Here is a 576716-nt window from a genome sequence, read left to right as displayed (position 1 = left end):
ATCATGAAACCAATGAAAATATCCTGATGTGACAATATGGGTGGAAGATGAATTCTTTCAGCATCTGCCTTTTGTCAGCAGGTGAATGGGCAGGCTCTTCAGAGCAGTAGCCTGGTCTGTTATTGTGCTCTCCATCTCAACAAAAACCATTGCCCTTAACAGCCAGGCAGGCTCTGAGCAAAGCTAAGAGGACTCCATCTACCGTTTTCAAAGTCAATAGAAAAATCTATGTCAACTTCAGAGTCAAGAGGCACTAGTCCACAAGCCACAAAATACAGTGAAATGTAAGTCAGCCAGGAGCTCTTAGCAGACCATTTCACTTAATTTGCCCTCATTTAAAAATCAGGAAAATATTATAAACCAAAATGGTCAAGATGCTATAAAATAAAAAAACTTTCGGTAAATTCTGAATCAAAAGGTAAAATAAAAAGGCTCTACTCTATAAAAATGTTACCACAATAACTTCTGAATATATGTCGTCTAGAACAGAGATGCCACTGTAAGACTGAAGGTTGTTCCAAGAAGGTAACAGCTTACCAGAAGACAAAGCAGCTAAAAGAGGGATATTAAATCTCAGTGAATGAGAAAATATATTTTAAATAAATTCTCTCCCCATTTTATCAAGGGCTTCCATAGATGATGTAGTTTTTATATAAACCCCCAAACACAGAAGAAAAGAAATAAAGAAGAACAAAACCAACATCAGTCAGATTTCAGCAAAGGGGGGAAGTAGGTCCAAATCAAGTTGCTGCCCAGTATCACTTCTGGCCTCTTCAGATCTTGGACAAAGTCTGTCATCCTGCATCATCTGCTTTTCTCTGACTCGTTATCCAAGGCAAACAGCATACCCTTCACCTAGTCCTCATTCCTGCTATACCGATTATAGTCTTTGGACCGCGGTCTCCAAAAACAGACCACCAGAGCGTAAGCACAGCAGCACTCTCATCTCCCCCACAGCTTCCAGACATCACTGCAGAAATCTGTGTATTAGCACAAATACTCTCAGCTGCGCGACGTCACTGCTTCAGCAGTCAAGAACCATACTCAGTTTCTCTCTGCCTCACACTTGCTATTAAATGTACTGGTTTTGTGGTTGGCTAGAAAAAAAAACAAAACAACACAGCTGTGTAACTGAAGACTACCAGGTACTAAATTCATGTAGATTAAATAATATGCGGATTCCAGAAGACCATTTAAGAAGCTACAAGCAGTGCTCTCCAAACTGATAACTACACATTAAGAGAGCTCACGAGACATTTGTATGTATTGAGTGCAAACAAAGTACAGAATGGACAACAACATGTAGCCATCTGAAGCATGAGTATCTCCTTTGCTCTTCAACTGACACTTAGCTGTATGGGTCACTGAAAGATAGAGAAACTGTAGTTAAAACAGCTCCGTACAACCCAGAAAAAAGTTAATACAACCCATATCTCAGCTGTCAGCTGGTGCACTGCATTACTATTTATTGTTTTTAAACACAGCTCATTCCCAGAAATTTCTAAGTTGCAGATACTCATACAAGTGATTTCAAAATATTTTTTTTCAAGCACTTTTTAGGGAAAGAGAGTCTTTGGGAAAGAGGAGCTTTCAGAATAGAGCAGTTGGGAGAAGTTGGTGGTTTATCCTCTGAGGAGAAGAGATGGAACAATGACAGACAATCATCTCGTGTGCTTGGAAAAAAGGTATAATAACATAAGGTTGTTTGTTTACACTACTAAATTTAACTCTAGGAAATTAGGTGTAATTTCTAACCCCAACAAATTCTTTAGTCCACAACTCCAATTTGCTAGCATGACATCAGATAGCATTTATTTTCTTGAGATTCAGAGAAAGATGAATTTTGGGTGCGTATAATACGTTCTCATAGTTTCACTTGTGATCTCCTTCACTATAATTAATTAGATTTGTGTATCAGTGATATGCTCTTGCCTACTGCGAAAATAACTCCTTATTTCATACGCAGACTAAGCAGAATGTGCAGAGCTAAACATTCTGGACCACTTTGTAGGTTTTGACTGTAATAAATATCCTATTGCTCTGCTCCAGATTAGATTGCTCGTCAGCAAATACATTTAGAAACTGACATGAAGGGGTCATAAGTTGCATCAGTTTGCTCAGCATATATTTTCCTTAACCCAAAAAATTCATTCTGCAAACACTTCCACATTAAGTTGTTCCCTTATCACCTCTCTGCTCTCCAGTAAGTATGGAATTGTGTAGAGAAATTTCCCCCACAACAGAAGGCCAACTAAAGCACCGAACCAGTACCAGCACATACAGCCAGCTAGGTCCTCAGTCTTCACAGCCCCTCACTGAATGAATGCAGTCATTGTTTTTGCTCCTGGTTGCATCATAGTTTGTTTAGATCATCCCGTATCTACCAAGTGCCAAAGGATCACAGGTACAAACATACATGGGGTTAATGAAATAATCAGGAGCGGAGAGCAATGCATAAAATAATGAAACCTGAATGCACACCCATAATTATTTCAGAAGAGAATTAAAGATAGTTGTTTGAAAAACTAAGCAGGAAAATGTGATCAGTGAGAAGTAGATATCTATGTGTCATTATTTAAAATGTTTATCAGAGTTAGCTTTGGCTATCCAATGGATACTGCGTGTTTTGCATCTCTCTCCACATTCTGAAAACATCAGATAAGTTTCTACTATTTAAGTGGATTTTTGTACCTTTATTTTCAAGACACAGCTTAGTGTACGAAATGTACATTTGCTACACTATACTTCCTATAAGAAACCTTGAGCTCTGCACTAGTGGCTTGCTTTCCTTACAATTTAAACATCACTTGACTCTATCGCCTAGTATTTCACAGGGGACAGCATTAAACCAGCATGCTTTATCTCAAAGAATTTCATGCTACACTGGTATATTTCTGGTGAAAGGTGTGAGATATCCATTTAATAAATATTTTAGGAACCCAGGAAGAGTACCACTGCTGTTTTAGAGTCCGGTATTTTCTTAACACACCGTTAGGAAACCGCAACATCCATTTCTTTCAGCCAACCTTCTTGAGGCGTAGAACAACCCCAATGGCACTGAAATTTCAATTTCAGCAGAGATGGGAAGTGTACCTGAGAGACTAAAAAGTGCTGAGGGCAGCAGAGCAAATTTATCATCAAAAGCACTTTTAGCATGTGATGCCAGGCAAACTTTTTTAGCCACATGGCTGCTGGAGCGATGCAGCTTGCTTTTTTAACAGAATGCAGACAAGAATCAGCATGTCAGCATTTTTCTGTTTCTTTTTTGCTCCCCAGCCTGCAGGGGAGCCTTTAAATCGATCTGCAAGTGAGGTTCTCTCGGTGATGGAACTCAAGTAATAAACTGTATCATTTACAGTAATACAGTAGAGCTTAAGCAAAGAAATAGAAGACATCCTTAGTCTGACCTAAAATCATTTTGTCTCATGTTGACCAAATCCTCCAAATTGATACAAGAGAATAGTAGTGACATTAGCAAAGGCCACAGAAGTAACTCAAGGCTAGAAACAGGTGGCACCAGGTCCTTCAAGGAAATGCCTACATTCAAAGCTTGCTCATTTACAGACCATGAAAATAAATGCACCTGAACAAGTTTTCTACCAAAATTAGCTTGCCTGAACTGAAGCCATTGGGGATTACTTCTGTAACAAATAATTTGTCATGGTCTCTAAATAGTATTATATAGTAAAGTTCATCAAATTCAGTGAAGTTATGCACTAGGCTATACTTACACATACCTTGTTGTTCATCTGTCATGCGTGAAAAAACCTTTCGTGAATTTAATCTACTGCATACGGTTCAAAAAAATCACCTTAATACTCTAATTAGTAATGTGAGAACTGCCAGCGTTTGTGTTAAGATTAATTGCTTACACCAAATACTGATTTCCCCGTGAAAACTAGCAATAGTAAGAATAGTAAGAATGAGTAAGAAATAGCAAGAATTGCTTTACTGGCAGCAAAAATATCCCTGTAACCCGTGCAGATGTCTCTACTCTGAACAGTTCATGATCTGTGATATTGCTGCCCCAAGATTCAACACAATTTTCATACGGAATGTAATCGTGCTCTTTCTTCTGAAAAAAAAAATATATATATATATATACACATATACACATAAAAGAAAAAAAAGAAATAAACTTATAAATCCACCCCTCAGTACACAGATGAAACAGCACCTCTGTTGCTTGTATCAAGAGAGAGTTTTCCCATGTGAGGGAATGTACTCACAACATCAATTTCTCTACACAGAAAACATGTACTTTGGTGATAAATCCAGTGTTTGAATTCAGCCCATATATCGTCTCATGGATGTGTCACAGGTCACCACAACAGAAGTTGTATGGCTACTTTGATCCTAGAGAAAACATGTCAGAGCTGAAAAGAAACCCTTGATAAGTGTGAGCCTAAAGAGACCCACTGATTTAAATTTGAAACAGGAACTGCTAGTCATGCAAAATTGACACTGTGTTAAAAGTGGATCTATATTTCATCTGAAGAAAGAACATCCGTGTTTGGAATCAGGGCCACCACTCGTGAATATGGGCACGGACAGTCCTTTCCCCTTATTCTCCTCCCTACAAACTAGTCTCTTTTCTATACTGCTCTTACTGCAGTGTAATACCAGAATCAGACTTAACAAAATGGAGCTGTACACAAAGAACAACAATGCTGTTTGGGTTTGACTCCAAAGATAATAGGCAGCCAACCCCGAAGTAAAGCTTTGTGACTGAAATCTAGAGTCATCTCTACCGAATGCGTTGCCACTTACAAACCTGTGGGCCTTCAGGTAGCACAGAGAATGGCTTTACACAACAAATGCACAACAGAGAACTTCAAAGTTTCCTAAAGCACTGCTAAGCACTATAAAATAGAGACCCATGCAAAAACCTCAGACTGGATCATGATTGTGTACTTATTAAAATAATCTAGAAGGGAGAAATTTGTACAGAGTCCACTCTGACCCATTAAGAAATCAAACCCATGCAAAAACCCATGTATGTGGAGTACATAACAAACACATACTCCTTTATTTCGGAAGAACATCACGTAACCATATAATTTCTGATTCTTCTTTGGGATTGTCACTGGACAAACACTTTATAAAAAATAATCTATTGCCTCAAAGGTATTTCCAGACTGGAAAAAGCCAGTGCAAAGCAGGATTTTCATCACAAAATGGCCAGTACAGTAGATACTGCTGTTTCTCTAGGAATATGCAAACAGAAACCTCACTGCACTCACTGTCCCTTAGGGCTACCGAGGCCACATTCCTACATACCAAATCACAGACTGCAGATGCACCTCCTGTATCAGAACTTCTGATTGTAAGGGGAAAAAAAATTCCTTTTTCCCTTCCCACAAACAATCCAAGTACGTTAGAAAGTATAGCTTCGTAGTAAAGCTTATTTATCAATAAAATTAAGAGGATAATTAGAGAAGTGTAATATTTTATTAATGAAAGAAACTACTAAAATGCAGCAAATAGTCATGGACGCAATATACGGTGGCAAGCCTTTTCTCCTTTCATAAATCTCCCTCCCCCTGGAGCAAGACTGTAATCCAGACTGCTAAAATACTCAAGCAACATGACAGCATTTCCTATGTGGATCTACAGGAACAAGCATCAATCTAATTCACAGCATGTCCTACGTGGTCACATAGATAATAGCACTTCTAAGCCACACAGATCTCTAGAGAGTTGCATGTTATGTTAATTCTAATCCTAATTCTAAGAAAACCCAAACTCTCATTGGCATTTGCCAGAGTCCTGTTCAGGCAAGCACAGCATACTGTTACAAGATAAATTTAAGAAGTGAAAAGACAGTATAGACTTGGACAGAGGTACGTGCAAAGACTGTGGACTAAATTCAATACTACTGTTCTACCAGCTGCAATTTTTATTTTATCTTTGTTTTTCAACAGCTGCAGCCATTTTGGCAATGAAAGAATGCACTGATCAATAAAAGAAGAGCAAGTAGTGAAAGGAAGGATGCAGTCACTGAAAAAATTATTATGTTTTGTTTCCATACAGTACTGGACTAAACTATTTGATCTTAAAACTTCAACCATATTAGTCCACCAGCTTTCATACACTCCCTGAACTTTTCACTCCACATTCAATGGCAGAAAATATTTAAATAAAAATAAAGAAAGAAGAGGCCAGAGCCACAGACTGAGCCTGCCTCTTACCAGTGGTCTTCGCCTGGCTAAAAAGCATGTACTGTTAAGAAAATTCATTATGCCCTAATTATTCATTCTCACTGACATATTACCTGCCTTCCTAATCCTAATGAGGACTAATGAGGCAGAATATTTAGCTTTCATGTTTACTTTTCTGTTTATGGAAGCTGTCCCCTTTCTGCTAGATGCTGACATTTGTTTTGACAATAATGACTGTAATTCTGTTCAGGTCAGAACAATGTAACATAGAAATTTTCATCTCATACATATAGCCTTTTGTCAGTGCCTGAGTTAATACTCTCTCCCCATTATCTCAGCATACTGTATTTCACAGCTATCTTACACCAGCTGGACAAAGACAGTCATCCTAATTTATGTACAGGAAGGGAAAGCTACGAATAAATTGCTCCTTCTAGAGAGGATGTCATGATAACTAGCAAAGTGAACATTCCTTTACATTCAGCAACTTGTTATGCATTGGTTAAAACCCAGGTGTCACCTCATGCCATTGGTTTCTGAAGAGAATTCTGCTTGAAAACTGAGGTCACAACACGGACCCAAGTTTTTGATAGCTGTGTCACAATTATCTCCTCTCTTAAAACAAGTCATTCAAAATTGAAGCTACTACTCATCCTCAGCTTTTCAATCTTGTCTTCTCACAAACTCTCTGGCATAAGAGACTTTCTGTAAATAGAAAAAAAAAAAAAAAAAAAAAAAACAAAACACCAAATTGCCAGTCTTACCTGCTTACAATTACCTTCCCTAAGAGGATGACACAGAAATTAAACCACATTAGGTGTACATAATAACAATGGTGTGGAGAGCGTGCAGAGCAAGTGATTTTGTACTTGACTTTACTTTCTGTGATGTTCATTTTAGGGACTGAATGTTACCCACAAGCAGGATTGTTCTCAGATCGTCACCTAAAGAGTCAGAGAATCAGCAGTTAATTAATTCCCCCATATGACAAGACATCAGTCTCGTTCTGGTACAGACAGACTCCGTATAAGCCTGACTTATCCCTGAACACAGATGAGATGCATGAATTTGCATCATCTGCAATGTCTGTCTGGAGAACATCTTCCAGAATAGTAGCAGAAGCACCATGTAAATTCACTGTAGAAAATGGAACAAGGGAAGACAGCAGAGAATACCTGATAATGTATAGAATCTGCAGTAAGCAATTTTTTCTTAAGGGTGTCACTTGGATTTCTGTCTTCAGGAATGCCCTGTGGAAAGATCTTTAGATGGCTCAATCTCAACATCAGCAGAATCTGCTTTATTCTACAGTACCAGAGGTTTAAAAAAAAAGAAAAAAAAAAAAAGAAAGAAATTTGGAGAAGAGGAGCCCCAAGTTCTCATGATCTTTCCAGCTCCAGTTTCAGGCAAGTTGTAACACAAGTGATCTCTGACCTCATGTTCCTAAGGCCAAATCCTCCCTATAAACACTAAATTCATACTTTTCAAGGGTCTTTTCCAGAACCCTTTTTTCTTACATTGGAGGAAAAATTTTATGGGGAAAATGTCACTGTTTTCTAGAGATCACAGTATTTCACCTATCCAGAAAATTTTTAAAAGAGGTTGAAAGCAACCAAGAAGTCTCAGCAAGGAGGCTGAAACTCCCATTGTGAGCAGATAATCAGTGTCCATGGGAGCAGAGTGAAAGGGTCCCTTGTTGATTCCCATTTTAACTGAAGGGCCACTATGCTCCTAGCAATTTCTTGAAGGGGGAAGGCGATAAAGAAGCAACGCAGCAGTGCTATGTGTGTGTACACATAAGACTCTGATCGAAGCAGCTCAGCATGAACATCACAGCTCCTAAAGGTGGTTAATTTTGTGCCCCTTCAGCTACACCTCACGTGCTGTAAGGCCTGTGGGTTGGAGCTAGGACCTCGCTGCTCCATGCAACTGCTCAGCTTATAAGCTGTAACATCCACATTAAAAAATCCTATAGAGCTATATCTTCCTATCTGCCAACTAGGAAGAACATGTAGTAGAGATTTACCTCAGTAGTTTATATGGAAAATATAGGGCCTTGTGAAAAAGACACACAAATTCCAGAAACAGTAGGGGAGAATGATCTCTTAGTTATCATCTTCCTCCTTTGAAAATCAACAAATATTAAAAATAAATGTGTAAATTCTGCCTGTACACCAGAAGATTTTTCACTTGAGAACTGCTGATATATTTGAACCACTTCATCAATCTCAATTATCAAATCTCACTCACAGCTGCTAACAAACATCTAATGAAATTAATAGTGGCAAATGATAGAGTTAGTATGAAAATACATTCTTAGTTGTACTGAAAGTGGATGGAAATTATATTTGAGGGAATTAGACTGTAGCTCTACAAACAATTTAAATCTCATCATATAGCAATTGTTACAAGCACTGAACCTTTTTCTGATGGGGTTCCTTTTCTAACCTGTGCATTGTTAAGACCATCCAGTCTGCTCCTGTGCTAGGTGCACCCAGTCAGCCAGAGCTCCAACAGCTGTTAACTACATTTATGAAAAATGTACTGAACAAAAGAGTGTCAGAATGCCCAGAACCACTCAAAAGCCAGAAATTGACCTGGTTAGTGAGACAGTGCATGTCCACCAGGCTGATAACAGAACTCTCTAGAAAACACGTTGCAAGCAATTGCAGATTTAGTAGAAGCTAGAAATTTTCCTGTCCCATGGGGCACAATTGTGGCAGCCTCATCAAGAAATCTCATTGGCTGAAGAAAGCTGCAAAGGATCTAAACCCAGGTCACTTTGTTAAATCCTAAAGTCACTGGTAAGACCCACTGCCATTTTATTCCAATTCCTTTTGGGTATCATTTTACAGTCATATAGTGCACGCAGGGATGAAGCACTTTGAAGAGTTCAGAAACAAGCATGACCCCAAGGAAAAACAATTATCTTAATTGTGGCCTAAATGCTAACAAACACCAGTAGTTCAGTTTTTGCTCTTATTTATGCATTCGTGTAGAAAACCATCTTTTGTGAGGCCGCAGAGATGTTCCCCTAGGTGCTCTTTCAGCATTTTTTTTTCTCCTTGAAAAGGCTCATTGAAAAAGTCTGACACAAAATTACCACAATTCTGATTATGGAATGATGATGTGTGGGAGAAAAACACTCTGTTTTTAAATAGAGCTCAGGTTGCTTGTTTTGTGCCTGGAGGGAAATAAAAATGAAAGGAAGTAAACAAATAAGAGTTAGAAGAACTATTTTTCATTAGTTCCCGTTAGCCAAGCTGATGAGCTGAGTCCACCCAGACTTTCCCCATCAGCCTTTTCCCATCCATGTATCCTGTGGGATTACTGGATCTAGCAGGAGACGCTTTGAACTTATGCATGCACCTCTTTCATCTGTACTTTTAAAGAATAAAAAACACACATAATATTAAACAAAACAAAAGGCTTTTGCAGCAAGTCTACTTTTCCTTTATCCCCTTGTGGAGCAGCAACTCTAAGTAAAAAATAAATAATTATACACGTGAAACACCTTTTAACTGTTGCTTGGGATGAATTGAATCTGCTTTGAGAGAAGACAAGGAGCATCAGGATGTGAAGAAATCAGAAACAACAGAAGAAATAAAACTTCATACAGAGTATTACTCATATAAGAAAGAAAAAACATGCAAGATAAAATCAAAAGGAAGCATCTAACACAACAAACATGGGAAATGCTAGCTAAGCTTAGGGGATGGCACTCTATTCCTGCATGCTCTAGAGCAAATGGCCACAGAGACTGCTCATTATTGCTTGTACTTACATGATACAGGGAATTAGAAGTGGACTCCTTACACAAACTTCTGTGTGAAGGAGGGTATTATTTTGTCCCTCAGTATTCAGTTCATACTGAAGTTACTCAAGAGATAGGCAAATGCAACACAAAAGAGAATGCAGAAACATGGCATAACTTGAATAAGTTAGTCTGGTAACTGCAGATTACTTAGGCTATGATACAGATTATAAAGCTTCACTCCTCTCAGTTACAAACACAGGAAAGCAAACTCCTATGCCTCTGGAGTACATGAAGACTGAGGAGAAAAATGAGTGGGAATATAGATACCGTTTAACTATCAGACATCTGAGTCTAATTCTGATTTACTAAGTGATGCAATCGACAGCTTGCTGAATTCTTAAATCAAACTCAAGATCAGAATTATCAAATTCTCATATTCATAAATGCAAAGAAAATTTACTATGAAGCCTTCTGTATATGTTGGTGTTTGGGGAAAACAATAACCTAAGCATGAATTAAAGCTGCAAGAACAGCTTTGCTCTCTGTCAACAAGGTGAGCTTTATGTTGTTTTCAAGTGGAATTGGACTGGATTGCAAAATTCATTCAGAAATGTCTTTTTTGCCCTCTTCTGATTAACTTTTTTTTTTTTTTTTTTTTTTTTTTTTTTTTTTTTTTTTAGTTTCTTGATTTTCACTCTGGCATCATAATGACATAGAGTGGATATGCTGAAAAACTATTTGAAAGCAAGGAAAGGCTTAAGTAGCACTAAAATTGATAAGCCAACAGGAATGCTTTCACTGGTGTCAAGTACCATTTTTGGAGTGATAATTCTTTTTTATAATTATTAATGGACTTCTTGAAGCTGCAGCATTTCTCCTTGCTAAGTTAATGATTGCCAAGCAAGCTGAAAAACAGAGCTGGAAGAATCTTTATTCTAATTCTGAATTTACTTCCAGAGTCCCGAATGACTTGGGGCAAGAAATTTTCCATCTTTTTAGACCTCAGTTTCCCCAGCCTGGAAATGAAATTAATAGTACCTATTCTCTTTGTTAAGCACCTCTGTATCACTTAGCTTTTAAGATGACATTTCATTAAGTATTATTACCACTACTCTCAGTTTCCAATAAGAGTTTCAAAAATGAGGCTGAGATGACATTTCAGTAGCAAACTAATTTTATAACAAATTTTACTAAAACATTTAATCTAAGTAGCACATGTCATAGATGAAAGAAATTGATGGCAAATATAAAGACTGGAAATTATATTTGGACAAATTAGTATCCATTTCTGTATTTACTTTCAGCAAGCTTTTCAGTAACTATTTTACTAGTTGAAACATGTATGAAATACTAATTTTGAATTCATACTTTCAGTTATTCACTCTAAGCATTGAATTGTATAATTAACTGAAATATATCCCATTCTAACAAATGGATATAAAGCATCCAATCAGACGTAAGAAAGTTGGGATTATGAGTTGCAGGTAATTCCATATGAAAGAGTGGTCAGTACGAGCACATTGATTTTGGAAACACAGAAGTCCATGAATTATTTATAGTTTTCTTGTAACTTCAGTAAATTGAATGACAAACCCTCATACAAAAAGCAAGAAAAACAGAAGTTAATGAGAATATTACACACTGAAAATTTATAGCTAAACTACTGTATGACATTCGTTGTTTACTGGACTAGAAGACCACAACTTAATATTCTATGAAAAATCAGTTGATTTACTAGACTGGTGCTAATTACTCATATATCTTAATTGATGTGAATTAGATTATATTATTTTGAATAAACCATCCTCAAGAAAACAGTCCCAGTCACTTGAGAAGGAAATCTATTTAGTTTATTCTGCTTGCCTTAACACTATTATTACTTCATTTGAATACCTGCAATTATGTCCCACCTATGAGGGAAAAATAAGGAAATTATATTATGCTTTCTTGTCCTTTAACTAGTTTGGATTGGACATAAAAGCAATGAGATAGCTCATTAATTGCTGAAACATGGGGCAGTGGGGATAGTGGGAAGGAAGAAACTGCTGTTGGGAGGAGAAAATATTGTTACGCCGTGTAAATAAAACCATCTACACTTTGAGTCTCTCTGTGTTGCTTGGTTATTGGAAAATAATTTGTGGATTATGACCAGAAATGTGTGATATGCAGACATTCCTGGAATGCAGGTAGTATAGAGGTGTCTGAGATTGCACAGAAAATACTAAAAGGGAACCCCTGTAGTGATGGAGCTCTTGCTCTTAACTCATGGTGTAAAAGTGTGTCGTGACTTGTCTTGGTTTCTATCAGAGGCTGGGATCAGGATATGAAAGGAGACATCAATTAACATCAGCAACACGTAGAGAAAATCTGTGGCAAAAACAGCATCCAGTATAACCTACAGTAGAACAGCACACAAAACCATCTCACTCCAACTTCCACATACCGTTTCACTCCTCTGCCTTTAATTTGGTCTCCATAGGTCACTTGCCCTTTGGACGCTCCTTGCTCCCATCTTCTAGTTCCTCACAGCATAGTTCTAAGACTGTCACTCTGCCTAGAAGCATGAGTGCCATTTCATTAAGAGATAGCACTGCATTAAACCACACAAGAATCCCAAAGTCACATTACTCATTTGTATTTTAATGACTTGCATGCCTATACTGCACTCCTACGGTAGAGCCTTAGGGTAGCTCCAAGCAAGCTGAAAAAACCCACCAAGCTCGTGTGTTGGACCGTACCCAGGCTCATTAACCTTGCCTCTGAGCAGGGTTAATTAGATCAGACTAAGCCTCTAGCTAACACAGTGACTATTCTGCATTGTGCCGTTCACACGTGCCCTTGTGTTTCGGCTGCATCAGCAAGCATGGGGATGCAATTTCATAATGTTCCAAAAGTGATTAATTTTGCCTCATAGGATCATTCTTTCTTCCTCCTGACAGGATAACTAGACAGCATTTCTGGGTCTAGTCTTCTGATCCTGTGCCTGACTTCAGCCTTGCTTGAATTAGATTCCTTCTTCCCCATTCTCCCTGTAGATAAAGTAGAAAATATTACTCCAACATACGTATGTACCTGCACATCTCCATTGTGCTGACTGAGTCAGGCCAGAGGGACAGCCTCCAGCTCAGCACTAACTTGTGTGAGATCGCTGGTGAGGAAGCTATGCAATTACCAAGGTTTCCGTGCTGATCAATACATTGTAAGTCAGAGCTCCATAAGGTAGCTTTTACAGTACACAAACTGGAAATGACTGCATCCCCTCTCTCAGTCATATCATGCATTTGAACGAATGCACTTGTAAATTTGAACTGGTTGTATGCCTGATACTTAGCTTTACCAGTAATGAGGTTGCTTGCATATTTATGTCTCTCTAACACAGTTCTGTGTTGCACCACACAGCTACATACAGCCTTGAATCATCAGTTACTTAAATCAAGAGATCATATTTGTGCACTCTCCTTGGGACAATATCAGATATCAAGTAACAATAAATTGCAGTTGTACTAACTTGTATTTTAACCTATTTTTTATAATGCAATTATTAATCTTATCTTCATGCTCACTATCACTCTCTGAGTTGGTAAAAACCACAAAAATTTCCAATAATTGCTTCTTTCCCCCAAAATCTGTCTTATTATTCTGTTCCAAATTGAAGAACAACATTCAATTCCTGGTTTAGTAAAATCCCCTTATAAACTTGGTCAATTGTTTTATTACTAGAGGGTTACGTTGTCAAGGAACAATTAACTACACTATAGTGACAGGCTTATACATGGACTTTCTTGTTGCTATTGTTCCTCTTGGACTTTGATATGCATGTTTAGTCCCATTTAAAGCAATAAGGAAGATTTTAGCAGGGAAATGTTCGAGAAGTCTCTTAATTTAAGACTTTTTGTCTTTTTAAATCATTTTTTCCTCAGTGGATTTCAGGTCCCATAGTTCGCTTTACACATGCTGTGTTTTTCACTGAACAGCCTGCTCTGGCAGGTTGCTCACAATGGGATGACAGCATCTCAGCTTTATCTCCTGAGAGGAGAGGAGGAGAAGACTGCATAGCAATTGTCAGATAGACGAGTACATGAAATATTACAAGCATTCACATGGCAGCTATGGGGGATACAGGAACACTGGGAATGAGAAAAGCACCTCTTCAGATTAGCTATTTTGTTTTGTTCGAGCCAAGAGAATTATTTAACACCAGAGAGTTAATTACAGGTAGCAGTATTGATAGGTGACTCCAACTTCAGAGAGCAGAATAAATCCACTCACTGCATGTGTGTATGTACATTCATAGACTTACTGACTGTTATCTGAGAAAATTACTGTAACATTTGCAGTTTATTTTCTCCACTGTAAGTGAAAGACATCTTAAAAAAAAAAAAAAGTTCTTTTCCTTCCACAACAATCTCTGGCTTGGAAAAAAATTTAATTGTTGCACTTTGATAGATGACACCCAGATCTTTTCAATCTTTATGCTGTGAGTAAATTTTCCTGCAGCAAATTTCCTTATAATTACAGTCCTGATTCAAGTGAGCATTTCCTGTGTCCTGATAGTTTTGCAAATCAGTGACTGGCTGCTTCTCTTATGCTGAACAGGAATTCACTTCATAATGAAGTTTTACTATGCAAAGTGGCTAAACAATAATGTAATTAACATTTATCTGAAGATATCTCTTGTTCTTTTAAATAACATATGTACATATATATCCCCTCCTTGCATGCTGGTTATTTCTTAGAATCCTAGAATGGCCTGGGTTGAAAAGGACCACAATGACCATCTGGTTCCAATCCCCTGCTGTGTGCAGGGTCACCAACCACCAGACCAGGCTGCCCAGAGCCACATCCAGCCTGGCCTTGAATGCCTCCAGGGATGGGGCATCCACAACCTCCTTGGGCAACCTGTTCCAGTGCCTCACCACTCTCTGGGTGGAAAACTTCCTCCTAATGCCTAACCTAAACTTCCCATCTCAGTTTAAAACCATTCCACCTTCCTATCACTATCCACCCTCATAAACAGTCATTCTTCCTCCTCTTTATTTGCTCCTTCCAAATATTGGAAGGCCACAATGAGGCCTCCTTAGAGCGTTATTTGAACAAAAACATTACAAATTCCCCACACAAAAGGAACCTTGGTAGCTTTTGCACTGCACAGGGAAGAGGTGACATTTGAACGGGCTTATAAATAAACTGATAACAAACCAAAAGGTGTGATGCTCAGAACCCAGCACTTGAGTCTAGATACTCTTACATACCAAGGATTTGGGTGTTGTTTTTTTTTTTGTTTTTTTTTGTTTTTTTTTTAATATCTCCACCTGTTTTCAGTAGGGAACAACATTTTATATCCTACAATATTTCGGATCAGCGAGTTTTAATAACAGTAGGAAACCACTGATTTATGTTCAAATCCTCTCTGCAGAGTTCCTGCCTGGTCCATCCCTTTTTGTGCCCCTGCAGATGATTCCTCCCAGTGAAGCACCATGGTTTGCATTCAGTTTTTCGCAATTCTGCTTCATTCAGGTGATTCCACCAGTTGCTCAAAATTACCATATGCTCTTTCAGAACACTCAAGGCCTTTCCCTAGAGCTTATTACTATTTCCAGATTTATTAAGTGCACTCTTTATTTCATTATCCAAGTTACTAATGCAAACACAAAGTAGTACTAGACTTGGGATGCAAAAAAGCAATAAAAAAACGGTTGCTCTCCTACCTGTATACGCTGATGCTATAAGCTAGCATCTGTCACAGAGTTAGAAGACATAACAGAAACACAATAATGTAAAGCTAATTTCATCTCTTTAAAAGCAAAAAGCTGCAACAGCATTTGCAAAACACAAATGAGTCAGTCTTCCAGATACAATACTGCTGCTTTAAATGATTATAAATCTTGCCTAAATTATAAGGCACACAATTCAACCTCTGCATTACTATTAGCTACGCACAAAGGAGCCTTTCATACATAAAAACATAGGATTTTCAGTGCTGGATCCTTCCCTCAGCATCACTTGGAAGATGCTCCCTGACCACTAACCAAAACCATCTGACATTTTTTCTTACTGACAGATATTAGAGGCTAACTTGCCAACAAAATTAACTAGAATATGTATGAAAATAGAAAGGCTATAGAAAAGCTGAATGACAAAGAAGCTGCAGAATCAAATTATTTTATCACCAAAAGCAGATATTTTGAGGAGATGAAGATGGAGAACAAACCACACCAATCAGGTAATTTCCAAATCACCAAAGGTAATTTTTCAAGAGGAAAACATAGAAAATAAAAAAGGCAGTAAGGAAAGTTAAGACTTAAAATTCTTCAGATTTTCTAGGCAATTGAGGACAAAGCCCTCCTTTCTCCCTACAGTAATCCTGCTTTTTGTGTATTATGTATATATGTCAATTCAATATTCACGGCTTAACTGAACCACTCTCAGTCTACAGGTACATGTAAGAGTGTTAAACTATTAGAGCAGAGACTCATCAAACAAAACGGGGATTAATATCCTTCCTTGAGATTTGACACTTCTTAAATCCTTTATTACTGACAAATGGGAGCATTTATGATTCATATGGAAAGCTATGATAAACGCCACTGCTATCATTCATTTTCTGATAGCATTAAGAAGAACACTGCATTGTTTGCATGAGGTTCAAGGTTAATGCTACATAACAGATTCTGCCTCTGTTTTTGTTTTTTTTTTTTTTTCCTCCTGTGTGAAGAGATAGGATACTGCTTCCTGAAAGGTAATTGCTTCATATATGCTGTTCCTATTTTATTGGAAAGTTTTGGAAATGCACTCCCAGAGCGTTAAGCCTGACTCTCAGATCATGAGTCCAGCACAATGCTAAAGCTAAGCCAAACCCCTAGAAATATCAGCTAACTGCATGGGTATCACTCCTGACAAATATATATATTATATATACATATATATAACTGATAACAAACCAAAAAGTACACACACACACACACACACACACACACACACACACACACACACACACACACACACTTTAATATATATACTGCCAGTACCAGCATCCAATTTAGAGATGGATCCATTCCGAGCAGGCCTGTTCTAGCAGCCATTGCACATTTTTGCTGCGATCCACTGGAGCTTGGAAACAGCCCAAGTTATATTAAGCTGGGAAAACATCACTAAATCCCAACAGCACTTCATATTCCAGAAACATATTATTGCCTTTATAAGAGCTGTATCATAATGGGACCACCACTTAAAAAACCCTGGTTTATTCTGGGGGCCTAGAGATTTGTGTGCAAACCAAATACATCTGTCAATTGTCAGTGTTAGACCCAAGCGACACATTTGCAGATGACCTACTTGTTACTTGTGCCAGAAAAGCAATGGGACTGCACTGTCATCCCAGCATTTTTCAACATGCAGAATGATGACTGTCACTTGGTGCCTGGTGTCCCATCATCTCAGAGCATTTCCAGTCACCTCTTTTTCTGCTTCTTCATGCATAGAAACACCACATCTGCAATGTAAGCCAAGATGTATCATAGCTACTTCGTGAAGTGACAGAAACATCCACCCTTTTAGTGCCGCTCCACTTAAGATTTTGTTAAAAACTCTTGCTTTGTTATTTGTTAGAGTACACCAACAAAACTGCCCCATTTTCACTTAGTTTCCATCTGATATGTTAATTTGGAGGTGTTTCTCCAATCCTCCTAAATCCTTTCCGCAAATCCTACTTCTTGTAACAGGAGCTGCTAATCCTACACTCAAGAGTTGGTCTGAAGCACTTACAAATGATTCCTGATCCAAGGGGCAACTTTCTGATTTTTCCTTCTTGACACCTTCATCAGCTGTACTCCTCTCCCCCAGAAAATCCCACGTGCTTGATCCAAGTTCACATTCACTCCCCTGTTTATTGCTGTACTCACAGTCAGTCATCCCCTGAAATAGTAATGAATTCTATTAGAAGGAAGTTTTTCACCCAGAGGCTGGTGAGGCACTGGAACAGGTTGCCCAAGGAGGCTGTGGATGCCCCATCCCTGGAGGCATTCAAGGCCAGGCTGGATGTGGCTCTGGGCAGCCTGGTCTGGTGGTTGGTGACCCTGCACACAGCAGGGGGTTGGAACTAGATGATCACTGTGATCCTTTTCAAACCAGGTCATTCTGTGATTCTGTGAATACAAGAAATTAAAACAGGAAACAGTCAAACCAGATTTGTAAATGCCAGCTCACAGAAAAAAAAAAGAACCACGGAAAATAGAAAAAGCAGAAGAACATACGTACAGAAAGAAGAAAATACCGCACTGGATGAGCAGGGCAAGAGGAGATTACAACAGCAAACAGGTGAGAGAAGGCAGGCAGATGTGAGACAAACTGCACAGTTTAGCAGTCTAAGAACAAAGAGAAAGAGCCAAGCAGAAGTGAAGGCATATGACACGAGACAGAAAATGCAAAACCAAATTAGACAGCAGTAATTGTTGGAGTCTGAAATACTGCCACTAGTGCCAGCCAGGAAGACCTAACAGAAAAAAAAAGGAGAGATTCAGATGAAAAGAAAAAAGAATTAACTGAAAACAGTGATCATTTTTATAAATAGAACACAACATTCATGAGATAACAATCACTTAGGAGCCTGCCTTGCTACTTCTAGGTAGTTGCTTGCCAAAAAGGAATACAGTATGAAGAGGTGGGATATTTCTGGAGAACAGGCCAGGAATGGCAGGCTGCTACCAGTCAAGGAGCCAACCTCCTAATACAGACCTTACAGAGCTAAGTGGAACACCACATCAGCAAATGATTTTTGGTATTCAGTGGAAAAATTGAAAAGCTTCTCTTTGTCACCAGAGCAATAAGCTATACGAGGTCTTAAAAAATTTAAAAACTCACTTAAAAAATCCCCAAGCTCTATTTCAAGGCAAAATCTCAGATAATGCTGTTCAGAACAGAAAGCGTCAGATATTACCTCAAATACTGCATGCAGTTCTGAGCAGCACAATGCAGAAAGGATGTTAGGATCTTTGAAAGTGTCCAGAGGAGGTGACAGGGCTGGAAAGCACATCCTAAGGTAGGGGCTCAGGACACGATTAACGTGCATTAGCTTTTGGTTAACCCTGCAGTGGTCAGACAGTTGCACTTGCTGATCTTTGCTGGCCCCTTTCCACTAAACTATTGTAATCTTCTTAAAATCTTGGTTCAAAACCATGCCAAGGTAAAGGTTTAGAACAACTCCTCCTTTTCCAGAACAAAATTCTTCCTGTAGGAGAACATATAATGCAGCTTTGTTTTTTATCAGTAGGTTTAATAATTTGGCTGCAACACATTTTGCCATAGCAAAACTCTGAACAGTGGCAAGGAAATCTATCTCAGCCTTAAAGGAACACTTAGCCTTTTCCTGACAAGGTCATCCAAAATAACAAAAACTACTGCCTGAGGATTGATGAAATGACCACTTAATTAGGTAGGGAAATACACTGACAGTATTTGAGCTCACTGGGGAAAGGAAAAAAACTGTACCTGAAGAACTTGAGGAAATGTGAAATCTCTCTTATTTCTTAGATCCTGCATGCATTACATCCATGGCAGTAAAAAATATAAAGGAAAGCTTGAATTATCAATGATTTTTAGAATAGCTTTTGAGATTAAGATGTTTCAGTTGATAATGAAGTTCCTAATTTAGGCTACCTTCTATTTGCACTGATTAAATAAAAAATAACTTCCAAACAAACACAATTTCATATTCAGGTTAGCTTTCACAGCATTCCATTAATACTATTTAGGTTCATGGAACATAACATTCTGTGGGGATCTGTATAGCATTATTTCATGAATCCATATTCAATATCCTATTGAATATTATGATGTCATAAAAAAGCATTACATGTTTTCAGCTTTCTGCTTTGAACAGGTCTGCTTGGAGATTCACTAAAGAATTTAAAATTGAAGTATATCTTTTGACATAACAGAAATCCCACTCGATAATCTGTGTTTTAAATTAACATAAAACAGAAAGAAACAAAAAACTCCAAAAACTTCCATGAAAAGAAAATCCATCCTTTCCAGATTTTTTGGAGAGAGACTGAAAAAAATTGCAGTTATTGCCCAACTGTTCAAAATTTGCATCATCTCCTGAAAAAAAATCTAAATACTCAGTGCCATTCTCAATTCCATTTGGTGCAATGGAAGCACAGAAGAAAAGAGATCTCATTAAATGCACCCCTTGGTTATGGCAGATGGGAGAGTGCTCAATATCATTTCATTCCTGATCTCGCTTGTTGCTGCAGAACAGATGCAATATATAATTTACCATAGATGATGGCATTTGAGATAGTTCAAAAATCACTGATAAGATGAAATTATATCAAGCTAGATACAGCCATCTGCTATGATTTCAAGGATTCACCTGACAGTCACTTCTTTTGTGATTTGAGCCTCATGAAACATAGGACTTTGTACATATACTCTTTAAAGAGCGACATCTAAAACTTCGTTTCTCAGGGATACACAGCTATGTTTTGTTCTGTTCTTGAAAGAGAGATGTAGCCATGTGCACAAGGCATTATGAGAGGCTGGAAGTCTATTTTTCATGGAAAAGTAGGTCTACCATGTATTTAAAACTTATACTAGAAGATTGACCAGAAGGGGTAGGGATTAAAACAAAAGAAGACCTTCAAACACCAGTCACTGAGATGGAAAAAAGTGAAAACAAAAGAACAATCGGGAATTGTCTTCTGTCCAACAATTGTGATCTTACAGATACACAAGGCAGAATTTTTCTTTACCTACACTTTTTGGGCAATATCTACTAAGTCTGCAAATTCCTGATTGTCTTTTTTTCCTCGTTGTATTATTAAACTTCAAAACAAATGTGCAAAACAGTAAAACAAACATGAAAAAGTTATGAATAGGAAACAAAGTTGCTATTGCCATCAGCTTACAATATGTACAAAGTCAGGTACAGACACCTAGAGTGACTTGCCCACCACGGCAGAGAAAAATCAATGACCAAAGAGAGAGAATTGAGCCCACCTCCCCAGTTCCAGAAGGCCTCATGCTTTTGCAAGGAGTATCACAGTCCTACAATTAGCAGGCTTTTGAATGGGGACATCTGGCATACCTCTTCCTGGCTGTGCTTTTATTGCCAATAGAAAACAGTACATCGGCTACCGTACAGTGCCACATGCAATTATTCAGAGCTTCTTAATATGAATTACATCTACTAGTCTTTTGTATAATTCTGTAAGTGAAATATATTTTCCTTCATGGCCACTACGAAATCCTTAGTCAATTTAACAATCTAGAGATAGTCCTAAACATGAAAGGGCCTCTGTCCAGAACATCAAACGGGCAGCAACAACCACATGACACAAAACTCTCATACTTGAACACAGAGATTTGATGAGAAGAAAATAAATGCTAAGTAGAGAAAGCAGAGATCTACCAGCTGAGACAGATGAGATTCAGAGGTTCAAAGACAACCCCTTTTTCCCTCTACATCCTGTTTTGTAGACAGCAGCTTTCAGTGCAGAGGATTCACTCAATTGCCATGATTGCAGCAAAACCTACTAAGTCCTTCCTGAATTTAACCAGCAGTATTTCCAAGAACACAGAAATTTGTAATACAGGTAAAAAGTATATGTTATCAGTAGTGAATGACTGTGTCCAGCTTTCTGCATTACATCTCTATCAAGTAGCTGAAAAACTGAGCAGTGCTTATAAAGCCACCTTACAAATAACTTTGTTGCTGTCAAAAGTTTTAATAAAAGTTACAGGATGCTGACTATGTGCTAGTTACTATCACATGGGAAAGGTCTTTGGCTCTTAGGACTGGCAGACAGAGTAACCAGATCCAATGGCTGGAAAATAGTTAACCACAAAAAATGTGGTAAAGAAATTAACAATTGGAATTATCCACCAAGCAGTGCAGAGGATTCCCTATGAAATGAAGGCCTTAACTTGCAAGTACCTCTCTAAAACTCATGATTTTCCCACTAGACTTGGTGTGGCATTGGGTGAAAAAAAGCACAACTGTTAACCACAGTGCTTGCTGTGCACAGTTCAACAAAAACACTTCCATCTTATCTGCAAAAAGTGTTCACTGGTTACATGATTATGAACTGAAATTAATAAATTGATAAGGTGATTTACCCAAAGGGTATTTAGACTGTCATCTGAAATGAAGGCTGAAACACATCATCTTATCCCTCTGTCAGATTTAGGGGATGTAACATAAATGACATCAAGAGCTGCCAGCAACAGCACTCCAGTCTATTGGTTTATTCAGGAAAAAATAAACAGTGTTTTTGAAACTGAGTTTTAATTTCATCATAGCTAATGAATATTTACACTGTCCATTTTTAATTTTTCATCAGCTCAGCACATATGAATACTGATATATTCACAGACCAAGTACCCAAAATCATAATTACATAAAAACTTCATAGCATGTATCTCCTGTCTGAAATGTTCAGTTGTTGGTGCATGAAACAAGCCCAGTAGTTGAGCCTGGTAAACCATCACATTCCAGATATTCACCAGTTTGTTTCCTTCTTTTCATTTGTAATTTGTAGGGGAAAAAAAATGAATAAATATTTTTTTGATTTTTGATTAAGCAGCCAATTAAGGAAAACTAAAAGGTGCCCACCACTGAATGTACTGACCAGAACATCTTTTGGCATGATTCACAGAATAAGAATATGATATGTATGTATATGTGCATACATACATACAAATATATATATATACACATAATGTGATACTCTGTGAATTCAATCATGATTCAAGAATTGCCTTAACTGTTAATGAATTTCAGAAGAACAGAATAAAACTAGGAATTCTATTTCTTGCTCATCTATTGTGCAACTGGAAATAAAGTTGACTGAAATAGCTACATAAACTCTAGCAATGATCTAGAAATTCCAGTCCTGCTGCTATGATTCCTGACACCAGCACCACTATGTAGCTGAGCTCTAAAATTCACTTCCTGCAAGATACTCTGAAGGCACTCTAATACGTACACAGCTAGTCTTCTCAAATGCCATCCCAATCTTGAGGGAGGAAAAAATAAACTCCAGTCACTCTCAGATCACATAGCTCTTTCCATCAGAGCTTGATGTGTTCCCTACAGACCTTCATGTTCTTACGTAGACCTACCTTCATGCTTTTGGATGGGATTAGTTCCATCAACCTCAGTGCTTTTTTTTTTTTAATTTAATAATTATTATTATTTAATTTGGTAGAGTTTGAATTGCTTCTTGCTGTGGAAAAGAAGCAAACATTCAAATACTAGCCTCATCACTAGTATTTTTTGCCTATGAAATTAATCCGGTAAGAGAGGCAGTAAGATTTCATTGAAATATCAAGAACCTTGAAGTGTTGTTAAATTTTGCATATAAATAATTTCAATGGCAATCTTCATATAGATTCATCAGTCTTCTCTGCTGACAGGTAGTACTAAATAGATGCTATAGTGTCAAATGCCTCAGAAACACAACTGAGAATATACAAAACACTTCTATTACAGCTGTAGTCTCTTACTATCTCTTAATTATGTAATACTCTGAAGCAAAAGTGCACCACCAGCTTGTTTTTGAACCACTGCGACATGGTCTGTCTGTATAGAGCCCCAGTTCAACCGAATAGCTCTTCCGTTTGATGAATTTCTGCATACACATAAGATCCCAATTTCACAGTACTTAGAGAAATAAAGTATGAGTATTCAGAGTGTTCTCAAATATACAACAAAAATGTCTTCCCACCATACACAATGTCACTGTACTTTCTTCCATACTCTTACTCAGAGTATCTAGTACTAGCACTGCTCTATCACTTTAGGAAGAAGTTGTTTAAAAACTTATAAATGAGCACTTGAAGAATTCATGTATTCATCTGCCTGTTTAATTATATCTCTAAGCTAGAAAGGCTGCCTTTAGACATACATTTTGCAGTACTGTTATATAAATGTTTCAATAGCTGCCGCAGTTCAAAGATGCATGCAATCATTTTAATCTGTACCTTCAGAGACATGCAGTCAGGAACATCACCTTCACACATTTTAGAATATCCCAGACAGTAAATAAGATCTTCCACATATGGTCTTGTGTATGTAACCTGAATTTCAGTCTTCCCTGAGCATGAGAAGCATTTTAAGATGTCAGATCCTAATTAAAAAGTAAAATGCACCTTCCTCTGCATTCAGCCACTGGCAGATGTCGCAGAATTAAGTGGACCAAGATAGTACTTCAGTTTTAAACAATTATAACATCTTTATTTATTGCTTTTCCTAAACATCTGCCATCCGGTCTTGGGTAAACGAAAGCATTTACAGGCAGGTCATAGCATTAACAAACTCAACACCAAGGCTTGGGTCAAAAAAGCCTTACTTAAGCATCCCTATACTTGATAATGCATTTAGTTCAGGCCCCCTCTCTTTTAATTTTAAAATCTTGAAGATAGTTTTCAAGCAGACCAGAATGCTAAAATTCGCCTGCAGAGGATCATTTTAAAAATAAAGTACTGAATTTATTAGCCTCCTAAATACATAGAGGCAAGTTTTCACTACCATCAGCACCAGGCAACCTTAAAGGAAGTTGCTGACGTACACCATTTAAGCTCTAGGGGAAAGACCTTCTGGAAGAAGCTGCCTATTATGTAGCACACCTACAAACCATTTCTCAAAGCCTCTGTTTTGATGGATTGCGAGCATAATGGGGTTGGACTCGATGATCTCTGGAGGTCCCTTCCAACCCCTACAATTCTGTGATTCTGTGATAATAGTAAATACATCCACATATACTTTATCCACTGTAGCTTCCTTTTATTGCTCGGATTACAAATTAAAGTACATGAAAACTAGCTAGCATCTTCTGAAACAAACTTTTGAGACTCATCAGTGAGAAAATTAGCTCAACTGCAGTACGATTTGACACCCTTCATTGGATTCCTATAAGAAACCTATGTCATGTAACATGGTATAGCATGCATTGGACATTACCTTCTCATCTTCTCAGGCTCCTTTTACAGCTGGAGCCCATCACGCTCCAACGCTGCAACAGATTTCACACTGACTTGGAGGCCTGGGTTTCAGCTTGTTTCCTAAAAATTTCATGCACTGTTTCTCCCCGCTGGTAGTTGCTACTCCTCACAAAACACATTTTTTAAATTATTTCCATCCCTTAAAGAAGTTCCACATTCTACAGACATCTATACAATCCCAATCCCACTCCCCTCAGGACTACTTCACTCAAAGCAACACACAAACATGCAGCAGCCTAAGATCTCAGGGCCCAGGAAGGGCCAGAACAGCTTGCATTTACCTTCTTGACTTATCTCATTGTGAGGGATAGAGCAGAGCATTTGGGACTCACTAGAATTGCCTCATGTGAAATAAACTTCCTCAGAAGAGTGATCTGTTCCCTGCCAGGTCCCAGCCTGGCAGCAGACAAGGCAGCAGGTCCGCAGGCCTGGAAGGACCAGTCTAAGTGGGGCTCAGCTGCAATACCTTAGCATAACAAGCAGCAGAGCAGCAAAGCCATAGGGCAGCACTGTGCCCTGGCTAACCTTGTGGAAAACATGCAAGTGGAGAAAAAACATTGTAACCACTAAAATCAGCACTGTGAATGACTCTGACCACATGCTGGAAACCAGCCTAACAGAGGATGCAACACTTGCACTTGATCACCTCTCACAGAACTAATGGCTGGCTTCCAGCCCACTCGTTTGTACCATGGCTGCCTCTCAATTTGCTTGCTTTTCTACAGACATCTCCACAAAAACACACCAGAATTAGAACGAGACATCAGTAACCTTTCTTCCTACTGCTTTTGCTTTTGTTACCTACCAGTTGATCTGCTTTCATTTCCAGTCTTCCTACACGAATCTTTCTAACATCAGGCTCTTCTAAGAGCTGTGGCTTCTGCAGCAATGCTGAGTGCCAAGCCAATACTTGGGTTTCCTCACCATCTTGAGGAATGCAGTGTCATACTTCAGTTCAGCACAAGGTGGTGGGGAAATAGTTCCTATGCAAATAATAACACATTTCTTTACTGAAAAGAGCACAGGCAGTCTAAATAAATTTCCTTACATCATGAATTCAAATCACTTGACATCTGAGAAGTTATCATACAAGATAGCCAACTTCATGTTGCATGGATAAGACTTTTTCTTCTTGTTCTCGACATCTGGCGTTCCAGCAATTTCTCTTGTATTATATATATTGTATTATATATATTATATAATATCTCTATGTATTTGAAGAATAAATCCCAAACGAAAGACCTAACTCAGAATTTCACCATAGGCTGGCTCACCCTGATTCAGACTTCTATCACTAACAGAAATTTGCTAACTACTATTGAATGCTTATAGTCATTGAAGAGCCAACTATTACCCTGACTTGTTCCCAAGTACAAAAGATACATTTAGTGCAGAACTATGTCTCCTGCTCAGTGAGGGGGAATAATGGGATCAATAACATCACACCAGGAAGAAGAAACTTGGGAATTTATTTGGCAAGGCCTCCAGCTATTGCATTTCATGGACTATGACTAAGAACTCCAACTTGGATTGCTGTATTTGCAATACATCACACTAGTGTCACTGCGTATTCTAATTCCTTCACATCTACAGCTTAGAGTCTGTGGCCCTGGAGCCTACTAAGGTAACAGCCAAGAAAATTGTCCCCCCTTCACAGTTCTCTATGCTCAAATAAATAACTTGCAGAGATATTTTCCCAACTACAGCATTTCTCAATGTGACAAAGGATCAGAACTTAAGTGTAATTTTGTGTTGCTGGGCGTTCTTTGATTTCTAAGGAACAAGGGCAATTAGTCCTGTAGAAACTGCTACTCCTCAGATGACAGAGAACATTTTGATTCTGTGGAGGATACTACTGTAAGCTACAAAACAGGATTTCAACAAAGCACAGAGTGTCTGTTTAACAATCAGCAGAGAAGTCAAATCAGATACCTCTCCTATCCGTTTATCAAAGCAAGTGCATTTTCATTTCACATCAGATGGAACATGAATATTGAGGTAAAAAAATAATTCTGTATCCAATTCATTTTAATGAAGCGTAACAAAATAGCACAGCAGATGCATTGTGTTCCGACAATTATTTTTTGTGGTTGTTTTTCATCACTGAATTTCCTCAGCTGAAAACACAGAGAGCCCTGGAAATCACTGGTTTGCAGCAATAACTCTCAGCCACAACTGCAAGGTTTCCTTTTGGATCGTTCAATACATGCTGCAGGAAAGCGAGTGCAGGCTGTAATGACGAGTACTGGATGATGCAGTGCTGACAAGCCCCACTGAGCACGGAGGAAAAGGTCTGTGTTAAAGCCAGATTGTTTCTTGCCCTAAAAGCCAATGAGACCAACGGGCGTTCAGCTTGGACTCACAGTAAACAAGTCCTCAAAGTGACAGATAGAAAGTCAGTATTGCTTTCACAGAACTACACCCCTCAGAGGTACACAGCCATCATATGTGTAGGGTTCAGCACAAAAGCTATACATAATGCCTCCACCACTCACTGCATGCATAGGTCTGACAGCCCAGGCTGCATAGCGCTGGTGCCTCAGAGCCTGTATCACCACTTCAGAGCTTACTTTCTATTTACAAGCATTTGGTCAAACATTTCCACTTTAAAATGCATTTAATGGGCTAATTTTGTAGGGAAATAATCAAAAACCTACTCCAAAGTCTGTCATTCCCAGTGACATTAAAATGCCTTCAGTGAAAGAGTTTTAACTTAACAAAACAACACTGGCACTATCTCCAAGGAGTTCCACATTGGGAAGTTTAGGCTGCATAAATTCTCTCAGCCTTTGCTGATATCAATTCACACAGGATTGATGTACAATAATACATTTTCAATGATGGTGAGATTCCTGATGCCTCTAGAGCCTTATAGCCAGCGGCCACATAAAAGGGGAGGAAAGAGCTGAAAGCAGATTTTTTTTAATAGAAAAAAACAATAATAAACAAAGTTTGTCATATGTAAACACAAGGAAGACTGTTATCTGTAGGCAAAGCGGTAGAAATGTCACAGAGAAAGTAAATACCTCAGGATTTTTCTTTATTTTAAGAATTACTGTGTACAACAGTATCAGAACTCTTTCCTATTAACTTTAGCACTATCCCCTAGAAATTTCAAGACCTTCTCTGGAAAGAGTTCTGAAGCAAGTTATTGACTACTGAAACAAGAAGCCTCCTTACTGGATGGAAGCATTAACTGCATTCCTGGTTAGAGATCTCCCCTCCATTAACCAGTAGATAAACTGCAAGGCAACTAAGTACAGTCTCTATTTGTTCAGTCTTTCTCTAGGACAACAGTGTTTCTCTCTTCAAATGTCAGAGACCTTTTTCACAGAATGTCTAAACATTTATGATTTCAGAATTACAAACCCAGATATATACGGAAACATCCTGCACAAAAAGAACTGCTGCAAGCAGAGTAGGACTGTGATCTAGCAGCTTGTAATTCTAATTTTTCTTACACCTTCCCCTAACAGATGAACTATTCCTTTAAAGGTCCTTCCCAAAGAGAAGTCATCACATAAAGAACAAAAAATACATGCAGCCCATAAACAAATCATAAACAAATTGACTTAAAAAGCAGCAACTGAACCATTTAATCTTGTAAACAAGCAAGTCATAAAGATAATTTTTTTAATTGACTTTTTGAGCTATTCAGAATAATCTTGAAGAAAATTCCTAACCCATTTTAATTTGTACTGCTCAGAGTGAACCAATTTTTTTTTTATTTTTTTTTTTATTTTTTTTTTTTGGATGATTTCTGTTTACCCATGGTCTCTCATCCTTTCCTCACTTCCTATTTTACCACTCATAACAGAGAAAGACAAAGGAAACTTATCCCCAGTTTCATTACAGCTAACTGTGATACTAGCTTGGTTTAGAAAGTACTGAAGTACCTTCAGTCTCAGCAATGATTTATATACCATAATTTCTTCCTACCTATTTCAGAGATTGCAATTATTTTTGCCTTTGCATTCTGTCTGTAGGTATAATCTCCCCCTTGGTTTCCTGTTCTTTGCACGCTTACCTCTGATTACCTTTTCTTCTCCTTACTCTGTCTCTTCCTTCTGCCTGGAAGTTGTTCAGGAGCACCAGAATTGTGATTGTGCAAAACAGATGGCTGAGACTTAACACATTGTTATAAAAAAGTAGGCTTATTTTTCACTAAATATTAGTCAACTCCTGCACTCCACAGCAAGTCCTTGGTGAAAATATCCACGACAGAGCAAAAATTATTTATCACCAGACATAAATACAAAGGACAAAGCATGGAAAAAAGGCAGGCCCTACAAGGTGGCTGAAGAACCTGGACTTGTATAGATTGTACAAACTGTACACACATAACCTAGTGTCTCTTTTCTATTAGTTAGCTTTTTTTTTTTTTTCTTTCTTTCTTTTCAATTTTCCCTGTAAGGTCTTCCAGAAGAAAAACTGCAATTCTAGAAAGAATCAATATTCTGTTCCGTTTTAAAAAGAAAAATGTATTCCTGTTTCTCGGGGGCTTTTCTGTTGGTTTTCTGACCCAGATGTTAATCTCTTCTCAGCAAGAAGTCTTCTGCAGTAGAATAGAAATAGGTGAATGTGCTGATACTCATTTCTCATTAGGAGTGCTTTTAAATGCTAACACACAGATAGAGCTCTGCCTAAGAAGGGTAAATCGACACAATACAGTTTTTCCTATTGACATTTCTGTCTATAGTTTGTATACCTCTGAAAGTAACTCATGTGGCATTATTTTATGGTAGAACTGGAGACAGTAAAAGCAGGATAAAGCAATCACTGTCAAGTACCAAAACAAACATCAAGGAAATTCCAAAACATAGAATATATAAAAAAAATTGGAAGATAGCAAGTACAAGCATGTGTCTGTCTTTCTCACTGCCTCACCAACTGTGGGGTTATGTTGTCTGTACAAAGGGAAAACAAAACACCTCCAGAGTGTATCACTGCACATTATTACTACTAGTCAGAGAGTACGCAGTTCTACAAAATGTTAAGCATTCGTATGCTATTCTACAAAAACCCCGACTGGGTGGAAACATTCCACAAATTTTGAGAGCAAAAGAGGACAGGACACGCAGACAGACCAGTGCCAAAGGAGTACCCAGTTACTCGAGGCAATTTGGAAGATTTTTTCTAGCAGAATAAATATTCCGTAAAGTTGCACAAATAATCTCTTACATGATGATTAAGCAGTAAAGATAAATGCATAAGCACAACAAAAAAATGAGCAAGAAACAACAACAACGTGACAAGAGTGTGACTCAAGGAAGGAAAAGATGAAGCAATAGAAGCTGAGATAAAGGGTGTGCCTTAGGGCACTTATGATCAGTCTTCAATTTCTCTGCAGTTCTTTCAACATTTGCACAGCTCAGAAGGCATGTTCCTACAGGACTAATTGTGTATAAAGTAGCCTGTTATTTCTGTCCATCTGTATTATATCCAAAAACAAAAGCCCCAGTTTAAACAGAAGTCAGTTAATAGGAATTAAGTATGAGAGTTGCCTTAGGAGCACATTTCACCTGCTTTTCTGACATAATGCACATGTGGACCTGTCTAGCTAATAGCAGAGATGAACATAGGTGAAAGCAGTTCCTTACTGATAATTGGAGTACAAGGGCCACTAATTATAGAGAACTTGGTGACACATACAAAGTCATAGGAACACAGTGTGGATCTAGTGACTGCCTCCATTCAACTGTGGAATATTTAATCCACTACCCAACCACAGATGTGGAATAGGACCAAGTCTCTATATTAAGACAGGATGGGTACCGCATAGAAGATGATTCTAAAGCAACCTAAGTAAAACTAGAAAGCTCATTTTTCCCCTTTGATTTTCACTCCCACTTGGCAGAAAAAATGCTGCTTTACTTTCGAAATCAAATCACATTTCCTATGTTGATGAGAAGTTGGTATTCCTATTGCTGCTAGTAATAAATGTATTAAGTTTTTGTGTCTTATAACAATCCTATTTTTTCCTCACATTTGCGATTTTTGCTAGCTGTGGCATGCCTATGTCAACTCCAGTTAAAGTATTCAGCTTTAGCGAAGAAGAAAGAAGATCTGGAAGTAGAGAATGGTATAGTAAAGCAGAACAACCGTAAAGTAAACTGGATCTTTGGCAATAACACCAATTACTGGTGTTGCATCCTTGACAGGAGCAAAAGTCTGAGCATTCCGGTTTCTCTTGTCCGTTGGACAAACTTGCAAGGAATCAGTATGGGAAACGATGGAGGATCGGCTTTAAGAGCCTGGTCCATCTGTTCGCATAGGCTGTTCTAGGATGTTGGCAGCCTCACCAGAGAAGTTTTGGGATAAACGTTACCATGTGAATTAAATACATTGTTACTTTATTTGACAACATCAAAAAAGGCACAAAAAGCTCTGAAGAATAAGCCTTTGTATGCCTGAATACAAGATGGCTTGCATTCCCTCCCTAAACTTTGGAGTGGTGGTGTGTACATCAGTGATTTGATATTAATCAGTGGGACCTTGCTTAGACAAGGCTCTCTGTTACTTACTAACTGCACTGGAAGAAATAGTGCCAAATTGCACCTTTTAATTATTTAATTTAGTACAATCTGTACAAACATCCTCTGCTACTGATTCACGAATGGTTTTTTTGCACTACTGAACTTTCCTACACTTTCATCAGTAAAGGGTGAAGAATTTGGATCTTCCTCACAGAAAATACTTTGTGGGATGGAAATAGGATAAATTAGTTTTTTGTCTGCTCTAAAATTCAGAATGTCTTCTTACAAATTCCATTCCTGATGGTGTATGCAATTAATAAGCACTGCAGACATCACTGAGGCAAACTTACTCTGAGTGTTGTCAATTGTATGTATCAGTGCATCACAAACTATAAACTGGCAAAAATAACTACAACGCAGTACAAAAAACACACAATCTAGGAACCTACTCCAGGCTTTTACTGGACTGTGAAGAACATATAAGTTTAAGGTCAAATGTATCCACCATCCTGGGAGAAGCTTATAACTCGAGCTGTATGCTATAATGCTTTCAGAAAGAATGCTTTTAGAGATACAGATTTGTTGTGATCAAGGCACATCAGTATATCAGCTTGTGCTGATTTAAGAGAGTGACATCCCTCAGTACGTGTATGCATGCAAATGAAATACTGGTTAATGGTGAAACAGCCTTCTTCTTCTATAGGTGGACTATTTTTCTTAACACGAAGAGCCTAGCTTTATTGTTATGCACTTGTTTTGTATTTTGTCCAGTACACACTAAATATAATTATGCAGCCTTTGGCTTATTTTTAATTATAAAATAATTTAAAAATATATCAAATGTGTTAAGCATCTTTCAGCTGGTTGTTAGTGAAATTGTTCGCCATACAGCGCTTCCAAATAGGAAACTCAACTGGAGAAAATTACTTCTCCTCTGGAGAATTTTTAAGTCCCGTTCCTCCCATCCAGGCAGATCTAGGCTCCAGAATTCATTCTGTGTTAATCTCCTGTTTTTGTAATGTATTTTTTCTTTCACTTGCAAGTGACTGGTACCACCTTTATTTCAAAGTAACGGAAGAAAAGATGTCAAGGTCATGCTTTTCCAGTTTGCTGAAGCAATCTAATACCATGACTATCTAGGCCAGCTGCCAGCAGAACTGGACTTTAAATATCTTATAAGAGCATCACTGCATATCTGGTTTAATTTTGTCCCACAATTTAAAAGTCTAATGCAGGAAAGTACATGAAAGAATTTCTCATTCAATCAACTTCACCTTGTTCACATACAGAAGAGCATCACATTGCTTTAAAAAGATACAGGAAATAAAGCGAACAACAAAGGGCTTTTATGCCTTTTGAAAAAAGGAAAATGGAGCAGTAATGGATCGTGAATGGCTTGGTCGATACATTACAGAGCTGAAATAATAAGCAAGAAACAAAGCCTTCTGGGAAGGAGCCTCCCCGCTTAAGAACGTGCCCTGACCTGCAAATGGTAAGCAAGCATCTATATACTGTTTGAGTTTGAAGATGAAACCGGATGATACAGGGCAAGAAGCAAAAAAAAAAAAACAACAAACAAACAAGAAAAATCTGTTTAGACTTACTGCCTTAAACAATATCAGCAATAGCAATATGCCTGTTGATAAATTGACCTTGATATACCTGCTGGATACTAAAGTAATTTCAGTTCATAACAGAGCTCAGTTGAAGAGTTTTTCAAAACTACGGCAAAAATAAGTGGATGGAGAACAAGAATACCCGCATGTAGTCCATTACCATCTTTCAGCTTGATTGCTCTCGCAGCTTATATTAATCACATTGCCTACAGCCATTGTGAAATGAACAATTAGGTTACGAAAATAAACAGTCAAGTGATGGCTTACCTCAATTAGTCTCTAGTTTTCCCTGACTCTAACACTTAAGGTCATAAATTAATCGCCTGTTGCTATTCTTTCAAGAGCTGACCTTAGCTAAAGAATTTTATGGCACTTAAATACGTATCAAAGACAGTAAGGATTTGTGTCCACATATAACTTAGAGGGAAAAAACAAACAAACAAAACATGTATATGCGTAAATTCAATTCCCACTGGAAAAATACCCATACTATAGTCAATAGCAGATCCGCCTGCTCTCTGTCAGCAAACAAACCCAAATGTTTGTCCCATAAGCAATGGAGTTCTGAAATGACAGCAACAGCAATTTCATTGCACATTTTGAATAAAAGCACATAAAACAAAAAAGCAGTGTGTGGTATGGCCATGCTAAACATTTAGCAGAATAAGAAAGGCTTTTATATGCTTCTTAAAAAGGCATTGCAGTACACATCAACCGGAAAGTTATTTTATATAGGAAGCATGGAAGTATGTAAATGCAGGCAAAATACATAGATACAAAAAAAAGATGATATTGAAATGACTGTGACAAATATCAGTGGTGAGGATATGAGAGGGAAAAGGTAAATTCAAACTGAAAAAGAGGTTGTTTTGTTTTGAGATTTGAATTTGAGAAGCAGAGGGAATGAAGTGAGGCTGGGGAATTAGGACTGCAACAAACAGAAATCACAAATGATGAATGAAACATCTGTCCAGAAATCCTTACTCCAGAACAAACTGGAGATATTTTGACAATACTGTATGCAGAAGATCTCAGCATGTAGTCAGCTGAGAGTGCTGCTTTCTCTCTGAAAATCACCACAAATGAGAGATTAACACAGGGATTGCCCAATCCTATGGACATCTGGAAAAGCACTTAACATTAAACAACTCTCTCAAGAAACAGACTCTTGGTTTTTGATTAAGCTCAGTAAGGGTACCTACCATAAACAGCAGATGATAGGAAAGCCGTAACTATAGATTTCCAGATCCCAATCTGCGTAAGTATGGAGGCCATTGCTGAACAGTGTTCTGCAAAAAGGCATGAGCAATGTTCTGGAAATATAAATGCCACAGGTAGGTGATATATAGTGTAAATTTGCTGGGTCAGCAGTAACTGAGACTTTAAAGATCTCAGTTAAACTAACATATGTTCCTAGAGGGAGAATCAAGTTAATTCACAGGGTTACTATTGACATAAAAATGAGAAATTCCTAGGTGTAATCAGAGAACCCTTCTAGCAGCAGAATTGTGCTACTGATCATCTCTCTTCTTAAATGTGTATTTTGAATAGAACTTATTCAAAGCAACATTTAGGTTACTGCAGAAGGAAGAACTAAACCGGTAATGCTCAAGCCTAGTAAAATATAAAAAAGTTCTGGTCAGTTCAGCAGCAGGAATTCAGTTACAATGGCAGCATAATACACTCTTGTACTGGAAGCTCCAGTTAAAGTGCTTTCAACAATTACAAATGAACACTGGTTCATTTGCATAATAAGTTGACATCATCCAAAATGAGCTGTAACAACTCCTCATAAAGCTTCTCACTTGCCGCTCAGAAGTATTACTTTTCAGGAGCAAAATACCTACATTTTAACTGCATCTCAAGGTCCAGGAAAGGACATTTCCACTTGTTAGGAGAATTTGCTAATGCCCTGCTTTCTGTAAAACTGCTTCTTTGCCATAAATTTTGATAATACCAAACTCTTCACCATTCCTACCCCCAACATGCAAAGCCTCTGCCATTAAAAGATTATATGAAAATAGTGCTTCTCCACCTCTTTGTTCATACAAGCTAAACATGCCACAGAGATATATACTGAGATAAGAGAATGCAATACTGGAAAGTCAAAGCTCTTTGGCATTAATTAATGCCAGGAGAGGCATTCCCCCAGCTATACTTGTCTGCATTTTATGGTAAGTCTTGAATTCTATTATAGCACTAATATCTCCATCTAGAATAATACCATCCATGTGCATCGGAATTTCCCTGATGATACACATCATTGGAGACTGTCCCTTGAATACAATTTGAACCTAGGAGCCGTCCTCTTCATTTCTAAGATTTATATTTAATCTGAAATTTCTGCAACTTGACTCCAAGCCACTGAGGATCTCATTAAACATATCTTTTGCAACAAACACTTGCCTTCCCAAAGTAGTCCCCCAGCATGATGATTTGAGTGTACTATGGGGAAATTCTCATCAATAAAGGATAGAAACTCTTATCTGTTCACCAAAGAAAGTGTTACCAAAGGGCTACTTTGAAACTCTTCAATCTTAGACTTAATTAAATAATTACACTGCAAATCAAATCTAACTTCACTACCTTACCATGACAATTTCTCTACAACTTTGTGTCCATAGAAGAAGTTTCAGTAAGCTAATTTCTGGTGCAGTGGTTAAACAATGTTTAACTGCACAGTAACTTGCCTAGTCAGATGGAACCTTAATTTTCAAGCTCCACATGTATATACCAGAAATCTTACCCCTGCTATCTACCTAATTTTCTGTGAATCCCAAGTTAACTCTTCCCCTCTTTACTCTTATGCTCCTGCAGGCAATTTTTTTCTACCCAGTCTAGAGCAAAACTGAAATAAATTAATCCACACAATCCACAGGACTTGTTATATTGTGAATGCTTTGTTTATCAAACCTTTAATCACTCTGAAGTCTCGTAGGTGTTCCAGTCATACCAGAACTAGGAATGTAGCATATTCCTTTTTAATTGAAATCAATCTGTTAAAAGAGGTTGCACTCAGAGCTTGAAAAGCCAATCTAGAAACATAGGTGGCATCAGCAGTGCAATACCATCTCCTAAGCTATTCAGTATATTTATCAGGAGCCAAGTTATTCAGTTTCAGAAACACAAATTTCACACTGTGCTGAGAAAAGGGGTATTAAAATTTAAACTCTTTTAGAGGAATGCAAAGATTATAGAAAACTCAGATACAGAGGCTTATGAAGGATCAAAATTTTACACCGGGATCAGTGTTGCTTCTCCTACAGCTTGTTTGTTCCCCCCCCACTGGAAATGTTGCTAAAATACAGAGTAGCTGAATGTGTAATCAAAGTTGCAATCTAATCTTGATGCATCATAACCTGAACACGAATCTAATTACACAGGCATCCATAGTACTGAAGAAAACAAGTGAGATTTCGGCAAAATTCACCTTAGAAATAAATTCAGAGCCTACCATCTACACTACCTCCACAGAATTCTCTCAAGGACAATGGACATCCCCAGTATGAGTTACCAGAACTCACCCTTAGAAGATAGTTTTGCTAGAGGAGGGTGCATTGCTTCGCCTGTTGCTTCATACAAGAGCAATGTTAATGCACAGCTACAATACAGAATGGACTTTACTTCAGTTATTATGGTCAGGGGCACAAACAATCCAAAAGCTCTCAGGGCTCTCCTGGAATTCATATCTCCTGAGTAACTCATTACAGGTTATAAGCAGATGGCAGATGCCCACCACCAGGCAGTACCACAGCGTTGCTCCTGCATGTGTTGATGAAGGATATTTCTTTGCCCAAAAGCTTTTCATTCATAACTTCCCCTGCTTTAAGGCTGGAAAAGAGGTGAAATCAATGACACGTATTTTCATAAAATGGTTCTGCTCAGGTGTTATCTTTAACAAAAATACTAATTTTTGGAATTATATGAGATTATTTTCTTCTCAAATTACATAATTAACTTTTACGGTTTGTGGGGATGAGGACAAGCTAACAGACAAACATTAAAAAAATATTTGTACAGTGGTTTTGTCTGGATTTTTTTCTGTTTTGATGGCTGCTTATGTTGTATTACAAATGAAAGCACAGCACAGCATAAGGATCTATCAGTTTGGGCATCATTTGCAACTCAAGGCTCTGGTTTTTTTTCTTACCGTATGACAAAAAAAAAAATAAAAATAAAAACACTTTTAAATGCTGTGGCCGCTCAAAGAGTTTAACTTTTTTCTTTCAGATCCTCTGTTTCCATGGGGCTGAGTGAATAAAATAAACAAGATCTTAGGGGAAATATTCCAGTTCTTTGTGTGGTGTTAAGCAAGCGGGCATTCACCTGAAGTGTTTGCCACCTTAGGGAACCAGATACAGAAGTCCTAAAGGGTTTTCCCTGCAGAGTCAGAAACCTTGTGATAAAGGATTTCCAGCTGTTAGTTAATCTGGGCGCTATCCACAAAACATCCTCACAATTACGGCTACAAAAAGCCAGCTAGTCTGACAGTTTATCCCAGAAATAGTTACAATAATGAACAACCAAAAACGTTTCAGCCAGGTTGATTAATGCATGTTTACTGCAAATACACACTGCCATTTCAAGAAACTGCTAATTACAAACATAAAGCCAGGTCTGCACAAAGGGGGGCAGTGCAGTGTGATGGCTTATGTTCAAGACAACTTTTACTTACGTATCATCACTCTTATGCTGTTGTTGGACTGCTGCAGGCAAAAAACCACAAAAATACAGGTTATCTTACTGTGACCTTTTCCCCTCTTTTCCATACACCACAATAAAAAGCATTGCTGGTTCACAGTAGTACCTTTGGGTCACTGCAATGTCACTTCAGAGTACAAAGGTGCAGATGCACTGAAACAAGTCATGAAAACACCGTCATGAAAAGATTAGTAGACAGTCACAAAAGCACAGTTGGCCCCACCTGCATAAACTTTCCAGAAGAGGCTAATTTTCCCTGGTGTTTTTTATTCAGTTACCAAAACAAAAAAACCCTAAGTATTCAGATGGAATTATACTCAAATACAAATTGGTCATGTGTGAGATATATATATATATATTTTTTTTTTAATCAAAAGCATGCCTTCAGTTAATGGGGAAATTTACAGCCATGAGAGATATGCATTTTCCATGCAGAACAAAACAAAAGGAACTTCATCCTCTTAAATGCACAGCTCCCTTGGTTCCTCTCTGCTGCTGTCCCCTTCCCACTTCAGGTGCACCAGCTCTGCCCAGAAGGAAACTCCATCAGAGATTTCAGCCATCAAATTTGGATACATTCAGCTGAATTTATGTGGGATGTCATTTTTCAGTTCTGTCATCAGGCCAAATGTAAGCATAGCCATGACAGTAGATTAGCTTCCTGCCAAACTTTCATTCTCTTGCAAAACCCAAGGGATTCTCAATTAAGTGGCTGTAAGAACCAGTACAGCAGAACAACGATTTCACCCTGTCTTACTTAAGCAATAAAGATAAATCATTTTTATTTAAATTAGTCCAGAAATTTAGGCTAAGGATTATCCCTAACACAGTTGTTGTCAAACTGCATGCTGAATGTCAAAATGCATCTAAAGCCATCTGATATTACAGGGAATTACTTGAGAGCTGCATGTACCAGGAAAAGAATTTAGTCATAAATATTTTGTGAATCAGGAAGATTCAGAAAGATTTCTTACTGAACAAAAGAAAGAATCAGAGTAGGAAAATCAGTCAGTCACAACCAGCAATATATATTATAGAGAATATTAAGAATTCATATTGTGTTCAAACTAATCTTTCAGTTTTAGGCAACAGCATTAGCAAATACAGTAACTATAACAGCAAGATCAAACACCCCAAGCCAGACTAGTTCAGCATATAATCTCTCAGCCATAGCTAATATTTACAGGCTGCTTTAGATTTAGCTTATGTTTTTCTTATAGTTTTGAAAAATTCCACCACAAAACTTGATCTATATTAGCAGTCTATACTAATGACTCCCTTTTCTATCAGAAAAAGTGTTTTTCATTGTGAAGAAGTATAATGTTCTGTCTTAAATGAGATCTTTCCTAGAAAAAATGATTCTGTTTCAATAAAGTAAACTTAGACTCATAATAACCAGGAACAGAGGGCTATATTTATTTATTTACAACTGTCTGTTGCTGGATAAGAGACCAATAAAAATATAAATAAACAGAAATGAACCCTCCTTTTATCTCATTCTCAGAGATTCTGCGCCATAAAAACCTCCAATTTATAGTATTTAATTACTTCCCCCCCCACAAATTTTAAACTTCTAAATGATTAATCCCTTCCCCCTTCTCCACAGTGTATCACCACAGTCACATCAAGAAGAGTTAAAAGACAGATCTGTAGGGAGCCAGGCCCTTCTGCCTATGGCATCCCTTCCCTACTTTTGAGTTATTCTGATTCCAGCACATTGCATTGCATGCAGCTGAATCTGCATGGGTCCAAGTTACGGCATGTGACAGCATATATGATTTAATAAGGCACTCGTGAGCTAATGAAACTATTCTAGATCTGCATATACTAAAATATATGTACGATGAATAACTAAGTCCACAGATTCTCAAGCCGGTAAACCTTTAACACCTAGAAGATTCTGCTGTGTAATTCCATTAACTTTGTAATACTCACTGTCAGACATCTGTCTGTCACCCAATTTCAGTCCATCTCTTAGTGGAAAGCATTTCCCCAGCATACGTTGAGCTCTTGGTTAGAAAACGGTTTTAAGGAAATAACTCATTCTGATTATGCCAAGCCAACTCTGGGTATCCTTTCTCAGAATGCAGTGTTGATTACTATCAATTGGATGCTGTTTTGAAGAAAATTATGTAAAGCAATACGAACTCTAAAAATGGCCTTAATGTTCTCAATTTGCAGAATAACTGGTACTAATGGGTCAGTAAAAATAGGCTCCTGCCATCTACATGGACCAAACGCTAGATTGCTTCAATAATTCATTCATTAGAGTTATTCTTAAAGACTTGCTTTTAGCACTCTTCACCAGTCCCTGTGTTTGTCCCCACACAAGTGGCCTAGCTCACTACTCTGAAGACAAGTGATGAAACGAGAAATCTGAAAATAGGGAGACCCTTCAAGGTGCAGGACAGCCTCAGGGTGGCCTGCAGCTGGGCTCATCCTACCCACAGAGCTAAGTAAGCAGCAAAGAAAGATGGCTATTATCTGAATAGTGTATAGTGCTCTTAGCTGACACTTTTGCTGGTGAGTTTTCTAGAGAAGCACAACTTCGTCCATAGAGCTCAAACAACCTTTGATTGACAATAACACGCAGCCTTCTACAAGAATAGAAAACAAGGCAAATTTACTCTCCCATTGTTCACTGCTTGTGCAAGGAAGTTATTTCAGTGTGAAGAGTTGGAAGCAAATCTTTTGAAATGCAAGTTAAAATTAAGTGTTAATCCAAGTTGCGGAAACACTCGATGACTGAATTGTTCAGGATATCTAAATAAAAACACTAAGAGATGATAATTTAGAAGTATAGGATGTAAGGCCTTTCAAAAACTCATATACAAACATCCCTTGTGCTTAGGAAAAGGAGTGATGGCCTCAACAGTTAGACCCATAGCAAAGTATTTTTATTTAAAGAATCACAGAATTGTAGGGGTTGGAAGGAACCTCCAGAGATCATCGAGTCCAACCCCCCTGCCAAAGCAGGTTCCCTACAGCAGGTCGCACAGGTAGGCATCCAGGCAGGTCTTGAACATCTCCAGAGAAGGAGACTCCACCACCTCCCTGGGCAGCCTGTTCCAGTGCTCCGTCACCTCACTGTAAAGAAGTTCTTGCGCACGTTTGTGCGGAACTTCCTATGCTGCAGTTTCTGGCTGTTTCCCCTTGTCCTGTCTCCACTCACCACTGAAAAGAGTCTGGCCTCGCCATTCTGCCCCCCACACCTTAGATATTTATAGACCTGGATCAGGTCCCCTCTCAGTCTTCTTTTCTCAAGGCTGAACAGACCCAGTTCACTCAGCCTTTCTTCATAGGAGAGATGCTCCAGGCCCTTCACCATCTACTTCAGCCACATTCAACTTCAAGATCAATTTAATCATAAAAAGAACTTCTCAATCTACCACGTTGATAGAATTTTAGCTACGTATATTGAAGTGCAATCTTTCATAATGTCAAGACTATATTGAGCTGCTGGAGACTTACAAGGCATCAAAACAGTCTCAGAAGAACAACCGTTTTGCACAAGTCATTTGTTCAGCATCTTATTAATACATTGAGAGCTCTTCTCAGCAATATAAAATCCTGCTCTTTTGAGACCATTTGATACTGTAAGAAAAACGCTAGGAGAAAATTCCAAGAGTTACAATAAATAAAGCACTTATCGCATACCCGTAAGTGCAGAGGTCTTTCTGTTTTGTTATGCTCCAGTAATGGACGTAATGGTTTTATTTGCATAAAACCCAGATCCCATTATACTGTAGCTGCTGCTTTCTTACACTCTTAAAATAATACTAGCTTCCTGAACTATCATGTCTGGGGCTGTTTAAAAAAACCTACACAAACATTTGTTAGGCTTTTATGAGGTGATTAATTTGCATATTTAGACTGGAAACCAAAAAGTATTCAGAGTAAAAGACATTTCTGCCTGCAGATGTGAATTCATTGGACTGTCTGACTAAGGAAAGATATGCGTTCTTGCTGCTGTTAATACAAACCAACAGGCTTTCCCTAAATGACAGAAAAATTAAAATGAGTCACCTTCAAAAGGTAATACGCAGGAAAGTAACTGCAAGAAATCTTTCTTTTTCCTGAGGATAATTTTCATATGGTCTTATTATTATAAGCAAAAAATAATTTTCTTTTTAATCTTCTTTATTCATCTACTCACAGCACACTTCAGCCAAACACTGCTGGGAAATCTAGCTGAGCAATACTAGGTGCTGGGGCTGGTGCATGTTATATCCTCATAAGGCCTACATTTCAAGACTGGAAGAAATATATCATTTACTGTCATATCCCTTATACACATTAAGTTAGTGTAGCATAAAGCATTAGAGACTATAGATCATATGGCAATTAAAGATTCTTTGAGAAGTTCCTCATCTTGTATCAAAAGACATCAAGTACATAAAGCACCCCATGAAAGCATCATCCTTTAAAGCCCATATGTATTTGTGGCAACTTTTGCTAATCACACTCACACAGACTTTTCTGGAATGGTTTTAAAGTTGAAAGTACAAATCAGAAATACTACTGTATCTGACAATACTGTTAAATTTGAAGTCCTGTAGCACCTCACCTTATAGAGCTGAAGAAGGAAATATCTAATGAGACAGTCTAATGACAGCTCTTGCTCTGCTACCATTCAAAAAGCGCAGGGCAGGTCTTTGGCCAAAGATGACTTAACTCCATCATGATGCACTGCTGCAGAAAGGAAGAAACCTCACTGAAACCACTGAAATCTGGAGCAAGTTCAAAACATAAACTTCACTATAGCACTCTAGTAATAATAAAGCAGAAGATGAAAAGCTATTTTAAATCAGTATACTGATGAACGTACAGGCTACTATTACTGGGTATCCTCTTCTCACAGCACATAACATAGCATTACCTTCCCCAGTTCTTCAGCTATTTGCTAAAAAAGGCTGTCCTACAGCATACTAATTCTCTGGTTTTCCATAAAAATTCATAGGTAGCAGTAGATACAACCATGCTTTTTATATCATGCTGTTGAACTTCATGGACTGAAGTTATTTATTACTGCTTGCAAAAGTGAAGTTTTTTCAGGCTTTGGGTTTCAAACTGGACTCTAATTCAAATTATTTTTTAGCTAAGACTTCTGCCTGAAACATCTTTACTGTTTAGGATGTTGTTAAAAACTAGAGAAAATAGAGATTATGAGCCTCAGAGGAATGAAAGTGTTCACAGGAGCAAGCTGGACTGAGTAAACATGAAATTTAGTGTTCGCTGTCATAGACAGAGCTAAGGCTTTATCTGCCCTGTGAAAGTACTGAAGCAAACCTACAATAAAACTGAACAGTAGCAGAGATACAAGGACACCGCAGCTCTCATTGACTAGAGGTAACAAAATAAAGGGCAGTATCTCAAAGTCAATGCCTCTTACTGATAGGTCCTAAAATCTCAGGGCTCCTTTAGAGTCTGTGTGAAGTTATTTCAGGAAGCCTGAGGCTGCTTCCTGAGTAAGATATTCTAATTGCAGAAAGGCTAAAGCCTGCTGTCACAGTGGACACTGACATCTTGGCAAGAATTTTTGCCCAAGCAGAAGAACAGAGACAGCTTGTCCTGTGGCGAGGGCAGACAGGACGACAGGAGCTTTCCCTCTGCTCATGAGTTGCAGCCAGAGCCACTGTCACAGCTGAAGCAACAGAACTATATGTCAGAGGAATCTCAGAAACTGTATCAGTCTGTTGACTTCCCTGCGTCCTATTACACAGGAACAAGGTGCTGTTCTGTGGGCTGGAGTGCAGGTAGTGGCACTGTAGAAGCATACACCACTTTCTTAGGCATTTGCAGCAGCATTTTTTTGGTAGAAATTTAGTGAGATTACTGTCATACACAGCTGCAGCAACATTCTCCACATCAAGCTAAAAACGAACACAAAACCCACCCTATGCGTCTGTGCACACTTCTTGCTCCTGAGCTCCAGTCCTTCTGAGCCTTCCTCCTCTCCAGCTGGATCAACCAGTGCTAAACATCCAACTTCCAATTCTCTTTCCATACACTGAAATCCTAGAGGTGAAGAATCCTGTTAATCTTAGCACTGCTCCTTGTTACACATCGTATAAGTGGCAGATTTGTTCTGTCCAGACAGTGAGCACAGGGCCCTTGCTGCCTGATGCCCTGGTCCTGGTTTGAGGCAGAGCGGATGGCCACTGATTTCACAGAGTACAGAGGCTGCTCACCTGCTTCAGCCACATTTGAAGAGTAGGGATGGGCCTTACCTTTACAGTGAGTCTTACACTTCTAATGCTTCAGAACATCATACATGAGCACCAGAAACTTACTGTTTGCTTGTGAGCTCTTCAGCTTCATGTTTTTCCTTACTAGGATTTCAAAATTAAATCATGGTACCAAGTCCCTGCTCAGTAGCATAGATAGTAATCACATGGGGAAAAAAAATAAATAAATACAAAAACTTCCTGCCTTGTTTTGAGCAAGAGGCAGAAGTTTTACATAAACTTACTCCTACACAAACCCCACTGAAAAAAATGTCATGTGTTAACCTTGGTTTTCATGTCCGTTGAGTTTACATTATGTTTGCAGCAGACTTTGATTTGCTTAGTTTGGTAATGTTATTACTTCTCATTCAAGCAGTGATCCTAATACACGTCTAATCCCCAAGTCCAGTTCTTCGGCCCAGCAACATCATTGTTGTCTGAAATTGGGTTCAAGCCACTGTATAGTCAGTTTTAAGCTTGGAAACACTAACAGGAAGACTTTGGGCAATGAATATGTGCCTAGCTCCTACAGTGAAGTCAAAATAAGAGCTTAGGTAAGTTTTTCCCAATTTTATTTCAGTAATCAGACTCTTTGGCTTTTCCCAAGCCACTGAACACAAATCTGGCCCCAGTGAAAGATGGAACTCCTTGGAGATGACAACACAGGTCTTCTCTAGCTGTTTCAGCAGTGGAGGCTATGTCTATACTGAATGCAGCCCGTTGATACATACAGAAATTTCCATAAATAACTTATCAGGAAATTGGCCAATGACTACTTACAGGAACTAAAAATTTACTGGTATGTTAGAACCACTTGAAGGAACTACTTCCATTTGAAAATTGGCTCTAATGAGAGAGAAATAAGCGCAACACAGCAGTCTTTCAAATCTCAGTAAGTATAAGCGCACATGCATATATAATCAAAGTTATCACAGTTTTTTAGACAAAGATGACAAAATTCTAGCCCTTCAGTCACCCTTTCTTTTAACTAACGTTGTTAGTTATTGCTTATACACATCAAGGAAGATGAAGATATAAATCCTAACTTCTTTTAGTAGCCACCATGTAGCAAAGGTCATGTAAACCATTATACGCTCTTTAGAGTCAAAACCTTGACAGCCTCCCTGAGAGTTTTCCATTACCAATCCTGTTCAACTGGCATTTTTCAAGTATTGCCCTTGTAAGTATGTTTCTTTATCAATAGCAACATAGACGTTAAGGCTGGTGCTGATAGCTTGTACCAGACCATTTCAAAGAGATTAAAAGTGCATTAAATTATTCCCTTTTTTGTACAGCCTAGTCAAAGTATACTGCAATTACTACAACTGTTTACTTTTCAAAAGAGGAGTGAGTAAGAGGAAATCAGATTGGCTCTATTTCTTCCTTTGCTTTTTTTCAGTATTTCTATGATTTATTAGCATACCATTCTTTTGCTATTCTTTCCCCATGGTGAGAAAATAGGTGTCCATAAACACTCTATCAAACTCCCAGACTTGAGTTATGTCTAGCAAAGAGCAATTACAGATCGAAATACTGCCCCTTGCATTAAGTGAAATTTAGTCTACCTACCCTTTTACTTATCAATAGTCACACAATTGAATCAGTTGAGCATTCTCTCTAACCCTATGTGCAAAAACACTGTCAGCCTACCATCAGCATGGATATAGACATGTAGCTAGAAAGACTGTAATCATACAGAACAAAAACTACATTTGACAGAAAGATACTCCTAGATCTGTTGGAAAAATCAGTGCTGTTACAAAAAGCCAACCCAACCTATTCCTGACAATACCACCACAGGTTTTATTTTATACTTATCCTAATCAGAGGAACAAGCCTTAAAATTTCCCAGGTCACCTCCTTCTTAAATCAAGGGAAAAACAGCAAGTACAGCAACATAGAACCAGCCTGCCAGGCTTCTCTAACTGCGCTTGTCAGAGAGTGGTTATTTTTGCATAGCATTCAGGAAATGTGGGCTGCATCATGTTTCCAGCCAGCAAAGATGACCTCCCAGCCTTTCTTCTTCTTACCGCTGCTTCACACAGGACCTTCCTTCCCCTCCTGCAGCTGATTGTACCACCTGTCGCACTAAAGCTGGTACTCAGTCTCCACAAATATGAAGGACACACTCAATAGAAATTGTGACATCAGACAAACAGCTACGTACATACATTGCATCAAGAGCATAACGTGCAGGTACCCAAATGCAAACATAGACATTTGTCAACCATAATGCTCCTTACACCTTAAATTTCAAGTATTTTTTCTTCCTTGTTTACTGCTTATCAATAAGCACATCCAGTTACATACAATATTTTTTTTCTCCCATCTAAGAGATGCTCTGTTCCTGCTGTTGCTGCCTAGCCCTCTCCATTCCTAATGCTGCGATCATTTCCATGGCAACTAATTTGGATGTCACAAATAGAAAGCATGCAGGTTCAGGAGGTGAAAATGAGCCACACCGAGACAAACCGTGAGTCTGATAAAAATCACATAGCCGTGCACCAGCAAATGCTGGAAAAAAACCAACCAATTTTGTCAGTTTAAATCAAATACTTGTTACATCATCAATTAAGTTCGCCATAATATGGGGTAGTATTTTGTCAGCTGAACCATGCTGTAGGCAGTGCAGCTACAATGTGAAACATATTGCATATGGAGCTCTCTTCCCACTGCAGGTTTAAATGAACAGAGAAAAACTCCCCATAAAAATCAACAATGTTGAAGGAAACACACAGAAATATCCAGAAGTCTTGAAGATATTCAAAACTTGGTACAGAACAGGCATCTTTTTATTTACTCTACTTTTCAGATATGTGATCTATGCTGATATCTCCCTGCCTTAAGGAGATAATGCATTATTTCACTCTGGGTCTATATTGCACTGTGGCTACTGAACTGTGCACTACTCTAATATATATATATATATATATTTATATTTATATATATATATATATATATACACTTTTTTTTTTTTTTTTTTTTGGAGTGAAGGCCAGGAAGCATCACCAGGAATTCAAGCTGCATGTGATCACATCTCCAAAGTGATCCCATGCTCTTGGAAAACACATCAAGTTGAGCAGTTCAGTGCTCCATTTCATAAGAATGAATTCACAGAAACAAATCAAACCTTAACCTTGCAGCCAGAAGGGAACTGCACTTTGCTGTTAACAAAAGTACTGCTGGTGTAGCGAACAGGAATATATGCTTGATGGAAGCTCAAGGATTCTTCAGATTTAAAGATTTTACTACAAATCACAAATAACAGCCAGAACTGCAATGGTTCATAAGAGAAATCTTCTGCATCTTTCTTCTGCAGCAGACAGCTCAGAAATGCCTTCCCAGTGGCTTAACATGGCTAAGTCACTCCTACAGCATTAAGCTGGCATATTTAATTATCCACAGAACATGCTTTTGGCATACAGCCTAATTAGGCACTTGTGGACCACTTACCATGAGATCATTTTGAATCACAGAATCAGTTGGGAAAAAGCCTGGGTAGATAAGAGATTATGATTGACCAGAATCAGTGTGAGAGAACTAAACCCTGAATTAGTCATATGAACCTAATTCCTAAGATTTGTGGCTTCCTAAATTTATTATTAGATCAACATTCATTTACCGCAACCCACAAGAGTCAATCTAAGCAGGATACAAGAACTGAAGGGGAAGCCAGAAAACATTAAGTTCTGCTGCAGTTTGTCTTCTCGTTCCTGCTTGCCCACTGACAGCTGAGGAAGCAGAGCTAAATGCACAGGCTTTCTGTATTAAATCTGCACATTTGTTTGGTGTGACAGTATGCCAAGAGGAAAAACACTAACCCAACAATGAAAAAGAGAAGAAGCGGCCAGGAAGGCCAAATGCCTCCAGGTGCACATCTGCTCTGGAGCACACAGGCCCACTTAGGGCTGGGCTGAGTGAACAGCATACTGCTAAAAAAACAAAAACAAACAAACAACAGAAACAAGAAATCCCCTGAAGAAACTAAAAACAGAACAAGATGCACAACTCAAAGTCCAAGCCAACCAAAACAAAAATCCAACTTGTTTCATTCGACTCAGCTAAGTCATCTCTAATATGGAAACTTCAGAAATCAGTATAGTCTGAATCCAAATCCAGTATTAATTTCTTGAGGCCAAGGTGAACACTGTCATAAAGGCACAGAGGGTTGCACTGTGCTCTGAGAGAAGCATTTCCCAGCTCTCACCACCAAAATGTGTTTTGCTCTGCTGTAACTTCCCTCACAAACCTGACATACGAGAAAGCTGCCACTTGGCACAAGAGCAGCAATGACATCAAGACACAGCATTTGACAGAACACATCACCAAAGTGAATCCATTTAACTCCAAATCTAACAGCTCGTTTAAAAGCATGAAGACAAATCTAATAAAAGTCTGAAAGGAAGTTAATTGAGAATCAGGGAGAGGAGGATTTGTCATCTCAAATTTGAAAAACGTCTAGAGGAATATATTAACTTCTCATTTTGTATCAGACTTAGGAGCCTAATTTTCATTGTGGCACGGTGGAAGAATATGCTGACACAAACAAAAGCAGTGTAAACTCACAGAAACATCATGACTACTTAAAGCATAACATGTAAACTAGAGAGCAAGGGAACATGCTCTATGGGAAGTGCAGGCACCACACACATTTAAATACAGCAGCAATTAACGCCTAGGAATGGAAAAGAAAAACAAGTCTGGCAGCAAACTGATTCACTCAGTACTGAGAAGGAAGACAGCAAGTCTTTAATCTCCAAGTAGCTATGACTAAAACTCGTTATCTGACTTCATTCGTAAAGGAATGGAAAAATTTTCATCTTGTTCCTCCTAGTGAAAGCACCAGATCAGAGAGCAGCAAAACAACATCTTTAAACAGTTCACTTCCAAAGCCTGAGCTGAAATAAATTGGCGGAGTATTTCAGCTAATGGAAGAACTGGTTTTAAAATATTATTTTATTTCAGAAACATTTTAAATATAATTAAATGTTAAATTAATAGCACATTAAAGAATTTCAACTTGAGCTATTGAAGTAATGAAGCATCTGGAAGAAAATAACTGCTAAAATCTGCTGCAATGAATGAAAACTTAAACCAAGAAGAGGCCAGAGGCCATCCTGCAAGTTTGGCCTTCAGTTTCACTAAAAAGCTATTTTTTTAATTACTGGTTTTCAAATAAGGGTGTTTTGGGTTTTGTTTTTAAATTCTGATTGTCTGTAAATTAAAAAAAAAATAAATAAATCTGGGGAAAGTTAGAATCCAAAGTAATAACTTTTTTTCTTCCAAGTACAAGGCCTAGTAAAGGCTAATTTGTTTGCATCTGCTGCAAAGGACTATAGTATTGATGACATTTTGAAACAGGGACATCACCACAGCGTTATAGTTTTATAGCTGAGAAACCTCCCTTACCCACTATTCTGTCATCTCTCTAATTGTCATCCTGGACAATGTCATCTAAGTAAATAAAGGCATAAATGATTACGAATTCACGGTTGCTTCTTATGTATGAAATTGATATACAATTAAACTCTGATAAATAATTTTAATATTAACTCCTCAGTATGTTTCAGGAGACCATAAAACCATTGTTTGCTTAACGGATTTCTCCAACACCTTTGAACTTTTGCCACTAACACGCACCACCTCAGGGAAGTCTCAAAGGCTTGTTTTGACTGCCTGGCTGATCATGCTGTCTTTCAGTTTTCAATTCAAGACAGTCTTAGTGATTTTGATGAGCTGTCCCCAAGTAACAGATATAACCCATCTTACATTCTCTTCACATCACATATTTGAAAAAGAAAAAAAGAAAAGAAAGACGACTGAAAAGACAGTAACCAAAGAGAGGAGCTTCCCTGTAGTCTTCCATTTCAGCATGTTTCTGAATGTTGGAAGGCATGTGTATTCTGTCCGCTATACACACACACATCTTGCAGAAGCCTGGTAAGACCATCCCCTTTCATCTACACTGGTTGCTCACAAAGTAATGCCTCCTATTTATTTCCATAGAAACTACAACAGGCACAAAGGGTACAATAACATTACTCGCTAGAACAAATTCTCAGCTACAAAACACTGTTTTCAACATAGTCACCATCATTGACAATGCGTTTTTACCAGCAATAAACACAAGCCTGCATGCCACGCTCTCCAAAACCTGCACCTGCAGAGGTGACCCACCGTCATCCATCACTGCTGAAATGCACCACCCACTGCCTCACTGTGATCAAATCTACTTTTCCATAAATGTTCAGCAAACATTGATGACTGCCAATCGGTCACTTTTTCTGCATGGACAAACTCAATTCCACACCTTTGCTTCATATGCACTTCCATGTCAGACATGATTCTGTTAGACTGCCCCTCTGCTGCCATCTGTCATACAGTAACAAAACATAAGGGAATATTGTCAGGAAGATTTAACTTCTACTGCAATACCACTAACATCTACCTCTGATGTTGTGGGTCTACGTAAGATAATAAAAAGTATTACTTTCAGAGCAGCCCTTGTAGATCACACTGACAACTCTCCAGCTCAAAGTATTTTCTTCTGAGTTGAATTCCATTTCAGGGCACTTCCTCTCAGCAAGCCGCCTTGCTTTTGAGGTCACATAAATTATGTTCAATTTCTATTTAAAGACAGATATGGTGTCTTTTCCCATTTAATTAATAAATTTGTGTACAGGCAATTGTATGTATTTTTTTCCTTTAGCTCACAGATTATTTTCCCTGTAGAGAGCTGGAGCACTGCAGATGTGAAGACAGCACATTAAGCACAGGCCTCCTTAGTATTGCTCTTAATTCTGTGTATTTGTTCTAATGAGTATGACGTTTTGCAAGGCGTAGGAAGCAACTTGATTGGTACATAGCCTAATTGCACATCTATATTCTGCTGTCTGGGAAATCTTGGTTTTGCATCTAACCCTTTGTTCATCTCCTTTGAGTCATTATATCCCATACTCTGAACCAAACGCACAAAAGCCCTAGTTGTAACCATACTCTGCTTTTTCTTCTGGTTGTGTCTGTGACCTCAACAGCAGTGAAAATAACCTCTAGTATTAACATAAATTATTTGTACTCTGTGTGCTTAAAATAGCCTCTTGACCAGTCAATAAATCATACCTGACAGAAGAAAAATTAAACTTAGAAGAAACCTGTGGAAATATCACACCTTCCTCTTTAAAGGCAGACAGCGTGCCAGGTTCAGTTTGAGGCTTCCAAGTAGGGCAATTAATACGTAAAACCAGAGTGGCTGAGCCAAGTGAAAGGTCAGATGTCCTTGAAAGACTATGATGAAAGAGGATGAGAAAAAAAAAAAAAAAGGGGGGGGGGAGAGGGGGGAAGCCAGGTCAAATCCAGCAAAATATCACTGGAAAACAGCATGCAGAGCAGTGTGTAGAAGCCGAAGCCCGACAGCAGGCACAGCGCAGTCTAAGCAGCGCAAGGCAGGGGGCCATCCTGGCTGTTGCGTTCTAAGACTTACTTTGGGAAATTTCAGCATAGCAGAAATAGATTTGCTTTGATCTAATTAAAAAACAGCTTAAGAACAACTCCAGTGGCCTTGAGCAATCATAGTTCCACAAGCTAGGGGAGTGTAATACCATCTCACACTGGATCCTTTAATGAGACTGTTATAGCCTCTCTTCTAAATGAACAGGTGGAACAGACCATTTCAGCTTTTGAAATAGGCCAAGTTCTTCAGCTGATGCCTTAACTGTATTGCAGAGTAAATATTACCACATCAGGAGTCAGTGGACAGTCTTATGAGAGGTCTACACTGTCCATCTAGAAAGAAAGATTCATCACTGATCGTTGTTGGTAATTTCTCTGAAAAGGCTGTTGCAAAGGCACAGTTTTTAGCTACTTGGTAGCTTGATGAAGACAGTGCTTTGGCTGAGCTCCCAGCTACTTGCTGTCCTGCAAAGTCTTAAGATGTACTACCATTTGATCGGCACTGGACAAAGGGTGGCTTCTCCCAAAAGGTAAGTTATAAGCTGGCACACCAAGATGGAACAAGATGGAAAAAAAAGAAAAGCTCTAAACTACTCAAAAGGCATAAAAATTGTAGAACAAGCCAAAACAGAGCAAAGGGGCACAAACTGATTTCCCAGAAGACCTAAAGCAAGGCCTGGAGACTTGTCAGAAAGTTAAGGCATGATCTGTAAATGACAATTAAATTTATTCAAAAGTGAAACAGTTGTGTGTAAGCAATTACAAACAACACCTGTTTTGAAACCAGGTATGAGTTTTTCTTATTGAGAATGAACCAAAAAAATCAACCAAGCATCCAAACAAAAAGCTCACAAGATAGTTTCTATTTCAAATCAGATGATGAGCCAATAAACAGATATGCATGTGGCATTTATAGCTCCATGTTTATTTACACATTATAACGCAGCACTTAAAATAGCAGTTACCACAAAATACATAAAAGTAGAAAAATTTTCCAGGTTCAAGGACATGAATCTCGCAACCAAGACATAATTTTTTTCCCTAGAAATATGAAAAACTTGCATAAAAATATTTCACACTCTTCCATACATCTTTTTCTATATTTATTTTACTTTCACTTCTATATCTATTAGCATACTGTCTGTTCTACTATGTTATCTTCTATACTCAGGTACATGCTCCCAAATTCAATTTACCTGAAGAGCTGTAGTTCATCTTTCTTTATATTAAAGGCAAAATATTTATTTTTTTAATCTAAAGACATCACTAACTCTTCTCAAAACATACACATTAAGCAGAGGTTTCTTATCACAGAATAGTAAGGAAAGATTGTTCTATTAAGAGCATGATAGCCCTTCTATGCTATAAGTCCAAGCAGTATTTTAGTTAAGTATTTCCTCATGGAAGATCCCTGACCAGCTCTGTAGAAGATAACTTAGCTTCTGCTGAAGTTTTCATTCTAGGCACAACAGTGGGAAGCTCCATATCTTCATTTGATTTCACAGACTCCTTAGTGCTACAGTCCTGATTTTTCATGGCTTCTTCTGTTTTGTTTTGGTGTGGAGAATTATTTCATCCCTCTTTTTCATTGCATCAGAGGCAACTTCTCCATGAGCTTGATGACATACAAGTCAATTAAGAAATCTAGGCTGGTATTACACTCAAAGTACAGTAGTTTGGGTTAACGTGATGTTTCTCTCCTAACAATAGATACTCCCACTCATCTCCAGATGCCCTTAATGCACTGCATGAAAGTTTACTTGGGAAAGGAGGAAAGGCCTTTAGCCGAACACATGCACATGAAAAGTCTTTCTGTCTTGTTGTGTTTGATATTCAGGAGCAGTAGGCAGATTTCTGCACCCTCCTAGAGAAAGATGCAAACTGCAATTAGATCTTGCACATGCATTGTGGATCCCTCAGCTTATCAGACAGATGTCTGTTCTTGTTTGGCATCTGATGCCATTTTGTTGTTATCTGCCAGAAGGTTTTTGAATGGTGAAGGAGCAACCAGTTCAAGGTTTATCACTGCCTGAACACTGGCTGTTAGTCATAAAGTCAGCAAACACATTTATCCCACAAGTCCAACCACTTAAATGGATTGATGAAGGGTTATACACAACAGAAGTAATTTCAGGCACTGTTCTGAACCCTACCTGTGCTACCCTTGCAATATTCCCATGTCAAATTCCTTACTAGAAAGTGTTACAACACTTGGGAACTAGGGAGACTTCTTCCTACATACTCTGGTCACAACTTAGCCAAACAAGATGCTAAGTGTAATCCTGGCAATAAACATTGCTAAGCACAAGCAGTTACACAGGGGCATGCTCTGTGTATGAGTATTATCTATCTCCTGCACATCTGCTCCTACATTAATTCATCATCAACGATCCCTTTGTCTCAAAGTATGCATGGTTTGGAGATGACCTCTCCCAAAACACACTACCAACAGTAGTCAAGAGCCACATGCAATTTTCTTTGACAGAATAGGCTGAGTCACAAGTCGCAAAGCCCTCCCAAACTGTAACAATGCCTGCTCTACCTTGCTTAATTCCCTAGATGCCTAAAATTTGCTGTGTAATTCCTTCTTCAGCTTTCATGTTCCCCATATGCAGTCTCTAAAGCAAGTAACAAGCAATTTCAGACCTTGCTGAAAAGACAGAGCAGTGACATGGATGGCCTCTGTGGGCTGCAGCTGGTAAGTGTTCCAAGACTGCTGGGGGAGAGACAACAGCCCTGCAATGAACTTGGAAATGATCCGCATGGGGCTGCTGTTCCCCATGCACCGCCAGGTTGTGTGCCCCTCCTGAGGTCCTACAGTAGAGAATTCTACCCAACATTCCATAGAATAATAGAGATACAAGGATATGGATATACACCAAGGACTCCTGAAAAAGGACCATATGACTAGATACTAGAAATAGAGATTATACATCCCACTATGTGAGTATGGATCAAGGACAATTTGGGGAGGAAGGATACACAATGTCAAATAGCACTGCTAATCTGAAGGTTCTTCTTTCTGACTTCTCTGTCTATTTTTATATACCTATTTCTATTAGCTAGTGAGCTCACAGCACAGTTCATATAAAACTTGTGTGGCTTGCAAGCAAGGACACAGTGCCTGCTGCTTCACGTAAACTGAAGGTCAATCTGCACTGAGGTGAAGCAGTGTGACACTGTTAATACACGGCATTTTTTAATTTTACCCTTAAGAGCACAACCAAAAAAAAACCCCACAAGCATCAAAATCAGTTAAAGTATATGAAAATTTCTAAAAATCCTTCATAATCTGCTTACTCTTTTTTTTCCCTTCAGCAAGAAAAAAAAAAAAAATCAATAAATTACTGTCTCAGAATTAAAGAGACAAAGTACACTAAATCAGAGCAGGTGAGGAAAAAGAAGCAGAATAGTACAATTAACTGAGAGCTTGCTGTCAACAGTAAATATGAAGTTTCATTCTGAATTTAGCACAAGCAGCTGAACAGGACATTGTAGGAACTGTTGACAGCCCCAGAGCATCCTACCAATGAACCATACCATACTGATGCTATTCCCTTATTACACTCACTGATTCAGGACAATTTGGCCCAGTGACAACATGAAAGTATGTGGTCCACACCTGGGTAGTAGCCTCTTATGCTTGTTTCTCCAAATGAAAGTAAACATGTACTAAAATCTCTTTGAACCAAACTAGTAGGAGGGAACTTGAAGACAAGCAGGGAGTGATCTGCAGAACTGCACTGCTGCTCAGGAACAAAGCACAGAGGCAGTGCCTCAGGCTGAACAAGCATGTAGTCTGAACACACCTGAGAAGTTCATACAAAGCCCACTATAGTTCCAGAGCTCTGTCTGCCAGCATCTTGTGTGTTCCGCAGCCTGCTTTCCCTGAAATGTCACAGCACATTGGGATATTCTGGCCAGCCCTTTGTTGTTATCTCTTGAACAACACAACAGAGATAGAAGCTTCACAACCCCTGATACTCTCTCTTTCTTCACTATGCTTTTGTTAATAACACTAATCTTACAGGACAAGGTATCCGTTCTCAAGCTGTTGTTTCTAACTTTGATGTAGCATGGCATGACTTCAGCAGCTCTGGCACAGGTCACCATGCATTGCAAAACTGCTAGAGCAACCATGGGGTGGCCTGACTGAGGGAAACAAGGGCTGGAAATGATTTCACAGCAGGTACACAGCTACTCTGCCACTAATATAACACATACCCCCATTCAAGTCATTTGGGGATCCAACTGACTGCTGAAGCACTGGAAGCTCGCTGTGATGGATAACAGCCATATAAATCACCTCACAATTTCAACACCAGTCCTACCCAGTCATTTACAGTTACTCTGTTTCCCATTATTTACCTTAAATGAGCAGCTGAGCACTGAGCCACTGAGTGTGGCTTCCAAGGTGAAAATACAAAGGAGAAACACAAAGGGAAGCAGCAGCCACGTTGAGCCCCTCACCCTCCGGAGTCACAATGGTCAATACCTTGCTTATTATGGGCTGTGTATTGTCAACAGAAGTAACAAATCCACAATCAGACTTGAAAGACTGGGAAACAACCTTGCTGAAGGATCAATGGCCTGTACTCCTGGCTCCGAAAGGGAAATACTTGCATATAATTCAATGATGAAATAGCAAAAAGACATCTGACATAGTAAAGTAAGAAGGAAAACAAAGTATTTGAAGAGAAGTGACAATCTGTTGCTGTATTTCACTTTCAGTTCACTCAATTTTTTACCTATCTGTTCACAAATGTTTGATATAAATGATATAATACACACTGCACTATGACATCTTTTTCTACTAGCTCTTCCATCAGCAACATCTGTATGATTCTTGTCAAGCTCTGATTCACAGTGACACCAAAACATACCCTTGGGAAAATCATACTCCTTATGCTAACCAATCACGTCAAAGTATTGAATAATCTATCTAGAGCAGTTGGTCAGAAGCACTCTTTTGGACATTAAGGTAATACTAAGTGTTGAATCAGTTATGTCTTATGGCCTCCCTCTGGCACAGAGGCCATCCTCGGAACAAGATGTGAGTACAGTTAAAGAAGCAGAAGTGACAGAGTCATACGGTTCTATAAGTAACATATTTCCCTAAAATCTGAATTGGAATTCAACCATTCTATACTCATGTCACCTTTGCTACCTCAACTCAGCCTAGAGTAACAACATATCCATTTCTAACAGTGTCTGTCAGCTCTCATTATTCAGACTCAGAAGAACCTGCTGGCTTCCTGCAGCCCTACCTCAAATCAAGAATATGATGCCCTTCTAAAGGACAGGATCAAGTCATAGTAACTGCAGTTTGAAGGCTTTCTTGCCCCTTAGCATTTCGCTGTAAAAATGAGTCTATGAGAATTAAGAAGCTTAACTGAAAACATTTCTGAGGTCCTCTAATACGTGGAAGCAAAAATAAAAAAAAGTCTGTTTCTAGATTATGAATATGATGCCTGTGACAGATTCAAGTTTCAGATGCAGTAATGCCTATGATTTAGAGCCTATTGCAGCAGTACATCTGCACAAAAGCCAGCAAGACTTGGAAAGACAGTCTTCATTCTGCAGGCTCTGAAGCCCAAGCTGAAAGAAAACTGTCCCTAGGACACAATGACAGTCAGTGGTGAAAATCAGATTAAAATTGAGCGCTCTCAGTCAGTGCCCAGCTTAGTCAACCACTTTGTCAGAAAAACACATGAGGCTGCTTCACCAAATCTGTGCAGCGGGACCGGCTGATTCAACATAGAAGCCTTTGCTTTGGGGATAATTGCAGAATTGCTTTGTTTTGTCTTCCTATGTAAATCTACCATATGGGCCTCTGTTACGGTAATGAGAGAAAAAGTTGAGTTTGATAATTCTTAGTTTTAGAAAGAGATTAAAGTCTGGCAGCTGGCAAGTATGAAGCAAAGAAATTCAATCTAGCATGCCCAGCTGCACTGTGGAAGTAGGATGAGCCAAAACAGACACTCTGCAGGCAGGGAAAGCTTGCACAGGAATTGCCAGAAGTGCTCAGGTACAGAATGACACATAAGATTAAGGAAAAAGAACAGAAAAATTAAAGAGGCCTTTTCAAAAGGTGGAAAAAGGCTGAGATACAAAGATAGCAGTAATGGCTCACATAAAGAAAATGAGGAGACATAAAAGAAGATCATCTTTGTAACTACGGATAGTCATTAGAAGTTTGCTAGCATGAGAGAACACCCCGCAGTTCTGCTCTGCAACCAATCTTCATAACAGTATACCCTGTGCAGTGCTCGGTGTAACTTTGACTGGAGATATTTAAGAGATCCAGAAAGGATGCAAGACTTCTGCAAGTAAAGATCCAACCAATCAGCGGGTAGTAAAGGCGGAAGGCCAATTTTGAGGACGATATTAAAAGTGGAAGACATACAAGATTTAGGATCGCCATGATAATAGTATAATACCTTTTTTAATACATGTACATGAAGGATATGTATATACACATGTATACATTAACATATTAAATGCATACGCACACATATATAGACGTACTAAGTGTTCTTGCTTCAGTTTATTCTATAATCATACAGACCCAACTCCCATGTAGTCAATTCTAAATTATGGTACACTGGATAAAGTAAAATTAGATTTTTACCCTTGGAATAATTAGCTAAATCCTGCATTCACTTAAGCTGGGCCACAGTATGCAAATGTAGAACACCACCACAGTGCCCCACAGACAACAACGTACTATCAGAAAACAGTAGTTCTTAGTCCATTGCCAACCAAACCGGTTATTAAGTTATAATTGAAACAGAGCAAGAGCTTCTAACCACAGGTAGAACACAGTGTGGAACAATCATCAATATTACTATAAATCAAGATAGCCAGCTAAGTGGGTAGACTACTTTTTTTCCAAATGCTGTAAAGCTATGGAAGAACCTATACGAAGATTTTTTTCTTACATATTTCTTAGTTGTTAACTGGGAATTTGTATTCTACTCTGTTTTCACAACAACTAAGACAACACTCAGTGCCATATAGCTTGGGCAGCAGACACTCTTACGGCTTCAGAGTTCCAGACAGTGAAAAGTACAAAGCCGGGGGTCAACCTCCCAGGAAATCAGGCCTATAAAACCTATTGCTACTTTAAAAAACAGAAAATTATTTAAAATTAATTTACATAAAAATGAAATGATTGCTGGAACTGGAAATGTGGAAAGTACCTCCGAGAAGGCTGCTCTGAGAACGTTCATGCTCACACTCAAACTTTCAGATGAATCCTGCCATCCAGAAACAGCAGGATAAATAAAGTGTGCGTGTACCAAATGCGTACATGAACTCACTAACACTTAATTATATACAGTTATATACATGGTATATCCCATATTCATAAAGAGAGATGTCAGAAATGTAGTACGAGAAATACAGAAGTCATTCCCCTCCCACCTTCACTTTTTCAAAGTAAGTCTCTTTAAAAAATATATATGTAACATTCACTGATGCATTTGCAGCAGTTACTGTTGACAGAATTTGACCCTCACTTCTTTCTTTTAAGTCATTCCTGAGACTGTTTCTAATGGTGTGCTTCACTGAATTTCACTTCAAGGTGTAATAACAGCTTTCCATCTACGATCCAAACTGTAAACTTTTTGCCCAAACGGAAAACAGAATTTTAGGCAATGAAAAGTTAAGGCAACAGTACAATCTAGCCTCAAACAACCATATAAATAAATAATTATTTTAAAAAGCCAGGACAAGCGAGAAAAGAAGTCCTCGGCTGTGCTCTATATGCGGGATCCAGAACCTCTGATATTTTACCCAGCTCATGAAGTTAGGCAAAAAATGATTCTCACCTCATGTGGGTTGTCCAGAAAGAAAAAAATAGCTCCTTCCTGATTTCAATAAAATCCAGGTCCCTTAAAGGAACTGGACATTTGGTTGAAACCAAGAAATTTCTTGTCCTCTGGAACTCCTTCAGGACCAGTAAGGTTGAGTACTGCTCCTCGCCCTAGAATTAGCCTTGTCCTGAAATGTGTGTTTTTCTTTAGGGAATCTGATACCTATTAAGGCACACACATAAAAGCTTAATGAGTAATACATCTCTAAAATCAACTAACGAATGTATCTAATTTTAGTCACTAGGCTGACAAAGTGAGCTGAAAAGTTTCTTTGATGAAATTATCAGTAATTGTTCTATCTACTGCTCTTTGTGGATGTGCTTCACTTTGTTGCAGAATAATCCATTATATTTACGGGAAGAAAGGACTGGTTCATTAAACAGCTAAGGAGGTGACAGTAATGAGTTGGATCTTCTTGCCTGTTAAACTGATCCACAGAAAATACCGTTGTCAAATGAAAATAGCAATTATAAAAGGAGAGCAATGAATGAGAGGAAATGCTAAGAACTCTAACGGCCTTCCTGAACAAAGCAACATTCTGCTTCTCTTAAACACTGGCCTAAGAATGACCCCCTCAGGCTTAGTTGCCATTGGATTCTAATTTATCTGCTTGCAAGTAAAACCCCAAAAGAACAAAAGAATATTCTATTCTTGGGATGCACTTGTTGGAATTTAAACTGTTTCTCTATGAATATCTATTCACTTAAAAATCATAAAGAAGAAGAAAGCCACCATCTGAAAACTCTGTAAAATGTAGGTGAAGGTATTTCTCAAGACAAGTGAATTTGCTCAATCCAGTCTTTGAAGACAAAGCTTTCTCACTTCAGGAACTGTACCGGTTTGCGGGAAACATTCAGGTGCAAGCAGAAAAGAAGCAAAATCAATCTTGATGACACTCCTGAAATGCAAGCCTCTGGCTATAATCCAGTGCTCCAGCACTCCACCACTGACATGCCACTCTGCACTGTTCTGCAACTATTCAGACACAGCTGTTGTATAGATGAAGACATGGTCACAAAGAACCTGCTACCTTGTTGTAATGCTATAACTGGATGATAATAGCAAGGTAGCAAAGTCTTTGGCTGCGGCAAATGAGAACAAGACCAAAAGCAACAGATAAAGAAATCAATGAAAAAAACTGCTTACCTTTGGAAGGCCTCAAGTAGGCACAGATCTCCAGCAAAAAACCCTCATCTGCCCTGCCAACCCTTAAATGAGGTCTGTAAGGGGTGGATCCTGGCTCCAGTCCTTCTACTCACTCAGCTGCATTGCATGCACCTGAGTTCCCATGGGTTGGCCCTGCCTTCCCACCAGGTGTTCCATCACTGCTCCAGGCTGTGATTTAGCATTTCCACTACACTTATCTCATAATCACGAGAAACACATGAAATGATATTAGTCAGAGGGCTCAAAGAGTTTTCCCTAGGTATTTGATTTTGGAAGCACTGGTAGCGATTTCTCTGCAGAACCCCCTCTTCTGTTTGCTCTCTGTCAGCAGCAGCTGGGGAATTCTCTCCTGCATGCTGTGCTGCAATGTGTGTGAACAAACCACCTATTTCCCCAAAAATAAGTGTTCCAAAGTAAACTGCACTGGTAAACTGCTGGGTTCATGACCATGAAGTAGCACGTGACATGTAACTTTTGTAAACTGGTGTACAATACAGTCCCAGCAATTAGATTTTAGGCATAGGCCGTATCTTCTACCCTCAGAACTTTGCTCAGTTGCTCAGTTCAGACCCAAAACAGTCCATACAAAATTGCAGCTGTCGTAACCTCTCAAAACTTCCAGTGTTACATTTGCTTCTAAAAAGTTGAAAAACTTAAACTTTTTTTTTTTTTTTTTTTGGGGGGGGGGGGGGGGCAATGTAAAGCTTACAAGGATCTGGTGACTTCATTCTCTTTCAGGAGAGTTGCCAAGCACCTGTATTTTATTTGCTCCCAAACACAGTGCAAGCAGCAGAACAGGAGTTCGTCTTCAGAGTGAAATTGGTTGGCACAATGCAGAGGCTGCTCCTTTAATGCCAAATGACATTAAAACCCAGTGAATTAGGTGCTCAGAGCACCTTCTCTGTGCAGGTGGGTTGGCAGGTGGCAAAGTAGCCTTCCAGCAGTTCCTACACCATCATTTCTCCCCAGTAGTTACAGCTACTTATACATTTCATCTTCCAGTCCTTCCAATCATATTCAAGTGCAACATGTAAATGAAAACGTTTGTTTAAGCGCCTTTCTTAAGAAAGATGAAATTAAAAATTTTCACTCAAAAAGACACAAAGCCTCTAATCCTCTCCACTAACCCAGAGTTAGAATAAAGCTTAGTTAAACAAATGCAGTAATTTTCTTAATCAGTCAGCACTTCAGAAAGACAGATGCTTCTGTTTATGTCAGTCTGTTATCAAGTCCTTTGGTGTCTGAATAATCCTTACACCTATCATGAAACTCCATTAACATACATTTCTTCTACATTGTTCTGCCTTCCGTGACAGATAGTGCAAGTATGTTTTGTTTGGTTGGTTTGCTTGTCCATTTTGGCCTTGAAAATCACAGTATTCTGTGCATTTCCTGTATCTTTTTATTCATCTGTAGTGGTCGAAAATTAGGAATAATTACACTACATTTGAAAATCAGAAGCTGTGTAAGAACTAATTCTACAGTCTTGAAGCTCTCACAAGAAAACCATTTCTGTAACTGGATTTTATTCAAGAAATGCTGTCTGTTACACAGAGCTTTGTAGAGAAAACATGCAAACTGAATATTAACTCAATTGCTGGCTCTCTGAAGGTTTTGAGCTTGAATATGCTCTTTGACTGTTGAAGGTACTTGCCAGCAATATATATATATATTTCAACCCTCCCACTTTGTTCATCTTTTGTTGTTATTTTCATTATTTAACTGAGCATGGAGTCCCAGCGAAAATTACCAAGGAGTCAGGGGAAACTAAACACAATTAAGCTCAGTTTAATAAAACTAGAATAGGTCACATGAAAACAGAAAACCAACTTAAAGTCATGTTGCTGAGCTCATCGGTATTGACTAATAACATACTTAAAGAGCGAAACAAGCCAGATCTTGTTCAGTACAGTGCAGATGACATAGGTATAAATCTCTTATTTATATGCCTGTGTCTGGTTAAACTAGTGAATTACTCCCAACCAGCAATCTGATTGACTGACAGCTTGGGGGTTTAGTTCCCATATTCCTTATTTGCATTTCGGTCAGTGTTGTTTGGGTACTAGATAGACCAAAGTGTCATTGCACCAGCTTCATGCAGGCTTAATGGCTTTCCCAGCTATGCTTTAATGCATTTTACAAAAAGTATTGTTGTGACTGTCAAAAACTTTACAAGACTTTGGAATTTTCCACAGCAATAGCAGTTATTCATTTTTAGACTGTGCACAGTGTACAAGTAAATGCCATTCTTTCAGTTTTATGGAGAGTTTTTCCATGCTGTTCTAGTATAAGCACAAATAAGCTGAAGAGCTTCATTAACAAGAATTTGAAAATTTTAATTTTGAGAACAGAGGATCCGTTCTCTGAGAACAGACATTTTTTTTTCTGTTGTTTATAGAAAAGATTGTACAATGCAGTTATCAGTTTTCTTGGCCAATCTCTCCAAAACAATTAAACCTTGAGAACAGCTTTCCAAATAAAATGTCAAGTAATTTCTTCTACTAGTAAGTTATCAAAACACAGAACATGGGCTTCAGCTTATCAAACAAGCCACTAAAAATATTAATCTTACAGCAAAGGGCTTTCAACTCTTGCTGCACCAACAGGCTTATGTCACAATTAACAGATAAAACAAGAACTACTTAATATAGCTATTGATATCAGGTATAAGGAAATGGATTTTCCATGGCCAAAACTTGCACAAATTCTGTTTTCCCTCCAGTTCTCAAGTAACTCCAGATGCACTAATCACTGTCCTACTTCACATCTGTACATAGATGTATTCCACAAGATAACAAATTACTCTGGAAATAATTCAGCTTATGGTCTACTGAATATTTTAAATAAATTAGTTGTACTCTGCTGTAGAATCCAATGCAAACTTGATTGTCTCAAGAACAGTATATAACACCACAACATAAATATTTCAATATTTCTATAATCACAGTACAGATCACATTCTAAAAACATTGCTATTTAAGAGATGATATTAACACATGAGGTACCAATTGTTATGTGGCTTACTAACCTTCATACTATGTTTCTTAAGTTTACTGTGGTATTTCATAGAAATGGCTTTAAATATTTAATCTGGTTTCAGAATTCAGAAGTCATTAACAGTCATAAGACTTGACAAACAAGAGCTACAGTTCACAACTACGCAAACATGTTTTAAAAGGACTACCTTCAACACTAATAAAAATAAGAAAACAAATTACCAACTCCTGAACATTTTGTAATTATCTGTGGAAAAACAAAGCATTCATTAAGCTTTCAGGCAGTTGCCTGAGAAAGTGACAAATGAAAAATATGTAACTATCAGACAGCTTATCCCTCTACTTGATGTTTGCCAGCTTGACTTACAGGCAGAGCTCTTCTGAGGAGGTGTTTATGAGTTAAAAACAATTAAAAGAAAGTCAGAACTCACTCCCAAAATTTTAAGTAACTAAGTACTTTCTAAAGGAGATTGTCCTCCAGGTAAGCAGTGATTGCCACTTCCTTAGCAAGTAACAGACTCTGTATAGTCCAGCTCTCCCACTGGAGCAGGTGCCCACCTGCAGGCTGGACATGCATGTGAACCAGTTCACGTGACTACTTCCAGGGACAAACTAGGTATGAACAATGAGAAATTCCACTAAAATTCTACCCCATAAGTAGTAGGCACACAAGCTATAGACAGCTGGGAGGAAGAATATGTTGTTGTTTTGAGAGAGAGTTAATTAAAGTGGGCAATTTTTCCTGCAGTCTAGCATGTGAATTTGTTCTATTTTTTGCTCTCCAGCATCCAACAGTGCACTGCCAACTGTCTTACAAGTATTCTCTCTCATTTCTCATCCTCTGCTCCTCATTTATTGAGTTTCCACTAGTTTCCTAACTATAATATATCCTGCAGCACATTAGAGAATCTCCCTTCCTGTTCTCTTCATTTCACACTTGTCACCAGTAGCTTTCTGTTGTTTCTCTTATTAGTTTCATGACTTGTTAGTTACAGCCAAGACAATAAAAAAAAGGCTTCTGTTTTAGTAAAGAGTTCTACCATCGAAATTGAGGTCATTGGTGATATTTTAAATTTCACAGCTTACACAGAAGAAAATGCATCTCCTAGCACAACTGTAGACTTAATATATCCTTTCCAGAGTACTCAAGTCCAAGTCATTTCAGGGCCAAATAGATGAAGTTGCTTTTCCAATAAGACGCAAAGGTACACACTTGATTTTGAAGGTTTGTCCATGTTGTTCAGAGATGACAATTATCATAAGCTTGAAACTTAAATGCCTAAGTTCCTCAAAAACCAAATCGAGCTTGCAGGGGACAAGAATCAGTATTATAATCAGAAACTCATCTCTTTCTCTTAACAAAATAAGAAAATTTATACTCCTACTAAACAACATTTGACATCTAAAGTTAGAAGGCATGGATATCTGCTGAAGCTCCAAGTAAAGGGGTGACTGTTGAGGGATAGATGGAGAGAGATAATAAGGTGCAATTTTATTTGAATCTTATTTATTCTGTTTTCATCCTGCCTCGAGCAGTAAATGCTTTTGATTAGCTCCACAGCAAAGGTTATCTTCTATTTTCTTAAAATGAAGACCCAGTAAGATTTTGAAGTTAATACTAACTCATGCTTCCATTCCTTGCTCTTTGCTCATGCATCAGATCCAAGTCATCAAGTGAGCTGGGAACACAAAAGAAATAGAAGGAAAACCCACCTCCTGCTTACAGGGCTCATCCAGAGAGGTTGTGGAAACTACATCTTTGGAGACTTTGAGGTCCAACTACAGAAAGCTACATTTGCCTTCATCTAGTGTTGACAATAGCCCAGCTTTCAGTGGGAGGTTAGACTACAAGTTTCCATAGGTATTTGGAGGAAGATTGTGTTTCTAGGACTCTTTCAAGTTAAGGGAGAGGGACAGCTGAGGAAGAGTGGAATGACATTACCCTCAAAACCTCCACAGCATATACGGGAGTCTTAGACTGAATGCATTAATGCTTAATACATGGATGAGTACAAAGATCACCATAGCTCTGAAGAGATATCAGCCTAAAATTCTCCAGATAATTTTAACATGCTTTGGTTTTAATTGATACTTTTTCAGAAAACTTTTTAGAAAAATACAAGCACAAATAAGTTTTTATAGCTCAAGTTAGCTGAATGTTAAAATAACCTTGCTTATTTTTTAGATCTTTAAAAGGACTATAGTGTCTGCAGGAGGGAAAACCTTGTTACTGATGTCTACAATCCCTACAAAGGAAAAAAAGAAATATCACTGAGCATCATGAATAGCAAAGTTTTCCTGTGATCTTCCTTGAAAAGGGTTTAAATGAAAGAACCCTTGGCTAATAGAAAAGCCTGTTCTGATGCACACAGTGGCTCAGGCAAAGCTCAGAGCCTTAAACACCACCTGAGGTAACAAACAGAAGTCTTAAAAACATTCTTAGTCTCTCACAACAGATTTTTGTGGAGGACAGAAAAAAAAAGCACCAGGTTGAAGCACAGCTGCCTTGGTTTTAGCAGAAGCATGGTTCTGCACTGCATTGCACTAAGACACCCTCTTTTCCTGCAAAGGCAGAACGCCGCACTCCCCTAAAAGCAATCTGCTATACCTCTACATTACTTAGAGGTTTTCTTTTTAATGCTATTTAAAGAATCAAATCCCTCTGCAGAGCCTGATGCAGTAGCTTATTACTACCAGCATCAGATTCAATCTCTTCTTTTATCAGATTCGCAGGGTATAAGAGAGGAGGCTGAATTTCAGTTTCAATGCCTTGAAAAGGCTACACTCAATTTTATTTCAGTAAGAGTTCTCTAGAGAAACTGGCCATCTTGTGAGGACAAAGGAAAGAAAAGCAAACAGATGCACATAACTTAGTGGTACAATAAATTTCAAGGAGCTTCATATCCATTTCAGTCTCCCCTGAAAACGCTGATACTCAGCACTTGGCTTCTGAAAACTGAAAGTGAGTTCCAGCCAGCCATATTTTCTGCCAAAGATAGCACTGGGACCTGATATGCCATCAGAGGTCAGATTCTTTGTCACTCCCCATCTTCCTTTGACGATACTACCATCAGAACATGTGGTTAGCCATCTGGAGCTAGGTGACTTGTTCCAGGAACTTGGTAACAGTCTTTAAGTCCCTGAATACGGTTACAATGTCCACAGATGAGAAGAATCTTCCAGATGTCCAACTCCTACCCAACCCTTTTCTCCATGCAAGTAGAGGATACAAGCCTAGTACTAACAGTTGCCTCAGTAATGATTCTAGTATCCTCTGGTAGTTATGGAGAGAAGTCCAGCTGTTAGCACGGGTCAGCAACCTGAGCGCATGAGTAGACTCTGAAACCTTTCCCACAGAGTTCTAGCTACCTTTCTTTAAGGTTGCTACCGTTCTGGCACCAGCAGTGTAACCTTGGATCAGGCTGCTGCCAAAATTGATAAGTTCTCAGAAAGAGCTGCGTCAGAAACACTTGTGAGAGGTCACATCTGGGGTGACTATGTGCGTGTGTGTCTTCTGCTTGGCTCATGAGATGCATTTAAGTTCAGCTCCTTGCCTCACTGTTTCAATGTGAACCTCACTGCTGTTACCTCTGTCCCTCCCAACTCCAGGCACTATTCCCCTCAAGATCCTTTGCAGACCTGTTGCCAATTTTTTTACCTCACTGCATTTGCTGGATCTGGCTGCCTCAGAACAGAAAAATAAGTAACGGGACTGGAAGAGCTTTACCTTCCTGTCTCCCAAACAAGTGTAGAAAGGAACAAAAGTTTCCTGATACACCAATACCAGGGTCTTTTACAAACAGAAACCCTGGAAGAAAAACTACTTCCACAGCAAAAGTAATGAGGAATACAGAGTGAGGAATTAAATCATCTCTAAAGTACATGGAAGATTGATGGCTTCACTGTTTGGCATCAGACGAAGACCATCAGGAAAACACTGAGTGCAAGAGAATGTTTTCATCATACCTTCCATTGTCAGAAAGGCATTCAGCAAAGTTGGGAGCAAATGAAAGATCAGTAAACCTTTTTACATCTGAGTTGAAGCACAGAGGTTCATTAATACTCTCCTCATACAGCATTTGTCTAAAAAAAAAAAAAGTCTCTATGACATTATCCCTAAAAGGTATGAAATCACTTGCATTAAACTACATGATTTAGGGAAGGTTGAATTTTTCATGGTTTTTCATTATCTTTGACATTTTCAGCCATGCACTTTTCATATGGTACATCTCTAAGACTTCAAGAAATTCTCATGACACGCATTCCACCTTTGCACATAGTGCAGATGTGTCTGAACTATGCTTACTGTAACAGGAAAGGAAATCACAAGTCTTGACTCTAGGTGCAACACTCCTGTTTTATCGTAAGACTCCTAAGCACACATCAGAAATTTTAAAACTTATTTCAGTCTTGAGCAGCTTCTGCAGCGTACTCAGGCACACAAGTTTTGCAGAACCCGTGTGATCTGACTGCGGAGTGAGCTTTTGATTAATCAGGCCTAAGGTTTTAATAACGGAACAGCAGATGGGGTAACAAGAAATTAAAGCTCTTTGCAGTCTCGGAGTAATGCAGTCATAGATATAAAAAAATTGAAAACGTCTTGTATGCATTTCTGAAAAATATCAACTGCGTACCAAGGTGTACTAAGTACTGCTGTCACCAGAAGAGGGCGGTATTTCTACAGACTGATAAGTACAGCCCTACCTTTCCCTTTGGAAACAGCCTCTGCTGTTGTAGAAGCAATTTTTGGAAACTGTCTCCTTCTGTAGTGGTAGAGTTTTGTTCAGAGGCTGTACACCCACTCTGACCAGCTGTCAAACTTCAGGCATTTGGCATTTCTCCCACTTGAGGAAAGCGTCTGTAACAATATGGTAATAAGAGTCCTGTCACAGCCTTACTTCTTGAGTGATCACCTCTTGTTTCCTTGAACATTTCTGAGTCAGTCCCATCCTTTCAATTAGTAACAGGTCAACATTTTGAATTACAAGTTCTTTATTATTATTACTATTATTATTTTTAAAGTAGATGTCTCCATATATTTCAGAGATTTAAAAGAAAATATTAAAAAGATCAATCCAAATCTATTCTCATTATTCTGCATAGTATTCTGCTTAAAATGTCACCAGATTTCCATAGTATGACAGTAATTGAGTAATTTTCAATGAGAACAGAATCTGTCCAGGACTTGCACTGAAGTTCCAAAGTTTTCAAAACACTTCTTGCTTCCTTGCTAAATGGAAGCTTGTATTTCAATTGGTGGTTGCAGAAGAACCTCCAGACTTTAACGGTTGCACCACATACTCTGGTGCTGTAATTTGTTCTTAGAATTTGTTCTCTTCTCCCTTTCTTCATTATTCATGATGTCCTAATCTTGATGTCTGTGCCGTTAATATATATTTTAATGTATAAATACCAATTCCCTATATATGTATTTATGAAATATTTAAGTTTCAATAAAAAATACTATACAAAACCAAACCAACCTATTCTATCAGCTATTATTTGTATCCACAGAAGTGCCGAAGATCGCATATATCAACTCATTACTTTCAACATTCTGTACTCAGGGAAATGAACAGAAACCTTTGCTGTTGTAAACATACTGCTGTACAAGACTGACTTACATGAAAGTTGAAATGCTTGAACATCAGACAGATACATTTATTTCAAAAGCAGCTCAAAAACACATCATTTATTTCCTAGGGGAACTGAGTGGTAAGAAATTTTATTGGAACAGAGGCAGTAATTTAGCATTTGTAAAAAGCTAAGCAGGCCAACGTAACTTCTTGAAAGAGTCATGAGATGGCAGATAAGAAGGATGAGACATTCAGTTCTGTACACTTCATATGAATCAGCTGCTCCCACAGAGAAGAAAAGTGGAGAGAAAGCCCAAGTGCTCTTTCCAGCATCCACAGAAACCCATACCAGTGTGTCACTGCTCAATCTCAAAACCCTATTAGAGCAACAAAAAAAAAACTGAATCAGAGAAAAAGAACAAAGCAGAGGAACCTTCAAAGGAGACCATGATCATTTTTCTCAAAAAACAATCAATACAACCCACAAACATTCAGGAATCAGAGGTTGATTGCTTCATACATTTACGTGATTTTACATACTGAGACTGAATTGCATGAAGCTGATGACTGATGATGGTTTGTCAATGCTCTAGACTTCCTGCAAAGAGCAATGGGAAGCAAGAGAGTGGTCATCATAGCAGGACATTACTTTCACAGTGTGAAATATTGCAGACTATCTGTATTAGGAAGACAGTCTGTTTCTAAGAACTCTCTCTTACAAGATGGGAAGGGATTGAATCTTTATTGTCATGATGGCTTGAAATATTCTTCCAACTATTAGAAGTTACTGTGTATGACTGATCAGGGCACACACACACACACACACACAAAATCATGCCATCTCTTAAGACACTTAAGTTCTACTGCAATCTGAATGTTCTCCTGTAGGTAGATGTTTAGACACATTTAGTATCCATAACATCCCACCAACATCCTGGTTTGTCTCTCTTCCCATTTTATCGCATGACCAGCACAACGAAACCACAGGGAGCACTTCAAACAGCATGACATCAGTGTCCCAAGAAGTTGCAGCTGCCCTGCTAAGTTAGATCCAGGTCTACGGTAGTCTGAAAGCTTTAGATAAGAGTGCACACAAGCAAAGGCTAAAAATGAGATGTTGGGAAGGAACAAAGATGATAGAAAGAGGCACAAAAAGAACCAGGGAAGACAGAGAACAGATAAAGCTTTGTCTGCTCTTGTTTCACCAGGTATAAATAGGTAGTTAATATCTGTAATACCAGTAGGTGGCCCTGAAGAGTATGCACTGTTCACACTTCACTGATGGTGAATATATTGTGTTATTTGCCGTGCAATACAGGTGGTTTTTAAAATACAGATTTTCACCTTACTTTTTCACTCACTGGAAAAAAAAGAAAAAAAAGAAAAAAAAGAAAAAAAAAGAAAAAAAAAAGTGTGGTTCTAATCAATGGGCATCTGTGAAAGTTCAGACTGTGAGCTCCTTCAGGTGGGACTTGGGTTTGTGAAGGAGCAGCTTGTGGTTTGTCACTGAAAAAGGATCTGCCAACATAGACTAATAGAACACCATCCAGTTTTCTCCATTCATTCATTTTAATCAGAACACTGAGGTTTAACAGCTGAAAGAGGTAAAAAGGTGCAGTATTGAGAGGAATTGATCCAAAACACTGTTCAAGTAGTAATGTTTGTTTCATTTTGAGGAATTCTGTTCGGTTCTAATGAGTTTTGGACATGGAAATATGGGAAGCGACTGTCAGAATGAATTTATTTCACACTGTCTGAACTCTTCTCCCCAGAGTACCACTGGATTAAAAGGGAATCAAGTAATAAGAAATGGAAAGGTTCTAATCTCACTTCTATATTGCATCAACACAGTGTACCTATTCTCTTTTACTTATGATTAAACCAAGATAAGAATTCCGAAAATTCTGGTTAAACAAAATTAACCATAGTGTATATTCATTCATATACAAAAAAAATGAGGTTGGTGGTACAAGCAAACCAAAGCTTACCTAGGGATAAAATAGGAAGATATTCTGTTAACTTTCCTCATACCTGTTTAACTGATCATTCAACCTGTGTCTTCTCGCCATATAGCTTAATATCATTTTATTCATGGCCTTTGCAGAGACTGGTAACAACCTCAGCACTATTACTTACAAGGAAGAGGTAGGTGAGAAATAGAGAGAACAGAATGAAAGCACCAGCCAATTTACACGGACAATCCAGCTCCCATTAATAGCTCATTACTCCCATTATGCAGAGCTGGACAAGTAAGAGCCACTGTGACCAAACCTGATGACTGTCCCTCGCTTGGTATGAGTTGGCTAGAAGCATCCCTTTAAAGTTTTCTTACTTAGCAGAACAATCACTTTGGAAGTAAATGACAAAAACCTTTTAGATTATGTAGAGAATCTGTTGTTGGTCCAGGAATGAAATTCATAACTCCTTAGGCCCAGCTATGAATCCAAACTTCTTTTGCTTAGCATTTGGTAACACGTGAGCAGAACTGCACAGTTCTATTTCCTGAAGTTCTCACATGGAAACAAGGATATGGCTTGAAGTAAAATTTTGAACACCTTAGTTGATAATGGAAGGTTCCCAGCAATACCGTTCCTTTATATTGAGATGCATAAGTTCACACAAAATACACAGAATACATTTGCTACCGTGCTTTTCCCAAAGGCAAAATATGTCCTTCTGACTTCTCCAGAGAATGAAATCTATTTTTCAAAATTACTTAAAACACACCTCACGTGCAACATTTTGGACTGTGCATTTACTGGCAGGCTTACATGCCCAGACGCTGCCCTGGCAGGAAACCAGTCAGATGTAGCTGGGCCATGGGCCCAGAGAAAATAGCTACAGCATTCCAGTCTGCTGTGCTTCATGTATTGTGATCCATGCTCTATTTGCTCAGCAAAGAGATGGGAAAGATAAAGGAAATTCTATATCTTTTCCCATATATAACCACTACAGCAAGTGGTCTAAATGCTACATGAAGGTAAACATCGTCAAAAGATAAGTGACCTTCAAGACTAGCAGCATTTAAACACGGAGCATCACCAAAACAACTATAGCTTTCCAGTCTGGTTCCCACTTTTTCCTCTGGTTTGACTAGAATCGGCAACATGACATTCAGCTGTGTAGGTATGAAAAAACATGTCTACAGCCCTCGAGTCCAGAAGGTGTCATTTTGTAAGCAGAAAGGCATTCTGTGCATATTCTGTTACAGATAATGTAGAGTCCTCTATACTTTGAATGGTAGAGCCTAATAACTTATTCGACCTTTCCGAATATACAAATAGGATGGCAGTAAATATTATTTTAATCAGATCTGAATGTATAGGAGAGGGCAACAAACAGTTAAATAGATTATGCAATGATGTGCTTATCTAACATCTAAGCAGAAATCAGTTTAGGAAGCCAAGAATTAACTCACAATTGCTACAAAAATGCAACATCCTTTAAAATAATACATTTTTATTAAATGCACTTGTAGTTCTACTTACTAAAAAATAACAACTGCAGACTGTGACTTTTATGTATGACAGCACATGCCTTAGTGCTGTGCGTGTGTGTCAAGGAGAGCTTCACAATCTCACAGCACTTCGCTGCAGGTAGGTTGTGTTTGGCACAAACACAATTTCAAGATTTCTCCCCATCTCTGGGAAGGGAGGAGAGCAATTGCTCACATTGTCCTTTAAGCAGTTTGAGACAGAGCATAGAACAACTATTTTTTCTGCTACTTTTACCATCACAAGCCGTGATCTCCTAATCCTGAGAGAGCTTCCACGCAAAGTATGTTGGGAATCAGAGAATATGATCACTGGGTTTGTTCTAGGATAAATTTTGTGCATGAAGATCAACACTGAAAACAGGAAACAAAGAAAAAATAGCAATGCGTGTCCTGAAGCAAGAGAAACATCTTATCTGGACAACACTCCTTAAGATCTTACGGTCTTCCAGACACTTATAGCCAAACATTAGCTCCAGAAAACAGATCCAGAGGGAACCGAGAAAATTATGAAGACCACTGAGCAGTCACTTAACCAAGCACAACAGAGTAGAGAGCACGACCTGAGGCCTCACAAAGGTCTCTTGGCTGTGGTGGTGAGGGTTGAAATCCCTGTTGGGAAACTGCTGGAAAGGTCACTGGCTTATGGCAGGCAAAGGAAAAGTAAACTGACTGTGCTGCTTAAGACTCCCACTCCCCAGTTACGATCAGAGCACTTAGAAGTTTTGTACTTCAAGAGCAAAGCCTACCTATTACATTTTGTCTATAGTTCCCTAATGTGCAATATTCCTGCAGGATCACTACAGTTAGCGTAAGACACACTTCAGAGGAAAATTTTGATTCATGACAGAAACTGACTTTACGTCAGCTGTTGTGTCTGACCACACACTGTTTCTGTTTCTGCTTTTTTCCAAGCTAAACTTTAATTCCCCTTTGACTCTTGCTTCATTTTTATACTTTTTTAAGAGATCCCATAGAACAAAACATGATCAATCTTCCACCCGCCCCCTCATCACATACAAATTATATTAATGTTCAAAGAGGCAAGAATTAGAAATTAAAACACATTTTTATATAAACTGCCAATTTGATAGCAGAAAACAGAAAACTAATAGAAAAGGACATTAACTAAAAATGTCAGTAGGAAAGGCAGCTTAGATTTTCCTCTGCTTTTTGTTTTAAACTTCTATACAGAAACCTCTAATTAAAAGGAAAGTACATATCAATACAAGAAGAGGATGCTACTGATACTTACAGTAGATAATGTACACACAGAATCTGAAATAAAATGAAAGGGCCTAAAAGGATAAGGAGTAGGTCTATTTTACTTGGAAAAAAAGCCACTGGTGGGTAAATGTTATCGAACCAGAATGAAATAATGAGATCATGGGATCTAAGCGAGAAAGATGGGATTAAGACCAATCATTTACAATGACACTGTGTGGGGACCCTTTCATTCTTTCTCTAAAACTCAAAAAAAAAACCCACAACGAACAAGAAAGGAGGAACTTGAGTATGTGAATCTATGGAAATGTGAAATAAACCACAGCTGAGACCTGGTCTGATAAGTTAAATATCTTCCAGAGTGAAGCCTACAGAGCAGATGGGTTCCAGCAGACAGAAAAGGGTGCAGAAGTACAATGGTGGAAGGAGGAGGAGCTCAAGGCAGAGGAAAGAAATATGCGTGCTGACTGCAGTAGCATTGCTGATCTCTGCTGAATTGAAAGATTTATGGTTGGAACTGTATAGGAAATTGCAGGAGAGCTCCAGGGCAAGACAAAAATCGAGGCTTGGAAATGCTTCGAAGAGAAAAGTGAAAGAGAAAATTTAGATCAACCATAGAACAGGGGTTGCAGAATGCACATCCTAAATAGGATAAGAATTGCAGGATGATATTGAAACAAAACCTTCTCGTAGCAATATTCTAAACGTGTGTCCATAGCCACTTCTTGCCTGACATTAAGAAATGAACAGAAATCAAAACTGCAAGTAGTTGATCAAAACATGATGAAAGCTAACAGGATCTGAAGACATGAGATGATGTTGTAAATTTATTTCATTCTCCTACAGCAAATACGTTTGGAGTATATGCAATAGAGAGGAGAGATCTGCCTGAATCAAATTCTTTTACAAAATGCTCACAAAGCACTTACATTTTAATGTAACCATCACTCAAGTGAAATAGAAAAGAGGTTGCTGTGGGTTCCTCAAGAAAACATAGAAGATGCTGGGAGTTTCTACAGTCCGAAGGAAAAAAAATTCATCCACTGAGTGCTCTGTCAGTCTTTACTGGGGATGAGAGCTCAGATTGGAAATGCCAGTGGTAAAGACTTGAGTGTGGCCACACAACAGTATTGTAGCATTTCTTTCTGCAAACTGACCATATATAACTCTGAATTAATTCACTTAGCAATTAGAAATGTTAGGACTCAGACTAGGCAGTGCAGCCCTATTAGTGGATCTCAATTATTTTTTTGCCAGTTCCAGTGAGTTCTTTTCCATCCACTGACAAATCACTGCAGAATCCCACAGCTTCACTTCTGAAGTCAGGCTAAGATTATTTTATTTCTGAGTAGTTTGTCAAGTCTTCACAGCTTGTTCCTTTATCCTCTTCAACACCTTCAGCCAAAACAGGACAGCCTGGTGATAAAAACCTATCAGACATGGAAAGCATTAGAGAAAAAACCTTCTACATTTCATTTGATCTATCTCACACATGAAATTTCCAATTCCTACATGATAACAAGATTTAGAATATCTAATTTTCAGTTACTGACAAATACATCAAATAGATCACTAGGATAAGTCTCACTGCAATGTAATGCATGCTGATTTTTAGCTTTGGACATTGCTATTAAGCAACAACCATGTAAACTAAATTTTTTTTTAAATAGTGCATTTTTATTTTTCTCTCCAAGAAACAGAAAACCTTTCCATATATGATAGTTTGGCACACTATCCCCTTCACATGTTGCAAAAAACTTCTTTGACTGAAGATTTTGCCATCTCTCTTTCTGCAAATCTATTTAGAAACCATGTTGGGCATGGCATTCATACTGGTTTTATTCTTACCCCATGTTTTAAAAGAAAAAGCAAGCACTCTGTCCAGGGCAGTTCACCTATTGAGGGCCATTGGAACTGTAAGCCTTAAACGGATTGCAAGTATGACCTGCCAAGGTGTGATGAACACAGGTGCCAAATTCCCCAGTTTGTTAGGCTCCCTATTGCTGTCACCCTGCCAGGCAACGTGCCAAAGGCTGAGACGGGAGAGAGAGCCAGAAACCCAGCAGGAATCTGTCAGAGCCCAACTCAGCTTTGCTGAAACGAAAACACTCAGCGCTAAATGTTCCAATCTCGGTGAACCAGCAAGTTCCAGTGAAGCTGAGCAGTGATTTCCTATTTTGAAGGAATGTGCTGTGACAAATGTGGTCCTTCACTACATTCCTCTGAAAAAATTAGTTTTCAGAGAAGTTTCCTGGATAGCCTTATTCAGGCCGGCCGCTGTTGCTGGAATTGTCACCATCTTCCCCTGGTTTCTTACAGGCGTGGATTCTTGCATTACATAAACAGATTAATCTCCCATCTGCAAGCCAGACACCCATTTGCTCCCCTGAATTTTCCATAGAAGACATACTTATTTTGGTGCTTGGCTGTTCTACAAATCTGGGTGTTACACTCGCATCAGCAGTGAACCAGACTCGTAGCTCCTCTGTCTGCCTTCTCTGGTACTTCCTTCCAAGTTCTCACCCTATTGCAGAATCATCCTTTATATGTGCCACACTAAGAGAACAGATGTTCTCAGATATAGCTTTAAAGAGAAAAATCATTTCCAACTAAAAGAAATATCTGGAACTTGAAATCAGTAAAAGAAAAAAACAAACAAACAAACAAACAAAAAAACCAAAACACAACTGAATAAGCTGGAAATTGAGCAATTACTTTATTCCTTTCCTGACCAGCAATTCTGTGCTTTATTTGACTTCTGTGTTGCTAAGATCAGATGTTGTTAACATCTTCAGCTGCAGCAGCTCCTTGGGCAGGAGCGAAAGAAGGCTGGGACTAAGTACCTGAAACATGTGCTGAGAGCCAGAGGCAGCTGTGGAGCAGCCCTGCTCTTTGGCTTACCTGGCCAGTTTTGTTTCTGAGAACTGCTCAACAGGAGCATGAACTGAATGGTGGAGGACTGGCTGAGCCGTGCAGAAATAATGTCTTCAAATATGCCTTTAATTCCGTGTTTACTTAACCTCCAAAGTCTGTCTTGACTTTCTGGGCTACCCAATTTTATTTTGTTTTAATCAGCCATCCTCAATCACCAGAGTTGCCTCCAGGGAAGATAAAGCATTACAGAATACTAGTATTATCAAATCAGCAGCATCCATTTTGCTCACATTAATTCTACTAGACTCAAAGCATTTCTTAAGGCTACATTTTATTCAATGCTTCCATCACGGCCAAAGGCTCATTCACATATGTTGCTAAGGTATTCTGAAAATCAGCATGACAGGGCCAAATACTGTTCTGATTCCAACCCTGGTGTAACTCAGACTACAGAACCTCCAGGACCTGGTCCTGTGAGACGGCTGGTGGTTCATACAATGCATGCCTTATGCACTTGTATAACACCAACTATCACACAGCACTGGGAAAAACCAAATTCAACGTGTGACCATCACAGCTCCATAGTGAAATACTGCTCAGCGAAGATGAGCAAAATATTGATCTCAAGGAAGATTATAAAGAATAATCACTATCATAAAGAAAGCTGACTTCCTCAACACCAGGGAGGGCAGGAAGTAACTTTTCAGATACACAATCCCACCAGTGGTTCACATCAGATTGTCTAAGCAGCCTTCCCTAAATAAATCAATACAAAGTAATACCTTCCTGAGCAAGCCAGAGCACCTGGGGGTAAGAGGGGATTGATTCCTTGGCTAGCCTATCATGAATACTACACAATTAATTAAAAAAAACCTTTGAAAAGGGCAGCAGGCTTGAGCTGGCTTCAACTCTCATGCTCGCTCCCTAGGATTGGAAATGCTCAGTATTTTGACAGTAAGCATATAGGGACTAGCAATGGCAACCACATTCATTTTGTACATCATGCACTGTATTGCGATTTTCATACATTGCTGTATCACTCATGAGTCCAAATCCCATGGTACATCAAATATGTCAAATAAGTATGTAATAGCAAGCACATTTACTAAACCCTCTACATGAGGAGAAGCTAAAAAGAAGCTGATCAGACAGTACTGCACTCTGAAGGGCTTCTGTTGTTTCTACTTCTACAAAAGAAAGCTACAAGAAAAAAAGAACAACAACAGGACTGAGCAACAAACAGAGCCTGGGTTTTAAGTGGAGTTCTTATGCTTTGCCTTCATACGAGAGACAGATGCTGACTGACCTGCCTTCCTGGCAATACTGGAAGAAAGCAGCCGCAGACATTTAAGTTAACATGTCCTAAAAACACTTTTGACTACTCACAAGAAGAGAAACCTTTGCTAAGGTACTGAAAAACAACAACAAAAAAAAGTGGGCACAGCAGGGTTTGTTTTTAACAGAGAAAATATTTATCCACTTATGGTTTGGTTTTGTTTTTCTGAACAGCCATGCTAGAGTCCCCTCCTAAAATCTACCTTGTAGTGGGTTAGAGCCCTGGATGCTTCCCATTACCAGAGGCTCAAGTCAGCAAAGAGGTGGTCTGTCCATCGTTGATGGAGCAGAAGGCTTGTTACAGAGACTTTGTTCCAACTTACAGAACAGAAAAATAAGGCTATCACCCAGAAGAAACAGTGTCTAAACCTAGTGCCTTAATCAGTAAGTTAGGCTACAGATTCTGATGTGACTGTAGTCAAAACTCAGTGCAGCAAATCAGCATGTTGTTGCTTTTCCTACACTTTCAGGTTAAATTTGAATTATAATAAACTGAAAGCGGTACATAGATTTATACACACTGACTGCAAACCGCAAGATAAACATCTGATCTTGATAGAAAAGATCAGAGAGAAAGAGGTCCACGTTACAGAAAGGATTTTAGAGAAAAAAATGTAGGAGAAATTTGTAAACGAAGAAAACTTTTAGTTGATCTCCTTCAAAGAGCACAGGGCACAATGTTTGAAGAAACGGTGTGAAGCTGAGAGAACGACCAGCTGTATTTTACAAAGAATCAATGTTCTCGTAATAAATGGTTCTCTACTTCTGACCTTTCTCTCTAAGCAAGTTAAATCTCACAAATCTGATCAAATTTAGTTTTGGAACTTGAAATATCAAATATAAGAAAGACACTTTCATTTTTACAGCATACTTTCTCTAGAGCAACCAAAACTACCATATTATATTTAAGTATTTTATTAAGGAGTTTAGATTAAAATATAGTTGCCTTCCTAGAATGCCCATGCATTATGAAAGCCAGATTCAAACACGCTAAATTGGAAGTAGTATCACAAGCAGAAGTCCCCTCTGCTCTAGTGCCTGCCCATGCTGTTCTATCTTCAGACAGTGCTGTGAGGAAGCAGTAGGGGAGGCCCATAGCCACGATTTTTTTTTTATGTTAATTGGTCTATAGAGCTTCCAGAAGCATAGCTAGCTGGATTAGTTTTGATGTTTTCATACCACACTTCACGTTCCTTTTTCTGCAGGGATGCAGAGAGCCAATATAAGCATCTATATCCACCTATTTTACAATTGTACCATAGACACCTGCAGAAAATCATTCATCATACGTTTATGTTTTCATGAACATACCTCAAACATTAGTTTAAAAAGAAAAGAAAGAAGAACTCTACACTAAGGGAGAAAAACTAAGGGAGAAAAAATTTCTATATTCCCATATTTAGGAGAAACTCACTTGAATTTGAACCACCTTACTGTCAGTACCAACAGACTGATAGGAAGTACAGTGATGGTGTCCATGACCTTGCTTGTCTGCTTTGATTTCGTTCTATAGTGGTTTCCTGCCGATGGGCAGCTCAGCTCCAGCACATTATAGCACTCCCTCTCTTCAATAAAGCCTGGGGAGAAAGTGCTGAAGAGGGCTCCCAAATTAAAGACAGGGAAATAGCCCAATTACTACTCCAGCGCAGGGTGCTGTGTGCAGCAGCTCCCCCATATCTCCTGCTTCACCACAGGTACCTCTGATTTACAGAATCAAAACCCTATAACCCAGAGTTAGGTTATAAAGCAGGTATGTTTTTATTCAGAATTTGGCGCCAAGCTGGGTGCAAGGGGGATAGCTCCTCTGAACTTGCACACCGTAGGACAAAAGCTTGGTACAGATATAGGCCAAACTAAAACATAATCAGTGTTTTTCCCAGAATTCATACTTATATTCATTACATTTCCAAGAATCCATCAGCATACGGTCCCTCCCTCTTGCATGTGCGCCATGGGCAGTGGGGTTCTTCTTCTGGTGGTCATGGGTGAAGGATCATTGTCTTCAATCGAAGTAATCCGATCCGACCTGTTCCTTGTGTGATGTTCTCTTTAAGTTTACAATAGAGTTTCAAGATGTTCTTTTCTTATCTGGCCTCACATCCTGCTTACCTGCATTTCTAACCCTTATCTTGTCCTCTCTTTACTCACATTCCTATGCAATTGTTAACCTTTACTTACTGCATATCCTGTTTGCTACATTCTTTTGTCTTGTGTTCCTTTACAGCTGGCCCACATTTACCCTTCATCCCCTAAATCACCTCCAGCCTGGTGCTGCTCCTGTGTGGGCTGTCTACGGTCTTCTTCCTTCTTTGGGCCTCAACTACTGTTGCACCACGGGCTGCTCCTCCTGAATCTGGAGATAATCTCCATGTAGTATCCATGGGCTGCAGGAGGACAGACTGCTCTGCCATGGGCCTCCTGTGGGCTGCAGGGAAATTTTGCTCTGCTTCCAGAGCACACCCTGCCCTCCTTCTGCCTTGCCATTGGTGGCTGCAGGGATGTCACAGTTCCTCACTCCACTCTCCCAGGTCCTATTGCACAGCAGTTTTTCCCTTCCTTAAACGTGCTCTCCCCAGAAGCACACCCAGCTCTGTTCACAGCCCTGCTTTGGAAGTGGCAGGTATCTTCTGGAGCAGCTGTGGAGCTCTGGTCACAGAGACCACCTTACAGCCCTTCACTACCAAAACCTTGCTATGTAACACAAATGCAAATGCACAAAGAGGATCTTTATATTATTTCTTGCTTGCAGAAGATAAACTCCATCATCAGGGCAAGGTTTCAAGAGAACTGGCATGCATTTCCTCCTCACTGATACTGATATGATCAGATCCAAGCGCACTGCAGTGTTTTATCAGGTGCCTAAATATCTAAAAGGCAACTTGTTGTTGGGTAGATTTAATTTCATATCCATTAAAGTGCCTGTCTCGCTCCAATTTATAGGAGGGAGATGAGGTTCTTTTAATATCCGTATAACCGGCATGAGATTAAGAAACAACGGTTCAAATGTTGGTCCAACCAGTTTAATACAAATCCTAATCAGGGAGACAGGGAAGCGAAGGAGGGAGATAGAATAGATATGAAAGAAGCAAGAATTGCGTAAAGCGGGGATAGTCACCACCAGGATCCAGCAGTGTCCCGTTGCACGGCATTTGAAGGTCCAAGGCAGAAGCAGCGGGGGTGTAAGATATTACTCTAAGATATTATTCTGTCAACGTCTGTGTCTCAAAATTTGCTGGGGACACAGATGGACTTGTTCAAGTCCAGACAAGTCCCAAGCAAGGACGGTGAAAACCTTTGTCTTAAGGAGATAGATGGACAAGTCCAGGCAAGCCCTAGGCAAAGGTTGTGAAATCCTTTGTCTGGGGGAACGCAGATGGACAAGGCCAGGGGCAACGAGAGCGAGATGAACTGCAGCTAAATAGCTGTGAAGTGCTCCTTTGTGTGGACTTATCTCCGGATGATGGCCATCTCAGGGGGTACTCAATGACTCTTGCTCAAGGCCCATCCTTGTCAGGTAGGCAGGAAAACAAGGAGGATAAAAGAGGAACTGAAAACCATGAGGATAGGTTTCTGACAACAGATTCCTCATGAAGAATGGATGGGTTTTCTGACAACTGACTTCTCATGAAGAAGAACAGAGGATTTCTGGCAGCAGATTCCTCCTGAAGAAGAAGAGGGATTCCTGACGATCAGATTCCTCGTGAGGTGACTCCTACATGCTGTCGAACTCTCCTGGGGGCAAAAAACACTCCTGAGCCTGCTGCCTGACCGCTGTTGCTGCTTCAAGAATTGGCTCCTCGACTTCCTCGTCTACCTGCCTGCTGCCCAAGGCCGGCCACGCTGCTGCTCCCCGTCTTCTGCTGCGTTCTGCCCGTGACCTTCAAACACCGTGCAACGGGACCGCTGCTGGATCCTGCTGGTGACTCTCCCCGCTTTACGCAACTCCTGCTTCTTTTCCATCTTTTCTTTCACCCTCCTTCCCTTCCCCATCTCCCTGATTAGGTCTTAGTAATAAATTGGATGGAACAACATATGAACCGTTGTTTCTTAATCTCACACCGGGTATACAGATATTAAAGAACCTCATCTCCCTCCTATAAATTGGAGCGAGACGTGGGGAGGAAGGGGGAGCAGCAGCAGCATGGCCAGCCTTGGGCAGCAAGCAGGTAGCAGGAGGCAGTCGCAGAGCCAATCCAGGAGGAAGCAGCAGGACTCAGGTAGCAGACCCAGGAGAGTTCTCCAGCATGCAGGAATTCCATAGTGTGAGGAATCTGATGTCAAACACCTCTTCTTCTACTTCAGCATGCAGGCATCATTTCATTAGGAATTTGCTGCCAGAAAACCTTGCCAAAGTTCTCCAGAGAAAGGATTTCACAACCTTTGCCCAGGACTTGCCTGGACTTGTACAAATTTATCTGTGTCCCCAGCAAGCTTTGAGACACTGATGTTAACAGAATAAGATCTTACAGTGCCGCATAACCACAGAGTTTTCACATGGTTTGGCAACAATCTTTGCCAAGGGTTCTGAGCATCTCTAAGATCAAAGGGCTCTCAGCACTCATATTATCATGGTCCCCTTTCAAGAGCACAGTCATCACTGCCCACTGCTGTCCACTTACACATGCAGGAGTGGTGGTGGTAAAGTAGGAGGTTGTACAGGTTTTCTGAACAAGCAGCACTGTACAGATCCTGTTTTGCTGATATACTAATATATATTCAACACACTGGCATTAACATTCACCAAAAATGAATTTCTAAGAAAAAATATTTTAAAAAAACAGATTTTTTTTTTTTTTAGGAAGATGAAAACATACGCAGAGATAAATATGTGTAACAATTCCAAAGCTTCCAAAGCTCTGTGACAGCATGGAGTTGAGTGGGTTGATGATGAAACATTGTAATTATAAACCCCTTAATCTGGAACAGGGCTACCTGATTTCTGCAATGGCATAATTCTGCTGTTTTTAACATTATACTATGTAGCTATGGTATCTGATTAGATAATTTACATTGAATGATTTGACAGGGATTTTAAAATATCTTTGTTGCTTTATGTGCTTATTAGAAAGGAACATTTCTATTTTACTGTAATTATGTGATCAGGCAAGGATTCTGATCTCTGTCAGAATATAAATCCAACAGACTAGAATTTAATTACAAAATACTTGGTATATATTGGAGGCTCAGATGAGAATGTCTTTTCAGAGGTCTTCCAAGTACAATTTTTTTCTCAAATTGGTGGGAGTCAGTCCTTAGCGACTAAGTTTTACTGAAACAGTTCTGATTACTGCAAATTTTTCTTGTTAGAACTCTAGTCTGCACACTTCCATTTACTTCGGCCTGCCTTTAACAACACTCGGTACAACCTTGTGTCCATGTTTTCCCACTGCTGTTTGTCCTTCAGGAGCCATCGCACCTTCAGCTTTCTTTTCATTACAGCCTCCTCCCACAGCACTCTGCAGTTCTGCTACTTGTTTTGTTTAACTTTGTGCCTTCCTGTAACTGACTTTGCATGCACACAATTTCTGTCACTGTTTCTAGACCCACAAATCACAACTCCATTCAAACATTTCCTCAAACTCATATTTAGCCCTCTTGCTAAAGATATCTTCCCTAAAGTACAGACAATTAAAAGAGTTCATGTCATTTTCTTGAGCACAGTTCTAGCACATGCACATTTATATACTGAGTGAGCAATTTGGAGAGGTATTAGGAAGATCCATCTTCTGATTTCTCTACCAGTTGTAGCCCAGCATCTTAGACTACAAAAAATATAATAATTGATAATCTGATACAAGATAAAATGAATTGTATCCAAAGGTACGTTTACATAGAAAGTTTAACTGTGCCAGGAAAGAATCCATATTGTTAAGGCATATTGAAACTTTTCTACAGCATTATGCATCTTAAAGTCTCGAGCAGTTCTGGCACATAGCAAATGACACTCCTCTGAACAACTGTCTGGTTCTGGAGACAGCAGATGACAAGGACTGTCCTAAGAAACCAAGTGGCAGCTTGAAAGCTGCTCACTCAATCCTGGTGCTGGCCGGTGAAAGAGTTTCCTAACATACACACGGGTTTTTCCACACCAGCTGACCATCCTGAAAACTGTCTGGAGCACGTTTATCCGGACAGGTGTAAGCAGTCAATGCACCAGTATGAACCATCAATCCTGCCATATTAAATGACTTTAGCATACAGTGATGGACAGGAAAGAGAGAAATACTAAATTAAATGAGAATCAAGTAGCTAAATGGGTTTTTAATTACTGAATCCTCAAGCTACTTCATTTTAAATCAATCAATAAGGGTTGGTGTTGAACACTGTATTAACTTCTGTAGGAGCTTACCTTCCACGTTAATTTCTTTTATACAATTTGACCATTAGAAGCTTAGTTTGAAATGTTTACATATGGAATAAGGAGATAGCTACAACAGCAAACATGACTGATGCATGTGAAATTTTCTATCTCAGCTGTGCACAGGAGCTTGGTATTCATGAGCTGCAAGCAGTACATCTTCATTGCTGCTGGCATAATGATAGCAGCGTGCTATTTTACACTGAGAACACAGCATTTTGGCAATCCAGAACTTAAAGAGCTTGCATGCATTCAGGTCAGAATTGTAAATCCTGTCTCCCAGGAGTTTCATGTTGAGCGCTGACATTTCAGCAATTCCTATTCCTCCCCCAATACAAAACCACAATTTAAAGAGGGCTTAAGTCATAAGATCAGCAAACAAACCTTGCTAAATGCTACTCTGTCGTTCACTTGCATCAGAAGACTCAAAGAAATGTGTACATCTGATGAACGCAGAGCATTAAGGGCAAACTAAAATAAGTGTATACAGCAAACGTTTTGCTGTAAACCAGTAATGTGCACTTCAGAGAAAAATATACTCCATGTCAATTTCACACAGCAATTCCTTAAATCTGCAGCACTTGAGCTAGAGTTGTCAAACAGCACTCAAGGTGTCATCTCATTCCAAATCCAACACAAATGCTTTGGAAAAAACACAATCTAATTTCAAATACTAAGGTTTTCAAAATGTTGGTCCAATGACCCATATCCTACGACTCAGCACTGTGCTAGGACTGAGCTGCACTGTGAAGATGCTCTGAGCTTGTTAGTGTTCTCACCACGATTCTTTTACTATATCTCTTATTCAGTTTGGGCTGTAACACTTCACCAGGGAACTGGGAACTTATGTATTTATTTTCTCATTTTTAGTCTTCGAGGGTACAAATTCTGGTTACAGGGCAGAAGCACAATTTGCTTATTTAATTACTAAAGGACTCTCAGTTTGCATATCAGTATTTGAAAGCAAACCTTATGAAAAGAAAAAGGGATGTCTCAGTCTCATCCTCTGCCCATATTCTAGTTAAGGTGTGGTCACAACTTCTACACAGATTCTTAAATGATTTTTTTTTCTCTAACATTGAATTGCTCTTCAGCAAGGAAAGAAGAGTTGTGACTGCTCTTTGTTTCATTTAGTTTCACCTTACCCCAACAGGAGAATACTGCCTTTCTGCTGGAGAGGAAAGGGAAAAAAAAAAAAAAAAAAAAAAAAGAACTGTTTCTTCCCCATTTCACTTCAATCTTGAGCTGACATCCAAATAACTACTACTGGTAGATTCAAAGGTTTTTTTCTCCCATGTAGCTGCACGCAAAAATACTTACGTATCAGCTTAAGAAGTAAGGAGTGGGAGATTCCTTCAGATAAGAATATAGGAAGGAAGGGAAACCTCTGCTTAACTCATTCTTTATAAATATATATATATTTTTTTTTTAATAAGAAAAACTACTTAGGCAAATGAAAGCAAAAAAAAAAAAAAAACCTAACAAAGAATGGTAAACATACCTGGATAAACCACTCCATTTAGTTTCTTAATTTCTTTGTGCTATTGTTGTAGAGTCTGCTCTTTACAAAATAAATTACCAGCACTGTGCAGTATGCAGTGGATGAGAAAATGGTTGCAGCAAGACGTGCAATGTCACATGTAGGAGTATTTTGGCCTTCCAGTGGTGAAATGAATACAAGTGCACACTCAGAATGGAGAAAAATTTCACCAGCTTACCTGAATTATGTCTCCTCCCAATTGCAGTATTAAGCTATCTATAGAGGAAAGCCCATAATTAGTCCCTTAGAGACAGATGGTACCTTCTCAAAGTTCAGAATATCATTCTCAAATTTCTTCTATCAAAAACACACATATTCCAGATGTTGTCAAAGATATCCACTGGGAAATTACAAGCTTAATACTAATTAAAGAAAACAAAGATATCTGAGAAAAAACTGTACAAAACTTTTTTTTCTTTTTTTTTTTTTTTCCCAGTCAGAAAGAGGCTTGCAACATGGAAATGAATCTCCGAGTAAATAAATTCAAGTCAATAACCAGCTTTTGAATCTATTACTACCACCTGATATACGCTAAGTAGAGCAATAAAATTCATAGAATCAGAATGGCGGGGGTTGAAAAGGATCACAATAATCATGTACTTCCAACCCCCTGCTGCGTGCAGGGCCACCAACCACCAGACCTGCTGCTGTGCTGCCCAGAGCCACATCCAGCCTGGCCTTGAATGCCTCCAGGGATGGGGCATCCACAGCCTCACTGGGCAACCTGTTCCAGTGCCTCACCACCCTCTGGGTGAAAAACTTCCTCCTCATATCTAACCTACCCCTCCCCTGTTTCAGTTTAAAACCATTCCCCCTTGTCCTATCACTATCCACCCTCATAAACAGCCATTCCCCCTCCTGTTTATATGCTGCATTGAAGTACTGGAAGGATTCCCATCCACTGCTGCAACTCCTCAGACTGAGAAATCCAGATAATAAGAGATACACTGAACAAAACATTTAAATAAAGAAATACGAAAAAAATCGAGATCGCTAACAGAATGAGGGCCTTGAAAAGCTGAATCCCTCAGGAATAAAATCAACCAAATATTGATGGGCATACTAGTGAACAAAGCTCTGATTTTTCAGATATCCAACAACATGACTGTTGTCATAGTCTTCACCATTCTCACGTGGATCTATTTATCTGTAACAGAATATCTGAGACGTTAGAAAAGTCTGCAAATTTTAATTACCTGTAAGGATTTCTACAATGCACATCAATTTTGTTTTTAACATACTCAATTCCAGATCATTTCACTCTTCTTCCAGAAATGACCACTGCAGTTGTGTTTTACACACTCTATTATCTTCAGTTACTGCCAATTTTTCTGAACAGATAAAGCAACTCATCACGTTGAAACTAGACAAGGGTTTCAGTCCAGATCCAGTTGTGGCACACAAAGTGTTTCTATTCATCAGATTATGCTGCTCATTTTTTTTTTTATTCTAGGCTTATTAGGTTCAATGAAAGCTCTCAACCTCAATAACAAGGTTTTTCTCCAAGTAAAATGAAGCTGCATAATTACCTACATTTTTTCTTTTGGGATATATTTGAAAGCTATACCATTCATTCTAGTTTGAGAGATGACAGAAATAAAGGCCTTATGGCTTCAGAAACAAAGTTTAATAAATTTGATTAAAAAAAGAGAGACTAAAGAAGTTCTGAACTCCATACACATGTAACTAGAACTACATGAAATCAGGTCATCTCTTCTTAAACAGATACTGCCCTATCTCGTGATTGTTTTGTAATACTTTGCTATTCCTTGTTACAGATCAGAATACTCTGTTGGCATGTCTGCTAAGCATCAATAAACAGCAAATCATTAGTATGTTCAGCTGCAAGATTCATTTTGAATTATGAAACAGAAAAAGCTAAATATTACAAGTTTAACCTGTTCTCATTCTCTTTCATTTTGATTAGTTTCAATATGAATACAGATTGCTAGCCCTTTGGAATCTCATTGAGAACTGAGCTGAGTAAGGCATAATATACAAGCTCTCTGTCCTTGCTGTCTTCCTTTATATAATAGTTCTGATTATAGAGCTATCTGTCTGATAGACTGTATTCCCCACAAAGCCATGGGAGAAAATGCCAATGATTATAATACTGAATGCTAAAAAATTTGTTCCTTTGTTTATGGTCTCCAAACACAACAAGAAGATAATATTTCCTCTGCACTGTGCAAAGTACCTTTTGACGACAGTACTGAATGGAAGACACATTACAAGAAAAAAATGTAAGCATCATTAGGAAGATAAAGCAGTAGCAGTACAATATACGATTTTAATAACTTCCGAAGTAAGCTTGAAGGCAATGTTACGGTAATTTAGGTAGGTAGGGGTATTAGGAGGCTTATTAGCACATTTTACTTTCAGAGATTCTAGGCAGTAACTGATGTTACTGCATCAGAGTACCTGAGAGTCCATACTGGAAAAAAAGCCAAAACCCATGAGAGCACAAAGTTCAATTTTGCCAATCATGTTCTCCCTCAGCAGAATCACAAACTCTAATTCATTTTTTCCACATTACTGCTGGTGATTCCACATTGTATCTTCCTTACAACTTGCTTTAGAACATCCAGAACTCACGTTCTCAACCCCTTAGCCTACTGATGACCAAAGCCAACAAAGACAACTCCCTTTCTCCTTAGCCTTGCCGTACTGCAAGTCCTCAGGCTAGCCTGTACAAATACATGCAAAGTCACCAAAGACTCTTGGGCAAAGAATTGCTCAAGGACTGGGAGCACAACAGCTATGCTCCACTGTCCTACTTAATGATATCCACGGGAATTGAACTTGATCTTCAAGTGAACACCAGAACTACCTTTTAACAAGAGAAACGTCAACAGAAAAATAAGTTAAAAAAACTAATTAAAAATCCTTGGGAAAAAAAAAAAAAAAAGTTTTAAAAAAGTTTAAAATACAGATGTCAAAAAAGAAATAATACAGCTAGGTTACTTATCTTGAGTACACATAAATACACAGGGAACTACTTTTGTATGTATGCAGCTGACCTAACCATCTCATTCAGAGCTTTGTGCACATTTTGTATGCAAAAAGCATTTTGAAGTCAAAACCTAATAAATAAAGGACACTAGCTTTGCTATCTACCTTTCCCCCTCCAATGGCGGCATCGTGTAAGGACAAGCACATTTGTGTGGCTGTGCCAATCGCTTTCTTTGAGGGTATTGACAAAATATAAGTTTTCCCTCAGTATTCTTAATTTCTCTAAACATCACAGATCTGACAGATATGAAATGATAGAAAAAGACAACTGGCACAAGCTCTCTATATAATTTATTAATTTTTTAATAATATTTTGACATACAGAAGTTCTAGGCAAAAAGCACCTTCCTTTCAAATTTTGAAAGATGAAAACGCAGCGCTAGAATTTATTCTCTGCATTCAAGACAGATGCTGTAGCAAAACCTTTTACTTGTTCCTACTTAAATTTCAACAGATCGAATGCATTTACAAGCATGTCAGTTCTGAAGCTAAGATTCAGAGATTGACTTTGATTTGGATTGTGAAGTCTTTCATTCTGAAGCTGCCAGAAACTACTTCTGCATACCAATCAGAAGAGTGGTTGCACATCATTTTGCAGTGACTTCTATGTCAGGCAGTTTACACTTTAAGAGACTTATGAAATCACATATTTTTCCTACATTTACTGAGTAAGAGGATACTTTAAGACACAGAGTTGACAAGACCTTCATAAGCTTGTCCTCCCACATGTTCTACATGACTTTATAGCCTTTATGGGTCATATAAAATATTTTCATGCCGAAAAAAAACACCAAAGAAATGCTTCTGCTCGTAAAGTTAACTATAAAGCATCCACTTGTAACTTCAACTTTATTCTTCATGCCATCTTCTGAAATTTAGTTAGAACCAATACATTCTGTTCAACTGTGTTTCTAATTAGAGTATAGATAAACCATAGAAGTTACTTTGTGACAAATGCAACGAAAATGACTATTCAAAAAGGAAAAGGAAAATACATCCTAATCACAGTAGGTAGCTTATTAGATCACTATCTAGCCAGCAATTCTCTCTCAAAAAATAGTTGATAGCAATATATTGATTAATTTTATTTCTAGAGACTTAAAAGAAACAGAATAATTGAACTGATGCCATGAGATTGTTCTTACAGATTACAAAATCATCATTATTTCTTTTTAAGCAAAACCAGTAAACCTTATTTTTTCAAATATAACCCACAGATACTTGAAACAGAATAATACATAGTAATAACTCTACAGGAATATTACCAAAGACATTCTGATTTATTGCCTCCCTCTACAGATTTCTTCTGAAACAGTCTATGTAAAAATACTTCTACACTGCAGAAGCCAAAGACTAAGCTAACATGCAATGTCTTCTTCAGAAGCTAGGAAAAGAGGATTTGGAAAGCTTTTGCTGGTTAATAAAGAGCATCAACTTCATGGCATTTTTATCCCTATCAAGAAACCTGTAGAAGTTAATAGTAAAGTTATTAAATATTCAAAGTCTTTATCATATACAGCCATCATTTTGCACGTGGGCTGGAGGAATCCCAAGCATCTATACAGACAGGAAGGAGTGGTCCTTAAGAGCAGAAGAGAAGGACCTGGGGGTCTCGACGGATGAAAAGCTTAACATGAGCCAGCAGTGTGCCCATCCGGCTCAGAAAGCAAGTGGTATCCTGGGCTCCATCAGAAGAGGGGTGGCCAGCAGGGACAGGGAGGTGATCGTTCCCCCCTACTCTGCTCTTGTGAGGCCCCATCTGGAGTACTGCGTCCAGGTCTGGAGCCCCCAGTACAGGAGACAGGTAGCTGTAGGAGAGAGTCCAGAGGAGGCCACAAAGAGGATCAGGGGACTGGAGCACCTTCCCTATGAGGACAGGCTGAGGGAGCTGGGTTTGTTCAGCCTGGAGAAAAGAAGGCTGTGGGGTGACCTCATTGCAGCCTTTCAGTACCTAAAAGGAGCCTACAAACAGGAGGGGAATCAACTCCTTGAAAGGGTAGATAACAGCAGAACAAGGGGAAATGGCTGTAAGTTGAAGGAGGGAAGAGTTAGGTTGGTTGTCAGAGGGAAATTCTTTACTATGGGAGTGGTGAGGTGCTGGAACAGGCTGCCCAAAGAGGCTGTGGATGCCCTGTCCTTGGAGATGTTCAAAGCCAGGTTGGATGGGGCCCTGGTCTGCTGGTCTGGTATTAAATGTGGAGGTTGGTGGCCCTGCCTGTGGCAGGGAGGTTGGACATTCATGATCCTTGAGGTCCCTTCCAACCCTGGCCATTCTGTGATTCTGTGATCATATAGACTCTTTCCACTAACAGTATCTTCTTTAAGCTGAAACACCTAGATATTTTCTCTCTAATTATGAAATTGAAATGTTTCAATGAAAGCAAACGAGAAGTGAACAACATGTGGCCTTTCCATTCCCACCGCACTGGGAGATCTAGAGCAGACTTAGCTTAGATCTCTGCATCATCCTGTTCTGAACTGGCTTAGGAGAAACAAACAAACAAACAAACAAACAAACAAAAAAAAAACAAACTCAAGAATGAATTTAAACCAGTAACTATTTAAAAGTACAGGAGCCAACAGTGCCAGAATTGACAACATCCTATAAAGCTTAACACATAACTTTGATTCATAAGAGTCTATGAAATAACAGTAGAGTTTGATTTAAGAGCTCTGAACAGAAGGCAGCAAAATATCTCCTAAAATACTGTTGTTTGTGGGTGCTGTTAATATTCCAATAAACTTTTTATTAATTTTCTTTCAATTATGCTGGTGAATTTTAACCAAAGTACAAATTAAGGAGTCTCATCTTGTTGTCTACAGTGTCACTTGGTCACCAGTCCATCTTCTATAATTGCTTTAGGAATTGCTTTCCTTCATGATTTCTTTTCAGTTATGATTCTTACGCACTATTAAATTTTCCACTACCAACTATATTTAACATTTACATCAGACTGAAGGAAGTTCTACTTTCACGTGTTCTTATATCAAGCAGCAGTTCAGAAGAAGAGGAATAATCTAACACAGTTCGTTTAGACTGTGCCACGTTTTGTGCATCCAAAAGAATTTCTTTGCTTGTAAGGACAAATGATCTGGAGTAAGAATTACTCCAACACAAGAGAAACGTGATACACAGATAACACTCCAATCTAATGATCGTTCCTTGACTAGTCACCTTTCCTCTACCCTAACCTCCAGAAATAACAACATAATTAGTAGACACCTCTTTAAAAAAAAGAAAAAAAAAAGAAAAAAACCCAGAACGTCTCCAGTCCAGCAAGACTCATGAGGAAGTCCAGTACAAACTCAAAAGCACAGTTCTCACTAGTTCAATACACTACATAGGAGCTCCTTTACAGCCATACACTGATATTATTTCTTTAGAATTTGATTCTAAAAAACAGGCACTAGAGTTTCCATAACAAGCATTGATATCTGTTCAGTGATTTTTTTTTTAGACTATAGTAACATCCCTTTATTCTCCATGCAAGTATTTCTACTACATATTTTATGTACCAGTTGCAATATTTCACATTTTAAACATAAAACCCAGGTGAAATCCTTCTTAGAGAGCTGTTTCTATTTTATTAGCTGATTTTGAGTACAAGAAACTGTCAAGAAACTTGTGGTAAAGAAATTATTGGAGACTCATCTCATTTTTCCACAATTACTATTAATTGAACTGCAGTAGAAAGCTCAGAAGAACAGGAAGCTGCAAGTCTTAAATGCACTAGCAGCTCTCAAACCATGTAGCACTTGGAAGTACTTCCCCAAAACATTAGTCCAGAAAACACATAGATCTGCTAGAGTCACCCATTAAGCCTTTCTAATATAACCAAACATTGAGAGACTTTCCTATGTTTAACTGCACAGGAAGAGTAGGAAGAGTATAAACATTTGTTAACACAAGCCAACATACAGAATTCTTGAGTTCCCAGATCCTTCACAGGGTATAAAATGCTTCAACCAAAACATTCTGACAACACTATTACATGCGTAGTAATGTATGTAGTGAATAATTATATGGCTAATCCCACCTGCATATAATTTTTAGATAAAATGCCCTGCACAAACCAGGAGAATTACTCTTCAAGATAAGAGATAACAATTTAAGACATGGCAAGATAAAACAATAGCATTATCACCTGTTTTGTGAAAAGAGAAAGGGACCATTTAATTCCTTTTGGAAAAAAAAATGCCAACAGTCACGTAAAGAAAACATTAGTAGGTGGAAAAAGCCATCCAAGTATCATAAAGATTAAGCTGGAACAAAATAATGACTGAGGCGCAGAAAAAAGGATTTCACAGCTCTGTTGTGGGAGGCAGTTTAGTACTGCAGAAATACTAGGGGTAAGAGAAGCAGCAAAGCAGGTGAGACCAAATGAGAGAAATGACAGTTTTTATCTGCCAGAAAAAGGAACAAGAATACTGAGCTCTCTGCAGAGAGAGAGAGAGAAAAAAAAAAAAAAAAAAAAAAAAAGCAAACAGAATTCTAAACTCAATATTCCTTTATTTTCCTAGAAGTATTATGACTCATTCCAAATTAGTACACATCATATAACAAGTCATTCAGGATGGCAAGCCCATGCCGGAGTCTGAGACTGTTCTGGCAACTTTACGTGGTAATATCATGAAATATTAGCCTAGGTATAACTACAAAAGATTTTTAACAAAAATACTATGATGAAATTTCAATAGTTTCCTACAGCAAGTGCAAAAGTAAAAATTAAGGTATACTTTTAAAGGAGTACTAGAACATCAAAGACCTGAATACTTCATTAAACTAATCCTCCAAACAATAATGTTTTTGTATATCCCTGACTTTCAGTATGGTTTTGTAAAATTATGAGATACAGCTGTGCTTCAGAGCTCAACATGACACACTTGCTCTGAAAGACCAGCATAAAAGATAGGAGACTCAAAGTTGGCACCAAAATACATAGCATCAATCTGCATGCTCTAGGTCCACCGATTTTTCAGTAAGTTTTTTATTGGTTGTCATGGAGTTGACCAGATCAATCTATGTCCGTGACAGGGGCGACAGGCCTCTGCCCTCCCCCCCCACCCCAGTCCCACAAAAATGGGAAGGAAGGAAGGGAGGAAAAGAGCAGCAGCAACAATCTATGGAGGAAAACTTATTTTACTATAATATTGGAATACAAGATAACACAATATATACAATTTGATTGAAATTGAGATTAATAAATCAGACAAGATGAGAGAGAGAGAGTTCCTGGGACCGATTCAAACCTGAAAAGCTTGGAACAGCTAGGAAAGCACCTCCAGCACCCCACTGCCAGGCAGCAAGAGAGCGCCCCCCCCCCCCCCCCCACCCGGAAGGGCCAGATCCCGTGACTTCGGTAATGTACAGGGATAGGTACCTGGAACTGGGGCAGTGACACTTTAATACCCCGTACACTACATGATGTTTTGATGTAAAATACTGAAACCCAAAAACAAAAAACAAAAAAAACATAGAACCATGACATTCCACCCCTTATTCTACATCGTTACATCATGCTTAATATATATATACATATATACAAACAAACAAAAAAATGATTAAAATGCATTACACACACATGGCTATATACATAGAATTAGTAACTGCACTTCCCCGGCATCAAGTTTCCTTGTGGTACACATTGGACATCCCCATTCTTCTGCATTACCCACCAAGTGGATCCTGGTCTCTGGGCAAAAACTGTACCACGGAGAGGTTTGCCCTTTCCAGAAGCTGGAAGAACCCAAACTGCCTTTCCTAATATGTTCTTTACATGTACAACAGGGACTTTATCTCCCTCTACAGTATGTAGGGAACTGGATTGGTTAGGACCATCACGATTGATAGATCCTCTGGTACTGACTAACCAGGTGGCTTCTGCCAAATGCTTCTCCCAGTGCTTAAATGTTCCGCCACCCAGTGCTTTAAGCATCGTTTTTAACAATCCATTGTATCATTCAATTTTACCAGAGGCTAGTGCATGATAGGGAATATGGTAAATCCACTCAATGCCATGATCTTTGGCCCAAGTATTTACAAGAGAATTTTTGAAATGAGTCCCATTATCTGACTCAATTCTTTCCGGGGTGCCGTGTTGCCACAGGACTTGTTTCTCGAGACCCAGTATGGTGTTTCGGGAGGTAGCATGGGGTACTGCATATGTTTCGAGCCACCCAGTGGTTGCCTCCACCATAGTAAGCACATAATGCTTACCATTGCGAGATCGTGGCAAGGTGATATAATCAACCTGCCATGCCTCCCCATATCTGTACTTTTGCCATCACCCTTCTTCCCAGAGAGGTTTCATCCTCTTGGCTTGTTTGATGATGGCACATGTTTCACAGTTGTGAATAACCTGTGCAATGGCATCCATAGTTAAGTCTACCCCTCAGTCTCTAGCCCATTTGTATGTTGCATCTCTCCCTTGATGACCTGAGGTCTCATGGGCCCATCGAGCTAGAAATAATTCACCCTTGTTCTGCCAGTCCAGGTCTATTTGAGCCACCTCAATTTTGGCAGCTCGGTCTACCTGATGGTTGTTTTGCTGTTCTTCAGTAGCCCGACTCTTGGGCACATGAGCATCTACATGACGCACCTTTACAACCATATTCTTTATTCGGGCAGCAATGTCTTTCCACAGTTCAGCAGCCCAAATAGGTTTACCCCTTCTTTGCCAGTTATTTTGCTCCCACTGCTGTAACCACCCCCATAAGGCATTCGCTACCATCCATGAGTCAGTGTAAAGATAAAGCATTGGCCACCTCTCCCATTCAGCAACATCTAAGGCCAGTTGGACAGCCTTTACCTCTGCAAATTGGCTTGATTCTCCTTTTCCTTCAGTGGCCTCTGCAACTTGTCGTGTGGGGCTCCACACAGCAGATTTCCATCTGCGATGCTTTCCCACAATAAGACACGATCCATCTGTGAATAGGGCATATTTCTTTTCATTCTCTGGTAGTTCATTGTATGGTGGGGCCTCTTTAGCATGAGCTACTTCTTCTCCCGGTGGTGTTCCAAACTTTTTACCTTCAGGCCAGTCCATGATGACCTCTAGGATTCCTGGACAGCTGAGGTTCCCCATCCATGCTCGTTGTGTAATCAGTGCAATCCACTTGCTCCAAGTGGCATCAGTAGCATGATGGGTGGAGGGAACCTTTCCTTTAAACATCCAGTTCAGCACTGGCAGTCGAGGTGCCAGAAGGAGCTGTGTGTCAGTACCAACTACTTCAGAAGCAGCCCGAACCCCCTCATAAGCGGCTAAGATCTCCTTCTCAGTTGGAGTGTAGCCCTCTTCCGACCCCCTGTAGGCTCGACTCCAGAATCCCAGGGGTCGGCCTCGGGTCTCTCCTGAGGCTCTTTGCCACAAACTCCAAGTGGGACCGTTCTCTCCAGCAGCAGTATAGAGGATGTTCTTTATACCCTGTCCTGTCCGTACTGGCCCTAGGGCCACGGCACGGGCTATCTCCTGTTTAATCTGTTCAAAAGCCTGCTGCTGCTCAGGGCCCCATGTAAACTCATTTCTCATTCGCGTCACATAGTAAAGGGGGCTTACAATGAGGCTGTAGTTTGGAACATGCATTCTCCAAAAGCCCACTGCACCCAGAAAAGATTGTGTCTCTCTTTTGCTAGTGGGTGGAGACATAGCAATGATTTTGTCGATCACATCTGTCGGGATGTGACGACGGCCATCTTGCCACTTTATGCCTAGGAACTGAATCTCCTGGGCAGGTCCTTTCACTTTGCTTCGCTTAATAGCAAAACCAGCACTCAGAAGAATTTGGATTATTCGCTCTCCTTTTGTGAAGACTTCTTCTGCTGTATCGCCCCACACAATGATGTCATCAATGTACTGCAGGTGCTCAGGAGCACTGCCCTGTTCCAATACAGTTTGGATCAACCCATGGCAAATGGTCGGGCTGTGTTTCCATCCCTGGGGCAAACGGTTCCAGGTATACTGAACGCCCCTCCATGTGAAAGCAAACTGTGGCTTACATTCTTTGGCCAAAGGAATGGAAAAGAAGGCATTAGCAATGTCAATGGTGGCATACCATTTGGCCGCTTTTGACTCCAGTTCATACTGGAGTTCTAACATGTCCGGCACAGCAGCACTCAGTGGGGGTGTGACTTCATTCAGGCCACGGTAGTCCACCGTCAGCCTCCATTCTCCACTGGCTTTACGCACTGGCCATATGGGGCTGTTAAAAGGCGAGTGAGTTTTGCTGATCACTCCCTGGCTCTCTAGTTGACGAATTAACTTATGAATGGGGAGCAAGGATTCCCTGTTGGTGCGGTACTGCCGCCTGTGCACCGTTTTTGTAGCAATCGGTACCTGTTGCTCTTTTACTCGCAGCAGCCCCACAACAGATGGATCTTCTGACAGGCCAGGCAAAACAGACAGCTGCTTAATGTTGTCTGTGTCCACAGCAGCTATTCCAAAGGCCCATCGATACCCCTTAGGATCCTTGAAATGCCCCCTTCTAAGATAATCAATACCTAGTATACATGGAGCTCCTGGGCCCGTCACAATAGGATGTTTTTGCCAGTCCTTACCAGTGAGGCTTATCTCAGCCTCCAACACAGTCAATTCTTGAGAGCCCCCGGTCACTCCAGAAATATGGATTGATTCTGTCCCTTCATGACTCAAGGGCATCAGGGTGCACTGTGCACCAGTGTCCAGCAGGGCCTTATATTTCAGTGGTTCTGATGTGCCAGGCCATCAAATCCACACAGTCCAATATACTCTATTATCCCTTTCCCCCCCGACTGAGGGCAGGGCCCCTCTATTAATTACCTGTGGTAACTGGAGCAGCTGCACTGGTGGTTGATCTGCCTTGTAATTCTTTCACCCGGGCTCGTAGTACAGAAGTAGGTTGACCGTGCCACTTCCTCATGTCTTCTCCATGGTCACGTAGGTAATACCATAAGGCAATTCGCGATGTATTATCCCTTACTTGAGCTGGAGAGCGTTTGCCTCTAACAGCTGAGATTTTTGATGGTGCACGTGAGAAGGAAGGTTCATCGTCTTTAGTTAGGTGGGCTCGCAAAAATTTCATCATCTCCTTCACCTCCTTCGCTAGACTCATTTGATTATCCTGATCTTCATCAAGCATCTCTGATACTGCTACAGGTTTGTCACGGTTAATCAGTTGAGACACTTGCTCCGTCATTTTTGATATAGCAGCAACAGCAGCATGAACTGGGGACAGCAACTGTTCGTAGTTTTGGAGCGTAACAATTAATTCATAAACTAAGGGCGTTCTCTGTTGTTCTTGGTATCTGTCACATGCTGACATTAGTGTAGAGGCATATTTGTCTGGTGCTGTTGTCACGATTTTCTGCCATATCTCAGGAGTTGTCCTCACTTTTTCAGGGTCGCGGTTTTGTTGTGGGTGGTTAGGAACGAAGTTAGGGTCATACAGCATTTCCACCACGCCTATTTCCCTCAAATACTGGATCCCCTTTTCAACTGTATCCCATTTTTTCATCGCAATCTTCAAGCCATTTTTGAAGGGATACTTTTCCTTCACGGCTATTAACACTCGTTCCCAGAGGGAAGCAGCTTCATCCGAACACCAACTAATTCCTCTATCAATAGCTGGATCTCTGGCAATGGCGCCTAGCTGGCGAGCTTCATTACCATCCAGAGACAAGCTATGGGCCCCGCTGTCTCAACAGCGAACCAACCAGGAAACAAGAGTTTCATTCGGGCGCCGTGTAAACTCCTTTCTTGAACCTTGGATTTCGGTCATCTTTAGAGGCCGGCGAGTAGTAATAGAGACTTCCTCTTCATCACTCTCTTCTGCATGTCTCTTAGTTTTCCCTTTTGCCTTTCGCGATGGTGGTGGTTCTGAGGAGGGCCCCTCGCCTGGATCTTCCTCCACCTCCTCCTCCTCTTCTTCTCCTTTTCATTCAAGACGCGAAGACACTCGTTTCCATTTCTTGCCCTCCACAGGAGCAACTGGTATTGTTACTGGTGTCTCCTGTGATTGATTAGATTTGACTTGGGGATTTTCCCCTTTGGCTTGAACCTCAGTTCGGAAACTCTCTCTCTCCAGAATGGTATTATATAGGGTACGGTAAGCACAAGCCAAACCCCAAATAAGTTGTACCTCCTTAGATGTATGTAAGCCGCATAGTCCCTGACTCAAATACTGGCTTAGTTTCTCAGGATCCCACAGGTGTTCAAGAGTAAAATCCCATGACACTGCAGGTCCCCGTGCTTCTAAGACCTTTCCTAAACCTCTCCATATTCCCTGCCAGTCATCATTCTCTGGTTTTGGAAGGGATTCCTTCCTCTTATTATTCACAATTATGAATACAATCAGAGACACGCACACCAATATGAGTATTAATTCAAGATTCGTAAACCGTTTGACAAACCGAGAAGAAAACCTGGAGACTGGTCTGAACATTGTATTGTTTGTAAAATTAGCTATTCCATTTGGGATGTAGCTGTTTGTGAAATTAGCCATTCCTTCTGGGATGTAAATGTCAAAATTCAGATCATACCACATTGCAAGTAGGTAAAACATAAGGGCACTGATGGAGAGACCTAGGTAGTTATATATGAATGCAATTCCACAACACACAAGTGTGAGATGGATTATTGGCCAGTAGGTTGTGAGTAACACCATTGCTTTAAATCCTTTACCCAGCACCCCCACGATAACGAGTGGGTTCATCACTGGTGTTTGCTAAAAAGGGGTTAATTAATTGAAGCTAACAAGAGGAGGGAAAAAAAAAGAAAAAAAAGGCACGACCCAGACTAAGTAGTGCTCAAAGTTTACAAATATCCCAGAACACTGGCAGTACGCCTAATCTTTCAAGGTCAGGTTTTCCAGCACAGAAACCTGAACTACTGATAATGCTCCCTAACGAAGCTCTCTAAGAGCAGAGAGAAAAAGAGATTCGTTCTAAAAGCTAAAAAACAGCGAGCCCCACGTTGGGCGCCAAAAATCTGTCACGGAGTTGACCAGATCAATCTATGTCCGTGACAGGGGCGACAGGCCTCTGCCCTCCCCCCCCACCCCAGTCCCACAAAAATGGGAAGGAAGGAAGGGAGGAAAAGAGCAGCGGCAACAATCTATGGAGGAAAACTTATTTTACTATAATATTGGAATACAAGATAACACAATATATACAATTTAATTGAAATTGAGATTAATAAATCAGACAAGATGAGAGAGAGAGAGTTCCCGGGACCGATTCAAACCTGAAAAGCTTGGAACAGCTAGGAAAGCACCTCCAGCACCCACTGCAAGGCAGCAAGAGAGCGGCCCCCCCACCCGGAAGGGCCAGATCCCGTGACTTCGGTAATGTACAGGGATAGGTACTTGGAATTGGGGCAGTGACACTTTAATGCCCCGTACACTACATGATGTTTTGATGTAAAATACTGAAACCCAAAAACAAAAAACAAAAAAAACATAGAACCATGACATTGGTACACTATTAGGCCTGTATATTGTTCTGCTCCCAAAGAAGCAAAATTGCTTCTGATAAGTTCTTGACAATAATAGGCAAAATATTCCCAGGTAGGTCAACAGTCATACACAGAGAAAAAGGCTGAACTCGCCAGCTTAAGGGAATCGCAGCACTCATTCTCAGAAACCACCCAAAAGTCCAAGAGATAGTTTCACCTCCGTGGCTGTTTATGTTCCTACAATCTTCATGATATTCCTAAGTTTCCTCTCTGTTGTTATCACAGCTCCCTTATGATTTAACAATGTTGCAGATGTCAGCTCTGTAGATGACTGATGCAGTCAAAAAACAATTAAAACTGTTTCTCTGTTCTAGGTATGTTGAACACTTTGAACACCTATTTTTTGGTCTCACAAGAACTGATGTCTTACCTTGTGTCAAAGAAAGTACAGAAGATTAACTTAATTTTGCATTCTTTTTCCAGCTGAAACTTTCACAGTGCCCTCACCAGGCTATTTTCTGAACAAAGTACCCATGAAGGAGGAATCATTTTCTTGTCCAAACAGTCCAAATTGAAACTAGGTCTTGGTCTGCACAATTTCAACCATTTATTTTCGTTACATGTGCTCTTCAGCAAGTAATCCACTCAAGCAACAGTTCTTTTTTTTTATTTAGAAAAACAAACATTGTAGGAAAGACAAATTATGAAGGTGTCTAAACCATGAAAAAACATACTCAATTTCTTTTCAGACATGCTGGCTTTACAGTCCATATCAAGTTAGTTATGTATTACTACAACTCATAGAAAATATGAGTCACTTCAACTCCGATCTCAGAAACATCTTTGGCAGCTAGGAAGCCTTCGTTCCCCACATCCCTTGTAGCTTCTTCTGCAAGTCAACATAAGCAGTCACAGAAAGTGACTTACATTGTACTACAGTGCTGATATTCATCCTTTATCAGCTCTAGCTTTGTTCACTTATCAAGGTGTTTTCCCATCACTGCACATGTAGTTATACTCTTTGTTTAGACTGCTAAGACTTTAGGTGCCAGATCCTATTTATTTACACAAAACTTGCCAGAGAAAGACTCCTTCTCCTGGTGACGGCCTCCACAGTAGACTGCGTATATTTTATGCAGTCTACAAACTGTTCTTGACTTCTTCTCCTGAATACACTGTTGAATTAAATGATTAAATATTTACGGTTTTTTCCCTGAAATTTGCATGTAGTAAAGAATAAGAGGCTATCGAGCTACAAAAAAAGGCAACATGCAGGAATAAGCACAGACCCGTGCCAGCAATGAACTAAATCTTCAAATAACAGTAAACTTCTGAGTCACATTCTCCTTCCAAGATGTATTACTAAATATAGAAAATGTCAACTAATGAAAATTGCCAGGAATGGAAGGCTGGATGGTTTCTTTCTGTATTACTATGTCCTTCTTGACTATCTCTTACCAATCTGGATCCCTAGAAAATAAGATTGAAAGCTAAAAGAAAGAACTGCAGTTACATCCATATTTTATTATCTGCTATAGGCCTGGTACTGCTAAGCAAAAGAGCAAAAAAGTTAACAACCATCACTATCAGATTTTTCTGCAGCTGCCTTCTACAGATGCATAAACAATTTAAGAAGGAACTGTTGGCTTTCTGAACTCCTCACTGGCTTTGGAACACAACTAGAGACAAAAATTTGCAAGCATCCTCCCACAGTCACCATTATGAAGGGAAAAATAGAAACCTTCATCAAAATTTTAACAACACTGGGCTATGTAAAGGGGGTAATTTTGAATCTTTGCCCTTTGATATAGGTCTATGTTTCAAATGTCATCAGTCTGACTAATGAAATAGAAGAGAAAGCCTATGCTGGATCTCAGTAAGTCCAAGGCACGTTTTAGTCACTCATCAAGAGAAATGTCTAGATTTATCTTGTATATTAAACCTATTCCATAAGTCAGTTAAATCATTAATACTGGTGTCTAGTAAATAGACTGAATGAATGTTAGGGCTCTCCAAAACTTTTTCTAACCTGTCATACAAAAATAGAGCAAAACGTCCTTAAGAACAGGACAAAGTTTCTTAGCTTGCTATCTACGCTAATACACAGCTGTCTATTGCCAATGGTCAAAGAATAAACTGATCGGAAATACTGCATAAAAACCTGAATAAAATATGAATAAAATTAAACAGAATTTAAATGATTCCATTAAATAAGAATTCTGCAAGTGAGCACAGAAAAGTGACTCGTATGATAATGATCCAGATAGAAATCTGCCAAAATAGCTCGGCTGAATGGAGAATAATCATGTGAATGTTATCCTAAAGAACATTTTTGCAAATATTGTGCTTAATGCTACATCTTTATAAACAGCTGCATGGCGAAAGAAATGAACTACTATTTGTAAGAGGGCTATCGTGTATTGAGTGATGAAATGCAATAACCTGCAAGTTAAGTGATCTCTTAGTGATCTCAGGAATTATCACATTTTATAATATTCATTACTACACTGAGCTCACAGAAATATTTTCAGCTCTACACATAAAAGCCGAACAGACTTACCATGGAAATAATGATGAATTAGTGATGAATTATTAGTGATGAATTAGAGCTACCCTGAAGTATGGGATGATATTCCACAGCCCTCCCCCACCCCCATCAGACAGCAAAACAAACCACTAAAATGATCAGAGAGCTGGAGCACCTCTCCTATGAGTAAAGGTTGAAGGAACTGGGCTTGTTTAGCTTGGACAACAGCAGGTTCCAGGGACACCTCACTGTGGCCTTCCAATACTTATATGCTGCATATAAACAGGAGAGGAATGGATGTTTATGAGAGTGGATAGTGATAGGACAAGGGGGAATGGTTTTAAACTGAAACAGGGGAGGGGTAGGTTAGATATGAGGAGGAAGTTTTTCACCCAGAGGGTGGTGAGGCACTGGAACAGGTTGCCCAGTGAGGCTGTGGATGCCCCATCCCTGGATGCATTCAAGGCCAGGCTGGATATGGCTCTGGGCAGCCTGCTCTAGTGGTTGGCGACCCTGCACGCAGCAGGGGGTTGGAAGTACATTATCACTGTGGCCCTTTCAACCCATGACCCAAGGCCATTCTGTGGTTCTATTATTCTGTGATACAATTCTATGATCGCATTCAGGCCTTTTAATTGCAGATTCTTGTGTAATGTGAAGTGGAAATAAACAGTGAATCATTTTCTTTCCAGTATCCAGACAGCTATCACAGTCATAATGTGTCTTTGGATGTGAACAAGGTTGAGTGAATCAGCCCCCACAAATACTCCACCTCGTGGGGACTGGATTTGATTAAGTCCCCAGCAAACAGAAATGCAATTTCCAAATTCTGTATTAATTGTGTATATACTAGGTAAGACAGTCAAACAATTTATTTACAGGCTATAATAATTTCTTAATTGCAGCACTACTGAAGTTGAAGGCATTGTTAATTCATATTGTTGTGGATCCAACTACATTGCAGCACAACACTAAATCACCATAATTTTATCTGTTTCTTAGTTGTAGTGAATATCAAGTCCCAGAGCTATGGTGGCATCTGATACTTCTTGTAAGCATCCAGCCTTCCCTTAAAAACTAATTGATTAGACTTCTTTGAGCATATAAATCACACTGCCAAAATCACTAGCTATTAATCTACGCATAGTACCAAAGTTTACTCAAGACTGGAATGTTGTTCTGGGTTACAACACCAATAGGTATGAGGGGGAAGGCTAAAGTTAAAGAACCTCTTATTGGTCCATTTCATTCCCTTGTGGGTAGAAACAGTGCTTAGGTAATTGCTAAATTTTTCTTTTATGAAAAGCACTACAGAAAAGCATTATAATATGCAAGATGTGACAACAAAAATATAACTGTGAAAGTCAAGCATAACTTGTGCTAGACTAGGTTTATTTAGAAGTATTTTCAAAATTACTGTCCTGTTACTCCCCGTCAAAGCAGTTAGTTCAGCTGACAACCATGGCATACCACATTAATATTATATAAACGCACTTGAATTCCCATTATTCCATTACGCTTTGTTCTTTTCCTTCAACAAATCCAACAGTTTCACACTAGAGTAGACAAAAAATAAAGGAATTTATACTCCCTTTAACTGCAATGGACACATGATGTTACGATTTAGAGCCTGAACAAAGCTTCCATTATCATTACAGAAAAGCTCAGTGCTACATTTGCAGGAAAACATTCAATGGCTTGTCATCGTAGAAGCATTCATAGCACATCAGAGTTGATAAAATGAATGCTATTTGGAATTGCTACTGCCCTGCATGGTCCTTATTGACTTATTATTTGTTGTAATAAGAGTGAATGAAGAAAAAAATCTTGCTCTGGCTCATTAAAACTGTTGTATCAAAAAACAGAGAATGACAAATCAGTAAGTCTTCCAACACCAATAAGGATGGTACAAACAGCGCATTCATAAAACATCTAAATATGCCTTGTCTGAAATGGAGGCAACCTTCCCAAACATCCAACAGTGTCTAACCCTGAAAGTACCTGTACACCCTACAGATCTCAAACCACCATATCTTTAGAAGCTCCCACTTATGCACAGATGCCCAGAAATGCTGACAGGACTGAGCAGCACGATAACTAAACTCTGTTAAGATCCATAAACAATAAGTTCGTATGTTTAAGAATCAAGGACTCTTTTGGATTACTGTTATCTTAGCCTATCTACAGATGCCAAAATTCAGCTACCATGTACTACACAAAGAACTTGCTCCTCTATCTGAGGAAATTTTATCTGCATCTATTCTTCCAGCACGCATGCCTACACTAATCCACAGTGTACTAAAAAGATATCATTTAGCAATATATACTATTAAGGCAGAATTTCACTAAAGAGGTTAGAAGTAATTTAAAAGCAAGGCGTCACAGAGCTACGAGCATGTCATTTACAACAAATGGGAAGATTGATCTCATTAATCACTACTACAGGAGTTACGTGTAATATTTAGTATGGTCTTCACCGAGGATCCAGTCAAAGACAGTATTAAAAAGGCAGCACCAAGCCAAAATACTCTATTTTGCTGGTTTAGAGGCTGATTCATCTGAAGTTTCTGAAGACTTTCAGATTGCAATCTAATACACAAGGCTGCAGATTCCCAAAGAGGAAATTCTTAGCAAATGAAAACTCAGTGTAATGCTTTGTAGAAGGCAGATGTTCAAGCCTACTTTTCAACAGGCATGCTTTTTTATGCCCAGCTTGAACAGCTATGATACTCTAATTTTGAGACTGAATACACAGAACTCCTCTGATTCCACAGAAGTGTAGTCTTACAGTATCCTCTTCCATAAATCACAGCCTTCACCCCCAGCCTGAGTAGTCACTCTGAATATGTGATTGGCAATCAGAGCATTTCCTACCCTAAAAATACACATATACACAGTTACCAAGATGCTTCTCCTTAAATAAGTTCCTTTAATTTCAGACATATATTAAACATGCAACATTTGTGATAAAAGACAGCACTACAGAAGTCAGAACTATTTATTTCCCTGGTCACAAGATACAACTCAAAACGCTGCCCGAGACTACAAATCAATCACAAAACTGCCCAAAGATGTGTAGGACATTTGTCATTTGTGCTAAACTCTGTATGTCTTGCTCTACGTACAGAGATAACTCCCTTAGAGCTAATGCTAGATTTTACTAATTAGCGGTAGATTATAGTAATTTAATAAATAAGCAGCAATTCCTAAAGCTGCTGCTTCACCACATGATACCGGGCTTATGACTGTGCAGCACTCTCCACCGGAAATGGTGATTTACACACTACCTATTTTTGTCTCCCAATAGGTCCTTTAATTAGAACTCAGTATATCAATAGTAATTACATGATAATAACGTTCACCCCCTATATGCTATTATTTCCAAAGCGGTGCATATATTTAACATTAAGCAATTGATTTCCAGTAAAACTTTATGGGAGAAAAATTTCATCTCCTTTTTAAAGACAGGAGAAGGTGTAGCAGGGATGGTGAATGACACTCCCGACACTGATAATAGAAATAAGATTAGAGCTCAGTCAGCCACGAATGTAAGGACATACCTGTTTTCATTTTCTGCCAGTACAACATAAAACCCTCCAGGTAGAATTTAACATGTGACTACATATCAAAAGTGGCATGATTTGGAAGAGAAATGAAGTAGAAAATGAGTAGATTGTCTCACAATTTTTCACTTTAATAGCATGATGCAAATTTTGGGCTATGGTTCAGACTTGTATACAGCAGAAATAAGCTACCAAAATTCCCCAAAGAGTCATCACAATATTCACTCTCAAAATGACAACTTTCATGGAAACTGCCAAACCACATTTACTTTCAGCTATGCTACTTCATCATTTTAGTATTAGGCACCTAAATTCTAAGAATACAATGGCAGTAAACCACCTGAAAAAAATACCAAGACACTTTTGCTGATTTGAACACTACACTGGCCCTATGACTGTTCATTAGCTGCAGGTCAGCGTGCCGCCCTACCAGCTTGTCTAGAAGAGAGAAGCCTGGTTCCCAGGGAGGCTGAGGAGCAGCTGCTTCAGCAGTGCCCTTCCAGGAGCACAGCAATGCCTAATGCTGCTTCAGACTCAGCTTTGCTTCATCAGATGCTCTTCTAGCAGCGCCAGGGTAAGCAAAGTTCAGATCTGTAAGAGTCAAATATTTGACAGATGCTTCGATATTTCCTTACTTGGCTTGATGGCCACTTTAATCTCATATTTTGCCTCTATTTACAAGAGGCAAGCAGCTGGTGTTTGCTGTATTTTTTGTGCTTGTACCATGTAGAAATAAGCAACCTGCTGCAGTTTCCTGGTTCAGAGTTGCCATTTTCCCACCAGCTTCATTTGCATACAAAGGTTTACATTCTATGTATTTTTCCTGATCTCAGTTTGCTATAAACCAGCACATACCTGGCTTATGCCACCACCGTTACCCAGCTGTAAACAAGATGGCCTTGTATTCCTTTTCTTAATATGCCTTTAAGAGAAGACAGACTTAAAGTTCCACTGTTTACAGGAACAAAGTAGCTGAGAACAAATTCAAACACATTTGAAGGGATAATGCTGAACAACTGAAACAGACAGGTTTGGCTCACGGGTGGCATGCAGAATCTAACCCATAAATCTTCAAGTCTATGAGAAATAACTATTAACTAAGGAATGTTGCATTCCTCAGAGGCATCCCCCTTAGGCAGATACCAAAACCTTATTCTGTATACAGGCAAAAGGAATTTTAAAAAACATGTATGCCATACATCAAAGACTCATTGATATGCAGAATATAATAGTTCATGATAAGAAAGCCAGCACAGTGCATCACAGAAAATAAGAGGCTGATTAAAGGGCTCAAAGATGGCTCTCAGATGTTAGCTACTTACTAAAAGAAGAAAGCACCTTGTGAGAGGAACAGCCAAAGCAAAATAATCATCATTCCTGCCAAGCTGCATAACCCTTAAGCTGTTGAAAGCTAAAAGGAAAGGTTAGGAGACAGAGCAGGGATGCACAGAACACTTTCAGGCACAAGCTGACGCTGGGCAGAAGCTGAATACTGTCGGCTTTCAACATCATGCTGCATTTACCTTTCCCAACTGTTCAGCTTACTCTGAGCGCACAGAAGCTAAACCAATTCAGAGACTTTGGAACCTAAGTCTCAGGAGACCACTGTGTAGGTGGTAAAGCTGTACATCATTTTAAGTGGAAAAAAAATAATAATAACTTGACATTTTCCACTCTATTCCAAACATGAAATTCTGTTTTGTTCTTCCAGAACAGCTAGAAATGCATCTCAAACTTCAGCAATACAACTTGCCTGCTCTCAGTAAGAGGCCAGCATTCCTCTGCCGGTTTCAGGTTATTGAATTTGCTGTGCAATGGTAGAGACTGTAAGTTCACCTTATAGCCACAAATTACATAGAACAATACCAAGTTCCATTAAAAAAAAAAAAAAAAAAAAAAAAAAAATCACTTCTCCATTTATATTCTTGCCCATAAATTTTATCCTCACCCTGAACTTCTACAACTATATGAAAAATTTGTCAGTATTTTCAAAGAACTCTGAAGTATTTTGTTCCCATCAAAGCTGTTAAGCCTTCCCTTCCCTGACACAGCTATGTTCCAGCAACAATTACCCATCCTACTGTTATTCTTCTCCATCTCCTACCAAACGCGTCTGAGCACAGCTACACAGGTTAGAATCTCTAGGAAGATGCACTGAAAACATACAGGGTTACTCACAGATGCAGAAAGAAATGCAATAAGCAGGAATTAAGTTTCCAGAAAATTGTGAGCAGTAAATGGACATCTGATTGTGCTATTCTTGTCAATCTTCAATCTGAATTTTTCAAATTCATGTACATTACCAACCACTTTCCTAATTATTCAGCAAAAAAAGAGTTGCTTATCTTTTGACACAATAGAAAAGAAAAAAAAACCAACAAGCTTATGAACAGTATATCTACATCAACTTTAAAATACTAAGAGTAGTTCTGTCTAGTCCAAGAGCAGTGGGAAAATTACAAGAAAAAGGAAGCTGGGAAGCATCACGTGCCTGCCAACCACGTGTTAGCAGCACTGGGCAGTGACTTAGGTAAGCCCTCTTTAACACAAATAAGCAGGTGGTTGGTTAGTTTATCAGAGATGAGAGCAAATGAGCTGTGTACTACTTAGGTCCAGATATCCCATCCTGTTTCACCTGGCTCATCGCAGGACAATTTAATATATCTAAATTAGTGCAACAAGTAATATTCTTCATGCATTTAAGCATTCTGCTGGAGAGACTTAGCTGCCTTTGTCCATGCAGGTGCTTCTGGCAAGCCATGCAGAACTGACTGTAGGACTGTAACTGAAAATATTTAACTCTCTTCAGAGGCTTTCTGGAGCTTCAGGAATAAGGTTGTAACTCTTCTGGCCTTTAGCTTGATCCCTCTGGCTGAACTAGTGGCATCTCCTGCAGCAGAGTCTGAGAACAGCTCTCAAGCCTCTGCAATAATAAACTTTCAACTCAGATGCGTTTCCTATTATGTTGACTTACAGTTGTCAATGGGTAACTCGTTATTTATTTGAAAGCATAAAAATGTTTCGCTGTTTGCAATGCTGATTTTCATGTGGATCACTCCCCAGGGTCTTACAAGCAAATCCGTGAAGCGTGAGTACTTTAGAGGACAATACAGACTAACTTTGCACTTCAAAGAGAAAACACTCAGGTAATTTTCCTCTAGAAAGCCTAAGCACTATACTTAAAATGGAAGTAAAAGAGAGAGAGAATTTGACTACAAGAAAGCGAACAGGGTGGAACAACAGTATCAGGCTATATTGAGCACCCACCTCATCCTCTAACTAGTTCTGTAGCATCAGAAAATCAGCTCAGAGGTTATTTGCTTTGACTGCTCTGGTTTTTCACATTCTATTGCACAAGTGCCATGTGGATCCATGCAATCAGATACACTCAAACCTGGAAGCTCTGGAAAAATCCATAGCCCAGATTGCCTGTGTGGGTAACAAATACTGTTTATGTGTAGAATGATTAAATAACTTGTAAGAAAACTTCTCTGGCCAACCATGTTAAGAGCCAGATATCTTCCCTATGCAGCCAGATTATAATTCATCCTTTGAGACTGCCAAGCAGCCAGGATTGTGTATAGAGATTGTCATTCACAGATTTTCAGGTAAATGGCATGATAGATACTTATATAAAACAATAATGTTACCTCATGAAAATTTTTAGAGAAATAAGTAACCTTAACAAAAGCAAGTCCATCAACACTTAGTTCTTCATTTTCTCAATACACCTGATTCAGTGTCTGAGGTGACACAGAACAGTTGCGGAAAGAGTACACAATTCACCTGAAGTCAAGTAAATAATACAACAAGGAGCGGAGACTTAAAGCAACCAAAGAAGTAGTCAACACCAAACCAGAGCAAGCATACTAATTAAGTCTTGGAAGCAAAGCCAACAAGAACTGCTGGTATGAATATTGCTGTTTTGTGAATGTGTGGTCCTCAGAAGCCCTTCTCCCCTTCATATACACATGATAATGAGATGCTGAAGATACTCCTAACACCCCCAGGTTAGCAGCTCCCTTCCACACTGCTTCTCCTCAGAGCTCTTCAGTCAGTTTTCAGCATATGTGAAGGGCTTGGTGTCAGCACTAGTTCATGACTGATACAATCTGTACTGGGGACCTATAAAGAGATTTTATGCTTTGCCTAGAGAACTGAAATACGAAAAGTAAAGAAACCACTACGTGCAGATTAGCTCGCGCTGTTAGAAATGGAAGTCAAACTTACTCCTCAGGATAAGATTGAAATGTTTAGTCAGTTTCTGTTTCTTATTCAGCTGAAGAAAGATGCACCAAATTCTGACACTGGGGTAATTGGGATGTAGGCAACTTTCAATAGCATGGCAATCCAAGAATCCTCTGTTAAAACACAACACTATATTTGCATTTGCTGTGCACACTAGCATTGAAAACAAACCAGATGTTACTTTCGTATTCAAAATTTGAAGACTTTCTTGAAGCAGACACACATAAAGATAACAGCTAAAGAAATAAAGCAACAACAAAACAAAGAAAAGCCCCATCCACCAACTAACAAAACAAAAGAATCCACACCTGGAACTGGTGCTAGGTGGCAGTTAGAAGACAGTCAAGCAGAGCAGAGAAACCTTGCTGCTGCCAGCACCTGCAGCCATCAGAGGCACCTGCCTTTGGCAGCCATGAGTGAGGCATCACAGACCCTAATTCTTACTGTGAAAATGACAGCAGCCTACCCCTGCTGGTAAATATGACTTCTGCACAGGCTGACAACTGCCAGCCCTGCTTGTAAGAAAAACTTTTTAAAATATGTCAATAGGAAAAGGGAAGACTAGGAAACACAAGGGTCTGCTACTGAATGAGATTGGTGCCTGGATAATGGGATACTGAGAAGGTGGTGATACTGAACACCTTCTTTATTTCAGGCTTTACTGCTAAGGCTGCCTCTCAGGAATCCTGGAAGATAGAAAGACTGGGGAATGGAAGATACTCACTTGGTTGTGAAGCATATGATCAGAGAGCATCCAGCCAAATCCAACACACATAAACGCATGGTCCCTAATAGGATGCACTCTCGAGAGAACTTCCGGTACTCTAGCAGAGTACCACAAAGATGATTACAGGACAGGAACATCTCCTTTACAAGGCAAGGCTGAGAGTCCTGGGGCTGTTCAGCCTGGAGAAGAGAAGGCTAAGAAAGGACCTTACCAATGGTAGATGGAGCCAGGGTTTTTCAGTGGTGACAAGAACAAACTGAAACGCAGGAAGTCCCATACAGGTACATCCCTTACCAAAGAACCTTACTGTGAGGATGACAGAGCATTGGAGCAGCTTGCCCAGAGATGCTGGAGATACTCAAAAGATGTCTGGATACTTTCCAGTACAACCTACTGTAGAGAACATGCTTTAGCAAGGGGATTGAACTCAATTATCTCTGGAGATCCTTCCCAACCCCTACGATTCCTTGAAGGCCACTGCACATAGGCATTACCTGCCAGGATCACCGTAGCTCTCAGGGTGGGAGAGGTAGGCAGCACTTCTGCCCACAAGCAGCCTGTTCATCCTGCATGTTGCGCATTGCTGTTGGCTGTGCCTGCACGCCAAATCCAGACCTGTAATGGTGCTGTGCACATTCTTGTCCTATCTTGTCCTTGTTCCTTTGCAGCTTCTCTTGAGCTGAAGTGTAAATCACAATGAAGCATGCAGCACATTCTCAGCAGTACAAGGAAAATACTTAGAAATGTGTGCCAGAGGAGTTCCTCTTTATATCCTTTTCCCAGTCTTCATGCATTCCTTCCAGCCACAAACCCCACATACCCTTGTTGAGCCCTAGGCTTCTACTCATTACACTGCACAAGCTCTCACATTCTGCTGCTCTACCTGCCTCAGCCATCAGATGTGCGATGGCATAGGTCTGCCTTTCTCTGATTTAAATCTAAAAGGTCTGCTCACAGCAGGCTGTGGCCTGGACACACACAGAGGTGCGTGGCCCGCAAGCATCCTGGTTCCACAGTTGGCCATTAAAACTACTGTTGTAGGCAGGGCTGGCTGCTGTCACATAGCTGAGGAGAGAAAACATAACCTGGTGCCCATTAGAAAGCCTACAGAGATATGCTGCAATTTCAGGCAGATGGATAGAGAAGTAGTAACAGAGGGGCTAACGACATCCCTGTAAGAGCAGCAGCTTTTCCAAATAAAGCTCCCATACGAGCCTACTGGAAGATCATGACTCACTCCATGGCGGAGTGTAGAAAACAAACCTTAATACCTGCTCATGACCTGATACAGAGAAAATGCCCACCTGGCTCCGTATCTCTGCTTGGCTTTTTGCTAAGTGGATTAGCAAAACACCAGCAAAATGCATGTGAATTTCAAGCTCTTTGCGTTGGCTTACTAATGCATTCCCTACACAAGTCAGATTTTCTCTCCTGTGGAAAACGTAATGCATCAAGCACAGATTATGGTGTGTGTAACTTGCCCAAATGCTACCTGTTGCTGAAGCCAAACCCCAGTGTTGCAGAGGGTAGCAGAAATAATACCCCCAAGGCCAAGCAGGGTATCAAGATCAGAAAAATTCTTCCTATTCTGCCAAGAGTACAAGTACAGTTAAGTGACTTAATTGCATTCGTCGGCTGCACTAAAGCACCATTACTGAGTTCTCCAGATGTTATTGCTAGAACACAAAAAATAAGGGCTATCTCTGAGGCCAGCCAACCTCAAGAATGGGGATGGCTCAGTCTGCCTAATAGTACAGCCCTTTCACACAGAGTAAAGGAGAGTGGCCCTCCAGCATTCTTGTACCCTGTTACAAGATGGATAAGAGAAAATTGCTTGATTTTTTTGATTTTTACCAGATGTTTTGCTGGGGCAACTCTTCCTAAACTACTGTTCTGTAATATTTTTTCACATTCTTAGAGGACAATTGATACGCAGTTTCACTTCATAAAAATTTGTTTGTTACTTCTCCATATTTGAGGGACTAAATATTATGTACCACAATAAAATCTCCAAATATGTGATTTTGGACCTATAGACCCTTTTAAAATAGAATCAAAGTGGCAAAACTAATTGACATAATTTGAAAGAAATAAATTCCCTCCAGCAACATTTGAGTTTTTTTTTTTTTTAAAGTATGCTTCTATTGGTAAGTTTCTATCTTTAGACAACCACATTTTTGGAGAGCAAGAAAAGAGAGAACAACCATCAGACTTCAAAGGATTTCTAGTATTTTGCACGAGGTGTTTCATTAGGAAGCCTGTTGATCATTTTTTATCATTAAATGCTTCATGAATATTGCTTCCTATTCTCTTGTAATCCACGCTTGTTTCTCTCAGAAAGCTTTCCCTTCAGCTGTTAATTATAGCACAGCGTAACCGAAAAAGGAGGCAGAACAGTTTATCTGTTCCTGGACAGTTGCTTTCCTATGTTTCTGTTCTTCATAAGAGTCATCAAACATCAGGTTCTTTTTTACGTCCCACCTCACTGTTTCCTAGGATAAGTACCCTGTGCAGGGGATGCTCATTCAAGTTGCTTCCTTGGTATAATCCAATCAGTCATTAAGTTTTATGTAACATAAGTTTTCAATGCTGAATCAGGACTCCTGTTTCAGTGTTGTTATCTGATAGTGTGTATGGCCTTTTTTATCAGCTTAAGGTTCTTCTTTATTCCCATTTTTTTTTTTCAGTGAAAATGGAAAACCATCACCCAAAAATCTGGTCTGCTTTGTTTTTCCGCACTGCCTGTGGTGTAGCCCAGACTTTCATGGAACTAACCTGTAGGACAGAGTTTTGGAATAGTAACTGCATATTATGTTTTCTTCACTGAGATCTTAGGGGAACTTTGAAACCCTTAATTGTTTCTGATAGACTGAAGCGTTTCTTGCATGCTTCTTCAAGGTGTCGTACAGATTAAGAGAGGTTATGATTTTTCTTTCACTTGCTTCCCAGAGGGAGAGCCTGTACAAACACTTGTTATGCTTTTATAGTGAGAAGATAAAGATCTATGAAGAAAATGTGTTTCATTCACTGTGATTTCCTCTGATATGTAGTCCTCCCTCTTTTCATGAAATGAAGTTGCAGTCTCATACAGCTAGAACACATTTTAGCAGAGCAAGACTGGGTCACATGCACATGGACAAACACAAACATAAACGTGGGGAACCCTTAAGAATCTAATAAAACCAAATAAGCAATAAATAAAAGGACCTCTGAAAATGTAAATTATTATTAGTATGGATTCAAATGACAGATGAGTAAACCTAGCACAAAGGCAGCACACACATTATACTGAGACAGTATTAGAAAGTTCAGAATTCTAGTTTCCAGACCACTCCTCTAACCAAGAGATCAAGAAACCCCTGGGTTAGATACGTATGAGACTTCGTATCAATACACATGACTTAAGTCTTTCTTAATTTACATCAACATGTTCAACCTTGAATTACCACCCCAAGGGATCTCAATTTAGGTCTGGAAATATCTGCTTACATTAGTTCAGGTCAGTGGTATCTGAGAAGCAGTATGAAAACCCAGATAAAAAAAGCATCATCTACAGATGATTCACAGTAGTATAGGTGCTGGAACTCCTGTGGACAGACAACTGCACTTTAAAGCCAACATTTTCTTTATGTTCTGTCTCTCACAGCTCACAATTTCTCCACACTCACTAGCTTTGAGTAGACAAAAGGAGAAGCAGTGGGATCTAATACAGCCCAATTTCAATTCAAAACACAATAGCTGCCCTGAGGAACCATATCAGACTAAAATGAGCCTATGTGAAGTCCCAGAAGGCTGTTGTTATCCCATCAAAAATAAACACCTTTTCCTCACCCTGAATTCACTTATCACAATTCTCACTTGGAAATTCTTAGGACATTTTTTCTTTCTCTTCTGTGCTCAGATCCAAGAGCCACTCAAGTGTAGGCATAAAATATCACTGGCAGTAGCCTGGTAGCGAAACAGAAGGAAAAGGGTCTTCAACATCATTCCTGGTACTCTTCTGGAGATTAAACGGTATTTCATGTTTTTTTTTTTTTTTTCCTGACAGTGCTCACAAGACTGTACTTTATCACGATTCTTCAGTAAAACCAGTCTGCTGAAAAATAAACAGAGGCCTGGACCCTTCAATCCTCCAGGAAGAACAGCTGTACTAGCTGAGCTGTCTTTACCTGTTGGAATTCAAAGGAGTCACAGAGAGGTAGGAGGCATACATCCCTGCAAATAATTCTGTCCACTTCATCCGTCAATCCCTTGTTATTCCTAAAGAAAAGTAAACTAGCTCTCACAGCAGTAGATCAAGACTGAAAAACTTCTTGTCTAAGAGAAGAGGAAAACTTACAAAACTTGACAGAGCAACAACTGGAAGTGTAATTATATTAATAATAATATTAGCAATTGTATCCTGTTCTGCATTGTCATACTTGAAATTGTTAACTTGTACTTGTCTTAATCAGATTAATGATATGGTCTACATATTTTCATTTCCAGAAATGCTAGAACAAAACAGTCCCTGAGGGTCTAACTGAAGAGAAAACCACTGAGACATAAATGAAACTATACACTCAAATGAGAAGCAAAGAATATGAAGTAAAAACTTGAAATAAAGGGAAACAATTCTTTTACAGAATTAAATATTTCTTTAAATGAGCTAAATGTCTAGTAGTTTCTCATCTTCAGCTACTGATTTTGAAGAGATCAAGACCTTTTCCCCACTACAAATCCAAACACTTGTTCCTATCACTACGTGAAACAGCCTAACTTCTTCCCCAGCCATTGATTACTATCAGTGAAGAGGTGGAGATGTCCTGCAAACAAAGCTGAAACTGTACATCACTAACAAAGCCTGAGATGTGACTGCAGACTGCTGCTTCTCTGCGTTGCACGGAAGCTCAAGAAATTTTCCCACAGGTATGGTCTTAATCTGCATAAATGAACGGGATTTTCTTGGAGGTGAAATCCAATTTGAGCAAATTTCATAAGGAGAATTAGGGAGCACTGATACAGGTTGCAGCAGAATCAGAGTAGTCCAACGCATCCAGGGCTCATGCTAAAAGAGGATAGGATCCTTCATGCATATCAAACACTGGATTTATTGAAATGAATCTCAATCACTTGGGGGATTAAATGGAATTTATAATTGCATTGCTCTATTTACCTATTAAAAGAATCTGTCTCCCACAAAGGCTTCAAATAGATTTTTCACAAAAAAAGAGTTGACTTTTTTCCTAAAATGATTTTATTTTGGATTCAGATATTCAATACATCTGAAAATCAAGATAAGGAGGTTAACTTCTAGCGGATTTCTCTATAGCAGCAAAAGGCATTCTTGAAAAGACATTGTGCTCTATTGGAATGATAGTGCTAAGAAATATAGGTATTCACATATAAAAGTGGAAACAATTCTTGTTGTAAGTCCCTAAACCTTAAAGTACAACAACAACAAAAAAAAATTGTTAAAGCTCCTTCTGCCTTTGTTGTTAGAAACATCATGGAAAATTCATAATACTCCATTGTAGCTTATGCTTCTTACATTACTAAAAGAAAAGTGTACTTCTAAGTTTGATCACACGGGAGTCTGTACTAAAGCAAAATTTGACTTTGCCAGAATAGTGTATCCTGTCTGTTCTGCATAATGTATTCAGTTCAGATGCATTTTGCTCTTTCTCCTGGCAGTTAACATGTACAACAATGTGTTTATGCAAGTTTGACCTTCCTGTTCTTCCCCGTCTCATTTCTGTTTGCATGCACATAGTGAGCTGATGAAGCGAAGTGCATTGTAATGGTCTTTCTGTTTTGAAGTCTCGAAAGGAAGATGCCTCCTTCTCTGACATGAGGCTCTTAAAAACAGGCCAGACATATACATTCCCTGTGTAGTGATGGAGTAATGCTAAAATTCTTATTTCATGAAGACAGTAAATAAATAGTCTAGGGGTATACTAAGCAAAACACCCATGAAACAAATCTAACAAGCATTTACACTGTGCTACTTGGGTAACTGAGTGGCTCCACATGGATCTCAAGACTTAAATGCTTTAAGTACAACTGTTACAAAACCACATGAATCTGTGTAAGTTTGCAAGCAAAGCTGACATTCTAATTTTCACATAATTTTTCTTTTCAAAAGAAAGAAACATCTGCCCTAGCTAGGGCAGATTCCACGCTTTCATTCCTTTAACAGCCTAGAAAGAGAGGGCACGGTATCTTACTATATTTTACCAGAGTTTTAAAACAGTGGATATGTATTTTTAAACCTACATCTGAATCTCACCCTACCTTCTCCTCTCTCCGCTTCCCAAACCCCCCAGTAAACAGTTACTCCAATTAATTAAGGAAAAATATACAGAGAATTACTTCACATCAACTAATACTACTTAAACACTGGCTTTGCAGTAATCTTCTCAGAAACACACTAAGTGGTATTTTGCTACTCATTGAATTAAGCCAAATAAATAATGGGGATATTTCCCCCCCCTCATTTCTTTGCCAATAATCAGCTGATAACCACATTCATGAAAGAAAAGACCCAGTTGTAGCAGGATGAAATCATGAGAAATGTTTGAGTACCAAGTCCACATAAACATAATTGTCAAGACTTCACACACACAAAAAAATATACAGAATTTACATACAAGACCTACTAAGCCCTCAGACTCTATAACTTCACTCGAACCTTCAATATCAGCAGGCCTCTAGCGATCTTCAATAACATTATGGGAACCTATTCAACAGCACTTGATGGCCTTGAGTCAAGTTACCCATACTCTTATATACACTCAGGAAAGAAAAAAAATTCTGTCATTTACCACAAAGATACCGGGGAAAACACTCATAATTAAGCAGGCATAAGAATAGCTGAAAATTTTACATGAGAAATTTAATACCCCTGTGGAATCAAGAACTAGGTCAAATCTCTTCATTCCTCTGTGGATTTGATGTTTTTATTGCCCTACTATGTGATGGGAGAGGTGTTTCCATTTGAAAACAAGCCAAACATTACCTTTATTTCTGACCTGTTGTATATGCATTTCCAACAGATATTTCATTGCCTACTCATATTTTGTTCCTATGTCCTGTGCATTGTTGTCAGAAGGGTGTAAAGGCAGCTATAACTAATGTTGCACTTGCTACAAAAGTTGATCATCCTCAAATAGAGAAAGGAAGACACAGAAAAAAGAAAGTGGCCTCATGGTTTAAAAAATGGCAGCTGTTCTGGAGAACTGCGTTTTAACTCTGCCAGGAAACTCGCGTGTGCCACTGAACACATAAATAAAGAGACGATCACTAAAACGTATCTCATTCTTTGCATTAGAGGTACCTGAGGCAGCTTTACAGAAAGAATACTTGAAACAGAGCTACTCAGAACTCTCCACTGAATACACACATTAATATAAAAAGCTAACTTACACCCTGCAAATTGGATACCGTAACAAATAGAAAGATCAACACAGTGCAATGGCAGTACAGAAGGTGTAATGAAAAAAGGACTAGCACAACGGGAAGGCGATCCAAAAGTGAAAGTACTCACCCATCTCCAAAGATCAAGGCTCCCAGGGAAAACTCCAGAAGAAAGGGATCACCAACCAAAGATCTTCCCTGCTGCCAGTCAGCCCTTAAATGAGGTCTAAGAGAGGTGCAGCCAGGCTCCATCCCTTCCACTCAGCTGAATTGCCTTCACCTGTGCTCCCAGGGCTGACCAGATCCTTTCCCCAGGTGCTCAATCAGTGGTTCAGGTGGTGATTCCAAAGTTACCATAGAGATATTAACAAAATAAACGAACTATATATTTTAGTATTTCATCTTTAGTCTGTGCTTCTGTCCCTCATATGTAAAACTGGAAGAAAAATATCTCACAGAGGTGTTGTGAAGATAAAGATATCAGTGTACGTTAAGTGCCCAGATCCCATTCTAAAAACCACAAACAGAAGCCTCAGAGGATGTAAATCTTCCATCCATAAAGAGTCAGAGTGGTGCAGTAAATAAGGCACTGAGGCTGCACAATGAATGAGAAAGATGTATATATTAAGAAAGAAAAAAAGATGCTGAACAACTAGCTACCCAGTGAGTGCAGTGAGAGGATAATATGAGAGGTCATGAGCCAAGAGCAGAAATCTAGTGGAAAATTAAAGCAGAGTTAAATGATAAGTTAAATGGATACAGTGATAGTTTTTATACTCCCTAGCTTCTGAAGAAACTGAACTTTATATTACTTTCCCTGCTATATCATAATAATAAGCCAGCAGGGTTATTTTCTGGTGGAGTTGCACAGATTTGCTTTGTATAAGAAACACATTTTATGCAAGCGTACTTTAACAAATAGAGCAAAAAAAGTGTAATAACAAAGTTAGAATCAACAAATGCTGCAATTACATTGTACTTTAAGAATAATAAATCCCTCTTACAAATATTTAGTATATAAATTTTTATTTTATCAACATTTGAATTTAGTATTCCTGCAGCACTCTACTCACCAGGTTTCCTTTGCTAATGGGGAGTGTGAATAGAAAAAAACACAAGGTACAAAACCACGGCTGAATTATTCATAGTAATGATTTCACACCTAAATATTATGTCAAAACCACTAACTAGGCTGTTAAAATAAAAACTAGGTCTACTCAGTAGGTGATCCTAGAGCACAATTCCTGAAATCTCATAGTCTCTCCTGTGGAGATACATTCTGTGTATGTTACTTGATGCAGTATAATTGAATGTTGCAAAACTCAAATTCTAAGGACTGAGGTGATGGAAGACATTGCCAGGCGGTGGGTTAGCATTCGTATTCTCTTAGGAACATGTGGATTACAGTATAGAGACCATTAAAGAAGGCAGTCTATTGCCAGGTAATCTGAATCACTCTTGGATAATTCTGTGATAGTTAATACATGGAAAGAACAGGGAAGCTCTTGCCTAAAAACAATCTTATGTACCTACGCTCAGAATCCAGTCCAGAGTTCAGGTTCACAAGCATATGGCATGCCTTAAAATGTATAATATCAAACATGCACGTTTAGCAACAGAGTCAACAACACCTATGAATCCAATTCCCCTGCAACAAACAGGGAAATCCACAGATGGATCCTGGGATCCACAGAGCCTGATCCAGCTTTGCCTTGAAAGTCTCCATGGACAGGACAACTCCGGGCAATCTTCCAGTGCCTCATCGCCCTCCACTGTTCCTCTACTGCAGCATTTCATACTTTGTTCTCAAGTGTCTTTGCCCTTGATAGGATGAAGCCAGTCTTCCTGGTTTCCTTCTGCTATGAGAAACAGTGGCAGGAAAGAAGTAGATTTTGATTGAGATACCAGAGAACTCCTGCTGCTCCTGGGAGAGACCAGCACTTGCAAGAGCTGACTCAGCATCCACCAGAAGAGCAGGCTAGCGACTAGATGATCTTAAAGGTCTTTTCCAACCATGGTGATTCTATGATTTTATGACTACGGTTTATATTTGTTCCTGTATTCTCAAACCTTAAGTTTGTTTTTACTTAAAAGTTGCTCAAGCAGGCTACCTCTTATAAGCACTGCAACACTGTCCAGGAAATAAATATTTAAGCGGAAAGCAAGTGCTGTTTTTGGTACTAAGCTCACAGGCAAAACTGAAGGACAGAGGAATATGGATGCTTAGGCACATCAACAGAAAAATAAAGTAACAGTTTGAACAATAGCAGCCGTTATATCTTACCCTAATTTATGGCAGATGTATGTGTTCTTTGGTTTTCGAAAAGTTTCCTTCAGAGTCTAAGGCAGGAGAAATTTAGCGCTTGCAGTGAAACATTACCATCAATTTCATTGTGATTGAAATTGAAAGAACATTTCCTTTTTATGTTTCTTTTATATCTTTTTCTTGTTACGATACTTTGAATAAAAGGCTCGGTGTGCAGGGAAAAAGAAAATAAACCCTATTCTTTCTAGGTATTATAGTGAAAATTAAAGTTATCTTAGACAAACTGCAGTCCTCTTTTTTTCTTTGGCTCATTGTGTATAGCATGTGTACATGTAAAGAAAAAAAAGTCACTGACTGAGGCCTCAACTGAAAATTTGGGCATGTCATTGGAAAGCTACATTTTTTTGCTTTATTTCTTACATGGCAAAAAGTAATTTATACACATTTTGTCTGACATTAGACCCTCACTTTGCCTTCCCATTCAGCAGTCTAGGATAGAAGACTAAGTGTCTTCTGAGCTGCAGACAATGACACTCTGTAAGATAGCTGCTCCGTGGTAGTGGCTTTTCTATACCCACGATAATATTATAGATGTCAAAGGTGTTTTGTTAGAGGAGGGATTAATAACACAGATTTTGATTATTTAAACAGAAAAGAGAAGAAAAAAAAACAATGAAAAAAACTAGCAAAATTGGAGAATTGCCTGAATCCATATATTATATAGAAGAACAGGAGAGAACTTTGCCCGGCAACAGAGGCAGCAACAGAGGCAGCTTTCTGAAAAAGGAAGGACTTGAGCAATCATCATGACTCGAATTTCTCATTCAGACCTGGTTATTCACAGCTTCTCCAGACTTACTCATTAGTTTGTCAAATCAATAAATAGATATCAGAAATAAGTATTATCAGGAATGCCTGAGTTAATATGTGTGCTTCTTGGTACTGGAGAAACTTCCTGGGAAAGTTTCACCGTTGTAGAGTGAACAGTGGACACATCAGAGACTCTCAGTAGAAACTTACTGAAATAATAGATCAGATCTTCCAATTGTAGATCACAATCCAGATAGCCTCTGAACAAAAGGAGAAAACAAGAAGAACTCTACAGTGTTTGCCACTCATGATTTACCTGAAGAAAAAACACATTCAGCCAGAGACAATTCAAGTTAAAAATGAGTGCAGGGCTCTGAGTGCAAGTCTAGAATCAGGAAAGAGACCTGAGGTGCTTTGTTCTTCATTAAATCCTAAGGTAGTAATACAGGCAAGATTATTTGGAAACCTTTAAACCAGAGATCAGCATTCCCAAAGTATGCCTCTTAATTCCTGCTGGAGTTTGAGGAGAGGAGGGGAGGATCACTATTTTCATAATATCACAAGCCAGGCAACCCAAACTGCAGGATGCTTCTAGGAGTCAAATTCCTTCACATAACTTATTGTAACAACTGGAAGAAAAAAAACACAAATTTGGCATAGCTAATTATTTCTCAAATAATATTTGTTTACTTTCTGATGAGTGTGATAACCTTTGTGCTCGGCGCACAAGAGAGCATGACATTTTAGACAAAGTGGTGCTTCTTTGTGTTTAGCTCCAATACCTCTTGGCAGGCAGTGAAATGGCTGGCTGTATATTTACATGCAAAATGTCATTTATATAAATCAAATCTTCAAAACAAATACCTAGAGATATTGTTTTCCTGTAGGCAAAGGTTCATCATAATATGTAGTGTGTTGAGTGTGAGGAATGAATTAATCATTTGAAACAGCATTCAGAAGTTATAGGCAGTTAGCATCCCTATCTTAGACAGCATGCAGAGAAAAGGCAAAATCAGTTGCCAGCATTGAGTATTTTAAGATTTCATATCTGGCATATGAAAGCGCCTGACAGAGTGGAAGCTTGTGCATTTAGGGAATGCAAGCTGGAAACATTTTAGTCAATACTTAAAATACAGCTAGTTGCTATTGAAAGCTAAAAATCAGCAAAGAAAAAAAATGGAATATCTTAAGGGAAAATGAGATGAGAAATAACAAATTAAAATAGATCCTCTTTTATGGCTTGTTCTGTACAAATATCTTAGGCTTTAACATAGAGGAAAAGAAAAGCTTTGAGAGAATTAGCTCAAGAAAGGAATAAAGGATATCTTTTTTTGAAAGGTATGTGGATGCTTAAAGATGATGTCAGTGGCCAATGATAGCAATGAATGACAGGATTTCAGGAAGGCTATACAGTTATTTGACTTAAGAAATTTAATTTGATGCTTATTTACCTTGAAAAAGGAGCAGCTTGTAGTCACAGATATCCTATGTGAATAGCTGCTTCTCAGTTCAGAAACATCTTAAACCTAAGCTTGTGTTTTATCTAAAACAGCTTAATTTATTCACACAACACTTCAGAATTTCTTCCTTTCCTAGAAGTTATCTACAGAAAGTAGCCTCTACCAAACATCTACACATTGCTGAGCGTAACAAGGTGTGGAACAATTTTTGTCTCCTTTATGTCTGTGATTCAAAGTCATACATCTTTCATAGGCAAACCATCGATTACATTTATAATAATCTTTATATAAAAATACATCTTTCCAGATGACCTTTGTAAGTCTTTCCATTTTGAATATGAATTCAGATTCTTGAGAAAAGGAGGAAAATTTTCCATCTTGAAGCAAACTGACTTCTTCAGAAAAAAAATCTTTTAGCAGGAAAAAGAAAAATGACATTTTCCCCTCCCCAAAGGCTCCTATTAACAGCAAAAAACAATAAGGTGGAATGGAATACCTTTGTTTCAAAGTCCGTAGTAGCAACTGCAGGTATATGTGGCTTGCTCTGAAGCAACCTGGTCTTTACTGGTTCTGAAATGCCATAGGCACTGATGCAATTTGAGCCCAAGTTAAAGGCGTTATCCCTCCTAAAAATTGCTTTCTGTGAAATATTTAGCAACTGCAAAGTGGATCCAAAACCACTTAGAGTTGTTCATTCCTTTTTGCCTCCTTAATGGGGAAAAAAAGAACTGAAATGTATCTGAACAGATGTAGAAAAGTTACTGCAGTCTTAATTTCCACTCCCTGAGAAAACCCAGATGCCTGATATGAGGGAGTCTCAATCAAATTTCCACAGAGAAGCCTGATGTTACATTATCCATCCGACATACCCAGAGATTGCCTTGTCATGGCCATTTCAGTCATGGATATCCACTCCTCTCTGCTCCATTTGGTTTTACAAAATGTCTAGTTCCTGCAAGTCAACTAGCACTGCTTTTACCTCTTCCGCTGAATTGCCTCTTGCTGCCTTAAGTAATTTTTGTTGGAGAAGCTGAACTGACAGGGATAAGAGATGTTTAAGGTAGCCTTGTCTCTCTCACACAAAAAATTCAAATCAAGAGAGGTGGTGATTTTTAGGACTTCCACATTCTTTTTTTTTTCTATGTTTGTGCTGTTATATAGTGTGATCATTATCAGCAAATTGGGGTGTGAGGGGCTAGGGTGCAGAGTCTTGCTATGTTTTATAGGGAGAAGTAATAGCTTTCATTAGCTCATCTAATACAGCTGGGGAAAAATGGCACAGTTGGTCTCACCACCTCTTTTTAGATCTGAAAAATAATTTGCATGCTTGTGGTAAGTGTCTTAGCTATGCAGCTGCTTCTTATCACACAGAGTTCCCAGCTTTAAAATGTATGAACAAATGTATTTTGGAGTGATGAATAATAAATAATCTTTATCTCACTCTTTTATTCCACAAAGTCTCAAGGTACTTCATGGAAAGTAATAGACTTTCTGCAAAGAATAAGGACCAGTGTGCTGCCTCCTCCACGAGGAGAAGTGGCAAATGCTGAGCAGTACACAGCCACTCTGCAGAGCATAGAAACACATTCATACATAGAGCCTGTGCATATTAAAGCCTGAATTAAAAAAAAAAAAAAAAAAAAAAAAAATTAAAAAAAAAAATCAGAACAGTTCTTGGGCTTTTTTCCTTCAAGCACTTGTCTACTAATGAAAAGTAAACAGGAATCAAAAAAAGATAACAAAGGACAAAGGTTAACTTATGCTCATTTCTAAACTAAGGGCTTAATTGGATTCAGTAAGGACAGAGATTAATCCATATCTTGCCATGTCAGGTGAACTTTAAGATTGTCAGTTTGTGACTGGTCAGCCTGAATTTGCCTGGAATACCAAGTCTGAGACACCTGGCCTCTGGGAAGCCAGCCAGTCTCCACCATAAGGTTCAGTTTCTCTCCCTGGCGAAGCACGGCACGCGCAGCAGAGCAGTACCTCTTGTGATTCTTGGAATTTGCTAAGTGCTAGGTCAGGAGCCCACACACAAATTTCCTGAAAATACTGCTGTGCTGTGGCATGGCTTGCTTTTCTCAGAGCTTTATACTGGAATTCTTTATGGCTTGGAGATTGCTAGTCTCTGTGGGGCTGGAGGATGTAACACCTTGTAACTTTTTGGCCAAGAGGTTAGCAGACTGCAAGCCCCAGCTTGGTTTCGAACAATGAAATTATGTTGCTGCGACAGCATTTTAATGGAAAATGCTGTTCTGTGTGAGAACTAAATCGTACCTGTGAGGAAAGAAAAAGAATATATTCAACAGTATTTGTCAAAGTGGGATTTGTTGAAGCCCAGGGACTCAAGAGGAAAATACTGAAAAGGAAGATGGCCAATCAGCAACATCAAAAGGTCAGCTTGTCCCATGAAGTTGAAGAACCTTCTTTATCTACTTGTTCGTATTGAGTTGTGAGAACAGTTGCACAGCCCTATGGCACAGCAGTCCTACTGTCCGCTGCATTCTGCACCAATAAATAACATTATGTACTTGGAAGTTGTTCCTCTTGCTTGCACAGTCAAGCATGGTAAGGGTGCCCGACTAAAAATGACCCATGAAAGGAAGACCAAGGAATTAATGAGCCTTTAGGAGCAAGACATCTGCTTCCATCCCTCTTTAGCTCATTAATTCTTCACTCTCCACTTTCCCTAGGAAGCCCAAAGCCCAAAGTACAACTAACTCCATGCTCATGGCAGCTGGCCATGGAAAGGGAGAAATTCTGCTGGCCAAAAGGAAAAAAGGAGGAACAATAGTTGATCATTTTTTCTCTCTTCTTTCTTGGCTAATGGAGAAGGGAACAAGCAAATGACAATGGGAAAGAAAAGAGGAGATGACACAGGGAGAACATCAGCCAGATGAGATGGTTCGGCGTTTTGGCCTTTGATCACAATGAATCCTAATACTGAACTAACTAAACTGCAATCACAGTCCTACTTCTGAAAGTAAAAGCAGCAAAGTTAATCTAGATGTTTCCTGAATGAAGGACAATGATAATGCTTTTGTCCTTTCCCTTCTTCTTGCAAGAAGAATTTGAGAGTATAGAATCACAGAATTGTTTGAGATGGAAAGGACTTTTATAGATCATCTAGTCCAACTCCGCTGCAATGAACAGAGACATCTACAGGTTGCTCAGAGCCTGGTCCAGCCTTAACTTGACTGCCTCCTGGGACAGGGCTTCCACCACATCCCCTAACAACTTGTTACAGTGCTTCACCACCCTCATAAAATAAAATATATATATATATTTTTAGTATTCAAAATTGAAACTATTTCATCTTGTCCTATCACAACAGATCCTGACTAAGTGTCCCCTTGGAGATACTGCAAAGCTGCTATCAGGACTCCCCAGAGCTTTCTCTTCTCCAGAATGAACAGTTGCAACTCTTTCAGCCTGCCCTCACAACAGAGGAGTCCCATTCATAGGGGAGGTGTTCCACTGCAGTTTAACCATCTCTGGCTTGGACAGTGGGAGCTTGGACATTTGTCACCAGCGTACAGTTTTCCATAAGTCCAATTAGGAATGAGTGATAACAAGTTCGGGGAGAAAGCTTATCTAGCTAGAGAATTGGTACCACTAGGTTCTGCAGTACAGCTCTACCCTGATCTACAATTGCTGTGAAGTCTGGCTTACACACAAAAAAAAAAAAAAAAAAAAAAAAAATTAGCAATTCTGCAGGCAATGTGGATTTTCTAGTACAAAGCAAGCATTTCTCTTTTGTCATTTGTGGTTGGTTTGTTCTGGGGAGAGAAAAAAAAAAAAAAAAAAAAAGCCACCCTCTTTTTACACCAGGGTTAAATCACAAACAAATGCTAACAGAAAAGATTACATGCATAACCCCTGAAGTGTACTTACCTATGTAAATAACATGTAATTTTCAACATCTAATTACTGTTTCATGCCCCATTTCCTGCTGCAGTCTATATTTAAGTTGCATATTTTCCTCTATCTACTTGCTCATAATGTGTCTTGATATGAATATTCACGCCATTACTGAGTGTTTGATTACTCTTGTGCTAACCTTGAAAACATTACCCTTCCAACACAGCAAACAGACGGGTGTAGCTGTTGTGTAGCAGGGAATAGAAGAGAAGAAAATAAAATACAATAAATAATGTTCTGACTGTTCTTACAGCACTGCTTGAGATCACACCACATTCTCTTTTGTTTTATTCTCAGCAGGTTTTTCCTCTGCTCTTCCCATAAATTAAGCAAATGTAGTCCTTACAATTCTCTGAATGATAACCCCAGATACTGGATTTTCATAGAAAAGAAGCAATGTAAAATTCTTGCACCTTGCACAGACTTTTCAGATGGCAGGGAAAAGAAACATTTCAATTGCACATCCCTTTTTCATCATGTGGATAGTTGATACTTCAAAATAAATTTGTTCTGTTCTAAACCAGAAATAGAAAAGGACAGTTTGAATGAGTTCTCTTCCCACAAATAAGGGAAAAAGATCTACAGAATTAAGTCTGCAAAAGCATCCTGAACCAATCTGACCTGTCCTTATGACCGCTTTATGTCATAAAGATGTGTTGTTCAACTTAAATTTCAAAACAGAGGCTATTTTGAAAAGTGTGACTGTTTTACTTGGAAGATGATAAAAGAGACAAACCCTATTTTAAGGCTTTCCTGTTTCATAATTTGAGATCTTGGAACAGTTAATTCCCTTGATCTCTTCCGATTTAATACTTGAAACTGGATGAATCATGTCCTTGTAGTGTTTATATCTGTACACCAACATGGATGTCTAGAGTCAGCATGAAGCCATCAAACGAAATAAGATAACGCCCCATTCTTGGCGATTCCCTCAGTCTCCAGAAGTCACCAAGATAAACATCATCCTGTTTTGTGGCCTGGGCTGTGGATAGTAGGGGTGGGGCTTATTTTACGACACAGCGACTCTTGGCCATATACAAAAGTCTATCACTTCTCTCAGCTTCTTTGTTTCCTTTCTTAGTCACCTACATTTTGGAGTTCTCTTGCATAGTGAAACTGTTTGAACAGTACCGGAAATGCCTACATACCAGCTGTCATTAGAAACACCAAGCTCACAGCTAGGTAAATTGTCTTTATGTTTCTTTGTAATAAATTGTTAATTCATCCTGTACTGCTTACATATTCACCTCTGGGGTATCTTCACATTTAAGGCATAACAACTTACCAGTTATGACTCTGACTTCAGAGATTTCCAGCCTACAGGAGGGATAAAGCTGATCTAAACCAGGAATTTACTTGTGAGAAGCCTTGGAATATCAGCTGAATATCATCATTTTATTTCATGGCCTCTGCATATTCATTACCTACTACGGAGTAGGTAAGGAAAGGAGTTATAGCTGCTGAGAAAATGCAAAAGATTCAGGCTGATACAGATCTGCAGCTAATGAAGGTGTGGTGACTGAGAGTTATGCACTTCTATCTATGTACAGTTTGCTGTCTCCAGCTCTGCCTGTAGAATTAAGGCTGCTTAAATCCAGCCAACTTACGCAGCTCCACTGGCTGAACTCATTCCCTAATGTTCATATCTGGAATACAAATGGATATGATCATTGTGACAGGATTTAGAAAAAGCAACTTTTTTCTCAGCCCCTAATTAACACATTTGCTACAATACTGACTAGGGACCCTGTTGAAATGTATCCCTAGTCTTCCACATGTGGCAGCTTGATGGAAGGAAGCTTAAGTTAGCTTAATGGCACCCCACAGATCCATACATGAATTTTCTTTTATGACAGTGACGTTGATAGGCAGCATGTAAAAAGGGCCAAGTTCCCAAAAGGTTTTGAGTGGACTGCACCATGTGCTGGGAGAAGGTAAAAGTATGCTCACAGTCAGAGCCTATTTTTGAATAACAGGACTTAATCACTACGTTTTATAGACAGAAGAAAGCATTATTCACCAAGGACCACTTCTTTCCCACACAATACATTTATAAGGATTCTACTGAGATACAGAAATGCAATTTCCAAAGTTGTCACAATCAAATCATTGCTATGTAACAGGCTGCCATCTTTTAAATCCACTCAGGCTACAGCTTGCTCTTGGACACAGTTCAAAGCTGAAACAAACTTTAAGTAACTCTATAAGGACAAGCAGCAAAGCATAAGCTCCCTGAACTGCTTTGAGCTGTAAGTAAATTTTATCCATAGTGATTCTGCTCTGCTTCCAGATAAACAGAATAAAAGTTAGAATCCAAAGCTTATTTAGGAAGTTGTCACAGAAACAATTAACTACCTCTAAGCCTTTCAGGATTTTGTTGTTGTTGTTCTGTTTTTGTTTTTTTTTTTTTTTGTTGTTGTTTTTTTTTTTTGTTTTTTGTTTTTTTTTTTGTACTGAGGTGCCCTAAATTACTTGAATCCTGAAAAGCTACAGTAATACATCCATGTCTTTGAACTAAATGACATGGTTTTGCTAGAATCCTCATTATGTGAATATTGATTGAATTTCTAATTGGGACCGGGCATCGTCTTGCTGACAACGTTACTTAGAGAAGCTGTGTAAGAGCAAGAAGAGATTGTTAGCAGACAAAAGCAGAAGAAATAGGAACATTGTCATCATAAGGAAAGCAGATAGGCTGATCGGTATAATAGGCACCAAGCTGAAATAACAGTGAATGAGGTAGAATTAGCTTAAATGATTATGTCTATCTAGGCAACAAACCTTTCTATATGTAGTGCTGGTTTGTTTCTGTTATTATCTTCTTACACTAGCTAAATATAAAAATAGCAAAAGGATCCAAAGACACTGATTCTGACCTGTGCATTAGATAATTATTCACGCTAGTGCAAAGGGCACATTAACCTTAATTACTCTAATTTAGTTCTATTTTCCACTCACTTTGTCCCAATGTTAATAGACTGATACTGTAAATTGTTTCACTCAATGTTATGCCTTATATTCCCCTCAACCTGTTGTCATTTGACTTCCTCTTTGATGAAGCACAACTTCTGAAGCGACAGTGCTTCTGGAATAGTTAAAAACAGTTGTCACATTCTCAAAGCCAAAACTATGCCCTGGTACCAGTTTCTAGTGGTCTAAGCCTGAGCCATAGAACCTACCTGCTAGTGGCACCTCACCTGGTGTGTGGGGACTTTTCCTTGGACAGAGAATGCTCTAGAAGGACCATTCCAATGCATTGTCTCCTTCAAGTTTTGCTGGGGATGGATTTTGGAAAAAAAAAAAAAGCCATCTGCAATACCCTTACCCTTCACATGCAGCCTCTATGTATTGGTGGCTAACCCTTGTGCTCCACACACATCCTGCATTCTGCTTATCTTCTCAGTTGTTTCTGTAACTGTTTTGTTGGTATTGACCACAGCCATCAGTGCTGGGATGCTCTGCATTACCTCTCCTGGGCATGTCCTGATTCCCAGGAGAGATAATGCATCAAGGGCTCACAAAGAGCAAAGAACAGCCATTCTCATCAAGACGGCTGCTTGTTCTCCTTGCTGAGGCAAGAAGGAGCAATGGAGGTTCTCTGGGAATTGCAGCAGCCCCAGAATCTCATTTGCCTCTGCAGGGTTGCCAGGGCAACAGTCCTTATATCCTCTCTCTCAAGGAGCAGAACCATGCAGCCTCTCCTCTTAGCTTTTACTGCACACCCTTATATACAGCTCTGCAGGGCCAGCTGCGTGCCTCCAGCAGCAGTCAATGGCTTTAAGAACACGTTTAAGATATATTGCAAGCATACTGTTTGTCTTCTGCACTTCAGCAATTGCCAATTTGTTTCCAGTCTGTTAAGGTCTTCTAAGAGCAGATAGCACCTGGACCATTGCATTCGCCTGTGATGGCCAGAAGTATCCACCAACAAGAGCATTTACTCACATTTCCAAGCGTCCTTCAAATTAATCATCGTTGTATACATTGCCCTAATTTATTGTATTAGAAAACACAGTGTATTTTCATCCTGAGGTTTTTTTATTATTATTATTCTGATATACTATGTATCTCTAGCTTTCCAAGTGCAAGAGAGCATTCAGAAAGCAAGTAGTCTTGCTTACATCAGGTACCTACAAGCAGTAACAGATAGAAACTGAACTTTAAAGGAATTGGAGCAAAATAATTTCACTTTCACTTGATGGTATGCCTTTATCTAGTCAACCCTAAGGAAACAGTTAAAAAGCAGACGAATTCACCAAGGACCTATAGCTCTAATGAAAACAATATTCATCTGGATCACCCTTAAGCCTGTCCTGGGGTTTAATAATCACTTTAACTACAGAGAGTTTAAGAGAAATAGCTCAATACTGGTTTTGTATTATTTTCCTCAAATCTTGAAAAGAATGTCTTCAAGTCTTCTGAATGCCTTTTTGATGATAAAAGAACAATATCCTGAAGAAAAAAAAATCTTTTCTCCCCTCCCTACATCCATCAGGATGGAGCACAATAATTGAATGCAAATAAAATTGGGAACAAAGGTGTAAGATACGGTCATTTTGGAACCAGAGAAAATGATTCAGCAGCCATAGATTTCTTGTCTGTACTGCAGTTCTCAGAATTTTCATAATTTACATGACTAAGGGACATTGGCTGCTCAACCTCGTAATTCACATGGAAATAGCATCTGGCTATTTACACTGTTGTATTGACCTTGGAGAGCTTCCTGTACATATTTTCCTCTTCAAAAATGCTCACTGCAATCACAGAGCAAAATATCAGTGACGTCAGTCTGCAGAACATTATGTAGTACAAAGCAGACCCAGCTCTTGGGCCAGCTCCTTTCACACTCAGCAATTGGATATAAGAAATAGGATTGAAAATTGATGGGTAGAAAGAGTTTTTAACTGCTGCTACGCTCTACAGTGCAAGGTGCAAATCTGAGCAGTACAAAATATATTTGTCAGCTGCACCCATGCTGGTCAAGCCACCCTTTTCTCTAACAAACATGCTATTGGCATCTATCCCCCTGCTGCTTTCACAAAACTCCTGAGGGACTGTGCCTTTAGAACAAGAGAGATAGAAGTGGCTGACAGCAATACATCTGACTCAAGCTACAGAAAAACAGACAGAGAGCAAGTCACAGGTACTGCCAGAGGTGTTGGTGTGGCCCTGACAGCATTTACTACTCACTAATGCAAGTGGGCTGCCCCATGGACACAAGGGAGAACTCAGCTGAGAAGGCCAAGGGGTGAAGCACATGTCAGAACAAACAGCTGCAGGCTTCTCCAGGAGCACTGGTGCACCACCTCTTGCAAGAAAAAAAGAAGAGTGGCTCATAAGGCAGCTGCAACACAAACAACATCTACTAAGCTTCAGTTATCAGAAACAGTTTCTGACAGTACCTCCTTCCTCTGCCCAGATTTTCTCATAGAACGCACACCATCTTCTGAAGAGATCTCACTCTGGAAGGATCCTTGCCCTGGATACTAGCCTCACAACCTGTGCAGCTTCAAGTCTTCTCTTCAGGACTTCTGAATTATCAGGGCAGCTTTTTCTCTCACCCTTCCTCTCATACCTATACAGCAGCAGAGCACAAGAGAAGTCTATCCACAACAGAGGGCTCCCCACATGTGCTTCTTCCCTCTACTTCCTCCTTCTGCCTCACACAGAAAGACAACGAACAGCTGTACTAATAACGCTCTGGCTAAGACAGATTAATGATCACAGATCTATCTCAAACTGGGAGACTGAAGGAAATGACTGTCAACACCTAGTTCAACAGCTGAGGATCCACTAAGCACATGCTAAGAGCCTGCCGTTATGAATGAATCATCTTACCACACAAGTAGTGAGCAGCCAAAGAGCCCCTCGAGCTCTCCTGCATGGCAGTAGACTGCACGACAGGATTGCCCCTTAAGCAAAGGCAGCTCTCAAGGTTATGCCTTTGTGGAGATCCCTTACATTTTGACATCAAGATGCTCCTGCCAATACAAGATAGATCCTTAGTAAATGATTGATAGTTTGTTTTAAGCATTGTTACCTTTGTTAAGATTATATTTTAGATTGATTGTGTGCATATAAACGATTGGACATAAGCCACTGACCAAGCCTGGGACTAGGAATGGATCCAGTTGTACTGAGGTTCCTTATCTCCAGGGCTCAAAGGGTTTAGAAAGCAAGGAGGTCCACTCTGATCCTCGTGACTAAATGAGAAGGTCTCCTATGAGTATGTTTACAATGCCCTCTATGCAGTAAATAATCAAATGTATTCAGCCATCTTGAATCTTGTTAATTAGCTGTCTTATTCACATTAAGCTTCATTAAATCACAATTTTATATCACCAAATATAGTCCTGCTTCTCTCCCGCAAGTTCAGCATAGTGTATCTTCATCCAACTACATATAACACTGTTCCAGCCTTATTTTAAAGGGAGGCAGCCTCCCCCCCACCCCGAGGCCAGTCTGCCTTCTTTTGTTCATCTGCACCTTGCCCCCACCACTCTGTGTTCCACAGAAAGCCCAACTATACAGACACAGCACTTGTTCTTTCATATATGTGCTTCATCCATTCAACCCTATTTAATTCAGGCATATTGATTCATGCATTTGCTTTCCTTGGAGATATTAATACCAGCTCATACATACAGAATAAGAAGGGAAGTAGCAATAGCATTGAAATTGGTCTGCAACAGATGTTAGCAAAGATAGTTATAATGTCTGCCTGGCATACATCTTTGTTTCTTGGGTGATGTGACTAGTAGAGAAATGGAGGAGAAGAGCAAGAAGGATGATAAACCTTAGGGGTATGCCTGGAAATGAAGCAATTCTGTACATTCACTGCTTCTGCCTGGAGAGAAGACATCTTAAACCTCTACGAATTACACCAAGGAATTTCACAAGGAGAAAAAGCTATATCTTTGAGTTCTTGCTAAAACGTGCTGTGGAATGTCTACAGCACTCAGAAGAAAGAGCACTTTTTCAAAAGCAGTTACTGGAGGCAGTGGCAAAATAAACTAGCTGTTAGAGTCCAGATGTCCTAAGTATGGAGCCCGTCACTTTAAGACAAAACACTTGTTTAAAACCTGATGTCTGTGCCTTCATTTCAAACTGTCAAATTTAGAGGTAACGCAGATTTTTATGGGAGTGGCGTGCAGGTTTTTGGTCATTGCTGGTGAAAATGCAAAGTACATACCTCTTATTTATTTCCATGGAAACCACAATAGATACGAAGAGTACAATAACAATATTTGATAGAGCAAATTCTCACCTACAAAACGCTACTTTTCAACAGTTACCACAATGAGCTATGTATTTTCACCAATGATGAACAACAGCATGCATGTTGTGCTTTTAAAAATCTGCATGGCCATCCAGAATGTGGCTTTTCCTAAACGTCACTGCCACCACTGCTGAAACTCACTACACACCACCTCTCTGCGATCGTATCTACTGTTTGGTCTCCATAAATGTTTACTGAGTATCAATGAAGGTCAATTTTTTTCTGCACAGAGAAATTCAGTTCCATATTTTTGCATCATACACACTTCTATGTCAGATGCCATTTTGACAGACAGCCCTTTTGCTACCATCTGTCAAGTGGCAATAGAAGGTAATGGAATATTGGCAAGAAGGTTCAACCCCTTCTATCGTTCACCTCTGATGTTGTGCCAACATAAATTAATAGGAGGCATTACTTTTGGAGCACCCTTTGCATATGAGGCTTACTAACAAGTTTCTCTTTTATACGATATGGCAACGTATACAGAAAATAAAGCTTTCAGGAGGAAGTAAAGCATTCATGATTCATGAAATGCTTTGGGCACAGACTCAAAAGCATTCATCAAATCTCCGCTGTATGTTTCTCTCTATCTGAAGCACAAATATGTTCCAAGATAATCAAATTCAGTAGGAACAATAAACACACTTAAATGCATTCTTAAGTAGGAACATATTCTTTAAAAATAGTAGGCTGCAAATTATAGGTTCTTGAAATAAAATTCTCAGGTAATGTTAGATGTTATGCATGTAGCCTAGGATCACTCAAAGCAATCTGCAACATTTCCTACTGAGCTCTGCAGTGTTTGGAGGAGGAGCATAGTAATCAAGTGTTTAAGCGTATGGTTAATGATAATGACAAGGCTCACAGAAATCAAAATACTGCTGAATACTAAAAATTTACAACTAGAAATAAATGTTGGTATGTGCTTGCTTAAGAGTTTTGCTGTGTCCAAGTCTGTGTCAGAAATAACAGCACTAACAGTGCTATGGTGGAGAGGAGGTTTGCTTTCACACTTGAAAGTAATTCATGCTTGAAGATGATCTTTTAAACAGAATTCCCTGGCTGATAGAATAAATATTTGTCTTGGTACCTAAATATACATATCTTAAGAGGCACCATACTGATGTGCTTTCTATCTAGCACCCAGGAACTTCAAAACGTGAATAGACACGCTGCAAGTTGAGATCTGTTGTCTTACATCAAAGTTAACAGTCAAATGCACTGAAACCCATGAGAAACAACACATTGTTTATTTGCTTATTTCTCTAACTTGCCTTCGTTTCCAATTGTATCCCAAGTCACAGTATGTTACTGTGTCGTGTTCACGAGCTAATAATTGGAACTAGATATGAAAGTGTTGAACATCTCCTCCATTTGATAGTTACTCTGTCTGAATCACCTCATGTCTTGTTCATAATCGATAGGTTCTCGCTTTGGGAAGCTCCTTTCCTTCCAAAGTAAAAATATCCATGCATAATGAGACAATTATAAAATCCCAATTTAATAACCCAAACAGTTGTGTGGACATAGTTGAACTGCATTTCATTTTGTATGTATCTGTATTTCCAGAGGCAGTGCACCATTTGAATTTGCAAAGACCTGAACACAAGGGCATGGCAGAGCACTCAGGTAGTTTGTCAGATCTCCCCAGCACCACAGTGCAGTCCCAATTAGGCACAGAACAGAGTAAGTCTTCAAAAATTAATGACAATCATCCACATACCATTTTCCATATGCTTTGAATCATGGCTCATATGCATCTGCTGTGCTCATCCAAAAAGTGGCTCAAAGCACACTGAGATTGAGCTCATAACACTGTCAAGAAATCACTAGGAATCCTGCACAAGTTGCTCAGAAATATATTGTCTGTATTTTCTCAGATCAAGATGTATATTCACATGCCTAGCAGTCAGACATATGCTGAACTAAACATACGACCAACACTCACCCAGAAAGGTATATTTTATGTTCATATGGATAAACTTACTCCAAAGCAAGAGAAGCTCCCAAAACACAAAGGATGTTTACCTCAAAAAGATGCTGATCTTCTCTCTGGAGAATCTTATCTTCTGCATTTCATTATATGGCAAATGCCTTTACCTCTGACAAGCAGAAGAGATACACAAGAAAGAGAACAAAGGCTAATTTGTAATTGACTTTCTATATTTTTAATAGCCCCTGCAGTGGACGCTACCAGCTTCAAGTCAGTTTACCATTCTAAATGCCATGCTCCTTAGTTGCTCTTATAAAATGGTAAAACAGATAATCTAAGTACAAAGTGATGCAAGTCAGTAGAATATGGTGTTAAGGTGCTGTTTTTAACTACACAATAACAACAAAAACCTAAAATACACTATATCTTTATTTGTTTGTCTTGGAATGTACCTTTGTTGTCTTGGAACAGCCTTCATACAGAAACCTCTTTTCCATTGCACCTCCCACAACTCTATATTTGCTGGTGAATGACTGACCATTCATAACTTCAAATTGGTACTAAAATCACATGATAGATACTCATCTACTTGAAGAGAAAATGGAAGCCAGCAAATTATCCTGAAATTGCTTGATATATCCTGTAACAAGAGATGAAAATCTTTTCCAGCTCAAAATACTTTGCGAGATGCTTCTGTGGTAACTGAGAACCTTGGAAAACATAAAACAAAAAGCAAAGCAGGAGTTGCCGTCATTTCTGCCGAAAGGCAGCTCATTTGAGAATACTATGGTTGACAAGGGGAGAAGGTAGAATACCACTGTTTAATGTACTGAAGTTTGAGACAGTATGGTGTTATCTTTCTAATGACTGATAGTTATCTTAATTTGCAAATGTACATGTCACAGACCTCTCTCAGCCTCTCCATTCCTTAGTGTCTGCTGCGGCTTATAATTATGTTTTTAACTCTCCCTATTATGAAGCACTCCAATTGCCTCATTGCAAATTTGATTTTGGAAAGCTGACTGTACTGCAAAAGCTCATTCCTATTGATGTTGCGCATTGCATAAAATGGACAGTTGTATAATTGCTGATCAGAAGATTAGCAATTTGCATGAAGTGATCCAAAACACGCAGAAGTAGATCCCTACCAGATAATAGTGAAAAGGGCGTTTCCATGTATAGGTTCATCTCATTCAAATCAAGAAATCCCAGTGATATTCAAAAAGTCAGCAAATCTACACCAGAAGCTAGGCCATATATCACCTGTAATGGAAGAACTAGAAATCACAGAAAGTAAAGGAAAAGAGATGAGGAGAAAGAACAAGTTGATGCTTATTTTCTCCTGGACATGTTTCTGCTGAGCTAACTTTCATCAGGTAAGAAATTTGCTCATGAATGAAATTTGATGTTCTAGAAGAGTTATTCAGAAACTGTGTTCCCTTACATAGCTGTGCAGCCTGTTACATTTTACCATTAAAGAAAGACCGGATGCATCTACAATTTAAATATTACAGAGCATACTACAGATTAAAGAATTACATAGCCTCAATTTTCTCACCTCTGCCATAAGCTTCTTGAAGAACCTGAAGGAGCTGTCAAAGGCTACAGTGAATTGTGTCAGCATGTACAGAAGCTAATATACAAGATTTAATGCATCTTTGAAGTGCACCTCCTCCTGCATAAAGAAATTCCGCTGTAAGGAGGGGACCCTCATGAGAAATCACTAAAGAGGATCTGATGATGGATGAGAATCAAAGGAGTCAGACTGCAGCTCAGCACAATCATTTATAAAAGCTAACCACTTTCCATGAATGCTGACAACTGGAGAAACACTACATGGATTATAGATGAACAAGAACCATTCTGAATAATAAAGACAATATTTAGAGCACAAATGAAGGTCAAGACATGCTTGCTTTCCAGACCTTGGTCTGTATATGACGGTTACATGGTGCTGTTACACTCAAATTCTTTGACAATAAGTGCACTGATCTATTGAGGCATAGATGCACAACAAGCTAGCACTGCAGTAAATCACTTTTACTTTGTATAAGCACGAGCACCTAATAAACAGCACTTACACACTAATACTGTAATATACGTTATTGGCCAGAAGAGACAGGCCAAAACGGGCGTACCTACTTTGGTAAATTTAAAAGGAGAACTGGCTTCAACAGATGAAGAGAAAGCTGAGGTGCTGAATGAGTTCTTCACCTCGGTCTTCACTGGTGGCCAGGATTCTAGTCTTTTTCACGTCCCTGAGCCCTGCGTCCCCAAACCTCTATGTGGGGACCAAGGAGGTAAATCCCTCCCCACTGTAAGGGCAGAGCAAGTCCGAGAGTGCCTCCTTAGACTGAATGAATACAAGTCTATGGAGCCGGATGGCGTGCATCCCAGGGTCCTGAAGGAGCTGGCTGAGGTGGTTGCCGAGCCGCTCTCCATCATATTTGAGAAGTCATGGCTGTTAGGTGAGGTCCCGGATGACTGGAGGAAGGGTCACGTCACTCCCATATACAAGAAGGGGAGCAGGGAGGACCCGGGGAACTACAGGCCGGTGAGTCTCACCTCCGTGCCTGGGAAGATCATGGAACAGATCCTCATGGACAACATGCTCGATCACATAAAGAATGAGCTTGTGATCCGAGACAGCCGGCACGGCTTCACCAAAGGAAGGTCATGCCTAACTAATCTTGTGGCCTTCTATGAAGGAGTGACGGCATTGGTGGATGAAGGGAAGGCGACCGATGTCATTTACCTGGACCTGAGCAAGGCCTTTGGTCCCCCCACCACATCCTCATCTCCAAATTGGAGGGAAGTGGATTTGATGGGTGGACGACCCGATGGATAAGCAATTGGTTGAAAGGCCGCAGACAGAGGGTGATGGTCAATGGCTCTATGTCCAGGTGGAGGCCGGTAACAAGTGGTGTCCCCCAAGGGTCTGTCTTGGGACCGGTGCTCTTTAACATCTTTATCAATGACATCGATGAGGGAATTGAGTGCACCCTCAGCAAGTTTGCTGACGACACCAAGCTGAGTGGTGCGGTTGATACGGTGGAAGGAAGGGATGCCATTCAGAGGGACCTCGACAGGCTGGAAAGCTGGGCTCGGGTGAACCTAATGAGGTTCAACACGGCAAAGTGCAAGGTTTTGCATTTGGGCCGGAAGAACCCCAGGCACCCGTACAAGCTGGGAGGAGTGGTCCTTGAGAGCAGCTCGGCAGAGAAGGACCTGGGGGTCCTGATGGACGAGAGACTCAACATGAGCCAGCAGTGCGCTCTGGCAGCTCGAAAGGCAAATGGGATCCTGGGCTCCATCAGGAGAGGGGTGGTCAGCAGGGACAGGGAAGTGATTGTCCCTCTCTACTCGGCTCTTGTGAGGCCCCATCTGGAGTACTGTGTCCAGGTGTGGAGCCCTCAGTACAAGAAAGACATGGAGATTTTGGAAAGGGTCCAGAGGAGGGCGACTAAGATGATCAGGGGGCTAGAGCACCTCCCCTATGAGGACAGGCTGAGGGAGTTGGGCTTGTTCAGCCTGGAGAAGAGAAGGCTGCGGGGCGACCTCATTGCAGCCTATCAATACCTGAAGGGAACCTACACCCAGGAGGGGAGTAAACTCTTCATAAGGGCTGACAATAGCAGGACTAGGGGAAATGGATCCAAGTTGAAGGAGGGAAGATTTAGGTTGGATGTTAGGGGGAAGTTCTTTACGAGGAGAGTGGTTAGGCCCTGGAACGGGCTGCCCAGGGAGGTTGTGGATGCCCCGTCCTTGGACGTGTTCAAGGCCAGGTTGGACGGGGTCCTGGGCAACCTGATCTAAATGTGTATGTTTGGTGGCCCTGCTAGGCAGGGGGGTTGGAACTACATGATCCTTGAGGTCCCTTCCAACCCGGGTGATTCTGTGTGATTCTGTGATTCTGTGAATACTGTGTTCTATTTGTAATACAGCAGATAAGAAAAACAGAGGTTTAAGGGCACATAGAGTATTCACTGCAAGAAAACACAAAATATACAAAAGATGGCAAGTTTTCTGAACTCTCTCTCCCAAGACCAGACTGAATGTGACCCTCAGAGTTTTGCTCCAATTAGCCAGGACCCATGAACTCTATCAGGATGTTGGCAGTTTGAAACACTATGGTCTCTCCTGCAGAGAAAGCCAAAATTAGTATCACAGTAGTCTCCCCTGTCCTACAGTCCATGACTTGGTTCTCAGCCATGTCGAGTGCAATAGCTCAGCATACAAAGTAGAATGTCTATTTGCTGCTATTTTTTTTTGGAAATGGGTACTGCAACTAACAATTTAGTTTGAGAAATGAAAAATCTAGAAGACAGATAAATTACTATTTTGAGATTGTCTGCCAAAGGCTTTGGTTTTCTGTTAATTTGAGACTGCCCTCTAGCCTGTCTTATTTTTTTCCACTTCATCTTGCATATGAATATTTTACCATGCTCTGATACAAAAATCTAATAGAATTGGAACTGAGTAACTATAGGGGAAACAGAAATATTCAAGCTTATCTCTAAAAGTGGCTGTTTCCTTATCTTTCCTGTGAAAGCAAGCGAGAAGGAAGTGTATTTGTTGCTGTGAGTTTTTGAGGGAAAAAATATTTCGTGTTCTCATATTAATCAGGAAACATTATCTGTTCGGATATTTTGATATGCATCTACTCTGAAATGACTAACAACAGACCTCAGTGGATAACCATACCAGCAATGCAGTATTTTCCAATGCCAAAAGAGATTATTAGTCTGTTCTGAACCATAACGTTAGGAAGATACACCTATAACTTCTCAGCATGGCTGAAGCGTTAAGAAGATAGGCTGTTGTATAAAATGAAATTGATTTGCAAAACATCTCTGTGGTAAGATTTCTATCATTCCCTATTGAGCAGAACTCTGAGAAGTGATGGCGAAGACAGCTTACAAGTAAACTAGTCACAGAATTCTTGATACATTACTAGTAGAAAGGAATCAAATTGTGACCTAATGGGTAGATAAATATATTTCAACCTTGAAATTGTGGATTACTGAACTGACAAATTATATCCTCTTGACTATAATTGAACAGACCCTAAAAATAGAGGAAAACGTATTTGGAGTGTTGAGTTCCAAGAGTTTGAAAATTAATGACTAGGAAGCAATGTAATTCAGGGCCAATATGTTCAAAGCTATCAGAGTTTGAGAGGTATCAGAATCTTTCTATATGGAAACTGAAACTACCAAGCCACACTGCAGCAACCACTTCCAAAATAATCAATGCTACATACAGTAACAAACATTTACATGTCATCTCTGTTTTAGCAGCAATTTAAACATGTTGGCCTTGACGATATACCTATGTCTCTGTTAAATTACTTTTGACTTTTCAGTTCCAAAACCAAGTTGCCAATACTGAAAAAATTGCCCATAATAAACCCTTCGATCAACATTTATTTTATCATTAAAAATAAATTGTGTCAATATACTTTCCGAACTGCTCCACATTGTTAACATTCTACTGCTTTTAGTTTTACATCATATGCAATAAGCATTTCATTTGCCTAATGAAAAACATGTTTAAACTAATGAGTACATAGTGTTTTTATTTACATATGCAATTAAAATTTATCACTATTAATAGCTAACAGAGGGGAGGAAAAACTGTGATTATTCCAGCAAACGCTTGCTCTTTCAAGAGGATAACACTTCACAGACAGCACTAAAGATAGAGAGTAAAAATTGGCGACGATGTGAAAATGAATTTAACTCTGAGGTGTCTTAATCCCTGAGGATTGTTTCTGTAGACAAAGCAATTAACACTTCCCCTCCCTAGGTGTGCCAGCATTTATCATCCATTTCTACAACCCACTGCTCTCACACTGGGGATCCTGGAGGAGTTCTCCAGGCAGAACTCATCTGCAGGCTATCGCTACCTGCTGGTAACATGGACAGGTGGTAGAGAAGTGGCATGAATCAGATAGTGAAACAGAAATTCAATCACATTGTTCTTCTTAGGTACAGGGTTCAGAGACAAGCATCCAACACCACACTGTGTTTGGTTCCAGACAGCAACAATTTTATAAGCAATATCCAAGGCATTCCAATCATACAAATTTATACATCATAAATTGTGCATTTATCTAAACACATTGTGAATGGTGCAGCCATTAATAGGACAGGAGGAGTAATAGCAATATTCATTAGAACAATCTTACTGCGTTTCACGAGCATCAATAATTTTGCTTTGAGATGAAACTTAGTGTTGAGTTTTCCATTTTTTCCATTTAAATGAAAACCTTTAAAGAGACAGCATGAATAGAGAAGATTTAATACTAATACATGTACTGAGGCATGAGATTTTTTGTTTTTTAAACCGACATTCCTGATCAAAACCTTTTTGAGGGAGAAAAAACAGCTTAAAAAAATCCTTCTTACAGAAGCAGTGCTGGTTTACCCCAGCCAAAGAGTGCTTACCATGAAAATTGGTGGTTTTGCCTTCCATAAAGTTACACTGTTTTACCATTTTTTTTCTGTTTTCAAAGGGAAAAAGCTCAGCACTAGTGTGAGGGCTGATTGAAGTAGGCATTTCTAGGCTGCATGGATGGACAGGCAAGCAGTATATATCACAAATACTGCAAATTAATAAGATACGAAAACTCCACGTCATAATGTCTAAAGATTAACAGTCATGGGGTTTTTTTTTTTTTTTTTTTTTTGGTGGATAGTTTTTAAAAGGATTAATCCACTGCGAGATGTACATGGAGCTCTGAAGCTGAATTAAGAAAGACATTAATGACATTTTTGTATATGCAAACCCTGTACAAAGGTCAGGACATACTATAGGTAGCCACCCTGTTCTACAGCTGAATAATGAAGTACGCTGGCTGTGTTTTCAGACTCATGGGTGCAGATTTACGGGCTGTAGCATTGCTACATCTCCAGATGGTGCTATTACAAATTCAATTTTACATTCCGTTTAAGGGAAAACGCAGGATTTGTATATCTCTTGGAGAAACTTGCCAGTTGTGAAGTTCATTGTAAAAGCAAAACCACCTATTTACTACCTATATCATGCTAACACACAACTCTTAGATACACTTGCTGTCTACACATAGCACATACCATATGAAGAAGAAAAGGTCTAACCCATGCCGAAAGTCTATGTTGTACAGGCCATTTTTGATCTTTAAGAAGTGATTAAAAAAAAAATCTTAATCTTAAAAACATTGACTAGAGAAAAATACCAAGAACTGAGTACATTAGAAAAATAAATCCTCTTATTCAAAATGCCAAAAGATAAATTCATAAACCTCCATTTCAGTTTAAACATTTCTTTCTTACTCTTCTCTCTTTCTAATTGCAAATTGCAGCCATAATGTGTTTGATGGGGGGGGTGGGGGGGGGAAATTAAATCCAGAGGATGGCTATACAAAAATTAGTACCTTTTTCTGCTGTACATCCTTGATGTGTTTGTCTGTTTTTTCAATTATACAGCAGCACAACGCAGGAGCAGGACTCTGTGTGTCAGCAGAGTCAATACTTCTGTGAAAGACTCTTTTCTACCTTTTGCTACATTAACAAACTTGTCTGGTAATTTCTAATATTAGAACACCCTGTAGCTGATAATAATGTATGAAATAGAACACATTGATTTTTTTGTTTTGCTGCATTAAATTGATGCAGCAGGATTTTATATATATATTTTTAATTATGATTTCCAAGCTCACAACATTCATTGTTGACTGCTCTATCTCTATTCCTGAAAACTGAGATATTTTAGAAGAGTTCATTTTCTAACTAATCTCTGCATTACAAATGAAGTTACTAGATGATTCTAGAACCTCTTTTTCCCTCTCCCCCCACCAAGTTTATTAGCATTTCAAAATTAAATAAATTCTAATGTTACGGTAAAATGACTTAATTGGCTTCTTAATGCCTGCAGCTGATAGAACTGCATTGCCTTAAGCTCTGCTGATGGTCCGACCTCTCAGGAAGAAATATTAAAAAACATCTCAGCACATGCCTTATGCCTAACCAATACTGAGTTCCATTAAAACTTATGTGTAGGTTTGAAGAAACACGCTTATAAATTAGTAAGAAATTAATTTCAAAGAGGAAAGTACTACTGAGGATGTGAATACAAATTTAGGCCCCAAATCCCCTTTTCATGGATTTTTTTTCTCCCCTCTGGAAATGCACTGATGATGCTTTTGCCCGTAGAATTCACCGTACTTTCACAAAAGTCACTTCCACAAACGTATATGAAATGTGTTGCTCAAAGACAAGGATACTTCACACAAGAAAACAGGCCAAATAATGCAGCCTATCTGAACTTTTCACTGATACCTAGCAAGCAGTGATTGCAAGAGGGCAGCTGTCTAGGATAGAAAACTTTGATTCCGACAGCCATGCCAAAACTCATCCTCCATTTCCATGGTAACACTGATGCAAGGTTATTAATGATAATGAAATACATCCAGAATAGAAATAAGTAAGCTAAGTAGAAAGTGCTATTGTAAGCTTAAGTATTTTTCCACTTTTGATGGAAAATAAATGTACAAACTTACACACATTCAAACTCCAATGCAATGCAGAGTTCCCAGCATATTATTAGCTTAGTTGCCAGCAAGTAAAGACAGACGCATGATGAATATACATTTGACCAAGTAGAGCTTTTAGGAAGGGCACTAAAATAGACAAATATACACAGAAATTGGGATTTGTGGGCATGTCGTAGAATCACAGATTCCTTACCAACCACTAATGAATATACGGTGCATTAAAATTCTTGGCAGTTTTTCTCTGATAAGAGTGACAACGACAAAAATACACAGTAGAAACTTTCTCAGTTGGGAACATTTGCCTCATTTGTATTCTTACACAAAGAAAATCATTCACATTACCTCCAGCTACTTCTGATCCAGCTACTAACACAATGTATAAAATAATTCTCCTCTCTCTCTCTCTCTCTCTCTGTATACACACACTTATAAATTCTCATTTGTTTATGGATCTGCATCTAGAAAAATGAGCACAATATTCTCATTTCCAACAATTTTCACATCTAAATTGTAATGGAAAGAAAATCAGAAATAAACATCATGCAGGTCTTACCATTCCCTCCCCTTCCTCAATGAAAAATGTGTGGAGGTTCCCGATGATACAGAGAAGTCTGGTCCATCATCAGATAAATCAAAAATCCATTACAGGGAAGTAGGGAAGAAGAATAATAAAACTTCATCTTCATGTTAATCTTTTCTTTAAACGTGATCTGAACGTGCAAATCTCTACCAGCTTTACATAAGCAGAGTTTTTCATTCATTTTCACAGAATTCTGTATTTCTAAGTTCCTAACAGAAGAAAAAGTACTAAAAAATGTCAAATAGACTCAGAATATTTCCAGCTTCTGAATGTAACAGAACGCCTGATCTCAAGGTCTGATTTTGTAAGGATTCCAGGGCACACTCAAAAAATTCAAATAATTTAGAGCTAGTGTGGGGGTGCGAAGCACCTAATTGAACCAGAGGAAGCCAGAGTAGTAAGAGGAAAACACTGTCTGAATCAAGTGGAGATCAGCCTGGTAAAATGTATGCTGCAGGTATGCCAGAAGATGTATGAAAAGCTTTTCCCCAGAGAAAAATATATTTGGACAAAACAGGATGAAAGCTGCTGAAAGCTACATTTGGTTTTGTGAGTGTATGTTAGCCTGTGTATCCAGGCTGCCCATCTCCTCTTTCAACTCCCCGTGATTTTTTCTATCCTTTGGTGACCACACTCCCACCCTTATCACAGATGTCCTCAGGTCTATCTAAGGGCTCAATCTTGCTCTGGATTTTTGCTCCCTTTGGGTAGTTTAGCTGCACTTATAAAATCTTTTTTATTTGATGGACATAATCAGGACTAGAAACAGGAGGTTCCTTGGAGACTGCCAGCCAGGATTCCTGTGAAAAATCACCCCAGGCATACCAAAAGGCTGCTAAATTTACAGTAGAAAGTGAAAAGCTTTGTGACTTCAACACAGCAGGATGAATCTGCACCACCTGGGCCAACTTTAACAGATGGGCTCTGTCCCCCAAGAAGAGGTGTTGAGTCCTTAGGCCAGGCTGGGTTTGTCAAGCAGAGAGGAGTACACAGCACAGGCTGTGGAAGAGAGAAGGCCGTTCCTTGCTCCTGGCTTTTTGCATCAAGGGAGTCTCGAGACTGGTTGCCTTGACCTTGGATATTGCTAAATATCAAAAACTGAAGCCACTGGGGACAGAAGTACAGCATCAGAGTCTTGGTATTGTTGCTCAACTAATTTGCTTAATCAGCACTCAGTTGTTCACCTGTTATCAGTTGGATTGTCAAGAATTTCATGATAAATAATCGGCTGCTTCAATTTTGGAGGTTCGCCTGGTTCTTAGTCTATTAGAGATATCACAGCCATCATGGATATCTCCAGTTCCCTAACTATAGCACTTCTGATAGTATAAAAATCAAAGCATCTTATCTCCTTCCCCAAGCCTTCTCATTGGAAACAGTCAGCGTTAAAACAAGTAGTAAGCTAAGAATGCCAAGTCTGGAGCACCTTGGGCTGGCCTCCATAACCTGATTTCATTGCTGGGTGTCACAGGATCAAAAGTATAACAACTCAAAATTGTTTAGTACAGGCAGTTTCGTTTCCACAACTTCACACTGTGAATCAGTGCCACTTCTCTCACTCTCACGATTCCACTTGTTTCCCTGGAGAACACCAGCTCTGGAGAAAGAGGCCAGGAAAGGTGAGGGGAAGGAGAGGATGCTGTGGCAATGAATTTCTGAATCGTTTGCAACTGCTGTTGCCTACAGAACTCAGATAAACCAGAGAAAGCAAAACAAAACTGAAATCTTCAAGTCACTCGTGGAGAAATTTCAAGAGACCATCGCAATAACCCTTCTGTGAGGGATAGGGAGCATCCTTTAGATACCACTCTAATTCTTTTAGAAATCCAGCCTGGAATTTTCACTAGTTACAGCTGTACATAAACTGAGATAATTAAAAAATTATAATGCAAAAGATATGGGTCTTTCCAGGTGAAGAAAACTTATTTGAAGGTAATTTTCATAAAAATGAAATAAAAACAGATTAGAACACGTGCAACCCACGAAATATTAACAAGTTTCATTTAGATACTTGCTACAGGACTCAAACTTCAAAAAATAAAAAAGGTAATTTAGAAGATTGACTGGCCTCATAGATGGAGATAGACAAACATTTGGATTATTAATTTTGATGGATATCTTGTTTTGTTGTTTCTGCAGCTTCATCCTTTTTCAAAGTGTTCTCAAATTCTTTACATCTTTTGTCTTATTATTAGAATTCCTTACGTGAAAAGTTTCCTACTGTGTTCATTTCCACCCCAAACATAAAATGTATTTATTGAGTGGTGAGGGGGAATAATGTTTTACAGGTAAGGCAAAAAATGTATTTGCACTGCAAGTCCTAGTTGGCATCTTTATCAGTCAGTGTTCTTGGTCAGTTTGGCTAATGCATAAAAAAAAAACACCACAGCCTCAGTGCAAAGCATAGAAAGTACTGAAGAGAAACAAGCAAACAAGATGGATATCAAAGGTAAAGCGGAATCTTTCATTTATCAGTCGTGCTTTCTCCACCTCCAGCACTTCTGAATTAGCTCATGCATGTCAAGTAGATACTTTGTTTTTATATACGCATCTGTCAGGCTCCATGAACTTACCTGTTAGATGTGTTTACATATTTGTAGACAATATTCACATTTCAGTATTTTTCTGGCACAGTATTTTTCCTCCAGAGCAACTGTATTAATTCCAATAATTTACCTTCTCAAGTACACCATTCTCAAATGTTTATTAAACATTTTTTCTTCCATCACTTCCTAGCTGCACTCAACATACAAACACATAAACCCCATGCACTGAACACTTGTATTTCATTGATATTCTTATTTATAAACACAGATTGAAGGTGCTACAGAATTATTTTTCTCTCCCTGTAAGTAATGGCAAGCCTAGATTAACGCTAAGAATTCAGCATTGAAACCTAGCTACAGCTCCTTACTTCCTAAGACTTTTGTCTTTTTAATCAGTTTAGCCTTTAGCCAAAAACTGTAGTAATATAGAAATGAACCTGTCAGATGCAATTTCACTTCCTCAGTCACTCCACTGGGAAGCATGGTGCCATGCTGCTCACCAATGTGGGTATAGTGCTGGGAAGCCTTCAGCCAAAGTATCATTTTCAGTGTCTCTGTTTGCATGCATGAATTTTAAATGAGATCATTACAAAAAAAAAAAAAAAAAAAAAAAAAAATCATTCAGACATAGAACTCTTGCTCATATTCAGAGGAAAAACAAAGATTTAATCACTTAGCACTTGCAGAATACTTTGAGTTACCCCACTAAGTATAGGTCTCAGGACAGAACATTTTTTTGGAACATATTGATTCTATGCATCAGAGTGATACACTGCCTTGATTGCTTTTCTCATATCATTTAGCCCTTCAACTAGAAATCAGTTATTCAGACAGAGATGTATTGAGCCCGACCATTGTGGGAGCAAGCACTCAACAGCACAGAAGTCTCTTGCGTAGAGACCTGCCTCTGTGGCAAACCACTGGCTGGATGAAAGCACCAAGAACTAAAACCACTTGCAAAAGCTCTGAGCAAATTACTGAAGTGATTTAGGAATAAAACCTGAGATTGTCAGGCTGCTTGTATGCTTCCCTCTGAAGAACAAGAAATTGCTCTTCCAGGTATGTAACTTGATTTGACACAGTCCTTTGGAATCATATTGTGCACACATTTTGAGAAACAGTGGGAACTACCCAAGTCACTGCATGTTCAATGCTCACAGCAAAGCTGCTGCAGCCCCTCTGGCCCTGGCACTCTCAGGACATGTGAAAAACACATGAAAAACAAGTCCAACTTTTAAAGCTATCCCCTCCTTGCTCTTTTTAACTCTACGCTGAGCGCATACCTGACAGCAATGCAGAAAACCACAGAAAGCAGGTCCTTTAAGTGCATGGTTTCAGTGCTTTGTCAACAGCACTCTTGTGTAGCTTAATCCTCATACTGGCAAATCTTAACATGCGGAGGTTTACTGGCAAGAGAAGTAGGATTTCTTGATCAACTCTACAGTGTATATATGGGAGGATTTCTCTGGAAGTACATTTAACTTTCCTATATGGAATAGGTACAATGTGGAGAAGCAATGGCAACAGACAGAATTTGTCCTAATTTACTTATCCTTGAAGAAAGCCAGTAAACTACAGTGCATACTGAATTACAAGAAAGCAATCATTGTTTACTGGACTAAAGCCTTCAGATGTGTACTTGATACAGAGAATGGAAGTAGTTTTATGTTGAGACAGCTAAGAAAAACATCAGTTGCTCAGCATGGCATCCGGCTAAACTAATCTTTGTTTTCCACAGGAGATGCTTTTTCAATAATTTCTAAGAGCTAAAAGACTTCATTAAAAACCATACAAGCATTGATCCAGATGTTAAGCCTCTCTGTATAATGAGAAGCCCTCTTGGAAAGCTGTGAAGAATAATTGGTTCATTGTTATCCGGCCCTGAGAAAAGAGAAGAATATTGTCTGTTTATTTAATGTTATTATATGGAGGAATTTATTTCATTGTGCATCTACTGTTTGAAATGAATTTAATTGTAATTGTTTTACGTAATTAAAGTGTAGGTAAACATTCAGTTTCATCCTAAATACCATTATGTAGCAGTGAAGTTCATTATTGTTGCTAAATCTGATTTAAAAAAAAAACAACTCAGCAGAGCATTCTTATGCAAAGTAAAACAGGGCTCATTTTTAAATAACCAACACTAAGCAGAAGTAATACTGTTCAGTTGTTTCTTGGAGACCTTCATCCTTTTATTTCTCATTGTTATATTAATTTTTTTGTCAAGTTTCTTATCAAAATTTAACTAGGTCTCATGTCCCGGTAAGAAACGTTTCCTGATACTGGACTAATCAAGTCAAAGTCTAAAGCTATCATCCCTGTATTTCACCACAGGCAGAAAATTCATTCTGTACACATTAACTTCTCTTCTTCTTTCCTATAGTTTTAACAGAGTAACATACCATCAGAGCAAGCAGGAGAAATGAAGAGTTTGTCTCACTTATCTTAAAAACTGGACAGAAAATGACAGAACTCAAATTCATCTTATGCATATGGAAGACATAAACAACTCTAAATACCTTAAGAGTTTTACATACCAGTTATAACAAAAGAAAAAAAACACATCCAGCAAAAATAATTAATGAAGAAGAAAAATCCTTAGGCTTTGTATCAGTACTTTCTACAAGAGATGTAGTGCAACGCATTATACTTCAGAAAATAATAGATAATATTTTAGCTCTGTGGTGACTGAACAAATCAATATGATGGGAAAAGGTGTTTCAGCAGAGTTGCAATGACAGAAAAAACAGCATGATAGAAAAGCTCCATAAAGGAAGGGAAAAAGATTGCTTACCCCTATCATGAGATTCCAGGTTCACAGGGGACAACTCCCTCAAGGAGAAATCTTCAGAAAGAAATCCTCCCCAACTGGCAGTCAGCCCTTAAATGGGGTCTAAGAGAGGTGCAGCCAGGCTCCATCCCTCCCGGTCATTCAGCTGAATTGCCTTCACCTGTGCTCCCAGGGCTGACCAGGTCCTTTCCCCAGGTGCTCAATCAGTGGCTCAGGCCGTGACTCAACAGTTACCATACAAGTTCATACAAAATAACTTCATCTGGCATCTAATTGTCATTCCAGGTAAAACATTCATATAATTAGAGATGGGTGTTCCAACATTTCAGCTGTATGTTTGTAGAGAGTAAGATGTGACAATGTTTAAACTTTTTTCTAAGTTAATTTTGCAAAGATTGAACTGTACTTACAATTGATAACCAAAGCATACTTTCTGAACCATTTCCAAACGGAAAAGGACGTGAACACAACTCAGTCAAACTATATTCTGCACCAACTTTTCTTTTTATAAAATGTCTCTTCCTTCTTCAAAATTAGGGAGATATTTCTTGTCTATGTTCAGACCTGCATGATTCATGCTTATATAACTCATTTATTCTCAATTTAAACAATTAAAGAATACCTTGCAAATGTTTTGCTTTTTCCAAGAAAGTGACATGAAGATTAGCTCTAAAAGTATCTTCTTGGATAACAATTTATCCTGTTAACTCCTCCGCAGATCCTATTTTTCAAATCTTGGAATTCAAGTTAAAATTCTGTTTTGGTAACATAGCACACAGAGCAAAGAGTAAGAGCTGATTAGAAGAACCTGTGCTTTTTAGTAGGCTTGAAAGTGCTTATCTGGGAATTGCAAAACACTGCAGACAGGATGTCATTTCTCCAACTTCCATAGCCCATAACTAGTAAGCAGGAAAAACTAAAATTAATCAGTGGTGATTAGCCATGATCATCTCTGGCAAATAAGCTCATGAACCTCAGAAAAACAAAACACAGAATGACCGAATTTGACAATAAAGAGAATAAGGATAATTTTTAATCAATCTCAATGTTTTTCTTGGAATTTTTACTAGTCCATTACTGCACAGTTTCGAGCCAAAGGCCAAAACTGGCAGTAATATATATTCTGAAATATTCTCATTAATCTTTGGTCAGTTTTTCTCCGAATTCCAACCATTGCCAGGAGAATTATATTCAAGCTTCCACAATTTCACGTTTTCATTTCTTTTGCTATCTTAGAGGACCTTTTTTATGGTCAAAAGAGCAGCTGCAAACCACCAGCAGCCAAAGTATAGGAGATGCCAGGAAGAAACTCAAGGTAAATTAAAGCCATGGTTTCTCAGTCACAAAGCAAACATGTTTACAGCAGCTACTAAGTACCTGTGGGATTTTTCTCTTAAATAGATTTGTCCAACAACCACATTAATAGCTCATGATCATTTGCTGAAAAGATGCTTTGTCTGAATTTTGACAGTCCTTTCAGCTGCACACATACATATCTCATGGCACATGTTTTGTCTGAAGAGGTGATATAGCCTGGTGTAAGTGAATGCAATGGCTCAAGCTGGGTGTTATTAAACCACGAGGCAGCCAGGTGACCTCAAGCAGTTGGGATGAAAAAACAGGTAAGAAAGCTTGTGAAAATACTGTGCCTTACAGCAAAATCATAGCAGATCACACAAAGTCCAATATCTGGATACCGTCTGTGATCAGACTTCCAATTGAAACAGCAGAAACCGTGTTTACAAGTAATGAAAGAGAAGATAAAGGGACTCAACAAACAAAGAAAACAAAATTGTTCTTGTTTGATGTAAAATGTGCCAGACTATCACACTAACAGGCAGCTCATAAATGCTTATTAATAGAGGTAGAGAGAACAGAGAATAAGGATAGATCTACAAATGCTGTGCGTGCAAACATGGGTTCCTCTGAATCTGACATATTAGCAAATTTTGACACTTGTTCTTAATGAAAAGCCTTCTAGTGAAACATATGCATGAAATCTGCATTGATATTAACAGAGAAGTCCACGCAGAAATTTACTTAGAAAAACTGCTTTCATGCCAGTCAGTTTTTCTCAATTTCATTTGGACCAGTAATAATTTACTGAAAAGTACAAAAATGATTGATTTCTGAAGATCACATCTTGAAGTAAATGGCATTGTTCTGTCTGGGGAAGGAATTTACCGTCATTTCTCTTATGTGCTTGATACAGTTGGATCAATGCAGCTTCAAGCTAAAACCTTGACTCCGGAGTTCTCCTGCAGAGCTCTCTGGAGACAAGCTCACATGCCTGATGCAAGGAGCTGCTAGGCAGTGCTTTCTGGCATAGGAAAAGCAAAGCTCTGTCTGTAAGCAGAAGCATGTTATTTCTTCATAGCTTTGGCAAATGAAAGCAGCTTCTCTTAATTTATCTCACCTTTCAGATTTCTAGCTATTTGGATTACTTTGGAAAATGTTTTTAAATAAATGCAGAAGTAAGTTGGAAGTTAAATAAATCTGTGTTAGGTTTCAGATTGGGGAGAGCATCCTATTATTTTCTGGTCAGATCACAACAACTGAACTTTAGTCCTAAGCCACTTTTGATTGGTACAATATGAATGACAACTGCTGGTAATGGTCAAGAGTCAAAATTTAAAAGAAACCAATTCTCTTCTCCTACCTCACTTCTAAGAGAAGCAAACTGTATTGGAAAGCTCTTAGTGGAACAGCAATGCTGCAGCAGACACAGGAAACTGTGTCAATCAAAACCAAACGCAAATGTCATGAAATGTATTTGACAGCCTTGAAAAGTGGCTCAGCAATAAATTAACCTCTAGCCATCAAACATCTCTGATGACAACACCCAGGTATTTTTTATTTAATTTTTATTTAATTTTTAAGATTATTTAATATTCTGAGGTCTCCAGCAGGGCAGTGGTTAGCTATCACCCCTGTTTTACAACTGAAATAGTGTTTTTTTTTGTTCCCCACCTAAGATCCAAACCCAAAATCCAAACCAAATGCGCACTCTTTTCAACTAAAGATCTGGTACAGAATCTGCACAGCTACTATTAGTAGAGCCATTGAAATGTTTGCCTTCCATCTCTGGAAACACATAGATCAGGGAAACAGTTATTAAGCCTTTACTAGATAATATTCACTTACAAATAAGATTTCCTAGCTTTCAGATATATTCGTGGTTACGGTTCTGCCCTCTGTAGTTGGAGAGTAGGGTTATATTTGTAACTTCTCACTTACTGCCCATGGTTCACCCCCATGTCGGACTGCTCACACACATTTCTGCAGCCTGCAGTAGTCCTCCGGAACACTCTTCTGCCTCAGCTGAGCATCTGCAGTTAATAGCCAATCGACCTATTGCCTTCCTATCACCTCTCTGGTCCTTACATACGCCTTTACATTTCCTAAGGAGAAGCAAAAAAATCACCTGACACACACTTTCAAGGAGAAAACTACATTTATTACCATTAGAAGTTTAAACACCTTCTTTATTTCAGAGACATATACTGAATTTCTATTAAAACATTTTCTTCAACTGACATGGGGAACTGCAGCAAGAGAAGATATTGATTGCACCATACAGCCACTCCATTGTTGGCTTTAACAACACTGTCAGACTGCTTCATCTATCTTGCTAATATATTTGGCAACGCCCCGTTCGTAGTCTATCATTTACACAACTATCCAACATTTCCTATTTTAAATTCTCATTCCCCCACGTTTGTGCAGCTATCTGTATAGTTCTCTTTACAGCCAACAGATTGCTTTATCCATTTGAATTTCTGAAGTAGGGGAAAAAAAGCCTGAGGCAAGGATTCTTAATAGAGCCACACATACATCCCCTTAGGTTTCCAATGAAAGAGGAGGAGGCTATCTTAAACCTGTAGATTTAAGTTTTGCCAAGCATCAGAGCACAGTAATGGAGTGTCACTCCACAATTTGTGCTTTAAAATGGAAGAGATCAAGGATTTCACCTGAACAAATGGTGTTCGAAACACCGAAACTGGCTCCAGTGCTGAGCATGGTGTTCCAAGCATTCTTGCAGGATGCTGCTCCTCAGCTCCACGCCGAGCCATTGGGCAACACCTTACAGCTTTTGGGGCATGTGAGAGAAATAGCAACTTCCAGAGAATTACTTGTTCTGGAGTTGTTTAAGCAAGCGTATATGTGATCAACTTTTACATCAGGGAATTTTTTATACAAAAATGATTGTGAGGGATGAGAGCTCACTAATTACTCTGTGCAATTAGTCCCCCAAAGTAGCACTAGAGTATTTTCCCATGTGATCCAATCTGCAGAAATACAAAGAGTGCCTGAAAGAAAATAATTTTCTCTCAGAGATGTTGACAACAGCAAGGGATCATGTTGGGGCAGAAAAAGGGTTGAAAGTGAAAAGGAGACTAAAGGAATTTTAAATAAATTATTCTATTCTTTTTAAAACCCCTGACTTTTCCAGGAGAAAGGGACATCTGCCATGAAGGATACATAGGTTCTTCTCTTGCCCTACAGGGTTTATTGAGAAGAATCCTGCCCCAGATTTTCCAAAGTCTTTGCTCTTTCAGCATCTTCTACATGTGTGTGGTCAAATGATTTAGCCACTACTCCAAATTTTTACAAGCTCATTGGCACGTGAAATTACTCATCTGCTGAATTGGATCCTTGGACGAGAAAGACCATTTACTGTTGAGAACACACAAACAACAAAGTTCAGACTGGCACTTCACAGTTCGTTTTGCTTCTTCCTTAGATATTAATAAAAGCACGCCAGAGGTGCCTACTCAATAATGACTGGATTCCCACAGATTATCAGTCACAGGTATAGCTAATCTTCTGAATTATCCTAATTTTTAAGTAATGAAAAGAATGATTTAAAAGCAAGAAGAGGAGCTTGCATGCTTTTTGTCAACACAAGAGAAGCTCAAGAGTTTCAAGCCCAGCTGCTTGGTAAAATTTTTAGGAGTTCATGTAAAGCAAATTGACTTAAAGAAAAAAGAAGTCTGAATTATGAAGCAGGGATGCAACTGCCAACTTTTTAGTCTTCCTGCAGCTGAATAAAATAGAAAAGTAAAAAAAAACATGATCTCTTCTATTTAGATGGGTAAACAGGATTTTAGCATGTCAAGAAATGGCATGAGAACTGAGTAAATTCAAGACGATAAACGCATGTGAAGTGCCATGTAATCGCTTAAAATAAAGCAAAACATCTGGTGGTCAATATTTGGCCAATTCTGTCTTCAAAACAAATGCAAACACTGACAAAAACCTTCTGACTCCTCTTACATAACACATTTTTGAGGGAAGGTAGATACATTTATCCATACTAGGATTAAACCTGTAAGAATAAGAAGATAGGAAGAAAAAACAGATACAAATTGGAAACAGGCAAACACTGCTGAGAAATCACTGTTCTCAGTTTATCAGGAAAAGCAAGGAACACAGGAACAGCCAGTTTAACGATGCATTTTCAGTGTGCCTGTTATTGAAGAAGCAGTGATTTATCAGTTAGTAAGTGAGCAAAAAAGAATTTCATTAACCAATCAAGAATTTACAACCTCAGCTGTCCATAAAGCATTTCACTGTAAGCGCATAAATGAATTTTGAATGTATACATAGCAATTATATTTCTTACGCAGTGTTCTGTAAAATCATAATGAACTGAACTCTATTGAGAAAGGGAAATACGCTACTATAAAAAGAGAGAGTCCATCTGGATATGAAATTCTTGCAAGATAAAGAATAAAAAGTAAGACGGTACAGAGTTAATCGCAAATCTGCTCTTCATCATATTCTTGTAAAGACAGCAGCTACCAGTTACATACAGCTGTTCTTGTGTAATGTCACAATGGTGGCAATGAGCAGCAATGCAAGGCTGCACTATGGTGAAAAGGCAAAACATAACTCTAAGAAGCCTCTCGGTCACCTGCCTGCCATCCTTCATGATCTCCATTACTTCTGGAAGTCTACCAGAGACACTTGTAAGAGAAACTTCCTGTCGTGACTGCATTAAAACACTGCAATGCAATATCACAGAAAAGTCAGAACCATGTTCTTATACAACAAGCTTACAGTAGAGTAAGAAATCAGAATTAATTATGCAGTTAGACATGAACAAAGCAAAACAGAATTGTTTCACGTCCGTGAGTCTGTGACTTTTACTACTACCCATTTTCTGTTCAGCAGGCAGCCTCTCATACACAGATTGCTATTTAAACTGCTCGTATTTGATAACAACATTCAAAATGTTTCTGTAAAGAAAGGATTCATCATGGAAAAGACTGTCCAAAATGATGTTAGCTTCTTTTCAATTAAATGGTGCTCTCCTGTCACCTTGGTATTTATATCAAAAATAAATGAAAACAAATGGTTCATCTTCCCTGCCACATCACTGGGATTTATTATTGCCATGGGGACCTTGACTCAGCACCTCCTAGGACACTGCTCTCTGCTCAGGGCAATGCATGCCAGTCAAATACGCAGCATTTGTCCCCCAGGGAGCAGAGTTATCAGAGAGCTTTATATCCCTTTGTTGTTCTCAAACCTGCTGCAGTGGGAGCCCTGCAGGGTGCTGAAGGTCCAATTGCTCTGACTGAAATCGTCAGCGGAGTTAAGCATGTCTCCTATGTTGCTGACATCTCCCCAGAGGAGTCACACTAGATGTGGGTGTCTGCTTGAGAAACACTTAGTTTAAAGCATGGACACCAGCACACAGCCAGGCAAGCCATCACCTGCTGGTTTTGGATCACTACTTTGAAAAAGTTACCTGAGAATAGGACATACAACACCGAGTCTGGAGAACTAGAGAAAACTCTGAACTGAGGATGAGACTAGCTATTAACTCTATACATTTTTGATCATATCCTCAGGGAACTCATGTCCAAATGGGAGAACAGATTAAAGGGCTGCAGAGGAGCTGGGTTCATATGGCAGGAACCACCCCGTGCCGTGAAGAAGGAGACCACAGGAGTCCTGGAGTTCTTTAAGGGGTATTGGCCTATGGAAGTGGACAAAAGCAAGGGTAGAGTCTAATTTTTGGATATTTCAAAAATGTTTTATCTGAGAGGAAATAATACATTAATTTTGGATTAAATTGAAACCTCTATCTTGACAGCTAGCTGTTTCTTCACTCTCAAGGTTTCTACTTTTGGGCTTACTTAAAGAAGCCTGCAGATGACAGGTCTGTACTTTGTTAAAGTTAAAAAAGGAGCAAGAAGTGCAAACAGAAACATGTCCTTGCAGGAGTGCTATTCCATCAGTAGGATAACTAATAAGAAGGTCATATTCTATACTTTTTCTACCTTTCCTCTCAGGCACCTTATCTGTTACAGCCACAAAAATTTAGGAAGAAAAATTAAATGACTCACAGTCAAGCACAGCAGAAGCATCCATCATCCACATCTTCAAAGACATACGAACTTCCAAGGACACCAATGAGAAATATTTACATTTTAGCTGGAAATCAGAATTAGAAATCTAACATCCTGGCCTTCTGACCAGAAAGCAAGGGAAAAAGAGCCTTTTTTAAGTAGTCCAAACATGGGACTTCTACTGATGTGAAAATACCCCCTTTCATATAAGCAGTTCTATTATTTGTAACACAAAAAAAAAATCCATAAGGAAATATGAGCAAGAGTAAAATACAGCCAAGCAGACTAGGTCTGCTCATCTCCCTGAACTGGGAATGAAATAGCAGCATTGGAAGCTGGAGAAGACTAGTATGATTTATCCTAGGTCTGAATAGTCCTAGATCGACTCTCTAATGATTCTCACACACATTTCTAGTAGGCCTTCTGGAGCTGGATATAATGAAAGGGAAGCCACTGAATGCAAGCTTTGTCCAGTGATACACAGCAAATGAAAAAGAAAAGGCACTGAAACATCCCTAGGAAAAAAATCCAGCAGACAAATGTCTGGCAGCTACAAAAATCATTGCAAGTAATGAGCAGAGGACTAGGCACACTGTACTGTATTTTTAGATGTGCAGAAGCACTTTATAAAGGAATCCATACTTTACAAACTAAGGAAAACTCCCTTCAATTCTTGGAGACAAGATCTCACCGTCTGTAACAGCAATGCTGTGATAAAGGCAAGTGCTTAAGCTAGCAGGACTTTCACCAGGAATTCACTGTGTCCTTTTCACCATTTTGTATCTCCTTTTATACTCTTGGGAAGAAATTGAAGTGCTTTCATATTCTCTTTCACAAAAAGAAAATGTATTTTTTTTTAAACTCACACACACACACACACAAAACAAAAACCATATTCCAATAGCACCAGCTGAATTTCTGTTTAAATTAGGAACTGCTAAGATTGTTAGTAAACTGTTGCTGATTTCCCAGCTACTCCAAATTCAAGAATAAATAATAGGGCAGCAGAATGTAGAAAAGCGATTGCAAAAAAAAAAAAAAAAAGTTTGTTAAAAAGTTTAGATCCCTTGATGCAGGTAGCTTACTGATTAAAAATCAGTTTAAACATATTTTTAATCATGTGCTATTTGCATTATTTAACTTCAAACCATTTGAAAACAACATTAAAACTAAGTATTATCTTCCCTTCCCTCACTTTTTAGCTTTCTGTATCAGTAAATTAACATACCATGAGTCATATTTGAACTGTAGGGTTATTCTATGCGTTTAGCGGTCACAGGAGCAGCAGAATCTACTGGGGAAATGGCAGGAGGGAAATAATTTTAGTGATAGGAAAAAATGTTATTCTGTTGATATGACTTTTGGATAATAGAAAACTAGATACTGAACCAGGTTTGATGAAACTAAAAGTAAGTTTGAAAAGCAGGGAAGCTGGCAGCAAGCACAGTGTCTTGGCTTTAGGGCATTGGGAGCATATTTCATTTTGGAGACTGTTTGCTGATATTCCCTAAGTGAACATTTCCTGGAAGTCTTCATTTTCTGCAAACAAGGGGCAGGGTGAGTTTTACTTATTTTCTTGCAAACTCCCTGCTAGCTATAAATCCTAGTTTTTGACAGCTCTTCTGCATAGTGACGAGCACACAGGGCATCATTTTAATGAAGCCACATCTTAACTTCCTCCAGAGAGGAAATATTGCTTGGCATTCAGAGCATGCCCACTTCTCATCTGCAGATGTATTATCCACATCAATTTTATCTACAGAAACTCAGCTTCTTTCTCTTACAGGAGAAGCACCTACGAGATAACTAAAACCACAAATACAGTATAAGAACTGCTAGTGAGAAATCATTTGTTAAGCATGAACATTGTCTTGGCAGCCCCAACCTGCCAACGTGATTGGCCAAGAAAGGTGCTGCTTTACACAGCAGATAGTGCATGTCTTGACTAGTGCACCTTCCTACTCGTTCCCAGCAGGGAACTACTTTCACTACGAGCACGCCTACATGCACCATGACTCCAAAGGAGCACAGCCTGCAGCACAACCACTTGGGGCCTGATGCCTCTGTCCATAGAGTTGGCAAGGATCCCAAGTGCTTTCCAGTGTTCCAGATATGCTCTGGCAGAGGAGCAATCATGGCAGTTTTTGAGTTTTCCTTCTGAGTTGTAGTTCACTTGCATGTGCACAGTAACTTGTGATCCAGACTCCTTCCACATTTATAAGAAATCCGGATGCAGTAAGAATGTAAATCTGCCACCTTCTGTCACTGGTACTCATGAATAACATATGACCAAATGCAAGAGTTATTCCAAAGAAAATCAGAAAATTATCATCCTTGTCATAAACCTTGCTAGAAATAAAGACCACGGTGTCTATGCAATCAAAAGGAGTTGAAGGAGTTCGGGACCATGTCCTTTTCAAGACTAGGAAAGGGCTGAAACAAAAAAGCAAGCTGTGATAGCAAACTCTCATCAACAAAATTGCTTTTTTGTTGATGCGATGTTGTTATGAGAGATCAGTTAAATGGCATAAGGTGTAAATGTGGGCCAAGCTAAAGATACATTGGAAAGAAGTTATGAATGCTTTATATCTTAAAACAACAGATCAAAGTGTAGCTTACTGTTAATAATAGATTAATGTTAATTAAGGGGAAAAAGGCAGCTAGGGCGCGTGCACAAGAGAAATTCTTGAACAAGGGCCAAGACTATGTGGCAGAAGCCTGGATTGTAAAAGCACAGGATGTCCTCAGCTGAAAGGGACCCACAAGGATCAACAAGTTACCTCCACAGCTTCCACACAGGACCACCCAAAATTCAAACCCTATGTCTGAGATCTTCCCAAATGCTCCTTGAATTCCAGCAGGTTGGGGCCTGGTGACCTGTGCTGCAGGTACTTAGCAACTTTGTAATGCCTGCATCTTTATGCTAGCCAGACAAAACAAGGACAATGTTTTGTCCTGTGGACAGAGCCATCCTCTTGGAGAAGAAACCACTTACACATGGGGACTTCAAACGTGCTTGGGCAATTTCTTACACAGGGAGAGCAACTCAACCACATTAGTAAGCGCTTCGCATACACAAAAGCCCCATAACTACAGAGTTAAGCAGGTTTTGGATGTTGTTAGTGGTTACTGTTTACAGAACTTGTTGCCCTTACTGCCTAGTTACAAATAAGTTATATTTAACACATCAAGTTTTTCCAAGGCCATTTTCCAAGGGGAATCTTGTGTGGCCCATCAACAACGATTTTCTCTGTTGCATTTAGTAACAGCTACTGAATATCTGCCCATATCTGCTTTGGCTTTTCCCTCTCAGTTTGCATACCTTCAACAGGTATTTACATTAGCCAAGGAGTCCCAGTAAGGACCACAGTGCTAATTCATTAAACTTCACTATTATTTATTAATGTTTGAGTTAGACATGAAAAGCCGATGGAAAAAAATAACCCTTAAAAGATGTATGAGGCATTTGGAATAACGTAACTAATATGTTGATTGGTGAATCCTACAGTCAGAGCTGAATCCTTATTGCTTTCTTAAAAATAATAATTAAAAAACAATAACAACAAAGAAACACCTACAGTACTGATGAAGTAAGCAGCAATTTCTTTCTCCTTACAGCTATACTACACTGCAAATGTTCACCCCATTATGAAGTAGCACTTTATGGATTGTAAGTAAACAGCATGAGAGTTAGACAGCTCCCTGAAATCCTGCTGTATCCCAGAAGGGACTAGACTTTTTAGGGGAAACCACATCACCTCAGGCCGTGAACTTGTCAGCTCTACCCAGAGTCAAATCAGGGAAGAACAAGAACGAGAGATCTCCAGAAAAAAAAAAACTAAACCAAACAAAAAACACCAGTATAACATCCCCTCCCCCCAAATAACGATATGTTAATGCTTTCCGCAGTGCTACTCTGGTTTAGATCTGAGGGATCTAAACCTCAGCTCTGCGTCCTACCAAGCTACAGCTGCAGGATTGTAATGCCTCTTTACAGATTCCTGAGCCTGCTTCCAAGATCTCACACCCCTGTTTAATTTTCTGCAGGAAGAAACTTCACACAAGGTAGGATGCTATTTTCAATACCATGCTTGGCTTCTAAATGTTTAACTCATTTTCTGGAGATTTGTTCATGTGGGTAGATATTAATCACGCCTCGATATCCCAAGTTCCAAACCGGATGCTTGTAGTGGACATCGGGTGTTTCAGTTTTTCAAGAGATCTGAAAATATGAAGGTTTCACTGTTTTTCCCAAAGAACCTTTTCCTCATCCCTTTCTTTACAGTTAAGGCCAATTCCACAGATGGAAAGAAATACCCTTCCCTAATTTTAACCAACTTTGCCCAGGCTTTTAGCGTAACTCACACTGCGCAGCTTCTCAGGGCTCAGGAGTAGTGGTTGCACCAGTTCCTTACCTTCAGACTTACAGATCAGACCAGACAATGGGATTTAGCTCAGTAATTACTTCTGTCTCTCTCAGCCTTAGCAGAACTAAATACTAAATGCAAGGGGAAACATCCCTATGAGATTTATTTTTTTTTAATATCTGAACACAGTTAATAGAATTAGAACAGTGAATTATTACAGAAGTAGATAGCTTATTATAAATTCAGTGTTATGGGACACTGAAATTAAATCGCCTTTGTATACTCTTTACAAGCTACCTGCAGGAGAAACATCAGGGCATTAAGGATGACTAATAATTGGCCTTTCCTCTGCTTACCAGAAAAGGTTTTATTGAGTGCTTGGAAGCAGAAGGTGTAAATTTCTCCTTATCAAGGCTATGCTGAAGCAGCATCAATTGTAAAGTAATTGATGTAAAAACCCAGTTGCCTGTGAAGTTGTTACCTTGTCTTGAAAGTGAACCAACAAAAAATACATTTTACTATGGTATCGTATGCAAGCCCTGGGGATTTGCACTGCTGTAATTAGAGATTTCTAAAGTTTCTCTTAATGCAGCCTCTGTCCAAGAGGCACATAAGGTTTTGCATACAGTTTATGTGGCCTCCAGAACATTCCTTCAAAGCCTAAAAAAGAAGAAGGGAGATGGATTGGTACAACTACTGTGGTTGCACAGTAGTGGTAAGGAACTGACCTGTACTTAGTTCTAACTATGAATAGTTCTTTTCAGCATGGTAACCATTTTTAATGGCCTGTGAGGAGTCAAATCTCCATATTATAATTTTGTTTTCTCTTAAGAAATAATCTGAAATTTTATGTTCTTATAAACAATGTTCCGTGGCTTCCTGGCATGCTATATGCTAAGGCTCTTTTTACAGCTACATCATCCTCTGGAAACTTTTGAAATCAACATGTACTTAAAAAATTCCAAGGGGATTGAAATCCTCACCTGCAATCAGGATGGTGAATGTATGTACTATGGGCAGAGGAAACTGATAAATACCCACTCGGAGATAGGAAAAACACATTAGTCAGTATTGCTGTATGAGAGGAAGTTAGAGCCTTCATAAATTTACAGCTAGGCATTAAATACACAGAGAAGTGGTTTCTTTCTTACCCAAAGTTATCTTTGAATGATTTACATCTTGAAGTGTGAGCAATAGATTCTGCCTCCTGCTCTGTCACGTATCCTCTTCAACTACATCACTGTACTGACGCCACAAAATACACAGTGGCATTTCTGCCTGGCGGAGGAATGAGTCATATCACTGCAGCTTTGAATCTCAGCAAATCTCACTTAAATTTTAGAGCGGAACAGGATTTGATGCCCGTGCAAGGTGATGCATGTAGACATTTTAGGGGCTGAGTTAGATTTTTTTCCAAAGAAAAAGTATATAATTCATAAACTATTGAACACAACAGCAGGTTTTTAGCTCATCCGTACAAGCCTTACTGTTAATTCACTCTCAATTATCAGTAGAGAAACCTTCTGCTCTCTGCTTGGCTTATTGAACACTTTCAGAACGCCCCTGCACTGAGGAGATCCATTCCCTTCCATGACTTGTTCACAGCCCCAGCCAGACTCCACTAGAGTCAACTCAAGTGTCCACAGGGGCTGACAGACCCCCAGCCATGCAGGCAACATTGGTAAGGGTATGACAGTAGTGTAACTTACCAATCCCACTAGGAAACTTCACATTAAAAAATTATGGACATAACACAAAACTCCTGTTTCCAGCATTAAAGCAAATGTGATGAGGTTTCTCTGATATAATATGCTTAACAGCATTTCAGTAACACAGTGCTAGAGATGTTCTGGCTGTGGCTCCAAAAACAAAATATCAAGCACCCTTGTCAATTAGTACACCATCCTAGTGCAAATGCAATCCAGCTTCTTCTGCTTAAACTCTCCCAATCTACCTGTATACTCAATTCATCATTAGGAATGATTACAACCTGTAAGGACAGCTGAAATCTCTTCCGGGTGCCTCATTAATTTGAATTCCATAGATCATTCCTCTTGAATTCAAGCAATGACATTTAATTACTTTTAGCTTATGATACCTGTTTGAATCATAGGCCACTGAGCATACCAAAACTGTAAAATAAGTCCACTGCACTTATTTTCTTCTTTGTGCTTAATAAATGCTTAGGTCATCAGCCTAAGGAGTCATCATTCTTATGGTTTACATGTAGGTATTAAAACACTCTTGTCTACAGTGGTATCAATTATCTGCAAATAATACTAAAATCCTCAAAGACTAAGAAGAAAGCCTACCTTCAGTTTGCACTGTACGTGCCATGCAAAAAGAAAAAGAAAATTAATATGCGCTTCTTGATACCATTCCAGCCTTATCCTGAATATTCATGAAATTTAGTCTTCAGACACTTGAAAGAAATGCATTTGCTTTTCTAATGGCATTCAAAGTATTTTTGACATGCCTGCAAACCTGTTTGTCAACACGAATGTAATGCTTCTTTCAGTTTAACTGTATCAAGGCAATTTCCTCATAACATAAGTAACGTTGTCTTAAGTGAGAACAGTTACAAATATGAAAAGCAAGAGTATCAAAGAGAATTATCTACTTCACAAAATTTATTATGTTTGGGAGGTTTTCGGTTTGACAGACTTTCATTTTTGTGCCTTGTTTCACTTTCCTGCCGTTCTTTTCAACCAAATAGACAAAAGTAAACAAACAAAATAAAGAAATTCAGCTGCTACATGCTTATTTAAAGAAGAAACTACTGAGTATTCTTCTTTTAAACAGACAAGTACCACAGCTGGAAGATTCATAAAGGAAAGAAACATGAAACGACACGTAAAGAAACTCAACAAGCATCTTCCATTCAGAAGTATTCTGAAGCCCAATTCCTGCAAACATAGCTTTGATATCCACTCAGTTGTAGTCTTCCCTGATAATTGTATTTGACAAATTCTTTTAGCAGTTGAAAACAGCCTATTGCTAAGCACATTCACTACAAGGGGGAGAAAAGAAGCTCTTAGCATGCTATTCATTTTTAATGCACATATATAAAAACATATAAATAAATACATAATCCAAAAGTTCCTCTATAAATATGTGCAAGTATTTTGAGCCCAGTTTTTGCTGTGCAGGTGCCTTACCTGTTTTGAGGGTTTCAGTCATCCGAGTTGCTCCACTTTATTATAGTAGTCTTTATACTGTAGTCTTATTTATGTAGTCTTCATGCTAACATTGTCATCACTCACATCAAATCCTGCTTCGTGTCACAGGGGAGTATTTACAGAAAATTGTTAATGCAAGTAATCTTATTTCTGCCTACCTCTATCCTATCTTAGTCTTGAATCTGAGCACTCACTGGTTTATCTGGAAAGAAGCTGTAGCTGCCCATCATTAATATATGCTCTAGAAAATCTTCAAAGGGAAGCAAACTTCCTTGCCTTTTCATTTCCCTACTGCACAGACACTCCTGATAGAATTTCACAAAGGTTAATTTATTATGCTTCTGGATGTTCTGCCTAGTGTTTCTTTGATTCTGTGCAACAAATTTGCAAACAGAGGATGTTTGAAATTGGCCTCTAGCCAGAGTCTGACAAAGTTTCCCCAGGTGATTTTCCCTCCATTTAGATTATGTATACCAAACAACATTGTTTGTCTTCATTAAAAACAAAAAACAAAACAAAAAACAAAAAATAAGCAAACAAACAAACCACAGAAGAATATCAGCCCCGAGAGACTGTAGTGCCTTTTTTTTTTTCTTTTTGTTTAAAGCAATCCATTGAAGAAAACAATAAGAACCATGCTGTATATTGAAGTTGAGTTTCACTGAGATAGGCAATACGAGATACGTATTTTCAGTACCACTGACAAGTTTATGATGACCTCCTGGTCTACAATGCTGATTCAGGGACTTGGAAGCCACAAGGGTTGGCTGTGTTTAGCCAGAAAGTCTAGATATGCCTATGACCATTTAGGACACAGAAGGAAATAATTATATCACCAAAAGCATACACAAAAGCTGCAGGTGTGCTGGGCTGGAAGATCCCAAATGTTCACCTTACTTTTGTTTTTGCCCCAGCTCAGTTCGCCACAGCTTAACTTGCAGCTGTGTTTCTGTCACTGCAGTATTTGAAAGACAATAACTGATATAAAATGGGATGTTTCCCTTTTAAAATTCATTTTAATTAATTAAATGCCATTATTTTGAATTAATTATACTTAATTTAAATTTAAAATTCTATTTCTACCAAATCTATAAAATGCAAACCTACATAATGGAAAGAAGCAAACAAGTAAAGTCAACAGTTAAATATTCACATTTATTTTGCAGAAGTCCATTTTTCTTGAGGGGAACTGGGATGCAGACCATAGGATGTGGCCATGAATGGCATCCAGTATTTCCTGAAAAAGCACAGAGAGGAAAGCTTTAAAGAACCGAGTTGTTATTTTATCCTTAAAATGATATTTTTCCCTATAACCGTAATGTAGTGCAGAGATAAAAAAAACACAATGAAAAACTCCAAATGAACAGATCTGTCTCTCTGCCTGAAAAGTTTTGTTCTGCGGATTGTAACACAGCATACATTCTTTGTAAAAATTATGGACAGCAGACGGAAGCAAATTAAAGTCCATAGCTCTGTATTAGATAGAAGAAAATCAGATGAAGCTAACTTTGTCTAAGAGGCCACCTGAGTATTATTGCAATTCATCCATTCTCGTAGACATTTGCTGCAGTCCTAGATAAGAAAGATTTTTCAGACTATGTGTATAATCAAGATGCTATAATTGCAATATAGTTGTTTAATTGACAGATATCAAGATGTTGTAATCACAATATAATCGAGAGAATCAAGCAAGGTAGACAATGATCACAAAGAGAATAAGCGGAAGAGCTTACCCTTCGGCTGAGCTCACCAGAAGACACCAAGAGAGGGGATCTCCAGAAGAGATCCTTCCCCTCTGGTAGCCAGCTCTTAAATAGGTCTAGGAATTGCCTTCACCTGTGCTCCTCTGGCTGGCTCATGGCTCACCTCAGGTGATTAATCAGAGGTTCAGGCCGTGACTCAGCAGTTCCCATACACTATGCTAATACATTTTTGAATAAGAATATAAATATGAGGTTTCCTCTACTTTGTTTCTGCCTATTATGAAATACCTTCAGTTATCTTACACAGCTTTCTCAGAATGTTATTTTTAACTCTGGTTTTTATCAGCAACTATACCAAAGCTAATGGGGGTGCATGCATCCCTCCATGAACTGGCTAAGTTAACAATGTTCACTTGCCATTTGCCTTGCCCTGTCGACAGAAACTTTCTCTTACTTGGAGTGATACAGGTCATTCTGTTTGAGCAGAAACATCAAAGTTCCTATTCCACTTCTACAATAACCTTTGCCATTGCTCACTGCCCTTGGAGCTCATCGGTCCAACCAATTTCTCACCCACCTTACCATTCACAGCTAAAATGCGTTTTTGCTGTATTTACCCTGGTTTAACTGGACACACTGCAGGTTGTTAGAGTTGGGTAGTATGGTCAGGTTGCAGTTGGACTTGATGATCTTTAAGGTCTTTTCCAACCTGAGCAATTCTATTATTTTATTATTCTAATGCTAGGGTGCATTGCCTCACACATTCCCAAGTACTTATAAGTAAAATGGATTTCAAAACTCAGGTAACTTTCAGTACATAAATGTAGAGTCAATAACAGAAAGTTACAATCAAGCACAAATTCTGACAGCGGGCTTCCAAGAAGATAATCATGAGACTCTTCATAGCTGAAAAACAAACATCCTTTCTGTTTATAGGTTGCTTTTTGGTAGATGTCTGCCAAAATTAAATGCTTTAATTACTTATTTTGATATTCTATATTTGACTCCCTATTTATCTCCCTTTCCTCCCTCCTCCAAACAAAAACGTGAATTTTATTTCAGCACTAAGAGTACAAAAGGCAAAGAAGGTGATTAAGAAGGTGATTACGAACAGCTAAATCGAACTGAAATAATCTGTGCTTGAATTTTGCCTTTCTTTCACACATAACTACTTAATTAACAACCTAAAATAAATGTGTACAGATACATACGTAGAAGAGTGCTCACAAAAGCAGATCTAGTAGTACATTCACCATTCCTGTGGTGTTCTTCAGCTGACTGTCCAGAGAAAAAACAACAACCAAGATGAAGGTGTCTTGACAGTATTGTAATCACCAGAGAAGAGCATAGCTCTAAAATTTCATCCTGATTTTTCAGCTTCAATTCTGAAGCCAATCAACAGTATCTGGGATTGTAAAAATAAACATATTACAAGGACTTTCTTAAAGTAATGCCAGCATTATTTTTTTTAGTTCTGTTTTTATTGGCAACCGTATAAATTAAATGCATAAATGACAACATAGGCATGAACAATAAGTTTGAATTGCAAAGCACCCTTAATAGAAGAAAATCTGAAAGTGAAATTGAATGCAGTAAGATTTAATTTAGAATAAATTGAAACATTACAACCACTCCTAGTACTCTTTCCTACCACTTTTGGTAGGAAAACAAGCGACTGTCTTACCACCATTTACCAAACCGCTGAAATGATTTAACAATTGTAGAAGAAATAATCTACTTGTTTTTTCTCCTTGCATATAAATTCTCACATGTATGTTCTTACTTCTTTTCTTTCTTTCCATGCCCCTTTTTTTTTGCCTATGTTTGTTTTTCTTTTGATATCCAAACTCCTCTTGTGCAGTTTCTTGAGCAGGTGCTAAATATTACCCTCCAGATAGAGAGCTTCCTAAGAGGAGAGGTGAGGGTGGGAGGATCTTCAGCCGTGCAAACCAAACCTGTGCATCACTGGCAGTTTTAATAACTTCATCACTCTTTCTCTGCTAACCTCCTCTGCAGTCAGATAACTTGTTTGCATCTATACCTGAGCTGCAGTGTTTCATTGCATGATGTCACATAGTCATGCACAGTCACAGTCCTATAAAAAAATCAATATATTTTGCAAAACGAACAGCAGTTTGTATTTCTTGGGAAAAGTAACATTTTCACAGGTTTTTGACTGTTTAGAGGAAATCAGTAGGGAACATATAACCAAAACAGGATGCAAATATATTTTCTGAGGGAAAAAAATTATCCTTAGCACTATGACATGCACATGATTTGAAAAACTCAATCAATTTATTTGAAGCTGTGCAAGGGCCTTGTTCCCTCTAATGTGATCAAGAGGCAGGTTGTTTGATTAAACAATCTGCTAGTAACTGCTTATTTACTAGAACTTTCTTTTAACTACCATGTCATTAAACTGGAAACTTCATTGTTGGTTAGGTAACCCAAAGTTTGTCTCAGCCTTGCAGCAGAATTTGTGGAAGTAGGGTACATTTGATTTATTATTTAGGTCATTAACTGGACAGATAAGACTTCAAGTAGTGAGACTAGTCAATGCCCTAACAAAGCAAAGGAAGCAAGTATGTTCACATCCATTCATGGTATGGTCATGACTGCAGTTGCTCTTCCTGTTCCAATAGAGAAACACATACATACATATTGAGTAATTACTATATAAAATGCCAGTGGTGAAAGATAGGAACACTTATAAGTAGAGCATCTACTACTGTTGTTGCTTCTGATTCTCCCTAGGATTACTTTATCTGGGAAAACACTGGCTTTTTTACATTTACTATGCCTACACCTATGCATACTAAACATCAGATAATTGGAGAAAAAAGTATTTCTCAGAACTTCACTTTATCATATCATGATTCTGAAATACCCTTAAACATTTTAGATGTCTAATAAATTGATCACCTTGAATTAGCTGAGCAGCAATAACCACACAAAAAATGAAGTAAGCTTTATTTCTGATCTTAAAGTCCCACAGGGGGCCTTAATGGAGAGTCTCAATTCCATGTATGTTAGTTTGGAATTACTTTTGTTGGGAATTTGTGGCTACATGTTAAGATACACATGCATTGTGTCTGTGCATAGGAGTTCTCCTTGACCAAAGGGAATCACAAGAAACAAACCTGAACAACGCTTCCTGGAGACAGAGGCATCCCACACTGAGAGGGAAAAGATGAAATTTGAGAAAGCCTTCAGACACTCACAGAACTACAGGCAAAATGGGAAATGGTAATCTACTCTGCATGCTAACAGTGAAGAAACCAAATTAAGTAATTTTCTTCACTCACAGCAGGGCAACACAGGATTAGAATTTGAAATGAAGGGAAGATGTTGCCCAGGGAAATTACAAAAGCTTTGAAGAAAAGTTTAATAGCCATCAAAAGTGACAGAAGAGTTAATGTCACTGTGGCTTCCTGATGTCCCTTAGACTTATTTTCTGAAAGACTTCTGAAAGACTATTTTCTGGATACACTTATCTTTAAGGGACAATTATTTACTTAAAAGGAAGATGGAAGCACTTAGCACAAATGTCGCTAAAAATGATCAAAACCAGATCATAGCTTTTCATAGCTTTCCACATATTAGTTGTTTATGCTTACAGCACAGAGCTGCATATGCGTTTTTAGGACTCCCACTCCTCCTCTCTCATTTCAAGGAATTTACTTCTATTACAATTAATAGTAGTTTTGTTTACTGATGTTTCAGTAATTTTAACATCTACATTTTTTATTACATTTTTTTTTTTTAAACAAAGGCACCTTTTCTTTCTGTAAAAACCTATAGAAATACACGCTATATATCTTCAAAGAAATCTACTCCATAGTACATACATAAACTTGCCAAAGCTCTGCCACGTTGTTGCTGTTTGGGAACTTATTCTGAGCCAGTCCACGAACAGGCTGAGCTACAGCATTTGTATTTTAGATACAGCAAGTACTTATGATTCCAGCTTCAGATTTGACACTGACAAACTCACTAGGTTGATACAGTTTAGAATGTGATAGGGAATAGCACATACCTTTCTGTCTGGCTCATTTTGACCACCAAACTAGATAAAGTAAAATTGCTAAGAGTATCAGATATGCTTAACCGCTGTGAAAACATGATCAAGTACAGAAGTTAAAGTAACATTTTTGTTGTTGTTATTTTAACCACACATTTCCTTTATATGGAAAGCCGTATGCTTTACTTCAGAAGCGAGATGACATCTCCCATATTGGTACATACTCAATGCCACCTAGAATCACTAATGTGGGGAATGCACTGTAATATTACTAAATGGAAGAGAATTAAGAGCTGTGAACATTTTGAATATACAGAAAGCACCCTCCTTTCTACTGTTTTAGTAATCCACATGGGAAGAACAGCTGTGTTCAGACCCTGGTTGAACATCCACCAGCACAGGTACTGGTGGAAGTGCAGCTCTGTCAGAGATGCACTGACCCTCAGAACACACACAGCATTAGTTACCATTGACAAGCCACCAGGAGCAGTCAGATGTGCTTTGCTGCTGCTTCTGGCACTCCAGCAGTCTGCTGCTGTGGTTATTTGCTACATGTAGAAGGCTTGATTGTCACCGTGTGGGGAAGCAGGAGCTTGCTTTAGGACTGGAGCAGCCACACACTCAGCACAGTCTATCAGTACAGAGCCTGCCAAGCCTTGCTTCTGCTCCCAAGCATGGCCATGCTGCATCCTGTTCCTTTTCTCTCCCAGCACTGTGTCTGGCTGCAGCAGCTACCAAGCACACAGCCATTCCATAACAATCTCAAAATAACAGTACTATCACAAAAGGCCTTATAAATGTACCAAATGCTGCTGGACAGCATAGACAGCTATATCCCATTGGGAGGGAGGTATTGATAACAGTAGGACAAGGAGAAATGGCTCTGAGTTGAAGGAGGGAAGATTTAGGTCAGATGTCGGGGCAGTTCTTGACCAAGAGAGTGGTGAGGTGCTGGAACAGGCTGTGGATGCCCCATCCATCCCTGGAGGTGTTCAAGGCCAGGTTAGGTGGGAACCTGTGCAGCCTGGGCTGGTATTAAATGGGGAGGATTGGTGGCCCTGCATGTGGCAGGGGGGCTGAATATTCATGATCCTTGTGGTCCCTTCCAACCCAGGCCATTCTATGATTCTGTGTTGGTCCAAAAAACCCACGTGCAGGTTAGGAACGAAAAGTAAGCTGTAGGATAAAAAAAACACTACAGACACAAAGTAATAACAATAAAGCTTCAGCATTCATTTTTAAGTAGCAGATAGAGCAGGAACACTTCTTGGATATTTAAGATTATCTGGCCAAACATGGACATTAAAGTTTGGTTCATATTCTTATACACACAAGCAGTAACAAGTATGATTTGCAATTATGTAATGAAAGAGCAGCTCTGCTGACAGCCACAGAAGCAGCTTTTTCAGCAGCAGGGTCACCCCAGGACCAAGGTACACGGTGAACACAGAGAAGCCACACAGGGCTGGAAACAGGCATTGCTCATACAGCCTTTTGTTGGCTTTCATCTCCTTTCAAGGGGCAGAGAGGAGGGAGTGTTGCAGGATCATCCTGCAGGGGTAAACAAGGGCAGCAGGAGAGCTTGCATAATAAATCTTAAATAAGTTCACTGTATGAATCGACTGCATAGCAGGATTGACATGAGTACTCCTATTCCCAAATAAGACCATTAAATCCGTACATGCCACATTGTCTGTGTGAGAGACTGCTTGGGGTTTCAAGATGGCAAAGCAAGCACATGATCCCCAGTATGAGAAGTGAAGCAGGGAGCCATTTCTTGTTCTTCAGACCAGGAACACTTCTAAATTCTTTATGCTTGCTTCCTTCACGTTCACAGATTCTCCTTTCCATGTCACTTCTTCCTCAGACAGCACATCATCAAATTCATTTCACAAACCATGAAGATAATTAAAATGTTTTCTTTAGTTTCAAACTCATGTTTCTTTGGACATTCAGAAACCAAATTAAAATCCTGGTCCTGCCGTGCATTTCTTTCTGCATTGCTAGGGGACTTTTTTATTACTTGCATTTGCTGCTTCTTTGGGAGGGAAGCTGCTTGGAATGATTGTCCTTCCCAAGGTTCTTACTACAAAATGACAAAAAACATCCTTGGCTTCCTTTCTCCAAAATCCTTCTGAACACAGATAAGATTTATGAATCTTGTGCAATAAATCGCTATGCCTGGATTGCAGATCTTCATTCAACTAAGAGCTGTTTGTCTTTCCTCAATGCCTGAAATTTCAGGACAATTTGTTTCGCTTCTGTTCTAATCTTCTCAGAACAACAACTAACCCCTATCAAGAATTATAAGTAAGACCTGGATGATTCAAGAGACTTGAGAAATTCTGCTTGCTGATTTGTCTGCTAGTAGCTGAATTCTGCGTATGTTTCCCAATTTTGTGTTAGTTTATGGCTACTTTCTTCTGAAAAATTACTTTTATAAGTCTTAACTTTAAGGCTTTGATGCTCTTTGTGTCTTACGATCCACTCCAAGTTATCTAGAGGAAATAAAGGAAACTTTCCCCACATACCACTGGAGCGTGCTCTTTATTAGTCATGTTTCTAACCAATTTATTTTCTTATTCAAGACAGGTATCCTCATACATAACTACCAAACACACTACCATTTTGTTTTTATCTCACTCAACATCTGATCTGAGATCAGCTTGTCAACTCAAAATTAAAAAAACAAATACTATATGCTTAATTTTTTTTTGTTATCTTTCAGGAACTTCAATTCCTTCTTTTGACTATTTTATACCAGAGACGTCCCTTAGTTGCAAAGTTTAATAAAGGTTTTTGTGTTCCCCAAATCAAATGGCTCTCTCAGCTTTCCCACTTATTCTCTTTTGAGTTCAACATTTCTCTGCCTGCACCAGGAGGGACACTGTGGTCAAACAGCAGTCCCCTAAAATCACAAGCAGATTATTGAAACATGAATTCTTGGCTAATATATCAACCTTTTATTCAATATTTGTTTATCTATGAGAATTGGAAGGGAGAGCCTGTAATCAAAAACAAATGGAATGAGAGTAGGCTGTCTGATCTTCCACTTCACCTTACTCCTGGCACAACTGTAGTTCTATTAGTTTCAGCTGAGTCAGTTGAGATTTGCCCTGGAGAAAAGTGGGATAAATATATATTTTAATTGTGTTTAAATAATTGTATTTTGCCCCTGGTTACAAAGCCTAAGAAGCACCAAACAGATTTCTGCACACTCTGCTTTTATCATAAGCTCTACACCTAAACAGTTAGATACTCCTAGTAAAAAATAATAATTGGTTTTGAATTATACTTTGCACAGCTTAATCTATGGAAAAAACAAACACTCTAGCAAAGCTCAGCAAAAATACCAGGGCAGAGTATGCACAGGTACTGTAAGACACCTCTAACACTTCTCTAATGAGCAGTTTCAGCATCAGTTGAAAGACAACATTCAGCTCTTGATAATCAGTTGCTGAAGTAATGATGATTTCAATCATTCTGATGAAGTTGATGACAATGATTAAACTGGCTACTTAAAGCATCTCCTTGATTAAAGCGATATTTAGCCCATAAATCATGAAATTCTCTCCTTCATTTCATTTTACATCTTTCATAAATCTCTCAGGTAAGAAATGCCTTTCTCCGCTTCTTATATCCCCTCTCATACAGACCTCAGAAGCAAATTATTAGACAATAGCAAATATTTCTGTAACAGTTTCCATTTTTCAGTAACACAACTTCTTACATACAATTGTAACATAACTTTCAATTCTAATAAAAACAAGAAAAATATCAGCCTTTGACATTGTGAATTCTGAACTCTAGGAATTCTTACTGACTTCATACATGCAGTAAATCCTTCATCATCTCATTTTTCTAGCATCAACCAGATACAGTAAATGGCTTATAGATTTCTTCTAGATGCTAGAGATCATAACAGTGTAGTAATAGTGACCCCTTTCTTCTTCTCAAATAGACATGGGAATAGCCCAGAGTGATTATACAGGTAAAAAGGAATACTGGCTTGCTAGGGTATCCTCAGCTATTGCCTTGATGGTACTCACTGAAATTCCTTCTCCTCACTGTTATTCCTTCTCAGTATTTGGAAAATGTAAGCAGAAGCAGTATATTTCAGGAGAGTAATAAACCCCACAGCCCCAAATAACACTGGGATTGTAATTACTTCAGGCTATTGCAGCAACATAAAAATAATAACTTCTTGAGGAAAGAAATTAATAGCCCAGTATAGTAATAATAATTACCGATATCTTTCTGAGAGTGATGAATCCATCAAATCTGTAGAGGGGAAAAGCTACGTTACAGGACTTAATCTATATTGGCTCATCTAACTAGGTAGGAATTAAAGATCCATTTAACTTGAAATAAAAAAATATCATATCTTGCTGGTCTACAATTATCACTAATAAATGTACAAACACTATTCAACTCAAACACAGCAAGCTCCCAAAGCAAGACACCTGCTATGGAAGCTAAGTCACGAAATTGTTACGTCAAATGGTAAAATACAGGTTGCTAACAAACAGCTTTTACCAAAAGGCACTTACTCTCTGCAGTGCTGTCGAAAGAACACAGAGCAAGAACAGATCACACAGAAAAGCAAGATCTTCCTTTCTTCCCATTTCCCTGCTAAACATAGGGCTTGTCTAGCTCCTAAATTGCTGAGTACCCATCTACTGTGGTCACCTGTTATACTCATCAACTTCACATATCCCTTATGCTGCTGGCTGTAAAGAGGACAACTGCCATCCATAAACCATAGTTTGCATAATGTTTGTCTGTAGCATAATGCTCTAACAACATCAACTCCCTGAAGAGCATTGACTGAGAGGAGAACATTCTCACTGTTGAAGGTCAAACAAGTGATTTCACACAGTCAACAGGCTGGTCCGTGTCCCAGTAACTCCCAGGAAGGTGCCCACAAAGTTCCTGTCTCCCCTGCAGACACCTCCACCCAGTGCAGCCTGCTGGCTATCAGAAACGACTGCAGGCTCTCCAAATTTCCAGGGGACTTTACCAGTATCCTAACAATTTCTTAAAAAATAAATAGAAAAAAAATCTCAACTAATTTCTGTTATCCCTGATGTAACACACAGTCTGAAATAGCAATACTATTTTTAGAAGAACAGCAGCAAACTATCAACTGTGACACACAGGAAAAAAAATAACTAGAGCATGAGGTACCATCTGAGAAACCTTGAGAAGGTCAACTAGAGGCTTTCTGTAAGATGCCAGTAGGAAGCAAGGACAAATAATGCAGCTATAGGGCCTTGTATTAGCTGCTGCAAGGAAGCTTTCTTTCCTCCACCCCAAGACCACTGCATTTGAGAATTTCCTGATTGAAGACAAATAGTGAGAAGAGACTGTTACAGCTGAGATGAATTGGAGCAAGACAGGCACGTGTACACTTGCAGTAATCAACCTGACCGTAGAGCAGTTAGCTGTCAGCACAGTTAACTACCATCCCAGGCTACAGCCACCTTAATTCCTTATAAATAAATTAGCTTTGCTAGAGAATATCACCTTCAAAATGAAATAGTCAATGTACTTGATCTACAACACCTAATTCAAGACACTTGTCAGGTTGATTAGTTAAGAGACACAGTTGGGAACCAAATATCACAGTTTTTATCCCACAAAACCCTCACTGTTTTTGCTTTCATGTAATTATACCGCACAACATTTCTGCTTGTAGTCACCATTTTTTCATGGTTGATAATGGCCAAAAAAAAAAGAAAAAAAGAAAAAAAGAAAAGACAAAACATTTTGTTTTTAGATGATATTCCTTCACCTGGTTTTCCAAGTATCTCCTCCATGCTCACCTGGATTGAACTGGCTCCATCTGAATGTGGAGGAGGTTTACCACGAGTTTACTCTTGAAGACCGCATTAAGAACTAGCGTACAGATTTCCTGAAGTCTGTCCTGAGCTTAGGTGAGACCTACCTTTTCCTCTGACTTTGGCTTCCTCCACTCCTCCTTTGCTGCAAACAACAAAAACCTCGTGAACTGTGAGACTCACTTGCATCTTCATGCCTGTGTAAATATTGCTGTAACAGTGCTTGTGAATAACAATGGAGATGAAAACAGCCACAAACTCACCAGAGGAGAGTAATGTGAAAGTTTCACGACAGGTGGTTCTTTTGCTGCCTGCCCACATACAATTTTATATCTCATCGCAGTACTGGAGAATAAGAGAGCCATTCTTCTACTCAAGAAAACATCCAGCACCCAGAGATAAAAGCAGTATTCAACTATTACAAAATTATTAAGTATGCCTTAATTTGAGGGAGAAGTACCACCCTTGAAACAGAATAGCTTCACCGTTAGCTTTGATTCTTCGGTTGTGCTGGCATGCGTGCATACTCTCACCAACTCCTGCCAAAACAGGTGTTCCAGTAAGACATTCTTATTTTGCATGGCACCAGTGGTATTTCTATAAGGATTTTGCTAACAATTAACTTCAGTGTTTGACATTAGCAGTAGACATAACTCGAAATGTAGCCTGAAAGAAAACTTTTTGCATCTTGCTAGGAATCAGTGAGGAGGATGAATTAAAGAATTTAAATTGTTTAATGAAAGTTCTTCTGCAGCTAACTGCCTAAATGCATGGGAATCATTAGATCACCACCAGAACCTGTGATTGAGCATCTGGCCAATGGGCAGGGCCAGCCCTAGGAGCACAGGTGAAAGCAATTAACCTAAGCTCATTTAAGGGCTGGCAGCCAAAGGGAAAAAAAACTTCGAAATAAATTCTTCTGGGAGTTCACAGTGGGCTATGATATTTGGAAAGGTATAAGCCATTCCTTCTTTTGTTACTAGACTCTAAACAATATATTTTTTGAGTGACCTGAGAACTGGTCAAAGACAATTTTATCTGCTATTACCTATCTATTGAACAAACCTGTAGAATAGAAAAGGCATTACAACAAAGGTATGATGACAAAAGCACTGGCACAATAGAAAGGTACTATAAAGGAAAGGAAGAAGACTGCTCACCCCTATCAGAAAATTCTAGGTTTGGAGAGAAAAACTTCACTAAGGGCAAACTTTCAGAAGAAGATCCTTCCTCAGTGGCAGTCAGCCCTTAAATGGGGTCTAAGAGAAGTGCAGCCAGGCTCCATCCCTCCCGGTCACTCAGCTGAATTGCCTTCACCTGTGCTCCCAGAGCTGACCGGGTCCTTTCCCCAGGTGCTAATCAGTGGCTCAGGCCATGACTCAACAGTTCCCATACACCTTATTCTACGCAAAGTAGTGTGAATTATTAGGATGCAGATCATCACAGGAATTTCTGAAGTTGTATAATGTTTGGTTCACAAAACAGTTGTAATTAATGTGTCGTTAACATCCACAAAGAGAATTTCAAAAGCATGTGAAATTTTAAGCAAGTATCAAACATGACTCTTAATGGGAATTTCATGAGCTGCTCTCTTTACCTTTCTATTTCTCATGTTTCCAGTTCAAACGTATGCTTCAAAATTAACACAGATCCTCTTCATGCAGACCGTTTCACTGGCTGGCCTGACTGCTTGCAGTACCTACTGTGATATAACCCGTTCTATAGAAACGTCAGATTTTTCAGTTTTGAAAAGTGGCAGACAATTAACTTGCAATTTACTCTTGAGTAAAAGGAAACAAAGGAGATTCTTACTAAATAGATACATTTATGAAATAATAAGTTGAAGTGTTTACTCTGAAAAGAGAGAGATAAAGTGAGGACTATCGTACTTTAACATGCTAACTCCTTTCCAATCTAATCAAGTTGGTTACTACGCCATAGAACAACTAAATAACAGCGATGATATCCACCACTGAAGGCAGAGGGAGAATATTAAAGCAAACAAACAACAAAAAAATCACCTGGTTGTCCTTTCTGTCAGACCAGGCATGTGTGTTGGTGTAGCAGCCTTACCTTAGGAAACACTGTTTTCTCCTTAGCCCTGGGAAAGAGAAAAAACTTTTTAGACCAACGGGATTCAGCATCCCAGAACCTGTGCCCAAGGAAATGGGGCACTTGGAAGAGTAGATTTGCAAGTAGAGCATTTTCCTGCTATTCTTTAAGTCAATGTGTTCAAAAGCATTTGAACTAACTAACACCTTTAAAGTAAGACAGACTTGAAGTAAAACGAAATGCATTAGCTAAAGCCAAATGGCAGATATTCTGAGACATTTAAAAAAAAAAAAAAAAAAAAAAAAAAAAGAGGAAAGACATAAGAACTAGCAAGGAAAGAAGGGCCCTGCAAAGTGATGTCTGGGAGCTACGCAGTGAGGCATGAAGTGAGCCTGAGTGGCAGAGAATCAAGGCATGGCCTCATGTCCCCAGTACCCCTCAGGACTGTGGCCATGCTGCAGCTCTCCCAGTGGCTGTCAGTGGGAGCTATGGTGTACGGCACAAAGCTAAGGGAGTTGGCAGCTGTGGGGAACAAAGCAGTTTTAGGCTTTGCCCCGAGGCTACCTGGCAAGTACTAGGGGGAAATTTTTGGAGGAACTTACTTTGAAGAAAGTAATTCCCTTTGGGTTTTTGATGATGAGCACTCTCAACACCAAGCAGTTCAGCACAAACCACCAGGGGTGTGAGTGACAGAGTAATGTGAAATGTAGCCGTCTGTACAATGTGGGTGGTGCCACCACCTTGGCTGGATGGTGAACGTTTGACGTTTTGCCACATCCCCACAGTCACTGCTGGGATGTCCCACAGCCTTGGCTTCCTGTTAGGGGGACAGCGTTGTCCGTCGTCTTGAGAGACCAAGCTGCTCACTGGCCAGGAGGAAAGAACAGTTTGTCTGCTGCCACTCTTCTGCAGACTTGGCTGGAGATGTCCACCTTCTGCTTTCCAAAAATGAGCTGCTTTAAGACTCGTTCTTTTCTTTATCTTGTGTGCCACTGTGTCAAGATGAAAAGTCATTTTGCAAAGAACATCCTTTTTATTTTATTTTATTTTTGCTTGGACTCCAGATCTAAAGATACTGCTAACTCTGGCTCTTTTCTCAGCTGATTCTCCCTGTGAATATGTTGTTTTGACACCTTCTACCTGCTCCGTTTTGGGTGCCTAAAGCTGAGAGACTTGTAGGTGAAACTGGAAAGTTAGACTTCAACAGCTGAAGACCTTCAACAGCTGAAGACCTGAGCTCTTCACACATGCAGGTGCAGAGATGTGAGGGACCCCCCGTGTCTCACCACCTCAACACTGCTAATCCCAGCTGGTCCTCTTGCCAGCAAGGCTGAGATCAAAAAGCTTTCATCTTCAGACAGATCAGTCTTGTGCCTCTCTGTGGCTTTTCTAACAAATGGGAACTCTGCTTGTGAGTATGGATCACTGGTGACAGTAGGAAAATACTGCTTCAGTAAGGAAAAGAGACTGAACTCATAATGCACAGCACAACTCACTTGTGACACTAGTTGGGAAAATGACACCGCTCACCTTTGCTTACACAAGAGCATAAACCAGTCTGGGCATCAGAAACATAAAAATGAGTCAAAATACACATTGATTCTGAAATCAGTTCTTTTTTTTTTTTATCCTTTAAAACCATGGACAAGAATGTACAGCTCCACAAAAACGGAGGCCAAACATACTGAACCAAACATTTCCTGGAATGCTGTGTGACAGTTTTGCTACGGTAATTTCTCTTGAATCAGTCAGTTTAAAAGCAGTTTTCATTTGCAGTCAAAATAATAGTGGTATACATTGCACGCTCCTTGAAACACAATCTTTGTCATAGGCACTATGATTATTTTTCTTCTCATTTTATTTTTACTGGTGAAAAAATAAACACAGTTAAAAATAGACAGCTTTTTCCCCATCTTCATTGTGTTTAGGCTATGTGGTTAAGTGGATACTCTATCTATTTAGATGAACTAACGATAAGCTGGGTCATTTATTTTCTAAAAAAGTTTGCGTATGTAGTGTTACATACGTATATACTATTCAGAAGCCCCAAATCCAAGTCAAGTGTTCATCAGTGATTTTATTGACAGCAGAAACAATTTTGCTGATATTTTTGTTGTCTTACGTCAGTGAATGGCTCAAGACTTTTGGCTGCTGAAAAGGTTTCACAAGACTCACCCTAAGTACGAGGAATGCTCAGACTTCATGTCCATGCTAGCTGCTGTTCCATGCATATCTACAGATCAGCTTTAAGGTAAAGAAAAATTCATGTGACATGGATAAGATCTCGTGGACAATAAAGGAAAGCAGGAGATCAGGTATAAGTCTACAATAAAAGTTCATCCATTTAAATGAAGCTTTATTACTTGGCTAGTGTTCAGCAAGAAGTCTGAAAAACTGCACTTGTGACTGTTAAACTATTTCTGGGAATCAATCATTCCACTTTCATTTGTGGGCATTTTAATGTCCCTGTTCACCAAACAGTGAGGGCTGAAATACTATTTAGACAGCATATCAGGCACATGATTTGCAAAGGCAATTCTTCCCTTGCAGTTATTCCAACTACCCAAGCTGGATATTCACAGTGAACAGCAAACCATGTCTCCATTACCTTCATTCATCTCTAAATGCTTTCAGTACAGTTAGTTGCTCAGGACTACAGCTGCAGACAGCAAGTGAGCCATGCAGGGTTCTGCCAGCACGTCAGCCTTATGAAAGCAAAGAGCTGCAACCAGATCCTCCCTGCAAAGAAGGAAAGCTGCCCAGAAGCTGCGGTACCTCCTTGGAGCACAGTGTTTGCACAGTGTTGAGTTCTCCTTCTTCTCTGAAGCCACCTAGAAATAGTTTTACATCAGTATAAACACAGAACTGATTCTACTTAGTGGAGAAACTGAAATGCAAACCCAACTTTATGGCTAATCAGTATGGAGTTAAAAAGACATTTTTTCTTTAAAAATTTATATGATTTATGCTTTTTCCCAAGTCACCCTTTTGTGTCCATCTGGGACAGACGTTCTTGCTTAGCCTACGAAACCTTCTGCACTGTGAAAGGCAGCTTTTACTCCTTACCTGACCAGGGGTGCAGCATGCAGGGTGCTGTGGTGCCCTGGGCTTGACACAGAACGCTGCCTATAGGGCTGGAGCAAGGACTGCACTGCTGTTTCTGCCAGCAAATGACGCGGGGCTTCACGTAGCACCTGCACTGTGGTGCCACTGCTGCCTGTTAACAACTGCTGTTTGAATGAACCTGAACTGCTATCCCCAGGTGCTGGAAAAAATCTATTTTGAGACACTACAAACCATTGCACCAGTTTACATGCATAGTACTATCTGCAGCTATATCTGAGCCATTTTGGCATCACCCACGTGAAAATACTAGTAGGAAGGTTTTCAGTAGTTAGCCCTTACTTCAGCCCCTATACCCTCTGTAGAGAAGGCAGAGCACATCTCTTGCCTTAACTTTGCTTTGCTGTTTATAATGTTATAAATGTTTTCAGCATTTTATGTGGCAGAAAATAAGTTTATTACGATGAAAGAAAGGCTAGATAAGCACACATATATACAAAACCTGCTCAGAATAATCCTCACCTGTGGGGGTATCAATTCTTTCTCTGAAGTCAGAATTTTAAAGAATTAGTCTCCTGGGCAGCTTTGGAAGAAAAGCTGCTACAGTTAGCTGAGATGAAAATGCAGACAGGCTGAATTTACCTTCAGTTCTCTATACAAAACACAGAGAAGCAGTGTTGAAGATTATATTTAAAAGGCAAACAAAAGGGATAATATGAAAGATCAACCTGGCAGCTCTCTCAGACCATCCACACTTGAATTCTAATGCATAAGATTGCTGCAGAAAGCATAAGGAGATTTTTGGCTAGTACACCTACATGATGCTGGACTGTGAAACCCAGATCTGATCTGTAACAGCAACATTTCAGGCTAGGCTCAGAACAGAAGTTACAGGATCAGAACCAATTACTTCACTAAAAACTGAGGACAACTCTAAGACAACTTGAGAAACAACTTCACTCTTGTAATAATCAAAGAAAATATAGAATGAAGTATAAAAAATAATGTTAGTTGGAATCACACTGCTTTAATACTATTGAAATTATCCTAATGCTTAGAAAAGTTTCTGCTTGGATTGTGAATAACAGGTCAGTTCAAATCAAGTCCTCAGAAGACTCCAAAATTCCACACTTGAAAGAATTTCAAAATTTGGAAATCTCTTATTTAAAAAAAAAAAAATGACGACTACAATTTCACTTATAGGAGAGAGATCTCAGAAAGAAACGAAAGTGAGGTGAGCTCCTCAGTTGTTGTATCCTGGTAACTCAAAATCTGTTCCTCCTTCAGTGGGAAAAGCTGTGCCACACAGTGAGAGGTTCTCTATCTATTTAAAAGCAGTAGGATATTACCTATTCTTAATACCTTTTTTTTTTTTTTTTTTTTTTTTTTTTTTTTTTTGTATTCTTATCCTCTAATCTGTATTCTTCATTTCCAAATATTTTCACAACTAAGAAATCATGCTCTACATTCCTTCAAAACAAGATGTACTTAGAACAGTGTGTTCTATACATAACTCTTCTGATTGTTTTATAAATGTTGGTATTATTTACATTATTTAGTGTAATGCATGACAGGGGTCTTAACCTTCAGAGACACTTTAGTATGAATGAGCAGCTCAAAGCCATAGTTGAAGTGTCACTTCAGATGGCTTCTGGTCTTTGGTTCTCTGCAGGAGTTGGAGGCTTTGCTCTGACTGACACTACTCCTCATCCCAGAACAAGTTCTGTCCACAAATTACAGCCACTTCATAGGCAACACAAGTGGTCAAGATGTTAATTCATGGGAAAACACCAGTGGGCTTTAAACAAAATGCTCTGTATTTCAAAATTAATTTATCAAGGAGCCAATGGGAAAAAGAAAATGCTGGCTTTGCCCAAACTGTGTCTGTTCTTTTCTTGTTTGCTTTTGGCCACCTTAATATCCAGGTTACACAAGCAGTAGTACCTTGAGTCATATGCATACAAGCAGTGGGATTTAATGTATGGAAAAGGAAAACTGAAGAGAACTGCAGGCTCTGTGACTGGAACTGCTGAGAACAGATGGCTGTGGGGAAGGGCAGGAAGCACCCCACAGTGCTGCACAAATCCTGATTCCTGGACTTCTAGGACTTTCTAGGACTACTAGAAAAGTAGTCCTTTCTAGGACTACTCACAGCAGGTAAATGGGTGCATACGCGATTTTGAAAGTTTGGATCTTAAATTTACTCATCAGATCTCCCTACTGTCCCAAAAGTTAGGTTACAAGTTATATTCTTGATTCTGAGGGTAAAGTAAAATTGAACATGTATAAAAATACTGAACTGCTGCTAATCCAGTGATGTCTGAGGCTACCAAACAGCACAGAAGTGGTACTTGCAATGCAGGAGCAGGAAAAAGGACAAGATACCTGGTCACCACAGTGATGTGTTCCAGACCATGGGCAGTGTTAAGTAAAAAAGAAATATAAATTGCATGTGAGTCTGCTCCTGGTGGTGCTGGAGAATATGGTGCTTTTCGAATTTCTTACTAAAAAATACTACAAACGGAGAATTTCCATGCCACTTACATGTATGCTATACTTAATGTACATTCTTCAGTCATCAATAAAAAGCTCTTCATTATATCTATAATAGTTCCTTTGTAGAAAAACAAAACGAAACAAAACAAAACCCCAATCCCAACCAACCTGTAGATTGTGCTGTTGTGATTTTAGTTTGTTTTTCATTTGGGAAAAGTTTCAGAAGAACAGCTATATGGAATATCAGGAGACCACTCCCTTTTTATAGGACTGCTGTCCAAAGAGGATGGAGCTAAATCTTTTCAAGAAAGTAAGCGTAAGCACCCCATCAGTGCAGTGCTAACAATGAATCAAAACATTGGTTCTAATGGAAAACAAAATTACTAAAAGTTTAGGAATTTCTGGTAGTTATCCTTTCCTCAAATACTACTAACGTGGTCAATTAATAAATTGAAGCTGTTTTTTTTTTTTTTAAGCAGTTCCAAAGATAAACAGCTTATATGAGTTTTACCATTAAGAGGAAAGCATCTTTACGCTGTGCAGCATACACTGAGGATGGCTGTTTCTCCCTCACAGTAAGATTGAAGTCATAATAGCTATGTAGTTTTTATCTAATATATGAACTTTGCTACATAAAATAAATTCAGTTTGATAATTGTGATATGGGAGAGCTAAGAAACCTAAAACCTGAAAACTGAGCATCCTGGTTGTATTCATGTGAATAGACTCCAGAACAAAGGGATCATAATCTTACTGTCAACTTACAGTAACAATACAGTATAAAAGGAAAAAAAGTCTGCACCCTCTTATATTTTCAGCAAGATACAGAACTATGTTGCACTTTATAGTATTTACTTTTTCCCAATCTCCTTGAGATTTTAAATTAATGCCAAGATAACAAATCATTCATATAAACTCATTGTTTTCCCAAGTGAAAAGAAGTTTCCAGGGAAACTACACTTCATTGAAAGGAAATGTGTATTTATGTCATAAAAAAAAAAAAAAAAATATTCTGGGTCTGCTCCTTCAAGCTTTAATTTCATTTGCTGCAGCTAGTACTCTGGCAGAGTTCTTCTTTGGTATTTATTCTCATAATTTGTTATAAGAGTTCAAGTAATGTCCATAAGTAGACTGAGGGTAGCTGGGCACGAATTGGAAAGAGGAATTGGAACTTCTGTCCCTCCCTACAAGATAAATAGACGTAAACCATCTGTTTGAACATTTTGAGTCATGAGCAGGTACGTGTTAGCACCTGCCATAGTCTCACTGTTTTTATAAAACGTAAACAAGAAGCTTCAGAAGATTTTGATGAATAATATTTGAATCAGCCACCTTTAAGTGGTGCTAAGCTAACTTTTGGAGCCCAGTCAGTGATACTCAGCTCTTGTAAAAGGATGGACCTGGCACACAAGCACTCATCTAACGAACCTCACACCATATTCTAGACAGGGCTTTGCATACTGCTATGAGCATAATTTTCATAAGTAGAATAAAGATAGCTCCATATGTCAGTTTAGTGGCCCTCACATCTTGCAATAGACTACTAACATCTGTGACACTCTATTGGATATAGAGTAGAAAAGATTCGAGATGTGATCCTCTGTTAGTATATCATTATTGCACCGAGAACATCAGCTGAGAGCCTGGCAGGTGACTAGATGCCAAAAGCATGTTCAAAAGGTCTTTCTTCACTGGAATGTTTGTTCATTGAAACATCATCCTTCAAGAATTAACTTTCAGCTTTAGATAGTGGATGAAGTTTTTTAGTGGCTAACACCATGAGATGTGCCCATACTCACCCACATATCCTACTCCAAATATTGGGAACATTCTACTGTTTTTCGGGGTTGTTTGGGCTGAAATTCTATTCAGAAACAAAATGAAAAAAAAACCACAAGAACAAAAGGGATATGTATTGCACTTCCAATTCTGCTCCACAACATTATGCTGAAGAGATGCAGTTTCTCCTTTAAGCTCAGAGAAAGTTCAGCTTCATCTAACTAGCTGTTATCTCAGTTTACTTGAGCGTAGTACATTGTGTGTGAATATTCATACCAGATAACACTCAAACTTCATAGGTCTGGTGTTAATTTTAATTATGTTACAGGTTCAGAGTTCAGAGCCTCTTTTAAGGAGATTTCAGTCTCTTTCCAAGGGCAGGAATAGATGCCATTTTAGGAAGAAACTATGTTTGCACACTGACAGATCCCTTCTGATCCACTGAGTTCAATGGGATCATTAGATTCAGAAACAAAGCAAAATTTGGCCTACCATTTCAGCGGGCTCAGTGCAACTTTATGGGATCTTTTGTGTCCTCTACATACCTAATTGCGAGACCTCAGAGAAAATGCTGTCCCATTCACTGCAAAATAGGAGGGTCCACAGGGGAAAATAATTGCATTAGAGAAACACACAAATCACTTTAAGTTCACCTGTTTCAATGTTTGAAAATCATTTTCTTTTCCTCTGTAAACAATGACAGTTTCAATAGGATCTGAAGTGTTAACTCTTAACAAATAATACACTAGTCTGTCATATGGTTAATATTAATGTCTCTCTATTCAAACATGCTGAAAACTGAATAGAACAGTTAACATATAACAGTCACACATCCTTTGCTGAATACAAGATCGCATCTCTAACATGAACTGAAGGTATCCTCACCATTTCAGATCTCCATCAACCATTCAGTCAAACATTTCATTGTATTAAAGTACATTGCTCTTGCCCTTTTTCTGGGTCTTTTGGGGGTGTTCAGTGAACACATTCTCTCATTAAAGGCATTGCTTATGATTATATTATGATTATAGTTCTTTCTTCAACAGAAATCCTGCAGTGTGTTTCCAATACATCACCAGAAGAGAGTTTGCACAGTTTGGTAGGATTTGGGGGCAAGTAGGCCTTACAGCTGGATTGAAAAGATTTGGTGTTGACAGAACAGTTTGTGAAAGATTTTGCATTTTACTGCAGATACCATTTCTCAACGAAATTAATTAACAACTAATTAACAAACAGTTGTGAGCATGCTTCATAAATTATTGAATCAGAGCTTTATGTAGAAGCCATTTTTTAAATTATAGGTGTGTTCACTTATGGGTAGATGCACGCTCACTTGGCTTATGTCCTGAGCTGGCAGGATACAAATGCTATTAACAGAAAAGTCACACAGCTGAGCTGAGGTGAAGCTGAGCCCCACTTAGCACACGCTTCATCTTCCAGAGGTTTGTCTGGTGCGGGTTTTGTGCCATGCCAGTACAGGCAGCTCAGCCCAGTGAGATTGTGCACAGCCACTGCGTAGTGCAGAAACAAGACATGGAAGGACCACTCCTTGTGGGGATCCCAGCCTACAGCTTAATCCTCCTGTTATGAGAAGAGCTCTACAGCTTTTTAGAAAGGAGTCTGAATGAGGCATGCTCCATCCTGGGCATAAAGCATAATTTGCCCTCAAATAGACTTTTATTGAAAACACACAGCAAAGATTACAGCCATAGAAAGTTCTGTAAACAAGACAATTTCATCATCTTAAACAAAACAAAAAAACAATCAAACAAAAAAAAAAAGAGCCAAAACAACACACACACACACAAACAAAAATAAAAATCAAAAAACCCAAAAAATTAAAAGAAAAAAGACAAGAAAACCAAAGTAAGACTTGATGAATAAAGATTTGTGAAGAGGATTTTTTTTAATGCCTCAGCTAGGCACAAAATAAATGACATACATTTTCAGCATTTTCTTTTTCAAATTTACTTGACAGAGGTTAAAATATTGCTTTATTCTGACTAAACATACAACAGCACTGTGTGACCGACTGTGCTATTTTGGGAAGTCTTGAGACTTGTGAACTGGAAAGTCTGGGGCACATCTAATAAGTTGAACAATTAATTTGTTGCAAATAATATTTTAATACATTCTGTATATATGGTAATTTTTTAAATCAATCTTCTGACATTATCAGGGAAGGCTATTTGGTAATTATTTATCATAGTTTATATTCTTTTTCCCCACAAATAAGCAGATATTTTAATAACAATGAAAACAGTAACATGTGAGCCACTGAACCCAAATCGTTGTATTATTGGCATATTATGTTACAATTTATTGGGAGGAAGAGGGACTCAAAAGAAAGCAAATGAAAAAAAAAAAAGCCTATAATGTGATTGGGATACAGTAATCAGGAACTGACATTTCTTCTCTAAGGCCTTCTCTAAGGCAGCAGGGATTGATTTGCTGGAACCGCCTGTTCACGTACAGCCCCAGCAGAATCAGCTGCGTGCATGCTCCTGGGTATGCCCATCCTGAGCTATCTGCAGGGTTGGAGCTTTGAAGTTCACAAGCCAAAGCCATGATTCATTGAAGTGACCAGAGAACTGAGAGCGGAATCAAATGAGGACAGTATGGACACCTATTGGCTGGCCTCAGATCACATTGGATCTCCCAGACTCATTTCTGAATAACCCATAACAAAAATAAGTTAAAAAAAACACACATACACTCAGAAGTGCTCCTTGAGAGCGTACAAATGCCTTCAAAGTTCAACAGTTTAGAAATGTTTATGGATCGGTAAAGAACAGCAGAGTTTACATTCCCACTCTTAAAAACTAAACCAACCCTAACCTGCCATGGTGCGTGCTTCTGCACTTTGAGTTTCTGTTCTTCTTTTTCTTCTTCCAACCAAGAAGCTCTTTTAGACAAAGCTCAGAAGATGGAGCAGCCACAGGGCCACTGCACCTCCACAGGCCCCAACCCCTCTCCAGGCTTGGCCTGACCCAAAGCTCCTAAAAGTTTCCACTGAACTTCTCAAGCTGACTGACACACTCATGTAAGGTAGAGAGTCAAGCATCTGGCTCAATTAAGGATTTACGGTCATTACACAGTTAGTGCCAAGAATTGGATGTTTGTGTGTCTCCTCCCTCAGTATGAACCTAGAACTGAGAGCAGGGGGACCGGGTCTGTGCTAGGGTTTTGGAACTTGCACCCCTGGCCAGCATTCACTGCAGCGCTGCCCTGAAGCCAAGAATGGTTCTTAGAACGGTCTTGGCCTTTATTGAAAATAGGATGCATAGCCTAAGCCTCCTGACAGCCAAACAGAACAGTGTTAAAATACTCTAGAACTGAAACTGTATGTATAATCCTGCCTAGAAAGCACCTGATGTACGCCTTATCCCTCCCGGAACATTTCTTTCCTTTAAAAAAATATTTTGTTAAAAAACACTATGATATGAGGGCGATTGACTATTTGGTTTCTTCTAAGTAGATGCTCTTAAATTAATGCATATAAATAATTTGTATTTAATTTCCTCCTTTCCTGTTTAGCAAAGCATCGAATGCACAGATCTGTTATTCCCCCTCCTGCGACCCCCACACAAAGTCACTTGGTCAACACTGAGTCTCTTTGTGTTTCACCTTTTAAGACAAATTGTGCCTCTCGATCTGCCTTGGCCACAGGGCTCATAGGCAGGAACGCGGTGTTCTCGCTCGCGCTGCTCTCCGCGTCTACGCTCGTCAGTTCGAAGTCCTCCGATCTCCTCGCATCAGTCAGAATCCGAATCTGCTCCTGCACAGTTTCTAGCAATATTTTCACTTCATGTTGTTCTGCTATAAGACAATTACTGACAGGGGAACTCACATTGACAAGTTCAGCTGAATAGGAGTTTTTGCACCATTTGATGCCTGTTACTTCAGAAACATTTTGCATTTGCATGCAGGCTTCGTCCAAGCCCACAGATGGGATGATGGGAACTGAGTTGGCCCTTGAAGATGAGTATCCGACCAAGTCCTTCTGATCCACGTTATTAAAATAAGGGGTTGTCTCTCTTGAAGGCAGTTGCATATTTATTGAAGTATTCTGAGAAGTTTTTAAACCACTAGATGAATACCTGAAAGGAATAAGAAAGATTTTTTGTTGCAAACTGAGCAGCCAGATGTGACCAGTGGAAGTAATGTTGTATGAGAGTCAGAGAGCTGTGCTGCAAGGATACATGGCTGTTTCGAGTCACACTCAGAGCACTTAGAGCTATTGTGGCCCAGGAGAAAACAGCAGGCTCTGGAAATCTGGGTTTTATTGCCACTGCTTTTCCCTCTGTCCCATTTTCCCCACCAGCACATGAGAATAATAACAATAAATTTTTATATGCTTTCAGGAGTTACACTGTACTGGATACAAGGAAGGTTTTTACAGTATGGGTGGTGAAGCACTAGCATGGGTTGCCCAGAGAGGTGGTGGAAGCCCTGGAGACATTCAAGATGAGGCTGGATCAGATCTGAGCAAGCAGATGGAGCTGTAGATGTCCCTGCTCACTGCAGGGGAGTTGGACTCCACAGCCCTTAAGGCTGCTCAGAGCCTTCCAAATCAAAAGATTCTTCAAATCTTTTTTTTTTTTTTTCCCTTCCTATAAGTCAAATTCAAAATCTCAGTCTTTCATTTCTAACCGGAGAAATGGATTGATGTTTTCTTGAACATCAGAACTCTCGATATCAAATTGTGATTCCAGGAAAACACTGAAGAAGAGAAATTGAAACAAAATTATGTTCTTTAATTGCATGGAAACAATCATCTGTGCCCCCTTTCAAATATGCAGTGTCTACGTGCACTGTAACTCTGACAAACATGTCATTTTTTGTAATCATCCAATGCTGACATGATTTGGTTTCTTAAGACCTCATCTGGAAATAATGTCTTGTGCTCATGAAAATGTTATTCACCTATTCTACAAGAAAAATCATTTATCCTCCACTTACGTATATTATAGCATGATTTCATTTATTGTGAGGCAACTTCACTGAATTTTTTATCAACATTCCCATTTTGATTCAAAGCCAAATTCATTACTCTTACCAGAAAATGTTTGCACTGATATATTTAAAAACCAGAAATGGAAAATATACTAAATATAAAGGAAACAATGCTCAAGAAGATGTTTCCCATTCCTGAAGTATTATTAGAAATGCAGTATTTCTACTACTTGTGATTACCAAGAACCATAGGCATCACCTCCATGCTTCATCAATATTTTATGCATCGTCAGCTTTGTGTTCTTATCACTATGTGATGGGGCAAGCCAATGAGAAATCTAACATGTTTTACTGTTGATCATGAAAAGCGATATCTACATCTGGTACAGAGGAAATGTCTGAGCTCAGACAGGAAGAATATTTTCTGAAAGCTGCTTAAACCTACTGGACTTGCCCCGGGGTATTCTATTTACACATGCCTTGCTTCTTCTGACATTAACAGAAAGAGAACTTGGGAACAGCAATTAAAGTGTTCAAAACAGCCGTAGCCTAATAAAAGCATACAAAGCTAATTAAGTGGACAGATTTCGTTTGGCCCCAGCCTCCTGGTGAGCTGTCAGACAGACAAAAGAGGAGGAAATATCTCTAGGCTCATTTCCAGGAGAGCGCTGCTGACTTGTAGCTAGCTCATCTATGGTGGCTGTGTTTCATAACTGCTTGATGTGAACCTGGACACATGCACACATGCAGCACTGTGCGTTGCTACACTGAAACTCTGCAGCAGCACTCCCAGAAGACTACAAAGCACAGCTGGGAGCTCTGCAATAAGGAAGAGGCACTGTGAGCTTTGCTGCTATCTGATGGAATAAGATACTGCTTTGGGAAGTGGGACCCAGGGGAACAACAAAGCAAGTGGCTTTTAGGAATATGAAACAGCATTTCTTGCACAAGCTATGCAGCTGCGTTTACACTTTACTCTGAAACAGGAAGGGTCGGCTTTTGGTTAATTACTTTTGTTCTGTGCTTAGACACACTGGCCATCTACTGAAGGCCTTTTTTGAACAGTTTTTGAGAATCAGTATAATGAAAAACTGATTAGCTAAATTATTCCAGAGGGACGACAACTGAAAATAAATTAATAATAAAGGAAAACAAAAGAGTGCAGACCTGTTGTGCCCATTCTTGTTTCCTTTGCATTTGCTTATTATATAATTGTTCAAACGACTATAGCTGGAGGGATCTCATCAGCTGCATTATTCCCCTTTTTGGTAATTCAGGCCCTAAATATATTCTGGGTTGCACCCTGAAAACAAAGGGAGTGAATGTTTTTAATGAATTTCACATGCAATGGCTGAATTATATGGATGATATATGAGCGAAACCAAAAAAAGATGGAATTATCCAATGAGTTTAGTGAGATAACAGTAACATTTGCCAATTCCATAAAAGGGATTCAATTATTCTTGGTATTTTGAAAACTAATTGGCAGTAACAATAACATGTAACTCAATGCCTGGCATATTTCCATAGCTGTTTGTTTTTTGTTTCTTTTTTTGAAGGGCAGATGAACACAACGATTTTATGCCAGAAGTACATGTTTCTGCCCTGTGTTTACACAGCTTTCAAAGAAAGACTAAGTTGAATTAAAGCACATGTACTGTGTGTAACAGGCAACGTACTGAACTAGCAGGGATACGACTTCAGAGCCATGTGAGAGCCGGCTTTTAGTTCACTACAAACAAATCCCTGCTTCTACTTCTGATGCCAAACTGTTGCTGGTTACAACAGAATGAGATTTCAGTCAATAAGCACCTCTAAGTGCAGAATAATAATAATTGTTTCCTGTAATTGTTTCCCAGAACTAGAATGTCCCTTAAGAAAGGTATTTGTATTATTTTCATCTAAAAAAATAATTTTGTCTGAATAAATTAAATTGTGCATGTACTTCAAAGTGCAGCTCTGCCCAATCTTCTACTGAAATCAAGTAAAAAAGCCCACAAACATTCATAAATATGCAACAGCAACCACCTGTTACACAGTTTTCAAGAGTCTGTGTCAGTGAATGAAACTGAATGAAGCATAATTACGCTGTCCCTTAAAACAGATATTAAAGCAAGACAGGCAGGACTTATGACTTAAAATACAAAATGAGCTTCATTCAGTGTAGCGCAAAGAGCTTTGCTATAAGCCCAATTGCTGTAGATGTTCACTGTAGGAACTTGATGGCCAAGTCCATTAAGATGAATGAGAGTCTCTATAATGACATCAGCAGGCTTCAGCTCAGCCTTGGAAGCATGCATACCTACCTATGTGTCTACCTAAATATATGACATGCTGGGGGTCTGCAAACACATCTGTATTTGTATAAATATGCATTTGCAGATATAAGGTACTGCCTCTAGCAGCTAATACCAAGCAATGCAAACAGCTGTCACTGTGGGACCAAAGTATCGCCCTTCTCTTTGCATGCATGCCCACGACACCCCAAAATGCTCATTGGACTCTGAGATGTGACTACCATGGAGGTATTTGTTTACTTCAAGACCTTCATTTCAGGAAGGTCTTTCTGCTACTCTGAGTAGCGGACTGATGAACGAGTCGTATTTGACTTGAAGTCTACAAAGGCCTGAATTTGCAAATATTGAGAGCTGGTGTTTTCCTGCAGCAGCAAAAGAACCCCAACTTCTCTAAGGACCTTCCAGTTAGGCTGATATCCACTCAGAGCACCAAAAATCTCAAACAGATGGTAAGAGAAAGATTTGGGGAAAAGGGTTTCCTGGTTAGAAGACTTCCACTTGCAGTAGAATTAGAACATTTTCTTTGTATTTCGGTTTGGAGATCAGATGTGCACTTGAATTTTAGTTGCTACAGCTGTTATATTTTAGTTTAGTTACAGTACTTCATTACTGCATCCCTTGTAAAAAGCTTTGTTACATTCTGTAAAGACTACGTTTTCATAAAAATATACTATCCATTATCAAAACACTTCAATAAAACAAGATCAAAGAGTTGCTATAATTTTCATGCCTCGTGTTCACATGGTTGTAATTCCTTCTCATGGGGACTGGCTTAAGGATGCTGATATCACATCTGTGACACTGCTGCTGGTACTCCAACATAACAGCACTTGCCAGTGTGTTTGCAGGCCTCTTTCTGAGGATGTACCACTGACAGAGGCAGAATGAAGCAAGTCGAGTGGTACAGACATGGATAGTACAGAAAATAAGGACGAGGTGCTCTAGGGACTGAGGCCAGAGGGGTTGCAGCACGGTGAAAAAAAATCAACCTTTTGAAGAATGTCAACAGGCCAGATACAGACCAATACAAGATGATAATTGTAATATCACATACTGATTTCCTAGAGGAGAGCAAATACAGCTAGCCACACAGCCTTGCTGTGTTTTCTACCCCGCTTCTCAAGATAAAGAGGCTGCAGCTTTCTTCCACGCCTGTGTTTCAAAGCACTGCCACGTGGCAGGGAAGCAGCATTCTCCCCGATACAAAACTACCATTTTGTCACAACTTTCTTAAGGTCTACATTTTCATAGGAATGAACAACAGTATCCTGACTGTAAGAAATAACAAACAGGTTCTCCCCAGAAGAAGCAAACTGCATCAACAAAAGAAGCATGAGACAAACCTGAACCTTTGAACAGAGGCCTACAGAAAGTTGACTCTCTTTATGCTTTGTTCTCTCCTGTCCCAGGCAAACCCCACTCGCAGTCTGCCTCCCTAACTACTCTAGTCAGCTTCATTAGGCAGATTCAGCTACAAGAGACCTAGAGAGCAAAGTCACATTCCCTCCTGGGATGCCTGGCTGTGGACTGATGCATGCCTGCTTCAGTCTCTGCTAAGCTGGGACTCAGGCATCTTTAAATGAGACCAGAGCAACCCTACAGGTATTCCTCCTGGTGTTACATGTAGTGTGTTTGCAGCGATTCTGGGAAGCCTCTGGAAATCTATAGGGATATGTAAATATTATGCAAAAAAACTCGGCAATTGCAAAAGACTTCAAAGGCTGCTCTAGGTGCTTGGGAGCTCTTCTGAAATTCAGACCTTATGTACAGCTGGAGGTGAATTAGAAGATGAAAAATATCAGGTTCTTTGTATGTGTTCAAAGACAAACTCACATGAACCGGGTTACAGTTTTCCATCTACAGCAAACATGCAATCTACAAAGACTGCATTAAAAAATATGAAAGCTGGACTTCTGAATTATTTCCTCTTATTTGTCCAGTGCTGACAGAAGAAAGAAGTGCTGTGCAAACATTACGTAGAACTACTTCTCCAAGCAGTGCTGGCCTGCTGTGGATATTTCATTACTTACCCATGACAAGGTATTGTGTCCTGCTCTGTGATCCTGGACTCTTCTAGCTGTTGATATGCTGGTCCCGTAATCCCATTGAACCTACCCCGAGGTAAGGGAGGAGTCCTCCGAAAGGCATTTCTATGTAGCATCCCACTTTTCTGTCCTGGACTGCAGCATGAAGAGAGACTTCTAGAAACAACACACCAAAGATACAGTGACAATTATCATTGCAAAAAGGGTAAACTTCTGCAAAGTGAAGATTCAAAATTAATAATGCATGGATTACTGTTTCTATAAACTTTGCTCTGGCAGTCTACCATGTCAGCAGAAACTCTCTAAGGATACATATTGCTATAATCCACAGCTAGCTGCTGTTTAGGCCGTATCTAATAGATCACATCCCTTCTAAGAAAGAAAATAATTGACGGGCATCTTAAATGTTTTCTTATCCTTGATGAAGGATGCTTCTTTTATTCCTTGCTGCATACCATAATCGTGCTATAAGGAGATGGACCCTCCAATAGTGGAAATAAACAGCAAAAGTCCATCAGATGGAGCCTTTTATATTGCTTTTATTCTTTTTTTTATATACATTGATTGTTTTCTTATTTTACATATGTGATAAATAGAATTCTTTCTTTTCATGGTATGATAGAAAAATACTCTTGTAAACAACATTCTTGTAGTGTTTTGTAAAAACAGCTTTCTTTTTATTTAATGCAGGAATTGAAAGGTATCTAGAATTCACACAGTATTTCTTCTACAAACCATAAAACCAGGTTTTGCTAACACAAAAATAAGGGAACACAAAATAATGTCGAAATATAACCCATTTATACTGCATGGCATGACTGGCTATTCATTTTTCAGCTACTCCTTACTTCTCTTAATATGTCCTGGGGCTCAGAAATGCATATGTATTATTTAATATTATGTCATCTCCTTAAAGAAGTTTTAGTATAGGTTTTGTGAATGCATTGTAAGAATTATTATTGTTGGTTAGGTGAATAATTAGAACTTCTGATAAAATTCAGCTATGCAAATGATTTAACCTAAATTCACTTCATTTTTCATAACATGATTTAGCAACAATCCCCATTTTATAACTAATGGAAACTTTACTTACATTGGGGCCACACCTACTCCCAAAGAAATTCTTGCTTGGATCAAATATCTTAGACAAGTTCTCTTGAAGAACACATTTTAAAACCTACCCTTTCTCTCCAAACTCAAAATAGTAGAAAGAAATTCAACTCTCTCTCAATCTCTACTCTACTGCTCACGTTCCTTTTTGGTATCTGCACTGTTCTCTTCCACACTTATGCATGCCTGGTGCTTTTTAATTGAAAAGACGGATAACTCATAGCAATAGCATTCCCATAAAGATTTTTGATGCTCCCTTAAATAGATTTTCCTCAGCTATTAAGAAGACTACAAAAAAAAAAAAAAAAACAAAAAACCAAACAAACAAAAAAAAACAAACCCAAAAAACTCTGGGAACAAAAACAAATTAGACTGATATTCTGGCCTTTCATTCTTGAGGGCCAAATTCAAATTGCGAGATACAGCTTGTGTTCTTTAAAATAGTGTTACCATATCACAAAGCAATTGGCAATTTCTGCTCAGGAAACTTCAATTATTAAATCAGGGAATCTTAAGAGGTGCAGTTGAATGAATAATTCACAAAGGATAATGAAATTTTTGGCTTTTTGTTATTACTGATTGCAGTACGTTCATCAATGTACTAAGGAAGTCAACAAACTGATTAACTTAACAAACTTTGCATTTATTGCAGATATTTGAAAGTAGAAAGGCAATGTTTAATAGCACTTGCTTTGCTTGTAGCCCAGAAGGCCAATAGTATTCTGGGTTGTATCAACAGAGATGTGGCCAGCAGGGAGATGGAGGTGACTGTTCCCCTCTTCTCTGCCCTTGTGAGGCCCCATCTGGAGTACTGCGTCCATGTCAGGGGTCCCCAGCACAGGAAAGATGCAGAGCTGTTGGAACAGGTACAGAGGAGGGCAACAAGGATGCTCAGAGGGCTGGAGCACCTCTCCTACAAAGAAAGTCTGAGGGAGCTGGGCTCTGTTAGCTTGCAGCTGCATCCCTCACAGGCCTCTGCTCCATTGCTTGCATGATGTACTTCCCCCCCTGCAGACAACAGTGCCTTTCCAATTTCTCCAGGTAATTTACCCTTCTTTAGCCACCGTTATAGTTTCTTCTTTGCTCTGTTCTCCAGTCTAAGTGGGTAAAAGAGATAATCCATGTAACTAAGCTGTTCAATAAAGCAAAACAATAAGGAAAGCTGTAGCAAACGATGTCACCAAAATCTATCAATTGATTACTGGAGAATAACAAAAACCAGAACAGGTCTGAAGTGTCTCACAAGTAATTCATCAACTAGGGAGAAGTGTAGTTCTGATGAATTAATGGTTTGAAATAAATAGCTCAAGAATCTCTAAGGTTAATGAAGAACTTGGGATTCATCCTTGTAAACTGCTTTGTGTGAAAATTCTCTTTGGGTTGAGTAACTGAGTAAAAACAAACACTGTCTCAGGAGGAGGAGTATTCCCTTCTCAAGGCACGTATCCAGCTCTCCAGTGAGGTTAACTGTTCATGGAGAGGAGATGACTTGCAATGAATTTACAGTAACTCTGGAAATCATCCTGAACTATTTTTTCAGTTAATTACTAAACAAAATTGATTGTACATCTCATTATGAACACATTCTAATGTACCTTTGTTAATGGAAACATGAAAAGGACTAACAAGAGAAATATGATTAAAATGTTAAAACTTCAGATGTTAATTCCTTCTTGTTTAATGAGCACAATGGAACTATAAGCACAGTTGTGTGCATTATCACTTTATTTACTCTTTCCCTTTTTTTTTCTTGCCTCTTCAATCTCACTTTCCCTTCTGGTGATAGTACTATCACATCACTTCCATTTCCATCATCCTCTTCCTTGGTATCTCTTGCATTCCTTCCATCTGTGCCTTCACATTTTCCCTGTGTTCTTAAGATGCCCCCTGCTGTCATGCTCTAAATTAGATATTCAAGATAAAGATAAAACATCAAATTTTTTTTTTTTTTTTTTTTTTTACACCAGCTTCAGTTTTGTACATCTTGTACTAAATGCAAGCTCATCTCTAATATTTTTAAGCTGCCTTCATCCACACACTTGCTGTTCCAATAGTTTTGTTTTAAAAAAAAAAAAGACCTTGAACTGGGATACATAACTGTAATTCATGAAGAGCAAAATATACAGAGGAAGAAAAGGAAATTCTAAAAATTGTTGTAATTACTCTGGCTCTGTACTTACAAAATCTATACAGAGTGGCATATTACAATACCTTTAATTTTATCTACGGATAACAAGATGCAAACTGTGTTGGCGAAAGCTGAAAGTCATACTGCTTGCCCTTGCTAGACAGGAATAATGAATATATACCCCAATGATAGAGATAGCTGCCAGATAAACAGTGTCTTCTGAAGCTTCCTGGGAGCCACATTTTTAGGCAATGGTACACAATCTTCTGCTAACATGTGTTCAGATCAACTATTCAGACTTTCAACCAATTTTCAGTTGTAATAAAAAGGATCTGTTAAACTTGAGAACATAAGTGTCTCTCAGTAAATGCCATAGGAAGGCATAGTACTGTGTCACAAAGTCCTTTTGTCAGGCTGTTAATAAGAACGAGATTACACAAAAAAGCACAAGCCTCTATTGGCACCCTTGGTATAGAGGGTCCCTCAAAGGAGAGAGCTAACGTCATCTTTGGGACTTCAGCAAAGCTGCATGTGATTAAAGTCATACTAAGTCTGTAAGGTATTATGAGTGTATTATGCTAAAAAATGGTGGCATAAGCTGAGAATTTTAATAGTGTTTTATTTATTTGATTTGTTTAAATCCCCATAGCGTCCTACATTCCAGGCATTTAAGCATCGCTTTTTTTCTCCTGCCTTTGCAAAAACCAACAGTGTAACAAAACACCAAAGATTATGCAGGAGAACAACAACCCACAAGGGCACAACGACTTATGTTTTCCAGCTTGTGTTTATAAACGGTTGGAGCCGGTCAGATCCTCAGTTCAGGTGATGGAGTAAGACCTCCTTGCAGGCTTATTTTTTCCTTTTCATATGAAGGAGCAGCTCTCCAGCTGCTAGTCCCCATGTGCAAGCGTAACTATTCTTGTGTTCTTTAGTAGAAATGGTGTTATTTGCGTACTCAGGAATAGCACTTGCTGGAGCTTTGTAATTCTGCACAATGACTATGTGTAGCCTGGGGTCACTATCCCTGGTCCACCAGTTAGATTCATGCAACAGGAAAAAGGAACCAAGATGTCAAAGGTGCGTAGGTGGCACAGAGTTCAGCCAGCCACCATGACCTCATTCTGTGCTTCCTATACAGCATGGATCAGCTTCTGTCCTAAAATGACTACTCCAGAAAGTTGTTCTACATTGATAACTCAGAGTTTAAATTCATTATGATGAGTAGATATCTATTTGTATCACCAGTGTACCACCGTATTTGTTCATTTTAAGCAGGTCTTTTCATTCTCCTTATCTTTTCTCTGATGTTTGTAAGCAGCTGTCAGTCTTCATTTACTACAATGAATGAGACAAACTAATCCTTTCCATGGAACACAGATGATTCAACCCTTATTTTATTAGCGCATCAATGCAATTTGAGCAGGAGGCCATTTTATCCACACAAGAAAACACTGGTGATTCCTCATGCTACATTCACATGCAATGAAACATTATCTCATGAAATCATTTTAAAACTCCTGACTTTCTGATGGCAATGTCTTCACTAATGTACCGTACTTTTCTTTTGCATGCTTGCCTCACTTTGCAACTTGGCTACCCTTTCACCAAGTGGTGTGTGCTGAACGTTTTGTTCCTCATTTGTTTTTCAGCTCATGGGAGAAGCTTTTGTTATTAGTTCTCAAATGACTGGGCTTGTGTTTAGTACTGCTGAATTCTGAACCACGTTATCCACTCCTCAAAGTTACCTGATTCATTCTTTACCTCAGATCTAGAACAGTATCTATGCTAACCCTATCTTTGAAGTAATTTCTTCAGTATGTTCCCACTTAAGGACATTGATTTCTGCATTTTACTTCTACTTTGACTGCTGTAACGTTTATTTTCATACATTTTGTTCCATTCCTGTTCTGCCTTCATCCCCAAACAATCATCCTTAATGAAAAATAAAATGCATTCATCCGGGATTTCCTTACTTGCTTCACATATTCTCTCTGTTCCTCCATCAGCTTTGCTTCTTTAGGTAGAGTACTCTTATTACCCAGCCAGAACACTTGATTTTGCTATCACCAGTAATCCTTAACTCTCAATGCTTTCTGAAAATGTTCACTTCAAGAATGACCTCTTGTTCGCTGTGATTCATTTTGTTCCTCTTCATTCCTCTAAGCCATTTCTTTCGAGTAAACTTTTCCAGAAGACTATGTTCTTTCCTTGGGAAAATACCAGACACTTCTTTATACTTTCTTCTTTTTCCAAGGCTTCCTCTTAGTTGTGTTACTTTTTCAATATCTGATTTCTAAAATTCATTAATTTTCTTTGCAGAACAACTTAGATTTACTCTTTCATTTAATTTAAACTGAATCAATTATATCGAGAGCATAAAGATCAAAATGCTAAGTCAAAAAAAATGTTTTTACCTATTTCTTTTTAATGGAGTTTAAAAATGCAACTGCAAATTATTTTAAAGTTTAGATTAAAAAAAAATAAATAAATTGTATCCTATTTTGGTACTTTTACAAGGCAATACAATTGGTTCGTGCTTCCAGCCTCTGCATTTGGCTTTCATCATAGCATTCTCTGAAATGAATCCCACTGAAATCAAAGATGAATGAATCAAAGACTGAAAGTCAGCATGTCTAGCTACCAAGAAAACTGCAATGCAAAAGGATCACACATCAGTCCAACAGCTAACAAAATCATAATCTGTTACTGTGTATACATAGACACTAAGGGCTTTCTTTCTTAAACAACAGATAACCCGAGATGAATTTTTGAGCATACTGTAAATTTTACAATAAGTGTACTCGCTAAACATGTTTGTTACTTTCCAGTTATAATTAAGGATTATTTTAAATGTGGGAACAAAAGATATTAAATACTTGTACAATAATAACAGCGAGTAGTACAGAGGAAATATTTCAGGAGTAAGACTCAGTGGTGATTCAAATCTTTCATCTTTATATCAATTCTTTGTATTCAGCTGAGGTTGGCAGAGTGAGAAAACTTATTATCCAGTAATCTTAGTGAAATAACTAGGCGATCTCTTCTCTGTCAGCCAAATTTCAGCAAGCCAGAATGATTTCCTGCTCTGATAGTCCTAAAGCCAGGAAAAATTTCTTTTGTTCTTAGAAACTGTTGAGCAGACAGCTACTGATTTTACGAAATAATCGCCAGCCATTAATGCCCTTGAAAACGCAAATAGAGAAAGCGAGTCTAGTTGTGGAACAAAATATTTCCATGGTGAACAGAAAAAGAATAGACAGTTTAACAATTGCATAAAATGAGACCCCACAGAGCTGCTCTAATATTTCCAGGTCCATGTCAAGTTTTGAAGACAAGACACCACTCTATTTTTGTCTAACTGTTCATTTTAGGGAGACCAAGAACTTCAGCTAGAACCACTTTAGATCTGCGTCACTGCAACTCAACGTAATGGAATGAGGGGATGCTTAGAGCAAAATGCATCCTTGTTTAAAAAAAAGAAAAAATAAGCTTCATTTTTCTCATCTATATTTTATATACAGAAACAAGGGCTAATTGTACCTAGACTGTCATTAATTAGACGGACATTACAAAAAGACACCAAATGAAATGGAGAAAAAAAACTGCATACTGCACAACATTTAGAAACTACAGAAACTGAGTGACTTAGGAAGCTGCCACACGATGCATAAATCAAAGACAGTCTTATAAGTCATTGGCATGTTAAAGTCTGTTGCATTTTTTATAAAGCAAGGCCCTTGTATAATGAATCTTAAGTTATAAAACTATGAAAAAGAATTTGTTATAAATCAAGCTGTCTTAGAACAGTTCTGAGGCAAAGACTCTTAATGGAGCCCAATGCTTGACACCTGAAATAATGTACGTTTTTTTCCCCTTTATAAAGAGAGGTTTTGGTGCATGAATGTGTTCAAGTGAGTGCTTTGGAATTCTGCATTAATTTACTAAAAGTTCAGTGTGGCTTAGTCTGTAATTTCCATATGGAAGACAGCGAGTTTAGCATCATTCAGTTCTTGTTTTAAGAACCTTGTATACAAGAAATATTTAGTCCTTATTTCCACATTTTAAAGCTTAATAACGTAATAATTCAGCACCTAAACAATTTCAAATCGGGCTGTTGCAACCCTGTTATCAAGAGCAAGTGAATGTCACTGTATTTTTTCTAAGCTTCACCTTTTGATTAAATTGGGATTAAAATATCCACAGAACTTGAAGTGGGAATGATTCTGGGCAACATAGTTCATCCACACTTAGTAAAATTATTATGCATGTATTGAAAATCTGCAGAGAATAAGGAATAAACCCAAAGAAAAGCATCTGATGTAATAGTTGGCATTACTTTTTCATTCCAAATTAAAGGTTTAAGTAAGATAATGTAAGTAGGATTCAAATATCCCTTCCTGGTTTATATGGAACACTGTTGTTGGTTTAGCCAATCTTCCAAACGAAAGAGAAGGAACGTGACTGGGGGACTGCAACAAATGTCCTCTTGGCTTTACACAAAACACCACAGAAGTTAAGTTATCACCTCATGAAATCCTCTGCTAGCACACTATGGTCCTCCTTATCTCTCAGCATTCTTGCCCAGTCCTCCTACCCATCTGTCACCCCCCTAGCAGCATCCCTCAGCTTCCACCACCCTGTCCCCCTGATAGCTGTTTGCTCACCTGTGCTGCTTGATGGGCTGAGTTCCTCTGTCAGGAGACAAAGCCTCTGGGAAAGACTGAGGACCTGAAAAGCTGGACTCCATGACTTTGTCCAGAGCAGGCCCAGGATGCCTATCTGTTTTGGAGTACTGTGGCACAGAGAATAAAATGAATTAATACATAAAATGCAAAATACATTGCTGATGTTATTCAGTGAGAACTGAAATTAATAAGAAGTACTTTAATTTAAAAATTAAAATCAGGAAGGGCAAGTAATACATCCATTCACTGCTGTTTACACAAGTGAAGAGCACCCAGGTTTGTTGTCCCCATTACCTTCTGCACATCAGAAACCCCAAGTCCACATTGGCAGCAAAATTACTGACTGATCTGCCCAAAACAAAAGGGAATGCAGACCCCTTTGAATAAAAACTTGCTTTTGTGATTGTCCATGCAGTGTCTGAGATCACAAAACACATCTCAGACGGCGTTCAGCACCTTTTTGTGTCCTTTGATGATTTCAGTCAAACACTCCCCTCATCAATATGCATAACTAGGAACACCAACTGAATAGCTTTTGTATCATCAGATAAGTAAGAAAAACATTTGAATCCTATCTGTAGAGCCAGACAACCCTGCTGCACCTGAAACTTCTGACCTGGGAGTATCTGTGCTAGTACTATCAGTGTAAACATAATTCTTCTTGTGACAGTTGTGTGTGCAGGGCAACCTCTGGGCACACAGCGTGACACAAAGGTCTGTAAAGCAGACACCGGATGTGAACAGGAATGGATGTTCCTCTTTTTGGTTTGTGATTCATCTGGAAATTCAGCAAAAAAAAAAACAACAAAAAACAACCAACTCTGACTCAGAATAGAGCCTGGAAGTCAAAACATAAGAAGGGTGCATTTTGGTTTGAAAGAAGAATCAATGTTAGCAGCTACTGGACAGTAACTCAGAGGTACAAGCACTTAACCCACATTTACACATAGTTAAGAAAAATAGCAGAAAAAGAAACAGAAAAGAAAGATAACATTTCTGATGCTGTGCTGATATAAACTGCACTAAACCCAATTGGTCTATTCTTCTTCAATCCTTTTCTCTCTGCACTGAATTTGTACTTTTAATACTAGGTAGCTATGTTACCTTGACAATAAGCTGGTACCGTGGGATCTATTACATGATTAAATATTTTAGGTAAAAATATAATGTACATTATATAAAATACAGTGGTAAAATAAATGCCTTGCAATTTTACAACAGCATAATCATTTGAGAAGGAGACAGTAAGATTTCTGTCATGGTACAGTTCTTCCCCGTAATTATTTTGTTGTCTAACAAAAGATCAGGTGAGAACTCCTTAAAAAGGAGGAGTTATTTCCTGATTCCCCTTTATTATAATTATCTGCATTTCCCAAGAGTTTAGCAAAACTAAAAAGGAAAGTCTCACAAGACTACTCTCTTCTAACCAGTTTCAGAGCACGTTCACAGAACGTCTTGAACTGCTTGTGACCAATTTTCTGTTGATGAAAAAAAAAAAAACACAACAGATCTTCCAATTTTTCTCTTATCTCTTCCCTCTCTTCCTGTTGTGCGAAATACCCACAGGAAAGGGGCCAAAATAACTGCTTCAGGGCGTTGGAAGGCAAGGCTGTGAAAGTGGCAATATGTAAAATGTTACTGCACACAAACCAAACACAACTGAAATAATAAGAAGAAACATATTCCACTTGCTTTTCTTCCAGTTACAATGATCTTAGCTGTCATTTGTCACTATTGTAGATGAAGCATTCAGATGGAAGCATGTCTTTTAAGGTGCTCATGTTTGTGACAGTTTTAAACTTTAATGTTCCTTCTGCCAGCTGCAGCAATGACACTGATTTCTGACCTGAATAAATCAATTTGAGCTATGGGAAGAATGAGTTGTAAGCATTAGGAAGGTATTTCTGTCCTTTTTCATGTTTGTTCGTGATATTAAATTGAAGACCCAAATGGCTTTAAAGGACCACGAGCATGAAGTGAATCACAGAGGTTAAGCAGGGATGAGCTATGCCTCTCACCACATCTATGGTTAAAGTGAACATGGGCTGGGGGGGATCACACACACAAGAGCATCTTTGCTCATCACAGTTGAGGAAGAACAGGGTCCCCCATGAGCTGCCCAATGCAATCCCACATATTTACTGCCCAGGCTCAGTTTGGCTCTTTCTTCTTAATCAAATATTTATTTCATGACATTTCCAGATCCATCACTCACTAATTATCACAACAACCACAATGTCAATTACACTGATATCACAATTTCAACTGAGGGTGCAAATATACAGAGAATTTGAATGATCAACAGAATCAATTTTATTTAGTTGTAGCACATTCATAGAATTAAACACAGTTCGGTTTACTCCTTTCTAGCTTAACCATAAATGCCACATCCCTTCTCTGAGACAGCCTTTGGAGGAAAAAATCAGAATCCTGGGAGAAGTTTACAGCAGCATCTAGCAGAGCTCCCAGAGTGGGATGGGGGACCTGCCACCCAGCTGTGTTCCAGTGGAAACTGCCCCATTGCCCCCAGCTGTCAGCCAAGCTGCAAACTACAGAGCCCTCTGCTCGCTGTGAGCTGCTAAACACTTAGCCACTGCAGGGGATAAGCTGTGAAGCACTGTCAGAGTACTGTACTGCTCTGGGAGGTTGAAAGCATCCTCTGAAATCTCATCTGTCTCTGGTGGTTCTGTTTTGTTTTTCAATGGTTTTATTGTCTTTTTGGTTAATTATGCATGCTTCTTTGAGCTGACATAAAAGAAACGTTCATGTATAAGGCTAAATAAAATAAAGATAATTAAAGCATTTTAAAATAAAACGTTTTGCAAAGTTCAATTTCTTCATGGTTTCACAGAGAAAATCATCTGTTATGTGCAATTACTCTAACTCTTTGACAATAAAATCTCACCCACTACTAGCTAATGCTAAATGAGTCTGCAAGAAGTCACCCTCTGCCACTGACCTGCTGTATCACTGCGAGTTATTTCCCTGCCTGATGCCTCCGATTATTCTTTCTTAAATTTAGGATCCACAGGTGACAAATGCCTCATAAGTGCTATACAATAGCCAGACACTGTTGTCCTATGGTTAAGCAAAACAGAACAACCCCCTCTATCTCTTTCTCCTTGATGGATATCTCTCAAATAGTAAGAAAAAAATAAAGTTCAGATTTGCGTCTGCATTGAAAGAGAGGTGATGTGGGGTTGCCATTTCAAAAAGGACTGAGAAGGCAGAGAGTATCAGATTTGCATTACATTCAGAGAGGTGAAGAACTAATGCCACGTTTGGAAGGGCTGGCCTTGCTCCACCAGCCTATCTGCTGGAATACTGAGCATCCTTACAGCTACTCCCTGTGCTCTGCTGCCAGCACTCTAGACAGAGGCCAGCAAGCTCAAGTTTCTCTATTATGGCAGTTCTTCCGAAGTTGTGAAAAGTTATTGAACTGGGAAATCTGGTCTTGATCTTAGCTGATAAATCACATCGCAACTCAGATAAAAATACATGCTCATCTTTGAAAAGAGCTAAATGCCTTTGTCTGGTATTCAACATATATTAACTGCATTTCTATCACAGTGATTAGGTTTATTTACTATATGGTATCAACAAGCATCAACAAGTCACAAAAAGAAACTTTGTCCTCTTGTTATAATATCAGAAGCTTGTGATTGCAAGCTGCTAGGAACAAGTGTAGTGAGAAGTGAAAGCACATGCTACAGCATGAAAAGCATATTAGGCACCTCAGAGGGGATGTTATGGGGAATTAATAGATTCACTTAGTATCACAGGAGAAGGTATTAAATGCCATAAGGATAAAAAAAGCTATTTTAAACAACCATGCCAACTGTCAGAATCACAAAAGGAATGGCAAGTCTGGTGCTGCTTTTGTTGCTGGTGTTCTAAAGCTAAGAAAATTTAAAGAAATTCTGTAATCAAGGTGTAGAAAGGAGGCAGTAAACACCAGGAGACACCAAGCTTGGTGATCTGCAGAGTAACATAAGTGCAACTGGGACACGTCCTCCTGCCTGTGGGTGGTGTATAGGGTGCAGAGAGTGTTTGCCTAAGAAGTGCAGCTGAGCATCCTGACTTGCTTGTGTATGATGACATGGAACCATTTGCTGCAGTCTTGTGGACCACATTCAGTAAATATCTCTCAAAGATTATATAATCTCTTTGGGAAGATATAGGTAATACTAGGAAGTCCCAAGCTTCATGCACATGGTAAAATAAATCTTAACCTCCTGTGTAACTCAAAGATCCTCCATTACAAACTTGCACATAACCCTCTTCCTGTCTGAAGACTTATTGCAAGATTATCAGTACATTTGCATTCATAAAGAAGAAAAATGGTGTACAGAAAATGGGGTAACTACAAAAAGAATATAGGAGACAGGAGCCTGAACTTTTGTCAAGCAAAATGTGGAAACAGTTATCCAAATTCAAGCTCTCTGACAACCTAGAAAGAAATTGCACATTGCTGTAAAATTATTTGGGAAAAGGAGTATCCTTGAAGGAAACTGCAGAGAAATACTAATAGGCTAATAGCTCTGTTCAAACTGTTGTTTATGAATCCTGCTTACAGAATACCATATTATTTATCTAATTGGTGTCCTTTACTGTACGATGGAATCAATACTGAGAGCCCAGGTGAACACAATTACCAGCTCTGAACAGTAGGAATTCACAGAATCACAACTGAACTGAGAAAGGAAGTGGAAGAAATGTAATAGATTCAAATGCAGGAAGGAAAGCATATGATGCTTCAAAATATTTCAGATGTCAATACAAACAGAAAGCTTTATTTCCTGTAACACTGTAATCCAGTGGCAGGGAGACATCTACATTTTGGCTTAAACCTCTAAAACTCCTTGCATTCTTCCTCAACCCTGGTGCTAGCCAAGGAGGGTGAGTTTGCACATGTTCACGTTAAAGAGCCGTTGGTTGGCTTTACAAAGAGCTAAATCTTTTCATGAGTAGTTCAAGCTGGTTAGAATTGATAGAATAGCAAACCCAAACTGCTCAGACACTTTCTACTTTGTTTATGCTTACACTGAATTATTTGGGCTGTATCCCAATGCCAGCTGTTGGATATGAATGTGGTTGCAGTAGCTCTCCTCACTAAAAAGGACTAACTGTGCCGCTAGAAGATGGAACGACCTGTAAATGGTTCATGCTTGGCTGAGGCACAGCACTCAACCTGGAACCTGACAGCAAGCTTGTGGTCTGTACCAGATGGGCCTATTCTTTCCCAACATTTTTGTAGCACTGTATTCCGGCACCATTCATTCAGGATACTTCTTAGTGGGTCCAAAAATCTGAATAGTATGCTCCTAGTGTTTACCAGAGCTCTTGAAGTACAGTTGCTGCAGACCTTTACCAGTTCATATACTTTCTGTTCCTCAAAGACTTTCTGGGAATGCTCTCAACAGTTAATGAGAAGGAGCATAAAGCCACATCTACACCTCATTGTAGCAGAGACCACCTAGCAGCTGTCACAAAAGCTTTAACACTACTCACGCTGCTTGACCTATACTATGTCAAGATATGGCCGCCACTCTTCCTCACCTGTTTTTATTGTACTTATCAGAGAATGGGCAAAATGAAACAAAAGACTGCAACTTCTTAAAGTAAGGCAATTCCAAAAAAACTCCTTTTTATAGCCACCCACCTCCATTTTTTTTTTTTTTTTTCTGACTACTCTGTTGTTTGACTTGAATAGCTGATCCAATTTCCTTAAAAAGAGCAAGAGCAACCTTTCCACCATATGGATGTTTAATGAACCTGGGGGAAGGTCCACTTCCAATTCATTTTTCAAATACTGGCTTTTGAAATAAGGATTGCCAAACAAGGCAGCCCATAGCTTAGGACAGAACAGGAGCAACGTTTTAAGATCAAACATTCGGAGCTTTTAGCATTGTGCATCGTTTTTATTGTAAAGAAGCTTAAATTGGCATAGAGGTGAGGTATCACAGGGACAAAAGTTTTTTTTGCATTCCCTTTTGCAGCAATCCAAACAGCTACAAAAATAAAGAGTAAAACCAGAATAAAATGTAAATTTATAATTTTAATAATTTGTTCAAAAAATGAAATCTGGTAGGTTTTTTTTTTTTTCCCCTGCTTTTAACAGCAATCCTGATGCATTTACATAGATTTCTCTCATTTAAAGAGATTCAAAACTGACTTTCAAACTAAGTAACAACAATTAAGTCTTTTGTTGAAGTCCAGTGAAAGGTAAAAAGGGAAAAAGAAATAATGAAATGATAGCACTTCACGGAGTTTGGTCGAGTTCTTTAATGCCCCAAAACACTTGAAACACTACCTGCTACACGTAAAGCTTCCTCCTAGAGAAGTGCAACGTTTAGAAAGATCTGTGCATCCATTAGTAAATGTAGTAACCTCTGCGTTCAAATGCAAGGGCTCTTTTCGAATAGGCATTAGAATTGTCATCAAGAATAATCGTAGATTCATAGAATGACAAGCTAGTTTCAAAGCCCTGCTATGTGCAGGGTCACCAACCGCCAGACCAGGCTGCCCAGAGCCACATCCAGTCCGGCCTTGAATGCCTCCAGGGATGGGGCATCCACAACCTCCTTGGGCAACCTGTTCCAGTGCCTCACCACCCTCTGGGTGAAAAACTTCCTCCTCATATCTAACCTAAACCTCCCCTGTCTCAGTTTAAAACCATTCCCCCTTGTCGTATCACAATCCACCCTCATAAACAGCCATTCCCCCTCCTCTTTATATGTTCCCTTCAAGTACTAGAAGGCCACAATGAGGTCTCCCCAGAGCCTTCTCTTCTCCATGCTAAACAAGCCCAGTTTTCTCAACCTTTCTTCATAGGAAGAAATGAAAAGGAATAAAGAAAGGATCAGGAACGTTATGCAGCTGTTTTCAGGTTTGAACTAATACAGAGAATAGAAAGCAGGCAAAAAAAAAAAAAAAAGTGAAAGCATCACTAGGTCTATTATGAATAGGAAGTAGAAAAATAAGGGAGAACCTTTCAGGGAAACCAAGGAGGACAGAACATAAGCAAGACAGATTTCCCATATAAGAGGAGGACATGGATTAGGAAAAATGAGGTTCATAGGATTTCATAAAGCAAAACCCCTGAAATAACATCCTTCATTTTCTTAAGTTTCTGTATTCATCCCTGGAAATATGTAGAACCAAGGTTTCTCCCCAAATCCATGGGGTGCTGCAGATGGGAACCTCACAGAAATCACCTCCAGAGTGACTGCAGCACCTCTACAGAAGTGAGCCCAAGGAAGCTGCCCACCAGCACCTGGTCTCTGCCTTACCCTGCAGATACACACAGGGCAGATTCCTGGGCTCTGATGCAGAGACACGCAGACACTCCTAAGCAATACCATTTCAAAGTCCTTATCTGCTCTCTCGTCAATTCCTCCCCCTCCCCTGGTTTTCCTTTTCTCCAATCTGCCAAGATTTGTAAATATTTCATTAACTGCCTACTTGCATTCCTGCACTAAAATCTTTCTAACAATAGAAACCATTCTTGTCCTGCACAGTTACACTACATACTGCACAAGGTCATTCTGCATTTCTTTCTTAGTATTTTTGCTCCCAGAGGAAAAATGCACTAACAGCAAGGATAAAACTGCTCCCTTCTAGTTGCTACAGGAACTAGAAAATGGTGTGTTAATTACCAGCACTGAGAGCTCTAGTTTGAACAGCATTAAAAGCAGAAAAACAAATCTGGCCTAAAATAAAGAATAATCATGTCTTTAAATCTCTAATATTTGGAATCCACAAACGGCTGCTCAGTCATTATAGCTATTGTTATGGCAAAAGAAAATGACTTAAAGCTTGAGGATGTGATCGTCAGATGCTGAGAGGACACCAAACAGTTCTTTGTGATGACAGGTTGAGAAAATATTGCACAAATATTTGTTTAACTCAAGAGCCAGACAAATGACACCATCTGAACTGCCTACCTTGGGCACTAGTTAGCATGCCTAAGTTTAGGTCTAGTTTCTGAATTACAGAGAAAAAGAGTGAAAAAAAGAGTGTTAACCACAACCCAATTTGCATGTTAGAACAAAAGAATCACAAAAGCTTTTCGCAAATTTAACATTTGTTGTCACCATCACAAGGCAGCAACACTCCTAACAGCTTGTTTTAAGGGCAAGAAGTAAAATATGGCTGAATTAAATTAAATTTAAACAAGGAACTACGGAAGGCCTCCTAAACTGTCAGTGTCCATTTAGTGAAGCTACTTTCCCCTTTGATACAGCGAATTTTACCTGAATCACAAAACGTAACAACCATCACAACAGGGCTCCTAAAAAACAAAACCTCTGGTGACCACAAGCAGTGCTCTAACACGCGCTCTTCTGCCACAGCACAGAGGCTCAGCTCACTCCAGACTGCTTAAAAGGGCTTTCATTTGATGTAAATCAGGAACAGAGACATCTGTGGCTAAGAGGGCTTGAGAGCTCACTTTTGCTTGACTCCCATTATTTTGATGGAATCTGGCAAACAGAGTAGTTCCTTGAAACAAAGCTGATGACACTTTGCTTGATATTTCTTAATACTCAAGTTGAGATTTTCATTTGTTTATAAGAATTTACCATTTAGAAAGGATTCGATACACCTCTCACTGTCTCCTGTAATACTCCAATTTTGGCCTTGCTAACAACATCATTTTCAGTTGTTTCAAAGCACCAAATGTGTATGAATGGGAGGAAGAAAACAGCATGCATTAGAAAATAATGTGCATCATGGGCTAAATATATCAGTTGTCTTCCACTTCCTTGTTTAAAATTAACTACATATTTCGTCATTATGGGATTCTATTAACTCACGTATAACTATATTCAGAACATGACTAAATACATTTCAAACATAGTTTGAACAGATTGCTTTCTACTATCAGAAGCCCCTTTGTTTAACTCAAGAGCCAGGCAAACGACACCATCTGAACTGCCTACCTTGGGCACTAGTTAGCATGCCTAAGTTTAGGTCTAGGTTCTGAATTTACTCTGAATTAACTGTGTCTCATCTCTACATTTTTTCCCTCAGATCCATTAATGTGCTGTACTGAAATATTCAAAAATCATTCAAGATTTAAGTCCCCCACTTCACCTATAAACCACACTTGTGAGCTAAGGTACAGGGAAATGCTCAGATAGACACTTTCAGTGTTGAATACATTACTAGGGGGCTCAGCAAACTCTACTGCAGGAGCAAAATGCCCCACGGCCCATTGAAATAACTCTTCTTAAAAAAATCCCTGCTTGGTGTTTTCCATTAACTGTCCTGATTAAAAAAAAAAAAAAAAAAAGTTATGAAAGATGAGAGAATTCTTGTTCCCATTGCTTAGATGCTAATAGCAGCATGGTGATGTTCTGCCATAAGCGGCAGGAATGCAGCCAGGCTATTAAATGTTGTAGCTGGCAGGATTACTTACATTTTGCAGCTGGACTCGGCTTTGTGCCATACACTCTGACTCTGCCATCATGCTAGAAGCATTTAGGCTGTAGGTTTTCCTATTCTGCGTTTCTTTCAGCTGTTCATGAATTTGCTTTGTTTGTTTCCTGCAGAAAGAAATAAAATTCATGTAAGAGCGAGCTAGTTTCAACTCCTACTATAGCCACGATATTTATATAACTAGGGGTCCTTTTTTTCCAAACTTCACCACATTGGAATAACCAGCTGCATTAATTCACCAGTGTCTAATATTTCAATGCAGTGGTCATTTTCTGGAGAAACTGAACAAAAGAAGAAAAGAGCTCTTCTCTCAAAAATGTCTTCTATTCTCAGATTACTACAATAGCATGCTGGCTGTTTTAGCACAGAAATTTGAAAGAAAGATTATCTACAACATATTTAACAATTGCAAGTAGGCCTGGATATTAAAAAAGCATTTTGCTCAGATTTGGAACAGAGATTTTGACAAATACAGCAGCATTTGTCTCTGTTTGTTATAAAATGTGTGACAGAATCAAACATTTCTGCTAGCAGCTCATTAGACTTCACCTACTATCTTGCATACATCAGCTTTTGCTTACATGCTTTAATCTGGAAAAAAGCATCAATAGTGTATCTGAGGCTACTTTTGACATATTACACTATGATCCACTATGTCACAGCTGACAATGCCTCTAAGACAAGTCATTTGCAATATTCAAGAGATAACTATATGATTAAAAACAGCTTTCTCTTTCTGCCGTATTATATTGACAAACTGAGTTCTAAAGTTCTACACATTTTTGTGGATTTCAGGCAGAAAGCTCTATTTTAAGGAAGTATTTTATCCTCTGCCAGCAGATAAAGCTCAGTTAAGCAAATACAGTCAGCAGAATATATTTGAGGCCTTTAATCGGAGACTGCTCCGCTTTTGGAAAGATACACTGTTGGAGTTCTAAACGAGAAATAAGTCCCCACTGCTAGTTTAATTCTTTCCTTCCTACCTTATTCTCCTCAGCAGATGCACTGCATGCAGCAATCCTACAAAGACCCTGGAGCCCACCCAGCAAGGTCAAGGACTGGCCAGCAGCAGCAGCCCTGCTTCGCTGTGCTATGCACAGCTTCTGTACAGCAGCTGATGCTGAGCCAAATTTCAGCAGGCAGCGAGTGATTTTTAACATTACAACTGAGATTCTATAAGGTAATATACAAAGAAAAACAATTTAATAATTAGTTTCCCTTTAATGTTCATGTAACCTAACGCTGATGTTAGGTTTATGCATATTCATTTTGCCAAAAAATAGGATGCAGGATTATAAAACTTGAAATTAATAATTTAAAGTTACTGCTTAATATATTTATTTCGTATTTTTAGTCTTTAAAACAAATGAGTCTTCTGTGTTTTACTTCACAGATATTCTGCAATAAAGTATTATCTTGGCAAGAAAATGAAGTCACTGGTCATCTATAAAATCCTAAGCCATAAAGAGAAGCCCATTGCTTTTTACTGTTGTCTCCCCTCCGTTGTTAACACTTAAGAGTAATTTCTTTACTACTGTGAAATGAAAAATTGGAAGGGCATAGTGTTTAGTTATAAAGTTCTAACTTGCCCAGAGAGAATATATTTTAAAGGATTTTTAATACACTGTATAGCAAATCACATACATCTAGCAGCAGGTATTATACAAACATCAGGATGAAGAAGTCAGGGTCTGCTTCTTCAAATAAACTTCCTTTTCCCTGCCAGATTGTGCACCATTCAGTTTCCCTAGATGTTAAGTAATATTTGATAAAAGTTAAACAAGAAGATCATCCCCCAGACAGGAGGAATGCTTGGATAACCTGCAAGCATGATGGAGACACGTCTGCATGATGAAAACATCTGAAAATCTGTTGTGCTAACATACATCATGGTTGATTCATTTTAACTTTGCTGCTTCAGCCTTAACTTCGCTTTTATACCCTTGAGACACTGGGCAGCATCAGAGATACAATAATGTTTTATGCGGCCTCTATGCAACCCAGTTCAGGCACTCTTGTGCGGGCCAGGCGCTTCACATGGGTGTTCAGACCAAGAGGGATGAACAAAATGTTTCCCTTAGTCTCCAGTGACTTGGAATCATGCTTTAGAGGGAGTGTCCCAGGCTGACCTGTACTGAGGTGAGCCTGGTATGCAACCATGGTCACCTGCTGAAGTTTGAGTCAAGGCATTAGCAGAAAAACAACATGCAGACTGATAATTAATTACTGACTCTTTCCAGGCTTTTGTGGGAATGGTGCTAATAACAAAAGGGGAAAAAACCTCATGAGCAGTGAAAACATTTAAGAAATCAATTTGAAAGGCAAGAGAAATTGCAGTGCTACTTAACTTCTATAGCTTTTGACATCTCCAGCTATTACTGCATAGCCACAGCATTCCCATCTCCTGCCTTAGATTGGGCAAACTCTATTACCTCACCTGCCTGGTCATCATAGATTTGGTTATCTAGACAACGAACAGGCATGCTAACTTCCTGTGAATACAGGGACAAAGCAGTGAAAAGGCTTACTTTCTGGACAGTTTGCAAGATGGGACCACAATCAGGCACTTAGGGATTAGTATGCTAACACTGCTGTGCTTCCTATGTTTGAAAGGACCTCTTGACAGAACTGAAGGTGCTCATTTTCTCAATACTCCTCAAATTTCAGATTCCAGAATCTGGCATAAGTACACTTTAATTCTTCTCAGTAACTCCTAACTATCAGTTAAAACCAATAAAAAAAAACACAAACCTGAGATAGGAACCACTACAGTCCTCTGAGTGCAACTTTGATGCATTACTTCTACTCATTATTTTTAAAAATAGCTGCCCCACTACAGAATCCCCTTGGTTTATGTTCCTGTCAGACTCTAGCTCGAAAGAACAGTTAAATAGAATCCCTTAACTCATTAGAACAGGTAAGGGGGGTTAGAAAAAAATGAACCAGGTCCAAGTCTTCACTCAAATCATGTGCACAGTAGTGCTGAAATTTGTGCAGAAAGGGGAAAAAAATAAAAAGGTCTGGTGATTTTTCCAGTGTGCATTTCTCCTTTTCCTGAGAGAAAGCTTGAAACATTATTTTTTTCCTGCAGAAAGTAGTTTTCATCAGATTTCCTTCCCATTAAAATAAATTTATGGTCTGTGTGTATTCAGATAAGCATCTAACTTCTAAATTGTAGAAACCTCCACATTCTTAATACTCAGCCACCATGGCTAACGTCATGCAGATAATATTTATATTGATGCATGTTTTCTCATTAGCTCTAGTTTGAACAGCAATGAAGGATGATGGCCATACAGAACATATTTATAAATGCAGTGGCGTTAACAAGCACGTCATGTAATTGCCATGAGGTTTGTGTAGTCAAATTACACACACAGCAATAAATATTAAAGATAATGTCCAGTGGAGGAGATAAAGAAAAATAAAATGAAAAGTATTTTGCTTGAAAAAAGTTTAGTACAGATGATTCCACCTTAGTTATACAGTTCCACATCCTTGTGAACTAAGAATACTCAGTTATGCAGCTCACATCATCAGTTTACAACTCTCAGCTAATGGCTGCAGTTATCCACAAGGAACTTGACTGTTCACACATTGCTAACTTTTGCCTTTATTCCCAGCATACAGAAAAAAGAGGGACATTAAGGAAAACAAAATGCAGAACGAAAATTAAAAAAAGGTATCATAAGCCTTTAGTTTTCAAAATAAGGAAGTGATTAATGCCAATTATTGTCCAGAGAAAGGAATACAAGGGACACAATCTCTTCTTTCCTGGTATAGGAAAACAGAAAGGACATGTACTACTTGTTGTTTGTGTGCATGGCTTTTTGTTTTGTTTTGTTTTGTTTTTCACTTAGATATTCTAGCCATGGAGAACTGTTCTAACCTGCCTGGAAATAACAACAGCTTCAAACAGAGGGGAGAAACTGAAGAACTGGAAAGCCGTAAAAAGGACAGAAGCTGAAAAACAAACACACTAGACAAAGGCTCTTACTTTGTTTTGAAGTAGAACGCTGCACAAAGCATGCCCACTACGACTATGCCAAAGACGATACAGGAAATAGACAGCACCTGGCGCTGGTAAATTTCTTCGCTCTCTGTAAACAGCAAAATTGAGAATTATAAAGGCATCAGAAAACAGTACTTGTAAAAAGTGGATTACTGTACAACATGGTTTCACCAGTGATGGACAAACATGTGAGATTCTGGAGTTCTGAGTTGTCCAGTTCCTCAACAGAATGAATGTTTCTCTGAACCTCTTATCTCGTAGAGGTATGGTCTCCTAGGAAAGTTTTATAAAATGGTCGCCAAACACATTCAAAGATACATAAGCATAAAAATCAGGGATGTTTAACATTTTCTTTGCCCTACATGCCCCTTTCCCGCTTTTTAGAAGATCATGCTTCCACTGTCAGTAGAATAAAGAGCCCTACAACCATGGAGCTTAACTGGCTTAAGGCAAGATCCATCAGAGCTCTCCCAAAGTCTCACAAGACTCGGGAGTTCATTTTTAGCTACCAGAAAAATGTCAGGGTTTTTTTTTTTTTTTTTTTTTTTTCTTTTTCTTTTCTGATAGCATGGTTATTCTTATATAGTGAAAAAATTAATTCAACCAACTTTGGATTCCAAAGACTATTACGTCACAATGCATCCTGGAAATCTCAATTTTCTGAAGTAATTTCATTAATAAATCTCATCACCTACCAATTGATTTCAAAACAGGAACAGAATGAATTTAAAAAAAAAAAAAAGAAGAAAAAAGCTAAGAAAACAAGATAAAGATCTCATTCATGACTACAGACAGAAGCTGATGGGCAAATGGAGTTTCACACACTGAATTTATCAAGAGCTCCTAAATATTCTATTATATTTTTATTAATTCTACCACTTCTATAGTACAAACTGTTGTAAGATTGTTGTTTTAGGGTCACTTTTCCAAAACATATAGCACATAAAATAATCTCTTCATTCATGAGTTTGAGGTAGAAAACCAACATGGAGGATTATCAAAGCACAGTACAAGCTCACTACACTGGCAAAGTTACGTTTCCTTTCTAAGTCAGAGATCTTCAGTGCAGAACCTCTGTAAACATGGATATCAGACTCATGTGTTAAGTGGGTTTACAGCAACTCCATATTCTAAGTGTGCAAGGCTCAGGGTTCTAAGAAGAAAGAATGTATGACAACAACAAGATTAAACTGGGCAAATATTGGAAAAATCATAATCTAACTGGAACTTCAGTTAAATACTGTATTTATTACAATGACTAAATACTACGTACAGTGTCCTCATCAGTACTAATTATTTATTACCCAAGCAAAAAAAAAAGACTACTCCATTGCCATTTCTAAACATTTGGATTTTTCAAGAACAATTTGTCTCTAGCAAAAGTCCAATTTCCCTATCATAAGCTGTTTAAAAAAAAATTACAAGTAGCAAACATTTGTTTCTTAATTACTTCTTTACTTGCTCACTCAAAGAATAATATAGTGATTAAGAACTCATTTCTAAGATGCAAAACATCCTCAGCTCCTGTTGACTTTTCTTCCTCATTTAGTTTTGAAATTCTAGATGTTGTACTGTTATGGTACTGTTTTAAACATAACAAGAAGCAAATATAGTAACCTAGGAAGTCTGAAACATAGCCAGAAATGTAATTCATTAGAAAACATTGGTAATATAGCAATAAAATAGATTTCATCAGAGCTTTAATCCCATTCCTTACAGCATGAATATAATTTGGATCTAGACAGTAAATTCCTACAGCAACCAACTACGGATTTGGGGCTTCTTGTTCCTTGTTTTTCACTACAGTGCATAAATACAGAGCTATCCACCTTCCATTTCCACTACAATGCTCATAGGACTGATCTTATGCATTTCAAATCACTTTGTCAGGGTGAACACACTGCAAATAGTTAAGGGATTATTCAGCTTCACAACTGTCAATCTATTCTGACTCAATACCAATTTCAGCACGTTCTGCCTAAGATCACAAATAAAACATACATACTTACAAACAGTAATTTCACTCAGACATTGCATATAATTAAAAAGAAACAGATGTAAGCCTTGTGAAAAAAAGACCTACTTTTGCTTTTCTGTCAACTTAGGTGTCCATTAAAAACTTTATTGCTTTTGTTGTTTTGTTGAAACTATGAATTTCATATGTCCATGGTCTTTTGTCAGTTCAGAATAGCTATCACTGTCTTGTTAAAGATGCTTTAGAATACATTTTACCAAGATAAAAGCACTTCAGAGACTGGACAATATCATCCTGCCCAAACCACTATGTGAAGATTTAAGTCTTTTGTGTAGACTGTTTAATCCCTGTCATGTCACTAGCTTTCAAGACATTCTGATCAATGCTTTCTTTACTTTCTGTTTATTCTGTATGGCACATATTTAAAGAACCAGTTATTGATTAGCTTAACTCCATTAGACACCTTTGTTCATTTTTTTTATATCCTTTAAATCTGTGTTTATGTATTGGACTCCATTTTCCATCTCAAGCATCTTAAAATATAATCAGTTTAGCATTTTTCTATTCTCAAGTCTTCCACATCCTTTTTGTTTTTCCTTTAAAAACAAATCAAAGCCCTTCCTTTTGACAGAAATTTAATCTGAATCTCCCTGAAAACTTTGAAGGTCTCCTCATTGTTGACATGCTTTAAGTCCACCATTGCCCTGAACTTGTACAGTACAACTGAGCTCTCAGAAGCTGAGGTGTGCAAATGAGGGCCCTTGAACCTAACACATGATAAGCCAGAGAGCTTCAGCAGAGTGCTGCTGAGTGCTCTTGCTCTCACAGAACAGAACACCAATGAAAATAATGTGCAAAAATGAGAACCAAAGATTACTTCTCCTTAGCTGTAGATGCATCAGCCTACACAGACGCACGTATTCACACACTAACAAACTACCCAAGGTAATATAAATTGTGACTCAAATTATTAGATGTCTCTCTCTACTGATAATTATTCATACATTCCTGGTGAAATAGACTATCTTGATTACATTTTATTGAAATAAACATTCTAGGGAGAGATTCCTCATTTAACTAACAGGCAAGAAAACGATGCAGCTAAAAACCCAAACTATAAGCTGATGTTGATTTTCTTGGATAATCCAGTTAAGAATGCAGAACAGTATTTCCATTCAGCATTGAAATTAATTATACACATACCAACAAACATAAACCAGCTGAACAATAAAACAGTGAATTGATTCGACTATTTTGTTTAGTGTAAATTATGGAAAGAATGATCCATTAAGACAAGACAAACTCAAGTGGAGCATTAAGTCCCTCAGGACAGGTTCCTGTAGGCAAATCCTCATTCACCATGTACGTCATTTACATATCCAGCCCACTTTTATTTACATAATTGATTCTTTCTCGTCTTCATTGCCACAACAAACTTAACTCACCTTTCACCTTGCCTCTTTCATCATTCTAAGCTTGAATTCAACTTCTCACACCTTTACTACTAAGCTTATTTCACATATTTGCTACTGTTATGAAATATAAAATTGACTATTGGTGACCCATGAAAGCAATGCTTCTTCTAGTGATCACACTGCAGTCAAATTTAACCTGTCACTGAAAAAAGTACATGTCATATTCCAGGTGTTGTGTTCCCTTTTGATTCTCTTGCTCTTTAAAATTTACTCTTAAAGGCTGTCCTCTCTCTGCTTTATGCATATGGAAAGACCTGCTGAAGCATGCACATAAAACTTCAGAGGATAAAATGTGCAGGACAGACATTTTTCTCATGATTGCTACTTCTGAAGAATATAGTGCTTTGGTTGTGTAAGTAAGTTGAAACATGTCTCTCCTTTGTAACTTTGCTATAAAAGAATAGGGGTATGGGTTCCTTGAGAAAGAACTACATGTATTTCTATCCATACGACTAAGAAAAAAAAAATCAGCTAACAAAAACAGATTAATGTAGACTTTTTTTAGCCTAACGTACAACACCGTTACCAGCCATAATCACTTGATCCTCTAGTTTTATTGTATATTTTCTCAGTTCATTGAAATAACTTTGAAAGTTATTCCAACTATAAAGAACTGCACTGGCCTAGTGAAAATTATAACAAAACACAAATAGTAACTTTCATATACCTCAGTAGCATCATTTGCTACTTAGAAAATTACTGGTGTCCTGTATCCTCAGAGGACCGTATAGAAGTCTTCTGTACAACAAAAGAGGAGGACTGCATGGAAACTCAGTGCACATTGAGATTTCCAATGAAGCATGGATTATCACAAATGAAAAGGCAAATGATTAGTTAAGAGCATATTTCCTAATATACTTAGATTTATATGTGACAAATACTGAACTATATAAGGCGTTCTAAATATAACTTATGAAGAGAATAAAAAAAGACTGCAAGTTCCACAAAACAATCTGTGATTGCCTCAGCATCAGACTTTCAGCTCTCCCAAGAGTTTTCCCTGTTCTTTCACTTGCAAAAACCTGCCACACAGACGCACTGCCATATGCTGTGGCTTGTTCTAAGGCAGAGTGATTTAGCAGTTAAAATACAACAAGCTGCAGTTCACAAATTTCTTTGACCTTGGGTAATTCAAGAGCCTTACATCTTCCATAACCATGAGGATAATGCTTCTTTCTCCTATTTCAGAGATTAATACAATAAACTTTGATAAACATCTCAAACTCAAAAGGAAGAAGCCAATGAAAATAAATAAAAAATAGAAAAACCTGTCCCAGCTAAGTCTGCTCCAATTTCATTAAGAGCCTATGTGCTCTGACATACAATGCCATACTTTATTCTAGTTCTCAGATATCTTTCTTAGTCATTGAGTTTTCTTCCTTCGACTTGTGTCTGGGTAGAATTCTCTTCTGGAAGGGCTTCAGAATACTTCAGTTCTCAAGTAAGGAAAGGAAGTTTGTACCCCATATCACTTACAGAAAGGGCAGTGTCAAGGTTAATTGCACAGATTCACATTTCAGGCTAGAATTGGATCAAGATAACTTCTGCTGGCTAACGTTCACAAAGCATTTCATAGCTGTAATAGTTAACCTCTCTTGGGAAGAACAGTTCCACAATTCCAGCAGTAACAAAGATTAAGAAAATACATTTTCTTGTGCCCATGGAATGTCTACAGCAAAAGTACCTTACCAAGAGCAAAGTGAAATAGATGTAGTTCATTATCTATTACAATTGCGTGACATTATACAATGCTTGACTATTGACATTTAATCCTAGTGGGATCATTTTCTGTGTATGCAGAGGACAGAGAAGGAAAGGACGATTGCTCAACCTCTTTGAACGACCTATTTTTGAGTACTTGATTCTACACTATTAATACTGCATTAGCAGTGGTTTTGCATGGCATATTACAAACTGAAGTAACGAATTAAGCAGAATGTTAAAAACTCATCATGAAAAAGGGATGCAAAGGCAGACGATTCTAACCCTGAGCTCTCAGGGTCAGTAATTTTAAGTTGCTTAGTGAAAGGCCAAGTCTCATAAAATTAATAAACCAAAATCTCATGAAAAAATAGGTCCATCAAACCCACTCTTAAAAAACAAAATAAAACACAAGCTAGAAAATGAAATCACTCTCCACCTTTTGTCTCATTCTATTTTCAAAAACAAAACAAGAAAAAACTGAGATGGGCTAATGTTAAATAAGAATGTGTAAAATATTTTACAATAGGATTGAACATGCTAGCATTCTTAGTAATTACTACTTGTTATGATGTGAGTATTTGATAAGCCCTTTTAAACAGCAAGATTTCAATTTCTGAAGGTAAATTAATTTTAACTTTAGCTTCCTAAGAAAACAATAATTTCCTTTTATCTGCAGGCAACTGTAGTTTTTATCAGCTATAAAGAGTGTTCAAATCTAGCAAACGTTCAAAGCCTCAGTTAAGTACTTTCAATATAATAAACGTATTAAAATAGCTTGAAGTAGTTCCGTGGGCATTTAGGAGTTGAGAAGTAGCTTTTGCATTTTTTTCAGAAAATGTTTGGTTAGGAGTTTTTCCTATATTGACAACTTACAACCAGGACAACACAAGTCTGTTCTGATCTATTTTCATCCCACTTCTAAGATTGTTAAGATTATTCATTTATTAACAAAATTCACTAAATAAGTCTTATCAGCCTCTGTGTGCATGCTCATTGCTAGCACTGATCTAACTGCTATCGAACTAAGAGTTAAAACATTGGTGTTTTAGTAACTTCAGCGTTTTAGCTGGTAGCTAAGGCTTGAAGACATACAATCAAGTCTTATGTCACTTTTGCTTACTGAGAACCACAGCTTTAAGTATCTCCAGTTTCTACTGATGCAAATTTAATCATTTAAATGAGGTCAATCACCATCAGACCAGTCTCAGTGATGGCAAACTAACCACAGAATGACAGTATGCAAAAAAATGATTTAGTTTCATGGCCAAACACCAACCAAGCAGATACTGTGCACAGTTCAAGCTTCGAGTTTATAACATTGTTGATCAGTCTCACATCTCGTAATATCACATTCTGATATCTCATACTATCATATAGTTTTGAAATCATTTGAAATTTGGGTAAGAAAATCCACATATGCACAATAAATTACAAAATCTGAACGATAGTCAATGGTCTTCCATTGAACAAAGGAACTTGCAACATTTCCTGCGCTGCACATAAAAACGCTTCTAACTTCTCACAAATATGTAAAAAGCTTTCAAGTGTAAATCACAGCAGCTATGATTTACTGTATAATTTTCTTTCCAGAAAGGTTTAGATATGTTTGGCTTTTATTTTTCAATTCTTATGGTTTTTGTTTTTAATATATATTCTTACATGCTGTTAGTTATTTGCCAAGTCCTAGAGATCTTTCAGGATCACACAGATTTCTCTTAGATAATTATTCCTTCGCTTTCTCTGACTGTCTGTGTAAATGCTACAATTCTGTATGATCATCTTTAACTGGGAGGTAAGAGTAGTAATAGTATGCTATCCTGGTTCCACAGTGACTCACTGTCTTGTGCTTCAATTTTTGGCTGCTTCTTGCATATTTTTCTTCTCTGATTTTATCAGCTTTAATTTTTTCTTTTTCCTTTTTTTTTAATATCTTTTAATAAAAAACCATTTTGCTCTTTCAAAATGTTGTTTCTATCAACTTTTTTTTTTTCCTTGAAATCAGCATGAAAAATCTTTCAGCAAAATTTCCACTCAGCATTCACACTTCTTGTAATGGGACCTTCTGTTTCTGCAAAGTCTGTTTTCTCAAGGGCTCAGCTGTGCCTTGCAGCTCTCCTGAGGTCTTGGTTCAGCCATACTTCATGTTAATAAACAGAGGGATTAAAAGGAAGGACATTTAGACACAAGACTCTTGCATGAGTTAATACACATACATGTATACTGAGATTAACCCAAGTTGGGACTATCCCAAGTGCAATAGGTATCAAATCAGATGCTTAACTGTTGCACTCTAAGTCACTGTATGCATAACTCCATATTTTGGAGATAACTGTTACATAAAAATATTATAATAATCTTATAATGCAACAATATTGTTTAATTCTGGCTTGCTAATTCCTTAGGTGATGAGGGTTTTCTTATTTGAGATCATAGGCATACCTAACATCTAATGTAATAACGTCTTCATTTCCCAGCACGTATTTTATTGTATCTCAGATCTTGCATTGCTGTTACCAGAGAAGACCAATCACCGGAATTTCTCCCACGGGTGAGGCTTACATATTCTGTATGTTGCTCACTTACCAATATTGAACATTTCATTCAAATCTCAAGCTAACGTCAGAGCTGCCAAAATATATTTAACAGTTACTGTTGATGGTTACATTAACAGAAACTCACAGTAAGCCAAGCAATATTATAATTAAATACTGTCTCTGTTTTGACTACTGCTATTTAAACCAGGGTGATTTTTATTTTTTTTTAATCTACGGAAAACCAGTGACAGGAGAACTAGAGAAAATTGTTAGTAACCTGAAACCTGAAATATTTGAGTAGAAATGAGATCTTCTACTCAGGAAGGCTTTGGAGGGTGAGAGCACTGAGCACAAGGACTTGGCTGCAGAAAGATACGACACAGGGTACTGCATCGCTGCCGAAGTACAGCATTTCACAAACAGGACTTGGCAGGCACAGGTCTACGTATTTACTCTCTTTTTGTTTCAAGTCCCAACTTTTTAACCTGGCTCCTCCTTCCAAGTCAAGTGACCAGAGATGGATGAAACAACCAGGAGAGAGACTGCCAGATGGAGCTGAACAAGTATCCCTCACAGCACTGTTACCACTGGTGCTTCTCTTGAAACCATCCCAGCAGAAGCCCCCCAGTGTGTGAAGAATTAAGGGACTGTCTACTTGTGCAGCCAGTACTTGTTCTACTGATTTTCCCTAGCTACACCATGAGCCAGGGGAAACAAGGAGGAGACCTGGCTGTGTGCACTGCCCAGGTACACTGGCATCCCCCTGGCCTTGTTACAAAACATTCCTGTCAGGTTCACATCACAGCACATGCGTGTTTGATCACTGTAATGACTACAACACTTAAGGCAGGATAAATCCCTACAAGTAATCAGAGAGCCACCCAGTCTATGTTGGCAGAGGGAGAAAAGTCAGTATGGTGCCTGTAAGCAGCTATACTCTTCCTTTAATCCTCCAGAGGCATTTTGCCAATGAGAGGGATAATAGATCCAGTGTTCATACAGAGCAATGGCAGATACTTAATGTCTATAAATGCGAGTAGCAGTGTTAAGACACGGTTAAGCCTTCAGCCCACGAAACGTCTAGCAGACTCGCTCTGTGTGCTCACCCCCGGTAATGGATTTAGTTTGTGAACTTGGCAGAAGCTATAGGTAAGCAGCAGGCTGCCAAAACCAAACTGCTTGAGTGTCAGCTAGTCTGGGTACACAACTGCTGGGACTGCTGCAGTGCAAGTCTTTTCAGATGCCTTTGCTTCAGGATTGTCGAAGGGGATTAAAATCTTTAGCAACTGCCATATTCCAAGACTCTATTAGACATCCTAATTGTGCTCACAGATCAAAGAAAATTCTTAAAATAGTTAAAAATACAGTTTTCTTTATTCTTCTAACTCCTTTTACTGGCCTCCCGAAATGATAAGTGCAAAAAACCAATGTATAGTCCCACCTCCATATATGAATGTATTCAGACACATTTTAAACACCTGTCATAGCCCCAAAGGATGCAACCATATGCTTCAAGACAAGGATGCACGTAACCAGATTTTTTGCTAATAGATTTTTGCATTTCAAAATCCATGACATATGCTGATCTTTCTTCAAGAATGAAGTACATGAATTGTCAGAAAAAAAATCCACAAACCTGCCACTTCAAACAGATGCATGGTGATCCAAAACCCTACAGTGCAATGCTAGTTCTTTCAGTTTACAGAATAAGGCATTAGACTCAGCAATAGCAGAAGTATTTTCAGAATGATGTGCTATCAGTTTATAGTTAGAAGTGACTTAAAAAAAAATTATCTCAGATCTAGAGGAAGTTATTAAGAAAATGGAGACAGCAGTTCATGGCAGAAAGACAAGACAAAACGGGCTGCATTTGTGATGAGAGTTGCCAGCTGGATATGAAGAATAAGAACCTCTTTGACAGCTCTCACCTGCTTTCCTTCTCTGAGAACTAGAGAGGAGATTCCTTCAGAAGGCCTATCTTCATCATCATCTTAGTGGCATACCTCTAACTTCTGCTCTAAAGCAGAATCAGAAAACACCATTCATCAACTTGACAACATATTGCCATCATCAATTTAGAATTCTGACAATACTGCCAGAGAACACAGAATTGACATGTGGAAATACTAATTACGAACTAAGAGGAATGAGTTAAATAAATTGTCATGCAAAAGGTTAGGACTTGAAATATTCTCAGTTCATGCGATTAAAGGAGAGATCAAATCTCAGTTCATCTGTCTTTTTCTCTAACAGTATCTCCCAGTAATGAAAAAAACTGTTCAATGTGGAAAGCCTGTGAAGAGCAAGAGAAATGGTCTCATTTCTATGCTTCTCATTTTGTGTCTTTTCAGCTTTGTCATCAGCAGCAGGTTCACAAATGCCAAATACTTCTCACGTTTTCAGATTATGTTTCACTTAAGATGGAGATGTTCCACAGGAAAACATAAGATTAGCAGGTAACAAAGTTAAGGTACTGTTTGCCCAAATAATCTGACACAGCTAGCATTTGATAAATTGCTACAGCCTGCAAATCCGTTGATTAAAACACGGCTGCCAGGGAAGCATGATGCCCAACAGATACTGCCAAGCTTCCAGGTATGCCCATTAATTAACTTCAAACATTTACTGAATTATTAGCTCTTGACCAAGGCTAGAAACACATCAGATGTAGAATTATAGGTGCTACACTTCTTTTCTTTGCAGTGTTTCAACTATCAGAAATTGCTGTATGCTTGGCCTCTTCCACAGCTAGCTCTCAGGCCTGGCTCACTGAGGCATTCTGAAGGTACCTGTCTGTCAGTAGTGCTTCAGTAACTGGTGGGAACAATGACTGCTACATCATTAACATCCACAATGAAGTTGCTGATGAAGCCTGAATTTAGCATTTTGGATGCAAAGTGAGGAAATAAAGCCCAGGTTGTATCTTGTTTCTCTATCTACATTTGACTCATTTGAACAAGACTAACACTATATTGAAAATAAAGGTGTACTGCAGGCTAGCGCAGACATGTCCAATATCTATGAACAGAAAAAGGTTTTAAGAGAAGATGATTTTTAGAGGAATCAAGTTTAAATGAAATTAGATCATTCAGACTAGTGGACCTTAGAGCTATGACCAGAACACACTTGTTCTATGACTGGAACAAACTTGTAAGAGTTGCTGGCAGAGACAAGAAAGTTTTAAGATGAAATTTGATGAATAACAAGTTAATAGTTAGGAATAACATTCAAGAACACTCAACTTCCTCACAGGCCAAGTTTCCTCAAACCCCAGTATCTTCTCACTTGCAGCTTTAATTATACCCTTCTGAATATTTTCATCTTGTTGAGTCTTCTTTTCAAGTTGGAAATCTTGAAGTGATACCTCAGATGAGTTAATGCAGGAAATCCATCAACAGCATAGAGTACAGTGAAACTAGCTAGAAACAGTGGGACTGATTCTGGTCTACACTATAATATACAAAAGAAATTTCACTAAGAACAGCCACAATGGTGTAAAACCAGAGAGAGATCAGACTGTGTACAACCTGACGTTACTTCACATTGGCTGGAACAAGATTTGTTATTCAGATGAGAGTTTTCTGCTTATGTTTTGTCCTAATTAGTTCTTATTGAACAAATAATCCATTTCCAGATATTCTTAATTGGCATATGGAACATCAAATGTTCCAAAATGTGGAATCAGATTTCAGAAAAGGCAGAGAAGGAAGTAAACCACCAGCTATGTGTCCCAATTTAGCAAACCCTTCATTGATCACACTTCTATTAGGTAATGCCAAATTTCAGCTCATTAAAAAAAAAAAAAAAAAAAAAGCAGATAATTTACAAGAGGATGGCTTTTGAATTCTCTGCAATCACATTTTGAAACAGTGGCCAGGATGCTCACTGAACATACTGCATACTTGCTCTCACCTGAACATCCTGCTCCATGTTTTATTATTAGCCATCTCACAGACAAAATCACGTACTGAGTAATTTCTGCACTGAAAGGTTACAATCTTTACCACTTTTTTTTTTTTTTTTTTTTAAAAAAAAACTGTGTCAGGCAGAGTACTACAATACTGTAATGACTCCTTAAACTAAGTAATTAATTTGCTATCAATGAAGAGACATTGAATATCACACATATGCACATGACCTGGAGATATGCTGGCTTGGCTTTAAGGTTGGAGCTACAGAATTCAAGCAAAACACCATTTTTTTTTTAATGTTATGATTAATAGTTTCATATATTACACATATACTGCCTCATTGTTTGTCTCCAGTAACATTCAGCATGTGTCAGTGAATGTCAATGAGTGCCAGTTTTTCCACGTGAAGGAATTTTCACAGCACACCTTTCCTTCATATGCACTTCCATGTCAGATGCCATTCTGTCAAATCACCCTTCTGCTGCCATCTGTCACACAACAACAAAGTATAATGGAATACTGGTGGGAAGGTTCAACTTCCATACTGCCAACATCCGCCAACATAATAACATAGGAAACACTACTTGTGGAGCAGCCCTCGTACATATGTATATACAGGTTACCTTATAGACACACACACAAACACAGAACCCTCTTTCTCTGTCAGTCCCTCTCAACTCTTGTTTCTCTGCACGTGATCTCCTCTGGCAATATGAGACCACAGCTATTAATGTCACCACTTCAGGTGACTCAAGTGCCAGCGATGGAAGTTCAATAAAGAAATGAAGTAGCAAATTCTCTGAGCAAAGTCAAATACCCAATAAACCTCCACAAGTAACAATTTTGAACTAGACATAAGTTTTCACTTTTCCTAGTTGAAGAAGACAGAGAAGAAATGTGGGACTGAGTTTTAATCATACTGTTTGTCACAGTGTGGGACTTCCTTTTTTTTGCTGTTCCAAAAGTGAAAATCACATGTTTTGTGAAATAAATCATGTATGCAAATCACATCTGTATCTGTGCAACAGAGAAAATGCTTCCTTAGCAAACAAACTTTCCTAGCTGCAACCCAACTCAGTGTTCCACACACTTGTTGCACAGAACTGTTGTTAAAACAGATTTTGCATAACTCTTAACCTCTGAATATGTGAACGCACACTGCATTTATGGTGAAAACCTGCAGTACTGCCTACACGTTATCATTTGGCAAACCAAAGAGTAGCAAATGAGATTTTTCGTAGCCTCGTAATTTAATATGGTATTATTATGCCATTATATTGATTGTAGTTTATAGTATGAGGATATCTCCAACAGCAGTGAAATCAACAGTAAATTTATGTGGCATTTTCTTACAGCAATATAAGCAAGATTAAACAAAAATCGTTTAATATCTTGAAATAAAAGCAGGCATTTCTCAACTCAACAACTTATACTGAGGAATAATAAGAAAAAAAATATTTTAATGATTGCCTAAACTTTTACTTCTTCCCATCTGCCTTGCTTCCTGTCTCTGCTTTGGGAAGCCTCTTGGGTTTAGCAGAAAAAAAATAAAGGATGATGCCAGATGTCTCTCTTTACAAGAAAGAAATAAATAAGTTTTTAAAAAGCCCAGCTCTTTTTTTTTTTTTTTTTTCTTCCCTAAAGAAACTCCAAACCAAACTTTCTATCATATGCATTTAAAAGACATACATTGGTTCAACATGGTAGCTTTATGTACCTTGTCCTGTTTGGTTAATGTTACACTTGCTTATCTCCTAAATTATAAATATCCCCAAAGGCAAACTGTCAATAAAGGTAAGTTTTGAAGGTACCCCAGAGAATATAATCTGACTTTATTTAATGTCTTCTGAAAGCCCTCATCCTAAAACATCCTATCTACCTAGTTTACAAATCAAAAGACACCTTGCTATAATATTTCCCCAAGGAGCAATGCAACCTTTCAGGAATAATGTAACTTGTTATACTGAAGCACTTTACGTGCCTATTTCCACCTTTCTGTATGAAATATATTCCTACTATTAGAATTCCCAAACTTTTATCCAAACTCCTCTCACCTCACTTGCTTCTTATTTGTAAACAAATACAGTGTATTAATATAACAGTTCAACTAATTAGAATGAACTATACATGTATATATTTCTATTTCTGGCTGGGCAATAAGAACTCTACCCGCTAGATTACAGAGATACTGCTCTTAAGGGAAATATTAAGAATACCTTATATTTGAATTAAATCCTGCTTAATTCAAATGTCTGATTTCCATGTAATAATCAACTGGCCATTACAAAAGATGTTTAATAAAAAAGCTACAATGTTTAATAAAAAGTTCTAATAATATAATAAGTCATTTCTGAAGCTTCTGGGAATCATTTCCTAATTAGCTTTCTGTTTAAGCATTCATGCAAAAATCTTTAAATGGTTTGCAGCAAAGTTGGATCATTTTTATATAAAACGAATTTTAGGACACACACAAATTGCAAGATGTACAATTCTAAAATGGCCCACGTTTATCCCTTTTTCTTTTTAATTTCATGTCACTCATAACTTTTGTTTACTAGATATTTTATCACAGAATCAAAATTTTGCCCTTAAAGTGACTGGTTTATGTCATGCTTCCAGTTAGAAACTCCAGTTACTCTGTAATCTCATAAATCTCTTTAAAGAAAAGAAACAATGCCAGCAGCTCATTCCACAGAGTCACAAAGCCCTCTTTTCATATCACAAAATTAAAGGCTACACATAAAACAGGCAATAAAATCGAACTCCTTCTTAATAATTAAAAAAACAAAAAAACAAAAAAACTCACCATAAACTGAAAGGCTTTTTTGTATTCAAAAATATACAGATAGGAAATGAGGAAAAAGCCTCTTACGTTAATCGAACAGCCCATCTGCAATACCTCCGCTATTTGCAGCCCATACAGCATGGAGTGAACCAGTAGAGAAAAAGCCTTTGAACAAATCCAATCCTAACAAATTTTACCTTCCCAACTAAAACTGTACCCTTTTTCTGTTGGAACACATGGACACGATTTAGCGGTAGGGAGTTGGGGTAGTAGGGGTTTAGTTTTGGTTGGACTTGATCTTGAAGGCCTTTCCCTACCTGAGCTATTCTACGATTCAAGTCTATGGGAAATGATTAAACAAATAATACTAAAGAAAATAAAATTACTAAGCACTGTTCACTGGACTACTGAATACTCTTTCACATTCTCACCCACCAGAAAGTACTCTCCAGAGAAATGTGCAGCACGCAAAGCAAAGATTCCAGAAATTTGTGGCCATGTGATACAAGCAACATTATGAAGAAAAATATTTTCATCTTAAATTGAAACAAGTACTACCAGATAATAAAACACAAAGGTATTTAAGTCAACTGCCAAGGGAGCAGAATTTTAGACAAATGCCATGCTGGGAACACTAGGTTTTGTTGTTATTTCTTTTGACATTAACACATTGATTACAACTATTTCCACTAATGAGCAGTAATTATCACTAATGAGCATGCAAAGCTATTTAAGAGCTGCAGTTTATCAGTTTACTTGGTTTACCATGCAGTGCAATGCATGGCAGATTACTTGCACTGTATTGCTTTTCTTCTTATTAACAGAAAAATAAAAATGAGTTCTTAATTCCAATATATGAGTTGAAGAGACTAAGACTAAAAATTTTTTCATGTATTTCACAGAAAAGTGAGTCTCACAAATATTTAGAGATACTTTAAAAATATTTAGAGATACTTGTCAACTCTTACCCTAATTGTTTTAATTCATCACAATGGAGTGTAGTAATTGTTATGATGTGCATCCCATCCCTATTATTTTTTAGCATTCTTTCAAATCTGGATATGGTTGTTTTTTTTTTTTAATGACTTTTTCAATATTTAAAAAAGAACAGATTCATTAACTAAAATTATCTCCACACTTCTCACTTAATAAAGAAGTAAATGAGCTTAGTTCCACTGATTCACTGTTCATCCCAGTAAACATTCACTGCTTGGGAGCCTGCACAAGAACTTGCTGAAATTACAAACATTTGAAGAAAATTTTCACTTGTTTTCACTTAATTCCTAGGAGTAAACAGATGGTAAACATCCAGTTCACAAAAACCTAAGATCAGAAATCCTATGGGATCCCTGTTAAGCAACTCAGAGGTGATTTACTGGACCACAGAAAAAACACACTTGAAGACTGCAGAACACAGTCATTCTGTCTGGGGAGACAGAAGAGGAAGGAGTGCCCACATAAAACCTAGTGGTTATTAAAGAAAAGAGTTAGAATTCTTCCTGCTACATATCTACTCCCTCCCCATCTACTGTCTTCCTGGGTAGAGAAAAAAATAATCAAAGTTTGTCTCAACATCTCCTCCAGTAATAGTATCTGGCAAGTGCTGGCTTATGTCTCATGCAGGCAAATACTTTCAAGGCATGTGAGGCATTCCTCCATTAAAATATCCCAGGAATAACCTCCCTTCATGATGATATCCATCATCATATTGCTACCCCATTCTGGATAGCTAGGAGGAATTTAACTATGAAGAGAAATATCAGTTCACAGTTCAGCGATGGTGGCTTTATACTAAAGATTTCAGTTGAGTAGACTCTTTAGTTTAGTTGAGCAACAGTTGTTGGACATGATTCTGGACTACTCCTTCATATCCTTTCAAGCCTCTATGCCCTCTAACTATGCAGATTACCAGTAAGGATCAAAGCATATTTAGAAAAAGAGGAGAAAGAGAGAAGTTTTTGAGAAAGCAGTTTCACAACTGAGCAGAACTTGAAATACAACCCTAGTAACTGAATCCAGAAGTGATGCTGCCTTATTTTATGCACATAAACTGACTGTTGGTGTACTGGATAGAATTTATAGGGTTTTACTGATAAAACAAAAATGCCCAAATTAAACTTCTATAACACTGTTTGGGAAATGAGACATCTGTCTGATTTACCTGTCCTAACAGCATTAACAGACAGGATCTAGGTACAAAAAAACAGAATAAGTCATGTTGGGTTGCTGTATTTAGCCTCAGACTCAGCATCCTTTCCTTCACTTTCAAGTGAAGGCTAATCACAAAGATGTTCACCAAACCAGGGAATTTCTACTGGCAGCTAAATCTTCAATGCTTACCATACTCCTCACGCAATGCACATATGACGTATAGAAATAACTGCTCATTAGAGTTGTTTCATCCTTTCAAATGATGTGATCTGACTAATACAATAAATAGTAAAACAAACGTTAACTCAGATTTCCATTTTGAACGAATGCCTTAAATCTCAACTGAAAGCCAGAAGCTGAGCTAGATGTGAGCTGCAAGCACACCTTTATGCCACAGCTCTAACAGCAGAAAATGTGATACATCAATCAGATGTGTGCTTTCCCCTAAGCCAAGAGATCAGTAGTAGCAATTTATAGTCACACATTGAAGACCATGCCAAAAACAGATGCCTAATTACACCAAATTCACAACCTGTTAATATCTTAGATGGAAGGAGATTATTAGTTGTGACACGCGTTCTTTCCAATCCCTTGATCTAAGGAGCATTAATCCTGTGAGCGACAGTAAGTGGTGACAATGAAATACACATCAAAGAATTAGAGCAGAATGGTACACCCGGACTTTGCCTGCCTTCTAAGGATTTCGATGCTCTTCACATGCAGTAATAGGCTTTAAACAGTTTAGAGAGGTAGGGCAGTATTACTACAGCATTCCATTTATAAAGTGAATCAACAATTCTGTAGAGAAACCATATGTAAGAATTACACACAGTTGGTGTCTTAGAGCTGAAATCAGGAATTCTGTTTCCTGGCTGATTGGTTGAACAGATTCTTGTGTAAAAATAACAAACCTGAAAGGAAAACACTACACCCATTCAGGACTGGATCAGTCCTTAAATTTTATTTTAGTTAGAGGCTGAGAAAAATATAAATCTGTGTGTTTGCTGGGTCAAAAACACATGGTCTGAATAGCACCTGCCTGTTTGCAAAATGAACATTCTGGGGCACTAACTAGACTTATATTGTGCTTAGTGTCTTAGACTCCCATTTAGGCTCCTACACACAGCAACATGCAAATAAACAACTGTGTAAATATAAAACACTGGAGGAAAAGCAGTAATAAAGTAGTCTTTCCACTTCAATCTCAGAAGTTATTCGCTGGGATGTGCTTGGCATAGATATGTCTTAGGTTCAAAGAAAACTGAATAGAAGATAAAAGGTCCTGATAACCTTCAAAGCTCTACTGTATCACTGAAAAATGAAAGTTTCCCACAGAGGTCTCCAGTGGATTAGCAGCTTTGCTGTGCGCTACCCCTCTCCATGGCTTTTCATTATATTTCATAGTCACTTAAGCCTTTTCCTAATAAAAAGACAATGCCCAGGGTGAGATTATGAAATACACCAAAGTTAAGTTGATAACGGTTTAATTAAATGTTGCTCACTAACAACTGGCATGACTCAGACAATAAAAGGGAAAAATGAATGCTGTAATTGCTTCTTTTGCTGCCTTTTCATAGTCTTCTCAGATGCTCTTCCCATGACATTGCCTTTCAGAACGTGCTCCAGAAGATCTGGTCGCATGTCGCAGTTGCTCAGCTCTTACACACTGAGCATGAAGGAGTCATTTAACTCCAGGCGGCTGCAGTAATCCCACAGTTGGTACGGAGCAGGCTCTGCATGATTAGATTTTGTCTGCTTCTTTTTAATTAAAATAAGAGGGACAGGTCTTCAAAGGGAGTAAATGAGCAAAGCTCTGTTGAAAGGAGTATTTACCAACTTGAGCTCCCAACGTCAATAGCAAAATCTTCCCGTTAAAGGCAAGCTGTATGTTTTGCAGAGCTATTCTCTACAGAGAAATTTCATGGCACTTCCTATAAGCAAATCTCATCCCCTTAATAAAGACTCTTAATAAAAACACATGCCTGTAATTTGTTTCTTTAGATGTCACCTCATTCCTTCCTGCCCCCCAAGTCACACGTGGTAAGCAGATAACTGACAACTATTATTCCCTCTTCATTACAACAACTGTTACAGCACTTTGTTTTTCTTATGTGCTGTATATGTTCCATATGAAAAACAACTCTAGTTACTTAGAAATACAACTGTGATAAGTAACTTGCACAGTCCCCTGCAGATGTTGACACAGGCAGGTAAAAAGTGCGCACCCCAACTGTTTTCTGTAGAAGACACGTAGAGCAGTAATTAGTTTTACATTTCTCCTTAAAAGAGGATTGAATTTACAGCTTTGTAGTATATTATGCAGTAATCTTGTACATTACAAACATACACATCCTTCTGATAAATATTCAGCATAATTATCAATTAGTAAAGCCAATGATATAATAATGTAAATAATGATTTATTTAAATAGTCTTAAACACTGGGGGGTATCCAGTTTTATCCTGGCAGACTGGAAATTTGCATGAAAGAACGCAAAAGGTCATGGAAATTAAAAAAAGAAAAAACTATGTTGAGTTTGCTTTCACTCACAGAAACACCTACAAAAATATGCACTTATAAAAAATGCTATCATATGAAAAGCAAAATAAACCCTAACATAAAGTCCAGCAACAGCATATTTTCTACGCAATGTACAAAACCACAAGCTGCTGAGAACCACATGCTTTTAGATCACCTGCAGAATAGCCAGAAGAAATATATATCTTAGGAAAAAGAGAAGCTTGCAAAACTAAGTAGTTCAATTTGCAACAAGTCACCTTCCGAAGTACAAAAACTTTCATTTGTCTCTCAATTATTCAGTTAAAGGCATTTTATCGATGTTTTTCTCCAATATAGACACTGATTTTCTGACTAAAAGACAGATTTACTCTGACACTAAATTTTATCTCAGCAAAACTCCTGGCTTCAATTTTGATATGAGAGCCTCCATTCTAGACAGCTTTTAGGGTAACAACAGTGAACAAATCCTCTTCACTGTTGCCTCTTTCAGCCCAGCTCCACCATCTCCTCACCAGCACCAGCACTGGTTTATCCTTGTTTTATTGCACCAGTTCTGGACTTTCCCTTTGTTCTTGACTTCACCTTCCCTGCCTACATCAGTAACACTGGCCAAGAGGAAGGATTACAGCATTTTACAACCACTGATCCATCGTGCAGCATGCTGATCAAACAACCATGAAAAGCAATCCAGCAGACAAGGTTGTTTTTTAGATGCTAGTTGCACCCTCCCAACAAAGCAGCAGTTTAGCAGCAGGCATAGAGGACCACAGCAGCAAAGAAGAGTGTATTCAGACATAACATATGATGGTTGCTCCGAAATTAATACCTTCTATTTTTTGTTATGTTGGCCCAGAATGTCAGAGGTGGATTTTGGTGGTATGGAAGTAGAGGTTGGACCTCCCCACCAATATCCCATTACATGTTGTTGCCATGTGACACATAGCAGCAGAGGAGCAGTCTGACGGAATGGCACCTGACATGGAAGTGCATCACTCAGCTATCCCACATGCTGATCCAATTTCCTCTTGGAACAGACTATGGATCCTGTACCATTGCAGGAGCTGAGGTCTTCTAATTCAACATTAAAACAACTGACTACACAAACTGTTACCCCCTGTGGAACTCATTTCTTTTTTAAGTAACAACAAGCTATTAACCAAGATTGATTAATCTTGAAGTTATGAGTAAGAAACCATTACCCTTCACAATATTTCCTAGTAGTAGTAGAACAAAAATGGGTCTCTGTTCCTGTTCAGAGAACTGAAATAGAAGGAGCAGAACATCCACAACATGAAAGCTCTTATAAGAGCACTGTTTAGGAAAAAAAAAACGTACTCACATAAATTGCTGTAATTTGTATGGACAAAATGGGATGGGTCCTTATATGATGCACAACTGGATCAGTAGATTAGAACAGTGATAGAGTAATTCTTCCATAGGTGTGTAACATGAAAGAAAAAATGTGACTGTAAGTAATTGTGTGTCTAAATGCTTTAGAAAAAAAAAGAAGCTAGAATTGGAAAACAGAAAATTATAAGGGATTCCAAGAAAGTAGAACAGGAATCGATATACTAAACAGATATTCTCGTTATTTCTAGAGACATAAAAAATCATGAATTCAGTAATTTGCCATTATTAACTTTACTTCATTTTTGATGAGACATATTTTAGTTCAAGCAACTTTTCATTTTAGAACAGATTCCCCTGAGATTCTGTTATGAATTACTCTCATATTTTTTTCCCGTTTGGTAAAGTCACATACCTCTAAGTTCAGTCACTTAAGAAATTTTCATAAAATGGATGATTTGCAGATTGTATTTTTCAGTTCATCACTAGCATAAAAGTAATCTCTCTTGATGGGTACAATGATAAAAGATACGTATGTCAGGTTATGCACGTGAACTATAATTATTTGTTGAAAATTATTCTCATTAGAAGTCTAAGTTATAATCTACTCTGTTACCTGAAATAAAATTAGCTGTTACCTGCTAAAGATTATTTAAGTTGCTTGTAATAATTTCAGAGATTATTCAGTCACAACTCAGAGCATATTATTCCTTATTGACTTCTGTTCACTACACAAATAGCTTCAAATCAGTTTGCAACCATCTTGTACCGCTAAAGAGAAATCTCATGTTCATATCTAAGAACACAGTAAAACAGATTGATCTCTTCTAGCTTTAGAAAACAAACCTAACTGTGGTCAGAATTCCTCATCCCTTTATTGCCATCCCTCTTTCAACGAATTCTCACCCACTTGCGATTGTTCTACTCTTTGTCTGTTCTATTACACAGCTCACCTCTTCATTAAGCTTGATGGAAGCACTGACTGCTAGTTGGCAGCCCTCTGCTGTGTAGGGGATTACTCCAGCCTTTCACACATCCTCTGCGTGTCATTCCCCCCTCAACCAGACAGGTCAGATATGATTTAAGACAGCAGATTATTTTTCACCATCAAATATTTCTAACAAACAACAAAATAAGCTTTTCTTATCCTCCATAAGTTTCCTACTCCTACCAACAAAACAAATTATCTCAGTATCATCAACAGTTTAATATCAGTTAACTTATAAGTGCTTCAAACCTTACAGACAATGGAAGCCACACAGTAAATCCTTGCTACACATTTAGTACTGAAAAAGCTTCAGCAAACTCATCTGCACTCATCTGTGAGTGATCATCACATGGAAGGTGATACTTCTAAATTAGTACCCATAAGTACTTGCTTTACAACAATGCAGTGTTGCAATCCGTTGCATTAGCACAGTGCACTCTTTGGGAAATTAAATCGTAGAAGACGTTCAGTCCTAAATGTTTTCAACTTTTTAAACAGATCTCAGTAAGTGTCAAATACCATTTCAACAGCTCTACACCTTCTAACAAATTGACTGGACACCGCAGCGCTCTGCATCACAAAAGCTTAGTGTATTTATTTTATACATTTACTTACAGTTTAATTTAGACACAATTTCTTTGCAGTGAATTTTTTCCATATTTCCTTCTCTGAGTAAATACACTATTACTAAGAAAACTAATTCAATCTGGTAGTCTTTTGCACTATTGCTCTTTTATTTTCATAAATTAATGTTACAATAGATACAAGCATAGTAGAAACTTATGTTTACAATTGGTAATCCACAGCACTAAGCTACTTCACAGTGTTAAAAATCAAAATACTGATCTGTTTGACTGCACGATGTTCTATAAAAGATAACTGTAGCTTCTGTAAATCAGCATTCATGGTATACATACCTCTTTTAAATTACTGTGGAAATTTGCCCCAAAGTGTAAATGTTTCACTATGTTACAGTGTGGTTTTGATAATGGATTGCTGGTAGCATTTCTGATAATTCCCTGACAGTTGCATTAACCTTCTTGTTTAATCAGGACAATGCTGAGCTGCCCACATCATCTGTTGCAAAAGCCATAAACAGATTATAAAACTGTCTTCAGCGCAAAAAGACAGCAAATGAATAGAAAGTTAAATATGAAGGTGTTACTGGGGTTGTGAAATAGTACCAACACAGAATAGCAGAATGAGCACAGGTAAGATGATCTTATAGTATTTTCGAAGTCAAGATTTGCATCTGCCATATTTCATTACATTTCAGCTACTATAGTTTGATCTCATGACCTATTTCACTTGTGCTAGCAATACCTCAAGCTTACAGCCAATGTCTTCTTATCTCAATATAAAAACAAATATGTTCCCTTCCATGGGCACGAGCCTTATACATTTCATGTTCAGAAATGAAAAAAAATCATTACTTCCATTACATGCATTATTCTTCTCTGTTCTTAACTTCACACATCATTTCCCATTTGTAAGACAACCTGAAGAAGCTGATAATCTACACAGCCTAAGGATACACTACCCTCATTGTTACCACCGCAGGTACCACATGCCCTGCTGTTTGCACTTTGTGTCTAATCTAAGTCTCTCCCATTTTTCTGACATTCCATGTCACAGTGTTAAAACATCTCCATGCCACTCAGAAAAATGTAGATCAACTCTTCCTTCCGTAACAACTTCATGTCTAAAGACTTCAAAAATAAGTAGTAAAATAAGGAAGACGTAAAGCAACTGAGTCATTGTGTCAACCAATTGTTCTTAACTTGTTCATCTTTCATTTTTATTCACCTAATAATGACTTAATACCTTGACTGATTCCTTCTGCCTCAGGTACCTCCCCATCTCCTTCCAAACTAATCTTCAGAAGTAGACCACTCCCTCACAGTCCACTTAATCTTGCTGCAAACTATTACTCTCATAAACTGATATATGCCATGTTACCTCTATTAGCATTTTGGTCATGTGAATGCTTTATTATACCAAGATGTCCAGGCAGCAATCCAGCCTATCCTTAAATGGATTGACAACCATCCGTAAGTGCAGTTCACTTCCCAGCAAGTTCAGATAATTAGCTCATGTCAGAAACTTTAAAGTAGCTAGAGCTGGATGAGCCAAGTCCCACACTTCTACACTCCATTCAGCTTGATTATATCATTACTGTGCCTGCTGCAAAGAATAAGCAGATAGAATCATAGAATCACTGGGGTTTGAAAAGACTTCTAATATCATCTAGTCTAATCACCAGCCCATTCCTGCCATGCCCACTGCCCTCAGTGCCACACCTCCACATTTCTTGAACATCTTCACAGATGGTGACTCCACCACCTCCTTGGGCAGCCTGTGCCATTGCATAACCACCCTTTCTGAAAAGAGACTTTTCCGTATGTTCCACCTGAGCCTCCCCTGGCACAATTTGAGGGCATTACCTCTCGTACTGTTTCCCGTACCTGGGAAAAGAGACCAAACTCAAACTCACTGCAATCTCCTGTCTGGAAGTTGTAGAGGGCAACAAAGTCTCCCCAAACATCCTCTTCCCCAACTAAACAACCTCAGTTCCCTCATCCACTCCTCATAAAACTTGCACTCCAGACCCTTCACCAACTTTGGTGCCCTATGTACAACACAATCCAGAATCTTGCAACATTCTCACATTGGGAGCCTGACCAACAGTCTAAATGAGCTAGGTTATATCCTGTTTTCTTACCCATCTTGACACATTTTACGTTCCCTCTTGTTTGTTTCTTAGGTTACAGCAGAGCACACATCTATGTCTTCTGTTTCATTTGGACAGTGAGTAGCTCTTGTGGGCTGTAGTCAAAATACATACTGAAATGATAATCCTAATTAATAATCCATCAAACTGTCTTTTTATACACATTTTAAGCATCTTAATTTATTAAAAACATTCTCAACAGAAGTTTGGCCAATAGATGAAATGATGTAGGAGAAGAGAAGTTGTGCCTAAAGGGAGATCATTAGTCTTTTCTTCTTTTGCTGATAGCGTTGTCATAGAAACAGCAGAAGAGAAAGAATACTCTATTAACTTCACCTGGATTTATTGAGTTGCTTGTTCACTGCCACCATTCACCATAAAAATGAAATAGATGCATCTTAGTCTGAAAGAATGATGTCATAAAATATCTTAGGCAAAAAATTTGAAAAATACTGCAGACACTGGTTTTGTAAATATTCATTAAAACTAAAAGATGAGATAAAGGTAGACTTACTATTTAATATATCTTCATTATTTCTTTAAAGGTTATTAAAATACACAAGTGTTCGCATATTTGGAATATAAAATACAATTAAAGCAATTTAAATATAGAAAATAGTGGAAAGGAAACAGTATCAGAGAAATAAAAAACCACATGGTCGATTTTCAATACTGAGGATAGGAATCAATCAGGAATATGAATCCACCTTTTATGTCTACGCTCCTGATTCAGGCTACTGCAAAAGCACATGTCCATCAATGAAAGCACTTAAGGAATAGTGTGTGTTAACTGAAAGGTGGGCCTGTGCTTTGAGCACCTTTTCTACCCTATTTTGGTGGCATCCTCTAAAGTTCATATACCTTTTACTAAGATGTGGAAAATGAGCCTGTAATGCTGAAACCCTTTCAAAAGAACAGTTTCCAATCCTGTTGCGCCAGACTCAAACCATCTTTAAAATGTGCAGATAAAACAGTGTTGAATCCTACTCTTTCTGATAACTCGTGCTTGAAAAATGATAAAATGTCTTACGTCAGGAAACACACCAGATTACATACATTATTTCTGTAAACAGGTTGTCAAGATGGTTTAACAGCTTTAACTAATTTTTGTGTCCACTAGAGAGCTCAATTAAACTATTTTATTATGCTTGCCTTGCCACTTCCAATTCATTCTTTCAATTCTTGCCTATGCACACATTATAAGAAATTGGGTAATAGTTGAGAGATTCTCAAGATAACAAATCTACTACGTGAGCAAAGATGCCGACACTAGAATAACTTGCCAGCTTTTCAGTTATGATGATCTAGCCTAAGAACAATGTACTGCAGCTCATTAATTTCAGAACTTGCTTTCATATAATTACTCACTGGATAATTACCAAGCTGCAGAGAGAGCTTTATTTTAGATTTTTATTATATCATTTAATTTCTCTAGTAGTAAATAGAGAAGTAGAATAGTAAGTAGAAATAAATATGATTGGAAGGGCAAGAAAAGAAGGATTACCAAAACTAAGACCTTGAAAGGTCTTAGTAAAGATCACCCAGTTCTAACTCCCTGCCTGCCATGGGCAGGGCTGCTAAGGTCAAGCAATAGATCAGGCTGCCCAGGGCCCCATGCAATCTGGCCCTGAACACCTTCAGGGATGGGGCATCCACTTCTTCCCTGGGCAGTCTGTGCTCGTGTCTCACTGCCCTCTAACCTTGTAAGAGCATAAAGCAGCAAAGAACTGAATACCAGGAAGCAGTTACTTAACGTCTAAAATATAGCAAATACATAATTCCAGAAAATTTCTACAGAGGTAACAGATCAAAATGCGAGATTTTAATTAGATTTAAGGAAGATTTCTTTTTATCTCTAGGGCAATTAAACAAAAAAGGATAGCACCATCAGCACAAGTAATAGCAATATCAAAATAATCAGGGAATAATTGATTGCTGCAGCAGAGGTGTGCCAAATAATAAAAAAAAACACATCAAAGATTAAACAGTCATTAAGGAATTCCCTTAAGTGACACAACAATAAAAGACAGCAAGGGACAGACTCACAGAACAGCAAAAGACTTTGCAAGCACGTCTGTCAGCATAGCTGTTCTACCAATAGATGCACCAATATTTTTTAAAATACCAACAGCAAAACAACGAAGGGTAAGATGAAAATATCAAACAAACTGAGCAAACTATAGAAGTAACAAAAGGATAAATGAAATGACTGACTGTGCACACCTTGATATAGTAAGAAGAATAAGGATAGCAGAATGAGAGAAAACAATGTTACATCATGGGATGCATTTATAAGGCAATAATTGCAAATGAAATGAATAAAGTACATACGTATTCTTTCTGTTTATTGAGAGAAGAAATTACATATTTAAAGAGAAACTCTCTATTCATCAATGAAATTGAGTATATTCTGAGGACTGGAGAGGCATGGAAGGGACTTATTAAAAAGCGAACTCCTTCTGTAAAACATTCTTCACAGTGTCCAAAAAGGAGCAGAGTATGCCCTTGTTGATGCTGCTTGCTTGTGATGAAAAATGAGCCTCAGCAGAATCCAGGGACAGAGGCAAGACATGCAGCTAAGTATTTGGATCCTATTTCAACCCTAAACTCTCAAGGCAGTTTGTCACAATAAGAATTACAGTTGCAAACTTAAAGGTGATTCTGAATTTTCTTTGTAAGAGAACTATTAGAACCCCACTGCACATGAATGAGGAGACTGAAGTGGATGATTACTGAGCTGATTCATGGCCTCCAGATGCTAAATTCAATCCACAAAGGCGTTCAGGCAATGAGACAATGAAAATAGCTGATACAGGGATGCTACCAAGTCCTAAAAGATATTGGAAAATGTCACTTGAAACAGCAAGCCAACAGCATACATTATTCACCCCTCTAGCAGAAGAACACCTGTCCTAAAAGCTGTGAAAAGCAGCATCAATAACACAGACTGCATTTCAATTGTCTTTCAGATGTCCTCTAGCTACACCAGTTATCAGTGAATTAAGCAACTTTGAGCTAACACTGAGAAATAAGATACTGCCCCTCCAGCACAGCTCTCGCAAATCACCAATATTCAGCAATCTGCTAATAAGTAATAAAATATGCATCTGCTCATCCTGTTGATATTTCCATGAGATAACTTTGTTCTGTGGCAGCAAAATATTGAGTATGACATTTAGATCACGTAGCTTAAAACATCTAATCCCAGGAAAAACACCAGATAGCTATTCTAGCTTCAAAGAAACAGCGCTGCTGTTCAGACAACTATTGCCACTGCTTGTCTCCAGATCCCCTGTGAGTCACTCAGAATAAATTAATCTAAAATGGTTTGACCTGTATCTACAGGATTTATACATACACTCATCCTTTCTCTGCTATTGGTCAGGCATCTTATTACAGAGCAAGAATCATTACTAACTGGAAGAATCGCAGGTTCTGGTACTATCTTACCTTGAAAAGACTCATCAGGTGAGAAAATTCAAAAGCACACCACAAAGATTTACAAGAAAAAATGACCCAAGAACAAATCTACTCATTTTGGTGATTTTTATCCTCATCGTTCATCAAATGAATGCAATAAACCACAGACACTTCCTTGTTTATTTCCTGATTGCACTGCCCAAAGTACAGGAGCATAAAAAAATCATACAAGAAAGGTAGCTGGAATCACAGTGCTGTTCTCACAGAGGCAAATTATTAAATGAGATTTAATAAATTCTAGCACTGCAGCGTGCTTAGCCAACTACTTAGTGTCGAACAATTTAAAAGTTCTTCCCTATCAGTTGAGCTTTATATGAAGTACAAATGCTGTATATGAAGTACATAGACTTGACACTACAAACTGAAAGAATCACAGAATGGCCTGGGTTGAAAAGGACCTCAAAGATGATGTAGTTTCAATCCCCCTGCCATGATCAGGGTCACCAAGCACTAGAGCACGCTGCCCAGAGCCACATCCAGAACAACACATTGTGAGGAACATCTCAACTTTACTCATTAGAAAAAAAATCTTACTTACCCTGAAAGCAAATCTAAACTGGTTAAATAACAGCATTGAGAGCAGGGTTGAGTGAACACAGAAAGAAAAAGCTGGTATATTTTCATTAGTATCCCATACTAGTGTGTATTATAAATACATTCTTTTGTGTTTCTACAGCTGCTTAAGTAACACTGCTGTATCGATTTTCTCAACATTCCCATTTTATGAGCTAGGCAAGTTAGTGCACTTTGCAACTCTTATTTTTCAAATGCTCTATCACTTACATTACAACTAACCATGAGTAAAACTTCAGTGAAGATCACGCTCTTCATTAAAACAAAGAGAAGCTGTGATACTTAGAACTGATTCTGTTATTCTTGCAATAGCAACATAGTGCACACAGAAGTTGGAACTAATGGAAAAGGAAAGTCTAGTGAAGCATAGAAATGAAAAAGAAAAATTAGGCAGGTACAAAAGAGAAAAGGTATGGGTGCTCCCAGCTTTGCACATGGACACAGAGTTACCTGCAGATAAGTTTTGTCAACACTGTTGAGAGAGTTAAATGTTTTCCAGTTGTAGGCGGTCACAAAAAGAAGCACCTGACTTCTGTGTGAATGCAGTCATACACCTGACAAGTTGCTTTCAAGTGCCTTAGAAATTATATTGAAGTATCCACTGGCTTCCATGTGGTTTTGACTGGAAATCACAAGACAAAAGTAACTCTGAGTTCAACACTGCCATTCTCAGAATTCCCAGCCAGCTCCAACTCGAAGAACACCTGAAGTCCTTGTAAGCATACATTTTGCAAACTACTGGATCACACAGAGATACTTATGTCTTTATAGCACTCAAGTTTGTTCCTGTGCCACAACCAACAGAGCCGAATGCACAGGGGCTGTGAGCACACCTCACGAGGCATTGTGCAGAAGAGGTCAGGCTTAGGCAGGCAGCCTCCCAAGTCTGCAGTGAGCTTCACTCCGTGTTCCTTTAGTGACTTGTATTTTTGGAGACAACGCCATCATTTGAATGACAGAAGGAAACGAATGCTGCTAGTCATTAACAGCAATGAATGGAAAATTACTAATAGAAGTATTCATGCTCTTAATTGCAAAGCAACTTCTGTCCCTTCTCCTCTACAAACTTATTAGACTATTAATTCTGCCTACCTCTTCTGTTATTTTGAGTGGATTTTTAGTTTTTTGTTTCACTGTCAGATAAAGAAGACTAAAATTTTTGTTAATCTTGTTCAAAACTTCAGTAATGCATACATACTTCTGTCATGCCCCTCCTTTACCAGACAATTATTTTCCCTTTGTACTTGAATGTGAAAAACTAAATTACCAAAGGACCTGCAAGAATAACCAAAAAGAAACATGGTATTACTTAACACAATAGTTTACTCACTAATACCACACATGGAGTAGAACGTAATTCACTTAAAATAGAAAGGATCATATTAATATATGTGAGAATTGTTTAGTAAGGGATATGGTAACTATAGCCACAGTGAGTAACTAAAAGGACATGATCTAAATACTAGAAAATTCTGAACCCATACTAAATCGTAATACTCCATCGTGATCGATTTTACCATCCAAAGATGAAAAGTTTGCACGGGTAAACACAAACCCTTGTCTGTCCCCTGCAAGCAACAGTTTGCAATTAATAAAACTTCTGCTGAGTATCAAGCACACAAGAACAACACGTGCACACTATTTTTTCCCCTCTTCTTCTGCTGCCCAGGCTCGTTCCCAATACAACCACAGAGCTATGTAGTCAGAAGTAAATAGTGATACGGGCTGGTTTCAAAACGAAGGTAAACTGATGTTAATGAGGATGAAAAATGGGATTGTGATACAATTTTCAGTTATTATGGAAGTAACTTTATTAAAATAATCGGCCAGAGCTGGAATAATGGCTTTGCATATCTTCACATGTCAATATCATACAGCTCCTGCAAAAGAAAAGAAAAGGGAATATATGAAAAAATAATTTAGTGCTCAGCATAGTGCATTATCATTTTTTCCAAGATGCTTACCCTTCTTCTCCCAGCAACTACTGGCAGGATGCTGTCTCTGCTCATTCTAGGCACAGAGGACACAAAGATTTAGTTCACCATCAGAAACATCGATTTTTCTATGCAACTGCAATATATATTACAAGTGCACCACTGTCATAGAACATTTATTGCGATATTCACCTTATGCTTTCCAAATCCTTGCATCTTTTTCTGGATGAGACTTGACACCTACGTGACACCTCAAAGCAGCAAAGGCTAAAGTAACAGTGATTCACTGTGGCTGCATAAACACGGCACAGCTCTGGCATTTGGAGCCTCTCCTCCTGTAGAAAAATACCACTATACCCAGTAAACAACTAATAAAAGCCTCATCCTAGTGGTTAAACAACAGACTCCAAGCTCTCCCAGGCACGTACATGGCGTACTTACTAATTTGAAGTCTCTTCCCAGGTCCTCGCTCAGCAAGAAACACAAAGCAGTACACAATACACACAAGTCACTGTCTACACATGGTTACAGCTGGTTAAATCACCACAGACCAAGCAAGGCCAAGAGTAAAATCTCAACATTACAAGTCAACTTCCTGTGGTGCCCCTTTTAACAATTCCTCAAATACCTCCTAAATACCACATTGAAAATGCAGGTTACAAGACTGACTAGCTATAAGGTCACATTTAAATACACAGCTGTCGTTCAACCGGGGCCACCCAATTACCTGTATTTCATGATAAAAAGCATTCACCTTTGAGAGACATCACCCACGCAGAAACCCAGGGGACACACCCAGCCCCAATCAGAATATATGCATGATTTGCATACATTATTGACATAATAATGCAAAAAAAACCTCTGCATGCAGATGAGACGCTGTGTTCTTGTTTGAAATCCAGCCTTACAGCACGATTCCCTTTTTCTGAAGTGACAATAGACCACAGCCTCATGTAGAAGTGGTTTGCAACTGGGAGTAGGAGTTATGCAGCCACTTACCTGGAAGCTTATACAAAGTATCTCTTAAGGTTTCACTATTTCTCTTTTTTAGTCCTCAGATGACATTTTGACACTCTAGTTATAGACCATACACACTTGCATGGGAAGTAACAGGCTAAAAAATATATGTCGCATTATTGATGCCATACAACCAATTTACAGAGACTTATACTGTGCTTAATACAACCACCACCTCCACCCAGCCCAGCACCAGATCAACAGAGAAACCATGGCCAATTCCAGCTTTCCACAACTGTGAGCTTACTATATTATCAATACATAGACGGATTGACTGACAGAGATAAGTTCCATCACAAGTGGTTAGTTAGCTAGTTAGAAGAAAATTCCAATCAAAGAGGTTGGTCAGAGTAAGTAATATAAATCGTCATTATTTTACCCACATAGTTGATAAAATGTGGTATTTTCATAGGGGAAGTGCTCAGAAAGTGTTGTAAGTCAATGCAGTAAACGTAAACTAATCCTTTGGTAAATCTTAGTCTTGCCTTCTAATGCAAATTAATCCAACCCAATCCATTTCTGACATAGCAAATGTAGGTAAACTGACAAAATGGCACAGAAAGAGAGCAGTACAGCTACTGGTGTGGTAAATGCAGATGGTACCTAGGTCACAATCACTCAGGGATAAACCTCTTCCTCTGGTTTACACAAAACCAAACAGATCTGCAGATGTGAGTCTAAGTGTTGAAAGAGACCCTTCAGCATGTTCACCAGATACATTTAGGTTTCATTTCAAATTCACGCTTTCCTAAGAAGGTGCAGCCAGTGGCAGTGCTTCCCCCCCACCTGAGGAACTTCTGCTTTCTCCATTAATCTCATAGCACACACACATCAGTTGCTTCTATTCAATTCAGTCTTCTGGTGGTCTTTTCTCTACAGTTGATGACTGCTCCTCCTGGCTAAAATAATTCTGTGAAGATCCACACAATACTGCTGTTATTTTGCAGCGTGCTTAGAAGAGACAAGTATTTCACAAACTAAACAGAAATACAAGGGCCCAAAAGCTGAAGCAAAATTCAGTAAAAAAAAAAAAAAAAAGAAAAGAAAAGTTTGGGCAGGATTAGTAATAATGGGACTACGACAACAAATAATATTAGCTTGATACAGTCTCTTAGAGCTTCAGGAATTTATTAAATGAGTACAGGGATATGATGAAATATATTAAATGCTTAAAGAATGATATAATCAGCAGACAAATTCACTTTACGATTACCAGGAGATGATGGTAACCAGAACATATAATAATACAATATGTGTAACCAGAAGCATAAAACAGCCAGTGCCCCACATTACCATAAAAGGATTGACCTGCTTTATATTAAAAAATAAATAAATACAATAGAAAAGGAATACAGGGAAAGTTGAATTCTGTTTTTTAACCACGTTCTTTAAAATACATATATTCTTTGCTCACTTAAGTGAATGTTCGTTTTCCAGTGAGAACAGTGTGTTACAAGGTTTTATAACAGATGAGAGTTCACAAAATAAGAAGCAAAGCTAAAGCCATCCACTGGTATTTATTTTCTATGTGCTTGCTGCTACGAGACGACATGTTTTAGAGGATGTCTCACCCGCTACACTTTTGTGAGCTGTGCATAAACTAATTAATTTTACCTTTTTATTTTTTCGTGAACAGTAAAAAGTAGTTTTGTTCTTATTTTTCAGTCTTGCTCATATTGCCAACAATCAGCAGAGCATCTTTTGTGGTTAGCAAAAACCAAAACGCATGACCAAAGCTCCCAGAGTCTGTTTATCATGTGTTCCCATAGTTTGAGGCATGTAAGCATCTTAACACAAAGAGGACAGGGTAAGAATCAGCAGAGTGGAAACAAAGCAGGCACTTTCTTCTCTGACATTAAGAACACAAAAAACCAAACACCTTTCACACCGTAGTCATTGCAAGGAGATGTATAAAGAATAATTCTAATGATGTTCCAGTTCCTGGGTTACTTTATTGCTCTGCTTAATTTAATGTCGTGACTGTATTTTCATCAATACTGTAGCAGCCTACCTGTTGTACTTGCCTCAGACTGTTTTGTATTTTATTTTTTTTTTTATCTGTATCTATTGCACGTTACTGTTACAAAACAAAAGATAAAGCTTCTGGAAGATAAGATGAACTGCTGCAGTAGTTTCAGATACAACAGATATTGTTTCAGCTACAGTGGTCATGTTTGTTCATGTCACAGCAGGTTATTTTAAAACTCACTTTTGCACTTCATCCCTTGGCACATGACATCCTTACTCCACACTCTTTCCTGCTGTAAGAAACAAGTCGAACTGATGACTTCTTATCTTGGGTGCTGACTGATTGAGCCCACAATATTTATTTCTTAAGGTCACCCTCTGGCTTCTGCATCTCTTTTACCTGGGAGTTAGAGCAGTGATTTTACTCTGCAGTTGGAACACACACATACAAGGTCTGTCTCCCCAAGCCAGCCTCACAGCGAAGGAACCCTACCATCTTTATTGGCTCCCACAGACACATGGCTTCACCATCAATATTTCCATCACACAAAATGACTACAAAATAACAATGCTAACATTCAGCTCTTAAGATCAAGAAAATAGATACCAATCTGCAGTCATTCATACTATCTAGAACAAATCAGACTGTTTTACCATTCATTAAAAGCTTCTTCTTTCAGCCTTTCTCATTTGTTGCAAACTCGCTGCTCTACCAACAGCCAGGCTGCTTTCAATTGACAAAACAGTACAAACAGATTTTCAGTTCATTTATAAGAATATCATGATAATGTTTACTTACCCACATGTTGGAAATATACGTGACACTGCCTGCGTCACAACTGGTGAGATGCCCTGGGAGCCCTATGGAAATGTGTACCCATGCAGCTGAGGAGCACAGGCCAGGAGGAAGGGAACTTTGTAGCCTTTTCCAAGGGAAAAAACAGTCTCTGTGCTGCATGCTACCAAAAGAGATCCCCCAGAAAGCTGAGCAATGCAAACGCAGAAATGCTGGCAAAAATGACTGGTCTCATTTGATGTACTAAGCAATATAGATCGTTTCCATATTCTTAGAAATTGCAAAAAAGCTTGGCCATCCTGACAATTCTTAAATGTACATTTTTTAGGACATAATGTCCCTTGAACACATAACTTTCATTTAATTTAACAGCAGTTGCACATGCATATGTAAGAATAGTATATTTGTTGTTATACCTGCAACGTTTTAAAACATACATGCCACGGTAATACGTTTGCATCTATCTCTGCTATCCATACGAAAAAACAGACACTGCAAACCAAGACCAGCAAGGATACTAAAGTACTAGGCATTCATGTCTGGGAATGCACAGAAGCATACAGAACACAAACTAGATAACATCCAAAAGAGGTCATGGGAAGGTGAGAAGGTGATGGAGAATAACAAAGCAGCCAGTGTGGCAAATAAACTGAACACATAACTCCTGCACACACAGCCTGTTAGAACTTGTAAGGATGACCACAGACTCTGGCAAGAGGTGGGTTTCAGGAGATATTAAAACAGTGCACGCTGACCTCTGCAACTGATTGCCACCAGAGCTTGAGGGAGAAGGCATACCGCAGGCACAAAAGGACACACAAGCTCATGGTCAGCAGATGCCTAACAGGACAATAAAAGGATTGGGCAGGTATGTATCCTCCAGCAACTCCGGGTTCTTCTGTTTATGGCAAATAAAAAATGGCTTTGCTCATCTACTTTCCTTAGAGAATGCCAGCTAAGCCAGATGGATCATTTATCTGTACACCACAGGGCAGCACCACAGATGGTTGTTCATATCTTCAGAAGCTTCTAACTTGATTGGGGAAGGAGCCCAGCCTTCCCTGGGAAGCCAGGCCTACGTAGCTTTCACTCTTGTAAAACAGATAATGAAAAAGCAACTAAAACAATTCTCAACCCAGGGCAGGGATTGAAACTAACTTTTCATATACTCTTCACTTCACCTAATTACATGATGATTTCAAAACAAAGTGCAGTGGTATCTTCCCTTACTTCATTACCAACTTGTAAGAAGAAGGTAAAACTCAGAAACTCTGCTTCAAGAGTGAAAATGTTACGCTACTCAAGAATAATGCTATTTTCCTCCAAGAATAGATCAACTTCTAAGGCAAAATTTCCAGTTGATGATGATGAAAATGCAAATCCTAAAGCAACTGAACTCACAAATGCAAGCAAAACACTAGAAAGCATGCTCTGGGATCCCATACAATCAATGCTAACCTCTGCATCACCCATATCTTATTTATCGTAACTGGAAAATACTTATCCCTGTTACTGAGATTATTTTATACAGTACAGAAGCAAACTAATGGGAAAGGCTCAGCACGAATGACACTAATAGGATCAGTATATTGTCACCAGATGTCTCCATATACAGAAATATGTAATTTTCTACATGTGGAATAATGATTTTATATTTGTTTACACTTTCTAAGTAGTTCCTAAAAAAAAAAAAAAATAATTGAAGCCTTTAAGAAGCTCAAGCATTTCACTTTCATGTATGAATCTCGGTCTTGCTTTTTCCTAGCCCACAGAATAACACCTTAGACTTCTGTTACATCTTAGATTTCTGTCATAATATTTCCATTCTAGAGACATACAACTTCATTAATTTCTATACAATTAGGATCTGTTCCAATATTAAATAAGACAATCAAAAAGCTACTCATATGAGAAGACAACTCAGAGCCAAGGCTTCAGGGGTTGGCTCTATTTCAAGTCTTAAAAAAGATGTCTTAAGGAAAAAAAAAAAGAAACTAAGAAGCTCAAAAAAGATAAAATGCTTTGCCTTTGCCTCCTGCGCAGCACTTTCCTTCTTACGAAGAAGCTCCTATAAATGTCTCTTACCCTCTTTATACATATGCTTATATGATTTGATATGTATGTTTGATGTACATACGATTTGATAAGTATGTTTGATTCATACTCCTCACAATTGCTGCTTGCAGACTCAGCAAAATTGGAATATATGCAGAATCTTTAATGAAAAACATTTTCTTGTCAACTAAGTGTATGGAAACACTTGCGTTAATTTCCACCAGTACTTTTAGTTTCATATAAGCCCAAATGAAACACCAAACTTGTAGAACACACAAAATGACCCAGGCTGAAAGGGAGCACTGGAGTCACCCTGTCCAACTGGCTGCTCACAGCAGAGCCCACTATGCAGTGTCATCAGGATGCTCAAGGTCCCCTTCAGCTAAATATTAAAAATCCCCAGCAATGGAAGCTCCCTAGTATCTATAGTGAATCTGTTCCAATAGCTGACGACCACTCTCGTTTTCAAAAAGTACTTACAATAAGTAATGAGAATTTTGTGTCCACTGTCTCTTACATTTTCTCTCTGCACCTCCACATAGTCCAATCCTGTTTTCTCTGTAAGCAGCCATCATGGAGTTTGAAGTGGAAGGGAGATCTCCCCTTGCTTTCCTCTGAGAAACTGAGTGCACTCAGCACTCCCGACTCCAGCCCCCGACAATCTTGGTGAGCCTTCACTGCACTGAGTTCAGATTGTAAACCTCTCTCCTTACCTAGGGAGCCCAGATTTGTAGACAGGCCTCTAGATATGCCACACAAGTCCAAAAGCAGTAGGAAAACATCCTTCCACCTGCTACCTGTCCTCTTGCTAAGCAGCCTGCTATGTCATTAATACTCATCACAGCAATGGTACAACGATGAGCGATACCTCACTTGTCAAAACAATTCCCGTGTCATCACTTAAAATCATTAGGTGATAATATTTTTATTTTTTAAATAAAAACAGAATAATATTCAAAACAGGCAAAAGACACAAAGGTTGGTTTTTTTTTTGTTTTTTTTTTTTGTTTGTTTGTTTTTTTTTTTTTGACTTTCATATGAATTCCCAGCTTATTATTTGCTTTCAATCATATGCAACCGTTTATGCAAGCTGTTTTTTTACACAGCTGATAAACCAGATCACTAGCCCTGCTAAGGACAGATCTCAGCTCCCTAGAGGAAATAACTCATGCTCTCTAAAGATCACCAATTGAAAGGTGAAGCACTGACCTATTCAACCTATCAGTCCCTCAGGCTATGAACGTGCTACACTGCAACTGCAGAGACAGTAGAAAATCACCTTTTCTTTTCAGAAAGCATTTATTCAAAATCAAAATCAAGCCTGTTTGAGCTTTCTAGTAAAATGAAATTAAATTATTTGCTGTCTTTCTTAAAAATATCCCTGCATCTCCTCTGCTAAATTCAAATGGAATTTTTAACATTAACCCTAGTTACACTTGAACACTGTTGTCAACAGTATTCTGAAAAAAAAAAAAAAAAAATCACTGTTTAAAAATTTACTCTCCTTTACACAAACACATGCATTGAATTTTTTCCAAAATCTCATGAAAAATGTCATGACACAGCCATATCATTTTTACAGTCTGTTTCATTAAACACCAGTAAAACACAAAAACATCATCATGTAGCTTACAGTCCTCTAGCAGTAAGAGTAAAATAAAATCTTGACGTAATTTCCAACGCAATCAGTAAATATAAAAGGACCTGCTATTAACGCCTAATCCAAGATCCACTGATGGAGCTCATGGGAGATTTCCACTAAATTCCATATGTTTTGGGATGATGATTAACCAAGATAAATGTTAAACAGTGAAAGAAAGAGAAGTCAAAACTTACCCATGAATTCAATTCCCAAATGGTCTGCTGTACCCAAGAAAGCATGTAAAAGAAAATAAAAAAGAGAAGAAAGGGAAATGTTAGACTGAAAAGTAAATACCCTCTCTGTCACCATTTGTACCATTTGATATTTTTTGGCAGTACTGCAGAACTCAGTATCAGTTCGGGGACCCAGTCTATGAGTATTAGTCAAAAAGGAGCAATCCTAAAACAGAACTCTAGTGTGTGGACCTGCTACGTAAGGTAAATGTGTCTGGGGAAGGATGCAAACTTTCACTCTCACTTTCACTGTACTTACTGAACTGCCTCAAATCAGCTAATTACAGAAATGCATTCTCTCTTGCTCTTGAAAATTCTCTCTTAATATCTGAGTAAAGATGGTAGCGTCAAGTTCTTGCTTTCAGTTTCTCCTAAGAAGATCAAAAACTAAACAAAGAAATGAAAGGCTTTCACTGAGTTTTGCAGCTCTCATTACAGCACAGCGGCCACTCTTTCATCCAGTGTGACAGCACTGCTGCAACCTGTTGCATAACAGAGATCTGACTTTAGGAGGTAGCGGATATGTCACTTATTTGGCCACTCTTGGCCACTTTGGTACTCAGCAATAATTTCAAGAAACTAAAAACAAGCAAATCTTCAGTTTATTTTGGTCATGGACTGAATTTACCGTATGGAGCTCAAAACACCTCAGGACCTCTTTTCAAGTGATTAATTACAGTATGATTCTGTTGCCTAAAAACATTACAGGGCAAAGTAGATTTAAATTTATTAAGGTGGTAGGCAGTGTGTTTAAATTGCTATTTGGTTATAGAATAACACAAGTCATTTTGCAGGGACAGGGAAAAACCTAAAACCAGCTCTTCAGTGGATCCCAGTCCAAACTGGTACTGCAGAAAACCAGACACTCTGAAAGGGTGCTGAACACAATTCTGTTCTGTGCTAAACTTGAAACATATCACTTTCCTAGGGGAGCTCATCATTTGGATTATAAAATGCAAATAAGGCTTTCTTTGTCCTGAGGGAAATGTGATGTCTTCATTAAAAATATATTAAAAGCAAAATTATTAATTATTTTTAGTCTTCCTTTCAATTTACAGTCACATTTTCTTAAGACAGAGAAGGTTAATATATTATTTTTCCTAGGCAAGGTGGAGCCAGGCTATAATCTCTTAGGAAGTGCAAAGAGCTGCACAAAACACTTCCACTTTAACCCATCCAACAGTTACTTTCAAAAAGTCACTTAAGAACTATACAGTAAAGCCACAAGAAGATTCTCCAACATAAACACAACAGTAAATCCAAACACTACAATTTGAGTTATCAGATTTGGCACCTAAGATGAGAATCTCAGATACTGCAGTTTCTTCTGAAAGCACTGGGAGTCATTTGCCTTTTGTAACCTCACAATCCTTCCAGGAAAAGGCACTGGACGTTAGCTTGACTGATTCACTCGACATACACATTTATAACACAATTCCTAAGCTATATATGCACCTACATGGAAAAAAACCCAAAATGCATCTCAAAAGAAAAGAATGTAAGGTAACGCTATCAGGTATCGACATCTTGCCGGCTTGGAGTCAGAACAGATGCCTTTCCCAAGTCTAGCAACACCCAAATGAGTCATCTTTTACTGGCATTGAAGACATGCAAATAGGTATTATGTAAAAATAATATTAACATAAAATTAAAGCCATACATATATGCATTGTGTGTAACAATGTGAACAAAGTGAAGTTAAAACCATACATACATTCCACATTACAGTGTTCTCATCCATATTCTTACATTCACATACTAACATTGCATACTAATATCCCTACTACAACTGATGCAGAAATGCAACTTCTTGAAGAACGTAACATCAGAAATAAGACAAGTGCACTCAAAGTGCTAATAGCTGCAGAGATCTGTACCTTGTTTTTCTTCCTCTCATTTCCTCTACCTATAAAATCCACAAATATTATCTACCTATAAGAATTCACATTCTTGCATCTTTTGGAAAGATAACTGCTTACATTTAAAAAAGGATAAAGGAGATCAAAACACCATAATCCAGTATTCAGGAAGCTAAGTAATCTCAAAAAGTGTATATAAAATACACCCACCTTTCAAAAATTACAGGAAGGATTTCACTTTTGGAGTGGTTTATGTGTAGGGAGAAACAAGCCTAATCCATAGGCTTCTTTAAAGCAATGGGAGAGAGGGGGACATCTGTCAGGTTATTTATTTTAATTATCTCATTGCCTGGAAAGCAACTTGAACAACCAACATAACATATATTGCAGATAAAGTTGATATACAGAGATGATGATGAAAGGATGTCTAATGGGATAAGTCCTAACAGCAAAATATCTAAGCTGTCCACTTAATAAGCACAGCTCTGCAAGTCCTGTAAGCAGAATCCTGGGAACAGAAAACAAATGACTAATTCCTGTACAATCAGTGCTCAGAGCTGTTATGTGCTCGTGGTCACTTGCAAGTTTTGGGGAGAGCCTTGACACGCAGGGTGCCTCTGCACCCAAATCCATGATGAGAAGGTCACCCATGGTGTGCACTCAGGGCTGGTGCATGTCTCACTGACTGCAAGTGTTCAAGCACCACTGGTAACAGTAGTGCCCCACATTTTCAACACAATACAAGCAGTACCCAAATGCATCTGTATACTTACACAGTTTTTGTTTTGGCTTGTTTGTTGTTTTCTTTTTCTCTTTCTTTTTTTTTGTTAACAGTCTGTTGTTATTATCCTATAATTCAAGGGCCATTTTTGGAAACAGACTTCTCCCCTGCTGTCGGGGGTAAGACCCTCTCAGTAGACAGGTGTAAGAGATGGGCAGGGCCCACACAGCCAGGCACTGGGGGAAGAAAGCAGGCTGTAGTGCTGACCTAAGGCAAAGCCGAGCACCAAAATGCAGAATCCCACTCCGCCAACAGTGCACCATGGAGTAGAAGACTGCTGCACTCCTATCCAGCCACAACATACGTGTGATTAACTGCACCCAAACATTTCCTTAGAGTCAGAAATGAGAGTGTCAAGCCATTCACCATCAGGCGATGCAGTTTCTTCAAGGCCTCAGTACAACAAAAATGTGTATGACTGATATTAACGTATTAATGTACTGGAATGTGGGCTCTGCTCCCTAGATGGGTCCTAGATTTCTTTCCTTTCTTGTATTGTTATGCTCTGAGGAAGTAATAGACAGGAAGACTATTACCTTTTATACTTTTATACTTATGAATATATCTGAATTTGGTTGTTGATGTGGGAAAACTACTGAGCCTTACGTTCCTTGTACTTAGTAAATTTCTTGCTAATGCTAAAGCCATTCCAATTTATACTTTATGAATACATCTACACATGGGAATCCTTGATAACAAGCACAGGGGAAGATAAACTTGTACCTGCTAACAGATCAATTTATTAAAGCTTCACATGTAATGTGCAGCTTTGGCTCTGGATTATGGTTAATCAGGGCTTTTTTCTCAGCCATTTTAATGTGGAGCTATTTCTCCTGGTCCAAGAATAGTTTTACTATTTCATGTGCATTCTAACTTACATTATGAAAAGAAATATAAGCCCAAAACCTAAAAGTCTCTGATCTGTAGGAGAAAAATATTCAATATTAAAACATTCACTGTAGACTATTATAGACATTTAAATCTGCTCTAAAAATAGGCTGACTTCAATACGAATCAGTGTGAAGTACTTTCCCCTGCAAATGAAGTTTATTGTTTCCAATAAACTCATAAGGTTTGCCCAATTTTCCTTGGTAGTGTATTGTTTTGAACAAAAAATGCAACACAAGAATATGCTGCAAACTACGTTGGACTGCTCACATTTTTAATTCAGATTATTTGGTTATAGGGAAGAAGACAGAGTTGAAGATCAATCAAATTGTCTGAAGAGCAAATGCTAATTTCCCCAGCAATAGCTGGGCAGTTCACTACATGTTCACTGATTTAATAGTAAATTTACAGAATATATCAGCCAGTTGTTCCAACTACATCAAGACATAATAGTGAAAATTCCACAAATACGCACCCCTTAAAAAAAAGTAAACAATTTATATAAAACTTCACAGACTGGTACATTCTCAGCGTGAACAAGGATAAAATACTGATATTCTGAATTTGTACAGATAGGGTTAACTGTATTTTAAACCAAATTAAAATCCTCAGTCCACAAAACTGAACGCTGAAGACAGTTAATTGCTTTCTCTTCTCTTCTTTTTTTTTTTTTTTTCCCCAAAGGAAAAAAGAGCAAGAAAGGAATAAAAAAATCAATTTCTTTTGAATATCTGTACGACTCTGCAGAGGTTAGTGCAGCCTCCAGATAGAAATTCCCACCCACTATCAATTCCATAACTAGGGAGCATTTGAAAAACATCCAGCAAAACCTGTTCTTATATAAATAATACACAGGGCTGAATAATTGAATAAACTATTGATTTACTCTCCCTGTGAATGACAGACAAATGCTCCTGGCTGTTTTACATCATGAAGGTTGAAAGGCTTTTTCTGACTTCTGAAAAAAAATACCAGCAATGGTTCCACCTTCTCAGGTTGAAGACAAATTAGAAGCTTGAACTGCTTACCTCACCTGCAGCATGCAGGCTCACAGAGGATTACACTGCCAGTTCACTGTCATTTTAAAGACATCAAATTATCGTCTCTACAGCTAACAGGAAAAGTTACTTCTCTTTAATGCACAACACTGGACTTTAAGGAACAACTTTAGTCTCATTGAATTGAAGACAACTTGCACTGACATCTATGGTTTGTACATCAGTACAGCTTTTAATCCTAGAATTCTTTTCACTATAGCTATAAATGCACCAAATAAATACATCCTTATATTTATGAAACGAATCAACTTACAAAACGTCTGAAGCATGCAGGCCAAAACATTTAGTGTTAGGTATTCGTTAAATACAGCAATCCTTCATTTGCCTCTCAATAAGCCATTACATTCACCAATGAAAAGACAGCGAGTAAATGTTAAATACTGCTACTCTGTACATACTGTATTGACTGGTTTACTTAACACTCAACACATATAAGAACTTAAACAATTCAGACAGTACGCCCACATATGACTTTTTCTCTAGTCCACCAACTCAAAGATGTTTTCAAATTTCATTTGCAAAAAATCTAATGCTATTTCAGTTGAAATTAGTAACTACATCAAATGGAAATGAAGCTGCCTGTATAGCGACTCACGTTGATAAGGTTATTTTTTAAGCTTTCTCTAAAGATGAAAATTGTAAACAAATGTGACAAACCTGTAATCAAGTCTTCTCACCCAATCTAGTGCAAATGCAGTAAACACTGAACAACACAGTGTGACTTGTTGACCATGAGTAACCGATATAACCAACGACTCTACTTAATACTCCTAGAAAAAAAATAAATCAATATTTCACTGATATCCTTCAGTTTTGGTAGATCAGAAAAAAGCCTGTACTAGTACTAGAACTGAAAAAAAAAAAAAAAATGGAACTACACAAAGACAAAACACTGAAGTAGCTATCTGACCTACTTCTACAATTCTGAAATACTATCTTGGGCTTCTAAAGCATCTTGCTCCCTTTCTCCAATAGTAACAGCACTCACCCTGCAGTCACAATCACCTCACAGGTAGTTACTGAGGAACCATCAAGAAAATGATGATAGGAGAGCAATTTGCTCTCCTACCCTTCCCTATTCATTAACCCATTGGTTCCCACAGAATCAAAATCTGCTCTTCCTGCAGTCCTTGTCCACCTCTCACACCTCTGCTCAATACTTCCACAGGTGGGCTTGCCTTCATATTCAGGTATGCTGGTGAAAGGATTTGATCGTATTGATCTCCATTGAGCATTTGTAAAATGCTCTAAGTAATTAGGCACTCCTGCTGCATTTCAGTAGCCACTGGCATTATAGTCACTCCTTTCAAAATGACAGTGCCCACACTGTAGAAGCTGGTCCTTCCCAATCACATCATGAAAAGCCCACATCAAGCTACTAACAAGACGGGAATCATATTTTTGTCAAAACAAACAGAAACAGTAGTACTTCCAGCACATATGGTCTACAAAGCATTTTGGAACTGTGTTAGAACTAGATTACTTATCTTGTCACAAGCTTAAAAGATTTCATTTGACTGCAGTGCTCTTTGGGAAAAAAAAACCTCTTCTGGTTCAATAAATGACATAAAATGTCTTTTAAGGTGGAATAAGTCTACAAGTTTCCTAGAAATGACTACCGGGATTTCGGGATTTCTCCCCTATTATTTCCAAATGGATATTTCAGAACATAGGCCTCACAGAATCATTAGAGGAATTACTAATAGCTCCCTCATCTTATGAACATATGACATTTAATAAACATTTCTCATGCTAAATGTAACTTTATTCCTTCTACAGATCATTAAGCTGTCCTTCACTTCACTACTACAAGAAAATGTTCAGACGCAATGGTGTTTACTGCTCTCCAAAGGCACAGAAAATTTTGTAAGTTTTTGTCAATTTCTTAAAACCTAATTACTTTCTTCAACTTCAGGACAAGGAACGTACATCAATCTGTGGAAAATATAGCCTTATTCCCTAATACACCAAGTAATTTGGTTCTACTGCAGTAAAAAAAAACCACCAAACACCTCAAACCCGAACAACCAGCAGCTTCAGAATACAGCTATTCACATCAAGACTTTTAAAATATTGACTGAATTTAATGACTGAAATATACATCGCTGTTCTGATGACAGTAAAATTTCCATATTTATTTATATCCACAGTTATTTACATATGCCTAGACAATTGCTCTCATTTCTGCGTAGCACGATTCAGGTGGCTCAATTAAATACGAGGGATACTTAGACCTTTTAGAGAGATGCTGGTTTTTATCTACTCTAATTTGGGAAGATGCATATCTTCAGACATTCAATGTAACCATACTTGCAAAAAAGACACTCATATTAGTTTAAGTACTTCAGAATGGACCACAAGAATTATTTAAATTCACTCTGATTACTATGTGCACTTGCTGTGTGAGACTCGCGCTTTATGGAAGAGGCTTCTTCATACAGCAGCATTACTAAGCCTAATTTCCAGCAGTTCTTCGTTTCATGCTTGGATGATAATAAAAACACAGAGGTTTTAATCAAAATTTTAACAAGTGTTTCTGGCTTTTGCTGCCTACTGGGTTTTTTTTTTGGTCTCCTGTGTCTCAGGAGTCTCCCAAGTCATCTTTCTGAAACATAAACTTATCAACACCAAGAACTCCCATGTTCTTCTAAATGTCACTGTGAGTCCTATCCTCTAAGTAACCAGGAATGGAAATCCCCCCACACCATGGATCCAGCTGCAAGGGAACAATCCATGTACATAACAGGGTTGCTCAGTATTCCCCTCTGTACTTCCCCCCTATTTAGTACAGAAAAAAACAAGCATTCTTCATTTTTTAATCAAATTTTACAGGACTGTAAACCTGAAAGCTTTGAAGACCTTACTGCAGTGAAATTTACCATAGAACACAGTATTTGTCCAACATCTCTTGTGATTCAATGGAGGAAATAGCAAATGGCAGTTGACAAAAATGCTGCCATTACTGCACATCTCTCCCATGCCTGCACAAAAGATGTGCAGCAAGGGAACGATGCCAAATCTGGGCACATCTTTCCTTTTCTAGTATTAACTCCCCCTCTATTTGTTTTACAGTTCAACTAATAGCTTCTCAAAAAACAAACCCACAACTGCTGCGTGGTCGGCCAGTGGGCATGCTGCTTTTACTACATTTACTTCTTTTTTGGTAATAACCATTAGAAGGATAACAATCCAGAGAAAACCGAGTGGCTTCATAGATAGATGTAAGGGTTTGTCATATTATCTGAAAATTTATATATAAAAAGATTTCTGCAGCTTCCTTTTATTTAAAGCTGGTGAGAACTCACACAGACACTTCAAGTCATTATTGTTAATTGTATGATCCTGCTGCTTTCAGATGGAGGGAAGGCTCCCTGAAGGACAGGCACACTTCAGCATTATCCTCCAAGCACTCTCTGAAATCCCCCCAGTGGAACCTTCCCTGCACCCCATCCTCTGAGGTTGATGCCCCGTTCCAATAAGCCTTTATTGGCATCTGTAAATAATTTGTTTGAGCTAATCAATACTAAGCCAGGCAGCTGGAAGAGCACACTAATTTAGACAACAGCTCTGCAGTAATCAGAGCCCTATTCCTGAATCTCAGGTTTTGAAGCGAGATGAGTTGTTTGTAGTTTTGAGTAGTTTTGAGACATATTACTAAAACACCAAGGAAATACGTTTTACCTGGAGCTCTATCTGTCCTAATTGTACCACATTACTTTGTGGATGTCAGCTCAAGCACCCTCCCAACGTCCTCATAACATGTGCTTAAGAACCCATCTTTAATAACAAATAGTAAAATAACGATCAATATTATATCCACTTTTCCTGCTGGCCAAAGTGTTACATGCACATAGAACCAAGGCTTCTTTCTGTGCCTAAGCTACCTTGTTTATGTAAATTTTATGGAAACATATTCTGCTTGGATGTGATTAATTAATAATGAAAGCAAACATATAGCAGCAAAATGAATAGCAAACAATGACCACCAGATCTCCCTCAGACTGAGTCATCTTGTGAAATTCAGTTTAATTAAAAGATGAAAGATTAATTTTGGATATGTGACACGAATTTATGCCATCTGATATGTAGGTAGCAATCTGGAAAACATTTTAATTGCTCCTGTGATTAAATACCACAGGTCTTGAAATTCTTTACTAACATAAATTTCATGCTACTAAGTCTACCAAATGGAGTACAAAGGCTGATTCAAGTGGTATTTCAGAGTTTTCTATTTTTGTTCACTGTCACTTCACAGAGCAACTGAATATTTTAAAAATACTGAAAACTGAGTGACTCAGCATCTTTTTGACTTTTTTTTTTTTAAAACATATAGCCAAAGCTGGCTGAAAAACGTTAATGCTGGGAGTGGATAATAACACAGGAGATTTGAAGGAGCCCAGGGGAAGTAATGAAAAAAGTTGTTAGATGGTCTCAATAGCAATAAAGCAAAACAAAAGGCAACAGTACATTGGAAAAAAACCATGCGATGTTCTCAGAACCTGAAGTTACTTACAATGAGAGATAAAAAACTAAAGCTGCTCTCACCTAAGCAGTGACCCACTGCAATTGTTAAGAATGCTATGTGAGATTAGTGCCAAAGGGCCCCACACACCAAAATATTTTAACTAACGGAATGTAATAACTCTGTCAGAGCCATTCAAAGGGACGAATTGGTTATGCACAGACTAGACACGAGCAGAAGCTGGCAGAAATGCCCCAGTGTTTTAATGTGGGTGGCTTCCATCTCGTCTTTTCTTGTCCTTACTGCAGCATGCCATGTGGAGCAGCGCATCAGAAAGATAGAGGAAGGAAGAGAATTTATTTTGTGACCTTCATGTATGTGACTTGAAAGGTATGCAAACAATGTGGTGCCCATTTTTAAAGAGACTTGAAATAAAAAGGCAGCAGAAAGTCACCAAGAAAGATTGGAAAAGCCACTATACCCTGCCCTTGGCGAGTTACCTCATCAACATCACAGATGATCAGAAGCACACCAGTTTTCTTTTTATCTTGTTTCTTTTCCATAACACAAACATTCAGAGGACTCAAAGAATCTAGCAGCTCCCAGCACACCTCACAGAACATTCCCTCATCACAAGTTTTTTAATTACCATTTCCTGAAAGAATTAAAATACTTGCACATTCAGTTAGATGTGAACAGTACCAAATAATTCAATGTTTCCATTGCAAGACCATTAGGCCTCATTAGGGCATAAATCACCTTGACAAATTCTTTTCCAGTTCAGACTGGGAACATAAGTAAATGAGTTATGTAGGACAGTCCAGAAAATCAAAACAAAATAAAGTTAAAAATTAAAATTATTTTTTTGTCTGCTTAGTTTCGTTACATCAAACTGTTCAGATCAGTAGGACTTTGCTCAGAGTAAAACTGTGAGATCACATTGAAACTTTCTACTTCTCTGTGGGCTATTCAACTTTCACGATCCATCAACTGAGAAAGGCATGTTATCCTTCCTAAGCTCCTCTTCATCTCCCCTATCATACTTCAAAACACAGCAGCTCTAGCAGTGCTGCTCAGGCAGCTGGGAGCAAGACAACCATGGCTCTGCACACACCAGCCCCTTGCAACCAGAATTCAGGTGGGAGTTTACTATGCCAACAATTACACAGAGTAAATAAATATCTGGGCAGGATTAAGTGGGTTGGCTGTTCACATACTCTTCAAAGCATTCATATCTCTAAGTATTTCCTTATGTTTGCACATTAAATCAACTTGAGGAATACCTGCACGAAGTTACTGCAGTTATTAGAGCGCAAGAATGAATATCAAGGCGTAAGAAAATCTTGTGGTACTGCAACTGATTCTGCTGTTGCATTTCTATCATTGCACGTGCTGGATCAGGATGGCTTGCAGACACTTAGGTTTGCTATGAGACATCCACTTTGCTGAGATGACTGCCTCTGCTTTTGTCAATTAGTTGTATAAAAAGAAACCCAGCAAGACATGAAAAGCTTCAGTCTAGATCCTCATATTTGAACACTGATCCGCAGGAAAAAGGCAGCGACTCTAACTCATGACAAGATGCAGTTTGTTTTTTAACTATATATCTTAAGACCATTATGCTGACCAGCTGAGATCTTCAATGTTTCTCAAGTTCCAAGACGCATAGAGTCTAACATTTCTAACATGTACAAATTTTCTATTTTCAGTCTAAATGTATTCTGCACCAGTTTAAACTCATTCATTCTCATGTCAATACGTCTTTCAGTTTCAACTGTTCTTTTGCTTTTAATTTACTACTTAAGTGTTTACAGACCCAACAACTTCACTGACATATTTCCCACACCATCATTCTGAACAGCCCTAATTTCCAGACAGATACTTGAACATCAATGAATGATCAGTATCAGTGTTACATTCATTCAAACGTGTTTCAAATATTTCTTAAAAAAATGAACCATCACTGCTCTTGCCATCACTTCGTACACAGAAACCTCACACTCCTACAAGGCACAGCCAGGTGAAAAGAACAGAAAACATGCTGTGTACCTAATGGTGCTGCTAGAATTTCCAGAAATAAAGCATATCCCCACAGAAAGATAATAGAGGTAAAAAGCTCTGACCATTGCCTTTGAGTCAGACTCCGCCAGAGAGAGGAGATCTGACTCAGAATTACTAACTTTATCCCAACACACGAGTTAAGGACTGAGCAGGCTGGAATTTTGCCGACTCCACAACTGGTCCAGATTTAAGAGAAGTCCCCTCATGAGTCTGAAGATTTTCCTTAAATCCCAACTGCCGAGGAAGGAGATTACTGTCCCACTAGGAGGATTTTATCTAGAATTACTAAACGGAAATAATAACATTTTTACTAGAGGAAATGCATTCCTATCATATTTGTGTGAGGATTTGCAATTTCAGCAGTGGCAAAAGGTCGCCTCTGCAGGTGCAAATTTTTACAAGCAGAGCACACAAACCCTTCTTCACTGCAGGCAAAAATGCTTAGCTAATGGTGATGGCTATGTTGAAAAATAATTTTTTGTAGTGAGAATTTATCAACTAGCATTATTCTATTCTCTGTATCTGCTGTAGTTTCCACGGAAATAAATAGGAGGTATTACTTTCCGAGTGATCTATATAATAAATGAAGTCATATGTGATGCTTTCCTCTAACATTTTGTAGGTTCCACATACTGCTGCACAAGACCATCATAATACAGTTACAGTTTATTTCACTTATTTATTATTGATGTTAATGCTGTTTACAATGTTTGAACAACATGCAATACTAATTTTGGCATCTCACTGACTTCTGTTCCACTTTAGCATCTCATTTAACTAAGCTTAAATGTGCACAGAACAATTAAATATGAAGCATTAAATGCTTGCTTATGATTTGCTGTAGTGCATGAAGAAGACATACTTGAAGAATGAGCACAAGTTGATGTCTGCAACATCAACCTTAGTTTTGGAAAGCATTTTCAATACGGTTGAGTTGCACATTAAGTATTAATATAAGAGTCTGGAGACAGACATTACAAATACCATTAAAAAATGCACACAGCTCTAGTCTGCCTGGGTGGATTGAAGTCACTGTCACTGTGATGGAAGCTCATTAGTTGCTTAACAATTGCATGTTTCCATTTTCTGACAGTTCATTAGGCTGACTTCAACAAAATTAAACACTCTCTGGGGCAAAATAACCATGCAAAACAAAAGAAATCAGTTATACTGGTCATAAACATTTTCTTAAGAAATAGCAGTTTTAAATGTTTCTTTGCTGATTAAACTAGAGACTGTTCCTCCCGTTCTCACTTTTGGATCACCGGAAAACTGGGAAAAGGGAGAGGGGAGGTATTCCATATCTGTGATGCACACAGATAGTCACCAAAAACAATATTGTGCGTAATTGGATACTCCAATGTGGCATCTCCACCATAACAACGAAGAATCAGCCATAATAACAGTAATAAAAAAAAAACAAACACACTCTACTGTGTTGAATTACATAAATTAGCGTAAACTCAGCTAGTTAGTGATAACTTTTTTCTGTCTGTTATGACTATGCATCTCTTCATTGTTTTTCTCTGGTTTTGCTAACTTTGGCTTTCTGTACCTATGGCCATTATATGCAAAGCATGTTAAGATGAAGAATAATTTGCACTAAACTACAAGGAACAACCTGCACCTTTTCAACACGATCACCTTCTAAGCATTTGAGAGCATCACAGAGATACTAAATGATGTAAAACCTTTTCAACTACTTCACTGTCATCTGAAGGTAGGAAAATGTTGATCTGCATTTGCTCTTCCAGAGTTTAGAAATATATCTATGTTTTGTAAAGCCAACGGTACCACTGTCAGATTTTTATTTCTTTAAATGTTACAGAGACATTGAGGTGCAACATGTACCATGAACTCAGACGGCTTCAGCTGTTTTGATGGGTACATTGATGCTTTCAAGACAATTGAACGTCACATCATTAAGGAACTGAACACAGGCTGAAGGTGTTACAACAGCAACAGCTGTGGTGTACAGGAGGTGAGCCCCAGGCCGTGCAGTGCAGACCCACCACTTCACAACTTCCATTTTGTGCATGAGAAACTAATTTTAAAGAGCTGAAACTCCAATCCATTTATTTTTATTCTCTTTGTAGCACTTTTATCTGACACAACTAATATGCCTGATATGAGCCTCTGGCTATCGTTAATTAACCTGAAATGATGATGACATTTTTCATGGGTCACTAAGTGCCCTGCAGTACATGTGGTCTGTCCAGGTTACTCATATGACTGCCTAAAGATTGCATAACCAAAATGATGAAAATCTGAAGTGTCAGCATTCCCTGTGCTTAGATGAGCTGACAGCTCATAAAATGATTCCACCTGGAAATCATTTGAATTTTAGATGCAGTGCTTTGTAATGAATTCATACTGAAAATTTGGGAGTGAGAAACAGATTGTTCCAGTTCTGCTCTACCTCAGTGCTCTCTCCTTTTCATCTTCTACTATTTATTTGAGAATAAAAAAAAAAATATACACTGAAACCGGACCTCACATTTTCACATTTGCTAACAAGAGAAATGTGGTATTTTTTAAGGTCTGGAAAAGTTCATTTGTTGCAAAACACGAACAGGATGTTCTGTTCTTCAATTAAACCACTCCTCTGCATAATTAAAGAACAATCATAAAGCCACAAAAACAGACGCTATGCTTTTGTCCTGTTGCTATTCTAAATAACTGATTACAAAGAGTCAATAAAAGCACAAGGCACTTCACAGCCAGCAGAAGAATGTTTCAGTACAAGTGGATTAGGTTAGTCCCTTTTGTACATGTTAGATATTCACTGCCAGCTAGTGCTTAATATAATTGGAAAAGATTATCTTCTGCTTGCGATAGTAAGGTAAAATCTTAGTGGTATTTTGGATTCCAGCTTTCTGTTAAATTGTGTATATAGTGTATTTTAATCTTAGAAAAAGAGGCTGACTACTTACATTTTTTCTCAAGTTACGCTATGAAGAAATGCAATTTGCCTTTTAATAGAACTGTTAAGGACCCATTCTCTTCAGTTTACTACATGGATTTGTATGCTGCATACAAAATCTTATGAGTTTAATTGGAACAGACAGCATGACAGCATAATTTTATACAATTGTTTACAATTATTACAATCACAACTTCCACAGAGCTCTTGGTGATTTTTCAAGAGCATTTGCAAGCATAAAGTACATATTATAAAAAAATAATAATTTTCTACAGCTGTTCAAAGTGGATTAAGGAAATCTATCAGCAGCAACACAGATATTTAGCAATGGGAAATATTTTGCCCGTCTGAGCATAACCGTAAAACTTAGTGACTTTATTTAATCTATCAATTTTAAACAGTATTGTATTATAGCTTGAATTAATGGTACATAAGGAAAGACAAACCTACAGGTTAGGACTGCATTCTTCGCTAAGAGGAATCCAAGATTAATTAGACAAGACTAAAGATTCTGCCCAAATCAGAGGAAAGCACGCTGTGCACATGAATCATACAATCATTAAGGTTGGAAAAGACCTCTCAGATTATCTAGTCCAACCATCACCACCATGCCCACTAAATCATGTACCTCAAGTCCACATCTGCATGCTTCTTAAACAATACCAGGGACAGTGACTCCACTTCTCCCCTGAGCAGCCTGTCCCAATGCATCACCACTTTTTCTAAGAAGAACTTTTTCCTTACATTCAGTCTGGAGCTCACCTAGCACAACAGGCCATTGCCTTAGTTGCTATTCACAAGACTTGAGCTCCTGACCCTTGACAGCTTTGTTGCTCTTCTCTGGACATGCTTCAAGGCTTCAATGTCTTTCTCATAGTGAGGCACCCAAAACTGAACACAGTACTTGAGGCACAGCCTCACCACTGCTGAGTACAGAGGGATGATAACCTCCCTGTTCTTGCTGAGATCACTATTTCTGATACAGGCGGTGGATGTCATTGGCCTTCCTGGCCACTGCTAGCCTATGTTCAGCTGACTGTCAATCAGCATCCCCAAATCATTTTTTGCCACATAGATTTTCAGCCACTCTATCCCAAGCCCGTAGTATTGCACAACAGGGTTGTTGTGATGAACCTGGACGCCTACCTGTGCAACCTGGTTTAGGGAACCTGCTTTGGCAGGGGGGTTGGTCTCGATAATCTCTAGAGGTCCCTTCCAACCCCTACAATTCTGCAATTCTGTGTGCAGGACCCAGCACTCAGCCTTGTTGAACCTCGGACAACTGAATCATAGAATTGCCTGGGATGAAAGGGACCACAAAGATCATCCAGTTTCAACCTCCTTGAATTGGACTCAGTCAATCAATCCAGCCTAACCAGATCTCTCTGTAGGGCCTTCCCACCGTCAGGAAGATTGACACTTTCTCCCAACTTGACATCATTTACTAACTTAGCAAGGAGGCACTTAACGCCCTCATGCAGATCATCAATAAAGATACTGAACAGAACAGGCCCCAGCACTGACCTCCTCTGACCAGTTGCCAGCCGGATTTAACTCCATTCACCTTCACCCTCTGAGCCCAGCTACCCAAACAAGTATTTTGCCCAGCAAAGAATTCATCTGTCTAAGCCGTGAACTGCCTGCTTATCCAGGAGAATTCAGTGAAAGATAGAATCTAAGACATTGCTAAAGTCTATGTAAACTGCATCAAGAGCCTTTCGCTCATCCACCAGACAGGTCACTTGATCACAGGAGGCGATCAGGTTGGTCGAGCAGGACCTTCCCTCCACTAACAACAGTTGTCTAAGCCGGATTCCTTGGCCATCCCACACACTCTGTGTGACTGCGCTCAAAATGATCCGCCCCATAACCTTCACCAGTACTACGGTCAGGCTGACAAGTTTGTAGATCCCTGGATTCTCCCTTCAGGTGGGAGTCGTGTTGACAAGCCTCCAGTCACCTGGGGCTTCTCCAATTTACCAGGACTACTGATAGATGATACTGAGGAATCCGCTAGATTCCTCGTGACAGTTCAGCTTGAGTAGCAGGTCATTCCTTCCTCCTGAATTATGTGATGTTTATTTTGCTTCCCATCTCTGTATTCTGGCTCGAGGACCTGAGTACCCTGAGGAAAACTGTTCTGACTATAAATAAGCAAAAAAGGCACTGAGTACCTCAGCCTCATCCTCGTCCTTAGTGGCAATAACGGATGGATGTTCTCCTCAGCCTTCCTTTTGCCTGCCCCAAAAGCAACAAACTTTTTTTCCAAGAAATTCAGTGAAATCTGAAGTTTTAGCAATGGAGAGAAGTAGTAAGAGGATCAAACAAAGACTGTGAGAGGTGGGGAAAAAAGCAAATATGAGCTTAAGAAAAACCCATTGGAAAGGCATTTCCCTGTGAAAGACTGGAAAGGTCTTAGTGCACATAGTAAAATTCCTACTATTTGGTATGTCCTGTTCAGAAATCACTCATTTTCTAAGCCTAGCTATATCAAATATACTGGAGTATCACCAGCTCATCTTCCTTAATGCTAACTTAACAAGATTTTCAGTTTGAATAACTCCTTTGGTCAAAATTAGGGCTATTACTACAGATAATGTACATAAAGCATATGCTCTATCAGATGATGCAGAAAAGGAGACTTACAAGGAGGATGAGAAAAATGATTAGAAAGAACATTGCAAACATAAGGGAAATAAAAATGAACGTGTAACAAGACAATCATTAAAAAAAAAATCTCATTAGCGAAGTTTAAGCCACTAACAAAGAAGTTTATGAAAGACAGCAATTCAGTTATTTTCCTGAAGCAATATTATGGTGATGCAAGCTCTTCAGCTTTATCATGCTTCTATGTAGGTACACTTCATATACTTTTGAAGCTAGTCTGAAGACCCAAGAGGTCCTTCTTGACCTTGAACTTTGTGCTTTTGGCATTAGATCTGTCACCCACTCAAAACAGATAAGATTAATGCAGTAAGAACAGAGGGGAGATAACTGGGGCTGTGACTGAAACACATAAATGGTATTGAAGAAAGGGCCCATGACAGTTACTGTGTTGAGGATGGACAAAATTGCTTTTCTTCTTTAGGGAGAGGGGCAGGCAGATCATTACTTAGGCAAGCAGGCAGATTAATTGGCTTTTACCAAGCTCTGTGCTGCAACAGCTAAACTGCTTCCCAAACCTGACCTAATTCATTTAGAATCTGCTTGAGTATTTTCTCACTGAAGCACATGATCAGCATAGTACATAGTGTGCTGCAGAAATAATACTGTGAAGTCACACAGTCCCATATCAAATAAAAAGATTTCTCAAGAGCAAATTAAAACTCCATAAAACCTTGTTGCAGCACAACTTTTTTCTCTCTTTTTTTTTTTCTCTTTTTTTTTTTTTTTTTTTTTTTTTTTAAACTTTAGTACAGCATCTTACAATTCAGCACCCAACATCAAACCATCTGGGTATCAATGTAGCCTCTACAGTGACTTCCCATAAAAATTCTCACTACTCGCCTTTTCACACACCTCACAGAAAGGGTTGTGGAGATCTGCACTGCATTGCATTTGTAAGAGCTGCACTCAAGAATAGTCACAAGGTACACATGAAAATTAAGGGCAGATTCTAAATACATTCTGCATAGCTGCTGAGGGCAGCTGTTTCTTCACAGCCCTACAGACATCTAAGGATTCCCAGTAACAGCACCTTTCCTTGTGACAGCCAAGTGCAGCAAAGGGAATCAGACACAAACAGTTACCATGTCACCAATCAGTTACCATCCTGTCCACAATCAATTATGCACTTAAATATCTGTTCTCAAGTACCCTAACCAGTTATCAAATTATCCAAACCAAAGAATGCAGTACAAATACAATTTACAATACAGAAGAAGAAAACACCCAGACCCTAATGGTAACTGTAAGAATTTTACTCAACCATCCACTTAGGTGTTTCAAAGGTACTAAAGAGTTCATTTTCGCAGAGCTTAAGTATTATTTCAAAAGAACCACTTAAGGTATACGGGATCCTAAATAGCACTGAATGCATTTGCTGCCTTTTGAGTAAGAGATTTTGCATTCTTACACAGCAGAGGCTTTTTTTTTCTTTTTTTATACATTCAGATAAGGGTGCAGCTCCTACCACCTAAGGCTCGAGAGATTTATGGATAATAATGGGAGCGCATAATAAACAAGCACATTTAGACGTACACCAAACACAATCTGCATCAGTCAATCTAACTGCTGGACAACTGATACAAGTATACAGATAAATGTAAAACAAAATAAAATTCTTCAGCCAGTCAGGCTGCTTCTTCAATAAACACTTAATCCATTTCATAGCCTTGGACTGACATGGATAATGTATTACTTTTCTCTTTGACCAAAGGATACTACTGAATTTATTTTTTAAGCCAATGAATCTGTTAAAGCAGAAAGGAACAGTCATCCTACTGCATTGCTAGCAATAAAAATGTAGCAACCTCATCAATCATTTTGTGTTAGAGGAACAATATTGTGGCAACGTCAGGTTCTGCACACATCCCGCTTTGCTCACAAAACAACTGCATCTTATCTGCACATCAATTGTTGTTCTGAGTACAGGCTGCTTTTTTCCCAGTCACATCACTTATTGTGACAATGAGGGTATGAGGGTTTTTTTTTTTGCATCTTTTTCTGTTATAAATACCAGTCTGTACAAATGACAACAATACAAATTCCATGTATGCCTTTTTCGTGAATAAGAGACCAAAAAAAAAGAACCACAGCATTCCCTATTTGAACTTGACAACTTTATGCTGTTCTTTTTCAGTCTTTATCAATCAAAACCACTGAAGTAAAAAATAAGCCTAAAGAAGAACTCTGGACTGTATTCATCTTTGTAAACCCATATCAAAAGCCTCTCAATTCTTGGGAAAAAGCATTTTGAACAACACATGCAGCAGAGACAAGCAGACAGTTGTTTAGGCACCCTATGGTCAAAGCATCCATCCTGCGTTGATCAAAGCAGATGCATCTAATTTTTCTTTCTCTTCTATCTTTCTGTGGCCAGCAATTTAAGACGCTCAGAAAACTCTTTCTTAGAAACCCAGAGTCCTGCTTTTGCAAGCCTGACCCTGAATCCAGACCTGAGTGCAGGGCAGCATCAGCAACAGGGCTCCCTAGCTCACATCCTGCACCTGCTCACATCCACCACTCAGAGTGGCTTCCCATCCTCTCCTCCAGTCCTTCCATCCCTACCCTGAGCTCTCTTAAACAATTAAATCCCACAAACCTCAGTTTAAAATTTAGCACTTATCTGGTATTCCCCTTGATTTGTTTTCATCTTTTCAGAGCCAAGCTTCTCCTCCTCAAATATTTATCCACACCTACTCCATATATTACAATCTTCTGGTAAGGGTACTTGCATAAAGAATAAAAAGAGATATACTTAGAGTAGGAATTCATGATGACTGTCTATCTCTTATTTTTCCTACTTCTCTGTTATTTCTTAGGTAACGCCTAAGTACGTTTTACTGCTTTTTCAACTTCACTATCACACTTGGAAATATTATTTCCTTTGCTGCTGCTCTTTCTTCCGCTTAGACACAGACCATCTGCCATCCTGCTCATCAAACTACTTGTCAGCTTTAATATCTGTAGGCACTGAAGGATATTCTAGCATGAATTATTTTCATATTTTTCTTCCCAAAGTTTGGTTTAAAAGATAGCACTGTATTGTAATGAGAAACTATGAAGACGCAGCAAAAGCCCATAGCAGATGGCACAAAAGACACGTACCATAAATTTTCTGTGTACTTTCTACCACTCATTACAAGTTTACTCAAATCCTCTTTTGCCAATCAACTTCAAATGGTTTTCAGCATTAAGATATTAAGCAAAAGATCTCAAATTATCCAAATTTGATTTTCTCCCCAAAGCTGATTTGTTTATGCTAATATGTAAAACACACAAGTTGCTCCACTGAAAAATGTGCAGATGATCTACAGACTAATACAACTACAGAATCCTTGGAGTAACTCTAATGAAGCAATGGTAAGAACTGCAGCTCTAGCAGGCAACTTGACAGCTGATGAAAAACAGTGTTATCCAAAGCAATGCACACTGAAAGCACAAGCTGTACCATTGTTCCTAATGTCAACACTTCTATACTTGATCTGAAAGATCAAGACTGAAAAAGTTCTGTAGCCCAGCCGTTCTGAACCATTTGATCCAGGAATGAAAAGAAGGGAAGATCAAGCCTCTTCCTATACCTGCAGACCATTTCACATTTCACTAATTCTCACACTGAGGCTTAAATTATTCTCACTTCCAGGACAAACTCAATTAGGAAGTTGTAAAACGCAGCAATCTTTTTAGTTTTCTTATTTTGGATATGCAAAAGCTTGTTTAATTTAATTTCAGCAAATAGCTTGTATGACAAACCATTTGACAAGATATTAGAAAAAAAAAACCACAAAACAACAAACAAAACAACCGCAAAAGACCAGCCACTCACTAGAATTATGTGTTTAAATCTTGTCCACATTGTCTGACATTAATCATGGTTTGATTTGAAGAACTTATGGATCTTTTCCAAAGAAAATGATTTTATAAATCTTGACAACCCTGGGGAGGATTACCAGAATATCAGGACACCAAGTAGTACACAAGAATGAGAGTAGTTAGCTACTAAGAACCTGCCAAGTTTTAGGAAAAAAAAAAAACCCTTTAATTTCAGAAGTACATTAATGAGCACTAATGACCCAAAAAGCAGGTTGCCATTATTGTGTCATTCAATTTAGAATTGAGACATACCTGAAGTATCTTAAATGTATCTTAAATTAAAATTGAAGCAAGGTCTAGCTCTAGCAGAGTAAAGATCTTTTTAAATTATTTTCCTCTTTTTTTTTTTTTTTTTCCCTTTCCCTTTTCTTTGTTTCCATTGATGGCAACAGTTAAGAGGTGTAAAAGGAAAAAAATACTGAAGTTTTTACCATTTTTTGTGCTAAATTCTGCAGTGAAGGTCATGATGCTGCCAGTTGGGCTAAACCAACTGGACTTGAGGGTTTTCCCCATCCAGAAGGCTCCGTGTCCCTGCCCCAGATCTGCCCCAGTTGATACTGAATAATTTCCCTCCAGCATGAAACAGCCAGACAGAACAGCTATAACTCTGAGTCTGCCTCGGTCTGATCTGTTGAAACTTCTTAGCAAAAAGAGCCTCTAAATGTCACATTATAACAATTATTTTTTAAATTATTCTACTGTATGCTAATTAACCTCTGATGAAGTAGGAAATTACATTTCTCCCATTACATACAAAGGGAACTTAGAGGGATTTCAAGTCAGAGAACCGTACGGTGGTACTAAAAACCACCATGAAGAATCTATGCAGCTTTCCCAACATGTTCTAGAAAAAAAGGCTTCTCACTGATGCAGGGTTGAGCAATCTGCAAGTCCCAGAGAAAGAAGAGGACTTCTCCGAACATACCTTTCAAAGGCAGAGAGTTTACAAAACATAATCAAACTGAAATGCATTTTCACAAGCTCTACAAGCTCCATAACTTCCCCACACAGATGCACTTCTACATTTAAAACTATTGCATTTGTTGGTAGTTGAGAAAATGTCAGAGTCCTTATCTCAAATGGGCCCAACCTGTTCCTCTGCTTACAAATCTGCATAGTAACATCGTCACTTAGTCAAAGAAATGGCAGCTATCAATCTCTGTGAATGTGCCATGAATCCTATTTTTTTAGTTAAGAGCAGGAAAACCGTTTTCTATTAAAACAAATTCAATAGCAAATACTGGCTTATACACAGAGTTCAGGAGCTGAAAGTTGTCCTACTTGTGCAATGTTTTAATACGCCTTGCTGCTAATGGTTTTTTTTTTTTTTTTTTTTTTTTCATGTGGCATTCCCTTTTGTCTTTTAAGACTACATCCTGGAAACAGAATACAGATTATTGTTGTAGTACTGTACAGAAGTCCTGCTACGCTCAGCAATACAGGCACTCAACCTGAATTACTGATGACTGCAAATTTCATAGCTCTAAGGAACAAAACATGGATACTAGGTCTGCTCGGCTAATTTTATTTACCCTCAGTGGAAACATACCATGTCAAAATAACATTGATTTTTCAGAGAATATCTGTCATTGCTCATTTACTAGCTTGCTGTCTGTCATATTGTCTCTGCTGTCTATTCAATAAACATTTATTTCCTTGTTTAGTTTGAACAGAGAATAAACTGAGCAATCAAGGTCTGACAGGACATACCAGTAGAGCTGACATGGGCTATATCATGTACTTCCAGCTTATGTCTGTGGCCACATGAAAGTCAGTTCACACTGCTGCAATGGACTATAAGCTATAATACAGATAGACTCCTCCTTACGTTAGCGTTATTCCATTTTTGACGATCCTTTAATAACAAAAATGACTTCACATGTTTGATCTGTAACAAGTTTTTACGTTGGTCATTCTGAAAGCAATGCTTCCCACTTACTTGCAAGGAAAAAACAACAGATACAAAGAGCACGATGAAACTATTTAATAAAGCTACTTTTCAAATACAAAATGTTTTCTCCACATGGTCACCACCGCTGGCTATGTATTTTTACCAGTGAAGAACTAAAGCATGCATAACTGCACTTGTACAAATTTGCATGGCTGAGCGGAAAGGGGCTTGCCTTCAAGATTGTTTTCACCACTGCTGAAATGCACCACCCACTGCCTCACTGCGCTCACATCCACTGTTTGGTCCCCATAAACCTTAAATGTGTTTCAGTGAACATCAATGGGTTTTGTTTTTTCTGTATGGAAGAATTCTATTCCACACCTTTGCTTCATATGCACTTGTACGTCAGATGCCATTCCGTCAGACTGCCCCTCTGCTGCCATCTGTCACACAGAAACAAAATGGAACAGAAAGATGGCGGGAAGGTTCAGCCTCTACTCCCATACTGCCAACAACCACCTCTGATGCCATGGGCCAATTTAATGAAATAGAAGGCACTACTTTTGGAGCAGGCCTCATCTTCTCTTACAAACCAACATAGGAGCCTTTGTGGCTCTGAGTTTGAGGATTTAAATTCTTCCTTTAAAAGTAAACTGCTAAGGTCACCCTCCACCAAATACTCCTACTTAACAGCTTAAATCCTTCCTACTTCAGAAGAACATGATCTGTCAGTGAAGTAGATTGTGTACAGAACAGAACAGCATCAGATACACAGAGAGTAGAAGCTTGGTCCCAGACTGTCACCTTACCAAACCCATTCAGCCAGCCAACCTGGACTCATGTAAAATCTGAGGTTAAGAGCAGCTGCAAATTATTACTTCTATCACTAAGCTTCAAGACCATTTTTATTTGCCAGACCAATCAAGTTCCACATTAGAAAGGAATGGTAGGAGGCCTGCCTCAATGCAACCATGGGGACCTGACTTCAGCTCATAGCAGCAGCCGGCAGTTGACACAGAATATTGCACTATTACCCCTACCATCAATTGCAGAAACTTGCTAAGCAGACTCAACCCGAACAAAAATGTAATTTAACCAGCCATCTGTTTTTAAGTCTTCCAGCAACATTTACAAGATTACTATGGAATGGAACACATGGACTCACAATACGCAAAATTCTAGATAATGCTAAATGGCATATTCTGGCCACAAAAAGAAAAACAACAGCTAATTAACTTTGCCTTAAACGCATTATCACATATTCCTCCCACCTTGCGTCTTAAGATATTCAATACTATTACACTGGATTTAAACGGTTTATCTGGCTTGTGTTCCAATGGCTAGAAAACAAATACTGATTTTCTGACAATGGTAATATTTCATTGGTATGTAGCTTTTTCATTTGGAGTTGTTTAGACATCAATATATACAACTTAAGTTTCACATCTTCCTTATGAAGCAAGTCATTGTTTCTTAGAAGCATAAAGAATAAGGAAAAAATATCTTAAAGCTTTTAAAGCATTTAAGCCTTTGTTTACTGAACTCTGAACTAAATCTAACCAAAAAGGTTTCTTAAAACTTGGAGGGTAAACTCATAGAGACAACAAATTAATATGACATTAATAGAAGATAAGCTTCCAACAGGAACCAAACCAAACTGGAATACTTCAAGCCTTCACATTAACAACAACATATGAAACCCAAAGTTAATAAGATACATATATGTATTGGTTACTGTTAATCTCCACATCCACAGGAGCGTCCTAAAACTGCCACTGTTTGCTCCATGCCTGCGCTGTGGTTCAGATGCAGCCAGAGCCACTCGGAGGGAACTTCTCTGCCAGCAGCAGCAGACAGATTAATACGCTAGAGCTGCTCCACTGCATAGGAAACGTCTTTTTAGAAGGACTTACTAAGTCAAGAGAATAAAATTTGGCACATCATCTATCAAGGAAATTGCAAGCTTTCTGAGGTAAAGCAAATAATTTTTTCAATTAAACACAATTCATTCAGATGCTTCAAATACGTTTCGTATCTTTTCAGTGCATTAAAGCAAAATCATCTTGTGCCATCTCTAGGGTAGGATGGTACTATAAAAATACGTGTTTAAACATATCGCAGATTTTAGGTTTAACAGTTCATCACTAGAAACAGTTGAGAAACCATAAAAAAAGCTTAACCTTTTTCTTCCAGAAAGGGAAACAAAACAAGACATTGACCCACTCAGATCTCTGTGGTGTGATTTAGGCATTCATCTGGAAGAGAGGAAAATCAGGTCATACGGAGCAAGGACTTGAACATGAATTTTGCCCGTAACAGGTAAATATACCATTTTCTCCTAACTTGGGATCCCCTTTTCTGTACAAAACCAGAACTTTTTTTTTCCCCTAAGCTTGAAAAAGCTTTTCCTGTAAAAGTACTGTTGTGGCACAGAGAAAGCTTCAATACTGCAAATGCAATCTCTCTTCAGATAAAACTCTATTTTGTTAAATAAAAAAATAAAAGCATAAAGTAAAAACTAACAACAACAACAAAAAAAAACAATTTATATTTAGACGTTGCCTTTCACAAACAACCCACGCAGTGGATATTTTCTCCTGATAAGCGTCAGGTATTAACCTCTTTCTGTATCTTCAGAGATAACTGGAGTCAGCTCCCTAAATAAGAAAATGGAATATGGGCATATGTTCAGTGTAAAAGCGCAGAGACAATTTGGACATGAAGCTGGAAATTATATATTTTAAATTCCACTACGTGGCAAAAATAAAACGGACACATAAGGAAGAAAGAGAAGCCAAAATAAGATGGAGCAGACTGCACGTGAGAAGCAGTTTGTGACCTTGACATTCACCTGAAAGACAGGGTTGGAACAAACAGTGAAATCCAAACTTTGGTCTCTAAGAGGGGAGAGCAGGCCACTGGCAGGAACCATGTGGGAGGAATTACAGCACAGGCACAGGGCAAATGCTGAGTAGGGATAGAGATTACTGGAGAGCAAAGAGTCACTAACAAACGCAATTCAGATGCTGAAGGGAAAAAGCCCCTTAATCAGGGAAGGATGTAAAGTAGATACGTGGACGCTCTCAGCAAGTCTGCTGATGATACGAAGTTGGGAGGATTGGCTGACACGCCTGAAGGCCGTGCTGCCATTCAGCGAGACCTGGACAGGCTGGAGAGCTGGGCAGTAAGAAACCGGATGAGGTTCAACAAAAGCAAGGGTAGAGTTTTGCATCTGGGAAGGAATAATTGCATTCACCAATACAGGCTGGGGGATGAGCTGCTGGAGAGGAGCTCTGCAGACAGGGATCTGGCATCCTGGTGGACGGATTGGCCATGAGCCAGCAGTGTGCCCTCATGGCCAAAAAGGCCAATGGCACTCTGGGGTGCATTAAAAAGAGCGTGTCCAGCAGGTCGAGGGAGGTGATCCTCCCCCTCTACTCTGCCGTGGTAAGTCCTCATCTGGAGTACTGCGTCCAGTTCTGGGCTCCCCAGTACAAAAAAGACAGGGACCTCTTGGAAAGAGTCCAGCGGAGGGCCACAAAAATGGTGAGGGGCCTGGAGCATCTCTCCTATGAAGAAAGGCTGAGTGAACTGGGTCTATTTAGCCTTGAGAAAAGATGACTCAGAGGGGACCTGATCCAGGTTTATAAATATCTGAGGTGTGGGGGCCTTAGTGGTGAGGCCAGTCTCTTCTCAGTGGTACGTGGAGACAGGACAAGGGGAAATGGACATAAGCTGCAGCACAGGAAGTTCCACACGAATGTGTGCAAGAACTTCTTTACGGTGACAGAGCACTGGAACAGGCTGCCCAGGGAAGTTGTGGAGTCTCCTTCTCTGGAAATGTTCAAGTCTCTCCTGGACGCCTGCCTACCTGTGCGACCTGGTTTAGGGAACCTGCTTTGGCAGGGGAGGTTGGTCTCAATTATCTCTAGAGGTCCCTTCCAACCCCTACAATTCTGTGATTCTGTGATGTCATCATGAAAGGTAAGAGGAAAGAATAAACATGAAGAAACTATACAGTAAAAAACAAAACAAATAGGACAAGAAAGAGAGAATATTCTTAAACAACAGAAACTTGTTGTACATCAAATCTTCTCTTTTTTATGATAACCCAATTGAGACGCCAAAATAGGAGTAAGGGAAAGGAGAGGCAAACAAGAACAATGGTCGGAATTACTATACTATACAACATCAAATGAACAACAGCATGTAGAGTTCAGCTAGTATGTTCAGTTGGTCACTGGTTCAGCACAAGACCATTCAGAGCTAGACTGTCAAAGGTGATATTCAGGCTGTTTATAGAAGTAACAAGAAAAACTTTCTGTTTGCCAGGCCTCTTAATTTGTGACTGATGATGGCAGCAAACAATCAGACTCCTTTTTTCCCCCACAGCAAAAAGGCAGTTGCACCAAGAGCAGACTCACAAGCCTGTAAGTGCAAAGCTCTGGGAAGAGGTTGGAAAGAAACAAATCCCCCATTCCAAGCAGCCCACCAAGAGCTGCCTTTTCTAATCTGCTCTTTCCTTCCCTCTGAGGACAATACGGGTATCTTCTTGTCTTTAAAAAATCGCTTTCATGATCAAGATTACCACTGAAAATGACTGTAGGAACACATCTTCATGGTTGACAATTTAAAGCCCTTAATGGTCAACAGAAAAAGTCTATAACGTAAGAGGAGTCAGACATGGAAGTCAGAATAAGACAATGGAACCTCAAAGGATTAATTAATAAAACATTTAGCAGCTTTAGTGAAACTGAGATTTTAATGAGATTTTAACCTTCTTGATCTTTCTGATTCATGGAAAAACAGCTTCATAAACTTCTGGTTTTGCACAGTAAAACAGTACCCAGAACAGCTGTTGTCTGTCCTTTGTTGTCAAAAATGACAGCTACGAAAGGCCTCAGAAAATGAGCCTGAAAATGCCTTCACGAAGCTGAGAAATATCTTTCTTCATAAAAGAAAGATAACTACCTAAATGGGGTAATGAAACTCATAATAATGTTGACCCCTGATGTACTCAGCAAAATTACCGTCATCCTGGAAAGAGACATATATACACTCTACCCCCAAAGCATCAAGTATTCACAGCAAGGCAGAGCACTTACTGCATTAATATTGCATGATACACTTACTTCAAGTTTTCTTTAATAAGCGGAGATTGTTCAAATAAGCTGTCTGAATGCTGATAGAAGCTTCAAGAGGAGTGCAAAGTCTAACATAACAACAATAACTGCCTTAATGAACACCTTTGCAGCACAGTACAGATGTAATGCAAATAGTAAAGTTCAGTTAGGTGCATGGAGAATCTTACAAGATATGTTTTGGTTTGGGAAGTTTATCTGGAAACTCAACCCAAATACTTTGAGATGCTGAAGTTCTTAGATATAAGCCCCTTAATGCTTTTAATCTCAAGGTGATAAGCATGTGTTGGATTGTTCAGTCTGTAAGAATCAGGGTAGACCTCATCTTCGTGACGCTTATTACTTACACCTATGCAATACAACTAAACCCATAGTCAGGCCAGTGTATCAGCATCCAACAACTTTGTGATTTATCTGCACACTCACTGTTGCTTTCTTTTCTAGAATCCCTTTAACACAGAACCACTAATAAGGAAAGTCAGAACACTTAGTTCAAAGTTAGATTTTATACAAATGGAAGTATTCAAAGGCATGTGAGTGGTTGTCAGTGAGAAAAATGCATCTCTGTTCTCCATGAGTTCTTACTATCTTCTGCAAGAGGACATCTTTACGCAATCTATACCATCTTAATCGAACCTGAAGATTTATCATCAGAAACAGGTCTAAAGCAATGAAATAAAATGAAATGACAAAAAGCTATTTGGACAGTCAAATAGCTAATTTACAAAAAGGGAACCTGAGGAAACGAACATTTTTCGTTGAAATCACTGACACGTTTTATGCAATAATCCATCCTGAGATGGATTATTCACAATGAACCACCTTTGTTCATAGTTGTCTCCCTAAGCGTGAAGAGGTACAGTTGTTGCACTGCTGAATTTTTGCCTTACAAGGCCTGCAAAACTGATTTGACAAACTAAACTATTGACTGTCCTGTCCATACAGGCAAAATCAGAGGTGTCTGTTTGAGATGATCAGAGATCGACACTGAAAGGAACATCCTGCTGGTATGAAGAGCATGCAAGTCAGAAAAACTAGCTGCTCAGACCAATGGGCTAAATAGGATGGTTCTAGAACATCCTAGAACACGTACTTCACGCTATATATATACTTACGGTTGTTGAGACATGGGACAGCCAAGAGCTGATTTAGGAAACCATAGCATGTTTGTAAGAAAAGCAGGCAGGAGAAGCTGACGGCTTGGAGTCTTGTCACTTCAGAAGGTGCTTGTTTAGTGACTGTGCCTTGCCGCCTTCTCCTTCACGCACCAAGATGAACCCAGCGCTCGCGGAGGAGCAGGCTCGCCAGTGGGAGAGCACGATTCACAGCTCTGTCCTTTATATAAGAACATAACCTCTATTCACAGCCATCTGCTGGGACTGTTATATAACAAGCCATAATCTACCGTTGCTGCCATCACATGGTAAATTTCCTTAAAATACACATGTGAAAAGCGCTACACAGAGATCTAGAAATTCTTTAACTAGATGCAAGTCCCAGATATCAGGGATGAATGGTAACTTGGGAAAGGCAGCCTTTAAGTTTCTCTACATGGGGAGCCTGTAATTTCGTTCTTGATTTCTATAATCTGCATCATACAGGAAAATAAACTGATTAAAACTTCTTGTGGACTCTGATTTGCACTGCTCAGTATCTCAATTTGGGATTTACTCGGAGATCAAATAATAGAAGTTTTCAATTTCATTATCAGCATTTCACATAGAAGCGGTTTTTTGAAGTAATAGTAGGCAATTGCTACTAGGAAACTACTACCAGTAGTAGGAAAATAATTCTGAGGTTTTTTTCCCCACTGTTATATTTCATCTACCTGATACCGTCACTTCTTCACAGATTTCTACTGACATGCAGTCTTTACAAGAACAGAACACCCATGGTGTAAAAGGTGTGCCAAAAATAGTCATACTTTAACTACGACTACTTAAAAAAAAAAGTTTTTGAAAATAATTTCGAGTAATCAGATGCTAAAACATTCTTGCCTTCCAAGAAGAGAGAAGAACAGAGAATGAAGAACTGATGTTCCTTTAAAACTAATAAAAGGATTCTAGTAAAATTCAGACTTTTTTTACTTCTCCAAACAAACCTGTGTGATTTCTTATTTTTATGTTATTGAACAAAGCTATAAATTTAGCAATGGCTGACAACTCTTCTAAAACTAAATTACGAAACTGAAAGCCAATGTAACCCCTCTGAATCTTTTTAGACAAGACATCCAGGGGAAGAACATAAAAAACAGATTTTAAAAATCTGTTCTGTAGTAGCAATAGTGAAATCCCTACAAAACATTCCTACTGCACATTGTGCATACCACTGTTTGTACATTTGTAGAAATGAATATTAATTCTAGCTGTTTCTTATGCATTTTAAATTGGGTTTTGGAGATAGTATGAAAATTACATTCTCAAAACTGATCATGATTTTTAGCACGCATTGTGTGCTCACTGAAACAGCAGCAAACTTGTGATTTCACTTAATCTCTTTTGGGCTTCAACTTTTTGATGTGCTCTGACAAAGAACATCTTTGTGATTCCATCAATTAATGGCAAATTATTTTACTAATGTTGAGTCAATCTTGCACCTATATTTTGAGCATTTCAGTCTTTTCTGCAGAATAAAACTTACGCTCCTACTTCAAAACAAAAAATGAACAAACAAAAAACAAGAAAAAAACCCCAAAACTATTTGCACGCAAAAAAATTTTACAATGTCAACAGAACTCACTAAATTAAAAAACCCTTCCTCTACAGTGTGTATTCTGAGGTCTCTACCCACATTTGACCAAAGAGGTGGAGAGGCATGTCCCTGCTTTCTCAGGGATGTCTTTTCTTTCCGAATTCACCTTCCTCAGGTTTCATGTTTCCCAGACCGCATTACAATATGATGCATCTTTTCTTGTCTACAGAAAAACTCATTAAAACTTCTGAAGTGATTCAAGTCTCTCTTCCCCTTTATTGCTATTTCTATAACAACAATTCCTTCCTTTCAGTTTTTAATGCATCAGTACTAATTATGGTTATTTGTGATGTATTTAAACCAGTGGAATTCTGTCTCTATTTAATTTTAAAAATAAACAATTGTTAAAAGAAACATCTTGCTAACTTGATGGGCACTAAAAGATCTTAATCAAACCTTTCACTGCCATGGACTTCACCCAATCATTGCTGCCACACATCTTAAAATCTGATTTTACAAGGCAAAAAAATATCACCTTTTGATTATTTGTCTTGGGAAAAGATTAATATTCTTAAGTAACAATGATTTTTATAGTGAACATGCAGTTGATGTCACTCTTCACTTTGATTGGTATAAGTGTGTAAAACTACTGCTATTAGAAAGGAAAGTTGGCCTGTAGCTGCTTGGTCTGTATGATTTATTTTTTATTTTTTAACCACAAAGCACTTTTAACAGATGACAACTCTTCTAGAATAAGTATTGCAGAAGGCCTTAAAAACCCTCCATTTAATTTTTGTTTTATTTTATTTCATTTTTTGAGACAAAGCTAAGACAGAACTCAGGTATAGATACATATTTCAGAAAAAACCCTCTAAGATTAAAGAAGCTGAATGATTAATCTGTTTTAGGAGGACTAAATCTGTAAAGGAGGACTCCACAGTATTTAGATATCCGCCTCTGTCAAGGCAGTCCTCACATCGTCCTTCGATTGTCTTCCACTCCTTACTGCTCCTACCTACCTTCAAACGCTTTCTAAGACAAAAATTTTACTGACTCCTATGTCTTCCAGAAATCAAAAAAGGAAGAAAAAACATTTGAGAAGAATATTGACAAAAATCACAAACGTTACATAAAGTTGGCACCCTGTTCAGGTTCTTAAAAAAAAAAAAAAAAAACAGGCTCAGAAGTTTCACTTATTTTATCCAAACAACTTGAAAAGATAAAGAATTTCTTTGAATATTTTACAGACATCCTCTATTTAGTAAAAGTTCATTTGAAGACTGCTTTCATGGTGTCCAGTGCAGTAGTTGAGCAGAACCACAAAGCTAGATCTGCTCAAAGCAGGAGACTGAGCCTCCTGAGTTCTGCTGAGAACTTGAGACTTCTCTTTCAAATTAAATTATCCTATTATCTTACAAATATAAAACCGGAGGGAAGAAAGGCACCTAAAATCAGACTGAAACACACAGCTTCAAGACTAACATAACCACTACAGCTTCTGGGAAGGAACCTCTTCCTAAAGCTGAGTCTGTGCTCACAGAAAGCTTCTCAAATGGGATTACCCAGGGCAGTGGGCTGGCATAGTGCTGAAACCATAGGCGCACGTGTAAGCTCTAAAACTTCCCATTTAGACATGACCCAGGAGTTCTAAACCAGGGTAGGCAGAAAAAAAAATGCATTTCTATCAATAAAAAACAGTCACTAGGTCTTGGGAGGAGTAAAGTGAGGACTGTTCATGTCTTGAGGCCTTGAAGACATTCCTAGGGAAACAGATTCATTTTAACTACCTAGAGGTTTTTTTACTTATAGCCAGAATCTTACAGGAGAAGGTTTTTGATCCTTTAGTACATAAAGAAGTAATCTAAGGACAAATATCTGCACGCTCCAGACATACAGCTTGCAGGTTTGTCTTTGATGAGATTAAAAAAAAAAACCCAACTTTATTTGTGCCATGTTGGCACAGGTTAGGCTATACCATGACCACAAGCTAAAGCTAAGTCTACAGGAACAAGACTCCTGACATTAGAAAATCTGGACAGACAAACCCAAAGCATAATGTGATTCTGCTGGTGGAAAAAATTATCAGTATAGAAAGAGGGTGCACATTTTAACAAAAAACATAAAAAAAAAAAATCTAGATCTGGCTGGATCCAGGCAAAAATTTTGTCTGGAATCTGAATTCCTCAAAGAAGGGAGTACACAAAAACTGTTTTTAGTGACCCGCTCACGCTAGTTTAAAGTTGTTAAAATAATGAAGTCTAATCAAACTGCAGAAGGAATTAAATGATGAGGTTGACTGCAGTACCAGAAGCATGGCTTAAAAACCTTGTAGTTTTCCATCCTACTTTCCTATTTCTAGAAAATAATGCATTTACTCTGAAAAACAACAGGATGGGATTCCTCTTCATTAATGCTTTTAAGGTCAAATGGGAAAACTCAAGTGTTATTATTTCTCATAAAAAATTAATACTGCACATTATAAAACTGAAATACATTTTCCTTTGCATGGCAAAGAAGCTTTTGAAACTGTTAGGGATAAATTACTTGCGAAGTGAGTTCAACAGAATTTGGTGGAAAAAAAAATCTACCACCAAATAATGCCTATATGACAAATTGCTTTCTTGATTGCTTTCCTCTACACTTTGGAACAGATGCGCAGAGAAGCTAAAGCTGCAGAGGTTACATTTCGCCTCAATGTAAAAATTAATTAAATGGAATATCTGCAGCCTAGGTACAACTTACCTTTCAAGACTCCTTGGGCCAGGCAGCTCTACTCCAGAACACTATAAAGCATAGTATGTGAGTACATTTGTACAATTTAGGCTGCATAGAAGTTTCCAATCCTACAGATAAGCACAGGACTACACACGCCTGAAGAATGACTTGTATGTAAAAGTTATACAAAAGCTTCATTTATAATGTTGAAAATCTAAGTGGTAACCATCGCCATGAACCACACGTGTAGAGGAGTTAGGTCAAATGGAGAAAGCTGAAGCAATATTTCAAATATATTCCTTTCATTTCAGCATGTGAGTGCTATCTGATTTAAGCCCTTCCTCCATACATGGGGGAGGGGAAGAGTGAATAGTAATTAATAGGCTTACATTGCCCTGTGTTACGAAGGCTGACGGCTTCCCTCCTCGTGACAGTGACTCTGAGCATGAGTTGTGCTGTCATGTAACAGGCAGCCCTTTTCCCTTTTTGGCAACATCATTCATTTTTTTAGGCTTCTTGCTGCTCCCATGCCCTAAGGAGGTTTCACACATGTTCCAAGATTAACCAATATATTTTGCTTTTATATGTAAATTCAATTAATTTTTGCTCTTTCACTTACATTCAGAAAAACTAGCTAACAGCAGAGAAATTAAATGAAGTGAAAGAGCAAACAGCATCTGTGATGTTTCCCATGACTGAAGGTCCACTAGAAGGTCTTGCATTTGCCATGTTTTGGCATTGCTGCCTTTCCATCTTACAACTTATTTCTTATCAGTTTGATCCTAACTTTGACCTGAAAATAGGTAGCAGGTGGCAGATACAACTGCAAGAAGGTTCGTACTCCTCCCTGAGTTACTGAAATTGCTTAGTGAACTCTGAAACCATCAGTGATTTCAAGAGGTTTCCCAACAAAAGCATCTTAAATATAGCAGCTGTTCATGCTAATTAGGCAAAATGCACATGATACAGCATATAATCCATATAAACTATTACATGAATTGAACCTTATCTGTGCAGTACAGTGAAGATGTGCCTAAGATAGCCATTAAGTGAGGTAACAAGCTGCGTTTGACTTGGTATTGAAAGGAAAGCACTGCAGAGCCATATCACATTGTGCAAATACAGACAGAAGCCACACAGAACAAGGTAGGTTTGTCTTAGAAGGCTGTTACAAAAATACACTGTTGAGCAGATAAATATTATAATGATAAATTTGATTTGATAGTTATTTTCTGAGTGTGGCTCAGATTTACTTCCCATTTAGTAACAAATGAATGTTCTGAAAACTTAACTTGCACTATCACAGGCAAGGAGAGGTTAAAAACATATAGCTTCAACCTTCCATACATTCAATCTTCAGAGAAGATAATTAATATCATATGTACCATGGGAGTTTAGGAAACTACTACTACTACAAAAAAAACAAAACCCCAGGTAATACCTACAAGACTCGTGAGCTAGACTTGCTTATAAAACTTGACTGACACCAGTGTTGGCTTTGTGCTGTCCCAACACAAGAACACTCATTTAAGTGTCCAGCTTTTGGAACTGAGCCTTGTGTTTGAAGAAATGGCTGCTTTCGGAAGCCACCTCCCAGTTCAGCATTTAGCATCCTTTAGCAGTTATCCTCCTGATCTGAACAAACATTCAACTGCAAAACTAAATTTTTGTGAATCAACACCAGAGCCTTTGGAAATGTTCATGTTGCACTTGACTGCCAAAAGAGTGTCAACTGCATTTTACAGTCTTCAGATTACGCAAACTGTAATTATTACTGATACTGAAAACTAATTTTCAATGTGATATTACTTTCTTCTCACTAGAAGAGAGATAAATACTTGACTGATTTAACTCTTGAATAAAATACTGATGTTATCACTGTCCAGCTGCAATGGAAAATGAGTAAAAACTGTCTTTCACAAGAGTTATGCATAGAACAAGTACAGATGCGTATACATACCAACACTCTGAACACAGAAATGGGGCTGAGCTGCAATTTTTTCTCTTTTGAATGAAAATGAGGATTAAATACAAGGTACATTTCAAAACCGACTTGGAAAATACCTAATTCACATTTACCTTCTTTATTTTGGCAGAAGAGAACTTATTGGCCCATAGGAGCATCCAGACCTATGTCAGCATAGTCCAGGTCTCCTGTTCTTAGAGAACCTTAATAACGTATTTCTAAATATGAGCCTTAATGATATAACTAAAAAATTAAAAAAGGGCATTTCAGTAGAATTTTAGCTTCATACTGGGCAGAAACAGGTAGCTGAATAATTTTACGATTTTATGGAAACACAGAAATGAAACGGACTGTCTCCCATGTTAAGACAAACAAATTTGTGCAACTAGAATGCTGCAAATAAAAAACAAAAATACTACCAGCAGCATGCAAATCCTGCAGTGTTTCTGGCCTTGTTAGACGCATCTTAATACAGGGGTCTTTTTCTGGGCTTTGTGTATCGCCTAAATAAATTGTAGTGAAATACTGTACACCTCTGCCCTTGAGAGAATATCAGCAAAGCCCATGGTTAAAAAGAGTCAGGTAGGTACCACTAAGTCCCTTCCCTTGTTCAGTTTCCTTTCCCCTACTTTTGGGATGCAAAGTACTTTTTGCTTGAGTATATACAACCGCTATGTTTACACATTCACACAAGACTTGGCAGAGATAAATATCTGCCTATTCATTATAGACTCTGTACTTCACAGTTAAAGGTCAAGCAAAAGGAAAAGCAAAACCAGACGCAAAGCCAACTATAATGGGAGCTATATAACACACAGAAGTACAAAACAACAGGTATCTTTGGCAACAGGCTTTCACATAAAAAAGAACAAGAAAATAAAGAGAAAGCACAAAAAAGACTTAGAAAAACAAGCATTGTTCTTCAAAAAGCACAGACAAAACAATCTAAATGAGATTTTAAAGTGTACCCCAAAAGCAGAAGACTTAAATACATTACAGTTTCTAGAAATAAGAATAAAAATGACACATTGGATATGACCCTTTGCGGTATGTCACTTCACCTGAAAAATTAATACGAATTGTGTTCATCAGTAAATGGATTTTCTTCCAAAAATTTTATCTCTGCTAATATTTTTTTCACATACTTTTAACAGTCAATAGAATTTATGAAGTGGGAGAGAGGAGCAGAACATACGCACAGGTGTTCTAGCACAAACTTACAGGTGATAGAAAGTTCTGTTCCACATTAATAACTGAAAGCAGCACACCTTTACTCCGTAAACACAGAGCAAGGTCACTCATATAATGAAAAATATGGTTTTGTGTAAACTGAAGGAAAAGTAATAAATAATAAAAAAGATACTGTGTAGACATTATCTCTGAGGTTCTGGACAACAAGCATTTCTCCCCTTCTTTGAGGGGACCACTCCGCAGACTGAACTCATCTGTTTTTATATCATGTAGTTTTACTTGTTCAAGTCACAAGTGGAGAACCATGAATATCCTGGCTTCAAACAGGAATAGCACTAATCCAAATCTTAAGGAATCAAGTTTCCTAATGGCCTGTTCTGCTGCAGATCAACATGCTTTATTAGCACAGAGACTGGGGGATGTGTTCTTCTGTTTTAATCAACAAACGCAATACAAATCCCTACATGCAACTACAAAGGTCCACAATACGTTTTTGTGACAATAGGCAAAGGGTCATCTCGCGTGGCAAGAACAGCCTCCAGAACAGAATAAATATGTAAGAAAAACATTTGACGTACTTGGATCTGACAAGATTGAGTCGGTTTTCGGCAAAAATTGGTCACAGCGGACTCCTTGGTAGCCCTCTTTGCACCTGAGAAAAAGGGGATAAATGACAAACATACGCATGCGATAGTAAAAGGTTAATTTCAAGGCAGAAAATCAACTGAATTTTTCCCTGTCAATGCTGTGAGGGACGTGCATATTTAGAGTTATTTGAATTATTATAGAAGCAAGTTTCTGAAACAGACAAGGACTACACAAAATAATCATTATTTTAAGGATTTCCCCACAATTATTTCTGGTTATTGTAGAAACTATCAAAAGAAATGTCAGTTAAGTGCAACTCTTCTTTTAAATATTAAATTAAACATCAGTTAAACAGCGAAAGAATCATCTTCACTCAAATAGACATTCACAGATAAAATAAACTCATTAGATGAAACAAAGCTTTATAAAACTTCTGTACTGCGCAAAGCCATGAGATTTGCAACGCATTCATCTTTGGATGTTTGAATAAGCAGTGAACTCTTATCCAGCCATTTATTTTAAGACAAATTCCAACTGCATTTAAAAGATAATATGTTTAGGCTTGAAAGACAATATCAGGCACTGCTTCTAAGTGAACTTTCTTAGATATCCACAGAAATACATTTCAAATCGTATAAACCAGAATACCCCACTGTCTTAATAAAATCTAATTTGCTTTGACTAGAATTCTAATACCATTGTTTATCTTGAATTCTTACTTTAAAAAACTTCATTTAATGCATTTGGGCTGTTCTTAGAACAACCCCTTTCATTTCAAATAAGCATACTGAAATCAGGCCTTTATTTATTCACTAAGCAGTTTCACAAAAAGTGATGGACAGTTTAATTATGAGCGATAGCAACAGGGACTCCGTATCTCACCAAGTTCCTGAGCATCACCCAAACAACATGCTCAAATCAGAATCAGCATCTTCATTAGGATTGACAACTGTAACTTGAATTCTGTGATAATGTCAGGAACAGAAGTTATCTATTCCTTCACCTTTCTACTCAGTCTTCCTCTGAAAGTCGCCTTTTAAATGCTTTTCAGTTAATAAATTAATACCTGAAAAGAGCATCTTCGACATAATTGATACAGGGATTAGAAAGCATATTTGTGAAGAAATCTATAAATTATAACAATTCCCATCAGACCCAACAACCTACACTAAGAGGAAGATTTAAAAATATTGATATTACATCAAATCTTGCTTTTAGCCTTTTTCCCTTAAAAAGGGAAAGGCTTTTTTTGCTTTCTTCCCAGTGGTACTTCAGAGATCAGTTTTTCATTGGTAATTATTTATCTGTAAAACAGACTGTAAAAAACAAATTCAGATCCTATGGCAGTGGTCACAATTTACCACTCAAGGAAAAAATGCTCTGAAGATTTTTTTTTGTCTTTTTTATTTTCCATGCAATATATTCAATTAAAAGATGTCCATTAGTCAAAAAACTCAATTGAGTCTCATAAACTCAGACACCACTGCATGCACTTCTTTGCATCCAATTATGAAATACCTGACGTTGCCTCACATGGAACAGAAACTCATCTTCACATTCTTGTGGAGGTTTGGTAGTGCTCATTTCCAAGCTAAAGAACAGCATTCAAGGGTGGCGATATTCTTTTCTTTGCGCTAGCATTTTCTATTAACATTTTAACAGACATTTGTGCCAGTCCCACTTACTACCCTATTCAGACTTGCAACCAAACTGTTGGTTTGCAAGTCATACAGATCATTCATCACCTAGTCCAATGCAGCACTCACAGAGCAGTAACCACCTACAGGAGCTGAACTTAACACATATTAGCATGATGCACACTACCAGGCAGGCCAATGCTGACCAATGCTATCAGTACCCTCGTACCAGCAGGATTAGCCCTTTCATTCTCCTCCAACAGTCATCAGGGCCAGCAGAGACAGGAGTCTACTGCCTTCCTTCTATATTATTCCACACCTTTTATAACAAACTTTGCTATCTCATTTCACAGCTGAGTAAGAGTCTGTACCATTTATTCCAGCTACGAGTCAGCCCTGGTTAATTAATTGCTCATGCCAGAGTTGAAGGAGAAGAGTTTGCTGCCAGGGCATGCAACAAACTCCATGTCACTATTCCAATCCTATCAACTGTCAGGGGCCAAACATCAGTCTTTTACTTCAGGAAAATATTTGTTCTATCTAGCACATTGGGCTTTGAATATTCTCATTTCCACTGAATGCTGTTTTTAAGAGTTACAGTTTATCAGTTGCAAATACTACAGATGCATATAAAGTTGATGGCCTTGAAAATGGCATGGTATAAGACCCCTCTAACTGGTAAAGTATTGCCCAGGTGTAGGATCAAGTTAGATGTACTTCTATGGCTTTCACTTCCTAACTTTGTAAGAGCAGCGGGTTGGAACAGAATGTATCACAGTCTTCTCATCGTACACCTCCTGCCTTGTAAAACTCAGCATCTCTGGAACCCGACTGTGCACTGCTGCTACTATGCTATGCAGTGTGGAAATAATAATGGTGCTGTGTTTCTTCTCTTAAAAATGAATTGGCTGTCTCATCAAACTATTATTTCTACCTTGACTATATCCTACATACACTGTTGCTACTTCAGTGTGAAACTGAAGCATATGGTAATCAACTGGTTGACTGACTTGGATGAGTCTAAAGTAGCATTTTCTCTTACCTGTACACTTGGATGAACATGCCAAAACAAGCATTTATTTTTGTTGTTTTCAAAATTGAATACAGAGGTGGCTGATAAGGAATAAATAAGATACTTTAATATAAAAATGTAATGCTACACTAAGCAAACTACTATAGCCATACTTGTGTTTTAAACAATGTTTCAATAAAAATAAAAACTAAGTTCCCTAGCTTCATTATCAAATGATTTTTGAAATCTGTAAGACAACAAGAAGTACTAAGAATAACTGCTTTGTCAACATCACAAATTTCATATCTTTGTAAAGCAGTTTTGTGAAATTGAAGCCTTTTAAAATATACATTTGATAGTTATAACGTTGAAATACAATAAAAGCTGATGTTGTGGCAAAACCCTATAACCTCCTCTGAAGTATCAGCCATCCATTCTAAATGGGAAATGTGATGGTTGTACTCACGGCACCGGGTAAGTCAACATGCTGTTAATTGGCATCACACCTCTGAAGGAAAAACAAACAAAAAAAACCCAAAACAACAAAACAAAGAAAACCCCTCTTACAACTATACTGCAATTACATGCTTTTTGTCACATTCATAAGTATATAGGAAAGTCCAACCGAAGTCATTAAACATTGCCACACAGTGCAAATCATTGCATTTATATTTACGGCTGTATTGAAAATAATGTCTGTGAGCAATCAGGAGAATCTTGATAAATACTTAGATACAGCTGACTGTACAAATGATCACTTCATTATACGACAAGCAAGGGTTTATTAGCAATGCCTTCAGAGAAGAAAGAAAGCAATAGTAGGATGAGATATTGCTCACAGTCAAGTGAAAGCTCTGACCTGCACATGAGATTGCCACTTTCAGCTATGAGCTGGAACTGCAGTGTGAACTCCAACTCAGTAACACAACACACGTAGATCCTTAAGTGCTGTGTTCTATTAACAAGCTTAGGCATTTACACAAGTGCAGACCATGGTGAAAGTCTCCATAAACAGAATTACAGTTTAACAGCAAATTAAATCTGAGTAAGGAATCCACTATTCTTCACTCTGATTTTCACCGAAACAATTTTACTTATCTATGCTTGAGACCAAAATTATTAACAATAATTGTTATGATTTAAAAGTGGTATGAAAAAAAATCCTATGTAAAGCTAATATGAAGCTGCTAAAAATCCTGAAATACAGAACATGCTGCTAAATTCAGACAGGATTACTTAATGATGTGTTCTACACATCTTGCACTTGGTAATGTAATTTCTCAAAGATGGTGTTTTTTTAAGTTATCAAGACAAGCTTTACTGTGCGTTGCACTTATATAGTCACTCACAACCTCCTTTCTGTGGAAAGCTACATACAGTAACACATTTCTCACTCCTCAAGGTAAGGTGTTTTGGTCCTTGCTCTACTTAAGCGCATTTTCACTTAGAAATCAAAAAGCAAAGAAATTATTTTCTCATCACACCAGTTAATAGCCACTGTACCAAAATACAAACAGCTCGAAACCACACACAACTGCATCTTTTGTTTATTCTCTGAGTGAGGAATCAGAAATCATAATAAAGAAATGTTCGAGTGGTCAATAAATCTTGATCACGTACTTATTCACACACACAGCATACAACACACTATCCTGGATTAGAGTGTCAGTTATGTAACAAATATATACTGCAAGCCGTGACTTTCCTTGGGCCATTGGGTTGTATCAGAGCCATGTGTGGAATATGCTACAAACAATGAAAAACAATTTCTCTCTTGTGCAAGCAGGCTGAAGTTTGGCTTCTCTGCTTCCAGCTGTAATGACCTTCAAGATAAACAACAGAAATTTGTATGAGGATTGCTTCAAAAGCAATGCTTCCTATTTGATTACTGTGGTCTTTCCTACCCTAAATCTCCAGACAGCTGATCCTCTCCACACCACACAACTGTGACCCTCTGATCCTACCCACTGGATCCCTCCAAACAGCTCTCCAACCCCAAGCAGATCAACACTCCTGCCCAACCTGGCAGTTGTCACATACCCACCGAGCATACGCTCAGACCACTCCCCACCAAAACTACCAACACAGTCTCAAACACAGCCAGTCCTAACCTCAAGCTCCATGGAAGACCATGTTGCCAGCTGCCGATCACATCCAACACCATCCACAACAACTCTGACATTCCTCAACCCACCAACAGTATTCCCAATCAAGCCATAAGCAGCCAGTCTGTCCAAGAGAATGCTATGGAAAACAGCATCAAACACTTTTCTAAATGCTGAAGACCCACATGGGATATCATGGAAGGAGATGAAGCCAGCAAAGCTGGTCTGCTCACTTGACTACAAACACAAATCAACTGGGTCTGGCCATCCTATACATGCTACTTCCTTGTATTATTCCTGAAGAAAAAAAAAAAAAGAAAAAAAAAAAAGATATTCCATTTAATCTCAAAAAACATGGGGAAAAATAATGATAATGAAAAATAAAGAATTCAATAGAGTGAAAAAAGACACCTCTGCTTCTGAGACATCTCTAATAATGTACAAACAAGTAAAATAGTTGTGTATTAATCTTGGAAAATTAATAGTTTTATAAGGTATTATTTACACCCATCAGTGTTGGTACTAAAATATAATAGTAGAAGGAATGTTTTAATTCAAAATGAACTAAGCATTACTGCAGACTTCTCCCAGAAATTGCTGCAGACAGGTAGCACTGCTGAGAGAGATGACATTTTTCTCTTTGCTAATCTGTTTCTGTAGTTTCACAATGGAAAGACTTTTCCAAGATACTATGACCTTTCAAAACTGTTTCATAAAAGATTCGTGTACTAACTTACAAGCAATCTGTTAAAGGAAAAGCCATGGCTTTTCTTAATTGCAAAGCTAGGCTGCTGGAGCTGAAGCTGCCAGTGGTCAGGTCTCAGTAACACCTGCAAGAGGCACAGAAGGAAAGAGGAGAAGGAAGGGTGGCAGCACCTAATACAAAACCAGTTACAAAAACAGCCTGTAATAGCAACACAGCTAAGTGGCATTTCATTAATTCTTTTCACCTATTTAACACCCTAGCATATGCATCTGAATAAAGCTTAATGTCTTCCCACAACAAAAATGCTGGATTTTAAAACTATCTTATAAAACGGCAGTTTTTCCTCAAGGGCTTCCACTAGTGAAAAAGCAAGCATGGTTTACATACAAAAAGCATTATGAATTTAAAGTATTCTTTCTTACTACTGATGTTTTGCACTAAGATAGGTTTTTTCCATTCCTACTATGGACTGAAGTTGCATGCTCACACCTACAGCAGCAACACAAATTCAGTTCTCTGCTTCCAACTTTTAAGTGCCCAACTGCGTTCTTGAGAATTTTTTTTACGTAAAATCTACAACGCTGCAGAAATGAAACTTTCTGTATAGTAAAGGTTTCATGTACACATTTGAACTTTCCAAAAACATCGTGCTCCCACAGGAAGACACTCACACCTCGAGAGTCGCCAGCAAGACTCAAGGCGGGCTGGGCCCGCTGGCTATTTATAGGCACCCGGCCCATTGTGAGCTCATGGGCTGACTGATGCCATCACCAAGGGCGCAGATAGGGAGGGGGAGGTCTGCTGTCCGCTGCCCGAGTCCAGCCAAGGACTTTTCTCTGGAACGTTTTCACAGGTGGTGACAACTGTGAAGCTACCAATGGAATGGATTTGGTGTTGCCATTGATCAGTGCCGTAGCTGTGACCGTGCTGGTGTTTGATAGCAGTGCAAGCAAAGCAAATGCTATCCTGGGTATTTTTCACCAAGAAGTGAAGGGGCAGAGCTTAGCAAGAAGGACTCGCTGTCTTGGTGGGGAAGGAGCAGCGCAGCTTCTCTGTTTCTCTTGTCTCCTTAGAATCATAGAATCCTAAATCCCAGAATTACTCAGGTTGGAAGGGACCTCAAGGATTATCAAGTCCAACCGCAGCCTAACCATAGTACCCTAACTCTAGTAACCCTTTGCTAAATCGTATCTCCGAGCACCACATCGAAACAGCTCTTAAACACATACAGGGACAGTGACTCAACCACCTCCCTGGGGAACCTATTCCAATGTTTAGCCACCCTTTCTGTAAAGAAATGTTTCCTAACGTCCAACCTAAACTTACCTTGGTGCAACTTGAGGCTATTTCCCCTCGTTGTAAACTCCTCAGAAATATTTTTTCCCTTTTTTTTTTTTTCCATAGGTACATCTAGGTACAAGTCAAATAATACACACAGCGTAGTTTGAAGAGTCAACTTAGCAAATGACTGCAATTTAGTTTCAGTGAACGGATTCAAGTACGAGAAACAGCTCTGTAGTTGTTTTTTGTTGTAGTCACATTTCAAAGACTGTATAGTTATGCACATAGATTTACAGAAGCCTACTCATGCTGCTTCACTATTCAGGTTCGAGCTAAGCTGAATTCACTGATTTCAGGAGATGACTTCCTCTTTTGTCCTCCAAACATCATTCCCCACCACAAAACAACAAAAAATTCTAGTTTTCAAATTCGTTGTTTCCCTTCAGCTGGAGATCAACCAGAACACACTGACTTGACTGGAACATGCTGACATGACCAGAACAGAGACATCCTAAGGTCATCTGGCTTATTCAAAAATCTGCAGAAATGAAATCTTTCTCTTTCCATCCATACAGAGTGCTTGTCTGCTATGTTGGAGAAAAATTCAACTCTGATAGGACCGCTACATTACTCTGCTACAAAAGATACGGACAGAAATACACACCACAGACAGATCTAGGCAGAAACAGCCATCCAAAATAAACAGTGGCCAAGACTGCCCACCATTTACAAGCCAAAAGTAATCCATTTGCTAAGGAAATCTAAGAACCGTTCTGGAGCACTGCCAAACATTTAGCTATTGAACAATTCCAATGAAGATGAAAGGAGCAATGGATGCAGAACTTGCATATGAAACTGAAACTAATTGATAGAAAATACAAAAAAAACTTTTTAAAGCACTGTGCTGCTTCTAGTACTCTTGATGAAATTTAGAATGGAGCTGGAAGATATAAACAAGATTATGCAGTCACAGTTGACAAGGCCAAGGTCATACTCACCTTATGCTCCATCTGTTTAAACTATGATTCCAGGAGAAATTTCATTGCTTATACCAAATAAAAAATATATACTTAGAATCAGCTTAACTTCTTAGAGCTATTTGTTAGTAAAAATCAAATGTTACGAGGTCAACAAGTAGTAATGCTCAACAAAAGTTCACTTACGCTTCTAAATCCACGTGAACATTGCTTACACTACTTTCTCACTCTGGGCTAGATGGGCAACCCCAACAGGCAACACAAGTTCAGATCATGAATATACTACTTGAAATATAACCAAGCACCAACATCAGGAAAAGAAAATTTCAAAAAGAGAAATTTGGATCAGCTTAATGTTTTTCACTTTAATCATTACAATTTTTCAATTTTTATCTTTTGTTACCTTCTGTTACTGATAAAAAAAATGAAACTTACAGTCTGTATTGCATAAACTGTGTCCTGAATGCCAATCTTAACTCTGAAGTTAAGGGTCTGCAAACGTTGGTTAACTTCAGTAGATGTGACCTAAAGTTTAGCAGGAGCTTTCAGAAACAACTCTGGAAGTAAGTGCATTTCAAAACTGTAATTTATAATTCTCTTTTACTTTTTCAAGAAAGATGTTAGTTCTGTTCTGTGTCGTTCAAGTTTAATTCAGTACACGCAGTTTAACACACACTTTCCTAGTTTACACCGCACCATCCTTTCTCCTTAAAAAACTTTGATCCATAAACCACAAGGCATTAGGAACTGCCTCAGAATATCACCTAATAAACAAACTCATTTACCAACTAACTGAGCAATTACTTGGCTGCTATTCTGGATTTAACCAAACAAAAACTGAAAAGACTTGATTAGGTTCTTCCCCCAGTATACCTCTGCTGTGTGATAAATTATTTACTATAGATGATAAATGAATGTATTCTTTCATTATGTATGGCATTCATCAGTGACGAAAAAGCTTTTGAATAAACGGAAAGTGTTTTCATATCATATTCAAAAGCCTCATGAAGCTAAGGCATAGATGAAAGCCACATCAATAGTTGAAAAACTAAAAGAAAATGAGACCTTTGCTTAACATTACGTCTGATCAAGATTACCATCTTCACAAAAGTCCTTCTCAAAAACATTTTAAAGGACTGACCACAGGTAAAATAACAAAAATGTCCAAAATCAATAAGGAAAGGACTAAAATATATTACACATATAGATGTTATCATGGCATTCGTGGCATTTTTAAAAACAACTATAATAATAAGCGAGTCAATACTAAAGAAAGATGCAAACTCATTAGTAAGTAGATTAACACATTTGTTGAATTTTTTTTCCCCACTTTTCTCTCCTCAGACACACTACATGCTCAATAATGGAAGTTTTCATTTCCAGCTACTTAACAGAAGCAGACGTAGACTTCTGTTTTGAAAACTTTCAAGTGTTTTACATTCTGTTCTCTTAATTCCTAACACAAAAATAGAGCCAAATATATTCAAGATAAATAGTATTCCTGAAATGTTTCAAGCCCAGCTAGTACTACAGAGGATCATTTGATGATCATGAAAAAAACATCACACAAGATTTTCATTCAGTTCAGCCTTGCAGATTCAAAAACTTATGTCAAGTTTCCGCAAAAATTTTTAATGTATACTTTAGACAAATTTTAAAGTATGTAAGGAAAATCAGGTGCTTGTCCAATAATATATATGAGTTAACATCACAAACTCCTCTCCTACATAGCTTGGATCACATCAAGCCAATGCTTATTCAGAGGGTCAGACTGGTTCTGCCAGATACTCAAAGCCTCTCAGTAGTTCAGTGAGGTATTCATTTTGTTTTGTTCACTACTACAATAAAAAGAGCTCATGCACAGAAAAAGGAAGAGGAAACTTATAAATGTACTGTGTTGAGAAGGTCAGAACTAATGAAACAGTAAACGCAAATTTAAGTTTGCTTTCCCATATCCATGATTTAAGTTAAGGAGTCTTTGACACTATTTGCTCTCTGCACAAAGTTAACAAACAAAACAATCTCAGATCTAACATGGGTTTAACAAATGGAGAACTAGAAGGATTTGTTAATGCATGACTTCCTATGGAGAGTGTTTCTAGTGACAAAAATACCACAAAATACATGTTCATAATCTTCCTTTAGCAGCTTAGAAAAGAAAAAAAACAACTTGTAGTCTTGAAGCCTTCTGAGTCTGGAAGACTGAAAGCCCCTAATCTGCCTAGACTGCCAGCAATGCAATAGGTAACGTGATAGGTAATGACAGTCTTTAGAGTCCTGGGTCACAGAACATTGACAGTGGATCTGGGGCAGATCTGCTGAATCCTCCAACACCACTCCTTTGAGACAAGATAGCCTCATAGACAGCTTGCCCTTGCTTTGAGACATGAGCTCCTCATGGGAAGCACAGCCTCACTTTACGGTCTCCTGCTGTCTTAGAAATTGAATCATAGAATGTCCCAGGTTGAAAGAGACCTCAAGGATCATGAATCTCCAATTCCCTGCCACATGCAGGGCCACCAACCTCTTCATTTAATACCAGACCAGGCTGCCCAGGGCCCCATCAAACCTGGCCTTGAACACCTCCAGGGACGGGGCATCCACAGCCTCTCTGGGCATCTGTTCCAGCACCTCACCACTCTCATATTAAAAAACTTAAAGAACTTAAATTGGATTCCACTTCTATATGAACTGCAATGGAAAATGTCATTTGCTTACTAGCCCAATGCAGTTAGATGGCCCTGAGATGGACCGTATCAGCAGTAATTCTTCTGAGCCGAAATGCCTACACTCTAGTCTCTTCAGACACAGATTCAGACCAGCTTTCTATAGATTTTCAATTCTAGCAGAAGCTGGTACCTGGTTTGGAAGTAATCAAAGCCATTCAGAAGGTGTCAGTTAAAATATCCATAAACTACTGACAGATGGTCTACATAAACGATGCCCTCTCACTTCGCAGCAGGAAATAAAAATGCCTCTGCTACTTTATTTCATCTCATCAGCACACATCTCATTTCATAGATCAGAACAATTTGACATGCAATGAAATTGCTTAGCAAAGATCAAATAGAGAAACACTTTTGAAAATAATTCTTTCTTAGCGTATTAAGTATAATTTAGAACCCAGAAAATGTGCATTGTTAAAATTTAAGTAAGACATTTTCTGGAGATATTTAAAGTTGCTGACTGAGAAACTCCAAACCTGTAAAGTTGCCAGCCATTATGCAGAGAGAACTAGTAACAAGTCTCGAGTAGTAGAATTTCATACAAAGAGACAACTGTATCTATTGTACAGCCCTTATGATATCAGTTTATATCACTGCGTAGATTTAGCATAAAACTAGCAGCTAGAGCTCTCCTGCTTGTGAATAAACAGCTTACTGGTCAGCGAAAACCACTGGGGTCAACTGACCAAACCTAGTGAGTTTAACACCTACAGAAGGTAGGAAGCAGCAGCTTTCTTGACATTAGAGCAGCAACAACAGCTGGCAATCCGCTAGCTTAAAACTGCAGAAGGTGCAATGAAGAATCCAGCCCAAGGTCAGAAGTTTATTCCGCTCTTTCCTATTAGCTTGGTGCCAAAATAAAAGGTCTGTAGCAACTAGTGTCGGAAAAGCACAAAGCCTGCTATAGGATCAGAGCTGCTCAAAAGAAAAAAAGCAGACATTTCCCATACAAACTGCAATTCAAACGAGCAATACAAGACCCTCACTACAAAAAATAAGCAGGAAAGTTAATTGAAGCTGAAATTATATGCCTAACAAAACAGTACCAACCCCACAAAACCTCATATGTTTTGCACAACCTTTGATGACAACAAGGCAAAAAAGAATTCCCGTTTGTTCCACTGTGAAATCTTAACCAGAATTCTTCTTAATTTCCTGTGGGTTCAAAGAGCCCACACCTTTAAGAAGTACTCATATTCTATGATTTTTGTCCTCAAATCGTTAATGCAAGCTTATTAAGTTTCTCTTACAATGTATTGGCAATTTAGCAAAGTTTGGATCAATCTGTTTCAGGCTATAGAATGTGTACTAATTACAAGCAGTAGCATTTGACTGTTGACAGTGCTTGACCTGTTAGTGACGTTCTTCCGTGTTTGCAGAAAATTCAAACTTCTCCAATGGAGAACTGTCAATTTATTAACTTTAAATAGGAATGCAATTCTGTGCTATGAACCCAGCTCAAGTTATGATTTTTGCAGCTCTGTTCAAGAATCTATAAAAACTATTACTTCATTAATTCTTGTGAAATCTTTTGGTATTTCACTGCCCATCAGTTCTGGAGGGTACGCTTACACCAAACCAAGTGTTTCTGTAAAAATATGGTATACTTCAATGAAGTTAACTTCTATATAGGAAAAAAATTACAAGCTTCTTAAATATAGATTTCTTTCAGAGTAAAGAACTGAATCACACAAAGCCCAAGGATGACAGAAAACTAAGAAGAATAAATCGGGATACAGTTTGCTCAACTCGCACTTAAAAATAATAGTTCAGTTTCCTGAGAAGTTTTAATTAACACAAAAATAACTGAAACGGTTGGAGTCATGATAATGAACACAAGCTATAAATTCTCTTGAAGAACTGTATGGAACAACATATCACCTTCGATTAGGTTAGCTATCCAAAATAAAGAGCATATGGCAATCAGAGGCAAGTCTGTGCTGCTCTGTGCCCATTCCAACCATTGCCCAACATGCAAGCCAGTTCTCTATCTGACACAGCTATTACTGCCCACCGTGTGCTGATGCACGAGCAGAAAGTAGGATAACCAGTGCATTTTAACCCATTGGCTTTCATGCAGCAGAAACATTACTAAAGAGGGGGGAGAAGAGCTTGCGAGATTTGTGTCAATAGCACCCAACTTGGTGCTGCTAAGAGAATCACGTTATTCTGGGCAGTTCAGCTCTGTTAAATGCCTAAACCTTACATTTAAGGTATGTAAAGTGCTTCAATTCAACCAAATACATAGAAGCTACATAAAAAAAGTTATTTCACAGAAAACATTCTACACTTCACTTCGAGCTGACAACTTGGGTCTTTTATCAATGCTGTTTGTAAAACTAAGAAATTGAAAGAAAATTCACCCACGCTCTGCTCTTTCCAGCCAAAGGCAGCAACAACTCATTGAGAAAATGAATACATCTACTTAGTGCTAACTCCAACAGGTAGCACAGATCTGATGTGCTTGCTGCCAGAGAACCCCAGCCATACAAACTTGATGCTTGCTTGATTCCATTTTCAAAATAATGGCATCTGAGGATGATAATCAGGAAAGTCATTAAGTTCCATTTATGATCATTTTGTAGATTAGAATTAGTCTCTGACAAGATGTCCCCATGAAATTTGAAAATACATTTGCTTCTCTTGAACTCCTAATCATAAATCAACTGAACTCAGTTATGTGATTCTGATAACTCCCTTATGAACTCAAGTGAAATAAAAGAGATGCAACTTAAACTGCCTTTAAACAGTGTTACCAATTTTTTCTCATCACAAACACGTAAAAAAGAGGAGAACAGGTTATTCTGACCTTATTCATTCACATTTCAAAGAAAAATACTGAAGACCAAATAGAAAGCCATTATGTGGAAAAAGCAGAGAATGTCTGCAGCACAGCTGTGATCCAGGAACAACCCTGACTGCTGCATGACCTTCAGCTTGGCACTAATAGTGTTACCACGAGGCCCTTTTCTCTAACTGCAGAAAGTAGAAACAGCACAGTCATTACCTATACTGAGGATAAGTCCATATAGAAGTACCCTTTATTTCAACAGTGATCAAGAGGCTCCTCCCCATTTGAAGGGCAGAGCAATAGGAAGGGAGCAAGTCTTGTCTAAATCCATCCTCTGAGGCTGGATGATGAATGCAGATATTCAACAAAAGGGAGCTGCTGGAGGAAGCCTGGTCCCTATGACATGCGTGCACTTTACCACATGCACACACTCCAGCAGCAGCGTGCAGCCAAGCAAAGCAGGCTCAGGGGCTGTCTGGTGAGCAGAACAGCCCAGCAGCATGGCTGCCAACAGTACCTTCCAGCACTGCTGCAGGTATAATGGTCTCTCTGGATTCCCCAAACATTCTGAAAACAAGCCAGTTCTGCCCTTGACCTGGTCTTTATCAAGATGTAGCCCACAGTACATTCATATAGAACGAAACATGTGTACTTCACTGTCAGCACAACCACCACCATGACAGCTCACCTCATTCTCAACCTTCTATCTCAGAAGACCTTGCTCAATCACATAAAGATACTGGAAACTTGCACTCTTAAAGCACAATGTTATTGTTGTTCAATCAAATGCTGTTTATATAATCATAGACTATTACTGAGCTAAAGAATCTCTTTAACTCATCTAACCCACAAGCTAACTTCAATTTTGAATTTATCCCATTGAAGATGGTCTACTGTACATTCCACATACAAAGTAATGTGTATGTTTTTAAATACAGTAAAACAATAAAAATACTTTTCAAGCTAAACTGTTCTGTTTCTATGAAGATTCAGTAACATAACGATGCCTTGTGATGTTTACTTGTACTACAGAAATGCAGTTTTCCAAGCAAGTACATTCCTCCCAGTATGCCTGTACGCCTTGTATGCTTGATGAGCTTTTTAGGGAGAGTGCTGTTGGAACACTTCTAAAAATCTTTGTCCTAATGCTCCTCTAGATTTTGCATGAAACATGAACAAAGCTAGATATACTATAAGATAGCAACAAATCTCAGAATTTTTATGTCTCAGGTTAACTATCTAATACGAGCCACAAAAATAAGTCCTGAAGTTTGTTCTAAGTCATACTGCCTGAAAACTATTGACTTATTTAACATTCATATTAAAGAGCTTAACTACAAGTTAAACACTCAAATGAACCCAACCCTGTCCCACTTTCCCTAAAACAATGTTGGCTTCTGACAGAAGATACTATAACATTAATTTTAGAATATGTTTAATGCATTTCAAAGCACATCTAAATTACATTTGAAAGTCAGAAGGATATTTTCTATTTCCAAACAATTCTTATCAGGAGTCTCATTGTTTTATAGTAATCATGAACACCATTTTCAAAAGAAAAAAAAGCTGTTTATCTGCATAATCTACAGAATCATGTTCCTGGTGCCATAAATGCCTTTTCCCAGATAGAAGATGTGACGTTATGCCTTACTTAAAAAAATAAAACTAGACCTGCAAAGATATGAAACAATAAAAAGGCTTCTGTCTCAAGGGTCGTATCATGGAAAATTAAACCCATCAATCCTGAAGAACTTTTTTCTTCTACTTTACTTCAAATTCCACCGGAGTCAGGAAGAAAGTTCCTGGTAATTAGCAGTCTTGCATATCTCTCACTGTTAATAACCTGAGTCCCACAGAACCACAGAAGAGAATCAATAAAAGGAGCAACCGGTAGAATGGGCACAAAAAGTGTTGCCTCCAGCACCTTATTTGAGTTTAATTTCGGAAGACCAAGACTGTTGTCTCTTCTACTTTTCCTCCAGCTTTCTGCTATTACCTTTGACCGCTTCTTACTCTTCAGAAAACAGAATCCCTACTAGAAGTTTCAGAAATCTTTTTTTTCTTCCTTATTTCTTAGAAACCTGATTAATTCCAATTCTATTTCATTTCACATGTTTAACAGTCTGCCTCTGAAGTAATGCATCTGGAGCATCCTAATCACCCATACAGTCAAAGTCAATTCAGGTTTTAAACTCCCAAAAGTGACTTCTGCTCAGTTGGAAGAATTCACATACAAAATATCATTGACAAAGTCAATGAGTCTTACAGAAGCATCTCTGATCAAAGGACTGGCACATCTGACATGTGAGGAGAGATTGAGATAGCTGGGGTTGTTCAACTCAAAGATGAAGCTCAAGGGGGCCTGGTGGGGATGAATGAAGAAGGAAGGCTGCAGAAGCAGGATCTTCTTAATGATGCTCAGTAAAAGAACAAGAGACAAACTGATATACAGGAAATTCCACTTAAACTTCTCCCTGTACTACAGTGAAGATCACTGTAAAATACAGTCTCAATTACTGGAGGTATTCAAAACCCAACTGACAAAGCCCTAAGCCACCAGCTGCTGCTGGCCCTGCTTGAGAAAAGGCTGCAGAAGACAACATGCAGGGTGCCTACCTGCCTTAATGATTATGTGCTAACTGAAAGCAATTATTTCTGAGAATCACAAGAGCTCTCTTGCAATTCAACAGAGCAAGAAGAAAAATAAACAGCGACAAAAGAACAGAAAGATAAAAAGAAAGCAAAAACTTTCATGAACACAATTCTTTCTAGTGAAGAAAAATTTACCTGAAGCCCAACATTCTTCCAAAAGCCCAGTGTAATTGTTCAGATAATCATTCAGTATTATGACAAACCAGAGAAAAATAAATTTCCATATCTGAAAACACCACACTCAGCTTTCTAAATACAGTGCTCAAGTGAGTCATGGAAATCAATCATACAGGCTACTTTACTTGCTAAAGAAAGATCTAGTCTATACATAGGCACAGTTTTCTCCTCCTCATGCTCCTAAGTTTGAGATCTGGTCTGATCATCTTTCCTTTAAAGGCAATTCATCTCACTTACAGCTATAATCCAAAGAATAAAGGTCATGAAACAAATACCAAGTGTGAGCAGATTATATTAGTTTCATTTTTCTCCCTTTCTTAATGAAAACATTTGAAGACTTTTGACCTTTTTATCCTATTTTGATTGATATAGTAAATTGTACCTCAGGGAAACAAAGAAAGAAGAAGCCAAAACTAAATTAGATTCAGAAGCTAAGCAAAGGATTGCAGAAAGCACTTTACAGCAGAACAGTTGGTTATAAAAAACAAGACATTGTTTTCAAGCCTTGCTACTCTATTTGTACTGATGCACTACTGGAAAGAACCTTCCAAAAGCAATATAACACAAACATTTATAAAACAACGTTCGCATCTATTTTCCAACAACCCTTCTCACAGGCTTTCCTCCAATGAAACTTATTTCAAAGATCACTCAGAACTTCCTTCTCTGTGTTCCAGCTGACCAAGTATATGGACTTACAGATTTCAGACAATTCAAAAACTGAAGTTCTAATTAGATTCAAATAAGAACAAAGCAAAAAAAAAAAAAAAAAAAAAAAAACAAAAAAACATTCTCAGTTCTCTGTAACAGAGCTTATCCATGTCTTAAAAATTCCTTCAGAAAAATACGTAAACAGGACAAAGGTTTCTCAGAAGAGGTGGAAACTGAAATAAGTCACAAATCTTTTGTTGGAAGTGAGATGCTCATGTTTCTTTCCCCACTAGGTTATAATGCCCAACTAGTATATAAAACTCTCTTTTGTGATACATCAAGAACAGAATTTATTCAGTTGCCTTTTTGCTGCTCCTCATCTTTCCAATAGCCCCTTCTTTTACCATTTAGAGGTTTTTCAGAGAGGGCACGTGAACAAATGTCATAACACCCCAGTTTTATCTGATATCATACCACTCATCTAATTACAGCTAGACTAAAGGCACAAAGCACTGAATCTTTACACTCAACTCATTACCACAGTCCGAACATTTCTAAAACCCACACTGACCTCCAGCCGCTGCAACTGCTGTTGCTGCCACTCAGCCCCCAGCACAACCTTAACCATCCTCAGGAGGAGGAACGCCAGCAATGCAGACCCTCCACTCCAATCCCCTTATAGTTCAGTACCTACTTATCCCTCTCTCAGCCCACCACAGATGTTGAATTAACCCCTGCGTGACTCAACATCTCCCTAACTCGATTTTACAAGGACAACATTATCTCTAACACATCTTGTAACCGCAAAAAAATCGCCATCTGGTGGTAGGATTTTGGCTAATTAAATCAATGCTTCAAGATTTCTGGCCATCTGCTGTGATGATAAAACTTCCTTGCCCAGCTAAGCTGCGCATACTTAGAAGTAAGATGCCTCCAGTGAAACAAGTTCCTCACCCTCACAGCTCTCCTGCCAAGCAATCCGAGACCTTCCCAAGAGGCAGAGACTCTGCACACCAAGACAACTGTGGCTAATTTAGAAAGCCTGAAGATAAAATGGATAGCTCTCTCTAGGAATGCAGAATAAAATATAACAGATAGCAGGGACCCACAACTGTAATGTGAACCTTTGATCCCACTACTCTCTCTGAACAGAACAGCACCCACAAGATGTGGGCACCTGAGGGGCCTGGCCCAGCAGCACTCTAGCAAAAGGAGGGATGTAATTAAATCCTATGTGCAAATCCTCTTTTATTGTCTGTATTTGCAGCTACACTATTGCCTCAGAGACTTTTCCAAGTCCCAGAATGAATTTATTTCTCAACCGTAGGATCATTTTTGCGATTTATTTTGTCCTCACTTAAGTACTCAGAATCCAATAAAAATGCAAAGGTTGAGATGGATTCACCTGAGCTTTTGTCCCATTTTAATATCTTCACCTATAGCCTCTATGCCGTGTTGTGAGGCTAAGCACTTACAGCACCCAAGACTCTCAGCAATGACATTACGTTTCTTTGAATGCTGCAGGGCTGCACCAGACTCCTCTCCTCCTTCATGTCAGTCACGGCCCTTCCACAAGCCAAGGAACAAGCATAAAAAGCAAAATGCAACTGCAAAGAGAACAAAAAGTTCACAGCTGTTTTTATTTCCCCTCTTCACTAGGTGTTTGTACTTCAGCAGGCTGTTTGTCTGCATATGCATTAACTTCAGCGCTCAGTAAACACAGGTTTCACATCTATAAATAAAACATACACGAAATATGTAGCTGCCTATTTCATCTCCCTCTGCATTTTTCTAATTGTCTGCATTTTATGCACTTATATACTGTTAACATGGATCATGGGGCACTTTGGCACTTCAATACACTCATGGATGCTCTAGCAAAAGAAGACTGCTGTCATTTAGAACTATTTTAAAACTCCGAACAGCTGCTGGATTACACAACAAATAACTTCATACTAGTAAGTAGGTATAGTAAGACGAGATGATTTTTCCAAGGCATTCATAAAAATTCTACTTACTTTTTTTTAATCCTTTAATGGCTCCAACACTGAAAATACATATTTTTTAAATAAATATTTGGATAATCAACGGCTTACCTGAATTTTTCGTTATTCCTTCCTTTGTGGAAGAGCCTACAGGAATTACATAAATGTCTTCTTCTAATGCCACTGAAGGTCCCAAAACAATAGTTTCAAAATTGATCACCTAAAGCACCAAAAAAAATCCTGCCTCTTTATGCATCTGAATAATACTCCTCATTTTCAGAGATCAAATACTTGGCATTATGAGAAAATCAATGCTGAGTAGCTAACCTGCCCCAAGTTGCACAGCATTTCTCAATCATAAATGCTCTCCTGACCTCCTAACGCGCCCATGCAAAAAGCTTCCCATTAGAACGTATATTTTAAAAAACATCTCCAATTCTCAATACTTGGTGACAAAAGGTCCAACATTCAGTCATCTTGAGAAAGGATCCTCCCCCTGGTTCAGAGAGCCTCCACAGCACTGAGGTGAATAATGAAGCTTCAGAGCAGCTCATGTCATAAATGAGGACTCTGACAATCTGGGACTGTAATTCATAACTGTTTCCTTACAAGTTCCTAAGTTTGCTTTTAGAAAAACAGTAAATAATCTATGTTACAGGTTACTACATTTTATTTGAGAATGCTTTGCATCACTTTTTGAATCCTTCGGCAACAGAAACATTTGCTCATGTTACATTAAATTACGATGTCACATCCTATTAACTTCATGGTGCTGGGGTTATGGGATATTAGGGTTTCAAGAATCAGTGTCACCAGATCTTCGTCATAAAACCTTATGTTTAGAAACCAGCTCCAGTCCGTCACACATTCAATACACACAAAAACAGCAAGAACATTGAAAACATTAATGTCAAGAATCAAGGCAGAAAGCATGAACAAAGCCTCCCAAATGATTTTCAGGAGCGGCAGTCCAAGGGCTGCACAGTTGGCTGACTTTTATAATACAGTTATTCTTACAAAGAAACTTGTGCCTGAAGCGCACTCCAATGCTGGCTGCGTCATGGGCTGGGAAGCATCTGGATCAGCTCCAGGCAATCACATCGCAAACGCACCTGGGAAACAAACCAGCTGCCCAAACATTTCGAGTAATGTAAGTTTGTGTGCAGATTCCTATTTAAAAACATAAACTAAAATCTTAAATGAAGAAAAAAAAAACATCGTATCGCAGACAGCTTAACCCCCTTGCCCCTCACACTGTACTGCACTCAACAATTTGATGGTGGTTATTCCTTTTGAGATTCAGTGTGGATGCACACAAATGGGTGTTCAGGCCAAAGATAACACTATTGACCAGGGAGAAAAAAAAAAAACCACAAACATCACCAGGGACACCTTCTTCTTTCAGACAACTTTTCTGATAGAACAATTGGAATGATTTTTTCATCCTGATTTAAATTAATTCTCTGTTCAATTGGTTTCCAACATCAGTACAGTGGCCTCTTGTGACATAACGACCAGAAAAGTGAACACCCCAGACAGAATAAGGTTCTCTCCTTCCCATCTCAGCGCTGATCTGGAATCATGGTGAAAAATGCTGCGCTGCTAAATAACAGCATTTGCCTATGAAGAAAGCACACTTGGTTGTTTATTCCCTTTTTCAAAGGCTGTGTTTTAAGAGGGATTTTCCTATTTTCAAATTCTTTTTGAGTAAAAAGTCTGCAATAAATGTCTTTATGTGTTTCTCAATTTCACCTGAGAAAGAAATTCAGGACTTTTTCCAGGTAACATATGAATTTAAATACATTCCTGTACTAAAATTGTCACATAACACGTCAATTGCAAACAAGCTGATTTTACAGATTATTCAAACCCTAACATTATGTTTGGACAGCAAAAGTGAAAGAAAATAAGTGCCTCGCTGGGGACACATATTTTTGGTTGTTTTGTTTTCTTTTTCTTTTAGTAGCTGTCTTCCCAATTACGCTTCTTACACAAAGCTTTCATCTATTCCAGAGGTTCCTCACACCTTTGATATTTAGTTATTTAGCTTTAAGCTCTGAGGCATTTTAATTGCCTCAATTATCACACGCATGAGGGCCACTCCAAAAGTAAAGTCTTCTATTTTATTATGCTGGCCTGCAAAGCTAAGTGTTACGTCACCATTTCAAAAGGACAAAAGCCAATTCCAATTGCCCAACCAGACTTGAAAGAAAACAAATCCTACCCTAGGTGTGGCAAAGAGGCCAACTCACTCTGCAGTATCTGTACCTCCATACTCTAATGCAGAAAAACAGCACTGATATATAACATGAAGAGTGAGCTTGGCCATTAATTCAGTATGCTTCCATGTATTTCAAGGGATGCTACAGAAAAAAGCAATAGAAACTCAGTCTTTGTGTGCTAACAAAAAAATTAGTAGTAAATTTGGCCTCAAATTTAGCAAAACCCAACAAACAGGAAAACTGTAACTAACAGGACAGCACAGGGTCCAAACCCATTGAGAGACTGAGAAGCTACAGGTGGTATTATCTTTCACCAAATAAGCAAAACAGTTTTTAAATTAATGTTGAATCAATTACAGCGTACTAATAACAGATATGAAACTACAAACATTATGCATTAACAGCAAACCCAGACCTCAGTGCAAGTGAACAGCAACATCTCAGATTAAAAGGCCTCAGATTTCTGCCAAAAACAAGGCTGTCCTAGTTGATATATACTCTTTTTCTCCCCAGTGAACCCTGCAATATTTGTATGTCACTGTTCATTTCACTCAACTTTTTCTTGTGGGTTTTTTTTTTTTTTTTTTTTTTTTTTTCTGGATTCTGTTTGCAGGAGTCAGGATGCCTGGAAAGGTCTAAACGAAGATTTCATTAATATAAAAAGTTGTGGTAAAGTTCAACTAACTCTTTGAGATAAAAAAAATTGCATTTAAAATTTGATATCATCATGAATAGTCATTTACTTGGTAGCTTTTTATCTCACAACAAAACACAAGGGCTGCTCTGAAAGCAATGCCTCCTACTTTATAATGTTGGCCCATGACTTTGGAGGCAGATATTGGTGGTGTGGCAGCAGAGGCTAAACCTTCCCACAAATACTGCATTACAGGCTGTTGCTGTGCGACACGTGGCAGCAGAAGGGCAGTCTGACAGAGTGGCACCTTACGTGGAAGTCCATATGAAGCAGCGGTGTAGAACTGAATTCCTTTATGCAGCAAAAATGGCACCTATTGACATTCATCGACAGTGGCTGAATGTTTATGGTGACCATAAAATGAATGTGAGCATCGTGAGGTGGTGGGCGGTACATTTCAGGAGTCGCAATAACAGGTCCCCACTGGTGCATATTGTTATGAGCGCAACATGGAGGCTCTTTTGAATTTTGAGCTGAAAATGCATAGCTGATGGTAGTAACTAAGATGAAAAACGGTTTTCTTCAGCTGAGAATTTGCTCAATCGAATAGTCATTATACTTTTTGTTTCCACAGAAATAAATAGGAGGCATAACTTTCCAGAGCAACATAGAGTTTATGTAATATATAATACATATATACACACTGATTGTCAGTGGGATTCCAAGCCAAGCACTGAAATCACAAGTACTTCAAGTGTCAAGGATAAGACATGATATCAATGCAGTTTCCTTATAAATATGCAGGGATTGGAAAGAAATAATGTAGCTAACATTAACTTCATTCACCTAGGAAAACATCTGGTATTTATGCCCTAAATTCTACCATCAACAAGAGATAGAAGATGAAATGTTCTACTCATACTTTGTCTCTGGGCATTTTAAAATTGTTATTTGCTTGCTATTTTTAATAAAAAATCCTTGTGCTGCATGAAAAAAAAAAAACTACAAAGCTCTTTTGGGCAAAATTTCATTGGTCTTAACTGCGCTAGTTTTTCATGACTACAGATTAATTCTCGTGGAAACTGAATGCAACTCAAACTGCCATCACGGAAGACTGAAACCCTGTGACCAGATAAGAACCTATTTCAGTATTTCCCTAGAATCTCATCTGAGGCCCCAGCCACCCGAGACTCATCTGGATTACAGTACAGCTTTGCATGCTTGAATGTGACAACAATTATACAGTAGTTCTAGAATAGGCTGAGCAGTTATAATATCACATTGGTCTTTCGCCCATGGCAAAAGCAATACCTTTCTCCTCAGCAGTTCAAAGTGAATTTACAGCTAGCTGTCATAGGTTTTTTTTGTGTATATATCGACACATATATATATTCAGCTATATATATGATATATATTTTCCAATATCACAAACACTGGAAGAAGAAAAATATTATCTGATTTGTGCAAAGCGCTAGTATGCCTTTTGCTTACAAGTCCACAAAGTGGCTGTAAACATTCTAAAGAAGACTTATGCTGTTTCACAGAACAGTAGATTGACATAATAAGAAAAAAGGTATAAGAAGAGTGGGAAAAGTTGCACTATCACTTTATATAAAACATTTTTCATAATTTGTAAAATAAAATTGCAAGCAACATCTCTAACCATTAAATGAACAGCAAAAGCAAACCACAAAGGATCTGAAGACATCTTTACAGAAATGTATTTGATTTATTTATCTAAGGCCAGTGATAGGAAGCTGATCACAGTTAGTTTACGAGAAAATGAAATGATTATATCTGGCAGAAAGAATATTAAAATGAATAGCTTTGTAGCCTTCTGACAGAAAGCAGACACTCAGATTTGTTGACAAATAATGAAAACTTCATGTCAGTCTTCGACTACCTTGAAGATCACCTCCAAGTCCCTATTGCTTTTTACTATTTCTTTATTTTTTCCCCAAAAGATTAATTTCTATCAGCTCCTAAAAGTGTTAAAAAAAAAAAAAGCCATGTTTCTTAATTGGCAACACATACCCACAGTACTTTAGATTATCCAAAAGTCAAGTCTCATTTTAAATCTGAAACGACATTTGGCCGTAAGTTTGGTGTAATTATTTGATAGTTTTTCCCTTTTTTTTCCTTTTTCATTTTTGATAGATTATCACTTTAAAATATCAATAAAATGCATCGCTGATTTGATGGCTGTTATTAAAGTTCCTATAGATGGCACATCTGGTGATATAATGCAAGTTCACTGAAAATAAAGCAAATATTTCAGCAATGTGCAATTAGGTTCATCACAGCTCTCAGACTATATGCTGCATTTCACCTCATGAGTACGTTTTACTCATTTTATCTTTCTATTCCGTGAACTGAGTGTTTATGGAAGCACATAATAGGAAAACACAACTAAATTTTTCTTCCAAAAAGATCAGGCTGGGCTAAAAAAGTGCACAGACTTAAGACAGCTCTTACAGAAGATGATGTGAGAAAGTATGAAATTTCAGAGTAGACATTTGGCTGTCCCCCCTAAATACTCCAGAAGTAAGGAAAGACTCCCTGCAGGAATTCATAGCTGTGTTGTGCCTTCAGAATCACTACAGCTGCTATCAGATTTCTGGGAGAAATGAGCTTGATCAGGAAGGGCACATAAACATTTCTGTCTGAGTAACAGTCAGTAACACACAAGCGCAATATTTTCTTCAGTCTGCACATCTTCATACCTATGGATTTAATTATTTGGGAAAATATTAAAGAGAATACACAAAGGAAAAAAACATTTATGAACACTAACGTGTTTCAAAAGAAACATCCTGGGTTTTTTTGTCAGCTAGATACTTTGGGACAGTCAGTTTTGTTTTTTTTCCAGTTCTTACAGCAATACAAAAGATCTGTTTTCTACTTCTAAATCTTAACTGAAAAGAAGCATGCTACAACTAAAGATTGCATCTTTATCCCCCCACAGTCTGTAAAAGATGTAAATACCTGGTAAGTTATCTGTGTACAATTAGAGAACACCATCAACATTGGCTGAAGATTTGATGAGACCAAACAGTGAATGTGAGAACAGTGAGTGGTGTGTTTCAGCAGTTATAACATCAATAGTGGGTCACCTCCACCGGTGCAGATTTTTATTAGCACAGAATGCAGGCTCTTGTTTGTCTCTGGTGAAAATACATAGTTAATGGTGATTATGGTGACTGTGTTGAAGAATAGTGTTTCATAGCTGAGAATTGCTGTATGAAATAGTGCTACTGTGCTCTTTGTATCTATTCTGGTTTCTGTGGAAATTAACAGGAGGTATTACTTTCAGAACAACTTATTCACACACAGCTCAAGACAACTCTTGACTCAAGGCAGTCCAGGAAAGCCAAAAGAATGGACACTCATGGACTATGCATATGTTCAGAAACCAAGTTTCCAGAGGACAGAAATCTAAATTTCAAAATGCAGAGTTTAAGACCACCCAGTGAAGGACCACACAGCAGAGCTCAAGACCCCTCTAAAATAAATAAAATAAAAACAACAGCCTGGCTCCTGAAAAGTCCTTTTATATTGAATAAACAAACAAACAAAAAAAAACACCCAAAGCAAACCAATAGTATATACTTGATTAAATATTCCAGATGACAATTACATTACTATGACTACAATGGTACCAACAAGCACTGTATTAATACAGCAAAATAAAACATGTCCCACAGAAATTAATTCATCTTAGATTTTTTTTCCTCATGAAAAATCAAGAGAATAGGTATAAGACTTGAAAAATACCTTTTTTTCCCCTCATTCTTATTACACTTAGTGTATTTGGTAAAGAAAAAAATAATGAAACACCCACTAGAAGCTTTAATTAAGGCTGTTAAAAATAAAATGTTACCTACATGAAAGAATAAACAGTAAAAGTTTTGAAAAATCAACACAAAAGCAATTATGAGAGGTATCTCTCAGCAAGAAACTCTTCTCTTATGATGGTAAGAAGTCACCTATCCCCTCAAAACTTTCCACGAAGATCAGTCAATCCAATGGTTCTGGAAGTGAAATGAAAATACTACCTGTTAATAGTCAAAATAAAAATAAAAACTGATTATAAATGAATGAAAGTGAAAAGCACAGAGTTCAGCACTCTCTCAGACCTGTAGCTCAGCTGCAAGGCAGGGAAACCCAGGAAAACAAAGGCAAATTTGCTGCCATTATTGATGTTTCTGACACCAAGATCCGTTTTTCATTCAGCAATAACTGCAATATCTCACTCTTCCCCCATTTTGTGTTCCTGAGCAAAGTTATGTGCTGGTCTAGTACAATACACAACTGGAAGCACATCTGCCTCCTGCTTGCAGTGAGACTGATGATCACACATAATTCATGGAGAGTGGACATAAAAAATCTGCTTTGTGTCAGCCATGACTGGTTTAATTAGCTGGTTGCCTCTTGCCTGCCTGTTGCAGAAACAAGCACAACATAATCAGACAAAGAATTTGGCAAAATAATCATCTTTCCAGATAATTTCAAGTGACAGTGGTGACCGGCACGCAGTACAGGCATGAATTCAGCTTGGGGCTGCTTGGCACATGTTCCATGCAGAACATTGACTCTGCTCACCTCTGTGTGGCAGGAGAGACTGCAGGGATCTTGTGGATTAAGTCTGCATGGATTCTTTATGCACTGAAGCCTCCCTGTAGCAACCTGCTCCTTGGGTGAGCTTCAATGGAAGACCAATTTATTACATATCCCAGAAGCTGACCTTGCTGTCAGCCTCAAGAAAAAAATACTGCACAAGCAACATGCACACTTCATGCTGTGAAAGTAATTTATAATAGGACATCATATAGTCAGTACCACCGTAAGCAAAGTTAGAAATCAACCAGTATAAGAGATGATTACACAACGAAGTAAATACACACTGGTTTTCCAGATTATGATGATCCTGCCTTACCACATACTTTTTTCTAACTTGATAAAAACTCTACTCTCTACTTCTGTGATTTACATCAGATGTCATCATTATTAATTTTATTAACCTTCTGCTACATTATTGTTGACTAAATCACGACTCATCTACAGCCACACTGGTGAGTTTCTCTTGGCTCAACCAGGTCACTGGAATGGATTCATGTAAAGCAGCTTAATTTTTTTCTCATAAAAATGTTAAACAGTTGATTCAACTGGAACAAAAGAAAATGTTTTCAACTGAAAATATGTTGAGATCAACTAGAAATCTTTTAGTGCAGATGTCATGCTTGTATCATGCTAACAGGGAAAAGTGACTTGAGTGAAAACATGGTAGATGAAATCCAACTCTGCTCAAAGGACAACACTGAAACACTGATTACTCAAGTTCTAGTTTCCACACACAAAAGGAATGCACAGAATGAGTCAACTGCTACTGTTATCCAAATGCAAATAAACCAGAACAGTTTGTTAATGCAGCAACACATGCATCTATTAACAATGCATGCATCACATGTTTACAGCACAAGAATCACACACGGAAAAAAACTACCTGGCCAATTCCCCAAACAAAAAAATGAAACAACTGTCAAGCTGAAAGACATATGCTTCATTTGGTAAGACTGAATGAAATATTGCAGCTTTTATGTCTGAGTGCAACTGTACACAATTAAGACCCTGAACTATCAGCAGTACTAAATAAAAGCGAAAATTTTGCTGGGAGCAATTTCATTAAAATTTCAGCCTCAATCGCACTGTTGTTGAGTTCAGAAAGAACTGACTGTTATGAAATGAAAAGGCAAAGTGCACGATGAAAAAAAGTATATCTTCAATTAGGCAGGTTCCTTCTTGTTGGTTGGTTCAGGCAAAAGCAGTAGAGCATGTTTCAAGTGACTGAACCCGCATACAGGTTCCTGATGAATTCATGTCTGTGGGGCTGTCCCTGACAATGGCAACCATTTTTATTGCTCACAGTTTGCTTGCTGGCAGTCAGCTGCTAATAACACAGCTACACATTCATCAAGTGCTCTGGAGTTTAGACACATTAAAAGGGGGGGGGGGGGGGGGATGTTAAAATGCATCTAGATACATAGTGTCCAGTTTAAGCCACTACTTCCTTACTTCGGAAATGATTTATCCTTAGAACATCCAATCCATCACAAAACAATTGGAAAACTGATCTATATCAAGTTCCGTAACAGAGCTGTTAACAGGCTCAAATTTCAGTTCCCTCTCCACCACTGCCATACACCATTTATTTCAGGCACAATACCAGATTCTAACTTAGTAACTCAGTGGCGAGAGATACTCTGAATGCTAAATTATAAAAAAATATATTTACTATGCTTTTTACTCCAGCAACTCTGGCAACTGGAGGGTTTCAGCAGAGCCAGGAGGTGCAGAAGCCCCACCACGACAGACCACACAAGTAACTGCAACTGAGTGCAGCACAAGGCCTCACCTCAGTGGTCTGAGGAGAGCTCTGACAGAGGCCCTGCCTCTTGACTGAAGTGTTTCTCATGATCTGCCAACTACTACACCTTTTTCAAATCTGCTTTAACTCTTTCCATCTCATGCTTGCCGAGGCAGCAGCCCTAACAGAAAAGCACACCTGTGATTCACAGCCATCAGATGTAGTCGCTGCTTCCAAGATGAATCCCACCCTGCCCAATAAGGCTGTCTTCCTCAGCAAGTTGCATCCTATTAACAAAGTCCTGAACTGTGATCCAGAGCAAGCAAGCAGAAAGAAGTGAAGGCACTTAGAGACTGGATGGGCCAAAAAAAAAAAAGAAAAACAACCAATGGTCACATGGTACAGATCCTCACCCAAAGTAACAGTAATTAAAATGGCTTAGTAATTGCCCTTGCTCCTGCCATCTCCCTGCAGCAATCCTAAAGCATCATCTGGCATCTGTCTTGCACGTAGCTGAAAACGCAGTCCGTATGTCTCCAGTTTGGAGCCTCGAAAAAAGCAGCTCTAAAACCTTTACAAACTCAATACTTCATCTTCTGTCTGTCAAAAGCCATCAATGAGAGATAATCTATTTCAGATATTTATATTATATAAATACACATACAGAACCACTTTCCTTAAGGAAACAATTCAACCCCTCAACTTCCGGCTTGTAGGAACTTTCAGCATCCGAACTTGCACCTTTGCGTTAGTTGTCAGCTCTGAAATTATCCCTATAGTGGATTCAGCCATTATCTTGCAAACAGTACTGAAAGTAAATTCAGACCTAAGATGGATAGGTTGTCATATCTCAAGTAGCTACCACATCTGAAATAATTTGTTCAAGATCACAAAAGACCCAAACGTTACTTCAGAACCTCTGCAGGGCAAGGGAAATTGTTACATCTTGAGTTTTCTGTATGTTATTCCATACTAAAAGAAGAGGAAAAACTCAATTTAAGCACATCTCCTTACGCAATAATGCGGATGAAAGTGTTCTTGATTTAACAGACTTACCATGAATTTAAGTATCATTTATAGGAGACCAGATACGTAACTACACAGAGCTGACAAAAGAGAAACCAAAACACTCCTAAAAAGCTTCAGGTGTTTTGCTCTAATAGTTCTCATATACTCTGAAGTATAATGATTTTGTAACTAGCTGAAATAGACAGCCGTCACACCATTTAAACTTCTCTCCCTCTCGCATATTTATAAAACATATTTTCAAGACTGCAATTTAATACAACTGTTTTTAGCCACTACAATTCTAAAAAGCAAATTCCACATGAAGTTCAGCAAGTACATTAGATTACTACTGAATTATTTCATTACTGTAACTTTATATATTATGTGCTTTTTCTGTTCATTTTCATTCTTATGATTGTAACTGATTTCTTTCTTCTTTATTAGGAAGAAAATGGAAAAAAAAATCAGCAGGAAATTGTCTGGTTCTATGCAGCTGATGAAGTGCAGACTTGACTTCACATGGCCATCTATCCTCATGGATACGAGTATCCATAGAAGTACCCAATCACTCCCGCAACTTCTGTCCAAAACAAGGAGAAATAAACAGTTTCCTCGCTTAACGTAACTTTAGCTATTGGAAAATCTATTTGAGGAAAAGTCAGTGATCGCACCAGCTTATACACGAGTAAGGTTTATTGAGCAGAATAATACCAGCCTGTGGTTCAGGAAGTCTAAAGAAAGCACAGATCAAGAGTGCATTTGAGACCAACCTTCAACCCTAACAAAAGGAATACTAGCATAGCAGAAATGCGTAAGAGTCCAAATCAGATTCTTTTCCTACAGTAAGGCAGTAAAACATTCTAAAACTACACTTTCACCTAGGGTTTATTTTCCTTGTTTCTGCCACAACAGTCAACAACTATTCTGAGACCAGCAAACTGCACCTTCCACCATCACGTTAGCAGGAAGTATAGCACATACTTCAGTTTGACTCGCTCTGCCTTACACTTTATTACTGCTGCTGCAGATAGAGATCACTTGGAGTGCTTATTAATCACAGATATCAACTGAAAGGGCTAGATTTCCCTACGAGTTTTCTTTAACATTTACTTGATTTCTCATTTCAAGATCTCACACGTTCAACCAAACAGAGCTGAGAGGAAAAAGACACCGTTCAGAAAACAGGACGTGAGTTTCTTATTCTGTTTGATTCTTAATTTGGAAGAAAGGTATGCACCTTCAATCACTTCGATAAAATCTCATGGGAGATAAGCCAATTTATTTTTATTTTATTTTATTGATTTATTTGATTTTATTGATACAGGAGACACAAATTTACCAAGACAAGAATTCTGTCTTGTTAAAATACATGGACACATAGATCAAATTTAGTAATTTCACTGAGGTAGTTGTAAATAACAGCTAAAGAATGATCCTTACAAAACTTGAATGCTGGATGTCAGACCCTATAACTTAAAAGTATACACTGACGCTCAAGTCCCAGACTTGCTTTGATAGAAGCACTGCAGCACCAATGAAATCACTAGTACTAAAAATTAAACACAGTACCACCACGCTCTTTAACTTAGCAGGTTGGTAAACAGGGAAACTGTTGGTAGAGATTAAGTGGGGCACTTGATTGAAAAGAAACAACACAAGAAAACTTCTCACAGCAGGACAACACATAATCAACTGTATTTGATCAATATTCTTGAAAATCTTGGCAATAAGAGTCATGCAAATGATATTCTGATTTACTACTCCATTTCTGCTTATTTCCTACAAGATTTTCCTTGACATGATAAACTGAATTCGCAAATTCTATAGCAACTTTCACCTAAGGATGCTAAATAGCTTTACAAACCAGTCAATTAATCAGAGCACCACAGAGATGTTATTTATTACAAGTACAGAGCAAATAAAAATACAGATCTGAAATATATATAAAAGGAATGTATTTAAGTCATGATAACAAGAGTACTTTGAGGATTTAACTTATTTAAGCTTAGGTGTTTTTTTTTTTTCCAGTAACAATAAAAAATAATAGAAAAATAAAGGAAAATGGAATTATGTGCAAAGCCATTTCTATTCCTCATGTGATGGTCTTAAAATAATCAGCTTTAATAAAAAGGCCCCTAGGTACTTTGCACTGGATAGCTGATTACATACTCTGCTTTGCTGTTCATTTATTTGTCTAGAGAACAAATAGTAAAAACCAACAACAACAATAAAAAAACATTGCTGAGGACATTCTTGTAAAGAAATACAAAGTCGTCCTTTTTGCCAGAAATGAATACGTGAAATGAATAAAACTTGAAGGAAACCTATAGATGGTGATCCATTTTCTACCTTTGCACATCATTTAGCAAATGCACACAGCTGCACAACAGACCTAACAATGAGTTAAAACGCATACCACAAAGAGACTATTTCAGTCAAGATTTATTTTGGTTTCTAAGGTGGAACCCACAGTAGCTCAAAACTAGAACTTCAGCCCCACTGCAACCATGCAAACATGTTAGTTAAAAAGACTTGCAAGGCAGACCAGGTGTGTTTGCCAAAATACCTGCAGTAAGCAATAAAATGCTTCATAACAATAAAGTGAGTTTATAGTCCTCTCTCATTTAGCCTAGTTCCTGCTCAGAGCAGCAAGCCAAGGACGCAGGGAAAAGAAGCATGGTAGACCTGTCACAATGATCTACCATCGGATACGATAATAGCTAGTGAAACATGAGAATGAAATCGTGGTTGTGGTTCTCTTTCACAAGCCCTAAAACTGTAGAAGTAATTTATTTCAGTTGCACAACTACTATCTGCACATTCATTCCCAGCTACAAATTCTAGCTGCCACAGAAACTCAGTCTGGTGCCTTGCACTGAAACTCAACAGTGGCACCCAGTGGCAGTTCTTTATCACGTTGAAGAACCTACAGCATACCAGTTGCCTGGTTGGTTTTTCTTTTGGTGGACCACTTAAGACTAACTTACATTTTTGCAACTAAAATGTGTATAAATAGTTCTCATGGAAAAGGCTTTACCATTGCAACCATTGCAGTAGTCTTCTGAAGTTGATTTTCTCAGTTTTTGGCCCATCCCAGGTCTGTTTTTCCTGTTTTAAAGGTACTATGTATCTTAAAATCAGATAGGCAACAATGAAGACCTGATAAGAACATTATGTATTAAATAATGTGCTAGAATACTTCCTAGGATACATGGTCGTATTCCTGTCCCAAGGAACCAACAGGCAAGGCAACAAAAGCTCAGCGGAAAGCTTCCTAAAGGATCTGCCAAATATTTGAAATTGCATATAGTCTACAAATGACTTCATTTTTTTTTTTTTTTTTTTTTTTTCTGCTGTTTGATTGTTTTGTTGTTGTTGTTTTGTTTTTCTTTTCTGGGCTATCAAGCCTTAACATTTTTGAACTGGATCAAGCTTTCCATTCAGAACCCAACATGCCACAAGACAACCGTGCGCACACGTTCAAAAGAAGATTTTTCGCAAGAAAAATCTGTTCTGACAACCTTAGCTTGGTATTTACTGTTTAAATTTGTGGTTAGTATCTTAACATGAAGATGCCAGGACAACTTTCACTTTCCCTGCTTCAGAGCTGATTCCCTGTATTATCTTGTTATTGTTTTCCAAAACTCTGTTACTAAAGAGATGGCATAGAAAAATAGATCCTCATTATTGTTGGCAGTAATACAGGGCACTGAGGAAAGGCTGTGGAAGAAGGCAGAGGAGACAAGCTGGCAGATTGTAGCAACTGAACAGATCAATACAACGGGAAAGGTATTACAACAAAAGTGTGATGATGAAAGGACTGGCACAATAAAGAGGTGCTATAAAGGAAGGGAAGAAGATTGCTCACCCACATCACAAGATTCTTGTGATTCAAGGCTTGCAGGGGAAAGTTTCACCGAAAAGGGATCTCCAGGAAGCAATCCTTCCCCAGTGCCAGTCAGCCCTTAAATGGGGTCTAAGAGAGGTGCAGCCAGATTCCACCCCTTCCAGTCACACAGCTGAATTGCCTTCACCTGTGCTCAGAGGGCTGACCTGATACTTTCCCCAGGTGATCAATCAGTGCTTCAGGCCATAACTCAACAGTTCCTACACACAGGTAGAAGCGTGAATGACTACCCTTTCTTTCCCTCATTTATAGGGCAAAATCAAGCGCCTGCATTTTCAGATGCATACAGCAGCAGAGCTCCTAGAGCAAGACAAATGCAGACAATTCATTTGGCTGTTCTGTATCAGGTCAAGTGGCCAAAGCCTTTCCCTCTGGAAGCTGCATTTCTGCAGCACTCACACATAAACATAAAAAATGTTATTCGTTTCCACGGATACAGGCTGAAATAAAGCAGTACGATAGGAACAGGTTTTTCTTACAGAAGATGACAATTTTTACTGAACTTTCTCAGAGTTGTTGCAGGTACAAGGATGAGGTAAACATCACACTGTCCACATCCAAAAGATTAATGCTCTATGATCAGTATATACACATTATTTCTAATTTAATAGTGTTTCTAAAACTGTACCAACAATAAGCAACTCAAATGTTACAAATCTGAACGAAATGTTATTCAGAGAGACCCCAGGCTTACCACACTACCAATTCATTAGATAAAAGTGAATAAACAAACCTCTCGTCATGTCCTTAAGGTCAAGAAATATTGCACAAATAGAGGAATGAATTCCAGATCTGACAGATCTCTATTTAGAAAATTCTACTGTCAGTCTTTACATCTTCTAATGCACTGGATGTTATTGGCAGCAACTCTTTCAACATGCCAAGTGCAGCAAAGGTAGACTTCACAGATGAAGTTCATCGCCTTAAATTGTACCCAGAAACAATTACATTGCACAGCACTGAAAGGAAGACGCCTAATGGGACTGCACAACCAGTCCATTCTCTGCAACATCACTGCCAGTGATGCTCCGGTGAGCAGTAAGCAAGGCACACTAAGTAGACATTTTGACTGTGTACTCTTCAAAGCTTACAGAAAGACACTGACAATTTATCATAATACTGAAAATACTTACATTGAAAATGCACGGTTCAAGAACATCCACAAGAAGCAAAACATAATACAGAATCCGTGGTATTTGGGTTTAGAAATAAAGCTTTTTTGTTATAACCGTGTATAGACTGGACTGCCTGTAAAATTAGCACTAATCTAACAGAGTAACTGAGTGAAAAAGGTTGTACTGCAAGATGTCTTCAACAGCCTTGGCTTCATATTTATTAATAAATAATTACAGTTAAAAAAAAAAAATTCCCATTTCTGTTGTGAATCCTAAAGAATTGCAAACTCAAATGCTTCACTTTATCTGAACCCTAGCACCTGAGATTGGCACGGCTCTTACCTATGTACTGAAAGCACGCTACTCACAAGAACTTCATCTCCCAGTTTGAAAGCTTTCAGAGTCTTTTTTGTACTCCAAAACTTTTTCTTGCCCTCCCTCCCTCCCAGCAAAATCCTATTAATTTGGTATTAATATTAAGGAAAAGTGCAACAGCACTTTTCTTCCATCTCCTATTCCAACCTGCCCACCAACTTGAAGGCTAAGGCTTGCTTCCTCCCTGAAAACACTGTCTTCAACAAGGAATTTTAAGTATTCTTTAGGCAATGGATGCCAAACTTTTAAAAGCAGTGATCTACACTGGAAAATCTGTACTCATATTTTTGACCAGAAACAAAAAAGTCTATATATTTTTCCAAACTAAGCAGTAAACAAGTTCATGAGATCATAGGTATTGAATTTTTTTCAGATATATTGTAAGATTTTTATGCAAGCATCTAATTTGTTTATGATACGGAGCCTTATCATTATCAAGTGCAGATATTAAGGACTTGTTTCTCATGAAACATTTTAAATCTTTGTTCAAGTGACCTTCATACTGCAGATCTAGAAATGAATTTTCTCAAATACTGTTCACCAAAGTGCTTTCTATCAGCAATCTGTATTGTGATTGACCAATTTTCTTACATATCTCTAAAGCTAAAACACAGACATGCAAACATGCAGAAGAACTACTGCACAGGTCTTTCAATTTTGTTGTCCTTTTTTATGAGCAAGCAAGCAGGGTTCTATAAGAGATGGCTTTTTGGTTATACAACTCTAGTGAAAGTTAGCGATATCAGCATTTTTATTGTAGCTGATATTTTCACCTCCCTGTAAGATGTCTTTACTGAGCCAAGAAAAACTTTTATAAGGGAATCATTTAATTTTTCAAATGTTTCCATTTTTCACTGTGCCATTAGTCTTTATAAAGAATTGTAACACACAGGGAACATTTCCCCTATGTGGCACTGCTGAATAAGAGTCCTTGCACTTCATGTAACTTCTGCCTCCACTTCTTTACGCCGGAAGGAGTTCTGCAAACCCCTGAGGTCCAGCACCTGCCAGCAATACATGTCAGGCACAGGGCTCCATTTTCACAAATGCAGAAGAGTTAGACTGGTAAAGCTGCACATGACTCAGCAAGATGGAGTATCTCCTTTTAATGAGGATTATTATTTTTTCTGTGTTGATACTTGGAGAAAGTGCTAGTACTGAAAAGACTCAAAGTCCTTCAGATACAATGGGTTGTTCTGCAAATGGAAGAAGGCCATGAGATTAATCAGTAGGTCAGAGCACCTCTCCTAAGAAGAAAGGTGGAGGGAGCTGCGCTTGTTCAGTCTGGAGAAGAGAAGGCTCTGGGGAAACTTCATTGTGGTCTTCCAGTACTTAAAGGGAGCTTAGAAACAGGAGGGAAACTGAGTTCGTACACAAACTGACAGCGATAAGGGGGAAAAGTTTTTAAGCTAAAAGAGAAGAGATTAAGAATAAATATTCAAAAGGTTTTTTTTTTTTGTTTGTTTTTTGTTGTTTTGTTTTGTTTTTTGTTTTTTTTTTAAATGTAGAAGGCAGTGAAGCCCCAGCACAGACTGTTCAGAGAAGTTGTCTGAGGCCCATCCTTGGAGGTTCTCAAGGCAGGCTGGAGGGAGTCCTGGGCAGTCTGATCTGCTGGTTGGCAACCCTGCCCGTAGCAAGGGGTTGGAACTGGATGGACTTTAAGTTCCTTCCAACCCAAGCCAAAAAACCACCATGCACTGATAAAATACCCAAAGGCATACTGGTGTAAATGGGATATGCCATCTATTAAAATACAATCTTCTCCAGTTAAGAATATAATGGAAAATGAGGTAGGTTACCATAAAATTATGAAGCACAAATAAAAGAGCTGTTTTTTATTCTCCCAATCAGTAGATGGGTATGGCTCTACCTGCTTGTTAGGTAGATTAACAGATCTAATACCTTAATCTCCTGTACCACACGTGTTACCCTACTGGTGAATAAATTATGGAGAAATGAAGACAAAGCCACACACAGTAACGTGCTTAGCCAAGACATGCACTGTCTTCCAGTATTAACAATTAATTGTGAATCACAGAGATTCAAAAGCTTGCTCAATTAAAGCCTCTTTTTGTTTCCATACAGGTTTCGCTGCATTTCAGAAAGACTTGAGCTCTTAAGAAAATGACCTAACCCATTCTTTCTTATGCACAGTGTGCAATAGTTTTGGTGATAGGTTCAGCATTACTAGGTGAAAAGAGCCTGAGGTTCTAATATCATTGGTAGGTTGGGAAGAAAGTAACCTTAAGAACACCCATGTTTATCTGCCCTGTGACAAAGCTGTATCCAAAACATAACAGACTTCTGCATGAATGAGGGAAATCTTATTACTGAAGAAAGCACAAAGAAGCTGGAACAACTTGGCTGCATAGTGTTAGCGGTCTCTAATAGAGGCTAGCCATGTTGTATCAGCTTTTCCAGTACACTTCCTGCTAGCAGAACAAGCTTCACATAGTAAGATCTCGGTCTTCAGAAATGTCACCGTGGCACCTCCATAAGCAGTAAATTCACTTGCAGAAGCAAAGCCCTTAATGGCTCCAATGATGTAACTTCATCTGTAGGAGCTGTTGATTCATTATGATGGAAACATTTCATACATTTGTATTCATATCATATTCATAATGGTTCCAATGGAGCTATTTAACGTCAATTAAATACTATTATAGTGTCAAAGGGAGCTCACATTCAATATATTTCATTCTTTCTTTAATGCTCTGTTGCAGTTCTTCTACTCCTCTATTTCAAAAACGGTACAGCAAAGTTAACTGACTACAAATGAAGTGAAATAATGAACAGCCTCCTTTTGTTCCCAAAGCAAATTATACTGGCACTTGCTTGTCTTCCCTTCCAGTCTAAGGCACAGTCTCTGCTCTTTGAACTCCAACTCAGAGGATAAACTGCATAAGAAGTGTAGTGAGAATTTAAAAGACTACTGTCTGAGTAGGTCCTCTTCCTCCTTGCTGTATTTCTCATGACATTTCTTCTCCTTTCTGGCTTCTACGCTTCATTACTGAGGATAAACTCAATCCTTTTTGTTCTTCATTCTCCCAACTGACAGTTGATTTTAGGTGCACGTTCTCTCTCTCACTGTACCCATTTGTCTATTATCTTCCTACCAACTGCTAACAGTGACAACAGATTTATTTTTTCTTGTTGTTTCTCATCCTCTCCACCTTGCACAGCCCTAGCCTAATATCAACCCTGTATTCCTCCTCATATACATATAGTCAAGCCAACATTTATGACTTCACCTACATATATCTTCAACCTTATTTTTCCTTTTTTTTTTTTTTTAAAAAACAAACAAACAAAAAAACCAGGATCTGTGCTTTTGACCAACATATCCTTAATTGAGTTATATTCCTTTCCTATATTATTACTTTTTAACCAGTCTCCAATGTGATAGGAGTTTCCTTTATTATTTGCTTAGAAACACTTTCCAATTTGTCTCAGATCTGTTCCAGGTGAACTGGTTTTGAAATGAATGAATCAATTTTGTAACAAAGCTGATTGAAAAGCATGAAGTTCTTTCCAGTTTACAGCTCTGTTGTACGAAGATCATACTGATGGGACAGTAAATATTTATTTTCTCCTAGAAGCCCTAGGAAAGACTGGTTAAGTATTAACTGTGATTTCCCACTCCCTTCCACTCTTGAAACAGATGTTTCAAATGTTTCAAATGATGCTTTTTGTCTCTTATGACAGCTTTCAGATTCCATATTTATATCCATCTACTTATCAAAGGAAGGTAGTGATTGTAAGGCCATCGTGTGCATTATTGAGAATTGATGGAAATAATCAACTTTGCAGTGGAGTATCTGACTCCTGAAACACAACAATGTTAAGAACTGATATTTTTTTTTTGTTGTTTGTTTGTTTATTTGTTTCTGATTGCAAATCATGCTACTTGTTGAGGAAGGGAATTGCAGATTGGGCCTAATCTTGACAGAGGATTCTAATGATGTCCTATAATGAAATAAGCATAAAAGTAGGTCCTCCTGTATCCTCAAGACAACCTGTGTTTGTCCAAAAGCATTCCTATTTATGGTAACAAAGAAGGTAACAGTATTAACTGAAATGACCTATGCATGTATTCCTAAGTATTAAATCACAGCAAAATGAAAGCACATTCAGAAAAAAAAAAATAAATGTATTGCTTGACCTATTTGCAACTTCAGTATGTAACTTGGACAACTTTTGCAAGTACTCTCTGAAAAATATTTATACTATTAGGTCTTTAAACGTGTACTTGGAACTTCCCATTCTGTTTTCCTCAATGAATTCCAAAAGCTCTCAGATAACACACCAGCCATAACACATTAAAAAGGCAGCTACCATAGCCTTATGAAAGTGATTTTTTTTTTTTCCCCCACTCAACAGAAAAAATGGTCAAGGCCAAGGAAATCATTATACTCCTAAAAGACTAATTTCTCTACGAATACAGCAACAGAAAAAGTAGAGTTAAGCCACAGAAGAGAACAATCTCTCACCCTCTTACCACCTCCAACTTTATAAATAGCATTTTATGGGGCTTGTTGGTTATGGGTTTTTTTGTGCATGTTTTTATTTATAACTTGTTGTCAGTCATTAGACAACAGCACTGCAATGTTCCCTTTTTCCCACGTCAGTAGCAAAAACTATTCTTTTTAAAATAAAAACAAAATTGGTCTGCAGGCTTTAATGTAACTTGCCTTTGCTCAGTTATGGTAAGAAAACAGGGAAGAAGAATGATCTGTATGGTCGTAAGTCAGATGAAATAACCAAGAAAAGCCTCCCCAATACAGCTCATAGAAACTTGCTGAATAAAACAGCAGTCATGCTGCTTCCCTGACATTTTATGAAAAGATGACCCCTCTGAAGAATACAGATCTTTCCTATGAATAAATACAGAGAATTTTTCCAACCAGAAAGAAATGTTCCGATTTTAAAAATTCATCAAAACAAGGAATTTGAACTAATTGAGTCTATATTTAATACCTTGAAAACACCGAATTAAAAAAGATATCACTTTTGATCCTCACTAGGAAAAAGTAGCATGTTACAAAATAAATGTGCACAGTCATGGTACCAAGCTTACTGTAAATAAATACTTTTATCTTACTGTAAATTAATACTTTTATCTTACTTACTAAACTCATTGTATGCACTGTAAGCAATTCTTTAACTCAGTTTATTTACAACAGATATTCTACAAAAACTGCTTCATTTCCTATAAGCTGAAGAACCACTCAGGTAATACTTCCTCCTTTCTTCTACCCATTATTTTGGAAACAGGAATCATTGTTCAACTGCCCATTTAAAATATACAGAAGCCGGTTTAAGCCTTTGCTTATATCAAAGCATTTTGGCAAGTCCATCAAACTGGTTGACGTGTATAATCAAGATGTTATAATCACAATATAATTGTGTATAATCAATAGATATCAAGATGTTATAATCACAATATAATCAAGAGAATTAGGCAAAGTAGACAACGATCACAAAAGAGAATAAGCGGAAGAGCTTACCCTTCGGCTGAGCTCACCACAAAACACCAAGAGAGGTGATCTCCAGAAGAGATCCTTCCCCTCTGGTAGCCAGCTCTTAAATAGGTCCAGGAGGGGTGGAGCCAGCCAGGAGAATTGCCTTCACCTGTGCTCCTCTGGCTGACTCATGGCTCGCCTCAGGTGATCAATCAGAGGTTCAGGCCGTGACTCAGCAGTTCCCATACATTGATGTCAGTGGGTTTTGATTCTACAGAACACAGTACTACTTCTACCAAAAACGAGACTTTTTCAGATTACTTTCTCTGGACAAACACAGGATGTCACAACAGAACACTTCAGAGGTGTCTCACTGTACCCCGCCTTTAGCTAAGACATCAACCCTTTGCATAGTTTTATGCATTTCTGTCGTGTCCATACATCATTTATATCTGTTTCCTACTACGAAAAAAAGCAAATGGTTTTACAGTATATCACTGCATATTTTTCCTAAGCCTGATAATGGTAATGGAGTTGGGTTTCCAATACAGTAATAAATGTCAAAGAAATTTTACAGAAATAAGCAAATCAGGTAAAGAACATTTTGCAGCTGTCTGGAGAAACATATACTTCATGATCTCCACTGCTTATTTTATCGATGCTTATTAATTTTAGGTACAAAATACATATTAAACTGAGGTTTCTGGTACATGGAATATGCACTGCTTTCATTTCAAATTACTGCAACCAAACACCTACTGCAGCATTAGTATTTTGTCATAATACATAGAAGTCTGCAAATTTTTTAGGTCAACATGACTCCGAAAAAAAGAAGGAAAGGTAAAAATAATACATCAAGAATGATAGCAGGGGCTTCAGCATATGTTGAACTACTTCATTTCCCATGGCAGTATTTCATTAGATGACTGCAAATTACTCACGCATATTCTCACTTCATTGCTCTGGGTCTGACTTCTAAGAAAGTTACCGTAATTCAGAACAAACAGGTCACCCTTTAGTTTCACTGCAAAGAGAATCATTCCAAGAGAATGGTTTCCTGTAGTTCAGGAAACTGTATGATTTATAACCATAGCCATAAACTTTGACAGCAGTGTTAATTCAGGGCTATTTCTGTTTTTCTTCTTGTAATATGCAGCACCAAGTAAAAAGACTCCAAAGAGACTGAAAAGCAATACAAATAACTCACAAGCAAAACCTAATGCAAAGGAAACAATTAGAAGTAAAACAGTAAAACACATTGCCACAAAATCTAGGCGTATTACTCAGAAGCAAGGATCACTGTAACATTCCCGAAGCTTCTCTAAAACTACTCCTCACAGGATAAGTTTGGCTGTACTTTCTATTTAAGCATCTGCCATGTTCCACAAACACAAAAAAAAAATATACTGGACAGGACCTTGGAAGTGGAAACATCCACGCATCTTCAAAAATTCCTATTCCTACGATTTCTACTTCGTATGAAGGAGAAAAGCAAGGACAATTGTATCTGCAGAACCTCTAGTACTTACTACACAGTGTGCACTTTTTGCATCTTTAAAAGGTTGAGACTCCAGGGTCCTGCTCCTTATGTGGTACAAAAGAGACAGAAAGGCTGTTCGTGAGTGTAAAAATACAGCTGTCAACAGGATTATGCGGCCTCTGGAGATTTAATGTTTTTGTTGAATGCATATTGTATCCAGGAATATAAGGCTTTCATATGATATTCAACTCCCTAAGGGCACTCCAATATTAAATAATATAGATTCACATTTCTATTGTATACTATATATAACTGCATGGCTGAACCGTACGGTTATTCCTCCCTCAACTTCTGCTTTACTGTTTCTCTGCTCTCCTGAGGGCTGACAACTCTCCATCAGCTTGTATAAAGAGACAGTAAATGAGTCAGGCACTTCAAACCGAAGAAGAGCTTCAGTCCCCACTACATGCTTGCAGAAAAGAAAGGGCAGGTGTCCTTGCTAGCACGGTGCTCTTGCACCCTGTGAAGTGCACAGAAATGCACCGTTCTAGAACAGAAGCAATACAAATTGAAGTTTTCATTTTTTAAAGTCTCAAGAGGAAAGCTTTTGTCCAGTAGTTCAGATACTAAACCGCAGTGTAGGTCCTAGCAGTATCTGAGCCACTTCTAAAAACCCAAACAGGCACTTCTCTGCAAAGTGAACATACTTTTCAAAACCTGCAAGTTTCTTCATCTTCACTAGCATCATTTGACTAAGTCCACTTGCTCAGCTATAAGAAGTTTCATGTGAATAAATGCAGTGAAAGCTAATGTATGTGAACTTAGTTACCTAGTTAACCATCATCTTGTTTTCAGTTTTTCTAAGGGTGGATTCTGTTGTCAGGGTGTTGTCCAAATCAACAGAAAACAAGTTTATTAAAAATGCTGAGCTTGCAGTTCTTCTAAGACTTCGCTCTCTGGGCTTTGAATAAACACAGAATCACAGAATCACCCGGGTTGGAAGGGACCTCAAGGATCATGTAGTTCCAACCCCCCTGCCTAGCAGGGCCACCAAACATACACATTTAGATCAGGTTGCCCAGGACCCCGTCCAACCTGGCCTTGAACACGTCCAAGGACGGGGCATCCACAACCTCCCTGGGCAGCCCGTTCCAGGGCCTAACCACTCTCCTTGTAAAGAAATAATAATAAGAATAAACGACGTAGTGGTTCCCTGTGCATTTTTGTCTTGAACCAAAGAAAAGGCATTTCAGGGCACTAAAAACATACTGAAGTGCTGATCAGAGTTAAGTTCTCCATACTGACATTCACAGGATTGGAAAGTATCAAGCTAAAGCTCTTCTGTGTCTAGAGAGACCTAATTTCAGCAGCGCAGTTGTACATATCATGCATTTACTGTATCAGACAGAGAGAGTTCTTCCAGATACATTCCTAAAACTGCTATGACATTAAGATGGAGAAAGGTAGCTCTGCCAGCAAAAATGATGAATAATATATTAATTAGAACTTTAAAGGGTTGGGTAATTACCCAGAACTTTAAGAAGTTCTACAATATCTAGCATCACCTTCAAACCATTAACATCTGGAGTCAGATTTCCAAATCTTCATATAATTACTATAGGTATGTCAAATTGTAAAGGACTCCAAATTGTTGTTCAGAAGCACTCTAAGGCACTCACAAGTAGGAGAACTTTTTTTCTCCTTCATTTTCATGGAGTCACTGTACTGTGTCCACAAAGATATACTTAATCAGAAGCGAAATATAGTAGAAAATGGAATGTATTTCCAAATCCTCTTACAGCAATAAGCAGTCACCTTCTACCACTGCGAATGGCTAGAATTATTACATGCAGATGTGTAATTACGTTTCATTTTGCCTGTTCCATTTTGTAAAACACACAGAAAGACTAAGTTTTAAAGAACTCACATTAAAGATATGTAGCAGAAGCACTCAAACTGTCAGATTACTACAAATTTGACTTACATATTCTGGGTTTTTTTTCTTTCCAAGTCTTTGTATTTTGGTTTAAATAGCAGTCTGATATTCCTTTTCCACCTACCTGTCATCTTTAAAGCTCATTTTTAAATCTGTTAACCTGATTAGTCAAAGTGGTAGCTTGAATAGTAATTTAAACACAGTGTAAAGTAAATTGGAGGTTAGAGTTTTTTTTCTTTAAATGACAGCAAATTGAAGGGTATAAATTAATGTATCTCACATACATACTAAAACAAGCACCGTGCGTTAAACTCTACAATAAGCTCGACTAAATAATTCAAACCTGCTCCTTATTAAGGAAGTTATCTTTTGTAAAAGTAGATTTCAGGAAGTATCCACAAAGATGTATCGATAAAACTTGATAATTAACACTCCAAATACACTATATATTTAAACATGATTGTGGACGGACTATTTTGATCCTTGGAAGCATTTTGCAAGAGGATAAAGTGCTAATGCAAATAGCACGCAACATCTTCAAGACCCCATTCCATAATCCTTGGCAAAGACACTGCATGCAACCCTGTGATCCCAAGGCTCTTGCTTGTCAATCCAAAGACCAAGTTAGAAACTGACACACAAATGCTGCCACAATCCATCAGGAGCTGTTGCACTGCAGTGATTATAATTTTCTGGCCATACTGAAGTCAAAACAGAACCAAAATGTATGCCAACAGCAGTTCTTACTCGCAAATAGAAACAGATGCTTTCTCAATATTTGGAGTGAAATCTAGGCAACGCAGAAGACCTCAGTTGTGCTGAGTATCTGATTTCCAACAACATTTCTCTTTATGGGCCCTACTTTTACTGTTTGAAGTCAGTTTCCCCAAAACCTACGTTAGCATTCTTGAATAGTATGTGAGTTTTATTATTACAGCACTCCTACTAGCTAAAGACATTAGCTGCATCAGAAATCAGATACATGCAGCATTTGCAAAATGTGCTATGGCTGCCTTGTGAACCAGAAGAACAAAGGACAAAACTGATTCCTTAGCTCAGACTCAAGGAAAAATAAAATCTTGACTCAAGAGCAGACCTGTTCCAAAATAAATAAATGAGCATCTTCTACAAGTGGTGTCTGCTATGTCTTAAGGAAAGGTTTCTAAAAATGATATTTTTATCTAAACAATCAACTATTTTAGTAATTATATACCGGACTAAAATTCAGGACTGCTTTCATGCAGTCATAAAAACTAGTAAATCACAAATGCATAGCTAAGCTTCCTGTGACATATAGGACAGCCTTGAAAGAGCTCATAAATCATACAGTTTTACCCATATATGTATATTATACCACTTGTTGTAAGGTCACTGCAGTACATCGCAGTAAGTAGTTAAGATTTTGATAGCTGAGAGAAGTACAAAAGAAAGCTTGTGAAATTGCAGGGAACAAAGGATAGCAATTGATACAACACGCAATAAAACAGGAGAGTTTTGACAAAAGTATAGGGAAAGGGTTTTGTATGAAGTCTTTCTGCAAGTCCTGCAGAGCTGCTCAGATTTCATAAAGATCCTGTATTGGAGGATTCCTAATGATTCTTACGATCATCGTTATCAAAAGTGCTAAGAGCACTCGTCATGATTCTTCTGTGAAATAGGTCTTCAAGAGGTCTATTTCTTCCTGAGATACCAATTACAAAAAGAGAGTACCATCTCTTGCCAGTGTAAGATGGTTGGAGTCTTCAGTCTGGAGACTTCAAGAGCTCTACTGAACAGATTCAGTTTTGAGTGGTAAGAGGATGAGAAAGGTCAAGTAGGTCAGCTGCAAGATAGTTTAAAATCATAGAAAAAGAAACAGCTCAGAAACAGCAGAGGAATTAACTCCGCTTTTTAATAGAACCACTACATTCTTGAAGCCCTTAGTATGATCTTGGAGATAGTTACAACTAATCAATAAAACCCATTAACACATTCATATTCTATTAAATGAAAAATATTTCCCAGTTAAATTTGTAAGAGCCTTTACGAAAGAATGCAGATTTGCCATACACAGACAACAGCGGTCAAGGAAAAATAAAAGCTTATATTTGTTACTGAGCTCAGAATGGAACACTGTGTACTGTTCTGTGAAGGGTTCTCTTTATTCATCATTGAAAACTCTCAATATAAATAAAGCAGTGAAGCTACTAGGAAAAAAAAATGAAACCCGCATGAAAATAGGGCGCACAAGAAAGCCCGTGAGATTTCAAAAACTGTTCTCATTCCACCAGACCGTAATTTATATCTTTCACATCTCTAGCTGTAATGATAAAATAAAAAGGAGAAAGGAATGTCCAGCCTCTCCCACACCAGCCTAGAACACAGTAGGCTTGAGTCCCATTCACCTATCCAGAAATCTATGTTCTGGTCTTCCTGTATTTGAGTCTATTCAAGTTTTTCTATTACACAGCTTTTTTTTTTTTTTTTTTTTTTTTTTCTTTTGCAACTAAATCATGCACATCCCAAAGAATTTATATTTCATATGATGCTTCTTGGGCTTCTTCAGCCTGGAGAAGACTATAGGGGACCTCACTGTGACCTTCCAGTACTTAAAGGGAGCTTATAAGCAGAAGCAAGTAGCCAAACAACACAGTATTCAGACGCTTTGTGTGAGCCTTAACATTTACTATAAACCTTCTCTGTAGCAGACTACTACAGATGGGTTGGCCTGCTTTTCCACGATGAGGGACTCCTACTGTTTATTAGCTGTTGCAGTTTGCATGTTTATCTATATTATTTTTGACTGATAGTGACTATGATGTCCTGCAGTTAGCTGGTTGTACATTGTTGTTAGCTGATGTACATTGTTAGCTGGTTAAGGTGATACCCCTTAAACTGCTGCACTGAGTACTTCTAATTGATTATAAATGTGATGATCACGAGCAGTCAGACTGTTCCCTCTAGAGGCCTGCCTGATTCAACAATACAATTAAGAGACTATGACACATTTAATTATTTCATATGAGGATTAAAATATTAATAACCACAAAATAGCAACTTCAACATCAGTGTATTATGAAAAATGCTGGATAAATATTATAATCATTGTGATAAAATATATTTCACAAATTGAACAGAACATCATTTAAGACATTGTTCTTTTGCAGTTATATTCCTGGAATGACAATGTGGGAACAATCGTAGAACTAAAAGAATAGGGAAAAAAATCCACCAACAAAAAACTAAAACACCAGTGCTATTACTTATCAAGTGGCTCAGATTAAAGTCAATGCTAATGCCAAATAATATTTGAACTATGTGTTGTTCAAAACCATAATAATGGAAATCTTACGTTACTGGAGATAATTATAAGAGAAACTAAAGGCAAGAAAAGGAAGTTGTTACTTAAATTATAAGAAAGACATTGTATAATATACAATATTTTTTAATGCTTTTAATATTTTAATATTAAATTTATTAAATTTATTAAATTTATTTATTATTTCATCTCAGATTGATGAATTATTTATTAATTATTTAATTTTTATTTTTAATTATTTAATTTTTATTTTTAAATTTTTATTTTTAATTATTTAATTAATTATTGATTGAATTATTTATTATTTATTAATTATTTAATTAATAAATAATTAATAAATATATTAATTATTATTTATTAAATTAAATTTATTAAATTTAATTTAATATTTAATATTTTTAATGCTTTTACAGGAATTATGACTGGAAAAAGATCTTTAGAGATCAATCGCATCAATGCCATATCTGACAATTAAGTACCTTAAAGTCTCCAACACAGGAATTTATTTACTTATTTAAATAGCAAAGAACTAAGCTAGTCCTCAAAGTACTAACAATTACTTCAGAAGACTGTTTTACCTGATTTTGAATTTGTTTTCATTGTCTACGGAGTCCTCTTCATAACAAAAAACAGAAGTATTCCATTCATGTCTCCTTATACATTACTTTATTTAAATATCAGCTGTTATTTTTTGTTCTTCAATGGAATCTATTCAACTTGCCAGACTTTTCTCAAGGCAGCTGAAATCTGGACACCATAATCCAGCTAAAAACAAACTAGAGTGGAACAACCTTGCTTTCTTGATTTTCGAATTGTCAAATTACTTAGGGCAGTACGACAGAAAAGTTAAACCACTTAACTATTTAGCTTTACTTCTTAAGAGTTGATTTTCCCATTTACATTGTCTCGCATTTCAGTAGACTCTACTTCCAACCTATCAAAATTATTCCGTAACTAAAAATATTTACAATTCCTTCCGCACTGGCACCACTCGCAAACGTTCAGCTTCACATAGGCTGTTAAAACATACATGTAGCATTTGTGTGTATCAAAATTTGCACAAACATCACCCACTGCATTGGATGCCATTAAAGAATAACGTGGCTTACCAATGGAAAAACGGAAATATGTGACATTTGGGATCCTTCATTAACTTGTTAAAATCTTTTCTTCTTCTCCACATAAACTACTTTTTTTTTTTTTTTTTTTTAAAAAAAAAAAAAAAGAATAATCCCCACCTGCCCTTAAATGCCAGTTTTCTACTACTAATTACATCTAACTTCATCTACCAGCTGTAATAAAAATGACTGATGGCTTCTTCCCCCGAGTTAGTTCGTATTTCACAGGCAGACAGTCAAATCCAACTCCGGATGGCTGCATAGCTGTGATCATGTCACACAATTTAAGAACAAACACTAAGATGAACAGGGAATAATAAAACCTTGGAAACCCTTTTCTGTAACTATATATTTCTTTCCTAAGACAACAGGAAAATAAAGCAAAGATAATACACTGAGGTGCGCTCAGTGTTACTGGAACGTTTGGTAAGGCTATAATTCAATTCAAGCTGTGACCAACAGACTTAAGCTATTTTTTTTCCACACGTCCCATGAGAACAGACTGGAAAAATGGCTGAAATGACATGAATTAGGCACAATTATTGGATCTACAGAAATATTTTCACCCTTCAAGCAATCAATATATATGATGGATAAACGGATAAAGCCCAGCTAAATTCTTACTCCTACTGAATCAGTTTAGGTATAGGAGTTACCTGAAAAGTGATACATTTAATAGATAATGTAAACTCTACTGGACTTACAATTTGTCAACATGGGAGGGTGTAAGGTTCACATTACTGTACAGATACCATCAATTAGACACTCACCTTGCAGTTTTATGTTTTCCACAACACTTGGTTATGGCATAGAGTGCAAAATCTGAGGTACAGAATGTCACAAACTTTGTGAAGTTATTTCCTAGACTGCAACAACTTGGTATGGAAATAACAGATTCTGAGCAATCAGGAGGAGAACAAAAGCCTTCTCTTTCATCTTTCCCGTATACTTGACTGAAGCTGTATGAGGGCTGCTCTGAAGGCATTGCCACCTAATTCGTTGGCCCACGACATCAGAGGTAGATGTTGGTAGTTTGGCAGTAAAGACTAAACCTTACACCCATATTCTGTTTTGTTCTGTTGCCATGTGAAAGATGGCAGCAGAGGGGCAGTCTGACAGAATGGCATCTGACACGGAAGTGCATATGAAGCAAAGGTGTGGAACTGACTTCCTCCACGTGAAAAATGTGGCACTCACTGACGTTCAGCAATGCTTGCTGAATGTTTACAGTGACCAAAGAGCGGACGCGAACGCAGTGAAGTGGTGGGTGCTGTGATTGAACAGTGGCAACAGTGACAGTGGGTCACCTTCACTGATGCAAATTTTAACAAATGTGGCAAGCAGGCTCCTGCTTTTTGCTGGCAAAAATGCATAGCTAATAGAGACAATATTGAATAATGATATTTTGTAGTTGAATATTCGCTCCATCAAATAGCAAGACTCTGAGATGAAAGGCAGGGACACAACTTGCTTTTTACAGCAATCCTCCAGTCAAATAATGTTGTAAATAAAACTCTTCACTTTTACTGTCCCTGACTGGTCAATTTACCATCCGCTGATACCACACCTATCTCTGTATATTTTTAAAGTGAGATTTCATAACAACAGAAATACTTCAGAAAGTTTCCAAATTTATGCTATGGGCACATGGATAGGAGGGAAATGAAGTTTCCTTATCCACAGCACAAAGCATATTAGATGAGATCAGGATTATACCTGTCCAAACACGTCAAAGGCATATAAAAAGATTAACATTTTTCTGCATATCATTGAAAATGCAAATAATATCCTCAACAGGAGACCAGACTGAGGATTTGCATATTGTATCCTATATTGTTTTGTGCCATTATCATAAGCAAAAGAGTTGATGAAGATCTTGCACTGCATACGTAACAACAAATCTCCTCACTGCTTTACACACAGTAAATTGTTTACTGAAGAACTGAATCAGTAATTCTTTTATCTACAAAAATCTTCTGTTTCTTCTCTAGCATACAAACCAAAAGCCAACAGCATAAAATAAAGGAATCCTCCTACCTACATATAGGAATAGAGCACATAGCAGCAGCTGCTAAACTACGTGCTTTGCAGTAGTGGCGAAGAAGATGCAGAACTGTTTGCTAACTTCTGAAGGACTCAGACTGCTTTGATCCACAAACAGCTCTCGGCATGCAGTTCCTGTCCCTTTATCAGGAGAACATAAGTAGTTGTGAGATCAGATTTCAGTTTCAGATCAGACCGTCCACCTTGTTTCTTCCATTCTGTACCTTGTCCCAGAAGTAGAGGCCAAAACCAATGACTTCAATTATTTCGGTGATTACTGCTCCAGATGGACTAAGAGCTGATGTGTGATAAAGAACTAATATTATTAGCAAAAACATGAGAGTTGAAAAACAGCTTTAGCCAAGTATCACTGTTAGTAGTGAAAACAATTTTCCTTTCTTCAACCAAGAAAAACAACCTACCTACATGACACTGTAAACAAACAGTAAGTTTTTGTCATCTCTTGCCAAAACCAACACAGTCAGTAACATCAAGGAAGGGAAATACAAAAATCTGTCTCGGTAGCTTCCTTCCCAGCGCATTCTGTCTCTATTCAGCTATTAGTCTGGTCACTTTGAACACACAATAAGTCTTTTTTGGATGTGGGAGAAGTATCTTCACACACCGCAATTACAAGAGTTACTTCCATACCCAGATGTATCTTTAACTTCAAAGAGGAGAATTTCTCATCTAAAACATCAGCACCCCCCCCCCCCCCCCTTTCTCTCTCTCTCTCTCTCTCTCTCTTTCTCTCCATAGAACAAAGAAAACACTGTCTTCTAGTGAAAGGAAAAGCTGATCTAAGAACACCCATAAGACAACATATGACATAAGACAACAACACCCATAAGACATAAGACAATGGTCAGTGAGTTAAAAAAGAAAAAACAATCACTTCTTTGGACACATGTATGTCTATCAACTGAAAAGACAAATCTAACCTTGGGAAGAGACGAGCACATTTATTAGCTCAGATCAACTGAATCTATAAGAAAGGATTAACGTTAACTGTGTGTGGTTGTACATGATCAGGTACGCAATTGTGCAGGAATCACATCTGAATCAGAGCAGCATGACAGCTGAAGAATAAAGCATTCACCAAATTTTCATACTATTACTCATGTTTTGTGATTTAAAAGGAATCATATTGCAACACAGCAGTAAAAGATTAAGTAATTCTTTTAAACAAATAGCCAGAAGTTTACAGAAAGCTTTTTCACAAGAAAACTTAGATATAGATATAATATCCTACTTTCCATTTGATACAGGAAGACAAAGTAAATTTGTCTCTTAACCACATTCTGACTTCGATCTGACTGGGTGCATAAAGATGGACTATATGAGCAACATTTCCTAGCAACGATACTACCATAACAACAGGTCATCTCCACTGGTGCAGGAGTTTATGAATGTGGCATGCAGGCTCATGTTCACAGCTGGCAACAATGTGTAGCTGCTAATGGTGGTGACTGTGTTCAAAAAATTAGTTTTGTAACTGAGAATTTGCTCTATCAAATGGTGTTATTTTACTCTTTGTAATTGTGTTAAATAAGAGGCATTACTTACAGAGCAACCCACGTAAAAAATCTTTTTTCTGCTGCACAAGGAAATGATTTCCCAGTTTAAAATGCTCTTGATATTCAACACCATTCTGACATGAAGCAATTGTTTTTCTATATAATTTACTATAGTACACATTAATGAATGATTAAGCAAGCTCCACGCACCTTTAAATTATAAATATATGCAGTACTTATTTCAAGAACTGTTATAACAAGTACTGTTAATTTCTGTATTTTGATTAACAACTGTGAGAAGATTAAAAGGCTTGCCTCACCCACCCGGGCACAATTTTATTTACTCAAGTTCACTGCAACACTTGAATAAATTGGAGATTTGTATTCCAGTTTTTGCAAGTTCAAGAGAGGAAAAAAAGTGGAAGCATCTACCTCTCTGCATTAGTAGGTTTATTTTTTCCTGGGGCATCCTAAACCCATCTGTGTACTACCGCATACATACGTGTGTACATATATACACACATGTAAACCCCTTTTATATAGAGAGAGAGAATGTAAATCATTTAGTTCATACCGAGTAATAAACACTAACCTTGACAAAAAAGTTAGTGCTCAAGTACCAGACACAGGAAGACCACATACAAAAATGGAAAGTTTTAAGGTATTCCACAATTATTGTTTTCCACTGTTTCTAAATGAGAATATTTTATATTACAGCCACACCTATACATGCTTCTCACACACCCACATTTAGGCAGTGTGGAGTGGGCAGCTCTGTTTGCCCTGATGCTGTTCAAACATCTTCCAGCAGAAGGGCAGCATTCCTAGGGGAAGTGACACAAAGTGTCCAGCATCTGCATAGAAGCTCAAGATCTTCATCCCCATTTGACCATTCTGAGCCTTTCAGGTTCATTATATTGCATTACAACACAACTTCTTCATAACAACTGCTTGATAAATCCATTTTTGGCTGGCGCAGCTTCTAAGAGTTATTAATTTTTGAGAAAACATTTGCTGTAGCAATAGTTTATCACTGCAGTTATTGATCAGGGTTGAAGTAAATTTGGGCAATCAGGTCTACTGCAAGGTGTCCCTGCCCGTGGCAGGGTGCTTGGAACTACATCACTTTTATGACACTTCTAACCCAAACCCTTCCATGATTCTGTAACTGCAGTCCCTCCCTTGATGTCAGTGATACAGGCCTCAGGAAAGGAAATGGGCAGCCTTCTTCTAACAGTACAAATAGAGCTGTGGTCTCCTCTCCTTTACTCTTCTCATGCATACAAGTATTTTTACGTTTTAATGGAGATGACTCCTGCCCTGTGGGCACGTGTGCAGACAACTCCTCCCAACTGACTATCAAAAAAGGGGCTTTGAATTTACAAAGCCCATTTGCTCACGCAACCTGAACTGGTTTCACAGTTGAAAATAGAAAATATCAACTAATGCAGAGGAATGGGGGTAAAGGTCTGCTCCCTTAAGGGATGAAATAAGTGGGGAAAAAAAAAAAAATTAAGTATACACTTGTATGTAGAAGCCTCATTATTCACTTAGGGATGGACTCATAAAATCTCCCACAAAGACAGACATTATTTTGAAGAGTCACAAAATCCTACAGTATCCATGAAGTTCTCTATTTGTCATATAACATCAAGAAAACGTCTGTTTATCAAGCGTCATTTTATAGTATTGCCTGATATATATTTCAGTAATCAACTCAAAAACCTAATCTGAAACTGCACTGAAAAGCCAATTTATCTGCCCACGTCATGCTTAGTGATTGATTAATTTTGTTTTATTTTTTATCCTCCATTAGGCCAGGCCTCTTGCTTCTACCCTATGTAGGTCAGATCAGAATAGTGACATATTTTTCATAGGAAAAGTTTTTTTTTTTAAGCAGGTTATTTAAAGGTCTCTAACGTCCTGGTTTTCTTTCCCCTTCTCATCCCAGAGACCTACATAATACATTCATGACACCAATAGAAACCATTTTAACAAGATAAAAAGCATAAGCAATAGCAATAAGACTTCTTTCAACTGTTAGAATATTTACACAAGTTGAGCAGAGTTAAACAAAATTAGACAGCTGATAAGAGCACAGATCATTTTGTCAGAAGGAAGTCCTGTCAATAAACTTTCTTCTCAGTTTCTCTTTTTCTCTTACATTCTCAATACTTACTAAGATGATGGCGTATATCGATGCTAATTTGCCGACATGTGACTGGCAAAAAGGAAACTCAAAGTAGAACCAGAGCTGCTGTGTCACCTTGATTCAATAGAAGTGTGGAGAACTATTTATTTTGCCCCTGACATTCAGAGCTAGAACATGAACGGTCGTATTATGCTGAACATGAACACAGTTGGTTAAGCAGTAAACTGTGCTGTTTGCTGGCTGTTTATCCAAAGGAACAGATAAGAAAGGGAGAGATCTGGCAGGCAGGGCCAGAGAGAAAGCCAACTTGATGCAAAGAAAACGAAAAACCAAGTTGCTAGTAGAAACCATTAGCATATTATCCTCAACGGATGGGAGGAGCAGGAGAGAAATTCTACAACCTCCAGAAATGATGCATGTCAGAAGTTACCTATACAACATTCTTCATTCTTATGAAATACATTTTTATTATAACTGCATCTTCCTTATATTTTTCATTCACATTTTTAATCATAGCCCATTTTCTTGTTTGAGCAAGCCTTAAACTCGTAAGTCTTTTTTTTTAAAAAAAAAAAAAACGGTCTTTTTTTTTTTGGAGCAGTCCATGCAATATTGACTTAATCTCCTCCTTTTCTCTTATCTCCTACAATAAAAAAATCTACAGCAAACACGATTTTATACTGGATCCCTGCTCTTCTTTACTCTCTCCTCTTCAACAAGTCCAGAGATCCCGAGGATTTCTCTGAATAACAACACAGACATCTCTGCAGCTTTATCACAACAACTAAGCACTGATTATTGCCCAGATTTTTGCCTGCAGAAATAATCCCTATAACGCAATGCCTAAAAAAGAGGTATAATTAACTAGGAGATTATTTAATTAACCCTTAAGTAGAGTTAGTGGTAAAACTCCCTACCAGTCAGGAATGGTATTCTACATAGATAGATACCTTAAAGGACAACCTTATCAAGAACAACAACTAGGAAAAAAAAAAAAAGAAACAAAAAAAGTATCAATTTTATTTCTGATTTCCATTAACATTCTTTTACTTGCTTCCAGAGCAGGTAACAACACAAAGAATACATACTTGCACTGAGCCTGTAACCCTGCAGAACAACTGTAGAAATATTCTGCTTATACTTTCAACTTCACATATTCCTTTTGAAAAATTCTCCAGTTTTGATTTACTACACTGCACGAATAGCAATCCACACTAAAAACGAATACATCCAGGAAAAACAAAATATTGTACTCCTGAATTACTTCAATATTCGGGGGGGGGGGGGGGGGAATTAAAGAAAATAAGAGGTAAAAGAATTACAAAATAACAGATATCAATAAATTAACTCTGAGAATATTTGGCAACAATTGTGAATTTAGCCTTAAATATTATTCAGTGTTCCACCTGAGGCTACAGAGTAAAAGGGCCCAGATGATTTTACAAAGTCTCATCCAAGTCCATTAACTTCAATGGAATCATGTGCATAACAGTAAGAAAAGAAAGTCTCATTCATACCTAGAATGCTCTGAAAGTAATGCCTACTACCAAACTCCATAGATAACAGGACAAAGGAGGCAATAATGCTACCTGACAGAGCAAATCCTCAGCTGCTAAGCACCATTTTTCAACATAGTCACCATAAGCTATGCATTTCTGCCAGTGATGAACAAGAGCCTGCATGCCACGCTCAAAAATTTTCATCAGTGAAGCAGATCCTCTGTCAGCACTGCTGAGAGGCACCACCTACCAAATCACTGCGCTCACACCCACTCCTCGGTTTCCATAAACATTCACCAAGTGTCCACGAATGTCAACGAGAGGCATTTTAACTGCATTAAGGAATTCAGCTCCCCACTTTTGCTTCATCCACACTTGCATGTCAGATACCATTCTGTCAGAGTGCCCCTCTGCTGCCATCTGTCACACGGCAACAACATGCAATGGAATCTTGGTGGGAAAGTTCAACCTCTACTGCCGTACTACAAACATCCTCCTCTGATGTCATAGGCTAACATAAAATAGGAGATACTCCTTTCAGAGCAGCCCTCGCATAAACTCACCAAAATAGTGCAGTTCAGACTCACTAGGCATAGTAAAATTCAGCTTATTCTTGACTTCTCTGGAACCCACCTCCTCTACTTCTACTTCTCCAGTCCACACAGTACTGTTTAACTTACGCCGCACACTTAATAAAATTATCTGTCATTGAAATTACTAACTAATCCTGCGCTAGATTCATCAAAGCTTAACAAAAATTTCTTAGAACCTGCCTGGCTAATTATTTTGCCTAACAATTTTAGCAAATAATTTCAGTATCTATTTATATTTTTGCCTAAGAAGTACAAATGCGCAGCACCTTATTTTTCTAAATTGAAATGATGTAGGACAGACACGGTGGCACACCCTGCTTGCACCTCTGATTGCAGCATTCAGACAGTAATCACTGTGTTTTCACATGCAAATCAGGATCTCAGTCTTACAAAACAGTTTTCCGTGCGCATGAAGATCCACATGGCTATGCTTGGGAACAGCTGTACAGACCATAAGCAAATACTACAGAAAACCACACCCGCCATTTTTTTATACATATATGACTGTTTCTTTTGTTTGGGTTTGTTTGGAATATATGCCATAAAACTCAACTAACATGAAAAGATACTGATCAGTTTCAAAGATTAAGATGTGAGAAGCCCCGTATAGAAAAGAGGATAATCACGTGATACGCAATAGAAGTCTTCAACGCTTTAACCACTGGATTTTTCTTTCATTGAAAATCTCAAATTAAAGTTGGATGTTTTCTGGAAGAAACATTTCAGTCAACTTAACTGATTCCTGTCATTTTCATGATCCTTATACTTTATGGTCAATGACTGAAAAAATCCCAATAGAAGCAGGAATAGGTATAAAAGGCAAAAAGAATCCAAACTGATCTTTTGGTAGGGATTAAGAAACGTAAAGCAGAAGTTCAAAATTCGAGCAAAGCAGCGATCATTTAGCTATTATATAAGTCTCTGCTCTGTGAACACCAATGCTGCGTGCTGTTATGACTCCCGCCACAAAAAGGATACAAAAGGACTCGTGGTTAAACTGGAGAAGATTCAGAGAAGGGAAATGTAAGGCGGGCTAAGGTAACAGAATAGCTTTTGTGCAAGAAATCTCCAAGCACGACAAAAACATTCAATCTCGTTCCAGAAAGAGAAGACTGAGCAGAGAAATAACAAATGGCTATGAAAACACAACATCAAGGTCAAGGTGATGAAAATTGATTCTCCACTGTCATCCATAATAAGGAGCAGGAGGCATCAGCTGAAACTAACAGGAAGCAGCTTCAAAACCAATGAGGTGACTCATCAGCCAACAAACAGTTGAGCTGTCAGCCTCCTTGCTAATGGTGTTTAGGAAGGTAAGGTTACGTTACATCCAGATTTAAGGGAGACTCAACACATATGAGTAAGAGAAGCTTGTTAAAGCTTAATAAATACACAGGAAATACACAGCCCCAAAGTACTCAATCCAAAAAGGGCCGGAAAACTACTGGGAAGAATTACAGATACTTCTGCAGTCATTTTCTTAGAATTATTGCAAACAGAATTCTGGGGTTACAGGGACCTTTGGCTTCATTTGGCACTGATTCAATGCTGCTTATAAAATCATAGTGCTATAGTACATGTATGGCACCCTTTCGTGTAAATAGAGGAAATTAAAGAACTACATGCAAGTTGGACCACAATGACAATTGGACAGCTTGATAAAACTTGGACACATTGCCTCTTATTTTTTAAGAACATTAAAAAATTAGGCACAGCCTAAATGTAACTGCACAGCCTAAACGTAGAATTTTACTGGCCATTCATTTTAGAACGGTGATTTTTTTGCACATGTAGGAGCATAAATAGAAAGTTAATTCCAGAAGTTACTCCAAATTATTTGAAATTATTCTGTCATGACAGCTGAAGTATTACTTAAAAATAAAACATTACAGATGTTCTTCTGATTTTCAAAAGTAACATCTGGCTGTCTCTCATCACATTACATTCTGGTTTTTGGGTGCTATTTATTGCAGTTCTCTGCACACTGGGACACAAAAGGATGTATCAGCTATTATTAGATACAGGCCTTTTAACTCGTTTATTACTCATTATCTCTTTTCTCTCTGGATGTATAGTCTTCACCCAGGTTTTACAGACTAACTGGAGAGGATGTTGAAGTGAAGGAGTGGATGGGGACAATCAAGACAGTATAATGTTGTCAATGAATGTACCATGACCACCCTCTTCCCTACAGACTTCTCTTCCAGTTTTTACAGCAAAAAACCCCATGGTCTTTAGAAACAATTGCAAAATAAAAAGTTAGCTTTTATAGAAACAAAGCAAAATAGATAGGAAAAATCTAAATTCAGAACAATTCTGTTGTTGCTGATTTACTTTTATAATGCGTGATATTTGTTTTGGGCAAAAGAATGAAGGAACATAGAAACATGATTCCCTAAAATCCTATCTTGCACAAGATTCAGAGGCACAAAGATCCCATCCCATCTGCCTGCACACGCCTCAAGCATTTCACATTTTATGAACTAGAAAACTGCATTCTGAAAAATATTTCACAAAAGATGAAACAACTTTTCTCATTTTTGTTGCTATTTTCTTTACCTAACATTATCAAGCACATGACAGGTGGAAACACCGCTTGCCAGCAAGGAACACATACCTTGAAAGCAGCCAGCAAATGAACTTACTGCAGAAACACAGGAGACTGATGAAAATAATCACATCAACAAAACTACCTCAGAACTAGAGTAATACAAGAAATATTTTTATTACATAAGCTGCAACAGAGAATTTTTTTCTTTGCAACAAACACCAGGCCCCTATAGCAGTGACAACAGCGAGCCACACGCGTCCACAAATGGATTGAGAGATCAACGCTAGCCCCTATGCCAAAGCTGAAGGGTAGGGTGAGTGCATGGACAAGCAGAATGAGTGACACTTCCGTTGTGGAAAAGTTCTGCTGAGGAAAGACATGAACTGCCATTGTATGCAGTGGTAACACGCTGCCAGCCTGCTTGCTCACAGCTCCATGTCCATCCTTTTGTATAAACATAGACTGAGCAATGAAGGAACAGCTGTGCTCTTCCTGTAATCCTCTTCCCAGCATCAATGCCCCAAACCACAACCACCTATGGAAGAACATCTATTCAGACAGGTCATCAGCAGAAAACACCAGAAGGGCAATTGCTGCTGTAAGAAATCAGCCAGTCATTAAAGTTGGAGCACTGCCTGTGCTGGTTTTATTTGCTACTACACTAAGGGCAGACCCTTTCTGTGGCCCAATTCTTGATCATTTTCATCTCAATTCATCTGACAATGGCCAGGATTCTTTCTTCTACAGATGCTCTTTCCTGGCTATAGGGTTACTCTTATTTGTTTTAAATTTGTATTATTTTATAGAATAATAGAAGTATCATTATCCCACTTTCTTGGGGAAAAACAAAACAAAAACAGCACAGCTGTAAATAGAGAATAAAAGCTAGTTCTCATTCTTTTTTACATAGTCATGTACCAGCCACATACATAGATTCTCCCAGTCACTGAGAACAAAGCATGGCAGGCTGTCAGGTTTGTCCCCATGTTAGAAATAAAACTGGTTCTCTACACAAATACTTCCCACAAATGCATCTCAAGAAAAGGGGCAAAACCCAGACAAAGCTTTTCACAGACTCCTGCAAAGAGAGATGACCTGTGAACTCCAGGTAAAAGAACGGCCTGGGTTTTGTAAGCAGAAAATTTTGAACTACATTGTGTACCCTGTGCCCATAGGTAACGGTACCAGGATGCATTCTCAAGTAGCATCATGAAAAGATTCATCTTCCTGAGATGTCTGAGGTGCTAATAAATAGCCCAGATAATATAAAAACAAATGCTATTCCATGTTTCTGAAATATATCAGTATTTCAGCTGAAACCAGATTATATCCTTATCGCAACGCTTGGAAGAAAAGTCCAGGACTAAAATAACAAAGCATGCTTTAACTTCATCCATATTGGAGGAGATAAGATTTTCAGTGTCAAAACTATAAACCAGTGATCAAACAACAACAAAGTTTAAAACCATCAGCAGCTACAAAGGAGAAGAATAAGAACACAGAAAACCTGATTTTCCTGCTAAGCTTCAGTAATTCTCATCATTAGCAAGCTGTAAGTCAGGCCCTAAATGAAAAACATTCTTCTGAAGCTATACAGTTTATATATGTTTTTTAAATGACAGAACAGTGTTTCTACTTTATGCCTTCGAGTATAAAAGGACAAAGAAAATATAACTTTTTTTTTTTTTTTTAAAAAAAGGAGCTGCTACTTGCATTTTCATAAGTAACCTAATAATCCAAATTTTTTTGCTAGAGAAAACAGGGCTACTCACGTGAATGAGGTGAATACTGTTTAACACAATGATATTCATTTCAAAAGAATCATGACTAAAGAGCGAAAAACAGTAGTTAGAATGAAGTTCATTCTTGGTAACTCCCACTACCCCCTCATTACACTGCACTTCTTTAATTCCACATAAAATCCCATACATAACATACCATCAAGATGCTAGTATTAAACAGCATTCACAGCATGTTCAGGCACAGAGGTAAGCAAATGTCTACATAGGACATCATCTCCTTCCATCATCCTTCAACAGATGCAACATTCAAGAGGATGCTTTAGCTTTCATAAGAAATATGGAACAGTAACTATTAGTTTTGCATGCTTGTCTAAGTATAAATGTAATGGCATGAAACTATTACTGAGCTCATACATTCAAAGCCATTTAACAAATCAGCCCAAATACCACATCAATCATTTGTATTATTATATCATGTGTGATGTCTTTGAAAAAACTAAATGTGTCTGTAAGTCTAAATCACTGTTGTACTGCTCACAACTTGCATTATATGGATATCACTTTCAAAGTGATTTTTCAAATGATACAATGGTGTGGGTTGAAAGGCACCTTAAAGACCAACCAGTTCCAGCCCCTCTGTCATGGACAGGGTTGCCATGCAACAGATTAGGTGCGCAGGACCCCATCCATCCTGGACTTGAACACTGAACACCTCCAGGGATGAGGCACCCACAGCTTCTCTGGGCAGCAGTGCCTCCTCATCCTCTGAGTAAGGAACTTCTTCCTGACATCCAACCTAGTATCTCTCCTCTTGTAGTTTTAAGCCTTTTGCCCTTCTCCAGTCACTATCAGAGCATGGAAATGACAGTCCCCTTCCTGCTTACAAGCTCCCTTCAAGTACTGGAAGGCCACAATGAGGCAAAAGTAAAAATGTTTTAGAAGAGAAAGAGAAGTTTTAGATGTGATAGGGTTTTGTGCTTGTTTTTTTTTTTTTAATATGTGAAAGTAAAGCTGCTGTAGGGGGGGAAAAAAAAAATCAACACAACAAAGACTCCTCACATCTAACGTCACTGGGATTTATAAGAACCGTACATTTTAACATGTATAATAAAAACCAATGTCAGTGAAGCATGTTGGTTAACTTCCTCCTACTGCATCCCAGAGCCCTGTCTGCTTGTCCACACTGTGCTCATTGAAGCATCCAAGACTGAACAGTTGTCTAAAGCCGAATAACTCCTTTCTATACGAAAACAATATTCACAACTCTAGTGCAAAAAAGGACTTGTCCGGTGATTAGAATACCTAACCAAATTATTTTTTACCCAATAAATCAGTTAAAATTTCAAATAGGAGAAATATTGTTACTAAAATACAAATACACCTTTTTCTAGCTGAATGTACATTAATAAGAAAATAACTATTTTTTACTCCAAGTATCATCTGAATAGAATATTGAAAGCATATTGTTACGTAAACAATGAAAAATCTGGAAGAAGAAATCGCCAAAAGAATACTCCACAAGTTTAAATTTATAGGACAGCTTCCATTAAACAGTTTTCCACTTAAATGCAGTGCAAATGAAAATAAAACAGCAGCCCGAAGTCAAGATCTCAGCAATGAAAGGACTCAAACCTTCCAAAACTGAAGGGAGTCAATGAGAAAAATCACAACATAATTTTTTGTAAAAATTAAGAAGTCAGCAATATCTCTAAGCATTAGAACTTTTGAAATCTTGCAAGACTGAGCTCCTTGCTTTAGGGGCCCCTGAACACAGAATGGAAGATGTTCTACAGCTTTTGGCTACAGATTCTTCCCTTCCAGTAGTCTTCAGTTATGTGTTAATGCAGTACTGCCCCTACATTTTTCCAGCTGCAAGAGTCCTCCCATGCCAGAATAAAACGTAAGTGAAAAACACCCCAGAAAAGATGAAGAGCTGATGAATTACAGATCTATTTGATCTTCCAGCCACCACTACTGACCAGCCAAAGTGCTGCTAGATGGCAGATGCTACTGATCCATGTCCAACCTGTTCACACACCTCAAGTTGTCTTTCCCCATAAACTAGAACATACAACATTTTCAGTCTGTGCACAAATTGAATTGAATTTTATTTTCAGGATTCTGGACAAAAATCTCCCTGAGTTCAATTAAGTAACAGCTACCTGCATTTGTAGACAAAGCATTGAGAAAGTTTACTGATTAAATACTCCATTCTATTAGAGCATTATAGACTTACGTTACTTAGGAAACAACATTTTGGCTGAGAAGCTCACTAAGAATTTATTTATTGCCCAGCACTTTTCATATTACTGTTAATCTTTCCCTTACTTTTTATAGAAATACTTCAATGATTTGGATTCAGTAACCAGAGCTTTTCATTGGTCTCATCTGATACTCAGTAGTCATTACTGTAAGATTGTTATTATATAATGATTAGCTTTAAAATTCCAATTCAATAGACTTGAAACATAAATTTCCAGCATAATGATTTTTACATCTCATTTCTTTTGATCCAAATATACTCTCAAAAATCAGTATTAGATACAACAAAAGCATATTTAAACACCAATTATTTGTAACTAATTGCCAAAAAAGATGAAAAGAAAAACAAAAAACAGAAAAACAAGCCCCAAATCTTAAATGAGTTCAACACACTAAAAGCAAAAACTGACGCAAAATTCTTAGAGTGGATGACATTCATTTACAGGAGGGCCTCAGTAAAGAAAATGACCACCGCATCTCCATAGTAGATGTGCCTGTCAAACACAGGACACCGAGGGATTAAGATAAGAGCACACAGCAGGAGTTGACACTGTTAAGCCTACAATTATTCCTAACAGGCTCCTTTAAGCTGAAGATAAGAAGTGAGCTGAAGCTATTAACAAAACTCTTCTTAGCATTCACAGGGTTAAAAATCAAGAACCAAGTCAGATTCTTCTTATAAATGTTGCTGATTCAGAAAAAAAAACCCAAACCAACACACAGACAGACACAGACAGACACAGACAGACACAGACAGACACAGACAGACACAGACAGACACAGACAGACACAGACAGACACAGACAGACACAGACAGACACAGACAGACACAGACAGACACAGACAGACACAGACAGACACAGACAGACACAGACAGACACAGACAGACACAGACAGACACAGACAGACACAGACACCTCACAGCTTGTCTGGTAATTCAGCTGCTTCTCAGGGAAGGGAGATTTATACGTAAACATGGCTGCAGGAAACAGGAGGAAGTTTTTAGTGTGGAGGTAATAGAATCTATTTTGCATAACCCTAAATACTTTCAGCTGATCTTCAGTAGTTAGAAGAGTCCCTTCACTTCCCAGCTCTCTCGCAGTTTTGAACAGATACGAACTACAACTTTGAGGCACAGGCAGAAATTTGGCACTTTTCTAAGACAATTAAAACTGACTCATGATATTTGGGTAAGAAGTATCTTAGTATTTTACCAAATTCAAGATTAAAATATTAAAATATAAAACAAAAAGTGTGACATGCATGGGCCTGCTGGGAAAATACAAAAGCTTACTAATATAATCTTGCTGCATAATGGTAACATTAAGAAAAGCTCAAGTGACAAATTACACAGTAGAGAAAAGGGGGGAAAAATGGGCAATTTTCATTTATTTTGTTCCTATGAAGACTTTCTACTGCCATCAGGACAAAATGACTTTAAACTGATCTCTGTCAGTGCGACTCCTTCTGCACCAACTCGTCATAAATGTGACCAGATGTTTGTTTTTTTTTTTTATTTAGATGGTTTGCTTTGTTGTATTTCAATGAATCACTTTTCTTTTAAAGAACTTTGAATCTCAACTATAATAATGGTTAGATTACTTACGGCTGGGTTTGTCAAATGTTCTTCTTATATTAACACACTATAAGGCCATACAGAATCTATTATGCAAAGGGAGTTTCATCTGGGAGAGCACCTGAAATTTGTCAGTGAATTCACATAATCTTTACATTCTGACAATAAGTTTCTAAAACATTCAATCAGGAAAAGAATGGGAAAATCTATTTGCCAAATCCAGCAGAATTTAAAGCATCTGTAATAAAGATTTGCAGCAAATCACTAAAACTGTGATGTGTCCTAAAATGCAGCAGCATATGGTGAGTTAACCCCATAAATGGCGTACAGGGTTCAAAACCTGAACAGAAAATAGAAAGAAGATGAAATACAACGCAATTTTAGAGTAATGATGCAGTCAATAGTTTTGAAAAGTTCGTGAGAGATTAAGTGACTATTCAAGTACTTGAAATTCCAGATGCTGACCAAAAAGGTCTATGATATTATCCTCATACACATTTTAATTAAACTTCCATATGAAATCAGGGCTTCGTATCTGAAGTACATGACAAGTACAAAAGTCCACCTTGCTTCTAAGAATTTGGAATTTTATTGATGATAATGGTTATTTCTTATTTTATTTACCAAACTTAATTCTGATCACTATGACAAATTAAGTAAGCATAGTAATATTGGAATGGACTTGTAAAGTTTATCTACGGATAAATACCCAGCGATACTTTTAAATGTCCAAACAAGACATCATCCTTAATTAATAACAAAAATGTTATCTGGGCCCCATGTGCAGCAAAGGAGTAATTTTCCAAATAGTTTCTTTCTTACCTATGAAATCTATGCTTTACCTAGCACAGTGCACTATTCTTACTTCATTACAAATTTTATTTATAATATATATTATGTCATATATAAAAATATATATATATCATATATATTCTATGCAGTAATATAGAATATTTATATATGTATTCTACAGATATAATAAAGCATTTGAACAGGACCAAACACTTCTGTGCTCATTAACAAGATTTTAAGTTGCTACCCCTTTGGTTATGTTAAGTCACATGCTGCAAGCTAATACAAGGTGATACACAATAGCATTTTCTTCCACATATAGAAAAAACAATTACAACACTATTCACATAGCTTTCAAGATTTACCTTGCCATACCTTCTCACTTGAATTACCTCAACTTAAATACAGATTTTGACACTACACTCTGTTCATTGTTTTTCCAAGGGGAAGAAAAAAGAACGCACCTGCAGGAAAACATTTTCACTCTTTCTGTGTGCAAGAACAATTCTTTTATCAAATGACATTTTTACTTTCTGTTTACCTTGGGGTAACCTCTCAGATGGCCTAAATTCTGGCTATCTATGTCTCAGATATTTATTCTACATTTTCTGAAGGGCCTCTGGATTTAACACTGCTGACACAAGCTTCTTTAAGAGGAAAAATCTCAAATCCTGACAAGCAAGTCAACAGTTGTTTCTGTTTATCATCTCAAGCATACAATCCCCTTGAGGCTTACCTAAGCATTCCTTCTCTCATAAACAGAGCTCTGCTTTATTCTGTTTCTTAATCTCTGCTATATTAACCCGTATGTGGGCACACTAATTTACTGAAAGCAATTTTAAAAGATGATACACTCAACAGCTTAGTAGTTAGACTGAACAACTTTGCCCTATTTTAAGTCAAAACTTCAATGTCACAAACCACAAAATTCAGAACGCTTCATTTGCTTTACACTGAGACCTCATTTTCCCATGCATGGGACACACAGCTCCTTTCAGATATTTCTCATAACAAAAAGCCTGACTCTCACAGAGTGGCTGAACATTACAAGAGGGCATCCAGACCCTGCTGCGCAATCTCTGTCTCTCAGTCACCAAAACTCAAGGTGATGAGGCCCTGAGAAACCAACTTACCAACTTAAATCTTACGTCATGCCTGCTTTGAAGGAAGCCTAGACAAGGCAGTTCTGAATGCCAGAGAACTCAGTGCAACCAAGTTGCCCCCAGACAATCCCAAAGTCTCCCTTGAAGACTAGCAGCTGATTGACAAAGCCCTTACTGAGTCCTGCCTTTAGAGTCAATCACTCAAGAAGTTCACTGTTCTTTTAGCTGTGGTCTCCTTCAAGGGCTTTTGCCAGCAGCATACGTAAACAGCCTGGCAGACACAGGACTAACAAATACAATCCCAAAGGTCAATAATCTATCACATTACACACCTCATGTCTTTATTCCCTGGTGTTCCATGCATACTTTTCAGTTCAACATTTCCCATTCTCCTATAGCCCTTCCTCTACAGCGTGTAAGGAAAGTAATAACAAATACTAAAGCCTTCATTGTATACATAAGCTGTACTGCACATTTTTTTTTTAATATATATGCACACACATAATGTGCATATACAGTAAACCTGATGAACTAGTGTTTCTAGTCAGGCTTTCTACTGCCAAGAAATCTTCCCATCAAATGCGAATTCCAAAAAAAGTGAAGAATTTATACTAAAAATATTTGTCTCAGAGAAAAAGAGATTAGTCAAAATCAAACTTCTGACAATCTCTGCTCAGGTGCATATGGTACAAGATTTTGGCTATACTTTCATTAAGGATCCATATTTTCCAGGGCTTTGTTTTAAACTAACAAACTTGCTTGTGGTCTTCAATTCTGCCTTTAGGGATTACTTCAGGAAGGAAAAGATTCTCATAGTTTTACTTTGGAGCTTCTAAAACATAGCCAGGCCTTCTCATTAAGTCTGGTTAATAAAAGTGAACTGACTTATTAGTCCACCAGCAACCTGGAGTAAGGGATTGTAAGAAGAAAAAACGTAAAAGCAAAAAAGTTCTGCCAATAGCTTAGATATCTTCCAGAATCAAATAATTCTACATCTTGGGCATTCAATTTTCATAACATACCTTTTAATAAATAATACATAAGTAGCTAATTCCTGTTCACGGATCGAAGCGCTATTACATTTTTCCTTTTCTTTTTCCCCTCTGGACAAAAAGTACTTGCCAAAAGCTGATGAGGAGATAGACTTAAAGTGTTCTTTCTCCTCAGGTTGCCACGGCAATTTCTCTGTTCACATGGTCTTTTCAAAAAGGTGTTTATCTGGCATTATTTTGCCAAGTGAAACTCGCGCTACTACAAACAATACACTTCCTCTCAAAAGTAACACTATTACTTATTTATATAATTTATTCTTTATAAGCAAAGAATTATTGGAAATTTTAATTGGAAGACAATAACAAAAGCAAACTGATGTTTCACTAAAAGGGTCACTTCATATTAATAGACTGCTTAGAAATAGAGAGAATTTCTACTATACTCTGGCTAATGACATTCACTTTCTGAATAACATCCACAGACGTGCATTGCTGGTTTTTAAATCAAGGACCACCTACTGCACAAAACCAGATTTCTTCATAAAGACTTCTTTTCCCCATTATATTTAGGTTTAAATTCTCTTTCTTAATGACCTGCTTTATAAATTATTCCCTTTAGTGGAGTAGTACCTGATCCCAACCCTACAGCTGTTTTATAATCCACGCACCATAGCCCTGGAGGTGCAAGCAAGCACATAGCTTTGCTGAGATGAACAGAAAGTCTTGTTGACGGTACTTACGACCTACATTTTCATACTGAGAAAATTGAATTGCTAAAAGTTGTTGTTCAATAATCAAAAAAAGGTCAGTCTGAAAAATGAAATATGTAAAACACCACTAAATGTCAAAAAGCAACAGGAAAAATGAAGCAGCAAAGACAATTGAAATTACTATGGTAGAGCAGTAGGGTTACTGCTCATTTTCTTCGGTTTAGCTATATTTAGGTGCCACTACAAAGAATCTTAGGTATCTCAACTTTCTTTAAATAAATAATTGAAAAAACGCCAAACCAGTAATATTACCCCTTCCATAAACTTAAAGGGATGGTAACTCAAGTTCTCCACAGTAAACACTGTCAAAGGGCATAATGCTGCATGCATCTACAATTCCAGATAAAATTTATGAGTAAGATATCATTACTTCCGGTTGGTTAGAAGCTTCAGATGGCCATGGGTCATTTTTAACCCCCAAAGCTATAAAAGAATAACATCTCACAAAGCTTTCAAATACACATACACCCTACCTTACTTTTTTTTCTTAGTACAGTAGTAACATACTTAGGCAATCTAGACATTAAAACATTTTGGAAGCTGATGGGCTCTATTTCTTGGTAGGTGTTACTGAAACTAACATCCAAACCTGGAAGACTACACACATCAAAATGTAAATACTTAAGATGCTTATTTGCATGCATCACATCTGCACAATACATTATCAAGCTGCATATCAAGAAGCAGTATACAGATGTCAAAGAATAAGCAGACACTTTTTTTTCTTAATATCATACAGTAAAGGCATATGAGCTAAGTATCTGAAGCATAACACTTAGTGGAAATTTCACTTAGAGATACTCTGCAGATGTAGAACAATTAAGAAACTGGCCAATAACATACAGGGTTTGCAAAACTGTCTTTTCTTAAATTTTTTAATCAAAAGTCAAGTTAAGACTGCAACTGCATATACACAATGTGAGTCAATGCGACTCTTCTACAGGCTCAACAAAATTATTTCCAACTCTGCTCAAGAAGCAGGAGTAGGCAACAAAACATATTACCAAAGTCATCACCTAGAATAATGTAGAAAATAGATGGGACTAACAAATAATATCGCCTACATGCTCTTACCATTCTTTAAGGAGCATGAAGATAGCTTTCAGGCCAGAGAGAAGACAAAAATTTTAGATAGTATAGTTTCATCTATGAATGAACAATTACGACAAAATCACTGAAGAGCCTACAAAGACGACAGCCTGTGAAAGCAAGTGCCCAAACAGTACCTGTCAAGCCATTTGAAAGAAGAAAATCTACCTTTTCAGTCTCATTCATGGAAACAGCCTGCACACTGGAGAATTCTACATGTGCTATCACCTTACGCTTCCTCACAGCCCAGTTCTTTCCTCTCTGTAAGCAACATCCATGTGGAGCTCTATAACAAATCAAACCGTGTTATTCACACTAGAAAACAAAATACAAATCCCCACAATGACTAGGAATGCTAAAGCTATGAGAAACAGAAGCCTCAAGGCAAGCAAATCACACTTGATTTATTTTTACCAACACAGGATAAGCTAATTTGGTGTCCCAAATGAAATCAAACGTCCATCAGTCTTGCTGGTTTCAGCAGATGAATATGCTCACCTCAGCAGGTCAGACAGCTACCTGTGAGACACGCTTAATTCCACCAACACCGCCATGAGGGAACCTCATTTTAATCCATTACAAAATGAAAGGATGTAACAAACAGCAGAAATATCCTTGTCACATGGCTCATCTGAGAAAAACTGATTCAATTTTGGGAACAAAATAGAAAACACATCAATAAGAGGTAACTTCTCCTGTATTGGTTAACATGCCCTTTCCTTGAAAAGAAACAGAGCTTTGAGTTAGATGTATGTTTAGCAAGATTTCAACAGGATACTTTTGAGGTAGTAGGAATTCAAAGCAGATACTGCATTGGGGGAGGGTTATCTGGGTTTGAATAAAAGTATGACCACATAGGCCATTCTACCCATCAGAAATAGCAGCATAACATGCGTGGCCCTGCTTATGCATCTAACGCAGCTGTGAGAAGCTCTATCCCAGTTCTGGGTTACGCGATCTCAGTCTAACTTTGCCAACTTGGAGCCCATTTGCATTCTCACATAATCCTCCACAGCATCTCAACCACAGCCTCGAAAGGAGGAAGTCATTTCAGATGTTTACGAGATGACTGTGATCAAGTCCCGTGTGATGGAGACAGTAAGAAGTGAAGTGGGCTCTCATTATCATCCTAAAGGTAACCATGTCCTTCCCCCCATTCCTGTTTTTTTTTTCCCCACAGTCTTGACTCTCATGAAGGGCCTGTTGGCTCCATTGCAAATTTGATATAATTTGTTAATTACTTAACATTGATATAATTTGTTTCCTCCTTTTATTTGTTTATTTATTTGAGCTCACCCAGGACTCGAAAGATTAGGGCAAAAAAAAAAAAAAAAAAAAAAAAAAAAAAAAAAAAATCAGCAATGAAGTTGTAGTCTATCTAAAGACCCCAAATTGCCCAAGACATGGAGTTCAGCCAATATATTCTCAGACTCAGTGAACCATGACCTGGAGTCCTGACTAGCTCCGACAGCAGTTCAAACCCCACGCACGCATAGCCCAAGGTGACGCTAAGTCTTCCAACAGCCACAGTTAAACAGGAAATGCAAAAGGCAAGGTTTGCTCTTGCGACTTCAGTAATCTGGAGGCAATGAAGAAGAGCTATTATTTCTAGTACTGCAGCATCGGAAACTTCTCACAATCAAATCACAAATACCACATAAAAGCCATACTGATGGCTGAGGCTGAAGCTTTGCAAGGGAGTGAGAAGGCTCAAGTAGCATTTCTGCTCGGGTCCCTTTCCAACCTTTCAGCTGGGTGTCATCAGTAATTCAGACTGAAGGCAGGGATGGCAGCTCGTGGAAGATGAGCAAAGGAAGTGGCGAAAGCTGGCTCAGTGCTAATGAAGCAGGGTGCTGAGCTGTCCCTTAATCAAGCAGAAGAAATCAATATAGCTGAAATTCAGGGGCTGAGCTGTGTGCTCTCAGCAACGAATCTGCTTGTGCTGGAAGCACATGGGGGATTAATGGAATTAAAACAGAAAGCTTTTGTTCACGAGATAAGTGGATAAATGTTCAAATTATAACAGAGACCTTCACAGCTGAGTCCTAACATTACGTTCAGAAGGAACCCTTATCTTTTTACACTGGAAAATAGGTCTAAATTAAAATGCAATCCTACAGTCTGTGCAGCTGAAATCTAGCACCTAAGAGAATTGATTCCTCCTGCTAACAGTAATTCTGATCCATATCTTGGGATAAAAGCCCCATCATTCCTTCTGTAGATGAAAGCACTGGGTGCCAAACTGCTGGACAACACTCGCCTCTGACTAAAAATCCACACTCTAGCTCCTGGTGAAAGGATGGGTTCTTTCAGGGCTGATTCCCTTGAATATGAGCACTATTTGTGGAAAACACAAGGCATCTACCCTATCATTTCTTCTCTCATTATTTACGTGCACTGAAAGGGAGGCAGGCACCTACCCAGCAGAGGCAAATTAATAGGCAGCAAAAGACACTGCCTAGACACACAGCAGACTGGCTCACAGCCCCAAACCACACAGAAAAAAAAGACAGCTTCAGGACTAAAGCACAGAAGACCACAAAGGGGCTTTGCATCAAAAATGACAACTGGAAAGCAGCTGTTCTGCAACCCTGAATGTCTGCTTACCAGAGGAAACTCGCAGCCTGCTTCTGAACTACGTGTGTTTACATCAATTTAATAGAATTTGCCTGTACAATAAGTCAGGAATCCTCCTGCTCCTCTCCATAACAGATTGAAGCTTGGCCCTGGTAAACTATGTTATTTGATTCTCTCATCCAGCATGCAGCATATATGCTAGGAGGTGGCACAGCAGTATTGGAGAGATGTAACCAAGCCTTCAGACAGGAGCCCATCACAGTGTGGGAGTTTCCCGGTACATTGACAATGGAACACACGGGGCTGTTCTGATGGCACACGGTGCACAGCAGTGACATATTGATGTGATGGCCGTGTATAATGCAAGAGAAAAGCTTTCCAGATTGGAGTTTTCAAATCAAGCTTGCAGTTTCGAAGTGTTTGAAAATTAGTATCCTTTTCCTTAATGGAAGAAGCACAGACTCAGTACTACTTGTAGTAACAAACTCGACTGCCACATACGGGACAGTCAACAATAAGATGCTGGGTTTCTCCAGAGAGAGAGAGAGAGAGAGAGAGAGAGAGAGAGAGAGAGAGAGAGAGAGAGAGAGAGAGAGAGAGAGAGAGAGAGAGAGAGAGAGAAGAAATGAGAAAAAAATCCCACCACAGAACTAGACAGGAAAACAGACTAGCAGAATATTAAACATGCGTTGTACTTCACATGCTAAAGGCTTTATTCCTGGATGCATCATACACTGCAGAGGTCAACGCCTAACTGAATTTAAATAATTCAGAGACAAAGAAAGCAAATCCTCATCCGCAAATAAAACTCTTCACACAGCTTTTAGTGGGCACTTAGTAAACACTTGGAAGAAACAAGATTACACATTAAAATCACATTAAGAAAGTTACAATTACCAGAAATGATTAGATCAAAACTGGAAATCATACAATCATGTTCATTGCACATTAAGTTCAATGACATATATACCTGGAACTGCCACTGCAAGAGCATCATTCATCTTTTAAAAAATGTTTTGTGATGCATTTAAATCTACACCCTGGCTAATGAAAATGTTACTTCTTTGTAAGGAATTATATTGTCACTAAAAGCAGAGAGATGCAGTTCCCATTACCGAACGTGGTCTCTTCAGAGCTTGCTTTCTCAGGTCCTGCCCAATACAGCTGTCTTTTCAGAGCAAGAGCTAAGATGTGTGAACAGCAGAAGCAGCAGAGGCTGTATGCCCCAGGCAATTGTTACACCTTTCTGATTTTCTTTTCAAGGAGTTTCACCAGGTCACATAGACCCAAATCATTTCAGACAGAACAGGACAAGAATTCAGAGATTTCTATTAACACCCTCCACTTTGTTCTTTCAAAAAAAGACTGAGTAGTACGTGGTAATTGGTATCTGTTAGACAGTTGCTCTCAGGCTTTCATCTTGTTAGTGAATATTACACCTGACACTGATTTCTGTAGAAATATTCAGCTGCTCTGGCCATTCTGTGCATCAGAGTAGCAAACTGGCAAGAAGTTACAAACCTGCATCGCTTTTTCAACCCTTGACTCTCATCTATCCCTCTATTTCTGCCACCATGTAAGTAAAGGAAAGTAATCAAATCTAATCAGATCAAGTAATCAAAGTGCTATGATATCTTAAAATACTTTACTGTGAAAGGACTATGCTGGATGTGAACAATAAGCACACTTGTCTGCAAAATATATAATTATTTAGTATAGAACCAATGTAGTGGGCAGATGCTTAGAGCTCTCCAAAAATCATCTTTTCCATGTAAGAAGCATCAGTGCACTGCACTCTGCCAGCCTTAACAATCATCTCTTCAATGCTCCAATGCAAGAAACTCCATCAGAAGCCTTCCTTGAGCACTGACAGTCAAGTAGCTAAGCATGTAAGGATACTTAAGGATCCGTAAGCAAATTAAGTAATTCCAGTGATGACAGTAAGAAAATATAGATACAATAAAATTGGTTGCAACTTATCCTTAAATACTCACCCTAAAAGCATCAGATGAGCTTATCTTACCAAGATATCTTAGGTAAGTAATTAATTTGTGGATTACAGAAGTGAAATTTTTCAAATTCATTTGAGATTAGGAACAGTTTGAACTCTAAGAAATACCATCTGTTCTCAAATATACAAGCATCTCTGTTTCCTTTTTTTTTTTTTTTTAAACCCTGTTATTACTTTAATAAGCAGAGTAATAATGGGGGGTTAAATTAGTAATAAAGATTAAAGTACTGCAGAAGCAACGAGTAAAACCCAGAACTTGTACGAGCTACTCAATAGTCAATGTCTCTGGCTGCAAAGAAAAAGAAAGGAGAAAGTAAACAAACTACTTTTCCTCTACTTAGATACATCTACAGCCTTGTTCTCCAAGGAAGGAGAAAGGGCGAAAAAATTTGATTTTTTCTTTTTCCTTCTCATCAAACCAAGCAGTTTTATCTCTGGATGAAATTATCCCACTTTCATGAAGTCTGTCTCAAAAACTATTTTGCTCATAGATTGCACTACACATCAGAAAAAACACCTGCATATTATTTCAGAAGTCTGAACTAAGTTTTCCCTTTTTCACTTTATAGCATATACAGCTTCAATACAAACACACACTGACATAACAATAATAAACATACAAAATAAACATAATAAATAATAATAAAACAATAATAAACAAAAATAAACATACAATACGTAAAGAGTTCAACATCTTACATCAAATAAGCCAAAAAATACTACTGTAACAGAGGCTTAAAAGAATCAGCAATATGTTACTTTAGGCAATGGCTCCATTTTAAAATGCTGCCATTTAAAAATACTGTCATATTACCCAAATACTCCACCCATCTGCAGCACAGCAATTCGTACACCTTTGTGCCCTCTTGCTGCTTTTTCCTTCAACCAGTAAAACATTAATTTGAAAATCTGAATCTATTCTTCATTTTATTTTTAACAGGAAACATATGAGCAAGACTTCATTTCTTTGCTTTTTTAAGCTTAAGACTTGAAATTAGGTAATAATTATTTACTAGTACAAATTGTGTCCCATTTTATTTATGAATAATTTATCATAACCAAGAAGCTTATCCAGGATCCTTTCAACCTAAAATCATAGCTTAAAAACCTAATTGCTAAAATCAGTTTAAATGCTATGCAGCTAACTCACTTAACTGACAAAGACCTGGATTACAGATTGAAAATGCAATGGTCAAATCCAATGTTATCCGCTCAGAGCATTTGAGTCAGATTACCTGATGAATATCTAAAGAAACAAGACTGATAACAATCTGTCTATATAAAAGGCTTATCTGTGTTTTCTTAGCAGCTTCAGGTAGGGCCGTTACATAAATGGAGTTGGGAAGTTTTATAGACATATGAACTTGGAATCAGGAATCCCCAGACCATAATTTAGATCAAAGTGTGATTTAATGTTACAAATTTAACCAGAGGCTCATAGAAAAATCAGCATCCATCCCCTTCCATCAGCATCCCCCAGATTCCCATCTCAGACAAAACCAGCTCTTTCAGCTGCAGAAGAGAGAGCAGTCGACCATACATGCTGCACAGCTCATCACAGGAAGCAGAAAAAAGCCTCCACTGTAATGGAAAAGTTGTAAAACAGTTCAGACAGCTCTTGATGCTTCTTCCGTATGTGTAATTCTCCTTAGCACAGACATCTTTTCTAAAATAAAGACTGCCACAAGGACAGACCTCATCCTGTCCCCTACTCTGAGCACCCAATAGGAGAGTGCTCTGTTCATTTGCTTTCCAACATCACTACAACCTTATGAGAAACTGAATTCTTTTCTTACCCCTGAAGAATAGCATAGCGTGCTCTGGCCTCATAAAGCAAGAACTCTGTGTGAACACACAGACATGCACTCATACTCTAATATCTGTTTATGGCCTGAAATCTGTTACTGTGTTTTCACCTTCTCTGTGAAAATAATATACACTACTGGACAGATCCATTACTTTCATGTAGAAACACTGGAATTTACGTAAATGGATGAACTTTATCTCTTTGCAGCAGTGTGTAATTCAACAAGGGAGGTAAATTAGCATTGTTTGATATAGTATTTCTAAAAGGAATGTTACAGTTATTGCTAAACCCAATTACTGTATTCAGTTCTTTTGCCTGCTTCATTCCTGAAACAATGGAACGAAGCTATATTCACCTGTATCTAATTTCCAACTTTATCTCTTTTTTCTTTAAAAAACAAAGCAAACAAACTAACAAAAAAACAACCAAGCCTTAAACGCATTCTTTTCTATAGTTCTTCATATCCATGAGCTCACAAAGAAAATTCCCAAAAGACTTGAAATGTTATTAGTAGCTGTTTAAGCACTTAATGAATGGAACACGTTTAATTTACTGCAGTGTTCTCTAAACTAAGATTGAATTCTTGTCCCTCAGACACTCTTAACTGTAGCAGATTCACTGCAATTCACCTTATTAATGAAGATTAATAGAAAAAGAGGGTAGGAAACTTCATAGCATTGTAGACATATGGTTGTATGGAACTAAGTGCATTGAGCCACATAAATTATTTGAGCAGGTGAGATAATGAAGGATAAAACAGGAATAAAGAGTCTTGACTGAAGAACATAAGGGTAGTAAAATCATCTAATGTTTGCTAGTAGCATATTCAAAACTACCAACAAGCTTCCAGAATTAGGGATCTTTGCTAATTTTTGCCAGTCAACATTATTTGTAGACATACTACTTAAGTCTGTTTCATCTATTGTGATGAATAAAGGAAAATACCACCAGATTCCTTTTAAAGTTAGAAACTTTAAACACACATAAAACATCTGACGGAGTTCATCCCCAAATACCATGCATTTCACAAAGGCATTTTTAGAATGTGAAGAAATGATCAACTTCAAAGTGATCAAAAAAAAACCCAACAAAGTGAAAATAAATTTGACTGTAGATATGCTGAGGAAATAATAACAACAACAACAATATATCCATGCATACACACAAAGACAACTAATTTTTCCTGCTTAAAAAACCAAAAAGTCTTACATTTATCTAAATATTCCCTCCAAAGAGACCTATGTCATCATGGATATAGTAGACAAGTAGCAATGTGTATTATTTGGACATTTCCCTTGAAGGGAAAATTATAGGAAAGCAGGGAAACCACTTAGTTTGAAAACACACACTGACTTGATGGAAAATTCAGTAAGAGAAAGGAATTAGAAATGAAATTAAATCAAGTGACTGCTATTCCTGTAGAGAAAAAGTACCTACATCAAACATACAAACACAGCTCAGAAAAAGAGCATACACGTGTGTGAATACATGCCTAAGAGCACACGTACTCCTTGATAAGTACATGCATATGTTATTGGTGGACAAATCTGATCTTTCCCAATTGCAAATCAAGATTCAAGAAAAACAATTCAGATCTTATGCTGGAACTTAGAACAATTATAAACATTTTGTTGAAAGTTAGAAATAAAACCATTTTGGAGCTATTTTTTTGAAGATGTAGAATTTCTTTAGTCATACGAAGACTTCAAAGTTGGCAAAATCTAATTACAAACTTTACTTTGTAATTATGCCTTGATTTTATAGTACATTACTGTTTTCTTTTTCTCTAACTACAATTAAAAAGTTAATGTACAAAACTAGTAGAACACTTAATATAATTGAAAAGGAGACTATTCTCATCATTTCCAATTCATTTTCTAAGAGCTGCAATAATAATTTAACATCATAACTTCTGAAAGACCAAATCTCCCACACAACCAAAGCCCAATCTATGTTAAAACAAATAAAAATACAACTCTAGTACACCTATCTCAATTTTGAACATAAAAATCAGTATTTTCTTCATTTCTGGGAATGCAGTCTTCTCCATGTAATTTTCAACTCACTTCACCATTAATTTTTTTGTCTTTGTTTTCCCAGTAACATCTTCAGAAAAGAGGCAACATTTTTCACCTAGCAAAGTTAAGTAGGAGAATTACAACGACAAAATGCCTGCTGGGATTATCATGCACTATTAACGTGATAGAAATCACCTCTTATGATGTAAAATCATCAGATGTATTCTGCTATGCAAATACAGTGTTTCTGAAAATGAACATGATGTACTACTGCAGATGGAAGGAAATTTAGTTATAACTGTAAGATCCCACTCCAGCTACAACTCTGTGATACAAAACCTGAAAATGAAGCCACGTGCATCTCTGTTGCTTGGCTTCAAGCTTCATTACAAAGTCAGGACGAGTACATTAAACTGCTCAGCAAATCTGTGTCTGATTAGTTTTATTAGGACAGATTTGTGTCCCAGAAAACAAACTAAGGTAGAGTTAGGTAGAGTTGCACAAAAATAAGATAAAAGGCAATAACTTCTATTTACTTACATTCTAAGTTCATTCAAAACTGGAATTCAATGGAAATTTCATATGGAAACACTACTTTCTAAGACATAAATAACCCTATGCTGTAAAACAGACTGACAGATTTCTCAAAGCTCCATCTTCCTCCGCTCCATTTCACGAAGTTGCCTTTCTATGGTCAAACACCCAGCCCAAACCTAATTTCATCTGTCTGAGCACCTCTCACACTTGGTAGGTTCCACAAAAGCTTCTTCTCTGATTCAACAGGAAAACTACTGAATACATCACAGAGTAAAAATTTTATCATTGAATCTAATAACATAGGGCATGACTCAGTCAAAGCTATAGCCGTTGCCAAGTGTGATAGACTTTGGTCACCCCTGTTCTTCTTGCACTAATTCTAGCTAGGCACTGGACATTGTATCCAATTCCCTTAAATTTATTCTGGCTAAACTGAAGCTTCCATAGAACATATTTTCTCTAGCCGGTTCTTCAAGTATTCGGACTCAGCCTGGCTGTGCGTGCTGCTGTGAATTTATCTCTGCCGGGAAACACATTTTTCTCCTGCTCCTCAAATTTCAGGTTCCTTCTCCAAGAATGGCCCAAGATATCAAAAATTTCATTTTAAGAAACAGATGTTCAGAAACGTGACTAAAACGCAATTGCAATCTTTTACACAAACACTCACAACTGTACCTTTCCCTGTCCCACCCAATCTAGAATAATTGCAGCTATCAGGAAAGCACACAGGAATCCTTCAGATGATCTCTCTTGATTAACTTAGCATCTTTCTCTGCAGCTCCCCACGTACTCCATGCACACTCCTCCCAAAGGCCAGATACTTATAACCACAAACAAGTGACAGGACACTCATAGCTCATTTAAAGCACAAGGCATCATCCTCCATGAGATCACCGCTCCAGTAGCAGCAGCGGCTCCTGCTCCCTGAGCGCAGCACAGAGGAACTTCACGCTGATGGCTTTGAAGAAAGTGTTCCGGGTGAAAGTGTGAAGATGGAGAAGATATTTGAACTAATGCACTTAGTGATTCTGTAACAAAACCCTGCTTTTGCAGGGAACCATGTGTATCATGGCAAATACAAGAGCTGCTGAACAGTGTCTATCGAGCCCAGTAAGCATTCCAGCCAATAACAGATGTCTATAAAAGATTATAGTGATAATTCCTGAGCCAGAGAAAGGGGGCTTTTTTTGTGCTGAACACTCCATCAATAGATTTTTCTTCTCTCTTCCTGGTCAGATGCATTTGGAGGCCATCTAAAATTTCAGTGCCACAGCGTTCTGAAATGAAGAGCTGGATGACAACTGCATGTTTGGGATTAGCTTCAACATCAAGAAACAAAGCAGATAAAGAATTTATGGCTGGCTTAACTTCTCTTTGGAGAGCCTGAACTGACCTTTGTGGAATTTAACAGTTGCTGAGGCTTGGGAAGAATGGAAGTGTGAACCAAATGAGAAAAGCCCACTCTGCTACCTTCTGCCCTGCAGATCTTCATTTATGAAGACTTGTCAGCATAGAAAACCCACAACTACACTTTCAGAGGAGCATGAAAAATTATGCTCCTCTACAATCTTTGACATCTCATATTTTGAAGGTGTAAATGTACTGTAAATTAGAAAGATCCAGGCAAGACCAGTAATTTATTTATTAGCCTTCCTTCCTTCAATTACATTCAATCAAAGTAAAAAACTCAAACTACAGTAATGAAAAACCAGACCACAGAAACAAAATTCAGAAAACTGCTAGAGAAAACAGATAGCTCCAACAGAGCTCATCCTGTGTCCTGATGTTGTTTCAACAGTTACAGTTACTTTCCTGAATTGTTCAGGTTGGGTTTCTTCCAGTGCTCTGCGTATTTAGAGAAAAACCATCATAATTATTTGCTCTGATCCAAAATCTCTTATCTGAATAAATCTCCATTATTCAAAATCCCCACTAATGGTTATATGAGCGATTGTTTTTTTAACCTACAAATAGTGAAGTTCATCTTAGAATGGTATGTCAGCCATACAGAGATTTTGCTAGTTTACAATAAAGAAATTAAAAAAAAACACGTTGTTGTTGTCTTTTCTAACCCTTTAGAACTCCAGTTCTAAATTTAACAGAGACAAAATCTGAAAATTAAATTACCACAGTACAATAGAGCTCATTGCAATTTACTGTTCCAATTGCCACTAGCTTTTTAATGCAGTTTTAATGACGAACCAATTAACTAAGCTGCTTCATGTGTCAAAGTGAAGCACTGCTTTCCTGAGTACCAATACTAAATGTGTTCCCATAGGCTACATCCTCTCCTTTTCCCCCCCAACTGCTTTATCTATTATCAATAGCATTTTTTCCTCTCCTACACAATCAATTCTCTGTTTTTCCAGATAATTTCTTGCTGGAGTTCACAAACTCGCTTTCACTGTCAGGGCCTTGTCACTAAGGAACCTTCTATGGAAAATGAATATATACATATTTCTTTTTACTCTCAATGAAAAATGCCTCTATGGCCATTAATAAAAAATAAGGTAATTTCTGGGTTGAACAAGTATTCAACTATATTCATTTTAAATTTACAGCACATGCAGAAATACTCCACAGTGTCAGATCTCTGTAGTTGTATTTTAGCTATCGAATTACTTCTAGTCAAAGCCATATACCAAAGCAATGTGCTTAGAGAGGCACATTGATGTAAGTAACTAAAACTCTTCCAACTGTGTGCTGCACATTTATAAGCTTATCTGTTTTAAAAAAATGTGTTTTGAAGCTTATCAGAGGTACTCTATTTCCAAGTTCATTTAGCTGAAATGAAAAGCAATCAGATTCCACTATAACAAGTTTACCTTTCCAAAAGAAACGGCCTACTTAACTCATTCTAATGGCCACAGAGCCCATCACACAGTAATAGCTTTTGGTAACATTCACTCCACTCAGATAGCTGTGTATGGACAGACTGGACACTTCTTTCAATTGATCAGACCTGCAAACAGTCCAGAGTAACCTTGAATTAGCTTTGTAAATCTTGATAAATAATGAGGAAAGCTTCTTCATTTAGGAAGCAGATAAGTACCAATTATACATATCAATCAAAGTACCCTGTTTTGTTACTCTTGATAACGCCTATAGGAGATGCATGGATATCTACTGTCTTAAATTTGTCCTGCAATGTACATCTGTGCACAGGTCATGCTTTACTGCTGCGGGGATAGCTGTTTCTCTATTGATTGAAAATTAAAATGAGAATTTACGTTCTGCACTCCTATAGTGGAAATGCAATGTTCTATTTTATCGATTCCCTGGTGGCTCTTCGGATACATTTAACAGCTTATATGAAATACCAACATCAAGGTCATTTCAAACAAGCTGTTCCCAGTTCTGCTCCCTTCAGCCTCCCCACAGCACCAGATCGTTAGCTTCTAATTAAATCTTGTACAGTCGGGGCTTCTTTCATCTGCAAAAGTTCTCAAATACTAAGCCAAAATTTTAATTCCTCCTCCTGTGTGCCTTGTTTGTTTCATGCACTCAAGCCCAGAAAAGAATTCAATTCTTATTTGAGGGTTTCCCTATTGATTGGTATTGTTTTTGTTTTTCTTTTCCTCTCCCAAGCTTTTAGCTGCTGTTAACCTTTCATGTCAGATCAAGAATTTGTTGCAATTAGGCTAACAAACTTTCAGCTTTTAACTCCAGTCTCAGAGCTCAATTACTTGATCTAACGTAAGCTTAATTACGTGAGTTGCTAATTTTACTGAAAAACCAAACCTGAAATACTGCATCTAGTATGAAAAAAATCTTGCAAACGTACACTTTGATAGCCTAATAACTGACAAGGCTTTGATTTTTCTGAGCATATATTGAGTTCAGGCTGAACGCACCAAGATTAAAGGAAGAATCCCTTAACAGCCAACAGGGCACTTGCAGAGATCCCTAGGGCAAATGACTGGAAGAAAAGCACCCACTAAAACTAGAGCATGAACATAAACAGCATGTGTGGGGAGAACAACTGTCTGCAGAGTTTCTACCTGAAACGGGCGATGTCAGAAGAAGCTACCGTGAGCACTGATGAACTACACAGATCCTACATGCACACAAACATTGCTTGTCCAAAAACGAAAATCTTTAAGAGAAGTTATTTTAGTGCCTTTACTATCGTTAAAGAAAGTAAGATACTAAGACACTTGCCACATAAAAATGAGAAATTGTGTGACTGGAAACTTCATCTCCAGCCCTCTGTTCACCTTTGTGGACCTCCTCAAGGATCCTCTCTAACAGCTCTCTGTCTTTCTTATACTGGAGACCCCAGAATTGGAAACAGTACTCCAGATGGAGCCTAATGACAGCACAGTAGAAAGGGGATCAATTGATCTGAAAACTGGAAACACAAGCTCAGTTCTCCACAGATTTCTGTTGAATGAAAGAAAAAAACCTCACAAACCATTTATATTGTCTTTAATTCTTTTCATCTAGTAGCTGTCAATGAAATACTGTTTATAGACAGAAGAAAGATTTGGATAAGTCAACATTTTGCTAACAAATATAACTGAAGACAGTTTTAAGAAATCATTTGTGGGTGAATTTGAAATACTTCAATGATGATGCTTTCATTAAGAGAAATAATACTAACATCTGGGGAGAAAAAAAAAAAAAAAAAAAAAAGCAACTCTAAGACTTTTATTTTTCCTTAAAATCTTACATCATTTCTCACCAAAGATCAATCTCTGTTATTTTTTTCTATCAAGTCAATACAAAGAGACAAGCTCTTTCAGAGTACAAGTTACAGCAAGTTTGTTTCCTCATCTAAGTCATTTCATCTATTACTAACAGAAAGTTCCACTTCAATCAGAACTTAAAAAAAAAAAAAAAAAAAAAGGGGAGGGGGGGAATATGTACCTTATATATTCTATAGAAGAAGATGAAAAATATGAATTAGAAGATCAAATGGCACTCTCTTATCCAGAAATGATGAAACTTGCCTATCCCGTTTTTTATTTCTGACATCCCAGTGGATGAGCTCTTAGTGCAAAAAATCCAAGCACGACTAAACAGAATGCAACTTCATAGATAACATATTAATTCTCTCAATATTGCTGACCAGGCACCGATCAGCAATGATGCACAATAAAGTTGCAGGATGAAAATGGTATTTTTTGTTTTTATAGATTGATGTTAATTAAAACATAGGAAACACAGACTCTTGCGCACAGAAACCCATCCCCAACTAAATAAGCCACTAACAAGACTGTTACTAACTTGATCAAACCTAACTTTCCACTTGAATAAACAAGGAAGCCATTTTCTGCTTTTCATTTGTATATTTCTGAGACCAGATCCTGAACGGACAAATGAAAAAGCATAACATTGATTCGGTGTTTGTTTTTCAACAAAATCTATTTATGCAAAGTATGCTGCTCTTGCCTGAATGTATCTATAATGAAAAAAAAGCAATCACAAAGGATTTCATTCTGGCAGGAGCTGAAAGAAGACAGTAACTGTAAGAGTATCTGTAAAATCTGAAGACAAGAAACAATGCAAGATTCAGTCATGAAGACTTACAGTTGACCTTCCTATGCTCAAAAGATGGGTTTGTAAGGCAAGGAAAATGAAGTGACAGAAATGGGAACACACTGAAGAAACAACTCCCAAAATATCAGAGTCTGAGATAAGGTAGCAAACAAAAAATAAAACAAATGATACATATGCATGTAGACATTTCATTCCATTAAAAGCCACTTCTCATTATTTATTTAGCTACTATTGCAATTAAACAGCATTGAAGACACCAGTTACATTAGGTAACATTAGAGAAAGCAACAGAAACTGCAGTGCAGCCCACCAGTAGCAGCCCATCTAACAGCAGGGAGCAGACATCTCCCCAATCAGGCCAGCACCTGCATCATTCCTTACTAACTATCAGTGAGCTCATCTCAAAACAGACCTGAATGATAGAGGTTTATCAGGTTAAACTATGCAACAGCAGCCTGCCTGTCAAAAATATGCGAGGTAACTTCAATCTGACAGAGAAAAGAGTGAGAAGTAATTAAATTTAAAAGCATTTACTAATCCCAACTTACAAAACCATTAGGGTTGTGTGTGTGAGAGGCAACAATACAAAACCTATTTTCTATTGGTATAGCACAGCTGCAGCGGCTGGTGAAGGTACATCTGGGAATTTCAGGCTGAGACACTGTTTTCTTGATCTGTAGTCCCATGAGATCAAGACCTCCCTACAGCAAGCGCTAAATTCCCCAAGAAGGGAATCAAAGCCCCATATTTACATCTAAATAGCAAGAGAGGAGACAAAATGCCAGTCCCAAATTACTTCTGTGCATTTATTGAAAAAACACGGTATTGTTCCTTCTAACAGGACTGATTCTCTGGTTTTCGACAGAAGAGCACGGCACCATCGCAGCAAAGAACGCTGTAATATCAACTCCAACAAACCCAAAGGAAAGCGTATAAAAATAGCAACTACATACATTTAACTCCAAAACTTTTAAAGAAAAATAACACAAGCCTAGTACTTCATTACCATTACAGAAGATAATACAGAATTTCCATTGCCTATGTATGCTCAACAGCCTAATCATTTTATGAATCATAACCACAAATCTCATCTGCTTATTAGACCTTTCTGTTATTCCAGCTGAGTATAAATTAAGAGGAGAACTGAACTTCAATATTCAGTCCTTGTAAACAAAGATATTTATTGCCACCATTACACTAACCAATGCCAACAAACACATCTTCTGTAAGTATGAATCTAAAAAAAAAAAAAAAAAAAAAAAAAAAAAAGGCCAACCTCCTTGTCTTTCACAAAATGCTTAAATCCTTTAATAAGGGGTAAGGTCACAATGGTTAAACTTAACAAATTTGTCTCAGGATGAAAAGACAACAGTAATGCATAAGGCACACTTCTAACCTAGCTCAAATGGCTATTCTATATCCAGAAAGGCCAACTCCCTGAGCAGCTCTGCACACTTGTAAACTCACACCCATGCACGCTGTATTTTCAGGCACAAGCCCTGGCACCATCATCTTTTTTGAAAAGTAGAGCCTGTACTCAATCTACTTCTCTGCCAAAAAAGAGTTTTCCGAACTACTGCTACTTACATCTTCAATTTGTTACTTACGAATGAACATCTGTGGCTGACTCATCTTATTAGTGATATTTTCTGCCTTGGGCATGTATTATCAAGCATCAGTATAAAATTTTTCACTGTTTTTTGGCTTCCAACTATTTTCTCAAGGAACTTAAACATTATCCCTATGAAGGAGAAAAAGGTAAGCAGCTGACCTCCCGCATAACTTGATAATTAAGAAAATCAGTAAATGATTATGCCATATAATCCCTATCTAAGAATCTGTGTCATAACGCAAGCTTTATTTTTTATGTCAGCTTTCTCATGCCTTGACAGTGTGTTAGCCTTGTGTAAAATCTTTGAGAGCTAAGAAAAAAATTAGCAAACACATCCTTAAGTGAAGCAATGTTTTGGTCTAATCTAACCCAAATAACAACATTTGGAATAATTCCACAAGCTCCAAATAAATTCATGAATTCCATTTCTGTCAACACACAGCATTTTTTTTATTCGATGTATGTTTACAACACTAACAAATCAAACTAAACCAGGAGAGAAAGTACAACAAAAAGTCTCTGGAGAACAACAGGAGTATTTTGATGCCTGAAATCCAGCAGATAATAAGATTTACTAGAAACTTCATCCTACAAACATTGTAGTTATCCATCATGCATAATGAATTAACTTTGCATTTCATTAAAAATTCATACAGTCTGTTTTTGACTAACATGTTGCATATATCAGTGCTATCTCATCTATTTTCTTGCATTCTGGAATATTCAGCAGAGCACTACTTACAAAACAGAGGTAGAAATAAAAGTCTTCATAGTGCAGTGCACTAGATTTTTCCATTGTAGAACAAGTCGCTTCCATTCAAACACAGAAAGCTCTGAATTCAGGATTAATATATAGTAAACATGCATCCACATACTAATTATAAACTACTGAGAATAGGGGGCCAGGGTAAAGCAGATTTTTGCTTACCTGCTCAATCATCAAAAACACAGAATACAATGTTAAAGAGAATCCTAGATATAAATGTGTAATCCACAGTTGAAATCTTGAAAAAAAAAAATAATTCTTACTAATAAGAAGTTTGAATTCATATTTAAGCATTTGATTCGTGAACACTTTTTCATGCATGCAGATAACGCAAAAATACCTAACAGCCCACATAGCTGTGTTTCCTTATTATTCAGCCATCCTTTTCCATAGAAGCCAGCTGGGACAACAACTGCGTATCACTGATCATGACTACGCTTTTTGAACTCTAACTTGAAAAGCAAGAAAGCCCCACAGGGCTAAATGTTCAACGTTATTACTGAGATTAAGCTTGGTCTTCGCCCTAGGAGATGATTGACATCAGTGTGACCCAAAGCAGCATTTTGCCTGAAAGGCTTGGCAGATTCAACACTAGCAAATTTCTCATACTGGCACTTGGTTACTATCTTTTTTTCCCAGACAAACCCATTCCTCTTGAGCCCAGTATAGCATATTATAACAGTATGTAGAGGATTAATTACAAGGGCTCACTTGTCACAGATTTCCCAGATAAATCCATCACTCATGCCTTCTACTTTGAAAGCAGCAGCAATAAAGTATCAGTAATCAATAGCTCTATATTTATTCAGATTCATTTCCTAGGCTAGCTGACAGGCTAAATTAAAAGACTGACCCTTCACAAGTAATGCAGAGAGCTGAATAACTTAGCTATCTTACAAATGACGAAGAAAAATTAAGCTGTATTTTACAGCATGTTCTCTAACACTGGCTTTGAGCAACCTCACTTGGCCCTTTAATTCACCTCTTCAGACAGTTCTGGTGTTTGCTTTCTACCCTCTGTAACAAAGCATCCTCTACTGCCTGAGAGGCTGCCTTGGTTTATAGCTTTGGGAAGAGGAGCACATCTCAAACAAATCCCCCGTGAATTATTCTTGGGTATGAAAGCATTCCATTATGGATTCACTCTAAGAAACAACATGCTAATTTTAAGGCGTTGTAGAATAGATTTATTTTCCTTACCATTCTTGCATAGGGTTTTTTTTTTTTTTTTTTTCTAATCATCACAAGTAACATATAAATCCTGTTTGCTCTAAAAGAGTAAGCAATGAAGTCACTGCACAAAAATACTACAGTAATAACATCTTCAATTTTAAGCATCTACCTTTTTTCCAACCTCTATTTTTAACTTTTTGTTTTAGTTTTCAACAGGGTATGTTGATGAAGGAAGCCATTTTCCTTAATCATATGGTATTCTTTACCGGTAGGTTTCTTTCTCCCTGTAAATTCCTGTTAGCAACAATTACATCATATAGAACCTGGAAGAACATCTTTTCTAGTACATGTGCAAGGAAGCCACTGACAAAAATCACTCCCCAGGCTATAGGAGGGCTCAGACAAAGCATTTCGCTTGCCCACGGACGAAACCAGTTCAAATCTAAGGTGAAGAATCTAAGGAGTCTGTCAGGATGGGGACACATTGAGAAAGCAACTTGAAGACCCCATAGCTCTCCAGGTAAGAGAAAGAGGTATGTGAGGTAAGAAAGAACTGGAAAAAAAAAAAAAAAAAAAAAAAAAAAAAAGAGAAGAAGAAGAAACCCACAGGAAAACACGTAGGGGTTCCTGGTCCCAGAAAAGTGGGCAATCCTAATATTCCAATATACACATGCCTACTTCTCTGCCCCATTAAAAAACACAGTGATAACTAAACACTTGGGTTATTTCTTAAATTGTCTTGCTGTCAGCTCTACAGATAACATTAACAACAGATGCTTATCTTTCCTGAACAGAATGATCAAAAAGGTCAAAGTAACCGATAAAGGAAAAAACCCCAAGCATCTTTTTCTCCAGTACTATCCCTCCTTTTTTTCCCCCCAATATTGCATATCATTTGAAACAACACTGCAGTATGGAGATAATGCTTCTTTTTGTGCCCATTTCAGTAAATCTGTTCTTTATCACTAGATAAATATCAGTAATACATGCTCTGCCGACCAGCTGCAATGTCATGTTCTTCTTGGGACTGGTTGACCTGGGACTCTTTAACAGTTTCATCAGTGATACAGACAGTGGGAACGAACACACCCTCAACAAGTTTGCTGATGACACCAAGCTGAGCAGTTGACAGACCAGAAGGAAGGGACGCTATCCAAAGGGACCTTGATTAACTCAAAAGGTGTGAATCTGAGAAGGTTCAAAAAAGCAAAGTACAAGGTTTTGCACTCGGGTCAGAGTAATCCCAGATGTGTATACAGACTGAGAGAAGAACTCCTCGAGAGCAGCCCTGCTGAGAAGGACTTAAAGGTCCTGGCAGATGAAAACCTTAACGTGAGCCAGCACTGCATGCTTGCCACCAGGAAAGCCACGGTATCATGAGTTTCGTAAGAAAAGGGGTGGCTAGAATAGTGGTGAAGATAACTGACCCTCTGTACTCTGTCCTCACGAGGCCTCAGCTGAAGAACTGCGTCCATGTCTGAGACCTGCAACAGAGGAACGATGTCGAGCTTTTGACAGGGGTCCAGAGGAAGGCCATGAAGATAATCCACAGGCTAGAACACCTCTCCTGTGAAGATAGGCTGAAGATAATGAGCTTGTTCAGTCTGGGGAAGAGACGTCATTGCAACCTTTCAGTATTTAGAGGGAACTCATAAGCAGGAGTGAAATCAACTTTTTCACACAGGTAGATAGTGATAGGATAAGGGCAAATGTTTTCAAAAGGAAGAGAGATTTAGATAAGATGTCAGGGCAAAGATTTTTACTGAGAGAGTGGTGAGGTGCTGGAACAGAGAGACTGCAGATGCCTAGTCCCTGGATGTGTTCAAGGCCAGGTTAGATGGAACCCTGGATGACCAGATCTGGCATTTGATCTAGCACCCTGACTGTGGCTGGGGGGTTGGAAACTGGTCTTTGAGCTCCCTTTCCAAGTCATGCTATGATTCTACAATTCTGCTCAGTACAATTAACTGATTTACTGCACGTAGCTTGAAAGCTACTGCAAACTTGCTAAATTATTTATAAAGTAAGCAGACCATTGTTCTAATAGGACAAAGATTATGGAGACCCTGGACAATACAGTAAAATAAGTTCAAATGACTTTGCATTATTTTTTGGTTAACAAGTTGACGCTAAAGCAGTTTAGCATGAAAGTAGCACCACATATTTACAGACAACTTTTACTTATATGATTTCACTCAGCACAGAAAAAAATAGTGCTTGAATACAAATCTCCATATTTAGCCACTCAGCCTCCTTTAATTGTTGCTGGCTTATTCAGTATTCTGTTTCCTATGCTGTCTGTATACTAACTCATCAAAATTCTTATTCTCCACTTTTTTTCCTCTGGAGTCCTCAAAGCTGATCAGCATATGGTCGTCTCAACCTTCTTCATCAGCAGCTATCACAGCCTTCACTGGTAAAGTTGCCTAACTTCTCTAACAGTTTCAAGAAAGAGTAAATGTTTGAAACCAATTTTTAGTTGAAAATTAAAGACAACACCAAAAAAATAACAGAAAAAATCATTTTTAAAACTTGGTCATCCCCGTGAGACCTATAATGAGCTTCAGTCATTACAAAAAAATTAGGATGAAATCTTCTTTACAGGAAGGGTTGTTAAGCACTGGAATAGGCTCCCCAGGGAGGTGGTTGAGTCTACATCTCTGGATGTGTTTAAAAACCATTTGGTTGTGGTGCTCAGGGACATGATTTAGCAGAGGGTTGTTAAGAGTCGGGTAGTATGGTTAGTTTGTGGTTGGACTTGATGATCTTTAAGTCTTTTCCCACCTGAGCAATTCTATGTTTCCATGATTCTATTCTATGAAATGGCACATAAGATTGCTCTCCTCTGGAGTTCTAAAATGGTAGTAGACTCAGAACACCTGAACCTTTTCATTATCTGAACGCTATTGGAAAACACTCATAGAGACATAGAAGGCAGAAAAAGGGAAAAAAAAAAAAAAAAAGGGCAGAAGAAGGGCAGAAGTAAAAGCGGAGCATGATTTCAGTGCAAACTCGGTGCCAAGTTCCACTCCAAAATCTTTAGCCTTACTAAACCACATGGGTTCTCTTATCTCAAAGAAGGAACTAGAGCATTCTCAGGTCCTTGCCAGGATGATAACAGATATTACCATATTCAGACACAGTAGTATTCAGAAAGCAATATACAGCAGGAACCTGATGAGAGTAGGACAAGTTTACTTTCAGATCTAGTGCAGGCAGAACACTATAATTAAAAATAGAGTATTTCTGCACAGATTACTGCATTTCCTATTTGCGTTTCTTTCAAAGCTTGGGACTTGCTGAGTGACATCAGTGCTGTTTTTGTTCATGCTCAGTCATTTTTCTAGCAGAATGCAATGATTAATGACCAATCAATACCCAGCACTTCCTTTGGAAGCACTTATTAGTATACTCATAATACCTAGCTGAACTTGAAAGCAGCACATTAAAACTACATTCCATGTTAAACAATTATCTCTAATAAAAAGAACGCATGGTTTAAATTAATTTGCTTTTTACATTCCACAGACTATTAAAACATACATGTTAAATAAAATATTATGGTTCTGGTCAGAATTAAAGCTGGGTTGAAACTTATGGTACTTTCCAGCAGACAAATCAATGACCTCATAGCACCAGGATTTTCTGACAACACTTAAGCTTTCATAAATATTGACCTGCTTGTAATTTTTTATTTTAACTTGCTCAGTTGCAAAGCGCAGCACATGACCTAACTCAGTATATTCATAAACCACAAGTAGTGTGTTAAAGAAAATTCAGAACACCATACTAAGAAAATCGTTCCCATGAAAAGCCAAAAGATAGCTAAAAACTATTGCCAAGGAACATTATAAAATATGTGGTCTTTGAGAGCAGGTCAGACAAGCATACGTCAGAAGTTACCTGCCTTGATGTCAAACAAGTAACACCTCCAGATTCTTTCTGAGTCTAGTTTTCTGTGACACCATTAGATATCTAACGGGAAAAATCCAACTAATAATGGTACGGCATAGCAAATTTACATTGTAAAAGGCAGATTTGGTTGTTTTTATTCCTCTGACATGCGTTACAAAGATTATATTTTTATTTAGGCCATTAGTTTATTTTAAACAAAGTGATGCTAATAGTATGGTGCTGCCCTTGTTAATACTAAATCTACATGCTTAACACCAAAGATGCTTAGAAGAAATACAATGATGTCTACTACATAATCATTCTCTTATCACTCATCTTCCAAATCCCTCAGTTCTTCCTTGGTTTTAATGCACATGGACATGAATAATGTCCGGCATTATGATCCATGATTATAGTAAGCCCATAATAAAGTAGGAGCTCACATTTGGACTCTGAACAAGTCTGAGATGGGAGAAAAAGAGACCCATCCAACTCAGATGAGCCTTAAAGACAGAGAAAACCTTTAGTACATCTGGTCATTTTTCCATTAGTCAGTAGTAAAATGCAACTTCTATCTCAAAGAACTAAGTCTACAAGACATACAAGTCTTGGCAAGTCAGAAATCAATTTTATATCATAAACAAATACTTAGAACTGATCATACTTCTTTTCCTTTTCCTATTCCTTTCTACAAAAACATTGCTATGTTTTAAAAATTGAAAGAAACAAGGAGCCTTGGGGGTTTTTTGTTTGTGTTTTGCGTTTTTTGTTTGTTTTTCAGTTCAAAGAGGATAAGATCACAACCTTCCATTCTCAGTTTCCCACAGGTCCATTTTGGATTTTAAAACAGTAAGCGGAGGGGAAAAAAAAAAAAAAAAGAAAGAACTTGCAGAGAACAGATAGATAATTAAAAACCATCCAATTCTACCCTGCAAGATCAAGAATCAAGAATGTGGAATATGTTCTTAGTTATGGTATTTTCTACAATTCAGAGTGCAAAGTTTCTACATTATGCCCAAAGTCCCTAAAAATGCCCCTAAAAATGATGCTATTTCCCTTCGTGTTGGACAGCTTTAATATCCACTTTCATGGTTTTCCAGGTAATCAATTTAAGTCTAATTATCCTGGCAACTGTTTGTGTGAGAAATTAAGAACACAAAGAGATGAGAAAAGAACAAATGGCTCCATCTAATCTATTATGCACAAGGAATTTATAACTGAGATTACCTTGACTGAGCAGAGCAGAGAAGTGCTGAGAAATTAAGATGCAGGCAGGTGTAGCATTTGCCAGTTTGTTCACACTAATTATCCAAAACATATTTTAATATGATGCAGAATGGAAATTCCAGCGATCATTCCGCTCTACTATTCCTACTGAAAACTGTCCAGGATAAAAATAAGTACATGGAAGATCATTTTTTAACATTTAACTTTCAGAGGTGACCAGAATCTTAGCTCCAGATAATGACAAACTCCATTTAGAAGTCGCGCTCTTTATACTAAATCAAGTAATTATTGGAATAGTAAACTACAAGATCATCTTAAGCGCAATCGTACCGAGGCCTGGAATTAATCTTCCTTTTCCAATATCCATAACACCAAATATCACCCACCAGAAATTGGTTTTCTGCCATATCTTGTGTTTTATGTCGTGTTTCTCTCCAGATGCAAAAAAAAAAAAAAAAAACAAAAAAAACAAAAAAACCCTTTAAATACTTCATTTCATACATTTGAAGTGTCTATCAGGACAATATCTATCTTCTTGCTACCTATTTCTGCCCTGGACTATACCAGGCACTTATATATCACATATTCCTTACTCTTTTATTCCTTCCAATATTTGAAGGGAGATTATAAACAGGAGTGGGTATGACTGTTTATGAGGGTGGATAGTGATAGGACAAGGGGAAATGGTTTTAAACTGAGACAGGTTTAGGTTAGATATTAAGAGGAAGTTTTTTCACACAGAGGATGGAACAGGAACACTGGAACAGGTTGCCCAGAGGAGGTTGTGGATGCCCCGTCCCTGCAGGCATTCAAGGCCAGGCTGCATGTGGCTCTGGGCAGCCTGGTCTGCTGGTTGGCGACCCTGCACATAGCGGGGGGCTTGAAACCAGATGATTGTTATGTCCTTTTCAACCCCGTGATCTGAAAGATAATTGAAAATTTTCTGAAGATGATCTGCATGCTTTTGCTGTCTGTGAATTGAACTTGATCAAACAGCATCAGGCGTTAAGGGAAAAAACACAAATGTTTTCCTTCTTTATTGAAATAGTATCCCTTTATAGCTTTGAAGGAGCTATACTTCTCAGATCTCTGCATTCTCCATCATAGCAGTGCCATTAAGTGACATCACAAGCCTCAATTATCACACATAGAATCTAAAGATTCTCCAATACTTCAGATAACCAAAATCCCAGTTGCACAAATTGTGAAGCGATTTACAGACAGTTATTTTCAACTTCAAAATATCTGTACTGCTTCCACGAGTTGCAGCTTTGGAAGTGTAAACAGAAACAGTGCTGGAAGGCAGTGACACTTTCCCCTCTTCCATTTTTCACTGAGCTTGCTGACAGCCTGAAGTTCTTTCTTAACTGTCTACTGACAGTACACTCCAATGAGGTCCAACATAATCCAGATAGCAAAAAAAGCAGAAGATTTTTAGCTGAATTTTTTAAACCACATTTTTCATATACTCTCAGTCATTTATAGCAGGGGCTTAACCTCTGGAAAAGACTGCATTTAGCTTCCCATCGTCACATATACTTCCTATTTTAATAATTTAGCTAATAAGATTACAATGGTACACGACAGCCCTCTCAAGCAGTCAGGTGTTTGACCTCAAATTCGTGTACTGAGAAATGTAAGACTTAAGTTATTACCCACAGCTTGACACTAGCTTACTTGAACTGTGTAATTCTTGTAAAATCTTTTATTTGAAATCTAACAAAGTGGCTGAATGCAAAAACAGAGCAAAAAAAAAAAAAAGTAGTTTTCATTACTACCTTTTCAAAAATACCTCTGATTACACTGTTTCTTAATAGATACCACTTTGAGGTTGCTTGAGGAGTTAACCCCTTCCTACTCCGTATCAATTCCAAGGCATTTTATTTTCACATTCAAACAACCAATTCGCTACAATACCAGTAAGAGGTAAAAAGTACATTGATCAGTATACTTACCTCTCTACCATAAATTAGATGCAACACTTCATTTACATTTACCTCACATCTACTCTATGTACCTCAGCTTCTGTAACAGTACAAAACCCACTCATTTTTGCCTTACTTCTCCCATTCCTATTTAGGTAGTAAGAATGGTTTTCTTGCAGAGTGAAGAATGGCAGATAGGGCTATTTTTGTTTGCTCCTTCTCAGCTAGATTAAGTCAAAGTACTGGTGAATCACGTTTGAAAGATAGCATTTTGATACTGTTGATACTTGTTTCTATTTAAATGACTCAATTAATTGTCCAGGGTTTATTTGTTCTCCTAATAAGTTATCTTCCAACAGACCTTCTGGGAAAATGTCTGCAGAAAGCATTAATTTGGAAATGCTCTTGCTTCCCAAGTATTTAAGACACTGGCAAGGATGAGAATTTAAATGAGAGATTTCAGATTTCTGCATTAGGCACTAAAGAAATTTCTTCCTGCCTTAGGGAGGTATAACAAAAACACCACAACCCTAACTCATTTCCAATTTAATTTAGAAGCAGGGTTTCATGGCGGAATATTCACATATTTTAGATTCAAGACAGATCCAATATATCCATACATATTTGCACCCACGTTTTCAAGGTTTTCTTTTCAAGGAACGCTTTTTTGTATGCGCTAATGGAAGCAATGCATTCCTCTCTCCATTCACAGGGTTTGAAAAGCAAGGGGGCAGAGGGAAGGGAGATAAAAATTTTAATAAATCGATAGAATATTCCCTTGCAGGGGAAGGCTTTTAGCATTTGTTTGAATTATTCCAATTTTCAGAGAACACCTCTTCATTTTGAATTTCGCATTTCCTAATAGCCTTCCCTAGGTCACATGACTTCATTTTCCTTTAAATTAAAAAAAAAAAAAAAGTCCAGAGAGTCTCCTTACATTTACAAACCAAGATTCTTCAAGGAATTTTGTGCTTTAAACATAACAGACTTGAGTAATCTCTGCTATTGGAGATAGGCTGTATAATCTAGATGTCACTAGTGCTAAGTGGCACAAGATATATTTTCAGAAACATGTAAGCACAAACAAACAGTGATAATAATTAAGGCTCTATCAGTATTAAGTGCACTTGCTAATGAGGCCTTTATCTGCTACTGCAGCATTGTCTCTACAGTCTCCCACCTTGTTTCCAAATGAAGAGAACCAAGAATCATTAGCAGCCGCATGACGAATCTGGCTCAACTGCTGAACTGACAATTCCATTTTTCTATCTACCAAAATTCAAGGCTATAGATCAGCACATCCCTCAACCTAATGAAGGGGTCTTGCCAAAATCAAAGGCGGTTGAATCAGGTCTCTTCATTTTCCATAGCTTCAGGAAGGGACGTTTACTCTAAGTTCATAGAAATATCTTTAACTTCTACTACTAATAGTTCTAATAGAAACTACATCTTGGGATATACTTGCCAATACTTAAAAAAAAAAAAAAAAAAAAAAAAAAAATTGACAAAGCCTGACAGTTATTATCTGAGAATTAGGAACTCGTGGCTTTACAAAAAGGCATCAAAAAGAAAAAGAGGTAGTGGCTATGCTCAGCCATCATCTTTGATTTCCCATCCTTTCTGATAGCTGAAAATGCATTTACATCCATTGTTTCGTATTTTGGACGTAAAAAAAGGTATTGCAGTTTATCATTCCTCTTTGCTGACATCAGTTTAAAAATATGTCTTTTTTCTTCCTCAATTTCATAACGAGTATCAATTTGAAGAAACTTTCCAAACAGAACAAAATGGACTATTCATTTTATAACAGCATTAAAACCCAGTGCCTTTCACATATTGAAAGTGACTCAACTTTGTAAGACTTCAATTTGCAAATATATTTCAAGATGGAATTAATTTCTGCAGCACAAGTTAGATGAGATTGAAGAAGGTAAGCATCTGTCAAAAGCAATAATTTAGGGGAAAATCTGTAAATAAAAAGCACTGTAATGGAGTGTTGAGGTTGTAAAATTAATCAATAATTACAGTACTTTGACAAGAAGCTTTCTCGAGAGCCTCTATCCTCTGAATATTCAATTATGAAAGCATGAATCAGGTGCTGAATACAACTGTATTTAATGTATCTATCAAATAATATGTTCCTGCACTATTTCACCAGGGAAGGATGTTAACAAATTCTTGAGCTTTTAATTTGTTTATTTTTGTAACACTTGAATCCTGATAAACTAGTTTTAATTAAGTGAGCTCAAATTTTATATGTCAATTACATACGATTCCAGATCAAATGGTAAAAACCATATGAGACTGGGTAATGACAAAGAAGTATCCCAGGAAACGAGTACGAGTTTCACAGATCTCTTGGGTTTACATCTACCATTTCATTCTCAAGTTTAGATACCAGACTTCTTCACAGTTCATATCTAAGCAAATTTAAAAGAATGAGGGAGGTACACAGCAGCAAAGCTATGCAAACTACAGTCCTAATTTTCAAGGATAAGGAGTTTGAGAAAGAGTGCACTATTAGTACACTAGTGAGTTTTTATTATCATTATCAGAAAGAAAACAAGTATTTAAAACTAGACCAGAAAGGCATGAGGTATTCCAATGAAGAAGAGCAGTTTCCTAATATTAAGAACAAATATGAAATTACACAGCAATACAGGCAGGAACTCATCTGCTTTTCACTACCCAAGTCTGGACTATGTCAATGCACCTGAGCCCCCGGGATGTACAGATAACATGGAAAATTTTCTGGCAAGAGGTTCTGCCTCCTGACATCTCTCACAGGCCTGAGCTTTGGCAAATATCACAGCCAGGAGGCAAAGAGGATGTTTCACTTGAGCTAACAGAAACAACTGTGCTGCTCAAGGCAACCAAGAGTTCTAATAGTGCTGCTGCATAAGCAAGTGATGCAATCGTAATGTAATGTGTTACCTATGCAAAAATGTAATTGCTTAATAGCATCTCATGTACTATTCCAAGTTTGCCTCAGCTTTCCCGAAGTAAACAAGTAAAATCAGCAGCATTTCCAGTTAATGTTTGAGACTGCACAAATATAATCTAGATGTGCTTGCAAGCCAATAATTTTCAGTAGGGGTCTGTTGATCACCCTTCACATGTAATGTGTCCTAAGTTACATTTCTACTTCTTTTACTCTCTTGTAGTTGTCCTTCATGTAGTCAGCTTGATGCAACATACGATTTTTTTATTAAACTAGCCTTGTAATATTGTAATGTAAAAAAAGAGCCTTTCTTAGTTGCTGCCACTCAATAGCGAGTTATTTTCTGCTTTTGCTTTCTCACAGAATAGCTCTGAAAAAGTTTGCTGTGCATAACATAAGACAGAGAACACAAAAGAGGGTTTTTTGTTTTTTGTTTTTTTTTTTGGTTAAAAAAAAAAATCAACCTTTTTTTTTGGTTAAAAAAAAAAAAACAAAACAGCTAGGTCAGGCTGTAAAAATCTAGAGAAGGAGGCACTGAACTGAAACAAATAATTTTATCATTTCAGATTTTTAACTTATGGTTAAGTGCACATAACATATGCCCTGCTGTTCCAATTACGGCTTGCTTGATACCTCCTCTCCTGCTGATTGCACTGACAACTAGTGCTGCACATGGATTACAGCCACTGCCATGTGAGAGACTGACAATAATCGCTAGATGTATTAACATTCTCTGAATTGAACTTTCATTAAGGTGGAATTTAATCCTCTGGGCATCAAAACACATTTTAAACACAGTTGAACAATGACAGAATCATTCCACCAATTAAGCGTAAAACAGAAATATTTAGGTATAAAATTGAGTAAAATCATCAAGTTCAGAATCAGATGAATGCATGGAAGGTCAACTATCCCACAGAATCTGAAAACTTCTATAGGTACAGTCTGCTAGATTCTCATCAATTAGGAATGATGTTTTCTGTATATTTGTGAATCTTTTCTTGCAAATAGATTTCCAACACTGTTGGAAAATGTACTTAAGTTGTACACTGCTTTCTTTATGAAAGAGAGATGAGCAAGAAGAAAAAGAGGCAAAAGGAGTATCTCTCATCCAATGTGCTCTAATAATACGAAGAGTACATTGGAGTTCATTGCACTCCTAGATTTCTACTGCATACACTACATTCCTAATGGATTCTTCTGAAAGAAGCCTTGGACCAAACATCCTCCTTCCTTTCCTTCCCTCGAAAACTTACAGCCAGCCATTCATCCATGAATGTATTTCCAATGGGAGCCATTAGTACCATTACTCGATGAGTAATCAGAAAGGAAGAGACATGAAACGGTAGAAGGCTTAGCTCAGGAACGGGAGGAGAAAACATTAAAAAACATGAAGCAAAAGAGAGACAGTCTTAGAAATAAACTTACACAAAGAATTCTTGTTTCTTCTGGTAAAGACATTTATGTAATATCCAGTTAAATACCTATATATAGGTATTGACAGTCTGCTTGATGTGAGTGTGCGTGCATGTGTGTGTGTATAAATAGCCACAAAAAACCTCCCTCATCACACATTTAAATTCTTAAGGCAACAGGAAAAAAATTTCAATGCATGGAGAAGCTAAATATCCAGTCTCCCTACTGTTGACCTACTCTATCCTTAAAACAAACTTGTATTAAACCATTCACAAAAATAAATACTGCAGTCACACATTTGAAATAACCCAAAATGCACCCAGGATATCTCATTTGCTACCCAGCTGCCATTTCACATCCCTGTATTTTGCTTAAACAATAATTCATGTGTGTCCCTATACACATACACAGGAATGACTGTACAGCTGCTTAAGCGCATCGTTTACTAATAATCTTTCAACACAGCTCAAGTTTTCTGCTACATCAAGGTCTTCTGCCTGCAGCTGTTCCACTTGGCAAATTCCCTTATCAGTACATTGGTGTCCTCTTCCAGAACAGATGCAAAAATCAAACTCTTAACAAGAATATACAATGCCACTTGATTTTAAGAACGAAGTATCATTTCACATTCTAAGTCCTCGTAATTCTGTATTCAAATGATGTTTTTAATTGCAAAGGGAATTCCATAACCCTTCGATTCTCAGAGAAAATTTTTTTTTTCCCCCTCCCTGGAGCATGAGAACAAATCCAGTACATTAACAATGAAGGGTTTTTCTTGTGTTTGTTTTTAATGAGCATGCTCCAGCTGCTATTTCAGAGCACAGTTCTGAGCTGCAGATAGAAAACCCCCGTATCCTGCTCACTACAGCCCCAGTTCTGAGAGCCAGTCCGCTATTGAACTAGATACAGGATTTGAAGGTACCATAAAAGAGATTTCAGACAAGCTGTTCACATGTTCATGCACCTGTAAGGAAAGCACTATAACCATGTAACCACCTTTTAAAATTTAAGATGCGTCCTATTCTGCTATGCTATACTAATTTTTATTTCCATATCTTTTCATGTTGGATGCTTCAAAGTATCCTGTGTAATAATGATGAATTCACAGAGATTGCCCCAGTGTTGGTAACTTGTAGGAGCAATGCAAGTCTGCTACACACCAGAACTAATAAATTCACAGAGGATACCTGTATTTCCCTATGGAAAAATAACACACAAGAAGATGATGAAAAATCTCACTCCACTGGAAAGAACAAAAACTCAGTATTCTGGCCTACTTAAGGGGAAAAGCCCAGAGGGAAAGCCTCTAGCCATTAGACAGAATGCAGCATTAGAATCACAGCAAATGAACAACAATTTGGCAAAGGCAAACAACAGGGAAAAACAAACTTCAAAGTCAAACAAGAATAAGACAGACTTTTTAATGAGATCTACTCTGCAGATATGCCATCCTAATACATAGAGTTTAGTAAAAATTACCTAGTACACAGAGATTATTTAATGAGTTTATCAGACTAATGATTTCTTCTATTCATTACTTGCTGGTCATATATATTCAAATTGGACAATCGTGTCTACACGATTGTCCAATTTGAATTTTTCATTTAAAAACATGAACATTTGAGTGGTGTAATTTACGTGTTCATAGTTCATGATGCTTATAAGAAGGAAAAAAACACCTGCTTTGAAAAAAATGATACCTGCAAACTTCTGTGATGCAAGTTGAAAAGTCATCATTTCTCCATAGTTAAAGACACAATAATTAAATTAACATGGCATAATAAAACAGAAAACAAAGAGGGAAATCACCACTGAAGTATATATAACTGAATGGAAAAAATAGAACAGAACTTAATAAATTCTTAGAATTAATCTTTATGTCTGTCAGCAGACAGGCGTCAATCTTTCATACTAGGTACAAATCATTTTGTGATTCTCTTCTATCTGAACAACCTTTTGCTTAAGTCCAAAGTGATTCAGTAAAGCTTCTGAGCATTTTAAGTACTTGATAGTATTTATATCACACACACACACACACACTCACTCTGTATTTGGACCGCCAGCTTAGAATTCAGGCATACGTTTAAATGCATCTGTTGCATTACAAGAAATTAAAAGTAGAATAAAATATCAGAAATACAGGATTTAATCTTGGATCACTTCTATTTAAATGACTTGGAATAGTTCTGATACTTTTTTTCTTATCCTTAGGAAACGTTAAAAAACCCAACCTTCTGTAAACCAGTTCATTTCACTGGCCACCAGATCTAGGGTAACCTGGCAATCCAGTTTTCATTTCTGATACTCAGACACATACTCAAGAACCTCACTGATATATTAATATAAGCTCATCAGCAAAAAACTGCTGAACAGCTACCCATCAGGTTCAGACAGCCATCACAGTCCACTTTATCTTTAAATAATTTGACATAAGAAACCCAAATTCTTAAAACTACTAAGTGAACAACTCTCCCCATCTCTTGAAGACCACAGTTGTGCATACAGCAATTATTAATCCGAGTTACTTTGACTACTCAAAGTAAAAGACACTTCTGGTATTTAGAAGAACAGAGGACTACTCTATGTTTAAAGAAAAAAAACAAACAACCCAATACTTCTTACTTGCTTACATCAACAGAACACCAAGTACTATTTGTATCTATAAAATTAATCCAACTCTTGGTTTTCCATTGCTTTTTTTTTTTAATCTATAAATACTACACAATAGCAAAAAAAAAAAAAAATGAACCAACAAAAACCCACCACAATGGTGAGGGAGGCAACCAACAGCAAATTCTATCATTTCATGTTTACAACATTCTAAGACTAAATCCTTACATTCTTTTCCAATGCTGTCTCCTCAGAATATTATTATACATTTTATTTCTGTAAAGAAATGACTTAGCAAACTACTCACCGGCAGTGTTTATGTGATCCTGTTAAGGTTTCAATCACAAAGCATTCTCCTTCATTGAGACAGTATGCAAGATCCTTGTCTTTGCATGGCTTAAAGTGCTCAGATCGCTCAGTGGAATACGTTGTAGTATCTACAAAGAAAAAAAAAAAAAGAGAAAAGAAATGCCTTAAGGCTAAATATTTTTAAACTGAATGTTTTTACATTTAATACAGGTAATCTCCATAACTTCTACTGATCAAGACAGTCTAAATAATTAAGATACAGCAACAGCACAAAGTAAGCAAACTCCAATGTGACGACAATGTTCTTAGCAATAAAGCTTCTTGAAAGAGTCACAAAACGAATCTCACATTTGGAAAAATTGGCAAAAAAAAAAAAAAAAAGAGGAACTGAAGCAAAATTGAGTGTAATTTCCAACCACTTCCAATTTTCAAAGCACGCCATCTGAAAGTTTAAATAACAGGTTCTATCTTAAGATCTCACATTTTTAAACAATGGTAGCCGTCAATGCTGTCAAACAAATTAATACAGCTTCATCTACTATTATTTTTTATTAAAACCAGAAGAACAGATAAGGTTTATTTTCACATTAGTATAACTTAATACAGCTTTAAATAAAACATCTATTTTTTCTTGACAAGAAAACCTCTCTCACACACACAAATGCATGCATACAAAAACAACACAACAAAAGAAAAATCTGAGGTAAAAACAAGGCTATTTTGATTCATCTATCACAAAAACTGGCCTAGAATTAAAAACAAAAAAAAAATGCAAGGCTCCACAGATAATTTCATTTCAGGTATATCTTCTGTAGGTGCCTTCTTCTCTCCACCTCCCCCCGCAACAAAATTTAAGGAAGTTATTTTCAGAACAGTCTATTACCAGTAAATTTGCAATGTATGGTTGGATGATGAGATCTGCAACAGTCTCTATCAGCATGTCAGAGTAGGCCATCATCCCTGCCTTCAAATGTATTTATTTTACTCTTCCAATCCAGTTGGATAAATAAAGAAACTGAACTTGTCAAAGGAAGACAGACAACACTTCGACTCTCTCCAATAAAGCCAGCATTCTCCGACGAAGCACAACTTTCAAAGTAGATAATATCCTTCATACAGAATCTTCATTCTCAAAACCTAAATTTTTACTCACTTAGCTGGGACAAGGAGCAGGACCTGATATACTAATGTACTCTGAAGTTATAAGAGAACATTTTAGCCTATCAAAGACGATCAGGAACATTCTTTTACTGTCAGAGGAATGAAACTGTGTTTGACGCACATGGGATACTGCAAACTAAAAATTACAGCAACGTATTGACTTTTTTGCTTATAACTAAAAACAAAAATACCCACAAAGTAAATAACAAAGCTGAAAAATAAAGCGCTGAATTACTAGGAGACATCAATATGTATGATTCTGCAGGTATATTTAAGTAAGCAAACGTGCATTGAAAAAAATTAATCGATTCTGCTTTCATCCTCAGAAGAATGAACTAGGAACAATAAAGAATGGTACTTCATGAAGATCTCTCCATTCCCAGAAGCTTGCAATGTAACCATTAATTCTGACAGTACTTTAAGGAAAACAGTGCTAAAAGGTTTCCCTGTCACCCCTTCTAAGCAGAGAAAGATTAATAAAACACTTTTATAATCCATACTCTATCGTCCCCAAGAGAAATTATTTTAGTTCAAAGTTCTTATGGAAAAAAAACAAACATTAACATTCTCCCTTCAAATAATTACACAGATTTAGAATGAGAGGTCCTGCTACAGTCCCTGTTACTCTGCTGAAGATGATATATGTCAGCATCTTTCAAAAATGCAGAGTAGTGGAACTTCAGAAAAAGGTACAGGCTATAAAAAAACTACTTGTCCTCAGTGGATGCAAGCAAGCCCTGTAGTGAAATGTATCAGATTGAATTTTGGAAACAGTGAGAGACGTATGTAAATGCAAACAGGGACAAGCATATCTGCTGACATTTCAAAAGAAGATCAGGTTCTGTATAACAACTATCTTCAGGTCGAAACAAACATCCAGTCACCTTCTCAGGTCAGTTTCACGCAGGAACATTTGCATTGTCATTGAAAATCTGCATAATTTATTATACATACATGCACACACACAACAGCAATCTATTTCCACTCCTCTTAAATACCGAAAAATGAAGATAGTATTACTTGCAAGCACTTGTGCTAATTATACTGATTATCAAAGGTAACTAGAAGTGTTTGATGAGCAGCACCTCAGCTCCATATGCTTTAGAGAACAGATCACTTACGTTTGTCAGCACACCCTGCAAAAACTACCCATGCAGATACCCTTATGAGGGTAGTCATGTTACACAGACCAAAGCAATCTGAGACACCCCCAAAGGCCAACAGGAAGAACAAGGAGGCATGCAGTACCCCATGGCACATCTCCGCAGTAGGAATGCACCCACTTGTACTTCACTGCTGTGCTCTGAGAAGGAAGATCCTCTGCCACCCACAATTGCCTTGTCAAGGTCAGCATTTTGAAGTTTTGGATTAAACATGTTCTTCAGAGGCTTGGTACTGTCTAACTTCATTCAATTCTCTATTCAGTATTATTCAAGATTATATCTATGAAATGCAACTGAAGTTCTCAAAAAGATTAAAATTCTGCTGCTGCTTTCATTTCATGTTGCATTCGTAGTCAGACTTTTTTTTAACATACATGTGTGGCTCAATACAATATTGAGAAAATTAATCTAAGAACTTGCTCTAAACAGAACTACAGAAGGAACAAAGCAATTGATAACACTGTAGAGATTACCTAGTTTTCTCAATTCCTTTTGTTATAGATTTTATTCTATTTTGTTTCTTGTTTTGACTGCTCAAATGGTGTTTCGACAGCCCTGTCTTTTAGGAGCTTGCTAAATATCCACTATTTTACTGTCCAATCAGAATTTCTTTCAAGGACTCTTTTATCAGCTATAAAACTTAAGCATTCACAAAATTAGCTCATCTTAATTCATTCACAGTCTTTACACATGGGTGCCAGACTCCAACATTTATAGGCAACAAAAGGGAGCCTCTGTTAAGCATTCAGATGTCCTTAAATTTAGTATTTAAATGCCAAAAATCCATAACTCCCTAAGGCCTTTCTTCCCCCACCCTACCACTATTATTGTTTTTTTAATTGCTAAGTGTCCAGGCATTTCATCTAAAAGCAGCAGGGGATGTGGATTTCTGCTGGAATCTTTCTAACTAAAAGGGAATAAAGAATGCCTAGGTGGTTTTGCTCTTTTGTTACTGTCTCATTTTATCCGCAAAGCTTTATGTGCCACTCTCCTACTCCATATCCGAATATACCGCTGTCACGTCTCTGATATGAAACGAACAAGATTTCAGGTTTCAAAGTGAGGCATGAAAAAAAAAAAAAAAAAAAAAAGTAGTAATTTGTGAGTGCTTAAGACAATGTCATTAGCCAGTTTTCAGATATTGTTATATTGTGTTATTATCTAAAGATGTGCTACCAATTTGGTATTTTTATGTTCTCTCCTTAATTTGTTCCACCATGTTTATACCAGCACAGGATGACTCATCACAGCTAATCTATTGAATGCTCCACAAGGCACAATACGGATACTATAAATACCACCTTCCCCATTCAAGGCTACTCGAGTCATTGTTTCCAGTATCGTGCTCTGATATTCATAAACCTGTAATTAAATAGGACAAATGCAGGAAAAGAGTGTGAGACTTAAAATACCCTGGCAAAACAGTAACATATATGGCAGCTATTTCTAGGTAGTCTGTATAGGAGCAAGCATTCCCATTCATCACATGCAGGTTCATCACATTCTGGATTTAGAAACAGATGTTACTGAAAACAGCTCAAACAACAAATAACTTTTTGACAATATTAAAAAAAACCATTCAGCATGGATCTCCTTATAAACAGCTTTTCAACATACACAGCTGTAGCTGCCATGGAGTGACCAAAAAAAAAAAAAAAAAAAGCCTAGAAGAACAAGAAATAAAAAGATACTGCTTAACCTTTCTGAAGATAACAGCGGACAGACACTCAAGTCTCATAGCCTCATGTTAACATTCACTTTCATGGGTAAAGCAGCAACTCAGTGCATTAGGAAGGACTATTAAAGACAAATATGGGTTTCGTGCTAAAGGTTACATGCTGGAACAATTACTTGTAAAACTCTGCTTGTTTTGAGTTACTATTGTGTACTGTCAGCTTTATACATTAAATATCAACTAGACTAACAAATTGTTATCTATCTGCAAGTGATAATTTCTATGAACCATTGACTGATATAACTAAAAAAAAAAAAAAAAGTGAGGTGCTTATTTTAATTCAATGACCACATTTTTAAATGCACTACCAAAAAGAAAGCAAAAAAAAAATGGCATTTCCTCCTATCACACAACTCTAGTTACAAAAACAAAACGTATTAAAGAAGAGCTCCTTCTGACAATATGTTTACATCATGAAAGTAAACTATCAAGTACTTAAAATTGCTGAAAGTAAAGCCTCTTTATTTATTATGTTGGCCCACCACATCAGAGATGGGTATTGGTGGTATGGCAGTAGGGATTGAACTGCCAGCAAATACAGAATCATATAGAATGAGGGGAAATGGGCACAAACTGGAACATGTGAAGTTGCACTCAAACACCACAAAGAATTTGCTTATTAAACTATGAGAGTGCCAGCGCACTGGAACAAGCTGCCCAGAGAGGTTGTGAAGTTTCCTTCTCCTGAGACATTCAAAGAAATACTCAAATCCCATCTGGACACTTTCTTGTACCACCTTCTGTAGGGGAGTTGGATTAAGTGACCTCCAGAGGTCCCTTCCAATCCTTCCAATTCTGTGATTCTGCAACTAACTTGAAAAACAGTATTTCGTAGCTAATCTTGTAGCTAAGAATTTGCCCTGTTATTGAGATTTTTGCATCTGTTTAGCTCCCATAGAAAGAAATAGGAGCCATAACTCTCAGAGCTATCTATCTATTAAAGGATTTTCAAGCTACTAGTGTGCTATTACCAAAATATTCTGTGCTCTAGAGAGCTGCTTGTTTGACGCAAACCTCTTACATGTTGAGCTATCTCTTGGTTTTCTCAGCTTGGAAAAGGACAAGCCAAGAAAACATCTGTGAAAATGCCCACCTCATTATATATAATCTTGCATCTGAAACTCAAAAAAAGGAAAGGAAATAAAGCAGAACATGTTTACTTGGCCACTTCAATCAAGAATTTAAAGATCGAATCCTGAATACAATGACATTTCTGTACATACGTGCAGAACTGCACATCACTCCTGTTCCCCTGTACTGCTCAAACCGAAATCATTGCGAGCTGAACAAATTCAAGATGAATCAGGAAAGAGCCCATAGGACACAAAAGGGTTTTTCCAAAGTTCAGTGTCCAGGTGATGCAGCAACATAAGTAACAAAAGCTCTAAAAAGCTTTAGTGTTCAATGCAAGGAGTTATTTTCTAAATTGAGTCATGACAGCTATGATGAGAGCTCTAGGCACAAAGTGCTTCTGCCAGTCAGCCACGTTTTCAGGCAGCCTTTGCAGAACTTCTCATTAATTGACCTGAATTAAATTCACAATGCAGTGAATAAGGGGGGTAGCAGAAATTGTGCCCACAGATCCCCTGCACTGCTGCTCTTTCCTTTCACCCCAGCTGCCCCTCAAACCTGCCCAGCTGAACTGGCAACACCAGAGGAAACAAAAGCCTGAACAGCACTGTTGCACCAAAAAGTAACATGGATCAACTCAATCTTAAATAGAGCATCTGAAATGCAGTTAACTGCAATGACTTGCAGGCCCAGTATAATAGCAATAGGAGAACTGAAAACAAAAGACTTTCTGAGATGCAAAATATAGTTGATGCATTGATGCAATCAGAACTTTGAAAAAGAGCAAGTGAAAAGTTCTGTGTAGACTAAAAGAAGCAATAAAGAAGCAAGCACAACATTGCATCTGTGTTCTGCAATAGAAAAAAAAACAAATCCTTGTGTATCAAATCTAGAGAAAAGTACATGAGGATGTTTGTGATGAAATATTTTGGTCTTAGTTTGGGTACTGAAGAGGATGTTGGTTTGTAGCAAAGCTTAATCATTATATATCAAGAACAGTAACAAAAATGAAGAAATAAGTCACCTTAAATCAAAATCATTTTCCTTTATTTTTCATTCTCAGTTTCAAGTCATCTCAACAGAATTCATATCTCATTGCTTAGGGAAGACTGCTACTTTTAACTGGATTCAGTTGGAGTTCTTTGTAAATAATTTAAGTCCTTCAGAACTTTGTACTTTCAGATTTGGTATACTGAAATGGAAATTTTAAAAAGAAATGCAAGAGAAGTTCAGTGATCTAAATAAACCAATGAAGTTTAAAAGTGGGGTTGCAAACATTACTACACACAGCAAAAAGAAAATTATATAAATTAATGTCCCAAATATTTCTGTTTCTTATATCACAAGCATCTGCTCCCTCTTGTGCTGGTGAAACAAGGACCAGAGGAGAGACAGACGACAGAGACCTGAGATCATAGAATCATAGCATGGCCAGGGTTGAAAAGGACCACAATGCTCATCCAGTTCCAAACCCCTGTTATATGCAGGGTCGCCAACCAGCAGACCAGGCTGCCCAGAGCCACATCCTGCCTGGCCTTGACTGCCTCCAGGGATGGGGCATCCACAGCCTCCTTGAGCAACCTGTTCCAGTGCCTCATCGCTGTGTGTGAAAAACTTCCTCCTAAACCTCACCTAAACCTCCCCTGTCTCAGTTTAAAACCATTTCCCCTTGTCCTATCACTATCCACCCTCATAAACAGCCAGCCTATTCCTGTGCTGCTACACATGGATAAGTCTACCTGTCCCACTTGTGCTGCAGCTCAAAGGTAGCAGCACTGGGAAGAGATGCAGCCAGTACCAGCAGCCCACGGACTCCCAGACTTCATTTTTCTTATTTTCTTTTTTTAAGGCAACACAGACTACTGCTTCCATTTCTCCTCCACGAGGAAGCATGAGGCCGCTCCAGATAGCCTTACGGAGAGTCAAGATCTCTGCCCAACCTCACAGCAAGTTAGGAGAGGCCTCAGAAAGTTGCATCCACACCATTTAATCTTCTTCCATCTTTAATCTTGAACCCACAATATCTCTGAGTGGAGAAAACCAAAAGTCAACCATCTGTGTCCATTTTCTTGGTTGATATCCTTTACACATAAGGACCATCAAAACACAACACTAATCCCTTCAGCAGATGATTCTACAGACTCCAGTCATTACCCCAGATCAAGGCAGACTCCAAAGCCATGCAGTTTTCACATAAGTAAGAGTCTCTTAAAAATAATTTGTGCAATGTTCAGACCCTGGTATAATCAGGAAATTCTCGTGCCATTTAAATGTACCTCAACACAAAACCAAAGCTTAATTATTTATTCTTCTCTTCTGGTTGAAGCAAATGAGATTTATTTTTTCACTTTCCTAATACACCCAACACATTTTCTCTCCAGCACAGCGTTAAGAGCAGCAGATAAAGAGGGACTTTCTGTGGTGCTGGGGAGGGGATGGGAATCCCCGAACAGGGAATAGGGAGCACAAGCAGGATGAGGACGCTCTATTCCTAGCACTATTCCTGAGATTTTGCTCAGCTCTGAAGTTCTGGTGCCCCTTCACAGTAATCTCCAACACTGCAAACTGCTGACACTAGTAGAAAGCTCCCAAACACTGAAGCAGTCCCAACAACCAGAGCTCGCCTTGCCTGACCTTTACCATCCATCGCATGCTGCCAACCTGCATTTGCTTCTCTGCCTTGTCTTCCCCACAGCTGAGAAGCCTCAAATAGGGTCTAAAGTAAAACACTCAAGTGCCACCTAAGAGTTCAATAAAAACAAAAAAGATGTAAAAATGAATCATTTCTGATTTTTTTTTTTTTAGCAAACCGAGCCTTCAAGTTTTTTTTGTTTGTTTTTTAAGTTGATAAATAATTTTTATTTGAAAGTATCCATCCAGACTCCCTCCTCTAAGAAGGACTAGCTTGGATTTTAACAGCAGGTATTCTGCTGCAGTGCCCCTCATTGAAACTTCATTTTTGTTCTCTTATGTCCAGCTAATAACAGATATGGCAATGCTCTGGGAACAAGAAAACCCAAACTAAATGCTGCACACTTGATATAGAAAGAGTTTCATTGATGTATGAGACACTTTCTCAGTAGAAATGAAAAGTGTTTTTCAGATTAATATATCTGAAATTAAGAATGGCGTCTTTTTTAGTTTCTAATGCTTCATTTTTAATGATGGTAATGACCTGAAAGACCTTTCCAAAATGCTATGAAAATGAGATACAGTGTTCAGGTCTGGGGTTATGCCCAAATGATTGCTTAGAAGAGCCAAGGGAATTTTTCTGCCGAGTACAAAAGGACGCAATGCTCTTGTAGACAATTGGCATTGTACAAATTCTGCTTTCGAGATTTCTTAACCTAAAAGCGATGAATACTTGAACAGGTATTCACTGATCAACATGACTTTTCTTTCAACCATTCAGGCCTCTCCAATGCCTTTAATCCTTACTCAGTAATCACATCACAGACAGCAGCCGGGTAGACGATGCTGTCATGAAGTAATGGCAAACTACATTCCATAGAGATCAGCAAACACTACCCAAACTAAAGCAAACTTCCCTTCCTTCTGGGAAACATCTGCAATAAGGAGTATTTGCAAATCTTTACATACTATAGAACCAGAAAGTTCTTCTGGAAGCACAGCACTGTGTGATGTTATAGTTCATTTGGATCATTTGCAGTTTTGTTAAAGCTGTACAGGAATCACCCAGTGATATATTTGATAGTTTATGAATCATTTCTAGAAAATGATGAAGTACTGTTGGCTAAAAATAGATATCTAACAGAAATAAAAGGATTTTACTAGTTATAGAGGGAAAAAAATCATCTTTGCAATGTGAAAATATTAATTATCAAGAAGCTATTAGTAGTTTGTCTTTTTCCTCCAAGGAATTCAAGTAGGTCAAGTAACACACTGAATAGAAGCGAAGGAAATAAGAAATGCAATTTTAACTCCAAACTTGTGCATTATTCCAAAGTAGACAACCTGAAAGTTATTCACTATCACATTTACCATTTCGACACCTTTGTGGTGCAGAGATGCAAAGTCAGGTATGAAACACACCAATGTTCTTCTCAGAATTTCCTTCCATAAAGAAACCCATGTCTTCATTTTCAATAATATTATATATATATTTATATATATAATCTTATTTCCTCTCCTGTTCTTTTAATTTATTTTTCTAGAACAGGTAGAAGACAGGCCTGAGAAAGTGAAGTGTCCTTGCAGGAGACCCCGGTCTGTTAGTGTGTACAACAGATCTCACATTATGCTTACCTGAAAAATCTTGCACTGCTGCCTGACTATGATGAGGTACTGAGAGGAGCGCATGTGCTGTGAATCCTCTTGACCTTACTGTCACCACACAACAATAAATTGCTCAGTTCTATAGCACACAGCTTCCCGATACAAATAAGATAGAAAAGTAAATTAATTTCAACTTCACAAACTAATTCCAAATTGTTTCAATGTAGCCGAATGCCAGGAACTGTGATAAAAAAAGAGACATGCTGTGAGCTTCTCATCAAGTGGGTAATCACATCTTCTCAAACTGACACTAAAATATTCTGGTTAGAACTGAGTTCAGTTAGGAATGTTAGGGGCACTGCACCTAGTGGCACAACACCTGTACAGTTATGTCATCTTGACTTAAAGTAAACAAAAATACATTCCATTTCTGTGACAGAAACTTAAGTCATTGCTTATTATCTGTGACAGTTTCTTCTGCTCAACTCTGCAATGTATTGAAGTTGGTTCAAAAGGAGCTTAAAATAGACAAAACTTTTTGGCTTGGGTTCTTAAAAGCAGAGTAGAGATATTAGTGGAATAAACCAATACAAATACATACACACACACACACACACACACACACACAGTTATCTATAAATACCTACATACAAATATCTATCTTGCTAGCTAGGAACAAAGGAGTTAAGGGAAGAAATGACATGAGGGTCATAACTGTAAAGCAAGAGATTTCTGTAGAGACATAGAATCACAGAATTGTTCAGGTTGGGAAAGACTTTAAAAGACCATCAACCCAACCATACTACCCTACCTCTAACAACCCTCTGCTAAATCACGTCCCTGAGCACCACATCCAAATGGTTTTTAAACACACTCAGGGATGGTGACTCAACCACCTCCCTGGGGAGCCTATTCCATTGCTTAACAACACTTTCTGTAAAGTGTGTGCCTCCCCTGGAACCCTCCCCTCCCCTGGTCCTGTCACCAGTGAGAAGAGACCAACCCCGCTCATGCTCTAAGCACCCTTCAGATATTGGAAGAGAGCAATAAGGTCTCCCCTCAGCTTCCTTTTCCCCCGCCCCAGTTCCTTCAGTCTCTCCTCATAGGCCATATTCTCCAAGCCCTTCACAAGCCTTGTTGCCTTTCTTTGGACCTTCTCCAGCTCGATGTTGTTTCTGTACTGAGGTGCCCAAAACTGAACGCAGTACTTAAGGTGAGGCCTCACCAATGCTGAATACAGGGGCAGGATTACTTCCCTAGTCCTGCTCACCACACCATTCCTGATACAAGCCAGGATGCCATTGGCCTTCTTGGATACCTGGGCACACTGCTGGCTCATAATCAGCCACCAACATGTGGTGGACAGTATAAATTATACTCAGCTAGTAAATTCCCCCTCTGTCTCCACAAGCCACAGTGCTCCATATCAACTAACATTTTAAAGTGTGCTCTACACACCCAATCTGGTGTAGTGGTCTAATTTTATAGGCTGTCAGAACAGCCATTGTGAGCGAAGAAGCACGAGTCTCGTATTGAATAGATTCAGTACCTGATGAGCAAGGTTCAAAAGACACAATTCACAGAAACACAGAATTACTAGTTAAAATCCACTATATATCTATTAATTTTAATGTTACATTAGGAGTTAATATTACTGTGTTCCTCCTTGAGTGCAGCTGGTTCACAGCAAGGCTGTCTGGAAGGCAACCAAAATACAAACACAGCTTTTTTACATAAAGCTATGAGAAGATAAAGTATCTGAAACTCAATTAATACAAGAACTAATTGCCTGCTACAATCAAGAAGAAACTCTTGTCTGTCTTTCAGCAGAGACAACAAGTTCATAAACCATCCCTTCACCTCTGCTCAGCATCTTTCACATTGTTAGCTCCTTTGGAGACACCAGCACCAGAAACACATGAAGCACTGAAACACTAGACAGAGTCTGTGCACATGCAGGGACCTAAAGAACATCTAAAAGCATTCTAGTATCTACTTATTTTCTAATATTCTCCAACATTTTTATTATATACACAAAGGTTATAATATATAAACGTACACCAAAAAGAGGGAAAAATGCCACTGAGCTTTGGTTACCATTACAGCACCTGCAAATGCTGTACCTCACTTCCAGGCATTCATAGCAAACATAGCAGAGCAACTCAATTTGGTGGTAATATAAAATCCCACCAATTATTGCTGCCAGAGCAATTGCAGACCATAATTTCTTGTGGGCATTCCATCTTCTATATTCTGCTCAATTAAGTAATTTTAACTGATCTTAGCCAGCTCTGAGCAAGAGAACTGTAACTGTGGGCAGACATAACACTACAGTGGTATACACTAAACACACTCACCATGAGTTTATAATCTGCTTGATCTGGTATGACTTAACTTAGTAGACACACTAGTCAACCTGGAGAGCACACAGAATCACAGAACCATTAAGGTTGGCAAACATCTCTAAGATCATCAAGTCCAACCATCGACCCACCTTCACCATGCCCCCCTACCAAGTCCCCATTAAAGCGTGAATAAACAATTTTTACATAGGGACTACTGCAACTACAATTATTCTTCTACTCATTAACAGCTAAAGGAATTTTGCAGGCCTTACACTCTGACTCCTCCTCCCCTCCCCTTTTTTTTTTTTTAAACTGTAATACAAATATTCATTGGTCTGATAAATAAGTGCAATAGAGGGAAGGAAATGATGTAGTTAATTACTCCCTCCAAAGCTGTATAAAACAAAGGTTCAGAAGATAAAGGTTCTTCACAGTGAGTTTCTAACAGTATGAACTCCAGTGCTACAGAAACCCTGATCTATAATGCAAATAGTGAGATAGAACAAACTGACCATTACTTTCACATTAAAAAAAAAAAAGAAAAAAAAATGAAGGTTAACACAGGAACAACATATTGCCATGCTGCAAATACTTACCATTTAATCTATTATTTTGTGAAATGCTTTAGAGTTTCTCCTATCTCACATTAGGAATTAAGTTTGTAACAGCTTCTTCTCTCTCTCTAAGAAATGTTAACATCCAGCTTCATCCTTCAGTCCTCTCCACTCTGTAATTAACTCATTTAGACCATATAATCTATACACAATCGTAGCAAGCATCTATCAACAAAAGCATCTTTGCAAGAAAACCTTGAAGTAGAAAACATCTTCCTTAGTTTTCTCACACCGATGGATTAAGTGCCAATCCAAGCATTTAGCCTTGTTAGCTCATAGAGAGCAAGGAATTTCAAACTGAAGATGCATCTCTTTTGCTACTCGGATTAGTTCAGTATACAGTGGAAACTGTATCTCCTACCTCGGGCAACATCACACACATTTTGTGCCTCGCTGTACCACAGTCTGGTGGTTGCAAGAAAGTCAGCTTGCCAACGCTGAACAAAACAGCTTGGAGTTCAACAAATCAGCACTGTTGGTGTCCGATATAGCTAAACTAAGGGGGAAGAGAGTAGCTGCAAGATGGCACTGACAACTTCATTTCCACTCCTGTGCGAATTAAATGTAGGCTAGGGCACAGGAATGGAACATAATGAGACACAGAAAGTAGGACTGCAGGCTCTGGTTGACTGAAGGTATTAGTTTGGTAAAGAAAAGGCCAATTAAACTCCAACTTTAAGTTACAGTCTGTAGCATTAATAATGCCCCCAGAATTACAAAACTACAGCAACACATGTCCAGTTTTGTAAACGCAACACTGAACATCTCCATTGGCAACCTGACATCATTTTACAATCTCTCCATCAGAAAACTCATCATATTCACTGCTCTAGTGCTACAAAACTGGAGAGAAACATGCAGAAGCAACAGCTGTGATCAATGGAATATGAGCCTGCAGTATAAGCAATTAACATATAACTGAGTAATAAAAGGTAACAAAAAGTGCATCACCCTTTTTTGATGGGTCCAATTCTTATTTAGGGCTAAAATACAGACAACACACAAAGCCACTACCGAATAACTGTTCTCACTTATATCACTTGTACATCCTTCAACCCGTTAACCAGAAAAATAAGCACAATATTTCACAGCCAACCATTGTGTTGAGCTATTTTAATGACATTTCATAACTAGTAGGAGATTTATCCTCTGTACTGAAGCTGCCCAGTAGGCAGCTAACACAGCACTGCTGCAGCTGTCTCAGAATTTGTCATGTTACAAAGCTGACTCAGACAACAATTTCGTGCCAGAACACTTTTGGCAGCAGTAGCAAAAATCCTAGTAATATCCCCTCTGGAGAGCACAACTGCTACTCTTGGAAGTAAGGAAAAGGACAACTAAAAGATAAATCAGCTGATAAAGAAGATGGCTTCAAAACACTGCAGTAATCTTTGTCAGAAGTTCAAAGGAGATGAACCGTAATGCTTAATCAGTTCCTCCAGCAGCATCCCATTTTCAGTTTGTGGCAAAAAGTCCTGACACAAACACTTGTGGAACACAGCACTTCTCCCCCTTCCTTTTCCAGCCACGTTGTTTTCTAAGCAATTCTCATATAATGTTGCTCAGGTCACAGGAGAGCATGAAATTCTCCAATACAGACACACTGAAGTATTTGAGGCTTTAAGTTACTGGGAGAGTATGCTCAAACAGTGGTCCTTCATCACTATTTAATGCACAGCCCATACACTTTCAATTTTAAAGCACACCTGGGCAAAGCAAGATAAATGCCTGTAGTAACGAAGATACATGTGCTTCTCAGCTATTTTCAAGGAAAAGTGAAGATAATTTCCTCTACAAGGCATCTGCCCAACTGCTTGCATATGTAAAACTTCACAAGCCAAAAGATTGGTTCACTTGTGCAACTTCTGACCAAGGCTAACATAAATGAGGGTGGAATTAGTGGCACAGGAAAAGAAAGAGGAAAAAGAAGATGACAGTGCATGACTTCCTCACATTTATAACTTTGAAAAGCAGCATCAAATAGGATAGAGGAAAAAAAGGAGGAAGAAATTAACAGAAAAGGCAGAATGCTCAAAGTACGTCCATGTAGATGGGCAAGATAAGTCTGCTCAGGTAATACTGAAATTTAATGAAGAAAATCAAAATCTTTGTTTAAATCTATCTTTTACACAGCAGAAACGTAACTTGGATTGCCTCAAGACTAGAAGTATGAACCGGGATATGCTATTTCATTAAGCACTAAAATACCAGGTATATACTTAAGAATCCAACATTTATCTACAGACTTTACCTTTTTGTATCAACATACAATAAAATTCCACAAGTGGAAGCTTCCACTTAAACTCCAGTGAGCGTACCACCACCCTCTCCAAATACATTTACCAATCAAACCAAATAAGATCAATATTACTAACATCACTTGGAAATACATACACACATAATTAAAATATGTATACATACATAAAATATCCAAACAGTTAAGTCTGGGTTGAAAGTACTCCAACTAAACTTCCAAGTCATTTCAATTTGAATCTGTAATTATTTGTTATAGGAATGCCTTTTGCATTACCTCGGTGTTTAATTTCTTCCTGGTATCAGTGAATTTAGACTGAACACAAACAATAATGGCAGATGACATGCAATGGTTTGGACCTAATTAAAACCTGAGCAAAAATTAAGAAACCCTGGTAGACAGGGAAATCAAAGTATACAATCCAAATTTCTCTGAAATATTAAGTAAATGAAAAATTTTGGCTTTGAGTGCCTGCTAGATTAAATTAGCCATCTTCTGGTTAAGAAAAGGCTTCATTAGTACCAGAGCTGTTCAACAGATCCCATGCCATCCTCCTTTAGCAGCCAATGGCATGTACAAGATGGACATATGTTCAGACATAGGGAAGAAGGCAGAATTTTTTTCTTTTAAGCTCACCTCAGATGTACTGCAACAGCAGTTTGGAACAAACTAGAATAATCTGTAGATTATCCGGTTAGCATTAACAACCCAGCAGGCATCTGGTGACTAGAAATACATATCTATTAATAAAAACAGAACAACTGAGATAGTGAAAATACTGTTTTACTTCCCTTTTGGCAGCTTGCATCTTTCTGTTTGCCAGCTACTCTATATTCTTCCTTTTCCCCCCCCTCTGTTTGAGCATGTTTCATTGTAATTCAGGATGTTCATGCATTTTCTTTTGCTATTGCCTTAGTACCCTGCAACATCCAGACAACAGTTACTACTAGTTAATTTCCTTCCTACTGGATGACTAGGACTTCCCAGTTAAAGTAATCACATCCAGCCTTTATGCCCAGCTTAGTACATTCGTTACATGCAGAATTTGTGCAAGTTAGCAGCTTGAGAGTACAGCAAGACACAGCACGTAGGTGTCTGCAAGTCATGTAGCTCCAGATGAGCGGTGGGAATTCTGCATCAAACACTGAAGGAGCGATATGCTCTGCCATGCCCTTATTGACAAGGCAAGCAAACTCATCTGTATGTATCCACATTCTCATAATCATAATTTACTGAACACCCATTAGTCTTGGTTTTCCATGGCCCATTAGTTTTGCTAATGATAATTTCTGAAATAAATCTATCAGTGATGTCACGTAACAGACAGTTGATACTGTACTTTTCCACTCACAAATGGCAACCCTGCCCATGGCAGGAGGGTTGAAACTAGATGATCATTATGGTCCTTTTCAATCCAGGCCATTCTACGATTCTATGAACTGCGTGTCCAGCTTGAGACTATTCTTCTGAGAAACTCTGCTTTGAGTACTGCTTTCCAGCTCAGAACCCACAGTGCCCTTCTGCACGTAACATCACAATATTACGTTCTGCAGATTTCTCTAGGCTCACACTTCATTGCGGCATTTTCAAGCAGATGCAAGATCTCCCCAAACAATCAGGCAAGCAGCTGAAAGCTCATACATTGATGGAATTTTGGCTGAACTTCAGTCTTCCAGCAGCTGCAGCCATATTCACAATATTTAAAGAAAATCTCAACTTCAGTCTTGCAAAGATTCGCTTCTGTGTGCAAATTCTTCCTGCCCTATTTTAGAAGTCAGAAAGGACTCATCACATCTCTCGCTCTCAGAGCGAAGCTTAATTTTTAATGAATTGTAATTAGGAACTGAAGCACCACTCTCTGTCCACCCCCACACTGCTCACAACTCCAGCAACTCTCATTTCACTGTTCCCTTCCCCCCTTCCTCCAGTGCTGGAGGGATTATGTATCTGCAGGACCCTCCCATCTCTTCACAGAATTAGATGGATGAACCAACTAGGGCCAAATCAGGAAGCTATTCATATTAAGGCATTATTTCAAAGGCTGTTTACTTCAAACATTCCTTGAAATGACTGCAGAAATCTGAAGATCGGGGTTTTTTTTAACCAATTTTCTTATCTGGGACACATTTTAAAGAGTGAGAGCTTGCAAGACTTGAGATCTTAGCATTCTAGGCTATTCTAAAAATCATAAAACAGCAAAAAACAGGACAGAATCTGCCCTAAAAGTGCAGCTGGAATTCTCACCCTCTATACATTGGTATTCGCCATATTGCCATGAGAAATATTTGATATTGTTTGTTCAAGTGCCAGGGCTATGGCAAAGTACTCACAAAATGCAGGATGTTACCACTGACTGCTAAGTTTTGTCTCCTTAGATTTCAAAGAAAAAAAACAACAAAACGCACACACAAAAAAAAACATCCAACAACAAGAAATACGCAAACGTAGCAGAGCACCTTGCAGAGCTTCACTACGTGTACAGAACTACTCACTTAAATCCTATCCCCTCACCATCTATCTCTCTGTCCTTCTGTCTCTGGCTTTTATTAAGCCATCTATAATTGAATAATTAAACCAGCAGTTATTTCAAACATCTAAGCTTTTAGTATCATATGCTATTGATGACATATCAGTGAAGAAAGAAAAGTAAATCACCATTCTTATTTATTTGCTACAGACATACAAATGACCTTACTTGCTTCCAGACTGCCTTCAAACTGAGCTTACTGAGACACCCACGCCCTTACCCAAATCCACTCTGAACTGCAAGTATCTTACAAGATCTAACTAATTATGGCTTTCTTTTCTTTTTAATTGAGTCTTCTCCTCAGATCACATTATATAGAAATCTATACACATAACATCATTACTGCCCAGTAGTATCACTGGAACAGATAGCAGTATATACCACTAATCTGCAGAAATGGTGAAGTTTAAACTGGTGGATGCTCTATGCTTGATCATTTACGGACACACACGAGTGCCATCAGTAGGAACCTCCAACCATCACTTGCAGGATCTGTGCTTGATAACTAAATGTACAACTTGTTTATGGAGTCACACAATGGCCTGGGGTTGAAAAGGACCACAATGACCATCTGGTTTCAACCCCCTGCTACGTGCAGGGTCACCAACCACCAGACCAGGCTGCCCAGAGCCACATCCAGCCTGACCGAGGTTGGGGCACCCACAACCTCCTTGGGCAACCTGTTCCAGTGCAAACTCACTCCCTCACTTTCTTTCTAATCAAATTTCAGCTTCCCATGTGTATGCATGCATATGTTCACACGTACACACTCTGGCTTGCTTGTTTATGAACACAGAAGTTGTGTAGGATCAGATTTATGGGATGGATTCCCAGTAAACAACTTTGGCATATCTTTTAATCTTCGTATGTGGAAAGGAGAACGTATAAAAGACTAAATTCTTCTCTCCTTCAGCTGGTGCTTTCTATTGTAACATACAACCCTCTCCTGAGAGTTTCAGTAAGGAAACACCAAGTGGACAAACAAAATCAGGTATATACATTCTTAGAATAGTATAAACTTAACCAGACCCAACACTTCCAACCGTGGAGAGGCACAGTGCATATTTAGCTTTGGGCACTTCTAGCAGTGTTAGTATTTCAGGAACCACAGAAGTTCACTTAAATACACATACCAGAAATAAATAACAAAAAGCTACTTCACTATTTCCAATCACAACAAACATGGTATGCCAAAGGCTTCAGAATAGTGCTAATGATCCTTGCCATGTTAGAAACATTTAGAGAGCCACTATTTGTGATAACCAGTTAGACAGAATATTCCCTGGGTTTATTTGCTACAATCGAAGCATTCATATTCCAGCAATGTTTATAACACACTACTGATGTCAGCTGACATGTAACTTGGCTTTAATTTAATGAAAACAGTCAAGCCTCGGTACAGAAATTGCTAAAGGATTTCTTTTCCCATCCACTGATGCAAGTTTAGCTAGATATTCAATCGAAAATTAAGTCTGTAATGTACTTCTTATGAGAGCTCTCTGACCCCATGGACAGATATATCACAGGCCTACCAAGGGAGTGGAAAGAACATAAAATGAAAATCACTTCTTGGCTTCCCCTCTTCCTTCCTTCCCCCCCCCTCCCCCCCATCTCCATCCTCTTTTTATCTTTCTTTTTATCTTTTGTTTTGTGGAAAGCCTTCAAAATAGAAAATAAATCCTATTTTTACCAAGCTTTTCCTTTACAAAGACTTTCGTCTCTACAAACTCAAAACTCATCTTGGTGGAAGTCATTTTTCATTCAAAACAGAGGAAGAAAACAAATGAAATACAGAATTAAAGCCTTAAAAAAGTGCATGACAACATACCCTACGTTAAGTGAGAATAGAAAAAAAAAAAGCCTGTTTTGGAAGGACAGTGTTTGACAAGTGGCCCTTTTCCTCAAACTGCATCACTTGTGAACAGGAGGTTGCAGCCAAACACCTGCCTGGAGCACTCTGAGCCTGGCAGCAACAGGGGCTGATGGCAAACTCTGGCACTGTAAGTAGGAAATCACAAAAAAAGGGAACTTTTCACCTCAAGAAAAAGCTTAGAGATAGACCTCATCCTGAAATAACAGTAATATGAATAAAAATAAAGAGAAGCATCACTATTAATCTTGAACGGAAAAATCAGTGAGTGAGCCGCAGCAAAACAAAGTGATTCACTGGATATGACACAGAGTTTACAGCAGAGCTGGGAAGGAAACCAGGAATAGCTGAACCATTCACTATCTATTGCCTCACAAATTCAGTTTTCACTCAAATATTACTCAATGAGAATGGGCATCCCAGGCACCAGTCCTTAGAGACTTAGGTGGAATCAGAAGCAAAAGTGACTGTGAGTGATCTGTGAAACATCCTGGTAAATAACTACATTCTCATCCCAAACCTGAGAACATATTCACAGACATTGAAACTGTAAAGGATCTTGGAGATAAAGTAGCTATTATCCCACCCAAACCCAATAAAGAGCAGGCTGTGCAGCACTGCAGGGCAACAGGAGCAAACAAAGCCAACAAAAAACATCGCATCACTGACCTGCCTGTCTTCAGATACCATTCTTCTTTTAATGTAGCCTAGTGAAAAATGGTATTTAAAATGAAATCATAACCAGCCAACATCAGTAACAAAAGCCAGAAGACTCCTACTAAAAATCAGCTGTTTCAAGAGAGACAGTCTGCATGCATATCACACTTCAAGATTGCAAAAGCCATGTCAGCATTTAGACCACATAATAAGGCTCCTAGCCACCCACTTAGAAGCATCTGGAAAAGCAACCAGCTGAAATAACAACTGAGGAACAGAGTTCTATAAGGAAATTACTTTGAAATTCTATTTTATTTAAATGGGAACTCATGTACTTAATGCAATACTTATTCAAGAAAACGGATTTTGTAATACTGTGAGAGATATTTCTACTTATTTTTTTTGTCCCTCTTTCCAAAAATATATATTCTTTAAAGTAACATAAATCAATATTTTGAAGAAAAAAAAAAAACTTCCTGATACAACTCTGCAATTGTGGTGATGTGTATATCTTAGAAGAAATCAAGCATTTATTCTGCAGAATACTGTACAGCAATCATCATCATTTATTCCTCTTAAAGAGCACAATATGTTCTCAGCATTAACATTATTCTGTTCCTTTTTATTGCTTTCAGTAATTTGTCCAGGCAGAACATGTGAATTATCACCTATTGAAAAGCATGACATCTTACACCCACCTGGTCTGCATTTGTGGATGGCTGGTCAGACATTTTCACCTGTGTGGAACACACTGTTGATGAAGCAGTAAATATTTGCTTATTGGATACAACAAAAAATGAATTCTGAGTACAGGTCAATGTTGATTAATATAGGTACTCTACCAAATATTTATTTTTACAAAGCAACCATCAACAAACACAACAGCATACCCACCAGGGACACTTGCATAGTGACCAGTGGGGTTCCAGCACGTAGCCCAGCAAATTGCTTCACATCAGACTGCCTTTTTGGTGGCCAACTGAAAACTGAGATGTTGTGCTTTTTCTGACCTCTTGTTATGCTGCCTGTAATGCACCTGAAATGAGGAGATCCGTCTTCATTCTGGAAATGTAGTGAGCAGCTATGGCACTTACTGAGGTCCCAATTTTATAACACTGCAAAACAACTCTGCCAACCACCTGACTAACAAGTGCTTTGCAAGCAAATGCAAAAACCCAACAAGTCACCCCGCATACCCACAAAACCTAGCACCTAGCTCAAGGCAAAAATAAAGAACCAGAACACAGGCAACAGTTTATGTTAATAGAAGACTGGGGTCAAACAAAATAAGAAAACCTCAAACTCCTAACTACTTCATATGAAACAAAAAAGGAATATTTTCTTGCTCCTCTTCTATGCCATATGGTATGCTACCTCCTCCAGACAAAGTAGAACCCCTGTTTAACTCCTTAGCATCTTCAGGTCATCTGTTCTTACATTATACATATTATAGACATAGATTTAAATGCACATATGCATATATATATATATATGCATATATATATATATACACACACACACACACACACACAGGTATATACTATAGACATTACTTGGAGTACAAGTAGCAGAAGAAAATCTCAACGAAGAACGTCCCCACTGTTGAGCACTCAGACATTCCTGTTTATCACTCTGGTCTTGATTTAAGTTTCTGATTAATTAAAACATGCCTAATTCAAGATGTGTAGAGAGGTCAGTAAGCTACAAAAAGCAACTAACTCTACCTAGTCTTGGAACCCTTGCAGTACTATCCTCAGTACAGTGTCATGCACAAGATTAGGCTATCTGCACAAATAGCACCATTCATTGCACATGCTTAAAATGAAGTCTCAGACAAACTGCCTGGAAACCAGGATGTAGGCGTGCATCACTTTAGGGCAGGTTCTTGCAGCATTCCCAACTATACAAAGCTACCCAGCCCTTGGATACCAGCAGGCAGACGTGCACTCTGTCCTCTGTTAGCCCAAACTTCAGGGCATGCAGTTCTCATAAACCCACACCACAAGCACTCCAACCATCCACTCAAGCTGAGAAACGTGTTTTGAAAGCTATCCATCACTTGAAAAAAAGTATCTGCATGCATAGCAGATGCCTTGCACATCTGACACTGAGGTTATGACTTCGGTTTGCACATTTATACCCTCTTATTTTAAAAATAAAATCACATGGCAATCTATTCCAGTGCATCTGTACAGCGGGTGATTCATCTAATCAGTTTGCTCTTGTGCTGTTTGATTTGTTAAGTAGTTGCAAAGTACCCCTTAAATTGGTTTACAGAATTATTCTCTGGTAGTTACATGAGTATGAGCTGCAATTTATCCCCTCCGAAAGGCAGAACTCCTGAAATTGTTACAGATATTGGGCCACATCCTTATTTTCCTTGATCTAGCTTCAGCACAGAAACGTCAGCCCTAAGAGGTTCCCCAGATGCAGAGACAAGATTGTCATTTCAGTGTGTTACCAGTGGTTGTGCAGAGAGGGGGTGATGAAAATTTCATGTCAATATTCATAAAAATCAGCCAGTCATGATGTTCTGGCCTCAGAGCAATCAATATTTAGAGAAGTTTTTGAAAGACAGACTATTTCAACGTCACATTGGTATTCACATTTAGATTGTTCTTAACTACCATTCCATCTCCTTGGCACTGGCATCTCTTCATCAATTTCTGGCCAGCAGATTTAGCTATTCAAAGTACATTGAGGGATCTATAGCATTTTTTGTTCACTGGTTTGAAGACTCGTGGTTTGACTGTGGGACAGATTAAATGGTTCCAGGAGCTGAATCCAGCCTACAGATGATGCCTCTGGCTCTGCATGTGTACACTGCAGCGACCGTAATGAGCCCTACACTAATTACATCTCCTGCTGGCAGCACAGAATCTCAGAAGCACGAAGCTCTGGACAACTAAGTGCGAAAATGTTCTCAGGTTACTGCAGCATGTGATGAGCTGCTGAGAGAGCAAGCTATATATGCAAACAAGCTGCATTCATTACTGCTCTCATCTGCAGAAAGAAGATAGCAAGGCTGATTTCAATCAGCATTTCTCAGATGCCAGTTGTTTACACTCCATATTTACAAGTTCCAATGACAATCAAGAACCATTTTAGCATACAACCACCTTTCCCTCCTCTCTAAAAGTTTTTATCTGAAAGATATTAGAAAGAACAGGAGCTATGCAAGGTTTGTGGCTTATTCAAGGCTGCAGAGCAAACAGAGAGAACACAGCTGTCAGGCACTGACTCTTTGTTTCCAATTATCAGAAGTAGGAACCTAGGCTGCAGCGTAATACTCCATTCTTTGGTGGTTTTTTTTTTTTTTTTTTTTTTGTTTTGTTTTGTTTTGTTTTACACATTTGGTTGGAAATGAGAGAAAACATCACCAATAATACAAAAAAAAAATTAGGATAGCTTTTCATTTAACTGTCACATACTGAAGTTGCCTTTCTGAGACTGTAAGCATCAGGGCATTTAGGATGCATCTAAACCACAGTATAATTTATCCTCTCCACTGTAACCAGAACTTTACTTTGTGATATGCAGTATTTTGTTCATAATTTGATGAGATTATCTACTAACTTTATAATCATTAGTTATTTCGAATGATACGGAATTTTAACTGCAACACTGTTCTCTGCTCCTTCACTACTTAGTAAGCTGCCATACTGATACTGTAAATGATACTTATAGTTCTGATAGTCTTCCTGAAGTAGAAGTGTTTTGAGTACATAAGTATATATGCTGTATTATATACTCTGGTGCCCTAGCTGTCAAAGTCAACATGATTTTTGACAGCCAAAGCCTTCTGTATGACTTGCACTTAATACATTACAGCATAACTAGGGATTGAACAGCAAGTAAATGGTAAGGCTTGCTCTTACTGTTATGGAACAATTATATAATAGAGATATTTCAGCTTCACATTCTTCAAGAAAACAACTGTAGCTTCTTACATTCAGAAACATAAGTCACGTATAGTATTTTAGGAACTCACTGTTCCAGAAGTTAAATCATTTATGAAGACACGGGAGCATTAAATTGATATCACCCAAGACGTAACAAAATGTGAAGCAGCAGCATTTGTCAGCAATAGCACTGCATGTCCTCAGGCAAGAGGTATCCTATTTGTACTTGGTTTAGCATAACATCCTAACTAAATATGATGCAGAAATAAATAACTGAAAGCATTCCCAACAATTTCTCCATCTTTTTAAAAAACTGTTTTTTCTTTTTTTTTTTTTTAGTTTCTTCCAGCCAGTTTTACTTTTGGAGTCAGATTTTAGAACAAGTTTTTTGTAACTTGATGTTGTATTTGAGTAATTCAGATATGCTGTCACTCTTCCACAAAAGGAACACATGAAAACATAACAGAAAAACAGCATATTCTATGCACGCTAGATGTCAACTGAGATACCATTTTTTACAATAGACAATTCAGAATGTGAACATTTCCATGTCAGTCAGTATCTCAATGGCAGCTTTCAGAAAGTGCTCTGTTGGCTGAAGTTCATTTCCACTGCATTCAAAAATAGATGTATTTTGTCAGAAAGAAGTGAATAGTATTTGTCCTGAAAACTCTGGTATCAGCCTGTGGTATCAGGTGGGCGGATTTAGGTGTTAATCTCTATCACTACAAGTGATTGAGTATAAAAACAGGGTTTTTAGAATCAAAAACTCTTGCAGCTGCATATTTAATTACCAGAACTTAATGCTGCAGCTCCAAGGGTTGCATACATGGCTGGAACATAATTCTATACTATTTACTCAGAAATAGTAAAAATCAGAGTAGCTCCTCAATATTAGACATACATTATGAAGACAGCTTTCCTCAAACAGCTAATACATTGATTTGAACCCCCCCCAAGCCTCTTTTGTGCTTATTATTTAGACTGCAGACCAGATCGGAGATTAAGGTTCAGCCAGCCAGACTTGCAGATCATATCTGCAATCTAAAAATTCATTACAGGAAACCATAACCCTTGTCAGAAGTCTAGCTGGCCAGCAGCATAAGGCAGCTTTTCCTTCAGCAGTAGTGACCTGAAGGCTGTCAGTAAGACAACCGACTGGAGCTGTGTTGAATCTTGCACACGTGTGGCCAAAGACCATTCTGCGAAGCAGCATCTGCTGCTCTGCAACCAGTGCTCTGCCAACCCTCTACATGTCCAGAGGTGCTTATAATATACATAAAGGTTCTGAACATGCAGCACCTCAGTGCCCTCTGCTAAACAGAGCGTAACAGGGTGGATTAAAATAAGGAACAAAGTCAAAGTGTCTCAAATTTGTCATTAAAATCCCTAGACTCTTCTCAAGCAGCTGCAAGCATTCACCTTTTAGGCTACCTTGCCCTCCCAGCTCCCATTTAGTCTACAGTAAAATCAAGAGAATTTTTGTTTGGCTGTAGTTGTCAAACCATTTACATACCAAATGACTACTGAAAAGTAAGAAGTCATTTGTTTATAATGACAAAGGAAAACCATTGGATCACCTTACATTCAATGTAATGTACTAACCTATTGGAAGTGGAAGAACTGTCTTAAAAAATTAAGAAAAAATAAGTTACCATTCAGAGAATAAAAGCTAAATCATTAGTCGCATTCCCAGTTATTTGCTTTATCCTTTCTGGCTTCCTCATTTTAAGGACCCAATTTCTTAGCACTGGGACAACTTGTAAGTGGAAAAGATTTGCAAAATCTGTTACGGTTTTTCCTTCCTACACGCCACACGATTGTCATCATTATACAGCACAAATAATACAGAGAAGGAACCAGGCTTATGCTTTTCAAATAGAAAACCCACACATCTATATCCTTAACCTTTTAAAGAATGATTTCATTGAAAATATACAATTACTTTCAATAACGAGGAGGTATCATGACGTGTTAAGTATGCATTCTCTGAAACATGTGGATTACTAGCAGCTAATAGACATACCATAGGTCTGTAAAAAATAATTTGTTCTTTCCCAAATAAATCAGACGCTTGTGAGCAATGAAGCAAAGCTCTCAGGCACAGGTGTTAGACAAGTGAGAAGTCCAGGACATTATCCATAGCCTTAAGAACCCAACTGAGGGCACAGAGCAGATTATGCAATAACTCCGTAACTCTTAACAAGATAGATATGCACACACGTACTCCCTTTGACTTAATTCTTGATGTTTACCTGACCTCTTCTCCGTGTAACTAAATAAGCCCATAAATAAGCATCCTTGTTGTTTTCTGCAGTTGAGTGCCAAGTAAAACTGTAACATACTGCATTAGTCACATCACTTCCATTAGTTTTAAGATTTCACAACTCCAGTTGAAATTCAACTGAAGTCACATACAAGTACCTGGAAATGCAGCCACAATCACAAAGTAAAAGCTGATCTGCCTGTAAATTTGTATTAAAAAGCTGCCAAAGCAACTTTATTAAACAGACAGACAGCCTAAGAGTTACAAGCTTCCTAGAAATCTTGTTATGTTAATATGCACGTAGTAACATGTATAGCATATCTATTATATAAGGGTAGGATAACATACTATTCACAAAAAATATTGCTGGTGACTGGACATCTTTTTTGGCAATCTGAACTGGCTGCTTGTGGAGAAGAGACAGTAGAAGGTCAGCAAATCAGACACCTATTTAAAAAGAACAATTTGCTTTCCACACCTGCAAAATCAAAATAGCATCTTCATTTTTAGGTCAGTCCAAATCCCTCACATCACTGCACGTACCAGCCTCTTCACAAAATATTTGCCCAGGTGTTTTCCAGCCCCCTTCCTCACAGGCCCCTCGCCCCTCCACCAAGCATCTCCTGTAATTAAAGGCCTCTGCTCTGCCATTGTTCACCACCGACCATCTGGGCCCTTCGCTCTCCCTCCATGCTTTGAAAGTTCACAGAGAGAAGCCTGTAGGCAATACGCTTTCCTGCTGGGGGCTAGCTAGTAGACTACTTCTTATCTGCCTTTACAAATGCCTATCCTCAGTGATCCATGCACACAGATACTGCAATTCAACCCCGTTTGTTTGGGAACACGGCCAAACAGCTGATGAGGCAGAAAGGAAAACCTATAATCAGCAGCTGGTGTAAGACCTAGCAGCTATTTGCTCAGTAACACAGGTCATTCTAAAACCAAAGCAATACTCGCAGTGCAGAAAGGTCTCCAGTGAAGCGGCCTGCCTTGACCTTACTGTAGTGTAATGGAAGGACATGCAAAACCTCTTCTTACAAGCTCTCACTGCTATAAGCAGAGATCTCTGCTTCCCCCGGCCCCCCCAGAAGAAGAAAAATGACAATCACTCAATTATGTTGTAGTGGCACATCCTGACACATCAGAAGAAAGGAATATTTGTCAGAAAGTCTGATTCCTTACAAATTATATCATTGTCACCTTACGACGGTGTCAACTTACATTTCTAAAGGCCAATTACTGTTGAATTAAGTAGTTCAGTTGAGTTAATAAATTTGGAATAATTCATCAGCATCATTTAAAGCCATATTTTAAGTTTGGATTTCATGTTTTCTACAAATTTCTGCTAAAACCTGGGGAAAACAATAGTAACTGAAAACAGCAGACTAATAGTTGGTGTCCATAGAGGAAGAAATAATTATTCTAGAACAAGATACTGTGTGATATTTCAGCAAGTATAGCAAAATAAATAAATCCCATGATGCAAGAGAGGCTCTTCCATCACATTTTACAAAATGATACACCAAGAATAGGACTCATACTGCGCTTAGAGGAAAATATAGATAAATAAAAACAAGAATAGCTCACTGAACAACACGCAGCATACCAAAGGAAATAAACAAGAAATGAGAATGCTGGCTAAGTCACATTAACTCATTATGGAATTGATACACAGAAAAGCTTCTTTCTGAAATGCGAAGAAACCATGCCAGACAGACAACTTGGTTAAACACATGTCTGGACACAATGATCGCCTTTATCTGCACAGCCCATCGATCTACGAGTGAAAATGCCACAATGGCTTGCCTGTACAGGTAACTCTTAGTGTACAGCAGTTAAGCAAAAAAATCATTTTGAAACTAATAAGCCAGTCTAATTTGAGAGGGGCACCGGGCACTGCAGCCTCAGCCCACGGCAGCAGGTATTGCCTGGATCTCTGCATGTATCCCACCAGAGCCCTGGGTTTCCAGGCAATAGCCATGGCTGGGACCCACCAGCTGCTCTGGGATGTAGTTATCACACGACAAACAGTCTTCTGGTACAGCAAATCAAAGCATTCAATTTCCCCGTGGAGCATTACAACATAGCTGTGGTTAGAAAGGAAAGAATTCTTCAAACTGCAAGAACTGACAGACAGAGCAAGACCATACAAGCTAAAGTCACCATGGTGACCATTAAAAACAAGAATAGCCCAAAACCTCGAGCAAATAAACTAAAGAAAAGAATACACTTTGGAACTAAACAGTCACATGAAAGAGAGCCTCCTTATTAAATAAGATTTAAGTGGTTTATTTCACAGTGAAAATGGGAAAACACTTTGAGGAATCCATCCAATACGCTCCTATTGGCAATTATTAATTCACAGCCACTTATGACAAGGTCCTTTTCTGAATGAGCAAAGTAAGAAGTTACGTGCAGATCTCTTCTAAAGGATAAAATCTCTCTGGCTGAGACAATTATGTCAGATAACTGACTCGGGTTTGATTATTTAATCGAACTAATAACTTACTTCTCACAACAGCCCTTCATCTCTTGGTCTCTAATTCACTTCTGACTAAGCCATTCTTTCTGGTTCAGCAAATGGGTGTTTTTCACTTCAGATACTAATGAAAGACAATGGCACACAGTTCTTTATAAGAGCCTTTGTACCGAGACCAAGGACAGATGAACAGGCTGAAACGCAAGAGCTGTGACAGGAGTTACGAGAGAGCTTTAACTCCACTGCATCCATGTAGCTCCACCACCTATTCAAGCATCAATTTGATGCTTGTAGGGAGGAGGAGGAACCATCACACCTTCCTCACACGTAGAGAAGCAAGATACATGATGCGCATCCACATCAACGATACACTTATCTCTTTCAACTAAACCTGCATATGTCTGAATTTAGCTCTGCCTTTTGGAACCATTATATAATGCTAAGTACACCAAGGAATTCATTCCTCATAGAAGGAAACCAAACATTCAAAACGGACATGCAGGATGTTGGCTGCACAGTGTTGGTAAAGAAGTTTACTGTGGACAGAGCAATGCATACTGTTGGCATGGAGGTCAAGAAACATCAAAATTCAGCGTGCCAGAATGAAATGGTGCTTCTATTAAGTTGAAGAACGTTCTACTTAATATGTTCTTATAACCATGATAATCTTTTTAGATCTACGATATTCTTCGGTAGGGAACAGCTGCACAATTGTCCTCTTAAATCAGATCCAACTGACAACTCTTAAGAAACATCCCTACGTTAAACATTAAACGTGCAGTCTTACATTCTGTTGGCTCCTATCCTCTGCATGTTGTGCAATGATCAACCTTTCTGAGAGCAGTAACCCACAGCTGTGTGTGAGCTACCAGCCTATCTTAAAAACGAGACAAGTACCTTCATTGGTACTGTTTTTCCATCCTGTTGCTTTACCAGTGCATGTTTCACTGATCAACTCTCATTTTTGTACAAAAGATTACAAGCAACGTTTCTGCTCTCTGCTAAGCACTGAATGCATTTTCTTTCACTATTTATCTCATTATTATATTCTTATTTCTTCAAAATGAAGTCTGAACAGCTGCTTATTAATATTCTGCTTAGATTAATGGTCCTTCAATAGTCTGAAACACAAATCTGCAGTATCAAACACAGATACTTTCAGATGTTTAGCCACACAACAGTATCCCAACATTTTAGATATAAAAATCTCTTCTTTCAAGCTAGAAATACAAATTGATGTTAAACCCTCAAGTTCAAAGAAGTATTTCAAATAGTTGGACAATGATTTAAAATAATCATTTAAATTAAGTGTAAAAAAAACAACTGTCAAAGTCTGGGCTCCTCTCTTTCACTTGCTTTCCTCCACGTGAGTAATGTATAATGAATTTATAAAAAAAAATATCCTCCCACACTCTCGGTTTATCTCTTTGCTATTCCCCAGAGCTCCAAAGGGAAAATGAAAGCTTGTTTTAGACGTTACTATTGAAATACTTAGTCAATTTTGGAATGAAATCTTTGGAAGGCCAATTTAATCACCAAGATGTACATTTTTTCATAAATATGGAAGGATTCTCAAGAACTAACAGGTATCTAGTAGTAGACATCAAGTGAAAAAGCTTTATAATGGCAAAGAGACATGGAACAGATTACAAAGTAAGGCAACGACACAGACTAGCTGATCTCAGTTTCTAGTTTATTATTCAATTAAGTGAACGTAAAAGAACCACAGGAATAGGAAAATATGGTGATTTTAGTTGAAAATAAATTTATATAGTCAAAACCTTTTCTGTAAGTTTCACAGATGTAAGCGTTTTCAGCAATGGTTTGCAATGAGTTCATCCCCTTACCTTGTCAGAACAAAACTCCTAGGGGTGCCTTACAGTAATAACATTGCTAGTTTCATGAATAATGAAATATTACTTCCAAGATTGACATCTATTTGCCTTGCTTTCTGGAGCAAACTTGACCAATGATAATCTGGAAACACTTCAATACAACTGTTCTATCAATTTGAATAGGATACCTTGCTTTCTTTGTTCTCCTATCTGTCCCTTTTAAATGAGGTCTTTGTAATTTCTGTCTATTAGAAAAATCCATCAGAAAACTATTCCTTCAAACCTACATACATTTATTCAGATTCAAGTGTACTCCATATTTAAAAATATCCTTCAACTTTTTCTAGTCTTACAGATATTTTACTTTAATCCCTTTGAGTATGACTAGAGTAAAATTTATGGAATAAACAAAAAGAAAGCCTGTGTGGAAGCAGAAAAAAAGCTCTAGAGATAATAAAAGGGCTGTGCATAAAGAACTGTCAGCTTCTGACCAGTCTGACATGTTGCTCTGCTGATGTTTAATAAAGCCTGCAGGTATTCTTTGCTCTACTATGTCTTCTCCAGAAATAATTTATCCCAGAACAAAAAGCCACAAGCCTTTGAAATCAAAGCATGGCCAAAAAGCAGCCTTCCATTTACCTGATCAAGACAACAATGGCATTAGAATTTGTAGCAGGACAAAACTCTCTTCTGTTGCAAAACTCATGCTGGAGAGACAGCATGGTACACCATGCCCACAAGTTCCTGACCACCAGCAACGATCACACGTGGCTCACTGAGGAAGCTTGGCTGGTGTGCCATGCAGAGCATCACAACTGCAGCAAACCTGAGCTAACCTGCCTGGCACAATATACCTGCTGGCCCCGCTCAGCTGCAATTAGGACTTTTGCAGAGCACATCCCCAGAAATAGGGACTCACAAATGTCTCTGAATTATGTTTAGAATTATTTCCTTACCTTTTTCCTCTCCTGCTGCACCAATCCCGTAAGCAAGATCAGGAATTTTACTCCCATAGTGATTTTCTGACTGAAGTTTACCTTAAATTTCATTAAATTCAGAGTTTGACATCTTCTTGACTGGAAAATGAACAGACTGGATTGCATTTCATTCTTAACTGCAACGCCATACTTGTTCTTGAGATGTTCAAAAAACATCAAACCTGTATTTTTTCCTCTGTATTTGAAAGTCGTTACTCTCTCCCTTCTTTCTTTTCATGCAATTTACAGATTTGCGCCAGTTTCTGTAACGCTTACACATCGCTCCTTTGAACTTTACAAATAAGGGAAATTCATGAGCACTAGGAAAACATTTCATAAAAATCTACATACAGTCCAATGTAATGATAACATTACTCAGAAGCATAATTGGAGATATTTCACATGCATTATCGCATATTTATTACAAACACTCTGAAATGTCAGGTACCCGAGAGATGCTGATAGACACGTTATTCATAACTCACAGAAATCAAACAGCCTAACAGAGCACTCAAATACCAGCTTAACCAAGTCCTTGCCTGCAGTAAAACCCATTCCAGCCACTCTGAAGTTGATCACATATTAACGTGGTGGTCACTGCAGTAGCTACGAAGGTAGGTAAGTTAGCCTCCCTGCTTTCATGATGAAAACACCATTAAGCATTCCATGACACTCTTCTAGTTTCCTTCTAACCTTTATAAATGTAGTCAGAGCTCACCTGAATCTGCTGCTGACTAGAAATAAACGCTGTATTTAGGAAAGTCATACCCTATATGCCCTGTACCTCATTAACATTTAAGACAATAAAAATCAGACTTGAATAATAAACTTAGCGAGATGCAACTCTCCTGTTTAAGTAGCTGAGATATTAGATCTACAGTACTGTTACAAAGAGTAGAAAACCTTATGGTGATGCACTCCAGCAAACAAGACTATTCCTCCTTCAAAAAAATTCTGGGCTGTTAAAAAGGTAACGTATTTAAGAGCACTGGAAAATAAATTTCTATTCATCCAAAAAAACTACAGCACAGGAACGGTAGCTGGCAGCCCAGATGGTACCTCTAACTTCAAGGAGGCATTCACACATATAACCAATGAGGATTAGTTTACAAGCAAAATGCACTCAGGTTGCACACAAATTACGAAACACAAACTACTGTAATAATGCACAGGGTTCTAATAGTTTCCCATATACCTTATATTCCCACCCTGCAACTATTGCAGAGCAGAAGAGAGTAAGTAAAACCACAGCAACTGCTGCCACATCACTTCAGCAATCACTTTGATTAACCCTTCAACTTCTCAGTGCTGTTTCAGAAAACATAAGTATGCCAACTACGAAAAAGCCTTTCCATTTTCCATCCTGACACTTTCCCTCATGCATAACTCAAGGGAATTATACACACTTGAAACGTATTGGAAGAATTGATAGCTATAAAATTTAAGTAATTGCTTCTACTGGTCTTCACTCAGAACATCAGCCCCTATGGTTAAAACTCACCAATTCTTTGCACTATAAAAAATTCTTAATTTCCACACTTTCCAAAGCGTTAAAGTTGTAACTTCAGTCAACTAAAGTTGACTGTTTTTAAAGGCTTTAGAGTGACATAAATTCAAGCTTAGGACTATGTTCACATAAATGGTTGAGTAATAATTCTCAGCAAATACAGTGCTAAACATGCAAAAGTTGATCCTAAGCATTTGATTATAAGGTTTCCAAGGAAGGAGACTTTCTGACATAGTGTTATTTGACAGAAGTTTTATAAGACCTCATTGCATATTTCTTTCATAAAATATCTTGAAAGGGAATGCATATCTCACATACGTTGTTTGGTCTCCTTAAACATTCAGCAAACGTCAACAAAGGTCAATGGTATCATTTCTCTTCCCCCCACAGGGAAGAATTCAACAACACACCTTTGCTTCACAAGCACTTCCATGTCAGGTGCCATTCTGTTAGGCTGCCCCTCTGCTGCCATCTGTCACACGACAACTAAATATAGGAGAATATGGGTGGGAAGGCTCACTCCCTACTGCCATACCACCATCTGCCTCTGATGTTGAGGGCCAACATAATAAAACTGGAGGCATTACTTTCCGAGAAGTCTGCTTGGAATTACTTAGAAATTACAGTTCTGCAGTAATTAATAATCAATCTTTGCTGTTTACTGAGAAGTTATTCCAACAGTTACAGTTTTTGCAGTGCTAGAACAAGCCAATACACATCTTAAGGGTATATTTCCAGGGCTTCTACGACTTTCCTCAAACATCTGAGTAAATAATCCATCATTTCTGCAGTCCTTGACATGATCCTCTTCATTGCTATTGTTGTCTCCACCAAGATGAGAAGGAAAACTTGACCGTTTTTGCTAATGTACTACAAAAAAAAAAAAAGCAATTTTCTTCTTATCCCTTAGTTATGTACTGCACAGCGTATTCAGCTGGGGCCTTAGAGACATTTTCTCCTTGAAATAAGTATGATGCACATAGCAAATAGCTTTCAGTCTGAATGAAAAGGAAAGCAAAAAATGTTGCCATTAAAAAAGAACTGATCAACTGTTAAAGATCAATGTGACGTACTTTTGGCCCAGCAAAGAGTACTTCTACTGCCCACACCTATACAAACATAGAAGCCTTTTGGTTCCCTCCATTCTCCATTTTTTTTCAGAAAACTCTATATTTACTGATGAAACTATGCAGCAACAAAGTGAGCAACTGAATGAAATAATTTCTCTTAACACATACATAACCTTGCTAGCATACTGAATGTAAAGGGAAATTATATTACATGCACTAAGGTCTTCACAACAGAAATAATTCCTTAAAATTGCCTTTGAAAACATCTGTACATGCAAAGAACAGTTAGATCGTAGCTCACCCGAGTTGAAGAGCTTTCAAAGTAAGCTCTGTGGGGATGAATGAATGATACAGGGTATTTTGTACTGCTAGGAGCAACCAGAACATCTAAAAAAGAGCATGCGGTGCTCTCTTTGCAGGCAAGAGTCACATGCGATTCCACAGAGATGCAAAAGCAAAGTTAAAACATTGGCAACCTTTCTGAAATATATGAAGACAAGATTCACAGCTGGGCTTCTCAAAAATCAGTATTACCCTTTTTCTTGTAAAGAAATGAGAAATCCAAGGATTCCCACACAGCACAGAACTGCATGTGGCCTGCAGAGCTGTTTTCATTGCCTTTCACTTCCTTCACTTCATTTCCTTTTTGCCACACCGCTTCCAGGAAGAATTTTTTGTGGCACACAGGTTCCCCACCTCCCAGTGCATCACTTCCTGATTGAAGAAGTTCAATGCTTCATTCATTCATTTCTTTTCAAGTCTGCACTTAGATAGCTTCCTTCAATATCTTTACAGAGCTTGGTACTTCACACCTCTGTTTCGTCATCTATACAATTGTACCTTCTAGGCTTACAATTTCCCTCATTCCTTAAGAGCAGCTTCAGTTTAATGCATTTCTGTGACACTTAAAGTGTACATATTTTCAAGTCATCTGAGCATCTCTGCAGATTTCACATAAATAGCAGTAAAAAAAGATAACTAGAAGTAACAGATCTTGCCTTCTGTAGCCTCTTTCCCAACTTCATGTCAGCAGGATAATCCACTAATGCACTTCTACAATACCTGTTATAATCCATTACTTTAGTACTGGCTCCTGTTCTAGAATATGCTGTTCACCTGAGAAATCAAATCCCCTCTTAAGAAATGACTAAGTAATACCCTGATTAGACTAATACTAAAAGCAAATAGCAATTATAACTAGCTGATAAATACCTGTAGGATATCAGTGAAGCTTTGGTGTGCACACAGTAGTTTTTACACCTATAGGAATTACAACTTCTCAGTACAATTTTTCTTGCATAAAGAGCTTTTTAGAGGCCAACTCTAAAACTGTAGATTGTAAGACTAAACAGTCTGAGCTATAAGATTTTACATTCTGATTAATAACCCAGACCACTAATGCTAGCGTTTCGTCCAATTCAGTTTTCAATGACACAACAGGGCAACAACGCAGAATTTCTCCTGACATGAAATATAATGTGAGCTGGAAGGAAAAAAAAAGAAGTTTCCAAAAACCCTCGAGATAGTTTACGGCTCTGAAAGAAAATGGGCATCTACACCAGGGCTTCAAGCTGACAGCTCACTTCAACTTGCTGCTGCAGCATCCACAGGACCAGGGGCAGATCTAAGGCCGGTGCTTTCAGATGCAGCTCTGTTTGCAGCCACGCTAAGCCTCTGCTCTCTGCCCAGCAGCCATGGATCAGCCTCAAAGGCCAGTGCTGCATGTACATATAACACCCAGCACTATAGACTACTGTGTATTTGCCATCACACAGCTTTACAGAGGCTTAATATTATCGTAGTGCCAACAGCAATGGAAAGATTTGCCAAGGAACCAATTAGAGAGATGCTAATAGTAAAACAAAGATCTCAGCAGGGACTCCACTACAAGGTACGATTAAGCAGGACAGGTTTGCTTTAAATAGCAGTGCAGTGAGAACAGGCAGGTAACACGTGCACTGTTATCTACAGACACGCTGCAGCTACAGCTCACCTTGGAAATGTACTTCAGGAGCACAGATATGCAAGTGGAACAACAATTTGAGAAGCCAATGTTCACAACACTTCCTCCAAAGCAAACATCTTTTTTGATGCCAATACCAGTGTCAAACTGGGATAGAGGCTCAAAATTGATAGCAGTGGGTTCCTTTTGCCAATCGAGGGGCTGGAGTGCTAGAATTTATTCACTGTAACTAAAAACTGCTGTAAGTATAGCTTTTGATCTGGAAATCTACAGAGAGAAGATTCAGAATTCTACACTACATGCACTGGCACAATAAGTGAAGTACTATTAATTCCAGCACACTTCAGATAAATAGCATAGTGCTTCTTCCTATAAAAGCTAAAGCATAGACAAGAAAAATCTCATACATAAGTATTCTCTTCACTTGAAGGGCAACTAGTCATCCTTCGCAACAGAAAAGAACCAAGAAAACTGATGTTCCCTGACCTCTCAACACTTTCTCACACAAATGTATCTGCTCAAACAACCCAGTTCCATCTTCCCATTATAATGGCACTAGCATTACTGCACTGAGCACCACTGTGATACTCCTACCCCAATATTGAAGAAATTCCAAATTTACATTATTTTTTCAATTAAATTTAAACGAATTGAGATTTAATGTTTATAAACAGCTTACGTAACTTGAACTACAATAAGCATAGTCACAGTCCATTACTGTCCAAAATCCTCAAAGCATTTTTCTTCTCATTCTAAGTTTATTTTTCACAGAATCCTAGGACGGCCTGGGTCACAATGATCATCTAGTTCCTACCCCCCTGCTAGGTGCTGGGTCACCAGCCAGCAGACTAGGCTGCCCAGAGCCACATCCAGCCTGGCCTTAAATACCTCTAGGTATGGGGCATTTACAACCTCTTTGGGGAGTTCTTCCTATTTAAAAAAAACAAAAACAAAAATGATGTAGGTTACTAATTAATACTATGTCAATGTTACATTCCTTATTCATGAAGTGATGTTGAAGAAGCAGAAAAGGCAAACCTATGCCAAAGTAGCAGTGCCATTTAAGTCACTGCTGGCGAGCTGGCACAAAACACAGCAGGCTGCAGGGGACGAATGATGGGAGCCTGGTGCTGTCAACACTATCCACAGCACAGCTGTGAAGCCCACGAGGACGGCAGGAACGGTGCTGTCTGAGAGATACGCCTCTTCCAAAGGTCAGTGCTGATGAGGACCGAGATACACAGGCAACACAACACAGCAACAGATCTGCACTTGCTTATCACGCAGTATGAAGCAACCTGGCAGAGGTCTGCAAAGGGGGGTGGGTTATAAACAGCAGGGAGACTGATTCAAAAGCAGCACTGGAAAAGTTGAGGTGTGTTTTTTTCTCTTTAAAGCAAGGAACGTTCTTTGAAGTGGCCACTGTTGCTTTTACTGCTTTGCTGAATCAGTGAGCAGTTCGAAGTGCTTTTAGTGTAACATTCTGCAACAGAAAGCAATAACACATTTAAATACTATTATTTTTTTTTTTTTTAAATATCCTTGTCTGGAAGACATTGTCAATGCATTTGCCAACAGCTTACACACACAATATCCTTACGTAAATATTTAGAGCAGTAACCTAAGCCCAAACAAATACTAACTTCCACCTTTTCCACTGCTCTGAGCAAGTGGTCCAGTAATTGACACATTTTCAAGAGAAATACTTCAAATTTATTGAAATTTATTTATTTATGAAGATAAGACAAAGAGGAAGGGCTTTCAACAAAAAAAAAAAAAAAAAAAAAAAAAAAAAAAGGAAGATTTACACATGATGTTAGGAAGAAAGTCTTTACTTAGAGGGCAGTGATGCCCCGGCACAGGCTGCCTGGAGAAGCCCCATCCCTGCAGGTGTTCAAGGCCAGGTTGGATGAGATCCCAGGCAGCCTGATCAGGTGTGTGGCAACCCTGGCCATAGAAGGAGGCTGGAATTCGATGATCTTTAAGGTACCCTCCAACCTAAGCAATTCTATGATTAATAAAAAAAAAAAAAAACACCAAAAAATCTGACCTGCCCCCTACTCTTCTGCCTAAAAAAACCCTCCTTTTTAAACGCACCATTTTTGCCAAAAGGACGTGATTTTTTTCTTCCAACAAGTGAGTACTATAACTTACCAGTAAACCACGCCAATTCGGCCCCTACAATATGAGTCAATGTCTTACATTTCTTGAGAAAATTCACTATTAAATAAGTTAGTTGGCAGACAATCATACAACTAGACAGCAATGCATGAAGATTGAAAGAGCATCATAGAACATCACTGTCATTGTAACCATCAACTGTAAGTCACTCACTGACAAAAACACTGAAAAAACACTGAAAAAAACAAACACTAAAGACCAGAAAATCTAAGATACCATGTTACATTACATCTATCAGAGAATATTCGCAGCCAGATTTGGCCAGCTACTGCAGTTTGAAAATTACAGTAGTATTTTGAAAAGTCAACCAACCAACATAAAATTTGTTTCAGTGTTTGTTTTTTTTTTATCTGGGGGAGCAGGGTGTTAAAAAATAAAAATAATACAGACAGTCCAAGCAATGGAAGCATGATTCCACTTGACAAAAGTTTGCCGAAATAGCTAGACTTGAAATCTCACAGAACACAGCACTGGGTAACATTACAGGAGATGTAAAAGCCACAGCTGCAGTGGTTTCTGCCTCTAGCACACATTACACCTTGCTGACAATGGCACCCAAAACTTGTTCCAGCTACTTTATAGCATTGCTGTTCCTGTATGAGTGGCAATATCTGCGTGTGGGAGGATGAAATCAGAAAAGCTGTTTTCCAGTTAAGCTGGGATTGAAACTAGAGCTCTGTGAATTAACATTAAACAATGACCTTTCTCACTTTGAGCATGGATTCCCCATAATTTCACTTCTCTGCTAATTAAAATGGAGTCCAAGTGGAAATAAAAAGACCAAAGACCACTAATTTGCACTGCAAATAAGAGCAAAAATTACAGTAATTTTACATGCATATAAAGTAATAGCTACATATAGGAGAACTGCATAAAAGCATTATATATTACAAGAAATAGATAAAAATACTGATTTTTAAGATTCTTCAACATCTCACTCTTGGGTCCTGAGCAACCCCAGCTTGCTAACCTCACCAGCTCATTTTATCTTACATTTCCTTTCCTATGTTTGACTCAGAAGTCAAAGCAAGCCCTACAAAAACTACAGGTTGTTCTTACAGCTTTTCCTATCGACAATAGCAATCATAAGTAACACCTTTCATACTTCAGAGCGTACAAAAATATTTGAAACAGTGAGTGTAAAATAATTCTTACTCACTGGAAAACATCCCAGTTTCCATATACAACCACAATTTAAGAGCAACTTGTGCTCACAATTGAAGAAAGAAAGAATTGAAAACCATTATTAATCCAAACAGCTACCATCATGCCACCTGTTTCAACAGGTCTTCCGAGTAGACTTGATTCCTTTAGATTTCCTTACAAAAGCCATAATATTAAACACCAACAAAACCAAGATCTTGCAGATAAACACCAACACACTCATTCAGTCTTCAGAAACGCTTAACACCTGAAACTCTCATTGACTTTAAGACAGTGTTGCCTGAACTCAGGAAGATGAAACCTCTTTTTTTTTGTTTGTTTGTTCATTTGTTTTTTATGTGACCCACCATGGGATCATTTAGACACATTGCCTTGAAACATTTACCCCAAAGGAGATGTTTTACACACAATCAAACAAAAAGCTTGAGTACACACATGCTAATTCTGAGAGTCCCGAGACTTAGGAATGATGCCCTTGGACTCCTCCACAGCTAAAGCAAGTCCTGCACCTGATCCTTTAGCTAAGAAATGCTTTCCCAGAAGTTCATGACACTCTCAGCATTTCCCTATATCTCTTCTGTTTCTTCTGCCCCCCCCCCCCCCCAGCCTCCCACACACACTTTTGCTGCCTTTTTAATGTTACTTTTATTCTTCTTTGTACTTTAATTAAACTCACTCAGCTTTTGAAGTTTTCTATTAAATAAAAGCATATCTTGCACACCAGGTGGGCAATTACAAGTACTCACTGCTCTGCTTGAGAATTTTTTCAAATTAACTTGCCTAGATCTTGTAAGAGTAGGAACACATCATTAGACAACATTCAAGCTCAAAGGATACATTAAGAAATGTGAGACAACTGCATTTTGCTTACTTTGAAGACGCAAACAGAACTGTTGATAGAGCCACTACACACTATTAAGTAAAGGAGATGAATACCAACAAGGTACGTAGAAGCGGTTTTTAGGAATGCACTATTTTGACAGTTACATTTGATGACCTACTTACTGCTTTCCTCTGTTCTGTGCCAGAATTTTTTGGCAACAGTATTAGCCTATTGTGAGTCAAATGAGATACCTACTGAAAGAGGCTAACTCAAAGAGAAAACACTGAAATCAAAACAGCAGTTTCAGGTTCTGCATAACATGAAAGCATTTGTTCAGTATTGCACACCCAATCATAGTGGTGAAACAACCAAGAAGTAGCAAATATGCTGCAGGATCATTAAGTAATTCACTGTGTGAATATAACAGGCCCTTTCTGCCATGACAGGCAGATAATCAGTTTGACAGTGCCTCCCTGAACAGTATTAAGCAGCAAGCTGTATACACTGCTTGTGCAAGAAAAAGAAAGGTAAAATACCAACACCTCACTTGGCATTTTTCTTAGATGCCACGTAAAGCAAAGCATCCAGCTATCAATAATGGGTATTGGCCCATTTACTGCTGACATATTGTATAATCAAAGAATATTAGGATGTTATAATCACAGAATATTATAATCACAGAATAAACAAGAGAGTTAGACAAAACAGACTATGATAACAAAAGAGAATAAATAGAAGACTTACCCCTATCCTGGGCTCCACTCACAAAACAACAGCAGAGTGGATCCCCAAAAGAGCTCCTTCCCCACTGGTAGCCGGCTCTTAAATAGGTCTAGGAGGGATGGAGCGACGCAGCATAGGTGAACTGCCTTCACCTGTGCTCCTCTGGCTCTCATTGCTCACCTCAGGTGATCAATCAGAGGTTCAGGCCGTGACTCAGCAGTTCCCATACACATATCAAGACAGAAAATCTACAGCAATCCATATGAGCAAAGTTGTTTCATCTCAGTTTTTTGGGGTTTTTTTGTTTTTTTGTTTTTTTGGTTTTTTTTGCAGGGGGGGTGGTCAAATTGATTATACGATGTATAAAAACATTAAGAATAAAGTGTGGAAGTCTAGAGGCATGGTGATCAACGCCCCTGAATAATCAGACAAAAAAGTTCACAGAGAATTGGCAAAAAGTGGCATTCATATAAACACGTTCCAGTTCCTGGGACACACAGTCATGTAGGGATGTGTATCTCTTCTCAGTCTGGACACAGAATGCCTTGGGTTGGAAGGAACCTTAAACATTATACAGCTCCTGCTACCCTGCTGTGGTGACCTGCCTAGTACTAGATGCTGCTGTCCAGGGCGCCCATCATCCAATCTGGCTTCAAACACCTCCAGTTTTGGGGCAAATAATATGTCAGGGATGACACAGCACAGATCAATATGGAGAGGACAACATGTCCACAACCACATCTGAGGTTTTGTTCAGCCTTATTGGACCTACAGGTGGGAATGATGAAAGGATGCAACAGGAGAGCTAGCTTGGCACTTCAAGGACACCAAATCTTTTTTCCTTCCATCAGTCTGGCATCATCACCACCACACAAGCTCTGGTGAGGAAAATTCACTCTAAAATTCCTATTTCAGATAGTACAGAAGCTCAAAATGCTAGTTAATAACAGTACGACAAATTTCAGCAAGTGGAGAAGGAAGAGCGTAAAAATCTGGAGAGATTTAAGACGACAGAAATGAAGAGTTCTGAAGTTACATGAGCATTCTGTATGAATCAGAGTATCCAGTTATGATGTCCAGACAACCATACCAGGAAAAAACTCCTCTCACAGCACAGTAGGACTCTTTGGCTTTCCGTCCTTTTGTCTTCAAACATAACAGTCAATTAAGAACAGCACTGACACTCATTGGTATTGTGACATTGATTGCAGTCCCCCTTATTGCTACTGTCAGACAGTTTGAGTTACAACAGGGTGCTCCAAACTAAGCCATGTGACATCACACAGCTATGTTTCTCCCCACACGACCAACTTGTATTGGCAACATTACATCCCTAAGTAGGGAGCAGCCTTTCTCAAGCTACTGCTGTAATTATAAATACCTCCCTCATACTGTGAACAGATTTACTTACAAACACTCTCAAAGCAGTTCTCTAAATCTTAAAAATAGACTGCTAAATTAAGTGGTCATTCAAGCAGCTTATCTCATTAATCATGAGGAGAGAAACATCTTGTGATTTACAATCAAAACCCAAACTAATTTTCTCACAAAAGGCCAAAACAATTCACTTGAACATCTTTGCAGGAAATATAAGAATGAGACAGTTTGTAACAGCTCAGAGAAGCCTTCTGGGGTTTGAATGCTGACTGCATTGCTTATATAACCACATGTTCTCCTTTCAAACTTCTCTGCTGCGGATAATCAAGTCAAGAAGCCTTAGCAGAGCACAGATTTCGGTATGGTTTGTGGCCCTTCTGACTGTACAGGATACAGCACTCGTAAGTCTCTCTTCCACCCCTTTCTTTACAGGCACACACATGAAATGTATTCAGAGTTATAGGAAAACTGGATGAACTCATTTCAGCCTCCTGATTCTACACAGACAACATCACAAATGGCCAACATAAGTCTGGAGGACTGGTGCTTATACAGAGCTTTGTCATTACATCTCCCTTTCAGCTATTCTGCTTAATCATGAACACTGACCACAAGTTTGCTTTCAAGCAATTCGCATCATTCTATATGGATTTTCCTATGGACTTCCTACTCTCTGAATTTACGGTAAAAATAATAGATGAATAAAAATGAAACATATGTAGCACCAAAACGTGATCACATTTACTCAGTTTTTCAAGAAATGTGACGCTTCTAGTCCCCTTCTTGTTCAGGGAATAGATTTTTATGGATATTATATATGGAAATCTCAGTGACACTGGGAGAAATGAGTTCCAAAGAAGAATGAAATATAATAAATTAATTGCAGATCAATTTTTACCTACTAACAACTTGCTGGAAGAGACTTATCCTCATTAGGGTGAGGGTAAGTCTCCTTTGAGTTGATTACAAAAATCATATGAGCTGCTAATGACATATTTAAGTTGAGGAAACCACACTCTACATTACTGATTTTCTTTTTAAGAGAAACAAGATAAGCAAATTATTTTCTTTTGCCTCAACTTATAATACCTAGATTACCTCCAATATCAATCTGATACATTTCAAAGAAAGTTAATTTGCCTTTGCTGCATACTCTCATCTGGGTAAAATAGGAAAGCCAATTAAGTGGAGTTAAAATTTAATAAGCACTGTAGAATCTCATATGAAGGCATTAACTGGGATACAGATGATCCCACAGCACCACAAACACCCTGTATTGCATACAATTTACTCCCAAATATTTCTAAGCTAAGATAGAAATTCTCAAAGAAGTCATGCTGATATCTCTCCTTTATGAAAACCTACAGTACTTGAGGACATGGATGGCACGACAGCTGCAGATGAAGGCCAACAGTAGGGTGTGGGGTGAGGATGCTGGGCAGCCAGACATCACTCACATCAGAAATTCCTGGGTGACCAAGCTAATTTTCTCTCAGCAATCAGTAATTGCTCTTCTAGACTAGAAAACAGCTTGTTCAGTAGCAAAAATATTTACCACAAATCTTTGGGGTTTTTAGTTTTTTTGTTTTTTTTCCCAACTCACTTACTGCCTTAAATGATAAAAGCTGTGCTAGGTGGTTTTTCTGATATACCATTACGGTAATATCAGTCTCTTTTCCTACTCAAAATCTGTGGCCCATGGAAGGAAACAACAGAGACTCACTCATACACATTCACAGTTTGAAAACAAAACCCTGACTGGCTTCAATTTCCAAAGCAGCAGCTCAATAAATGGCACTTAGAATTGCTCTCTTCATCCTCCTCGTAGGAGAGGCCTTAAACCAGCTTAAAATAATACACTAGTAAGCTTATACCAAGCAAGGTAAGAGCAAAATGTCCATAATCCAAACTCAGATTAGCACTATCATTCATTTCATATATATAATGGCTCCCATGCAGACATAAGCACCATCCATGCTTTCCTCTGACTCCCTTAGTCTCTGAAGTTTCCCAACTCTTAGGTGTTATGTACTGCATTCTGCATATTTTATAGTCTCATTTGAAAATAAATTCCTTCACGAAAAAGGAAAGAAATAATACACCAGCAATCAAGTGTCAGGGAATGCAATTTTAGGCCCTTCTCTGAAATCTAATGCTCTAGGACAGAGCATACCTTCAGCAGCTTTTCAGATCATACAAAACAGAGTAGAAGGAGAAACACAAAACAAAACCCAGCACCATTACTAGCTGTACTTTCTAGGTACAGAGACCAAAATTTGTTAGTTTACCATTTCATGCATTTATCTTGAAACAACACATTTTGTGCAAACATTTTGATGCCTGTTGGGTTTGTTATTAGGCGACTAACCAGGGATTCGGGCTGTCACGGTGCAGGCGGTTGGACTGTCTCATGATAAGCACATATGGGAGTTATTCAGCATTGTAGGTGCTTGGAACAGTGCGTCCATTGGCCTTGAGGAAGAAATTACACGAGGAAGAAGGAGCTGAAGGAACAAGAAGATGGACACCACCTGGAGATGGCCACTATGGAACAATGTAACAATGAAGGGCCAGTGGTAGGACTGGTGTTGGGCAGCCTGGACTGATACCCACCAATAAGATTCTGACAAGTGGACTCTGGAGGGTATATAAGATACTGCTGAATTTCAATAAATGCCATTTTGCTGCATCCTTCGTATTGGTGTCTGTGTTGCAATGGTCCTAGTGAGGAGAGACTGCGGGTAGAACAAGGAGGGATCGCTAGCCCCTGCAGCGAGGGACCCTGTAATGGTGGTGTGACTGTGGCAGATGCCTCACTCTACAGTGTTATTTAAAAGGAATCAATTTTTAAAATGACTGTCAAGAAGTGGACTAGCATGGCATTAATCTAGTTTCACAGATAAACAGTCAGACCATTTGTAGAGGTTTGGTTCTGCACAGCTGCGCTCAGCTTGACTGCCATCAAATCTGCAGTAGTTCTCATACCAGTATCACCTACTGAAGCATATGCTAACCAAGGCAGTAAGGAAGGCGCACCAAGGGAAAGCAGAAGTTCAGTACACATTCAGATTTGTTCCTTCACTACCCCTATGGAATTTGAAATCCATAACTTTGAAAAAAATCTTTGAGAAAAAAAAATATTTCTCTAATGCAAGAGCAGATGAAGCACAACCCCAGTACACAGCAAAGAGGAGTGGGGTAAAGGTACTTAGTTTCAAGGTTTCAAGAAGAATGAAATAAATACCTTCCACATACACAAGGTGAAGGGAAGGGAGAAGATGCTGAATAATTTTGACACAAGTCATTTCCTGTGAGGTGTAGCTGCAATGTGGGAAAGTATATAAAATATTCCAACTCAGCTAAGCATCTATTTATATATACACATGCACAATGCATGTATTTTTAAGTATACAAAGACTGAATCCATCTTTTTAAAAATGAAAAGGTATCAGGTTTTGGGGTTTTTTTTTGTACAAACACCTAAGCTATTCTACACTACACAGTTTAGCATGGTGCAAGCTGCATCATTTTAGCAGGACAGGTAGCCTTATACTTGTTAAAAAAACTAGGTGGTGATTTTATACCCTTTCCAAGCCGGTTCATATTGACAACAGGTTATTTGGTTCTTTCCAGCCCACCAAGCTGATACGGTTTTTTAGATCAGCCATTCCCATTAGTCAGCTGCTAATGCCCCGCTGAATTTTTCTTTTAGTTTCTGCACTTACTTTGAAGTCACTGAGCAACGTAAATGACTCCTGTTCGTGTCACATCTAGAAGTTACACTGCTGAGTACCGAACCTAATAACAATGAGTAACGAGTCATCTCAGCACAAACTCCAGACTACTCTGGTGTTTCTAAGGTCCTGAAAATGGGTTAGGTAACACTGGGAACTCAACAGTCCCACAGAACTGGGCTTCGCTTCTATCCTAATGCATAAACAGTGATGCCCATGTGTGTGCACGTGTGAAGGCATATATGAACACAGACAAAAAGCTGACCATCCTGTGTTAGAAAGTGCAGTATTTCTAATCATATTTAACAAACTCAATCTGATTTGGTTCAAAAGAACAACAAGGAATGCATGGCTCACACCAATGGCAAAAAACCTGATTTATTTACAATGAGGTCCAAGAAGATCTCAGGCCCACAGAATTTAAAAAGACTTTGCAAAATTTCTGCTTATATTTTCCAGTGTTCTCCTTTTTTTCCCCCCTCTCTATTTCAAAACTTTCACAAACAAAATTCTATCATTCTTTCCAGAAATTTCAGACAAACCGATTATTAGCAAGAAGAATTCAATTAACTAATTCCTTTCATAGTTATTTGTTGACTTTTTTTTTTTTTCATTTGTCTTAAAGCTATGGACATTATGTTAGAGAACTCCTAAAATCATTTTGCTTCTAATTCACTTTACATATTCAAACTTCAGATATGCAAGGATTTATTTTCAACCATCACATCAAAACACAAGAAATTCCATATTGTCTCAATGCATCTTATAATGACCAAGAAAAAAAGGCTTCGGTGCCTATCTAGAGCTGTGAACTCACAAGGAACATACTAAGGTGCGAGAAGTCTGTGAAAGCTTACATTCTCTAACAACTACAAAGCCTCTTCAAGTGCAACTCAGTTTCGGAGACCTGGTTGGTGTGGTAATAGTGAAGGCAAAAACTAATCCACAGCAAAACAGGCAATTCGCAGCTTGATCTCCAAAGGTCCCTTCCAACCCCTACAATTCTGCGATTCTGGGATTAACTTGCTTCCCTTCCTTCAATTTATCGACCGCACTGCTCAGCGTGGTCTCACCAGCAAGCGTGCACTTGGGGTGCACTCAATGCCATCACCTGTGTCGTTGACAAAGATGTTGAAGAGCATCGGTCCCAAGACCGACCCCAGAGGAACACCGCTTGTGACCAGCCGCCACCCTGACAGAGACCCACTGATCACAACCCTTTGGCAACATCCAGCCAGCCAATTCTTAATCCACCAAACAGCCTTCAAATCTACACCTCTTCAGATTAGAGAGAAGGATGCCGTGAGGGACCACGTCAAAGGCTCGGCACAAGTCCAGACACATGGCACATATCGCCTTTCCCCCATCCACCGAGGCCATCGCTCCACCATAGAAGGCCACCGGATCGGTCAGGCACCACCCGCCCTTAATGAAGCCACGCTGGCTACTTGGAATCGCCTCTTGAGCTCATGATCTTCCTCTCCACTACAAACCCCAATTCACATGCCTAATTCATCCTCCTCCCCCTGATGCTCTGCCCACCAGCCCAGCAGCCGCGCCCCCGTGGGCGGGGCAGCACGTGTCACAATGAGGGCACTGTGACACAGCCACCCTGCACAGTATAAGCAGCGCTGCTCCCGGGGCACAGAGCATTCGGTGCTGAGCAACGGCACTGCGAGGAAGTGGGAGAGATTGGGAGAGCAGACTGAAGGCAGACATTGCCCCCAGCGCCTTCCCAGCCCACAGCGTGGTCGAGGACCGTTTGGAATCCGTCTGTGACTGCGAGCACTGAGCGGTAGGCAGAAGTCCTGAGGCTTGCCTGGTGCCAGACCGCACCTCCCCTTCTCTCCGTGCCTGCGCATGGCCGCGTCGGGTCTGAGAGAGCATGTCTGTGGGCCGGCAGCTGTACCCGTGTGGCACTCGTGGCAGTGGCCACGGTGGCACGCAGGACGTCCGGTGTGCTGAAGTGCAGCCGGAAAGCAGAATGTGTGAGCTCCCCTGCGCGACGGGGCAGGGCACTGCCCACAGGAGCACCCGTGCCTCGCCGTGCCCCTCACACTGCTCTACCTTCTAATGTGCGTGCAGGTGAAGCCATGGCTCAGGAGCACTCGTGGCAACTACTAATGGAAGACAACTTCCAATCAGCTGCTGTGCTGCAGGAGCTGATAGAGGTATGGGAGCCACCCACAGAAATCCTGCGGGGCAGAGCTGCTGGGCCACGGAGTCAGGGCGCCGCAGGGCTCGCTGCCCTGCTCTGGCCTTGCCGTGACTGGGGAATGGGCAGCGAATGCTCTTTTCCACCCTGCATCCACGTAACTGGTCCTGATTGCCTTACAGTGTAAGATGAGGTCTGCGGAGCTGGAAGAGGCTGTCCGCGAAAAGGCAAAAATCCGCAAGGTACGGAGGGCGGGAGGGAGAGAATGGAGAGCAGCGCGTTCTCAGGGGAAGACCCCGCCAGCAGGCACGGGGCGGGCTCTTGACCAGACCCTTTCCTTCTCCAGGCTCTGAAGGAAGAGGTGGAGGAGAAGCAGCAGCAACTCCAAAAGGCCAAGGACACCAAAAGGCGCACTGCCCCGTAAGTGAGGCCCCAGCACAGTCCGGACCCGAGGCAGGGGGGAGCTGGGATGCCAGCAGCCCTCAGGCATCTGTGCCGCCAGCTGGGGCTCGGGAAGGCCAGGCCTGTGCTGTAGCTCCAGCTGAGGCCGGGCAGCTGCCTCGGGTCCCTGTGGCCACCTTGGCGGGAAAGAGGTCCCGGTGCCGGCCGAGGCCTCTTCTCACACGCCAAACTCCCGGTGTCTGTAACAGGAAGAAGGTGACACGTCAGAAGGAGCACATCACTTCCCTGATGCAAGAGACGGTGGCTGTGCAACTGGTAAGACAGAAAGCCCCGCTGTGGCCCTGGGCAGGGAAGGGTCACCTCAGGGCCACGGCAGAAGATATGGGCCTCCTTCTGCTTGTGGGGACAAAGGAGGGTGCCGAGTGCCCAAACCTTCACACACCCCAACAACAAAGTGTCCCTGCTTTCCCTGTCCTCTAGGATGAGCAGACAGCAGCATGGAAACGTTCACCCACGGCCTGGCTGCGGTGAGTTGCCCTGGGGTCCTGGGACAATCAGGCAGCTTCTGACTTTTTGGAGATGAAAAGTATTTCTTAGTGCACTGGGTGGGGAGAGCAGGTGGGATGGGGATTTTGGCAGCCCTGCTCGTAGCTATGACAGATTGGCTTGCTCCCTGTATGGCACAGGTCCACGCGGGCGTTTGGAGGGGTTGCTTGGAAAGCGCTGAGACAAATGTGGCCCCGGGTCTGACTGAACCTTCTTTTGTCGCGCAGGAAGTTTCTGCTGTTCTTGGGCCTGCTGCAGCTCGTCTTCGTCATCCTGGTTGTGCTGAACAGGGACATCCTCCACTGGGTCCTACCTACAGAGCTGGCGACTGCCCTTGGCAGCCGTCCACCAAAACCCTCTCTTTTCTGACCTGAGAACGCACTGCGGCCCTGTGGCACCGTTGGGTCTGCACAGGTACGGGGTGGGGATTTTGGCAGCTCTGCATTAAGGCACAGCCAATTCCGTTCCTCCCTGTATGGATCGTGTCCATGGGGCTCTTTGGAGGGGTTGGTTGTAAACTGCTGTGACAAGCGTGCCCCCGGGTCTGACTGAACCTTCTTTTGTTGCACAGGAGGTTTCTGCGTTCTTCGGCTTACTGCACCTTCTCTTTGTCATCCTGCTCCTGCTGCAAAGGGACCTAATCAACCGAGTCCCACCTACGGAGCTGGCAACTGCCCTTGGCAGCAATCCACCAACACCTTTCCTGGCCCCAGAACACACTGCAGCCCTTCACTGTGACACCACTGGGTCTGCACGGGCATTAGGAGTGCCAGCCCTGTCACCAATAACATCAATAAAATCAACCCCCATCCCCAAATGTCTCATTTGTGCTTGAGAGGCGTTAGACCCCGTCTACAAACGTCTATTGAACCATGGGACGGAGACAGTGAGATTCTGGAGCTTGGAAACAGAAATCAAAGCATCAGCAAGACTGGATAAGACCTCCAAGAGCTCCCGCCATCCACCTGTCACACTATTACCCACTAATCCATGCCCCCAAGTACAAAATGCAAACACCTCTTGAACACGCCCAGGGTTGCTGGCTCCACCACCTCCTTGGGCAGCCCGTTCCAGCACCTGACCACTCTCTTAGACAAGAAATATTTCTTAACGCCCAACCTGAATCTCCCCTGGCACAACTTGAGGCCTTCTCGTCCTACCGCCAGGAGCATGGCAGAAATACCCGTTCTGACTGTATTGACTGGACGCAGACTAATCAATTCTCCACGGCATTCAGGGCTTTAGAGAGGACTGCTCTGAGACTCTCTGGATGGTCTCTTTGAAAGGAGAGATGGTTACACGTCACTCCGATCGTACTACTTCTAGCCCCAGGAGAAGGGAGATGGTGAAACAAAACAACAAACTGTCCCAGGGTTGCCTGAAGCTGGTGTTCCCGTCCTGGCCGTATGCCTTCAGGCAAACCTGGGGTCGCTGGTCTGCCTTGACAAAACTGCCAGATCACGTGGGTTTTCCGTGGCACGGTGTCTCGCTCCAATTTATAGGAGGGAGAGGAGGTTCTTTTATTATCTATATACCCGGCGTGAGATTAAGAAGCAACGGTTCAAATGTTGGTCCGACCAGTTTATTACAAGTCTTAATCAGGGGAAATGGGGAAGGGGAGGACGGACACTATTATGAATTAGGGTAATGGGGGAAGGGAAGGAGGGCGATAGAAAAGATAGAAAAGGAGAGGCAAGGAGTCTTTATAGGCAGCAAGAGGGACATAGTCACCACCATGGATCCAGCGAGGTTCGTAGTTCCGTCTTTGATCCTCAGTAGTGGTGGGTCGTCGGGCATAGTTGTCCTGTTGCCAACGACGACAACGACCATGGTGATGATGGCCCTTTTTCAATGCTTCAAAGTGGTTGAGTCAGCTGTTTTTGGAGTGACAGCTCAAATCCAAAGTGGTCGAATCAGCTCTCCTTTGAGTGGCAGCTTCTGGCTCCGGGATCTCAGCAGAAACTCCTTTGTTCCCATCTTCCGGGCCTTGCCAGCAGATAAGAGGGAGCAGGGATGCCCATCTGCATCCTGTTTCTCACAGAACACGATGGTATCGTTCCCCAATTTTCCCACACCTAGCTGGAGCTGTTTTGTCACAGGCCAGATCTTCCGCCAGTGAACACTCCTGAGCACTCTCATCCGCTCTTCTATAGAGCAAGGAGCTCTGGAGGAAGGGGCTTTCAAATGTTCCCAAAGTGATATCGATTCTCACACGGTTAGCACCCATTAGTTGCCTCCTCAACAAATCATTCAGAGTCTTATCACAAGAAATACCTCAGGAAGCAAGCTTTGAGCCAAAAAACAAAGAAGGATTCTCACACACGGGTTGTCTTGGATACTTGCAGTTTCTTAGGATTCAGCCACAGATTGCAGCCGTGGTCAAAAATTATTTGAGGAGGACTATCTTGGAATTCCTACTGCAGGACTGAGCACCTACTCAGCCAAGTAGAACGGCTTCAGATCCAAAACTGGTACCCCCAGTTAGCTCATGCTGCTTATTGACATTATTCTCATGACAACGTTTTAGGTGTCAATTACTGCCGCCCCCAGAACTGCCTTGCAGTGAGGAATGCAGTGAAAGCTCACTAATCCCTGTAAGCCCAAGTGACATCTTCCCACTTCTCCATGCAAGCAAACAGCAAAATGCAAACCCTTCAAAAAGACCAAATGGTTCACGTGACCATGAACAGGAAAAGAGGTTTGCAAAGGCCAACTTATTTTACCACTTGAATTCTTCAAGTTATTTCACAAGGCTGATGACCTACGAGTTAGAGGCTCACTCCCTTCTCCAAAGGCATAGGTAAGACATTTGGAAAGCAGAACGTCCTGGGCTATCGGTGAGCGAGAACACTCCTCCGAAGCGAGTGTCAACTGCAGAGGGAAAACTCTGTTAGTTACGGCTGCCACCGAGCTTCAAAAAGAAGCTTCTGAAATACATGGCAGAAGCAACTCTTTGCCCCTAAGGAATAACGTGAAACATCACTATTGGTCTTCTTCTCCTCCTCTACGTCCTGTCTTTCACAGGACAAAACGCTTTCATTCCCCCATTCTCCCATACCAAGCTGGACTTACTTGGTCACAGCCCAGATCTTCTGCCATCAAACACATCTGAGCACTCTCTTCCAGAGGCAGAAAGCTCCAAAGAAATGCTTTCAAATGTACAATTGACCACACGCTGATGCCAACTGCCACACCGCAACACCCACCTCTCACCTCTTAGACAAGCCTGAGTCTGATCACAAGAAATGCCTTGGAAAGCAAGCTTTGAGCCAAAAACAAAGAAGGGTCCTGACGCCCCACCACAACCAATGAATGCTCTGAGACTCTCTGGATGGTCTCTTTGAAAAGAGAGATGGTTACACGTCACTCCGATTGTACTACTTCTAGCCCCAGGAGAAGGGAGATGGTGAAACAAAACAAACTGTCCCAGGGCCAACAAATCAACAATACTTTTAATTGACACAAAATATCACTGAAGTGAGTTCTCTTCAGGAGATTAAATACAATCATTCCTTTAAATGTCCTTTACCTCTTCCTTATATTTGATTGTGTAAGAGAATTAAAATAAATAAACCTATTTATAAGGACATCAGATCTTACCCAGAGTTGCTCCAAAGTTTATCACAGATGACACAGAAAAGGTCACAGAAAACACTTGGTCTAATATTTACCACGAAAATTGGTGGCTTTAAATATTTATACTGCTTTGATGAAGCATGTAATGTGCAATTTTCACTTAGCTATAGCCTTTAGGCTATGGACTGTGAGAAGATTGAAGGTAAGGTGGTCTGCGTGAAAACAGATTCTTTTTGCTTGCAGCCAAATTTACTCTGGTGAATGAAAGCTGGAACATATTGACATCCCTGACAGAAAGTTCTAAAAACAAAGAGCTGAAGTAAAGAGAGACTTTCCATTTTGTAATGTGCTGAGCAGCTCAGGACAGCATGCACAGAAGCAAGAAATCATTACTGAAGCAGGACATGGTAGAAGCAGTTTTAAGATAACAACTTTGCACAAGAACTGTATTTTCAGTGCGAGGAATCCAAGGTGGGTTCGTTCCTTCCCCCCACCCGAGAAAATGTGCAAATCCCTGTAAATTAACCAAGCAAGATGGAAAAACCCCAAGTCCGACACTACACTTTACACCCTTCCTTTGATTCTCAAGTTGTACATAGACTTGTTTGTAGTTAAGCAGAAGTATAAATCTCTATCTGAACCTGCCAGGAAACCAAGTTGAGGACTTCACAGGCTACATTTCTTGAGAGCTACAGTACAAATAAGCTTCCTTTGAACAAATAAAATCTCTTCCACAACAGGCTACATGAAACTATAGGACCAGGTTATTTCCTCAGAAATCAGCACACTCAGCTGTACTAATGTACTATTAAAGTAATTGAAAATTCAACAGTACTGCACAGAGTAATTGAAAGACACAGCAGCTTTGATCCAAAACTGCCATTATCTAATACTGCAAGCATCAATCTCCAAATCACATACACAGCAGCAAGATTTCTTTTAAGATCATAAAACCAATTAAAATATAATTATAATGAATGCTCAAATCTTACCATTTAATTAGTCTACACCTGTTTTTACAGTATGAAATTACTTTAAATGTTTTATATATTGAAAGTAATGATGAATTTGCAAGCAATACAACGAAGGAAAAAAAAAAAATCACCAGAAAAACATTCTACTTGTTTATAACCTTCTTAAAGTCACAGCACTTCCAATGTTTATATTCAGCAACACCTCCCTTAAACAACTTCTAGAACAGACAAAATGATGTTTGAATGATAAGAAACACGACAGAGAAACACTTAAAATATTTAACACTTAGTACTACTTAATACTTCAGAAAATGAGTACCTACATGGCAAGTGCTCAAGTAGCACAAAAGTCAAATGAGCAAAGCCCTAGGGTAACGTAGTAGACCATACGTAGTAGACCTAACGTAGTAGACCATAAGAGTTGTAACCAACAGCTCTACTCATCAGTTCCAATGCACGGGCTAAGGTATATAGGAATACGCAATAAGATGCTGCTAGTTCCTTTCTAACCAAGCAAATTGCATACAACATTGAAAACCTCCCTTGATCCAAAAATGGATTATGTGGGAGAACAGGTGATCCAGTGGGGTGGAACACAGAACTATCTGTGTCTGCCTCCATACACTCTGGCCATCACTTCAGGTTGGTCACTGTGCTGTTTTCTTACACAACTTTGAGTGGTAGGGCTGTTTAGTTTGATCTCCCACAACATGCAGACACATTACTCCAATTTATGCCTGTCTCTTTCAGACAAGGTGATTTTTCCAGCAGCACAGGGAATAAAGGAAAACCACATGCTTCATGTGCTTTGACACAGTTCCTCAGCCATGCAGTGCAATATCATGCTTGTCTCACGGCACATGGGAAACAATCCCCCAGGAAACAGCTCAACATGTTCTCTGTCCCACACCACCCACTCTCCCAAGATCACTCAGGCAATCAGAACTTTGGCTGCTCAGCTTCTGCCCAGGTACCAGGTGGACCCACACTTCCCCATACTGTTATTAGATGCCATGGGTAAGTCCACCTGGCCTTGCCCAGAAGACAAGTGAAAATCTAAGTGCAACAGCTTTAACAGGCACTCTGTAACTTACACTGTTCAAACACTCAACACTTCCTATTTAAAAATAAAAAAAGATGGTAAGTGACAAGAAGAAAGTTTCATGGTAAGCCTGTCTAGAGCGATTCCACCACTGAGAAATACATTCCCAAACACATTTGATTGGTGTGCTATCAAGAGTCAACCACCTGAAATGGCAAGTACCCTTTATATGTGTAAGTACATAGGAAAAGGTAGCTTAAACTAGAGCTCCCAATGAAAGTATTGACAGATGAGTATCAGTGTGGATCCTTCTCCAGCACCACTTAAAAAACACAGTTCTGTATGCAATTAAAACCAACTACTCATACCTGGAGCCTGGCCACAACAGGTTTTCCAAAGACTAACCTCAAGGTTAGTTAATTACTTAACTCCTACCACATGCTCCAGAAGGAGACAAAGGAGCTGTTTCCTTAACTGAGAAGTATAGTCATTATGGGAAAGAACCCAACGACAGTCATTGCCACAAACCGTAGAGGCACTAAGAGGAACAGAATTAGTAAGAAAAGGAAAGTTTCAGAGAGGCCAACACATTATTTCCCTGATTCCCAGCCTCCCCCTTCCTCTACTCCCCCAACACAACACACACATTTCAAAACTGGAAAGAATTACCTTTACACGTGTTATTTTCATTCATCTGGCACATGCTGTGTTTAAGATAAGGAAAATGAATATCATTTACTCCTGCCAAACGTGAACAGGATTCAAAAGCACCGCAGCTACAATTTAGTTCTACCATCTCTGCAGGAGTTCTTTATTTTATTTTCTAAGTGACTTAACTGAACTGAAAATGATTTGAGTCCACGAATATTCAGTCACTGAACGGCTAAAAGCAAATTAGAGAATAACCATTCCAGCAGGGAGTTATTCACACTTACTTTGCATTGGCATGTTCTGCTCGCTTATAAGCTAACAGTTGCCTTTCCCAAAAAGTATGTTAATAAATGCAGGGGGTTTTAAAGCATGGATGCAAACTTCTCAAAACAGAAATCCATCCACTGGCGCACCCACACCCTGACAGCACTAAATTGGTCAAACCCAACAGCTGAAAACTGATGGAAATGCCTTTTATAGGTTTGTCATGCCTGCAAATAACTTTCCATCTCCGTAACTGCCAAACGAGAACAGGAATTTTGAAAACATGATTTCTTAGACATCACAGGCTTATTCATTCTTTGAAAATGTTCTCCTCTTGTTACTTTCACTCATTACAATTTTGATTCAATCACCACAAGGATAACAGTATTTTAGCCGAAGAGTATTAACTCTACATTTTGAAAGAAGGCAGAAAAGGCTGCAAGATCCTCCCTTCTTTTCATAGTCCCACTGATTTCCCTGAAATGTGGTGCTACAACTACTAAGTGTCTCGGACAAGCTTTGCCATTACACACAGAACTAGAAATTGCTATAGAAGTTCCTCCTGGTACTCGAGCTCAATATTGTCAGAGACAAAGCCCAGGATCTCTTTCGCCATTGCATTTTAACATCACTAAACAGAACTGCATCCTCCCACCTAACTAAACAATAAGAAAACCCACAGATCGCAACCCAGCTTAAGAACTTCTGATTCTGTAACAACCTCAGACTCCAAAGACTGAAAAAATCTCAAAAGATAACACTGAATGCTTTTCTGAGAGAGACAGCTCTAGAGGCTTAGTTGCACTATCTCCCCAAGCAAAAAAGCTTTATGTCATTTAAGATAACGTATTCTAGTATGAAAAACTGCCAGATAGAATGATGAACATTAAAGCAAATGAGGAGCGGGAATGAAGTGGCATTAATCCAACTTTGCTCATAAATGCAGACTACAAATTATGGTGAGGTTGATTACATTAGGGAATTGAAAGATTTTAAACAAGGTAACAGCAGTAAGGAAAATAAATACATAAGAATTGTTGGTATCATTATCCGAATACAAAGAAAAAATAGATGCTTACAAAAATAGTTTGGAACACAACGAAGAGCAGTTGTGCTGCAATTCAAACTAACAAGCAGCATTACTCATTGTGCTAGAACTTCACTTTCCAGTGTGATGTCACACTACATTAATTTTTTATATGCATATAATACAGGACAAAATCTTGAACCCATGCCAAATCTGTATAAAAATATAGGCACACTAGGAGTCGAAGGGAGTTAACGTCTCATTAATCTGGACATACATGAGAACTAATAGATTCACTACCCTTCCTCTGTACTTGATCATTTGGAAAGGCCTCAAACACCTCACACATTAGATATGAACACAGTACAAACATAGATTTACAAAAGGTTCACACTGCATCATCCTGCTCATCAATTTCCAATTCCACCTACAAAGAAAATTGGCAATAATCTAAAAGGCTTAGTTTTGATCTGATCTTGCAGTATCAGAAATGAACATATGAAAACTCTGAATTCAAGCCATTGCTCCCATAATACATATTCACACAAACTATTTTTATTCACACAAACTATTTTTATTCACACAAACTATTTTTATTCACATCCCTAGAGCTACCTCTCTCAGAAAAGCATTCAGTGTTACCTTTTGAGATTTTTTCAGTCTTTGGAGTCTGAGGTTGTTATAGGATCAGAAGTCCTTAAGCTGGGTTGTGATCTGTGGGTTTTCTTATTTTATTACGTGAGAGCACATAAGAGAAAATCTTTGATTTGTAGAGAAAAGTTTGATCCCTTGGACTGTTAAACAACAATTACAATATCCTTGCAGCACTAATTGACTACACTAAAGTAGATCAACAGTCACATTTTGTCATTATTATACTACCATGCTTTTTGCTTTTCAATATCTCAGGTTGTAAGAGTTGCAGATTGGTCTTTTTCCAAATTCAAAATGCAGGTAGGCAATACTAAATAATAAATAAATGTGATATTTGCATATCTCTTCTACATAGATTCAAAACAGTTTGAGAGAGAGGAACCCGGAATAATCATCTACACAATTATTCTGCCTGAGAAGTTCCATGCAGTGGAACAATTAACTTCTTCAAACCAGATGGCTGACCCTCACTCCATAACACAGTGACAAGCAGCTAACACGAAGATCAAAGCACTTTACAGCCTACCTGAGAAGATTACACTGTTAGAGGAAAAGTGATACAGATGAAGGCTGATGAAAGTTGAGTCATCATTTTCTTCTGGAACAAAGCATTTCGGACACGAAAGTATTTGGGTTTTTTTTTTTTTATTATATGAAGTTCTGATAGAACTTCAGCCTCAGTTTTAAAAACTTTAAGTCTTCCCTCTGCTTAGTTCAGGAAGTACCTCGAAGTGAATGTAGTATTATTACTCAATGGCTGAAAATAAAACTGCCTAATAACCTGTCAGTTGCTCCTTGCGCTTTTATACCACTGTCTCCGTACTTGGAGATTCTCTCACATTCCAATACAAAATAGGCAACACATTGTATCACTGGTCCAGATTCACACCCTGTTGCCCAAACAATGAAAGACCAGATAACATACTAGAATGAAACCAGGTTTGTCATATCTGTGAAAAGAAAAATTCTTATCTCAACCTCAGCAAACTGGCCAGTTGGATTGTACGCTAAGAAACACAGCACACACTGACACTCCTGTAACATAAGGACAAAGTTAGGGGAAAAGAAAAGAAAGAAAAAGTCCACTACCACCGCTGCTTAAACGTGCCATGTACTGTCTCACTATGCTCACATCCACTGTTTGGCCTCCATCAGCATTCGTCAAGAATCAATGAATGTCAATGCCTGCATGTGCCATTTTTCCCACATGCAGGAATTCAGTTCCACACCTTTGCCTCATACACACTTCCATGTCAGTCTGCCCCTCCACCACCTTCTGTAACACAACAACTGAAAGCAATGCAATTTTGGCAGGAAGGTTCAAGCTCTGCTGCCATGCCACCAATACCTGCTACTGACATCAACATAATAAAGTACAAGACATGACTTTCAAAGCAGCTCTCGCACACTCATTAATAAATGCTACAATTCTTGACATTCTTTTTCCTTAAGTTTGACTGAAAACACTCAAGTGCTCTCTTGTACATGCTGAGACAAAATCTTACATATAAAGCAGCAATGTTCTTGCTCCATAAAGCAGTATTTTGAATTCATGCTGAAGGAGAGTCTGTAACTGCTTGTGGGCTGCCTATTCTAACAACAAGCAATGGTACAATTCATACATAGTAGCTTACTTCAGTATCAAATCTTGCAAATATTTTATTAAACTGCTTTATGGAAAATGTTCTTTGTATCTACCAGTGCAGCACAGACAACACCTCCTCATTTATTAGGCTCAAGAGAGGTAAGTGCTACCACCCACCACTGACAACATGGGATCAGAAGCAATATAGCAAGAGGAAGTAGCTACAGAGAATTTACACTAGATAGTTCCTTTGAATGACAGAGTAAAGATTCAACTATGTCTTGTTTCTACTCTTGATCCAATAACAACTGAAACTTAAACATCACCACCAAGAGGAGTAACACAGGCTAACAGAAACTGGACGCTAGTATCCACAGTGGAAGTCAGCTACTCAAGTCATACATTCACACATTCAGACACTAAGTGGGGGAAGTGGTGACACACTGGAACAGGTTGCTCAAGGAGGCTCCATCCCTGGAGGCATTCAAGGCCAGGCTGGATGTGGCTCTGGGCAGCGTGGTCTGCTGGTTGGCGACCCTGCACATAGCAGGGGGTTGGAACTGATGGTCATTGTGGTCCTTTTCAACCCAGGCCATTCTAGGATTCTAATTCTATGATGCAGATCATGCCATACTAGTGCTTTGCTTTCAACTCCTTCAACACATCTATTCCACACATTAAACAGTGCTCACAGCTTCCTCAGTCTTCAAGCCTCCTTTGAAAAGGAGACTGAGCATGCCTGAAATAAGGAATTGCCAGAAGAGCCAAATAAGTTTGCACTTGGTTCCAGCCTGCTTCTCTTCAGTACTGCCACATGGTCATCACCTATGTGACACCATTTTTTTTATTCCCTTAAGTTAAAGAGCTATTAAAAACAAATAAAAATTATTAGAGTGTTTGTTTTCATTAAGAACAGTGATGGAATATACTGAAAAAAGATTGTTATGAGTTTTGATTAGGAGCATTTGTATGTAAAGCTATGCTTTATTTCAATGTGTCAGCTACAGAAGAAATGTTTTTAGGTAACAATATCAAATGAAAGCTATTTTCTTGTATTGCTTAGACATTGAACACTGCTATAATTTTTGTATAAGAGTTCTAAATAAAGAAGTCACCTTCATAAATGAAAATTTGTTGAAAATGATTAAAGCTAATAAATAGTTCTGATGGTTTAAATGAGGACTGAGATACGAAACTGAAACCAATGATTCAACTTCCACATAGTTCTAAACCCAGTACTTCAGTTAAGAAATAAGATGCAGCACTGTTAAAAAAAATGCATTAAGCCACTGTATGACATAAAGCACATGTACATATATAAGCTAATCATCCAGTCATTGCTACTGATAAGATGAACCTCTGAGCAGAAACATTCCATTACCTCCTTCTTACCGAAAAAGAAAAAATTAGCTATTTATTAACTCAATGAAGTACTACCACAAGACTTGAAACGTTAGAGACACTTCTGAATACACCGAATAATAATTCCCACTTGCCCTAGCATTTAATCCTTGCAATACACTGGTGTACTTCAATGAACCAGTACCCAACGCATCCTCTCAGGCTAGATTCATCAACAAAAGAATATCACAGCCACAAATATCCAAAAAGCATGACTGTTAGTTGGAAGTCTGCTCAAGAACTTTGAAGTGAGAAAAAGAGAGCTCAGTGCTCAAACCTAGTGAAATCTGAGACGGATTCTATGTATTGCTTATTTCCTTAAGACAACATCTGCTTGCATTTACGCTTACATGTTTTTGTGACTAAACAAGATACTGTTAACGCCACTTTCTTTTCTATAACATCAAGATGGTGTTTATAGCAGATATTTAAGCTTACTTTACCACTGTTATGCCTGATGCTTCTATATTATGTTGGCTGCTCCAAAAGTAACGCCTCCTATTTATTTCTACAGAAACTAAAACAGATGCAAAGAACACAATAACACTGGTCAATTCTCACCAACAGAACCCTACAGCATAGTCATCACAATCAGCTACACATTTTCACCACTGATAAACGAGAGCCTGCATGCCACACTTGTAAAAAAAAAAAAAAAAAAAAAAAAAAAAAACACAACACACACCCAAAACCCACACACACAACACAACAACACTTCATCAGTAGCTGCCAGTAGAGGTGACCCAGTGTCACTGCCGTCACCGCTGAAACGCACCATTCAGCACCTCACTGTGCTCACATCCACTGTTTAGTCTCCATCAACATTCAACATGTGCCAACAACGCATGTCAGTGGGTGTCTTTTTTTCCCCACATCTTTGCTTCATATGCACTTCCATATCAGATGCCATTCTCTCAGACTGCCCCTCTGTTGCCCACAGCAGCAAAATGGAACAGAGTATTGGTAGGAAAGTTCAGGCTCTACTGCTATTAACTTCCACCTCTTAAGTAATGGGCTAACATAGTGAAATACAAAGCTCACTCCCAGAGCAGCCCTTGTACAACTGATCGCTCACTGATATCCAGCTGGTAGTAAAGAAGCGGAAATTCCTCTCTCTTCACAATCTTTCAGTTGTTTGTTGCATGTTCAATGTTAATTAATAAAACAGACTGTGCATAATACAGTTCACTCACTCAACAGCAAAAACAGGAACTCTATAAAACTGCAGGAGACCAGACCTATAGATTTTAAGAAATTTCTATAAAGGTTCTTGCAAAATTAAACAAGGAAATCTCTAGCTGATGCTTTCTAAGTTGTGTTGTCCACTTGGACATCCTAAACATCAATATTTAGAGGCTGGGAGTAGAAGCCCACATAGTTCCAGTTATTTATTTCATTTACTACTACACTGTCTTCCTTATTTATTAAATGGAATACGCAATTCCTCTCTTCTACAGTCCATAGTAACTGGCCATTTATATCCAGATATACGTTCTCTGTCTGCTTATACTTTAGGGTATATTGAAACCTATTTTAAGTATAAGAGATTATTTTTAAACAAGGAAAGCATAGGTGCATCAATGAAGTTCAAAAACGTATGGCAATAAAAGCTGAATGATAATTAAAGCTACAGACAGTGTGTACATGAGGTTCAACAGGATGAGTCAAGATCCAAACTACTTGAATGAAAAATAGATTTTGAAGAAAAAGCCTTACTTGCTCTACCTATATGGTACTGGCAGCCCCTATTTAAAAATGATTATAAAAACTTATTGTTAATGACATGAGAAATAGTAATTTGCTTTAATTAACATGACACTTATGAAAGATGGATGATTTTTCTCACCTGCATCACTGCCATCACTTAATCTCCACTTACCAGAGCAAATCATTCCTAAGTCACTCTAATCCCAACTGTCATTTAAGCACAGGACCAGAAAATGTCGCTCATTTCATAAAGGGAGTATCTCAGGTTTCCATCTATATCACAGTTGACACGAGATTTACATCCAGCAACTTGTTCTGAATATGTCTCCAGAATCAAGTTAAACAGTACCCACATTCAGTAAATATGCAGGTCAGTGTCAAATCAACTGCTAGTTCCTCACACTTCCCAAAGACGTACATGCCTCCTACGGGATGCACTCAGTAGTGCAGGCGTTACATTTGCTTTATTAAATTGCTATCGCAAACAGGAGTTAAAATTAACAGGTACTTATTAGCACTGAACCACATCTCCTTATTGAAAAGTTTCTCTTTATTGCAATTTAGTTTTAATTAGACTTAACAAGACAGGCCTATAAGATCTATCAAAGTATGGGATGCAGAAGATGAGTGCTCAAGGCATTCATTTCTGTCTATTTAATAGTTATGGTGATAAACCAAGCACTATGCAGGATATTAGACACATTCATTAGGATATTATCTTTACTCTCCAGAAGAAATTTTAATTTTTCATACTACTTTAAGATTACCTGTGTTTGCAAATGTAAAATATTCATAAAACCCACAGTATGAGAGCCTGCATTTTCATTTCATAAGCTTTTATTGGTTAAAACAAAATACAGACTTCAGAAAAACAATTCATTTTGTTGTCTGATTGCTACAAATCTTTGTTATAATTTTACATACCTGCAACAAGGAAACTCCTTTCTTACTTGCCCAAATAGGAAAGAAAAAAAAAAAACCATACACCCACATTTGGTGTGTAAACTCTGAACAGCAGGAAAAGGATACATAAATAAAAGTACCTTCTGCCAATTCAAACAGTAAAAGCAGAAGTTAAAAAGCCATTTTCTTGTAAGAGAGGCTCCATAGTCTATTCCCAGCAGTAATTTAATTTAGCTAACCTCAAATTAAAGTCGAGAAGAAACTAAAACTCAGATGTGTTTCAGAGTATTGCCCAGAGTTGCTCTGATTTTAACTACCTTTGCTAAAAGACTGGAGTCTGCAAACTAAAGTCTAGTTTATGATGCGAGTTAGATCCCTTCTATACCTTTCAACTGTTTGTTTTCCCTGATTTTTCAAGAAACAGAATTAGAGGTAAAGCATGAAAAAAGAAAGGACACAAAAATTCAGCTCACAGTAAGGAACGTAAGTGCAAGGATAGCTTCAAAACTAAGGTCTCCTATTTTATTATGTTGGTCCACAATGTCAGAAGTGGATGCTGGTCGTACAGCAGTAGAGGCCAAACCTTCCCACCAACATTCTGTTCCATTTTGTTGCTTCGTGACAGACAGCATCTAACATGGAAGTGCTTATGAAGGAAAGGTGTGGCACAGAACTCCTCCATGCAGAAAAAATGGCACCTACTGACATATTCTTTTCCTGACAGGTTGAAAAAATTGTATGCCTGATCCACATAACAGAATTCTCTCTTCATGTGAATTCCTTGAAGTTACAGTTCAAATACATTATAAATGCTACACTGGGAAGCAAACAGCTTTATCCATAGCCATAGAAGCTGGTCCATACAGTTCTGACTTCACAAGGTGACATGTCTCCACATCTCTTGTATTTAAACTGAAGCACACTATGGCTGGATAGAAGTTGGAAGGAATGTTCTAAAGATGGCAATCCTTTGTCCGTGCAAGTTAAAGCTACTGCAATAGCCTCCACTGCAAGTTAAAGCTACTGCAATAGCCTCCACTGCAAGTTAAAGCTACTGCAATAGCCTCCACTGCAAGTTAAAGCTACTGCAATAGCCTCCACTGCAAGTTAAAGCTACTGCAATAGCCTCCACTGCAAGTTAAAGCTACTGCAATAGCCTCCACTGCAAGTTAAAGCTACTGCAATAGCCTCCACTGCAAGTTAAAGCTACTGCAATAGCCTCCACTGCAAGTTAAAGCTACTGCAATAGCCTCCACTGCAAGTTAAAGCTACTGCAATAGCCTCCACTGCAAGTTAAAGCTACTGCAATAGCCTCCACTGCAAGTTAAAGCTACTGCAATAGCCTCCACTGCAAGTTACTACCTTCATTACACTTAAATCATTATTAGCAAATGGATTTACCTACTCAGATACAGCACAGGAACTCCCACTGTAAGTTCTCTTCTTGCTGCTACTACCAGAGGAAATAATTTGTTTCTGTGACAATCCACAGGGCTTAAATGACAATGGATTAGGTGAATTTCACAGATACCTGTGTTTCTCTGTCATCAGCTCTCCAGCACTGTAACCCCCTCCAGACACAGGACCATATTCACATTTACCACATTACATGCGAGGAATCAACTCTGCCATCACCACAACGATTCATCCAGACCTCACTTGAGCATAAAAGACCCACAAGGAAGGAAGGATGAAGGATAAATCAAGTGTCATAAAACCTAGCCTGTGTGTTGCTAGATGAGCATAGCTGTAGTAAGAGCACAAATGACAAGACCAATACACAGAATAGCACTTACAGTGGAATCCACAGGCTGCTCTTCTCTCATTTTCAAATTGTAAGGTAGGCTTCTGCCACGTCTACTGCAGCAGCTCTCTCTCTCTCCATCAGCAACCTCATCCCTATTTCTAAATTTAAATTCATCTCAGGGTAAAAAAAAAAAAAAAAAAAAAGCCCCCAAATTCAAAGACCATACTGCCTACTGAGAGCCTTCCCTCAGGTCAGGCCTCCAGATCAACCCCTTACCATCAAAATTAGGGACTTATACTTCAGAAAAACCAAAAGCCCCTTATTTCTTTCCCCTGCAGAGGCAGGCAGCCAGCAGCACTGCTGGCCCTGGCACCTCACAGATGTGCTCCATAGCACTCATCTCCCAGGCTGAAGCTTGGCATAAGCATTCTGAGTTAATAAAGGGCACCAGTAACTGTACAAAGGCTGTAGTCACCTGCGTAGACCACCTCCCTCTGCAAATGCTCAAATAACCAAAGAGACAACTGGCACACCTGGGTGGCAAGGTAATAGTCTAGTGAGGCTAAACATGCTGACTATCAAAATGAGGAGGGAGGGAAGCATCCATCATGAAAATATTTTAAGTAGATGACAGATCCAAGGTTACGCATAGCAGTTACAGCATGAGGAACAAGGAAACATTTGCATACTAATATTTTAGTAAAATTAACTGGAACACAGAGTCTTCTCTCACAGCAGCCTGGTGTGTCCTGACACTCTGAGGCAGAAATTAAATTGTCTGCACGAGGAGAGATGTTAAGTATGCTCAACCCTCTTTAACCAGAAAAAAAAAGCTTTATAGTAAAGCTTTAATCAAGTGAAAGAAGCAGTACTTTGCTAAGTGTCCCGATGGTTACTATCTCCAGCAAATTTTGGAGCTAGAAATAACTCCCTAAAGAAAAGCCCTATTTGGAGCAAACCTGTAAGAAACAAATACCCAGCTAGAGCCAACTACCCCATTTACTGATTAATTGCACCTGCTGCGAATGAGCAGACCCGAGCAATCAGCTCTGCTCAGGGTGGCTGGGGCCACTGGCCCACAGCTGTGCTCCTCACTGAAGTAACTAAAAATTATTAACAATAAAAGTTGTACATTCAGACTCAAATGTAGTTGATTAGGTATGCAATTTTACACCCACCTAGAACACTCCAATCAAAGCAAGTAACTGAAATTTGCACTTCAATTTGTACGAATCCATAACATCCATGAGATTGAGGATAAGCTTCAAAGGAAATGTATGAGTGTACACATAGACACCTATAGAAACACACAGGGATCATTTTCTGTTGTTTTTTCTTATTAATCCGTTAACAAAGTCCATCTACTCCTCATCTTTACATTCACACCTAAGAGTAACTTAAGTACACCGCTTATCAGAAACAAGTATGTCAGAAAGATTTTTACTGTGGATAAAGCAACATGAAACCGAAGATAAAACAGTTAGTGCTCTGGCCTGCCTAGTCTCAGTCATCATGATACATTAAAGTATGCTTACATTTTTTGCCACACTTTGTATCAATGTATTACACCAGATTACAATATATGAGAACTTCAGTGTTATTACACTATTCAATACACTAAGAAAACAGGATTGATTCATTTTTAAGTTGTAAGAGAGATTCTATTAACTTTAAGTGTTAAGGCTGCAATATAACAATATTATACATAAAGTTACTCATCCATAAAAGTTAATGCCCAGAAATGTCTTCATAGACTTGATGACTCTCAATTTTAGAATAAATTAAAGGTATCAGACTACTGAAACTTTATATATATATATAAAATATATGTATAATATAATATATATATAATATAATATATGTATATTAATAAACACAGTTGAATGGGTAAGCCCATTTTCAGTGTCTCAAATCAAGGCTGTGGTGCAGAGCTATGCACAATGTTTGCATTTTTTTTTTTTTTTTTAAGATCTATAATTAGTATCATAGATCTTATTATGATACTATGATATCATAGTATCATTAGGTTATTAATACTGATTTTTTAAAATTAATGTTGGGGATTGTTTTCGCCTTCAAATATTCTTATAAACAGAAATAATTTGATATTTGTATGATATTCTTCTTGTTACACAAGATAAAGTATTCAGCTGAACCATGCTGAGCCACCTGATGGCTGTCTTTTCAGGTCTCAAAAATAAAAAGCATTCCTACATTCTCATTCTGACCTTAATTTGCTATGCAAGAGTCGTATCTGTCTTCTGTGCGTAGACTCATGTTTCTATTCACCACCTTTAAATGAAAGATAACTACAGCTTAACAATGCATTAATTGTAATGTCATAGAAGTTATGCAGTTTTTGTGCCATGACCACCTTGCAGGCAAAGCTGTATTCATTATAAAGGAGACTGGAAACATTACTTGGAAACTGCTGAAGGAAATGTAACGCAGTTCTTAAATAATAATAAGCTACTTCTTAAATAATCATTTCTACTTTCGACCTAGTTTCCATAGACCGCAGATACTGCAAACACATTTCAGATAGTTATCAATTAATTCTCTCAGCACTGCAATGATGTAGAAGACAGAGAATAAAACAAAATAAAGAGAGATTGTCTTACTTGCCTCAAATCAGAAAGGCCAGTTTTGGCACAGGCTGCTGAACAGCTTCCTTCCTATTTGCCAATTCAAATCATCAGACTATTCCACACACCACAGGGTGCACAAGAAGTGAAACAGCACAAAACTCAAGGTATGAGGACTTAAAAATGATCAACTTGTAAAGTGTGTATCAAGCTCTGTAAAACTAGAAGGTGCTCACAAGAAATTCTGCCATTGAGATTGCTGGGGTAAGGAATTCTGTTTCTATTACATCACTTCGTATATCTGCACTGATAATTAGAAAGATCTGGTAACTAATGTTTATTCGTGCGTATATAAACAAGTTACCTGGATTAAAGATGACCAAACATTTCATACACTGAAAGTACACTACATGGATTTCAGAAAAGGAAAAGAGCACAACAGAAAAAGGCATTAACCAGGAGCAAAACTCATTAGTGTGTAACACAATTATCATATTTTCAGATCATTTTTTTTTCTTACTCAAATTTGAGTTACAACAGAATTCCAGAAAATTACATATTGAAAATCCATACCAACAGTTTGGCTGTAGTTGTTTGTGCATTTCTAATCAATGCACATATTTGCAGCATTAAAGCACACATACACAGAGCTTTGAAATTTCACCCTTTTTTCATGAACTGCATGAATTTGGCACAGTAGTTTTCAGTCAGGATGATTTCATTCGAAGTAACAAGGGTTACTTTTTACAGGTGACCCTCATTCACCAAGCATATTACAAATAGTGTCTCAAATAGTACACTATACATAGCTAACAGGATTGGTTACAAAATCCATGGAACAATTAGTCTTCATAGATTTTAAAGCCATTAAATGTTCCTCCATTGAAACTAGATGGTACCATTTATTAACTGAATAGTTGGTTTTTTTTTCATCGTACTTACTATGCTTGCTCAGTAAATTAATGCTTTCAGAGCAATTTAAAATGTAAATTGATAGGAATGCACCAAGTCCTGCTGAAAACACACTAACATATTAAATGGATGTTTTGTTCTCCGAGGAGTCACATTTTGAAATTACTGTTTTGAGAAAGTTCAGAAAACTGTATTTTGTCACTTCTGACAGAGGCAGAAAACATAGCCTCACTTTTCTGAAGTGATTTCGCAGCATTTGGTGCTCACGTGGAGCTCTTCATACAAATGAGGGAAACATCAAGTGAGCACTGAGATGGCTAATGCTATACTTCAGTGTTACAGTACTAATTCTTAACGCCCAATTTCTCTAACATGAAATAATGCAGGAAGCACATTCATACTGGAAGATGAGACTTCCAAACAACTTACATTCCTCTTTCTAAAATTATGAAACACTTAAAAATTAGACAAAATACAGGATTTGCTTCATACTATTACTTGACCCAAAAATCTCTAAACACTCATATGTAATACACAAAATCTGACAGAAATACAGCTCAGAAATACAAGCCAATGAATATAAGCCTCTTGGTACGTAATCCTAACAGCTGAAAAGAACATATGGGCTCAACAGTCACGACTGGCAAGATCCCTCTTTACAAAAACTGCCTTCTCTATTTTCATGGATCTGGATAGGTAAACAGGTAGATAGAAAAAAAAAAAAAAAAAAAAAAAAAAGGTAAGCCAGGACTAAAAGACAGATTTTCCTCTTTACTCCTTCTCTTTGTTTCTGTTTTTATCTACCCTTACCCCAATTCCATTCAACCATTTTGCTCTCTCTCTTTGAGCCCCTGCTCTTCCTCAGATCCATCTGTTTTCCCCCCCCCATCCACATCTGTCACATTATCTAGCCCAGGTATCTTTCCTAAAATGAAAGAACGGTGTTTGGCTCACACAAGACAAGTTCTCTGCTGCAGATCTGACAGATTTAAATAAACTACAGAGGGAATCCTGACAGAATTAACTAGGGCTTACCTCTGGTGTGTAGTGGGGAGGATGAGCAGAAATAATTGCAAACAGATGAAGCCCTAGCAATAGGAGTCTCTAATACAAAATTTCTTCCATTCATAGACAACCTAAAACAACTTTGATGAATGACTTCTCTTCTGCATCTATCACATTTTACTCTCCCTCCAAGACAGCTTTTGAAGTTCATGGCTTGACGCTACACTAAATCTGGCTTTAAAAGCTCACAGAGCTGGATCAGAATCAATATAGACATATAAGGCAAAGTGCTGATCCAGCACAGGCTCAGCCTGCTCATTCAAATTCATTCCAAAATGGTCATGGAGTAACTTCATACCAACCTCTGCTGAATAGGATGTTACAACAACATTTTTCTACAAAGAGACATCAAATATTGAATCCCACCATTAACCGAGGCAACAGCACAACCTCTGCACTTCATAATTTGGCAAATCAATTATTTCATGTCCTCATCTAACCTCCTCAGCTTCACACGGTAGGGTGCTGTAAAATTACATGGAGTATCCTGTTCCCAGGATGGTAACACAAACCCTTCTTGAGTGAGAAAGCAGCAGCCCAAGTCTTGTGGGCCCACGTGTGTGAAGAGACTGTGAGGGTACATGTGGTTGCAGGAGCAGGATGAAGTGCTAATCGTCTCTGTTACTGGTAGTTCTCTGAATAGGTCAATACCCATTCCCAACATCTTCTCATTTCTCAGCCCTGCAGGAGTGAGCTGTCGCTCACCATGAGCATGCCCTAACTTCTCCCTCTGGAGGTAGGCTGGAGAAGGCATGCTTCTAAAACAAGCCCAACCTATTCTTGCACTTTGTGCAAGTTTAAGAAATATTGACAAGAAATCTTTATCTAGGAAGACCTGAGAGAACAATAAATTTGCTTTATTGAAAGGGGAGATAAGAAACAGTGATAATTTGCACACTATGTCTGTAGGCTCTGATATCCTAGTTGTAAGAAGTGTGAATTTTCTGTCATCTCCTTTCATAAACACTGAGACTGAGTCTCGGTAACATAGTTTTATCTAACATGTCTTTTCTGTCAACTGTCTCCAAACAAATATCACAAGTAATATGTAAGCAGTTTTACCTAAAATGAATAGGGTAAAAGCATTACAGCATAAAAGTGGCATTCAGCAAATGCAGCTAGAAAACAATATGATTCAGTTAGAATTAACATCCTAAACTGATGCACGATGAAAAATCTTCCATCAAACCTACGTTATGCAGCATGTTCTTTCCACTTCAATAAGACAGCAGAGAAAGCTGGGATCCTACGCAGCTGAGAACATAAGCTGCTACTGGTTCCTTTCCTATTCGTATTCTGGCACAAGGAATATAAAAATACTCACTTACCACTCTGTACACTTATTTCAATTCTTATATGGCCAGATGCACTTAAAATTTCCACCCCCTGCTTCCCCAAACCCCCACTTCTCTCCTGACTAAGAGAAAGAAAGAAGATGGCCTCTCCACCAGGTTAGATTACAGCTAGTTTAGAACTGGGGAAGGGCTGGTATGAGCTCAGAACAAGTGAACTGAAAGGGGCTATAAATATTCAGGCTCTACCAGTGGGTAGTCCCATGACAAAATTAGGGAGCCCTAGTCCCTCTTCTCTAGTTCAGTTACTGAAAATAAAAAGCCAACAGCAAAAAACTTTCAAAGATCTGACGGGGCTTTGTTGCTTTTACCTCTTCATCAATTTATAAGCAGAGATCAGTGAAAAAGGAAGAATTCACAGTACCATTACCTTGTGGAGGTGGAATTATGATTCAGCCTTTAATAAACTGATTTCAGAAATCACTATAGTTTGCAGTCTCCACCTCTCTTTAGTTCCTGTCGTATTCTTCAGATGACACTAAATGTATGCCAAGAATAAGAAAAATATTTTTGTTTTACACTGTTCTATTTTTTCTTCACTTTTCATTGATTGCAATGCTCTTTGCTATGAATGCTACAGAAAGAACAATATATTTAATAAAGCATAGAGAATTTTCCAAGATCAGGTCTAACATCACACATTTCATTTTTACCTAGCCCAGAAACATGACCACAAATATCCCTCCAGCTCAAGCATAAGGGAACAAAGCAGAACTTGACCTCGTGCTTATTTTGTCTACTTAGTATGCAAGGAGATTGAAGATATGTAAAGTTCCCTGTTTTTTCTTTTTTTTTTTTTTTTTTTTTTTTTTTTTCCCCTTCCCCTCCTCCTCCTGGAACTTAATGACATTTGTCTTGTTTGCCTTATAACTTATAAATGTAGCAGGTGAGACCAGAAGTGTATTGATCCCAACAGCTTGTTTTGGAAGCAGTAGAAAGCAGACAACAGAAGGATGTAACAGAAAAAGCTATAGTTGTAAAAGTGATATATGATATAGCTTCTTCATGCAAATACTGTGGAGAAAAAAAAAAAAAGATGGCTGATGAAGATAGAGCTTTAACAAAACTTCTGTCACAGTAGGATTTGTGCAGTATAATTTTCAGGCTTTGAAATGGAAGTGTCTACATCTAAATTTGTCACCCCTGTTATCCCTCTAGCCAATTCAAGAAGCTGGCACTAACAAAGTCTGATCTGTTTGGGGCATTTGAAGGGGGGAAAAAAAAAAAAAAAGTAACTGAAGTTTCTAACATTATTTTAAAACTCTATCTGATTAAGTTTTATAAAAGAAGGAAACAAATTACAAGCTTACGACAAAATAATAAAAGCTATCACACAACTACAGACTTGGACTGTGATTTTAAGATCTGGACTTGTACTTGTCAAATTCCTCCTCGTGAGCACTTCAGATGTATTCTAGGTAAACAGCTCATATAGTTTTTACTAAAATCCAGACCAAAACAACACACAAGTGAACAGATTACTGTGTTTAACCTCTCATATGTGTAAAAAAAATTGACATTACACCACCGGAGAATCTGATGATTAAAGCTGAAAAATAGAGTACTGTGAGGTGACCCACAGCGCTACAGCATTTCAGTAATTTCATTTCTCTTCAAGAAATCACATAAACATATGTTTAACTTTAATCATAGATCATCTCGCTGCTTTCATCTGGACCTAATCATTAACCATAAATACATGCTTAAATGCTTCACTGAAAAAAGATGAGATTACTCACACACTTACAGTTAATTGTATGCTTAGATGTTACGGTGGCCTCTTGGCAGGCTATGCTGTGTGCTATGGCTGTTCAAAGCAGAAATACACTATAATGCCCTACAAGGCCTACTATTATGGCCTTCTTCCCTACTCTTAGTAAGTTGTGTGCAATAGGCCATTTCTGCATGGAGCTCTCCAGTGAGAAGAGACCAAAATAAGTCCTTTCAAAAAGTAACTTTAGTAAATTGGTCGTATTCCAACACAGTAACTAACACTGAAAATTACTTCTTTCCCAGGAAAAATAATAGTAACTATTAAATTTAATCAATAATTCTAATTGTTAGACTGCAAGACTACACTGTCTGATCAGGTATTACTGGGAGGTATAATCAGGAGATGGCAGAACCATGCTTTTAATACATATAAAGACTGTACGACATTCCTTCTACCTTATCATTTCACATGTATTTTTGGCCTTCATGACTACACCATCTGAACGTTCCTTAGATTATTAGAAGACAGACATTACAAGCTCACTGCGGAAGACTAAAATCCAGTTCCAGAGAACTAATTCCAGTTGAAAACATCTATCCAGTGTCAAGTCCTTCCACTACAAATAAAAGTCATAGGAATTTCAGTCCTTTTGTAACATCTCCCACAATTTCATATTCCATGACATCAAATGGTTTAATCCAGTAAAAGGCTGGTAACCAGCACAGGGACAGTCTAACAAGCACATGAGCACTTGAAGAAGAAAATAGGATCTGTAAAACTAATAGAGATCAACGTTGTAACGCAGCTGTTTGGTTTGTAACCGCTTACAGCACATTGCATTTAGCAAATAAGCCACTTGTCATAGCTGTTCATGCACTTGCTGAAGTATTCCTTGTAACTGGACTGCTGTACTGTAATGCAATGCTGTGCAGACTGTCATGGTTTTTTACAGCTAGGCAAGTAAATAGGTTTTGATAAATGCCACTACTTGTTATGAAAACAAACATCACTTGTCTCAAGGAACAATACTCTGGACTACGTCCATCGCTGGAAAAGACTTCCACATACTGTCTCAGACTTTTGTCACAGGCGTTAAAAAACCCACTAATTGTTTCATAATGCTTTTCAATTAGAGCGCTCTCTATTTCACAGTATCAAAGCACCAAACCAAAAAAAGAATGTTAAGCATGCCCTTAAAAGCAATGGATTTCAAGTACCTGTTTTACACTTGTTAAACCATAAGTACTTTTTAGCATCTACACTGGATTAATAGTTTTGATCCTGTCATTAGTCTCATTTCTAAAGCTGATTACAGTTCTTACATATTGAAGTAACTCCAAATATACCATTATTTAATAAGAAGTAATCCAGAACTAGTTCTAGTATAGTCATTTGGTTGTTTCTCAAAATAAAAGGAATACACAAAATCTGATGGCCAGTTTTTATCAGTGCAGTTCTGTAGTCATCGTCAGCCTCAATCACAGAAGAAAAAAGAAGGCACTTGCAATGCTAGATAATAAAGTATACGAAGAGCTGAGGAATAAAATAAATCAACACCATCCCCTCGTCCCCAAATTTTAATGCAATATTTGAGGTCCCAAAGATAAGAAAGGCATTTCACCTTTATGCTCAGCAGTATATTGGCTACAGGTAAACTTCTCTTAGAAATATCATTGTGATATGAGTGAACCTACTCAGACACTATTTTCTGGAAGTTTGGTTGCTCTGTACATAAGTTTCTTCAGCAATCCCAGCAGCAATAGACACAAGCAGAACTTGCAGCATCTTTCTTGGTCTTTCCCATCCAAAACTCTTAAGGAACATAAACATCATGCGGAGGGAAGCCTGAATTGCCTTTAGACTTCCTACTTATTTGTCACTGCAGTTGTTTGTAAATAAAATCTCTGGAGAGAATGAGACATGTTAGACTGCAAAAATACAGAAAGGGCACAACTGAGGGAAGAGGAAGCATCATCCCTTGGAATGGCTGCAGGGCACAACAAGGAAGGAGTACTTCTTAAACACAGACTCCTGCAAGGGGGTAACTGCCCAGAGGAGTCTGATCAGTGGAGAAAAATACAGAATAGTAACTACTTTGACTGTCTGAGTCATGAGCAAAGTCAGCAGCCCAGGGAACGGCTGCACGTGGCATGGAAAGCCAAGCCATGAGACAGAAATGGCTGGGAGGCAACTGAAGCAGGCAAGCTTCAGGGCTGGTATTCAGCAGAAGCATCTGAAAGATATATTCCACTTTGTTCTCTTTATAAAGATACAATCTATTTCAAGCTACTTATTTGCCCACACCATTTCCACTAGGGGGAGAAAAAACAGGAACATGGACACAGACTATAAATGAAATTGATGACACCAACTCACAGAAATTTTACCCTGCTAAAAAAATAAAACCTGCAACCACAATCATTACTTTCAAATTACTTTGTGCAAATGAAGCTATAGCAGCATCCCAAGCTGTACTTCAAAAAACTTGATGACTTAAAGTAGAATCACTGTTCGCAAAACTGCAGGCATCTTGATTGCTAACAGCAAAATAAACAGATTAACTTTCTGAAATAATCTGAAGTAGTTCACTTTCATATAAAAATACACAGAACACTCCAGACCTGTCTAATATGTTTTAAAAGACACTGAAAAATTAAGTAAGAGATCGTAAAGCCTGTTTTATTCAAGCAGAAACCCAGGAAAGCGCTTTTCTTTAGGTGGAAAGCCAAGTCCAGTTGCCCCTCTACTGCCAAGGCTTTTTCTGCCCCTTTTTTTTTTGTTTGTTTGTTTGTTTTAAACCTTAAGTTAGTGTGTAATCAAAGAATATCAGGATGTTATAATAAATAAACAGTAAAAGTAAAAAGTAAAGTAAAATTAAAGTAAAAAGTAAAATTAAAAGTAAAATAAACAAGAGTTTGACAAAGCAGACTATAATAACAGAAGAGAATAAATAGAAGGCTTACCCTTATCCTAGGCTCACTTACAAAACTCCAGCAGAGGGGATCTCCAGAAGAGATCCTTATTTGTCACTGCAGTTGTTTGTAAATAAAATCCCTGGAGAGAACAAGACATGTTAGACTGCATGTTAGACTACCCCCCTGGTAGCCAGCTCTCAAATAGGTCTAGGAGAGGTGCAGCAAGACTCCACCCCTTCCAGCAGCACAGGTGAATTGCCTTCACCTGTGCTCCTCTGGCTGGCTCATGGCTCACCTCAGGTGATCAATCAGAGGTTCAGGCCATGACTCAGCAGTTCCCATACACTCCACCCCTTCACAGTGTGAACCAATGATCAGGTTAACTAAAGGGTAAGCTTTCCCTAATACAGAGATCTGGTATATCGCGATGCTTGTACAATTTTTATTGCGACGCGTGTTGGTACAATTCAAGACGAGTGATGATCAGTGAATGTCCATATTCTTCTATGGGCCAGTGCTCAATGATGTGACTGGAGGCATGAGGTCCTGAGGTGCAAGTCCATTCTATGTTCCACCAGTCCCATGCAGACCATCACCGGGTGTTGTACGTGATCTGACAGCAACACTGGAATGCTTGATGGCATTTTGTTCCTTCCAGTGGTCCTGAAGGCTCACAGACTCACGGGGAGTAATACAGATGTTTCAGAGGTACCAGGAGGGGAAGGTCTGCTCTCCAGGGCAAGATACAGGCCGTATTTCTATCCTGGGTCAACACTTCCGCTTGTACGGGGGCACATCCTGACTGCCTGTACCACGCCTTCTGGCCGGATGTCTGTGGCTGCATAACGATATCAGGCACCAAAGGAGGTGTCCTGATCTGCCACAGGGACATGATGGGGGTCCCTTTAGCAATAAAGATCAGAGTGTTGACCACAATATCAGTAGGCCATGTACCTATTACTGGAGGGACTACTGAGCCTCCCGCCTCCAACAGTCTCCCTCAAGGTGCAAGTAGGCCACACCACTTGGGTCCTACCTGCACCTTCCAGGGCCATTTTATTTTATGGGTACCCGGATTTAAATTCTCAGGGGCAGGGAGCAGAATATTATTTTCATTACCAATCTGAGGTGTTACCTGATGATCAGTGCCCGTAATTTGGATCCTAAGCGGGGTGGCCCATGTCGTCTGCAACATTCTCAGGGCACTGGGTCTGCCATCTCGAGATCTTTCATTCAGGTCCCGCAGGGTTTCATACAGTCTTTTTGTCCACCCCTGCAGGGACTGGGAGTCTGTCTTCAGGGCAGCCTTAAGAATACCGTTATAACGTTCGATGAGGCCTGCCCCCGTTGGATTATATGGCAGGTGGAACTGCCATTCGATGTTATTTTCTTCTGCCCAGCGCTGTATCGTTGCACCAGTAAAATGAGTCCCTTGGTCGCTCTCTGTCATGGTTCTATGTGGAGAGCATTGCTGAGAGCTGGCTTGCAGAAAAGGGTCATGTTGACACAACCCAGCTGATAAGACTGAAATAACTAGGCATAAACACTAGCCTGCTGACCTATCATCATCAAGGACAGCATTCCCTTGCAGGATTATGAGGAACCAACACGAAGCAATAACAGGATGCAGAACTGAGGGTGCTGACCGCAGGAATGCTGCTGCGGTTGAATCGGCTACCCGTGCGCCAACCAATCAGGAGCTCGCCTTTTGCAATATGTATTAGCCTCATTATACGCTGTAATAAATAACGGTGCCTTCTGATTAAAGTTGAGAAAGTTTGATCAAGCCCTTGGTCGTATCTTTTCTGCCGCTGCTTCCGACAGTTCTATGTTTTTTTTCTTTTTGGGTTTCAGTATTCCACATCAAAACATCATGTAGTGTACGGGGTATTAAAGTGTTAATGTCCCAATTCCAGGTACCTATCCCTGTACATTACAGAAGTCACGGGATCTGGCCCTTCCAGGTGGGGGGGACCACTCTCTTGCTGCCTTGCAGTGGGTGCTGGAGGTGCTTTCCTAGCCGTTCCAAGCTTTTCAGGTTTGACTCGATCCCGGGAACTCTCTCTCTCTCATCTTGTCTGATTTATTAATCTCAATTTCAATTAAATTGTATATATTGTGTTATCTTGTATTCCGGTATTATAGTAAAATAAGTTTTCCTCCACAGATTGTTGCCGCTGTTCTTTTCCTCCCTTCCTTCCTTCCCATTTTTGTGGGACTGGGGGGAGGTGGGGGGGAGGGCAGAGGCCTGTTGCCCCTGTCACGGACATAGATTGATCTAGCCAACTCCGTGACACTCTCAATGACTTGAGGTGTCCCGTAGGCAGACATCAGTTTAGTGAGTGCCTTGATGGTATATGCCTGGTTTGCTCTCAGTACTGGATAGGCCTGCAGTAGCCCACTTGCAGTGTCGACGCAGGTCAGGGAGGTATCTTGCCCCCTCGGAGCGAGGAAGGGGCCCGATGTAATCGACCTGCCATCGCTGGAGAGGATTGTGTCCCCTAGCAAGATGGGCTGTTGTTTCGGGCAACGATCTTGGTCTCATCTTGGAGCAAGCGTCGCAATCCTGGCATGCCTGGACAATATCAGATAGTTGTATGGGCAGTCCCCATGCTTTAGCAGCTGCCCACATTGTCTTTTGTCCAGCATGCCGTAGCTTCTGATGTAACCAGCGGGCGATGTTCTCAGATGGTGAATTCTCAATCCATTGAACTCGGGCCAGCATGTCGGCTTCATCGTTTCCCGGTGACTGTAGGGGCTGATGACCAGAAACATGGTAGACACGTACAGTCCTGTGTTTGACCGTATTCCATATATCTAACCACATGTCTTTGCCCCAGATCGGTCGGGCGTGGACAGTCCATTCCTGGGTGGCCCACTGTGCAATCCAAAGAGGGAGCCCCCATACACAGCCCAACTATCTGTGCAGATGTTCAGGATACCATCACCGGGTTCCTTGTTATAACCATCCACACGGCTTGCAGTTCTGCCCATTGGCTGCTCTGACCATCCCCCTCATCGAACCAGACTGTCTCGGTGGAAGGATGGTATGCTATTGCTCTCCACTTGCTCGGGTTGCCCTTGCTGCACCCATCTGTGTACCAGGCATCTTCAGGGATAGGATATTTTCCCTCCTGAACGGGACTCTTCTCTGGTGGAGCGACCAGTATTTCTTTCGGTGCATCACTGTGATACGTCACTGGACCTAGGATCTTCTGGAGTTCTTTCAGGGGTGATGAAGACAGACTGCTCCTTTGGCTGAGATAGGCGACCCATCGTGCCACTGTTTGTGCTTGGGCTACCCCTGTCTTAGGAAGGTGGGTCAGATCTTTCACCCACCCCTGATTCGGCAGAGTAGTCTTGACTATAACTTCAGCTTTTTGAGTTATTGGCTCTACTGCCTGTAATGCCGAATAGGCAGCCAATAACTGTATCTTTCTTCTGCTCCGTGCCAAACCTGAGACCAGAAACCAATGGTGGTCCAAACAGAGCTCTGGCGTTGCCACAGACCCCAACCAAAGCTGTCTTGAGTAAAATGAACGTCCAACTTGGCTGGGAGGGCAGGATCAAATATACCCAATGCCTGGGCTTGTTTAACTGCAAGTTTCGCTTGTTGGAAAGCATCCTGTTCGGTTTTCCCCCACTCCCAGAGCTGCCCCTTTTTGATGAGTTTATATAGTGGCCTTAGCAGCTAAGCTAGGTGAGGTATAAAGCAACACCAGTAACCCAATAAACTCTTGCAGCTGCTTCGATGTTGTAGGGACTGGGAGTGCCTGAACCTTATTTATGACAGCACTGGGTAGCACTTTGGTCTTTCCTGACCAAACCACCCCCAGGAATTTTACAGACAGGCCTGGACCTTGCACCTTTTGGGGATTTATAGCCCATCCCCTCTGTTGTAAATAGGTGGTTAATGAATCTGCTGCCTGTCCTGCCTCCAGTGAGTTGGATGTCAGCAGGAGATCATCAATATAATGATATAGGTTAACATCATCAGGTTTTCTCCAATCAGCCAGGTTACAAGCCACTAGATACGGTTACTAACAATGACAAGCAAGCAGAAATGTACCAAAGGGGATAGGCACACCTGCACTGCATTGCACAGGTGCTGGAGAGAGACACCGCAACTGGAAAGGAAGGGAAAATCCAACATAAAGCCAAAATCTCATAAAGGGTGTAAGACAGAGAAAGGTAACCTCCTCACTTGTTTTTCTATCAAATCTGTGGTTTGCCTTTGAACAAAAGCACATAAACTAGCTGCAGGAATCCACTGGGTATACATAACAAATTGAACTCTGATTTCTGATGTCCTGCAGTTTGAGGTTTAGTAGGCTTCCACTTTCAAGTCATGGCCTGCACTTTTTAGCAGACTACGTGGATCCTGGTGGAGTATCAATAGCATTTGTTGTACACGTGTTCTTACGAGGTAAAGCAGCTCTCTGTCTGTAATTCACATTACATCTGCCTGGTATCACCACTCACAGTGCTTGCTACTTTTAGATGTTTTCCTCGTGCTCTCATATGTTTTTTTCTGATTCTCAAACCTCCAACTTCCACATTTCAGACCTTTTTCCAAAGATAAGGGGATAGCAAAGCGTGTGCCTGTTAATGATGACAATCCCAAATGAAAGGAAGCAACAGGCTCTAGCAGGATACTGGCACATTAAACGAACATAAGGACTGAAACACCAGGACCCTTGGTTTCCATTGCTACAGTTAAACAAACAAGGGTGCTTTGGCATGTAAACCAAAAGCCTTGTTCCATTCCCTTGGCATTTGTAAACACAATGAAGAAAGTAAGCACATGAAGCATTCATCACAATATGTGTTCTAATCTGGCTGTCCTCACTGAGCAGTGAAATTCACATTTCTAGATAAGATGTGTTCTTACTTACAGGATGCTGTAATCAGCCTGCGCTCCCTGTGAGATACTCAAAAAACAAGCCTGTATGACAAAGTTTTTCTGTCTGAAGGACAGTAAAGAGTGATTTTCACCAGCACCAGATCAAGTCTGCCTAGAGAACATTTCCTCCAGAGGAGGCAGTATCAGGTTCTGTTCTACCTGTAAAAGCCCTCGTAGATGGAATAAGCAAACCGTCAACTGATATATGGGACAAATAATACTCACAGATCATAGAATGGCCTGGGTTGAAAAGCACCACAATGATCATCTGGTTCCAACCCCCTGCTGTGTGCAGGGTCACCAACCAGCAGACCAGGCTGCCCAGAGCCACATCCAGCCTGGCCTTGAATGCCTCCAGGCTGGAATGGGGCATCCACAGCCTCCTTGGGCAACCTGTTCCAGTGCCTCACCACCCTCTGGGTGAAAAACTTCCTCCTAATATCCAAACTAAACCTCCCCTGTCACAGTTTAAAATCATTCCCCCTTGTCCTGTCACTATCCTCCCTTGTAAACAGCCATTCCAATACTTGAAGGGATCATACAGACAGGAAAACAGGAAGGGGAAGGCCACAAAATGGTCTCACCGGAGCCTTCTCTTTTCAAGCCCAGCTCCCTCAACATTTCTTCACAGAAGAAATTACAAACACAAGGTAATTCACTGAAAACCTTTGCATTTGTAGTTCTGAACAATACCTAGAGAATTTGACAGCCGAAACTTATAAAAAAGGCAAAGCCTACGTAAAATCAGCAATATTCTTTGCTTTTGAAATCACTGATCTTTCAAAAAGGAACAAAAGATGAAAAGCATTCTGTAAGTTTACACTGGTCCAAACAATTCAGATAAAACGCCAACAGCTAATGAGAAAACAAGCTTGTCAAAATCTTAAAAGCAAATAGGGATCAAAGATTGATTACTTAGAAGAAAACTCAAGCTTTTAAGCTTTTCATGAGACCAAGCCCATACAATTAAATACTTCACGCAATATCAGAAGCCTTGCCAGACTTCCTAAAGCTTCCCTCCCCTGAGGAGGACAGGTGCACACCGGACTCATGGTAGCCAGCCCTGCCAATAGCAAGCACACACAAATAGGAAACAGTGAACTCAGCAGGGAAAAATGGATTTACACAAACCAAACAGCAATTTCCCCAATGATATATATTACATAGCTTCAGGTTTTGGGCAGTCTTTACCTTCTCTTGATGCACCAAGTGCTTTTTACTCCAGGAAACATGCAGGGGGAAGGTATCTTTAAGTAGGACACTGCTATCTTACAGCTTTTGCATGGGATGATGAAAACATGTAAAACATACCTTATGAGAGTATGCTTCTACTTGCTTTTTTCTGATTAATTAGTAATTATTACCGATGCAATCAGATAAAGAAAGGAAGAATTCAAGTAAACGTGTTAAACTGATAAAACATTTTTGTTTCCCCCAGTGCTGATAAGTATACCTATAAATATTCTTTTGGCTAAGCAACTAAAAGTTTAAATAAATAATAATTCAATCTATCAACACACAATATACAAGAGAACACATTTTACTCTGAGATACAGTGCTGCATTGCCTCCTACGCTACTGACCTTAACCAGGGCAGGACGAAATAACTGCATGTACACACCAATATGAGGGACAGCAAAATGGCCTTTATTACATATGAACTCTAGCTTATATACCTATGTGCTTCGTCTACGCCCCTAAAGCATGTGCCACACATCAATCATAGAGCTGGGGAGGTCCTGCCGTGTCACATTCCAAGGGGGGGTCTCGCAGTTGCCTACTACAGTACAGGAAAAAGGCAGATACGTTTGTCATGACAGAAACACCTTAAGTCTCGTAACAAGCACAATTTACTTGATAATTCTACAATTCTTACTGGCAGAGCTTTCTGCACATGAAAATACTTAACAATTGCTTTGCAAATTTATTTCAAACATGGGGACAGAAGGTGATCTTAAGCTCTTCTGTCAAGTCTTTCAGAAAGTCTTTGCTCCTTATCTTTGAATACAGTAAATTGTACTTGGCACAAGGATCTGTTTTGGAATTAGTTTGTGGTGGCATAAATTGAATATCCTATGATACTTTGTGCAGCACATGACACTGGAAGCAGAGGCAAAAATGAATGAATTTTTCACTTACGATGTCTTTCAGCTCAGGTGACTGGGAACAAAACTACTTTCCCCATCACTTTGCTGTACTAAGCACTCATCTGTTATGCTGGCGTCAGCAGTCCTGCACTTTCACTGCTTTCCTATTTCTTTTGTATGTAAATCTCCAGAAAAATGAACGAGGAACTATCAGACTGTTTGATAAATCTCCGCCAGACATGAATTGTGTCTATCCTCATGAGGTATGTTTTATCAAGACTTCGAAAGAAGCAGGTGCCTTACTAGTTTTGCTTAAAAACTCACATTGCTCTGATCTTGAATTCAAGATTCAACTTCAGAAACACTCTTCTGTGCCAGATGCTGCAGAAGGGTGTTCAAGAAACCTATCCTAAGCAATGTAACTCCCTGAATGAAGAGATTATAGTTTCTTCACAACACTCACTGTCATACCCCCATCACTTGGTTAAAACCCATGTCCTTGTTCATCAGGACAGCCCTTATAATATGAACCATGGCTTTCACACAGATGTTTCCTCCCCTGCTTCCAAGAGGATAATGTACCAGACTCTCTTCATCAATTTTTGAAACTGTTTATCCAGTACTTTTCGGCTCACCTCCTCATAGCCTAATTCTAAGCACGCACAGGTGAAACAATGCCAGTGTGTGGAACTGAGCTGGAAAATTCTGCAGCATTCCATCAGATGGCTTTGGCAACAGAGAGCATTCATGCTCCACCGCTACTGATAAATCAGAGCTTATTTTAATACCTCCTTATTTAAACAGTACCAGTGCTCACGCTGAAATAAATGGCATGCAAACTGAACATTTCTCCTTTGACCGAGACATTATATCACCCCTCACAGCCCAGGTGCTCCTCTGCAGGGCACTGCTGACTGCATCCAGTCCAGAAGTGTTCACAGGCGAATACACAAAGCGTGCATGGGAATTGCTAACCTGCTGCTGGAATACAAAATCCTCTCAGGTGAAACAAAGCAATTACTCAGCAGTGCCCAACTCACTCTATTTATCACACCTAATTATTTGAGGTATTAACCAATGTTTCAACAAGGTGATTCATAGTTCTTCCAGAGGTGTAATTAAAACCTTGGCTCTGAACTGAGTTGGAATATCAGGGCCATACCCTGCCCTTGTACTAAGCTTTCTGGAGAAGCAAGCGGGCAATGTAAAAGTGCGCAGCAGATTGAATCCGTGTTTAATATATTTTCTGGAGGCTAGATCGATGGTGTGCTGAATCCATTTGCAGTTTGCTTCTCCTAAAGAAAATTAGACACTATTAGAAAAATAACAGAGAAAATTCAGCTTATTTCTTTGAACTCTAAGAGAGTGCATTCCTCAAAAGGCACCCAGAGCAGCAATGCCTGCCAGGACAGAAGAGAAGGCGCTGGCTGGGCTCCAGCCTCACGAGCTGAAACCAGCTGGAGCCCAGCTGAGGCTGCCCAGACCCTCCATACCTGTGCACAGAACCAACTGCACTTCAAAAGAAACAGCTACCTCTGGAGGGCATCAAGAGGAATTCACTAACACCACATGCTCCCTGCTGTGCACTAGATTTGTCCCAATGGTACAGGATGACCAGCAAACAAGCACCAACCTGTGAATCCATAGCTAATCTGAACAGAAAGCCACAGATGGGAGCAGTGCTTACTATTTCCCAACTGCACTGGGGTACTATGCATGTTTGCTCTTTAATTCAGTACTACTTACGCTCCCACAACATAATTTTATTTCTGATTTGTTATGTTTCAGCTTCAACCAAGCCTCTGAGAATGAGAAGTTGCTAATTGTCTGTATCATGCAGTTGTTGTCACCTGACCGTTTTATATTCACACTTTATTGATTACTGTGTAAGCCATATTCTCCAATTTTTAAATTACATACATTGTAAAGATGGCTCAGTCTTATCTCTCTGACTTGAACTGAGCACAGCAAAGGAACAAAGACTTTTTTCTTTAAGGATGATAGCACAAAGGAACATGCTGACAACGTGGCTTAGATCTGCTTAAAACCACTGAGTAAAATCATAACAAGTTCATCTTTTGGAGTCAAGAGACAGTGGAAAAACAATCACATCACTGGAAGGCTGCACTTTGCAGAATGACACAGCATCTTATTTAAGATTTCATTCTTTTTGAAAGATATACTCATGTTTCTGCTGTCATCAACCCCAAAGCTTCAAAAAGGCAAGCTTAATATTAAAACAAGTTCACGTCTGAAAAATGAATAAAACAAATCTCAGAAGATATCAACAAAGCACCAAGTTCTCTGCTGTGAAAGCACAGTAGGAGCCATTACGGGTCACAGCACTGAAGTCATTCAACTACAGTGACAGAAAATCTGCCCTAATGCAATCTAGCATTTCTCCAGAGAAAAATATCCCATCCTGCAAGGTGTCCTGTATCTTTTTGATATCTTCATGTTTCCTGGACATTCAAGTTCAAACCAACGTCAGCACCACAACAGCCTGTTTTCCAGGATGAGTATCAGTGAAGCATTCATGATGTGAAAACCCAGCTGCCTTCAATCTCATGTTGGTCACTACAGCATGCAAAGTTACTGCCCTATATGGGCTTTAAGTGTTATTCCTAACACATTTTCTTTCTTGATTTCCTTCTCACTCGACCTTCAGATAAAAACAAGCCCAACATCCTCTGGACATGCAAAGCTCTTCCAGTCCGATTCAAAGTTCCAGAGTTCCATCAAACTCCCTCTGTATTACAGTACAAATCTCTTTCTTTGCCATTATGCAGAGACTCAGAGGAGAGCATGCTTAGTGCAGGTCACACAGTAACATTTGGCTTCCGTTCTAATCACCATGATGTGACCCAATGTATAATCCATTATGGAAAGGAACAAGGAAGCCATTGCAAACACCATGGGGCTGGTGCCTTGCTTGCTCCCAGCTCACTCTGAGAGTCCCTCTCCATAATTTGCACTCAGCACTACTCAGGCAAATTCAGGGCCAAACCAATAAGAAACACGTCCTGCCTCTACAGCTTGAGCAGAAATAGCTGCACCAATACAAAAAAGAAATAAAAATCAATTCTTCTTTCTGTAGCTGCATAGGATTAGCATCAAGGAAGACTAGACACATTTGACTTTTAAAGTAAGTTTAAAAAAGGCCCAAAGAACTTCCTACTGGTCTGATATTTATAAGGTTAGCATGTTTCCATTCAGAAGCCTTTGACACTACTAGAAAATACCTACTTTTAAAGATCCTTTTCTTGAAAACATCTTTACCTTTGTTATTTTGACATACTTTTGTTACCATAAACATATAAAACGTCATGTCCTTTCCATGCTAGTACTGTAAATTGAAAGCAACAACATCATTAGCCTTCCACTTTTCCACCACTCAACTCAGACTTGTTTCCCTGCCAAACAGAAATGAAAGCAGCACTAACAGAAGACAAGTCACGTGGCACAGCCCAATGAAAGCACTGAATGCTACGTGCAAGCAGAGCCCACAGCCCCTCTCAGAGGAGGTTCTCAACACGCACACCACTGCATTCCCAGCAGACCAATGGACGTGCCTGTCAGGAAGGACAGAGCCTACTGTCTTTGGTTCTAGACTTCTAGATGGCATCTGCGTAGCATTCCTTGAGAGGAGAGAGAAGGCTGCAGGTTTTACAGTGGAAAAGGGAAAACAAAAAACCTACTGCTGTTAATAGATCCTCGTTTAATTAAAGGGACATGCTAGCTAAATTACAAATTCATGCTCCTCTGGCAAGGAAGCACTAAGGAGAATTTCTGACACGGAAGGGAAAAAAATACAATAACAAAAGAAACAATTTCTTGAGTTAGAATGTCACCCTTTCAGTGAGTTCCTTATTTTTTCCTCACATCTGTTCTTCACAGAGAAGCAGCTACACAACAAAGAATTACGTTTTCAAGACAGCTTACATCATAATGAAAAGACAATAAAAGCATTACAATGAGGTTTAAAAGGCAGGAAAGTCAAGCATTTCATCCTGCAGATGCCAGGCTGAGCGTGAAACCAGCAGAACAACCTGCCAGGGCTGCCTGAGCAGCCCTTCCCTGCCTGCGTGCAGAGCACCAACGTGCTCCGTTGTCACCGGGATAGGCATGTTGCCCTTGCCTTTCTCCTAATGAACTGCATCTTCACAGAACTGACTGCTGTGCAACATCACACTTCAGTAAGCAGCATCGTCTGTTTGTTTTCTTTCTGCCCAGAAAAAAAACAACTTGCAGTGCCCTTCACTCTTCTCCTTGCTACATTTCCTCCTCAGTTTGAAGTTTCCAATTATGGGAATTTCACAGCCATAGACATACACTCACACCCCTACTTTCTGCAAGTAAACCATTTTAATGAACACTTTAGCAGGTGCCAACTTCCTATTTTCTCTTACACTTTCTGCTAATCACATATGCTTTCTATCGGAAGGTAGTTACGACCACTGTTTTCTAGATGAACACTAGCAAGCACTAACAGTCCAAAAAAAACCAGAATAACTCACTGTCTGAATTTACCACCAAACCCCACAATTTCTGGAAATGTTCACTGGTGGCATTTTAAATTTTTTCAAAGATATTTGTACATATAACGCTGGATCATAGATAACAATATATAAGGATGTCATTAAAAGTCCATTATAATTGTATTATAAAGTGATGGGATATATAATTTAATCCAATGTACGTCACTGATTACATGAGAGATAAATCATCCAAATGCCAAACATAGTTTTCACTTCACATTCATCTTGTGTGTTTCCTTTACCACAAATTTTGCGTGTGATTAAATTTAACAACCAAAAAAAAAAAAAAAAAAAAAAAACAAAAAAAAACAAGCCACCAAACACAACCAAGGCAAAACACAATAGTGGTGTTCAAGATCCCCAAAAGCATTTGCAGAATATCCCAAGTTTCAGCATACTTGATTTCAGTAAGAATTATTTTTATTTAGACATATTGCAGCTCCCGGAACAACTCTGTCACGTGGTTGCTGAGCAAGGAGAAGAGGAACAACAGAGCAACTAAAAGATAATCTTTCTTTTAACTGAACCCAGAAATAACACAAACTTGATTGCAGCAATTGGACACTGCAACAAGCAGAGAGAAATTAACTAAGATATAAAGTGATAGACATTGGTTGGACAGGATACAAACCAGCACAGCCCACGAGCTTCTGAAGTCATGGAGCTGGTAAAATCCAGAAAAGAAAGAGAAAACAACAGGAAGATGTTCATGATCTCAAAACAATGAAGAACCAAACAAGGAGGCCAGAAGCAACAACTAAGACCTCATTATATCTCAGTCACTGATTTGCTCATTTGCAGTAGACACTTGAATTAATGTATCTTTTATGCACACAAAGTCAGACAACAGATGACTGGGTGGAATAGAGAATCAATGTATTTGCTTTTTGAAGTGTCACACCAAGCTCCAACAGCTCTGTGATCTCCATAGTGATTTTCTTGTATACTTTTTAAAAACAAAGTAATGACTGGACCAAAAGCATTTTGACAACCACTTGGATAAAGCAGCGATGATTCTCGGCTGATGGGCAGCACGTCAACCCCTAGGCATCCTGGTGTAACACACTGACCTTACAAACTCATCATCTTCTCCTCACAGCACACAATGTGCCTCCAAACAGAAACACAGTTCAGTAAACTGCAAGATTTTTATCTAGGTTCAGGACAGTTATCTTGAGACTGATCAGCAGTGAATCTGATATGACATTTCCAGTGAAATCAGTATTGCCTGGCTGAAATAAACCCAAAGAACTAACAAACACTTAGAACATTTACAATACAAGTACCCCAGAAATACCAGAAAAAACAGACATTCTCATCACCCTCCTCCACATAAATAAAAACAACAGAAATTCTAGACTTAACACTTAAACACTTAAAACAGGTCTGCAAGAATTGCATTTTTAGCAATGGAAGCTAAAAAATAGCTATACACCATTTCTTTTACATTTTTGTATTAAGTATTTAATGATCACAACATTTCTTCAGCTTTCTCCTTACTTGCTCACAGCATCTTTCACTTGGAAAGAGCTTAGTTTAACTACCAGTACACAACTACATCCTGCAATTTAAAATTAAAAAAAATTGAAGTACTATAGGGTTCTCACAAAGCACAGCATTAACAAATCACCTTTCTACCAAGTCCCCACAATTTATAAACGGAATCAACAGGAGTCTGATTAATTTCTATTTAGTGCAACAGCATTTGTTTAGCAAAGAAACAACTCTTATTCTAAGCTTCTTATCTCATAATACTCAGAAAGTGCTTGTAGCTTTAATATTTAATGTCAGGAGGAAAGAGACGGAGTTATAAAATAACCACTGCTTCGTTACTCATTCCATGAGGGTATGAAATGAAGATGTAGGGGCATACATGGTAAATTATGAACAGCACAACTGGCGTTGCATCCCCTGAAATAAAATAGTTCTTATAGTAAGAACAATTTAGTTTTACACCTCTGGCAATTGCAATTCAAAACTGGTTGGGATCAAAAATAAGACTAGGTATATCAGTGATATCTAGCCTTTGTCTCTCACTCATATCAGCTCATTATACAACATGGGCAAAAATAAAGGCTTCTAATATTCTGACAGCAGTTCAATTGTGACATTTCCTATGTCAAAACTGAAAGTCAACACACACCCACTGCCACTTGTACTGAAACAGACCTCGGATCGCCGCGGTTTACTGCTTCGGAGCTGCCCCAGGCAGAACTGAGGCGGCTGATCGCGGGGTGCGCAGGGCATTCGCGCGACTTTCCCTCATCCAGGGATTCCCCAGGCACCGGAGCAGCCGGCAGCTCTCGCGAGAGCGGCTCATGTGGCGGGAGCGTTGCCAGGGTAGCGGCGGGAAATTTAAACGGACGCAAACCCGGAAGAGACACAGACAAGGAGGAGGAGTGGTACTGTCATTGTGAAGGGGGTGATAATTGCGGTCGCACCCGTCAACGACCTGGCAAAAGAGCGAGGGCAGATCCAGCACTATCAGTAATGGGGCGGAGCTGTATCCTCACACCTTGGTAAGGCTACTCTGACTGTGCTAGTGGGTCTGCTGGATTGCCATGGCTGCGTCCCAGCAGAAGGCTACTGCCAGGAAAAATGTGGAGACCCAGACAGAGGTCCCCTGCATGCGTAAGAGGAAGGCTGCAGCCAAGAAGAGTGTGGAGACCCAGACTGAGGTCCCAAAACAACATGCTAGCGTACAGGTTGCTGGCTGCAACGATTGCCAGAGTCTGGCCCTTGATGTGCCAGGTGATGGAAGCAGTGCCTGTGTAAGTTATGACCAGGTAAATGACATTCTCAGTCTGGTGGCCTGCCTGAGGGAGAAGGTGGAGAGGCTGAGGACCATCAAGGACTGTGAAAAGGAAATTGACTGGTGGTGCCAGGCCCTATCGGCCCCGAGGTACCGGCATGCACCTGAGGCTCCCTATGGAGCATGTGGCCCCTGGTTGCCTTGCAAACAGGTGGTAGAGAGGAATCGACAGTCTGTGCTCCTGATACAGTGAGCCCTCAGTCCTCTCCTACCCCTCGCAATACTAATGAAGACCTAGGAGGTGTGGGACTGGGTCAAAACCACTGTAACTCTCTCCCAAAAGTTCAAGGTAATATCCACTGCACAGTGGTAGAGCCTCTGCCCTGTTGTTGCCGAGCAAAGAAGTTTGAGAGAGAAGGACAGGTGGAAACAGATACCGAGTCAGCGATGTGGGCGCCCCTCCTCCCCCCCAGGACCATGCTCGGCTCCCCAGGTGCCTCTGCAAAACAGATTTGAGGCCCTGGAACCCAAGGGAGAGGTGTGTGCAGGTGTGGAGGGAGGCCTACCCGTGAGGGTGCCTCAGGGGAAACGGTCGCCCCCGTGCCTCAAGATTTCCTCCACCAGAAGGACAGAAGGGTGGTTGTCATAGGCAACTCCCTGCTGCAAGGAACCGAAGGCCCTATATGCTGGCCCGACCCTTCCTGCAGAGAGGTGTGCTGCCTACCTGGGGCACAGGTCAGGGACATTGCTAGGAGACTTCCCAGACTGATCTGCCCTTCTGACTGCTACCCGCTATTGGTAGTACAGACTGGCAGTGAAGAAGTTGGTGAGAAAAGCCTGAAGGCTATCGAAGATGTATTAAGGGGATTGGGGTGGATAATTGAAGGAACAGGTGTGCAAGTGGTTATTACATCTGTACCTTCAGTGACAGGGAAGGATACTGGGATGAACCTAAAAACCCACCTCTTGAACAAATGGCTTAGGAGTTGGTGCAAACAAAAGAGTTTTGGTTTCTTTGATCACGGGGCAATTTATTCAGCACCCGGCATGATGGCTGCAAATGGAAGCAGCCTGTCTCCACAGGGAAAGAGGGCTCTAGCCAAGGAACTGGTGGGACTTACTGACAAGTGTTTAAACTAGGTATGAGGGGGGAAGGGGACAAAATGAGGACCGCTGGGACTGAGGGGGCAGTTCGAGGTTCAAAACAGAACTTGATGGGTGGAGACGATGGAGTTCAAAGGCTTGGAGAGGGGTGGGGAGATGCTGCTTCTCTTAAGTGCCTGTATACTAATGCGCATAGCATGGGAAATAAGCAGGAAGAGCTGGAGCTCTGCGTGCGGTCGCGAGATCATGATCTCATTGCGATCACGGAGACTCGGTGGGACAGCTCTCATGACTGGAATGTTGTCATGGAGGGCTATGCGCTTTTTAGGAAAGATCGGTTGGCTAGATGGGGTGGTGGAGTTGCTCTTTATGTGAGAGAGCAGCTAGAATGTATTGAACTCCAATTGGGGGAGAGTGATGTAGCAGTGGAGAGCTTATGGGTGAGAATCAAGGGGCAGGCTGGTAAGGGTGATACTGTTGTGGCTGTGTACTACAGGCCCCCTGATCAGTATGAGGAGGTTGATGAGGCCTTCCATAAGCAACTGGATGTAGCAGAATCACAGAATCACCCGGGTTGGAAGGGACCTCAAGGATCATGTAGTTCCAACCCCCCTGCCTAGCAGGGCCACCAAACATACACACTTAGATCAGGTTGCCCAGGACCCCGTCCAACCTGGCCTTGAACACGTCCAAGGACGGGGCATCCACAACCTCCCTGGGCAGCCCGTTCCAGGGCCTAACCGCTCTCCTTGTAAAGAACTTCCCCCTAACATCCAACCTAAATCTTCCCTCCTTCAACTTGGATCCATTTCCCCTAGTCCTGCTATTGTCAGCCCTTTTGAAGAGTTTACTCCCCTCCTGGGTGTAGGTTCCCTTCAGGTATTGATAGGCTGCAATGAGGTCACCCCGCAGCCTTCTCTTCTCCAGGCTGAACAAGCCCAACTCCCTCAGCCTGTCCTCAAAGGGGAGGTGCTCCAGCCCCCTGATCATCTTAGTCGCCCTCCTCTGGACCCTTTCCAAAATCTCTATGTCTTTCTTGTACTGAGGGCTCCACACCTGGACACAGTACTCCAGATGGGGCCTCACAAGAGCTGAGTAGAGAGGGACAATCACCTCCCTGTCCCTGCTGACCACCCCTCTCCTGATGGAGCCCAGGATCCCCTTTGCCTTTCGAGCTGCCAGAGCGCACTGCTGGCTCATGTTAAGTCTCTCGTCCATCAGGACCCCCAGGTCCTTCTCTGCTGAGCTGCTCTCAAGGACCACTCCTCCCAGCCTGTACGGGTGCCTGGGGTTCTTCCGGCCCAAATGCAAAACCTTGCACTTTGCCGTGTTGAACCTCATTAGGTTCACCCGAGCCCAGCTTTCCAGCCTGTCGAGGTCCCTCTGAATGGCATCCCTTCCTTCCACCGTATTAACCGCACCACTCAGCTTGGTGTCATCAGCAAACTTGCTGAGGGTGCACTCAATTCCCTCATCGATGTCATTAATAAGATGTTAAAGAGCACCGGTCCCAAGACAGACCCTTGGGGGACACCACTTGTTACCGGCCTCCACCTGGACATAAAGCCATTGACCACCACCCTCTGTCTGCAGCCTTTCAACCAATTGCTTATCCATCGGGTCGTCCACCCATCAAATCCACTTCCCTCCAATTTGGAGATGAGGATGTGGTGGGGGGACCAAAGGCCTTGCTCAGGTCCAGGTAAATGACATCGGTCGCCTTCCCTTCATCCACCAATGCCGTCACTCCTTCATAGAAGGCCACAAGATTAGTTAGGCATGACCTTCCTTTGGTGAAGCCGTGCCGGCTGTCTCGGATCACAAGCTCATTCTTTATGTGATCGAGCATGTTGTCCATGAGGATCTGTTCCATGATCTTCCCAGGCACGGAGGTGAGACTCACCGGCCTGTAGTTCCCCGGGTCCTCCCTGCTCCCCTTCTTGTATATGGGAGTGACGTGACCCTTCCTCCAGTCGTCCGGGACCTCACCTGACAGCCATGACTTCTCAAATATGATGGAGAGCGGCTCGGCAACCACCTCAGCCAGCTCCTTCAGGACCCTGGGATGCACGCCATCCGGCTCCATAGACTTGTATTCATTCAGTCTAAGGAGGCACTCTCGGACTTGCTCTGCCCTTACAGTGGGGAGGGATTTACCTCCTTGGTCCCCACATAGAGGTTTGGGGACGCAGGGCTCAGGGACGTGAAAAAGACTAGAATCCTGGCCACCAGTGAAGACCGAGGTGAAGAACTCATTCAGCACCTCAGCTTTCTCTTCATCTGTTGAAGCCAGTTCTCCTTTTAAATTTACCAAAGTAGGTACGCCCGTTTTGGCCTGTCTCTTCTGGCCAATGTACCTGTAGAAGGTTTTCTTATTGTTTTTTACGTCCCTTGCCAAGTTCAGTTCTGCCTGCGCCTTGGCTTCCCTGATCCCACGTCTGCAAGTCCGGACGGCATCCCTGTACTCTTCCCAGGTGACACAGCCTTGTTTCCAGAGCTTGTACACCCCTTTCTTCGCCCTCAGTTCTCTCAGCAGGTTCTTGCTGAGCCATGCCGGTTTCCTACCTCGCCTGCCCACTTTCTTATTCAGAGGAATGGAGACCTCTTGTGCTTCCAGGAGGGCATCCTTGAAGAGCAGCCAGCTCTCCTCAACATCCTTGTCTTTGACGGCAGCGCGCCAGGGGATCTTGGCCAGCAATCCATTGAGTAGCTTGAAGTCTGCTCTTCTAAAGTTCAGTGTCCTGATCCTGCTCTTTGCCAGGCCCACATCGCTTGAGATCACAAACTCAACCAGGGCGTGGTCGCTGGAACCCAGGCAGCCTCCAACCTTGACGCCTTTGATGATCTCCACAGCGTTGGTGAGCAGCAGGTCCAGCAACGCTTCACCTCTGGTCGGTTTGTCCAATACCAGAACCAGAAAGCTATCGTCAATGGATTCCAAGAGCCTTCTGGAGCTCTTGCAGCTCGCCGTGTGGTTTTCCCAGCAGATGTCCGGATGGTTGAAGTCCCCCATCAGGACAAGAGCCCGTGAGCCAGACATCTCACGCATCTGGAGCAAGAAAGCCTCGTCAACAGCCTCCCCTTGATCAGGTGGTCTGTAGTACACCCCTAACATCAGCTGACCTATATTAGTCCCATCTCTAATCCTAACCCACAGGCTCTCAACCTGTGTCTGACTGTTTCTCGTAGGGAGCTCCTCACAGTTTATCCAATCTCTGACATAGAGAGCAACTCCCCCACCCCTCCTACCTCACCTATCTCTCCTAAAGAGTCTATAGCCGTCGATGGCAGTATCCCAATTGTGGGAGTCATCCCACCATGTTTCCGTGATAGCAACAAGGTCATAACTTTCCGAGTGCATCACAGTTTCCAGTTCCTCCTACTTGTTACTCAGGCTGCGTGCATTGGTATAAAGGCACTTCAGCCGGGCTATCCGTCTCGCCACCTTTATAAGGGATCTAGGATCCCCTAGAACAGCAGCATCCCCAGCATCCCCCTGCCCTACTCCTTCCCTATGCACTCTGCCGTCATTGCCCGTGGAGTTTGGTACAAGCCCTCGAATGACCCGTTCAACCCCAGTAGCCCTTATTTTGTCCTCTTCCCCCTTCATTCCTAGTTTAAAGACCTGTCAATGAGTCCCACTAATTCTTCAGCTAAGATCCTTTTACCCCTCAGGGACAGGCTGCATGCATCAGCAGCCTTCATGCCAGGTGCAGTGTAAATTGCCCCATGGTCAAAAAAGCCGAAATTCTTGCGTCTGCACCAGCTCTTAAGCCATCTATTTAAGAGTTGGGTATTTTGGATCCTCCCTGTACCCTTCCCTGACACCACGGGCATAGAAGAAAAGACCACCTGCACCCCAGCACCTTCAAGTATTCGCCCCATTCCTCTGAAGTCTTTCTTGATAGACCTCAGGCTTTCCTTATCAACTTCCTCGCCGCCAGCCTGAATTATTAAAAGTGGGTAATAATCTGAAGGCCAAATCAACCCAGGAATTTTCTTTGAAATGTCTCTGACCCGTGCCCCAGGAAGGCAGCACACCTCTCTGCGGGTAGGGTCGGGCCGGCATATAGGGCCTTCTGTTCCTTGCAGAAGGGAGTCGCCTATGACAATCACCCTTCTGTCCTTACGGGTAGAAGCAGTCTTGAGGCTTGGGGGCAACCGCTTCGCCTGAGGCAACCTCACGGGTGAACCTGTCTCCACACTCTCACTCGCCCCCCCTCAAATTCCAGGGCCTCAAACCTGTTACGCAGAGGCAGCTGGGGAGCCGGGGATGGTCGGGATGGGGGATGCCCCCTCCGCCGAGCAGGTACCGTTTCCACTCCTCCTCCCTTCTCAAATTGCTGTTAGGGGGAAGAGAGGACAGGGGGCTCGCTGAAACGCTGTCAGCTGGCTGGTTCCCCTTTACCAGGTGTTTGTAAGGTGGCAGGGGCTGACATGCTCCGTGAGGAGCCTCGTCTGTGTGCCGAGAACCTGAGGTTGAGAGGGACTGACACCACCAGTCAATCTCCCTCTCACACTCTTTTATAGTCCTCAGCCTCTCCACTTCCTCCTTCAGGCTAATCACAAGGCTGAGCAAGTCATTCAATTGCTCACACCTTATACAAGTGCTGCCTCCTTCATGTGGCATTGCAAAGGCCAGGCTGTGGCACTCCTCACAGCCAGTGACCTGCACACTAGCATCTCGTGATGGTATCTCTGTCTGAGTCGCCACACACTTCATACCGTTGTTCTCCCCTCTAGGCATGCACCAGACCTCAGTCTGGCTCTGGACCGTCTTCTTGGCTACTGTCTTTCTGCTGCGTGTGCCACGAGTGCCACACGGGTACAGCTGCCGGCCCACAGACATGCTCTCTCTCAGACCCGACGCGGCCATGCGCAGGCACGGAGAGAAGGGGAGGTGCGGTCTGGCACCAGGCAAGCCTCAGGACTTCTGCCTACCGCTCAGTGCTCGCAGTCACAGACGGATTCCAAACGGTCCTCTGCATGGGTCTTCACAGTTTTTGTGTTTGAAGCCTTCTGCCGGGGTGCACCCATGGCAACCAGCAGGCTCACTAACTCAACAAGAAAGTCCTAAAGGGGTGCAAGTGATCGGCCCTGCCCTGCTGCCCCCTACCCTCACACTGTTGCCGGGTTCGCTAAGTGCCCTGGCACTTACCACCAATAGCAATAACAAGATTCCTTGCAGGGGAGTCCAGACAGGGGTAGCTTACAAAAGCACCACGTTAAGACAGCCTGGGAGATAGCTGTACTACCTCCTCTGCTGTGCCTCAGGTGGGCAGTGACACGTCGCTGCCCTCTCGAGGGCTTTTTGTAGGGGCGATCAAGGGCTGCTTCCGGTTTGCGCCCGTTTAAATCTCCCGCCGTTGCCTTGGCAACGCCCACGCTGCGTCAGCTGCTCTCGCGAGAGTAGCCCGACTGAGAGCAGCATCCGCACGGTTGCCGCGGGAATCCTCGATGAGGAAAGCGATTAAAATCCCCCTGTACCTCGCTAAAAGTCACGGCGGTTCTGCCAGAGACAGCTCCGAGCCACAGACCTTGGCGATCCATTCCCAGGCGCTGGTCCTTATGGGGGACTTCAATTATCCGGATATTTGCTGGATGACCAACATGGCCAGGCACGCATGGTCCAGACGGTTCTTGCAGTGTGTTGAAGACAACTTTCTGATGCAGGTGGTGGAGGAACCGACATGAGGAGGGGTGTTACTGGACTTTATTACTTATTACTGGACCTTACTACTTACTACTCCAACTGGAGTATTACTATTACTACTCCAACTGGACTGTCACAAGTCTATGGGGCCAGATGAGATCCACCCGAGAGTGCTGAGGGAACTGGCGGAGGTGATAGCCGAGCCACTTTCCATCATCTGTCAGCGCTCCTTGTTCACTGGTGAGGTCCCAGAAGATTGGAGGCTTGCCAACGTGACTCCCATTTACAAGAAAGGTCGTAAGGAGGATCCGGGGAACTACAGGCCTGTTAGCCTGACCTCGGTGCCAGGGAAGGTTATGGAGCAGATTGTCTTGAGGGAGATCATGAGGCATGTGCAGGATGACCGGGGGATCAGGCCTAGCCAGCATGGGTTCGTGAAGAGCAGGTCCTGTTTGACCAACCTGATCTCCTTCTATGATCTAGTGACCCATCTGGTGGATGAGGGAAAGGCTGGTGATGTGGTCTACCTAGACTTCAGCAAAGCCTTTGACACTGTCTCCCACAGCATTCTCCTGCAGAAGATGGCAGCCCGAGGCTTGGATGGGTACACTCTTGGCTGGGTGAGGAGCTGGCTGGAGGGCCGGGCACAGAGAGTGGTGGTGAATGGAGTCAAATCCAGCTGGCGAGCGGTCGTGAGTGGTGTTCCCCAGGGGTCGGTGCTAGGGCCTGTCCTCTTCAATATCTTTATTGATGACCTCGATGTGGGCATCGAGTGCACCCTCAGTAAATTCGCAGATGACACCAAATTGGCTGGAAGTATGGATCTGCCTGGGGGTAGAAAGGCCATACAAAGGGATCTGGACAGGCTGGAGAGCTGGGCTGAAGCCAATGGAATGAGTTTTAACAAGGCCAAATGCCGGGTCCTGCACTTCGGCTACAACAACCCCAGGCGAGGCTACAGGCTTGGGGCGGTGTGGCTGGAGGACTGCGTAGAGGAAATGGACCTGAGGGTGTTGGTCGATGCTCAGCTGAACATGAGCCAGCAGTGTGCCCAGGTGGCCAAGAAGGCCAATGGCATCCTGGCTTGCATCAGAAACAGTGTTGCAAGCAGGAGCAGAGAGGTGATTGTTCCCCTATACTCAGCACTGGTGAGGCCGCACCTCGAGTACTGTGTCCAGTTTTGGGCCCCTCACTGCAAGAAAGACATTGAGGCCCTGGAACGTGTTCAAAGGAGGGCAGCAAAGCTAGTGAGGGGTCTGGAACACAGGCCATACGAGGAGAGGCTGAAGGAGCTGGGAATGTTCAGCCTGGAGAAGAGGAGGCTCAAGGGAAACCTCATTGCTCTCTATAACATCCTGAAGGGAGGTTGTAGTGAGCTGGGGGTCGGCCTCTTCTCTCGTGTCATTAGTGATAGGACCAGAGGGAATGGTTTCAAGCTACGGCAGGGGAGATTCAGGCTGGACATGAGGAAGTATTACTTTTCTGAAAGGGTGGTCAGGCACTGGAATGGACTGCCAAGGGAGGTGGTGGAGTCACCGACCTTGGGGGTGTTCAAGGAAAGACTGGATGTTGTGTTGAGGGACATGGTTTAGTGGGAGCTATTGGTAATAGGTGAATGGTTGGACTGGATGATCTTTTAGGTCTTTTCCAACCTTGGTGATTCTATGATTCTATGATTATTCTCATCAACAAGGAAGGACTTGTTAAAGAAGTGAAGGCTGGGGGCAGCTTGGGTTGTAGTGATCATGAGATGGTGGAGTTCAAGATCCTGAGTGGAAGAAGCAAAGCAAAAAGTAGGACTGCTACCCTGGACTTTAGGAGAGCTAACTTTGATCTCTTCCAGGACCTACCTGGAGTTATTCCGTGGGCTTGGGTGTTAGAAGGTAAGGGGGCCTCTGAGAGCTGGGCAGCGTTTAAACAGCTCTTCTTCCAAGCTCAGGATCAGTGCATCCCTGGGAGCTAGAAATTGGGAAAAGGAGGCAGGAGACCTGTGTGGATGAGCAAGGAGCTCATGCACAAGCTCAAAGCAAAGAAGGTCCATGAAATGTGGAAAAAGGGTCTGACCACTTGGGAAAAATATAGGAATGTAGTCAGGGCCTGCAGGGATGCGACGAGGAAGGCTAAAGCCTGCCTGGAATTGAATCTGGCTAAAGTGATAAAGGATAATAAAAAACGCTTCTTCAAGTATGTTAACAGCAAAAGGAAAACTAGAGAGAATGTGGGTCCCTTACTAAGTGAGGGGGGTGTTATGGTAACAGGGGATGCTGAGAAGGCAGAGAAACTGAATGCCTTCTTTACTTCCGTCTTCAGTGAAAAGGCTCTCCCTCTGGTTTCCCATAGCCAGGAGGTTAGTGAAAGGGTCTGGGGAATGGGAGACTTGCCTTTAGTCAGGAAAGAGGTGGTGCGTGAGCTCATAGGTAGCACTAAGGTCCACAAGTCCATGGAACCCGATAGGGTGCATCCACGTGTGCTGAGGGAGCTGGTGGAGGTCACTGCCGAACCACTCTCCATCATCATTGGATAATGGGGAGGTCCCTGAAGACTGGAGGATAGCCAATGTCACTTTGGTCTTCAAAAAGGGCAAGAAGGAAGATCCAGGCAATTATAGGCCTGTCAGCCTCACCTATGTCCCTGGAAAGGTGATGGAACAGCTTGTGCTGGATGCCATCTCCAGAACACTGGGAGAAAAGGAGGTTATCAGGAGTAGTCAGCATGGATTCACTAAGGGGAGGTCGTGCTTGAACAACCTGGTGGCCTTCTATGATGTTGTCACATGCTGGGTGGATGGGGAGAGAGCGGTAGATGTAGTCTACCTTGATTTCAGCAAGGCATTTGATAATGTCTCCCACAACATCCTTATAACAAAGCTGTGAAAGCGTGGGATAGACGAGCGGACAGTGAGGTGGGTTGAAAACTGGCTGACTGGCAGAGCGCAGAGGGTTGTCGTTGCTGGTGCAGAGTCTGGCTGGAGACCTGTAACCAGTGGTGTCTCCCAGGGGTCTATGCTGGGTCCGGTCTTGTTCAACATCTTCATCAATGACCTTAATGAGGGGATAGTGGCCACCTTCAGTAAGTCTGCTGATGATACGAAGTTGGGAGGATTGGCTGACACGCCTGAAGGCCGTGCTGCCATTCAGCGAGACCTGGACAGGCTGGAGAGCTGGGCAGTAAGAAACCGGATGAAGTTCAACAAAAGCAAGGGTAGAGTCTTACACCGAGGAAGGAAGAACTACATGCACCAATACAGGCTGGGGGATGAGCTGCTGGAGAGGAGCTCTGCAGAGAAGGACCTGGGCGTCCTGGTGGCTGACAGGTTGGCCATGAGCCAGCAGTGTGCCCTCATGGCCAAAAAGGCCAATGGCATCCTGGGATGCATTAAAAAGAGCGTGTCCAGCAGGTCGAGGGAGGTGATCCTCCCCCTCTACTCTGCCCTGGTAAAGCCTCATCTAGAGTACTGTGTCCAGTTGTGGGCTCTCCAGTACAAAAAAGACAGGGACCTCTTGGAAAGAGTCCAGCGGAGGGCCACAAAGATGGTGAAGGGCCTGGAGCATCTCTCCTATGTGGAAAGGATGAGTGAACTGGGTCTATTTAGCCTTAAGAAAAGATGACTCAGAGGGGATCAAATACAGGCTTCTAAATAACTGAGGTGTGGGGGCCATAGTGGTGAGGCCAGTCTCTTTTCAGTGGTACGTGACAAGGGGACACGGACATAAGCTGCAGCACAGGAAGTTCCACACGAATGTGCGCAAGAATTTCTTTACAGTGACAGAGCACTGGAACAGGCTGCCCAGGGAGGTTGTGGAGTCCCCTTCTCTGGAAATGTTCAAGACTCGCCTGGACGCCTGCCTACCTGTGCGATGTGGTTTAGGGAACCTTATTTGGCAGGGGGGTTGGTCTCGACGATCTCCAAAGGTCCCTTCCAACCCCTACAATTCTGCGATTCTGGGATTAACTTGCTTCCCTTCCTTCAATTTATCGACCGCACTGCTCAGCGTGGTCTCACCAGCAAGCGTGCACTTGGGGTGCACTCAATGCCATCACCTGTGTCGTTGACAAAGATGTTGAAGAGCATCGGTCCCAAGACCGACCCCAGAGGAACACCGCTTGTGACCAGCCGCCACCCTGACAGAGACCCACTGATCACAACCCTTTGGCAACATCCAGCCAGCCAATTCTTAATCCACCAAACAGCCTTCAAATCTACACCTCTTCAGATTAGAGAGAAGGATGCCGTGAGGGACCACGTCAAAGGCTCGGCACAAGTCCAGACACATGGCACATATCGCCTTTCCCCCATCCACCGAGGCCATCGCTCCACCATAGAAGGCCACCGGATCGGTCAGGCACCACCCGCCCTTAATGAAGCCACGCTGGCTACTTGGAATCGCCTCTTGAGCTCATGATCTTCCTCTCCACTACAAACCCCAATTCACATGCCTAATTCATCCTCCTCCCCCTGATGCTCTGCCCACCAGCCCAGCAGCCGCGCCCCCGTGGGCGGGGCAGCACGTGTCACAATGAGGGCACTGTGACACAGCCACCCTGCACAGTATAAGCAGCGCTGCTCCCGGGGCACAGAGCATTCGGTGCTGAGCAACGGCACTGCGAGGAAGTGGGAGAGATTGGGAGAGCAGACTGAAGGCAGACATTGCCCCCAGCGCCTTCCCAGCCCACAGCGTGGTCGAGGACCGTTTGGAATCCGTCTGTGACTGCGAGCACTGAGCGGTAGGCAGAAGTCCTGAGGCTTGCCTGGTGCCAGACCGCACCTCCCCTTCTCTCCGTGCCTGCGCATGGCCACGTCGGGTCTGAGAGAGCATGTCTGTGGGCCGGCAGCTGTACCCGTGTGGCACTCGTGGCAGTGACCACGGTGGCACGCAGGACGTCCGGTGTGCTGAAGTGCAGCCGGAAAGCAGAATGTGTGAGCTCCCCTGCGCAACGGGGCAGGGCACTGCCCACAGGAGCACCCGTGCCTCGCCGTGCCCCTCACACTGCTCTACCTTCTAATGTGCGTGCAGGTGAAGCCATGGCTCAGGAGCACTCGTGGCAACTACTAATGGAAGACAACTTCCAATCAGCTGCTGTGCTGCAGGAGCTGATAGAGGTATGGGAGCCACCCACAGAAATCCTGCGGGGCAGAGCTGCTGGGCCACGGAGTCAGGGCGCCGCAGGGCTCGCTGCCCTGCTCTGGCCTTGCCGTGACTGGGGAATGGGCAGCGAATGCTCTTTTCCACCCTGCATCCACGTAACTGGTCCTGATTGCCTTACAGTGTAAGATGAGGTCTGCGGAGCTGGAAGAGGCTGTCCGCGAAAAGGCAAAAATCCGCAAGGTACGGAGGGCGGGAGGGAGAGAATGGAGAGCAGCGCGTTCTCAGGGGAAGACCCCGCCAGCAGGCACGGGGCGGGCTCTTGACCAGACCCTTTCCTTCTCCAGGCTCTGAAGGAAGAGGTGGAGGAGAAGCAGCAGCAACTCCAAAAGGCCAAGGACACCAAAAGGCGCACTGCCCCGTAAGTGAGGCCCCAGCACAGTCCGGACCCGAGGCAGGGGGGAGCTGGGATGCCAGCAGCCCTCAGGCATCTGTGCCGCCAGCTGGGGCTCGGGAAGGCCAGGCCTGTGCTGTAGCTCCAGCTGAGGCCGGGCAGCTGCCTCGGGTCCCTGTGGCCACCTTGGCGGGAAAGAGGTCCCGGTGCCGGCCGAGGCCTCTTCTCACACGCCAAACTCCCGGTGTCTGTAACAGGAAGAAGGTGACACGTCAGAAGGAGCACATCACTTCCCTGATGCAAGAGACGGTGGCTGTGCAACTGGTAAGACAGAAAGCCCCGCTGTGGCCCTGGGCAGGGAAGGGTCACCTCAGGGCCACGGCAGAAGATATGGGCCTCCTTCTGCTTGTGGGGACAAAGGAGGATTGCCGAGTGCCCAAACCTTCACACACCCCAACAACAAAGTGTCCCTGCTTTCCCTGTCCTCTAGGATGAGCAGACAGCAGCATGGAAACGTTCACCCACGGCCTGGCTGCGGTGAGTTGCCCTGGGGTCCTGGGACAATCAGGCAGCTTCTGACTTTTTGGAGATGAAAAGTATTTCTTAGTGCACTGGGTGGGGAGAGCAGGTGGGATGGGGATTTTGGCAGCCCTGCTCGTAGCTATGACAGATTGGCTTGCTCCCTGTATGGCACAGGTCCACGCGGGCGTTTGGAGGGGTTGCTTGGAAAGCGCTGAGACAAATGTGGCCCCGGGTCTGACTGAACCTTCTTTTGTCGCGCAGGAAGTTTCTGCTGTTCTTGGGCCTGCTGCAGCTCGTCTTCGTCATCCTGGTTGTGCTGAACAGGGACATCCTCCACTGGGTCCTACCTACAGAGCTGGCGACTGCCCTTGGCAGCCGTCCACCAAAACCCTCTCTTTTCTGACCTGAGAACGCACTGCGGCCCTGTGGCACCGTTGGGTCTGCACAGGTACGGGGTGGGGATTTTGGCAGCTCTGCATTAAGGCACAGCCAATTCCGTTCCTCCCTGTATGGATCGTGTCCATGGGGCTCTTTGGAGGGGTTGGTTGTAAACTGCTGTGACAAGCGTGCCCCCGGGTCTGACTGAACCTTCTTTTGTTGCACAGGAGGTTTCTGCGTTCTTCGGCTTACTGCACCTTCTCTTTGTCATCCTGCTCCTGCTGCAAAGGGACCTAATCAACCGAGTCCCACCTACGGAGCTGGCAACTGCCCTTGGCAGCAATCCACCAACACCTTTCCTGGCCCCAGAACACACTGCAGCCCTTCACTGTGACACCACTGGGTCTGCACGGGCATTAGGAGTGCCAGCCCTGTCACCAATAACATCAATAAAATCAACCCCCATCCCCAAATGTCTCATTTGTGCTTGAGAGGCGTTAGACCCCGTCTACAAACGTCTATTGAACCATGGGACGGAGACAGTGAGATTCTGGAGCTTGGAAACAGAAATCAAAGCATCAGCAAGACTGGATAAGACCTCCAAGAGCTCCCGCCATCCACCTGTCACACTATTACCCACTAATCCATGCCCCCAAGTACAAAATGCAAACACCTCTTGAACACGCCCAGGGTTGCTGGCTCCACCACCTCCTTGGGCAGCCCGTTCCAGCACCTGACCACTCTCTTAGACAAGAAATATTTCTTAACGCCCAACCTGAATCTCCCCTGGCACAACTTGAGGCCTTCTCGTCCTACCGCCAGGAGCATGGCAGAAATACCCGTTCTGACTGTATTGACTGGACGCAGACTAATCAATTCTCCACGGCATTCAGGGCTTTAGAGAGGACTGCTCTGAGACTCTCTGGATGGTCTCTTTGAAAGGAGAGATGGTTACACGTCACTCCGATCGTACTACTTCTAGCCCCAGGAGAAGGGAGATGGTGAAACAAAACAACAAACTGTCCCAGGGTTGCCTGAAGCTGGTGTTCCCGTCCTGGCCGTATGCCTTCAGGCAAACCTGGGGTCGCTGGTCTGCCTTGACAAAACTGCCAGATCACGTGGGTTTTCCGTGGCACGGTGTCTCGCTCCAATTTATAGGAGGGAGAGGAGGTTCTTTTATTATCTATATACCCGGCGTGAGATTAAGAAGCAACGGTTCAAATGTTGGTCCGACCAGTTTATTACAAGTCTTAATCAGGGGAAATGGGGAAGGGGAGGACGGACACTATTATGAATTAGGGTAATGGGGGAAGGGAAGGAGGGCGATAGAAAAGATAGAAAAGGAGAGGCAAGGAGTCTTTATAGGCAGCAAGAGGGACATAGTCACCACCATGGATCCAGCGAGGTTCGTAGTTCCGTCTTTGATCCTCAGTAGTGGTGGGTCGTCGGGCATAGTTGTCCTGTTGCCAACGACGACAACGACCATGGTGATGATGGCCCTTTTTCAATGCTTCAAAGTGGTTGAGTCAGCTGTTTTTGGAGTGACAGCTCAAATCCAAAGTGGTCGAATCAGCTCTCCTTTGAGTGGCAGCTTCTGGCTCCGGGATCTCAGCAGAAACTCCTTTGTTCCCATCTTCCGGGCCTTGCCAGCAGATAAGAGGGAGCAGGGATGCCCATCTGCATCCTGTTTCTCACAGAACACGATGGTATCGTTCCCCAATTTTCCCACACCTAGCTGGAGCTGTTTTGTCACAGGCCAGATCTTCCGCCAGTGAACACTCCTGAGCACTCTCATCCGCTCTTCTATAGAGCAAGGAGCTCTGGAGGAAGGGGCTTTCAAATGTTCCCAAAGTGGTATCGATTCTCACACGGTTAGCACCCATTAGTTGCCTCCTCAACAAATCAGTCTTATCACAAGAAATACCTCAGGAAGCAAGCTTTGAGCCAAAAAACAAAGAAGGATTCTCACACACGGGTTGTCTTAGATACTTGCAGTTTCTTAGGATTCAGCCACAGATTGCAGCCGTGGTCAAAAATTATTTGAGGAGGACTATCTTGGAATTCCTACTGCAGGACTGAGCACCTACTCAGCTAAGTAGAACGGCTTCAGATCCAAAACTGGTACCCCCAGTTAGCTCATGCTGCTTATTGACATTATTCTCATGACAACGTTTTAGGTGTCAATTACTGCCGCCCCCAGAACTGCCTTGCAGTGAGGAATGCAGTGAAAGCTCACTAATCCCTGTAAGCCCAAGTGACATCTTCCCACTTCTCCATGCAAGCAAACAGCAAAATGCAAACCCTTCAAAAAGACCAAATGGTTCACGTGACCATGAACAGGAAAAGAGGTTTGCAAAGGCCAACTTATTTTACCACTTGAATTCTTCAAGTTATTTCACAAGGCTGATGACCTACGAGTTAGAGGCTCACTCCCTTCTCCAAAGGCATAGGTAAGACATTTGGAAAGCAGAACGTCCTGGGCTATCGGTGAGCGAGAACACTCCTCCGAAGCGAGTGTCAACTGCAGAGGGAAAACTCTGTTAGTTACGGCTGCCACCGAGCTTCAAAAAGAAGCTTCTGAAATACATGGCAGAAGCAACTCTTTGCCCCTAAGGAATAACGTGAAACATCACTATTGGTCTTCTTCTCCTCTACGTCCTGTCTTTCACAGGACAAAACGCTTTCATTCCCCCATTCTCCCATACCAAGCTGGACTTACTTGGTCACAGCCCAGATCTTCTGCCATCAAACACATCTGAGCACTCTCTTCCAGAGGCAGAAAGCTCCAAAGAAATGCTTTCAAATGTACAATTGACCACACGCTGATGCCAACTGCCACACCGCAACACCCACCTCTCACTTCTTAGACAAGCCTGAGTCTGATCACAAGAAATGCCTTGGAAAGCAAGCTTTGAGCCAAAAACAAAGAAGGGTCCTGACGCCCCACCGCAACCAATGAATAAGCTCTAGAACTCTTCATTGGCATTCCCATGCTTTCACCTACTGCAACTGTAACCAAGTCTCTACTCCAGAGCTAAAACCTGTACATGCCTGGAATCAAGAAGTGTTTTCCTTTGTAAGCTTGTTTACCAAACACACATTTTCTCTCATCAAGCCCAGGGTATAGTCGGCCTTCAAGGCTGCAAGCACACACTGCCGGCTCCTTCAGAGCTGCTCTTCCACCAGGACCCCCAGGTCCCTCTCCACACGAAAACCCCGAGGAAAGTTCCCCTGCTAGACCAGTTAAGGTTGATTACTCAGTCAGGAACAACCAGCATCTCATGGCTCTTCCTATCAGCTTGAGGAGGCGTAGCTCAGAAACAAGAAGAACAAACAAGCTCCCTAACAGCACCTAAAACAAAGAATTAGCACTACTGACAGCATCAGCAAATTTCAGGTCACAATTTGAAAGACAGAAGCTGAGACTGACTGAAAATCATACCCTTGTCCCCCAAGGCTGCATCTCAAGTCAAGTATTCAGAGAATGCTTACACTGATCTAGAAAGCAAATCTAACTCTCCATTTGAGCCCGCACGTCAATACTACCTTCCTCTGAAACGCACAATTCATCGCCTCACTGTGCTCACATCCACCATTAGTCTCCCGAGAAGTTCAGCAAGAATTGCTGAGTGTCAATGGGTGCCATTTTCTTCTTGCATGAAGGAATCCAGTGATGCACCTGTGCTTCATCTGCACCCCCGTGTCAGATGCCATTCTGTCAGACTGCCCCTCTGCTGCCTTCTGGCACACAGCAACAAGTAGTAATGCAGTACTGATGGGAAAGTTCAGAAGTACCACCATACCACCAACATCCACTTCCAACATTACCGACCAACATAACAAAATAGGAGGCATTACTAACAGAGCAACCCTACCAGCAAGTCCTCCAGGTTTCCAAACGCACCTAAAAAGCTCACATTAATGCACACCATTATAACCATACTTAAAGCAGACAGACAGAATTGTAGCACCCATTTCTGTACTACCGTCTCACGCCTTCAAGGTGTGCACTCACAGTAGCAAATCCACTGTCACAGAGTTTAACATGCTTACCCCCCCCAGTATATATTCTTGTATTTTTCCAAGGTAGCCCCTTAATTCCTCACAGGTAGTTTTTGTGGCTTTTTTTTTTGTGCAGATATTGCCAATGCCACCATTCCTTTCTGATTATCAGGGGCAATAGTCAAACATCACCATCCACTCCATTCTAGGGACATAGCTGTGGTCATTCTAAGTCAGTCATTCTAGATTTCTAAGAACCGTTTTCAACTCATTCTTATCTTCACCATGACAGTTATGTTAAGTGCTGTATTCACCAAATACTGTCATGGAGAGTAGAGAATCTTCTAGAGAAAGGAAATACCAACATCAATTTAGGATAACACTAAGCAGGAAGTTAAATCATTAGTTCTAAAGGCCTTACAAGCATAAACAGTATTTTTTACATATTAACGATGCAACATGTTCACATCTTCTCATTCATTACATTTTTCATCCATCTCTCCAGCACTTGGTCTCCCTTACCGCCTGATAAAGTGGGCAATGTTTTTCTCATTTTGGTCAACAAGCAACAGAACAAAAAAATGTATTCTGCACCACATGACAAAGTAGTTCTCGAGTATTTTTTAATCATAAATACACATTTTTTTCAGAAGCTGAAGCAAAAATAAAAAAGCCATCTCCATCTTACTTATGTTCAACAGAACAGTCAGCAGGAAAAATTAAAAATCCCACCACCTGTTTTCAAGAACAGGAGACAGTTGAAACACTTGCCGTCAGTCAGTTCCAGATCACCCAAGAAAGGTAGTAGACACAGTTCGGTAATAAAGAAGGAACAGCTTGCCCTTTTCCAGGCATCAGGGCTTGCCAGAAACTCCCAAAGAGATGATCTCCAAGTAGAGAAGCTCCCTCTCCAGCTGCAGGCCCTTAAACAAGGTTACATTAATTGCTTGCACCTGTGCTCCCAGGGCTTGCCATGCCCCTTCACCAGGCCCTCAATCACTGGCTCTGGCCATGACCTAACCACTCTGTACACTACTCTATAATGATCTGCTTTTAGCCCACTATTCCAGCTCACAACTTTCTGACATTTCAGCTTTCCAGGTGCAATTTCTGTCAACTGGATATGAGACAGGAAAATTGAGAATTTAAGAGAATTCAGTTTCCCGTTCTTTTTAAAAGGAGAAGGCAATCACCCCAGTCTAAGAAGTTACAAGATCTTGCCATGGAAGATGGTATAACATATGCACTGCAAAGAAAGAATACCTCAATGCAATTTCTGTCTAGCCAATAATCTGACATGACTGACTGAAACTGTTTCAATATATTACCTGCTGTGTTCCTTTGTAAACACTACTCTAGTTAAGAACTTCATACCTTGCACTTAAATACCAAATTCTAGGTGTTTTCTTTTCTTTAGACACCTAGAGAAATCCAAAGCACTGAGTTCATAGTTCAGTTACTCTCCTGACATGGAAAACAAACAAACGGAAAAAAAAAAAAAATCACAGAAGCAGAAAATACACTCACCTCCCTCTGCCACCTCCCTGAAGTCTTTTTTTTTTTTTTTTTTTTTTTTTTTTTTTTTTTTGTGTGTGTGTAAGCAAACTGTAGTTGTTTTGTTTTCCCATTTTGGTGGGAATAGAATTAGGCCCAAAGCTGTTCAATTATAAATGCTGCCCATGCCTCCCTTTTCTGCTGACCTTTTGTGATGACCTACCAGTATGGAAGCACTCCATTTGTCCGAAACCTTTTCAAACTGTGTGAGCTCTGAACAACTGAAGATTCGCAAGTAAAACTTTGCAATTCTCATAATTTTACATTTACCACAGCAGCCCAGACATCAATTAAATGTGATAGTGATTCTGCAAGCAGCTAGAGGGTACATATACCTACAGAAAACAGGGCTGAATCTCTAGCTAACAAACTATATTCATTTAAAAATGTACAACTACAGGATCCATTATTTATTATTTTTGCTACAAGTCTGCATGGAAAGCTGTACCACTTGCTTTGCTATCAGTAATAGAGCAGAACCCATTACAAGTGGTTTCAAAATGCTTTTAATAAGGCTAGAGTATAATCCATTTGAATAATTTTCATTTTTGAGAATATTTTTATTCCATTAAAATTTTTTTCCCCTTTAGCTTCCTTGATGGCAAAAGCCATCAATAAGATATGAAGCCAATCAAGAAAGAAGCAATTACATTTCTATTGCTGACCAGACAACTAATCTTAGCCCAGCAAGATTCCTGCTGGCACATCAGATTGCTGACTTGAAAAACAGCAGGGTTAACTACCAGTTCTTGTCAATCATTTGGCAACTTCTTCTGAAATTTTTTTTCAGCTTCAAAAAGTTGTATTTGAAGAACTGTACACCATCTTTGATTGGAAATGATGGGCACAATCATTTTGGTCTGAAATACGTAAGCGAACAGTCTATGATGAGGCAATCAAATTTCATGGCTAATAGCTTCACTGATTACTAGGAATTGGCGGTATTTAATTAAAATACTTCTACTCAGCCAAGAAAGTCATTATTTTCTAATGGAAGCTGGAACATTTCACTGCATCCTTTCAGTTGTCATCGCATCTTTGGCACACTAATCATTCCTCTCAAATCATCCACACTTGCACTGGGATTCTGTTGTGCTTGTAAAAATAATTACAAGTTCCTAAAAAGTTAAGCTGCATGACTTAGTTCTGCTATTCAAACACAACAGATTTAATTTATTTGGAGGAGGAAGGAAGGTAAGGGCCAGTGCTCTTAGGAGATCATTGCAACAGGAGAAGCAGAGAATACCACACGGCTACACGTGCAGGCAGGATAATAGAGGATGCTGGACACAAACAAGGATCGTTAAAAGTAAAACAAAACAATGTCTGCAGCTGTTCTCCTCTGAGCCTCACACCAGATCAGGCTGAACCCAAATCAGTGAAACTGCTAAGTTCAGTAAATGAGTACAGGCTGCCTTGAATCACAGCATATGTACGTGACAAATCACAAGACTCTCCTCCCTGTGATCACACTGCAGTAATTCTCATGCACTCAGCAAGAATTATTTGTGGTAAAGAAAAAACATAATTATAAAAAACTATGAAATATACTTCTTCAAAACAGTATCTGGCTGGTAGGGACTACTTATTAAACAGCACATGTTGCCAGATACTTCCAGTAAGTTTCAAACAAATGCACAGCTAACAGAAAACACTGGCATCCACACAAATTGTATAGAAAATTACTTGGAATAGCAATGCTGTTATTAAACATTTATATCTGGAACATCTATGCTCACTTAAATAGTACAAGATTGGGGATGGGATAAAAATCTATGGTTTAGATACCAAAAATTCCAAAGAGTGAGTTGTATGACTGGTATTAATATACACAGCTGGCTTTATTATTACTGTTAATAACATCAATACTGTTAGAGTTATCTATCAACTAATAAATTTTGAATGCTATTTTCTACTGAAATCATTAAGGAGTGACAAAGACGAGGATACGCTACTGAGGGTGTTAACCCTGACACTGCTTTCCAGATGGTATCAACATTCCAGACTTCTAGAATGCCTGCCCAGCTATCATGGAGTGGAGAGCAAAGATACATTCTCCTCTAGTAAGATTTAATAACTATGAACGTGCACTGCAGCACAAGAAAGTTGTCAAATGCTGTGCTGTAAAACCATGAAGTAGAAATTTCTGCTCTAGTAACACTGACAAAAATCAGTTTTCTGGCTTTCATTGCTGTTGTCAGAAGATTTACCTGTTTGCAAAACCGTAGTGCTAATAAGATCCATCTTTAACCTGGTTTAGGGTCAAATCATGCTCACCGTGCCTGAGAGTACTGCAAAGAAGTGATCACTCATTTAGAGATCCAAGCATCTTGATTTCTCTTTCCATCTAAAATAAACCAACTGTATTGAACATCAGCACCCTCAGCCACAATTCCTTTTACAGATGAAATCTGTAACTTGAATTGAGAATTTCGTACCACCAGATAGCAGGTGATCAATGCTTGAGGACTTCATGAAAGAATGACGCAGTGTTGAAAGAGCACTGGGGATTGAAGGAGGATTCATAGAAATGAATAAAGCACAAAGCTGTCCTCCACTTGCCATGCAACCCCCACACAGCTAACCCTGCAGGCCACACTTCTACATGGCTGTTCTGTTATATCACAAATAAACATCTCTGATATGTATTATCCAGGCCAGCTTGGGATACTCGCACATAATTACAACTTTTAAATAGAATAAATCCATAAATAACTGCATTAAGATGGCTTAATTTTAGGATACAAATGACAGCTAATAGGAGTTCCATCCCTTTTTTGTGAGTTATGCGAAAAGTGTAAAACCATTTAGGAAGCTAATGACTACAACAGCTCATCACAGAATGCACCAGAATTATATTTCTATGATCTAGACATGGCTATATTTCATTTAACATAACAGCACAAAAGACCAGGGACCAGAAGCAATCCGAACTGCTTCTTGCAAGCGCTTACAGATGGGGATTGTGCTTTGGATTCACAATGCCACTCCAAAAAAAAAAAAAAAAAAAACCACAAACCAACAAACAGAAAACAACACACAACACAGCGTTACACTGCTGCAGCAGCTCCTGAACATTTGTCTGTTTGGTTTATTAAGTTAGAAGTTACTGTCTGTAATATAAGCAAACAAACAGCTCCTAAAGTTGGAACAGCTCTTTCAATTAGCGCCAGCACACAAACAAGGAACATTTGTGCTATGAATAAGCGACTGAGGAAGAGGCGAGTGGCTGCTGCCTGGGCAGGCCGCCTCTCATGCCAGCTCCCCCTGCTCATGCACCCTCTTCCAAGACTGCATTGCATACACTGTGTGAAATCAGCCAAATACTATCAGTCAGAAGATTGAGAAGTTTGACTGATGCACCCCGCACAACTGGCTCCACTCCTCACACTTCCCCTCCCCGCCACGCACAAAACCACCATAAAGGGAAAACATCAAATCTGTCCTGAAAGTGTTCACCCTTCCTAAAGGTTAAAGCAGCCCTATGATTATAAGACACACTCAAGCACCTTCAGAAATAGGAGTGAATGGGGAGAGTGAGGAGAAGGTAAATGGAGCCTGTAGAGCAGAAAGGACCTTAAAATGTCAATAGCCACACTTTCAATTAGAATGGTATAAAGAAATGTTATGTTCCTGACCCCAAACTACAGCACACACAAGAAATGTAGTAGTAGCATCCATCTTTATGTGCTTCCTGATACTCAGCATCTTGACTGACTGCACAAGAATCAACTCCAATGGTGCAAAGCAAATGGACTGGTTAGATTCCATCTCCTACTCTGATCAACAGAGTGAAGAAACCCAGACTACAGAGTCTCAGTTCAAGCAACTTCTCTCTGATTGTAAGCATTAGGATGCCTAAGCATTTCAATCTCAAAATTAGAATACTCTAAGCTGTAAATATAACTAGCTTGTCCAGATTGAAAGGTGCCATGTCTTGAGAGGAGTTTTTACAAAGAAAGTTATATACATACATATAAGGACAATGAAAAAATATATATATATTTTTATATACCATAGAATACCATAGAATCATAGAAAGGCCTGGGGTGAAAAGGACCACAATGACCATCTAGTTTCAACCCCCCTGCTATGTGCTGGGTCACCAACCACCAGATCAGGCTGCCCAGAGCCACATCCAGCCTGGCCTCCAGGAACAGGCCACCCACCACCTCCTTATACACTTAAAAGAACAATGAAATAGGACATATATATATATGTGTGTGTGTGTGTGTGTGTGTGTGTGTGTGTGTATGTTCCTTGTTCTTTGCACTGGCCACCAGCACTGACACCACTGCATTCAACAAACCACAGTTGAACACTGCTTTGCTCAACAAATGGGAAGCAGAGTATCTGACAAATATGCAGAAACTAGTGTCTCCATCTCTTCCTCTCTGAACACCCTAAGTCAAACTAAGTCAACTGATCTGCTAACCAAAAAGAGCACTGGGAAAAAAAAAAAAAAGAAAAAAAAAAAACTACACACATGAAACATTAGAGGAAAAATCCATGGTATAAATAAATGCACTAAGATCCTCCTAGCTATTGCCATGCCAAGTGACAGCAGGTAATGACTGTCTTGTTGTAAGTCACAAAAATTAATGCTTTTATGAAGAATGAAATACAAAACTTCTCAATAAAGAACATAATCAGATTATCTCCATACGATACATTTTTGGCCTTTCATGTGGGCTGTTTTCAGTACGTAATTACTAGTATTAATTTAATTTATTTTATTGAAAACTATTGCTTTACTTCATCAGATCCTTTTTGTGCCAATGCAAATCTTATCTGAGGGTGTAATGATCAAAGCATCTTGAAGAGACATAGATTTATAAACCTGAATGCTGAACCTGCTGTTAACACATCCAGGGAAACAGCCTCAATAATTACATTACTTAATTATTTATGATAGGTCAAATTCAAAGTTAGCATAATTTAATATTTCTCTGAAGAGCTCCCAGCTAGGAGGCTGTAGTTGACTTAGAGAGTAAATGAAGCCAGATCTAATTTATGAGGGTGTGATATGGGAAATGCTCAGGCTCCACAGAAATAGTGTTGTTCTCTAATGCCATGCCTCAGAGCACTCTACAAAAATAATAGGAACCCATTTTTCCTTGCTGTTGTCTGCGCTGTCATTGCGCTGGGATAGCCACCGGTAGGACTTCAGGAAGAAAGCGCCATAGATTACAAGTGTCCATTCCCTCCTCTGTAATTACATCAGCATGCCTCTCCCAGTAAACAACTGAGATGGTAACTGTGACAACGAATAACGTGTTTGGAATCTGTGCTAAGGAAAAATAAGCAAACAGATTCAGGAGACACTGGCAGACCTGAAAACGGGAGATACAGGCTGCCTTTTTTTTTTTTTTTTTTTTTTTTAAATGATAGAATAAAACACAAGCCTCACTCAAAGGTCACATTTGCATCCACCACATAAATACATCTTGCTTCTGTATCACTAGCAGTCAATATGTTAAAAGACATAGCTAAGAAATTAAGCAGCTTTAAATTACAGTAACTTCTATTACCTCCAGCAACCTGTGCAGCTTTTATGTAACATCGCTTTCTATTTATATATAGCACCTAATATTTAACTCCATTTTGAAAGACATGCTTATCTTTGGTTGTTTGACTCAGGAAATTTCTCAAAAATATCACACAGCACATCCTATTATTTCAGAGAATGGTACAACACAGTGTGTTACCTGTCAAGATAAGACGAGGTTACACAACTATTGGTGTCCACAGTCAACTCAATACAATTTCTGTGGTCAGGAAAGATGAAGGTAGAGATAAAGTGGATTAGCACAGGATCATAGAATAAATTAGGCTGGAAGACATCTTTAGAGGTCATCTAGTCCTTTTCCACTACCTGGGATAACGTCAGGTTAGATAAGGCTGCTCAGGGACTTAGTGCCATGTTTTGAAAACCTTCTAGGATGCAGATCCTACAATGCAGGTACTGCTGGTACTGCTTATTTTTAAAATAACAGTTATAACATAATCCCTCACGAGATCCTGCTACTGAGTTGTACATTCATGATTAAGTTCACGGTATAAAATAATTAGTTCATTTCAATGGATTTTGTTCTTTTCAGATTCTATTCAGCACTTCCTACTGAGTTCGAGATTTATTTATTTATTTTTAAGAGGCACAAATCATTTCGCTCTAAGTTCCCATATTGCCTCCCCTTTCAATACCTGAACAAGCTCAGCAGAATCCAAACCATCTTAGCCACTTGCTGTGGAACCAAGACCACCACCTTAAAGATTCGGAACCATGAATAGCCATTCTTGTCTGAGGTTTAACTAGTTTGCTTTCTCCCATTTTCAGTTCCCTTCTCTTTCTCTTGTCAAAAACAATCAGAGTATTACCACAAATACAGCATTTAAAAGTGTTCTCTTCAATTCTCGCATTGCCTCCTAAGACTGAGCACAGAACTATCATGAGTCTTTTTTACAGAGAAGAAATTACTCTATTAACTACAGAAAATGCAATTCAACTGCTTTAAGTCATGGGGATATCTTCCAATAACATCATTTGTCAGCAACACACACGGTTTTGGCTTTCTTCATAAATAACGACATTTACAACAACCAGCTGTTTTTAATTTCATCCAAAGATTTTCTTTATCAGAGTAAAATTAATCCAGCGTTTTGAGGCAGATGGAGCCAGGACTGTTCATCCTAAAGAGGTGAAGGCCGCTGCACAAAAACTGGAGAGGGACTTCTTACAAGGGCCTGAAGTGACAGCAGAAGGGGTAGTGGCATCTAACTAACAGAAGCTAGGTTTAGATTAGACATAAAGAAGAAACTTTTCTCTGACGTGAGTGATGAGGTGCTGGAACAGGCTGCCCAGAGAAACTGTGGGTGCCCCAATCCTGGAGGCGTTCAAGGCTGGGTTACCTGGGACCTTGGGCAACCTGGTCTGCTGGAAGGTGGCACTGCTCATGGGAGGGTTTGGAAATAGGTCGTCTCCTTCCAACCCAAACAATGCCACCATTCTATCATCTTTTGCTCTACCCACTGAACATGAAAATTTATTAGAAAACAATACAACATGGTTTGAGTTAGATCACACAAATAAGAAGGCAGTTTCCATTAGTATGATTATGTTTCTCACAGTAGGAAGTAATATGGTCATACAGGAGATAAAAATTACTGGTTTTCAATTGTGATATATGGCACCTGCCCACTGCTCTGACTTTGTGACTTTTTGAAATGTTTCAAATTATTGTCCTGGAACTGCCTACTGAAATAAGCCCACATTCAACAGATTTAACGCCAACTTCCACCTCTACAGTTAACTGCAGAACGTAAAACTACACAGCTCCAATTAATGTCAACAGATGTGACAATAATTTTGTAAGAGCTTTCAAAAAATGACCTTTAAATAATAAAAATACCCCATGGTTTGAAAAATCTGAGTCAGACATAACAGATGAAATGACTTCACTGCACCCCTCATGTCTGCCTACTTGTTGGATATGCATTAACGAACTGAAAATAATCACTGGTATTCCTATGTGCAAGAACAAGCAAAAACCTTAACAATTAGCAAATAAGGCACTGTGATTAATCCTCCTCAGATTATCTCCTTCCCTTTCCATAAAAAGGATTCTGCTAATACTTCAATTAGAATACTGCAGTTTTAGTGGTAGCTGCATGAAGAAATCAGCTAAGGTAATGATTTTCAAATTAAAATATATATATATACTAAAAAATAGTAAATACTGAAACCCTGTTTCTCTTACTATTACTGCTAAAGAAGTTGCTTGAAAATGTGGAAATTAAATATTTTCCATTAAGAACATCAAATTACATGTGCTAAATCTACCTTAGTTTTATAAATCTGCTGCAACATTGATCAAGTCTATCACTGACCAACAAATTATTGAATTATTCAATTAAGATACTTTAAGAGTTTACACTGACATTGGTACACTTGTTAGCATGTTTAAAGTCTTGGTAAATGGCATCTCAAATTACATCATTACACGTTCTCCCCAGGAATTTCACTACTGATTTTTGGTCCAACCGTAATCTGTAAGATACTACAAATCCACACCCCACTTCTGAGTGATAGTTCCAACATCTAAGTGCCTGATTTTAAAAGGAGTAAAGGACAGCTGTCTGATGGTTCTTACCTATTTTCTACACACGAGTTGCTCAAGAGCTGAAGTCTTCCTTCTGCATTCAACCAAAGAAATTACTTCTTTCTCTCCATGTATGTTTGTCCTGCCTAAATAGATATTTTTCTCTTTAAATTAAAAAAAATAATAATACTGTAGGTTTTCAAATATAAGCTACAAGTACTAGAACAGGCTCATTCTGTCTATCACATCTTGCCCCATAAAACTTCTCTGGAAATGGGCTAAGCAGACCTCTAGAGGCAAAACAGAAGAAAGAATACGTTAGAAGGAATATGTTCTAATTTTCCCAGAACGAGTATCCATGTCAATAAAATGATATCAGGTTAAACTCTGTCTGTACATTTGTTAGTTGTATCTGCAAACAACTCTACCAGCTAGAAGAGTCTGGCCTGGTGCAGCAGAAGCTATTTACTGGTTCTTCACCTAATCTGCCACCTCTGCCAAATTGCTTGCACTCAGGAAATCTTCAGAAAGGTGTGAAAGCAATTACAGAGATACCTAGTCTATTTCTGCTCCCTTATTCCTCCTCAACATATACTTATTTCAGAAACCGAAGTAAAGGTTTGGAACATGCAATATTCTGGGCTCCAAAACACATCACATTTTCTCCACCAGAAGTTGCAAGAAACCTGGTACTACTCAAGAACAGCAGCAGACAAAATTATAATTTTTACCACATTTTTTCTTCCATTTTTGCTTTTTCAAGAATGACAAGGAGAAAGGGATTCCCTTCTGGTTTGCCAGGAGATTGCATCTTGCAGTCTGTAGAAACCCAACGCAGATGTTTGCTCAAAACATTTGGTGCAGAGAAGACCTAGAGACCATATGCCTCACTGGAAAAGACCTCTCTCTCCACCTCTGACACATCCTCCTCAAATGTCCATCTTGTTAGCTGCGTAGGGAGTGTGTGGCAGGGGTCAATAGTCCCTGTGGGGAGGGACCTATCTTGAACTGCAGCAGACAAGAACTGGACCAATTAAGTTGTTCCAGCAGATAAGCAATTCAATAATGAAAACTTGCCTAGAAGTAGCTGATGGTTTAAATGAAGCTCCAAGTAATAGCTCCCCACCAAGACACTGCAGAGTGCCTCCAGATCCACAGAGCATATACTACAGCTGTGAGACATGTCTCAGCTCTGCTGTCAGCCTTCATCTGTGTTTTAGACTCAACATGGTTTGGGCATTTTAAAAACAAAGACAAAAAAAAAAAACCTTCGTGCAGCTCACAGCAAAAATTTCTTTCGTTTAGCAATTTAAAACAAAAATCCAGTTACTCCCATGACAACTGAAGAGAAGTCACAAGAAGTTTTGAACATGAAAACGTGACATCTGTAGCTTTACTGAGTACTTGATATCCTCCAAGTAGACACAACTGCAGCACTGAGGAGAAACCATTCTTGTAGTTATGCGTGTCTTACTCCACAAAGATTATCTCAACCTATTTTTATTGGTATTTTTGTTTCTGCGAAGTAAGGACAGGTAATTCTCAACATCACAACTACAAAGTGAAACACTTCACCAACTACTGAGCTACTTCCACTGCAAAACTCAAATGCTTCCAATTTTTTTTTCAATGTCAGTATTCTTTCTCAGTCTACAGAGCCTGGTTCTGCTAAATACCATGGTATCTGCTATGATATTTTTCCTTCGTATATGCTTGGACAAATATTTTTTTATCAAAGAAGAACAAATTTCATTAAACGAACTTCATTTACAATATAAAGTTGATTTGGTAAATTGTTTGCTTCTGCATTTGGAAAGTAGAACTAGATCACACGAATTCTTAAGTCTGAATGAATTTCAAAGTCTTCCACTTTTTAAGAAAAAAAAAAAAGTATTTGAAATTCAAAGGAGAAACCTCACATCTCAATTTACACACACACTAATGATCACAAACTGACTCTATGTTTAAGATTGCTGATTTTTCTTTCCGATTCTCAGGCATGGCTTTTTCCAGAGTTGACTCTTCAGTAGAATAAAATCCCCTGAAAAACTGCAAATTCTGTTTGAGAATGCCATATCTTACTCAATTCCTATTAACAACGAAATACAATCAGCACTGCCATTTACATGCTAATGTTAACCTTTACATGGCTGGCTCTAGGTATAAACATTCAAATGCTTACTTCTTCAGTGCCTCTGAAAGGCCATACTTGTTATAGTTCATAACTCTATTGTTTTGAAATAGTAGCCTCCTGCATTTGACATGCACTGTCACAAATATAGCCTAGCTATATTTGTCCCATGATAGGTCAAAGAAAAAACACTACTTTGTGCACTGAAATACAAAACAAAACAATTAAAAAAAGAAATAACACTAAGTGCTTCCCACCCACACAGCCAGCAGCTTTCAGGAAACAATAGTCATTAATGGGTGAAAAAAAAGTCCTGTGCATGATTTAAACATTTCCAGAGAGTTAAGATTTAAATTACTTCCGAATTGCACACATGGAATCAGCTTTGGCATGTAACATTTACAATGTGTAGATTGCAAATTTAACATGCAAACTCAATACGAAACTCTCAATAAAACACACTAACAGGATCATAAAGATATCACTGAATTCCATAAAACATATTAACAACTAAAGAGTGGCGCAAAGATGAATGCTTGCCTTCATGCTTTGTTATCACAATAGCAGTCCTTGAACAAGTAATTTAGAAATACACAGAACTCATGGATACATTGACAATTACTTGATTATCTACCATAAAGAGAGGCAACTTGGGACAGGTGAAACACAACCTCCTTTCTCACTCTGCGTCTTGCTCAGACAGGAATTAAGCTATCCTGAAGCAGTCTTGCTGCGTTCCACCATGTGCTTGGGAAGGGCCAGGTCGCAGTGCTTTACAGAGAGCTAATTGGGTGACTCCCAGATGGGACCTAATTAATTTGCTGCAAAAGCCAGCAAGAAGTTCAGCTTTAGTTGAGTGAAAGCCAAAACTCAGCATAAGCCCTAGAGCACAGAGAAGATAAAAGTAAACGTTTCTTAATATCTGCATCTTGATTTTACTTTGTTTTAAATTTAAATAGTGAAATGAGCCTTCAAAATGAGCCTTTAAAATGACCTAATCCAGTCTTCTGCTTAATATACTCTTGAGCTTGTTTTGTAAATGAAATGAGACAGTTCATCTTTTGAAGATAAAAAATACAACACAAAGTCATTCCAACTCCATCATCACATCCCTGTAACAGATCTTTAAAACCCCTGGTACTCAACAACTCCCAAGTCAGTGAAACGTGTGGAGGTCACATAGTGATGACTTCGGAAGTACTACATTGACAATCATATTATACAAACCAGTTTTATACCAATTTTCTAGAAAGGTAAAAATAAAACCAAATAGCCACAAAGATATTCAAGAGTGCTATTATTTAAAAAAAAAAAAAAAAAAAAAAAGTTAAAATAGCATCAGTTTTTGATGCTACTAGCTGTCTCTATACTACACACGAGCTGGCAAAGCACTGTTAAAAAATGCAGGATGGCCTCACTACCCTTGAGAAACTGATAAACCGAAACTGGCTACTAAAGCAACTGCTTGACATTTAAAAAAAACCCAAAATCTTCACAAAATTTATCACGCATGAGTTCAGGCAGCCATAAGGTTTTAACTAAGAAAAAAAATCAGTACATTTTACTATGAAACGGACAAAATTTCAGCTCTGCACTTCATCTTTAAAATGTCATGAGCACCACAGCTCTAGAGCACACCAATGGTACCACTGATTTTTTTCACTTCAGTTAAATTACTCATTTGCTGCAGCTGTACTGATACAGAAAAATTAAAGCAACTACTTTGGTACTTGAGACCACTAGAACAGTCCTCTTTTATGTGGACGCCTTCACTACGCCCCTGTATATGGCTAATGATTCAGGGTTTCTTTCCTCACCTTATACTGAAAATCTCACTCAAAAAGATCTAACACACGAAACAGAAATTATATGCTTTACAATTTGAAGAGAACTTGGAGAAAAAAAATGCAATATGGATCAGTCCTCACACGCTGCTTTCTTCCTCCTTTCTGCTCAAACTAACCACAAACATTACCCAAACTATCACCAGACAGGTTTGCGCTTCCACTGCTTCCAACTCGCCTCTTCCACAATTGGAACCTCTTTTTAAACACAGGTGTGTTACAGAAACTTAGCTTTGATGCCCAAATCCTTTATGGTCTATGTCCTTCAGCCAGCAATTCTATTCCATTAATAATGCTCTGAAAATGTCCACAGGACACCTGACTTGATCACAAAGCCTACTCTGGGAGCTTAAGATTACAATGCTGTTAGGTGCCCCTTTCAGTTTTTTTTCTCCCTTCTGAATCTCATTCTTCACACATCACTTATAAAGCTGTTCCTTCATCTATTTTCTAACATTTTAGAGCTCTCTGCTTAAGATGCAGCATGATGTTAGGAAAACGCTGAGTTCCAAAGAGGATACAGAAAGAACAAGAAGGCTGCACTGCGCCATGCAGAGGGAAATAATGCCCACATGGCCAGGGCTGAGTGCCTCTAGGCTATAAAACATGAAGGTATTCTCAAGCGAACACATCCCTCTTCTGGAACAATGTGAGGGTGCTGAAACTCCAAGAAAACAATAAACCCTGTGAATTTACATTTAAGTTCACTCCTGCTATAATGCTGACCCAGTATTATACTCACTCATAAACCCAGCAGAATTAGAATCAATAGAAATGTGGAAGGCTTCAAAGGATTAGTAACTATTAGCCATGTCTAAATTAAGTTTTTTTTTCTTTAAATAATTTGCTCGATATTAGCACATAGTGACAAAGAGATACATACTTAACAAGCAAACTAATTAATTTTAAATGCATGCTTTACATTGTTCAGATGACTGTAAGTGCTATAATAACTGAGCACAAAAGCAACATTTGCTCCTTTTACAGAGCACAAAATAATAATTACTTGCCAAGATTTTTTATATTTCATTATTTATAAACAAGAAGGCTTTCTATGGTACATGAAGATGATGAACAGACTTCCCAACGTTACATCAAAACATCATTTCACAGTTCCGAGGTGTAACACTATAATGGGATGAAAATAGCAGGGTGGCAAAGCTGTTGGCTATAGCAAATAAAAACCAGCCCAAATACAGCAGCCATAGATACAGAAACAAAAATAAAGAACTACTTACCTTTGGAATACCTCAGGTACACAGAGAACTCTGGCACATGGTGCAAACCCTTAAATGAAGTCTGTAAGGGGTGGATCCTGCCTCCAGCCCTTCCTGTCACTAAGCTGCACTGCATGCACCTGGGCTCTCCTGAGTTGGCCCTGCCTTCCTACCGGGTGCTCAATCACTGCTTCAGGCCATGACTTAGCATTTCCACTACACTAGGTCATCTTTAACAACTGGGCTTTGTCTAAACAGTGTGCTCCATTGGATCACCGCTCCCTTCTCGCTGTGCACCTCACACAACTGCCACAACTTTCAGGGAAGTTTTGCCAGAAGTTGAAATGTTACCTTTATTTGCTCTTCTTTTGCACTTTTTCTTTAAACAGCACGGTAAACAACAGACAAAAAGAAATACTTGTTTTTGTTTTGTTGTTATATTAATTTCATTCATCTGTGTATTCATGCTACAGTTCCATAACACAAGCAAAATGAGCTTCAAATTATTTCTCCTTTCAGTCTTGCTACTTTACAGGAATCTCTAACTCATATATACAGGGAATATTTTAGGATATTAACATCAGTAACATTTACTTAAGATTAGTCCTCATATACAGTGCTTAATTGATAAAGTATGATTGATCCCTAGTAACTTGAAATCATTAAATTAAATTCTGCTACGACCAGCAGACCAACTTCACACCTGCATTTACTCACAAGAGGAGTTGAAATCATCAATCCTTATCATCACAAGAAAATTCGGAGTTCCATTTCTATCCTTCTGTGCAATTGTTGATGATTAAGACTTTATAGACATACCTAATTTTATCAAGGAGAAAAATACTGACTATGGGCAGAACCAATTAGCAGAAGGCATCACAGAATGAAGCACAGAATGGCCTGGGTTGAAAAGGACAACAATGATCATTCAGTTCCAACCCCCTGCTATGCGCAGGGTCACCAACCAGCAGACCAGGCTGCCCAGAGCCACATCCAGCCTGGCCTTGAATGCCTCCAGGGATGGGGACATCCACAACCTCCTTGGGCAACCTGTTCCAGTGCCTCACCACCCTCTGACTGAAAAACTTCCTCCTGATGTCTAACCTAAACCTCCCCTGTCTCAGTTTAAAACCACTGCCCCTTGTCCTATCACTATCCACCCTCATAAACAGCCGTTCCCCTTCTGTTTATACGCTCCCTTCAAGTACTGGAAGGCCACAATGAAGTCTCCCCAGAGACTTCTCCAAGCTAAACAAGCTCAGTTCCCTCATCCTTTCCTCATAGGAGAGGTACTCCAGCCCTCTGATCATCTTAGTGGCCCTCCTCAGTGGCCCATGCTAAGACTTTTATTCTACATAACAAAGCATATATACCCTGGTAAAGTTTGTTGCAACTTCATGTTCAATTCAGTTTGATTGAAGAAAAGACATTCTTTTGTTTGTTGACAAGTATACAGAATTGTGTTCAGCTGAATATCTTCTAAATTCATTTTGCAGCACTTCGGATCAATGTCAAAACAAAGGCAGACATTTATTAAATGCAGCCAGACCACAGATATATCAAAAGCATTCTGGGAAAAAAAAGACAAAAAAAAGACAAAAAAGGCATCAAGCTGACGCTAACAAATGCATTGAAATTAGTGAGTTTATCAGTATCCAAAGGAATCACAAAGCAGAAATTTTTTAACACAAATCATCCAAAAAGCATATTCACTTATAATGGCTCTATAATCTGCATATTTTGTCCCAAAAGCCAGCATTTACAGTTTAAAAGGAATGACAAAAAATAATAAAAGCCTTCAAATCACAGAGAATTTTTCAAATGGAATATAATGGCTTTGGGGAAAAAAAAGTACATTGTGCACATAACTGCTTGTGGCTTAAAACCCTCAAGCTCATGCAGCCATTAAAAAAAAAAAAAAAAAAAAAAAAGCATCTATTAGTTTTTCTAATGCTATTAGTAATATTTAAGATCACGACAACATTTCTCCTTTCTTAGGCATGCGGAACCAGACCCAACTCGTATCAGAATGTGTGCTGCTGTAAATGCGAACAAGCCCTCCTGCAGAGCGGCAGTCACCACCTTCTCCAGTGCAGATGGAGCACGGGGCCAGCTCTGTTCCCTTCCTGACCTGACACATCCTTGGAGGAAAACTTCTTAGCATGCATTCATGCTAGCATAAATAGCTCTGCCCACCGCTTTCAGATTTTTCTTGAACTCCCTGTGTTGAAAACCAGACTAATAATAATCCTGTATCACAATTCTTCAAGGATTTCAACTATTTCACTCAAAAGAAAATGGTATGCGTGACTGATTTCAGTATGAGACCTTCAATACTTCCACACGGAAGCTTTTCTTATTAGAATATTTGTCCTAATTGTTGACTGCTTACAACTCAGCTGAATTGAATGCATCCCTCCCTCATGTTCTCATCTCAGCACAGAGAAATCCTTAGAGCTCACAGACATCTCACTGTTATTCAGGCAAGGCAAAGGTAGTGATTTAGATTAGTCAGGAGACAAAGAAATCGCTAGCTATATTCATACCAATTCATACCTGTCTGTATAAATATAAGGGATTTATTCGTTCCAAAAGCTTGCAAATCTTGATTACCCTGCCTCTGACACAGAGGCTGGATATGTGTGAGCATTTGTAGTCATTCCTTATTGAACACGAAGCTAACTAAAGCAGCTTAGATGAGATCTTTTATTTGATGGCACAGAACTAATCTTGGATGCAGTACAATGTGTACAATTTCAAATCACTATAGCGATTTTATCACCCCACTCTTTCCATCATCTACACGTTATAATTGCAGACAGACTATAAAAACCCACACCCACACTGCGGAGCACAGCCCAGCTCCAGCACCCAAGAGCCAGCTCTGCTGTTGGAAGGCATGGGCAGATCTCGTGCTTCGCTCCATCTCCTCAAAGCTGTGGAAATCATCCACCTAAATCCACTCTGATCGCCTCACAGCCATCTCACTTCAGAGCTGTTAAAACATATGGCCAGCCACCAGTCAGTAGCTAACTCCATGTTTGCTAGAAACATTTAGAACTGCTCAGTTAAGCCCTCTTTGTCTGCAGTTCTGATTTATACATAATTCCCTTTAAAAATTATTATTCCACTGATGAAAACAAAACATACTTGTATATATTAAGTTAGATATCAGGAGGAAGTTTTTCACACAGAGGGTGGTGAGGCTCTGGAACAGGTTGCCCAAGGAGGTTGTGGATGCCCCATCCTTGGAGGCATTCAAGGCCAGGCTGGATGTGGCTCTGGGCAGCCTGGTCTGCTGGTTGGTGACCCTGCGCATAGCAGGGGGTTGGAACCAGATGATCATTGTGGTCCTTTTCAACCCAGGACATTCCGTGATTCCATGATATTAAAAAAATAAAGCTGCTTCAGAAAATTTGAAAATATTTCTGATGTAATATGAAAACATTTACGTATCATCAAGTTGCACATTTTATATCTGATCTGCATTTATGTGTATTTTATCTTTCGTAGTAAAGCAATATAAATTTGTCTTTCTCGTGGATACTCTGGGAAACAGAGGCAAGATAGCTTAATATGTGGGTAGTGTGATTAAATGTTACTTTCTATCAATAGCAAATGCTCAGAGTGCAAAGTATTGCATTTGAGATTTATTTCTCAAAAATATGTCGTTTTCTTCAAATTGCAAAGTGAGTCTTTAAGTCATTTTACTACTAATGCTCTTAAATACTGAGGACTAAAAAGTACAAGGCACCTAACATGAACCAAAGCCTCACATTTTGCACCATTTGCTGCCATATCTCTAATCAGACTGATGATGCCTTTTAACTGGATTCAGCAAAATGACTCTTACTTTTTGTGTTCTGAAAGCCTGAACAACAGCATTAACACGCTACCTTTTGCACCTCAAAAGATAAATGAAGTATTTTTATTTCCTTTTGTTTAGAGTAACAAGGGAATTAAACCGTTATTTGGAAACCTGAATTACAGCAAGATTCCAGACAGCTAATTCCAAACACCTAGGCCCAAAGGAATATTCCAAACAAGAAGCAATGAAATAAACATATTCCCTTAAGCTGCATAGGAAGAACACATGCAATGCACTCTACATCAACTTCATTTCTATCACACTTATTTCTATACCACGAATTTCTGAATATATTTGACTTTAAATACATGTTAACATCTGAGTGCAGCTGAAAAAAATGCCACTGGTTTGTACCCGAATAAAATATTATTGTAAAAAAAAAAACAACCAAATACCTACACTTCTTGAATTGGCACTTTTTCTGTGTGGTTTTTTTTTTGTTTGTTTGTTTTTTAAACAAATGACTTTCCTTATTTAATTCAAGTCAAGCTATAGTCCCAACTTCCATGTTTTATTTGACAGAGTTACAGTGATTATCAAATAACAGCTTCTTGGCTGCTGTCTGGGGGAAAGCACAGACTGTTCACAAAACAAATAATTGACACTGATGTGAAAATATTGGTATGCCCTTAGACCACGCACATGAGAAATGAGGCTTACTTAATTTTCCATACAGATTTAAGGATAGCTTGATTGATTTGTTCTTAAATCAGTAAAGAAGCCTGGATTGAATGGATTGCTGTAGACATAAAGCTACACCGTTAGTGCCGATGAATGTGGCTGGAGCAAAAGTTAGACACACACCACAAGAACAGGAATGCAGTGACAAACCTTAGATGTTAAAAACAAGGGAAAGCACAAGCTAGAACTAACTCTTGCTTCTGTGGTACCGTGTACTTAGCCCTTTGAAAGTGTAATTGCTTTTCATCGTCAGTGGCGGACTCCCTCCAGCCATGCACTAGACTTATTCACAAACTACATTCTCAACTTAGAAAAATTTATGGTAGCACAGTTTCTGTTTTAGGGCTAAACCACGTTCAGTGCACATTCACACATCACATAGCTCTTTCAGAGCCTGAAAGCCATATTGCAGTGAGGAGAAGCAGCTAAATTATTCTTTTAGAATTGTATTTCATATTGAGAATTTCAGAAAAGCACTGAACACCTTCAGCTTCTATAGGCTTCAGTGATGTCTGAAATGTGGAAAGACTGAAATAAGCTTTATAACCTGACATGCACAGATTAAGATCCTCCTATTTGAACGCAGACAAATAAAGAGGTTCATAAAAGGAAAACCTTCAGAATTAGTGTTTATTCGGCAAAGAAGATAAACATATGTCTCCCTTGACCAGATGAATAAATCTACTTGAGTCAATAAGCACTAATGAAATGAATTGAACTAACATTGATTTCAGGCCAGCCAGGATTTCAGAGCGTGTATTTACTCTGAACAAAATGCATAAAGACATTAACTGATTGCAACATTAGGACTTAACAGCGCTCTTGACTACAGCCTTACTGTTAGTGGAACTAATTTTATTTTGAAGTTCTGTATTCTGAATCAAATCAATGAACAATTATTAACAAGCTTATTTTTTACAAACAACAAATTACACAAGGGCTGTTGCAAAAGGGCTGTCTCCTATTCTATTCTGTTGGCCCACAATGTCAAAGGTGGGTGTTAGAGGGATGGCAGGAGAGGCTGAACCTTCCCACCAATATTCCATTACGTGTTGTTGCCGTGTGACAGAATGGCATCTGACATGGAAGTGTATATGAAGATGTGGAATTCAACTCCTCCACGCAGAAAAAAACGGCACCCACTGGCATTCATTGATACTTGCTGAATGTTTAAGGAGATCAAATATCATTCGTTGTTGTTGTTGTTCTAATAAGGAATTACTGGATTATTTGATGCTTGACTTAAATATCTATAGAATGCATGGCAAGCAACCTGCTACCATTGATAGACAGACAAGCAAAGGTATGAGTTTGATGGAGAAGCAATGGTTACTCCACCTAAATTACTGATATTCTTCTATGAAAAAGCAACACATGAAGGTAAAAAAACAGCTGCTGAGTATGAATTAGGAATTCTGAATGATTCCATCTGATATCTGCACTCCTCCCTCCCTGCAAATACGTGGCATAAGAAAAAACTGAACATGAGAAAGAACAGATTTAAATGGTTCTGTGGGAACCTGAAAGGAAAACATACAGATTAATACAATGATTTTACTTATTGAATAGTTTTAGCATAATTACATCTACATTGAGACTGTCACAGTGAGGCATCAACACTGCCATCACAATGCCTACATACACGATGACTCATCAGAGCACCTACACTCAAGTGACAATAAATGACTCACTTAAATGAAAGCCAATTTATGCAGCCTAAAAGATGAACTTACTATGGCATTTAAAGCATTTTTCATTCAGATAGGTTTTTCTTGACAGATAGCACCAATGCAAGAAGTTTATTTTGAAAATCATGTAACACGACGTCAATTAAGGAAGAGTAAGAACATTAAAAATAAAAATTAAAAAAAAAAACAACACATCAAAAAGGAGATGTCAAGATGTCATCCAAGATGTTAAATATTGAAGCTGGGATTTAGATAAAAAGGAGCGAAGAAAAGGAGGAGGAGAACCTGCAGGCTTATACATACCTGTACATTATCACTTAATGAATGGATAGATGTTGCTGGAAATTAGTCTGACAGATGCAATATTTACTCATTTGGCTGTAAATAAACTTATAAACCATTCAAAGAAGCAAGTAATATTTTCAACAGCTATCCAGTACTCAAAAAGAGTGAAATCCCGACAAAGAAATCCACAGAAGATATTTTATATGATGGAAGGCATCACACTCGTGACTGATTGACCTCCAAGTCCTTGGGTGTGACTTCTCCAGCTCACCACTAGCACTGCTCCTCAGCTCCTCCCTGCGGCTCATTTCACTCAGGGAAAGAAATGGAATCATGCTATTCCATGCTAACTTGGTTTATTATCAGACAACATCTTAAAAACATTCTGTGAAATACAGGTAATTAATCTTCCTAATCTGGAGTAAGCAAGGTTGGCTAATACATATAGAAAGAGACTTGGCCCAAAATTCATGTATCGTTTAGCTGTTGGAAAATATAGGATATTATTTGAGGAGAATATTAAAGAGGTTAAGATCAGAGGCAGTCTGGGCTGCATCAGCCATGCCCTGGTTGAGTTTATGATCCCAAGGAACACGGACCCGACAAAGAGCAGTCAGTAATTCAGGAGAGAGAACTTCATGTTGCTTTAAGAATTATTGGATGAGAGACCCTGGGAAGCTGTCCTTAGGGACAACAGAGCTGGCAACTCTTTCTGAACGCTTTTCTGAGAGCACGAGAGCTCTCCATCCCCAGCACAAGGAGTCAAACAGAGGAGGGAGAAAAGAAGCACGGAGCAAGGAGCTGCAGGTCAGAGTAAGGGAAAAGGAAGAAATGTACAGACCATGAAAGCAGGGACATCTGGCCTGGGAAGAATACAGGGATGTTGCTCAGGAATGTAGATACAGGATCAGGAAAGCCAAGGTGCAGATGGAACTGAACTTGGTGAGAAGATAACCTCAGTCAAGCTCTACTAAGCTACTCAGTGAGTACATTTCTCTTATAAAAATACAAGTAACAGTGGCTAATTGCTTTGGGGGACAGATGCAAATCAGAATGGCAGAATATGGTCCAAAAGCCTGAGAGACTATATCTGCAGGAGAACCTGTAAGGCTTCAGAGTCAGTAGCCCTGACCCTACTGCCCTCTCACACAGCAATTGGAGGCCTGGACCAAATGCAAGGAGTACTCGCTTTCAAACTGGCCCTTCAGATCAGGACAGGATGGTATCTCTGAGATGATTCCTGCCCAAATGACCTCAGTAGCTGTGCTATGAGCTACACTGAAGACTGATGTAGGAATACAAGAGTGGAGCTCCTTCTGGAAGACAGAAAGTTGAAACAAAGGCTTTCCCACTGCAAATGGACAGCTAGTCCAGCAGGGCAGGATAGAATGAGCTGGGAGAGAAGCCCATGGAAAGAAACATCAACTGTTCATACTCTTCTCAGCATTTCCTACTTCACTCTGGAGAACTGAGCTGCAGGTTGGGCATGGGAAAAAACCTACCTGGAATTCTAGTTGTATCACTCTGCTTTTGCCTAGAAGGAAATCAACATGCAGCTCAATGCTGCCTCTGGGAAACATCCAACATGCAAGTACTTCAACTAACGTTCTCCTGAGTGTTGCAAAAAGCACATGAAAAGCTGTACCAGCAAATCCACCAATTTCTATCCTCTTCACTAACTACAGAGAATACACACACCTAATGAAAAACACAAATGATAAGTTAGCTTATTTAATACCAACCTGAATTTTGAAATGAAATTTTAATATCTTCTACAATTTTATATAAATCTTTAGTCATTGCACTTCAACGAAAACATTAATCTGATTCCAATAGAAATCTCAATTTTCCAATCAGCTCATGAGAACACATTTCTATAGCATTATCACATACGAGAGGTTGCTTTATTTCGTAAAAACTTCAATTTCTGACCTAAAATTGTAATTCTCATTACATCTACTTAGTATACTTAATGGTTTATCCGAGTCAGTAACCCACTACCTCCTCTGATGCTTTTTGGAATTATTCCTCACGTTCCACATATTATCAGAATAAAAGTGTAAGTGAAAGAAAATGTCTGAAATATTATGAGGCATCTTGAATACTCAAGAAGCTACCGATCATCAGAAGTTGTTTATTTTGGAAACTCTGAGATGAGTTTTACTGCAAGTATCTGATAGGAGCAACAGATATATGAGACAAGTACTAGTGACTAATCTCCCAGTGATAGTAAAGATTTACAACGGGAAGTTAAACAGTGAAGTATTTTATTAAAAGTTCAGTCCTGTGAGTGGTGCACATCATACCATACATTAAGAAATGCTGATAAAACAGATACTACTTTCACCCGCCTGGACGGCAGCAATGCATTAAATTACACCTGTATAAAGAAGTTAAAAACAAAGCATTATTGGCTCGGAATAGTGAGGTAGCTGCAAATAGAAGTGGTTTGGGTTTGTTTGTTTTTTTCTTTTCCCATATTATACCTGTCAGATTTTCATTCCAGTTGCAATATCAATAATGTAGGAATGTAAACTGTGTTGTAGCTGCTTCAAGGATAGCATCCTTACAAGCAGCAACCCGGGAATGGATTTTGCTAGCCTATTCTAAAAATAAAGTCAGCTGTCACACAGGCCTCGCACCAGCTACCAGTAATCTGTGTTCTTCCATATCCAGCTCTAAACTAACATGGCAGTTTTGAATACTAGTCTTTTCTCAAGCAGAAAATAAAATAGATGTTAAATGAGAATAAGCCCAGCAAAACTGCTTACACTGCATTACGGGTTGCTGCAGGATGACAGTTAGAAGTATTTCCATGTGGCTGCTCCTACCCACTCCCACTGTAAAATACAGTAAAGGGAATTGATTTTTTTTTTTTTTAAACAACGTAACAAGAACCCAAAATAAAGCACGCACATACATTGCAAAAGCACTAAAAGCATTAAGCAATAAATAGGACAGAGATGTTAATCAATTCTCAAGGGCACAATTGTGCCTCCACAAAATGGGACAGAAGCTGGAAAAAAGAAAAATGCAGAATACTCATGAGTGCCTACGTACGGACCTGCAAACCAGTTTGATCACCAGCTCTCACACTGTGCATCCTACATTCAAACAGTCATGGGTAAGTATTTTCATGGTGACTAAATGCAGTTATTTTGACTAAAACAAAACAAAGGCACAAAACTGAACATCAGAATATTACAGATGATAATAATGAAGCAAATAAAAAATTCTGAAGGTACATGTATACTCACTTTCCAGGCTGAAAATGCTGGGCAGAGAAATTGTTTTCTCCTTATAGCTTAAATCTGTTTTGTGCTTTTGCAGGCTATGGGACTCTTTCAGAACTTTATCAACTCAAGTTAGAAAGAATTCTCTTGGCCTTGCTTGCTTTTTTTCCATCTTGCTATATGTTCAGAGACATCTCTGCATATGAACTGAGAAGCAGAAAGATTACTAAAGACTTTTTTTCAAAAGGTGATCACAGCTTTCTGCCCCAAGAATTTATCTCTGAAAGCCCAAGGGACATTTTCTGGAACTCCACAGAACACCTCATTTTTCAGCACTGTGCTTTTTTTGCTCAAGAAAGTAGCTTTCAATTTTAACTCTGAGAGCACTTTACTGTTTCCTTAACCACTTATGCAAACAGAAACAAACCCGTCAGAGTGAACAGCTGAGTGGTAGCCATTTTCATTGAGCCAAACCTTAAAGAACAGCATGAATCCAACTCTTATGTCTTAGATGTGCTGGAACTCCAGGCCATCAATTATAAATTCACATTCACAAACACAACCTACCACTAAATGGACAAACTTCTTTTTGCAAAAGAAAACCCCCATGTCTGTGAGATTCATTCAGACCTTTACCTCATCTGAAAATAATATGTAAGCAGACAACTTCTCATGGGAACATCCTTCAGAGAATCTGCAAACTCGAAACGTACCTTTAAAACTGAAGCAAAAAGCCTAAGAATGAGTATAACTGACCTAAGGCACGATATCTCAGACTTGCAGGGGAGAAAAAAAAAAACACAACAGACCCAACACCAAATCAGTTTCCATGAGCACCTGAACAGGCACTATTTACACTGCTGTGGCTGTTCATTCATGCCAGCACTGACTGTAGAAGCATTCCAAGGGATACCGTTACAAAAGAACAAGTTACACATTTGGTGTGCATGAGCTATTGTACCCAAACTTGTCTCTTCAGGAAAGAAATAACTTCATGACAGTCAACACAGCCTAGAATACATACTTCATACAAACATTACAAAAACTGGGAGTGAAAGAATAAAAATTCCATGTTAGCAGTACAAATATCAGTTTCCTACTAATCTATCAAGGAGTTTATTCTAGTTTCCCTTTACATATATTATATATGAGCTTATACAAAGCAGTTAAAGTATGAAAGAAATAAAGCCAGAGGTGCACCGGATTCCTTCTTTTCATTGCTCTCAGCTGACCATTCTCTTTGTAAAGACAACAAAAACCACTGATTTTATTTGTGCAAGATGTACCATTTCAAAAGCATAAAGGACTTCCGTAAACTTATACATCGTGAATATCCTTTGAAATTACACAGACAAGAAAAAAGAAGAAAGATGTGTGATCAAAAGCATCTCCTTTTTTTTTTTTTTGTTTGAAGGTAACAAGGCAAAACAAAAGGAGATCACAAAATTCATTTCAGAAACTGAAATCAAAGCCATAAACTGTAACAAACTCAGAAGACAGCAGACATGATTAACCCAGGTAATCTCTGATGACAAAGAGATAATAATCAAAAAGGTTCCACTCTGGAACGAAGTGTGAAATAAGATATTTTTACCTGCAACAGTCTACGATGTTGTACACATTGCCCCAGACGACCTGAGCATATTTTTGAAAATTAGAAAGGCTTGGATGTCAGCATCTCTGTGCTACAGTTTATCATTTGTAATGAGGAAAAACAGAAGCCTTTTTAATTTAATAACCAGCAGATGATTTAAGGAGTTGGAAAAAAAAAACAATAAATAACAAGAATGTTTAATAGAAATGCTTTGTAAGTAGCCTAAGGACAGCGGATAAATCACTGACGTTTTACCCCCGCTTCACAAATCAAGCCTAGCCTTAGTTGGAAATCAAAACAGAATTGAAGAACTTCTTATTAAGCTGAAAAACACACATCACAGAACTACTGCATTTAATTCAGCAGAATTTATCAGGATTAGCACTCTATTAAGAGAAAGCAAGTAGACTACAGATAGAGAATAGACACATTTTTCTTAGGAAAAATAATGCTCTGCTTCTTATGACCAAATGTAGCATTTCTCCTTCTCATCTACTCTAGCGCATTACATGTAACAAAAAAGGTGACTTTCTCAGACAGTGAAAGCAAGCTGAACTACTCAGAGGATATTTACATTCCAAATTAACTCGAAGTCAGTACTCAAGTACTATATGGAACAACTCCAACACAACTGTTATTAAGACTGCCAATGGATTTTCCACAACCTCTGCAAAATAATTACCTTTACCATAAGCTTTCAACAAAAGTACCCTAATACACTTGTTAAACAAACACCACAGAAAAACACTCCACCAGGAACATGCCCAAGAGCACAATGGAAATCATTTAGACAGACGTACAGTAGTATCTGAGGATGCGAGGTAGCCATTCTTCAGGCCTGGGTTCTTGTATTGCATCTTCAAGGTCACGTTTCCCCACATCCTCTCACATCTGAGAAGCCCAGAAGACTGACATGAACAGCAAGATTTACATTTATTGAATTTAACTGCTTTAAAGTTGTCAGATTTAAATTGATCTATTACATGAACAATTTTATTTTCCTAACCAGATCACACAGTATTTAGGAATGCACTGTACAAAGCCACATTTTTTCCCCACCTATTCATCTCCACAAGTGTATTTTCAGGTCAAAACAGTTTGATTCATTCCTTATACAAATAGCAAATATTTCATTTCCTGCATAACTCAATGTTAAAAACAAAAACAAACAAAAAAAAAAAGCCTTTCTACCAATTTGCTGAAGATAACTGAAATGTAACCTATGTGACAGGTCAGTAATTTCAGATCAGAAAACAGAAACATGTCATTGCCTCCAGTGAATGTATTCAATTTTAAGAGCAACACTCAGCCCATCTGCAAATACAACCAAGTGCAAGCAGTCACATCTTATTTTCTCATGTAAAAAATATCAAAGAGCAATTCCTCTGATTATGCTTTAATTTGTTCGAATAAAAGGCCATTTACAAATTTTACCTGGTTTAAACAAAAAAAAAAAAGACAATTTTTTCCTGCAATTCTGAAAGCAAACAAAATCCTACGTAGAGCAGGATATTTGATGTGTTCAATTACAATGACTGGAAACCTATTCAGTAAGAAAAACCTCTAATGTTCATCTACGTTGTTGTTGTTCAACATAATTCATTTATATTCTCCATGCTTAGTCAAAATCAATCACAGACCAAGCTGTGGCTGCAATTAGTTTGCACTTCACCACCTGTAGCACTGATTGTATCTGGAGAGGTGTAGAGAATAACAGCACTTCTGGCTTTGCCACTGACTAGTAATTGTTCCTACAGATGCAGGACTCCTGAGGAGTGGCTACCGTTCCTTCTGTGGCTGCAAGTAAGTGGCTCCTCAAGCCCTCAAATCACCCACTACATGATTTTACTCTATTAGTTTAAGTGTTCTTACAACAAGCCACAGCTGTATTTTGAACATAATACCATCTCGGGGGAATTGCAATGCTTATTTTCAAACTATTAATTAAGTGTACTGTACAAAGGAGTACCTGATACAACAGGGAGCAAGTACAGTATGACTTTAGAGTTGAGAGTTCCAAATGCAGATCTCTCTATGCAACAGAAACATAGTTCAATAGTTCGTATAATACAGTGAAAGCCCTTGCAAATTATTAGACCACTACTCCAGAAACACTATAAAATATACTTCGATACAATTTTAAAAAAGCTATTTGTGTGTTAACTCTTATCTAGTGAGACTACTGAGATATTCCCAGAGCTGTGACTCCAGGATTTTAGACTGCTTAAGTCACAGACAAGATCACAAAAAGGATGTGAACAATTTTCTTGCCACTGAACATGTTGGAGGTAGAAAGCTGTTATTTCACAAACATGGGAAAGACCAAGAAACTGGCCATGAACAGACCACTCCAAAGTGCTTACAATGCTTAGGCATTTTGCCAGCCATGCTTGTAGGCTCAAACATTGCACAAATGTGCTGATTCCTATTCGCTTCTTGCAGACACAAGCTGATATTGCAAAGTTGCATAATGCAAGTGAAGTACAGAACGGCTCTGTGACACAGACAGCTGAGGTCAGAAACAGGCGTTTCATCTGTTCTGGTTAGAGCTGGCACATCTCCCCAAGAAAAACAGGTAAAAAGCCGCAGTTACATGGTTTCAAGCAGTACCTGGAAGAGCCTCACAAAAGGATTACAAAGACAACAAAAGAGAGACCTTGCATTCACGAAACAATATAGGAAACACAAGCGTCACTTACATGTCACTAATTAAAGCAAAAATCTGTTAATTATTTTTGCTGTTGGTCCACACTGACTGTAAAGAAAAATGGGCAAACTAATTCTTTATTTGTTTTAGGAGGAAGGTCTTCACCCAGAGGGTGGTGAGGCACTGGAACAGGTTGCCCAAGGAGGCTGTGGATGCCCCATCCCTGGAGGCATTCAAGGCCAGGCTGGATGTGGCTCTGGGCAGCCTGGTCTGCTGGTTGGAGACCCTGCACACAGCAGGGGGTTGGAACCAGATGAGCATTGTGGTCCTTTTCAACCCAGGACATTCTATGATTCTATGACATGATTCTATGAGTTTCACCTGGCATTGTGAACTCTGGGTAAAGGATAACTGTGTTCATACGCATCTTTTTGAAAGAATTCAACTCTAGCCTATACTTAGAGAATTAAGAGGAAAAAAATAACTATTCTATACAAAAAACTTAAATATTTTTCTTTAAATGAACAACAGCTTTATTCTAAGAAAAAAATATCTTGAAATACGTTGCATTATGAGAAAAGTCCAAAGAAATTTGAATTCTTTTTTGCTTGTAATTCAAAAAAGCTTTTTTTTTTTTTTTTTTTTTTTTTAAAGTGCTACTTCAAAGAGTGCTGTATCTCACATTGGAGGTAGGCAGGACATTAAGGGTTGAAAATCTAAAATCTAAGACTGAATGAGAAACAGGTAATCATTTTGATATTATCCTTAATTTCCACAATAACCATTGCCAGGAAGAGGAATGGAAGCAATGGCTTTTTTTTTACTCTCATTACAAACTCTCTCTTTCTGAAGCAATATCAGAATTTTAATGACTCATATATTCTATGAATGAGCATAACGAACACTACAACTCTGACATTTTCAATGTTCTGTAATTTGATTTGTTGGCAATTCCTATTCTCTCCTGCTTACTACCTGCAGGAAAGAGGTGAAATATCTACCCAGTCAAAAGAGAGAGAATTTATAAGACAACTTTATGGATTCATTTTAACTCTCCAGTAAAGTGGAAAGCTTTGCCTTATTACACATCCTGAAAAACCAATATGCACATACCCAAGTAATAGCAATTTTTCCAAGAATGAGTTCGAATAGCTTCAGGGGAGAACTTAGCCATATGTTAAACAAGTCTCCCAAAAGTTTAAATTCTTCTGCTTCATAAAGTAGACACACAAATGTTAACGTCCCCTTCTTGACACAGAGCAAGGATGATTTTTTAAGATTGCAGTATCCATCCAATGCCTTAAAGCTGCAAAAGGAAAAGGCAGGGTGATGCTCCCAGACCGTGGGCTGAGCAGGGGATGCAGAAAGGGCACCTGGTAGTGCGACTTCTCCTCCTTTCCTCCAAACTCTTTCAGTCAGTCATCACCAGCTTGTTACCCCTTGTCAGTGTGGTTCCAATTCCAGAACAACCCTTCCCTGTCCCAGGTAAGGACTGCAAGTACCCCCTTTCACAGTAAATTATACTTCGCATCTAAATCCAATCTGATGCCTGCAGGTTAAGACAGCTGAAACTTGCTAACTTCATCAGTTACCTCACCTACACCTCACATGGCTCTTCACACTGCCAATAAGTGAAGGAGAACTTTGTTTAAGATTCCTAAATGAGAATCATTAACAAGATACTGTGAAACTAACATTTTAAGGTTCTTAACTCACAGTTCTAATGTATCAAATCGAAAACGATCTAATTTTATAACAAATACACCCAGCATTTCTCCATATGGTTATTTTCAGCTTTCAGAAAATAAAGGAGGCTTATCACACTTCCAGCTTAAGAATTTTATTCACCTTGTGTGACATTTCCATCCTAGCAAAGACAAGCTGCAGCGCTAGCATTGTGCTGTGCAGTCAGCAGCAAAGCCAGAGCTATCTCAGCTCTCCAGTGAGCAGACAGCAATGACACGAGCATCCCTCAGCAAATCTCTGCTCTTAGTTCTGAGCTGGGGAAAGAAGAAGGAGCTGAGGAGCGTGGTTTAGTCACCTTCCTCCCTTGTTCTTTGCTGCAAATTCTGATTCACTGGCATTTACTCTTCTCTACTAGATTACAGAGCTATCCATCTGTTTGCATTTCAAAGTGGCATCCACTGGATGGAAATAGATCTTTATTGAAAAAACCTGTTTTTCTTCATCCGTATTTGGACCTCTAAAAACAGTCATTTGGGGCATTGAGAATTGTACAACTGACAGTAACTGGAAAAGCCTTTTTCAGCCTGATCTCTGGGACTTGTACCACTTGTAAATGAAGCTGTTCTTCCTAATGCTTTGAATGCTTCAGAAACAATTACAACTTTTTTTTTTTTAAATAGATCTTATGAAAGTTATTACCATAAACGGAAATTTATTCCTTCTATAAATATTAATAGCACTTAGAAACAATTTTTATTATCCCTGCCTATTGCAGAACACCTTAAACACAACAACACATTAAAATTATCGCTGTAATCTTTTTTTTTTTTTCAAATTGTTTGAAAGCAAAGTAACAAATTAAATGCAAAAAGTGTCATCGAGGATGAAATGCCATTGACACATTTTATAAGCATAAAAAATTATTTCAAGATGAATGCTGACTACTGAAAATGCTGCTTTTTGCACACACATTTCTATGTCATCTCTCTGGCTGATAGAAGGAGAGTATGAACAAGGATTGTTAGTTTATGAAATGAGAATGTACTGAAGAACAAAACACTTTTCGGATATTAAAAAAATGGTGGACAAGGTATGTTGGCTTCACCTGGGCGTGAATGTTACAGTGCTGAATACATGCATATTACTGTAAAATACTGTAGCCTGATTGAATAATTAAGAAAATCTCTTAATTTACCCAGTATTTACATTAAAAAAGCATATGCATAAAAGCTCTTAGTGGCATTTTGTTTAATGCACCCCAAAGAATGAAATAGCTCACTTTTCAAAATCCATTCATTCAATCCAATATTAGTACTACAAGAAAAATTCTCTCTTTGCTGATCAAGTCTACTTCTCTCAGAGAACCTTTGTCAAGTAAAATAGTTTTCAGAATTGTCCTTAAGCTATTTCAAGTTCTCTGAGCGATTCCCTTACACTGTATGACAGTGGGGCCCAAGGAATTTAAGCGTGTCACAAAAACAGTTAAATTATTTGTAACACGAAGGGTCCCCTTCATCTGATTCCCACATTAATCAAAATACATACCTGGAAGTGAATTTCTACCCTTTGTCTTGTTTGTTTTTGCATAATGGCTTACTGTCAAGCAATCTTAGAGACGCTCAGTAATTCTGTTTCTGTGGCACTTCTGTCCTAGAGCTCCAGTCACACCACTTCTTCTCTGTGACGAAATAATCACGTTAGAGGGACCTCCTCCATTACTTAAACCTGACATCCGTTGGGTCATTTCATCATTACCTCCTATTATACTTCAACACTTTCCACTTGTCCATATTAGGATACACATATTAGATGCACTAATTATTCTTAACCAGAACCCTCTGTCCAGACCCTCTGTGCATACATGCAGGGAGCTTCCAAGTGAGGTAGGCTCTGTGGGCCACACTGAAGTGAAGCACCATGCTGTCTGAGGTCTACTTCAAGTGTTTACACAAAGAATTCATGCTTGTTTACTACTTTCTGTCCAGGCTTCCCTTCTGAGCCCTTGAAATGTCAGCCAGCCACAAGGAAGACTGCATCAATTTACTGCCTTGTTACTTGGGGTTTTGGAGGCTACTCCTAGGTAAGCAATACCAAGAAAGGAAAATCTCACAAAGGGAACTGCACTGAAACAGCAAGCTGAAAAAACTTGAAAGCAAGAATGTAAAAGCATGATATATCTCCCTGGTTATTTCACAGGTAAAGTAGTATGTAAAGTGGGATTAAGCTGTTTAGAACTGCTTTAAAAAGCAATAGATCTTCTTGATTTTCTACATATTAACTCAACAATATAGGTATAACTTAAAAGGACACTAACAGTCTGTGCCAGAAATGCAGAAAAATAACTTGAGGCACAATTCACTTACCGGTCCCAGCTTTTTGTTTCATAGAGCCACGCAAACAAAACTGCCTCACTCTCCTGATTTAACTGCTAAACCAAATCCTCTTCTGAATGAGCACCAGTCAGTTCTCTGAAAACTCAGCTCAGGAAGGTTACAAGAGCTGGGGAAAGCATGGAGGAGAAGGAACAGGCAGTACATGCACCAGGTTAGCAGCTTACTGCAATGGTAATAGTATAGTCCCTCGATGGAGGACGTACCAAAGCTCTAGAGAAAGGAGAAAGGAAAAGGATCAGCTCTTTAGAGGGCATGACAACTCATGCTAAGACAGAAAGAACTGCTAGATAGGAGAAATCTCATCTCCAACATAACTTGCAGATTTTTCAGGCAATGGTCTCCACTAAGCTTGATGGATCTTGCCCTAGAAGGGTTCATTATCATGACCAGCAAATTTCCTTTGGAAGGATTTCCTTTGGTCATGAATATATTCCTCTAACCTGATCTTCAGAAGCAAGATTAATTAAGAAGAATAGTTAAAAATGTAAACCACATTTTCCAATATTATTTAAGTCCTGTTTTTTTTTTTTTTTTTTTTGTGCGTGTGTGTATTTTTTTAATAAATACGTGATTCTATTAAAAAAAAAAAAAGGAAAAAAACTCACAGAATATGGAAAACATCATTACTTTGGGCTCCTAATAGAGTAACTGTCCACAGCTATTTTACAGCTTGTATACAACCCAATAGGAAAAACATCCACCAACTTTCTTTGAATGTTTCCACTTCTCAAAAATCCACATCAAAAATTCTAGCATTGTCTCTTCTCTGTATCTCTCTTGTCTTCTGTTCTTTAAAACCTTCCCCCAGATTTAGCTAAGTAAATGGCTGTGCCTGCACAAAATTCTGCAAGAGTGCAACAGGGAAAGCATTGTAGTATTCACCGGTACATTCAGGAGTATTACATTAGTTTGTTGTTTGGATTTTAACCTTTTTCCCCTTACAATTTTTGATACAGTTTCCTTTTTTCTTCTCAGAAGATTACTGCAAAATATTTATCTAATATACAGTCAGAATGCGGGTAGACATTTAAGCAGCATTCAGGAATGCTGTTCCAACACTGTCTAGTCATAGAATCTTCCTCTAAATGTATCAGTACATAAGAATGTGAACAAGGTGTTCAAGGCCAGGTTGGATGGGACTCTAGGCAGCCTGGTCTTGTATTCAATGCAGAGGTTGGTGGCCCTGCCTGAGGAAGGGGCGTTGGAGCTTGATGATCTTTGAGAGCCCTTCCAACCCAAGCCGCTCTATGATTCTATGAATATAGTGTTAAACAGATTATTTTCTTTCACACATGCCTGGACTTCATCCTCATTTGATTAGAAACCCTTCTTGGTACAATAATTATAAGCTTATCAACCAGAGAATGAAAGGCAACAGATTTTTATCCTTTCAAAGAAGAACAGACAAGCTGTTGCTGTGGTTTGTTATATAAAACCCTTAGTTATGATACTGTGATTAAAATGTCAATTTTCTTAAAGAGCCATTCTCCATCATATGGATCCGATAAAATCTGCACAGCTTAAGTATGAGAATTACAAGGATTGGAATTGAGATAAACTACACTTGAAAGCACATTCTGAATTGGCAGAAGATCAGCACCAAAGAACAAACTCAGAGGATGGCTATGTACATAGCTCCAACTGGCTTCAGAGGAGTCAGGTTAGAAGGGAAAACCCTTCAGGTTCAGGCAACATCCCAGAGCTTAAACCAAATTTGTATGACCAAATAGCACAGAGAGCCATTCCAACACAAAAGTATCATACTGATAGTTTTGTGCTGATAACCAGTGGGTTAAAAATAGGCAAACAAACCCTGTTTGAGAGCTTCTGGACTCGGGCTGTTGGCTGAGTTAAAACTCATGCTGGCAGTAAGCCATTCCTGCACCCCTCTGCCAAAGGCTGTGCTGCTGTTGGTTTGTGTCTGTCGGACCAGGCTGAGTTCTGATTGAAGCCTTCCAGTACCTAAAAGGAGCCTACAAACAGAAGGGGAGTCAACTCTTACAAGGGTAAATAATGGCAGCACAAGGGAAAATAAGTTGAAGGAGAGAATACTTATGTTGGATATAAGAGGAAGTTCTTTACCAAGAGAGTGGTGAGGTACTGCAACAGGGAGATTGAGGACGTCCCATTCCTGGAGGTGTTCAAGGCCAGGTCGGATGGGCCCCTGGGCAGCCTGGTCTAGTACTAGATATGGAGGTTGATGGCCCTGCATGTGACAGGGGGTTTGGAGATTCATGATCTTTGAGGTCCCTTCCAATGCAAGCCATTCTGTGAAAGGAAGATTCCCATTTCTCTTTTGCTACTTGAAAATCACATTTGTAATTAAAAATAAATAAATAAATAAAAGTTCCAAGTTAAAATGAGGTGCTGTTGTTGAAACGCATGCTTGATGGCAGCAAAACCAGTGTTTTCCCAGTGAAACTCTAGAACTGACATCCCAGATCCACTACAGCTTGACAGAAACGTGTATGTGTTAAAGCAGTCATTGAAAATAAATATTATACTTATTTGAAATTACAAACCTCTTCACACTAATAATCACTTGAGCAAGCTGTGTACTTTTTACACTTGTAATCACTCATAGAAATAAGATTATTGCTAAAGCAGACGCAAAGGTACGTGCCAACAGCTGTTCAAAAAACAAACAAAACTGAAGAGTGTTTTCCCAAACATCTTTAACATGGTGGGCTGTGTCCATGCTTTTTGAGCTCCTACCAGCCAACAATGACCTAGAGCAGCCATGCACAACACAAATGGCCAACACACAGTACCTCCTCCAGGCAACTAATTTCTCCACCTTCTTCCTGTGTTACGTATCAGAGTTTTTCTGTGGGACTGAATCATTGCCCAGCTCAGGTTAAAAGGGGCTTCCCTGGAGGTATTCCATTCCAAGCCCCTGCTCAGAGCACGTTTAATAATTCAATAAGGCCAGGATTACCAGCCAGCTTGATGGAAATCCTAATCCCGTACGTCTCTGAGACTAACAACAAGTAAGTAATTTAATATGCACAAATTATGACTATAAAATGTTGAAGAACACTGAAATAAAGAAATTTTCATTTCTTTAAAAATATAATAAATAAATAAATAAATGTAATAATGAAATTGCTAGCAATTTTTTTTTTTTTTTTTTTTTTTAAATAACAGCAGGTTTAAGAGGACAGTTTGATTGCTGAATGATTACAATGGATCATTATCAAAGAGAAGTTCCTCATAACTCATTAAAGATAGTAACCTTTTTTTTCGTAACTGCGTATAAAACAAAAAGAAGCACCTCAAGGGGGATTTTCACTGAGCTTCAAAAGATCTTCTACCTTTAGCTACGCCTAGAACAACATCTTCAGATCTATTTAAGATGAGGCAAAGGCAGGCTTTTATAAGCTTCAGCATGCAACTTTTTATGCATTTACACAACCTCCATCACACGAAATCTTTAAATCAAGATTACAGGTAACGCAGCTAAAAGCAACTTTGCAACCTTTGCAATCAGGGCCTGATTGACATGGAAAGTGTTCCAGCAGGTAAAAAATAGAAATGTCCCAGAAGTTACTGGGATTTATGTGCTGGGTGATGCAGTTGTCTTTTGAAAACTTTTATAGACCTGCTTTTAAAAGACACATTTTGATCCAATAAGACAAAACTACAGGATTAGAGGTCCCTCTAGAACAGAGGCCAGGCTGGAATTACCATGATTTTAAATCTACAAATAGATAAATGACTTTTTGTTAACCTAATTATTATTATTATTTTTACCAGTTGTCCTCCCTAATAACTCAGCAGGTTCTTTAGTTCTCTCTCTTATTTTCATGTTAACCTCATCTGAAGTTCCCATATCTCAAATCTAATCTGTAGGTATTTCACTTCTTCATAGAAAAAAAAATATATAGTGTTACTCTCATGACAATTTACTCCATGAGGGGAAAAAAATAAAAGAGAGACAGAAAGAAGGAAAGCCTAGACTCTCAAATAAAACAGTGAGTCTTGGAGCACTGAAAAAATACCAAGTGTCAGATAAATCAGAATGAAATACTGGAAATTGGCAACATGAGGCAGGAAATTTCAGTTGTCACAGAATCTCTACTGAATGTAAATCAGAAAATGCAGACACAAAGACAAATCTATGTGAGTGCTACAGATCATTTTCTTCTCTTAATTTATCTCCTAAAATAACTCATCTTTGCTTTAATGTGCTGTTGACTTAAATACGATGCTCCTAGCACTGGACAGACCTACAGAGAGAATCCCTTTTAATTCTGACCAAGCTCATTATGCCATGGCAAAGCAGAGATACATACATGCTTCCAATTTCTCCTGCCAAGTACAGAACAGTGCCTTGTATGTTTCACAAAGTCTCCTCAGAAAATGCAGAGAGCATGCTGACCATATTTGAGCTGTACAAGGCACATCCTGCAGGTTTTTCACCTCTCTCGCTCCATGAACAAATGAAGAGATCTGCAGAATATTTAAAACCTTCACTCTTTCAAATATATGACATATCAACACCGTCTTGAATGTAATATTAAACTGACTTTCTACGCACAATGGTCTCTTTGGTGAGATAAAGAACAAAGCAGTTTGATCTTAGCTTTGACTACATTTAAAAATTAATTTCATTCCATACTACTTTTTCCCCAAAACGAAATAAGTGACATCTTACATAAGACATAAAAAAGAATGTGACAGCTATTGTAGCATAACTGTATTAACCATGTTATTCACAAAGTGTTTACAGCAAAGACCTTAGTAATGGTTGATTACAATTTTTTTTTTTTTTTAATATCACCTAGTGGCCTAACTCGTTGCTCATTCCCTTAATGACAGTATAATTATTTTCTCTATTACTATTACACAGCTTGGAACTGAGTTAAAAACAAGGTACTTATACCGGGCATTAGATCAGTACCATCACACTCATCCTCTACACAGCAAAGCTCAACAGAAGCAACTCCTATTCCTGCTTAGACATCTACAGCAGATACATTAATAACTAACAGCAATAGACTACTTTTAATGTACAGACTAAAAGCAAGCATCTTCTGGCCTTCATGGATTATCGTTTGGGCAAAAGATCTGCAGACTCATTTATACTTGCATACAATATGATTTAAGCCAATCAATCACCTGACAGATGACAAGCATCAGAACGCTAGAACTGAAAGACATAAAGTAGTCGAGGATATGAAGATTTTGTGAGGGGATCAGTACCTAACCTGTGTGCGAGCCTCTGGATGAAGTGCACATGCATAAAGGTAGAACCTGGAAAATGTGGAATGCCCGATGTTTTAATTCTACCAACTCCGTATCACACGTATCTTGTCACAAATACCTATCAGGAGAAGCATAATGCCTCCACCCTTGTTCCAAGGCTGAAACCCCAGCCCATGTACCCCATCTTTCCACAACAGGCAAAGGAGCTATCTGCCTGCACATAATCTGCTGATTTTATTTCAAACTATTCTTAGATTGAGGCTTGGGTGACAATAAAGATACAAAACAGAAGATATTTTGTCTTACAGACCCTATAGAGAACCACTTTGAACAACTCCTACCTTCAAACACCCTACTTAGTGGGACACACAGCTCCAAGTATAAAAGCATACTCAAGGGAAAGTGCAAAACAGAAGCACAGGGACAACGACATCACTGTGTTAAGGTGGTTTTGAGCAATTCATTGCTCCCATTCAGGAAGAGCCCCTTAGAACAAGGTGGGACCACATGCAAGAAGGGCTTACCTTAAGGTGCTCTCCACACCACAGGCCAGGGCTTTGCCCTCCATGATTTAGCAGTGGTACATGAAAGGCAAGTTTTACTGAATGAATGCAATCCGAAAGGGCACTTAAAGAGATGGACAAAGTTTTATTTCAAAATCCGGTATAAAATAGTAATTCACTTTTAACACATTGCTCACAGTTGCAACGTTCTATGGCAACACATCCTGCTTGACTTATTTTTGCAACAAGAAAGTGACAGGGTTTGTAACATCTTCTGTTAACTACATAAGAATTCTTACTTATTCTTCAATATCTCCCTTGAGAGCAGTAACTTCAGGTGCTAACTAATAAACAAATTATTCTTATGAGCTGAAACACCTCAATTCCTCATTCTGAGTGCTCAGCTTCATCACTGAAGCACAGGAACACCCTGGGAAATTTCAACAAGATGTCAAATATCAAACATGTACCAGGCAGATGTGCACCTAAGGAGGCAACCAAGTCACATACAGTGGGGTTGATCCAGCTCTCTGTATTTCCTCTGAATATTTGTCTACATAGACTGATTGCAGAGTATTTAAGCTATTACTGATTTCCCATGTTAGGCACATACAATGAAGGTTTAAATTAAAGGGAATTTTGCTCCTGGTCTTTAAATCTAAACAATCCAGACCTCACTGTGGCCTTCCAATACTTGAAGGGAGCGTATAAACAGAAGGGGAACGGTTGTTTACAGGAGTTGATAGTGATAGCACAAGGGGGAATGGTTTTAAACTGAGACAGGGGAGGTTTAGGTTAGATATGAGGAGGAAGTTTTTCCACTCAGAGGGTGGTGATGCACTGGAACAGGTTGCCCAAGGAGGCTGTGGATGCCCCATCCCTGGATGCATTCAAGGCCAGGCCGGATGTGGCTCTGGGCAACCTGGTCTGCTGGTTGGCAACCCTGCACATAGCAGGGGGTTGGAACTGAATGATCATTGTGGTCCTTTTCAACCCAGGCCATTCCATGATTCCGTGATTCTATTATATAAAATTACACGTGTCATGTTTTGTTTCAGCAGCATATGCACATGGCAGGTATATAGCACAAGAAGGAACTGTGTTGCCACCAGGAGGGCTTAATGGCTGCAGATGGGATTTGCAGGGAGCAAATCCATAAGGTAGCAGCATGCTCTTATCTTGTGCTCCTCTGATAACTCACAGATCAACTGCACGCAGAGCACACTGCCAGCGGAAGCACCATGTTATCAAATCATCACTTACAAAGCAATCTACATAAAGAAACAGAAGGCTCTGCTTCGTAAACTACGTGGATATCTTGCTTATTCTGTACCACTGCAATATAACCTTGAGAGAGAAGAGAGAACTACGGGATGGGTGCTGTGTGTGTCACGTGTCTCCTTCCACTGTAAAGGCCACTGATCTGATTTGGTTCACACTTTACCACTTGGAGTATGTCAAAAGTCAAAATGAAAGGTCATCAGCAAAACCCATATAGCAGTACACTTTCCTGTGATACAAACAAGCAGAAAAACATACAATGGATTACAAGTGAAGAGCTTATTCCTTAGTGGACATTTTGTTTACAGAAAATAAATTCTGCAAGTGTCAATTGAAAGTGACAATTGAAACTAGCTATACCAGATATCAGCATAGATTTTATTCTAGAAGTTGTCCTGTAGGTTTTAACCTTTTTTCCACATGCTGCCACAAGATAAAGGAATGACACAAAAGCTTCAGTAACTGATCTTGACCGAATAATTCACCTTAACACTACACAGAATTAAAAATCGTGAGCTGTAAAATAGCAAAAAAAAACTTGCAACGTAACAGATTTTTCATTTCACCGAAGGAAACATATTAATCCCACTTTTCATTCCACTATACAGCCACGAAGAGCAGAACGAGGCACACACATCTTCAAAACCTACTTAAAATATTAATTGTAAAGCACAGCATATTTGGCAAGTCCTTCCCTGCTACTTCCACTCAAGTGTAAAACAACATCTCTCCGAATTCTGATGTGCCACAGTCTTCCTTCCTCAGGCAATGATCTTATATCTCATTAGATAAGTAGGTCTGAGCGAGATCAGAACTGAAAATGTGCAAAGAGGTCAGGACTCAAACCTGCAGGGTATCTATACGTGAGAAGAATTCAAACACACCCACACAACGTTCATCTGAACATTGCCTCATTAGATACAAAGACCTGTGGCCGGAGCAAGCACCATGCTGAGATTGTTCCACTAAGATATCCAGCGATCAATTGTTTTGCTTTGTATTTCATGGCCTAGTTAGCATGATTTTACATGATACATGCAGACATGGACCTTGTATACCACTTGCTCACTTGAAAGGATGTCCCCCCTTCTTTCATGTGATGAAATCAATCAAATGATGCACAGGCAAACATGTACACAAGCACAACTTGAGATTCTCTCAGTGTTTTAGCTTAGGCAAGATTCCCTCTACTTTTAGCAGCTGTGCCTCCACAACAGCTTCACCATGATTTTGACCAGTATTGCTGTCACTTTACCTTACCTGTACCAAACATAAACATCATGGCTGTAGTCATTCACAAGGCTTTTTGTGCACACACAGGATGCCTTAAATGCTAAAAAACAGCATTAATCATTCAAAAAGCTCCTTATCCAGATACGTAATATTACTTGGTTTGCAGATCAAAATTTCACAACTTGATATTGAGCTATTAAAAAAAATAATTTGGTTACTTGCAAAAAAAAAGAAAAAAAAAAAAAAAAAAGAAAAACAGAAATATCTCATTATCCATCTATGATAGAGATTCCAAAAGGAATAAGTATTTGCAAAAAATTATACCTCAGCTTTACTTCAAGAGTTTTTTTTAACCAAATCTATAAAACCATCAGAACCATACAATTTTTAGAATTTCATTGCTGCCAAATGAAATTTGCATCACCTGCAAAGACGATTACAGTAATTCACAGTACTCTTTTTTAGTTGTACTTGAATACTATTTTGCAATTACCTATTTCCTACCATGTGGTGCTCTCAGCTTTATTCTCTGTTGATTAGCTTCCTTTTTAATCTTTTTTTTTTTTTTTTTTTTTTTTTTTTTTTTTTTTTTTTTTTTTTTAAATCCAAAGAAGTTCTCTTTCATGATTTCATTCTTTGGCATCTAATGAATCAGGCCCGCACAGTTACCAATTATCATTGGTATTCTTATGTCTCAGTATTACCTCCCACTCCATTTACTTGTAACTGCTTTCAATTTCACGGATACATCTATATATTTATATATTAAACTGGCAAGTTTGTCATGTTTACTCTAACATTGACTACACTGTACTTTTACATAGCAAACAAAATTACCATAATTGCTTTTAGCTCAGTGATCAGCTACTTAGATTACTGGTAGCACAGAAGAATGAGGAGCTCCTATGTAATCTAAGATAGCTGCAGTATTCCGCATAAAAGACTTCTTCAAGTATTTAAGAAGGTGAAGTATCACCTGCGGCAACATGAGCGTCCTTTCATTATTCCCAAAAGGGATGAGCAAAGAGGAATCAATAGATGAAGAAGCACCTTCCATAGCATGGGAGAGAGGCAACCATCTGGTCCATGAGCTGCACCAGAACCTTACCAGGCAAGTTCAGGAAGCCAGGCTCCATGGGAACAGACTGCTGAATGCACTAGAAACATCTGTCCGTGCTTTGAGAGTAGAGATAATCATAGAAATATTCTACTTCTTTTTATTAAAACAAAAAAAATATATACATTGAAAAGAAAAAACACAACTAGACAGGAAACTTCTACTAGATATATATGTTTTTTACTCTCACAAAGGCACAGATATTCTGGAATACTAAAAGAAATATTTTTAGAAGAAGACTGTAGCATTACTGATCTAACTTTCCTTGAAGGTTTAACTAAAGTTCTGTAATCCCCAACTGTTAAATCCTGTTTTGCATAACCTTAACGTACAAGTGTATTTTCTATCAATGGAGGCTGCACTTCAGTAAGGAAGAAAGCAAAATGTGTGGCTGCATGTACATCAGCAATCAATTACTCAATTTTACAAGCTTTTTAAGATGAAAGGGATGGTTTACGCCATAACACCTCAAGAATTTACACACACTTGGGAAGATGAATTTTCTCCTTAGAAACCAAGGTTTCTAAGTGTCTAAACCACTACTGAAATTTCATTACCCTTGCAAAACATTACTGCATATATGGTAACAACAGCTAGCGTGTATGCCAAAGCTGATAAAAATTGGGATTTAATTATGCAAATACTCATACATCAGTAACTTGCATGTAAGTATTTTCTCTGCATATTAATAGACATACATAATATACATTGATAACACACAGTTGTAACTGAATGCTTGTAATTATTCTCAGGATCAAAGCCCTTATTTAAAAATTCAAATTAATGCTTTCTAATTGTAGTAGTCACGATAGACTTACACGTGAACATAACGAAATAAAGTCCTCTAATATGTACTATATCACAGAATCACAGTATCATAGGGGTTGGAAGGGACCTCCAGAAATCATCGAGTCCAACCCCTTTATTTTGCATATACAATAAGATAAGCTTAAAAATAACCAGTGTGAGACTGATAGTTACTAAAAACAAAGAGGTGAAACTGCATAAAGAATAGTAATATTTACTGTGCATACAGGAAAAATAACAGAACTCCAGAAACAGCATTCCTTGAGTAGAAAACGGATAGCTCACCGTCTATATAAGCGTCTCATAAGCGATAGGAAAGCTGAACCGATAGCTGGCCCTCCCTGGGCTAATGGCCTGAAACTAATCTCCAGGTAATGACTGACACTGAGGGGCTGCACTAAGAAAGAACATCAAGTCTGCTGGTCCCCACATGTGCTAGAAGCAGTAAAACTGTGCACTTCCTACAAGAGCAGAAATGGAAACTGCATGAGACAACTGCTCACCATAGACAGCCACATACAAACCTTCGGTGACTTGGACTTTGAAAGATGTATAGCAGCTCACTATTTCCTGTGAACACATCTCGCACTGGTGATGAAAGAGCCACATCTTTTCTGAGGTTTTCTAAAACTGAGATGGCAGCAGATAAGGCAGCTAGAATAGAAAGCTGTAATTTTGTACTGGAGTGATCCATCAGCGATGGGTTATTTGGAAAGGAGTTAGAACTTCAAAGAGGTGAATAATGGTTTTGTATTTCATAAGTGCTTCTGACCTTTTTGAAGCACTTTGAGAAAAGGCTAGCATCTTCCTTTTCTTACCTAGCAAAAGTGGAACACAAAATATGACTAGCTAAGGTGGAATTCAAAGCCCACCCATATGAAAAATATGAAGGCCTATGGGATTGATTTATTTGGAAAAGCATGGTTTCTACATATGTTGAATTAGAAAAAGAAAATGACTCAAATATCACCATTTTCTGGGGGAAAAAAAAATTAAAGGTAAAAATCAGATGCAGAATACAAATAGTCTAAATTATATTGGCTGAATTAGGATAGATTTATGAAGTATGGTGTATATATTTCACAGGATCTCAAATAGCGATCAGTGAAAATTTGAACTTGGAAATAGGAACCAAAAAATCTCTCCACATGTCTGTTTTAGAAACAGTTGGAGATGAGGTTTGTACATTACCAAATGCTTGGCTGGGTGCTACAACCCGCTATCCAATATCTATGCATGGCTGCAAAGTGTTTCCAGTTTGAGCATTTAGAGTCTCAGCTTCCACTCTTGGCTAATGCTTCCACTCTGCCTGACGCCTTAAAGAATCGTCCCATACCAGAAGTTTCATTCAGAACTGGGGAAGTCCTTTTCTTTAAAGGAAGGGAATTGAATAATATAAACAAGAATAACATAAGCAAACAATAAAGCACCACCTACACCCCCTTGAAACATCTCAGCACCAACACAGCAAGAAACAGTCAAAGTGTTGCACTATGTGGTGCCACAGGCTGGCCGCCCATCTCTGCAGCCTGCCTAGCTAATGCACACCCTCTTTTGCAGAAGGAAATCAAGCAGAGCAGTAAGGACTTGCAGCTACACTGAAATTTCCTAGCTGTGTTCATCCTTGCATCACTTGTGCATGTTTTTCAATTCTGTGCTACGCTCTCACCACAAAAGATTTCATAGCAGTTTTTGCTTCAATCCATCAGATCAGCATTAGGATTGCTGAATAAATATGGCTCTATAGCAACAAGGATGGGCTAATTAAAAGTACTTCTAGCTCAGAAGATTCAGACTAACAAGCATTTTTTAATGATCAGTTGCAGAAATTCTGCATAAAAAGCTATGTGCAGCACGAATTCGGTGTCCTTAATTCCCCAAGGCCAAAGTACGTCAGCAGCACCCAAGCTGTGGTACTACTCACACACAGCCCTGTCCCTGCTCAGAAGCTGAACCTCCGCCCCCCACCAGCTCTTTTGGGATATGTGGTCCTAACATAGTAGCTGAATTTAAAGGCAGCTCCTGAAAAGAAGCTCCGGACACACGTTCCTCTGTTGTTAATGTTTCATCAACTACTGTGTTGAAACCCAGACAGCAACAATGCCCAGTGTGCGCTATCTATTTGAAAGAACAGCCAACGAAGGTACAAACAAAACAGAAACACGACCTGTAAAAATAAATGCAAATTCTCAAGCTGTTTCTACACTAATTTGTCAGGTGTGGCACTGCTAGCTGAATCACAGCAGCACCAACATCAAACTATAGGATGAGAAATGGTTCTAGCAATGAGAGCAGCCTAGAGGCTTTTGTTTGGTTATGAAGTATAACTCTGGATCATTTTTACCTAAAAGTTAAATTTTACAAGTATAAACCAGAATATTTTTGTAGTGTAGAAAATGATTATTTTGTGGTCTTCTTTAAGAACTTTGAGAAAGTACATGAATACTTAAGAAAAATAACTAAATACTTATTTCTAAAGGGAAAAAAAAAATCACTGAAAATATTCCAATTAACATATCAGTTTATATTTGTATTCTGCGTCACTATTTTTTTAAGGAAAGAACTGCCCCCCCAGCCAGTGTCACTAGATGTGACAGTCAAAGTTAAGAAGTAGAACAGTTAAATTAGATGGGGCTCATTACTCAGAAGCACTGCTAAGAAATATGGAAAGCTGTGAAGATTCCAAACAAGGGCTGTGACTTTCTTAGAAAAAGTCCTGCATAAATTCACAGTTACACAGTAGTTGGTTCTTTTTCCACTTACATACACTAATCTTATAAAATTAAGCCATTTTGTATCCTGCTTGGTATTTCCACAATGACATCTGAATTGCACTTTGGAGTCCCCAGCTAGTAATAGAGCTCAAGGTGATTATTAGTCTCACATTTAAATAACAACAAAAAGTAGAACAAATTAAGAAAAGCAAATGCAGAAACTAGTTTAATTACAGTTCTCGTATACACACAGGAAGGGCAGGATACCTGAAGAGAAAGGAGTTACATTTCTTCACAATCTGCTTATTACAGGGGCACTCAGGATCACACGCTCTATCCTCTCAGGCCTGCTGCAAACAGTTTCCTTCACACCATGTAGTCAAGAAGGGAACAACTGAAGAAGAATTTGAGGATTAATCAGTGCATTAATTGAGGTTATCTAGATTGTGATAGATGGGGACAATGTACTAAACAAGTTACTAAAGCAGCTGAACTCATCTGTTAAAACCAAAATTAATGGATAAACAAAATTAAGTTCACTTTCTCATTGATTTTTATCCAGCTGCACTGGACTATAAAAGAGCTATCGGGGAAAGCTATCCATTAGCTGTCAACTCAGAATGCCTTCAGAAGCAATTGCTAATCCTCCAGTGATGTCTCACTAAATCCTAATCTCTACAAATTGCTCTTAGGAAGAGCATTAAACTTGACATCAAACCAGGTCTTTAATGCTTCCTAACGTTATTCAACCTGTGAGCCATTAGAGATCATACAATGCAATACAACTTTTAAATCCAGTAAAAAAATGCATAAATCAGATAGATAATATCAATGCCAGGTCTAGATCATCCTGTGTTTTCTGTGCTGTGAAAGAAGAAAGGAATACGGAACATCCTAATTAAAAAAAAAAAATCTTGCAATTCATAAAAATTAAGAGACAACAATTATGCTTCAGTTTTGCTTTGCAATAAGATCTCTTCTTATACATATATAAAGTTTTAAAAGGGCACTGAAAAAGGGCAGAGATTGATTCATCAAAATTTCAGTGCTCACATCATTTCAGATAAGCAGTAAAATAAAAAACACATTAAGTTTTCCATCCTATCACAATCTTAATCATTTCACCAAGAATGAGAACGGCTAAAGCAGTATGACATTGATAGAAATTAATAAGGCACTAAGACTAAGATTAAAATAGCATTTTAGGAAAAGAGGACTGGATTTGTTCAACCTCATGATGCTCTCCTAAGCCTGCTGCTTGAGCCTGTCTAGATCTCACTAGGCATCCCACTCCTCAGGCATGTAGACTGCACCTGTAATGCTATAATAGGACAGAAAGTACCACAACAATAGCAGGGAGGCAAAGTCTTTGGCTACAGCAAATCAGAACAAGCACAAATGCAGCAACCACAGATGCAGAAATGAAGGAAAAGAGCTGCTTACCTTTGGAAGGCCTCGGGTACACATGGATCTCCAGCAAAAAAAAACAAAACCCTTACCTCCACTGCCAACCCTCAAATGAAGCCTGGGAAGGGGTGGATCCCGGTTCCACCCCTTCCAGTCACTCAGCTGCATCGTGTGCCCCTGAGCTCCCCTGGGTTGGCCCTGCCTTCCCACCAGGTGCTCCATCACTGCTTCAGGACTTGACTTAGCATTCCACCACACCACCACACATCTTAGTGTCATCTGCAGACCCTCAGAGGGTGAACTATATTCCACTGTCAACATCACTGATGAAGATATTAAAGAGCAAATACTCTGGGAAGTTTTATTTATTCCTTGGGAAGCAGAAAATAATAAAAAAGCCAAGATAACTTATTTTTAAATGAAAAGTTGATTCCTTTTAAAATGATGGATCAGATTTTTTGAAGATATCTGTCATTCAGAACACATATCCCCTTCACTAAATTTTAACATGTTAGAATTTAATAGTACTAGATAACGGTCTGAAATTAAGAAAAGTCACTAAATAACTGGGTACCCACAGAAACAGTTTATCTCTTTCAGAGATTAGAGACATAAATCCATTAAAACACAGGTTTCCAAGGTAAAAGTGCAGCAGTACATATAACTAAAAGATGTTATGTATAGTCAAAAGACAGTTGCATCTGAATCAAGACAGAAAGTACCTCATATGCAGAGGAAAGGATAGGCCTATTTAGCCCGCCATCTCAGTGATCTATTTGGTTCTTGGAGGATAAATTTAGCAGCTGCAAACTCAAAATATTGTAACAGAAGAGAAGTTAAAAGTAGTAAATAATGGGAAATTGTATCAAAACATCTTTGGCATCCTCTCCAAATGAGGATGTTGTATTCGGAATGAAGGAATCAATGTGAAACTGATCCTTCATCAGAGAGTAAAACTGCTCTGCATACTGTTTGTTCAACAGTTCAGCGTTCACATAATTAGTAGTACAACTCTCACACAGTCAGCAGAGAGATGCAAAACAAAGCCCCTGAAGTATCCACAGCCAGAAGTTAACTGGTAGACAACACAGAGGATAAGGACTTCACAGAACCATAGAATTGTAGGGGCTGGAAAGGACCTGAAAGAACATCAAGTCTAATGCTCACACTAAAGCAGGTTCCCTACAGCAGGTCACATAAGGAGGAATTCAGGCAGGACTTGTGTATCTCTGGAGAAGTAGATTCCACAACCCCTCTGGGCAGCCTGTTCCAGGGCTGTGGGACTCTGAGAGTAAAGAAGTTCTTCCTTCTACTTTCTGTGTTCCAGTCCCCCGCTTACTGGGAGAACAGACTGCATGGACTTGAGCACCGAGGAATGCAGCGGAAAATTCCATATTTATGCAGTACAGTCGTATCAACATTGTAATTTGAGCAATCGCAAGAATTTGATATACATACATATATATATATATATATATGATACATATAGATACATATCCTTATTGCTTTAGGAAAACATTTCAGAGAATTATTCTCTAATGTCTCATCTCCATGTCTAACAAAATAGGATCTCAAAATATAAAGATAATAAAAGAAATTATAATTTGAAACAATGAGCACATGAAAACAATATCAGACAAACTTTAATTTGATTTGCACTGAGAATAATCTTCAAATATTTTCTTGTGAAATAAGGTGAGGAAAGACTCACAGAAGAGTACATAACTTGGATATTCTCCATTTGAAATACAGAAGAAAACTAATCCACTGTGGCCACATGGAGATCAGAGACTGTAACAAAAAGGTGAAAAACATGAATATATTCTGATAGTCTTATTTTGTTATTTCTAGCAGCAAAATATACAATCAGCTCTGGGCAGATCTCCCCTCGCTCTGGGGTCTCCCTTAGCTGGGCTCCCCTGTTCCATCCCTGAATGCACCTGACCTGGAGCTGATTGCCTCTGAAAAACATCAGGACCTTCTACAGCTCCTTCTTGGAACAGAAAGGAGACTGAAGGAAAATAAAAAAAAAAATAAAAGGGACATCAGTTTTAACTCAGTTCTCACAGAAAAACAAAAAAGCAGAGCCGATTCAAAACATGAAGAAAAAGGAAGTCAGTAGGCATTACAAATAAAACTTGTCAAAGACTCGGGAGTCTTGAAAAAAGAAAAAGGAAGGGGAAAGGAACGGAAGAGGAGAAGTATGAGAACATAAAACATAAATATCTCAAATGACACTGCAAGCCAATCCATGCAAGTATGGAATGCTCTCCTCTCACTGAGAGAGAATGTAACAGAGGAAAACAGGAAGATAAATGACAATACATCCTTTCAAAAATGAAATCTATCCCGAGCAAATAATTCAGGAAACCAGGAGAATTTTAAAAGCTATTAGCTAAAGGCAATAAACAAGGCATTTAAGTGTATTTCACAGGAAGCCTATGAAAGAATCAGACGTTCCACTAAAAGATCAGGCATCAATAATGGATACTACAGATAAAATAAATGACTTCTTTGTATTGATCTTTACCACAGAACATGACAGAGGAACATTTCCTGCAGACATTACATTCCTAGCAGGAACCACTTACAAAGAAAATGAAGCACTTGCATAAAAGAAGCATCAAGAAAAGGTTCTAGAAAACTACTTTTAAAAGTTCATTGTGCATTCCAGGGCATTTGTGAAAAGAATAGAACAATCTATTAAAAAAATGACAGCAATAAAATAGAGCTGACAACCATCACATAACCAGATTAAGTACCCAATTGTGTCTCCCACTTTCATCAGGACTGAGCAGGATATTCCCAAAAAAATGTATTTTAAAGTCAGAAAATGACAGTTCATGGAGAGCGAAATTTCTACTGGTGCACTCTATAAATTTCTTCCTTCCCCCTCCCCCCCCAAGACTCTCAGAAGATTTCTATAGACTAGGAAAGACCCATCAAAAAATTCAACATGAATCAAGTTCCAAATGCAGAACAGTAACTATCTTCTTAATGATAAGCAAGTATCGTATCTATGTCTCTCAGTTGCTTGCACCCATACTTTTTACCTCTGCAGCAAGCAGCAATGAAGTGAAAGTTGGCTGGAGACAAATGGTACAAGGCAGGAAATAAGTAGGACTCAATGCCATCATTAGATCTTCCCAGTAATTACACAAGAAACTCTGAATTTAAATTTCTCTTATTAGGTGGAATTCTAAAAGATACAGCTGTCCAACCATAATTGTTTTGTTAAAATGATACTAAAAGGAAATAAAAACATTGTGAGCTCCACTATCATGAATAAGATACTTTGGGCAAGACTTCCTGTTTTTTGAGGCTTGTGTAGATACAAAGAAATGTTCATTCAGCTCTGAATGCAATGGTATCACTGAAGTAACACAGGCTCAACCAATTAGAAAGCCTTTCCGTAGAGGAAATGGAAGAGTCACCTTAATGGCTCATGATAGAAGGAATTCCCTCCCTAGCTCGTATTACTACTTTCTTTTCAGGAGTGCCACCCATCTGAGGAAAATCCCTGGGAGAAATAGTATAGGATTCTGCTGAAGTGCACAGTAGGAATTGATGCCAGACCCAGCTCTGGGCACAGCACTTCATCCTGGAGTTATTTCCTTCTTAGCTCTTCAATAATTCACCTACAGGCAGCAGTTTTATCATAATCAATCAGGCCTATGAGAAAAAATGCTTGAGCTTCATAATGCATATAATTTCTAGCTTTTCTAATCTGTCAGTCTTCTAAATCTGTCTTTCTCATTGCCTCTGAGCACAAGACTTCTCTTCCTACCTGTGCTGTCCCATCCTCTCTGGGCATTTCTGGAAAATTTTAGCAACAACAGAAGACTCAGGGCAGAAAACTGAAAACAGCACTTGCCATTTCATCAGTAGGGAATAAGTGTAATAGCATATATTAAACTCTGAAATGAGGAAAGACAGCTTCTGGTATGCTTATTGTGAATATATTCTCCAAATACTGCAGAACTTGACAATAACTGTTATATGTTTCAATTAAGAAGGTTCTGCAGAACCAATCAGTGGAATTTTTATGTGATTTGATAAGCAGCCATACAGAATCTATTAGATTTCCTGCCTATTACAAAATCACACCCAAAACAGCAACCAAAAAAAAGGAGTACCCAGTCTTCCTATGGTCATACATTGATTACAGGTTAAGACTCCAAATATAACATGAATTTTATAATTTCAGTACATATACAAAACCATCTAAAAATCATGTATTCAGTGATGCATTTCACAGTGACTATACACAGTAGTTATGCAACCAACTGCTTCAGTAGGAAGACATAGAGCCATATAGCTTTCCTTTCTGAAGGACAGACACTTATCTAGGATAGAAACTTCTGAAGAGAAATTCTAACCACCCAAACCAACAGCATGATGGTCAAAAAGAAATACTACACACCAAAATTGCACATGACATAGAGATACTACCCTTTGTTTCATACTAGAGTATATATTACCATCAAAGCTCTACTTGTGAACCCCAAGAAAACTGGAAAGGTAACTGCTTCAAACAAATGGCCACCACAAATCTTTTAGTTTCCCCTACTGCTCACCTGCCTACCAGCTGAGCACCCTGACACGTGATCAAAACTAAGATATATGGAAAGGGATGTAACACCTGGAAAGCTTTAACTTCTGCGTTACTTTTAAAGCAAAGCATGCAAAACTGCAAACTGATTTTTAAAGTTCTGATGCTTATTTAATGAGATTACGATGTAAACATTACAAATCAAGATTGGCAGAAGCATTGAGAGTCATGCAGAACGCAGAAATCCTGCCAAAAATTCTTCTGTACAGATACCACTACTCAGTAAAATGGACGTTTAAGTCCTGCATAATTGGGCCAGACTGTCTACTGTGCCCTGTGTCCAGCCACACACACAGACACCACTGACTTCAGCCATAACAAATCAAGATCCATAGGCTGAAACCACCACTGTCAAAATTAATGCCACTCTAAGACCATTTCAGCACAGTGAGGATCAGACCCCAAATAGCCTGGGGAAAATATATCTCCCCTTAGGTGATGCACACCATAGACTCTGGTCATAAACAGGATGCTGAACCCAAGCAAGCTGCTAATAGTACCGAACTATTCATTTATTACTCCTCCTTGTTTTCATTTCATTATCGTGTTTGCAACCAGAATACTCCCAGCTCTCCATTCCAAACAGCAGATTATGCCACTTAATGGCAATTAAATGTCCTAAAGGCATTAAAAAAGCTATTACCAAAACATATTTTCAAGCTCTGCCATAAATTATTTCACATAAGCTTTGAAATGCGTAACAAGTGAGCCTTCAATAGAAACAACTATGCTGGGGTCATATGTCTACATGCAAACAAAATATTAATCTTCAGTAATAAACAACGATAATAAAACCATCTCTAAACTACTAAAACAATCAAAAGGCATGAGAATTTTGAGATGACAAATTGTTCCTAACATGCCTTTAGTATCTTTTCTTCATAGGGACAATACTTTGAAACCTTTAAGCTAACAGCAGGAAAAATAAGCTAATAGGACAACATTCAGCAAGTTTTTCATTTATCTACTTACACTTTAAAGCCAAGAAGATCTGGGGGAAGCCATGAAAAAAAAAAAAAAAATCAAGTAAAATAAAACAAAAAAACCTACTTTTTTTTGTATCAGAATCAAACTTTGGAAGGGAGTTAAAAAGAAAGAAGGTAAAATCAGCATCTGGCAATTTTCTGCTGAGCTAGCTCAAAATCTACCTCAAGCTCCATCCCAGATCCGTGCTAATAATTACATTTGCTACTGTTAGAACAAATCTTTTTTTCTTTTATTTTTCTTCGAGATGAACACAGCTTCCTTCAATAAAAGTCAACTATGAGCATATGCAGAACAGACTAGGGTAAGCAAGGCACTCTTTTATGTTTATTTTAAATGTTAGCTGAGGCCCACTTATTCTCACTTATCTCACTGGGTTGGGATTTGGCTAAGGATCCCACCTACTCAGAGAGCACTTGGTCTCTATGTATAGAAGACTACACCACACCGAATGTGTTTCTTCCTTTTGATGTGAGATATGGCAACAGTACCACTTCAGCTTTAACATGTAATGCAAAAGCAATATAAATCTTAGTCCTTACTAAAATTCCCGGTGACAACTGCCTATAAAATTAAGCTGAAAAGGTTTAAAGGGGTTATCATAATGGCAGCTGTTGGCCTAATGAGTGCCCCAAATTCAAACCTGATTCAACACACTGCAGAACAAAAAGACAGGAATTATTAATTAGAATAACTCGCTTGCTAGGGCACCTTGTACACAGCCCTGCACCACTGTCAGATACACTTTGCTATTCAGACACATACCTTGGCTATATTTGGAGACATACTTTTGAATAACCCAAAAACTACAAGCTTCCCTTTAATCTAGTATAACAAAGGAAGGTATCAGATCTATTGAAGAACTACTGAAAATGATCACACACATAATCCACAATATTTCTGACATTTAGATTAAGTGCATATTCATTGTAACACATCTCTCATTTCTCACTTTCTTCACCACATCATTATTTCTCAAATAAGAAAGCATGAGCTTGAAGAAAAGTAGTAACTCATTTTTATCCATCACCAAGTCTTGCAGAATGCAGACTGGTAAGCACGCCAAAAGGATGGAAATAAAGTAATCCTACAGCAGTTATCTATGACAAGAGCAACACACTGTCCAACTTACTGATTTTCTGGTGGTAGTGGGAAAAAATTTACCAAATTCAAGGTGAACTTGCAAATTTCAGTTGCAATTACGAAGGGCAGAAGTTCAAAGACAACAGTGCAGTACAGCTCATTTAACGTTATCTCCATCTATGCACTATGGGATATGCTTTGTCAGGACCCAGAGGGAAAAGTCACTTTGTTCCATAAAGCAGGAAATCATATTAGCAACTAACACAGACATGATGTACTGCTGAACCTCAGGAATTTTGCTGCAAGTTTTGCTTGGTTTGGGGCTTTCTTTTCATATCAATTTATTTTCCATAACCAGTACTGAAATGTCAAATCACATATTTCAGATAACATCCTCCTATTCACTTCTTTTGGCCCTTTTGATTATCCCCACACAGAGCTGAGCTCACCTTTAAAATCTTAAATTACCCTCTTGTCAATGCAGTTTAACCAAAATCTGGCGTTAATTAGGAGATCATCATTATGTTTTGGACTCTGCATTCTCCAGCAATCTTTCCACCTTAATTCTAATGTAAAGCATCTAGGCCAGTGCTTGCCTGTGATCTATCCTTCTTTTGGTGGTTTCTAAAGAGCAGCTGGAGCAGCCCACAGCTCCCACTGAATGCCCAGTTACATGAGAGACCATTTCCTCAGAGCCCAACTCAAATTCTGCACTTCAATCTTTTATCCAGTCTTCAAAGCCACAACCAGTGACACATGCATAAAAAAGTGGAATATATTTCTGCAGAATAAGATCATATTTAGAACAGCCACCTTACAGCTTTTCTCTCTTTAAAATCTGCATCCCAGAAATCGTTAGGGCCCCTGACAACAGTTAGCTCGTTACCCCATTTTGTGTGTTGGTTACTATGTTTCACTACATAAAATACAGTAAACTTATTTTTAAGTAGCATTTTTTAAGTAGTATTTCCTAAGGAAATATATGCTACTAGTCTATGCTGTCCTACAGGTTGCATTAATAAACAGGATTAAAATCTTGAAAAATATTGAGAGTATTAGGATGTTAAGGGATGGTCGAAAAGTAATCTGTAATTAAATAATTCAAATGTAATGTATTTAATTCATTAGATATAATCTTACAGCATCTTCTTTATGCGATTGTCATTAAAAAATAAGCTCCCTAATAAACTCACACTGCTTTTAAAATTGCACAATTCTCAGAGTATGAAAAACTAAAACAGTTCACAAGGATGATGATTCTTTTCATCGTCTCATATACTTTATCCTCACTGCAGGATTATCCACAATAATCGCTTCACAGGGGACTGCTAGCTCTACTCTCAGTCCAAAACACTTCATATTCTGCAGGTATATCACTCTTCAGTCAGGATCACTGATAGAATCAGAGGTAAACGTATTTCAGTTATTAGCAACATTGCATACATAACCGTCCATGTTTCCAAAATACCCTCTGTGAACAAATGAGCAAAGAGGAACATTACTCAGCAGCTCCTCAAACTGTGTTCGACCACATTCATAGGCGCGGCTTCCAGCAGCAATGCTGCAGCTGGCTACAAATCCTGTACACCTGCCAAGGCAATGGGTGAGAGCCGTCCCCACATATGTAAGCACGAAGTTTAGCCAAGACTTACTCAACTACAGAAATTCAGTGGATGCAAGCAGACTCTAATCTCCCCCTCCGAATTTAAAACGACAATATCTGACCCTTCTTCCCTCTCAAACACATCACTGTTAAAATTTCAGTTTCATATACCAGAATAAATTCAGCATCCAGGAACTAAAACCTGCAAGAATTCTGTCTTGCAGGCAGACATATCTAAAACCAATAGAAAATATTAAGTTACTATTCTTGCTTTTCACTCAGGACTGAACAGGCCTCTGTAATGAACATGCTCCTGTTCTAAAAAGGTATTAAATGCACTTTTTTTTCCCCCTCTGTGCTTTTGCAGAAGAGAAGACAGGGTGGTTAATGCTGCCAGAACAGCTCCCTTAGCAGAAGTGCAGCCCTTTTAGCTCCCAGCCAGCCTTCTCCACGGCAAGGCAAATGCAGCCACCAAGGACAAACATTCCTTGGTGCCGATAAAGCTCTCAGACTAAGCTCTGTATTTCTGAATGCTGCATTTTCTGTGTTTTTATTATCATCTTGAGTGCGAAGGTCCCCAGCTTCACAGCCCTAGAGTTAACTGGTTGAGGCAAAAGTGCAGCCTGCTGGCACAGCACCGAAAGAAAGGCGGTTGGAAAAAGCCCTTGTGCATTAACGCAAACCTGATACGAAAGTATCTAACCTCAGTTCAATGGCAAAGATAGGGTCTTTTCGACAGTGCTTTAAGATAATCAGCTTATTTAAAAGTATGTACTATAAACCCATAAACAGCATTCACAGGGAACAACTTCACCTGCTAAGAGATGCTACAGTTTACCAGCATGTTTCTGTTTCCAATGATTTTGATTAATGGAAAGGAGCTACAGCTGATTTTTATGTTGATATTACACTGAGACAGTCCTGAGATTAAAGAGCTGACCCAGTGAAACATGACAATGCCTTGCATAAAGAGAAGTTATAAAGGCTGAAATCTAAAGCAGAAGAAACTCAGGCTGCTTAAGGAAAAACACTGTACATGACTTTTTGGCCTTTTACTGAAAAAGCACAGTTTTTAGAGTAAATTGAACTCCAGCACTGTGTCCCTTATGTAGCTGGGTCAGACTGAAGGCTAAAGACTAATGCGGTAAAGCAGGCTATTTATGAAATAATTATAGAAGTACATCTCCCCTCCTAAATCAGGAGCAGTGACATCCATCAGAGTAATACCATCAGTGAAGTCTCTGAACCCACGGCCCACTGAACCCAGCACTGCAAATGTTTTGGTTTTCTTTTTTTGCTTTCAAAAAGTTAGATGGCAGCAAAAGGACTGTAACATTTCAGTTCAGTGCATCTCTATATTTCAAACAAAAACTGTTTCTTTTTGGTAAAATCACTGAGAGATTGAACAACAATATTATTTTTCTCTCCACATAGCTTTTCTCTTCAAACAAACAAACAAAACAACAAAGAAACAAACAAAGCACAGCACTTGGGAGACAATCAATAGATTGTTTTTTCAAAGTATTAATAAACCAGCTCCCAAGTCATAACCTCTGGAATAGCCTGGTACAACTTTAATGATAGCCCTCTCACCACTTACACTGTAACACACGTGGAAAAAACTGAGTCCCTACAACTGGTTTCGGTTTCTTAGTATTTAGCAGTATTGCTCAACCTTGAGCAGGTGGGATGGCTACAATCACAGAATGGCCTTGGTTGAAAAGGACCACAATGAACATCTGGTTCCAACCCCCTGCTATGCAGGATCACCAACCATCAGACCAGGCTGCCCAGAGCCACATCCAGCCTGGCCTTGAATGCCTCCAGGGATGGAGCATCCACAGCCTCCTTGGGCAACCTGTTCCAGTGCCTCACCACCCTCTGGGTGAAAATCTTCCTCCTGATATCTAACCTAAGCCTCCCCTTTCTCAGTTTAAAACCATTCCCCCTTGTCCTATCGCTATCCACCCACAACTGTCAGCCACTGGGAGCACACCACTGAAAATGCTATTTTATCATCAACTCAAACAGGAGATGTAATTAAAACGTTAGCATTGTATAGTGTAGTATAATTGAACACACTTATGCAAGTTTGTTTCTGTTAAAACCCTGTTTACCTTTAGAAGCATTGCAGGCTAGATTGTATGTTTTCTACAACACTTGCTTACCATGTAACAAAAAAGCCCTTGTCAGTGCAGTAACAGACCAGCACAGACAGTGCAAGAGAATATCCCAATCTTATCAAAAATGCTTGCTTTAAGAGTTCTGACATCAATGAGAATAATCAAATCTGAAAAAGCAGCGCTTTGTTATTAATACTAATTTAGTGGATTGCTGTTTCACAGTGCTATAGCCCCTCTAGCTGGTAACAGCCAGCAACCAAAGCCCAGTCCCTGAGAACTAGAATCATGAACTTAACTGCAGTGATGCTGTGAAATGAAAAACATGAAGATAATAACTTTTTCTTTTTTTTTTTTTTAAATACTTTTCCCATACAATGCAGTGTGGCATCTCTAATGTTTCAGAAAACAACGTATGTGCTTCAGGAAAAACTCATCCCTGTCATATTGCTACCTGGAAACGTAGCAGAGAGAGAGGAAAATAGTGCACAAAACAAGAAGTATTATTTTCCAGAATGATATTTAAAAAATAAAATAAAATTCAGAGCAGGGTGTTATTTATAAGTGGCATGAAAAGAATTCACGACTGCCATTTCTCCTGAGAGCCTACAGCTAACCAGCTGCAATCCCCCAGAACACAAAGGTTTTACTACAGGACATGTTTCATGCAGAGAACACACAGCATAATGGTGCACTGCTTCATGGTTATAGTGAAAACACAAAAACAGAAAGGAAAAAGCATTAACAGAAGCTCAACTCTAACAAGCATGTTTAAATAATACTGAATACTTTTAAAAAGCAGCATTTTCAAACTGATGTACATCTATGTGCACAGCATGTTTTGTAAGCATTGACAATACAATCTAACACAGTAACAGATTTTATCACACAGATGTTCTCATTTATTGACCCCAATTCTGCACATGCTTAAGTCTACTAAAAGCATCGCCAGCACATCCTAAATTGGGCCTCCAGGTTTGCAAAACTGGGCCATACAATAATCCCATTATAAAAAAATAAAGACTGTGAACTACTTAATGCAGCAAATCTTCTACCCAGAATATTATCAAGATATACTTTCCTCAATTTTTTTGCTAGCAAAGTTACAGAATGCTTCACTGAAAGCTCTCTTCTAGCAGATCAGAATATCAAATCCTTTTTCTACAAAGAGGGCCTACTACATGGTCAATACATCACTTACATGCATCTTCCATATAAATATAAAGCACAAGCTGAGAACAGGGGAAGGATGGGACATGAGAGTAGGGCCCTTTGGATTTCTAAAGCATTCATTCTAATTTAGAAAGAAAAAGCAAAAAAAAAGCAAAGCCATAAATGAAAAAAAAAAAAAGAAAAAAAAAAAAAAAAGAAGAAGAAATCAACAGGATTTGCTACAGCAAAAAGAAGAGGCAGTACAAGTTGATTGACTTCTTTTACGAGGACTGGAAAAAGGAATTTCTTGAGGTATTTCAGACCAAGGTTTCCCCTTATCTTCTTTCCCAGTTCATTCTGAGCTACTGCAGCAAGATCTGGACAGTGAGCCTCTTCTGTTCCACCTGAGCTTTCCCTGAACATTTCCTTCTTGCAAACATACAAATTTCAAATTACTCTATGGATAAAACACACATTGCTTTGGACTTAAAAAGATCTATGGCGATCTGTTGCTAAACACGATACGAAGGGAGTTATCTTTGAAGCTAACAGCTTGTCTCCTGCACTCAGCAATCAGTCATCAGGCACACAGTGCAAAAAAAACAAAAACAAAAAAAAAAAAAGGGTTATATGTTGTAAAGGCATTAAAGTCACAGAATTCTCCTGTTTACATGCTGTGTAAGAAACACAGCTTTGGAAATACAGAACACTGCACTGAGGGCAGAATACACGGAGATAGAAAAGATGAAATGCTGAAAGAACTGTATAGGTTTTACTCATCTATCTTTTGAAATAATACCTGAGTACACGCACCTTTGGAGCCAAAGCATATTGATAAAGTTTCAGAAACAAACATCTAAACATTCAGCAGTAAGCACTTTGCAAGGTGTTTTCCCTCACGTCAACAAATTTCATCAGGAACAACTAACTCAATTAAGTGTTTTTTCTGTTATAAAGAAACTGAAATTTACAAATGAATCTATCAGAATTCTCCTCAGAGCTGCTTTAGTCACTTCCTCTCTCTTGAATGTCTCTTGACCTAAGGGGAGGCAGACACTTGTTTGAGAAAAAAATAAATACCTGGTTAAATCCACTCACTCACCTGCATGCATTTCCTCTCCCTGCCGCCATCTGCACTGCTCAGTAAAGCCCTAGCCTGGCAAGCCTGGTGGGTCAGCCCCACAGCAAGCCACTTTTCTCCACTACAGCTGTACTTCACACAGAAGAACGGCTTAGAAGGTCTAAAAAAAAACTCAAAAAAACGGCAGGTATGAAAGCAGGTTTAAGAGAGGTCCGCTGCAGAAATTAGCTGATGAGAAACCACTGTCTCCTTGCTCAACGACTCTTCAAACTCCATCACACTGATCCCAAGTCCCTTAGAGTAAGACATCATCTCCATGACCCAAAGTATTTTGTTCTTTATGTGACTGAATTTAGTCTAATCTTGTAACGCAAAAACAATACCTATGCTTAATAGTAAGTGACAACAAATCCCTTCCAGACAACAGAACCTGAAAGAGACTTCCAAATGAAAAAGTCGTGTTTCAACTTGGCTTTCAGTTCAGTTATCTACAAGGAACCCTCTTACAATTATCAAATACATTTCTACTTTTGTGCAGGTTCTTCTCTAACCCATGCTGCAAGGCCAAGCACCACAACCAAAGCAGTTGCCTTGCTTAGCAGAGACCAAGCCAGAAACCTTGAGGTCCAGAACCTCCTTGAAAACAGGGATGCTGCAAACATCCAAATGCTTGTTTGTATTTTCTCCCCATGCCTGCAGTGAAGATGCAGATTTGTTCAACCCATAACAATAAATTTCAAAAAGAACTCAGCAAGCTCAGAGACATGCAAAAGACACAAGTTTTTATGCATTTATTTCTCTTTGTGACCAGGTCACCCCACATGACTGCACTAGGCATGTTTTCTTGCGCTTGCAAACAAATCATGGGAGAAATCAGCAAAGTTGAACAACAGGATGCTGTAGATACTTCCTGAAAGCCACATGAGCTATAGAATTTACCGATAAAGTCAAAGCCAAATCCACAGCAATCCTTGCATTTACTGGGCTTTGCAGAAGGCTTCAAAGCAATGAGTCAGATGATAAATGCACTGCAACACTAGACACAGTGCTGTAGACAGAGACAGGTCTTTCGCTTTAATTTTTAATTTCCATTTTCTGTGGGTTTAGACAAACCACTGACATTACTTTAGCATAATACTTTGTAATGAATCAATACTTTAATTTAATAATGGTATTCTGTTGTCAACATATAATATATCACATAATGTCCTTGTATAGTTGCTAAAAAAATATGCCCAATAAAATGCAAGGCTTTGCTTCTGCCAGTGATCACAGCTTAAATCAACATAATGAGAATCTCTACAGCCCCCAAAAGATTTTTCATAGGGATTAAAAGGCACCATGGAGTCATTTCAGCCATATCCCTTCCTCTTATCATAGCAGTCCTGTGAAAGTTCTCCCAGGTCATGCTATTCCAACAAATACTTCAACTAAAGGGAAATATATCTGAACTGAATCATCGTACGTATCTGTGAGCGCAGCCTTCATATAAGCATTCAAATTCCTTATGAACTTGATGAAAAGTGTGCTAGTTCCCAACTATAACAAGGATTATAAATGTAAAAGTGAAATTAAGCCCAACGTCATTCCACCTAATTGAACAGAGGAAAGAAGTTATAACCACAATAAATGAAAAATAAAATTACAAATACTTATGCTTCAGGGTATATTCTCTATTTGTTATTTTGTATCTTGGCATTAGCTTTGGTGCTGACAAGTATATAAGGCGGAAAACACAAATCTAATCACGTCTGTGGTACACTGACTCATGGTATGGGAACTGAAAGCAAGTAGAATGAGGACAAGAAGGAAATGCTTTCAGAGTTCCCAGTTCGATATATTTTTCTTTGTTCCACGGCCTTTGATGCTTCATAGATTATTAATCTATGCCATATTAATCTCACTCAGTGCTACAGGCACGTGTTCTAGCATCATGTGTGCACTCCTTGATTCCAATGACAGCTCACGATCACAACGCAAAGCGCTCACAGATACTTGTCATTCGTTGGCAGGATGCTTCAGAGCTCTGGAAAGAGTAGGTCTGGTTTTACTACAGTTTGGCACCTCCCACTACACCCTCCAGTTGGTGAAAACCCCGCAGTTCCATGTAAGTGTCATCTTTAATGTGAAAAAGATATTTGAGTCAGTGCAAAATAAAACAAACAGCTTTCACCAAAATGTCAGTGCTGGTAGCAGTTCAGCTGCCAGATGCTTGTTACTTGAACCCATGCCGTGCATAGCAAACAGACAGAGATATGACTAGGACAAACGACTGGACTAGAAAATCTTTAGCAGGAAATCAAAGTGTGTTCAGGCTGCAGTCTGGACACAAAAGAAGGTCGCAAATGGACTTCACAAGATCTATTGATTAAGATTTCTGTAACATCTCTTTCCCTGGTTACAACGCATTACTTGAGCCCCACCTGCCTGACCTCAGCTCTCTGCATTAGCCTTTTGTCATAGGAACACCACAGAAACCACGGGGTATTTCACAGCTGAACACACCTATAAGTACAACATCTCAATTTAAAGATAATAACATTACTGAAAAACTCAGAATACCATGAAAAAAATGCACAGTGGAAAAAATCAGGGCATGACACCATAGAAATGAAACCAATGGTTTGATAATAATAAAACCTCACCGGCGCGTTCCAGTCAGTTGGCTGATTCTGCTCTTCTGTGGGTTAGGCTATCCTAAATCAATGATTGATTTTCACGTTGAATGCTGGGAAATGAGGCTAAAAAGCCACAATCTGTACATGAACATGAGAAACACACGCAGGCACACAGTACAGATAGAAAGCCGATGAGTCAATGGCTTTTGCTTAGTCAGAACCTGAAGGATCTTCAACGAGAACTTGCAAAGCAGCTCACAGATAGCTTGACTTTGAGTGAAACACAACCAAGAATTATTGTCATTATGCACACCCACAAAAAAGTGAGAGATTTCACAACATCTCCTCAGCTGAATACACACACAGAGAAAAGGCTTTACCGGCATCAACTTCAGGTGGGCAATCATCCGGCTTTCTGAAGAAATAGCTCCCAATTTGTTCTCCATTTCCTCAAGTCACATTTTGAGCCCATTTTAACACGTTGAAGCAATTAAATGAACTGCCACATGAATAATGACAGCTGCTTCTTTTCTTAGAAGCCACGAAAGGCTAAATAACCCATAACCCCTGCCTCCATCTGTGCCTTGCCAAGCTGGCGGATCACACAGGGCTGTGCACTGCTTTGAAAGCAGGGGCATCAGATTTGTCATGTCAGATTTGTATTCACGCGACACAACAGATCCACGACTTCCATTTCAACAGCCACCGGAGCAACGGCCACATAAGGACCATGCAGCTGAATTTACAAAACGAGGATGCACTTGTTTAAAAGAATACCCTTCCTTGCTAAGAGCTGTTAGTCAGGGCAATGCGAACTCAGTGGCAGACGCAGGTACTTGTTGTAGGGTCACACCATGGCAGCACTTCCTGGCAGGATGAATACATTACTTGTCCCTCTCCCTTCTGATAGATACTGCAGCCTCAGAGAATTTCACATGTATCCCTGGACAGGCTTATATGCATCAGGGAAATACAGCTGGCTTTAAATAAATAAATTATGCCACATGCCCTACAAATTCAAATCCTTTTTTATGTAATCTATTTAATCTTCCATTAATGATAATCTCTGCTATCAATGTGCCCAAACAGGGTCAATTTCTGCTGGATTTGCACCTCTTGCATTTCATCCTATAACCCAGCTGTACTTAATGAAGGGAAACACCCTGCTGTAAAAGGTATTAGCAGGCTCCCGGAAACAAGGAACAGTTACAGGACTGTAAAACTGCCAGGAACATTTCAAGGCTCTCTTCTTCCTTTGTGCACCCTGAACGCAAAAGAGTCCTGCCAGTGACAATAATTTATTAATAAGGATTTTACTGCCTTCTATACCTTTTGTAAGGAGGCAACGGAGATGGGAGAAAATTGCAGCAGACTTCTCTTCCAGACCCAAAGAGACACAAAAAGGAGAAGGGCAAAGCTCTCAAGGCAGCTTTTAAATCCTGACAGGTCCCACCCAGGCTGGAAGCCCAGCAGCATTTCAGGCACACACGTCACTGCAGTTTGAAATGCCAGTAAGGTACTGCTGCACACAGGATTTGAGATCAGAGACGCAGGTTGCAAATCACACTCCCTTCACACGTTTTGTTTCCTTGTTTGCTTTTTTTTTCCAAGTGTTCTATACAGCTCCATATACCTCAGTGAGACAGCTAAGGCTCAGATCCACAAGAGATTTTCCCTCTGGTACCACTGAAGCTCCTCTGATTGCAGCTAAAGAGCAACCAGGCTCAGCCACACCTGTGAGAGATGGCTCTTTCTCAATTGCAGTAGCAGATGCTGGGGAAGCAAGTTACTGCCTGGTTTGCTGCTCTGATTTAGTGGCAGTTTTATTCGTAATCATTCCCAGCCATCCACCACCTGCATGCCCACCCACACGTACACATCCAGTTTGCCACTCTTCTCCCTATTCTGCCAATTCACAAAATCAGTTTGCTGCACATACACTCTCTGTCCCAGGGTTCATCAGCAAAACAGATGTAATGGACAAAATTAAGTTTAAATGACCAGCTACCCAAATCCTCTACTGGAATAAGCATGCATTTGTATGCAGAAGGGGAGCTGCTGGCTGTACAAGCAATCCAGGTGGTGCATGCGATCGAACTGACACTGCTAGAAAAAGCAACTAAGAGTTAATGGAGAACACAGGCTCCTCATTTCCTACGTTGCATCTGAAAAAGCACAGAAGACTCTAATACAGTACAATTGAGCATTTCACTAAATAGCACCACACAGAAGTTCCTCTGGCACGGACTGCATTTGTCCTAAATAACCTTTACGAGAAGCTGAAAGTTGATGCACCCAACTCAAACGAAATTTCGGACCGAACCCAAATGCTTCGGTTTGTGCCCCGCAGTGCAGGAAGAGCCAGGCACAAAGAGCAACTAGGGAACGAGCCACCTCCTCCGCTTAAAAAAAAATAGCCAGTCACGGGCTGAGGCTGCAGACGGCACAGTACTGGCTGGAGCCAGGGAGCCCTGGGCTGCTGTGAGCATTCGGGAGCGCATCGGTGCCACTCTCCGGCGGGGTTCCTCCCAGCAGCCCAATTCGGCGCCGGAGACAGCACCCCTCCGGGGCTGAGGGCTCCTTCGGTGTGAGCCGGCTGCTGGACGGCCAGAGAAACTCCGCACCGGCAGAGAAACGCAGCCCGCCCCGAGCTCCCATTGCTCACTGTCAGCAGTGTCGCTGCCCCTCCTGGCGGGCCATCACTTGTCCCCTCGCTTCCCACACCTCCTAAATGCCGCCCTCACACCAGACTAGAAGGGAAAGCTTTTCCTATGAACCGCAGCGAATTCCAGCCGCCTCCCACGGCTGTTCCTGCCTCGACGCCCGCCACACGAGCGGGGAACAGGCCGAGAGACAGCCAGGGGAAAGAGAACTTGGCGCTCCCCGGCCTCCCGCAGGGCACCGCGCGTCCCCCGAGCTGCAATAGCCCCGGGACGGACGGCGCCCGATGCCGATGACCCGACCGGCGGGAGGGGTGTGCCCGAGCGCACCGGCGCGCTTCACTTACGGATTTTGGGGGTCGTGGTGGTCTCCGGCGTAGTAGTGGTAGATTCCTGGAAGGGAGACAAGGTCCAGGAGGGCGCCGAGTCGTGGACGTAGATCTTGTAGGAGGAGGTAGCGTGTGCCGCAGTGGGCCAGGCGGGCAGCGGCGGGGTGCTGGGGGCGGCGGGCGGCGGTCGACCGGCGCGGCCGGCAGTGCCGGGGGGGCCGCTGGCGGGCGGCGCCGTGTGGGGCGCGGCGGGCTGCCGGGGAACCGTGGGTCTGGGGCCGCCCCGCGCCGGGCCGCGGGTGCCGGGGGGCCTCGGGGGGGCCCGGCTCATCGTGGTGAGGCGGGGGCTGACGCGGCTGGGCGGCCGCGGCGTGGCGGCGGCGGTGGTCTCCGCGCCGCGGGGGGGGGCGGTGGGCTTGGAGAGGAAGAAGGGGTCCTGCCCCACGCCCTTGGCGTCCATCAGCTCGGTGGGGACGTACTCCTTGACGGAGCCCACCACGATCCACTTGAGCAGCATGAGGCTGAGCCCCAGGCCGATGAAGCCTATGAAGAGGGGCACCACGCACAGCCACGTCTGCTGCCGGTTCCAGACGATGCAGTCGCTGCAGCGCAGCTCTCGCGGCGGCCCCCCGGCCCCATCCCCGCCCGGGCCCCCCGCCGCCGCCTCCGCCGCCCCGGGCGCCGCGGCGCCGGCAGCCCCCTCGCTCATCCTAGGGGCCGTCCGCAGCGCCGCCGCGGCCCCGGGGCATCAGCGCGCCGCGGATGCCGGCGGCATGCGGCGGAGGTGGGCGGAGGGGAGCGGAGCGGCGCGGGGCGGAGAGGCGCGCGGCGCTCGGTCACGCCGCCGGCATAGCGAGGCGAGGCGAGGCGACCCCCGCGCCGCCCCGCGCACCTCCCGCGGCCGCGGAGTCAGCGGGACGGCCGCGCCGGGCGCCCTCCTCTTGCGCCGCCCGCGTTAGCCAAGGCGCTCTCCTTCTTCTCCCGTCACTCCTAGGCTTTGCTCTCCTTTATCCTTTTTTTTCTTTTTTTTTTTTTTTCCTCCGTGCAGTAAGTCGCGGCGGTCAGCCTTCTCGATTATTACGATTTTTTATCCCAAGCGCGCGGATCCGGCTGCGGGAGGGCACATTCCTTCACATCCACTCTCCTTCTCGCCTCTCCTCCTTCTCCTCGCCCCTCGGGGCCAGGGGATCTTCTCTCGCTTTCTCGCTCCCTCCCCCGCCCGCTCGGCTCCCGCCTCTGCCCGGCCGCGGCGCAGCGGCAGCCCCCGGCTGCTCGGCGGGGAGGCGGCGGCGCGACGCCCGCCACTCCGCGGCCCCGCGGCCAACCCGCGGCCGGCGCTGGGCCAGGGAGGCCGATCCGCGGGCGGGGCCCGGGGCAGGAGGCTCGGCTCGGCAAGGCTCCTCGCGGCTTCTCCGCGTCCGTGCTCAAGTCCGGCCCGCAGTAAAACTCCGGTGAGGATGCCCGGCGAAAAAAAAAAAAATAATAATAATTAAAAAAAAAAAAAAAAAACACAGCCAAATAAATAAAAAAAAAAAAATGAGCCCTTGAAGCGGCGGACGCCAGTGACCCAGTCGGCAAAAGCACGGATCCGGCCAACAGATAGGCACGCACACGGCAACCCCTGCCAAGCTTGCAGCTCCTGCTCAATTGTGCATTCCTCTCGCGGCGCAGGGGAGGCAGGCGAGCGCTCAGCGAGTAAGGCGCCTCCCACCAGAGCCTAATGGTGGTTTCTTAATGCGCACAAGATAAATAAATGATCCGGGCAAAGCCCTCGGGAGGGTGGATGCTACGGCTAGCAGAGCCTGGGAAAGGGAAGAAGAGAAAGGGAAGGAAGAGAAAAAGAGGGCAACTGCAGAGCGCCTGAACTCATCCGGCGGCGGTGCGGCAGTAACCCATCGCGCTGTGCCGCACGGCAAAAAGATGCGTGGAGGGAGGGAGGTGGAGACGCCTTCAGAGAGGATTCCTCGCCAACGACCGGGGCTCAGGACGAGATGCTTTCTGACGCTGATGCTCTCTGATGGCTAACAATGAGCAGCGTTTGTTTGTGAAAGGGATTCCCTCCAGGAAAGCACAGACCAGCAGCAGCCACCTGCAACAAAGGGACAGCACTCTTCGGCAGCCGGGGCGAGGGATGGCATAGGCACACGGCTACCAGGATGCTCCCAGACAAGTGCGGATGCTCAGGCTGCCCCAACTCCTTCATCTACTTCAGAGGGTTATGTTCATTGCGATCAGCAGTGCTTGCTTCCGTCTCACCTTCTGGACAGACCATTCTGTAAATACTTGGAGTGGTCACTGAAGGGTTAACAGCACGGTACCAAAGGGTGAGCTTAATGCCATTTGCCAAATTTTAGAAAATGGTTTATAACACCATATGTGTGCAAATGCTTTTAACCCCTTCTTCTAAACTATTAAACCATTGGCGTCATTTCCTGGTAATGATACTTGGGTATAATTTCCTTAGTCACTTATGTAGAAATGTATTAATATTTATACAGAATAATTGAACAGGAAGAAAATGGAAACAAAATGTGAAATACATTTTTTTTTCTGTCTATACACAAACACAGAAGATAAGATGCTGTTTATGAAGATGGATAGTGATAGGACAAGGGGGAATGGTTTTAAACTGAGCCAGGGAAGGCTTAGGTTAGATATCAGGAGGAAGTTTTTCACACAGAGGGTGGTGAGGCACTGGAACAGGTTGCCCAAGGAGGTTGTGGATGCCCCATCCCTGGAGGCATTCAAGACCAGGCTGGATGTGGCTCTGGGCAGCCTGGTCTGCTGGTTGGCGACCCTGCACATAGCAGGGGTTTAAAACTAGATGTTCATTGTGGCCCTTTTCAACACAGGCCATTCTATGATTCTATGAAGACACTGCAGTTGAAATGTATCTGCTTGATTTTTTTGTTTGGAAGGAATGCCAAAGTAAGTATGACATAATACAAGAAGTACATTAAGAAGACATGTAGATTATTGTCACCTGAACAAATCCAGCTGCATCTTGGCAGCTTCTCTAAGACAGCCCTATGCTAAGAGCTACTAGGAAATCTCCAGAAGCGGCTGATCAGCTAAGTGCATCCCTCAGACCTTTTCTTGCTTTAAGACAACTAAACAACAACAGCACTTTGGCTCTGGAGAGAATGAATATACAGATTTCTATCCATTGAAGAGGAAAAAGATTGGGTGAAGGCATTTAGAGACAATCACAAGAGAACTGCACAGTTACTCAAGTGGACACCTACCTACTAAAGCAATTAGATGAGCAAGACAGGGATGTCTTGGATATCCACAGAAGCTTTGTTGCTGATTTTTTAGGACCTGAGATTTCTTATGAACATGTACAACTAGGTGCTGATAGTTGTAAGGGTGAGTCCTGCACAGTCATAGAATCATAGAATGGATGGATTGAAAAGGACCACAATGATCATGTAGTTTCAATCCCCTGCTATGTGCAAGGTTGCCAGTCCTCACCTTCCTCACCGAGTGGACTGCTGTCCTGCTCCAGGCATTGCATTTCCTGCACAAACACCCTTCTACTCTTGCCTCTTCTGCAACATATTGCTGTTTGTTACATCCTGTATGAACAGTTCTTTGTATTCATTCTCAAGCCATTTGTACATGCATCTTGGGAGAATATAACACGTGAAAACTATTTTACAACCCTCACAAGACAGAGAGCTTTTAAGTCCCTTTAAACTAAGACGACCAAGTTCTGAAGCCTTTCAGTTCTGTTCCGTCTCAACTGCACTTCTTCCCTCACTAAGATTTTTCAAGCTGTCAACTTCTTTAATTTGTAATGGCTCTAACAGAAAGGCATCTTAATGATACCATTAAGATGACTCAAATGCAGCCATTTCATTCTTTAATATTGAAAGACTTCCTGTATTATGAGCAAAGATTTGTCAGCTTTTCTTACCGTTTCCTATCTATACCATTGGGATTGACAAACCATTCTTCAAATTGGTTGGGGAACGCTTTCAGTACGCCACAGTTAACTGAATTACTTCAAAGCAGATATTTTCTGGATAAATTAATGAAGACTTTTCCATTGACTACTATCGTCTTTGAAGAAAGACAGCTCTTTGGTTTAAAAACATGAAATGTCTGTGGACCTTGACACAACAGAACCGCACAGAAAAGAAAAGCGTATTTCAAATGGAGTAGGTTTTAGTTAAAATAAATAAATTACTTAAAAAGAGAAAAGCTCTTTTACTTGCACAGGTGTTACAGAGCTACACTCAGACACCTGAGTGCAGGTGATGTATAGAATTCTGGTCCTGTAATGATTTAGCTGTTAGTTAAGTTATTATGATGTATACAAAAACACAAACTCTAAATTATTCTAGATTACTTTTCTGTCCTTAGGAATTAATATTCAAATCATAATCAGTTTTTCAAATCAGCCCACTCTTGTTAACTGAATCTGCTCAGCACATTAATTCTAATTTACGTAGGTATTTTGTAAATTTCACTTGCATTTCTTCCTACTCACTCTGTATCATAGCCCAACTTTTTTACTTATTCTGGAAATACATCTATCATGAACAGAAAACAACATATAATTTATTTTTCTTCATAGAATGCTAATACATCCTTAGTATCTCCCCAAGGACGTTGGTGACTGGGATAGAATTGAACAGTTTATCCATGGTAAAGTCATATAGTCTTAAAGACTGATGTGACAGAAACAACGGATATGCTGTTTATGCATGTACTGCTTTGTCACATAGGATTTAAATTTGGCTTTGCAGTAGGTATGCCACAGTCAGAGTGATATGACAAGGGTTCTGTTCCTCATGGCTTTACATATGCCTCCGTGCAGCAGAACCAGTGACATCCTCTTTAAATAGCAAAATGTAATAAACAAGTTCAAGGAGTTATGTTTGCTTTAGCTGTTATCGTGGAAGCAGTCCTGCAGATCTCAGAATAACTATCCTCAGAAGAGCCAACAAAAGAAATAGAATTTCAAAACAGGAAAATAAGACCATTTTGGAGCTGTATCCATGTCAGCACTCAACAGCATGTATTTGAAATGCGTATGTTCATATTCCACATGCACATGCAGAAGCCTGTTTTTCTTCTCCAACTTTATAAAATCTGAGGACATTCATTGTTAATCCATATAAATTTTATCTCAAGCTGTGAACAATACAAGCTCTACAGTTACTTCACCCTATGGTGTGATTGGTGCATAAACATTTCTTCAAATTCTACACCTGGGGAGGAATAATCACACACATCAGTACAAGTTAGGGGCTGACCTGCTGCAAAAGAACTCTGTGGAAAAGGACCTTTATGTCCTGGTGGACAATGAGTCGATCATGAGCCAGCAGTGTGCCCTTGTGGCCAAGAAGACCAGTGGTATCTTGGGGTGTATTAAATAGAACGTGGCCAAGAGGTTAAAGGAGGCGATCCTCCCCCTCTACCCTGCCCTGATGAGGCCACATCTGGAGTACTGCATCCAGTTCTGGGCTCCCCAGTTCAATAAAGAGGACAAAGAACTTCTGGAGAGAATCCAGCAGAGGACCAGAAGGATGATTGAGGCCCTGTAGTATCTCCTGTGTGAGGAAAGGCTGAGTGACCTAGGACAGTTTAGCCTGACACAGAGAAGGCTGAGAGGGCATCTTATCACTGCTTATAAATATCTAATGGGCAGATGTCAAATGGGTGGCGCCAGGCTCTTTTCAGTGGTACCCAGCGATAGGACAAGGGGCAGCAAGCACAAAGCAGAACGCAGGAAGTTTCTTCGCAACATGAGAAAGTGCTTCTTTACTTTAAGGCTGACAGAGCACTGTAACAGGCTCTGGTTGTGCAGTCTCCTTCTCTGGAGATATTAAAAACCCATCTGGACACTTGCCTTGTGGCAAGTAATACAGATTAAGACAAATGAAGGATGTTGGGATTCTGGCTGGTTCCATCAAAGGATGTTGCACTCCTGGGGTATTTTCCCAAAGTAGAACATTGGAATATTGTTGTTTCATCCTTCCTCTTAGCTTTCATCCCCACCTCAGCTACATGTGCGCTCCTAATCATTGGTTTGCAGTCAGGGAGAACCATGCATTTTGTCTGTGGTGTGTGTAATTCTATTCCTTCCTTCATATGAAGCATATAAATAGTTTTTCACCTATCCCACTAACCAGTGCTTAGAACTAAACCACTTTTCCACACTGTGATTGCTGAAATAGCTATTAGGCAAGGCATGCAGATGAAGGTTTTTTTTTTTCAACTAAACGTTGTAAAGAGACTGGGGCTATATACCTGTGTTTAGCATACAGCCTGAAGTATTGCACCCTGTATTTCTACACGGATGTTGGAAATGCTTCTGGTAGCTGGGGAGGAACAGCACAAGTTGCAACAAATGAGAAAAATTACTCTTGGCACAGCTCATAATGATTAACTGAGATACCATTAACAAAAATAATGCATCCCAGAACTTTCAAAACAGTTTTCAATCAAGAAATATTACTAAATTGAATGCATTCCTTGGAGGAATTGATTACTAAGTAACCAAAATCCTAGAAGCCCAGGATGCTTCTTATCAATCTGAGTTCTTAATATTCTCTGCTTTCAGCTGACCATAAAATCTAAGTACTTCACTGAGTAAAATTTTGTCCGGCAAGAGCAAAATAGAAGTAGGTTTTTCTTATTCTGATTTTAGTGTTTTTGTATCAGTCTCTTAAGCACCATTTAATAATTATTTCAACAGAGATATATAGTAACCATTCTTAACAATGCCCTTGTGATACCGAAGCTACCACAAGACAACAGAATCTGTGTGTTTTACTCTCCAAATCATTGTAACTCCTGAATTTTTTGTCAGAAACATAAATTGAGGGTGCCAAATGCAGAAGGATCTGAAAGCAAGTATGGAAAATGCCATCAAAATAGCTTGCTCCAAAGTATGTTGAGGCCAACAAAAATCTTACAGTATATAATAATCTGTCCTGGACAAAGCCCTAAATAAAAATTCAAATCTTTCCAGGAATTGGTACAAAATAAAGACGACAACAAGTGAGAAAGCTTATGAAGCAAGCATTCATCAGCAGATAAAGTTGCAATTACTTACTATTATGAATCACTGTCTTTTTTTTTTTTTTTTCCCATTAAACTTACACTTTTTCCATCCCATTTAATACACTCTATTCCAATTAATCAGGCAGAATGGGAATACATAGTGTGCTTCAGATCTTGGAATACCTTTAATTCCACTGCCCATTGTAGGGTTAGTCATAAACTCTTAAAAGCATACCTGGAAGAAAGGTGTGTGTTTGGTGGGGCCCTTCCCTCTCCCATGTGTGCCTACAGCCCACCAATTCTCCAGCAGCAGCTCTGCCACACAGGCTCAACCCGGGAAAGCATCCAGCATATTCCTTCTGAATTTCTCCTGGAAACGAACACAAAGGAACAGAGATTGTCAAAGTTAAGAAGAGTTTGAGGCATCCAGATAGTGAATTACTACCAGCTATTCCAGTTTCTGAACTTGCCACAAATTGGAATTAATGCTGTTTATAAATCTGTGAGGGAAACACCACAGTGCACCTCCAGTTTTAAATTCTTACCTCTTTGGGTAGTAATTGGGTAAGTAATTGGGTAGTAATACTCTTTGGGTAAATAGTATATTTATCATAGTTGTTACATTAAGAGGAAAAAGAAAAAAGGGGGGCTTTATATTTAAATAAATGGTTTCAATTATTTTGTAATGTTATTAGAGTGTATGTTGTTTGTAATGTTATTAGAGTGTTATTTTTGTAATGTTATTAGAGTGATCAGAGACAAAGGAGGGCTATAGAAGCGCAGGAAATTATATTAGAGAGAGTAATAAAACAGTTACAGAAAAAGTAGAACTTAAAATAAATTTTATACTCTTGCGAAGTCCAAAGTTGATAAAGACTACAGGCAAATTAAGACTTCCTCATCATTTTCAAGAATTAAATTGCATCCAAAAGAATTGGTTTCTCTGCCAAGAATGACCAAATTAATATCAGATCAAGCCAAATGTTATTGCTCATTTTAACACTTGGAAAAACAGTGACAGGGAAAACAATGCTATCAGCAATTAACTTTGAGTAGATCCTAGAGAAATGAACTCGGAATTAATATTACCTCATTCTATTAACAGTCATTCAGAAATTTATTTCTACAAGAACGTTTTATTGTAGTACAGACACGTACCAAAGCAGAGTGAACCACCGCAAGAATGGGTTTGCTCTGAAATCCTGGGTAAATTCTTTTATCACAATTTCCTTGTATTCAAAACAACATTTGTATAGCTCTGTAATGATGTTTTCTGTAGCTCCACTACTAGCATTTTGTTCGGGCTCTTGTTAGGAGATCTGAATCATGTTCAGCCTGCATGAGGCTTCTGTGCAGAGCAGTACTTCTCATGTTTGAAACATTGCCATTCTAATACCTTTGGGGCAAGTTTGGAAATTCATGTCTGTAACCTTGAATTGTTCACAAGTAGCAGTGCTGAACAACACTGACCCATACTTTTCTTGCTGTACCCAGCCATCTTCCATCTCTGGCTGGAGCTGATCCCATATGGCCTAGGCCACAATTTGTCCCATGGTGGCCAGATTTCCATACTCTTAGATGTCTTTTAAGCAGCTTTTTCTCTTAATATGAGCTAATAGATCTCAAATGTAAAGCAATTGCCTGGGAGAATTACATCAAAAGTAGTAAGTGCTATTAACATGATCTTGGATGTCGTATTTCTGCTATATAAGAGGTTCAGTGACTTAATGGGTAACTTTAACAGCTGCCTTGAAAGTCCAACGCAGCACAAGTTACAAATCAAGAAGTATAGTTACTTATCCTTCCAGACAAAGAACTTGCTCTATCAAACTCCATGAAAACACTTTTGTGGCACTCCACTTTACTGTTACATTTCAACAAACCTTTTAAGCAGGAAAAGCCCACAGGATATCATCATATCATAGCTTAATCAGGAAGAAATAAGCCAGATCTTTCATCTTTAAAATCATATTTTCCAAGCACTTCAGCTCTTGGTGGACTTTAAGAATATAGAAAAAAACACTTCTGTATAATTATTATTAATATTACTATTATTTTTGCACATAGGAGTCAGAATAAACTGTTTCTCAGCACCCCTGTGTAAGTATGAAGGTTTCTATACCAAGCCTAAAAGATTATGAGGAGTTATAGAAAGCAAAGCAGTTGAGAATTCTGGTTTTATCACTGTCGAATATTTCAATTTAACTGCAAACAGAAAAACACTAGGAAAAGACAAAAAGAAGTGAAACAATGCCTGCAGCAAGACAGCTGCTAAATAAGTATTTCATAGGGAACAAGAGATCGAATGTCAATTGATAAATACCTCCATGGTATTTTTCTATATACAAATACCCATATTAGAAGTTGTGATTTATAAGAAAAAGAAAAAATATTGTCTGAAAATGTTAGGATTTTGAAAGCAATGGAATTGGCAAAATTTAGCACAACTTCCAATCTTGGAGTTTTAAAAAAATAGCAGACAAAAAAAGATTCAACTTCAAAACCAGTTAAGTGCCAACATACGTTGTATGTACCAATTACTTTCGTTATAGGTGTCTGTTTGTTCAGTAGAAAACTAAAGAAGCATTAATTACTCTAAATTAGTATTAGTAATTCTGTATGTCTTTGCCTGGGCGTACTATGAATACACCAATGCATGGCCCTCTTCATAGTAGTTATTCTCTACCATTCAATAATCAGGGATTTGGTACTAATAATGTTGGCCCACAGTGTCATAGATAGATGTTGGTGGTATGGCAGTAGAGGTCGAACCTTTCCACTGATACTCCATTACATTTTGTTCCTTGTGACAGATGGCAGCAGAGGGACAGTCTGACAGAATGGCATCTGACAAAGAAGTGCGTATGAAGCAAAGGTGTGCCAGTGAATTCCTTCACATGGAAAAAAATAGCACCCACTGAGATTAATAAACACTTGCTGAATGTTTATGGAGACCGGACAGTAGATGTGAGCACAGTAAGACGGTGGGTAGTGCATTTCAACAGTGGTGACAATGATGTGAAAGACAAGCCACGTTCCAGATGGCCATGAGTGTGGCATACAGGATCTTGTTCATGGCTGGTGAAAATGCATGACTAATGCTGGTGACTATGTTGAAAAATACTGTTTTGAAGGTGAGAATCTGCTCCATCAAACAGTGCTGTGCTCTTTGCATCTGCTGTAGCTTCCACGGAAATAAGAATATTGTAAGTATAAGCATTACTTTCAGAGTGACCTACCTATTTCTATATGCAAATATCAGCATATATGTGAGTGTAGACACATATTTTAGGATGAAGATGTTAAAATCCTAGAATAAACAGAACAGGACATATTCTGGCTGTGGAACAAACTTCTGTGACTTCAACACATTAGGTATAATGGGATCCATCCATCAGCCGTTTTACAAAAGTCACACAGCTCAGTTTTGAATACAAATACACATGCGTAAACATGCCTGGATTTGAAAGAAATACAATACTGAATGACTTCATGAATTTTATTTTTAAGTCCCAATGATGCGTATATGACCCACCAGGCTGATCTGGCAGCCAGAAATCAAAGTAAGTTTCCCACCATTAGCTGGTATGAATGTTGGACTCCATGAGGACACACGGAGGAATCTCTAAATAAGACAGCTTTAAATTTTTTTTTCAAGGGCAAATTCTTGTATACTCTCAGTGTGATGCTTTTATCCTAGTGGGCATCTCAGCTTCACTACAAATGCTCTCTCACTCCTCTCTCCCAGCTCCCGTTGCACAGCAGTTTTTCCCTTCCTTGAATCTGCTCTCCCAGAAATGCACCCATGCTCATGGCGAGTCCCCTCAGGAGCAGCTGGAGCTGACTCTGAGCTGACGAGGAGCAGCTGTGGGGCTCTGCTCACAGCACCCACCCTGCAGCCTTGCACTACAAAAATCTCGCCACATAAATCCCACACATCCAACCACAAAGCAAGACCAGAATTCCTGTATCTCCTGACCAAACAAAATGACAATGATTTTCCCCCTCTACTCAGCTCTTGTGAGGACACATCTGCAGTGCTGCATCCAGGCCTGGGGTCCCCAGCACAGGAAGGACGTGGAGCTCTTGGAGCGGGTCCCAGAGGAGGGCACTGAGATGAGCAGAGGGCTGGAGCACCTCTCCTGTGAGGAAAGGCTGAGGGAACTGGCTTGCTTAGCTTGGAGAAGAGAAGGCTCTGGGGAGACCTCATTGTGGCCTTTCAGTACTTGAAGGGAGCGTATAAACAGGAGGGGGTACAACTGTTTACATGGGTTGATAATGATAGGACAAGGAGTAATAGTTTTAAACTGAGACTGGGGAGGTTTAGGTTAGATATGAGGAAGAAGATTTTCACCCAAAGGGTGGTGATGCACTGGAACAGGTTGCCCAAGGAGGTTGTGGATGCCCCTTCCCTGGAGGCATTCAAGGCCAGGCTGGATGTGGCTCTGGGCAGCCTGGTCTGCTGGTTGGCAACCCTGCACATCGCAGGGGGTTGGAACCAGATGGTTATTGTGGTCCTTTTCAACCCAGGACATTCTATGACTCTACAAAATCTTCATTTTCAGCTATATAAAGGTCCGGTGCTGAAAGTGCTATAGCTTGTGTTATTTCAGCATGAGGAAGAGACAAGAACAATGCACAGTATAAGTTTTCCTTATGTTACTGTGTTCACATGAGGAATAATGAACTATACTGCAGATCTTACTGCTCTCCCTCTGAAGGCAGGGAAAGATCATTACTTCTACACCCTTGATAACAAGCCTGGATTCAACTCAAATTCAGCCTCTGCTTCTCAATCCTGCTATGCAATAGGCACACACAAAAAACCTTCCTCTGGTTGCTTAAGACAAACAGCTTTTTAAATGGAAACTGCTCCTAAGAAATAAATACGCTGCATATAAGTTCAAAATTATATACAGATATGTATATGAAGAACAAAAATCCTATTAACATTGGTTCATTAGAGTCACTGTCTTCATTTGTTGGTTTTGCATAAACTGTACTGAAATATAAAGTTGGCTTTCTGTTTTAATATGAGGAAGCTTTTAATGAATAAGTATCCTTTTGATAAAGCAGTGATATGATTTTAATTACTTCTCCATTAATGGCCTCACCGTTAATTCTTACGAGGTAATGTACAGAATGGTTTCTTGTCTGGTCCTTGCTTCATATCCTACTTGTTCATTCTAAAAGCTTCTTTTGATTGAATTAAGGAAAAAAAAAAATCAAGCAGGCAAATTTGTAATACAGCTAACAACATACACAATTTGACATCCTCCATAGCACATTGCTTACATACAAAAGTGAGATAAGAATTACCGCTAAGATGAAAAAGTGTTTTACATCTTAAGGCCTCATTTCCAATCTCATGAAACGTACTAAAAATACGTTTCTTTTGAGATATATATTTGCAATTTCAATGCTAGCAATGCCAGCCAAAGTGGGAACTTTGAAGGAA

At 39.1% G+C, this 576716-nt stretch overlaps 1 protein-coding gene across 1 annotated transcript; it reads right to left on the bottom strand.

The window, feature by feature from the left end:
* Nucleotides 1–190303: 190303 nt before the first annotated feature.
* On the bottom strand, nucleotides 190304–564950 carry NRG3 (neuregulin 3; the record flags this gene model as incomplete). The annotated part of the gene is made up of 9 exons (XM_079536012.1): nucleotides 190304–190811; nucleotides 195995–196165; nucleotides 203915–204042; nucleotides 213357–213483; nucleotides 217374–217476; nucleotides 255169–255195; nucleotides 291947–292020; nucleotides 392580–392709; nucleotides 564260–564950. The coding sequence occupies 9 exons, from the start codon at nucleotides 564948–564950 to the stop codon at nucleotides 190304–190306; spliced, it is 1959 nt and encodes a 652-aa protein (XP_079392138.1).
* Between the last annotated feature and the right edge of the window lie 11766 nt (nucleotides 564951–576716).

This window comes from Tetrao urogallus (genome assembly GCF_951394365.1).
Source record: "Tetrao urogallus genome assembly, chromosome: 5".
Taxonomy (NCBI): domain Eukaryota; kingdom Metazoa; phylum Chordata; class Aves; order Galliformes; family Phasianidae; genus Tetrao; species Tetrao urogallus.
Note: the sequence above shows the minus strand (reverse complement) of the source record. Positions and strands in the feature narration are given on the sequence as shown.